This window comes from Symphalangus syndactylus, chromosome 12, assembly GCF_028878055.3.
Source record: "Symphalangus syndactylus isolate Jambi chromosome 12, NHGRI_mSymSyn1-v2.1_pri, whole genome shotgun sequence".
Taxonomy (NCBI): domain Eukaryota; kingdom Metazoa; phylum Chordata; class Mammalia; order Primates; family Hylobatidae; genus Symphalangus; species Symphalangus syndactylus.
Genome location: NC_072441.2, coordinates 145,001,164 through 145,565,355, shown reverse-complemented (window position 1 = coordinate 145,565,355; position 564,192 = coordinate 145,001,164). Strand labels below are relative to the sequence as shown.

Here is a 564,192-nt window from a genome sequence, read left to right as displayed (position 1 = left end):
GGAAAGGTAGAAGTATTAAGTCAGGAATTTAAAAAATGTTTCAAAATACAAATAAAACCCCATTAAAATAAACTCTGTAATAGCCATTCATTGAAAAGTTGTGACAGAATTTTTTATGGTATTTGTGACCTTAAGCAAGTCAAAACCTCGTTTGGTCTCAGTTTTCCCATCTATAAAATAAAAATCACTAGGAGTTCACCACCTTTCTAAGTCTGCTCCATAAATACAGCAAGAAAAATCATTTAAACTCAACGACCCAAGAATGATTAAAAAGCTTATGTTCTGGTCAGGCACGGTGGCTCACGCCTGTAATCCCAGCATTTTGGGAGGCCCAGGCGGGCGGATCACGAGGTCAAGAGATCAAGACCATCCCAGCCAACATGGTGAAACCTCATCTCTACTAAAAATACAAAAATTAGCTGGGAGTGGTGGTGCACGCCTGTAGTCCCAGCTACTTGGGAGGCTGAGGCAGGAGAATCGCTTAAACCCGGGAGGCACAGGTTGCAGTGAGCCAAGATCGTGCCACTGCACTCCGTCTCAAAAAAAAAAAAAAAAAAAAAAAAAAAAAAAAAAGGCTGGGCACGGTGGCTCATGCCTGTAATCCCAGCACTTTGGGAGGCCAAGGTGGCAGATCACAAGGTCAGGAGATCAAGACAATCCTGGCTAACATGGTGAAATCCCGTCTCTGCTAGAAATACAAAAAATTAGCCGGGCATGGTGGCAGGTGCCTGTAGTCCCAGCTACTAGGGAGGCTGAGGCAGGAGAATGGCGTGAACCCGGGAGGCGGAACTTGCAGTGAGCCGAGATAGTGACACTGCACTCCAGCCTGGCGAAAAAGCGAGACTCCGTCTCCAAAAAAAAAAGCTTACGTTCAAATGTTTGCTCAAAGAAGTACAAAGGGTTTTTTCTCCTACCAATAGAAAAAATATTAAGTATCTGACATAAAAATACTACCTCTACCACCTTTTCTTCCCCCAAGTTTCTGGACCCTTGTATACAATTATTACAACTAAGTAGTTTGGCGGTGGCTTTTCATCAAAGGTGGTTAGAATATCTGAAGTACATACAGAATGGTTTTTAGTGTCAGACATCTAGGCAAGTACAGCAGTTCCACCACATACTATGTGCCATTAGGCAAATCACTAAATGGCTCTGAACCTGTTTCCTCATTGGTAAGAGGGAAATAACGGCATCTACACCTCATAGGGTTTTTGTATTTGTGACCTTAAGCACAAACATTGCTCATTGCATAATGTGTAACACTGTTTATTATAATGCTAGGTGCATACCGTGTTCAATAAATGTTAATTATTATTACTGAATGTTTGACCAAAAAAACCTGTCAATAAATGTAGAAAGAACACAGAGAAAACAGTACTAGATATCTCCACAGTCCCCAAATTTCATAAATGTTCTTGAAAAAATCTGCTGTAACTAACCCAACCCAATTCAAACCAGGATTGGCAGGATGACTCCAAATACAGAAATAAATGGCTTTGTGCTAAGTGAAGTTTTTAATGGGATTTTACCTAGAAATCAATCCAAAAAGCAGACCATGCTACAATCTTACCTCTGTGAACTTGTTGAGAGTAGCATTGGTAGGGTTGTGAGTTATCAGAAAACGCATGTTCTCATAGGAGATCTCCACAGGGGCTGGACGGTTCATTATGGCAAATAAAAAGTGTGAGCGTGCGTGTGAGTGTGATGGGGAAAGTGAAAAAAAAAAAATCAATAAATCTTGAAATGTTTCACAGCAGAAAACATTAAAAAGACCACTAAAATGCCTATTATCAATCAGTGTTTTCTCTATTCAACTTGTTTATTCCTTATGAAGCTTCTCTCTTCAAGATAAGCAAAGTATTTAGAATCCACTTGAATCCAAATTCAATTTGGGCCTCAATTTCTGCAGATGGATACCTTCGGACTCCAAAAAATCCAACTACATATAAAACTTAAGCAGCCTTTACTACATTTAGGCACTAGTGAGACAAGTTAAAAGTGTAGGTCACTTTCCACTTGTTTACTTGATGCTTAATTTTACTGGAGTCATTAAAAGAAATATGCTTGCAATTAAAAAAAAAAAAAGCCAACTATTTCTGAGGCCAGTCTCGGTGTCCAGGAGTCTTCAAGGCAATGTTAATTATGGCACATAGAACCTCCAAGCTCACTTGTCAGCGAAAACGCTGTGCTGAGCCTGGCAGAAGTCTGCCCTCACACTCAGAATCGCCATAAATGTGCAACGTATATTCCAACGAAAAACCTGGAGAAGAAAAGAATAAGTAAAATGAACTAGAGGCTGATGGCACAGTGAACACAAATGCCTGAAGTCAAAATACATTCTTTATAAGCCCAAAGCGATGTGAAGTGTCACCAATTATACGTTATTACCATCTATGAAGAATTGGATAAAGGGGTATTATGAAGAGTTTTAAAAATCAGAGACTTGAGCCAGGTGTGGTGGCTGATGCCTGTAATCCTAGCACTTTGGGAGGCTGAGGCAGGCAGATCACCTGAGGTGGGGAGTTTGAGACCAGCCTGATCAACATGGAGAAACCCTGTTGCTACTAAAAATACACAATTAGCCAGGTGTGGTGGTGCATGCCTGTAATCCCAGCTACTCGGGAGGCTGAGGCAGGAGAATCACTTGAACCCGGGAGGTAGAGGTTGTGGTGAGCCAAGATGGCACCATTGCACTCCAGCCTGGGCAACAAGAGCAAAACTCTGTCTCAAAAAAAAAAAAAAAAAGCAGAGACTCAAGCCAGGCACGGTGGCTCATACCTTTAATCCCAGCACTTTGGGAGGCCGAGGAGGGCAGATCACCTAAGGTCAGGAGTTCGAGACCAGCCTGACCAATATGGAGAAACCCCGTCTCTACTAAAAATACAAAATTAGCCAGGCATGGTGGCGCATGCCTGTAATCCCAGCTACTCGGGAGGCTGAGGCAGGAGAATTGCTTGAACCTGGGAGGCGGAGGTTGCAGTGAGCTGAGATTGTGCCACTGCACTCCAGTCTGGGCAATGAGAACAAAACTCCGTCACAAAAAAACAAAAAAACAAACAAAAAATAATCACAGACTCGATTATTTTTAACTCAAATAATTTTTAAATGATTACTAGATACTTAAAGAAAACTTCCATGAACTCTTTTTTTTTTTTTTTTTTTTGAGACAGATTCTTGCTCTGTCACCCAAGCTGAAGTGCAATGGCGAGATCTCAGCTCACTGCAACCTCCGCCCCCCAGGTTCAAGCTATTTTCCTGCCTCAGCCTCCCAAGTAGCTGGGATTACAGGTGCCCACCACCACACCTCGATAATTTTTGTATTTTTGGTAGAGACGGGGCTTCACCACGTTGACCAGGCTCATCTTGAACTCCTGACCTAAGGTGATTGGCCCGCCTTGGCCTCCCAAAGTGCTGCGATTACAGGCGTGAGCTACTGCGCCTGGACCATGAACTGTTTTCAAAAACTTCACGAAAATCTCCTTATTTTTCTGCTTTGATGGTTAGGTCCTTCACATATACTCTTTGGTTAAAATAAGGTATACCTATAAATGGGTAGAGGATATTAATCAAAATTTCACTTTGAGGATTTTATTCTTTCTATACAAAGTATATGTGTTGGCCCTCAATGATGAGACTAACTCATAAGGCACTCTCAAAAAATCCTGTGATCCAACACTGTACTGACAGTACTTTCCTATATGATACTGTAATGTTTCACACAATGCAGTGGACATAACCAACTTGTTACGTAAATAAAGAATTGATTTTTTAAAAATCATTTCCCCTGTTCCTCACAACTCTTGAGTAGTTGTTACAACATACAAGGAATGCGGAAAGAGGATCAGAAAATGAAGTGACTTGCCTAACACCACACAATGGAAGTTTTTAACTGAGCCCAAATTCAAACCCAAGTCTTCTGTTAGTCCCGCTTTTTCCAATGTACCACAAATGCCTGCTGACCCAACTCATGTATAAACCTCATCCTCTCCTTTCTATTTCAGTTTACCTTTTTATTATTTCTCACATAATAATTGCCTCAAGAATACAAAATTATTTGAAGGTCACTGATTCACAGACTTCTCCCCAAACATTAATCCCTACCCAAAAAAACAAAGCAAGAAGTGACAGAATTTTTATTATTATTTTAGGCCTGCTGCTTTGAAACACAGTACTCTTTAGAGCAGTCAGAGAACATCAACATAATCATAAATTCCTCTGGAAACAGGGACAAAGCTTAAGTTCTTTCACTTGCCTTTTCCCTAAGTTACCAATAAAGGCTTAGAAGTCTCTAAAAAATAGCTGTGACCAGACAGAAATAGGTCTGAAAGATAATGACTACGGAACCACTTTCAGGAAGAAACTGAAATATATAGGTAAGCAGCTAGGCCTACAAAGCTTCAACACTATTCATCTATCCTCAAGCTTTATGATACTCTTACGGAATTTTATTGTGTAAATTGCATACTTGTGATTATATAACCACGGACACAAACATAAAACTAAAATAATATAAAAGACACAAATGAAATTCAAAATGGCATTCTAAGAACTTCAATAATACTACAGCAGAACGAGTTACTCGCTACAGTAAAAACACAAAATGTCTACCTTCAAAACTAAAAACAAAAACACACTCCATCGCTCTTCCTACCTCAAAATTCTAACTGTAACCCCAAAACATAGCCACCTTAGATTACAGAGGAAAACATTTCATAAAGTACTCCTTGTACACTCAAGAAATTTTAGAGGGAGGCGGAGCTTGCAGTGAGCGGAGATTGCACCACTGCACTCCAGCCTGGGTGACAGAGCGAGACTCCGTCTCAAAAAAAAAAAAAAAAAAAAAAAAGAAATTTTAGAACCAACAGAAACATCAACTACTCTGACCTTTTAAAAAACAAAAAAGTTGGCCAGGCGTGGTGGCTCACGCCTGTAATCTCAGCACTTTGGGAGGCCAAGGCAGGCATATGACCTGAGGTCAGGAGTTCGAGACCAGCCTGATCAACATGGAGAAACCCCATCTCTACTAAAAATACAAAATTAGTTGGGCGTGGTGGCACATGCCTGTATTCCCAGCTACTCGGGAGGCTGAGGCAGAAGAATTGCTTGAACCTGGGAGGCAGAGGTCGCAGTGAGCCGAGACTGTGCCATTGCACTCCAGCCTGGGCAACAAGAGCGAAACTGTGTCTCAAAAAAAAATAAAAAATAAAAAAAAAGTTTGGGGCTCAGAGAGGTTAAAATGGCTTAAGTATGATCGCACTGCTAACTGGTAGCAGCTTAAGAACAAAAACCCAGGTTTCTTTATTTATTTATTTATTTTATTTTATTTTGAGACGGGTTTTCACTCTGTCACCCAGCCTGAGTGCAGTGGCGCGATCAAGGCTCACTGCAGCCTCAACCTCCTGGCTCAAGCGATCCTCCCACCTCAGGCTGCTGAGGAGGTGGGAACACAGGTGCACACCACCAGGCTAATTTTTGATTTTCTGTAGCAACAAGGTTTCACTATGTTGCCCAGGCTGATCTCGAATTCCTGGATGCAAACCAACCTCCTGCCTCGGCCTCCCAAAGTGCTGGGATTACAGGCATGAGCCACCGTGCCCAGCCCACATACTTTTTATCCTTTTTTTTTTTTTTTTGAGACGGAGTCTTACTCTGTTGCCCAGACTGGAGTGCAGTGGCACGATCTCAGCTCACTGCAACCTCTGCCTCCTGGGTTCAAGCAATTCTCCTGCCTCAGCCTCCCAAGTAGCTGGGATTACAGGCATGTTTTTGTATTTTTAGTAGAGACAGTGTTTCACCAAAGGCCAGGCTGATCTTGAAGGCCTGACCTCGTGATCTGCCCACCTTGGCCTCCCAAAGTGCTGGGATTACAGACGTGAGCCACCACACCCAGCCTCTTCTTTTCTTTTCTGAGACAGGGTCTTGCCCTATCGCCCAGGCTGGAATGCAGTGGTGCAATCATAGCTCACGGCAACCTCAAACTTCCGGGCACAAGTGATCCTCCTGCCTCAACCTCTTGACTAGCTGGGACTACAGGTGCATGCCACTGTGCCCAGCTAATATTTTTAAAGTATTTTTGGAGAGACGGGGGCCTTGCTATGTTGCCCAGGCTGGTCTCAAACTCCTGGGCTCAAGCGATCCTCCAGCTTTGGCCTCCTAAAGCACGGGGATTACAGGCCCCGTGAGCCACTGAGTCTAGCCCCACATATTTTTCAAGTTGCAATCTTCCATACAAGTATAATTTTTTTTCCAAATATCTGCTTGGATATTCATCTCCGACTCTGTGACCTTAAAATAAGGTGGGAGAGTGGGTGGAGTTTATTAAAGTAACTACTCAAAGAACAGTAGTTTGCACGCAATGCAGAGCAAAACACAAGGAAATTCTAACCTATTTGAATCCCTTTGGTTCAAAGATGTTATCACTGCAAATGTGTGTCAGCTGAGTAAAGGCACTGAACGCCCTGCATTGTAGTGACAGCCAGGCTTAAAGGCTACGCTCCAGCATGAAGTTTTCTACCTAGTCTCCAGTGTGTGTCTGCTCAGCAAACAGAACAAGCTTCATCCCATCTTACTCTCCCAACCTCATGTTGGAAAGACCATTTCCAGGAATAAAGATAATTCATTATTAAGATTTTCAATTCTTAATACTGAGAACCCAGCAAAGGAATTTCTGCCAAAAGAAACAGTATGTTCTAGCACTGTTAACAGATACATGATAAAAACAAGCTTCTGTTCCCTCCCCCTCCATCAAGAGTTCAACTACACATCAACAGTTACATTTTTGCACCTGTCAATTCAGATAAACTAATGTTAATTCCTGTGACACACTTAAGAATGCAAAGCAAACAGTGTGTAAAAAATCATAAACAACCTATCACAGCTAGAAAGTACTCAAAAGCTGCAGAACCCTATATTTTAACACAAATTCAGTGCATGTACACCATACAGGAAAATTCTCCTAAAGTTGTCTCTCTGACATTAATTCTGCTCTACCTACTTAAATAAATTATTGTTTTAACTTACCAAGTGATGAAAGAGGCTAGTTTACTTGACATATAACAGTGGTAAATTCAAATATACACCCAAATACTCTCTCTCCATTTAATTTTATCATAAAACCTAACTTTTTTTTTTTTTGAGACGGAGTCTTGCTCTGTCGCCCAGGCTGGAGTGCAGTGGCGCAATCTCGGCTCACTGCAAGCTCCGCCTCCCGGGTTCACGCCATTCTCCTGCCTCAGCCTCTCCGAGTAGCTGGGACTACAGGCGCCCGCCACCACGCCCGGCTAATTTTTTGTATTTTTAGTAGAGACGGGGTTTCACTGTGGTCTCGATCTCCTGACCTCGTGATCCGCCCGCCTCGGCCTCCCAAAGTGCTGGGATTACAAGCGTGAGCCACCGCGCCCGGCCAAAACCTAACTTTTAAAATGTTGAATTTGGGATATTTCCCTTTCCTAGGCAACATTTTCATTTTTAACAAAAGAATATAACCTCAATGAAGGATGAGAAAGGATAGTCTGTGACAAAGAAGTCCTTTTAAATTAAGAAAGGGGGGAGATAAGGGATAAAAAAGAAAGAAAAAACTATCCAGAGGTTAAAAAGAATAAAACATCTGTATGAACTGATATGAAATGACAGCTAAAAGACACTAATAAGTAAAAAAAAGCACAGTACATGACAGTATGAACAGTGTGTTTAGAAATATGTGTGAGTACTGTACGCATTCATGCACATGGGATATCTGGAAGATTACAAAGATAAGAGGTAACAGTGGTTTCCTGGGGTTGGGGCAGGGCCAGGAACACAGGACTGAAGGCTGGAGGTCAAGGGGATGATTTACTACATTCTAACATAACCTTTTGAACTGTTTTAACTTTTCCCATGTACATATGGTATTACCTTTAAAGAAAAAATTCTAGGGTGATAAGAACCCTATAATGATTTACAATCAAACTACGTTCTTAACAGTTCTATAATCATAGGATTAGAAAGAGGCTCCAGAGGGCTAGTCCTCTGTCCCAGGCAGGTCTGTACCTACACAATTCCATAAAGTGTTTTCTTTCCTGTTAAAGAGGCTAAAGGAGTAAAATTCATGTCCTGCCTTGGCAACTGTAATTCTAACTACAAAGAAAGTGAATTTAGAGGCCAGGCGCCGTGGCTCACACCTATAATCCCAGCACTTTGGGAGGCTGAGACGGGCAGATCACGAACGAGGTCAGGAGATCGAGACCATCCTGGCTAACACGGTGAAACCCCGTCTCTACTAAAAACACAAAAAAATTAGTCGGGTGTGGTGGGCGCCTGTGGTCCCAGCTACTTGGGAGGCTGAGGCAGGAGAATGGCGTGAACCCGGGAGGCAGAGCTTACAGTGAGCCAAGACTGTGCCACTGCACTCCAGCCTGGCCAACAGAGCAAGACTCCGTCTCAAAAAAAAAAAAAAAAAAAGGTGAATTTAGAGGTATAAGGGAATTTTATAAAAGCAGCCTCATTTAATTCAACCCAATTTTACTGGGCATCCTTTTAAAATTCCTATCAATTGGCGGGCACAGTGGCTCATGCCTGTAATCCCAGCACTTTGGGAGGCCACAGTGAGCAGATCACGAGGTCTGGAGATCGAAGCCATCCTGGCCCATCTCTACTAAAAACACAGAAATTAGCTGGGCGTGGCGGCGCATGCCTGTAATCCCAGCTACTCGGGAGGCTGAGGCAAGAAAATCGCTGGAACCCAGGAGGCAGAGGTTGCAGTGAGCTGAGACTGCACCATTGCACTCCAGCCTGGCCACAGAACTAGACTCCGTTTCAAAAAATTTAAAAAAAAATATATATATATATGTATATATATCTCCTATCAATCCACTCACATCAGGATTTCTACTAAGAAATCATCTCTTTACATTTCCAAATTAAATGATACAATAAACCCTCTAATTTGGTGGGCTATGCCAGTATTCACCAAATTAAAACAGCACATTAAAATATAAAGGTACAATAAAAGAATTCTAGATTTAAGGAAATACAGTCTAAAAGCAAAGGTCTAAAAAAAGAGTATGCATATATTTACTATGTTACTTTTCTTACCAGAAATTTTACAGGAAGGAATGCAAATTTGACTCTGCTTGGTTTCTACAATCAGTCAACACGAAAGCCTAATAATGTCATATACAACTAACACCTTGCAACAATTTTTTCCTAAAGCAAATTCCCTTCATGTCAATAGCCACTTTTATTTCCCCTTAAAATAAGTATAAAAAATCTAATCTGTCAACAGTAAAGAATTTATCCTCCTGAAGAGCTACGCATTTTCCTCAAATTCTTTCATTAATTCAAATATTTACAGAACATGTACTATGGGTCACATACTCTTACAGGTGCAAGAGCAGTAAGCAAAACAAAAATTTCTGTTGGGATGGATCTTACACTTTACTGGGCAGAAAAAAAGAAATAAAAATGTCACTGCTCTGGAGAAAAATTAGAAGTAGGGGAATTAGCAGTGCCAGAGGGAGGGGGGTTCCAATTTTAAATAAGGCTAACAGGAAAGGTCTCACTGAAAAAAGTGACTTTTTATCCAAGAGCTGAGAGTGTGAGCCAAACAGGTATTTGGGGAGCATTCTGAGCAGAGGATTAACTGCTGCAAAGGTTATGAGGTGGGGACAAGCTTACAGCATGCTAGGAACAAGGGAACCAATGCTAGTGGAACAGAGAGGACAATGGAACGAATAGAATCAGAAATAAAAGAGAGCCTTATAGGCCACTAAAAGCATTTGACTTTTATTCAGAAAATGATGCCTCTCCAAATGAAGCCAATGAAGGCTTTCACTCAAGAGTGACAACTCAAAGCCATAAAAAATAATGAAATCATGTCCTTTGCAGCAACATGGATGCAGCTGGAGGCCATTATCCTAAGCGAATTAACACAGGAACAGAAAACCAAATACTGCATGTTCTCACTTATAAGTGGGAGCTAAACGCTGAGTACACATAGACTCAAAGAGGGGAACAACAGACACTGGGGGCCACACAAGGGTGGAGGGTGAGAGGAGAGTCGGGGTTGAAAAACTACTTATCAGGTACTATGCTCGCTAGCTGGTGACAAGGTGACAAAAATCATTTGTACACCAAACCCAAGCGACATTCAATTTACCCATGTAACAAACCTGCACATGTACAAGCTGAACCTAACATAAAAGCTGAAAAAGGAGAGGAAAAAAGAGTGACAACTTAGGTTTTACAAAGGATCACTCTATCTGCTATGTGGAAACATTACAAAAATGGTAAGGATGGAAGCAAGGAGACTAGCAGATATAATGGTAGCTTAGACCAGGGTAACAGCAGTAGGGAAGATAAGAAGGGGTCAGTTTCAAGATACACTTTGATGTGGGATTTGTCCACAGACTGGATATAGAGTTTATGAAAAACAGTCAAGGCTCTGAGTAACTACAGAACTTGTGGTGTCCAACTTAATATTCAGAGACTATTCAGATAGTAGATAGTAAAATCTTCTCAACCCTCAAAGTAGTAGGGAAATTCCTCTGTAAAATGCTACTGTACCTATTGTATTTTGACCACTTGGGAGAAAAAAGTGTCTGAAAACTTGTAAACTAAAAAAACTCACCTTTAATTAGTAAAGTGTTTAATTAGTAAACACTCATCTTCTGACTAACTGGTCTCAAACTGAAAATTTATTCATCTCTTACGACCTACTCCCAAATCAAGTAGATAGAACAACAGTTCTGGCCGGGCACGGTGGCTCACGCTTGTAATCCCAGCACTTTGGGAGGCCAAGGCGGGCGGATCACGAGGTCAGGAGATGGAGACCACGGTGAAACCCTGTCTCTACTAAAAATACAAAAAATTAGCCGGGCATGGTGGCGGGCGCCTGTAGTCCCAGCTACTCGGAAAGGCTGAGGCAGGAGAATGGCGTGAACCCAGGAGGCGGAGCTTGCAGTGAGCTGAGATCGCGCCACTGCACTCCAGCCCGGGCGACAGAGCGAGACTCCGTCTCAAAAAAAAAAAAAAAAAAAAAAAAAAAGAACAACAGTTCTATCTATCCTCTGCACTACCTACCTTTGTTTATCCCTCTACTGTTCCATTTATCAAACTAAAATAGAATAATCTAGCTCCTTGAAACTTAGATTTAAATATTATACTAATATATTATAATTATATATAATAAATATATAATATAATATATATTATAATATATAACTATAACATATAGTATAATTACATATAACATAATATATAATATTAATATCCCTCCTTACCCACAATAACTACAGTCCTAGGAAATTGATAAAGAGGTATCAATTCAATTCTACACAAATTAGGATCCAAAATGTCAGTGAATAAGCCAAAAACAAGATGCTTTTTTTACTGTTAAAAAGAATTTTTTGGCCAGGCGCAGTGACTTACGCCTGTAATCCCAACACTTTGGAAGGCCAAGACAGGTGGATCACCTGAGGTCAGGAGTTCAAGACCAGCCTGGCCAACATGGCAAAACCCTGTCTCTACCAAAAATACAAAAATTAGCCAGGCGTGGTGGCGCATGCCTGTAGTCCCAGCTCAGGAGGCTGAAGCAGAAGAACTGCTTGAACCTGGGAGGCGGAGGTTGCAGTGAGCCAAGATCGTGCCACTGTACTCCAGCCTCGGTGACAGAGTGAAACTCTGTCTCAAAAAAAAAAAAAAAAAAATTTCATAGTTACTCCCTTGGTTATTCCCACTTTTCTACTTCCTCATTTACGGAGGGAACTTGAGACTCAAGTTCCAGTACAGAAATCAATAATCAGTTCTATAAAAAGAAATCATGACCTTGATGGTGGGAAAATGTCTTAACATTTCAAAACCAGTAGAAGATACATGGCCAGCCACTAAGAAAGATAAGGGAAGCAATTAGTCAACAATCGCACCTGCTTCTGAGAACAGTGACAGTTATTCACTGAAGTCCTGTGGGCCCTGTTCCCACCAAAATGAAAAGGGAGTGGTTTTAGATGTGCATGTACCCCGGTGATTAACAGTTGTCCTTTTCTAGTAATTTCTACCTCTACAAATAACTATAAGACAAAAATTGCATTAAATATTTTCAGGCCACACTTAAAAATATTTACTTTACAATTTTGTACTCCATTTTTCCTCTAAAGATTTCCAATTTCCAAAACGAATCTCTTATCTAAAATTGGTATTTTTCCTTTCATAGATAAAATTTAAATGCAGGTTAACAGCACTATGGCCAACGCCGACTTTCTCCTTAAAAAGTATTGGAATAGCACTGGTAATAACATTAAAAATCCTAACAGCACAATCCTAATATTGAGTATTAATCTAATTGTTTTCAGTTAATCTTTTAAAAATTACATTAAATAGTTTTACTAAATGGATTCTATTCATCCATACTTTTGTGACCAAAGTATCATGGCTATCTTTTCTATGGGGTTTATGTTTAAAGACTTTAGTTTATGTGCATTTTAAGACTCCCAAGCCCCTTTATTATGAAGTTTAAGCACATTCTTTTCCTAAATAACTTTGGTAACCTTCTTAAGAATAGGAACTATCTCCAATTCAGTTGCTTCCCAAGAAAGTTAAATCCTAACATTTATTTCCTCCTTCCATCCTTCTTTCATCTCAAAAGGCTAATTTTTCCAGAGAACAATTTAAGTCTTAATCATTTTAATTTAGTTTCCAACATCATTATACATACATTAACCCAAGAACCACTGAATCAATAATTTCATAGATTCTGAACTTCAATTGCAATAAACCAAATTCAGTAGTAAAAATCCAAAAGAACACCTGGATTCAGCCTGTCAACACCACATTGAAATGTTTTCTGAGCTATATCAGGACAGTTAAAATGACTGTAACAGCTGCAAGTTCCCTGAGGTTGCAAAATAGATACTTGGGAAAGGTTATCTGAATCACCTTTCAAAATAACCTACAGCACAGGAGTAGCATGCAAAGCAAAAACTTTCAGGCTACTGTTCACATTATTTAAAATACACCATCTCTCAGAACTTAGCAGTTTATGGGTCAACTTAACTCTTTTCATTTCCCCATTTTGTCAAATGTATTGAGCATATTTAAAGGTCCTGTTCCAGTATTAACCCCCAAAGAGAGAGAGGGAAACTCTCTATGGACGACACACAGAATAAAAACATCCCAAAATACATCTTGTCAGCATATTTTGTTTGAGCCCCAGAAATGTTTCTGCTGTTCAGGCACTCTGGTCCAAGTTTCCCCTATAACTGGGTAAGTTACAGTTCACTTCCTCTCCTAAACTTGCTTTTTATAAATTACATTATAGTTTACAGACATATGTTTGTGTACTGAGTATGATACAAGATAAACAGTCAAGAATCCAAATCATTCCATTTGAAGCTGCTGGTGGCCTTTTAAAATGTACTGTCTATCCACTAATTGTCCAATAATGGCATCCTTTCACAAAACACAGTAACATTACCATCTTTAAAAACCACACAGTGAAAGTAAATATTTCATACTACATATTAACGTGAAATAAAAATGGTGAAATAACTCTATAATGCCATGTCAAGGAGTTATTCTTTACTCACTAGCTCAGTTCAACATGGATTCACCTTCCTTTTCTTCCCAATTAAAGAATGCAAAATTCAATCTTTCTCGTCCTCTTCCTCCAAATGTTTACTGAGATGAGGAACAATATGTCACCTCTCAATTATACCAAAATGCAGCACAGCCAGTCTTTGAACAAGCATTTGCAGAGACGTGTGCACATAATACAAACACTATTCAGGATCAAGCTCCTAGAAGAATCAACGCGGGTGAAAAATGCTTGATTGGTATTAAGTTTTCATATTAACACCACAAATTTTAAAGATACAAAGCGTGAGAAGAAGACAGTAGGATTAAGACTTCTGAAGAAGGTAAAACTTTTGTAATAGAAAACTGGTAGAAACAGTGAAGGAACCATGGCAGTGTGACTTGAGAAAGGTGCTTAGTCTTTGGTTAGATAACTCTGGAGAAGCCTCGATCGGGCTGAGAATTTCAGACCAATTCAAATGCAATAAAAGCTCTTAGGAATTTCAAAGCAGAGCAGTGGTAAGACAGCAACTCTTTGCTCACTGAGAAAAAGAGCAAATATTGCCATATTTATGGGCCTCCTCCGATCTACTGAGCAAGCAGCTCCGTAATTACCAAAAAGCTTAACAAAAATATTCTTTCAACTTACTAAATCGTAGTCAACAGATAACGAGTTTAACTAAATTCTACCCATTGATGACCTCCAAATGAAGATCCAATCTAACAGTCAACAGATAACGAGTTTAACTAAATTCTACCCATTGATGACCTCCAAATGAAGATCCAATCTAACAATTGAGAATATAGCCTGTGACTTATATTAAGTACTTTTCACCCAGAAAGAACCAATTTGCATAATTTAAACTAATCACCAAAAGGAAACTTGTTTGTAACCAACCACACATGTGGAATGAAAATAATGTCACTAGAATCTATTGTTTCTCCATCATATCCTTCTCTATTTGCTGACAAATCCTGCTGGTGACTCATATCCTTCTGCACTAACCAGTCACTCCATTCCCTAATGAAAGGCTTTTCACCAATAATGGAAAACACAATACACAACAATTTGTTCTCCTACTAACAACAACAAATATCAACATTTGTATATAAATCTAATTTACAAATACTGTGGTGATACAACCTAGTGAATGTTTCCTGTAAAACAGCGGGGAAAATAAAAAGATGGTCAAATTTAAACAAAAACTAAAGGACAACTGGAAGAAAACAGACCTGATTGTGAATTTGAATTCCTGTCAAACAATACATTAGTTAACAGCCAACATATCTGGCCACTGCAGAAATAAAAATATAAAGTAATTTATCTGATCTGCTAAAACAAATATATCATGTGTACATTTTATGCCAAAAGAATTAATGTCTTGAGAAGACTAAAAGTTCAAATAAAAAATACTATGAGAGGAATTAAATACACCACTTCTCTAAAGGTAAAGACTGTTCTAATGTTCAAAATATTTTTTCAAACCAGGCTCAACTAGCAAAGAAAGGGTCACAAAAAAAGCCTAATCTTAAAATTCTCAACAATTTCAAAAGCCAACATTGTGTAAGGTAAATTTATATTCAAATGATGAAATTTAGTTTAGGCCACTTAAAATGAAGTGGATGCTATGTTAACATAACCTGTCGGCAAGAAAATCAGTATAGGCAAACAAAAACCATCTACATTCAAGTCACATAAAAAATATCCGTATAATCTGTCAACTCCTCACAGTCATTTTTCTGGGAAAGATTTCGGTGTCCTGTAAATCTACACTGACTGAACAAACAGTGCAGGAAACGAGTCATTCTCTCACCTAAGTCCTGGTAACTCCACAATGGGGAACTGTGGAAAGCAAACAGCCAGCACTGCTGTGCAGCTTCTTTCATGGAGGTGCTAGGGTAGTGACAGTTTCTGGTTGAGCCTAGACCTCTACCACTCCAAAGAGGAAAAAGATTTTCACACAATATGCACCTCAGCTCTATACTAAGCAACCTAAAAGGCTTCAAGTGCCAAGACGGTGGCCAGAGAGTCAAGGGAGCCCACGGAATGAGGTTCAGCCAATAAAACAAAGGATAATGACAGAAAGCTAACTGACACCTCTATACACAGTAATAGTTCAAAACATGAAAATGGGGAAAAGATTTTTTCTTTTTTTTTTTTTTTTTGAGACAGGGTCTCCCTCTGTCTCCCAGGCTAGACTGTAGTGGCATAGTCTCGGCTCACTTCAGCCTTGACCTCCCAGGCTCCAGTGATCCTTCTACTTCAGCCTCCTGAGTAGCTGGAACTACAGGTTCATACCACTATGCCTGGCTAGTTTTTGTATTTTTTGTAGACATGGTGTCTCTATGTTGCCCAGGCTGGTCTCGAACTCCTGGCCTCAAGTGATCCTCCCGTGTCTGCCTCCCAAAATGAGCCACTGTGCCTAGCCAAGACTTTTCTAATATTTCACAGATTAAGAGACTCAAATCACCATCTCCCAAAGTAATTATAACTGGTGGCATCCACTGTTCAACAGAGATTTAAGTACTTTAAGCCCCTAAAAGGAAAAAAAAATTATTCACTGCTATCTATTTATTGATAATCTTTAACTTAGATTCTAAAACCTGGGATTTAATAATCAAATCCCAGTACTTTGGGAGGCCGAGGCCAGCAGCTCGTGCCTGAGCTCAGGGGTTCGGGACCAGCCTGGGCAACATAGCGAAACCCTGCCTCTACTAAAAATCCAAAAATCAGCTGGGAGTGGTGGCGCATGCCTATAATCCCAGCTGAGGCAGGACAATCACTTAAACCTAGGAGGTGGAGGCTGCAGTGAGCTGAGGTTGCACCACTGCACTCCAGCCTGAGCAACAGAGTAAGACTCTGTCTGGGGAAAAAAAAAAAAATCAATCTATAAACAAATTTCCTTATCTGTAAAGCTAAAAGAATACTTACAGGATTACTGAGTTTTAAATGAGACAATACATGATTTGGCATAAGAAAGGAATGTGGAAACCTAAACCCTGAAAGTGTAATATTGAACTTTACCAGTACCCCAAGATCTCTACCATCACCCTAAGATCTCTACCATCACCCTATTCAGTAAACATAACTAAGTCCACCATGTTAAAACTATGGATCCTGGGCTGCGCGATGGCTCATGCCTGTAATCCCTGCATTTTGGGAGGCCGAGGCGGGTAGATCACCTGAAGTCAGGAGTTCAAGACCAGCCTGGCCAACATTATGAAACCTCATCTCCACCAAACATACAAAAAATTAGCTGGGCCTGGTGGCGTGTGCCTGTAATCCAGCTACTCAGGAGGCTGAGGCAGGAGAATCACTTGAACCCAGGAGGCACAGGCTGCAGTGAGCCAAGATTGTGCCACTGCACTCCAGCCTGGGCAACAAGGGCAAAACTCCGTCTTAAAAAAAAAAAAAAAAAAAAAAAAAGAAAGATGGATCCTGATTCTTACTCAAAATTTTAAAGACCCCATCTTCTATTCAACGAATATAGCTGATGGAATAGCACCCAAATAAATCAACCAAACTTAGTTTCACAAAAACTTAAGCTTCATTCTTCCAAGACCAAGAGCAACAGCTAAAAATGTATGCACCTGCTCCTCTGCATCTTATTTGTAAATACATTCGTTTTCTACGCTTCGGTGGTTACCAACCCCCATATTACAACAAAAAGGAAAAAGTATAGTCAAATCCTGTAAAACAAATCCCTACTAAATTTCAACTTTGTGTCTGAAAATTGTAAAGTGTTCCTTAATTACTGCATAAGGAAATACTACCTTTATAGGACAAAATGAATACAAAGTTAATTCTAAAGAAAAATAAATCCAATTTACCTTGTTTGAAACTTTTTTCAAGTCAACTATATATGGGGCTCTCCTACTATTTTTTAAAGCTATGCACAAAAGTATTCAAACATTTACTCTTCCTGGTGCTACAGAGTTCAATGTTGTAAATGGTTTCTGCCTATAAATTTGGTTCGTTCAAATTAAATTTTACTTGACTGACTCACAGAGGGAGTGGCCTGACTTTTACTGTTCTGAGTCAGAAAATACCCCGTTCAGCAGTTCGAAACTATTTTTCATCTATAAAGGTGTTCTAAAATGCCAGCCTTTTCCAGCTACAAAATCTGTTGCCTTAGTAGAAAGATCTTAGTGGTAATAATACTTTGAATCTGTAGTTCAATTTATAATTAGCAAAGTGCTTTCACATGTATTTTCTCACTTCTTCTGATTTAAGTGTCCCACACAGCTCAACAGAGAAACTTTGATACAGTGGTAAGTTCTAATTCACTCTTGGCCCCAATAAATATATTCTCCTCTTTTTCCAAAAAAATAAAAAACATAAAATGCTGCTGCATTTCTTTAATCAGACTTCCCTCACGCAGACATATCCCAGGTGCCTCATAAAAACTGTCTCAAAGCACACACCCCGGGGCCCCAAGAGAGTTTCAAGGCAGAATCTCCTCCCACATAAAAGCCTAGCTTAGGCCCCAAAGAGCCTCCAGTCAGCATCTCCTAAATGATCCCCTTGCCTCCAGCCTTCTCCATTAGTTTCAACAGCTCTCCTAAGTACAAGCTGCCAGAGCATCAGGTGGATGAGAAACCTCAATATAAGAGGAGCTATTGAGAGAGTAGTATGATGTATTGGAAAAATCAAGGGCTTTAGAGTCAAAGACCTGGATTTTTAATCCAGCACTAATTATTATCTGTGTGACCTGGGACAAGTTACTTAACCTTTTGAGTTTCTGTATCTCTTCTTCTCACCACTGTAAATCCATGGGAGCTCATCGCTGTATCCCTAGTGCCTGGCAAATAGAAGTGATTCAAAATAAGCTAAATGGATGCAAATGAAGATACCACCTTTCTTGTAGTTGTGAGAATTAAATGAATATAAAAAGCACCTGTAGCACAGGAGGAAATTAATACTAATTCTTTTCCTCACTGAACAGTAACAATACTATTTACTATTTCTTTCTTCTTATTTTGAGAGAGTCTCACTGGCTCACTGCAGCCTTGACTTCCTGGACTCACAAGATCCTCTCACCTCAGCCTCCGGGATAGCTGGAACTACAGGCACACACTACCATGCCTAACTTTTGTATTTTCTGTAGAAATGGAGTCACCATGTTGCCCAGGCTGGTCTCGAACTCCTGGGCTCAAGCGATCCTCCTGCCTCAGCCTCCCAAAGTGCTAGGATTACAGGCATGAGCCGGCTTGCCCAGCCGAAAAATATAATTTCTAACTTTTAATTACACATCAATGATTTTGCCTGTAATTCTATTATGTTCACTGTCAAAAGGACCACCCTCCTGCCTGTTAATCCCAGCACTTTGGGAGGCCAAGGCAGGTGGGGCCTTCAGTGGAGGTCAGGAGGTCAAGACCAGCCTGGCCAACATGGTGAAATCCCATCTCTACTAAAAATATGAAAATTAGCCGGGTGTGGTGGTGCACACTTGCATTCTCAACTACTTGGGAGGCTGAGGCAGGAAGATCATTTGAACCTGGGAAGCCTGGGCAACAAACAGAGCAAGACTCCATCTCAAAAACAAACAAACAAAAAAACAAAAGGACCATACTATTTGCTTATACTGAAAGACTACCAACTCCTATCGCTTCTCGGCCTTTTGGCTAAGATCAAGTGAAAGACCACCAACTTCTAAGAGACATTATGTTTAAGATAACATCATTTTTAAGATTATATCAATGTGTAAAATCCCTATCAAGGTACTACTCTTCATCAAGAATCCCTACTTTTACAACACAAGAATGGGAAAAGTCCATGACAATAATTAGTCCATTCATTATGAAACTTACAAATGCCAAGATCAGAATACCAGCAAACAACTTCTCACCATCTTCACCAATACAATGGTGTGCGGGCAAGTGATTCTCAAGCCCTGATGTGTCATTCTGCATCCTTAATTTCCTTTTGCACACTCAGCAAGGCATAACTTCACTCGCTTCCCTCTGAAACTACTCTCTATTACAGAGCATGACAAGTACCATATTCCAACTCAGCAGTGGTTGTAGTTTGGTGACTCTGGACAAACATTTGCTGAAAGCCTACAGTGACACTAGAATTGCTAGTCACTGCTAATTTCTTGACAAATTCCAGGAAATAATAAACCAGCCTACAGTTCAATTTACCTAACAATAAAATACCCTTCACCTGAAAAACTGCCAGTACTTGACAAAAGTTTATGCTCCTGAACACTCTACAGGCCAGACTGTAGGATCTTGGGCAACAAACTTCTTCTCGTTAGCTCTCAGGGGCCCCAGACTAGGATAGGATGGCATCATTGACAAATCCGAAATTTTACTTTGAAGTCATGAAACGTGGGAGAAAAAAATTTATAGAACAACAACAAAAAAACACATCACATCCTTTCTGGGGAAAAAAAAAACTAAAATCCCAGAGCCAGAAGATCATAGAGCCGCTGGAAGAGACTTATACCCCCTTTCCTCATACTTGAACCTGAGAACCCAGGGACAAGATGCTCCCGGAAGGAACTCCCTAACCCAACACGCCAGGGTTCACTATCGCCACACACACAAAGACCACGGGGACGGGCCTCCGGGATGCCTGCTCACACACTGGACACACGCCGGCACGCCCTGCCACACTCCCGCCTCTGCCACGCACCTTCTCACCGACACACACCACGTTCTCCCCCTACACTCACCCGCTCTTTACCACACTCTCAACTCTCTCCTCCCCCATTTACTCACTCATTCTACCCCCACCCCTCATGCCCACACGCTCCCCACACACCCATACCCTCCCCTGCCCTCACCCACATTCCCCCAACACCGACACCGCCCCCCGACGCGCTCCCACTCCCCCCACCTCCTCGCACGGACACTCAGCCCTGTCCCCCACTCACACGCCCTCCCTTCACCAACTCACTCTCCCCCACGCTCGTACAGCTCTCTCCCTTCCACACACACACGAGCCCGCCCCTCGCTCACCCACCCTCGCTCCCCCGCCCCGGCCCGGCCCGGCCCGGCCCTCCTTCCGGGGACGTGTCTCCGGCCTGCACTAATGGCTGCGGCGCCTCCCGCCCTCCCCTTCCCCGAGGCCCCCGGCGCCGGCGCGGGGGGCCGCCCGGGAGGGGCGCACTCACGCTGGCGAGCTGGGGACTGGGCATTGAAGTCCGGCGGTGGCGGGAGCGAGGAGGCGCCTCTCTCCTCAGTCACCTCGGCGGCGGCGGCGGCGGCGGTAGCGGTGGCGGCGGCGGCGACGACTCCCCCCCAGCCTCGGCGCGCGACACCCGGCCCGGCCCGGCGGCGGCGGCGGCGGCGCGTCTCCACGAGTCCGTCTTGCTGCTGCTGCTGCGGCCGCCGCTGCGTCTCCTGCTGCCGCCGCTGCCTCCGCTGCCGCCGCTGCCCTGTGGCGTCGCCTCGCGCCGTGCCCGGCCGCCGCAGCCGCTCCAGCCGCTCCCGGACAGACGACGGTTACAGCCCGGCCGATCGCGCCGCCGCCACCACCACCGCTGCGCGCGCAGCCGGAACCAGCTCCCGCCGCCGCCCCTCAGGGGGCGCTGCGGGGCGCGGCGCGCGGGGCCGCCGGCCCGCCCTCCGCGTTCGCTGACTGGCTGGCCGGCCGGCTCGCGGGCGCTTGGGCCCGCCCACCTGCCCCGCGGGGCGCTGACCCACTGCCCTGGGCACCTCCCCCGCTCCTCCTCCTCGTGGTTCGTTCCGCTCCGCACTCCCGGCTACGGAAGGCGAGTCCATGTGATCGGGGAGGGAAGGCAGAACGTGGCCTGGGGAGTCGCTCGCCCGCGCTGCGCCCCGCCCATCCGCACCTGGGCTGGGTCCAGGGCCTACAGCCGAGGTGTGACCCGCAAGGTCGAAGGGTTCTTTCTCGCTCCTAGGCCGTCAGGCCTGTGGTCAGATCTTGACGGGACGGGGTGGCCACCACGTCCTGTGCTTGGGGATTTCCAACTCAGAAGTGGGAACCTGAGCAGCTTAGTTCTTGGCTGCCCTTCCTGAGGCCCCAAATGAATGGCGTGTGCATCTTCGTCGAAGATATTAATACGCCACCCCCAGCTCTGCCCACAAGACACACACCCACCCTAAGAACTGTCCCTGACAAGCCAAAATTCAGACTTTCGGGATGTAGGATCTTGCGCAAGTAATTCCAAGTGTTATCAACTATTAAATGGAAATAATAATCAGCTACCTCACGGGCTCTTTCACGTATCGATAATAACGTATGAAAACGCTTGAGAAAGGCCAGGCGCGGTGGCTCATGCCTGTAATCCCAGCACTTTGGGAGGCCGAGGAGGGCAGATCACGAGGTCAGCAGTTCGAGACCAGCCTGGCCAACATCGTGAAACCCTGTCTCTGCTAAAAATACAAAAATTAGCTGGGCATGGTGGCGCGCGCCCGAAAGGAGGGCCGTAATCCCAGCTGCTCGGGAGGTTGAGGCAGGAGAATCCCTTGAACCCGGGAGGCGGAGTTTGCAGTGAGCGGAGATCGCGCCACTGCACTCCAACCTGGGCGACAGAGTGAGACTCCGTCTCAAAAAAAAAAAAGAAAAGAAAAGAAAAAAAAAACGCTTGAGAAATCGAGAAAGAAGAGACCCTGAATTTCAAGCTTTCCGACTTAATGTCACCTTTAACGACGCAGAGATTCTCAAGTGGAAAGGTTTTTGCCTCTTGCATTTGGAAGCTAGCCAGAAATTCTTTGCCAGATCATGCGTCCTGAGTTTTGGTTTGGAAAATGTGGTCACTAGCGAGCTGGGAGGCTGGTTTGGGCCACGGCCAGATGGCAAAGTGCGGCATTGGAGTCTGGCTTGGGAGGGAGCTGTCTCCCCCTGGGAATTGCGGGTTGGGGAGGGTCTGTTCTTTCTGTCCACCCCAGGGAAGTCTTGCCTGCCCAGAACTAGCGCCTATATAGGAAGAAATGAAGATGCTCCCGTGGGTGCTTCTCCCCCACCTCGCCACCACATCCATGCTCATCCAGCCCTGCGGGGAGAAGCAGTGATCTGTCGTCATTAGACCTTCCCCACAAGGTAGACTTGGGGCATTGCTTCTGACCAGAAGGCTTCCATTAGAGCTTAGCAGTAAAAAGAAAGGTCTTATGACTCAGCCGCATCAAGCCACAGCACAGAGTCCAGGATGTTCACCACCAGCAGGTGGCCCAGGAGGGGGTATTCTAGGGCAAGGCTGGCTGGCAGGGCTGTGTGGGAGTTGAGAGACCTTGAGGAGCAAGAGCGGCTGCAGATCAGTAGCAAGGCCCTCGGGTGAGGAGCACAGACTGGGCTCACTTGCATTCTGTCTGCCTCCAGCAAGCAGTATTTTCTACTTCCTGGAAACACAGACTGATTTGAAAGAAAGAGCTACCTCCTCTGCAAAACTTTTGCTGCGTCTATGAGTTATTGATTCTTCCGATAAAGTTGCAAAACACCTTGAACACCTTGTGCAATCCTCTCCCATAGTACTTAACATGGTATTGTAATTGCCTGTTTTCAGATTCTCCCCTGCTTAGATGGATCTGTTTGGGGCAGTCTAGCAGATTGTTTGCTTGTTTGTTTTCATCTAGTAGATTGTTTGACCAAGTGAATGACACTTCCCTCCACCTAGCTCTCCTTCTGGCCCTGAAATAAAATAATGTAATAACAACATTAACAACATAAGGATAAGAATAATGGCTCCAATAATAGTTACCTTTACCCCCTTTTTTTTTTTTTTTTTGAGACAGAGTCTCGCTCTGTCACCCAGGCTGGAGTGCCGTGGTGCAATCTCGGCTCACTGCAAGCTCCACCTCCTGGGCTTACACCATTCTCCTGCCTCAGCCTCCTGAGTAGCTGTTGACTACAGGCGCCCACCACCACGCCCGGCTAATTTTTTGTATTTTTAGTAGAGATGGGGTTTCACCGTGTTAGCCAGGATGGTCTCGATCTCCTGACCTCGTGATCTGCCCCTCTCGGCCTCCAGAAGTGCTAGGATTAAAGGCGTGAGCCACCGCACCTGGCCTTTTTTTTTTTTTTTTTTTTTAAGACAGGGTCTCACTTTGTCACCCTGGAGGGAATGCAGTAGTGCAAACATGGCTCACTGCAGCCTCAACCTCCTAGGCTCAAGCAATCCTCCCACTCAGCCTCCCAAGTAGGTGGGACCATGGGCCCATGCCACCATGCCCAGCTAATTATTTTTTTATTTTTGTAGAGATGGAGGTCTTGCCATGTTGCCTAGGCTGGTCTTGAACTCCTGGGCTCAAGCAATCTTCCCACCTTGGCCTCCCAAAGTGTTGGGATTATAGGCATGAACCACTGCACCCAGCCATAGTTACCTTTTATTAAGCATCTACTGTTTTCCGAGTCCTGATTGAAACGTTTTAAAATGTTATCAAGGCCCGGCACAGTGGCTCATGCCTGTAATCCCAACACTTTGGGAAGTCGAGGCGGGTGGATCACCTGAGGTCAGGAGTTTGAGACCAGCCTGGCCAACATGATGAAACTGTATCTCTACTAAAAATACAAAAATTAGCTAAGGGTGGTAGTAGGCGTCTATAATCCCAAGTACTCAGGAGGCTAAGGCAGGAGAATCACTTGAATGCAGAAGGCAGAGGTTGCAGTAAGCCCATTTCACACCATGTCACTCTAGCCTGGGCAACAAGAGCAAAACTTCATCTCAAAATAAATAAATAATAAAATAAAATCTATTTTCAAGTTGATGATTCAAAATGACCCTATTAGGAAGGTACTATTACCCCCATTAAAAAAGGGAAGTGTTGGCCGGGCGCGGTGGCTCACGCTTGTAATCTCAGCACTTTGGGAGGCCAAGGCGGGCGGATCACTTGAGGTCAGGAGATCGAGACCACGGTGAAACCCCGTCTCTACTAAAAATACAAAAAAATTAGCCGGGCGTGGTGGCGGGCACCTGTAGTCCCAGCTACTCGGAGAGGCTGAGGCAGGAGAATGGCGTGAACCCGGGAGGCGGAGCTTGCAGTGAGCCGAGATTGTGCCACTGCACTCCAGCCTGGGCGACAGAGCGAGACTCCGTCTCAACAAAAAAAAAAAAAAAAAAAAAAAAAAAAAAAAAAAAAGGGAAGTGTTATCAACTATTAAATGGAAGTAATAATCAGCTACCTCATGGACTCTTTCACATATTGATAATAACGTATGAAAACGCTTGAGAAAGGCCAGGCGCGCTGGCTCACGCCTGTAATCCCCACACTTTGGGAGGCCAAGGCAGGTGGATCACAAGGTCAGGAGTTTGAGACCAGCCTGGCCAACATAGTGAAAAGCCGTCTCTACTAAAAATACAAAAATTAGCCAGGCATGGTGGCACATGCCTGTAGTCCCAGTTACTTGGGAGGCTGAGGCAGGAGAATCACTGGAACCTGGGAGGCAGAGGTTGTGGTGAACCGAGATCGCGACACTGCACTCTAGCCTGTGCAACAGAGGGAGACTCTGTCTCAGAAAAAAAAGAAAATAAAAGGCCAGTTGCGGTGGCTCACGCCTGTATCTCAGCACTTTGGGAGGCCGAGGCAGGCGGATCACGAGGTCACGAGTTTGAGGCCAGCCTGACCAACATGGTGAAACCTCGTTTCCACTAAAAATACAAAAATTAGCCAGGCGTGGTGGCGTGCGCCTGTAATCCCAGCTACTTAGGAGGCTGAGGCAAGAGAATTGCTTGAACCTGGGAGGCAGAGATTGCAGTGAGCCGAGCTGAGATCATGCCACTGCACTCCAGCCTGGGCGACAGAGTAAGACTCCATCTCAAAAAAAAAAAAAAAAGGAACCAGAGGCTCAGATCAGAGAGACGAAATGACAGAAACAGGATTCACCCCAGGTTTGTCTGTCTCTGAAGCCCAAATAATCATGATACTCGTTTCTGACTTCAGTCAATAACTGGTGTCCTCAGAATAAGCTGGAAACCCTTGTGAAATGCTGAAAAAAATATCTGCCTCTGAGAGGGAAAGGTCCTAGGCTATGACACCACAGCCACATTCCCTTAACCCCGAAAGCAGAGGGATGCTCTCACCCTGACATCCAAATGGCTTCCCACAGAAGGCCGTAACGTGGCTTTACTCTCTCCATACCTCGGACAGATCAGGAACTGGGCTGCAGGTGCCTTATTACAGCAGGAACCACCCCTAGCAGTGAGTTTCACGCATAAGTGCCCTGAGTTTATCCAGTGCTTTTGCTGAAGCATTCCAAGTGCCATTCGCTGATTAATCTTCCCAGTGCCCCTGTGGGGCAAGCTGGCAGTACTCTTGGCTGATTTTACAGAGCACGAGCTCCTTGACAGCAGGAGCTATGTGGGCCCACCACACACAGGGGTTAGAAAAACAAGCAATGGTCTTTCGGGCACAGTGGCTCATGCCTGTAATCCCAGCACTTTGGGAGGCTGAGGAGGGTGGATCACCTGAGGCCAGGAGTTCGGGACCAGCCTGGCCAACATGGTGAAACCCCATCTCTACTAAAAATACAAAAAAAAAAATTAGCTGGGCGTGGTGGTGAACACCTGTAATCCCAATTACTCGGGAGGCTGAGTCAGAAGAATCGCTTGAACCGGGGAGGCAGAAGTTGCAGTGAGCTGAGATTGCATCATTGCACTCCAGCCTGGGCGACAGAGTGAGACTGTGTCTCAAAAAAAAAGAAAAGAAAAACAAGAAAACAAGTCATGATCGTGTGGCAAAGAAACTGAAGGCCTCAGAAAAGTGGTTTAGACAGAGGTTGAGAACAGGTGACTGGTTCCCACCCTGGGATTTTACACTAATTCATCTGGCATCTTTGCATTGCCATTTTGTTGTCATGTAGACTTGGGGAGTTATTTCATCTGCCTGATGAAATAACTATTTCCCCATCGGTAAAATAGAAAAGGTAAACTTCAAAAAAAGGACTAAAGGACTTAGTGTGCAAAACTCATACATTGAGCTCATGTTTAAGTATTCAATAAATGTTAGCTAGTATTATTATTAGTTGGTACTTGGCACCGTGCAATGAATAAATGAAATGAGCCTTGATACCACCAGCTCTACAGTTTATTTCAAAATTACAGATTCTGCAACTTACCATTAGTTTTGTGATCTTCAACAGATGTTGTACCTTCACAAATTAACCTTTCTCTTCATCTATGAAATAGGATGATAGCTCTAAAATGTAGAGCTTGAAAATACTTTGCTTTGTAAACTGTCAAGCACTATGCAGACATTAACTGTGGTTTTAGAAAGAGCACAGGCCTTGCAGTATGACTGTACAGGAATCCCAGCTCTGGCCCTTCAACTCCTCACCTCTAAGTTTTCCTCATCTGTAATATGGGCATGGTGATCACATCTGTCTTGAAGTGTTGTGACAAATTAAGTGAATAAAGACAATATATTTAAAGTAGCTGGCCGGGCGCGGTGGCTCACGCTTGTAATCCCAGCACTTTGGGAGGCCAAGGAGGGCGGATCACGAGGTCAGGAGATCGAGACCACGGTGAAACCCCGTCTCTACTAAAAATACAAAAAATTAGCCGGGCGTGGTGGTGGGCGCCTGTAGTCCCAGCTACTCGGAGAGGCTGAGGCAGGAGAATGGCGTGAACCCGGGAGGCGGAGCTTGCAGTGAGCCGAGATCGGGGCACTGCACTCCAGCCTGGGCGACAGAGCGAGACTCCGTCTCAAAAAAAATAAAATAAAAAATAAAGTAGCTGGCAGAGTGGGAGGTGGTCCATAAATGTTACTTCCCTACCCTCTAATAGATAAGTCTTGCCTTTTAAAGACCTGAAGCAAAGGAATCAGCAGGGTGTGGTGGCTCTGCCATTGTATGGCCTTGAGGTTTCACAGCCTCTCTGAGCCTTCAGGTTCCTTCCCTCCAACACTAAATAAAGTATGCCTCCATTGCAAAGTTCGCTCAATAAATAGGAACTACTAACAAATGCACAGACAGGCCTGTGAAGCACTCTTACGGAAAAGACCCAGTTGAAAAGACCCAGTTGCAAGTAACAACCAAAATTTCCGAGCCCGAAGCCAGATGGAGTCATGAGCTGCGAAATAAGCGATCCAGATGAGCATGGGAGGGTTCAAGCCCCACGTCCGGACGCTGCCAGCGCACCGGCCAAGAGAAAGCCAAGAGACGACTCAACCCTCCCAGAGTGATAACCGGGTAGGAGGAGGCAGGGGGAGGAAGGAATGTACTATTCACCGCCCCACCCATCCCCTGCCTCTAATCTCTCTTCCGGAACTTTACAGCCCTCTTTTGCAGGGGCGGGGCGGAGGGGGCAGGGCGCTGGCTCCAGCTGTTTGCAGGAATGCCCCGCCCCTGGCCTCTCCGCTGGTGCAGGAAGCCCTGGCGTCGTACCCTGAGCCGCTGCAGGTCGCACTCGGGCGGCCTCCTCAGGCGCTGGAGCTTCCCCTGCGTCCGCCTTCGGGGGAGGGGAGGGAGTGAAGCTGTGAATTCCGGGAGAAGTCAGGGCTCGCTCGGGGCGTGGGTCCGCGTGCGGAGGGGGCTCGCTGTCCCGGTGCCGGCGGGTGCTGGAAAGCCTCGGCTGGGGTCTGAGTGGACGGGAAGGCGGCGGCCTCCGCGGGATCCTTCCCGGGGCCGATCCGCAGTCAGGATCCCCAGCTCCACCGCCATCAAGTGGGACTGGATTTCGGCCAGAGAAGAAAACGACTTCGGGAACTGGCAACCAGGGAGAGGGAAAAGTTGAGAAACGTGACTCAGGCTCCCTAGTTCACCTTTCACAGGGGACAGCGGAGCCTGGCGGGGACGGGGAGCCGCTCGGGGACTGCAGGCCCCGTAGGTCGCTCCCTATCCGTGAGGGATTGGTTGGTTCCAGGACACCTGCGGATCCCAAAATCTGCGGATAATTAAGTCCCTGTGATAAAATAAAAAATGGGCCGGGCGCGGTGGCTTACGCCTGTAATCCCAGCACTTTGGGGGGCCGAGGCGGGAGGATCACTTGAGGTCAGGAGTTCGAGACCAGCTTGGCCAACATGATGAAACCCCCGTGTCTACTAAAAAAATAGAAAAATTAGCTGGGCACACCTATAATCCCAGCTACTCGGGAGGCTGAGGCACTAGAATCTTCGCTTGAACCCAGGAAGCGGAGGTTGCAGTGAGCCGACTGCACTCTAGCCTGGACGACAGAGCTAGACTCAGTATAAAAAATAAAATAAAAAATATAAAATGGTATAGTATTTGCATATAACCTACACACATCCTCTCGTATACTTTAAATCATCTCTAGATTACTTAATACCTAATACAGTGTAAATGTTATGTAGTTGTTATACTGTATTGTTTAGGGAATGATAACAAGAAAAAAGTACATGTTTAGTGAAGATGCTATTTTTTTTTCCTGAATATTTTAGATCCTTGGTTGGTTGAATTCAGGAATATGGAGGGCCTACTGCACTTGAACCTCTGGTGCTGCCCTGCCTTCTGGGTTCCCTTCACAGCATTCTCTGATACGCTGTGACTCAGTTTTCCCATTTGGCAGTTGGAAAATAGAAAAAGATTTATTAATAACTGAAGCTAGAGCTCTTGGAATGAAGCATCAAGGTTTTCTACACAAAGGGATTAGGAGGTAATGATGTTCATAGCTGACATTTATTGAGCACTTACTATGTGTCAGGCACTGTTTTTTTTTTTTTTGAGATGAAGTTTTGCTCTTGTTGCCTAGGCTGGAGTGCAATGGCGCGATCTCAGCTCACTGCAACCTCTGCCTCCCGGGTTCAAGTGATTCTCCTGCCTTAGCTTCCTGAGTATTAGCTGGGATTACAGGCATGCACCACCACGCCCAGCTAATTTTGTAGTTTTAGTAGAGATGGGGTTTCTCCATGTTGGTGAGGCTGGTCTCGAACTCCTGACCTCAGGTGATCCGCCCGCCTCGGCCTCCCAAAGTGCTGGGATTACAGGCGTGAGCCACTGTGCCCGGCCGTGCCAGACACTGTTCTAAGCACTTGATATGTATTAACTAATTTAACTTTCATAACCCTAAGGGGTGGGAATTATTGTTATCTCCATTTTACATTACTGTTAATATTGTTACCCTGTTATTCCCATTTCATGGAGAAACTGAGATAAATAACAGCGAAGCCACTTGACCAAGGTCACCCAACTGGTAGTACATGATAGAGCCAGGAGGATTTGAACCCAGCAAATATATATCCAGGGCCCCACTTCCTCAACCACTGTGTGTCTGCCTCTCCTAATAAGAATGTGGTTACAGTCTACCACATTCTGGATGTTGGTCTAACAGTGTGAATTCTTTTCATTATATCAACCTCTTTCAGAGTGACTTAGATTATCTGTGCCTGTATAAATGTTTAATATATGCTATCTGACCGGTGATAATGTTTCTACACACTGAAACTTCAAAGTACTAGCTTAAACGGGGCAATTAAGGTCATAGGTGAAATTGAGAGGACTCCTTTCCCAATGGTCCACAGCTTTCTTAATTCTACCCATAATGGGTCCCATTTTACCTAGTGGCAACCTTGAGTACCTACCCATCTCCACATCAATGATCCTAACTTCCTATCTGCTGCTGTGTTTTCAAGGATGCTGAAAAGGTTGTCCTGCCCACTCAAACATATCCCTTACCCCTACTTGTGTAGAAACGGAACAGTTGGAGGTTTTCTTCTTGGTTTGAAGCCAAAAATGATAGTTCATCTTTTGTTAAAATGCAAACATCACAAGAGAGAAAAATAAACTGGGCCTCATCAGCTATTTTCATGTAATGAGAATGAGATTACCAGATACTGGCCAAGCATGGTGGCTCACACCTGTAATCCCAGCACTTTGGGAGCCCAAGGCAAGTGGATCAGCAGAGGTCAGGAGTTCGAGACCAGCCTAGCCAATGTGGTGAACCCCCCATCTCTACTAATAATACAAAAAAAAAAAAGAAATTACCGATCCTTCCTAAGAACAAGTTTTAGTAGGAGAGAGACCAGGACTATCAACTCACCCCAACTGGTACCTGAAAGGACCTTAGAAGTCATCTAGTGGAACCCATCTTTTATAGGCACACATAAAAAGAAAAAGAGGTGGGTTTTTGTTTTTTTTTTAAACGGAGTTTTGTTCTTGTCTCCCAGGGCTAGAGTAAAATGGCGTGATCTCAGCTGGCTCACTGCAACCTCCACCTCCCAGGTTCAAGCAATTATCCCACCTCAGCCTTGCCAGTAGCTGGGATTACAGGCACCTGCCACCACGTCCGGCTAATTTTTGTATTTTTAGTAGAGACAGGGTTTTGCCGTGTTGGCCAGCCTGGTCTCAAACTCCTGACCTCAGGTGATCTGCCTGCCTCGGCCTCCCGAAGTGCTGGGATTACAGGCATGAGCCACTGTGCCTGGCCTAGAAAAAGAGTTTTTATGCCACTCAGAGATATTGAGGGTCTGAGAAGGAGCTGAGGGAAAACCATTATGGGGAAGGAAACAGAAGGGCAGGCAAAGGGACAAAAGATTAGATTAGCCTCAATGTCAGAAACCTTTCCTTCTCAAACTCCTGGGCTCAAGCAATCCTCCCACCTTGGGCTCTCAAAGTGCTGGGATTACAGGCGTGAGCCACTGTGCTTGCATAGAAACCTTTGCTTCTGGCTGGGCGCAGTGGCTCACGCCTGTAATCCCAGTACTTTGGGAGGCCAAGGCAGATGGATCACGAGGTCAGAAGTTCGAGACCAGCCTGGCTAAGATGATGAAACCCATCTCTACTAAAAATACAAAAATTAGTGGGGCATGGTGGCAGACGCCTGTAATCCCAGCTACTTGGGAGGCTGAGGCAGAGAATTGCTTGAACCCGGGAGGCAGAGGTTGCGTTGAGCCGAAATCATGCCACTGCACTCCAGCCTGAGCGACAGAGCAAGACTCCATCTCAAAAAAAAGAAAAAAAGAAATATTTCCTTCTATTTGTGTTTTTTTAAAATCTGGCCCTGGCCGGGCACTGTGGCTTATGCCTATAATCCCAGCACTTTGGGAAGCCGAGGTGAGTGGATTGCTTGAGGCCAGGAGCTAGAGACCAGCCTGGCCAACATGGCAAAACCCCGTCTCTACTAAAAATACAAAAATTAGCCAGACATGGTGGTGAATGCCTGTAATTCCAGCCTCTTGGGAAGCTGAGTCACAAGAATCACTTGAACCCTGGAGGTTGCAGTGAGCCGAGATCATGCCACTGCACTCCAGCCTGGGCAACAGAGCAAGACTGTCTTAAATAAATAAATAAATAATCTGTCCACCACTACTGTAAAGATGATACATGCATTTTATGGCATGTAAATTATACTTTAATAAAGCTGCTAAAAAATAAGACATGCTTCTTACACATTTTTTAAATTACAGAGATGGATGCTTAATAGAATAAAAGTCTCCTGCAATCCTACCCAGAAAAAGAGCCACTTTTTTTTTTTTTGAGAAGGAGTTTTGCTCTTGTTGCCTAGGCTGGAATGCAGTGGCGCAATCTCGGCTCACCACAACCTCCGCCTCCCGGGTTTAAGCGATTCTCCTGCCTCCGCTTCCCGAGTAGCTGGGATTACAGACGCACGCCACCACGCCTGGCTAATTTTTGTATTTTTAGTAGAGAAGGGGTTTCACCATGTTGGCCAGGCTGGTCTCGAACTCCTGACCTCATGATCCACCCACCTCGGCCTCCCAAAGTGCTGGGATTACAGGCCTGAGCCACCGTGCCCAGCCGACTGAACTATAATTTATTTAACAGGTTCCCTATTGGTAAATATCCCGGTTGTTTCCAACTTTTTGCTATTGGAAGCAATACTGCAGTGGACATTCTTGCACATACATCTTGATACGCCTTGGAGCACTTTTAGGGAAATTCTGTAGGATAAATTCCCAGAGAAACTTCCTTTTAAAACAATATGCTTCATCAACTATAATTTTCATCTTATTCCAAATTTCCTGACATAAAAGCCTGTTCCTGATCAAACTTGAATAAAATGCTTAGCATATAGTACACATGAAACAAATATCAATTTCATGGCCATTGTTACGATTGTTTCATGATATCATTAATCCAGTGGATAGAAGCTCATTCCTTCAGTCAACAATTATTAATGAGCTTCTGCCATGTAATAGGTCTGAGGCCCCAACAGTGAACAGACATAGACCCTGCCCTCAAGAAGTTGACAGTCTAGAAACTGATGGATGTCTCAACCAGCAATTACAGCATCATGAGATGAGTACTACAAAAATGCTAACTAGCCAAGTGCTGTGGCTCACACCTTGGTCTCAACTACTTAGGAGGTGGAAGTGGCAGGACTGCTTGAGCCCAGGAGATGGAGGTTGCAATGAGCTATGATTGTACCACTGCACTCCAGCCTTGGTAACAGAGTGAGACTCTATCTCTGAAATAAATAAATTAATTAAATAAATAAATAAAGTGGTAACTGCCTGCAGGGGAAATAAGGGAACACATAAAACGGACATGTAACCCACCTGAAGAAGGAAAGGAAAGGGCTATAAGAAAGAAGTTAATAGCTTGAGGCCAGGTGTGGTGGCTCATACCTGTAATCCCAGCGTTTTGGGAGGCCGAGGTGAGTGGATCATGAGGTCAGGAGATCGAGACCATCCTGGCCAACATGGTGAAACTCCATCTGTACTAAAATACAAAAGAAAAAAGAAAAATTAGCGAGGCATGGTGGCTCGCACCTGTAGTCCCAGCTACTCAGGAGGCTGAGGCAGGGGAATGGCTTGAACCCGGGAGGTGGAGGTTGCAGTGAGCCAAGACCGTGCCACTGCACTCCAGCCTGGCAACAGAGCAAGACTCCATCTCAAAAAGATAAAAAAAAGAAGAAGAAGAAAGAAGAAGAAAGAAGAAAGAAGAAGAAGAAGAAGAAGAAGAAGAAGAGGAGAAGAGGAGAAGAAGAAGAAGAAGAAGAAGAAGAAGAAGAAGAAGAAGAAGAAGAAGAAGAAGAAGAAGAAGAAGAAGAAGAAGAATAAGAAGAAGAAGAAGAAGAAGAGGAGGAAGAAGAAAATAGCTTGAATTATCCTAAAAGAGAAGGTAGTGAGTGCTCCAGCTACCAAAGGTATCCAAGCAGAGGCCAAGATACCATTTCCAAGAAATACTGGCAGGGATAGTAAACAAGATGAATAGTTCTCAAATATCTATTCTCAGACTGGTGCTAGTATGTGGAAAAAGGAAAAAAATATGTATAAAAGGGCGAATTATTTACTAAATGTATTTTTGTTTTTGTTTTTTTTTTTTGAGACGGAGTCTTGCTCTGTCGCCCGGGCTGGAATGCAGTGGCGCGATCTTGGCTCACTGCAAGCTCGTCCTCCCAGGTTCACACCATTCTCCTGACTCAGCCTCCGGAGTAGCTGGGACTACAGGCACCCACCACCACGCCTGGCTAATTTTTTTTGTATTTTTAGTAGAGACGGGGTTTCACTGTGTTAGCCAGGATGGTCTCGATCTCCTGACCTCGTGATCCGCCCGCCTTGGCCTCCCAAAGTGCTGGGATTACAGGCGTGAGCGACTGCGCCCAGCCTAAATGTATTGTTTAAGGAACAGTGTTTTATTCTAAGAATGTATACCATTCCTTCCTACCTTTTTTCATATTAGAATGTGCTTTCTTTTATGAAACAGTGGTGGTACTACATGATAGTTGTGTTTTTTCTAATGTCCTTATTTAGCCAAACTAAAAGCTAGCAACCATATCTGAGTCTCCCTTCTCATTTTTAAAACTTTTAACTGTTGATGACATCCAAAAGTCTGGGGACTTCTGAGCCAGATCACATCTAAGATTCTTTCCATCCCTGTGATTATAAAATTCTCTGCTCAACGGTGATTAAGGCCTGAAGCTAAATTAAGTTCAGAATCTGTGAGCCAAATCCTTTTCAACAGACCCAGGGTAAAAATAAATACATAAGTCCATGAGTAAGTAACAGAAAGACAACAATCCGAAAGCCTCTAAAACACTTTTATTTTTTGGTTCCCAAACCACATAAGAGTACCTCAAGTTTCCATATAGATTTGCTCCCTTGCTCCGGGGAAATGTAGCAATGAAGAAGAGAGACCACAGAAATAACAGATAGAAGTGATATGGGAAAAATCAATTTGGTGCAGTTTTCACAAACCTTTAAAATAGAGCAATTTAAGTGATGATGGGGTTTCATGACCAGCGGCAGCAGTCTCTGATGGGAATGCTGGTGTTTTTCGGGCATTTCTCTGAGTGGGTGGGAAGGGAAGGAAAATGGTTTTTTTCCCTCCTCTTCCACTTATAAGAAAATGGAGGCAATGAAAAGCAAAAGTCTCCCATAATGTCCCATTAAGAGAAATGAATGAAATGCAGCTCCCCTGTAGCCAGATAGCACAAACCCTCAGACAGGCACTGGGCAGGCCTTGCCTGCCGATGCTGCAGAAACAAAGGAATCACCAACACACCTGCCACTGCGGTTACCATGGTGACTCCTCACCTTTTGCATTCCTTAACTTCAGGGTTGAGACTGGTTCAGGGCACATTTGAGTTTTCATGTTTCTCCTTGGCTTCTGAAAAAGCAAAGGGGAGGGGAGGGGAAGGATTCTGAATCAGCTTGCATGCTGCCATGCCCCAGCTTTTCAGCCTGCACATCTAGGCGTCTCTAGGGGAGGGAGGCCAATGGCAGGCGGAGGAAGTGGAAATGGCTCAGGTGGAGCCCAACAGACCTAGGTTCAAATCTCAGCTCCTCAAGGAATCTCTTTTTATTTTTTTCATTCAAACAACTCCTGGAGGCCGGTGGCTTACGCCTGTAATCCCAACACTTTGGGAGGCTGAGGCAGGTGGATCCCTTGAGGCCAGGAGTTTAAGACCAGCCTGCCCATCATGGTAAAACCCTGTCTCTACTAAACATACAAAAATTAGCTGGGCATGATGGTGCATGCCTGTAAGTCCAGCTACTCAGGAGGCTGAGGAATGAGACTTGCTTGAACCTGGGAGGTGGAGGTTGCAGCAAGCTATGATCACTGATTGTGCCACTGCACTCCAGCGTGGCTGAGAGTTTTAATGTTCTTATTTAGCCAGACTAAAAGCTAGCAACCATATCTGGGTCTCCCTCCTCATTTTTAAAACTTTTAACTGTTGATGACATCCAAAAGTCTGGGGCTTCTGAGTCTCTTAGCTTTTCAGCCTGCACACCTTCTGGGCGAGACTCTGTCTCAAAAACAAACAAACAAACAAAACAACAACCCCTGTTCTGGGTCAGACACTAGCAGATACACAGAGATGATTGTGAAGAGCTGGAATTGGCCCCCGGAGAGCCAGGAGTACGGAGGAGATGATCACAAGCTAGGATGAGAAGTGACTTCACTGAGGCAGGTACTGGTTCTGTCACCTCGCAGGGAGCTGGGAAACTGTGTGAAGCCTCAGCTGCGTTGAGAAAGACTCTTATGAACATTCTGGCAAGCCTGTAAGAGCTCAGCATAAGGACATCAAAATTAAGGGTGAGACGTGTTGAGACTTGTACTCTGTCCTCAGGCAAGTCTGCTCACTTTCCCAAGCCTCAGTTTCCCCATCTATAAGTCAAAGCTAATAGTAACTGCATTACTCTTATTGAGAAAATGACATTCATTAATACATAATGATGAAGCAAAGAGAAGACAGACCTAGATCCACCACACCCTAACTCTCCAGTGCCTAGATGAGTTACTGGGAGAATTCTGAACTTTCACCTCTGAGTCTCAGTTTCCTTACTTTGTAAAAGGGTAATCATAACTCATAAGGGTGTTTCTAGACTTAGATAAGAGAATATATGTATGTAAACCGCATAGCGCCAGCATACAATAAAATGATAGCTGCTTTTTGTGTGTGTGTGTGACAGAGTCTTACTCTGTCACCCAGGCTGGAGTGCAGTGGCATGATCTCGGCTCACTGCAACCTCCACTTTCCAGTTTCAAGTGATTCTCCAGTCTCCTCATCCTCAGTAGCTGGGATTATAGGCGCACGCCACCGCGTCCAGCTAATTTTCGTATTTTTAGTAGAGACGGGGCTTCATCACGTTGGCCAGGCTGGTCTCTAACTCCTGACCTCAGGTGATCTCCCCACCTCAGCCTTCCAAACTGCTGGGATTACAGGCATAAGCCACTGCGCCCAGCCAGTAGCTGCTTTTTTGTTTGTTTTTGAGATGGAGTTTCACTCTTGTTGCCCAAGCTGGAGTACAATGGCGCGATCTCGGCTCACTGCAACCTTTGCCTCCCAGGTTCAAGTGATTCTCCTGCCTCAGCCTCCCTAGCAGCTGGGATTACAGGCGCCCACTATAATGCCTGGCTAATTTTTTGTATTTTTAATAGAGACGGGGTTTCTCCATGTTGGCCAGGCTGGTCTCGAACTCCTGACCTCAGGTGATCCACCCACCTCAGCCTCCCAAAGCGCCGGGATTACAGGCATGAGCCACCACGCCCGGCCCCTATGGTAGTTGCTTTTAAGTATAGAAGTGGAATTCCTGATCGAGAGCCTCATAGTCACATATTATTATTGTTATTATTATTTTTAAACATTTCTCTTTTTTTCTTTCCAGGCTGGTGTCAAACTCCTGGCCTCAAGCCATCCTCCCACCTCTGCCTCCCTAAGTGCTGGAATTACAGGTGTTAGCCACTGTACCTGACCTATCGTTGATAGTGTTACACATATAGAGAACCTGGCACTTAGTTGACACTCCAAAAACTTTACTTCCCAGCCTTTTCAGACCCTTTCCTCAGGCCACCCCACCTTTGCCTTCTCTTCAGCTTTCAAATGTGTTGGCTACTTCCCTTCCAAGCCAAGGAGGTGCTGCTGGAGGTCTGTGTTCCTTGCATAGCATCCCCCTTTTCCCCTCAGCCGAATGAAGGGGAGAGGGCTTGGGCCTGACCCAGTGGCCTGCCCACGTGGCTCCCCTGGAGACCGAGGTAGGGGAAAAGGCAGAGAGTGCGTCAGTCCTGATGCAATCACAGGCTTACTGCTTGGCTCACTTCCCCCTCTTTGGGTGTTTACGGGAGCCTGGATTCCACAGGAACCTTTGGAAGTGTGCACTGACAACAGAGTCAGGGGCAGACAGCATACGAAATTATCCCTGCTTCAGGGACAGTTCAGGAAGAAAGTGATACTGTGCCTGCCTGGGCCTCATGTGCCCTGAGCTCAGGGACACGGGAAAGAGATACCAGGTGTTGAATCAGGGGCAGGGGAGGCAGGCAGGGAGGAAGGAGCCAGGACCGGACAAACCGCTAGCTGCTGCCAGGGCCAGCTTCCAGACACAGCTCAGGGAGGCTGTGAATAGGCCCTTTATCTAAGCTGAAGTGGGGGAAAGGAGTCACAGAAGGGGGTCTCAGGTGATAAGGAACCTCAGAACAAGCTCAGGGGATCTTGTCCCTCCTTCTCAGCAGAAATCCTAGCAGGGGAGAAGCTGCTTTTTAAGGATTTTGTTTTCCAACCATTTGCCCAGGATCTTCATTTGGGAGGCCCCTCCTCAATCCCACAGGCCTTGCTGGGTCACCTAGAGAGGTTCCTAAGAGGTGCGGTGTTGCACAGTGGTTAAGGACACGGGCTTTTGGCAGTCAAGTCTCAGCTCTTCCAGTGACTGGCTGGATGCCCCAGGCAAGTCATTTCACCTAACTCTCAACTCCCTGTGTCAAACAAGGATAGTAACAAGTAGTCAACCCCAGAGATGAAGCCAGGAGGCCCATAGAACATTGCCTGGCAATGGTAAAAGCACTCAATAACTGTTAGATATTGTTTTTATTAAGAATAAAGGAGCCGGGCGTGGTGGCTCACGCCTATAATCCCAGCGCTTTGGGAGGCCGAGGTGGGCAGATCACCTGAGGTCGGGAGTTCGAGACCAGCCTGACCAACACGGAGAAACCCTGTCTCCACTAAAAATACAAAATTAGCCGGGTATGGTGGCACATGCCTGTAATCCCAGCTATTTAGGAGGCTGAGGCAGGAGAATCGCTTGAACCCGGGAGGCAGAGATTGCCGTGAGCCGAGGTTGCGCCATCGTACTCCAGCCTGGGCAACAAGAGCGAAACTCCATCTCATAAATAAATACATAAATAATAAATAAATAAATAAAGGCTTGGAGAGCCGTTTTTTTTTTCTTCTCTCTCTGAAGCTGGGGCCCAATTGTCCTTCTTCCTTCAATATCTAATGACTGTTTCCCAGCTATCAGAAAGGAATCCAACTTCCCCTCCCCCAGAGCTGTGAAACTGAGCAGCAAAGCTTGCTCAAGCTCCTGCGTCATTCAGCAAAACCAGCCCAAGATAATCAGTGGATCAAGGAAACTAGACGCAGACTGGGGAAAACCCAGCCGCAAAGCTGGGGCCTTCTCGCAGGGCAGTTCCCTCTGCTGGCCCCTCTGGTGAGCTTTCACTTCAGGTTCACAAACAAGACAGCATCTTCCCAGGCCCTCCTGAACCCAGAATAAGGCCTTAGCTACTCCTGGGTCTCTCGACAGCAGCCAGGCCTTTCTCTGGAATCTTGTTTGACACAAACTTTTTGCCTTTGGACAAACTCTCTCCTTTCCTCCGTATCCCAGGCCTCAGGAGAGTCAAAACCCTGACTGCCATTCTCACTGTCCACTCATTTCTCAGTCCCTGCCATTTGACTTCTGCCCGGCCACTGAACTGTCTGTCATCACACTCACTGTTGATCTTTTCATCACCAAATCCAAAGACTTTTTCCAGGCCTTTCCTACTTGCCTTCTCTAAACGGTCGGCGCTGTTGACCACTTTCTTTCTTTCTTTTTCATTTTTTTTCTGAGACAGAGTATCTCTCTTGTTGTCCAGGCTGGAGTGTAATGGCGTGATCTCGGCTCACTGCAACATCCGCCTCCCAGGTTCAAGTGATCCTCCTGCCTCAGCCTCCTGAGTAGCTGGGATTACAGGCGCATGTGCCACCACACCAGGCTAATTTTTGTATTTTTAGTAGAGACGGGGTTTTACCATGCTGGCCAGGCTAGTCTAGAACTCCTGACCTCAGGTGATCTGCCCACCTCGACCTCCTCGAATGCTGGGATGAGAGGCGTGAGCCACTGCATCCAGCCTGTTTTTTGTTTTTCTTGAGACAGGGTCTCACTCCCATCGCCCAGGCTGGAGTGCAGTGGCACAATCATGGCTCACTGCAGCCTTGACTTCCCAGGCTCAGATGATTCTCCCACCTCAGCCAACCAACCAGCTGGGTCTACAGGCATGTGCCCCTATGCCTGGCTAATTTTTGTATTTTTTGTAGAGATGGGGTTTCACCCCGTTGCCCAAGCTAGTCTTGATCTCCTAGGCTTCAGCGATCCTCCTACCTCAGCCTCCAAAAGTGCTGGGATAACAAGTGTGAGCCACCACACAGGCCTATTATTACATGTCTCATAAGGGGGGCTCTCAGCCTCAATCTCTTCCCCCTTGGTACTAAACTCCTTTCAAGTGTCTGCCCATCTAGACTCCCTTTCCTGAGACCCCACCGTTGCCGATTGGCCTTACTGAAGAGGTCCCCCTACACGCTCGCTGACCTTGCTGACGCCTGCCCTGCTATTGCCACAGTGTTTTGAACCAGGGGTGCCCATCTGACCCACACTGGGCTGAATTATATCTCTTGGGACTCTGAAACTGGGACATAGTGACTCTAGTTCAAACACCCCCAGGGGTCACCATAGTAATGACAATGAGTGAAACAGCCCAGTGACAGACAGCGGGGAACGGCGGCAATTGTGGCACATGGAAAGTGTGTGCCTTGGCTAAAGGTAGCAGCTGCGTCTCTGCTCTAGCAGATGGTTGCCATGGGAATATGGGCCCAGACTTGTCAGATATTCTGATTTTCCAGATCTTTGTGTGAGATTTCCCAATTTTTGAATTTGGGGCACTAATTCATTTTTGTAAATGCCACAGGCTAAGAATATTTTTTTTACATCATATTTGGCCTATAGGGCTGCCAGTTTGCAGTTGGTGCCAGAGAGTCAGGTTTAGGCACAGGACTCAAAGCTGGAGACAGCCACTTTCTGCCATGTGTATGGAGAAGCAGAGGAAGCCCTCTGCAGAGCAAGAAGAACAAAACCTATTCCCACTGACTCCTCGCCCCCCAGATGTACCACATGTCCACATTTCCTGGCCCAACACCTCCCGCCCTTCTTTCCAGGCCCAAGATTATGTAACAGCTAAAAGTTACGGGCGCTGAGGCCAGACAAACCAAGGTTCAGCTGCTGAGTGTGCAACTCCCAGCTGTGTGCTCTTTAAGCAAGTCACTTCTCTTCTCTGAGCCTCAGTTCCTTCCTCACTCTGTAAAATGGGCTACTTACCTCATAGGGTTATTAGGATAAAATGAGATGCTGTTCAGAAAGCTCTTAGCACAGTGCCTGGCACTCAGTAACCCTGAATGGATGTCAGCCACTTTTATTATTACTGCCATTAGCAGTAGTATTCCTCCTCATTCCAGCCCTCTCTCCCAAAACACTTGTATAACTGCGGGCATTTACCATTTATTATTATTATTTTTTGAGGCAAGGTTTCACTCTATGGCCCAGGCTGGAGTGCAATGGCACAAATCAGCTCATTGCAGCCTTGACCTCCTGGGCCCAAGCAATCCTCCCACCTCAGCCTACCAAGTAGCTGGAACCACAGCCATGCACTACCACACCCGGCTAATTTTTTTTATTTTTTGTAAAGATAGGGTCTTATTATGTTGCCCAGGCTGGTCTCAAACTCCTGAGCTCAAGCGATCCTCTCACCTCAGCCTCTCAAAGGCTGTTATTATTTACTGCTATTTTATCTGCCGTGGTATATTTTAAACTTCTTGAGTGAAAGGCCACATTTTATCTCTCTTTATATGGGCAAAGGGGAAGAAATGGGGTGGGAACACCGTTTTGTCCATAGTAGATATTCAAGAAACATTTATTTGTTGGCACGCTCCTTGGAAGTTAGACTCCGTGAGAGCAAGGACCTTTGTCTGTCTCATTCCCTGTTTTACCCCCTGAGCCAAGCAGTGCTGAGTACACGTAGAACCCTTTTTTTTTTTTTTTTGAGACAGAGTCTCGCTCTGTCGCCCGGGCTGGAGTGCAGTGGCGCGATCTCGGCTCACTGCAAGCTCCGCCTCCCGGGTTCACGCCATTCTCCTGCCTCAGCCTCTCCGAGTAGCTGGGACTACAGGCGCCCGCCACCGCGCCCGGCTAATTTTTTGTATTTTTTAGTAGAGACGGGGTTTCACCGTGGTCTCGATCTCCTGACCTCGTGATCCGCCCGCCTCGGCCTCCCAAAGTGCTGGGATTACAAGCGTGAGCCACCGCGCCCGGCCAGAACTCTTAATAATGTGTATGGAATACAAGAATGAAAGGCTTCTCTTCCCCCCCACCGTGATCTTTAACATATCCTTGGAGGTTCTTGGTATAAATCTCAATCCACTGTTGCGTAGGTTCTGGAGTCTCTGTTAATGGCGTCCCATTTTTCCTTTGGAGAACTGTCCCTCCTCTACTCGATGGGGCTGACCCACCTCCGCCTGGGAATGGTCACCTGACCAAGGGCTCACCAGTCAGAGACACCTATGCTCTGGCCTTAGTGATGGGTTCAGGATGGACTTATGATTCAGTCAAGGACAATCAGAGCTGGAACTATTGGAACGGGGAAATTTGCCTTCCCCTGAGGAAGCCAGTTCATGAGAACATAAGCCCAGATAGAGCTGCTAGTAGCCGTTTACCACCGTGAGGAAAAGGCCTACCTAGGAATGAAGCAAACACAGAAAAAGGTCTGAGAGAGGGAAAGAGCTAGATAGGTTCCTTATAGGTTTTTGTTGTCGTTGTTTTGAGACAGGGTCTTACTCTGTCACCCAGGCTAGAGCTCAGCTCACTGCAACCTCCACCTCCTGGGTTCAAGTGATTTTCCTGCCTCGCCCTCCCGAGTATCTGGGACTACAGGCACGCACCACCACATCCAGCTAATTTTTGTCTTTTTTGGTAGATACAGGGTAGAGAATGACGAAGACGTACTTACAGAAGCAGAGGCTGCAGGGCCATGATTTCCCAGACAGAAAGAAACAGAGAGAGAGAGAGCACTGCTTCCTCGTTCCTCATGAGACTAATTACTTCTCCTCTTGGGTTCGATGAGATTTCTCTGGGTTTCTGTAATTCCTTCTCACCATCATCCTCCACCCTATTTTTTTTTAACTTAAAATAGCTTTAGTGGTTTTTTGATCTTTTGTTTTTGCTTGTAACCAAAAGGTTCTTAGACAACTGTCCTAGGAATGGGTCTGCAGCTAAGCAGTTTTGTTCACTGTGCTGCCAAAGAACCTGGGTCCCTGAATCGAGACCCAAACATACATTTGTTAGCTGTGTCACCTTGGCCAGAACACCTGGATTCACTGGACTGGCTTGGCCCTCTGTAAAATAAGAATAATAATGCCTATCTTATCAGACTCAATGAGAGAAGGTGGAAATCAGAGCTTAGCAGAGTGCTGGGCACAGAGAATCCATATCACCTGTGTGTGCTGAACACAGAAGAGGTGCTACGTCCAAGCCCAGAGCATCCCCCGGTTGATCCCAGCCGGGAAACCAGAAAAGAGGCTTAAAGGGACAACCCCTTTCCCCATCAGCACCTTTTTCATCTCATTTGTACCAATTTTTTTTTTTTTTTTTTGAGACAGTCTCACTCTGTCACCCAGGCTAGAGGGCAGTGGCAGGATCACGGCTCACTGCAACCTCCACCCCCCGAGTTCAAGGAATTCTCCCACCTCAGTCTCCGGAGTAGCTGGGATTGCAGGTGCCTGCCACCATGCCTGGCTAATTTTTGTGTTTTCAGTAGAGACAGGGTTTCACCATGTTGGCCAGGCTGGTTTAGAACTCCTGGCCTCAAGTGATCCACCCGCCTCAGCCTCCCAAAGTGCTGGGATTACAGGCATGAGCCACTATGCCTGGCCTTGTACCAATGTTTTAAAAGCATTGAGGGGGAAAGAAATAGCTTTATTTTTAAAGGAGCCCACTCTGGAACTCTATTCTAATGATATAATCAAACAAGAGAAAATACATATACATAAGGATGCTCATTGCAATAGTGTTTACGTTAGAGAAAAACTGGAAGTGACTTAAATGTCCAACACTCTGTTTGCTTATTAAATGATGATGCCTTCATATAATAGTTATAAAGATTTGGAGGAGAAAGGACAGAATTATTTTTAAATGAAAACAACTAATGAACAGAATTCAAAGTGTTATGGGGTATACTGCAGAATTTGTCTGAATGTTTAAGGTGAAAGCCCAGTATTTCAAAGAAGTTTCTGTTACTCTTGTACATTCCAGACCCCACACACAGTCTCACGCATTACCTGTCTGGCACAGCATTCATCTTTTCTGCCTCTGGGGTTACTGGGTGGAAAAACTTAAGAAGCATTTATGCACGTACAAGTCCTGAGGCCTCTAACATTAAACGTATTTACAAAGATAGATATCCACAACATTTTCCGAGTACAAAACTCAGGTTTCAAAAATATTGCCAAAAAAAGGGCAACCTGCTCGGGGCCCCTTCCATGCTGTGGAAGCTTTGTCCTTTCATTCTTCACAATAAACCTTGCTACCGCTCAAAAAAAAAAAAAAATTGCCACAAAAAACTCCAAAAAACAAAAGTATTGCCAAAAATTTGAACAGTGGTTATTTCAGGCCATGACACTTCAGGAGATCTTTCTCTTCTTAGTAATTTTTTTTCTTTTTTGAGACGGAGTCTCGCTCTGTCGCCCAGGCTGGAGTGCAGTGGCGCGATGTTGGTTCACTGCAACCTACGCCTCCCAGGTTCAAGTGATTCTCCTGCCTCAGCCTCCTGAGAAGCTGGGACTACAGGTGCTCACCACCACTCCCGGCTAATTTTTGTATTTTTAGTAGAGACGGGGTTTCACCATGTCGGCCAGGATGGTCTCGATCTCCTGACCTCGTGATCCTCCCGCCTCAGCCCCCCAAAGTGCTGGGATTACAGGCATGAGCCACCCCACCTGGCCTCTTCTTGGTACTTTTATGTATTATTTGAAGTTTTTATAATCTGCATACATTATATTTATGAGGGAAAAAAATGAAGCTATTTTCATGAGTCCACCTTCATTTTACTTTCTCCTATATTGTCCTCAAATCACATTCGACCAGATTTCCTCTACCATACCTTCCTTCTTCCTCTTTTTTTTTTTTTTTTTTTTTTTTTGAGACTGAGTTTCACTCTTGTTGCCCAGGTTGGAGTGCAATGGCGTGATCTCCAGCTCACTGCCTCACTGCAACCTCCGCCTCCTGGGTTCAAGCAATCCTCCCATCTCAGCTTCCTAAGCAGCTGCGATTACAGGCACCACACCCAACTAATTTTGTATTTTTAGTAGAGACAGGGTTTGTCCATATTGGTCAGGGTGGTCTGGAACTCCCAACCTCAGGTGATCCGCCTGCCTCAGCCTCCCAAAGTGCTGGGATTACAGGCATGAGCCACCGCGACCAGCACATACCTTCCTTCTTCAGGAAAAGGAGAAGTTACCTGGCTGCCCAGTCCTCCAGGGAGCTACTCCAGACAGACACTCCCTGTACAGGAAGGGCCTTCCATGAGCCTGGCAGAAACGCTAGGCAGCTCACTACTGTCCTCTTGTGGTCAGAACAGGTCAGAGCTTGATCTAGCAAAACACAGCTCACCCAGTCTACTCTGAAAGTCAAGGTCATCCCCAGAAGTGGGACCTCTGGCCATCCCTGCAGTTAATGCGCTGCACACCAGCATCAGTAGCCTAGCACCCATCCCAAAACGGGCCATGACCAGGGCTTAGCAGCCTAAGCCTAAAGACTGCAAACCTATCTGAACAATGCTGTCTACTCCAAGCCAGAGACTTTCAGGAGACACTCTTTTTCTGACAGCTAGAGCAAGTGATGGAGAGCGTGCCTGTCCACTAGAGACAGCACTCGTGGTCAGAACTCGGGGTTTAAGACTGCAGAGAAGGCAAAGGTGCAGGAAAACAACAACAATCATCCTAATCATAAACGCCCTCACCCTTGTATGGTTCTTTTTACTTTTCAAAGTATTTCCCAAGGCAATTTGGCATGTCCGAAGAAATTAACACAAGGATGTTTGCTACAGCAAAAGAGAATTCAGGCTGGGCGCCTGTAATCCCAGCATTTTGGGAGGCCGAGGCAGGCGCATCACCTGAGGTTGGGAGTTTGAGAACAGCCTGGCCAACAGGGTAAAACCCTGTTTCTACTAAAAATGCAAAAAAATGGCCGGGCATGGTGGCTCACGCCTGTAATCCCAGCATTCTGGGAGGCCGAGGCAGGTGGATCATTTGAGGTCAGGAGCTGGAGAGCAGACTGGTCAACATGGTGAGATCCCGTCCCTACTAAAAATACAAAAATTAGCCGGGCATGGTGGTACATGCCTGTAATCCCAACTACTCGGGAGGCTGAAGCAGGAGAATTGCTTGAACCAGGGAGGCAGAGGTTGCAGTGAGTCGAGATCGTGCCACTGCACTCCAGTCTGGGTGACAGAGCAAGACTCCATCCCAAAAAAACCCGAAAAAACAAAACAAAAAAACAAAAAAATTAGCTGGGTGTGGTGGCAGGCACCTGTAATCCCAGCTACTCGGGAGGTTGAGGCGAGAGAATCACTTGAACCTGGGAGGCGGAGGTTGCAGTGAGCTGAGACTGCACCACTGCACTCTACCCTAAGAGACGAGAGAAACTCCTTTCAAAAAAAAAAAAAGAGACAGAGAGAATCTAAACATCCTTCAGTAGGACAGCCATTTACTAAAATGGAATAGTATGCAACTGTTTAAAATATTTCTTTATTCCTTTTCCACTCCCACGGCTTCACTTAACCAGCCTTAAAAAAAAAAATAGGTCGGGCACAGTGGCTCACAGCTGAAATTCCATCATTTTGGGAGCCCAAAGTGGGTGGGCTGCTTGCACTGAGGAGTTTGAGACCAGCCTGGGTAACATGGCGAAAGTTCTTCTATACACAAAAATACAAAAAATTACCTGAGGTGTGGTGGTGTGCACCGGTAGTCCCAGCTACTCAGGAGGCTAAGGTGGGAGGATCGCTTGAGGCTAGGAGGTTGACACTGCGGTGAGCTGTGATCACACCACTGCACTCCAGCTTGGGTGACAGAGTAAGACTCTAAAAAAAAAAAAAAAAAAAATGAGGCTGGGCACAGTGGCTCACACCTGTAATCCCAGCACTTTGGGAGGCCAAAGCAGGCAGATCACTTGAGCTCAAGAGATCGAGACCAGCCTGGTGAACATGGCGAAACCCCGTCTCTACTAAAAATACAAAACTTAGCCGGGCGTGGTAGTGGGCGCCTGTAGTCCCAGCTACTTGGGAGGCCAAGGCAGGAGAATTGCTTGAACCTGGGAGGCAGAGGTGGCAGTGAGCCAAGATCATGCCATTGCACTCCAGCCTGGGCAACAAGAGCAAAACTCTCAAAAAAAAAAAAAAAAAAGACAGATAAATCTATCTGGATATGTTGGTATGGAATAATCTTCAAGATTCATTGTTAAGATTGTTTTTAAAAGAAAAAAATAAATTTATGTGTCTGTTTAAAATAAGAATTTGTATAACCGTAGATATATCTATTTAGGTATGTATAGAATACACTGGAAGGAAACACCTCCAAGAATGACTGCCTCTGAGAATGGAGGAAAGAGGGCATGGCAGAAGGAAGGAGAACTACTTCCTACTAGATATCCTTATGTACTATTAAATTCTTTTTTTTTTGTTTTGTTTTGAGATGGAGTCTTGCTCTGTCCCCCAGGCTGGAGTACAGTGGCACGATCTTGGCTCACTGCAAGCCCCGCCTCCCGGGTTCATGCCATTCTCCTGCCTCAGCCTCCCACGTAGCTGGGACTACAGGCGCCCGCCACCACGCCCAGCTAATTCTGTGTATTTTTTAGTAGAGACGGGGTTTCACCATGTTAGCCAGGATGGTCTCGATCTCCTGACCTCGTGATCCGCCCGCCTCAGCCTCCCAAAGTGCTGGGATTTTAGGCGTGAGCCACTGCACCCAGCCTGTACTATTAAATTCTTTGTCATGCACATTATTACATTTTCAAGGTAAAATTTATTTAAAATTTAAAATGTATTTCAAAAGACCTTTGGATATAATGGAATCAGAAAGGCTTGGGTTCAAATGTAGACTCTGAGTCTTACCAATTACATCACCTTAAGTAAATCACTTAACTACTTTGAACTTCAATTTTCTCATTCCTAAAATAGGATTAGTGGCCAGGCATGGTGGCTCATGCTTGTAATCCCAGCAGTTTGGGAGGCTGAGGCAGGCAGATCACAAGGTCAGGGGTTTAAGACCAGCCTGGCCAACATGGTGAAACCATGTCTCTACTAAAAATACAAAAATTAGCTGGACATGGTGGCACACGCCTGTAATCCCAGCTACTTGGGAGGCTGAGGCAGAAGAATTGCTTGAACCCAGGAGGCAGATGTTGCAGTGAGCCGAGATCATGCCACTACACCCCAGCCTGGGAGACACAGTGAAACTCCATCTCGAAAAAAAAAAAATGTATAGGATTAGTAACATCAAACTCATGGTATTGTGAAGATTAAAGATAAGCTTTTGGGAGCTGGGTGCAGTGGCGCATGCCTATAATCCCAGCACTTTGGGAGACTGAGGTGGGCAGATCACTTGAGGTCAGGAGGTCAACATCAGCCTGGCCAATATGGTGAAACCCCATCTCTACTAAAAATACAAAAATTAGCCGGGCGTGGTGGTGGGCACCTGTAATCCCAGCTATTCGGGAGGCTGAGGCAGGAGAATCACTTGAACCTGGGAGGCAGGGGTTGCAGTGGCATCCAGATTGAGTAAAACTGTCTGTATTTGCAGATGAATATAGAAAATCCTAAGAAGTCCACAAAATACTATTAGAACTAATAAATGAGTTTGGTGAGGTTACAGGATACAAGATCAATACACAAAAATCAGTTGAATTTTTATACACTGGCAATGAACAATCTGAAAATGAAATTGAGAAAATAATTTTTATTTATAATATCATCAAGAATAATATACTTAGGAGGAAATTTAACAAAAGAATTATTATACAAGACTTGGACAAGCACAGTGGCTGATGTCTGTAATCCCAGCCCTTTGGGAGGCTGAGGTGGGCAGATCGCTTGAGGCCAGGAGTTCAAGATCAGCCTGGGTGATACAGTGAGACCTCGTAGCTACAAACAAAATTTAAAAATTAGCTGGGCATGGGCTGGGCGCGGTGGGTCACCCCTGTAATCCCAGCACTTTGGGAGGCCAAGGCGGGTGGATCACGAGGTCAGGAGATCGAGACCATCCTGGCTAACATGGTGAAACCCTGTCTCTACTAAAAATACACAAAATTAGCTGGGTATGGTGGCGGGCGCCTGTAGTCCCAGCTACTCAGGAGGCTGAGGCAGGAGAATGAAAGAATGAAACCCGGGTGGCAGAGCTTTCAGTGAGCCGAGATCCCACCACTGCACTCTAGCTTGGGCGACAGAGCAAGACTCCGTCTAAAAAAAAAAAATTAGCTGGATGTGCACTCCTGTAGTCTCAGCTACTTGGGAGGCTGTGGCGGAGGATGGCTTGAGCCTGGGAAGTTGAGGCTGCAGTGAGCCAAGATTGCACCACTGCACTGCAGCTGGGGCGACAGAGCAAGGCTCTGTCTCAAATATAAATAAATAAATAACAAGATTCAGACACTGAAAACTATAACAATGTTAAAAGACTTTGCGTCTGGTTTTTTTGTTTGTTTGTTTGGTTGGTTAGTTGGTTGGTTGGTTGGTTGGTTGGTTTTATAGACAGAGTCTTATTCTGTTGCCCTGGCTGGAGTGCAGTGGTGCTATCACGGCTCACTGCAGCCTCTACCTCCCAGACTCAAGAGATTCTCCAGCCTCAGCCTCGCAAGTAGCTGGGACTACAGGTTTATACCACCAAACCTGGCTAATTTTTTTCATTTTTTGTAGAGACAAAGTCTCACTGTGCTGCCCAGGCTGGTCTTAAACTCCCGGGCTCAAATGTTCCTCTCGCCTCCACCTCCCAAAGTGCTAGGATTAGAGGCGTGAGCCTCCGCTCCTGGCCTGCTGGAAGAAGCTTAATAAGACCTAAATAAATGGGAAGACAGCCCATGTTCCTATATTGGATGAACAGATGGCATTCTGGGGAGTAAGATGGCAATACTCCCCAAACTGATCTACATTTTCAGTGCAATTCCTATCAAAATTTCAGCTGGTGTTTTTTTGGTGTTTTTTTTTTTTTTTTTTTTTTTTTTTTTTTGCAGAAATTACCAAGCTGATCCTAAAATTCATATGGAAATGCAAGGGACACAGAATAGTCAAAATAATCTTGAAAAAAAAAATAGTGGGAGGACTCACTGATTTCAAAATTTATACATAGCTAAAGTGATAAAGACAATATGGTACTGACATAAGAATAAATATATAGGCCAGGCGTGGTGGCTCACGCCTGTAATCCCCACACTTTGGGAGCCTGAGGGGGGCAGATCACCTGAGGTCAGGAGTTTGAGATCAGCCGGGCCAACATGGCAAAACCATTTTTATTTTGTAAAAATACAAAAATTCACTGGGTGTGGCATGTGCCTGTAATCCCAGCTACTCATGAGGCTGAGGTGGGAGAATCGCTTGAACCCGGGAGGTGGAGGTTGCAGTGAGCTGAGATGATACCATTGCACTCCATCCTGGGCAACAGAGTAAGACTCTGTCTCAAAAAAAAAAAAAAAGAATAAATATATAGATTAATGGAATAGAACTGAAAGTCCAGAAATAAACCTTTGCATTTGCGGTCAATTTTGAACAAATGTATGAAAACAATAACTGGATATTCACATGCAAAAAAAATTTAAATGAATCCCTATTCACACTAGATAAACAATTTGATCAAAAATATAACAGACCCAAATGTAAGAGCTAAAAAAAGCATAATACTCTTAGAAGAAAACCTAGGAATCAATCGTCACGACATTGGATTAAGCAATAGTTTCTTAGATATGATACTCAAAAGCACAGACAAAACAAAAAAATAGATAAATTGGACTTTGTAAACATTAAAAACTTTTGTGTTTCGAAGGACACCATCTTTTTTTTTTTTTTTTTTGGTTTGAGACAGAGTCTTGCTCTGTCGCTCAGGCTGGAGTACAATGGTGCGATCTCACCTCACTGCAACCTCCGCCTCCCAGGTTCAAGCAATTCTCATGTCTCAGTCTCCTGAGTAGCTGGGATTACAAGCGCCTGCCACCACGCCCAGCTAACTTTTGTACTTTTAGTAGAGACGGGGTTTCACCATGTTGATCAGGCTGGTCTCGAACTCCTGACCTCAGGTGATCCACCTGCTTCCGCCTCCCACAGTGCTGGGATTACAGGCGTGAGCCAGTGTACCCAGCCCATCTCTTGTTTTTAATTTAAGTTCAGGGGTGCATGTGCAGGTTTGTTGTATAGGTAAACTTGTGTCATGGGGGTTTGTTGTACAAATTATTTTGTCACCCGGGTATTAAGCCTAGTACCCGTTAGTTATTTTTCCTGATCCTCTTTCTCCTCCCAACCTCCACCTTCCAATAGGTGCCAGTGTGTGTTGTTCCACTCTATGAGGACACTATCTCCTGATGGTGAAAAGATAACCCACAGAATGGGAGAAAATATTTACAAATCATAGATTGGATAAGGGACTTGTATTCAGAATAAAGAAGAAGAACAAAAAACCCCACTGACTTGTATGCTTTAAAAGTGAATTTTACAGTATGTGAATCACATATCACTAAAGCTATTTTTTTATTTCATTTTATTTTTTGGCACAGGGTCTCACTCTCACCTAGGCTGGAGTGCAGTGGCAGGATCTCAGCCCACTGCAACCTCCATCTCCTGGGTTCAAGCGATCCTCCCACCTCAGCCTCCTGACTAGCTGGGCCTACAGGCTGTGCCACCATACCTGGCTAATTTTTGTATTTTTTATAGAGATGAAGTTTCACTATGTTGCCTAGACTGGTCTCGAACCCTTGAGCTCAAGTGATCTGCCCATCTCAGCCTCCCAAGGTGCTGGGATTACAGGTGTGAGCCACCACACCTAGCCAATAAAGCTGTTTTTTTTTGTTTCTTTTTGTTTTGTTTAAGAGTTGGGGATTGTTAGATGGAAAATACCCCTATCTTTCCCTTCCATGGGAAAGGCATCCATAGTGTAACACTCCTGGCTTCTCTCTGCTTCCCCTGAAAGAGGCAAGTGACTGAATCCATCCACGAGTCTGTGATAAAGAACTGGTATATGCAGCGCTGCACACTCCTCTCCTCAAGGATGCATTCTGCCTGTCTCTGTATGCCTTAAGTTCCACTTCATCGGGTACTGCCTGTGAATCCATGGTTAAGCTGATGCAATTCTGGGGTCGGTACTTGCGTGCGCACCTATTGACAGTCATAGGTCACTCTCTCTAATATCAGCTTTATCAATAATAAGGCTGCTATTTTGGTCTTCATATGTCTTATTTCTTAATCTTATTTCTCAAATGGTTCAGAGCTTTTTCAAGCAAAGAGAGTACTATTTATAGACGACTCTTCTAAGAATCCCCGCAGCACTGAGAGCGTGATATCAGTGCCACCAAATAGCCACAAGTGTATCAGAGGCACGCTTAGTTTGGAGAGGTAGCATGGAGCAATTAAATGAGTCAACAGACCTCATTTCTTCTTCTAAATTCATTTACTCATACATGTATTCAACAAATGTGAATCAAGCACCGAGGATGTGCCAGTCATTGTTAAAGGAGCTGGAGATTCGGCCATGAATAAAAGTGATCAAAATCCTGCCATGGCAGGGCATACATTTTAGTGGGACTGACAATAAGCCAGGATATATGGTATTTTAGGGGGTAATACGTCCTAAGGAGAAATAAATAGCACAGGGAAGGAAAATAGGCACTATCAGTGGAGGGTGTGAAATTTTAGGTAAGGTGTCCAGGAAAGGCCTCATTAAGAAGATGGCATCAGGCTGGGCGCGGTGGCTCACGCTTGTAATCCCAGCACTTTGGGAGGCCGAGGGGGGCGGATCACGAGGTCAGGAGATCGAGACCACAGTGAAACCCCGTCTCTACTAAAAAAATACAAAAAATTAGCCGGGCGTGGTGGTGGGCGCCTGTAGTCCCAGCTACTCGGAGAGGCTGAGGCAGGAGAATGGCGTGAACCCGGGAGGCGGAGCTTGCAGTGAGCCGAGACTGCGCCACTGCACTCCAGCCTGGGTGACAGAGCGAGACTCCGTCTCAAAAAAAAAAAAAAAAAAAAAAAGAAGATGGCATCAAAGACCCGAAAGAAATATGGAAGCAACCAACGGGCAGTTGGAAATAAAAAATTCCAGGCCAAATAAGTACCACATGTAAAGGCTCTGAAGTGGGAGTGGGTGGTCTGAAGCAAAGTATGTGTAGCAGAGTGACGGCAGGTGGAGAGGCTGGAAAATGAGGGAACAGATGTCTCAAGAAGCCAGCTTAGGCTGGGCGCGGTGGCTCATGCCTGTAATCCCAGCACTTTGGGAGGCCGAGGTGGAGGGATCACTTGAGGTCAGGAGTTCGAGACCAGCCTGGCCAACAAGATGAAACCCCATCTCTACTAAAAATACAAAAATTAGCTGGGCGTGGTGGCATGCACCTATAGTCCCAGCTAGTCAGGAGGCTGAGGCAGGAGAATCACTTGAACCCAGGAGGTGGAGGTCGCAGTGAGCCGAGATTACACTACTGCACTTCAACCTGGGTGACAGAGGGAGACTCCATCTCAAAATAAAAATAAAAATAAAAAAAGACAGTGCTCAGCTGGGCACAGTGGCTCACACCTGTAATCCCAGCACTTTGGGAGCCCAAGGTGGGAGGATCACTTGAGCCCAGGGGTTCAAGACCACCCTAGGCAACATAGTGCAGCCTTGTTTCTACAAATACATTTAAAAAATTAGCTTGGTGGCACGCACCTGTTGTCCCAGGAGGCTGAGGTGGGAGAATGGCTTGAGCCCAGCCAGTCTAGACTGCAGTGAGCTGTGATTGCACCACTGCACCCCAACCTGGGTGGCAGAGTGAGACTCCATCTCAAAAAAAGCCAGTTCAGATAACGCCTTGTAGCTCAGGGTAAGAACTTTGACTTTTACTCGTCCATTTACCCACTGCAGTGCTCGGGCAGAAGGGTGACATATCTGAATCTGTTGAGAGATTAGGGGAAGCAAAGGCAGAAACCCGAAGAGCAGTGAGGAGGCTGTTGGTGGCTTAAGCCAGAATGTGAACAGCAGAGAGAGTTGGAAGGGGTCAGTGCTGGAGATATTTTGAAGGTAGACCTCACTAAGTGTGTTGATGGATTGAAGCTAGGGTGTATGAGAAAGACAAGTTAAGGATAGCTCAAGATTTCTGGCCTGAGCAATTGAAAGATGCAGTGGCAATTAACTGAACAGGTTAGGGGTCAGGGAGTGGATAGCAGGAACTTGATCCTGGACATGTTAAGTTTGAGGTGCCCATTGGACATTTAAGGGGGTGTGTCAAATAGGCAGCTGGTCATACAAGTCTTGAGTTTAAGAGAGAGGTCCATTGTTTTTGTATGCAAAAAAAATTAATAAAAAAAAAACAAAAGAAAAAAAAAAAAAAAGAGAGAGGTCCAAGCTGCTTTTTAGCTTACCATTTAGCCACTTGCTAGCCCCATGACCTTACAGCAGTCACACTTCCCTCTTATATTAAGTAGAAAGAAAAACAGTAGCTATGATACAAGGTTGTTGTAAGGATTAAACTTGATGCTTAGTTAAGTCAGTGGTTCGCCAGAGGCTCTGAAAAAATTATGACTATTATTAAGTTCAATTAAACATACAGGCCAGACAGGATGGTTCACGCCTATAATCCCAGCACTTTGAGAAGCCGAGGCAGGTGGATCACTTGAGGCCAGGAGTTTGAGACCAGCCTGGCCAACATGGCAAAACCCCGTCTCCACTAAAAATATGAAAACTACCCAGGCGTGGTGGCACGCACCTGTAATCCCAGCTACTCAGGAAGGTGAGGCACAAGAATCGCTTGAACCCGGGAGATGGGAGGTTGCAGTGAGTCAAGATCATGCTACTGCACTCCAGGCTGGGTGGTACAGAGAGACTGTCTCAAAAACAAAAAACCAAACCAAAAAAAAAAAAAAAAAACCATACAGGCTGCGTGCAGTGGCTCACATCTATAAATCCCAGCACACTTTGGGAAGCTGAAATGGGAGGATCACTTGAGCCCGGGGGTTTGAGACCAGCCTGGGCAACACAGTGAGACCTTGTCTCTACAAAAAATCTAAAAATTGTCCGGGCGCGGTGGCTCACGCCTGTAATCCCAGCACTTTGGGAGGCCGAGGCAGATGGATCACGAGGTCAGGAGTTCAAGACCCGCCTGGCCAACATGGTGAAACCTCATCTCTACTACAAATACAAAAATTAGCCGGGCGTGGTGGTGTGTGCCTGTAATCCTAGCTACTCAGGAGGCTGAGGCAGGAGAATTGCTTGAACCCGGGAGGCGGAGGTTGCAGTGAGCCGAGATCATGCCATTGCATTCCAGCCTGGGTGACAGAGAGAGACTCCATCTAAAAAAAAAAAAAAATTTAAATTATCTGAGTGCGGTGGTGCATGCCTGTAGTCCCAGCTATTCGGGAGGCGGAGGTGGGGGGATTGTTTGAACCCAGAAGGTGGAGGTTGCAGTGAGCTGAGATCACGCCACTGAACTTCAGTCTGGGCGACAGAGACTCCGTCTCTCAAACAAAACAAAACATGCATTTAGTTACTGGAAACCTGAAAACGAAAGATTCTGTACCTGCCCTCACTCCCAATGCAGAAAAGTTAGTCAAAGCTTTCAACAAATTCTCAGGTAACAGCAAGAATTTGGGAGAATCAGTAGGTCCTGATATCTGATTGGACAACAAAGGAAGAGTCAAAGACAACAGACAGTTGGTCTCAGTATGGAAACCACCCAGGAGATTAGGAGACAAACCAGAAGGCGTACCTGGTCCTCCGGCCAGCTTGCCAGGCAACCTTGGATTCATGATCCTTCCACCCCCTGCCCCCTGCCAGCCTCTCACTTCCCCAGTAGGGTGAATCCCAGTGCCCTGGAGATGTTTTTGTTTTTGTTTTCCCCGAGACGGAGTCTCACTCTGTCACCCAGGCTGGAGTGCAGTGGTGCGATCTCAGCTCACTGCAACCTCCGCCTCCCAGGTTCAAGTAATTCTTCTGCCTCAGCCTCCCAAGTAGCTGAGACTACAAGCGCATGCCACCACACCTGGCTAATTTTTTGTATTTTTACTAGAGACAGGGTTTCACCATGTTGGCCAGGATGGTCTCGCTCTCCTGACCTCGTGATCTGCCCACTTCAGCCTCCCAAAGTGCTGGGATTACAGGTGTGAGCCATGGCACCTGGCTGAGATGTTTTTAAAATGTCCAAAGTTGCTCAGGGGAAGAACATTTGATGCTGTGATGTTAATCACATCACCTCCCCAGGCCTGTTTTCCCACCTGCTTTCCTCTCACTGAGCCCTTTCTCCCCATAAGGACCTCTCCAGGCACAAGGGCCATGAGGCTGATTCTTCTCAGCTTCTAGGCAGCAGGAGAAACAGCTCAGGGACCCTGTGCAACATGAACAATGAAAATTCTGAAAAAACGCTGGAACCAACATGAAGAGAAAAGTCAGGGAGCATAAAAGGGGAGAAGCTGCTGCTGAGTTCCTACGGGGCGAGGGGCTACGCTAGATGTTTTCAAGAGTGAGAAATTGTTGCAAGATTTAAACATGTGTCCACACAACATTTGGCTCAGGGGCTGGCACACAGTATGTGCACAAAGAGTACAATACATTTTTGCTGTACTGTTTGTATTATATCTCTTAATCCTCACAGCACCCTGCAAGCTAGGCTCCAACTGAGAAGCAGTTGGTAGAGGGGTGTGTGTTCTGTCAAACAAATCTGGGTTCACATTCTAACTCTGCCATGTCTAGGCTTTTGTGGCCCTGAGAAAGCCTGTTGTCTTGTCTTGTCTTTTTTCTTTTCTTTTCTTCACAGAGTCACGCTCTGTAGCCAGGCTGGAGTGCAGTGGCGCGATCTCGGCTCACTGCAACCTCTGACTCCCTGGTTCAAGTGATTCTCCTGCCTCAGCCTCCTGAGTAGCTGGGATTACAGGCATGCACCACCACACCCAGCTAATTTTTGTATTTTTAGTAGAGATGAGGTTTCACCATGTTGGCCAGGATGGTCTCAATCTCCTGACCTCGTGATTCTCCCACCTCAGCTTCCCAAAGTGCTAGGATTACAGGCATAAGCCACCGTGCCCGGCCCCCTTTTTTTTTTTTTTTTAGACAGAGTCTCGCTCTTGTCACCCAGGATGGAGTACAGTGGCATGATATCAGCTCACTGCAACCTCTGCCTCCCAGGTTCAAGCGATTCTCCTGCCTCAGCCTCCTGAGTGGCTGGGATTACAGATGCCCGCCACCATGCCCGGCTAATTTTTGTATTTTTAGTAGAGACGGGGTTTTGCCACGTTGGCCAGGCTGGTCTCAAACTCCTGACCTCAAGTGATCCACCCACCTCGGCCTCCCAAAGTGCCTGGATTACAGGCGTGAGCCACCACGCCTGGCCCACTTTACTTTTCTGAGTCTTGGTTTGCACATCTGTAAAGAGGGGGAAACGATACTTAGCAAACAAAGATTCATCTAAAACCCTCAATGTAGGTCCTGGCACACAGTAACTGCTCAATAATCATCATTCTTAGTAGTATTGGAAGAAAGAACACAGAAGTTCCAGAGGTTAGGTCATTTATCCAAGTTCACACAGCCAAGTGGAATACACTCATGGAGGCCAGGCTCAGTGGCTCACGCCTGTAATCCCAGCACTTTGGGAAGCTGAGGTGGCGGAGGCCAACATGGTGAAATACCATCTCTACAAAAAAACAAAACTTAGCCGGATGTGGTGGCAGGCACCTGTAGTCCCAGCTCCTTGGGAGACTGAGGCATGAGAATTGCTTAAACCTGGGAGGTAGAGGTTGCAGTGAGCCAAGATTACATCACTGCACTCCAGCCTGGGCGACAGAGTGAGACTTTGTCTTAAAAAAAAAAAAAAAAAAACAGATTCATGGTTTGGGCCTACTCGGCATCTGTGCCTTTCCTTTCCTTCTGGTGAGAAAACCTTGACTTTCGGGAATTGCCTGCCCCTACTATCAGGCCTGTTGACTTAGGTGGGGTTAACACACCTCTTCCAAGCTCTAGCGGCAAGACACGACCCACATCTGGCCAATTACATGTTCCATCCCTCTGGTCACAGTGACTGGTTTGAGGGTAGCCTTATGATTCATGCCAAGTCCATGAGGATACTGGAACTTTGTCAGATCCATCGGGATAGAGATGAAACTTTCTTTTTTGTTTTCTTGTTGTTGTTGGGGTAGGGGTTGTTTGTTTGCTTTTTTTTTTTAAGGCAGAGTCTCTGTCACCCAGGCTGGAGTGCAGTGATATGATCTCGGCTCACTGCAACTTCCACCTCCCAGGTGCAGGCGATTCTCCTGCCTCAGCCTCGTGAGTAGCTGGGACTACCCGCACCTGCCACAGCACCCAGCTAATTTTTGTATTTTTAGTAGAGATGAGGTTTCACCATGTTGGCAGGCTGGTCTTGAACTCCTGACCTCAGGTAATCCACTCACCTCGGCCTCCAAAGTGCTGGGATTACAGGTGTGAGCCACCACACCTGGCCATGTTTGTTTGCTTTTTGAGACAGGGTCTCCCTGTCACCCAGGCTAGAATGCAGTAGTGCAATCACATCTCACTGCTGCCTCGACCTCCTAGGCTCAGGTGATCTTCCCACCTCAGCTTCCCGAGTAGCTGGGACTACAGGCGTGTGCCATTACACCTGGCTAACTTTTGTATTTATTGTAGAGATGGGTTTTCACCATGTTGCCCAGGCTGATCTCGAGCTCCAGGACTCAAGCAATCCACCCACCTCGGCCTCCCAAAGTGCTAGAATTACAGGTATGAGCTGCCGCACCCGGCCTGAAATGAACCTTTCTTTGGACACGACACTGGGAGGATAGGATACAAGCTTGGAGGTGCTGGAAGTTACTAGGTAGAGAGAGTACCCGAATGCAAAGCACACCCAGAGGAACTAGAGCTGAAGGAGAGAAAGAGACTGAAGCTGCCAACTCTAAGTAAGCTCTTGCCTAAACTCTTGAACAAACATGTCTAACGTCTGTACATCAAGTTTCGGGTACATGAAGCAATAATGAGGCAATAATTCTCTCTCTCTTTCCCTTAAGACAACTAAAAGAATCCTTATTTGGCAAATGTATCAGTCAGGGTCCCAAGTGAAAACAGATGACACACTAAAATTAGAATAATTTGAAAAGGGATTATTTATGATGGTATGAGTGGGTGCAGAGAAACCGTACGGATAGCACAGTGGCCCGGGGCTAGCAACACTTGAGTAACTGCCACCACCCTTAGGCCTGAAGGGACAGGGGAGAGCATTTCCTGAGGGAGGGAATTTTGGAAAAGAGGCCTCCTTAAGAAGAGCTGTGACTGCCCATCAAGGATACCCTGTCAACCTGTGGAGGGAGCAAGGGAATAACTTCCCAACTTCTCTCCCTTCTGGACCCACAGACCCAGGGTCCCCAGTGGCTGAGCCCAAGAAGGAGCCGGAAGGCAAAGGAGCCTGCTGACGTGTCCAGACAAGGCAGACACAGGACACGACAGAGAAGAGTGAAGCGTGGGTCTGCAGGGGCAGATGGGAGATGGCTGGCTCTCCCAGAAAGCAGCATAGCCTGGTCTGACTGTCTCTCCCACAGCCCCGTGATGGCTGGTGACAATTTGGAATCTCAGGCCAGAGGGGTTTTTTTGTTTTGTTTGTTGTTTGTTTTTGAGATGCAGTCTCGCTCTGTCACCAGGCTGGAGTGCAGTGGCACAATCTCTGCTCACTGCAACCTCCGCCTCCTGGGTTCAAGCGATTCTTCTGCCTCAGCCTCCTGAGTAGCTGGGACTACAGGCATGCGCTATCACGCCCAGCTAATTTTTATATTTTTAGTAGAGACAGGGTGTCATCATGTTGGCCAGGATGGTCTCGAACTCCTGACCTTGTGATCTGCCCGCCTTGGCCTCCCAAAGTTCTGGGGTTACAGGCGTGAGCCACCGCGCCTGGCCTGTTTGTTTTTTAAGGGACAGAGTCAGGGCCGGGCATTGTGGCTCACACCTGTAGTCTTGGGAAACACCTTGGGAAGCTGAGGCAGGTGAATCACTTGAGGTCAGGAGTTTGAGACCAGATTGGGCAACATGGTGAAACCTCATCTCCACTAAAAATATATATATACAAAAATAAGCTGGTGGCGCATGCCTGTAATCCCAGCTACTCCAGGTTGAACCTGGTAAGCGGAGGTTGTAGTGAGCTGAGATCGCACCACTGCATTCCAGTCTAGGCAATAGAGAGAGACTGACTCTAAATAAATAAATAAACAAAGGAACAGGGTCTTGCTTTGTTGTCCAGGCTGGTCTTGAACTCCTAGACTCAAATGATCCTCCCACCTCGACCTCCTAAACTGCTGGGATTATAGGCATGAGTCACTGAGCCCGGCCAGACCAGAGTTTTAAAACTCTCGTCATTCCCTTTGGTCTTTTCTATATATCCGTGTCCCTCCTTCCCTAGAGAAGACCCTATAGGAGGTTGGAATTCTGAGAATCTGGGAAGAATCCACAGACCAGCCCAGCTTACTTTGCAGGAGGTAGAAGCCTCTAGCTCAGCCTCCCAGTGACCAGAATCCCGGGCTGGCCCTCAGGCCTCACCCTGCCAGTCCCCTTGCCCCACAGACATCTCTCTGCTTGCCACTGTGGCGCCAGTCACCACCAGACAGCAGCTCCGTGACTTTCCTTTCTCTCCAGAGGAGATGTCTGTTTCCTTCTGTAGCCAAGCCGGAGAAGGTTCTGGGATTCCCCACCACTGGCAGAACACCAAAAGTGTCCTGAGGACGGGGCTGAGTTGCATCCAAATATCTCATTTTGGTCACGCAGACACCTGTTCCCTCTTTTTTTTATTCCCAAGACACTCACCCTAATCTTCTTTGCCAAAATGAGTTCCTCCTCACCTTTCAAATCCAGTTTAAACCTTAGAATCGTTCAGTTTCAACACCGGAGGACATACAATTTAAAAAATTTAAAAAAAAACGGCCGGGCGCGGTGGCTCATGCCTGTAATCCCAGCACTTTGGGAGGCCGAGGCAGGTGGATCACGAGGTCAGGAGATCGAGACCATCCTGGTTAACACGGTGAAACCCCGTCTCTACTAAAAAATATTAAAAAAATTAGCCAGGTGTGGCAGTCGCCTGTAGTCCCAGCTACTCGGGAGGCTGAGGCAGGAGAATGGCGTGAACCCAGGAGGCGGAGCTTGCAGTGAGCCGAGATCACGCCACTGCACTCCAGCCTGGGCGACAGAGTGAGACTCCGTCTCAAAAAGAAAAAAAAATAAAAATAAATAAATAAACCTGGCCGGTTGCAGTGGCTCATGCCTGTAATCCCAGCACTTTAGGAGGCCGAGGTGGGCGGATCACGAGGTCAGGAGATTGAGACCATCCTGGCTAACACGGTGAAACCCCGTCTCTATTAAAAATACAAAAAATCAGCCGGGCGTGGTGGCAGACGCCTGTAGTCCCAGCTACTCGGGAGGCTGAGGCAGGAGAATGGCGTGAGCCTGGGAGGCGGAGCTTGCAGTGAGATGAGATCGCACCATTGCACTCCAGCCTGGGTGACAGAGCGAGACTCCGTCTCAAAAAAATAAATAAATAAATAATAAATAAATAAATAAAATAAAAATAAAACAACTTAGAATTTCCTCAGAAAGCCTTCCTCATCAGTTCTCCCGACTCCACTCTTGCTATTATAACTATTATTATCAGAAGGGCTTCTGCACATAAATACCTAATAATAGCAACTATCATGTACTAAGATGTACTAAGTGCTATCAGCCCATCGCTGAGCTATTTGCTATACAGAAACCATCTCATTTAATCCTTACAGCCACCTTGTAAGGTATGTGCTACCGATATATAGAATATGTTGTGATTGGTAGCCCTGGACTGTACCATGAGGCGACCTTAGGAGCAATTACTTTATCCATTTCTATGGAAAAAAGTGAGGCTCAGAAAGGATAAATTACTAGCTTAAGTTCACACAAGCAAGCAAAAGGCAGAGATGAAACCTAAACCTAGGTATGACCAACCCCAAAGCCTATATTCAATCTCTCTTTTTTTTTTTTTTTTTTGAGACAGAGTCTTGCTCCATTGCCCAGGCTGGAATGCAGTGGCGCAATCTCGGCTCACTGCAACCTCCAACTCCCAGGTTCAAGTAATTCTTCTGCCTCAGCTTCCCAAGCAGCTGGGACTACAGGTGCCCATCACCATGCCCAGCTAATTTTTGTATTTTTAGTAGAGACGGGGTTTCACCATGTTGGCTAGGCTAGTCTCAAACTCCTGACCTCAGGTGATCCACCCAACTCAGCCTCCCAAAGTGCTGGGATTACAGGCGTGAGTCACCTCGCCTCGTCAAAGTCTATGTTCTTAAGATTGCAATATTTTACTGTGTCCCAGGTATATGCAGTTCCAGAGTTAGGTAGTAGCTGGAGGAGTTTCTAAATTTTCTCTGTAATATGGTTATATATGTGCTAGAATCGTAGTCAGTGAACTTAATATGCAAATGAAATAAATACTCTGTACACTATAAACAATGTTATCTCTAGAGTACTGAGAAGAGGGGAAAGAATGCTGAGCAGGCAAAACAACAGATGATCTAGGGATTCAGGCATTGACACTGGTAATTACAAGCCAGTGTGATAAATGACTTGACAGGAAGGAACTGGCACTAGAAGACAGCAGAGGAAACACCTAAAGCAGAGGAAGTGGCATGTAAGCTGAGACCCAAGGAGGAGGTATCCAGGGCAAGGAGGGGGTGGGGTGGGGAAAGGAAACAGGCTGTGCACATTTTTTTTTTCCTTCCCTCCCTCCCTCCCTTCCTTCCTTTTTCTGAGACAGAATCTCACTCTGTCACCCAGGCTGGTGTGCAGTGGCATGATCTCGGCTCACTGCAACCTCTGCCTCCCAGGTTCAAGGGATTCTCCTGCCTCAGCCTCCCAAGGAGCTGGGATTACAGGTGCCTGCCACCACCCCTGCCTAATTTTTGTATTTTTAGTAGAGACAGGGTTTCACCATGTTGTCCAGGCTAGTCTCGAACTCTTAACCTCCAGTTATCCGCCTGCCTCGGCCTCCCAAAGTGCTGAGATTATAGGTGTGAGCCACCACGCCCAGCCACATTTCTTGAAATGTGTGAGATTGGGGCCTAAACATTCACAGAGTCTGTCAGAATGAAGATGATGGGCCAGTCTGGGTGCCCTGAAGTGGGCCTGAGCAGAAAGGAAGGAAAATGGATTGGGGGCTGAAGAGGAGATGAAGCTTTCAGTTTGGATATTGATCCTGAGGGGCACACGGGTCATCCTGTTAGAGATATCAAACAGCCAGCTGAATATGTGGGTATGGCATTTGGGAGCAGGATCTCTGGACAGAGACCTGGGTGTGATCAGCACAAGGATGACCATTGAATGACCATCAATTAAGGTCATCAAATGATTACTGAGTGTAGAAGAGACATCCTTGGGTGAGGGGACCAAGGGGGAACAGACTCTTCAACAAAGACATCCAGGTGGCCAAACAGCACAAGGAACAAGCATGTAAAAACATTATTACTGGCCGGGCTTGATGGCTCATGCCTGTAATTCCAGCACTTTGGGGGGCCGAGGCAGGCAGATCACTTGAGGCCAGGAGTTCAAGACCAGCCTGGGCAACATAGCCCGACCTCCTCTCTACAAAAAATTTAAAAATTAGCCAGATGTGTTGGCATGCACTTGTAGTCCCAGCTACTCAGGGAGCTGAGGCAGGAGGATTGCTTGAGCCTGGGAGGTTGAGGCTACAATGAGCCATGATCATGCCACTGCACCCCAGCCTCAGCAACAGAACGAGACCCTGTCTCAAAACAAAAAATATTATTACTTATTACTATGTGGGTAGATACATTAAAACAGTGAGACACCACTACGCACCTATCAGAATGGCTGAAATTTGAAATTAAAAGGACTGACAATATCAACAACTGGAATTCTCATACACCATTGAAAGGAGTGTAAACTGGTACAACCACTTTGGAAAACTGGCAGTATTTACTAAAACTGAACATACGTATCCCCTCTGACCTAGCAGTTCCACTCAAATATATACAGCCAAGGGAAATAAATGGTTGAGTCTACCAACCATTTATTTATGTAAAAAAATGTTTGTAACAGCATTATTCAGAATAGCCAAAAGCTAGAAACAACCCAAATGTCTCCATTGTTATATGTTCATTTGATAGAATACTATGCCACATACACAAAAAACTAAGTACTAACTACTAACATGGATGAATTTTATAGCTATAATATTGAGTGAAAAAAGCCAGAACAAAAATAATGTACACCATGCAATTCCATTTAGAAAAATCTCAAAAACAGGTATAGTTAGTTGATGGTAATGGAGGTCAGAAATAATCGTTTCTATTGTGACAGGGGGTATGTCTGAAAGGGGGCCAAGAGAACTTTCTGGGTTCCTGGAAATAATCCGTATTTTGATGTGGTTGATGGTTATACAGGTGTATACATGTATAAAACCTCAATCTGGGTGTGGTGGTATGTGCCTATAGTCCCAGCTACTCAGGAGGCTGAGGAAAGAGGATTGCTTGACCCAAGGAGTTTGAGGCTGCAGTAAGCTATGATTGCACCTGTGAATAGCCACTATACTCCAGCCTGGGAGTATTGTGTCTAAAGACCCTGTCTCTAAAAACTAAAAAAAAAATTTTTAATTTAAAAAATCAGAAAGTAGGCCGGGCATGGTGGGTCAGGCCTGTAATCCCAGCACTTTAAGAGGCCAAGGCAGGCAGATCGCCTGAGGTCAGGAGTTTGAGACTAGCCTGGCCAACATGGTGAAACCCTGTCTCTACTAAAAATACAAAAAATAGCTGGGCTTGATGGCAGGTGCCTGTAATCCCAGCTACTTGGGAGGCTGAGGCAGGAGAATCGCTTGAACCTGGGAGGTGGAGGTTGCAGTGAACCGAGATCACGCCATTGCACTCCAGCCTGGGCGACAATAGCGAGACTTCGTCTCAAAAAAAATCAGAAAGTATTCATCTAGTTGTTCATTTAAGGTTTGTGCACATTATCGTATCTATTTTATACCTAAAGGTGGGGGTGAAGGAAAGTTTATCCCCTCTTCCCAAAGCCAAAATTACCAGTTAGCACTGATCCAGGGACTGTGGATGCTTTACAATTTGTGATATGATGTGACAGTTTCATGAGGCCCATCTTGATGAAGTTCCCCAGGGCAAGAGCCTCTCTTTTGATTGCTTTCTCTACTGTTCCAAAGCATCTATACTGGGGCTCAGATCACAGCAGGCCCACAATGTCTGTGACTCAGTATCTGCTTGGAACAGCACACCCAGCCCTTCAGTGTTTAACTCCACACTCACTTCCTGAGTGTCTGCTCTATGCCAGGTCTTGTGCTGAGAGCTAGAGGTACAAACACAAGTAAGACAACCATCCCTACACTTGAAAAGCAGCCAAGCAAGAGGTGGGTACCCCAGGATGAAGGACAGGAACTTGCAGCAGCCAACCCATCCATCAACACATGTAAAATAATATTAGTAACAAATAACCACCATTGATGAACTGCCAGGTGCTTTATGGTGTAACCGATTTTTTTTTTTCTTAATTGCTATTTTAAACCACAACTGCCTGCAGCTACTTTTGTCTATTAGGGGAGTGACACAATTTTTCTCTGGGTAGAGGGTTCTTTGTTTGGGAAAATACTTCGTAAGTTGCTTTGACATGAAGAATGAAGCTCTCCAGGGCTAGGGCAAGACAAAGACAGCTGAACTGCTTTGCAAATTAGAGAAAAATGTGGCAGCAGAGGGAGCGGGGGAGCCTAAACGCAGAAGGAAGGGAGACATTAGCAGATATAGTTAGAGAGATCTACGTTGCTTTTGTTTTCCCAGGCTCAGTGCTTTAGAGAACCATCCCTTTGCCTTACTAACCTTACTTATTCTTCAGGTTTTACCCTTCAAAAATCACTTCCTCATACCACACAGCCACCAAAAAGAATGAGGTAAAGCTCTCTGTATGAACATGGAAAAAATGCCCTGGCTATATTGTGAAGTGGAGGCAGGGGGAATTACCAGCTGGACAGGAGTGTAGTAACAACCCCGTTTTTAAAGAGGAGGGCCCTGTATATGTACTTACACTTGGATACATTTGGAAAGTCCCCCAGAAAAGTACCTAACACTCTGTTAACAGCTGTTACCACTAGGGAGGATGGTGGGGAGTAATTTGGAGCTTCTGTTTTCAATTTTTATCCTTTATTTTTAAATATTTTACCATGAGATTTTATCTCTGTTTATTGTATTTATCTGTTTTTGAGACAGGCTCTTGCTCTGTTACCCAGGCTGGAGTGCAGTGGCACCAACACAGCTCACTGCAGCCTCAACCTCCTGGGCTGTAAGTGATCCTCCTGCCTCAGCCTCCCAAGTAGCTGGAAACACAGGTGTACCACACCAAGCCCAGCTCACTTTTTAAAAACTTTTTTTTGTAGAGACTAGCCACTACACTACAAAGTGCTGGGATTACAGGCATGAGCCACCTTACCCAGCCTGAGACTCTTAAAAACGGGATAGCTTGGTGCAGGGGCTCACGCCTGAAATTCCAGCACTTTGAGAGGCAAGGCAGGAGGATTGCTTGAGGCCAAGACCAGCCTGGGCAACATGGTGAGACCCCTGTCTCTCTGAAAAATTTAAAAATTAGCCAGGCATGGTGAGGCATGTCTGTAGTCCCAACGACTCTAGAGGATGAGGCAGGAGGATCACTTACAGCCCAGGAGGTCAAAGCCGCAGTGAGCCCTGTTCATGCTACTGCACTTCAGCCTGGACAACAAAGCAAGACCCTTTCTCTTAAAAAAAAAAAAAAAAAAAAAAAAAAAGGCTGAATGTGGTAGGTCACTCATACCTGTAATCCCAGTACTTTGGGAAGCCAAGAAGAGAGGATTGCTTGAGCCCAGGAGTTCAAGACCAGCCTGGGCAACACAGTGAAAACGCATCTCTATGACAATACATTTAAAAATTAAGGAAAAAAAAAAGCCAAGAACCTAATCTTCTATTGTAGGTCAGGTTCCCATGGTATCCTGCTGTCCTCCTTTGTGACATTCAGTACCTTTGGAATCGCCTGCCCGTTGGCTTCCCCACCCCTCCACCTCCTGCACCCACTCTGTTCCCCTTGGCTCCAAGACTACGGGGACCAGAAACGCCTAGCAAAGTGCTTGGCTTAGCAGTTGACCAAATGAATGAGTTCTCCCACCTTCCAATGACTTTTCTCTTGCCTGGGTTTTGATTCTTCCAGAGAAAGGGGAGAACGGCTCACCTCCATCTGTGTGTGCCGCCCAGGCCTGGCTCACATTGTTCCTGCACATTCCCCACCCAGGGCAGGGTGAAGATGCCCTCTTTGTTGTCCTGGAGAGAGATGTAAAAGCAGCAGCTCCTGCTGTCTCCACTGCCTCAGCCCTGGGGGACACCAAAATGCCTGAGACCACAACAACCTGTGAGAGGTGGGAGTAGGTGGCAGGCCTGGGCATTCTGGCTGACCTTGGCAGAAGCTTCTCTTCCATCTTCCTTTTATTCCTAGCAGCTGGGGGAGGAGGGAAATGAAGCCCTAATTGCTTTCACCTTGAGAAAAATCTGCTGCTGACCATGTGCAGACAGAATCATTCTGTCATACAGCAGGGGGCTGGAAATTAGATCAGATCAGGAAGGCTGGCGTTTCCCCTGAGGCTCTAACGACCAAGGGGAAGAGAGGCACTTGGCCTAACGCCCCTCCTCACTCTGCCATACCAGTCACACAGTGTTAGCTGAGTTCTTCTCTTACTTCTGCCCAGAAATCCACAGGGAACCCCCCATACCTGCCCCCGCCCCACCCAGGCTGCTGTGACTAACATGTGTCTTCACTAGGTCTTGCCCAGACCACAGCTCAGGCTGCTGGGTGAGAACTAGAGCTATTCTCACAGGCCCCCGACTGCCAGGCAGATGCCTCTGTCGACCCAGCCAGCCTGTCCCTGCCGAGTTCAGACAGGAAGGCGAGGCTGGCCCCTGGAACTACCAGGGAGAGACATCGGCCGGCCACATGTGCCTGATTCTGCCCAGACACTTCTAACAATTGAGGCAGTGGGTGAACTCGCATGCTTTCTCCATCCCTGATGAAAAGCAAGTTCAAAAGCCACATACTGTCCTCCATCCCTGGGGGAAGCCAGGACCCTGACAAAGAGGAGGCATTGTATCTCGATAGAGGAGTCTTGAGTGATACTGATGCAGCAGAGTCAACCACCGCACGCTCAGCATTGGAGACACCGAGAATCACCCAGAGCGCATGTTAAGCAATTAATGCCATACAAAGCTTCAGAGCACTAGCTGGTCACCTACTGGATCCCAAGTAGAAATTTCCTGTAAGAAATTCTGGGGAGGGCCAGGCGCAGTGGCTCACACCTGTAATCTCAGCACTTCGGCAGGCTAAGGCGGGGGAATCGTTTTAGCCCAGGAGTTTGAGACCAGCCTGGGTAACAAAGCAAGACCCCATCTCTACAAAAAAAAAAAAAAAAATTAGCCAGGTGTGGTGGCACATGCCTGTGGTCCCAGCTACTTGGGGGCCGAGGTGAGAGGATAGCTTGAGCCGAGGAGGTCAAGGCTGCGGTGAGCTGTGATCACACCACTACACTCTAGCCTGGAGCAAGCAAGAATTTCATTCTAAAAAAAAAAAAAAAAAAAAAAAAAAATTCTGAGGAGGCAATAGAAACCAATAGCTTCACACATAGCCCACTGCAACAACTTTCTGGCTATGTGACTTCGATAGTGTCACTTCACCTGTCTGAGCTTCAATTTCCTCATCTGCAAAATGAGATTAATAATACCTACCTCAAAGGGCTGCCGTGAGAATGAAGTTAATATATGTAAACTATTTAGTGCAGCATGGTGCTCAGGAAGTGCTCACTAAATGGTCACTGTCCATATTATTATTTTTTCTATTTATTTATTTATTTATTTATTTATTTATTTTGAGACAGAGTCTCGCTCTGTCACCCAGGCTGGTGTGCAGTGGTGCAATCTCGGCTCACTGCAAGCTCCACCTCCCGGGTTCACACCATTCTCCTGCCTCAGCCTCCAGCGTAGCTGGGAACTACAGGCGCCCGCCACCACGCCTGGATAATATTTTTTTTTTTTTTTTTTTTTGTATTTTTAGTAGAGATGAGGTTTCACCGTGTTAGCCAGGATGGTCTCGATCTACTGACCTCATGATCCGCCCCTCTCAGCCTCCCAAAGTGCTGCTGGGATTACAGGCTTGCGCCACCACACCCAGCTTTTTTTTTTGAAACGGAGTCTCGCTCTGTCACCAGGCTGGAGCGCAGTGGCGCGATGTCGGCTCACTGCAACCTCCGCCTCCTTGGTTCAAGCAATTTTCCTGCGTCAGCCTTCTGAGTAGCTGAAATTACAGGCACACACCACCACACCCAGCTAATTTTTATATTTTTAGTAGAGACAGGGTTTCACCATGTTGGCCAGATGGTCTCGATCTCCTGACCTCGTGATCCGCCCCCCTCGGCCTCCCAAAGTGCTGGGATTACAGGTGTGAGCCACCATGCCCCGCCCATATTATTATTATGGAACCATCAGTGCACACTGCAGTATGGACACTGAGGAGAGATGGTGTATCGTGGGGACTTTACAACCATGCAGACCTGGTGTGAAATCCTGTTTTCATTATTTCTGCCTTACGTGGCCTTGGGAGAGTTAATTAATTTATTTAGGGTTCAGTCTCCCTCTGTAGAAAGGCATTGATAACACCTACCTTGTCAACAGGATAAAGTCCCGTTATTACCAGGTCCCAAGCACGCAGAACATGCTCAGGAAATATTAGCTGCTGTGGGTACCGAATCATCATCCTCTTTCCGGCATCCTTCACCTTTTTCATTTGGTAGTTTTTACAGAGAGATGAGAGTCTCCTCAGAGTGATTTACTGTGGAGGAGCATATTGATTTTTTTCAAAGCCAGTGGTCTCTTTCCTGTCCTGATTCTTCTTGTCATCTCTACTATTTGACCCCGGTGGCCACCTCTGAGACCTCCTCCCCCTTGGTTTTCTTGACTCCAATACCCCAATCTTTGCTTCTCTCTCTCTGTGTGTCTCTCTCTCCCCTCCGTTCTTCACAGTATCTTCAGCTTCCCTGGCCTATTCCACAGTCCTGTGGCCCCCACATTCTACCTGTTCTCCCCAAAAGAAAGACTATGTGTTCACCAAAACCAAGCTCAGCCTGCCATTCCTCCTGATCTCAAAGGTATCATTATTCTCCTGGCCACCCCGGCATAAAATCCCAGATCCTTCTCTTTTTTCTTCCCTCTCTTTCTGAATCCAGTCAATTGCCATCTGCTTTTTCCTTCAAAATATTTTTCATATCCATCTCCTTCTTTTCCATTTTCCCTCTTGCCAATATCAGTTCAGGCCTGATCTAGTTTAAACGTCCAGTTCCCATCCATTCTGAGTATTGCAACCTCCCCAAAAATATCACTTGAAGCTAACCGTCAGATATTCTTTTTCTACCACCCTTCCATCTCTATTCAAAATCCTATTAAGCCTTTTTCCTTCCTACAGTAGATTCAAGAGCATTCAAGGCCTTCCATACCTAGATTTTCTAGAGTTGGATTTCCATTTGGCCCCAATCCAGACCCTCCATTCTGTTCATCCCTTATCCACCATGCCCATCTCCTCTCCTTTGCATTCGTATCCTCCTCTGCTTACAGTGTCTTCCCTCCATTTCCTCTCCTGTTCAAATTTCATCCATCCTTCAAGGCCTGGCTCAAAACTCAACTCCTTCCTGAAGCCTTCCCCGACCACTCTGGTCAACAGTAGTCACTTCCTCTGAGTTCCCTTTGATGGTGTTGGGGGTGTAGGGGTGGTGGTGGTGAAGAGCTGACTTTCTGAGGAACTGGTCAGTGCCTGCTGGATCACCTGCCTGTGCCTTCAACGCATACCTGAAGGCAGAGATGGTCTCTCCCACATCCTCCTGGATGACACAGCACAGTGGTTTGGAGTTGAACAAACTTGTGTTCAAATCCTAATCTGTCACTTTTCCGCTGGTTGTAACCCACCCTCTCCAAGTCTCATTTTTCTCATCCAAAATATAGGGGTCATAAAGGCCTTATACAGTGGTGAAGATTAAATGATAATGTAAGCAAACAACATGGCACAATGCTTGGCATACAACCTAGAAAGGTAGGAATTATTACAGTTCCTGGCACCCTGCAGTCTAAACATTATTTTTGCAGCCTTGCTCATTTGCATAGCCAAATAGTAATTTATATAGACTGTGATATTTCACTATAGGTATATCTGCTTCCCAAACTGCTTGCTTTTTCCAACTTTCCATTTTTATAAATGCTACCACTGTTCCAAGGCTCCCAGGATCAAACCTTGGCAATGTACTCAGCTTTCTCTGCTCTTTCATGGGCCGAACCCATTGGCACTTAACCATGAGCTGTCTCTAACTGTTCTGAGATGTCTTAACTCCCCATTGGGACTGTGCATGCTTTGAGAGCAGGAACTATGACCTGCACTGCCTTGGTCTCTATTACACTAGCACAGAGCAGGGACTCAATACAGATTTGTTTTCTAAAAAAAATTCTATCAACAAACTACAGGGGCAGCCATGAAGAAGGTATGACAGCAATCTAAAAAAAGAATAAGATATTCTGTAATTATGTTTTATCCTCTCCTCTTTCTCTAATTCATGTATTCCTCCTACTCATTCTTTTTTTTTTTTTTTCAGACAGGGTTTCACTCCTGTCGCCCAGGCTTGGAGTGCAATGGTATGACCTCAGCTCACCGCAACCTCTACCTCCTAGCTCAAGCAATTCTCCTGCCTCAGCTTCCCAAGTAGCTGGGACTCCAGGTGCATGCCACCATGCCCAGCTAATTTTTGTATTTTTTGTAGAGATGGGGTTTGGCCATGTTGGCCAGGCTGGTCTCAGAACTCTTGGGCTCAAGCAATCAGCCCGCCTTAGCCTCCCAAAGTGCTGGGATTACAGGCATGAGCCACAGCACTCAGCAATTTCTCCTACTCATTCTTTTTTTTTTTTTTTAGACAGTCTCCCCTAGGCTGGAGTGCAGTGACACGATCTCAGCTCACTGCAACCTCTGCTTCCTGGGTTCAAGTGATTCTCCTGCCTCAGCCTCCCGAGTAGCTGAGATTACAGGCACACACCACCACACCCGGCTAATTTTGTATTTTTAGTAGAGATTCACCATGTTAGCCAGGGTGGTCTTGAACTCCTTACCTCAGATGATCCGCCCGCCTCGGCCTCCCACAGTGCTGGGATTACAGGCATGAGCCACCACACCTGGCCCTCCTACTCATTCTTTTTTTTTTTTTTTTTTTTTTTGGAGACGAAGTCTCACTCTGTGGCCCAGGTTGGAGTGCAGTGGCGAGATCTTGGCTTACTGCAAGCTCTGCCTCCCAGGTTCACACCATTCTCCTGCCTCAGCCTCCTGAGTAGCTGGGACTACAGGTGCCCGCCACCACACCCAGCTAACTTTTTGTATTTTTTAGTAGAGATGGGGTTTCACCGTGTTAGCCAGGATGGTCTCGATTTCCTCACCTCGTGATCCGCCAGCCTTGGCCTCCCAAAGTCCTAGGATTACAGGCGTAGCCACCGCGTCCAGCCCCTCCTATTCATTCTTTAAGGCTTAAATAAATATTCTGTCCTCCAAGGTCTGCCATAAGCATTACTTCCTTTTTTTCTTTTATTTATACTACATATTTAATTGCATAGGGATTTTACCAAATTTTTTAAAATTAAAAATTGAAAAAAATTAAAATAATGTAGAACTATGTAAAATGATTATAAAGCTTTTTCTCTTCTTCCCAGTTCTCAAAGGTAACAACTGGGAACACTTTGGTGGGTTTCCCTCAAAATCTTTTTTCTGTTACACTGGAAATTAATATACTAAGATAGAATATGAAAATAATCTTTTAAAAATAATTATGTTTATCATAGATTTTATGTGCCAAAATTGGCTATTCTGAGGTCAGGGGAAACTAAATAAATCCAATATGTGAAATAAATGAGAAAACTTCGAATCTGTTCCATAGCACCTTAATAACTCTGTTAGACAGTACTTACCATACTGTGCAGCTTATGTACACAACTGTATCCCAGTTGGCTTGTATGACAGGCAGCAACTACCATTAATTTTTATATTCCAAATACCTAATTTAAACATAGTAACTGCTCAATAAATTTATTTTATTTTTACATTAAAAAATTATTTTTTTGGCCAGGTGCAGTGGCTCACGCCTGTAATTCTAGCACTTTGGGAGGCCGAGGCAGGCAGATCACGATGTCAGGAGATTGAGATCAGCTTGACCAACATAGTGAAACCCTGTCTCTACTAAAAGTACAAAAATTAACCTGGCGTGGTGGCGTGCACCTGTAGTCCCAGCTACTCAGGAGGCTGAGGCAGGAAAATAACTTGAACCCGGGAAGCAGAGGTTGCAGTAAGCCAAGATGGTGCCACCACACTCCAGCCTGGGCAACAGGATGAGACTCCATCTAAAAAAAAAAGATTATTTTTTTAGAGAGAGGGTCTTGCTCTGTCACCCAGTGGCATGATCATAGCTCACTGCAACCTTGAACTCTTGCCTCAGGACTACCAAGGCATGCCACCATGCCAGGCCTCAAGTGATCCTGCCATCTCAATCTCCCAAAGTTCACAGGCTCTCACGCTGTTGCCCAGGCTCCAGTACAGTGGCACAATCATGGCTCAGCAGCCTCTACCTCCTGGGCTCAATCAATCCTCCCACCTCGGCCTCCCTCAATCCTTCTTAATATGTTTTATGACTTTATTATTTTATTTATTTATTTTTTTTTTTGAGATGGAATCTCACTCTGTCACCCAGGCTGGAGTGTAGTGGTGCCATCTCAGCTCACTGCAACCTCCGCCTCCCGGATTCAAGCAATTCTTCTGCCTCAGCCTCCCAAGTAGCTGGGACTACAGGTGCACACCACCACCTCCAGCTAATTTTTTGTATTTTTAGTAGAGATGGGGTTTCACCATGTTGGCCAGGCTGATCTCAAACTCCTGACCTCAGGGGATCCACCCCTCTCAGCCTCCCAAAGTGCTGAGATTACAGGCATGAGCCACCACACCCAGCACGATTAATTTATTTTTAATAATAAACTCAAGTTTATTTCAGTAATTTTGCAATTCACCATTAAGTGATTGATCTATCATTCAGGATCTTAGCAAGAAACTGAACTAAACTCAGATAATTCAAGAAACTTTAATGAAGGGAATATTCAAGAGATATGGGTAGAGTTATGGGAACCAAAATGGGAGGCTGAGGCAGCCAGAGGCTAGCAATAGCAGGAAGCCACCACAGCTGTGCTTGCTCAAAAGGGCAAGAGGAGGAAATGCAGTTTCCTTGGACCCAATGACATGCCAAGCCCTGGAAGAGGGGCCACAGACAGGAGCTATTGTCTTGGAAGGAAGTAATCATTGCCGGAAAAAAGTTAAGATGTGGCTGGGTGTGGTGGCTCACGTCTGTAATCCTAGCCTTTGGGAGGCCAAGATGGGTGGATCACCTGAGGTCAAGAGTTCAAGACCAGCCTGGCCAACATGGCGAAACCCCGTCTCTACTAAAAATATAAAAACTAGCTGGGCGAGGTGGTGCGCACCTGTAATCCCAGCTACACAGGAGGCTGAGGCAGAAGAATTGCTTGAACCCGGAAGTGGAGGTTGCAGTGAGCCGAGATCACGCCACTGCACTCCAGCCTGGGCAACAGAGCAAGACTCCATCTCAAAAAAAAAAAAAAAAAAAAAAACTCCACTGTAGCTACAGACCCTGCCACAGTGAGATGGTCGTGAGGCTGAGTTGGTCCTCATAGCTGCCTTCTTCCACTCTCTAGTCCATGTTCCCCTCACCCTTTGCCAACATGTTGGCCAGAGAAAATTCTTTACTCCGTGGAATGAACCAAACCTTCATTTCCAAAGGATTCAAGCCGTAAGTGGTCCTGTCTTTATTGCTTTGCTATAGTTTTACATTGATAGTTATTAGGTATGGGAGTACTAAGAGGTACCCTAGTGAATCCACTAGGAATAAACATAGGTCTTCTTGCCCCTGTTGGTAGAAGCAACCTAATTTCCATGCAGGATTAATCACCCTAGCCAATAGCATAATAAACTCCTTATCTGCCATTGGCTCAGTAGTATGAAGAGTCCAAAATGACCAGTGGAAAGTCTCAGCTTCCAAATTACTAGAACCAATGTAATGTCTGTGTTCCCTGAAGGAAGCGTTCCTCCCTTGGGAAATAGGACTTCCAAACCTACTGAACCCAGAGTTGCAGGGACAAAAAGGAAAAACAAAACATACAAGTTATTAAGTAGAAATGTGAGAAAGATCACTCCCACTCCCACGCTGGATACAGACGGCACTGTACACTGGTGACTTGTTTAAGGCATATGCCACATCCTTTGACATCACCTCAAAACTTGTCTTTCTTTTTTGTTTTATTTTTGTGGAAACAGGGTCTCACTATGTTGCCCAGGCTGTTCTCAAATTCCTGGCCTCCAGCTGTTTTCCTGCCTTTGCCTCTCTAAGTGTTGGGATTACAGGTGTGAGCCATCATGCCCGGCTGACGTCACCTCAACTTTCAGGCTGCCGTCTCCTTGATGGCATTCCCAGGAATCAGCTGGCTGTGACTTCCTAAGCCATTCCTACACTATCCAGAGTTTGTCTTAAGGTGTGACACCTGAATTGGAAATTTCGCTGGTGGCTTTACCACCTCTCTATGAAAGTGTTCAAGGGATATTCTGGTTATTTGAGAACAGTTTATATCTTCATCACCAAAAACAAAACCAAGAAAACCATAACCACTCTTATTTTGTAATTTTCTTTTTAAGTTATACAGGGCAGACCCCTACCTCAGATAGTTGGGTTTTGCCATGCAATTGATTCCTCATTATCACTCATATCCCTGCTGTCATGGCTTCACCCCACACATTGGAGAATATGTCCGCTAGGCCTATTTCAGCATTTTTCAAAGAGATGTTTTAAATTTGCTATTAAGAACAATTGCAAATGACAACGTGGTAATTATTTCTGTGGCATTCATAAACTGTGATATGCTCTGTAACACATCAGCAAAGTGTCAAGTGGGTTTTGTGTTGGTCAAGAAAAAAAGATAATGAGGCCGAGTGCAGTGGCTAGCGCCTGTGCATTTTGGGAGGCCAAGGTGGGCAGATCACATGAGGCAAAGAGTTCGAGACCAGCCTAGCCAACATGGAGAAACCCCATCTCAACTAAAAATACAAAAAATTAGCCAGGCATGGTGGCACATGCCTGTAGTCCCAGTGAGGCATGAGAATCACTTGAACCCGGGAGGCGGAGGTTGCAGTGAGCCAAGTTCATGCCACTGCACTCCAGCCTGTGTGACAGAGCGAGACTCTGCCCCGCCTCCCCCCTCAATGAAAAAGAAAAGAAAAAAGGATAATGGCCCCTAATGATTCCCATTTCATAATTTGATCTAATATCTATGATTAAACTGAGAAGCAGTTTGTGATGAAAGAAAGAGTCTGACTTCATGTTCAAAATTCTGGGAGAAACACCCTTATTATAGTAATCAACCTCATGCATTTAAACAAGTGTTTCTTAGAGCAAATCTCCACAATTATTTGGGAGCTATGAGCTTAGACTTTGAAATCAGACAGCCCTGGATTTCAAGCTTTAGTTCACCACGTATGTGACTTGGGCAGGTTATTTAAACTTTTTGAGTCTCAGTTTCTTCTTCTCTGTAAAGTGGGCATAACTATTGTCCTTACTCCCAGACTTAAAGGCTTACAAAGAGACTGGCATATACTAAATTCTTTAAAAAATATTAGCAATTGTGATTTCTAATAGTTATTACTTACTAGGCATTATTGGGCTCTTAGATGAATGAAAGATTTCAGAAGTCTCTGCTTGTAACAGGGAAATTTATCAAGAGGAAAAGCCTCCAACGTTAAGTTTCCTTTGGGCTGTTTTTTAGAAGGTTGGATCATTTCCCTTCCCCCGCAAAAAAAAAAAAAAAACTTGACAAACTTTCAGAAAGAAAGTACAATTGCTTAATTTAAATTTTATCACAGATATTTAAAATAAAATAGTTTTAGAATAAATTCTTTCACTTAGGTCAACATGATACAAAGAAATTCTGTTTTAATGAGTTGTAAGTTTATTTTGTAGGACACTGAAACCACTGTATAATCATTGAAGTCAGTATAAGTAAACCAAATTTTACAGAACTAGGGGCCAGAATTTGCCGATTTTAGGGGCTTATGATTAAATCTTTGTCTTTAAATCCCTAAGTAAGTCACACCTCTGATATAATGCTTAAAACATTTAGGCTCTCAGCTGAGCACGGTAGCTCATACCTGAAATCCCAGCACTCTGGGAGGCCAAGGCAGGCGGATCACTTGAGGTCAGGAGTTTGAGACCAGCCTGGCCAACGTGGTGAAACCCTGTCTCTACTAAAAATACGAAAATTAGCCGGACATGGTGGTGCACACCTGTAGTCCTATCTACTCGGTAGGCTGAGGCAGGAGAATTGCTTGAACCTGGGAGGCAGAGGTTACAGTGAGCTAAGATCACATCACTGCACTCCAGCCTGAACAACACAGCAGGACTCCATCTCAAAAAAAAAAAAAATGGACTTTCGAGTCAGACTGCCTGAATTCAAATCTCCAGTAACCTTGCAAGTGACTTAACCTCCTTGTGCTTTTATTTTTTATTTTTTATTTATTATGATTATTATTTTTTGAGACAGAGTCTGGCTCTGTTGCCCAGGCTAGTGTGCAGTGGCGCCATCTCGGCTCACTGCAAGCTCCGCCTCCTGGGTTCACGCCATTCTCCTGCCTCAGCCTCCCGAGTAGCTGGGACTACAGGCGCCCACCAACACGCCCGGCTAATTTTTTGTATTTTTAGTAGAGACGGGGTTTCACCATGTAAGCCAGGATGGTCTTGATCTCCTGACCTGGTGATCCGCCCACGTCGGCCTCCCAAAGTGCTGGGATTACAGGCGTGAGCCACCACGCCCGGCCCCCACCCTTGTGCTTTTATTTTCTCAGCTGTAAAATGGGAATAACAGTACCAGCGTCAGAGGACTGTTGTGAGAATTAAATAACTAAACACATATAGATGTTGGCTAACATTATTTCTTATTCCTGCGATTCCAAGTTCCCAGTAAGTAAATGCAATGTGAACAGAAGTAGGATCAGCCTGTCCTGTCAAAAGAAGTATCTCAAGCCAGGTGCAGTGGCTCACACCTATAATCCCAGCACTTCAAGCGGCTGAGGTGGGAGGATTGCTTGAGCCCAGGAGTTTGAGACCAGCCTGGGCAACTTGGCAAAACCCGGCCTCTACAAAAAATACATAAGTTAGCTGGGCATGGTGGCGGGTGCTTATAGTTGCAGCTATTCAGAGGGGCTGAGCTGGGAGGATCACTTGAGCCCAGGAGGTCAAGGTTGCCATGAGCCAAGATCGCACCACTGCACTCCAGCCTAAGGAACAGAGTGAGACCCCATCTCAAAAAAAGAAAAAAAGTATTTTAGAGTCATAAGTGCCCTAGTGAGCTTGGCACAGGTAGTGAACTGCTGTCCCAAGAAATGCAGACCAAACGTGCTGATGAGGTGTCCATTTTACACACATCCTCCCTAGAGCTTAGGGACAAGCCTAGAGTCAGCTTATTGGGTCACACAATCAACTGACTGCTCCCAAGCTTTGAAACATTAGATTTTTCCAAAAGTTCATTTAAAAAAAGTAGGCTGGGCGCGGTGGCTCACGCCTGTAATCCCAGCACTTTGGGAGGCCAAGGCGGGCGGATCACAAGGTCAGGAGATTGAGACCATCCTGGCTAACACGGTGAAACCCCGTCTCTACGAAAAATACAAAAATTAGCCGGGCGTGGTGGCGGGCGCCTGTAGTCCCAGCTGCTCGGGAGGCTGAGGCGGGAGAATGGCGTGAACCCGGGAGGCAGAGCTTGCAGTGAGCCGAGATTGCACCACTGCACTCCAGCCTGGGCAACAGAGTGAGACTCCATCTCAAAAAAAAAAACAAAAAAAAAAAAACTTAAAAGTAGGCCTCAAGTCTCTTTACTACACTCTACCCCTGGGCTGTGGCCTCACTGATGATAGGATGTAAGTGGTCTCAGTCAGTTTTTCGGGTAGTCCTTTTCTGATACTCAGAGACTAAAAACATCTTGATTTTTCCCTCCTTTGTTCCTTTTCACCTAGGTAGGAAGTGGGCACGGTAGCTCACACCTGAAATCCCAGCATTCTGGGAGGCCAAGGCAGGCGGATCATTTGAGGTCAGGAGATTGAGACCATCCCAGCTAACAGGGCGAAACGCCGTCTCTACTAAAAATACAAAAATTAGCTGGACATGGTGGTGTGCACCTATGGTCCTAGCTACTCAGCAGGACCAATATGCTTTTTTATCAACACTGAGTATAGTATCAGGTTCAAAGTTTCAGCTCAGCAGTTGATTGTTAAGACTAACTTGAGATTAGGGAGAAAGGCAGGTGAGAGTTGGGCAGGCCCAACCATGAACCATGTCATTCCGCTGCTGAAAAACCTTTGAATGCCTTTCCTATGCAAACTTAGGAGGCTTATAAGAATAAAATAGGCCAGGCACGGTGGATGGCCAGGTGCAGTGGCTCACGCCTGTAATTCCAGCACTTTGGGAGGCCAAGGCAGGCAGATCACCTGAGATCAGGAGTTCGAGACCAGCCTGGCCAACATGGCAAAACTCTGTCTCTACTAAAAATATGAAAATTAGCTGGGCGTGGTGGTGGGTGCCTGTAATCCCAGCTATTTGGAAGGCTGAGGCAGGAGAATCACTTGAAGCCAGGAGGTGGAGGAGGTTGCAGGGAGCCGAGATCACACCATTGCACTCCAGAGCGAAACTCTGTCTCGAAGAAAAAAAAAAGAATAAAATAAACTTAGACCGATCTCTTTTTTAACAGGATATAAACCTCTAAGATCCAGCCAGGCTGAACTACAGGTAGGTCCTCAAACAACCAAGTTCTCTCTCCGTTCTACACCCTCTCATGTGCCTGGCATGCACTTCTCCAGCCCTTTACCTGGCTAACTCCTGAGGTCCTTTAAGTTCAGCCTAGATGACCCCTCCTCCAGGAAGCATTCCTTAACCTGAGACTGGGTTAGGTGACCCTCCTCTATACTCTTGTAACACCTTGTACTTAACCTTATTCTTATTATTTTACCCACTCTGATCTGTAATTGCCAATGTACTTATCTGTGTTACCCCCGCCGTCATCAATATCCTGAGGATAGGAACCCACATCTTATTCACCAGCCTCTAGCTTAGCCTTATCCTTATCTTTAGCCTCTAGCACAGTTCTGGCACGTAGTAAATGCTCATTAAGTAAATATTTGTTGCATATTTACTGTAGTAGTCTCCTAATTGGTCCTCATGGTTTCGTTTTTCTCCCAATTTCTACACAACAGCTAGAGAAAGCTCAGCACAGCCTACATGGCCATGCAGCATTCTGACCCTACCTACCTCACCCACCTCACTTCCACCTGCTTGTGCTGTCTTCTCCAGCCATACGGCCTTTCTTTTTTTTCTTAGAATTCACTCCACCAGTACCTGTCTCAGGGCAGCTGCACTCACTGCACCGTTTGTCCAGCGAGCTCTTCCCTAGTACTTGCCATGGCTGGCTTCTTCTTCCCCACCAGGAACCCCTGAGAGAGACCTTCCTGGACCATCCTGCTTAAAGTAGCAACCCATCCCTTCTCAGTCACTCTATCACAGTATCTTGTTTTATCTTTTTTTTTTTTTTTTTTTTTTGAGTCTAGGTGTGCACCACCGCTCCCAGGTAAATTTTGTATTTTTAGTAGAGATGGGGTTTCACCATGTTGGCCAGGCTGGTCTCAAACTCTTGACCTCAGGTGATCTGCCCACCTCGGACTCCCAAAGTGCTGGGATTATAGGCGTGAGCCACCGCGCCCAGCCATTTTATCATCTTTCTAGAACTTATTTCTACCCTGTTTACTTGGTGTTTATCTGTCTCCCCTATGTAGAAAGCAGCACAAAAGCAGGAACCCTGTCTGTCCTGTTTACCGCTTACCCCACACGCAGTACAATGGCTGGCATCTATTCGGTAGGTATGTAGTAAATATTCATTGAATGAATGAGTGCACGCATACCTCATGAATGGAGCAAATGCTGCCTTTGAAGTAGTCACCCTGGGCGGGTATGTCTATCCTTGCTCTGACAGTGCCATATTGATCAAAGGTATTTTGTGGCCTCATCTTTTAGAATTGACTTCAGGATCACTTCAAAAGTTACACAAGCTCTTAGACAAGATGGCATGAAGAAAAAAAGTTACAGAAGAAAATCAGATTCACAGCTAGGCATGGTGGCTCACATCTGTAATCCCAGCACTTGGGGAGGCTGAGGCAGAGGGTCGCTTGAGCCCAGGAGTTAAAGAACAGCCTGGTCATGGCAGTGAAACCCCATCTCTACAAAAGAAACAAATTTAAATTAACTGGGCATGATGGTACGTGCCTGTTGTCCCAGCTACTGGGGAGGCTGAAGCAGGAGGATTGCTTGAGCTCAGGAGTTTGAGGCTGTGAGCCACGATTGTGCCACTGTACTCCAGCCTGGGCAACAGCGTGAGACCTTGTCTCCAAATAAAAAATAAATAAAATGTGTCACCTGTGCCAATATTCTGAAGAATAAACTTTAGGCTCTAAAGGGAATTTGCAAAGAGAAATTCAGGCACCTCTCATTCTGATGTATAAGTTCTCCAGTGTTATGTTACTTCTAAAAGATCATCTTGTTTTACAGTGAAACTTTTTTTTTTTTTCGAGACAGAGTCTCGCTCTGTCACCCAGGCTGGAGTACAGTGGTGCAATCTTGGCTCATTGCAACTTCCGCATCCTGGGCTGAATTGATTCCCCTGCCCCAGCCTCCCCAGTAGCTGGGATTACAGGTGCATGCCACCATGCCCTACTAATTTTTGTATTTTTAGTAGAGATGAGGTTTCACCATGTTGTTCAGGCTGGTCTCGAACTCCTGACCTCAGGTGATATGCCTGCCTTGGCCTCCCAAAGTGCTGGGAAGTGAAACTTTATACACTAAGACAACAGCGTTTTCACTTTTGGACTGCTTTCTCATTTTAGTGATTTTTGAAACAGTTCCATTGTGAATAATTCAATTTCTAGAAAAAAACCCACAATGGTATTTAGGTTAGAAGGCATCTTGGAGTCTAAACAATTGCTTCCTTCTCTCCTACAAGAATCACTCCATTCTGATAACTTTGCTATTCCTCAAGCATCTCACAGATTCTCATCAGTTTGTGCCCCTCTTTCTGTTCTTTCCTCTGGCAAAATAGACCTTCTGTCCTTTACCCCAGTCCCTTGCAAAATTGTATTCTTCCTTCTAGGCCCTGCTCAAACATTTGCCTTCCAGAATTCCCACCCCATCTAAACTTCCTTCAGAATTAATTCCATTATTTGTCAGGCATGGTGGCTCACGCCTGTAATCCCAACACTTTGGGTGGCCAAAGTGGGTGGATCACTTGAGGTCAGGAGTTCAAGACAAGCCTGGCCAACATGGCAAAACCTGGTCTCTCCTAAAAATATAAAAATTAGCCAGGCGTGGTGGCGCACGCCTGTAATCCCAGCTACTTGGGTGGCTGAGGCATGATAATCACCTGAAGTTAAGGTTGCAGTGAGCTGAGATCACACACCACCGCACTCCAGCCCGGGCAACAGAGCGAGACTGTCTCAAAAAAAAAAAAGAATTAATTCATCATCCCCTTACTTCCCACACCACCTAGTATAAGCACCATGAGGGCAGGTGCAATGTCTGTCTTTTCATGACTATGTCCCCAGGACTAAGCACAGTGTCTGGCACATGGTACATGTTCAAAATATATTTGTTGAATGAATAAATGCTTCTCCATTCTATTATCTTGCATATATTACTTAGTCGTGTTTTTTTTTTTTTTTGGTTTTTTTTTGAGACGGAGTCTCGCTCTGTCGCCCAGGCTGGAATGCAGTGGGTGCGATCTCGGCTCACTGCAACCTCCAGGTCCCAAGTTCAAGCAATTCTCCTGTCTCAGCCTCCCATGTAGCTAGGACTACAGGCGCCTGCCACTATGCCCGGCTAATTTTTGTATTTTCAGTAGAGATGGGGTTTCATCATGTTGGTCAGGCTGGTCTCCAACTCCTGACCTCAGGTGATCCACCCACCTCGACCTCCCAAAGTGCTGAGATTACAGGTGTGAGCCACCGCACCCAGCCTATTATTTAGTTCTTTAAATGCCTTCCTTTCCCTCAAGGCTGCCAATTTCTTCTATAGTGAGGTCCACAGCTTTATTCATCTTTTTTTTTTTTTTTTTTTTTTTTGAGACGGAGTCTCGCTCTCGCCCAGTCTGGAGTGCAGTGGCGCGATCTCGGCTCACTGCAAGCTCTGCCTCCTGGGTTCACGCCATTCTCCCGCCTCAGCCTCCCGAGTAGCTGGGACTACAGGCGCCCGCCAACACGCCTGGCTAATTTTTTTGTATTTTTAGTAGAGACAGGGTTTCACCGTGTTAGCCAGGATGGTCTCAATCTCCTGACCTCGTGATCCGCCCGCCTCAGCCTCCCAAAGTGCTGGGATTACAGGCGTGAGCCACCGCGCCCGGCTTATTCATCTTTTATCTCTCTGAGGCATGAAGAGGTCAGAGGTGAGCCTGAGCCCAGAAGGTGGCATTTATTTTGCTAAAATTTCAAAGCTTGCTCTCAGATCAGCCAGCATCACAGTGGATTCCTTTGCTTTTATATTCTCTTTGAGCTCAAACTAAGCTTCTAATGTGAAAGAGTGGCCCTAAGTTCTGAATATTATCCCTCTCCCCAGCCCCAGGCCTGAGCCTGACTGAACCCAGATGTAGTGTCCCTTGGGTCTACATATCTCCAAATTGAGGGTGAACTCCCTTCTCTCTCTGGGCTCCTCTGACTGCCATTGCAGTCTCCTCTCCCATTCCACCACCAGAATGATCTAGGACAGGATCACTACCTCAATCAAACGCTTAAAGAGGCAGGCTGGTAGCATAAAACGCCTGGGGAGTTAGAGGTACTGCCATCTAAAAGCAGAAGCTAGTTATTGCTTGGAGGAGTATGAGCCCAGAGCTCCTGTACGTCCCTAGAACATCTGATGTTTCAAGAAAAACCAGAAATCCAGAACTTTAAAAAAATGTGAAATCTCCCAATGTTTAAATATTGGCAACTAATTCGATTTTTTTAATTAGGTAGGCCTAATTTTATTTTATTTTATTTTATTTTATTTTATTTTTTGAGATGGAGTCTCACTGTGTCACCCAGGCTGGAGTGCAGTGGCACAATCTTGGCTCACTGCAACCTCCGCCTCCCAGGTTCAAGCAGTTCTCTGCCTCAGCCTCCCAAGTAGCTGGGATTACAGGCGCCTGCCACCACGTCTGGCTAATTTTTGTATTTTTTGTAGAGACGGAGTTTCACCATCTTGGCCAGGCTGGTCCTGACCTCGTGATCTACCCACCTCGGCCTACCAAAGTGCTGGGATTACAGGTGTGAGCCACTGTGCCCAGCCTAGATAGGCCTAATTTTAAAACATATGAATAGGCTAAATCTAACCTGTGAGCTGTGGTGTTCTTCCCTCCTTTCTGCCTCTGACCACGTTATCTCACTCTTCTCCACTGCCATTCTATTTCCTTATCTGAGCATCAAGACTCAGACTACCTTATTTTTTATTTTTTTTTTTTTGAGACGGAGTCTTGCTCTGTTGCCCAGGCTGGAGTGCAGTGGCGCGATCTCGGCTCACTGCAAGCTCCGCCTCCCAGGTTCACGCCATTCTCCTGCCTCAGCCTCCCAAGTAGCTGGGACTACAGGCGCCTGCCACCACGCCCGGCTAATTTTTTGTATTTTTAGTAGAGATGAGGTTTCACCGTGTTAGCCAGGATGGTCTCGATCTCCTTACCTCGTGATCCACCCGCCTCGGCCTCCCAAAGTGCTGGGATTACAGGCATGAGCCACCGCGCCCGGCTCAGACTACCTTTTGGCCTTATCTCCTGCCGTCTTCCATGAGCCCCTCCCCACTCATCCAAATCTAGCTCATATCCCGCAACTTGCCATTCCAGGGACCCACACCAAGTTTTGTAAAGTTTTGTTGTCTTTGCACGTGCTGTTCCTATTGATACTCATTGAATCAACAAATATTTACTGATCAGCCAATCCAGCCCAGCACTGTGCTGGGGACATAACCTTAAACACCAGAAACAAAGTTCCTGCTCTCATAGAGCTTACATTTGAGTTGCAGAGATGGAGGTTACTCAAATAATCACAAAGAGGTAAATTTTTGTGTTTTTTTTTTTTTTTTTTTTTGAGATGGGGTCTCACTCTGTCACCCAAGATGGAGTACAGTGGCATGATCTCGGCTCACTGCAACCTCCACCTCCTGGGCTCACGCAATCCTCCCACCTCAGCCCCCCAAGTAGCTGGGACCTTTTTTTTTTTTTTGGTAGAGACAGGGTTTCGCCATGTTGCCCAGGCTGGTCTCGAACTCCTGAGCTCAAGTAATCCACCCACCTTGGCCTCCCAAAATGCTGGGATTACAGGAATGAGCCACCACATCCAGCCCCAAAGAGGTAAATTTAAAAGGTGCTGTTTTAGGAAGGAGCCATGAAAGCATGTAACAAAGGGAGCTAAGCCAATCTGCACTAGGGGGCCTGGACACCTTCCCTGAAGAAGTGGCAATTGACTATATCTGAAGAATATATAGGAATTACAGTAGCTAAAGAAAAGAGGAGGAGCTAAACAAAGAAAAGACAAGAGACTGGATTGGAGGAAGGGGGACAGTGACTGGAGTTTTAGGCTAAGGAACCAGAATGGGTGTGGTCGAGAGGAAGCAGGAGTCTGGCTTATTTGAGGAACTGAAAAAGGCCAGGGTTGCTAAGCACAAGAACCAGGGAGGAGAATGGCATGAGATGAGGTAAAGAAAGCCAGGTGTAGCTGGGCACAGTGGCACCTGTAGTCCCAGCTACTTGGGAGGCTGAGGAAGGAGGATCATTTGAGGTCAGGAGTTGGAGGCTGCAGTGAGCTATGATGGCGCCACTGCATTCCAGCCTGGGCAACACAGTGAGACCCGATCTCTATAAAAAAAGAAAAGAAAGTCAGGCATACAGGTAGGGGCAGGTCAACATGTTAACAGGGCTCGGGTCTTTATCCTAAAGGCAATAGGAAAAATATTATTCTGGCTTCTGGGTTGAAAATAGAAAAGGGGAAAAGGAGTGGAGATAGGGGACCAGGTCAGAGGTGGCAGAAGTTCAAGAGAGGCATTATGGTACTTCAGATGGAGGCAGAGGCAGGGGAGACAGAGAAATGTGGATGGGATTTTCAGCATTTATGAGGTAAGCAACAAAGGACTTAAGAATGGTTTGAGGCTGAGTGCGGTGGCTCACGCTTGTAATCCCAGCACTTTGGGAGGCCGAGGCGGGCGGATCACGAGGTCAGGAGATCGAGACCACGGTGAAACCCCGTCTCTACTAAAAATACAAAAAATTAGCCAGGCGTGGTGGCGGGCGCCTGTAGTCCCAGCTACTCGGAGAGGCTGAGGCAGGAGAATGGCGTGAACCCAGGAGGCGGAGCTTGCAGTGAGCCGAGATTGCGCCACTGCACTCCAGCCTAGGTGACAGAGCGAGACTCCGTCTCAAAAAAAAAAAAAAAAAAAGAATGGTTTGTATGTGGTGGGGGTAGAGCGATGAGGCAGAGGAGGGAAGTCAGAACAAGTCTCAGATATCCAGGCAGTGAGTTAGGGGTGCTGTTCCCTAAGATACAGACACTGAGGAGGAGCAGGTCAGTGGCGAAGGCAACGGGTAGAATGGGAGTTTGTTTGTTTGTTTATTTATTTATTTATTTTGAGACAGTCTTTCTCTGTCACCCAGGCTGGAGTGCAGTGGCGCGATCTCGGCTCACTGCAACCTCCGCCTCCCAGGTTCAAGCAATTCTCCTGCCTCAGCATCTCGAGTAGCTGAGATTAAAGGCAGGTGCCACCACACCTGGCTAATTTTTGTATTTTTAGTAGAGACGGGGTTTTGCCATGTTGGCCAGGCTCATCTCGAACTCCTGACCTCAGCTGATCCACCCACCTCAGCCTCCCAAAGTGCTGGGATTGGGAGCCACCGCGCCCAGCCTATTTATTTATTTATTTTTGAAATGGAGTTTCGCTCTTGTTGCCCAGGCTGGAGTGCAATGACACGATCTTGGCTCACTGTAACCTCCACCTCCCAGGTTCAAGCGATTCTCCTGCCTCAGCCTCCCAAATAGCTGGGATTACAGGTGCCCGCCACCATGCCTGGGTAATTTTTATTTTTTATTTATTATTATTATTATTTTAGATGAAGTCTCGCTGTGTCGCCCAGGCTAGAGTGCAGTGATGCAATCTCAGTTCACTGCAACCTCCACCTCTTGGGTTCAAGCGATTCTCCTGCCTCAGCCTCCCGAGTAGCTGGGATTACTGGCGCCCGCCACCACACCTGGCTAATTTTTGTATTTTTAGTAGATATGGGGTTTCACCATGTTGGCCAGGCTGGTCTAAAAACTCCTGACCTCAGGTGATCTGCCTGCCTTAGCCTCCCAAAGTGCTGCCATTGCAGATGTGACCCACTGCACCTGCCTTTCTGGTTAGCAGGACACAGGCAGGAAAAAAAAAAAAAAAAAAAGATGATTATAATGCAAACATCACACAAGCCTCAGCGGTCTGTGGATTCAAACAAAGCCACGTGAATGCTAATCACCCCAATTCCTGTTCTTGCCCCAGCAAAGTCCCCTTCAAGTATTTCTGGGATTTCCTTACGGACTTTTCACACAAGGCTGTCACTGGTCACATCAGCCTTTCTCTGATCCTCTCTACCCCTACCACAGGTGCCTACTGTGGGAGTGCCTGATGACCCTGTGGGCAGGACTCAGACTATTATGAGGGCGGCAAAGGGCAAGCCTCAAAGTGAGTGACTCCTTCAAATCTGCTGGCCCCGTGTTCTCTCTCTTTCTGAGCTGGAGCAGGCCGGAGAAAGGAAAAGTTCCATGAAAGGGGAGCTGGGCCCAGAGCAGAACCACTAATGCCTGCAGTTTGGGTTCTACTGGGGACATGCTGAGTTGGAGGAGCCTCTGAGACATCCAGATGAGGATGTCAGGGATGCAACTGGCTTTCTGGATTTGGAATTCAGAAGTTTGAGTTAGAGATCTGAATTCCAGAGCTGTGAACATGGAAGAGGGAGTACCGGCACAGGACCAAGCTTTGCTGACTTCCCAACATTTAAATGCCCCGGCCCTCCCTCCACCTGGCCGCTTCCCAAATAATCAGCTTTCCTACCTCATCTGGGCAGTTGGTCAGTCACTCTCTCCTGTGCATACCCGTGTGTCTCTGCACAGTCTTCTATTACAACACCTTTCATTCTACGTGGCAACTTGATTTACATATGTGTCTCCTTGAGAGTAGGGACTTTCTCTTAATGTTGCATTTTGGTCTCCCCATCTTCTTCCCCTTCCCTCCACATATTTGGCACCAAGTAAGTGTTTAAAATTGAACAAATGAACTACACTTTTTTTCTTTTCTTTTCTTTTCTTTTTGAGACGGAGTCTCGCCCTGTCGCCCAGGCTGGAGTGCAGTGGCGCAATCTCGGCTCACTGCAAGCTCCGCCTCCCGGGTTCACGCCATTCTCCTGCCTCAGCCTCTCCGAGTAGCTGGGACTACAGGCGTCCGCCACCACACCTGGCTAATTTTTTTTATTTTTAGTAGAGACGGGGTTTCACCGTGTTCTCGATCTCCTGACCTTGTGATCCGCCCGCCTCGGCCTCCCAAAGTGCTGGGATTACAAGTGTGAGCCACCGCGCCCGGCCTTTTTTTTTTTTTTTTTTTTTTTTTTTGACAGTCTCGCTGTGTCACCCAGGCTGGAATGCAGTGGTGTGATCTCGGCTCACTGCAACCTCCACCTCGTGGGTTCCAGCAATTCTCTGCCTCAGCCTCCCGAGTAGCTGGGATTACAGACACCCGCCACCACGCCCGACTAATTTTTGCATTTTTAGTAGAGATGGGGTTTCACCATCGTGGCTAGCCTGGTCTTGAACTCCTGACCTTGTGATCCACCCGCCTCAGCCTCCCAAAGTGCTGGGATTACAGGCATGAGCCACCGTGCCGCCTGAACTACACTCTTGGAAGAGAGACTTTCCTGCCCAGGGCTGGGGCCTTTTGTCTCCTGGGAACTGGCTGCAATGCAGGAGAGGTAGATGGGGCCTGCAGATCTCCCACCTGCTGAGATCACACAGGTCAGGAGCTCTAGGCAAATTTCAGTCCTTCTAGTCATTCCCGTAGGGATTCATGTGAAAGTGAAAGTCTGCAGTAGGGTACTCAATAGATGCGTGTGGTGATCGTAACAATGGCCAATATTGCTTATTAAGTACCTACTAATTGCCAGCCTCTGTGCTAAGTGCTTTATAGATACTATCATGTTAACCCTGTATGTGTTAACCCCAACAGCCCTGGGGCAGGCATTGTTATATCCTCTGTTGTTTGTTTGTTTGTTTTGAGACAGAGTCTTGCTCTGTCGCCCAGACTGGAGTGCAGTGGCGCTATCTCAGGTCACTGCAACCTCCGCCTCCCAGGGTCCAATGATTCTCCTGCCTCAGGCTCCCGAGTAGCTGGGATTACAGGCGCGGGCCACCATGTCTGGCTAAATTTTTTACTTTTAGTAGAGATGGGTTTTCACCATGTTGGCCAAGCTGGTCTCGAACTCCTGAACTCATGATCCACCCGCCTTGGCCTCCCAAAGTGCTGGCATTACAGGCGTGAGCCACTGCGCCCAGCCATCTCTGTTTTATCAAGGAGAAGGAGGAGGAGTCTGAGCCAGTGTGATGGTTAATTTTAGGTGTCATCAGGCCGGGCGCGGTGGCTCAAGCCTGTAATCCCAGCACTTTGGGAGGCCGAGGCGGGCGGATCACGAGGTCAGGAGATCGAGACCATCCTGGCTAACACGGTGAAACCCCGTCTCTACTAAAAATACAAAAAAAAAATTAGCAGGGCGTGTTGGCGGGCGCCTGTAGTCCCAGCTACTCGGGAGGCTGAGGCAGGAGAATGGCGTGAACCCGGGAGGTGGAGCTTGCAGTGAGCCGAGATTGTGCCACTGCACTCCAGCCTGGGTGACAGAGCCAGACTCCGTCTCAAAAAAAAAAAAAAAAAAAAAAAAAAAAAAAAAAAAAAAAAATTTAGGTGTCAACTTCACCGGATTAAGGAATACCCAGAGGACTGATAAAGCATTATTTCTGGGTGTGTCTGTGAGTGTGTTCCCAGAGAAGAGTGGCCTGTGAGTGGACTGAATGATACAGATCCGCCCTCAATGTGGGCGGGTGCCAGCTAATGGGCTAGGGCCCAGAATGAACACAAAAGGCAAAGAAGGGATTTCCTGTCTCTCTTCCTGGAGCTAGGACACTCCTCTTCTCCTATCCTTGGACATTAGATCCCCATGCTCTTCAGCCCTTGGACTCCAGGACTTAAACCAGCAGCCCCTGGGTTCTCAGGCCTTCACCCTCTAAGAATCACACCACTGGCTTCCTTGGTTCTGAGGATCTCAGATTTGGACTGAGCCACACGACCGGCTTTCCAGGGTCTCCACCTTGCAGAAGGCCTCCAATGGGACTTCCCAGCCTCCATAATCATGTGAACCAATTGCCCTCATAAGTCCCCTCTTGAATGTCTGTATCTATCTATATACAGTATTTATTCTGTCTCTTTAAAGAATCCTGACTAATGCAGCAAAGCAAAACACTGTGCTCAATCACCCAGCAGGTAACGGGCAGAGCTACCAACCTCCATCTGAACCGTTATGCACTGCTGCTGTACCCTATACCATAGTAACTGGATTAAGGGCAGAAGAAACTTGCTCTTTTTGGAACCTCCTCCTCCCCCCCAAACAAGCCTAGCTATACTCAGTGAAAATTATACAGATTAGAGAGTAGGACTTGGCTAGGTGTGGTGGCTCATGCCTGTAATCCCAGCACTTTGGGAGGCCGAGGCAGGCGGATCATGAGGTCAGGAGATCGAGGCCACGGTGAAACACTGTCTCTACTAAAAATACAAAAAAAATAGCCGGGTGTGGTGGCGAGCGCCTGTAGTCCCAGCTACCCGGGAGGCTGAGGCAGGAGAATGGCGTGAACCCAGGAGGTAGAGCTTGCAGTGAGCTGAGATCCCGCCACTGCACTCCAGCCTGGGTGACAGAGCAAGACTCCATCTCAAAAAAAAAAAAAAAAAAAGAGAGAAAGAGAGAGAGAGTAGGACTTTCAGATCCACAGTCAACATAGAGCACCCACAAATCCTCATCAGGTACTAAAGGGTATAATAGTGATTACTTCTGTTTATAAGCCCTACTATCAGGAGGTTTACACTGATATTTGTCAATGTTCACAACAAGCCTTCAAGGTAGATGGCATTACCCCACTTTATAGAAGAGAAAACTAAGGTTCAGAGGTCTTCCAAATGATACCCAGTGAGGACAAGGCATTGCTGGGTTGTTTGAATTTGCCCCACTCCAACGTCAGTCTTTTCACACGGTTGTTAACCTTCAGGTGGACCTGGGGCAGCATACTGTGGTGAACACAAAATAAACTCCAGACTTCTAGGCTTTCAGGGCAGAAATTACTCTTCCCTACCCCCTGAGAAGGGCCCCCAAAATAGAAGGCTGCTGCATCACTTAGTGGATACATACACTGCAACCTCAACCACTCTCGGCCTGAGACTACCTTTAGGGTTCTAGCCTGGAAGAAGAGCACATCTCTCCCGCTCAGCCTACTCTCAGGGAAAGCAAATAAAGATCTGGCAAGCACCCAGAAAGACTGAGGGTTATTTTTTATTTTGTTTCCAGTGTTTTTAAAATTGTATATAGTTATGGCTACAACATGTTTTGATATACATATGCAGTAACTGTTGATTCTAGTCTAGAAAGGCCATAGATACACTACCCAGCTCCTTCTCAGACAAACCTTTATCAAAGTTTTATTAGCCTCAGCTCAAGGGATCTCTATCTGGGCATCTCATTACAGGGCAAGGACGCTTCAGCCATTCGTAACACCACCACTCAAGCAGGATCTTCAAGGGTGGCAGTGGAAACGAGCTGCAAAGGAACTATACATTCTCTTTGCCCCTTCCCCCCTCTTCAAGCGGTTGCTCTCTCAACCCACCTATTCCTTCAAGTCTGACACTGGATTACTCCCATTCCCTGAACACATTTCCCACATTCTCATCTCTGCTCATTTATTCCACTTCCCTTTGCCTGGAACTTATTCTTCCTTGGCCAAAATCTATCTTCTGCATTGAACTCCAACAGCACTTAATTTTTTCATTTCTTTTTTCTTTTTGACACGGAGTCTCACTCTGTTGCCCAGGCTGGAGTGCAGTGTGGCACAATCTCGGCTCACTGTAACCTCCACCTCCCGGGTTCAAGCAATTCTCCTGCCTCAGCCTCCCAAGTAGCTGAGATTACAGGTGCATGCCACCACGTTCAGCTAACTTTTTTATGTTTTTAGTAGAGATGGGGTTTCACTGTATTGGCCAGGCTGGTCTTGAACTCCTGACCTCAGGTGATCCACCCACTTTGGCCTCCCAAAGTGCTGGGATTACAGGAGTGGGCCACCGCGCTGGCCCTTTTTTTTTTTTTTTTTTAAGACAAGGTCTCACTCTGTCATCCAGGCTGAGTGCAGTGGGGCAGTTGTTGCTCACTGCAGCCTCAATCTCCCAGGCTCAAGCAGCGATCTTCCCACCTCAGTCTCTCAAGTAGCTGGGGACAACAGGTGCACGCCACCACACCCAGCTAATTTCTTTCTTTCTTTTTTTTCCCAAGATAGAGTCTCGCACTGTCCCCCAGGCTGGAGTGCAGTGCTGCAATCTCAGCTCGCTGCAACCTCCGCCTCCCGGGTTCAAGCGATTCTCTTGCCTCAGCCTCCTGAGTAGCTGGGACTACAGGTGCGCCACCATGCCCAGCTAATTTTTGTATTTTTAGTAGAGACGGGGTTTCACAATGTTGGCCAGGATGGTCGCGATCTCTTGACCTTGAGATCCGCCCACCTCGGTTTCCCAAAGTGCGGGGATTACAGGCATGAGCCATCACACCTGGCCTATATTTTATATTATATATATATAATTTATGTAGATATGTGTGTTTTGTTTTCATTTCTGTGGGTAATTTGGAAATCCTCTCCCTTAACCCCTTAAGAAAGGCCTTTAGGTTCTCTAGTTAAAGAGTTCTAAGCTTCACATCCAAAAATCAAGTTTCCAGGCACTCAGAAGACAATTTCCGAGTAAACGTCTTCTTTCCTTTTTTTTTTTTTTTTTTTTTTTTTTTTTTGAGACGTAGTCTCGCTCTGTTGCACAGGCTCGAGTGCAGTGGCGTGATCTCGGCTCACGGCAGCCTCCGCATCCCTGGTTCAAGCAATTCTCCTGCCTGAGCCTCCCAAGTAGCTGGGATTACAGGCGTGCACCATCACGCCCGGCTAATTTTTATATTTTTAGTAGAGACGGGGTTTCGTCATGTTGGCCAAGTCGGTCTCAAACTCCTGGCCTCAGGTGATTCGCCAACCTCGGCCTCCCAAAGTGTTGGGATCACAGGCGTGAGCCAACGAGCCTGGCCGAAACTTTTTTTATTGTAGAGATGAGGTCTCATTATATTCTCCACGCTGCTCTCGAACTCCTAGCCTCAACTAATCCTCCCACCTAGGCCTCCCAAAGTGCTGGGATTACAGGCATAAGCCACCGCACCGGTCCCCAAAGACTTGAAAAGTGTGGGCTCATTAGGAGAACTGATCCAGAAGGAAAACAGATGGGAGTGAGTGCTTTAAATGCAAGAAGAAAATAATCTGTGGAGGGAAGGGAAAGTTAGAGATGGCACCAGGCTTTTGATGGCTTATGGGACAAGTAGGGACCTAAGGCTCCACTTGCATATAGCACTCCAGGATGTGGAGAACGCCGTGGGCGACTGACCACTATGTACCTTGCCTTTGAGAGTAGCGGCAAGGGTCTCTGAGCAAGTCTGGAGTGGTGGTAGAAGGAGCCATCCTAATGATGCAACCAACGTGGATTAAGGATCTGGTCTCTACCTCACTTTCTGGCGGAAGAAACACTTAATTGGCAATAATGACGGCGAAACAAAACAAACACAATTCAGAGAAAGCAGTAAAATATGTAAAAAGAGCTAAAATGCTGCTTAAGAGTTCCCTGACCAACAATGTCAACCGTTTTAGAACCGACTGGAATATATGTAATACTGCAAATACATATACTGGAAACAACTTCTTGTGTTCCCTGATGTCTGGGACCCTTTTCTTTGCTAGACTTCAGATCTCTGATCTGAACCATCCCTCTTAGTTCAAGTCCTCCAATAGCCTTCAGTGTTTCTACCAAGCCGTCCTTCCTCAATTTCTCCCTCCAGGTTTCCCTTCCCCAACTTCCCCCCTGCATCAGACCCTCCCTTAGCCTTCCCTTCTCCCTGTGCAGTCGCTGTCTCACTCCTCTCTTCCTCCCCAGGCGGTCTCAATTCTCTCTCCCTCCCCTTTCCGTGTCCCTCACGGCAGTCCCCTTTTATTTCCTTACTTCGGTGACCGCCCCCCTCCCCACTCCCCACAGCCTCCCCCCACTGCTCAGCCGTTGGAGAGGGCGTGGCCCCGCGAGTAACAGGCCTCCCGCCCCACACTCCGCGGGCCCGCGCGCAGACAAAGACATTCCACAGCTCCCGCCCCCTCCACGCACTGGGCCAGAAGGGGGAGGAGACACGTGTCCCGCTAGCGCCGAGTCACGTGGAAAAGGAAACGAACGGAGCCGGCTGCCTCCCGCGCATGCGCATCACGCTCTGGCCTGGCGGGCGCGGAGGGAAAGCCCGAGTCGGGAGGCGACTTGTTCGGCCGCCGCGGCGTTGCGCAGGCGCCGTGGCCGGACTGGGGACTTTGTTCTCCGCGGAGAAACCCAAGGGCGGTGCCGGTGGCTGGCTGCGCACGCGCGCCGCCTCATTTCCGGTGCTCTCTCTCGCTGGGTCGCTCGGGTCGGCTTCGGTCGCTGCCGCTGCCGCTCTGCCGCCCCCGCCAACCGCCGCTCGGGCCTCCGTCGCTGCCGCGTCGCTTTCTCGCTCCTCGGATCGCACATCCTCCCAGATGCAGCGCCGGGACGACCCCGCCGCGCGCATGAGCCGGTCCTCGGGCCGTAGCGGCTCCATGGACCCCTCCGGTGCCCACCCCTCGGTGCGTCAGACGCCGTCTCGGCAGCCGCCGCTGCCTCACCGGTCCCGGGGAGGCGGAGGGGGATCCCGCGGGGGCGCCCGGGCCTCGCCCGCCACGCAGCCGCCACCGCTGCTGCCGCCCTCGGCCACGGGTCCCGACGCGACAGTGGGCGGGCCAGCGCCGACCCCGCTGCTGCCCCCTTCGGCCACAGCCTCGGTCAAGATGGAGCCGGAGAACAAGTACCTGCCCGAACTCATGGCCGAGAAGGACTCGCTTGACCCGTCCTTCACTCACGCCATGCAGCTGCTGACGGCAGGTAAGGGGGCCCCCCGTGTCCCTCTGGGTCGCCCGGCCATCCCGGGGCATGAGTGGCCCTGGCTTTGTTCCTGTCGCTTCCCGCCCCCTCGGGACCGAGGCAGTCGGGAGCTCCGGTCTCATCCTCATTTTTGGGAGCCTGGATTCCACATTCCCACCTCAGCCCGGAGTGCGTGGGAGAATTTCTAGGCTGCAGTGGAGGCCCGAAGGCGACTTTGCGATCTCCTAGCGCTAACGTCTTGATGGATAGTGCTGAGCTCCCCGCCCCTTTCCCGACTCTTCCCTCCTCCCTCCTCTTGCGGCTGCCGGGCGCGCAGATTCTTCCAGAAATGAACCTTTATTTCCCCCCTTTCCCCGAAGGGAAACCCTCTTTGATCGCGGGTGGCGATGAGCGCCTCGACCGAGGTGTAGGAGGTGAAGACAGCCAGAGCGGGGAGGGACCGTGGGAGGAAGGGCCGAGGTGAGGTGGGGTGAGGCTGGAATGCCCTGTCCAGCGCCTTGCTGTCGCTGGGGCCGAGCCGGACTTAGCGGTAACCGCAGCTTAAGTTGCTGGGAGGAAGGAGCGATTTATGTGGATCGGAGCTTGAGGTTTGCGAATCAGATTTCCGACTAAGGCTGATAAAATAAGAATTGCTACTGAACCTGAAGGTTGTTCTCTTTCATTTTACACCGTGTGTTCACGATCGTTGAAGAAGGAGTGAAATAACCCTAGAGACAGTGAAATGGGACGATAGGGACTCCCGCGTAGTTCACATGACGTTTCCCAACGAGATGGACAGAAATTGAGAGAAGTTGCATGATGCTTGTACTGAAAGGCTTAGCCTTTTTGTTGCTGTTTTTTTTTTTACATTTTTGATTCAGTAGTGAAATAGATTAGAAATGAGAGTCTTTGTTCCGTAGATTAGCGCTCTTTTCCTGATCAGCACTGGCCAATCACCTAGTCGCTCTGATTTTTCCCTGAAGCTGTCTGACTTTCGCTTCTAGTTAAAACATTATTTTAATAAATATTTCTTATAATACCTAAATTTTAGTAAGCAAGTAAAAATTCACATCCTTAAACACTGAATGAGTAGTTGGACTCTTTGGCAAGGTTAATATAATGGACAGTTCGTTATGAAAATATTATCTCCCTCCCTTTGTTCTCTGTCTCCCAACACTGTAAGGTAAGGGATCTTTACCAGTGTGGTGTTCGTCTTTTATGCTTTCTTAAGATAACTGTCAAAAACCGTTGATCCTTAAAAGTTACTTTTAATTTTCAGTCTCCCCTCACTGCTTCACTAAGAGAGTGCTCTTTATTTTTAACTTGGGCTTTCTGGATGTATTTTTTTAAAACCCAACTGAAATTGGAGAAGTGTGATTGAGGTTAATGTTGGTTTGGGATGTATCAATTCTTTCTAGCATGGATAAGTGTTAATATATGTTGAGCCTGGCTTTTAAGGTGTTTCTGAATTATCTTGCAAGGGGATTGCAGTGAAGTAACAACCCATTGTGAGGAAGTGAGACTTTGAAAGATAGAGTAGTAGTATTTAAGCTCTGGTAAGATCACATGGAAGGGGCGGGCGTGGTGGCTCACACCTGTGATCTCAGCACTTTGGGAGGCCGAGACGGGCAGATCGCGAGGTCAGGAGTTGGAGACCAGCCTGATCAACATGGTGAAACCCCGTCTCTACTAAAAATACAAAATTAGCCTGGCGTGGTGGCGCACGCCTGTGATCCCAGCTACTTTGGAAGCTGAGGCAGGAAAATCACTTGAACCCGGGAAGCGGAGGTTGCAGGGAGCCCAGATTGCGCCATTACACTCCAGCGTGGGCAACAAGAGCTAAACACCATCTCAAAAACGGGAGAAAAAAAAAAAAGAAGACACGGAAGAAAAATACAGCTAACACTTAATGTTTGAGATCTGAGCACTTTACATTAAATATTTAACCTATAAAATGAAATGAGAACTTTTATTATCCTCACTTTTACAGATGAGGAAACCAAGACACCCAGAGATTAATAATTTGCCTAAGGTAACAAAATTAGTAAGCAGCATAACCAGGATTTTTGGTCAGTCTACACACCTTCCCCGTTCCCTCACTATAGTGCCTGCTGCAAATTGTACTTTAAAAGTAAGCCATAGTTGGACAAAATATTAAAATCTATCTGGGATGATAGGTGACCAAAAAAAAAAGTCTATTTGAAAGTATCACAGTGTTAACAGGGCAGTGAAGATGATAAGGCTAAGATACAAAAAGGAAACCAGAGAGCAGAGTCTACTGCCTGGGACTGTGACTCCTCCAGGCACCTTTGAGCATTCCCCATAAGGTACCATGAGACCCTGAGCACTTTTCCTATACCACCTACACAGCTCCCTTCTTCCTTTCCTGGGTTTACTTTATTTTTCACTATCAGCATCTGTTGCACTGTATTGTCATTATGTACAGTATTTGTTGATTACCCATTCTCCATGGCTAGAATGTCAGCTCTACCAGAGCGCAGGAATCTTTTGTCTGCTTTATTCACCGTTGTATCTCCTGTGCCTTGAAGAGTGCTGCACAGAGTGGCCTCTTACTAAATATTTCATGAAAGAATACATACTCACCTTCATTGAAGATGGGACTGATGACAAATGATGACAGCCGGGCACGGTGGCTCACACCTATAATCCCAACACTTTGGGAGGCCGAGGCGGACGGATCACTTGAGGTCAGGAGTTTGAGACCAGCCTGGCCAACATGGTGAAACCCCGTCTGTACCAAAAATACAAAAATTAGCCAGGCGTGGTGGCACATGCCTGTAATCCCAGCTACTTTGGAGGCTGAGGCAGGAGAATCACTTGAAACCAGGACGTGCAGGTTGCAGTGAGCCCAGATTGCACCATTGCACTCCAGCCTGGGCGAAGAAGCAAGACTCCATCTCAAAAAAAAAAAAAAAAATTTTTTGAGGGATGTAGATTTTGAATGTAGACTTCCATGTTAGCCAGATTGATATTCAGCTGTGATGACTGTCGAATGTATCTGCAGACATAAGGATTCAATCATCCATCTTTGTTTTCTGGAAGAGAAATAATTTACCTTATTGTGTTAATATATTTATATACTAAGTAAAATGCTTTTATATATATATCAGTGTTCTTTTTCTACTTTTTTTTTTTTTTTTTTTTTTGAGACAGAGTTTCACTCGTTGTCCAGGCTGGAGTGCAATGGCGCGATCTCGGCTCACCGCAACCTCCGCCTCCCAGGTTCAAGCAATTCTCCTGCCTCAGCTTCCCTAGTAGCTGGGATTACAGGCATGTGCCACCACGCCCGGCTAATTTTGTATTTTTAGTACAGACGGGGTTTCTCCATGTTGGTCAGGCTGGTCTCGAACTAACGACCTCGGGTGATCCGCCCGCCTCGGCCTCCCAAAGTGCTGGGATTACAGGCATGAGCCACTGTGCCCAGCCTATTTTTCTACTTTCTACAATTAGGAAAATATAAGTTAGTATAAGTTACTCAAGAATAAACATTTTGAATAGATTAGCAATCTGCATAAGATCTTGGAGGGATACTCAAAAATCCATCCTTCAAAAGCATACAGTGGAAAACATTTTACAAAGTCTGTTGAAACTTCAAAATAGTTAATTCTTTTATTTACAATATTCTCTAGAAATACATTAAGACCTTCCCAGTTCATTCTACAGCGCTAGCAAAACCTGCTATTAAAACTGGAAAATAAGGGCCGGGCCTGGTGGCTCATGCCTGTAATCCCAGCACTTTGGGAGGCCGAGGCGGGCAAAGCACAAGGTCAGGAGTTCGAGACGAGCCTGGCCAACGTGGTGAAACCCTGTCTTTACAAAAAATACAAAAAATTACCCCTGGTGTGGTGGTGGGCGCCTGTAATCCCAGCTACTCGGGAGGCTAAGGCAGGAGAATCATTTGAACTCAGGAGGCGGAGGTTGCAGTGAGCCAAGATTATACCACTGCACTCCAGCCTGGGCAACAGTGGGAGACTCCGTCTCAAAAAAACAAACGAACAGGCCCGGTGCAGTGGCTCACGCCTGTAATCCCAGCACTTCGGGAGGCCGAGGTGGGTGGATCACGAGGTCAGGAGATCGAGACCATCCTGACTAACACAGTGAAACCCTGTCTCTACTAAAAAATACAAAAAAATTAGCCGGGCGTGGTGGCGGGCGCCTGTAGTCCCAGCTACTCCGGAGGCTGAGGCAGGAGAATGGTGGGAACTCGGGAGGCGGAGTTTGCAGTGAGCCGAGATCGTGCCACTGCACTCCAGCCTGGGGGACAGAGTGAGACTCCATCACAAAAAAAAAAAAAAACAAAAAAAACTGGAGAGTAAGGCCAGGTGCGGTGGCCCATGCCTGTAATCCCAGCACTTTGGGATCCCGAGGCAGTCGGATCACTTGAGGTCAGGAGTTCAAGACCAGTCTGACCAACATGGTGAAACCCTGTCTACTAAAAATACAAAAGATAGCTGGGTGTAGTGGCACATGCCTGTAATCCTAGCTACTCGGGAGCCTGTAATCCCACCTACTTGGGAGGCTGAGGCAGGAGAATCACTTGAACCCGGGAGGTGGAGGTTGCAGTGAGCCAAGATTGCGCTACTGCACTGCAGCCTGGGCGACAGAGCAAGACTCTGTCTTAAAAAAAAAAAACAAAAAACCAGCAACACCTTTTCTAGGAATGTGCTCAGAGAAACTTATACATGAGTACTTGATTCATAAAATGGTGTACCTTGTTCACAAAATGTTGCAACTTGTTTCACCATTCATTGGATAATGTGATAGATTTACAACAGAAAATATTTGGCTGGGCACAGTTTCTCGCGCCTGTAATCCCAGCATTTTGGGAGGCCGAGGCGGGTGGATTACCTGAGGTCAGGAGTTCGAGACCAGCCTGACCAACATGGTGAAACCCTGTCTTTACTAAAGATACAAAAATTAGTTGGGCATGGTGGCAGGTGCCTGTAATCCCAGCTACTTGGAAGGCTGAGGCAGGAGAATCACTGAAACCCGGGAGGCAGAGGTTGCAGTGAGCTGAGATCTAGCCAACAAGTGAAACTCAATCTCAAAAAAGAAAGAAAGAAAGAAAGAGAAAAGAAAAGAAAATATTTGTACAGCAGTGAAAATGGATGAACTTATAGCTACAGGCAACAACATGGAGAAATCTCCAAAATCTAATGTTATATGAAGAAAGTACGTCCCATAAGGCTACATACAGTATAATACTATTTCTATAAAACAAAGCCTAGTAAGATAAAGCAGAATGTCATTAAGTATACATTTATCTGTGATATTGCAGGTTTTGTTTTTTGTTTGTTTTCAGATTGAGTCTCGCTCTGTCGCCCTGGCTGGAGTGCAGTGGCGCGATCTCGGCTCACTGCAACCTCCGCCTTTGGGTTTCAAGCAATTCTCCTGCCTCAGCCTCCCAAATAGCTGGGATTACAGGCGCCTGCCACCATGCCTGGCTGATTTTTGTATTTTTAGTAGAGATGAGGTTTCACCATGTTGGCCAGGCTGGTCTCGAATTCCTGACCTCGTGATCCTCCCTCTTCGGCCTCCCAAAGTGCCTGTGTTACAGGTGTGAGCCACCACGCCCAGCCCAATGCAGGTTTTGTTTGTTTGTTTGTTTTTCGTTTTTTAACAAAACTAAATGTGCTTATTGGCTGGGCATGGTGGCTCATGCCTGTAATCCCAGGACTTTGGGAGGCCAAGGTGAGAGGATTGCTTGAGCCCTAGTGAGAGCTTGTCTCTACAGAAAATTTAAAAATTAGCTGAGAATGGCGGCACACACCTGTAGTCCCAGCTACTCGGGAGCCTGAAGCAGAAGGATCACTTGAACCCAGGAGATTGGTCTTAGGCTGAGGTGGAAGAATCGCTTGAACCCAGGAGGTCGAGGCTGCCTTGAGCTGAGATCGTGCCACTGCACTCCAGCTTGGCAACAGTGAGACCCTGTCTCCAAAAAATAAATAAATAAATAAATGTGCTTACTATATCTTTCAACGGTTGCATTCTTGGATATTTATTTCAGGGAAATTAAAACTCAACACAAAACCTGTACATGAATGTTCACAGCAGCTTTATTCATAGTAGCCAAAAACTGGAAACAAACCAAATGCCTCCAATAAAGTGGCATACCCATACCATGGAACAGTACTCTGCAGTAAAAAAAAAAAAAAAAAAAGGAACTGTTAATAAATGCAGCAACTTGCTTGATCACAAGAGAATTAAGCTGAGTGAAGAAAGCCAATCTCAAAAGGTTATATACTGTATGATTTCATTAATATAACATTCTTGAAGAAACGAAATAGTGGAGATGCAGACTGTATTAGTGGTTGCCAGTGGTGAGAGACGAGGGAAGACGGTGACGGGCTATCGAAGGGTGACGATCCTCATGATGGAACTGTGCTGTGTCTTGACTGAGGTGGTGTCCACATGAATCTGATTAAATTGCATAGAACTAAGCAAACAAGTACATGTAAAGGTGGTGAAATCCTAATAAAGTCAATGAATTGTTAATTTTTTTATGAAACCTGTACAACAAATTTTCTTATTTTAATGTTAATTTTCTGATTGTGATACAGATATGCAAAATATTATGGGGAAAACGAGTATACAGGATCTCTGTTATTTCTTAAAACTGCCTATAAATCTACAATTGCCTTAAAATTAAAAAAAAAAAAATTTCAAAGATGCAGAGCTCTGAATTGTGTGCTAAGGAAAAGATTTGGGAGACCACAGTCAATATGACAGAGTTTTCTACTGTCTTGGAATGTAAAAATTGAGCCCCTATGAAAGGGCTTGTAACAGGCCTTTGGGGGATTTTTTTGTAAACCAATACCCAGCCTTTCTATACCCATAGCCAATATTGTATGTAATATATTGTGAGTTTGTATTTTTTTCTGGGTTGCTGATCAGTAGCTTCCATCAAATTCTCAGAGGGACCCATGATTCCAAAAAAGACAAAGAACCTATTGACTTTGTGCCCTTGCTTGAAACAGTGAGTAATTTGATAAAGAAAACGAGTGAAGTTGTTTTGCAATAGTAAGCTCACAGGACTTCTGATTCCAAAAGATGATACCCACAGAAAAGGTGAGAATTATAAATTTGGAGATGATAAAGTCATGTGAGTTGTTTAAGGGAAGTTGAGGGTGTTGACCGTATTTTTTTGTTTTTGGTTTTTTCGAAACAGGTCTCACTCTGTCACTCAGGCTGGAGTCTGGAGTGCAGTGGCATGATCTCGGCTCACTGCAACCTCCACCTCCCGGGTTCAAGCGATTCTCCTCTCAGCCTCCTGAGTAGCTGGGACTACAGGCGCACGCCACCACGCCCAGCCAATTTTTAGATTTAGCTAGAGTCAATCTTTAAATCTTTAGTAGAGAGAGGTTTTCACCATGTTGGCCAGGATAGTCTCGATCTCCTGCCCACCTTGGCCTCCCAAAGTGCTGGGATTACAGGTGTGAGCCACCGCGCCCTAGCCGGTACATTTCTTTAATTTGGTTAATGATTATAGATGCCTGTTGTGTATCAAGCATTGTACTGTACTAAGAATTACAGATACTCTGCAATGGAAGGAGTCCAGAGATTGTTAACAACAGGCAAATGAGGAGTGCTGTGTTTAGAAGTGTAGAACCAAGTATATTGGGAGTCTAGAGGAGGGTATGAAATGAACCCTGACCTTTTAGAGCAGTTCTGCTGAGAATCTTGCTCTCCTAGAAATACTCTCTCTGGATACTTAGAAAATCTTGACCATTGTCTTGTTCCTTATGCAGAGGCCGTATCAAACGTTCAGTTGGCCGGGCGCGGTGGCTCACGCTTGTAATCTCAACACTTTGGGAGGCCGAGGCGGGTGGATCACAAGGTCAGGAGATCGAGACCATCCTAGCTAACACGGTGAAACCCCGTCTCTACTACAAATAGAAAAATTAGCCAGGTGTGGTGGCGGGCACCTATACTCACCAGCTACTCGGGAGGCTGAGACAGGAGAATTGCTTGAACCCGGGAGGCAGAGGTTGCAGTGAGCCAAAATTGCGCCACTGCACTTCAGCATGGGTGACAGAGCAAGACCCTGTCTCAAAAAAAAAAAAAAAAAGTTCAGTTAATGATATATTTGTAGTGATTTGTTTTTAGTTAAGCCAGCCCAGTTGATAAAGTTGGTATATAATTTTCCCAAACTTCTCTAAAAGTCATAGACCAAGCATGTAGGAGAGCTGGGAATCGAACCCATTTTGTCTAGCTTCAAAACCCTTGTTCTTTCCTCCGAGACATATTAAGCAACATGGAAGCTTACAGTCTGGTTGGGATAAAATCTACAAAAAAAAAAAAAAAAGTGGGGGGTGGGAAAGGTTAAGTTATAGTACAAGATGAAGGAAATTTTGAAAGGTTAATTGAATTTACTCTCTTTGGTATAAGAAGTGACTTGGGTTTAAGTATCTGCTATGTCATTAATTAGTTTTGAGATCTTGGACAAGGTATGTAACTTTTCTGAGCCTGGGTTTCTTCATCTGTCAAATGAACATAATACTGGTTACAAAGACAAAGTAAAATAATAAATACAAAATTCCTGACACATAGAAGGCATCAGATAAGATATGATTATTCTGAGTGGCCAGGAAACAAATGGGTCACCCCATTGTGTTGTTTACACCCCAGCTTTGTTTTCTTTGGCCCTTGGGACACCCAAGATCTCCAGAGACCCAAGCAAAGATTGCTTAAAGGAGTCAGTTCCGAAAGGGTTGTCTAGAAAGTACTTTTGCCTGAGGTTAAACCATTTTTAGGAAGCTCCTTGATTTTTTTTTCTTCCCGTTTCAGTCTACTCTAGCTCTCCAGGGAAAGCAAGGACAAAGAAAGACATACAGAGTTAAAAAAGAAAAAAGAAAGACCATCAGACAACTGAACATCTGAGACACCCATAAAGCCCTTTCACTACCTTTAGTCCACATGCCAGTGTCTGAGGGTGTAAATTGTACTTCCCAAAATTTTATAAAAGTCAGCTCTTCCTTGCTTAAATAAAGTGTGACCCCCCACAAACACATACTCATCAAGAGACAATAGGAAAAGCATGAAATTAGAAGTTAGAGGCCTGGCGCGGTGGCTCACGCCTGTAATTCCAGCACTTTGGGAGGCCAAGGTGGGTGGATCACCTGAGATCAGGAGTTGAAGACCAGCCTGGCCAACATGGTGAAACTTTGTTTCTACTAAAAATACAAAATTTAGCTGGGCATAGTGGCAGATGCCTGTAATCCCAGCTATTCAGGAGGCTGAGGTAGGGAGAATTGCTTGAACCTGCGAGGTGGAGGTTGCAGTGAGCTGAGATTGTGCCACTGCACTCCAGCCTGGGCGACAGAGTGAGACTTCATTTCAAAAAAAAAAAAAGAAAAAGAAAAGGCCTAAAGGCCCGAGTTTTGGGGTTTTTCTAAAGTTTTTTATTAAATTTTTTTTAGAGACAGGGTCTTGCTCTGTCACCCAAGCTGGAATGCAATGGCACCATTATGATTCACCGCAGCCTCCAACTCCTGGGCTCAAGTGATCATCCTGCCTCAGCCTCTCTAGTAACTGGGACAACAGTTGTACACCACCACACCGAGCTAATTTAATTTAATTTTTTTTTTTTTAATTTTAGTGAAGATGGGGTCTCACTCTGTTGCCCAGGCAGATCTCAAGTTCCTGGGCTCAAGCAATCCTCCCACCTCGGCCTCCCAAGGTTCTGGGATTATAGATGTGAGCCCCTGTGCCCAGCCAGGCCTGGGTTTTTAATTCTTATTCTGTTACTTTCACAATTTTATGACCTAGAGATAGTTATTTAACCTGAGTTTTTGTTTTCTCAGATGCAGGTAACTCAGTTCACTGAGTTATTTTTGAGGATTAATGAGGTAGTAGTTCTATGGTATTTGATATATAGTGGGCATCAAATAAATATTCAGCCCCACCTGGGCAAGGTGGCATGCACCTTTAGTCCTAGCTACTGGGGAGGCTGAGGCGGGAGGATCGCTTGAGCTCAGGAGTTCGAGGCTGCAGTGAACTATGATGGTGTCACTGTACTTCAGTCTGGGCAGTAGAGAACCCATCTCTTTAAAACAAACAAAAAAAAAAAGGTGGGGGCGGGGGCATAGTAGGTGACGCCTATAATCCCAGCACTTTGGGAGGCCGAAGTGGAAGGATCATTTGAGCCCAGGAGTTCAAGACCAGCCTGGGCAAAATAAAGAGACCCCATCTCTACAAATAAAAAAAATTAGCCAGGCATGGTGGCACACGCCTATGGTTGCAGCTACTGGGGGTGCTGAGGTGGGAGGATCGCCTGAACCCAGGAAGTTGAGGCTACAGTGAGCCATTATTGTGCCACTCACCCACTCACTCCAGCCTGGGTGACAGAGTGAGACCCTATCTCAAAAAAAAGAAAACAATTCAGTTTCTTCACCCTTTTTTTTTTTTTTTTTTTTTTTTGAGACGGAGTCTTGCTCTGTCACCCAGGCTAGAGTGCAATGGCATGATCTCGGCTCACTGTGACCTCTGCCTCCCGGGTTCAAGCAATTCTTCTGTCTCAGCCTCCCAAGCGGTTGGGACTACAGGCGCACGCCACCACACCCAGCTCATTTTTGTACTTTTAGTAGAAATGGGGTTTCACTGTATTGGTCAGGCTGGTCTCGAACTCCTAACCTCAGGTGATCCACCCGCCTCAGCCTCCCAAAGTGCTGGAATTACAGGCATGAGCCACAGCGCCTGGCCCCCTCCACCCTTCTTGAAAGCTCAAGTAGCTTCCTAGTCTTCCGCTTGCATCCTTTTCTTCCCTCTCCCTCTCCCTTCATCCCCTCCCTGCCTCCCTTCCTGCCCCCTCCCTTCTTCCCTCTCTTCCTTCCCTCCTTCCTTCCTCCCTTTCTCCCTTTCTCCCCTCTCCTCTCCTCTCTCCTTCCCTTCTCCCCTCCTGTCTCTCTTCGTTACCCAAGCTGGAGTGCAGTTGCACAGTCATCATAGTTCACTGCAGCCTTGAACTCTTGGGCTCAAGTGATCTTCCCACCACAGCCTCCTGAGTAGCTGGGATAATAGGCATGTACCAGGACACCCAGCTAATTAAAATGTTTGTTTGTTTGTTTATTTATTTATTTATTTATTTTTGGTAGAGACAGGGTCTCACTGTGTTGCCCAGGCTGGTCTCAAGCTCCTGGGCCCAAAGCAGTCATCCTGCTTCAGCCTCCCAAAGCACTGGGATTACAAGCGCATGTGCCACTGTGCCCAACCAGTCTTTTGCTTTGTAGGTTAAAATTCTGATTCTGTTTTCAACCTCTGTTTTATTTAAGTGATCCTTCTCTGAATCCTCTAAAAATGCTTTCCTTTGCTTTTTTTGAGACAGGGCCTTACGCTGTCACCCAGGCTGGAGTGCAGTGGCATGATCTTGGCTCACTACAGCCTCCAACTCCTTATCCTCCTGCCTCAGCCTCCCAAATAGCTGGGACCACAGGCGCATACCACCATGCCTGACTAATTTGTTATTTTTTGTAGAGAAGGGGTCTCACTATGTTGCCCGCTCTGGTCCCAAACTCCTGGGCTCCAGTGATCCTTCTGCCTCAGCTTCCCCAAATGCTGAGATTACAGGTGTGAGCCACCATACCTGGCCACTGCTATTCTTTAGAAAGTTGTGAAATAATTGGACAGAAGGATTCCAAGATCTGACTAGTTCAAAAATAGAAGAATCCATGTTATAGAAAGGTCTTAAACTATCACACTGGTCTTTAAGAAATGAAAAAATGAAAGGCCTTAAATTCAGAGTGCATTACATTGCATATAAACACACCTTCTTGTAGGAGTGTAATAGATTAACAGACTTTGAGTCGTCTTGCACCGACCAAGGTTTCTGGAAAGGGGTATAAAATACAGCTGAAAGGTCTAACTCAATGGTAGCCCTCGGAAGCACAAAGCGACATAGAGGAAATGAAGTATCTAATTTGTTCCACATTCTTTTTTGTTGTTGTGATGGAGTCTTGCCCTGTCGCCCAAGCTGGAGTGCAGTGGTGCAATCTGAGCTCACTGCAGCCTCTGCCTCCCGGGTTCCAGCGATTCTCCTCCCTCAGCCTCCTGGGTAGCTGGGATTACAGGTGCACACCACCACGCCTGGCTAATTTTTGTATTTTTGGTAGAGACGGGGTTTCACCATGTTGGCCAAGCTGGTCTCAAATTTTTGGCCTCAGGTGATCCACCCACCTCAGCCTCCCAAAGTGCTGGGATTACAGGCGTGAGCCACCCCGCCCAGCCTATATATATATATTTTTAGTAGAGATGGGGTTTCACCATGTTGGCCAGGCTGGTCTCAAACTCCTGACCACAGGTGATTTGCCCACCTTGGCCTCCCAAATTGCTGGGATTACAGGCATGAGCCACCACTCCTGGCCTGTTGCACATTATTAAAAGCTCCTTGGTGATGTTCTCAGATCAGAATTGTGGCATCTTTGTTCTTCTAGGACTTTGAGGATTGAATACCTAAGTTTTCTAGTCTGAGAACTTAGAAAGTGGTGTCATCAGGTACAGTAGGCTCAAAAATATTGATCAGAAAAAGTTAATATTAGCAGTAGGGGAAAAGAAGTAGAGGTCAGGATCTGCCACCAAACAGTAAGGGTTAGGGTTAGGATTACCCTCACAAGTAGGCTGTTGAATGAAGCGTTACTCTGTTAACTGTAAGGTCAGATTTGTTTTCTATTCCAAGCAGTGAAACATAAGATTGTGAGGAGCACTGTCATTTCCAGTTCTTCTTATAGGAGTAAAGGTTTTAATTAAGGATATTTACAATTCGTCAGCAATTTTAATTGTCAGAAAACCAGGAAGTATGTGTCTATTAGTTCATGGTATAGTATAGCATTTGAAATTAGGCTTTTTAGCAAACAAGCATTCAGTCTGAAATTCTAAATTCTCTAAGGCATGTCAGAGTCAAAGTTACTTTACTTCGTCTATATATTTCACAGCTGCACCTCTCTAAACATTTATTTTAAAAACTATTAGGCCAGTACAGTGGTTCACATCTGTAACCCCAGCACTTTGGGAGGCCGAGGCGGGTGGATCACCTGAAGTCAGGAGTTAGAGACCAGCCCAGCCAACATGGTGAAACCCCATCTCTACTAAAAATAGGGAAAAAAATTAGCCGGGCATAGTGGCGCATGCATGTAGTTCCAGCTACTCGGAAGGCTGAGGCAGGAGAATCGCTTGAACCCGGGAAGCAGAAGTTCCAGTGAGCAGAGATTGCACCACTGCACTCCAACCTGGGTGACAGAGCGAGACTGTGTCTCAAAAATTAATAATTAATAAATAAAAACTGTTAAGGATATAGATTTGTGGAACGTGTTTGAGGTAGGGTGTCTTTATACTTTAAGCCAATGGTTTTCAAAGTATGGTCCCTGGACCAGCAATATCAGAATTACCTGGGAACTTGTTGGAAATGCAGGTTCCTAACACAAATCTCAGACTGGGTTTGAGGCCCAGCAATCTAGTTTAATAAGCCCTCTTCTAGGTGATTCTGATGCACGAAGAAGTTTGAGAACCCCAGCCTTAAAATTATAGAAGATGGGAATATTATGTAATATTCTATTACAGAATAGTCTCTGATATTTAGAATGTTCCACTGATTTTAGGGAGTGTATAGATATATATATATACACACATATATATGTATATATATATACACACACGTATATATATATATACACACACACACATATATATACACACACGTATATATATATATATATATATATATAATTTTTTTTTTTTTTTTTTTTTTTTTTGAGACAGTCTTGCTCTGTCGCCCAGGCTGGAGTGCAGTGACGCGATCTCGGCTCACTGCAAGCTCCGCCTCCTGGGTTCACGCCATTCTCCTGCCCCAGCCTCCTGAGTAGCTGGGACTACAGGTGTCCACCACCACACCCGGCTAATTTTTTTTTTGTATTTTTATTAGAGATGAGGTTTCACCGTGTTAGCCAGGATGGTCTTGATCTCCAGACCTTGTGATCCTCCCGCCTCGGCCTCCCAAAGTGCTGGGATTACAAGCATGAGCCACCACACCTGGCCTATTTTTTTTTTTTTTTTTTGACTATTCTCAGTGGATCATATAAGCATTCAGTTACTGCTCATCCTTGGGCACTCTGCCCTCATCTCTATTAGAACTCCTGTTATAGCACTTAACTACACTTCATTGCCACCTCTATAGTCTGGGAACTCCAGTATATAAACAGTGAAGACAGAGACCAGTCTGACTCGCTCTGTTGTATCTCCTGTGCTTTGCAAGACAGATGCCTGGCTCTTATTAAGTCCTCCATAGTGGTTAATGATTGTACCTATTACAGGTCTCCCGTCATCTGCCTCTCCATACCATAGGAAGCACTCAAACAATTGCAGTCACTCAATGAATGAAGTTCCTTAATAGTAGGAAATCTTTTTGTATGCCAAGTTTCTATCTAATGAAACTGTCTTAACCCACGAATTGAAAGTACTTTTAGGTGATGATGGATATGTCTGTGCCCATGATGGTGGTGATGGTTTCATGGGTGAATACTTATCTCCAGACTCATCATTGTATACAGTAATTATGTATAACTTTTTAAATATCAGTTATACTTCAATAAAATGTTTTTTTAAAAGTACCTGGTGGCTGGGCGCAGTGGCTCACGCCTGTAATCCCAGCACTTTGGGAGGCTGAGGCAGGTGGATCACCTGAGGTCGGGAGTTCGAGACCAGCCTGACCAACATGGAGAAAACCCTTCTCTACTAAAAATACAAAATTAGCCGGGTATGGTGGCACATGCCTGTAATCCCAGCTACTTGGGAGGCTGAGGCAGGAGAATCGCTTGAACCCAGGAGGCAGAGGTTGCAGTGAGCCGAGATCACGCCATTGCACTCCAGTCTGGACAAAAAGAGCGAAACTCCGTCTCAAAAAAAAAAAAAAAAAAAAAGTACCTGGTGCATTTTGTATCATTTATCATTTAGGCATTGGCTGAATTTGGGCGAGGTAATGGTAACGATATATTAAGTACTTTATGAAAAATTGGCCTTAATTAGGCGTATCTACATAGTTTATTAACTTGTCTTCGGTCACACGACTAGTGAGTAGCAGAGTAAGAACAAGGTCTTTCAGACTCTTAAGGACTAGTATCTAGAGTACTGATGTCACCGTGGAACTTTAATGGAACTATCCATTGTATATTTAGATTATTTACTTTTGTTTTTTTCAAGGTAAGATTATGCTTTGTCTTGATGCAGATTTTGATTTTTTGTTAGTTTCTTTATTCTCCTTTCCCCCATCTCACCCAATTAATTTTGTTAAATTGATTTAAGAAACATTTAAATGTCTCTGTTGTCATGGCTTCAGGTGAGGGTGGAAGAGTACACTTCTTTTATTAGAAGCAGGCTTTGGGCTTTCTAGTCAACTTCATATAGCTTTAGTGCTTTCAGCTAGTTTCTTTCTGAAATTGGCACATTCGTGTGAACTATTTAGTTTCACTATATGGCATTCCATGTTATTGCTTTAAGCACACTTCAAAATTTCCATTTGTTTACCAGGGCAAAAATAAATTGTTTTTCCTATTCAGAAATTGAGAAGATTCAGAAAGGAGACTCAAAAAAGGAAGATGAGGAGAATTACTTGGATTTATTTTCTCATAAGAACATGAAACTGAAAGAGCGAGTGCTGATACCTGTCAAGCAGTATCCCAAGGTAAGGCCAAAAGTGCCTTGCACCTTTGAGTTATCTTTCTAGTTATGAGAGAGTCATGGGCTATAATAAAGACTCCTGGGGGTTGTGATGCTTTAGAAACTTAAGCCTGTGAAGCTTCTCTTTCATGCTTGCAGTACCTGTTTCTGGCAATTGAAATATCTAAGTTCTTAACTAATAACATAGCTATAGCCAGGAAGGAAATATAATCATCTTTTTATTATCAGAAAGTTTCTTTCTCAAACGATTGCTCAGGCTACAGGTTCAAAGAAAAAAAAATTAAAACCTGAAGAGTTGCTCTTTGTCAAAAGACTAATCTGAAATCTAAATAAAAGGAAATATAATATGAATCCTCAATTGGATGAAGTTAATTTTATTTTCTTACTGAAAGTTTACTTTTAAGTAAATGCTTTTTTTTTCTTCCTTTTTTTTTTTTTTTAGGAAAGCATTTAGTTACATTTAGTTTATCCAGCATGCTATCAAAGGGTGCTATATAGGCTCTTCTGTTCTGAGGTCACTGCCTTAAAAATGTTTATGTATGTTAAGTGCTAGGCCAGGCACAGTGGCTCACGCCTGTAATGCCAGCACTTTGGGAGGCCAATGCAGGCAGATTGCTTGAGCCCAGGAGTTCAAGACCAGCCTGAGCAACATAGCGAAACCCCATCTCTACAAAAAATACAAAAATTAGCCTGGTGTTATGGTGTGCACCTGTACCCAGCTACTCCGGAGGCTGGGGCAGGAGGATCACTTGAGTCCAGAAAGTTGAGGCTGCGGTGAGCCATGATCATGTCACTACACTTTGGCCTGGGCAACAGAGTGAGAGCCTGTCTCAAAATAAAGTAAAAAATAAAATAGTAAAGGTCTTAATGTATTTTGGAAGAGCACCAGAATACATTAGAAAAGCCAAATTCAGGTCTAGGAACTGCCACTTTCTAGTTTCATAACCTTAAGCTAATCACTTTATTAATATGGCTTCAGTGTCCTTCAGTAAAATGGGAATGGTAATACTCTACCTTTGCAGGGTTGTTTAAAATCAAGTGAGGTAATTTATATGGAAATGTTTTTATATAGTAGCATGTATATTTAGAAATCCTTTCTTTTCTGTCAGTTCAATTTTGTGGGGAAGATTCTTGGACCACAAGGGAATACAATCAAAAGACTGCAGGAAGAGACTGGTGCAAAGATCTCTGTGTTGGGAAAGGGCTCAATGAGAGACAAAGCCAAGGTAAGCTCACATTAGTGAGGCAAGAGGACATCCTAATGCCTTCTACTTGCCCAGAATGCAGTATGGATGTCTTATAGAGGCAAGAATTTTGTATGTGTACAGAATGTGGCTCCTTTAAGTTTGCACTGGATGCGAGAGATTATACACCAAGTTAATTTACTTGCTTGGCAACCCTGGAAGAGCCTAGGTGTGCCCTGGTGATAGTTTTCTTCTGGACTTTTTGACTGCATAGTAATGGAAACAGCAGTAGCATGTTGCGCGTTGGTAGGATTATCTGTGAAAACTTGAAAGGGAACTGGATATACTAAAACTTAGTCTAAAGCAGACAAAAGACACTAAAATGCAAACAGCACACCCCCCTTTTTGTAACCTGGAAAAGTGAGAACAATAGTGTTGTGAGAGCAGGTGAGTTTGAGGATTAGTCGGTTTGTTTTACAGCCAGTTTGGAATGTGAGGCTCACTAAAAGAATGTATTCCAAAAGGAACCATGAGTAATCCTGACTACAGAATCTAATTCGTCTTTTTTTTTCCCCATGCCATAGCCACATACGCTGTGTACTCTGTGACAAGAAACTTCTCACCAAAACAGAATAGTCTTAGCCTTCTGGGGTCACCTTATTTGATGAGATATTCCTACTACAGTCCAAAAACCAATTCTTTCAACCCTCCTTTTATGTAGCCTAATGGACACGTGTTTGTTTTTTCAGGTCATTTCTTACTAGATGCATATAGTTAGGGCTGCAGTGTGTTGTTCTAACTAATGAGATTTACGTGAGCTTTTCTTCCGTCTGTCCTGACTTCTTTCTTCCCCTAGCACTCCCTAGACCGTGTAAGCAGATAAGCAGAGCTCCTGCTGATTAACAGCTCTACCTGTGATTTAAAAACTAATGCTTGGCAAACAGCTATTATCTGAATAGAGACTAGAATTAAGTTTTTCTTCTTTATGCTTTTAGTAAGAGCTCCAGTGGATATCTCAGGGATTTAAGACAACAATTAACTGTTAGCAGCAGACCATGTGGAAGTTTAGCAGGCTGTGCAAATTACTGTTCTTCAGAGTTTGTTTTACTTTTTTTTTTTTCTTAAGATGGAGCCTTGCTCTGTTGCCCAGGCTAGAGTGCAGTGGCTCACTGCAACCTCCACCTCACGGGTTCAAGCAATTCTTCTGCCTCAGCCTCCTGAGTAGCTGGGATTACAGGCATGCGCCACCATGCCCGGCTAATTTTTGTATTTTTAGTAGAGACGGGGCTTCATCACATTGGTCAGACTGGTCTCGAACTCCTGACCTCATGATCCTCCCGCCTCAGTCTCCCAAAGTCCTGGGATTATAGCGTGAGCCATCGCGCCTGGCTGCTTGTTTTACTTTATTAAACTTTACTGTTTTTCTTTTTTTTTTTTGTTTAATTCTTCTCAGCTCATAGCAATTAACTTTACTGTTTTTCAGAGACATTAGGGGTATTTCTTGCTGTTCCTTTGGCTTAGAGGTAAAGGTGGTGTTTTCTCCCTAGTCCACGTGGTGTGATGTTTCTCTGCATTTTTCCATAGGAGGAAGAGCTGCGCAAAGGTGGAGACCCCAAATATGCCCACTTGAATATGGATCTGCATGTCTTCATTGAAGTCTTTGGACCCCCATGTGAGGCTTATGCTCTTATGGCCCATGCCATGGAGGAAGTCAAGAAATTTCTAGTACCGGTAAGGAAATGCACGTCCTGTGTCTTCTGAACAAAAGAGAACTGGGATCTTATGCTGTTGTGAAGGTAGGGGTTTTTTTTTTTTTTTTTTTTTTTTTTTTTTTTTTTTTTTTTTTTTGAGACAGAGTCTCGCTCTGTCGCCCGGGCTGGAGTGCAGTGGCGCAATCTCGGCTCACTGCAAGCTCCGCCTCCCGGGTTCACGCCATTCTCCTGCCTCAGCCTCCGAGTAGCTGGGACTACAGGCGCCCGCCACCGCGCCCGGCTAATTTTTTGTATATTTTAGTAGAGACGGGGTTTCACCGTGGTCTCGATCTCCTGACCTCGTGATCCGTCCGCCTCGGCCTCCCAAAGTGCTGGGATTACAAGCGTGAGCCACCGCGCCCGGCCGGTAGGGGTTCTTAAGTAAGGTCTGCATAACCTGTATGTATACCAAATTCTGCATTATGTGCATTTTCCTTAGGTAGTTGTTACTTGCACCTAATTCTCAAAGCATGCTCCAAGGCCACTCTATCCCTCCTTGTCTAATGTGGTTTTCATTGTGTACCGGTATCTTGTCAGTATCTCGGGTCCACAATGTGCCTGCATTACTGATATTCAGTTAACTAAGGTTTAACAGAGTCTTCACCTAGCTGAGTATTTTGGTAGTAGTGTGGAACAAGGAGATTGTGTTAGGAAAGTGACTAAGGTGGGTCTCTGCACTCAAGAAGTTCATGCTGTAGAGAGTAGAGGCTAGCAGCAAGCGCTTATAGCATCTAGTGTTATTGGGTTAAATTCTGACCTGAGCACACTCAGGGATTTCTTTCCTGGAGGAGTTTGCTGAGGATGAGTTTAGTTTGGAAGAGGTTGACTATTGATGTTTAACAGATTGGTGAGCAGCTTTTTTCAGACTATTACTGAAGACTAGATAGAGATGGGACAGGCCAGTTTATCTATCTTGCTTGTTACCACCTTTGAATACTTGGTTGGAATATTACTTTGAATAAATAGGAAATGGTACTATTTTTGCCTTTTAGCAAGGCCTGGTGGTTGTCAGAGTTAACATAGTACTGTTGAATATTTAATAACAAGGATGAATCTGGAGACTTATGAAGGATTTGGAATATTACTCAACTAGAATTGAGTAGGTGTCATGTGTTCATCAGAAAACTAAGAGGAGGTAAGATACAGTCCTTGGTTTTCTTGAATGTTAAATGAGGGAGTTAGAACTAAATGTGGTGTCAGATGATGTGAAAATTGATAGGGCAAAAATTTATAGGCAGTGTGGGCCAGGCACAGTGGCTTACGCCTGTAATCCCAGCAATTTGGGAGGCCGAGGCGGGCAGATCACTTGAGGTCGGGAGTTCGAGACCAGCCTGACCAACATGGAGAAACCCTGTCTACTAAAAATACAAAATTAGCCGGGCGTGGTGGCAGGCGCCTGTAATCCCAGCTACTAGGGAGGCTGAGGTGGGAGAATCGCTTGAACCCAGGAGGCAGAGGTTGTGGTAAGCCAAGATTGCACCATTGGACTCCAGCCTGGGCAACAAGAGTGAAACTCCATCTCCAAAAAAAAAAAAAAGTTTTTAGGCATTGTGTACCCATAATGCTGAACTCCAAGGATTCCAACAGTCTCAAATGTCTTAGCAGCTGCTTTGCTTTCAAGTATCTCATCTTCATTAGAATGTTCAACATGAGGTCGGGCGCGGTGGCTCACGCCTGTAATCCCAGCACTTTGGGAGGCCGAGGCGGGCAGATCACGAGGTCTGGAGATTGAGGCCATCCTGGCTAACATGGTGAAACCCCATCTCTACTAAAAATCAAAAAAAAAAATTAGCCTGGTGTGGTGGCGGGCGCCTGTAGTCCCAGCTAAAGCCAGGTGTGGAGGCTGAGGCAGGAGAATGGCGTGAACCCAGGAGGCGGAGCTTGCAGTGAGCCGAGATTGCGCCACTGCACTCCAGCCTGGGTGACAGAGTGAGACTCTGTCTCAAAAAAAAAAAAAAGAATGTTCAACATGAAACAGACCATTTAACATATCCTAGAGAAAAACACAGCTGGTTAATCTTACTCAAGGGAATTCTTTTTACTCTTTTTGGGGTGTTCTGTTGATCACCCAAGCCATTCAGTTTCCAAAGGACTGCAGAGGGAATGCCCATCTCCTCTCTTCATCATTAGTCTCCCTCATATTCCTCAGAAGGGTTAGGTTTATGAAGCTTGCTTGTAAGTGAATCTTTTTTTTTTTTTTTTTTTTGAGACGGAGTCTCACTGTCACCCAGGCTGGAGTGCAGTGGCGCGATCTCGGCACTGCAGGCTCCGCCCCCCGGGGTTCACGCCATTCTCCTGCCTCAGCCTCCCGAGTAGCTGGGACTATAGGCACCCGCCCCCTCGCCCGGCTAATTTTTTGTATTTTTAGTAGAGACGGGGTTTCACCGTGTTAGCCAGGATGGTCTCGATCTCCTGACCTCGTGATCCACCTGCCTCAGCCTCCCAAAGTGCTGGGATTACAGGTGTGAGCCACCGCGCCCGACATTAAGTGACTCTTTTGAAAAAGATGCTTGCTGGGGAGATGTGGGTTTCCTCAGTGTTGATGTGGCAGTTGGAGGAGTCTGAGCAATGGTCTGGCATTGGTTACTTGATTCTCCAAGGTGTGAGTCTCAAGCAGCAGTAATGTGTAAGGTAGGAGGAGCTGGAGAGTTGAGGGAGGCATCAAAGACTAGCATCATCTATTGAAGCTGTATATGCCTGGGATATATAAAAACGCATGAAGTATTAAGACTGAATGGCTCTCAACAGGAAGCGTGAAAAGATTTGCAAATGGCATTTGATTTTTCCCTCTTGTGGAGGAAAAAAAAGTGAGGCTATTTTTGCATCTGTGACCACAGCCCTCCATTTTCCCCTTAGAACAATTAACTATACCAGCAATGCTTCAACGGTGCAGTAGGAAGAGCACTGGACTATGTATGTCTGTCTGTCTGTGTCTTCCTGGACAGGTTATCATTTCACTTTTCTGAGCTTTGGGTTTCTTGTTCATCCCAAACATTTCTTAAGTATCTGTCAGATGTCTGATGCTATGCTTGGGTGTAAAGTTACAAAAATGGCTCCTGGAGAGCTTACAGTTTAGTGACAGACAATTCTAAAATGATGTGATAAGTGCTTAGGTGTAGGGAATTATGTGGTACTTTGAGAAAAGAGGAGTTGAAGGGGTGGCATCAAGAGAAAGTTTTTCAAGAGACACTTTAATTTAGACAAGTCTTGTAAGGATGAGTTAAGAATCCCTCAGGTGGACAAAAAAGACAGTATAAGGACAAAAAAGCCTGTTGATCCAACACCTAGATTTTGAGACAGGTAATTCTGAATTCACATCTAGAGTCTGCCATTTCTTAGCTCTATGTTCTTAAGCTGGTTGATGTATACTCCTTGAGTCTGTTTTCTTAACTGTAAAATGTGGAGATCTGCCTACTTATTTCAGGGTCATTTTGAAGATTTTTTTTTTTTTTTTTTTTTTTTGAGACGAAGTCTCGCTCTTTCGCCCAGGCAGGACTGCAGTGGCGCTATCTTGGCTCACTGCAAGCTCTGCCTCCCAGGTTCATGCCATTCTCCTGCCTCAGCCTCCCGAGCAGCTGAGACTACAGGCGCCTGCCACCGCGCCCGGCTAATTTTTTGTATTTTTAGTAGAGACGGGGTTTCACCGTGTCAGCCACAATGGTCTCGGTCTCCTGACCTCGTGATTCGCCCGCCTCGGCCTCCCAAAGTGCTGGGATTACAGGCGTGAGCCACCGCACCCGGCCCTCATTTTGAAGATTAAACTGAAAAATCTATATAAAGCTTATTCTGTAGAGCCAAGTGCATACAGCTCCATTAATGGTAGTGGCTTTTATTATTCCAGGAAAAGGAAACTATTTGCAAAGAATGGATGTGTAAGAGTAAGCCAGGCTCTGAACTGCAAGTCATTCAGTCTGGCTTGTGAGGAGGTTATGTAGTGAGGGAATGGAAGTGATCCGGAGAGCTAGGCAGGGACCACATTATGAATAGTGAGGGGTCTGCCATCAAGACTTCCTCAGAGAGGTGACAGATAGGGTGCCATTTGACTTCAGAGAAGGAATGACCTGAGACCTCACCTGGGCTCTCGGAGCTCTTAGAATTCAAGGCTCCTGTGGGCCGGATGGTTTCTCAGCAGAAAGTGTAGCTATCACACAATACTCCTTGTATCTTTCGTTCCCAGGATATGATGGATGATATCTGCCAGGAGCAGTTTCTAGAGCTGTCCTACTTGAATGGAGTACCTGAACCCTCTCGTGGACGTGGGGTGCCAGTGAGAGGCCGGGGAGCCGCACCTCCTCCACCACCTGTTCCCAGGTAAAAGTAATGGAGACACCCAGAAATAGGATGTAAATGTGACTACCAGTGTCATCTCTTTTAGTGGTGCTCTTATGTCTGGCTTAGGAAGGGTCTCAGGATTTGTATGTTGCATCAAGAATAGAATTCTACAACCATATGCTCACACCTGTAATCACAGCACTTTGGGAGGCTAAGGCAGGCGGATCAACTGACATTAGGAGTTTGAGACCAGCCTGGCCAACATGGTGAAACCCCGTCTCTACTAAAAATACAAAAATTAGCCAGGTGTGGTGGCATACACCACACTACTCAGGAGGCTGGGGCAAGAGAACTGCTTGAACCCAGGAGACGGAGGTTGCAGTGAGCCGAGATCATGCCACCACTTCAGTCTGGGTGATAGAGCAAGACTCCATTTCAAAAAAAAACAAAATAGAGTTCTAGATCTTGGGCACTTTGACCATAGCCAAGTGCTGCAGCCTTGCTGAAACTTTTGGCCTTCTAATTATGGACAGTCTTAGCATTTGTTAATGGTCTGACTTTAAAATTCTACCTTTTGTGACTGACCTTTATAGAGTATGCAGACTCTCCAGACCTGCCCAAGGCAGTGCAGTGATGAATTGGTCCTCTGTAGGACCTCGGGGATCTTGCAGTGTGGGTCCTTTACCCTGTACATTCCTCTGTGCTTTAATAGTAGCCTAGTTAAGGCTTCATAAAATCTGCCTAATTCCAGAATTTGTAAACAAATCAGAACATGAAAGTGGCCTGTTTATGAAAAGTTCCATTTAAGATAAACTTTCATTCTGTAGGGGCCGTGGTGTTGGACCACCTCGGGGGGCTTTGGTACGTGGTACACCAGTAAGGGGAGCCATCACCAGAGGTGCCACTGTGACTCGAGGCGTGCCACCCCCACCTACTGTGAGGGGCGCTCCAGCACCAAGAGCACGGACAGCGGGCATCCAGAGGATACCTTTGCCTCCACCTCCTGCACCAGAAACATACGAAGAATATGTAAGAAATTTGAACAATGTGCCGTTTCCCAATACCTAGAAGGCTGCTAAAGGAAGTTGAATGACAGGGCCTCGGTCCTTTATGTAGGTGTCATGGGCTGCCTGTAAGATTTGCAGTCTGCCCTCTTCTCTTGCAGTGAATGTTGAACTATTAGAAGATTTTTCCATTTGAGGCAGGGTTTTACTATGCACCTGTAGATTAAACAACAAATAAAATGTACTTTAATGCAGTGTTTTATAATGAATTTCTTACTAGTACTGATAATACTAAAGCTCGGTTTTGTACTTTACTTCCTGCTCACACTTGTTCTGTGGCATATCATATTTGTTTGGGTTTTCTTTGTTTAGTAACCCTTTCTCTTTTGACGATTCTACAGTAGGCATTAACATTTTAGAGGGAAATGTCATGTCCTTTTAATTCAGAAGCCTACCTACTCCCGTGGGATGTAATTACCTTTCCTACTGTCTCTGATTTTGATCTTTTATTTCATTTTTTTGTTGTTGTTGTTCTAGGGATATGATGATACATATGCAGAACAAAGTTATGAAGGCTACGAAGGCTATTACAGCCAGAGTCAAGGGTGAGTCAGGCAGTGTAAGCACTGTTGTTTGTCCTGAGGATGGATGGAGGGAGTTGGAGGAACAGAGAGATTCAGACAGCACAACCCTAAGAAGCAGAATGCTCGCCTTTGGAGGGCGTCTCCTCTGCACCCCGCAGTCCTGACTGGTCTTGAACTCTTAAGCTCAAGCAGTCCTCCCACTTCAGCCCTCTCTAGTAGCTGGGGTTACAGGTGCATGCCACCGTGCAATGCTTTCCTCTGCGTTTGACATCTGTGAAGCACACACTTGGATTTGTAAATTTGGATAACTGTGAGCCTTAAATTATAATTTAGAACCTGAGAGTAACAAATGAAAAATTTCCAAGCTGTGACTACATGGAAACAAGGAGAAATGCCTTTATGTTATTTTGATTTATTATTTTAAAATATCAAAACCACATTAAAGCTGCATGAAATTTTACAAGAAGCTTGAATTGCACTACCGTAACTTAGGTTCTTTTCTGCATTTCTCTTTAAGACCATTTCCTTGTGTGTCCATGTATATAGCTTACCTGTGAATTGATTGAAAAAGAGTCCCAGAATTCTACAGCAGTGATAAAACAGTTCTTTTTCCCTTCTGGTGAGCCCTATGAATACATGTATATGTATGCTGTATTAAGAGGGTCAATTTAGGATTGTGCTTTTTCACTTTATATTCTGGGGTATCCATTTTTCTTTGCAATAGTTGTCGTAATTATTTTATAAGTACATAGTCTATACATATTTTGGAAATACTTTACAGTTTAGGGATGGGGCAGAATGAGTATTTTCCTGTATTAATACACATAGTAAAATGACTGACATATGGAAGTATTTGAGAGAAAGGTGAAACTAAAACATAGTTACTCTGTAGCTTCCTAACGCTCTGCCTTTGGCTTTCAGGGACTCAGAATATTATGACTATGGACATGGGGAGGTTCAAGATTCTTATGAAGCTTATGGTATGTCTTTATCTCTGTGGTGGGGCAGAATGTACAAGTAAGTGCCCGGGAGGATGCTGGTGACTAAAGTATTGAGAGTCAGACAAACATACCTACGGATAAACCCTTAGAAGGCCAAGATTTTGCTAGATGTGACAGTGAGAGTTCTGCTCTTACTTAAATTTTGCAGTACATGGTAGAAAGAGGGTCTGCTAGAGTGAGGTGGGGTATTGCTACTCTTGGAAGGGTAGTGTGTGTCTTAAACAAGGGCTCAAGACCAGCTTGGCCCTGTGGAGCAGCAGACTTATAAGCTAATGTTGATTTTTTCCACTTTAGGCAGGGAAATAGCTGGACCTGGGTTGTATTTCTGGGCCTTTGCTGCCGATATCTAGGCCACTTTGGTAGATAACAAGAACTTCATCATACACAACTGTACTCATCTACCCCATTTCATTAAAGAAGTAAATTTAGATCTCATTGAAAAGAATGTCATTGTAAAGGAAATGTCAGCCAAAAGGGACCTAGATGGCAGCCAGACCAGGTTGGGGGCAAGAACAGTGTCTATTAGGGCCGGGCGTGGTGGCTCACACCTGTAATCCCAACACTGTGGGAGGCCGAGGCAGGTGGATCACCTGTGGTCAGGAGTTCGAGACCAGCCTGGCCAAGATGGTGAAACCCCGTCTCTACTAAAAATACAAAAAAAGTAGCCAGGTGTGGTGGTGGGTGCCTTTAATCTCAGCTACTTGGGAGGCTGAGGCATGAGAATCACTTGAACCTGGGAGGCGGAGGTTGCAGTGAGCTGAGACCGTACCATTGCAGTCCAACCTGGGCAACAAGAACAAAACTCCGTCTCAAAAAAAAAAGATAGTGCCTATTAGAATCAGATTAGAGGCTGTAGGGGCTAGGGCTGATAATTCAGGACAGTACTGGCACCAAGCTCCTTGTTGGCTTGAAGACATCAACACAGTCCTTGATCCCAAGAGAGCTATGGAGGCTGCAACAGCAGCAGGACAAGGCTGCCTTCCCTGAGGTTTGGTTAAAAACACATCGCTCAAGTGTGTCCTCAAGAGCCAGTTATGGCCCTGTGTTAATAGGCCTCAGTGGGAATACTATGTGGCAGTGGATGCAGCTAGAGCTACCTTTTCAGTATAAGGTATTTTCAGCATACCTGAGGGATTTGCAGAGAGTCCTTGGCAGGGGCTCAGCAATTGACAATTCATGTTAAGATACTGGTTGACAGTCTCCCCTTATCCCTAGCTGAAAAAGAGGAACCCCTTAGGGCATCCCAGAGACAGACAAGCTGAGCCCAACTCAGCACAGTATGAAGTAGCCAATCAGCTGCTTGCCCAAGGAAACTGTTCTTACCAATTTTAGCGAAATAGCACTGGACAGTTGCCAGTCACTAACACTGCTTTGCTCTGCTCATATACCACTATTTAGAAGGGCCGTGTGATTGCACCCAAGTATTTCCCTCCATCAGTGAGGCAGTACACTGGGGCCTCTGTATGTGTTTGACTAAATTGCATTTCTGTTTTGCTGGAGAAAAGACCAAACTGAAAGAAGCAGGCTTCTCTTTGTGCTCCTGATATGGTGTTGCTACAGTTAATCTGCTCTGATCTCTGCTTTGATTAACAGAATTAGAAAAATAAACTGTCCAGGATGATCTGTATACGTCAGGAAAAAAAGAAAAAGAAACTGTCTTGTTGATACCCAGAAGCCACTTGGAAAGTGATGGACACGTGTGTTATACTGGGGGTGTAATTAGGGTTCTGTGTGACTTTCGATCTGTATAGGAGTTTGAGTCTCCATAGAGATGGAGGCAGATACTTGTGAATACAGGCAGCTGGAAAAATACTTCAGGGATGAACTAGTGTGTGTAAAGTGTGGGAAGAATAAGCTTAAATGCAATTTATTTTCATAAGAGGTCACCTCTAGAAATATGTGATCATATTCCTCAGGCTTTTCCCTGTCACAAAGGAGAACCATTTGAGGATGCGAACCACATTGTCTGGCTTCTCTCACCTGTCGACTTAAGAAAGGAGATAAGGAATTGTCTTTTTTTTTTGAGATGGAGTCTGGTTCTGTTGTCCAGGTTGGAGTGGAGTGGCGCAATCTCAGCTCACTGCAACCTCTGCCTCCCAGGTTCAAGCAATTCTCCTGCCTCAGCCTCCCAAGTAGCTGGGACTACAGGCAGGCACCACCACGCCTGGCTAATTTTTGTATTTTTAGTAGAGATGGGGTTTCACCCTGTTGGTCAGGCTGGTCTCGAACTCCTGACCTTGTGATCTGCCCGCCTTGGCCTCCCAAAGTGCTGGGATTACAGGCGTGAGCCACCGTACCCAGCCTTGGAATTATCTTAAACAGTGCTGTCAGTGCAACATTTGATTGCACATCCCTCTATCAGAGAGAGCAGTATCAGCTCTGCTGGTGGAGGGCCCCATGGAAAGTGGCCCTTGCTTGCTTTTCCCAGAGAGCTAGAGGACACTTCTCCATAAGGAAACATGACTTGCTGTTGCATGGAAGTGGGGCTGGCTGCCTGCTTCCAATCAAAGACTTCCAGAAGTCCTCCCACCTTACCTGAGGCTACCTGCCAAATTGTTTTGGGAACAGGAAAGGCCATTGCAGACTCACTAAGATTCATGACTTCCTCACTATCTCAAGCAACGTGTTGGGTATCTCCAGGTTTGGGGACTGCAGTACAGATCACATTTGTCTATGAAGAACCTCGTTGTGGGAGATTACTCCAGAGTCAGTGGCAGCTTTTTTGGATTTGTTCCCTTCTGTCTTTCCACTCAAAACTGAAAAACTGCCCAGGCTGCCCAACAGGGCCAAGCCAAGTAGAGAGCAAGGAACACCAGGGGAAGTGTCAAGGCATTAGAAGAAACGCAGTGTTTTTGGTGATCTTTACTATGTGACCTATCCCTGCTTATCCCTAAGTGCCGTGGCCACATGGTTTATAAACTGTCTTTGTTTTCCCCACAGGCCAGGACGACTGGAATGGGACCAGGCCGTCGCTGAAGGCCCCTCCTGCTAGGCCAGTGAAGGGAGCATACAGAGAGCACCCATATGGACGTTATTAAAACAAACATGAGGGGAAAATATCAGTTATGAGCAAAGTTGTTACTGATTTCTTGTATCTCCCAGGATTCCTGTTGCTTTACCCACAGCAGACAAGTAATTGTCTAAGTGTTTTTCTTCGTGGTCCCCTTCTTCTCCCCACCTTATTCCATTCTTAACTCTGCATTCTGGCTTCTGTATGTAGTATTTTAAAATGAGTTAAAATAGATTTAGGAATATTGAATTAATTTTTTAAGTGTGTAGATGCTTTTTTCTTTGTTGTTTAAATATAAACAGAAGTGTACCTTTTATAATAAAAAAAAGAAGTTGAGTAAAAAAAAAACACACAAACCTGTTAGTTTCAAAAATGACATTGCTTGCTTAAAGGTTCTGAAGTAAAGGCTTGTTAAGTTTCTCTTAGTTTTGATTTGAGGCATCCCGTAAAGTTGTAGTTGCAGAATCCCAAACTAGGCTACATTTCAAAATTCAGGGCTGTTTAAGATTTAAAATCACAAACATTAACGGCAGTAGGCACCACCATGTAAAAGTGAGCTCAGACGTCTCTAAAAAATGTTTCCTTTATAAAAGCACATGGCGGTTGAATCTTAAGGTTAAATTTTAATATGAAAGATCCTCATGAATTAAATAGTTGATGCAATTTTTAACGTTAATTGATATAAAACAACAACAACAACAAAATTAGGCTTGTAAAACTGACTTTTTCATTACGTGGGTTTTGAAATCTAGCCCCAGACATACTGTGTTGAGAGATACTTAGGGGGGAGGGAGTAGGTTTTGAAGAGGTTGATGGTGGTGGGGGGGGGAAGGCCTCCTGAATTGAGTTTGATGCAGAGCTTTTTAGCCATGAAGAATCTTTCAGTCATAGTACTAATAATTAAGTTTTTCAGTATTTAAAAAGACAAAGTATTTTGTCCATTTGAGATTCTGCACTCCATGAAAAGCTCACTTGGACGCTGGGGCCAAAAGCTGATGATTTTCTTAAGTTGACGGTTGTCAATATATCGACTGTTCCCGAGTTAGTCAAGTATGTCTCAACACTAGCATGATATAAAAAGGGACACTGCAGCTGAATGAAAAAGGAATCAAAATCCACTTTGTACATAAGTTAAAGTCCTAATTGGATTTGTACCGTCCTCCCATTTTGTTCTCGGAAGATTAAATGCTACATGTGTAAGTCTGCCTAAATAGGTAGCTTAAACTTATGTCAAAATGTCTGCAGCAGTTTGTCAATAAAGTTTAGTCCTTTTTTAATCAAAGTAAATGTGATGAATTGTCATTTTTTTGGGTGGACCATAAAATAGTTTTCTCTTTCAAATAAACTTAAATTAACTCTAAAGTTAATGGGCTTGTTAAAAGTTGGAAACATTCTTAAAAGTGGTGGGGGGGATTTTATTTTAAGTTTACCAAAAAAAAGTTGATGGAGTTGTTAAGTTTTAGTTTAAAAATAACCAAAGCTTTTTCACCCCCTGGAAGTTGTTGGAAGCTGTTGTGTCCAATCCCATCAAAAATTCTAATTTATGGAGAGTTTTCAACTCAACTGAGCTGAAACTTGGATTGGTTTCCATACACAGGTCTCAGTATTAAAGTGCAAGCCAGCCTGGTTTGCACCTTCTGTAGAACCCCTTGGTGGCTCTAAAGTGTGACACCAAATAATTTCCATGAGCTCAGAAGGGGACAGCATCTGCCTTTAGGCATGACAGTTCAGCCAACTCTGGGTGCCCTTGAGGGTTTCTCTTTCAATCCCAGAAATGCTGATAACTCAGCTGGGCTGGGGCAGGATTTGGCATGATAGGCCGGCTCTGAATCCCCTCCTAAGAGAGGAAGTGATGGAATTGGTTGGTCCCATTTCTACTCCGTGCTGATTCTCAGGGTTCTCATGGCTTCCCTAAGAGCCACCTGAACTGCTCGGGGGTGAAAAATCCTCTGTATTGAAGCGCCAAGCTGCCTGCGGCAGTGCATGATGGACATTTTTTTTTTTCTTTTTAAAACACACCAACAAAAAAATGTATTTGTAGATTGTGATAAAATGTAAATAACTGAATTTTCAACCATGGTTTGAAGTCAGCTTTCAGGGCATTATGTCTTGTTTTGATGAAAAGAGATCACTCTATACCCCCCTTTTTAAAGGAAAATTATCGCAAGAGAATCAGGATGTGTAAAGCTAACATGCATCGCAAAAAACCAAAGGTAACCTAAATGTCTGATTTTAATAGCACATATTTCTCTTTTACATAAACTGTGACAGCAACTTGCATAAACAATTCTTTAGCTGTTAATTTTAATGTTAAAACTTTGCAAAATTTGTTTAATAAAAATAGCTGTAAAAAGAAAAACCATATGTTGCCGCATAAATTAGCCATAACTCTTAATAATCCTGCCCATCACAAGTGAACTGTAACGTAACCTGGGCACAAAGTCTGACATCTTAAATGACACGTTGTAAAATTTCAATGACTGTAGATTAGACCTCCTGCTGCACCCCAAAAGCTTTCTGCTCAGCTGTTTAAAACTGTGTAAGGATGAGTCCCTGTAGGTCCCCATATTGATATTCACAATGAAACTTTACTTAAAATTTCTTAAAAGTTGCATGTTTCTCCTGTAATGTGTAAGCTGCATGCAGGATCTCTTTATCTTTTATTTTGTATGTCTTTAAAACTTCCTCTTCAAAAGACTGATCTGTTATTTCTCCATTTTCAGGTGACTGAAAACGCCTGAGGCATTTCCTGGACTAGAATGGGTAGTGAAGACCCATGTCAGGTATGTTAAGGTGGCTTTCTATTAAGGAACAGGGGCCTTTTATCATAACTGTAAAACAGTTATTCTAGGAGGTGGCCTATAAGGTGGTCAATGGGTTAATCTTTTTTGTGGTCATTTGTACCTTATTTATGACATGACCACACTTACATGTCCATTCTGAATTACATCTAATGGTTGATAAGGCCAGACAATATCAACTGAGATCTGTTGAATCCCACTCTGTTTATCCTGTTAATAACCTGATGAGGTGGTGGTCCACTTGGAGTTCATTGGTTGCAAGCAACAAAGTGGCTAGTGTAAATAAAAAAGACTTTATTAGAAAGGTGTTAGGGGCTCAACGTTCAGTGTGAAGGCTAAAAAATCTGGTGTGGGAACTGTAGTGGCTGCAGGGAACTGGGACAACAGTGGTAGACCACAGGAACTATCTTGAAACAAGGACTGGCTCCTTGGGCACAACTCAAACTGTCGGGTCTCTTTCTGCCTCTACTCAAGATTCAGGTTTTAGAGAGGGAATATCAGACTGGATTAGCTGAGTCACATGCGTAAGAAACAACCAACTCCTCAAAAGGCAGTTGGGGAGTTATTAGGAAAGGGAAATGGATGCTGGGCAGCCCGGAAACAATTGTCCAGTAATATCCATATTTTACAGAAGTGACTTAGACCTAATGAAGTTAAGTAACTTCCCAGGGTTCCGTAATTAGTATTAGTATGGCTAGTACTCAAGCTCAAGATTTATGTTGCCAAAACCTGTCATCCTAACCCTATACTATACTGTCCTTAATCTAGGGAAAGGGTATTTCTCATACTTAGGAGATCCTTCATAGGGATAATTGTGGTATAGAAGAAAGGACGTGGAGTTTGACTCCCTGGTTTGTGTAGTTGGGGGCTGTGACAACAGTGAGCTTTCCTGTTAATTGAAGCCATGAAGCAACTAACTGGCTGATTTTTTCTCTGCTCTGAGGTGTCAGGATTAGGATGACGTTGAGGAGAAAGGCCTAACTAGGTAAGCCCAAGGCACATAGATCCTTTCACAGTGAAATTTGGCTTCTTGGAATTTCTTTTTCTTCCAAGCCTGCCTCTCAGTCTCTGAGAGATCTGGAAGCTTTAAGGAAGGGCATATGTACTGAACAAGATTCTGAGCACCTGGCAAGACCTAAGTTTGCTGTTGGTCACATGAATGGCTAGGAAATTGAGCGGGGGGAATCCCTGAACGCAGAGAATTTAGTCTCAACTCTTCCTAGGATAGTCTGAAGAAGAAAAATGGATTAGAAGTTTGGGGATACCTTTCATTTGGACTGTGAACTGCGCCTGGAAAGGCAGGTTCTGTTTGTGGACCCAGGCCTGCTGGTGTTCTGCCTGTTCTGGACATGTAGCTTCGCCCATTGATCCAAGTATTTTCTGTAAAATTCTATCACTCACTACCTGTGAACTTTATTTACTTATTTTAAGGTGGAGTCTCACTCTGTTGCCCAGGCTGTAGTGCAGTGGTGTGATTTCAGCTTACTGCAACCTCCGCCTCCCGGGTTCAAGTGATTCCCCTGCCTCAGCCTTCCGAGTAGCTGGGATTACAGGCGCACACTGCCACGCCTGGATAATTTATGTATTTTTAATAGAGATGTGGTTTCACCATGTTGGCCAGGCTAGTCTTGAACTCCTGACTTCAAGTGATCCGCCCACCTCAGCTTCCAAAAGTGCTAGGATCACAGGCGTGAGCCAATGCGCCCGGCCAACCTGTGAACTTTTATTACCATTCTGTAAGCTTTAGAGACAGACAAGATTGGGTATCTGTCCTGGCTCTGCTTCATGTGAGCCTTTGCCACCTTAGTCAGAAACAAAACCCTTTCAGTGCCTCATTTATCATCAAATGAAGTTGATGATAATACCTGACATTTATCACTGTGCATCATAGTATCCTAACAGAGGTAATGAGTATCTCATTTGGTCTCTTTCTACCTTTGTTTCTGTTTTGAGGAAAAATTCGCATAGCATAAAATTTACAATTTTAAAGTGTACAATGCAGTAGTTTTTAGTGTATTTATACTGTGCAACCATTTCCACTATTTAATTCCAGAATATTCCCATCACTCTAAAAAGAAATCTTATATCTGCTAATAGTCACTCCCAACTCCCCTCTCTCCCCAGCTGTTGGCAGCCACGACTCTTTCTGTGGGTTTGCTTATTCTGAACATTCCATATAAATGGAATCATATGATATATGCTTTTTGGAATTGGCTTCTTTGACTTTACACAGTGTTTGGTTCATCCAGGTTATAGCATGTAACATAGTACTTCATACTAGTCATAGGAAACATTACTTAGAAAAGCAGCCCATTTCGTTAGAGACGGCTCTAAGTATTTTCTCTCTCACTTTGAATGAGACCTGTACCTCAGTAATTTAAACTGAATCTGCTTTGGACCCCTGAAGCAATATCCTTTCAGGTATTTGAAGATCGTTTTCATTACTGTGTCTTTCCCATCTCTAAAAATTTTCTTGGCTGCGCACAGCAGCTCATGCCTGTAATCCCAATGCCTGGGGAGGCTGAGTTGGGACGATCACTTGAGGCCAAGAGTTCAAGACAAGCCTGGACAACATAGCAGACCGTATCTCTACAAAAAGTTAGCTGGGCATTAGCTGGGCATGATGGCTTGCATCTCTTATCCTAGCTACTCAGGAGGCAGGGGCAGGAGGATCACTTGAGTCGAGGAGTTCGAGGTTACAGTATGCTATGATCACAACACTGTACTCCAGCCCGGGTAGAAAGTTTTTAAAATACTATTGGTCCCAATAAAATACATTTGCTGCATGCCAGATGTGGCCTTTAGCCTACCAGTTTGCAGCCTGTGGTTAGCTTCTGTTAGTATAAATTAAAGGTCGTGTTAGCATTTTTAAGTGATTCTTTTTGGACAGACACAACTGTCCTAGTGGCAAAGAAGTCTAGAGTTTTGGCAGAATTTTAAAATAACAACTTTATTGAGATAGAATTCACATGCCATACTGTTCTCTCACTTAAAGTGTACAATTCAGTGGTTTTTAGTATATACACAGAGTTGTTCAGTCATCACTAGGGCCCATTTGAAATGTCTTTATCATCCCAAAAAGAAACCCCGTGCCTTTTATCTGTCTTCCACCAATCTATTTATCCGCTCCAGCCACAGGCTACCACTCTGCTTTCTGTCTCTATAGACTTGCCTGTTGTGGACGTGCACTAAAGATGACAAGGGTTTCGCCTCCAGAAGGCTAAGTCCAAGGGTTTAGCCAGTCACAGAAGACCACTCATTGTATGATTTCATTTGTATGAGATCATACAGAAAGTGGTCTTCTGTGACTGGCTTCCTTTTTTTTTTTTGAAACAGAGTCTTGCTCTGTCGCTCAGGCTGGAGTGCCGTGGTGTGATCTCAGCTCACTGCAACTGCAACCTCCACCTCCCAGGTTCAAGCGATTCTCCTGCCTTCCTGAGTAGGGATTATAGGTACGCGCCTCCATGCCCGGCTAATTTTTGTATCTTTGGTAGAGGTGGGGTTTCACCGTGTCGGCCAGGCTGGTCTCGAACTGGTGACTTCAGGTGATCCGCCTACCTTGGCCTCCCAATGTTTGGGATTACAGACGTGAGCCATCACGCTCAGCCGACTGGCCTCCTTTCACTTAGGATGTTTTCGAGGTTCATCCATGTTGTAGCATGTATCAGTACTTTGTTCTTTTTTTTTACTGTTAAATGCGATTTCACTATATGCATATACTACGTTTCATTTATTCATTGATCCATTGACAGGCATTTGGATTGTTTCTACTTTTTGGCTATTATGAATAATACTGCTTTGAACATTTGTGTATAAGTTTTTGTGTGGACATGTTTTCAGTTTCTTGGGTATATACTTTGAAAAATTTCTGGTTCTGGGTCATACGGTGACTCTAATTTTTGTTTGTTTGTTTGAGACAGAGTCTCGCTCTGTCGCCCAGGCTGGAGTGCAGTGGCGCGATCTCAGCTCACTGCAACCTCTGCCTCCCGGGTTCAAGTGATTCTCCTGCCTCAGCCTCCCAAGCAGCTGGGAATATAGGCACGTGCCACCACACTCGGCTGTTTTTTTGTATTTTTAGTAGAGACGGGGTTTCACCGTGTTAGCCAGGATGGTCTCGATCTCCTGACCTCATGATCCACCTGCCTCAGCCTCCAAAAGTGCTGGGATTACAGGCATGAGCCTGTTTAATTTTTTTAGGAACTGCCAAATTGTTTTCTGCAGAGCCTGTACCATTCCTACCAGCAATGTATGAGGGTTCCAAATGCTCCATATCCTCACCAACATTTACTTTATTATAGCTGTCTTTAGTGGGTGTGAAGTGGTACCTCACTGTGGTTTTGATTTGCATTTCCCTAATGACTAATGTCATTGAGCATATTTTCATGTGCTTGTTAGCCAGTTATATATCTTCTGTGGAAAAATGTCTATCTAAATACTTTGCCCACTTTTAAATGGGATAATTTGTCTTTCTATTAGTGAGTTGTAAGTTCTTTATATATTCTGGACACTAAACCCTTGTCAGATGTATGATTTGCAAATATTTTCTCCCATTCAGTGGGCTGTCTTTTTACTTTCTTTAAATCAACAAAATTTTACATTTTGATGAAGTCCAATTTATCTGTTTTTTTTCTTTTTTGTCATAGGTAATAAATTATTGTCTCATTCTAGGTCAGGATTGTACCTGTTTGTTTCTTTCTCAGTTTTTTAGTTTTAGTTCTTTTTATTTGTTTGTTTGTTTGTTTTTTGGAGACAGAGTCTGACTCTGTCCCCCAGGCTGGAGTACAGTGGTATGATCTCAGTTCACTGCAACCTCCAGCTCCCGGGTTCAAGCAGTTCTCATGCTTCACCCTCCCAAGTAGCTGGTACTACAGGTGCGTGCCACCATGCCTGGATAATTTTTTGTATTTTTTAGTAGAGGCAAGGTTTCACCATGTTGGCCAGGCCAGGCTAGTCTTGAACCCCTGAGCTCAGGCAGTCCACCCACCTCGGCCTCCCAAAGTGCTACGATTATAAGTGTGAGCCACCACACCCAGCTTTAATTCTTGCATTTAGGTCTATGGTTCATTTTATGTTAACTTTTGTGTGTGGCCTGGGGTAGGGGTTCAAATTATTATTATTATTTTTTTTTTTGAGACAGAGTCTCACTCTGTCACCCAGGCTGGAGTGCAGTGGCTCAATCTCGGCTCATTGCAACCTCTGACTCCCAGGTTCAAGCAATTCTCCCTGCCTCAGCCTCCCAAGTAGCTGGGATTACAGGCGCCCACTACCATGCCCAGCTAATTTTGGTATTTTTAGTAGAGACGGGGTTTTGCCATGTTGGCCAGGCTGGTGTCGAACTCCTGACCACAGGTGATCCGCCCACCTCAGCCTCCCAAAGTGCTGGGGGTGAGCCACTGCGCTCAGCCCAAATTCATTCTTTTACATGTGGATATCCCATTGTCCCGGCACCATTTGTTGAAAAGACTATTCTTTCTTCATTGAACGGTCTTGTCGCCCTTATCAAAAATCAGTTAACCACAGATGTATGTAGGTCTACTGCCTTTTGAAGTAGTTATTACCTAAAGTTATTAGTACAATTTCTGGCAGTAGCTGTTCAATAATACATAATAGCTGATCAGATTATTTTTACATCACTGAGAGTTTGTAAGTGATAAAGCTAGGATTTGATCCCAAGTATGGGTGACTACAAAGCATGCCTTTATGTCTGTATTATACTGCAGGCTGCTAAAGTGGAAATGAGGCTGGTCTAGCTGCCATGCCGGGTCACAGGTGGTTTTCCAGAGGTTCAGAGGCTGCGCTCCAGCATGCCCATCTCCCACCATCAACTTCCTCCCTTCCTAGCCCTCTCTTCCCCCACCACAGTTTCCATAGAGTCTGCAGGGTGGACACTTGGCAGTGACAGTTACTATTGGGGGAATACTCTGACCTTTTCTTACCTATGGATACAGGCTTAGGGTTTGTCCCACCTTTATACTCTCTTCCACCAAAGCCCACCTCCTGTCCCAGGCTAAGAATGAAGTTAGAGATGCATTAACACCTGCTAAGACTTTATGGCCACCAAAGATGTGGATTAGAGTGTGTTAGGCAACACATGGGCTCGCTGTCTTCTTGATACTTTCCTGTACTTTATATGACCCTACAGAGGCTGCTCTTTACTGGCAGTACTACTAGTAAGTAGTCATTTTCATTTTTTTCCCTCATTTCATTCTCAGTCTATGCCATCCACTGATCTTGACCACATTTAAAAGAAGAAGAAAGTGAGATAGGGAAAATAGGCAGCTTTGCTTGGCTAAAGGAGAAGAGCTCAATTTGAATGCCTACTGTGTGTCCCTATTTTTATAGATTAGGCAACTGATACTGGAAGAGGTGAGGTAATTTACCATGGTTGCATAGCACGTTAGGACAGGGTGCATATCAACATTTTTGTACAGCAAAGTCCATTCTCTGTGCTGAAAGCTTGCTGCTTCTGTAATTCCAAATTTCATTGACCCTAAGAGACTGCTTATTGTAAGTTGTGTCTTTAAGTGCTGGAAAGAAAGAAAGAAAGAAAAAGAAAGAGAGGGAGAGGAAGAGAGAGAGAGAGGAGAGAGAGAGAAGAGAAGAGAGAAAGAAAGAAAAAGAAAGAGAAAGAAAAGAAAGAAAGAGGAAAGAAAAAAAGCTGCCAATTAAGCTGACATAGTGGTTTTTTTTTTTTTTTTTGAGACAGAGTCTCGTTCCGTTGCCCAGGCTGGAGTGCAGTGGGGCGATCTCGGCTCACTGCAAGCTCCACCTCCCGGGTTCACACCATTCTCCTGCCTCAGCCTCCTGAGTAGCTGGGACTACAGGCGCCCGACACCACGTCCAGCTAATTTTTTGTATTTTTAGTAGAGATGGGGTTTCACTGTGTTAGCCAGGATGGTCTCGATCTCCTGACCTCGTGATCCGCCCACCTCGGCCTCCCAAAGTGCTGGGATTACAGGCGTGAGCCACCGCGCCCAGCCGAGTGGTTTCTTTTCACGTCAAATACAAGATTCATCCTGAAAAAAAAAGTCATGTTATTACTGCATTTTGTGAATTCAGACATGTATTGACTATTTACTCTGTGCCATGTAGTTTTCTCCACCAGTGAGGTAGATGTTATTATCCCATTTTTACACATGATGAAACTGAGACCAGAAAATTTTAAACAGGCCAGGCTTGGTGGCTCACCCCGTAACCCTAAGGCAGGAGTATCACTTGAGTCCAGGAGTTCGGGACTAGCCTGGGCAACATAGTGAGACTCCCATCTCTACAAAAAAAAAAAAAAAAAAAAAAAGCTAGATGTGGTGGTGCACACCTGTAGTCCCAGCTACTTGAAAGGCTGAGTCAGGAAGATCTCTTGAGCCCAGGAGGTCAAGGCTGCAGTGAGTCATGATCGTGACACTATCCTCCAGCCTGGGTGACAGCGAGACTCTTGTCTCAAAAAATAATAATATATCTATAAAATAATAAATTAAAAAATAGTTGCAATAGTGTATCATCATGTTCTCTTGCAGAACTGAATACCCGGGAGCCTGAAGGAGCTGCCTAAGAAAGGCTTAGGGAGTGCCAGAGAAAGGTGATAGCATTTAAGTTACATCTTAAAGGATAACCAAAATTTGCCAGGTGGACAGATGGATAGCTTAGCATAATAACACTTATTATAGCTTTAAGCAGACTAATTTAATTAATTAATTAATTACAGGTGGGGTCTTGCTTTGCCACCCAGGCTGGAGTGCAGTGGTATGATTATAGCTTGCTACAGCCTTGAACTCCTGGACTCAAGCTGTCCTCCTGCCTCAGCCTCCGAAGTAGCTAGGGCTACAGGCATGGGCCACCATGCCCACTTGACTTTTCTTTTTTTTATAGAAACAGGTCTCTATGTTGCCCAAGCTGGACTCAAATTCCTGGCCTCAAGCACCTTCCCAGAGTGGTAAGGATTACAGGTATGAGCCACCATACCCCGCGTAAGCAGACTACTTTCAAATTCTGCCTCAGTTTCAAGTCTCAATTTCATCATTTGTAAAATGGGGATAACATCATTTACTTTGTGACACTGTTGGGAAGATCGAGTGAGCTAACGCATATAAAACATTCAACAGGCCGGGCGCAGTGGCTCACACGTGTAATCCTAGCACTTTGGGAGGCTGACGTGGGCGGATCACTTGAAGTCAGGAGTTTGAGACCAGCCTGACCAACATGGAGAAACTCCGTCTCTACTAAAAATACAAAAAATTAGCCAGGCGTGGTGGCGCATGCCTGTAATCCCAGCTACTCAGGAGGCTGAGGCAGGAGAATCGCTTGTACCCAAGAGGCGAAGGTTGCAGTGAGCCAAGATCGCGCCATTGCACACAACAAAAGCAAAACTCCATCTCAAAAAAAAAACATTTAACATGACACACAGTAAGCACTCAAAATATTAGCTATAAATAGAGATTGGAAGAATACGTTAGTGCTGATTTTGGAAGCTACATATTAGTCAAGGGGTTTGGACTTTATTTTAAAGTTTGAGCTATTTAATGTCTTAAGCCTGAGAGTGACTTACATCACATCTGTTTACCAGTGTACCGGCAAGGTAGGGAAAATAAGGGAAGGAAGCCTTCTATAAAGTGGCGCTACTCCTTTGTGGGAAAGTGAAGGGGATATTCTCCCCTTGTTGTCCTCCCACCTTCCCTCCTGCCTGAAGGCCTTTTAATTCCTGCCTTTTTCAGAAAGGAGACTCATCTCTCCTGTCTGGTACTTGGGTTGTTTGAGGATGAGATGTCTGGACTGCCTTATGTTATGGGAATCTCCTCATGTCGTATTCCTTTCACCCACCCTGCGAAGTGGAAACCAAAACTCTCTGAGTGTCCACTAATAGAAACTTTGCCCTTAACGGATTGTTAAGCAAGGCTTTGCTCACCACTAGAAGTCCTCAATGGATGAGGTCCCTGCCTCCATTTTAAGCTCTTAATTATGTTCTAACTCTGTGCTGAGAGTATCATATACAGCAAGCTTGTCCAGCCTATGGCCCAGGACGGCTTTGAATGTAGCCTAACACAAATTCATAAACTTTCTTAAAAGATTATGAGATTTTTCTGTGATTTTTTTTTTTTAAGCTCATCAGCTGTCGTTAGTGTATGTTATGTGTGCCCCAAGACAGTTATTCCAGTGTGGCCTAGGGAATCCAAAAGATTGGACACCCTAGAATTATATAGTATCTCATTTAATTCTCACAAACAGCCGGGCGCCGTGGCTCAAGCCTGTAATCCCAGCACTTAGGGAGGCCGAGGCGGGCGGATCACGAGGTCAGGAGATCGAGACCATCCTGGCTAACACGGTGAAACCCCGTCTCTACTAAAAAAATACAAAAAAAATTAGCCGGGCGTGTTGGCCGGGCGCCTGTAGTCCCAGCTACTCGGGAGGCTGAGGCAGGAGAATGGCGTGAACCCGGGAGGCGGAGCTTGCAGTGAGCCGAGACCGCGCCACTGCACTCCAGCCTGGGGGACAGAGAAAGACTCCGTCTCTAAATAAATAAATTAATTAAATTAAATTAAATTAAATAAATTCTCACAACCCTGTGAAGCAATGATTATCCGTGGTATACAGAGTGAGAAATGTATGTCTAAAAGTTAGGATAACCACAGAGTCTGAGAGATGGCGTTTAGACTGAAGTCTTTATGCTCCTCCTTAGCTGCCTGCTGGTCTCCTCTGTACCTAGGGTGGCCACATGATCAGCTTACACTGAAGTAGTTCCTGGCTTTGGTGTATAGGACTGGTACCCCTGGCTTGGTTTTCAGATTCCTAAAGTTTAAAAACTTGGATCCTGGGCCAGGTGCGGTGGCTGACGCCTGTAATCCCAGCACTTTGGGAAGCCAAGGCGGGCGGATCATGAGGTCAGGAGTTTGAGACCAGCCTGGCCAACATGGTGAAACCCCGCCTCTACTAAAAATATAAAAATTAGCCGGACGTGGTGGCGTGCATCTGTAATCCCAGCTACTTGGGAGGCTGAGGCAGGGGAATTGCTTGAACCTGGGTGGTGGAGGTTGCAGTGAGCCACGATCGCACCATTGCACTGCAGCCTGGGCGACAAGAATAAGACTCCGTCTCCAAAAAAAGAAGAGTTGGACCCTTATGAGCCCTCCCCTCTTCTCTTCAGACCCACATGTACCTCCTGCTCCCCAGATTAATAGTCGTTGCATGTTTAAAGCTAGCAAGCATCTGATGAATATTTAATAGCATTGAGCAGACAGGCTGGAAACAGCTGTCTGAGACGGCAGCTGCTTAGGGGGAGGGGAGGAAGTGCACAACACTGCCTTAACTACCCGTTCCTTTGTTTCCTGGCCTAGAAAATAGGTCTGGCTCTTCAGGGCCCCTTAGGAGCACAAGCCTATGGGGGCACTGCACCCTAGTCCTACTGTAGCCTGATTGCTGCTCTCGGCTCCTAAGGAGGCTGCATTCAAGCAGGAGACTCAACCCTTTTTGCGAGGTAATGGGGAAGAATGTTCACGGACCTCTAGAGTCCGTTTTCCAGTCCCAGGGCTGGAGGTCTTCTACTCTATTGTCTATTCTGGCTCTGAAGCTGAGGATGTAGTCTCATCTAGTGTTCTGCAAACTGCAGCGCTCTCTCTCTGTTTTTTTGTTTGTTTTTTGAATGTACTTTCTGCTTTCATATACAGCTCTCTCTTCTAAAAGGAGAGAGACGTGTATCTGAAAGGGATGTGAATTTCATAGCCATGCTGCTAAGGTTTAGCTTCTTGGCATTCCTTGATCACAGATTCACTAGCCTCTCCCCAGTGACTGTACTTCTCATTCCTAGCCGGTACTGTGGTGATTGTCTTTGCGTCTCGGGCAGGGAATGGGCCGATAGGAGTTCTCATGTACACAAGCTAACCCCATCCTTAGACCTTGGGGAGCTTCTTGCTTCAAGGAGGCCTTGTCACTTTCAGGGCAAATTGGGGGTGGGGGGGGAGGTATTGTCCAGGGACTCCTTAAAAAAGACAGCTTAGTTGAGATGTTTCTAGATAGAGTGTGAGGCGCAGCCAGTCTAATCAGCCCAGATTAATCAGCTAAATAGGGCACCTTGCCAGAAATTTGGGTACTATTTCTGATCTTTCTAATATTGCATTAAGATGCCTGAATTGGCTGTTCCCTTGTCAACCTCTGGTGCCCACCTCAGGGTAGCCAGTCTTTTTCTTCTAGGCACTGTGATGTGTGTGAAAACTTGAGACAGAAGAGTTTGGGTTCAGATACAGGGCTCATTATTCCCAGGGGTCTTCTCACTCCAGCAGCTTTCATGGTTCCTATTCATGGCCTAGCTTTAGGTATAAGATGGTTGCTCCTCAGGTCTCAGGCTCTCTGGGGTTGGAGTGTAGCAAACAAATTCTGCATCTGCCTTTGAGAAAGAGAAATATCTTATGCTCTGATGTGATTCTTTTTAAGCTTCTCTCTAGAAATCAGTACAAATGTCTCCTTTCATTCTTTTTAAAAATACATTCACTATTATACATTAGAACACCTACTATGTGCTAGACACTGGGGATCCAGTGGCCGGTGAACAATATAAAATGGTCCCTGGCTTCATGGAGCTTATAGTCTATTTGTGGAAACAGACACTAAACAGATAATCTCATAAATCACATAAATAATTTCAATTGTGTAAAGTTCTACAAAGAAAAGAACAGGGTGCAATGAGGGTATACAACCTAATACTGTGGTTTTCCTTGAGGAAATGATGTTTAAGCCAACATCTAAAGGAAGACTTAGGCCGGGCGCGGTGGCTCACGCTTGTAATCCCAGCACTTTGGGAGGCCGAGGCGGGCGGATCACGAGGTCAGGAGATCGAGACCACGGTGAAACCCCGTCTCTACTAAAAATACAAAAAAATTAGCCAGGCGTGGTGGCGGGCGCCTGTAGTCCCAGCTACTCGGAGAGACTGAGGCAGGAGAATGGCGTGAACCCAGGAGGCGGAGCTTGCAGTGAGCCGAGATTGCGCCACTGCACTCCAGCCTAGGTGACAGAGCGAGACTCCATCTCAAAAAAAAAAATAAATAAATAAAAAAATAAAGGAAGACTTAGCTAGGCAGAGGGCTTGGGGAAAGGGCATAGAGCAGCACATTATAGGCAGAGGATAGGACTGAAGCAAGTTGAAGCCAAGGTAAGAATCTGGACCTTTTTTATTTTTATTTTTGAGACAGAGTCTTGTTCTGTCATCCAGGCTGGAGCACATATCAGTGTGATGGCTCATTACACCCTCGACTTTCCAGGCTCAAGTGACCCTCCACCTCGGCCTCCCAAGTAACTGGGACGATAGGCAGGTGGCTAATGTTTTCTATTTTTTGCAGAGACAAGATCTCAATCTGTTGCCCAGGCTGGTTTCGAACTCCTGGGCAAAATTGGTCTTCCTGTGTTAACCTCCCAAAGTGTTGGGATTTATAGGTGTTAGCCACCACACCTAGCTGGACCTTATTCTTTTTTTTTTTTTTCAAGAGATGAGGTCGGCCGGGCATGGTGTCTTAACGCCTGTAATCCCAGCACTTTGGGAGGCTGAGGCGGGCAGATCACGAGGTCAGGAGTTCGAGACCATCCTGGCTAACACAGTGAAACCCCGTCTTTACTAAAAATACAAAAAATTAGCTGGGCGTGGTGGTGGGCGCCTGTAGTCCCAGCTACTCAGGAGCCTGAGGCAGGAGAATGGCGTGAACCCAGGAGGCGGAGCTTGCAGTGACCTGAGATCGTGCCACTGCATTCCAGCCTGGGTGACAGAGTGAGACTCTGTCTCAGAAAAAAAAAGAGAGAGAGATGGGGTCTCAGGGGCCGGGTGCGGTGGCTCACACCTGTAATCCCAGCACTTTGGGAGGCTGAGGCGGGCGGATCACCTGAGGTCAGGGGTTCAAGACCAGCCTGGCCAACATGGTGAAACCCCGCCTCTACTAAAAATACAAAAAATTATCTGAGTGTGGTGGCGGGCGCCTGTAATCTCAGCTACTTAGGAGGCTGAGGCAGGAGAATTGCTTGAACCCAGGAGGCGGAGGTAGCAGTGAGCCGAGATCGCACCACTGTACTCCAGAGTAGGCAATAAGAGTGAAACTATCTCAAAAAAAAAAAAAACCAAAACAGATGGGGTCTCACTGCAGTGATCATAGCTCATCGCAGCTTCTACTTCCTGGGCTCAAGCCATCCTCTCACCTCAGCCTCCAGAGTAGCTGGGACTGTAGGCATGGGCCACCGCGCCCAGCTTATTTTTTAATTTTTTGTAGAGACAAGGTATTATTATGTTGCCCAGACTGGTCTTGAACTTCTGGCCTCAAGAAATCCTCCCACCTCGGCATCCCAAAGTGCTACGATTACAGGTGTGAGCCACTGCACCTGGCTGACCTTAAAAAAGCAAAGTTTATCATAGAGTTTTGGTTTCCAATTCACAGGATAGGTGAAAGGAATAGGATATGAGGAGAGTCCCTTAACACATAGCAGTCCTAACATCCCACTGAAGACAACTTGAATAGGAGGAGGGGGGTGTGGAAAATGAAATTATTCCATGTCTGATTTTTAAACTTGCTGATGAGTGGAGAATGGTTATGGGGACCTGTTAAGAAACTTGCTAGTCTAGGCAAGAAATAGGAAAGGTCAAGCCGAGCATGGTAGCACGTGCCTGTAATCCCAGCTACTCGGGAGGTGGAGGCAGGAGGATCGCTTGAGCCCAGGAAGCAGAGGTTGCAGTGAATTGAGATCATGCCACTGCACTGCAGCCTGAGTGACAGAGTGAGACTGTCTCAACAACAACAAAAAAGGTCTGTAGTAGAGTAATATTGCAAACATAGAGAAGTCAGTGAATTCAAGAACTTTTGCTCATGCCTGTAATAATCCTAGCACTTTGGGAGACCGAGGGGAGCGGATCACCTGAGGTCAGGAGTTTGAGACCAGCCTAGCCACCATAGTGAAACTCCGTCTCTACTAAAAATACAAAAATTATCTAGGCATGGTGGCGTGTACCTGTAATCCCAGCTACTTGGGAGCCTGAGGGAAGAGAATCACTGGAACCCAGAAGGCGGAGGCTGCAGTACTGCAGCTAAGATTGCGCCCCTGCACTCCAGCCTGAGCGACAGAGCGAGACTCTGTCTCAAAAAAAACCAAACAAAAACCAAACTTTTAGGCGATAGAATGAACATATTAAGGCTCCAGGTTACTGACTGGAACAACTAGGGAGATGGTAGCGCCATTTAAAAGATGGGAAGCACTGGCCAGGCGTGGTGGCTCACACCTAGAATCCCAGCGCTTTGGCAAGCCATTAAGAGGATCCCAGGAGTTTGAGACCAGTCTGAGCAACATACGGAGACAAAAATGTAAAAATTAGCCAGGGATGTTGGCGTGTGTCTGCGATCGTATTTGGAGGCTGAGGTTGGAGGATCACTTTAGCCCAGGAGATCAAGGCTGAAGTGAGCCATGATGTTGCCACTATACTCCAGTCTGAGTGGCAAAGCAAGACCCTTTCTTTAAAAAAAAAAAAAAAGAAGAAAAAGAAAAAGGAGCATTGCTATAGGTTTTATCATGAGATCAAGCCCCTTCCCTGTGCCGCTGATTTAAGATGTGTCTCCTCTAGTCCACCCTGAGTATTTGGTGCTGGGATGAATCCTTCATAACATCCATCGTCCCTTGAGCCTAACATTGAGTTACCAATAACAGTGATAATAAGATGCCTATTTTCTGATTTCCATTCTTCAAAAGACTTTAAAGATTTTTGTTCACCTTTTTCGCATTTCTAGGACAGCAGAAAGCATTTTTCCCTTTGTTTATAGAGGCTTCAAAGCTTGGATAGGCCCCCCAAAGGTTTTGTTGATTCTTCCCTGGATCACTCAGCTGAGGTATGGCCAAGGACAGGAGATATTCAGTGTTGAGACTTCATTTTCATTGCCTGACAGGCAGTAAAAAGAGAATTCATAGGCTGTGGACTTCTGTTTTCTACCCATCTGTGTACCCAAGAAACTTGTGTACTGAATGAAACAAGTAGACTTGTGCTGTGGGATGGGGCAATTGTGAGGGAAGCAGCCTGGTCAGGTGGGAGGCTGGGAAGCCCCCTTAATTTTCTACCTTGTGTCTTTGCAGCTACCAGAGGACTCCTGAAACCTGGAGAGCTACCTGCTGTATAAAGGCTGGCCTGAGGGCATTTGCTGAACACAGAGAAACCCAGGAGAGGAGATCAGCAGTTTTCTTTCCCTCTACTTGATCTGTCAGATTTACCCACAGAAAGCCAGTCAGGATCCCTTAAGAGTCTTTAGGCCCAGAATGGAGTCCTCAGGGCTGCAGGGGACTGTGGTGCTAACAGTTAAACTGTTCAAGACTTTAAAGAGTTGAAGGGGACTAATGGGTATCCCTAGCGTGGCCTCCTAGATGGGAATGAACTGGCAACTCCTACTGTGCCATTCCCAGTCTGTGTGCTTCCCTTTAGCCTCCCATAGAATTGGCTGAAACACCCTACCACCGTTTTCTGTTTCCCCACTACCACACCTGTGTTACGGGTGTCAGCCTGTGAGTCCTTGAAGCCTTCCAGAGGGCTCCCAAGGGAGGGTGATCACCACCCCTCCATAAAAGGCTGAGGAAAGCCAAGTGAGAAGATTCAATTAATTTGGGCAAGTTATTTAACATCTGAACCTGTTTTTCTCTTCATTGTTTATTACTTACCTTGTCCAAAAAGGTCATAAAGGGTAGGGCTTTTTCTGTTCCACCTCTGTACTATATTTCTCCCCAACAAGTATCTGCCCCTGAGGAGCTCAATAAAGGTTTGGTCAAGTGATGAATGGTCCCACTCTGGTAGCTTCTATCAGCTTTGGGAGAGAGCCAAAGCCTCCCTGTCTAGCTCTCACTTTCCTTCCAGCTATACTAGGCCAGCTATTTGCTCTGCCATTTTCTCTTGAAGGATTGGAAAGTCAGCCTTTGATAGGCTTCTGGTTTCCTCTGGCCTCTTTCTAGGTTGATTTATTCTCAGCTTCCTGAGAGGCTAGGGACCTCTGATAGTGTACTCTTCCCTAATGCCTTCTGGTTATTTATCCTAACAAAGGAACAAGGGGAAGGACTGAGTTTAGGGAGAGAATAGAGCTTATCTGCATTTTAACTGTGCCTGGGGCATTCTAGTGAGCTTGGATTCATCCTTAGCAGGAACAGAAGTGTCATGGAAAGGGATTCCTTAAAGTCAGTTGATTTACACTGGGCAAGCTGTTTAATCTCTGAGCCTGTTTCTGTCTTCATTGTTGATTACTGTAAATAACAGCTAATAATTTACTGATTTCTTAGTACGTACCAGGAAAATGAGAAAAACTGAGACTCAAGGAGGATAAAAAATTTGCCTATGGTTAGAAAAAGACTTCATGGCCTATTCTTTTGACCTATTTGTACATCTCACAGCCACAAGTGCTTTGAAATATTAAAGCATTATGTTTGCACGAGGGGTTCATCTAGGATGACAGATCATCTAAGTTTACCCAAGAGAGAGTTTCTGGGATATGGGACTTCAAGTGCTAAAACTGGAAAAGTCACAGGCCAGCCTCGATGAGTTTGTCACCCTGTGTTTACATTAGATGCCCTGAGTCCAGGGCTGACGAGGGAGGAGTTTGGGGTGGGGAATTAGGGAATCAGATGGCATCCTCATCATATATAAATGGAGGCACAGAACCTGAGTCACTGACTGAGGGGCCGGTGTTAGGTTCCTAGACCGCTAGGATTTCTACTCGGGAGCCACAGAATTTTATAGGAAAGCTTACAGGGCTGAAGCCAAACAGATCTGAATTCAAATCCCAGCTCATCGTTTGCATATTTCCAAAGCTTGTTTTATTTTATTTTATTTATTTTTTTGCTTTAAGAAGAGCTGTAGAGCCTGTTTACTCCATCAAAGTAGGATAAGAATTGCTACCTACTGGCCGGGCGCGGTGGCTCACGCCCGTAATCCTAGCACTTTGGGAGGCCGAGGTGGGCGGATCATGAGGTCAGGAGATCGAGACCATCCTGGCTAACATGGTGAAACCCTGTCTCTACTAAAAATACAAAAAATTAGCCGGACGTGGTGGTGGGCGCCTGTAGTCCCAGCTACTCAGGAGGCTGAGGCAGGAGAATGGCGTGAACCCGGGAGGCGGAGCTTGCAGTGAGCCGAGATTGTGCCACTGCACTCCAGCCTGGACGACAGAGCGAGACTCCATCTCAAAAAAAAAAAAAAAAAAAGAATTGCTACCTACTGAATGGGACCTGAGAAGCAAATGATGTGTCTGAAATGCCTGGCATGGGGTCTAGACACGATACTCTGAACCCTTGAGTTTCCCTCCTCCTTTTTTCCCAGGCTTGTGGGTCTTAACCAGTCCTGTCACCTGTCACAGCCTTCATCCTCCTCCTGTTACCACTTACGGCCCCTGGGATCTTCCTTTGAGAGTCCCGACTTTTTGGGCTTGGCCCACCCACCCAGCTGCCCTGTATGTCAGTCACCTCCCCTGTAAGCTGAGAAGGGATGACATCAGCCTTTCCCTCTTCCCCCCTCCCAAGCCTCTAGGCTGTTTTGAGCCATAAATATTTTAGCTGGGCCTTTCTCTGGCTGTTGCCAAGGTGATGGGCTCTCAGGGGACTGGGGTGGGAGTGTGGAGGTGGGGCTGGCAGCCTGGGGCCTGGCAGCAGAGCTGGCCCTGGAGGAGTGGGTATGAGGCCTGGCCAAGAGCCAATGCTTGCAGCTTGACAAGCAGGCTGTTGCTCTACCTGCCTGCCTTCCCTTTCCTCGGCCCCTCAGAGCCACTCCTGTTGCCTACAGGCCCACTTCTGCCCTTGGCTGCCACTGTTCGACCTCAGGTAAATTGTTCACTGTCCCTAGGCTTTCATTTTAATATCTGTAACAAAAATCCAAGAAAGTAAAGGAGGTTTTGTAAAAATGCTGTAAGATGCCAGGCTAGTGAATCGTGATTGGAGAAGCTAGGTCCCACTGCCCTTTCTGATAGACCTAAAGGCTGAGGTCTTGATGCCATGTGGATGTCACCCTAAAGACAGCTCTTAGACATGCCACTCTCTCCCCTTCCTCCTTCCCCATGATGCACCCCTTGCTCTTTTTTCTAAAGTTCCCAGGTCTAGCTAGATGACCTGGCCTGCCACGGGGTAGCGCAGGAAGGAGCTGCCTGGTGGCTTATGAGCAGAGTTGAGAGTCTCTTTTGCTTGAGATACAGAAATTCAGGTCCCCAAACTAGATCTGGCCCTCATCCTTACCCACCTCACCTCCTTCTTGGTGACCTTACATCTGGCTAGCTGCTAAATTCTAGGTTGTGGCAGCATGCCCCACCCCCTCCCCTTGGGATGGATCTAAGAAGGCCCATAGAGGGGGCACTGGGATCCATTCCCTACCCTACCGTTGAGAATCGCTGCAGTTGTATCCAGGATTCCACATCTTATGCTCCGCTTAATTTCTACTTGGAGTTCAGATTTCTTTGTATCAGGCTCTCTCTGGTGGTGGAGATGTGCATTGCAGAAAAATAAGATAAATGAGAGACTGAATTTCAGGCCACCCTGAGAGGTGGGTATAGTTTACACTAAGGAAAAGAATCTATGTCTCCAACTCCTAATAACATCCACTCCATTTGTCACGTCTCTCCCATGTGTCTGCTTCTCTCCATTAATCCTCATAACATAGTAATTTTCCTAATTGTACAGATGAAACAGGCTTAGAGAGTTGAAATCAAGTCCAAATTCTTTACTGTGTGTAAAGAATCAAGTGATCATCAAGTGATCTGAATTGAACCTATTTTTCCAACCTCATCTTCAATTATTCTCAAGCCAAACTGGACTCACCCTTCTGGAACATAGCCTATTGACAGTCCCTCTATCTTAATTACCTTAAATACATTACCTGCCAAAATCTTACCTCTTTTTAAACTAAAGAAATACGATATTTTCTGGGTTTTCTATAGTTTACATATATTTGTAATAAATACAAGATGTGGGAAGACGAATGTCTGGATGAGAATGGGGGTGGGGGGATTGCTTGACAGGTGGGAGGTTGTGTGGGGAGACTAATGTCTACGTGGAGTGAGAATGGCCCAGGAATCTGGAAGAACATGAAGACACCTAGATTCTCTGGTATTGAGAATCAGATGTAAGTATTCTTGCTGGCAAGAGAAGGCGAAAGCAAATCCCTGGTGGGCTGGGACCAGGCTGCAGGCGACATTTTTTTCAAAGCCTTCAATCTTAAATTCACATTAGTTTGTTTTGTTTGTTTAAGATGGAGTTTGCTTTTGTTGCCCAGGCTGGAGTGCAATGGGAAGATCTCGGCTCACCACAGCCTCTGCCTCCGGAGTTCAAGCGATTCTCCTGCCTCAGCCTCCTGAGTAGCTGGGATTACAGGCATGCGCCACCATGCCCGGCTAATTTTGTATTTTTAGTAGAGACGGGGTTTCTCCATGTTGGTCAGGCTGTTCTCAAACTCCGGACCTCAGGTGATCCGTCCACCTCAGCCTCCCAAAGTCCTGGGATTACAGGCGTGAACCACCGCGCCTGGCTTGTTTTCGTTTTTGACACAGGGTCTCGCTCTGTTGCCCAGGCTGGAGTGCAGTGGCACAATCTCAGCTCACTGTAACCTCCACTTCCCAGGTTCAAGTGATTCTCATGCCTCAGCCTCCTGAGTAGCTGGGATTACAGGTGCACAACACCACACCTGCCTAATTTTTGTGTTTTTAGTAGAGGTGGGGTTTTGCCATGTTGGCCAGGCTGGTCTTGAACTCCTGGCCTCAGGTGATCTGCCCATCTTGGCCTCCCAAAGTGCTGGGATTACAGGTGTGAGCCATCATGCCCAGCCCACATTAGTTTACTTTGTACTTCACAATATATCCATGTTTTAATAAAAATAGCTAATGCTTCAGTAGCACTGAATGTATGCCACGTTCTAGTCTAAATACATAGACTTTCAAGCCCATAATTCTTGAGGAAACTGAGACCCAAAAAGGTTAAGTAACTTGCTAATGTCATGCAGCCAGTAGGTGGTGGGGCTAGGAAGTCTGGCTCCAGAGCACGTGTTCTTAATGCCTGCGATTTGATGTTGAAAATTCTGCCTTATAGGCCGGGCGCGGTGGCTCACGCCTGTAATCCCAGCACTTTGGGAGGCCGAGGCGGGCAGATCACAAGGTCAGGAGATCGAGATCATCCTGGCTAACGCGGTGAAACTCCGTCTCTACTAAAAAATACAAAAAATTAGCCAGGCCTGGAGGCAGGCACCTGTAGTCCCAGCTACGCGGGAGGCTGAGGCAGGAGAATGGCGTGAACCCAGGAGGCGGAGCTTGCAGTGAGCCGAGACTGCGCCACTGCACTCCAGCCTGGGCGACAGAGCGAGACTCCGTCTCAAAAAAAAAAAAAAAAAAAAAGAAAATTCTGCCTTATATTTCCATTGAATAAAACTGACATTCCAGAAAGCTGCATTGTGTTTTATCCTGCGGATTCATCACTTCTGTGTACCACCAGAGGTCTGCATAGTCTGGTCTGAAAACTGCTGATTTAAGGCCAGGCGCAGTGGCTCATGCCTGTAATCCCAGCACTTTGGAAGGTCGAAGCGGACGGATCACCTGACGTTCAGGAGTTCGAGACCAGCCTGGCCAACATGGCGAAACCCCAACTCTACTAAAAATATGGAAATTAGGCGTGGTGGTGGGTGCCTGTAATTCTAGCTACTCAGGAGACTGAGGCAGGAGAATCGCCTGAACCCGGGAGGCAGAGGTTGCAGTGAGCCGAGATCATGCCATTGCACTCCAGCCTGGGCAACAAGAGCAAAAGTCCATCTCAAAAAAAAAAAGAAAAAGAAAACCTGCTGATTTATAGGACAGATTTGGGCCAGGTGTGGTGGCTCCATTTTGTAAACCCAGTGATTCGGGAAGCCCAGGCAGGAGGATCATTTGGGCCCAGGAGTTGAAGACCAGCCTGGGTAACATAGTGAGACCCTGTCTCTACAAAAAAAAAAAAAAAAAAAAAAAAAAAAAATTTTTTTCTTCTGAGATGGAGTCTTGCACTGTCGCCCAGGCTGGAGTGCAATGGTGCAATCTCAACTCGCTGAAACCTCCACCTCCCAGCTCCAGGCAATTCTCCTGCCTCAGCCTCCCAGGTAGCTGGGATACAGGTGCACACCGCCATGCCGGGCTAATTTTTTTTTTTTTTTGTACTTTTAGTAGAGACAGGGTTTCACTATGTTGGCCAGGCTGGTCTCGAACTTGTGGTCTGCCCACCTCAGCTTCCCAAAGTGCTAGGATTACAGGCCTGAGCCACCACGCCTGGTCAATTTTTTTTTTTTTTTTTTTAATTAGCCAGGCACAGTGCTGTGCACCTGTAGTCCTAACTACTCGGGAGGCTTACGTAGGAGGATAACTTGAGCCCAAGAGTTGGAGGCTGAAGTGAGCTATGATTGCGCCACTGCATTCCAGCCTGGGTGACAAAGTGAGGCTGTGTCTCTAAAAAACAGGACAGATTTGCCAACTTTTGGCCATGGTCCCAGAATAACATGACCAAAGAAGAGATCTCCGCTTCCAGTACCCAGTGACAGGATTGGCTTAGAGCCAGTGGCATTTCCTCAAAAACTGAAGACTCCTGGAAGGGCCAATAGATAGCAAGTTTATCAGGAAATGAAGGCTCAGGGAGGGGAAGTGAGGGTTTCAAAGTTACAAAACAGCTGAGACGTGTGGCCACAGGTCTGGAAGACAAGAGCCTAGCCAAAATCCTGCCGTCTTACTATTTTCTCCAGAGATTGGTAATGATTGTATATGGGATATAAAAATATTTTTTACAAAAGAAAAGATAAACGCCGGGTGCGGTGTCTCACACCTGTAGTCTCAGCACTTTGGGAGGCTGAGGTGGGTGGATCATGAGGTCAGGAGATCGAGACCATCCTGGCTAACACAGTGAAACCCCGTCTCTACTAAAAATACAAAAAATTAGCCGGGCGAGGTGGCGGGCGCCTGTAGTCCCAGCCACTCAGAAGGCTGAGGCAGGAGAATGGCATGAACCCCAGGGGCGGAGCCTGCAGTGAGCCGAGATCGCGCCACTGCACTGCAGCCTGGGCGACAGCGAGACTCCGTCTCAAAAAAAAAAAAAAGAAAGAAAAATATTTTATCCAGGGAAACTGTAAGGGGCAGATTTGAAAAGGACAAAAACCCTAGGTGTTTCAGGTAGATTCTATGATAGAATTGTAGATTCTAGATTATTTCAGTTGCAGTTGTCAAACACCAGGCACAAACTGGCTTTCTGCAACAGAAAAAATCCATAAAAGCTTCAGGTATGGTTGGATCCAGGATTCAATCGATGCCATCAAGAAAGTGTCGGGCCAGGCATGGTGGCTCACGCCTGTAATCCCAGCACTTTGGGAGGCTGAGGCAGGCAGATTGTGAGGTCGGGAGTTCGAGACCAGCCTAACCCATATGATGAAACCCCATCTCTACTAAAAATACAAAAATTAGCCGAGTGTGGTGGTGCACGCCTGTAATCCCAGCTACTCAGGAGGCTGAGGCAAGAGAATTGCTTGGAGCTGGGAGACGGAGGTTGCAGTGAGCTGAGATCGTGCCACTGCACTCCAGCCTAGGCAACAGAGCAACAGCAAGACTCCATCTCAAAAAAAGAAAAAAAAAGTGTTTTGGCTGGGCCTGGTTGCTCACACCTGTAATCCCAGCATTTTGGGAGGCCAAGGCAGGAGAATCACATGAGTTCGAGATCAGCTTGGGCAACATAGACCTTGTCTCTCCAAAAAAAAAAAAATTTTTTTTTAATTAGCCAGGTATGGGCCAGGCGTGGTGGCTCATGACTGTAATCCCAGCACTTTGCGGGGCCAAGGCTGGCGGATCACCTGAGGTTGGGAGTTCAAAACCAGCCTGATCAACATGGAGCAACCCTGTCTCTACTAAAAATACAAAAATTAGCCGGGCATGGTGGTGCATGCCTGTAATCCCAGCTACTCAGGAGGCTGAGGCAGGAGAATCGCTTGAACCCGGGAGGTGGAGGCTTCAGTGACCTGAGATTGTGCCATTGCACTCCAGCCTGGGCAACAAGAGTGAAACTCCATCTCAAAAAAAAAAAAAAAAAAAAAATAGCTGGGTGTGGTCACGTGCACCTGTAGTTCCAGAAACTCTGGGGGCTGAGGTGGAAAGATCACTTGAGCCCAAAAGGTAGAGGCTGCAGTGAGGCATGAACACACAATTGCACTCTAGCCTGGGTGACAAAGCAAGACCCTGTCTTGAAAAGAAAAAGAAAGAGGCTGAGCACAGTGGCTCATGCCTGTAATCCCAGCACTTTGGGAGGCCGAGGAGGGCAGATCACAAGGTCAGATCGAGACCATCCTGGCTAACACAGTGAAACACCATCTCTACTAAAAAACACAAAAAATTAGCCGGGCATGGTGGTGGGCGCCTGTAGTCCCAGCTACTCGGGAGGCTGAGGCAGGAGAATGGTGTGAACCCAGGAGGCGGAGCTTGCAGTGAGCAAGATCGTGCCACTGCACTCCAGCCTAGGTGACGGAGCGAGACTCCGTCTCAAAAAAAGGAAAAGAGAAAGAAATGTCTACTGATCTCTTGACCTTTTTTTTCCTTTTGAGACAAGGTCTCTGTTGTCGAGGCCAGAGTGCAGCCTCAAACTCGAGGGCTCAAGGAATCTTCCAGCCTCAGCCTCCTGAACAGCTGAAACTACAGGCATGCACCACCATGCCAGGCTAATGTTTCAAATTTTTTGTAGAGATGGATCCTGAATTCCTGGGCTCAAGTGATCCTCCTGCCTCCACCTCCCAAAGCACTGGGATTATGGGCATGAGCCACTGCAGCCAGGCGTTTCTTGATTCTTCTGTGTTTCCTTCATTGTCAGCTAAGTAATTCTCAAAAGATGGCAAGATGGCCACCAAGACCTCCAAGTTTATAACTTACTTGCTCAGCCAGCCCAGAGGGGAATAAAAATTTCCTTCCCAATAGTTCTAACAAAGATCCTAGGATTGCACCTCATTTGGGCTGACAGGTCACTAATCCCCTCCTGCTCCCCAACAACCCCAAGCAGTCACTAGCCTTAGGAGGCAGGGATATTGGAATGCTTTGATTTGCCAAGCCTGTGTCTTCTGCCCACAAAGGAACTGCAAAGTAAGGCAACTCCACCAAACCACACAGACTGAGAGAGTCAGAGGAAGAGTAGTTCCCCAAGGGAAAAATCAGGGTTCTTATGCGAAGGAGGAAGAATAGATGCTGAACGGGCAAATTCAGTAGTCCACCACTACAAGGTGGGCTGGAGCCACAGGTAATAGCTGGGTCGCATTCATGGCAGTCCATACAAGTGGACTTACCTCCCCCACTTTTTTTGAGACAGGGCCTCACTGTCGCCCAGGATGAATGAAGTGGTGCGATCGTTTCACTGTCATCTCAAACTCCTGGGCTCAAGTGATTTCTCTCCCTTCAGCCTCCCGAGCAGCTAGGACTGCAGGCACGCACCCACCATACCCGGCTAATTTTTAAATTTTTTGTAGAGACAGGGTTCCCCTGTGTTGCCCATGCTGGTCTCAAATTCCTGGACTCAAGTGATCCTCCCACCTCAGTCTCCCAAAGTGTTGAGAAAGTGTTGAGATTACAGGCATGAGCCACTGCACCCAGCCTCTAACAGAATTTCTTTTTTTTTTTTCTTTTTTTCTCTATAAGAATTTCTATGGCTGGAAAAAAGAACTCCCAGTCCTGCTTTCTTTGCTTGTTGAGCCAGGGATAGTCATTTTCCATCCCTGGGCCACTTTTCCCCTTGAAGGGAACCACTGACTTGGTGTAAAATCTGTCATAATTGGCCGAGCGCAGTGGCTCACGCCTGTAATCCCAGCACTTGGGAGGCTGAGGTGGGCGGATTATAAGGTCAGAAGATCGAGACCATCCTGGCTAACATGATGAAACCCCGCCTGTACTAAAAGTACAAAAAAATTAGCCGGACATGGTGGCGGGCGCCTGTAGTCACAGCTACTCGGGAGGCTGAGGCAGGAGAATGGTGTGAACCCGGGAGGCGGAGTTTGCAGTGAGCCGAGATTGCGCCACTGTACTCCAGCCTGGGTGACAGAGTGAGACTCTGTCTCAAAAAAAAAAAATCTGTCATAATTTAAAAATATACATCTGTTGAATTGGACTCCATATTTTCATTAGTGCAGCCTAAATACCTTGGAGTCATCCTTTTCTCTTCCGCACACACTCCTATCCATTTTGTCAACAGGTCCTGTTTTGTTTTTGTTTTAATTTTTTTTAGATGGGGTCTTGCTACATTGCCCAGGCTGGAGTGCAGTGGCACTGTCACGGCTCACTGCAGCCTCAGTTTCCCAGGGCTCAAGTGATTCTCATACCTCAGCCTCCCAAGTAGCTGGGACTACAGGCGCATGCCACCATACCTTGCTCATTTAAAATATTTTTTTTCTAGAGACAGGGTCTCACTTTGTTGCCCAGGCTGGTCTCAAACTCCTGGGCTCAAGCAATCTTTCCACCTCAGCCTCCCAAAGTGCTGGGATTACAGGCATCAGCCACCATAGTCAGCCCAGCAGATCCTGTAGACTTTACCTTCAAATCCAGAATTCAACCATGTCTCACCGTCTCACCCAACCTGGTGCAAACGATCAACATCTCTTGCTAGGATCATCGCCACAGCCTCCTGCCTGGTCTCCCTGCTTCCACCCTGGTGCCCCTGCAATCTATTCTCACCACACCACTGGAATAGTTCTTTTAAATAGAAGTTCAAACCCTATAATAGCTCTGCATCTCATTCAAAGTAAAAGCCACACAGCCCTAAATGATCTATCCCTTCCCATGTCCTACTCTTATATCTATACCTATGTCACACTGGCCTCTTTTTTATTTCTTAAACACACCCTCTTGGCTGGGCACGGTGTCTCACGCCTGTAATCCCAGCACTTTGGGAGACCGAGATTGGCAGGTCACTTGAGGTCAGGAGTTCAAGATCAGCTTGGCCAACAAGGTAAAATCCCGAAAGTACAAAAATTAGCCGGTCGTGGTGGCGCGTGCCTGTAATCCCAGCACTTTGGGAGGCCAAGGCAGGCGGATCATGAGGTCAGGAGATTGAGACGGTTCTGGCTGACATGGTGAAACCCCATCTCTACTAAAAATACAAAAATTTAGCAGAGTGTAGTGGCACACACCTGTAGTCCCAGCTACTCGGGAGGCTGATGCAGGAGAATCACTTGAAACCGGGAGGTGGAGGTTGCAGTGACCCGAGATCACACCACTGCACTCCAGCCTGGGGACAGAGTGAGACTCCGTCTCAAAAAAAAAAAAAAACAAAAAAACCCCCAAAATTAGACCAGGCGCCATGGTGCACACCTGTAATCCCAGCATTTTGGGAGGTCGAGGTGGGTGGATCACTTGAGGTCAGGAGTTTGAGACCAGCCTGGCCAACATGGTGAAACCCCGCCTCTCCTAAAAATAGAAAAATTAGCCAGGCGTGGTGGTGCGCGCCTGTAATTTCAGCTTGTTTGGAGGCTGAGGCAGAAGAATCGCTTGAACCCAGCAGGTGGAGGTTGCAGTGAGCGGAGATCGAGCCACTGCTCTCCAGCCTGGGCAACAGAGACTCCATCCCCCCAAAAAAACCAAAATAATAAAATAAATACACCCTCCTGCCTGAGGGACCTTGCGCTAACTATTCCCTCTGCCTGAAATGCCCCCTTTCTCCAGAAATCTGCACGACTCACTCACTCATTTCCTTCATGTGTTTACTCAAGTCAACTCTGAAGCCTACTCTGCCTGCCCTATTTAAAACTGCAGCCCCATCCCCCTTTCCTGTTTTTCCTTCACACCAATCATTCCCTTCTAACATGCTACAGAATTTACTAATTTTGTTCATGTCTATCTCCTCCCACTTGACTGTAAGCTCTATGACTATTAATGAAATATCTACTAATTCATTCAATTAATTGAATACTGCTATTAAGTGCCAAGCACTGTGCTAAGCAATGGAGCTACAAGATGACTAAAACCGCTTGTAGGTCTTGTGAGGGAAGAAATCCTAATGACAATAAATGTAGCTCATTTAGTGACTGCTTCTCCAAACATCACGATGGCTAATACTAACACAGACTCAGTTCTGCACGCTCCGTTTCATTGAACTCTCACCGAAACCTACACGGTGACCATCAGCAGCCTCATCGTAAAGCATAAAAAACAAGATTGCAAGGCTGGGAAATGGCAGAGTCAGGATCTGAACCACGGTGTTGACAATGAGAACGGCGAGTAAGGTCAAATGTGAGAAATATTTAGGACTTAGGCTCAAAACACTAAGGCAAAGATCGGACGTCGGGGCCGAGGGAGGGAGGAAATGACTCCTGGGTTTTGACTGGGGTGGACTAAAGCGCAGTGAGGCCGAAGAGAAGGATGAAGCGCAAGGTGGGGCTGGGCTGGAGGTGCCCGCGGACCGCTCAGGGATATGGTCCACCCTCCCCCGCCCGCCGCCGCCCCGGTCCTGGAGATGCTGGGAGAAGACACGCACGGGAAGAGCAGGAGGTGGGTTCCGTTCCCCTCCCTCTGGAGTCTCCTCAGCAGCAGCTGCAGGAAGGGCGTGGGGGACCGAGAGACAAAGAGCGCGCAGGCACCGCCTCCGTCCGGGCGGCCCCTTTAAGAAGCGCGCGCCAGCTGCCAGCCCGCCTTGTATGCAAATGTAGCGGTGCGGCGGGAGCGCGCGGCTGATACCCGGGACTGGGCTGCGGCGGTTAGTCCTCTCCCGGCCGCCGTCGCCTCCGACATATTGCCCGCAGGAGCTGCGGCGGCGAAGCGGAGAGCACCGGGGGGAGGAGATGGGTGAGCAGAGCGGCTCAGGCTCGGCCTGGCGGCGAGCGGGCGCGCGGGTTAGGATGGCCAGGCTGCTAATTGCTGCCCCACGCGGACAGGAGCCCGGGTGACGGGAGGGGGAGGGGATGCGAGCGCAGACGGGATCCCGCCCCCTCCTGTCGTTTTGCGGGGTGGGGCCTTTGTTGTGGGGGCGGGACATCGGACGGTGGGCGGGGCTTCTACGACGAAGCCCTGTGGGGGCTTGAGCTTTGGTGAGGACCCGCTGGTCGGGGCTAGAGGGGGGGCGGGGCTTGCCAGTGGGCGTGGCTGCAGCGCTAAGGGCGGAGATTCTGGGCAGGGGGCGCTAGTGCAGTCGGCGTTTCTGGGCGGGAGGGGCTTACACTGGGGGCGGTGGGGCGGGGACACGTCCGACTGAGGGAGCCTGTTCTGGAGTGGAGCTTCTGGGCTGAGAGGGCTTTTATTGGCTTGTGGGCGGGGTTTCTGGGCTGACAGTTGTGTGTAGGCGGAGCTTCTGGGCTGAGGGGTTTTATGTGGGTGCAGAGCTTCTAAAGAGAGGAGAGTGGGTGTGGGCAGAGCTTCTGGACTGGACTAAGGGTGTTTGTGTGGGATTTTCTAAGCCAAGTATAGTAGCGTATGAACAGAGCTTCTGGTCTGGGGGTTTATGGAGGACAGAGCTCTTCGCCAGGTACTTTTTAGAGACTTGTGGAGGTTTATAATTTTGGGCATACATCCAAGCCCAAAACTGGCTCCGAAGTGTGGGAAACGCTTCCGAGCTGAGATGCTACGGCGTGGGGTGTATGTGAATGGAGGCTGCTGTGTTACTGTGAAGAGGTATGAACAGGTTATAACTTTTTAAAAATATGTATATGAATATATATATATATTTTTAATAGAGACCAGGTTTCGCCATGTTGCCCAGGCTGGTCTCCAACTCCTGGCCTCAAGCGGTCCTCCCGCCTCGGCCTCCCAAAGTGCTGAGATTACAGTCGTGAGCCACCGCACCCAGTCAGGTTGTGACTTTTTTAGGTGCTTAGGAGCTTTGTGCAGAAATTTTGTGCAAAGTGGTGCATGGGAGCTTGGGCTAGACTGCTCAGCCAGTAGGTCCAATTTTTTGGTCCACAGCCACAGGATTCTCCCAGCCATATCCTTGACCCTTTATTTAGGCCCTGGGTCCTGCCCATGAGATCCCAGAATGCCCTTTGAGCTGAATCATGGGGCCCTGGATGAAAAAGCTGTCCCAAAGGTACCCAGAGTTATAGGCCTCCAGAAACTTATGTCTGAATGGGGCCCAATGTGTACCAGAGTTGAGAGCACAGGACCCAGCCACGATACTGTGACATAGTGTGAGCTGAGTTTCCTAATGTGTGAAAAAACCTACCTTGCTGGGTTCATTCACTCATCAACATATACTTGCTGGGCACTGTGGTAGGGGATATAGCAGTGAAAAAGACAGATAAGGTAACTGACCTCATTGACCTTCCATTGTAATAGGACAGACAAGCAATAAGCATATTAAATAAATAAGATAACTTCAGAGAATGAATTGTGGTGGAAAAAAAAGAACAGAAGGCCGGGCGCAGTGGCTCACGCTTGTAATCCCAGCACTTTGGGAGGCCGAGGCGGGCGGATCATGAGGTCAGGAGATCGAGACCACGGTGAAACCCCGTCTCTACTAAAAATACAAAAAATCAGCCGGGCGTTGTGGCGGGCGCCTGTAGTCCCAGCTACTCGGAGAGGCTGAGGCAGGAGAATGGCGTGAACCCGGGAGGCGGAGCTTGCAGTGAGCCGAGATTGCACCACTGCACTCCAGCCTGGGCGACAGAGCGAGACTCCGTCTCAAAAAAAAAAAAAAAAACAGAAATCGCAGAGAGTGGTGGGGAGAGTTACTTCAAAATTTCAGAAATGGCTTTCCCGATAGGATATAGTAAGTGCTAGAGGTAGCAATGAGCTTGGCTTGCTGAGGAAAGAAAGATCAAGATGTTCAGAGCATGGGGCGGCGGGTGGTAGAGGGTGGGTGTGAGGTAGAGAATGATAGCGGATGAAGCTGAAGTTGTAAGAAGGGGCCAGATCATAGGTCTCAGTGAGGATTAAATGATAAAGTGAGATACTAGGTGACTGGTAGCTGGTATCATTGCTGTTATCCTTGATATATGCCCCCTGGCTTGAGGCTCTATTTTATGTTGAGCCCCACAGGAGGACGAAGAGGTCCCAACAGGACATCTTACTGTCGAAATCCACTCTGTGAGCCAGGATCCTCGGGGGGCTCTGGTGGAAGCCACAGTTCCAGCGCATCAGTGACCAGTGTTCGTTCCCGCACCAGGTAAACCACCTCTCTGTCTCACCCCTCCCTGTGGCCTCACAGGGACAGTGTGGACAGGGCTCTCTCTGACTAGATTCTAAGATGTGAAATCCTAGATGCCAGTGAGGGCTTCGAGGGAGTAATCAGCAGAAAAGACCCAGAGGGAGCTCAGTTGAGGGTGATCACTTGGACAGTGCAGTAGGACATGGTAGAATAAATCCAAAGGCCTGGATTCTAATTACAGTTCTGCTCCAGATTTGCTGATGGCTTGGACAAGTTGCCTCCCCTCTCTGGGCCTCCTTTTCCTCATCTGTAAGATGGACCTAATAATTCTTTCTCTCCTAGGGGGTGTTGTAAGACCTGAATAAGATTAGGGATAGGAAGAGGCTTTGTCGGGTTCCTTTGTCTGACAAGCAGGATTAGGAAGACCCCGTCCTTGCTATGAGCTGCTTTTCTCATCTTATCCCGCAATCCTTTGCCTTGGAAGCGCTTCCTGGTAAGGTTCTCAGGTCAGCTGCTGATGTTGTTCCCTCCCCACTGTCAGGAGCAGTTCTGGAACAGGCCTCTCCAGCCCTCCTCTGGCCACCCAAACTGTTGTGCCTCTACAGCACTGCAAGATCCCTGAGCTGCCAGTCCAGGCCAGCATTCTGTTTGAGCTGCAGCTCTTCTTCTGCCAGCTCATAGCACTCTTCGTCCACTACATCAACATCTACAAGACAGTGTGGTGGTATCCACCTTCCCACCCACCCTCCCACACCTCCCTGGTAGGTACCCAACAAGGGTGTGTGTGTGTGTGTGTGTGTGTGTGTGTGTGTTTCTTCTGGTTTCATTTAGCATATCCTACTAAGCACCACTGTGCACTTGGCTCCATGCTGAACATGGAAGGTGCTGCAGGAACAGGAAACTGATGATTCACTGAATAGTCCTAGTGTGTTTAGTAGCACATTGGGCACTGTAAGTGTATGGGAGATGAATCTGACAAAGATTTTGCCTAAAGGAGCTCAGAGTCTTTTTCTTTTCTTTTTTTTTTTTTTGAGACGGAGTTTCGCTGTTGTTGCTCAGGCTGGAGTGGAATGGCGCAATCTTAGCTCACTGCAACCTCCGCCTTCCAGTTTCAAGCGATTCCTCTGCCTCAGTCTCCCGAGTAGCTGGGATTACAGGCATGTGCTGCCATGTCCTGCTAATTTTGTATTTTTAGTGGAGACAGGGTTTCACCATGTTGGTCAGGCTAGTCTCGAACCCCTGACCTCAAATGATCCACCCACCTCAGCCTCCCAAAGTGCTGGGATTACAGGCGTGAGCCACTGCGTCTGGCCAGGAGCTGAGAGTCTTAATCCAGTAGTGGAGATGAACCACAGGCATACATGAGTGCTTCAAGGGGAGGAAAGACTTCAGTGCAGAAACAGTATAGGGACAGGGGCATGTGTGAGCAGAGCAAGAGGGCTCACATCCCACTCTCTTATCCCCAGGGACTGTCCCACTTCCCTTCTCGGGGTCCTGTCTTACTCCTCTAGGTAATTTCCTGGCCTGACTCAGCTGGAGGCCGATGCAGGTCAGAGAATGAGGACAGTCTCTGTGGAAAGAAATGGGCAGGGGGAGGTGGGTATGAAAAAAGCCTGCTTATGGGCAAGGGGCCCACATGACCCCCAGGCCTCTGCCCCCTGACAGAACTTCCATCTGATCGACTTCAACTTGCTGATGGTGACCACCATCGTTCTGGGCCGCCGCTTCATTGGGTCCATCGTGAAGGAGGTGATTGGGTCCTAGAAGCTGGCCAGGGACTTTGGGATTCCCCTTTTCCCCTGGGGATGCCAAGGAAAGATGCCCAGCCCTTCAGCCTTAGGGTATTTCCTTGGGGCTCCCTTTGGACTTGGTTGAAGAACATTAGTTACATCCCATCTTAGAGTTTACTGGGCATCAAAGAGAAGGATTTACCTTGCCAGGTTCTGCCAAGCCTGCTGTGCCACCTCTCCCTGGGTGGGATCACAGGTCATGCTGGGTGGGATTTGGGCACAGCCCCTTCGGCCTCCATCCAAGGCCCCATCCCGTCCTATCTTGCCCTGACCCAGGCTTCTCAGAGGGGGAAGGTCTCCCTCTTTCGCTCCATCCTGCTGTTCCTCACTCGCTTCACCGTTCTCACGGCAACAGGCTGGAGTCTGTGCCGATCCCTCATCCACCTCTTCAGGACCTACTCCTTCCTGAATCTCCTGTTCCTCTGCTATCCGTGAGTACCCCTCACTCCACCCCTCACTGCCCAGCACCTGGCCCCTGACCTCTGCCCTGACCGTGGCTGGCTCACCAGGCCTCCATATCTGGAAGGTCGGAGGCAGGCAGCAACATCCTCTCACATTGTCTGATGACACTCACTGAGGTCAGGATAATTAGCCTTTTTTTGCAGAAGAAACTGAGGTGGCATAATTTACCCAGCACTCACTAGGGGGGAGGTCAGAATGGGACTCAGATCTGCATATATATCCCAAAGGAACATTCCCAAGAGGGAATGCATGGGCTTTGTCTCTCTCGCTCTTCCTTTCCCCTCTCTCTGGTTCTTTCCCTTTCTCTGTGTCTCTCTTTGTGTATCTCAGTGTTTGTATAATCTATTGGTATCTCCCTGAGTCTGTGTGCCGGCAAACAGCTGCATGGTTGCATGTCTCTGTGTGGGTGACTATGCATGAAGCATGTGGGTGTCTATGCATGAAGCATGTGTGTGTGCCTGCATATGCATGTGTGTATGCCTTTGTGCCTGTTTTTGCTCTCTTTCTCCATCTCACCAGACCCTAGATTGTTGAGGATGGAGAGACTGTTTTGGGGATGTGCCCAGGACTGCCCATTTCTGGCCTTGCATCAGGGAGAACTTTGGTGAGGTGCTGGATCTGGCTGCTTCTGGGGAAGGCTCCTGGCTGCCTGAGCATTAACAGTCATTTCCCAACCCCAGGTTTTCTGGTTCACAAAATTCCTCAAGCTGGGTCAATCCTGGTCTCTGGGAAGTTTCAGAGCTGGCACCTCCCCCTTTCTACCCTTCATGTCCAAAAAGGCACTGGCATGGGAGCCCTGTCACACTTCCTTCAGTTATATCTACTTTTTAATTATAAGAGTGACATGTGGCCAGGCGCAGTAGCACGCATCTGTAGTCCCAGCACTTTGGGAGGCCAAGGCAGGCAGATTGCTGGAGTCCGGGGGTTTGAGACCAGGCTAGGCAACATGGTGAAACCCTGTCTACTAAAAACATAAAAAACTAGCCAGGTGTGGTGAGGCGTGCCTATAGTCCCAGCTACTCAGGAAGCTGAGGTGGGAGAATCACCTGAGCTCAGGTGGTCGAGGCTGCGGTGAGCCAAAATTGTGCCACTGTACTCTAGCCTGAGCAACTGGAGTGAGGTCGTGTCTCAAAAAAAAAAAAAAGTGACACGTGTGTCTTATAAAAACATTAAACTTTACAGAAGCTTTTAACATGGAAAAAGAAAGTCCCACATAGTCTTATTCCCCCAGAAATCCATTACTGGCAGCATATTTTCCCAAAATATTTTCTGTGCAAGTACACACGCATGCAGTTTTTTTGTTTGTTTGTTTTTGAGACAGTCTTGTGTCACCCGGGCTGGGGTGCAGTGGCACGATCTCAGCTCACTGCAACCTCTGCCTCCTGGGTTCAAGCAATTTTCCTGCCTCAGCCTCCCAAGTAACTGGGATTGCAGGTGCCCACCACCACGCCTGGCTACTTTTTGTATTTTTAGTAGAGATGGGGTTTCACCATGTTGGCCAGGCTGGTCTCAAACTCCTGGCCTCAAGTGATCTGCCCGCCTCGTCCTCCCAAAGTGCTGGGATTACAGATGTGAGCCACTGTGCCCGGCCACCTGCAGTTTTTTAAAAAACAAAAATGGTATTATGCTATGCATGATGTACAATTTATCGCACTTTTCACTTAATCATATAACAGATATTGTTCTGTGCCAGTACATATGGGTCTGTCTCATTATTTTATTTTATTTTATTTTAGAGATGAGGGTCTTGCTGTATTGCCCAGGCTGGAGTGCAGTGGCTATTCACAGGTCTGTTCCCACTGCTGATCAACACAGGAGTTTTGACCTGTTCTATTTCTTTCTTTTTTTTTTTTTTTTTTTGAGACAGAGTCTTGCTCTGTCATCGAGGCTGGAGTGCAGTGGCACGATCTTGGCTCACTGCAAGCTCCGCCGCCCAGGTTCACACCATTCTCCTGCCTCAGCCTCCCAAGTAGCTGGGACTACAGGCGCCCGCCACCACGCCCAGCTAATTTTTTGTATTTTTAGTAGAGATAGGGTTTCACTATGTTAGCCAGGATGGTCTCAACCTCCTGACCTCGTGATCTGCCCGCCTTGGCCTCCCAAAGGGCTGGGATTACAGGCATGAGCCACCGCGCCTGGCCAACCTGTTCTATTTCTAACCTGGACCAGTTCATCCCCTCCTTAGGCAATTATGTGGTCCCCCACTCCCAGGAGGTCACTATACGGATGCTGAACTTTTATGCAGGCACCTCATCGGCATAGCACATTATAGCCTAGAATTCCTCAGCTGAAGCAATCCTCCCTCCTCAGCCTCCTGAGTAGCTGGGACTATGGGCATGCGCCACTGTGACCAGCTGCCTCATCTTTTTAATGGCCTCACAGTATTCTATGTTATAGAATTTTCACAATTTATTTGTCTTCTATTGGCAAACTTTTTTTTTTTTTTTTTTTCTGAGATGGAGTCTTGCTCTGTTGCCCAGGCTGGAGTGCAGTGGTGCAATCTCAGCTCACTGCAACCTCCAACTCCCGGGTTCAAGCAGTTCTCCTGCCTCAGCCTCCCAAGTAGCTGAGATTACAGGCATGCTCCACCACGCCCAGCTAATTTTGTATTTCTAGTAGAGATGGGGTTTCTCCATGTTGGTCAGGCTGGTCTCAGGTGATCCGCCCACCTTGGCCTCCCAAAGTGCTGGGATTACCTTGTCCTCCCAAAGTGCTGGGATTACGGGCATGAGCCACCATGCTTGGCAATTTTTTGTATTTTTAGTAGAGATGGGGTTTCACCGTGTTAGCCAGGATAGTCTCGATCTCCTGACCTTGTGATCTGCCCACGTTGGTCTCCCAAAGTGCTGCAGTTACAGGCTTGAGCCACCGTGCCTGGCCTACTGGCAAACTTTTTTTTTTTTTTTTTGAGACGGAGTCTCGCTCTGTCGCCCAGGCTGGAGTGCAGTGGCGCGATCTCGGCTCACTGCAAGCTCCGCCTCCTGGGTTCACGCCATTCTCCTGCCTCAGCCTCTCCGAGTAGCTGGGACTACAGGCGCCCGCCACCACGCCCGGCTAATTTTTTTTGTATTTTTAGTAGAGACGGGGTTTCACCGTGGTCTCGATCTCCTGACCTCGTGATCCGCCCGCCTCGGCCTCCCAAAGTGCTGGGATTACAAGCGTGAGCCACCGCGCCCGGCCTACTGGCAAACTTTTAAGTTGTTTCTAGCTTTTCCTTATTCATAACAATGAGGCATATATCTTTGTGTATGTGTCCAATATCTCTGCACAGTAGATTCCCAGAAGAATTAACTACACCAAAAGATGGATTCATTTAGATTTTTCATAGTTATTAACAAATTGTCCTTCGAAGGGTTGCACTGGTTAGAACTTAAGAGTTGCCTGCTGGGTGCGGTGGCTCACGCCTGTAATCCCAGCACTTTGGGAGGCCGAGGTGGGTGGATCACGAGGTCAGGAGATTGAGACCATCCTGGCTAACACGGTGAAACCCCGTCTCTACTAAAAAAATACAAAAAATTAGCCGGGCTTGGTGGATGGCACTTGTAGTCCCAGCTACTGGGGAGGCTGAGGCAGGAGAATGGTGTGAACCTGGGAGGCGGAGCTTGCAGTGAGCCAAGATCGCACCACTGCACTCCAGCCTGGGCAACAGAGTGAGACTCCGTCTCAAAAAAAAAAAAAAAAAAGTTGCCTTAATTTGACAGTTTATGGTTACTACCTGGTGAATCTTTTCTTCCTGGATGCAGATAACACCCAATGTCCATATTATGCTTTATTTTTCATTATTTAATTTAAAAATGTTTATTGACCAAATATAAACATATTATAAAAAATCAAATCCAATAGTAGTAAAAAGCTCAATGAAAACCATTGCTGGGCACAGTAGCTCATGCCTGTGATCTCAGTGACTTGAGAGGCTGAGGTGAGAAGATTGCTTTAGCTGGTGAGTTTGAGGCCGAAGTGAGCCATGATCACACCAGTGCGTTTCAGCCTGGACAAGAGTGAGACCCTGTCTCTAAAAATAAATAAATAAATAAATAGAAAAACATTAGTCTTCAATCCCACCTCCAGATTTTTAGTCTCACTCTTCAATGGAAGTCTCTTTTACTTTCTGGGTTTTTTTGTTTGTTTGTTTGTTTGTTTGTTTAGAGACAGAGTCTGTAAACCTATTATCCAGTTCTAAAGTGCCAGTGCACTCCAGCCTGAGTGACAAGACCCTGAGTCAGGGTCTGGCTCTGTTGCCCAGGCTGGAGTGCAGTGGTGCAATCTCAGCTTACTGCAACCTCTGCCTCCCAGGCTCAAGCCATCCTCCCACCTCAACCTTCTGAGTAGTTGGGACTACAGGCATCAGCCACTGTGCCTAGCCTGCTTGTTCTTTTTAAAAATTTATTTGTTGGCCAGGCACGATGGCTCACGCTTATAATCCCAGCACTTTGGAAGGCCAAGGCAAATGGATCTCTTGAGGTCAGGCGTTCGAGACCAGCCTGGCCATCATGGTGAAACCCTGTCTCTACTAAAAATACAAAAATTAGCCAGGCGTGGTGGTGCACGCCTGTAGTCCCAGCTACTTGGGAGGCTGAGGCAGGAGAATTGCTTGAAACTGGGAGGTGGAGGTTGCAGCGAGCTGAGTTGGCACCACTGCACTCCAGCCTGGGCAATAGAGTGAGACTCTGTCTCAAAAAAAAAGAAAATTATTGATTTATTTTAGAATTGAATAAGAGGTTTACATAGTTAAAATTCAGAAGGTTTAAAAGAGTATACCATGAAAAATCTCTTGACTGCTGCCTCCCAGCCACCCAGTTTCCTTTCCAAGAGGTAATTATCAGTGTTTTTGGTTTCTTGTATATCCTGGAAACAAATGTTCTATGCATATACAAACATACCACATACACACATATGCAAGCGTATTGATGCCCTGCAGTGACAGATGATTTAGCTCACCATCCCATCCTTACTGTTCACAGTAATTGATAGCTTTTAATATTTTTAATTTTCTGTTGGTTATTTTTGTCAGTAGTATAATTATCCCTATACTTTTTTTTTCCATCAACAGTAGTCAGTATCTTGAATCCTTTTTATGTAAGACAAGAATATTAGGCACCCTACCCAACCACTTTTCCTCCCCTCTTCCTCTTTTCACTTCCTGGCATCTGTGTTTTTACTTTTATATTGTCAAGCTTGACATTCACATTCTCCTGTGTAACCATGTTTAAGCCTTCCATTCTTTGTTTAAGCCTAATTCTGAAAATTAAAAACCAGTATGTGGCTTTGATATAATTATGTGTATGAAAATATCATTCACTCCAGGGCCCAGTAGTATGCATACATTATATTTCTTCTCTATAGTTACAGAGTTACAGTCTTGGACCTCTTTGTTTATTTATTTTTATTTTTATTTATTTATTTTTTTTTTGAAATGGAGTCTCTCTCTGTCACCCAGGCTGGAGTGCAGTGGCGCGATCTCGGCTCACTGCAATCTCCGCCCCCCAGGTTCAAGCAATTCTCCTGCCTCAGCCTCCTGAGTAGTTGGGATTACAGGCGCGCTGTAATTTTTGTACTTTCAGTAGAGACAGGGTTTCACCATCTTGCCCAGGCTGGTCTTGAACTCCTGACCTCATGATCCACCCGCCTCGGCCTCCCAAAGTGCTGGGATTACAGGCGTGAGCCACCACGTCCAGCCTTTTATTTTTTTTTTTGAGGTGGAGTCTCTCTGTCACCCAGGCTAGAGTGCAGTGACACAATCTCAGCTCACTGCAACCTCTGCCTCCCAGGTTCAAGCAGTTCTCCTGCCTCAACCTCCTGAGTAGCTGGGATTATAGGTGTGCACCACCACGCCCAGCTAATTTTTTGTATTTTTAGTAGAGACGGGGTTTCACCATGTTAGTCAGGATGGTCTCGATCTCCTGACCTCCTCATCCATCCGCCTCAGCTTCCCAAAGTGCTGGGATTACAGGTGTGAGCCACCACGCCCAGCCTTAAAGGACTTCTTTAAAGGACCTGTACTCCCAGCTACTCAGGAGGCTGAGGTATAAGAATCGCTTGAACCCAGGAGGCAGTGGTGCAATCTCAGTTATTGCAACCTGTGCCTCCCTGGCTCAAGCCATCCTCCCACCTCAGCCTCCCAAGTAGCTGGGACTACAGGTGCAGGCTACCATGCCCAGCTAATGCCAGAGGTTACAGTGAGCTGAGATTGTTCCACTGCACTCCAGCCTGGGCAATAGAGCAAGACCCTGTTTCAGATACACACACACACACACCCACACAAATGTTCCTAGTGTCAAGGTGAAATGGTTTTTCTTACATTCCGTCAGTTACTTAAAATCATAGCACATTTTAGTTTGCTTCATGTTTACATCATAACTTTCTTATATGGCTTTTTATTTTTCTTGGACTTTCTAATTACCTTTCTTTTTTCTTATTGACAAAAGAATGATGAGCCTTCATCATATCCTCGTTTATCCAGCCTCTCAGTCATACTGCCTGTTGCCTGGAGTCCATTTCCTCCTCCCTACTACCCCTTACAAAGGTGTCCCTCCTGGAACCCTTCCTCCTCCTGCTGCAGCCTGGAGTGTTTGCTCTTTAGGTCTGCAGTACAGCTCTTAGCCTGGGACTTCCCTTCGCTGCCCTCCTGGGTTGGACCCCCTGCTTCCTGAATCCCATGTCTTCCTCTTTCTTGGTTTTCTTATTTTGCTGGAGTAAATTATCAGGTAATTACCTTAACAATGGGTACGTTAGAGATGAGTCCTTGCATGTCTAAAAGTGTGTTTATTCTGCCCTCATGCTTGATTGATAGTTTAGCTAAATGTAGATTTCTTTTTTTTTCTTTTTTTATTTTTGAGACAGAGTCTCGCTCTGTCACCCAGGCTGGAGTGCAGTGACATGATCTCAGCTCACTGCGACCTCCGCCCCCTGGGTTCGAGTGATTCTCCTGCCTCAGCCTCCTGAGTAGCTGGGATTACAGGCACACCACCATGCCCAGCTAATTTTTGTATTTTTAGTAGAGGCGGGGTTTCACCATGTTGGTCAGGCTAGTCTCGAACTCCTGACCTCGTGACCCACCCACCTCGGCCTTCCAAATTGCTGGGATTACAGGTGTGAGCCGTCGCGCCCAGTCTCAGTGTAGATTTCTAAGTTCAAAGTCGCATTCTCAGAACTTTTGCAGTTATTATTCCATTGTCTCTAGTATCCAGTGTTGCTAGTGAGAAGTCTGTTGCCAGTTTTGAGTTTGATTCCAATTCTTTTATAGATGACTTGTATTTTCCTTTCTGAAAGCATTGAGGATATTCTGTTTATCTTTTGATTACTTGAAATTTCAAAGGATGTGTCTGTTGTAGGACTTTTGTCATTCATCCTATCAGGACTCTAGGACTTTTTTAACCTGGAGATTTGAGTACTTTTTTAGCTTGGGGAAATTTTCCTTTGATATTTCTTTGATAATATCTTCCTCTCAATTTTTTCTATTATCTCTGGATTTCTGTTCATCAGATGGTAGACCTCATAGATTGGTCATCTTTTTCTTCTATATTTCTCTAATATTTAATCTCTCTCTCTCTCTCTGTGTATGTGCATTGCCTTCAGAGAGATTTCCTCAACTTCATCTTCTAGCTTTTTTACTGAGATTTTTTCAGCAATCATATTTTTCATCTCTAAGGCCTCTACGTTTGCTGATTGTTCTTTTCTCATAGCATGCTATTCTTGCTTTAAAAATCTCTTATTTGGCCGGGCGTGGTGGTTCATGCCAGTAATCCCTGCACTTTGGGAGGCCAAGGCGGGCGGATCACAAGGTCAGGAGTTCAAGACCAGCCTGGCCAACATGGTGAAACCCCGTCTCTACTAAAAATACAAACATTAGCTGGGTGTGGTGGCGCGTGCCTGTAATCTCAGCTACTCGGGAGGCTGAGGCAGGAGAATTGCTTGAACCCGGGAGGTGGAGGTTGCAGTGAGCCGAGATTGCGCCACTGCACTCCAGCCTGGGTGACAAGAGCGAGACTCCGTCTCAAAAAAAAAAAAAAAAAATCTCTTATTTTCCTCAATTTTGTCTTTTCACTGGGGTCAATTTTTCTGTTTCATGCTGCTTGTTTTACAAGTATAGTTGGCTTCTTCGCTTGTCTCTTTATATGTAAAAATGAAGGACTGAGTAGCAGGAGTGCATTTTCTTTCTGTCATTGTTTAAGGGGGCGGGAGCTTTGGCTGGAAGCTCTATGTACATGGGCAGGGCACGCTAACTGGCAGGCTTTGCTTTGAGGATGAGTGAGTGAAGTGCTGGTTGTTAGGCTTTGAGCCTCCGTAGACCAGAAAGGGAGCGGTGGGGGTGTTACTCTAAGATATCGCCATTAGAGACCTCAATTCTCAGTTTACTCAATTTCTTTAGAAAAGAATCCTTCAGGGTGTGTTGTATGAGGTGAGTAGGGGAATAAAGGGACTGATTCTTATAAATCAACATGGGTCATTGTTTAATCCCATTTATTCAGCCCTGCTCCCCACTTCATCTTCTATCATATGTGCCCACTTCAAGCCAGAGTCTCTCTTGGGTCACTCTGGGTAGATAAGCTCCCACCTCCAGTCCAGTTCACTCATGGCATGTTCTAGACCTGTACCGTCCAGTTGAGTAGCTGCTAGCCCCCCGTGGTTATTGAGCACATGAAACAGGGTAGTCTGAGTTGAGATGTGCTCTAAGTGTAAAATACATACCGATTCTGAACCCTTAGTACACACACACACACAAAAGAAAGCAGGCTGGGCATGGTGGCCCATGCCTGTAATCCCAGCACTTTGAGAGACTGAGGCAGGCGGATGGCTTGAGCTCAGGAGTTTGAGACCAGCCTGGGCAACTTGGCAAAATGCCATCTCTACCAAAAATACAAAAATTAGCTGGGCATGGTAGCCTGCACCTATAGTCCCAGCTGCTTGGAAGGCTGAGGTGGGAGGATGGCTTGAGCCTGGGAGGTGGAGATTGCAATAAACTGAGATTGCACCACTGCACTGTAGCCTGGGAAACAGAGCTAGGCCCTGTCTCAAAAAAAAAAAAAGAGAAACTTAAGGCTGGGCACAGTGGCTCACACCTGTAATCCCAGCACTTTGGGAGGCCAAGGCAGGGTGGATCGCTTGGGCCCAGGAGCTTGAGACCAGTCTGGGCAACATGGCAGAACCCTGTCTCTACAGAAAATATAAAAATTAGTTGGGCATGGTGGCACGCACCTGAAGTACCAGCTACTTGAGAGGTCAGAGGATTGCTCCTGAATAGCTGGGACTACAGATGTGTGCCAGCACCTGAGCCTAGGAGGTAGAGGCTGCAGTGAGCCGTGATTACGCCACTGCCCTCCAGCAGCCTGGGCAACACAGCAAGACCCTGTCTTAGTAAAAAAAAAAAAATGAAAGTAAAACATCTCAAAATATTCACTATATGTTGAAGTGATAGCATTTGCATGTATTGGGTTAAGTAAAATAGAATCTTAAAATTAATTTCAGGAGGCTGATGCAGGAGAATCTCTTGAACCCGGAAGGTGGAGGTTGCAGTAAGCCGAGAATGTGTGACTGTACTCCAGTCTGGGGCACAGAGTGAGACTCCATCTCCCAAAAAAAAAAAAAAAGGCCGGGTGCGGTGGCTCACACCTGTAATCCTAGCACTTTGGTAGGCCAAAGCGAGCGGATCACCTGAGGTCAGGAGTTCAAGACCAGCCTGACCAACATGGAAAAACCCCGTCTCTACTAAAAACACAAAATTAGCCAGGCGTGGTGGTGCATGCTTGTAATCCCAGCTACTAGGGAGGCTGAGGCAAGAGAATCACTTGAACCTGGGAGGCAGAGGTTGCAGTGAGACGAGATCATGCCACTGCACTCCAGCCTGGGCAACAAGAGTGAAACTCTGTCTCAATAATAATAATTTCATCTCTTTTTTTTTTTTTTTTTTTGAGACGGAGTCTGTCGCCCAGGCTGGAGTGCAGTGGTGCGATCTCTGCTCACTGCAAGCTCCCCCTCCCAGGTTCACGCCATTCTCCTGCCTCAGCCTCCCGAGTAGCTGGGACTACAGGTGCCTGCCACCACGCCCGGCTAATTTTTTGTATTTTTAGTAGAGACGGGTTTCACCATGTTAGCCAGAATCGTCTCGATCTCCTGACCTCGTAATCCACCTGCCTCAGCCTCCCAAAGTGCTGGGATTACAGGGATGAGCCACCGCACCCAGCCCATCTCTTTTTTAATGTGGCTAAATTATGTGACTCTAGTGGCGGGTGCCTGTAGTCCCAGCTACTCGGGAGGCTGAGGCAGGAGAATGGTGTGAACCCGGGAGGTGGAGCTTGCAGTGAGCCAAGATCTCACCACTGCCCTCCAGCCTGGATGACAGAGCCAGACTCCGTCTCAAAAAAAATAAAAATTATGTGACTCATCTTTCTGTTGGAAAGCGATGCTCTAGACCATGACTGCTTCTTCGTCTGTCATCATGTCTCCATCTGCTTTCTAAATTTGTCAGAATCATTTGTGCACTGATGACCCTTGCTTCCTTTTTTTTTTTTTTTTTTTGCTGATACAGATTTATTTTCTACTTTGATAGACTCACATGTAGGGTGGAGGAGATGGGAGGGAATCTGCTATCATGCATATGAAGCTGCTTCTAACTTCTAACCTGTCAGAGCAGTCTGTCACCAAATAATTTAATTGATCATAGGACCTATCTGCAGTCCTTCTTAGAGACAAAGCCAGCGAGATTCTTTAAGTTTAAGCTGGAGACCTTTGTATGTTCACATAGGTGCCCCCACCCCCTCATTACCACAAGATAGCCTGAAGACTATTTTGGGAATCCCATTTTAGTCTTTTTTCCTGTCCCCATAGAATCACTGGCCTCTTCCTTTTCTAGTCAAAATTCTATTGATCATCACCAGAAACTATGCTGGGGGTTGTTGTAGGACTAAAAGACGGTATTTATGAGAACACTAGTGTAATACCTTGCTGAGAGTGGGATCAATACAAGCTATGTAATTTAGGGCAAGTTAAGGAAACTGAGGCTCATAGAGGTTAAATAACTTGCCATTAATCACAGAGCTAGTAAGTGGCAGAGCTGGGGGTTTTTTTTGTTTGTTTGTTTGTTTGTTTGTTTTAGACAGGGTCTCATTCTGTCACCCAGGCTGGAGTGCAGTGGTGTGATCTCAGCTCATTGCAGCCTTGAACCCCGCTAGGATCAGATGATCTTCCCACTTCCACCTCCCAAATAGCTGAAACTATAGGCATGTAGTCTGGCTGCTTTATGTATTTTCTGTAGAGACAAGGGTTTCGCCATCTTGCCCAGGCTGGTCTCGATCTCATGGCTCAAGCAGTTTCTCTACCTCTGCCTCCCAAAGTGCTGGGATTACAGGTTTGAACCACCACACCCAGCCCAGAGCTGGGATTTTGATCCAAGCCTGTTTGACCCTAAAGGTTATGCTCTTGACCACAGTTCTGTTTTTATGTTATGGACTGTACAGTGTAATTGAGCACAATTCTCTAAGCTATTTTATTTAGCCTTTCCACAGGAAAAATGGTAGCATCCCTATTTTATAGACTGGAAAACAGAAACTCAGGGAGGCTAAATGACTTGCCAGGGACACTCAGATATTTCTTCTTGGGACCCCCAGAAAAAAGTAAAAGGAGATTTTTTTTTTTTTTTAGATGGAGTCTCACTCTGTTGCCCAGGCTGGAGTGCAATGGTGTGATCTCGGCTCATTGCAACTTCTGCTTCTTGAAATGTAGCATTGTCAGCCAGGTGTAGTAGCTCACACCTTTAATCCCAGCACTTTGGGAGGCTGAGGCAGGTGGAGGTCAGGAGTTCAAGACCAGCGTGGCGAACATCATGAAACCCCATCTCTACAAAAATACAGAAATTAGCTGGGCATGATGGCAGGTGCCTGTAATCCCAGCTACTCGGGAGACTGAGGCAGGAGAATCGCTTGAACCCAGGAAGTGGAGGTTGCAGTGAGCCAAGATCACGCCACTGCACTCCAGCCTGAGCAACAGAGTGATACTCTGTCTCAAAAAAAAAAAGAAAAGAAAAGAAATGTAGCATTGTGATCAGCCCTAACTCCTGGGGGCAGCCCAGGAACCCTTGTGGGGGTGTGTAATTCTGAGGACCTGGGGAAACTGAGAGGCCCCAAGCTGAAAAAGGGAATATTTATAAAAGCCCCTACTATGATGGGCGTGGCACTTACTCACTTTTTATAATTACTCTTCTAGACTATGGGCCCATCTAGTTTTCTCCGCATACAATGGCAGCCACACACATAATTAGCTCCAGCCCTGCTCTCAGGGTGCTGCTCAGGGAAAAAGATTTGTTCTGTTCAAGGGCCCATTTCAGTGCCTGGTACGTAATAAACATAAATATTTGTTCCTGAACCGCCCTCCTCTGCAAACTAAAGAGCTGTTCTCATATGCACCCATAACAACTCATTACTTACACCTCTCGTGTGTGTGTATTTTTTTTTTTTTTTTTTTTGAGACAAAGTCTTACTCTGCCCGGCCAGAGTGCAGTGGCACAATCATGGATCACTGCAGCCTCAACCTCCTAGGTTCAGGTGATCCTCCTACCTCAGCCTGTGTAGCTGGGACTACAGGCATGTACCACCATACCCACCTAATTTTTTGTTGTTGTTGTTGTTTTGTTTTTTTTTTTTTTTTGAGACGGAGTCTCGCTCTGTCGCCCAGGCTGGAGTGCAGTGGCGTGATCTCTGCTCACTGCAAGCTCCACCTCCTGGGTTCACGCCATTCTCCTGCCTCAGCCTCCCGAGTAGCTGGGACCACAGGCGCCCGCCACCACGCCTGGCTAATTTTTTGTATTTTTTAGTAGAGACAGGGTTTTATCATGTTGGCCAGGATGATCCCAATCTCCTGACCTCATGATCCGCCCGCCTCAGCCTCCCAAAGTGCTGGGATTACAGGCGTGAGCCACCGCGCCCGGCCCATACCCGCCTAATTTGTAAATTTGTTTTGTAGAGATGGAGTCTCACTATGTTGCCCAGGCTGGTCTTGAACTCCTGGGCTCATGTGATCTTCCCACCTCGGCGTCCCAAAGTGCTGGGATTACAGACATGAGCTACCGTGCTTGTCCTCTGTGTACACTTTTAACTAATTACTCATAATGATTTGTTGAGTAGGTGCCTTGATCTTTGGTACCAAACAGTTCTGATTTTGAGCCCCACCCACACCTGCCCTATCACTTCCTTACTAATGTGTAAGCTTTGGGAATTTATTTCACCTTTCTGAGCCACAGCTTCCTCAGCTGAAAAGGGGACAAAATAACAGTACCCGATGAATAGTGTTGTTATGAGAAAAGAATTCCTGAAAGCATTCGGTGCAGTGCCTGGAACATAGGCCGTGCCCAGCGAATGTGGGCTGTTGCTGTTGTGAGTCATCCCTAGGCTGCGAGTGCAGGGACTTGTCTCTTGCTTCCTACTGTAGCCCCAATGTCAGCAGTTCTGCTATACCCCTAGTGCTTGGCACGTACCAAGTGGTAATACGTGTGCTGAATGACTGGCCATTGGATGGGGGGTGGATGGATGAAAGGACTGGTAAATTCTCCCCTCTGGGCAGCCAGGAGAGCTGAGGCCCAGGAAGGAAAGAAGATCCCTTCAGTGGCTGAGAGTTGGGATCCTGGCCCATGGGCAGGCCTTCCCTCACCACCGTCTTCCCCAGCAGGTTTGGGATGTACATTCCGTTCCTACAGCTGAATTGCGACCTCCGCAAGACAAGCCTCTTCAACCACATGGCCTCCGTGGGGCCCCGGGAGGCGGTCAGCAGCCTGGCGAAGAGCCGGGACTACCTCCTGACACTGCGGGAGACGTGGAAGCAGCACACAAGACAGCTGTATGGCCCGGACGCCATGCCCACCCATGCCTGCTGCCTATCGCCCAGCCTCATCCGCAGTGAGGTGGAGTTCCTCAAGATGGACTTCAACTGGCGCATGAAGGAAGTGCTCGTCAGCTCCATGCTGAGTGCCTACTACGTGGCCTTTGTGCCTGTCTGGTTCGTGAAGGTGCGTAGCTCAAGCCAGGGAGGGAAAGGGCCTAGCTGGGACCTTACCCTGCTGCCTGCCCTACGTGAGTTCTCCTGCTGGCCTAACTAACTATGCGTTTTTGATGTGATTTCCCATCTCTTCTCCTCTGGAGGACTGGAGCAACTACTGTCTCCATTTTATTTTTTATTTTTAGAGACCGGGTCTTGCTCTGTCACCTACACTGGAGTGCAGTGGCACAATCATGGATCACTGCAGCCTCAATCTCCTGGTCTCAAGTGATCCTTCTGTCTCAGCCTCTTGAGTAGCTGCGACTACAGGCATGAGCTACCATGCCCAGCTAATTTTTAAATTTCTTATAGAGATGGAGTCTCACTATGCTGCCCAAGCTGGTCTCAGAATTCCTGGTCTTAAATGGTCCTCCTGCCTCAGCTTCCCAAAGTGTTGGGATTACAAGCATCAGCCACTACATCCGCCTGTATCCATTTTATTTTACTTTTTTTATTTTTTATTTTACTTTATTTTTTTGAGACAGAGTCTCATTCTGTTGGCCAGGCTAGAGTACAGTGGCACGATATCAGCTCACAGCAACCTCCACCTCCCAGGTTCAAGCAATTCTCCTGCGTCAGCCTCCCAAGTAGCTGGGATTATAGACATGTGCCACCATGCCCAGCTAATTTTTGTATTTTTAGTAGAGACAGGGTTTCACCATGTTGGTCAGTCTGGTCTCAAACTCCTGGCCCCAAGTGATCCACCCACCTTGGCCTCCCAAAGTGTTGGGATTACAGGCATGAGCCACCGTGCCCGAGCCTGTGTCCATTTTAAAGTGAAGAGAACTAGACTCACTGAAGGGAAGTGACCTATCCAAGGTCACCCAGCCAATGAGGGAGACACGGCATTGTTATTTATAATACTTGATTACAAAGACTAGTGAGTTTGTAGTTCAGCAGCTATTGTGACACAGACATGTCACAATGCCTGGTTTTATCATTTAGTAAGGAAGCCAGTGTTCTTTTTTTTTTTTTTTTTTGAGACGGAGTCTCGCTCTATCGCCCAGGCTGGAGTGCAGTGGCGCAATCTCGGCTCACTGCAAGCTCCGCCTCCCGGGTTCACGCCATTCTCCTGCCTCAGCCTCTCCGAGTAGCTGGGACTACAGGCGCCCGCCACCACGCCCGGCTAATTTTTTGTATTTTTAGTAGAGACGGGGTTTCACTGTGGTCTCGATCTCCTGACCTCGTGATCTGCCCGCCTCGGCCTCCCAAAGTGCTGGGATTACAAGCATGAGCCACCGCGCCCGGCCAGGAAGCCAGTGTTCATCCAGATTTGAGTGATCCCAAAAGCCTGTGCTCTCTTTGTCCTAACCTCTCAGTCTCCTGGGAAGGTACCTCCTCAGCTGCAAGCTGCAGTGGGCTTGAGAGAACTTAATGCCCTTTTCTGAGATGGAGTCTTGCTCTGTGCCCAGGCTAGAGTGCAGTGGTGCAATCTCGGCTCACTACAAGCTCCACCTCCTGGGTTCACGCCATTTTCGTGCCTCAGCCTCCCGAGTAGCTGGGACTACAGGCGCCTGCCACCACGCCTGGCTATGTCTTTTTTTTTTTTTTAGACGGAGTCTCGCTCTGTCACCCAGGCTGGAGTGCAGTGGTGTGATCTCGGCTCACTGCACCCTCCACCTCCCAGGTTCAAGCAATTCTCTTGCCTCAGCCTCCCAAGTAGCTGGGATTATAGGCGCGCACCACCACACCCAACTAATTTCTGTATTTTTAGTAGAGACGGGCTTTCACCATGTTGGCCAGACTGGTCTTGAACTCCTGACCTCAGGTGATCCACCCACCTCAGCCTCCCAAAGTGCTGGGATTGTAGGCGTGAGCCACCACACCCAGCCCTTTTTTTTTTTTTTTTTTTTTAAGACTGGGTCTTGCTGTATGGCCCAGGCTGGAGTGCAGTGGTGCAATCTTGGCTCACTGCAGCCTTTGCCTCCTGGGTTCAAGCAATTCTCCTATCTTAGCCTCCTGAATAGCTGGGACTACAGGTATGCGCCACCATGCCTGGCTAATTTTTGTATTTTTAGTAGAGACAGGGTTTCGCCATGTTGGCCAGGCCAGTCTCAAGCTCCTGACCTCAAGTGATCCACCCACCTTAGCCTCCCAAAGTGCTGAGATTACAGGTGTGAGCCACCGTGCCCGGCCCTTAATGTCTTTTGCGCACCTATAACATGCCTGAAGCTTTCATAAGTGTTACAGTCCTCCTAACACCTCTTGGAGGTGGTTCGTAGTTGCTCTTTTTTTTTTTTTTTTTGAGACGGAGTCTTGCTCTGTCGCCCAGGCTGGAGTGCAGTGTCACGATATCGGCTCACTGCAACTTCTGCCTCCCAGGTTCAAGTGATTCTTCTGCCTCAGCCTCCTGAGTAGCTGGGACTACAGGCGCACGCCACCACGCCTGGCTAATTTTTGTATTTTCAGTAGAAACAGGGTTTCACTATATTAGCCAGGCTGATCTCGAACTCCTGATCTCGTGATCTGCCCACCTCGGCCTCCCAAAGTGCCAGGATTACAGGTGTGAGCCACCGCGCTGGGCCTAGTAGTTGCTCTGTCCTCATTTGACAGATGAGGAAACTAAAGCACAGAGAAGGTAAATGACTTGCCCAGTGTCACATAGTAAATAAGCAAAAGAGCCAAGATTTGAATTCAGGTCTCTTGGACCCCAGAGCCTGTTCTCTGGCTCAGAGTGGTGGGCAGTAGGAGCAGATTTCCTTGTAGAAAACCAACTAGTGGGCACAGGGCCTGAGCCTTCTTTGTTGGGTGTTTGATTCTTGGTTTCAGGCTATTCTGAGGTCTCCCCGGGACTGTCCTAACCTCTCAGTCAGGTAGAATCAGGGAAGGAAAGGGAATGAGGCCATTACGGGGATCCCAGGCCTCACCCACCTTCTGCTACCCCCAGAACACACATTACTATGACAAGCGCTGGTCCTGTGAGCTCTTCCTGCTGGTGTCCATCAGCACCTCCGTGATCCTCATGCAGCACCTGCTGCCTGCCAGCTACTGTGACCTGCTGCACAAGGCCGCCGCCCATCTGGGCTGTTGGCAGAAGGTGGACCCAGCGCTGTGCTCCAACGTGCTGCAGCACCCGTGAGTCACCCTACCCTGCTCAACCCAATCCCAGCCCTTCCGGTCAGCATCTGGAGTCACTTGTCCACCCGCTGATTAACTTACTCAGTTAGCAAATAGTTACTGAGCGTGTCTTGTGGATTAGGCCAAGTGTCCAGGGTGGGGTATGGTGGGGCCTGACACACGTTCCCTGTCCTTGGGTAACTTGCAGTGTACTGAAGACAGGAGGGGACTGATGGTAATTCATGGACTTGTTGACGTTCTCTTTGCTGACTGTTTATTCACTCATTGCCTTACTTGTTCATGCTTCACTCTTCTTTTACGTGCTCACTCATCCCCTGGGTCATTACGTCACCTACTCTTTCAGCAGACATTTACTTCCACCCAGTCCATACCAGGCCTGTGGATGTGCCAGGCAAAAGAGCTTGGACTTTGACTTAGGTCTAGCAGGGATAGAGGATTTTTAGCAGTGGAGGGACCCATGCCAAGGTGTGCTTTAGAATCATCAGCCTGGTGCCAAGATGTGGTGCTGTGCTAGTTGATGCTGAACCCTGGCCAGGGAAGGACGAGATGGGCAAAAGAGACCTAGCTGCAAGAAGGCACTGCACCCGGAGCAGACGCAGAAGTCACACTGCTCAGGGGCCCTTTTCAAAGTACTTTTCCCCCCAGGTTATACTAATTTTCCTGCCTGTATTTCCCCAGTAGACTGGAAGCTCCTCAAGGCCAGGATCACCTCGGAAGCACATCTGAGTCTTGGGCCCAGGACAAGGCTTGGCAGAGAGGAGGCCCCTAGGACAGGTTTGCAGAGGTAGGCCCACCAAGGAGCAGAGATGCAAGCAAGGCCATAGAAGCTAAGCCTCCTGGTGTTGGCCGTGCGTGTCAGTCAGGGTCCCTTTCAGGCTCTGTCCTGGAGGTCCAGAAGAGTGACTGGGCATTGCTGATGGGGCCAAAAGGAGGTTTGGCTTAGCCTTGGGCTCTGAGGGGCGGGAGGAATAGAAAGATAGAACATAGCTGAACATGAGGATATACCTGTCCATGGCTCACCGTGGTCCTTCGCGTGGCTTCCCAGATGATGAGCTGGGTCCTGCCGATGTTTCTGCCTCATCTTTTACCATGCCCCAACCCATCCTCTGCTCTTCAGCAAAGCAAAGCAAATCTCCTCAGGTTCTCATATGCTTTATGCACTTGTGCCTCCAGGCTTTTGCATGTGATGTGTCTTTTGCTTGGGATGGTCTTTCCATTCTTTCTATCCTGATTAACTCCTAGTCATCCTTCAGCACTTTGCCTCCTCCAGGAACACTTTCCTGACCAACCAGAATGGGTTCAGTGCCCCTCCCCTATAAGGGGCCCCTCCTTTCAGTGGCCCATAATACCGTGATCATTGCATTTAATGCTTTCTACTATGTTTGCTTAGTTACCTGCCTGTCATTTCAGGACTGAAAGTTCACAAAGGTCAGGCCCTTGCCTGTCTAGCACTCAGTTGTCTCCTCAGGCCTTTTTTTTTTTTTTTTTTTTTTTTTTTTTTTTTGAGATGGAGTCACGCTCTGTTGCCCAGGCTGGAGTGCAGTGGCACAATCTTGGCTCATTGCAATCTCTCCCTCCTGGATTCAAGCGATTCAGCGATTCTCCTGCCTCGGCCTCCCAAGTAGCTGGGACTACAGGTGTGCACCACCACACCCGGCTAATTTTTATGTTTTTAGTAGAGACGGGGTTTTGCCATGTTAGCAAGGCCGGTCTCGAACTCCTGATCTCAGGTGATTCACTCATCCTGGCCTCCCAAAGTGCTGGGGTTACAGGCGTGGGCCACTACGCTTGGCCTAGGCCTTTCTTTTTAAGGTGAAATTTCCATACAGTGAAATGTGCAATCCTTTTTTTTTTGAGACAAGGTCTCACTCTGTCCTCCCAGGCTGGAGTGCAGTGGTGCAATCACAGCTCATTATAGCCACAACCTCCTGGGCTCAGGTGATCCTCCCACCTCAGCTCTCAAGTCAGTGGGATTACAGGCGCATGCCACCACGTCCAGCTAATTTTTGTTTTTTGTTTTTGTTTTTTTTTTTGAGACAGAGTCTTGCTCTGTCGCCCAGGCTGGAGTGCAGTGGCGCAATCTCGGCTCACTGCAAGCTCCGCCTCCTCGGTTCACGCCATTCTCCTGCCTCAGCCTCTCCGAGTAGCTGGGACTACAGGCGCCCGCCACCACGCCTGGCTAATTTTTTGTATTTTTAGTAGAGTCGGGGTTTCACTGTGGTCTCGATCTCCTGACCTCGTGATCTGCCCGCCTTGGCCTCCCAAAGTGCTGGGATTACAAGCGTGAGCCACCGCGCCCAGCCAATTTTTGTATTTTTTTGTAGAGACTAGGTTTTGCCATGTTGCCCAGGCTGGTCTAGAGCTCCTGGGCTCGAGCGATCCACCCACCTCAACCTCCCAGAGTGCTGAGATCACAGGCATGAGCCACTGCACTTGGCCTACAAATCTTAAAGGGTACAATTCTTTCAGTTTTGATAAAGGTATATATGCTCATGTAACCCACCGCTCATTCAAGATATAGAACATTTCCAGCCTTTCAGAAAATGTCCTCATGGCCCTTCCCAGTGACCTTTCCCCCAAGACAACTACCTTTCTGTTTTCTTTCACAAGAGGTTAGTTTTGCCTATCATAGAACTTAATATAAATGAAATCGTGTCCAACTTCTTTTTTTTTTTTTTTTTTTTTTTGCGACAGAGTGTCACTCTGTCACCCAGGCTGGAGTGCAGTGGCACGATCTTGGCTCACTGCAATTTCCGCCTCCCAGGTTCAAGCAGTTCTCCTGCCTCAGCCTCCCGAGTAGCTGGGATTACAGGCCTGTATCACCATGCCCCGCTAATTTTTTTTTTTGTATTTTTAGTAGAAACGGGGTTTCACCATGTTGGCCAGGCTGGTCTCAAACTCCTGACCTCAGGTGATCTGCCCACCCTTGGCCTCCCAAAGTGCTGGGATTACAAGTGTGAGCCACTGTGCCCAGCCAACTATTCTTTTTTTTTTAATGAGTGAGTCAGCAAGGCAAGAGCATTGGGTTGAGAAGGGGGCTGCTTACAGGCCCTTGAGTCTTTCAGTCCTCTGGTCCAGGCCCTTGGGATTCCTGGGAGATCTCACAGGACATTATAAGAAAGCTCACTGGGCTGGGTGCGGTGGCTCACGCTTGTAATCCCAGCACTTTGGGAGGCCAAGGCGGGCGGATCACGAGGTCAGGATATCGAGACCATCCTGGCTAACACGGTGAAACCCCGTCTCTTTTAAAAATACAAAAAATTAGCCGGGCGCAGTGGCGGGTGCCTGTAGTCCCAGCTACTCAGGAGGCCGAAGCAGGAGAATGGCATGAACCTGGGAGCGGAGCTTGCAGTGAGCTGAGATAGAGATAGCGCCACTGCAGTCTGGCCTGGGCAGAAGAGCGAGACTCCGTCTCAAAAAAAAAAAAGAAAGCTCACTGGTCCCACCATCTCATTCACATGCTCACTAGGGCCTCTCTGTGCCAGGCCTTGCGGCATGCTCTGAGGACACAGGGATGGATTAGATCCTCCTGCTCAAGGGCGCTCAGCCTAGTGAGGTACACAGATGGGAAATAAATAAATGACCAGCATTGGGGAATGTGGACTAGTAGCAGGAGATGCAGGGAACAGTTAAAGGATGCCAGACGGGCCAGGCACGGTGGCTCATGCCTGTAATCCTAGCACTTTGGGAGGCCAAGGCAGGCGGATCACCTGAGGTCAGCAGTTCGAGACCAGCCTGGGCAACATGGTGAAACCCCGTCTCTACAAAAAATACAGAAAAATTAGCCGGGCGTGGTGGCGGGTGCCTATAGTTCTGAGGCAGGAGAATCACTTGAACCCAGGAGGTGGAGGTTGCAGTGAGCCAAGTGCCACTGCACTCCAGCCTGGGCAGCAGAGTGAGACTCTGTCTCAAAAAAAAAAAAACACTCATAGGTGGGAATTGAACAATGAGAACACTTGGACACAGGGTGGGGAACATCACACACCAGGACCTGTCATGGGGTGGGGGGAGGGGGAGGGATAAGAGAAATACCTAATGTAAATGACGAGTTAATGGGTGCAGCACACCAACGTGGCACATGTATACATATGTAACAAACCTCCATGTTGTACACATGTACCCTAGAACTTAAAGTGTAAAAAAAAAGGATGCCAAACTCTAGGGAGTTTGAGAAAGGCTTTGTGGAGGAACCTGGGTTTTGAAGGATGATGAAGAGCTTACCAGAAGAATTAGGCTTTGGCAAGGGCAATCCAGTTGGAGGGAGCAGCTTAGGGAGAGACATGAAGCAGTACAGAGTGCTGGAGGAACGAGAAACAGCATGAGCTGTGTGGTGAGGGTTGTGGAAAGCCACACAAGATCTCAGAGGCCATGCCAAATCCTTGGGGCCTTGACCCCAAAGGCACTAGGAAGCCTTCAAAAGGTTTTAAGCAGGACCAGGTGCTGTGGCTGACGCCTGTAATCCCAGCACTTTGAGAGACCGAGGCGGACAGATCACCTGACGTCAGGAATTCGAGACTAGCCTGGCCAACATGGTGAAACCCCATCTCTACTAAAAATACAAAAATTAGCTGGGCATGGTGGCAGATGCCTGTAATCCCAGCTACTCTTCAGGCTGAGGCAGGAGAATTGCTTGAACCTGGGAGGTGGAGGTTGCAGTAAGCCAAGATTGTGCCACTGCACTCCAGCCTGGGCGACAAGATCAAAACTCATTCTCAAAAAAAAAAAAAAAAAAAGCCCACGAAGAGTTTGAAGCAGAGGGTGGTCAGGCTGAGCTTAGTATTTTACAGAGGCCACTCAGACAGCTGTGTGGTGGACCACCTGGAGGCAAGAGGTGAGACCAGACGAAGCAAAGGGACCCAGAGAGGAAAAGGGTTTTCTCAACAATCTCTTAGTCATTAGTGTCAGCCCTAGACCACCTAACTTACAGTACAGTGGATTCCTCATGATTCTTACCCCACTTTACAGAGGAGGCAGCTGAAACCCAGAAAAGGAAAGTCAGTGTGTCTAAGCGATAGAAATGGGGGTAGAGCCCTGGTGATTCCCTCCTGCCCATTCTTCTGGTATCCCTTTTGTGGGTGACCTGGGGATAAGGGGCACCATTGAACTGTGCCTCCAGGTGGACTGAAGAATGCATGTGGCCGCAGGGCGTGCTGGTGAAGCACAGCAAGAACGTCTACAAAGCCGTAGGCCACTACAACGTGGCCATCCCCTCTGACGTCTCCCACTTCCGCTTCCATGTGAGTCTCCTCCCTGGGGAAGGAGGGTGGGAGGATCTGCAGGGCAGGAATGTGATGTCATTGCAAGAGAAAGCTATTTTCAGTATTTCCCCAATCCACAGGAAGACAGTGCACACATGTAGCACAAGGACAGCCATATAAATTGTCACCTAATAACTGCAGCTCGGCCGGGCATGGTGGCTCACGCCTGTAATCCCAGCACTTTGGGAGACCGAGACAGACAGATCACCTGAGGTCAGGAGTTCAAGACCAGACCAGCCTGGTCAACATGGTGAAACCTTGTCTCCACTAAAAATACAAAAATTAGCCAGGCATGGTGGTGGGCGCCTGTAATCCCAGCTACTCGGGAGGCTGAGGAGGGAGAATCACTTGAACTCAGGAGACGGAGGCTGCAGCGAGCCGAGATCACGCCACTGCACTTCAGCCTGGGCAACAGAGCAAGACTCATTCTCAAAAAAATAAATAAATAAATAACTGCAGCTCATTTGGTTGTAGATCTTTGAGAACATTGGACAGAGGGAGAGAAGATGATACAGTAAAAGAAGGAGCTCTTGGCAGTGAAAGACAATACTGTCTTCATTTGTTACTGTGTGCCAGGCATGTCGTTAAGCACTCTCCATGTGCCTTCCTACTCAGCCTTACCCTGAACCTTGTACGTGAAAGATATGCTAGGGTTATCTCTGTTTTTAGATACTGAAATCAGCGTAGAGAGTTTAACTTGTTAAAGGGTACCTTCTTGGGAAACTTGAGAACTAATGGTAATGACTCATGACTTAGCTATGGAAAGGGCTGCTCAAAATTATCTAAACTAGTGATCTCTATTTTTTTTACTTTCACTATGAAATCCCCTCCCCCCTTTTTTTTTTTTTTGAGATGGAGTCTTGCTCTGTCGCCCAGGGTGGAGTGCAGTGGCAGGATCTCGGCTCACTGCAAGCTCCGCCTCCCGGGTTCACGCCATTCTCCTGCCTCAGCCTCCCCGAGTAGCTGGGACTACAGGCGCCCGCCACCACACCCGGCTAATCCCTCCCCCTTTTTTTAAAAAAACACAATCAGAGGCCAAAATCCAATATACAGGACCTCCCGGCACTGCTGTGTTTGGAGGAGTTAGAACCCCCTTCACTTCCTGCTCACCCCCACTGTAACTCCTAAAGGATCCCCATGAAACCTGGGGCTCTAAGGGACACGGCATGAGAAATCACTGACCTAGGCTGATGTCTTCATTTCACAGTTGAGAAATCCAAGCCCCAGAGAGGAAAGGGACTTGCCCAAAGTATTGCAGCCTGTTAGGTGCAGAGCTGAGCCTGACATCCTCGTCTCTTGGCCTCCCGTTTCCTACCACTTCTCCTGTCCTGTAAGCAGCTCTTGAGATTTAGGTACCTTGGCCCCTGTGGAATAAAAATCCCTAGACACTGTGCACTCTTTTGAACTGATCAGAGATTTTTTTTTAGTCCCTACATTCTACCTTGCTGTTGAGAGTGAGCTGTTGCCATGTCCCTTGGCAGCTTCCAGCCTAGCTAGGGATGTACCTATGAAGTAGTAGGTAATTCAGGCTGTGGAGTCTGTAATAACTTTCCATGCCTATGTCATAGGATTCTAATTTGTTCAGGCCCAACAATACCCAGGAGATGACATTAAAAGGTGTTGATTTTATTGAGGGTCAGTGGATGAGGGAGAAAAAATTTTTTAAAGGTGTTGACTTTAGACCACAAAAAGAGTTTGAGAGAGCAAGCAGAACCTGTCGAGAAAGACTTCCTAGGGGAGGTAGAAGTTGAACAGGATCTTAGATGACTTACGTCAGAAGCAGCAGTCCTATCAGGAGGAATACCACAAGCAAAGGCAGATGAGGTGGCAAAGTCCAAATCCAACCCCAGAAAGTCTTCGTCCCCACCCATGTCTGCATGGGGCCCCAAGAGCCTGTGCCCTTCACTGGCCCACCCAGAACCCCCATCCAGGAGGAAGGTTTCTGGAGCACACCTTTTAGCCGTGCCCACCCCCTTCCGGGCAGTTCTTTTTCAGCAAACCCCTGCGGATCCTCAACATCCTTCTGCTGCTGGAGGGCGCTGTCATCGTCTACCAGCTGTACTCCCTAATGTCCTCAGAAAAGTGGCACCAGACCATCTCGCTGGCCCTCATCCTCTTCAGCAACTACTACGCCTTCTTCAAGCTGCTTCGGGACCGTCTGGTACTGGGCAAGGCCTACTCATACTCTGCCAGCCCCCAGAGAGACCTGGACCACCGCTTCTCCTGAGCCCTGGGGTGACCTCGGGGACAGCGTCCAGGCTTCAGCCAGGGGCTCACTGGCAAGGAGCTGTTGGGTAGGAGTAGGGGGTGGGGGGACAAAAGACAAAAAAATCCACCAGAGCTTTGTATTTTTGTTACGTACTGTTTCTTTGATAATTGATGTGATAAGGAAAAAAGTCCTATTTTTATACTCCCAACAAGCCTGTGTCCTGTGGTTCTTTCCCTTCGTGTGTGTGAGACCTATTGCAGAGGTGTGGGATTCTGGTTTAGGAAGCCCCAACATGTGGCTTCTGAAGCCTCTGTGGGTACTGCCTTCTTCAGTAGAGAGAAGATGAGAAGGCACTGGAGGCCGTGGTAGCAGTAATAGCTACTGCGAACTGAATGCTCACTGTGTACCAGATGCTGCTCTGTGTGTATTTCAGGCCTTGCCTTAATCTAACTTTTATGATAACCCTAGGAGGAAAGTGCTGTCACTCCAATGGATGAAGAACTGGAGCTCAGAGAGTTACAGTGACTTGCCCATAGTAACACAGCTAGGAAGCGGTAGAGCTGGACATAAAACCTCTGAAAGGCCGGGCACAGTGGCTCAAGCCTGTAATCCCAGCACTTTGGGAGGCCGAGGTGGGCAGATCACTGGAAGCCAGGAGTTCAAGACCAGCCTGGCCAAGATGGCAAAACCCCATCTCTACTAAAAATACAAAAATTAGCCAGGTGTGGTGGTGCATGTCGGTAGTCCCAGCTACTTGGAAGGCTGAGGCACGAGAATCACTTGAACCTGGAGGCAGAGGTTGCAGTGAGCTGAGATTGCGCCATTGCACCCCAGCCTGGGTGACAGAGCAAGACACTGTCTCAAAAAAAATAAAATAAGGCCGGGCGCCATGGCTCACACCTGTAATCCCAACACTTTGGGAGGCCGAGGCAGGTGGGTCACCTGAGGTCAGGAGTTTGAGACCAGCCTGACCAACGTGGAGAAACCCTGTCTACTAAAAATACAAAACTAGCCAGGCATGGTGGGTAGCGCATGCCTATAATCCCAGCTACTCGGGAGGCTGAGGCAGGAGGATTGCTTGAACCCCAGAGGCAGAGGTTGCAGTCAGCCAAGATCGATCCCGCCACTGCAGTCTTGCAGTGCCAAGACTGGGCCAAGATCCAGTGTGGGCAACAAGAGCAAAACTCCGTCTCAAAAATAAAAATGAAAAACCTCTGGAAGATGACACTACTATCCCGGCAGAATGTGATGTCTTGATTATCTCAGCATGCCGTCACTGAGACGCTCCTTGCTGGGTGTTACGGTAGATGGTGAGGATGCCAAGACGCTGGAACGAGCAAGTAATACTACACCGGGATGAGCCCAAGAGTTACAAGGTACAACAGAGCAGAGAGGAGAAAATGCTTAATGTTCCCTGGGCTTCTTTGAGGAGGGGATAGTCTGAATTGTATTAGCCACTTCCTAGGTGGACAAGAGAGGAAAAGGGTGTTTCAGTTAGAGAAGCAGGCAAATGTAATAGTGCACGTGAAGTAGCACATAGATTTGGAACATCCTGGTGTGTTTCGGGGAAGGTAAACAGAATGTGGATCTTAGAGCAGGAAGGATTTAAAAAAAAGTGGAGCGGGAAAGGTCAACAGAGGATGGATCAGGGAGGACCAGCAGTCCTAGGCTAGCAAAGGTGTATGAGCAGGGTCACGTCCTAGAGAAGAAACAGCTGCTTGTAGGGTCACTGCCTCCTATGGGCATAGGATGGAGGGTTCAGGCTGAAAGGAGAGGAAACGTGGACACTCAGCCATTCTCATCTATTCAGCCCACGTTCCCTGAGCCCTTCTTGGCCATAAGGTATGCAGACGAGCTCACAATAGTATATGGGAGACACACACCTCAACAAATATTTTTGGTGCCTCTATTGAGGCAGACGCTGTGCTGAACACTGGGATGGTTACAAAGATAAGGAAGATACTGTCCCTTCCATAGACAACAAGGAGAGATGGACACACACTGTGAGCAAATTTGGGTGTGAAATGCTAAGGAAAATTAGTGTCCATTTCTTCCTGTAGTAGCAGAGAAGGCAGGTGCCCTATCTGGAAAGACAGGCTTACCCAAAGAGCTGATAGCTGAGCTTGGTCTTGAAAGTGAGTAGTTCTCAGAGTCGGGCGCGGTGGCTAACGCCTGTAATCCCAGCACTTTGGGAGGGGCGGGGGCGGGTGGATCACCTGAGGTCAGGAGTTCAACACCAGCCTGGCCAACATGGCAAAATCCCGTCTCTACTAAAAATACAAAAATAAGGCCGGGCACCGTGGCTCACGCTTGTAATCCCAGCACTTTGGGAGGCCGAGGCAGGTGGATCACGAGGTCAGGAGTTCGAGACCAGCTTGGCTAACACAGTGAAACCCTGTCTCTACTAAAAATAACAAAAATTAGCTGGGTGTGGTGGCAGGCACCTGTAATCCCAGCTACTCGGGAGACTGAGGCAGGAGAATCGCTTGAACCCGGGAGGCAGAGGTTGCAGTGAGCCGAGATCACGCCCCTTTACTCCAGCCTGGGAGACACAGCTAGACTCTGTCTCAAAAAAAAAACAAAAAACAACAACAAAAAACCCAACAACAAAAAATTAGCCGGGTGTGGTGGCGCATGCCTGTAATCCCAGTTAGTCAGGAGGCTAAGGCGGGAGAGTTGCTTGAACCCGGGAGGTGAAGTTTGCAGTGAGCCGAGATCATGCCATTGCACTCCAGCCTGGGCAACAAGAGCAAAACTCCGTCTCAAAAAAAAAAAAAAAAAAGTGAGTAGTTCTCATGGTTAAGTGGGGAAGGGAGAGGCCGGGCGTGGTGGCTCACGCTTGTAATCCCAGCACTTTGGGAGGCCGAGGCGGGCGGCTCACGAGGTCAGGAGATCGAGACCACAGTGAAACCCCGTCTCTACTAAAAAAAATACAAAAAATTAGCCGGGCGTGGTGGCGGGCGCCTGTAGTCCCAGCTACTCAGAGAGGCTGAGGCAGGAGAATGGCGTGAACCCGGGAGGCGGAGCTTGCAGTGAGCCGAGATTGCGCCACTGCACTCCAGCCTGGGCGACAGAGCAAGACTCCGTCTCAAAAAAAAAAAAAAAAAAAAAAAAGTGGGGAAGGGAGGGCACTGCATTCTAAGCAGAGGGAACGGCATATGCAAAGGCACATGAGAAGATAGGCGCATGTTTGAAGAAATGTGGTTCTCCAAATATGGTTGGAGCCTGCGTTGCCTGGTGGGGAGTGTCCCAAGAAGCAGGTAAGGACCAGTCTATGTGCCAGATTAAAATGTCTGGACATTACCTAAGGGCAGGCAGTAGGAAGTTGCTAAGCAGAAGAGTTACACTGTAAGGTTTCTGGTTTTTTTCTTTTTCTTTTCTTTTTTTTTTTTTTTTTTTTTTTTTTAATGAGACAGCGTTTCTCCGTGTTGCCCAGGCCGGTCTTGAACTCCTGGGCTCAAGCAATTCTTCCACCTCAGCCTTCCCAGTAGCTGAGATTACAGCTCTCTGCTTTTCAGGAGATAGTGGGTGGGAGTCAGAGAGTCTGGAGGCAGGAGGCCAGAGAGGAGGCAGGCAAAATAGAACAGGGCAAAGTGATGAGGTGTCACCTTAAGCAGGGACAGTAGGAAGGGAAATATAGTGCGCCCCTTCCTGACCTCCATCCTAGAGTTTTCCTTTTGATTTCTTTGCCACAATAAAATGGGCCAGGTGCACAACTAAAGTTGGCAATTTGTTGTGACAGGCCCTCGTTCTGCTTCCAGAAGATAGATCCCTCTGTGTCTTGAAGATATAGCCTGGCTCTGTGTGTCGAGGTGGGGGACAGGAGGGCTGGCATGTCATGGAAAAAGAAAGGCCTGATATGTACTAGCCATACGTCCCATGATTGAAAAGGCATATGAACAATAAGAGCCTCAATTTCCTCATCTCTAAAAGGGGAAATCATGTCCCTTGCTCTGTGTAACTCAATTTTTTGTTCATTCGTTTATTCATTCAATAGTTATTTATGGAGCACACATAATGTGCCAGATTCTGTGCTAGGTGCTGGAGATACGGTGGTAAACAATATAGAACCCACCCCTGCCTTCAAGGAGCTTGCTGTGAGGATAAATGAAATAATGATTATGAAATCACTCTGTCAACTATACTGCATGGGTCTCATTGTTTTTCTTTCTTTTTTTTTTTTTTGAGACAGAGTCTCGCTCTGTCACCCAGGCTGGAGTGCAGTGGCGCAATCTCAGCTCACTCCAAGCTCCACTTTCCGGGTTCACGCCATTCTCCTGCCTCAGCCTCCGGCGTAGCTGGGACTACAGGCACCTGCCACCACCCCCGGCTAATTTTTTTGTATTTTTTTTAGTAGAGACAGGCTTTCACCATGTTAGCCAGGATGGTCTCGATCTCCTGACCTTGTGATCCGCCCGTCTCGGCCTTCCAAAGTGCTGGGATTACAGGCATGAGCCACCACGCCCGGCCTTTTTTTTTTTTTTTTTTAAGAGACGGGGGATCTTGCTATGTTGCCCAGGCTGGTCTCGAACTCTTGGGCTCAAGCAATCTGCCCGCCTCAGCCTCTTAAAATGCTGGGATTACAGGAATGAGCCACCACGTCCAGCCTATTTCTTTCTCTCTCTCTCTCTGTCTTTTTTTTCTTTTTTTCAGAGACAGGGTCTCACTCTATCACCCAATCTGGAGTATAGTGACACAGTCATGGCACTGCAGCCTTAACCTCCTGGGCTCAAGTGATCCTCTCGCCTCCCAAGTACAAGTGCGCATTACCATGCCTGGCTAATTTTTTTCTTTTGATTTATTTTTTGTGGAGATGGGGTCTCACTGTGTTGCCCAGTCTGGTCTTGAGCTCCTGGCCTCAAGTGATCCTCTGGCCTCAGCCTCCCAAAGTGTTAGGATTACAGACAAGCATGAACCACCATACCTAGCCCTATTATCTATTTCTCATCTCCCAATAAGATTGCAACCTCAACTAGGGCTACCTGTGTAGGCCTAATCAGAAAACCTGAGTTTAGTCTTACTTCTTTGTTTCCTTCTCTCCATAGCCTCATTGAGCAAGGCACTTCCCTTCTCTAGATGATTCGTTATTCATATTCAGCCCAAGGTCTATGATTGTTGTTTTTGTTTTTAGAGACAGAGTTTTGCTCTTGTCTCCCAGGCTGGAATGCAGTGGCACAATCTCGGCTCACTGCAACCTCTGCCTCCCGGGTTAAAGCAATTCTCCTGCCTCAGCCTCCCGAGTAGCTGGGATTACAGGCGCGCACCACCACGCCTGGCTAAGTTTTCTATTTTTAGTAGAGACCATGGGCAGGCTGGTCTCGAACTCCTGACCTCAGGTGATCCGCCCGCCTCGGCCTACCCAAAGTGCTGGGATTACAGGTGTGAGCCACAGCGCCCAGCCGATTGGTTTCAACTATTAAAAGAAGGGATAAACTGGCCCGGCGCGGTGGCTCAAGCCTGTAATCCCAGAACTTTCGGGGCGGGCGGATCACCTGAGGTAAGGAGTTCGAGACCAGCCTGGCCAATATGGTGAAACACCATCTCTAATAAAAATACAAAAATTAGCCAGGCGTGGTGGCAGGCGCCTGGAATCCCAGCTACTCGGGGGGCTGAGGCAGGAGAATCGCTTGAACCCGGGAGGCAGAGAGTGCAGTGAGCCGAGATCGCGCCATCGCACTCCAGCATGGGGGGAGAAGAGCGAGACTTCGTCTCAAAAAAAAAAAAAAAAGGAGGGATAAGCTTCTGGCAGAAAAAGTTCCGGGGAAAGAAATCTCACTATAAAAAAGAAATAGTAGCACAAACAGCTGGGAACTCCTAGACACACTTAACTTTCTTAGGTATCCCTCCCAGCCACTCCTTTCGTATTCATTTCCACTCCCCACCTTTAGCAGCTGCGGTCTCTTTAAGTGCGCACTTTCGGTGTAATGATAGGCGGTTGGGCCAATAACGCGTTTCGTCCTGGAGTTAACTGGTTTGTCCCTTTCGCGCTGCCGTCCTGCAGGTCCGCCATATTGTCTGCTGAAAGCTGCCGCTGAAGCTGCCGCCGCTGCCTCCGCCGCCCAGAGTGAGCGAGCGGAGCCGCGATGGGTGAGTCGGGAAACCACGCAGCAGGGTTCTTGGGCTCGGGGAGTGTCAGGGCCTGGGATTTGGCGAGAGCCTGTCTCCGGTCTGCGGAAGATGTCTGCATCCCCCTCTACCCAGGTCTGAGGGGAGAAGTCAGGCCGGGAGTGCCCCTCTTGCCAGTTTTGGGCCGAGCTGGGGCCCGTGCTGGAAGCAGTCCTTTGGTGCTGGTTCCGGGGACACCTTGGCACGCCTGGAGTCCCCCACATGGTGGCCTCGGGCAGGAGCCCACGTGTTCCTGGGAGGTAGGAAGGGGCCTGCCCTCCGTCCTGCGCCCAGACTGGGGCTGGGGGACGGGCTCCCGGCGGCAGGCCTGGGCGGCGCTAGGGTAGCTTTCTCCTGGGTTGTGTTTGGCCAACGTGCGTCTTGACTAGGTTCAGTGGCTCCCCTGAACTCAGGGAAGTCCTACCTACGTAGCGAGGTGCAGTCCTCTGGTGAGGGGACGCCAGGCGAGCCAGCACCAGGCCGGTAAGCATGGGCAGCCAGGCCGAGGGCAGCTTGCGCCGCCGAAGGCCGGGGGAACGGAATCAAGGCGGAATAGTGTGGTTCCGTTGGGCTCAGACTGGCATCCCTTGAGATGGTAGAGCACCAAAGGCCGAGTCCTCTTGGCCATTTTTAGGTTGGGGACTTTAGGTTTCTGGGCTGGCCCTGGTAAGGAGAAAAGGAGCGACCTGTTGATCTTTCCGAGGGGACTCCGGCTGGCAAGGCCTCTGTTGAGAGAGAATACCATGGCGAAGTCTTTGCATTTAGAGTCAGAACCAACAGTGGTAATTCCTCTAAAGCAGTAAAAATTGTGAAATTTGCTAAGCTCTTTCTACGTACGGGCATCGTTCTGATTGCTTTACGTGTCTTGTTTTACTTAATTTGTACAACCTAAGGAAATAGATGCTACCATTATTGCCATTTTACGGATGTGGAAGCCGAGCTTTAGAGAGGTAAAGTAACTTACCCAGGGTCATGCAGTGGCTAAGCCAGGGTGAACACTCCCAAGCCCAGATTGTAACTGCGGTTTGTTGTTGTTGTTGATTGTAACTGCTGTTTGTTGTTGTTGTTGTTGTTGTTGTTGATGGAGTCTTGCTCTGTCGCCCAGGCTGGAGTGCAGTGACGTGATCTCGGCTCACTGCAACCTCCTGCCTCCCGGGTTCAAGCGATTCTCCTGCCTCAGCCTCCCGAGTAGCTGGGATTACAGGCACCCACCACCACGCCCGGCTAATTTTTGTGGTTTTTTGGCAGAGATAGGGTTTCGTCATGTTGGCCATGCTGGTCTCGAACCCCTGACCTCAAGTGATTCACCTGCCTCGGCCTCCCAAAGTGCTGGGATTACAGGTGTGGGCCACTGCGCCGGCCTGTTTGTTTTGTTTTGTTTTGTTTTGTTTTTTTTAAATGACCCGGCCCTCTAGTGGTTGGGCAGGGAGAAAAGGGGAAAAAACCTTTTAACCCTAGGCAAAGTTGTAAATGTGTTCGGGTTTTCTGTTTGTTTATTTTGTTTTGTTTTGTTTTGCTTTTTGTTTTTGCATGTGGGCCCACTTTGAAATCTTTTTTTTTTTTTTTTTTTTTTGAGATGGAGTCTGGCTCTGTCGCCCAGGCTGGAGTGTGCATTGGCGCGATCTCGGCTCACTGCAACCACCTTCCTGGGTTCACGCCATTCTTCTGCCTCAGCCTCCTGAGTAGCTGGGACTACAGGTGCCTGCCACCACGCCTGGCTAATTTTTTTGTATTTTTTTGTATTTTTAGTAGAGACGGGGTTTCACCGTGTTAGCCAGGATGGTCTTGATCTCCTGACCTCGTGATCTGCCCACCTCGGCTTCCCAAAGTGCTGAGATTACAAGCGTGAGCCACCATGCCCGGCCACTGTGAAATCCTTTTTCTGAATGAAACTGAAAGAATCCAGAGTGAATTGATAACTCTAATTATTGTGTGTGGGGCAAGCAAAATGAGAATCCGGAATTGAATTTTTTTTTTTTTTTTTTTTCTGAGAAGAAATTTCACTCTTGTCTCCCATGCTGGAGTGCAGTGGCCCGATCTCGGCTCACTGCAACCTCTGCCTCCCGGGTTAAAGCAATTTTCCTGCCTCAGCCTCCTGAGTAGCTGGGATTACAGGCATCCACCACCACGCCCAGCTAATTTTTGTATTTTTAGTAGAGACAGGATTTCACCATGTTGGCCAAGCTGGTCTCGAACTCCTGACCTCTGGTGATGCGCCCGTCTCGGCCTATGGGATTATAGGCTTGAGCCACCTTGCCCAGCCCAAATGCCGTTCTCTTATTTAGTCCCCAAATATCTTGATAACACAGCCCCACCCCTTCTTTCTAGAGGTGAGAAAAGGAAGGCTCAGAAAGGAAGAAAAACATTATTGTGGACCGTGCTAGATGCTTCCCACATGTGTTGTTGTGTCTGACATTTAAGTGACTTCCAATACCAGATCTGATTCTAAAGTCATTGCCTTGAAGCTCAAGTGAATAATTTCTGCTTCCTTAGAATCACAGATCTTAAAAAATACAAAAATTAGCCGGGCATGGTGGCATGCTCCTGTAATCCCAGCTACTTGGGAGGCTGAGAAGGGAGAATTGCTTGAACCCGGGAGGCGGAGGTTGCAGTGAGCCGAGATCGTGCCAGCCTGGGCAACAAGTGAGACTCCCTCTCAAAAACAAACAAATAAACAAACAAAAAACAGATAACAGTGTTTGGAGCCTAAAGGGCTCCATGAATATCAGAACAGATTCTTTTCCACTTTCAATAATGTTCCTTTCCTTTAACCACTGGTTTCCAGGTTTCCCTATTGAGTAATAAGTCTGATAGGCCTTTCTTAGTAGCTGGAGCTTCATCTTTCAGTGAAAAAAATTTAGAGGGTTTTATGTTATAAACTTTGTTATAAATTTTATATTGGTCTTCAGTTTCAGAAACACTGTTGCCTCAAAGGGAAGGAACTAATGTTTAATAAGCCCAGTGAAATAAGTAGAGATTTACTCAGTTTTATAGATTTGGAAACTGCCTCAGAGAAGATAACACAGCCAGTAAGCCACAAAGCCAGGAGTAAGATTCTTACCCATTTTGCAGCACATAAATCTATAAGACTTAAGGCTTTAAGAAATAAACTTAGTCCTATTCTGGTACAGTTCAACATGAAAGTTCTTCAGTGGAGGAACAAAACCTGACCAAGGTCTCGAAGGGGATTTTTAGCCTAGAGTCAGGTAACTTCCTCTTTCCAGCTCCATCTCAGTTACCTCTCCCTCATCGTAGCTTGTCTTTATGAATGTCAGCTTTTTGTTTGTTTTATCTATACCCCATGTAGACCAAACTAATGCATTCATTTAATTCTAACATCTAATCTAAGGTATCTTGGGTTATCTCCATTTACACTTATAAACTGAGGCTTTGAGAAGATTAGGTGACTAGTCCAAGGCTAGTATTCTGGATCCTTTGGGCACGGGAGACACTAACACAGCCTGCCTTCACATGCCCACAAGTACGGAACCTGCTGTATTTCACTGCCTCTTAAGTGTACTCTTAGTCTGTATCCTACTAGCTCAGTCGTATATCCTACACTATTTCTGCTATGCCAAACTTCATTACCCTTAACAGACCTTTGCAGTGATTTCCCTGCCACTAGGTGTCCTGTAGGGGTGATATTTGTAGCTCTGGAGATTGCTTTATTCTGACTCTCTAGCAGAGACTACAACCTCATGAGTCTTGGTAGACACTACTTGTCTTTTCACTATTACTACTACTTTGCTAACTGGGAATCTGGCCACCCTTCCTTACCCCAGGGGGTGGGTCTTGATATAAACTCTAAACCAGTCATTGTAACTCTAGCTCCCTAGACAGCGATTGATTTAGGCATGGGCATATGATTCGGTTCTTGCTAATTAGATGAGAAGGGAAGCCTGGGGAACTTCTGGAGAAGCCTTCCTTATTTAAAAGAGACTTGCCAGCTTTTATTTTATTATTTTTTGCCAGTTTGTATTTTAATCCAGGTTGCAAAATGTGTGAGCCACAGCAAAAGACAGAGATGGGAAAGCTATAATAGTAACAATACCCAACACTTGTATAGAAGTTACTATGTGCTAGGTACTCTTCTAAGTAGAGGCATACCTCAGAGCTAAGGCAAGTTTGGTTCCAGACCACTGCAATAAAGCAAATATAATAAAGCAAGTGACACGAATTTTTCTGTTTTCCAATGCATATAAAAGTTATCTTTATACTATATTGTAGTCTCTTAAGTGTGCAATAATACGTATAGTAAAAGTACCTTTTTTATTTATTTATTTATTTTTTTGAGACAGAGGCTCGCCCTGTCACCCAGGCTGGAGTGCAATGGCGTGATCTCGGCTCACTGCAACCTCCACTTTGTGGATTCAAACGATACTCCTGCCTCAGCCTCCTGAGTAGCTGGGATTACAGGCGCCCGCCACCACACCCAGCTAATTTTTGTGTTTTTAGTAGAGACGGAGTTTCACCATGTTGGACAGGCTGGTCTTGAACTCCTGACCTCATGATCTGCCCGCCTCAGCCTCCCAAAGTGCTGGGATTACAGGCGTGCATGAGCCACCGTGCCCAGCCAAAAGTACATATCTTAATTTAGAAATACTTATTGTGAAAAGTTGCCATTCGGTTAGCTGCAATCTTTGCTGGTGAAGGGTCTCACCTTGATGTTGATGGCTGCTGAGACTGATCAGGGTGGTGATTGTCTGGGGTGGCAGTGACAACCTATGAAATTTGTGACATCAGTTGATTCTTCCTTTCACTACAGATTTCTCTGTAGCATGATACTGTTTGATAACATTTTTCTCCACAGTAGACCTTTCAAAATTAGAGTCAATACTCTCAAACCCTGCCACTGCTTTATCAACTAAGTTTATGTAATGTTCTAAATCTGCCGGTCTTGGTGGCTCACGCCTATGATCCCAGCACTTTGAGAGGATGAGGTGGGAGGATTGCTTGAGCTCAAGAGTTTCAGACCAGCCTGGGCAACATAGTGAGACCCCGTCTCTAAAAAACATTTAAAAAATTAGCTGGGTGTGGTGGCGCATGACTGTAGTCCCAGCTACTCAGGAAACTGAAGTGGGAGAATCACTTGAACCTGGGAGGTTGAGGTTGCAGTGAGACGTGATTGTGCCATTGCACACCAGCCTGGGCGACAGAGCAAGATCTTGTCTCAAAAACCCCAAAAATCCTTTGTTGTCATTTCATGTAGGTGTGTATGTATGCATGTATATATGTATTTTTTATTTATTTATTAAGACAGGGTCTCACTCTGTCATACAGGCTGGAATGCAGTGGTGCTATCAACAGCTCACTACAGCCTTGAATTCCCAGGCTCAAGCAATCCTCCTACCTCAGCCTCCTGAGTAGCTGGGACTATAGGCATGCACCACCGCACCCAGCTAATTTTTTTAATTGTTTTTAAAGAGTGTTGCCTAAGCTGGTCTTGAACTGGGCTCAAGTGATCTTCCCGCCTTGGCCTCCCGAAGTGTTGGGATTACAGGTGTGAGCCACCTTGCCCAGCCTATTGTCATATCAACAGGAGTAACGGCATTTTCACAAGGAGTAGATTCCGTCTCAAGAAACCGCTTGTTTGCTCACCCATAAGAATAGCTGCTCATCCATTCAAGTTTGATTGTGAGATTGCAGCAATTCAATCACATTTTCAGTTATCTAGTTACCACATTTTCTAGTTTTCACATTGTCTTGCTGTTTCTACCCCATCTGCAGTAACTTGCTCCATTGAAGTCTTGAACCTCTTAAAGTCATCCATGAGAGTTGGTGTCAACTTCTTCCAAACTCTTATTTATGGTGATATTTTGACTTCTCATGAATCGTGAATGTTTTTATAAGACCTGAAAGTTGAAATCACTCCTTAATTCATACAGAATGGATGGATTCTGTATGGCCACAGAATGGATATTGTGTTAACAGGTGGGAAAACAACATTAGGCCGGGCGCCATGGCTCACACCTGTAATCCCAGCACTTTGGGAGGCTGAGGCGGGCGGACCACTTGAGGTCAGGAGTTCGAGACTAGCTTGGCCAATGTGGTGAAACCTTGTCTCTACTAAAAATACAAAAAATTAGCCTGGTGTGGTGGCGCACACCTATAATCCCAGCTACTCTGGAGGCTGAGGCAAGAGAATTGCTTGAACCTAGGAGGTGGAGGTTGCAGTGAGCTGAGATCATGCCACTGCACTCCAGCCTGGGCGACAAGAACGAAACTCTGTCTCAAAATATATATATATATATTCAGTAAATCAAGCTGTAAACAGATGTGCTGTCATCCAGGCTTTATTCCATTTATAAAGCATGAACACAGTGGATTCCGCATACTACATTTTAAGCTTCCGAGATTTTCTTTTTTTTTTTTTTTTTTTGAGACGGAGTCTCGCTCTTTCACCCAGGCTGGAGTGCAGTGGCGCGATCTCAGCTCACTGCAGGCTCTGCCCCCCGGGGTTCACGCCATTCTCCTGCCTCAGCCTCCCGCGTAGCTGGGACTACAGGTGCCTGCCACCTCACCCGGCTAATTTTTTGTATTTTTAGTAGAGACGGGGTTTCACTGTGTTAGCCAGGATGGTCTCGATCTCCTAACCTCATGATCCGCCCACCTCGGCCTCCCAAAGTGCTGGGATTACAGGCGTGAGCCACCGCGCCCGGCCCTTCTGAGATTTTCAGAATGGTAATCGAGCATTGACTTCAACTTAAAGGCCCCACCTGCATTAGCCCGTAACAAGAGAATCAGCCTGTCATTTGAAGCTTTGAAGCCAGGCATTGACTTCTCTCTAGCTATGAAAGTCCTGGATGGCATCTTCCTCCAATGGAAAGCTGTTTCTACGTTGAAAATCTGTTGGCTAGTGTAGCCACGTTCATCAATGATCTTAGCTAGATCTTCTGGATAACTTGCTGTAGCTTCTACATCAGCACATGCTGCTTCACCTTGCACTTTTTTTGAGACAGTGTCTCACTCTGTCACCCAAACTGGAGTGCAGTGGCACGATCTCGCTTCACAGCAACCTCTGTCTCCTGGGTTCAAGCAATTCTGGTGCCTCAGTCTCCTAAGTAGCTGGGATTATAGGTGGGCACCACCATGCCCAGAACATTTTTGTATTGTTATAGAGACAGGGTTTCGCCATGTTGGCCAGGCTGGTCTCGAACTCCTGACCTCAAGTGATCCGCCCACCTCGGCCTCCCAAAGTGCTGGGATTATAGGCATGAGCCACCACACCCGGCTTCACTTTTTTTTTTTTTTTTTTTGAGACCGAGTCTCTCTTTGTTGCCCAGGCTGGAATGCAGTGGCGAGACCTCGGTTCACTACAAGCTCGGCCTTCCGGGTTCATGCCATTCTCCTGCCTCAGCCTCCTGAGTAGCTGGGACCATAGGCGCCCGCCACCACGCCCGGCTAATTTTTTTTTTGTATTTTTAGTAGAGATGGGTTTTCACCGTGTTAGCCAGGATGGTCTCGATCTCCTGACCTCGTGATCCGCCCATCTCAACCTTCCAAAGTGCTGGGATTACAGGTGTGAGCCACCGCGCCCGGCCTTTTTTTTTTTTTTTTTTTTTTTTAAGATAGGGTTTTTGTCTATCACCCAGGCTGGGGTGCAGTGGCAAGATAGCACACTGCAATCTCTAATTCCTGGGCTCAAGGGATCCCCCCATGTCAGCCTTCTAAGTAGCTGGGGACTACAGGTGTGTGCTACCACACTCAGCCAATTTTTAATTTTTGTGAGACAGTGTGTCACCGTGTTGCCCAGGCTGATCTTCAAGTCCTGTCCTCAAGTGATCCTTCTTCCTCAGCCTCTGGAGCCACTGGGATTACAAGCATGAGCCACTGAGTTTGGCCTCCACATTGATGGCTTCTTTCCTTAAACCCTTTTTTTTTTGAGACGGAGTCTCACTGTCGCCCAGGCTGGAGTGCAGTGCCATGATCTCAGCTCACTGCAAACTCTGCCTCCCAGATTCAAGCGATTCTCCTGCCTCAGCCTCCCAAGTAGCCAGGATTACAGGTGCCCGCCACCACATCCGGCTAATTTTTGTATTTTTGGTAGAGACGGGGTTTCACCATGTTGGCCAAGTTGGTCTCGAACCCCTGACCTCAGGTGATCCACCCGCCTCAGCCTCCCAAAGTCTTGGGATTACAGGCATAAGCCACCGCGCTCGGCTCCTTAAACCTTATGAACCAGTCTTGTTAGAACCTGGCTCTGGATTAGGCTTTGGTTTGAGGCAATATTCTGGCTGATTTGATCTTCTGTCAAAACCACTAAAACTTTATCCGTATTGGCAATAAGGCTGTTTTTTCTTTTTTTTTTTGAGACGGAGTCTCGCTCTGTCACCCAGGCTGGAGTGCAGTGGTGCGATCTCGGCTCACTGCAACCTCCGCCTCCGGGGTTCACGCCATTCTCCTGCCTCAGCCTCTCCGAGTAGCTGGGACTACAGGCACCCACCACCACGCCCGGCTAATTTTTTGTATTTTTAGTAGAGACGGGGTTTCACCGTGGTCTCGATCTCCTGACCTCGTGATCCGCCCGCCTCGGCCTCCCAAAGTGCTGGGATTACAAGCGTGAGCCACCGCGCCTGGCCTAAGGCTGTTTTTCCTTTTCTTTTTTTTTTTTTTGAGACGGAGGCTGGAGTGCAGTGGCCCTATCTTGGCTCACTGCAAGCTCTGCCTCCCGGGTTCATGCCATTCTCCTGCCTCAGCCTCCTGAGTAGCGCCCGGCCGGTTATTTTTTTTAAACATTTGTGTGTTCACTGGACTAGTACTTTTCATTTCCTTCAAGAGCTTTTCCTGGCCAGGTGCAGTGGCTCATGCCTGTAATCCCAGCACTTTGGGAGGCCCAGGCAGGTGGATCACCTGAGGTCGGGAGTTCAAGATGAGCCTGACTAACATGGAGAAACCCTGTCTCTACTAAAAATACAAAATTAGCCGGGCATGGTGGCACATGCCTGTAATTCTAGCTACTTGGGAGGCTGAGGCAGAAGAATCGCTTGAACCCAGGAGGTGGAGGTTGCAGTGAGCTGAGATCGCCCCATTACACGCTCCAGCCTTGGAAACTCCTCAAAAAAAAAAGAACTTTTCCTTTGCATTCACAGCTTTGCTAACTGGCACAAGAGGCTTAGCTTTCAGCGTATCTTGGCTTTTCAACATGCCTTCCTCACTAAGCTTAATCATTTCTAGCTTTTGACTTAATGTGGAGACATGCAACCGCCCCTTCCACTTGAACAAATAGAGGCCATTATAGGGTTATTCATTAGCCTCATTTCAATATTGTTGTATCTCGGGGAATACGGAGGGAGAGAGACTGTGGAATGGCTGGTTGGTGGAGCAGTCGGAACATACACAGTATTTATCAATTAAGTTCTCCATCTTATATGACCATGGCTCATGGCACCCCAAAATAGTTGCAATACTAGCGTCAAATATCACTGATCACAGATCACCATAACATAAAACAAAAAACAAAAGTTTGAAATATTACGAGAATTACCAAAATGTGGCACAAAGTGTACACATGCTGCTGGAAAAATGGCGCCAGTAGACTTGCTTAACATAGGATTGCCACAAACCTTCAATTTGGTTTTTTTTTTTTTTTTTTTTTTTTGAGACGGAGTTTCACTCTGTCACCCAGGCTGGAGTGCAGTGGCAGGACCTCAGCTCACTGCAACCTCCACCCTCCGAGTTCAAATGATTCTCCTTCCTCAGCCTCCTGAGTAGATGGGACTACAGGCGGCTGCCACCACGCCCGGCTAATTTTTTGTATTTTTAGTAGAGATGGAGTTTCACCACTTGGCCAGGCTGGTCTTGAACTCCTGAACTCGTGATCCACCCGCCTCAGCCTCCCAAAGTGCTGGGATTACAAGCGTGAGCCACTGCGCCTGGCCCAATTTGTTTTCTTTAAAAAACACACATTGGCCAGGTATGGTGGCTGACGCCTGTAATCCCAGCACTTTGGGAGGCTAAGGCAGGTGAAACTTTTGAGCTCAGCAGTTTGAGACCAGCCTGGGCAACATAGTGAGACCTTGTCTCAAAACAAAAACAATAACAACAACAAAAAACCACATACTATCTGTGAATCACAGTAAAATGAGATATGCCTGTACTTTATATATTCATTTAATTCTCAGATTCTCATGTTTTAGTTGAGAAAACCAAAGGATGGAGAGGTTTCAGTAACTTGGGCAAAATCATAGCTAATACATGGAAGAGACGCTTACTCAGTATGATTCTAATCAAAATATGGGCTGTTTGTACATAAGCATTCCTGAAGTAGCTAAAGCAATCTCTTCCCCACCCATCTTTTCCTATAGAAATCTCACCTGTTTTTCTTTTCTTTTCTTTTTTTTAATTTGAGATGGAGTTTCGCTCTTGTTGCCCAGGCTGGAATGCAACAAACCTCTGCCTCCCGGTTCAAACGATTCTGCTGCCTCAGCCTCCTGAGTAACTGGGATAACAGGCATGCACCACCAGGCCCAGCTAATTTTTGTATTTTTAGTAGAGACAGGGTTTCACCATGTTGGTCAGGCTGGTCTCGAACTCCCAACCTCAGGTGATCCACCCGCCTCAGCCTCCCAAAGTGCTGGGATTATAGACGTGAGCCACCTTGCCCAGCCATCTCACCTGTTTTTCAAGATATAATTTAAATGCTGCCTTCTACATGAACCTTTCTGAAATACTTTATGCCTTCCAATTTGGAAATGAACTCTCCTAAATTCTATAGCACTTTGTTCTTATTATTTTTTTTTTTTTAAATGGAGTCTCGCTTTTTCTCCCAGGCTGGAGTGCAGCCGTGTGTGCTTTTCACATCCTTTTTTCTATTACAGTTATTTTATTCCATGTTATTAGTTTTTCGACCAGTTACTTACTCTACATAGCCTCATTTCCTTATCTTTAAAATAGGTATAGGTTAGGTGCGGTAGCTCACGCTTGTATTCCTGACACTTTGGGAGGCTCAGGAAGGAGGATCAGTTGAGGCAAGGAGTTCCAGACCAGTCTGGGCAACATGGCAAAACCCCTACCTCTACAAAAAAAAAAAATTAGTTGGGCCTGGTGGGATGTGCCTGTACTCCCAGCTACATGGGGAGCTGAGGCAGAAGGATCGTTTGAACCTAGGAGTTTGAGGTTGCAGTGAGTTATATGATCTCACCATTGTACTCTAGCCTAAGTGACAGAGCAAGATCTTGTCTTTAAAAAATAAAAATGAAATAAAATAGAGATAATAGGATTGTTACAGGAATTAAATGAGGTAATGCCTGTAAAGCATTTTAGCTCGGTGCTTAGCACATAGTAAGTACTCAATAAGTGATAATTAATAGCTGTTAATCACTTAGTAAACAAAGTACTTTCTATGTGTCAAGCCATATATATATATATATAAGATATATATACGTATATATATGTGTATATATATATATATATAAGATATATATACGTATATATATGTGTATATATATATATATACGTATATATATCATATATATATATATATATAATTTTTTTTTTTTTTTTTGAGACAGAGTCTCACTTTGTTACCCTGGCTGGAGTGCAGTGGCCTATCTCAGCTCACTGCAACCTCCGCCTCCTGGGTTCAAGTGATTCTCCTGCCTCAGCCTCCCAAGTAGCTGGGATTACAGGCATCCACCACCACGCCTGGCTAATTTTTGTATTTTTAGTAGAGGTGGGGTTTCACCATGTTGACCAGGCTGGTCTCAAACTCCTGACCTCAGGTTATCCGGCTGCCTCGGCCTCCCAAAGTGCTGGGATTATAGGCATGAGCCACCACACCCAGCCAGGCCCTATATTAAATATAAAGTTAAATTTACTAATCTTTGTCTTTGAGTGGAGGACAGAAACATATTGTGAATACTTGTCAGAAACTCATACTTTTAGGACCAGGCAGACAGCAATTAATTTCAGCAAATGATTATTAAGTGCCCAGTATGTGCCAGGGACTTTTCTAGGCCCTGGAATTACAGCGGTTAACAAAACAGACAAAACCTCTTTCTGGTGAAGTCCCAGATTTTATATTCTAGTGAATAATTTTATGAAATAAACCAAAGGGAGACTGTTAGATGAACAGGACAACCCTACTTCCTGGCTGCTAAGCTCCAGCCAATTGTTGCCATGGGGAAATGTGGTTCTAGTGTTGTTGATTTCCCATCCTTTCCACAATTCCTCTCCCTCTTGAAACTGGAAATCTGGATTTTTTTTTTTTTTTTTGAGACAGGGTCTTGCTCTGCTGCCCAGGCTAGAGTGCAGTGGCACGATCTCAGCTCACTGTAACCTCTGCCTCCCGGGCAATTCTCCTGCCTCAGCCTCCCAAGTAGCTGGCATTACAGGTGCTCACCACTGCACCTGGCTAATTTTCTGTAATTTTAGTAGATTTCACCATATTGGCCAGGCTGGTCCCAAACTTCTGACCTCGTGATCCACCTGCCTCAGCCTCCCAAAGTGCTGGGATTACAGGTGTGAGCCACCACGCTCAGCCTGGATTTTTAAATAATACTTACTGCTTTGTAAAGGTTACAAGCTAACTTTCAAAATCTGAAAACATTAACAAAAGATATTTGAGGCCAAATATAGCCTGAGAATTGTCTGTCTTATTTGTAAATGTTACTTCAATTAATATTCTGTGTATCTTATGAAATATTATGTAGTCTCTGTATTTTACAAAATTATATGTATTTTTTTAAATGTTAATTTTTTTTTTTTTTGAGACAGAGTCTCTCTCTGCTGCGCAGGCTGGAGTGCAGTGGCGTGATTTTGGCTCACTGCAATCCCCGCCTCCTTGGTTCAAGCGATTCTCCTGTCTCAGCCTCCTGAGTAGCTGGGATTACAGGCATGGACCACCATGCCTGCCTAACTTTTTTTGTATTTTTAGTAGAGACGGGGTTTCACCATGTTGGCCAGGCTGGTCTCGAACTCCTGACCCCAGGCCATCTGCCCTCCTCAGCCTCCCAAAGTGCTGAGATTATGGGCCTGAGCCACCGCACCTAGCCAATTAATTTTTTTAATTAATTAATTTATTTTTTATTTATTTTTTTGAGATGGAGTATAGCTCTGTCACCCAGGCTGGAGTGCAGTGGCGTGATCGCAGCTCACTGCAACCTCCGCCGCCTGGGTTCAAGAGATTCTCCTGCCTCAGCCTCCCAAGTAGCTGGGATTACAGGCGCCTGCCATCACACTCTGTTAATTTTTTGTATCTTTAGTAGAGACGGGGTTTCACCATGTTGGCCAGGCTGGTCTTGAACACCTGACCTCAGGTGATCCTCCCTCCTTGGCCTCCCACAGTAGTGCTGGGATTACCACCACACCCAGTTGGAGTTCCTTTTTTTTTTTTTTTTTTGACAGTCTTGCTCTGTCACCCAGGCTGGAGTGCAGTGGCGCGATCACAGCTCACTGCAACCTTCACCTCCTGAGTTCAAGCATTCAAGCGATTCTTCTGCCTCAGCCTCCTAAGTAGCTGAGATTACAGGCATGTGCCACCATGCCCAGCTAATTTTTGTATTTTTAGTAGAGATGGGGTTTCAGCATGTTGTCCAGGCTGGTCTGGAATTCCTGACCTCAAGTGATCTGCCTCCCTCGGCCTCCCAAAGTGATTACAGGCGTAAGCTACTGCTCCTGGCCGTAACTCGGAGCTCTTTGAGTAATGTGGTAGTCCTGGCAGGAGATGATGGCAGCAGCTGAGATGGGAATAGTAGGGAATAAGAGAGTTAGGAATTTGAATCATCGGGACTTGGTTATTGATTTCATCTGGTGGCTGAAGCCAAGGGGAAAAAAAATTAAGAATGACTCCTATGCCTGTTGCCTTGAGAGCAGAATGGATAGTGATGCTGTTAATTGAGATGAATTTAAATTTGTGCATTTTAAGGATTCTCTGACCTCCGGGGAAGTTGTTCAAAAATCAGTTGAATGTAGAAGTCTGGAGCTCAAGAGTGAGGCCTGGGAATGGAGATAGAGGTTTGATCATCTATTTATCTCTATACATGGCAACTGAAACTATGGAGTGATTCATAACACTCAGGAAAAATGTGATGAGAGCTGGGCTAAAAAGCTGGCCAAGGTAGATCAGCTGTGATGTGCAGAAAGGAAAGAAACATCAGTCAGAACTAAAAGAAAACAATGAGTGCTTTGTGTCTTAAAAGCCACGAGAAAGAGGCCAGGTGCGGTGGCTCACGCCTGTAATCCCAGCACTTAGGGAGGCCAAGATGGGTAGATCACCTGAGGTCAGGAGTTCGAGATCAGCCTGGCCAACATTGTGAAATCCCAGCTCTACTAAAAATACAAAACTTAGCCGGGCGTGGTGGTGCGTACCTGTAATCCCAGCAACTCAGGAGGCTGAGGCAGGAGAATCACTGGAACCTGGGAGGCAGAGGTTGCTGTGAACTGAGATCCTGCCACTGCCCTCCTGCCTGGGCAACAGAGCAATGCTCCGACTCAAAAAAAAAAAAAGCCAAGAGAGGCTGGGCACGGTGGCTGACGCCTGTAATCCCAGCACTTTGGGAGGCCGAGGCAGGTGGATCACCTGAGGTCAGGAGTTCGAGAGCAGCCTGGCCAACATGTATTCTCTACTAAAAATACAAAAATTAGCTGGGCGTGGTGGCAGGCGCCTGTAATTCCAGCTACTCGGGAGGCTAAGGCAACAGAATCGCTTGAACCCAGGAGGCAGAGGTTGCAGTGAGCCGAGATCATACCATTGCACTCCAGCCTGGGGGACAAGAGCGAGACTTTGTCTCAAAAAACAAAATGAAACAAAACAAAAAAAAGCCAGGAGAAAGAGAGAATTTCAAAAATAAGGAAGTGGTTGTCAGGATTGAGTGCTGCCAAGAGAACAAGCAAAAAAAAAAAAAAAAAGACTGAAAATGTCTATTGAATTTAGCATCATGTACTTGGTAAGTGGCCTGTACAAAGACAGTTTTGATGGCATGGAAGTGCTAAGTAAGCTAAGAAATGAGAAAGGAGAGGCCTGGCGCAGTGGCTGATGCCTGTAATCCTAGCACTTTGGGAGGCTGAGGTGGGAGGATCACTTGAGGTCAGCAGTTTGAGACCAGCATGTGCAACTTAGCAAGACCCTTTCTCATTTTTAAAGAAAAAAGAAAAGAAGAGAGAAGAGGCAAGCTGTTTTAAGAAGTTTGGGTGGGCCGGGTGCAGTGGCTCATGCCTGTAATCCTAGTACTTTGGGAGGCGGAGGCAGGCAAATCACCTGAGGCCAGGAGTTCGAGACCAGCCTAACCAGCACGGAGAAACCTCATCTCTACTAAAAATACAAAAAATTAGCTGGGTGTGGTGGTGCATGCCTGTAATCCCAGCTACTCAGGAGGCTGAGGTAGGACAATCGCTTGAACCCGGGAGGCGGAGGTTGCAGTGAGCCGAGATCGCGCCATTGCACTCCAGCCTGGGCAACAAGAGTGAAACTCCATCTCAAAAAAAAAAGAAAAAAAAGTTTGGGTGTAAGGAGCAAAAAGGCAGTTTGATGAGGCTCTTATAATATCTAGGCAAGAGATTATGAAGACCTAAATCCGTGCAATGGCGGTAGGAATGGAGAAAAAGAGACAGAGTCCAGAAATAATTAGGAAATAAAGCCGGCCATTCTTTATGATTGGATGTGATTGGATGTGGGGTGGGAGTTAAGGGAAACAGAACTGTCAAAGATTATTCCCATGTTTCTGGGTTGAAAAACTTTGCAGGTATTGGTACAGATCACTAATCCAGTGCTTCCAGGCGTTGTGTTTCTCAATTTTTTTTTTAATCACCTTCCTAAGGAGACTTTTTAGACCTTTTTTTCCCCCAATGTACCTGTCCTATGAAATATTAATACTGAGATAAACTATCTTTTTATGTACTATGTCTGTGCTTTATACATAAGAGTAAGTGTACAATTTAGTTTTTATTCAATGCATGGTTAAGAAAGACTAAACAGGGCAGGGCATGGTGGCTCATGCCTGTAATCCCAGCACTATGGGAGACTGAGGTGGGTGGATTGCTCGAGGTCAGGAGTTCAAGACCAGCCAGGACAACATGGTGAAACCCTGTCTCTACCAAAGATAAAAAATGAACTGGGTGTGGTAGCATGCATCTGTAGTCCCAGCTACTCAGAAGGCGGAGGTGGGAGGATTGCTTGAGCCCCGGAGATTGAGGCTGCAGTGAGCTGTGATTATGCCACTGCACTCCATTCTGGGCGACAGAGTGAGACCCTGCCTTAAAAAAAAAAAAAAAAAAAAAAAAAGCCAAGTGGCTCACGCCTGTAATCCCAGCACTTTGGGAGGCCAAGGCAGGTGGATCACGAGGTCAAGAGATTGAGACCATCTTGGCCAACATGGTGAAACCCCATCTCTACTAAAAATACAAAAATTAGCTGGGCATGGTGGTGTGCACCAGTAGTCCCAGCTACTCAGGAGGCTGAGGCAGGAGAATTACTTGAACCTGGGAGGTGGAGGTTGCAGTGACCTGAGGTCGTGCCACTGCACTCCAGCCTGGCGACAGAGCAAGACTCTGTCTCAAAAATAAAGGAATGACTAAACAAAATTTTTAGGTTAAAAATTTTTAACCTAAAATTTTTAGGTTAGGCTCAAACTCCTGAGCACTTTGGGAGGCTGAGGAGGATCGCTTGAGCCTAGGAGTTTGAGACCGGCCTTAGCAACATGATCAAACCCGTGTCTACAGAAAATACAGTAATTAGCTGTGTGTAGTGGCATGCACCTGCAGTCCCAACTACTTCTGAGGGTGAAGTGGGAGGATAGATTGAGCCTAGGAGGTAGAGGCTGTAGTGAGCCAAGATCACACCACTGCACTCTAGCCTGGGCAACAGAGTGAGACCTGTCTTTTTTTTTTTTTTTTTTTTTTTTTTTTTTTTTTTTTTTTTTTTTTTTTTTTTTTTTTGAGATGGAGTCTCGCTCTGTCGCCCAGGCTGGAGTGCAGTGGCGCCATCTCAGCTCACTGCAAGCTCCACCTCCCGGGTTCACGCCATTCTCCTGCCTCAGCCTCCCGAGTAGCTGGGACTACAGGCGCCCGCCACTGTGCCCGGCTAATTTTTTTTGTATTTTTTAGTAGACATGGGGTTTCACCGTGTTAGCCAGGACAGTCTCGATCTCCTGACCTCGTGATCCGCCCTCCTCGGCCTCCCAAAGTGCTGGGATCACAGGCTTGAGCCACCGCGCCTGGCGGGAGACCTGTCTTTAAAAAGAAAAAAATCTATTTGGGCTGGACAAGATGGCTCACGCCTATAATCCCAGCACTTTGGGAGGCCAAGGTGGGAGGATTGCTTGAGGCCAGGAGTTCAAGACCAGCCTGGGCAACATAGTGAGGCCTCATCTTTTTTTTTTTTCCCCCCGACAGTCTCTCGTTCTGTTGCCCAGGCTGGAGTGCAGTGGCGTGATCTCGGCTCACTGCAGCCTCTGCCTCCTGGGTTCATACAGTTCTCCTGCCTCAGCCTCCTGAGTAGCTGGGATTACAGGCCCCCGCCACCACGCCTGGCTAATTATTTGTATTTTAGTAGAAACGGGATTTCACCACGTTGCCCAGGCTGGTCTCAAACTCCTGAGCTCAGGCAATCCTCCCGCCTTGGCCTCCCAAAGTGCTGGGATCACAGGTGTGAGCCAACGTGTTCGGCCAGCCTCGTCTTTTTTTAAAAGCTGTTTGCATTTAACTTACTTATTTATTTATTTTTGAGACGGAGTTTTACTCTGTCGCCCAGGCTGCAGTACAGTGGCACAGTCTCAGCTCACTGCAACCTCCACCTCCCAGGTTCAAACAATTCTCCTGCCTCAGCCTCCTGAGTAGCCAGGACTGCAGGCGCATGCCACCACGCCCGGCTAATTTTTTGTGCTTTAGTGGAGATGGTGTTTCACCGTGTTGCCCAGGCTGGTCTGGAACTCCTGAGCTCAGGCAATCCTCCCGCCCCAGCTTCCCAAAGTGCTAGGATTACAGGCCTGAGTCACCTCACCAGGCCTTAACTTAATTTTTATGGCTGTATTTGCTATGTAACTTTTAATGCAGTTTACTTGCTTGCATAAATTGTATCAAATTACAATCCAGTTTGGCAGTTTGTATAAAAACAATGTAATCGAAACTTTAAAAATCATTCAAAACGAGAATTTATCCAACAAAAGTAAAACAATTTGAAACAATTAAAAATTATTTAGTGAGTTTTTAGACTTTTGCTTGATAATGACCAAAGCCCAAGTCACACAATCCACTGAGGATAAAACATAAATAACATTTATGAGGCAGCCAACAGACCTGCACAGGCCATCTCTTGCCATATCGAGATCCAGTGATCAATCAAGAGAAAGTTCCCCAGTCACGGCCATCTGGTCACCATAATTTTGTAGCATAGACCCTGCATATATTTCAGCTGCCTTCCATGAAGTCACTGTGAGTCCTGCTCATGTAATAGTAAGATTTTGTTGGGTAAGGTTGAGCTTTGGAGGGCTACGTACCATTCTAACATCTAACTTTTTTTCTCCCTCGCCGACAAACCTATTTTGCCCTTTTGGGTGTGATATTGCCCCCCATTGAGAGTGTATGCCTTTTAAGAAATTATTTATGCCAGATGTTTCAGAATCCTAATTTTTTGAATTTTAGGAAGGCATTATGGTGATATAACTTGTATAACACCTCCAGTGAGGTTTGGGGTAGAACCCTGTGTAGTCAAACATTGTGAATATTTCTGTAGCAAAAATATCCAGTTGAAAATTAATTGAGACTATATATATATATATATATATATATATATATATATATATAAAGACTATAAATAATCTCATGTGAGGTTCAGATTTTGCTGCCAAATGTGTTTTGAGACTGTATTTACTAAAAAAAAACCTTGTTTTTCTTTTAAATTTTTTTTTTTTTTTTTTTTTTTGTAGAGATTGGGTCTTGCTTAGGTCTTGCTTAGTTGCCTAGGCTGGTCGCAAACTCCTGGCCTCAAGCAATCCTCCTGCCTCGGCCTCCTAAAGTGCTAGAATTATAGGTATGAGCCATCGTGCCTGGCCTTGAGAGCCCCTTTGATTTCAGAATTCCAGTTAAGGAATTGTGGACCATGAATTAAGAGAAATATATAAGGAACAGGTTTATGGAGAAGAAGATGCTTTTTTTTTTTTTTTTTTTTTCCCCATTTGAGGTACTTACAGACGTGATTGGAAGGAACCCATGTTCCCTCTAGGTGTTAGGTATAGATTGCAGAAGTCATCAGCATTTGTTTGTTTATTTTTTGAGATGGTGTTTTTGCCCTGTTGCCCAGACTGGAGTGCAATGGTGCGATCTTGGCTCACTGCAACCTCCGCCTCCTGGGTTCAAGTGATTCTTCTGCCTCAGCCTCCCAAGTAGCTGGGATTATAGGCGCCCACCACCACACCTGGCTAATTTTTGTATTTTTAGTAGAGACGAGGTCTCACTACGTTTCCCAGGCTTATATTCCTTGTTCACAGCAAGAACTGGATCATACCTCAGTTGAGAGATTGAATCAAACGTGGTGGAATTGAAAAGCAGCATTGACACTCCTGGGAGCACACTCCTTCCAGGAAACAACAAAGGAGTCCTCTTGTGGTTGGTATACTGTCAAATGAGGAATATGTAGTGCTGTAAACATTGGCTCTCATGGAAATACCTGGTTTAATCTCTCCCACTTATTAGCTGGTTCTTCTGTAAGTTATGCCTCAGTTTGCCTGCCTCTAAAATGAGAATTCTGTGTGAGTCTAAGCCAATAATGAAATCCTTACTAAGTCAATTATCAATCAAATATGGATTTTGCCTGAGAATGCCTCCCTCTACAGATATTAGAGATTGACTTTGGGGTATTTGAAACATATTTCAAATATAATATCTTGGTTTTTAGTCTGGATTTAGTAGATAAAGATTTTTTTTTTTTTTTTTACCATGGCCAGTGATTTTGAAAAGCATTCTAGACTGAACTTGAGAAGACTGCTTCACAGCTAGTAGAGAGGACACAAATGTGACTTTCTTGGCAAAGCATTGTGATCCTTGCCTGCCTTGGTGCCTAACAGAGGTCCTCTCCCAGCAGGTCATGGAAAATAAGTAACTTGACCCAGGAAAGGAACTTGTATACTGCAAGTCAGTTGGTTTGATAAGTTGGTTTAATCACAAAAGTCATTAACATTGAAGACATCTCAGGCCAGACGCAGGGGCTTATGCCTGTAATCCCAGCACTTTGGGAGGCCGAGACAGGCAAATCACTTGAGGTCAAGAGTTTGAGACTGCCCTGGCCAACATGGTGAAACCCCGTCTCTACTAAAAATACAAAAATTAGCCGGGCATGGTGGTGCATGCCTGTAGTCCCAGCTGCTCAGGAGGCTGAGGTGGGTGAACCACTTGAACCCCAAGATTGCACCACTGCACTCCAGCCTGGGCGACAGAGCAAGACTCTGTCTCAAAGAAAAAAAAAAGTCACAGGCATCTCAGAAGTTCATTAAGAAAGGGCTCATGTGGATCACTGACTTATTTTTATTATCTTAATGTGCTAATTGCTATATATAATGCCTGAAAAGAATAGATAAAACATACCCAGAAGAATTAATTTGGACGCCTGCCTCACATCATACACAAAAAATTAACTCACTGGATCAAAGACCTAAATGTAAGAACTAAAACCATAAAATTACTATAAGAAAAAATAGGGGGCCGGGCACAGTGGTTCACACCCGTAATCCCAGCACTTTGGGAGGCCAAGGCGGATGGATCACCTGAGGTCAGCAATTCGAGACCAGCCTGGCCAACATGGTGAAACCCTGTCTCTACTAAAAATACAGAAATTAGCCAGGCCTGGTGGCGGGCGTCTGTAATCCCAGCTACTCGGGAGACCAAGGCAGGAGAATCACTGGAACCCAGGAGGTGGAGGTTGCAGTGAGCCGAGATTGCGCCATTGCACTCCTGCTGGGTGACAAGAGCGAAACTTCGTCTCAAAAAGAAAAAAAAAACTTAGGGGTACATCTTCATGGCTTTGGAGTAGGCAATGATTTGTTAGATAAGACGCCGAAGGCTGGGCACGGTGGCTCACGCCTGTAATCCCAACACTTTGGGAGGCCAAGGCAGGAAGATCACTTGAGCCTAGGAGTTCAAGACCAACCTGGGCAACAAAGTGAGACCCTGTCTCTACTTTTATTTTTTAAAGTAGAAAAAGATTTAAAAATTTAAAAAGACACTGCAAACACACACAACCACATACATACATACACATATATGTATGTATATATATATTTAAATCTTAAGTCTATATACACACACACATATATACATATACATATATACATATATATATATACATATACATATATACATATACATATACATATATACATATATATGTGTGTGTGTGTATATATATATACATCAAAGGAGTTTGTGTGTGTGTGTGTGTGTGTATATACATATATACACTTAAGATTTAAAACTTTCGGCCAGGTGCAGTGGCCCACACCTGTAATTCCAACACTTTGGGAGGACAAGTCAGGCAGATTGCTTGACCACTGCACCCCACCTTTTTTTCTTCTAATTTTCTGTCTCCCTGTCATGGAATCCAACCTGGTCTCCTGTGTGACAGGCAGGGATACTATACAAATGAGGAGATATTTTCACTTTCTTGATGGTGTCTTTTATTTACTTTTTATTTTTTATATTTATTTATTTTTATTTATTTATTTATTTTTAGACAGAGTCTTGCTCTGTTGCCCAGGCTGTAGTGCAGTGGCGTAATCTGGGCTCACTGCAACCTCTGCTTTCCAAGTGGAAGCAATTCTCCTGCCTCAGCCTCCCAAGTAGCTGGGATTACAGGTATGCACCACCATACCCAGCTAATATTTGTATTTTTAGTAGAGACAGGGTTTCACCATGTTGTCTAGGCGGGTCATGAACTCCTGACCTCAGGTGATCTGCCCACCTCGGCTCCCCAAAGTGCAGGGATTACAGGCATGAGCCACCACGCCTGGCCCAATGGTGTCTTTTAACTCATTAAAGTGTTTTATTTTGTTTTGTCTGAGACAGTATCTCACTCTGTTGCCCAGGCTAGAGTGCTGTGGTGTGATCACAGCTCACTACAGCCTCAACCGCTAGGGCTCAGGCAATCCTCCCACCTCCCAGGTAGCTGGGACTATAGGCACATGCCCCCATGCCTGGCTTTTTGTATTTTTTATAGAGATGGGGTTTTGCCATGTTGCCCAGACTGGTCTCAAACTCCTGGACTCAAGTGATCTGCCTGCCTCAACCTCCCAAAGTGGTAATACAAGCATGAGCCACCGTGTCCAGTCAGTGCAGCCATTTTATTTTAAAAATATGGGGTCCCGGCCCGGTGCGGTGGCTCAAGCCTGTAATCCCAGCACTTTGGGAGGCCGAGGCGGGCGAATCACGAGGTCAGGAGATTGAGACCACGGTGAAACCCCGTCTCTACTAAAAATACAAAAAATTAGCCGGGCGTGGTGGCGGGCGCCTGTCGTCCCAGCTACTCGGGAGGCTGAGGCAGGAGAATGGCGTGAACCCAGGAGGCAGAGCTTGCAGTGAGCCGAGATGGCGCCACTGCACTCCAGCCTGGGTGACAGAGTGAGACTCTGTCTCAAAGAAAAAAGAAAAAATATATATATATATGGGGTCCCACTCTGTTGCCCAGGCTGGTCTCAAACTCCTGGGCTCCGGTGATCCACATGCCTCAGCCTCCAAAATTGTTGGGATTACAGATGTGAGCCACGGTGCCTGGCCCCAAAGTATTTTTTTAAGTGGTTGCATGGCTGGGCCTGGGGTCTCACACCTGTAATCCCAGCACTCTGGGAGGCTGAGGCAGGCAGATCACTCGAGCCCAGGAATTTGAGACTAGCCTGGAAAACATGTTGAAACCTCATCTCTACAAAAAACATGAAAATTAGCCAGGTGTGGTGGTACACACCTGTAGTCCCAGCTACTCGGGAGGCTGAGGTAAGAGGATTGCTTGAGTCTGGGAGGTTGAGGCAGCAGTGAGCCATGATTGCACCACTGCACTCCAGCCTGGGTGACAGAGCAAGACCTTGTCTTAAAAAAAATTGTGGAGGTTAGAAAGCAGTAGGATAACAAAGTGCTGAAAGAGGCCAGGTGTAGTGGTTCATACCTGTAATCCAGCACTTTGAGAGGCCAAGGCCAGAGGATCACTTGAGCCAAGGAATTCAAAACCAGCCTGGGCAACATCACAAGACCTAGTCTCTTAAAAAAAAAAAAAAAAAAAAAATTAGTTGGACATGATGGCATGGGCCTGTGGTCCCAGCTATGTGGGAGGCTGAGGTAGGAAGATTGCCTCACAAGGTCGAGGCTGCAGGGAGTTGATTGCACTGCTACATTCCAGCCTGTATGACAGAGCAAAAACCTGTCTCAAAAGCAAAACATAACAAAAAAGCAAAGTGCTGAAAGAAAAACCATCAAGCAAGAATTCTACATCTGGCCAGGCGGCATGGGCGTGGTGGCTCACCCCTGTAATACCAGCACTTTGGAGGCCGAGGCAGGCGGATCACTTGAGGTCAGGAGTTCGAGACCAGCCCGGCCAATATGGTGAAACCCCGTCTCTACTAAAAATACAAAAATTAGCCAGGTGCAGCGGCGGGCACCTGTAATCCCGGCTACTGCGGAGGCTGAAGGAAGAGAATTGCTTGAGGCCGGGCGTGGTGGCTCATGCCTGTAATCCCAGCACTTTGGGAGGCTGAAGTGGGTGGATCACCTGAGGTCCGGAGTTCGAGACCAGCCTGGCCAACATGGTGAAACCTCGTCTCTAATAAAAATACAAAATTTTTTTTTTTATATATTTAAAAAATGGGCGGTGGGCCCCTGTAGTCCCAGCTACTGGGGAGACCGAGGTGGGAGAATTGCTTGAACCCGGGAGGCAGAGGTTGCAGTGAGCCGAGATTGCACCATTGCACTCCAGCCTTGGTGACAGTACAACACTTCATCTCAAAAAAAAAAAAAAAAAAAGCTATATCTAACAAAACTGCCCTTCTAAAATGAGGGAAAAATTAGGATATTTCCAGATAAACAAAAGCTTGGGGGGTTGTTACCACTAAACCTGCAGTGACTTAGCCTATGATCTTAGCACTTTAGGAGGCTGAGGCAGGAAGATCACTTGAGCCCAGGAGTTCAAGACCAGCCTGGGCAACATAACAAAACCCCGTCTCCACTCAAAATACAAAAATTAGCCAGATGTGGTGCACGCCTGTAATCTCAGCTACCTGGAAGGCTGAGGCAGGAGAATTGCCAGAACCTGGGAGGCAAAGGCTGCAGTGAGCTGAGACCATGCCACTGCACTCAAGCCTGAGCAACAGAGCAAGAGTCTGTCTCAAAAAAAAAAAGTGCTATAAAAAGAATGTACTGATATATGTTAAAACATGGATGAACCTCAAAATCATTACGCTAAGTGAAAGAAGCCAGTCAAAGACTGCATATTGTGTGGTTCTATTTAAATGAAATGTCCAGAGCAGGCAAATCTGTAAGAAATAGAAAGTACCTTAGTGATTGTTTACAGCTTAGGTGGGTGAGCATTGGGGGCGACAGCTAAAGAGTAATGGGGTTTCTTTTTTTAATTTAATTTTATTTATTTATTTTTTTACTTTTTTTTTTTTCCTTCGAGACGGAGTCTTGCTCTGTTGCCCAGGCTGGAGTGCAGTGGCACAATCTCAGCTCACCGCAACCTCTGCTTTCCAGATTCAAGCGATTCTCCTGCCTCAGCCTCCTGAGTAGCTGGGACTACAGGCACGTGCTACCACTCCTGGCTTATTTATTTATTTTATTTATTTACAGACAGAGTTTCACTCTTGTTACCCAGGCTGGAGTGCAGTGGCACAATCTCAGCTCACCGCAACCTCCGCTTTGCGGGTTCAAGTGATTCTTCTGCTTCAGCCTCCCAAGTAGCTGGGATTACAGGCATGTGCCACCACGCCTGGCTAATTTTGTATTTTTAGTAGAGATGGGGTTTCTCCATGTTGGTCAGGCTGGTCTTGAACTCCCGACCTCAGGTGATCTGTCCCCCTTGGCCTCCCAAAGTGCTGGGATTACATGCGTGAGCCACCGCACCTGACCAATTTATTTTTAGTAGAGACGGGGTTTTGGCGTGTTGGCTAGGCTGGTCTCAAACTCCTGACCTAAAGTGATCCACCCACTTCAGCCTCCCAAATTGCTAGAATCACAGGCGTGAGCCACCATGCTCGGCCATTTTTTTTTTTTTTTTTTTGGAGTCAGAGTCTAATTATGTTGCCCAGACTGGTCTTGAACTCCGGACCTCAAGTGATCCACCCACTTCAGCCTCCCAAATTGCTAGAATCACAGGCGTGAGCCACCATGCTTGGCCATTTTTTTTTTTTAGAGGCAGGGTCTAATTATGTTGCCCAGACTGGTCTTGACCTCCTGGGCTCAAGTGATCTAACCGCCTCAGCCTCCCGAGGTGCTGGAATTACAGGCATTAGCTGCCATGCCCGGCCATAGAGTTACGGGGTTTTTTTTTAGGATGATGAAGATGTTCTAAAATTGTGCTGATGGTTGCCCAGCTCTAAATATACCAAAAATCATACTAAATATACTAAAAAGTATGAATTGTATGTTATATGAATTACATCTCAATAAACCTGTTACCAAAGGAAATAAAAATAATAGGACTTCTTTGCCAACAGGACACTTAAAAGTCTGCACAAAGAGATAGGATCACTTAAAAAACTCTAACATGCTCTTTAATTTGTATTAACAGAATTTAATCAGAGGCTCCAAACTAGTAGTCTGTAGGCCACACTTGGCTTGCAGCAGATGTGTCTTACAGGGACTAATGTTTTTCAAAAATTAAACATTAAACAGTTGGCTGTATATAAAATCCACATTTCTAGCTTCTTTTTTTTTTTTTTTTTTTTTTTTTGAGATGGAGTTTCACTCTTGTTGCCCAGGCTGGAGTGCAAGGGCGTGATCTTGGCTCACTGAAACCTCTTGGGTTCAAGTGATTCTCCTGCCTCAACCTCCCAAGTAGCTGGGATTACAAGTGCCTGCCACCACACATGGCTAATTTTTTTTGTATTTTTAGTGGAGACACGGTTTCACCATGTTGACCAGACTGGTCTCAAACTCCTGACCTGAGGTGATCTGCCCGCCTCGGCCTCCCAAAGTGCTGGGATTACAGATGTGAGCCCTGCCTCTAGCTTCTCTTGAAAATCAGATCTAGCAAATCTAACAAATGGGACTCATGTAAGTTAGTCATATGTAGGTCTCATTCACAATGATGGAGACCTTAGTAATTACAGCTGTGTGAAATGAAATGGGTTGCTTTTGTAATAATATATTATCACTGGTAGTACTCAGACATAGGTTATAGGTCAGGGAAATAGAACAATGATTCAGAGTATCAGAGAAGAGATCAGACTAATAATCTAAATCTATTCTGATTCAGCCTATGGATTCTGTTTGATAAAGTGGGAAGTTACATGGAATAAGCAGAATGAGATTCTCTAGGCATTTATTCCTCCCCAATTCATTACATTTGGAGTGAAGATACGGTTAGAAGAGACCATCATACACTGTTACTGCCAGCCTTTCTGGTTTTCAGATCAAAGCCTAAAGGGCAGACCCTAAAGCCTTAGGTATTACTCATTCTTGAAGCCAAGTTTCAGAAATACGTTGCTTTCCTTCTTGAATGAGTAGTAGAGGAGAAAACGAAAATGAAACAAAATTAAAAAATAATTACTTTGCTTTCCAAATACACTTGAGTGTTCTCTTCAAGGACAATGAAAATTATGTAAGTGCTCATTTTACTTTATTTTGGATGCCGGGTAGCTGACATGCCAAAATGCCACTCTGTTTTAATAATTAAGTGGTTCTTTGGGTTCTGCTTACTGCATTCATCTTCTCCCACTTTTTTTTGTTTTGAGAAAGGGTCTTGCTCTGTCACCCAAGCTGGAGCACTGTGGTACCAGCACGGCTCACTGTAGTCTCAAGCTCCCAGGTTCAAGCAATCCTCCGACCTCAGCCTCCCGAGTAGCTGGGACCACAGGTGTGTGTCACCACGCCTGGCTAATTTTTGAAATTTTTTGCAGAGACGGTCTTGCTGGGTTACCCAGGCTGGTCTCTAACTCCTGGGCTCAAGTGATCCTCCCACCTTGGCCTCTCAAAGTGCTAGGATTACAAGTGTGAACCACTGCACCTGGCTACTTCCCCCAATTTCTGTATAAATTTGTATATTCCTAGTCCAGATTCTTGTTTTATTTTTATTTCGTTGAATTTATTGTAAACGACTTCAGATTCTCTAGAAAACTGAAGTTTAAAATGTTAGATGGAACATTTGAGGGCATGCTGTGTACTTTGCTATAGACGCAAAGATAAGTAAAAGAGTTCTTGTTCTCAAAGATTTAATAATGTAGAAGTGAGAGGTGATGAGGGTGTAAACTAAAATTTATTGGAGGTGGTCAGTAGGAGCCAATTTGGAGTAACAGATAAAAATCAGTTTACTGAATTGGGGAGGAGAATATTCATGGGTGACTCCAAGACCAGGTAAATGGTGATGGCATTAACTCCGAAATAGGGAAGATAGGCCGGGCACAGTGGCTCACGCCTGTAGTTCCAGCACATTGGGAGGCTGAGGCGGGCAGATCACTTGAGGTCGGGAGTTCGAGACCAGCCTGGCCAATGTGGTGAAACCCCATCTCTACTAAAAATACAAAAATTAGCCGGGCATGGTGGTGGGCGACTGTAATCCCAGCTACTTGGGAGGCTGAGGCAAGAGAATCGCATCAACCCGGGAGGCAGAGGTTGCGATGAGCCGAGATCGTGCCACTGCACTCCAGCCTGGATGACAAGAGTGAAACTCTGTCCGAAAAAAAAAAAAAAAAAAATAATAAGATAGCAGAAACTGGTTTAAAGAGAAAGTTGGGTGAAGATAGCTGGTAGGCAAGATGTTTTGACAATAGGGATTTCAAACTTGGTTTAAAAGTAGAGGTGGAAGCTGGCCAGGCGCGGTGGCTCATGACTGTCAACCCAGCACTTTGGGAGGCCAAGGCAGGTGGATCACCTGAGGTCAGGAGTCGAGACCAGCCTGACCAACATGGAGAAACCCCATCTCTACTAAAAATACAAAATTAGCCGGGCGTGGTAGCACATGCCTGTAATCCCAGCTACTTGGGAGGGTGAGGCAGGAGAATCACTTGAACCTGGGAGACGGAGGTTGTGGTGAGCCGAGATCGCACCATTGCACTCCAGCCTGGGCAACAAGAGCGAAACTCCATCTCAAAAAAAAAAAAAAAAAAAAATGGAGGTGGAAGCTAAGGGAGATCATGTCATGGGCTTGGAGTGGGGGCTCCTCCTGCTGAGAAGAGGACCAAAGGTAGGATTTTGGTACACACTGACATTTAGAGGTTGGCTTTGGAAAACGACCACAGTAAGAAACTTGAAGAGTGATTGGAAGGCTAAGAGAAAAATTGGGAGAGGATGGTGTTATTAGAATCATGAATAGAGTTTCAGGAAGGCAAAGGTGATCATCAGTGACAAATTAGAAAGCTAAATGCAGTGACTACTGAGTGGGTCACTGGATTTAACAGTCTAAACTTTTTCTGAGGTATTTGTGTCTTGTGTCCTGTAGTTTTTATAATGGATGGTTTTAGTTTAATTTTCACATGAATTCTGGAGGAAATTATGGTTTCTGGGTTTTTAGTAAGAAATTCTTCTGTAATCTGCCTTTGGAGGGTCTGCTTCACTCCAGTCACAAGGAAGGTTTCTTTGCTATATACTCCTTTACTTACGTATCTGGCAAACATTTGTTAAATAGCTGTTGTAGCTAGGCCTTGTGTCTGGAACAACGTATATGCTCAATGAGTATATAATAAATATTTGAGTGGTGATTCAGTCAATAAATATTTGTTGTAGATGCCAGGGATACAACTCTGCCCTTGTGGAACTTAACATCCTACAGAGAGCAGATGGATTGGAATTAGTATAATGAAAGAAAGAAAACAGGTGTTCTGACAAAAATAGGGTAACTTACTTTGGGTTAGGGTAACGGGGAAGGACCCAGCAATTCCAAGACCTAAGGAAAAGCATTGAAGGCAAAAAGAGAACAGAAAGTGCAAAGGCTGTGTAGTAGGAAACAGTCTGAAGCACACAGCATCACCTATATATATTCTTGGCCAACAATTACTATATATATATATGTTTTTTCCTCCATCTATAACCCAGCAAGACCAAAAGTTATTTTTAACCTGAATCTATTCTAGCCCCTAGACTTAACTTCCACTTTACAGGAAATACAAGGGATAAGGGTATGAGTTTAATAACACAAAACTAGAATGTGAGGCATTCTATAAGAAAACTGACCTAGTCTCTCCAGAGAGCAAATAAAAGGGTTGGGGGAGAGGAGGACGGGCATTGTAGATTAAAAGTGATCAGATGTTGGATAATGATATTGTAGTTTTTAAAATGGCTCTGTTGTTTGCAGATACATACTGAAATGTGGATGAAGTGATAGGTCAGGAATTTGCTTCAAGGATCTGGGAGAGGCAGAAGCATAGATGAATGGCTGCTAGTTGATCATTTAATCTGGATGGTTAGTGTATGAGATTCATTTTATTTACTGTTTTGTCTACTTTTGTATATATTTGAAATTTTCCATAATAAAATGTTAAAATAACAAATACAACGTGTGAACCTTGGCTGGATTCAGGGAGAAAAACCCAGATATAAAGGGTATTTTGACATAATTAAGAAATTTGAATATGGACTAGATATTGGGTATTTTGTTAATTTCTTAGGTTTGAAAATGCTGTTGTCATTATATAAGAAGAAGGTCCTGGGCCTGGCTCACGCCTGTAATCCCAGCACTTCGGGAGGCCGAGGCAGGCGGATCACAAGGTCGGGAGTTTGAGACAAGCCTGGCCAACACAGTGAAACCACATCTCTACTAAAAAATACAAAAATTAGCTGGGCGTGGTGGTGTGAACCTGTAATCCCAGCTATTTGGGAGGCAGAGGTTGCAGTGAGCTGAGATGGTGCCACTGCACTCCAGCCTGGGCAACAGAGCGAGACTCTGTCTCGGGAGAGAAAAAAAAAAAAAAGAAGGTCCTTATTATGGGATACATACTAAAGTAATTGGGTGAACTGCCAAGTGATGACATTTACAACTTTCAAATGTATAGTTAAAAATATAGCTATATTATATATACATCTGATAGAATAAAACTAATATGCTGTTGTTAAAAATCATTGAATCTTAGTGGATAATTTATAAATATTTATTGTACTATATCAAACTTTCAGTGTTTAAGCAGTTCGTAATGGAAACAGAAAAAATAGTTCGGCTATTCATGAGAACTGAGAAATGGGGCAGTAGCTAAGGGAAAATGAATGAAAAAATGCACTCACAAGTGTCTGGTTCTCAGTATAAGAAATCACAGGAGGTGAGATTCCTAGAACTGTTCCTACAGTGTGTTTTTAGCTGGCAAAGTTACAACAATACCCAAATTTTGCCATCAACTTTGTATTAATTTACAGTAAATAACTAATAGGTAGACCAGTAAGAAGACAGCAAAATTTAAGCCATCTTTGATGTTTTCTTATGGCATCTTTGGTAAGAAACTGGGCCAGGTAAGATGTGGAAGAACATCTGTGAAATCTTTGGATTTATTATTGCGTCTATCACTTGTATATTGTGTGTTGTCTTCTCACCCATCACATCCCAGCATCATGGCTGGCTTTACCTGCTTTGGGGAAATTAATCCTGATGTTGTAGGTGTTAGTCCATACATGTACGTCAGGTTTGTGGTTGGTTGGATCTGTGGTCTAGGGTGAGAACTCATTGTATTAATAAAAGGAAAACTTGTACTATGAAGGTGAGTTCCTATAAAAATCTGGTATGGTGGTGGAGGGGAGGCTCAACAGTCAATCGGCCTGAGTTTAAAATGTTTCTGAATCTCAAAATGTTAAACATACCAGTGATTAAATGGAGCACTATGGCAATCTTGCTACTCACTAATGTGTGACCTGAGTGAGCCTCAGTTTTTTCATTTATCCATTAGGGCTTTTTTTTTTTAAGTGAATCCTTTTTTTTTTTTTTTTTTTTTTGAGACAGCGTCTCACACTGTCACCCAGGCTGGAGTGCAGTGGCGTGATCTTGGCTCACTGCAACCTCCGCGTCCCATGTTCAAGCAATTCTTCTGTCTCAGCCTCCCAAGTGGCTGGGATTACAGGCACCCACCATCATGCCTGGCTAATTTTTATATTTTTGTAGAGACAGGGTTTCACCATGTTGGCCAGGCTGTTCTTGAACTCCTGACCTCAGATGATCCACCCGCCTCAGCCTCCCAAAGTGTTGGGGTTACAGGCATGAGCCACCGTGCCCAGCCTATTAAGTGAATCTTAACCTTTCTTGTTACAGGCGTGTCCTTGTGTCCCACGAAAGCAGTTTACTTTGATTGTCGCCTTTGCCCAGATCTAAAGACAAGGCTTAATCAACTTGAATTTGATATCAGACACTGGCAGGAGTCGGTGCCTTCTTTAGATTAGATAATTAGGGCCTATATTAGTTTGCAAGGGCCACCATAAAAAAGAACCACAGACTGGGTGGTTTAAACAACAGAAATGTATTTTCTCACAGTTCTGGAGGCTAGAAGTCTGAGATCAAGTTGTCAGAAGAGGTCAGGTGCAGTGGCTCATGCCTGTAATCCCAGCACTTTGGGAAGCCAAGGCGGGCGGATCACGGAGTTTGAGACCAGCCTCAACATGGTGAGACCCTGTTTCTACTAAAAATGCAAAAAATTAGCCAGGCATGCTGGCCCGTACCTGTAATCCCAGCTACTCAGGAAGCTGAGGCAGGAGGATCGCTTGAACCCCGGAGACAGAGGTTGCAGGGAGCTGAGATTGTGCCCCTGCATTCCAGCCTGGGTGACAGAGCGAGACCCTGTCTCAAAAAAAAAAAAGTTGTCAGAAGGGTTGTTTTATTCTCAGCCATTTGTTGTTGGCTTCTATATAGCTGTCTTCATGTTCCCATGCTATTCTCCCTCTCTTGTTTTAAGGATACCAGTTACTGGATTAGGGCCTACCCCAATAACCTTATTTACCTTAATTACCTCTTGAAGGACTCTATCTTCAAATATAGACGCATTTTGAGGTATTGGGGTTTAGGACTTCATAATATGAATTAGGAACAGACATGATTCAGCCATTTTAAGGCCCCTACCTATTTTGTATTATTGCTAGCTCTTTGGTTTTAAAAGCTTAGAAAGTGCATGGCAACTTTAGACATTCCCTAGAAATGAAAGGTGTGACTTCAGAGACCTATTCACTTTGAGAGAGTTCCTTGACTAAGAAACTCAAAGATAGTCTAGGACAGCCAGATGCTAGAAAAGGTTTATTTGTATTGTGAATTTTAAAAAATTCATCCACAGCAAGTAAGGGAATACATAATGGAAAAAGCCACTGGCCTGCTGGATCCCTGAGATTCCAGATGTGCTTTTGCAGATGTTCCTCCTTGCAATCTAACCTCCCTTGTCTGCTTCCCCAGTGAAGTCATAAGCAAATATTTGTGATAGTTTCTTGTCACCATGGTGACTAAAGAAGCTCAGCATGGCTCTCCTCCCAGCTTCACTGTCAGCTGTGCTTGAAGGAGAGGCTAGCGTCCAGGACAGCCCAGGCTCAGTCATGAAAAGCTATGTGTCTGGTAATAGGGGACAGCAGTTCATAGTGCTGCCTTCAGAAATCTGTTCTCTACCCTGTTAGTCTCACAGGGATCATCAGGGGCCTCAAAGGGAGTGCAGAGGTGCAGACACAGCTCACTTGCAGCCTCAACCTCCTGGGCTCAAGCAATCCTCCTGCCTCAGCCTCCCAAGTAGCTGGGACCACAGGTGCACGCCACCATGCCCAGCTAATTTTGGAATTTTTTTTGTAGAGATTGTGGTTTCGCCATATTGCTCAGGCTGCTCTTGAATCCCTGGGCTCAAGCAGTCTGCCCACTTTGGCCTCCCAAAGTGCCGGCAGTACAGGCTTGAGCCCAGGCTACAATGCCAATTAAAAAAAAAATTATTCCAGCCTGGGCAACATGGAGAAACTCCATCTCTACTAAAAATACAAAAATTAGCCGGGCATGGTGGTGGGTGCCTGTAATCCCCACTACTTGAGGCTGAGGCAGGAGAATCACTTGAATCTGGGAGATGGAGGCTGCAGTGAGCCGAGATCGTGCCACTGTCTCCAGCCCAGGTGACAGAGCGAGATTCTATCTTAAAAAAAAAAAAAAAATTATTAGTGGTAAAATATATGTAACAAAATTTTCAATTTAAGTGTACAATACAGTGGCATTAATTACAGTTACAGTGTTATGTGACCATCATCACCACTATTTCCAAATATTTTACTACCCCTAACAGAAATTCTGCACCCACTAAGCAATAACTCCCTATTTTCCTCTCCTCTTAGCACCCGGTAACCTCTAATCTACTTTCTGTCTCTGAGTTTGACTCTAGGTACCTGATGTAAGTGGAATATTTTGTGTCTTGCTTATTTCACTTAGCATATTAATTTCAAGGTTCAATCATGTTGTAGCATGTGTTAGACCTTCATTCCTTTTTTGGCTGAATGATATTCTATGGTATCCATATGCAGTAGTCCTTGCCTTATCCACAGGGAATATATTCCAAGACCCCCAGTTGGATACCTGCAACGACAGATGGTACCAAACCATATATACTATATTATTTCCTATATATACATACTTATGATGAAGTTTAATTTGTAAATTAGGCACAATAAGAGATTGAGAGCAATAATAATAAAATAGAACACTTAGAACAATATGCCAGCATCATCACTTTTGCACTTTGGGGCCATTATTAGGTAAAATAAGGATTACTGGAACACAAACACTGCAATATCTGCTACTAACTGGCAGTGTGTACAGTGTGGATACACTGGACAAAGGGATGATTCATGTCCCAGGTGGAATAGATGGGTTGGCGTGATATTTCATCATGCTACTTGGAATAGTATGAAATTTAAAACTTACAAATTGTTTTTATCTGGAAATTTCCATTTAATATTTTCAGACCACTATTGTCCATGGGTAACTGACACTCTGCAAAGCAAAACTGAATAAGGGAGGAATAGTATAAAAGTAGAATTGCTGGATTATATAGTAATTCTTTTTAATTTTTTTAGGAACTACTATTCTGTTTTCCATAGTGGCTGCACCATTTTCCATTCTTATCAGCAATCCACCAGGTTCTAGATCTTAGCCAACGTGTGCTTTTATTATTCTTATTCCATCCTAGTAGGTGTGGAGTAGTATGTCATTGTGGTTTTTAAAACTTTTTTTTTTTTTTTTTTGAGATGGAGTCTTGCTCTGTCGCCCAGGGTGGAGTGCAGTGACACAATCTCGGCTCACTGTAACCTCCACCTTCCAGGTACAAGCAGTTCTCCTGCGTCAGCCTCCTGAGTAGCTGGGATTACAGGGATGTGTCACTATGCCCAGCTAATTTTGTATTTTTAGTAGAGATGGGATTTCTCCATGTTGGCCAGGCTGGAGGGTCCCACCCTTAGATAATCTCCCCACCTCAGCCTCCCAAAGTGCTGGAATTACAGGCATAAGCCACCGCGCCTGGCCTAAATTTTTTTTTTTTTTTCTTGAGACAGAGTCTCACACTGTCACCCAGGCTGCAGTGCAGTGGTGCGATCTCGGCTCACTGCAAACTCCGCCTCCCAGGTTCATGCCATTCTCCTGCCTCAGCCTCCCATGTAGCTGGGACTACAGGGGCCCACCACCACACCCGGCTAATTTTTTTGTTGTATTTTTAGTAGAGGTGGGGTTTCACTGGGTTAGCCACCCACCTCGGCCTCCCAACGTGCTGGGATTACAGACGTGAGCCACCGCGCCTGGCTGAAAAAAAAGCTGTTTTTTTCAGTCAGCTTTCTTAGGTTGAATCATTGTGGTTTTGATTTGTATTTCTTTTTTTTTTTGGAGATGGAGCAAGCTCTGTTCCCCAAGCCGAAGTGCAGCAGCACGATCTCAGCTCACTGCAACCTCCGCCTCCTGGGTTCAAGTGATTCTCCCACCTCAGCCTCCTGAGTAGCTGGGATTACAGGCACCCGCCACCATGCCTGGCTAATTCTTGTATTTTTAGTAGAGACGGGGTTTCATCCTGTTGGCCAGGCTGGCCTCAGACTCCTGACCTCAAGTGATCTGCCCGCCTTGGCCTCTCAAAGTGTTGAGATTACAGATGTGAGCCACCCCGCCTGGTCTGGCTAATATTTCATTGTATAGAATGTATAAAATATTTCATTCTCTATACAATGAAATATTTCTTTCTCCACTGAATGGACATAATATCCTTGTTGAAAATCAGTTGGCTGGCCATAGATGTAAAGGTTTATTTCTGGACTCTCAATTCTATTCCGTATGTCCATATGCTTATCCTTATGCCAGTACCACACTGTTTTAATTACTGTACCTTTGTAGTAAGTTATGAAATCAGGACATATGAGTCTTCCGACATTTTAAAGAATGTCTTCCTTAATTTGCATATATTTGTGAATTTTCCAGTTATCCTTCTGTTACTGATTTCTAGCTTCATTCCATGTAGTCAGAGATAATGTTTTATATGACTTCAGTCTTCCAAAATTTATTGAGACGCTTTTAGTGGGCTAACATATGGCCTATCCTGGAGAATCTGTACTTGAGAAGAATGTATATTCTGCTGTTATTGAGTGGAATGCCTTGTGTATCTGTCTTAGGTCTACTTTATAATTTTGTTCAAGTCCTCTGTTACTTATCGATCTCTGTCTAGGTGTTCTGTTCATTATTGAATGTGGCTCATTAAAAGTCTCCAAATATCTGTAGGCCACAGTTGGTGGGGACAAAAAAGTCTCCAAATATTTTCTCTGCACTTCTGTCAGAACTTTCTTCATGTCTGGGGGCTCTTGTTTATTGCATATGTTTTATAATAGTTTGATGAATTGGCCATATGATGTCCTTTCTTTTTGGTAACAGTTTATGACTTAAAGTTTGTTTTGTCAGATATTCATATAGCTATTCCAGCTCTCTTTATTCCCTTCTCATTTCCTTTTGTGTATATTTTTAATTTTTATTTTCTGTGCATGTAGTTTTTTGGATATTTCCTTGTGAACACCATGGGGATTACACTTAATATTCTAACACTCTAGTTGGAATCAGTACCAGCTTAATTCAGTAACACACAAAACGGCTCATGTACAGCACTGTTTCCTCCTTTATGCTGCTGTCATCACACATTGTATGTTTAAACATTGTGTGACCAATAATGTAGATTTATAATTATTGTATGCATTTGTCTTTTAAATCATGTAGGAAATGAAAAGTTACAAACCGATGTATCGTAATACTGGCTTTTATATCTGCCCATATAGTTACCTTTATCAGAGATCTTTGTTTCTTCATATGGCTTCAAGTTACTGTGTCCTTTCATTTCAACCTGAAGGGCTCCCATTAGCATTTTTTTTCTTTTTTGACAGAGTCTTGCTTTGTTGCCCAGGCTGGAGTGCAGTGGTACAATTGCAGCTCACTGCAGCCTGAACCTCACAAGCTCTAGCAGTCCACTTCAGCCTCCCAAGTAGCTGGGACTACAGGTGCATACCACCACGTCCGGCTAATTTTTATATTTTTTTTTGTAGAGATGGGGTTTCAGCACGTTGCCCAGACTGGTCTCCAACTCGGCTCATGTGATCCTCCTGCCTCAGCCTCCCAAAGTGCTGAGATTACAGGCCCAGCCAGCATTTCTTGCAGAGCAGGTCTAGTGGTAACAAAGCCCCTCGGCTTTTGTTTATGGGGAAATGTCATAATTCTCCCTCATTTTTGAAGGACAGTTTTGTCAGATATAGAATTCTTGCTTGACGGTTTTTCTTTCAGCCCTTTGCTTTTTGTTTTGTTTTGCTTTTGAGACAGGGTTTCGCTGTGTCACACAGGCTGGAGTGACGGTGCAATCACGAGTCACTGCAGCATCAACCTCCTGTGCTCAGGCAATCGTCCTGACTTAGAGGTCTCCCAGGTAGCTGGGACCATAGGTGCACGCCACCATGCCCAACTAAATTAAACAAAATTATTTGTAGAGACAGGGTCTTGCTCTGTTGCCCAGGCTAGTCTTGAACTCCTGGGCTCAAGTAATCGTCTGGCCTTGTCCTCCCAAAGTGCTGGGATTACAGGCATGAACCACCGAACCCAGCCTCTTTTCAGCACTTTGTTATTCTACTGCCTTCTGACTTTCGTGATTTCTTTTCTTTTTCTTTTTCTTTTTTTTTGAGACAGGGTCTTGTTCTGTTGCCCAGGCTGGAGTCTAGTGGTGCAACCACGGCTCACTGCAGCTCAACCTCCTGGGCTCTGGTGATCCTTCTACCTCGTCCTCCCAAGTAGCTGGGATTACAGACATACACCACCATGCCCAGCTAATTTTTGTACTTTTTGTAGAGACAGGGTTTTGCCACGTTGCCCAGGCTGTTCTTGAACTCTTAGTCTCGAACACAAGCCATTCGCCTGCCTTGGCCTCCCAGAGTGCTAGGATTTGCTCCCAGCCTGACTCATAATTTCTAATGAGAAATCACCTGTTGATCTTATTGGGCGTCTTTGTATGTGATAAGTCACTTCTTTCTTGCAGCTTTCAAGATTCTGTCTTTGGCTTTCATCAGTTTGATTATGTGTCTCAATGTGGATATCTTCTTTTTCTTTTTTGAGACAGAATCTCACTCTATCACCCAGGCTGGAGTGCAGTCGCATGATCTCGGCTCAGTGCAGTCTCTGCCTCCCGGGTTCAAGTGATTCTCCTGTCTTAGCCCCCCAACTTGCTGGGATTACAGGTGCGTTCCACCATGCCTGGCTAATATTTGGTTTTTTAGTAGGTGCCACCATGCTTGGCTAATTTTTGTTTGTTTTTTTTTTAGTATAGACACAGGGTTTCACCCTGTTGGCCAGGCTGATCTCAAACTCCTGACCTCAGTTGATCCACCTGCCTCGGTATCCCGAATGTGGATATCTTCATTAGAGTTCATTGAGCTCCTTCATGTGTAGATTAATGTGTATTATTTAATTTGGGAAGTTTTTGACCATATTTTTTCAAATATTCTACCTCTTTATCTTCTGCTTTTAGGACTCCCATAATGTGGTGTATATTGGTCTTTTTTTTTTTTTTTTTGAGAAGGAGTCTCACTCTGTCACCCAGGCTGGAGTGCGATCTCAGCTCACTGCAAACTCCACCTCCCGAGTTCAAGCAATTCTCCTGCCTCACCTCTTGAGTAGCTGGGATTACAGGCGCACGCCACCACGCCTGGGTTTTTTTTTTTTATTTTTAGTAGAGACGGGGTTTCACCATATTGGCCAGGCTGGTCTCAAACATCTGACCTCGTGATCCACCCGCCTCAGCCTCCCAAAGTGCTGGGATTATAGGCGTGAGCCACTGCACCTGGCCCCCCTACTTTTTTTTCAATAGAGATGAGATCTTGCTATGTTGCCTAGGCTGGTCTCAAACTGTGGGCTCAAGCTGTCCTCCTGCCTCAGCCTCCAAAATTACAATCATGAGCCACCATCCGGCCATATTGGTCCTTTTAATAGTGTTCCATGGGTCCACTCGATTCTGTTCATTTTTCTTCATTCTTGATTCTTTCTGCTCCTCAGATTGGATAATTTTAATTGATCTGTCTCCAAGTTTGCTACTCTTTTTTTCTATCTGCTCATATCTGCTCTTGAACCCATCTAGTGAATTTTTTATTTCAGTAAGTGTACTTTTGAGCTCTGGAACATTTGTTTGGTTCCTTTTTATAATTTCTTTTTATTGATATTCTCATTTTATTCATATATTGTGTTTCAGATTTCCTTCAGTTCATTGTCCAGGTTTTTCTTTATCTCTTTGAGCATATTTAGGACAGTTGTTTTAGAATCTGTCTAATAAGTCCAGTCTCTGGGCTTCCTCAGGGATGGTTTCCTATTTTTATAAAATTATTTAAAATAGAAACAGGGTCTCCCTATGTTGCCTAGGATGGTCTCTAACTCCTGGCCTCAGGCAGTCCTATCATCTTGGCCTACCGAAGTATTGGGATTATAGGCTTGAGCTACCACACGCAGCTAGGAATGGTTTCTACTTTAATCCATGAATGGGCCATGCTTCCCTGTTTCTGTGTGTGTGTACTGTGCCTTGTTATTTTTTAAAGACAATTTTTAAATGGCAAAAACGTTATTTTATGTTTATCTGCCATATCTAGTGTTTTTCATTTTGTGGAGATCCGAGTTTCCATCTAGTATCATTTTCTTTCTACTTGAAGAATTTTAGCATTTCTTTTTTTTTTTTTTTTTTTTTGAGATGGAGTCTCGCTCCGTCACTAGGCTGGAGTGCAGTGGCACGATCTCAGCTCACTGCAACCTCTGCTTCCCAGGTTCAAGCAATTCTCCTGCCTCAGCCTCCCAAGTAGCTGGGATTACAGGCGCACGCCACCGAGCCCAGCTAATTTTTCTATTTTTAGTAGAGACGGGGTTTCACCATGTCGGTCAGGCTGGTCTCGATCTTGTGACCTCGTGATCCACCCGCCTCAGCCTCCCAAAGTGCTGGGATTACAGGCATGAGCCACCGCGCCCGGCGAATTTTAGCATTTCTTTAGTGCAGGTCAGCTAGAGAAAAAATCTCTCAGCTTTTGTTTATCTGAAAAAGTCTTTATTAATATTATTTTTAATTTAGCCCATGACCTGCTGAATTGCTTTCATTTCAAAAAGTATCTTTGTTGGATATAAAATTCTAGTTTACCAGGTTTTTTTTTTTTTTTTCCAGAACATTAAAAATGTTTTGTTGTTTTCTGACTTATGGTTTCTGACAAGAAGCTAGGCCATTCTTATCTTTGGTCTTAATAGGTCTTTATCTGGCTGCTTTTAAGATTTTATCTGTTGCTGCTTTTCAAGATTTTGGTTGTGATGGGTCTTGTGATTTTCTTTGTTTTTATCTTGCTTAAGGATTAGCATAGCTTTTAGGATTAATGGGATTAGATCTGGAAAATTTTTAGTCTTTTTTTTTTTTTTTTTTTTGAGACAGGGTCTCACTCTATTGCCCAGGCTGTAGTGCAGTAGCATGGTCTTGGCTCACTGCAACCTCCACCTCCCAGGTTCAAGTGATTCTCCTTCCTCAGCCTCCTGAATAGCTGGGATTACAGGCACCAGCTACCACGCCTGGCTAATTTTTATATTTTTAGTAGAGACAGGCTTTCACCAGGCTGGTCTGGAACTCCTGGCCTCAAGGGATCCGTCTGCCTCGGCCTCCCAAAGTGTTGGGATTACAGGCTTGAGCCACCATGCCCTGCCAATTTTTAGTCTTTGCTTGTAAATGTTTTTCTGTCCGTCTCTCAATTTTTTTCCCTGTAAATCCAGTTACTAATATATTAGAGCACTTGAAACCATCCTACTATCTACTGAAGTGTCATTTCTGGATCTAACTTTTGACTGATCTTTCTCCTATGGGTCACAATTTTTCTGCTTCTTGGCATGTATAGTACTTTTTGTTGTTTGTTTGTTTGGAGACAGAGTCTCCCTCTGTCACCAGGCTGGAGTGCAGTAGCATGATCTCTGCTCGCTGCAACTTCCACCTCCCTGGTTCAAGTGGTTCTCCTGCCCCAGCCTCCTGAGTAGCTGGGACTACAGGTGCGTGCCACCAAGCTCAGCTAATTTTTGTATTTTTAGTAGAGACGAGGTTTCACCATGTTGGCCAGGATGGTCTCAATCTCTTGACCTTGTGATCCACCCACCTCGGCCTCCCAAAGTGCTGGGATTACAGCTGTGAGCCACCACGCCCTGGCTGTTTTTGTTTTTTAGAGACAGGGTCTCACTCTGTTGCCCAGGCTGGAGTACAGTGGTGCAGTCATAGCTCACTGCAGCCTTGAACTCCTAGGTTCTTCAAGCTATCCTCCCACCTCAGCCTTCCAAAGTGCTGGGATTTATAGGCATGAGCCACCATGCCTAGCTCTGGCCCATAATTTTTAATTGGATTCCAAGCATTGTGAATTTTATGTTTTTAGTGTCTGGATTTTCTTGTCTTTTTTTAAAGGATGTAGGGCGTTTTATAGCTGTTCTGTTTTAGCAGTGTAAGGCTTGTTTTTAAGCTTCATAAGTAGCCTTTTCTGGGAATAGTTTAATCCCACTACTAAGCCATAGTCCTTCTAGGGTCTCTACTGTGCCCTGAGTGATCAGGGAGAAATCTCCATTCAGATTTGTCTAAAGTCTCTCAGCCCTGTGCGAGCTCTGGGAACTGTTGAGCTTACATACAGCTTCTCAGTTGCCCTTTGCGTGACTCATGGAGCTTCACCCAGCATGTATGCATCCTTAGTCTTCAGGAAAGATTTAGGGAACCCCAAACAGATTTCCCAATTTTTTTTTCTGCCTATTTCTCTCCTCGCTGGCATGCTGGCTCAGTGTTTTCAGCCAGCTCAGTCTCACTGAAGGCTCTAGTCTCTCCTCCACTACTCAGATTTCCGTGGTGCTGTTTGGGACCCCTCTTCTGCTATAGAATGTGCCTCTGGGCAGAAAGCCAAGGAGACAAGTAGAGCTCACTTGATTCGTTTCCCTCTTGGAGAATCACAATTCTGCATTGCTATTGCCCGATGTCTGAAACAGTTTATAGCAACAGGGGAAATCCTATCCCTCTTATTCCATCATGGCTAGAAGTGGAAGTGATAACTATATTAATATCCAACAAAATAAAAAGGGCAACAAGGGCATTGTTAAGGAATAATTTGGCTCACTTTATAACAAACGTCTATTCACAGTCAAGATACAACAGTTCTGAATTTGTATGCTTCTAATGAAATAGTATTAAAATACATAAAGCAAAATTCAACTATGGGGAATGGCTACATTCACTATCAATAAGGAAAACATTAGTGAAGTGAAACATTAATAGAAGAGTTGAACAACATGATGGGCGTGGTGGCTCATGCCTATACTCCCAGCACTTTGGGAGGCTGAGGCAGGGGGATCGCTTGAGGACAGGAGTTCAAGACCAGCCTAGACAACATAGTGAGACCCCATCTCTACAAAAAAAAAATAAAAATTAGCCACGCATGGTAGTATGAGCCTGTAGTCCCAGCTACTCAGGCTAAGGCAAGAGAATTGTTTTAGCCCTGGAAGTTGGGGCTGTGGTGAGCCGTGATCGTGCACTGCACTCCAGCCTAGGCAATAGAGCGAGGCCCTATCTCAAAAAATAATGAATAAATAAAGAACAACATGATGACAACTTAATTTAATGGACATGATATTCAGAAAGCCATGCACAATAATTTAAGAATGCAGATTCTTCTCAAGCACACATGGGACACTTACGTAAATTGAATAAATCAAAAGTAATTAGATATTTAGAACTGAATTACAATACAAATATTAATTTGAAGGAAATTTATAAGCTTTAGAAAGGTAATATAGAAGTATAGTGTGGGGCCAGGCATGGTGGCTCACGCCTGTAATCCCAGCACTTTGGGAGGCCGAGGCAGGCAGATCACGAGGTCAGGAGATCAAGACCATCCTGGCTAACACGGTGAAACCCCGTCTCTACTAAAAATACAAAAAATTAGCCGGACATGGTGGCAGGCGCCAGTAGTCCCAGCTACTCGGGAGGCTGAGGCAGGAGAATGGCGCGAACCCAGGAGGCGGAGCTTGCAGTGAGCTGAGATGGCGCCACAGCATTCCAGCCTGGGCGACAGAGGGAGACTCTGTCTTAAAAAAAAAAAAAAAAAATTAGCCAGGCGTGGTGGTGCACACCTGCAATCCCAGCTACTTGGGAGGCTGAGGCAGGAGAATCACATGAACCCAGGAGGCGGAGGGTTGCAGTGAGCCAAGATCGCGCCATTGCACTCCAGACTGGGTGACACAGTGAGACTGTCTCAAAAAAATATATATGTAGTGTGAACATTAATTACTTAGATATACAACTTAAATTAGAAAAAATGTAGAAAGGAGATAGAAGTCATATAGTAGAGAAGACTCAATGAAGCTAAAACTTGGATCTTTCAAAAGACTAAAATAAAAATAGGCAAGTCTCTGGTAAAGGTTCTCAAGAACAAAAGAGGGCACAAATAAGATAATATTAAGGATAAAGGAAGTACACCGCCACAGATAACTGATTTAAAAGAACGTGAACAGGCCGGGCACAGTGGCTCATGCCTGTAATCCCAGCACTTTGGGAGGCTGAGGCAGGCAGATCACCTGAGGTCAGGAGTTCGAGATCAGTCTGGCCAACATGGTGAAACCCCGTCTCTACTAAAAATACAAAAATTAGCCGGGTGTGGTGGCAGCCTCCTGTAGTCCCGGCTACTCGGGAGGGTGAGGCAGGAGAATCATTTGAACCTGGGAGGCATAGGTTGCAGTGAGTCAAGATTGTGCCATTGCACTCCAGCCTGGGCAACAGAAGTGAAACTCTGTCTCAAAAAAAAAAAAGAAAAAAGAAAAATATTTAAAATTATAGAAACAAACATTTTTCACAGAAGGGGAAACATATGGCTAATAACAACATGAAATCTAACCTCATTAGTAATCTGGGATATGCAAATAATTATCTCTCTGAAATACTTTATGACACCCAGTAGATTGTCAAAAGTATTGGTCAAGATATTTGTCAGTGGCAGTACAATGGAAGACAACCTTGGCACTAGCTGGTCAAGTTAACATTTATTTACCTACAACTGAGTAATTCAATGCTTAGAACAGCAGTTCTTGGCTGGGCGTGGTTGCTAACGCCGATAGTCCCAGCACTTTGAGAGGCTAAGGCAGGTGGATCACCTGAGGTCAAGAGTTTGAGACCAGCCTGGCCAACATGGTGAGACCCCGTCTCTACTAAAAATACAAAAATTAACTAGTTGTTGGCCGGGCGCAGTGGCTCATGCTTGTAATCCCAGCACTTTGGGAGGCCAAGGTGGGCAGATTACGAGGTCAGGAGATCGAGACCACGGTGAAACCCCGTCTCTACTAAAAACACAAAAAATTAGCCGGACGTGGTGGCAGGCGCCTGTAGTCCCAGCTACTCGGAGAGGCTGAGGCAGGAGAATGGCGTGAACCCAGGAGGCGGAGCTTGCAGTGAGCCGAGATCGCGCCACTGCACTCCAGCCTGGGTGACAGAGCGAGACTCCCTCTCAAAAAAAAAAAAAAAAAAATTAACTAGTTGTAGTGGTGTGCGCCTGTAATCCCAGCTACTCGGAAGGCTGAGGCAGGAAAATCACTTGAGCCCGGGAGGCAGAGGTTGCAGTGAGCCGATATCGTGCCACTGCACTCCAACCTGGGTGACAGAGTGAGACCCTGTCTCAACAACAACAAAAAACAGCAGTTCTCAAAGTGTAGTCTGCAGACCCCTGGGATTACAGGTGGGAGCCACTGTGCCTGGTGTGTTCCTGTTTTATTAAAGATTAAATTCTGAAGCAATAAAAGTTAAAGGAGCTTGTCCAAGGTTGCACAGCTAACAAGTAGAAGGGTCAGGATTTGAACCCAGACAGTCTGTCTCTGGGACCCACACTTTTAACTACTAAGCTTATACTAATTTCTATAATACCACCTGTTCAGCAAGCTTATTGTAATTAAAGGAGACTGGGGCTGGGGGGCACGTAGAGATGTCAGGTGCTATTGAGAGCTCCCAGAGAGCTGTATCCCCCCAGGGCAGGGGAGGGTGAAGGGTGGGTAGAGACAGAAGTCTAGTGAAAAGGAAATGCTGTCCTCTCAAGAGTTTTTGGCAATGTGTATCTTTTCTTCTAGAGACCATGGCGAGCCCAGGGAAAGACAATTATCGAATGAAGAGCTATAAGAACAACGCTCTAAACCCTGAAGAAATGAGACGAAGAAGAGAGGAAGAGGGCATTCAGCTCCGGAAGCAGAAGCGGGAGCAACAGGTGAGTTAATGGGAGTATTCTCAAACATACCATTCTGGGAAACAAGCCCCTATGGTTGGCCTCCACCATGCACCCTGACTTGCCCTGTAGAAAAGTAGCTTACTAGGCGGGCGTGGTGGCCCATGTCTGTAATCCCAGCACTTTGGGAGGCCAAGGCAGGAAGATCACTTGAGGTCAGGAGTTCGAGACCAGCCTGGCCAACATGGTGAAACTTCATTTTCTCTACTAAAAATACAGAAATTAGCCAGAAGTGGTGGCATGCGCCTGCAATCTCAGCTACTTGGGAGGCTGAAGCAGGAGAATTGCTTGAACCTGGGAGGCGGAGGTTGCAGGAGCCAAGTTCATGCCATTGCACTCCAGCCTGGGCAACAAGAGTGAAACTCCATCTCAAAAAAAAAAAAAAGAAAGAAAGAAAAGAAAAGGAGCTTACTCCAGTTTCCTTTGTTGTAAATAAATGTTGGGAGCTTTGAGAAAGAGAAAACTGACCTTATCCCCTTTTCACAAGTTAGACCAACTTAGACATCATTTATGTCTTTACTATAACATTCTAGTTCTAGCTCCTTGTTACCTTTTCTTTTCTTTCTTTCTTTTTTTTTTTTGAGACGGAGTCTCGTTCTGTCGCCCAGGCTGGAGTGCAATGGCACGATCTCTGCTCACTGCAACCTCTGCCTCCTGGGTTTAAGCGATTCTCCTGCCTTAGCCTCCTGAGTAACTAGGATTACGGGCATGCGCCACCACGTCCAGTTAACTTTTTATATTTTTAGTAGAGACTGGGTTTCGCCATGTTGGCCAGCCTGATCTCGAACTCCTGACCTTGTGATCTGCCCAGATCTGCCCGCCTCAGCCTCCCATAGTGCTGGGATTACAGGCGTGAGCCACCACACCCAGCCCGAGACTATGTTAATGCCTCACCATCTGCACTCCCACGCCCCCCCCCCTCCCCGCCAACAGATTCAGTCACCTGATGATGATGATTATGATGATTGTGATCATTTTTTATTTATTTATTTTTTGAGACAAGGTCTCACTCTGTCACCCAGGCTGGAGTGCAGTAAGTGACACTATCTCAGCTCACTGCAGCCTCAAGCTCCCGGGCTCAAGTGATCCTTCCTCCTCAGCCTCCTGAGTAGCTGGACTACAGGCATGTACCACCACGCCCGGCTAATTTTTGTGGATTTTTTTTTTTTTTTTTTTTTTGTACAGACAGGGTTTTGCCATGTTGCCCAGGCTGGTCTTGAACTCCTGAGCTCAAGTGATCCACCTGCCCTGGCCTCCCAGAGTGCTGGGATTACAGGCATGCGCCACCGTGCCTGGCCAACCTAACCTGATTTTGTCCACCCTTTTGCTATACTATCATTCCTTTTTTTCTTTTTTTTTTTTTAAGACAGGATCTTGCCCTGTTGCCCAGGTTGGAGTACAGTGGCATGATCTTGGCCCACTGCTGCCTCTGCCTCCAAGTCCTTGAATATCTTTGCCATGTCAGTATTCAGTAGTCTCCTCTTCTCTTTGTGGAATACGTTCCAGGACCCACAGTGGACGCCTGAAACTGCAGATATTACTGAACCTTACCTATACTATGTTTTTTCCCATATTTTTATCTTTTTACTTAAAGGAAGCACTTTACAGCTTCTCTTTGGCACATTTGAATTGCCAGCATCACTACTCTTGCACTTTGGGGCTATTATTAAGTAAAATAAGGGTTATTTGAACACGAGCAATTGCCACCTGATAACCAAGTTGGTTATTAAGTGACTAACTGGCAGCAGTGTATACAGCGTGGAATGGATACACTGGACAAAGGATGTTCACATCCTGGGCTAGACAGAACAGGATAGCATGAGATTTCAACACTACTCAGAATGGCATGCAATTTAAAACTTATGAATTGTTCATTTCTGGAATTTTCCATGCAATATTTTCAGACCACAGTTGACTGGATAACTAAAATAATAGAAAGCAAAACTGAATAAGGGGAGACTAATGTATAAAGCTTGGCCTTACTTCTCAGCTGCTCTAGTATATCCTTGTCAGTTATGCCATAATTTTACATTGGATTGTTCTTTGTTTTCTTTAGTTCAGAGAGTACTCTTAACCACTGTCTCTTTACTTTTCAGCTTTTTAAACGGAGAAATGTGGAGCTGATTAATGAAGAAGCTGCCATGTTCGATAGTCTTCTCATGGACTCTTATGTGAGCTCTACCACTGGGGTAAGGCCCCTGCATGTGCCTCAGGCTGACCTGGAAAATACCTGCTTCTAAGAACAGAAATTGGGCCGTTCACATCATCTACTAGCTTTGCCAGTAACCATGACAAGTTCTTTCCTCTGTGGACCCTTTTGTCAGCTTCAGGAGTCAACAAAGATTCAACTTTGTTAGATATATCTGAGGAAACATTTAAGAGAAGCCATCAGTTGCCTCAGAATTAGGAATCACTTTTCAAATGTCCCAACTTGAAGCACCTATAGATTAAACAGACCCCTTCTCCTGAGCCTATTATGCCATCCTCTTGCCCTCAGTTTTTTAGAAAACAGGATGCCGAGCAGTATTATGTGTTCACATCTGGCTCTAACGTTGGTTTGCAAAGTCCTAAACTTGTTTTATGTTCTAGGAGAGTGTGATCACAAGAGAGATGGTGGAGATGCTCTTTTCTGATGATTCTGACCTGCAGTTAGCAACCACACAGAAATTCCGGAAACTGCTCTCCAAAGGTACAAAGCCTGGCCCTTCTCAGAGAGGCCCTGTATGATTTAGCGTCTTTTCTCTTCACTGATGTCATCAACTACACGTGCCCTCACTCATTCTGCTCTAGCCCTACTGACCTTGGTGTTGCTTGTACAAGATAGACACATTCCTACCTTCACACTGGATACTTCCTCTGCCTGATGTCCTCTTCCCAGATATCTTTGTAGCAACTCCCTTACTCCTACGATTAAATCCTACCTTCAACATTTTTATCTTTTTACCTTGCCCTACATATTCTCCTCTCCCCGCATTATATTTATCTTCTATAGTCCCAGCTACTCGGAGAGGCTGAGGCAGGAGAATGGCGTGAACCCGGGAGGCAGAGCTTGCAGTGAGCCGAGATTGCGCCACTACACTCCAGCCTGGGCGACAGAGAGAGACTCCGTCTCAAAAAAAATAAAAATAAAAAAAATAAAATGACTCTTCCCACTAGGATGTAAGCTCTCTGAGGGCAGAGACTTTTGTTTTTGTTCCCTCCTGTGTCCTCTGTACCTAGAACTGTGTGGCACACCATAGCTACTTAATAAAACAAATTTAATATGTGATTGGAAAAATACCTCTTGTTTCAGTATATCAAATAGTCTTCCCAAGAAGAGAATACTGGTCTTTCTTGAAAGGGAAATGTGTAGACCACGGTTGTTCATCCCTTAGGCATTCCTCTCTCCCACACCTTTCTTTGCTTACATTTAGTAAGCCAAAGATGAGCATTCTTAAATTAGGATTGGCTTTACTCTTTAACATCCCAGCTGTATTATACAGTTCAAAGATGAGTAGATATTGTTAAAAACCACCTTACCAGAAGGGAGTTTGGGAATGTTTGTAAGGGTGGTCAGAAGTGTCTAAGAAGGATTGCAAGCTGACCCCCATGAAGGGATCAGCAAAAGCTTCTCCTGCGTTTTTATTTTCCCTTCTCCCTTATCCAGAGCCTAGTCCTCCAATAGATGAAGTTATCAACACTCCAAGAGTGGTGGATCGGTTCGTGGAGTTTCTGAAGAGGAATGAGAATTGTACATTACAGGTGAGGCCTGAGGGAAGGGGTTTGTTTTGTCTTGTCTTGTTTTTTAATTTTTGGAGGATACATAGTAGGTATATATATTTATGGGGTACATGAGATGTTTTGACACAGGCATGCAATTTGACATAAGCAAATCATGGAGAATGGGGTATCCATTTCCTCAAGCATTTATCCTTTAAGTTACAAACAATCCAATTATACACTTTAAGTTATTTTAAATTGTGTAGTTATTATTGACTATACTCACCCTATTGTGTTATTAAATAGTAGGTCTTATTAATTCTTTCTGGGTTTTTTTGTACCCATTACTTATCCCCACCCCACCCCCAGTCCCCCACTACTGGGAAGGGGTTATTATATGAAAGCCCTACTTCCAAGAAATTGCAGTGGGATATTTCTATTGACATATTTCTCAGGAAGTACAAAAGTAATGTTAGGAAACATTCAAGAGAAACCATCAGTTCCCTCACAGCCAGAATCTCTTCCTTAAAACAATTTCAAAGGAAAGACACCAGACAATGATAGACTGATCATTCAGTTATAAATCAGAGGGTATGGTCCACTACCTGTGTGACCTGAGGCAAATTGTTCAGCCTCTTTGGGTCTCTTGTTTCAGAGATGGGTGATGGGTCAATCCACTGGAACTTGCCAGAACTCAGCTGAAAGGGACTTTGAGAGACCCATTTCATTCTAATCCTCATTTCAGAAATGAAGAAAGTGAAGCTCAGGAAGCATGGGTGTTGTGGTAGTGCAGGACTAAACCTGGGACCCTGGAAGCCCAATGTCTTATTCTCATCTATATCACGTCGCTGCATCTTCCCACTCTCTAAAGACAGGAGGGGAAAGGCTTGTATTTTATGTGTGTGTGTGTTTTAAATTCGTGGGCAAGAGGCTTGCTTGTGTTTTGTGATGTTTTGTTTTGGTTTTTTAAATTCATGGGCAGCAGGCTTACTGTTCTGAGCCAGCTGATAGGCATGGCTGCTCAGTCTGAAATGACCTTTCAATCATTGCTTAATCTCACTTTCAGTTTGAAGCTGCCTGGGCTCTAACGAATATTGCCTCTGGAACCTCTCAGCAGACCAAAATTGTCATTGAAGCAGGGGCTGTCCCCATTTTTATAGAGCTGCTTAATTCAGACTTTGAGGATGTTCAGGAACAGGTAATGCTTAGATTTGGTGTGATTCTTTATAGTACCTGTGGTGTAATAAAAAATATATTTGGTCTTTGTCCTGGTTCTTGGCACAGTGTTAAAACTCTTGGAATTTCCTGAGTGAGAGGAGTGTCAAGTACAGATGGCCCCTGGGACTTGCAACTGGTATCTCAAGTGGGGGCAGTCTTGTGGGACTAACCTGCGGAGTCTGCATTAACTCTGGGTGTTAGTGTCAGAATTGAATTAAATTGTTGGACACATGGTTGGTATCAGAGAATGGGTGGTTGATGTGGAAAAAACTCTATACATTTGTTGTTGGACGTGCCATTGGAAAAAAGATACCACAGTAGCCATATCTCAGTACCCACCGATCATGGAGATGAAGGTACAACTTCCATTTCTCCCATTCAATTCTTGCTAGTTGGATAGAATCGGAGAGTGGTAGTGGGCTCTTTCCTCCATTACTACATACAGAGTTGGTCCAAGGCAGCTACAAGAGTGCAGCTTTCGCCAGGCGCAATGGCTTACGCCTGTAATCCCAGCACTTTGGGAGGCCAAGGTGGGCAGATCATGAGGTGAGGTGTTCAAGACCAGCCTGACCAACATGATGAAACCCCGTCTCTACTAAAAGTACTAAAAAATTAGCCGGGCATTGTGGCTCATGCCTATAATCCCAGCTATTCAGGAGGCTTGAGGCAGGAGAATCACTTGAACCCAGGAGGTGGAGGTTACAGTGAGCCGAGATCGCGCCACTGTGACAGAGTGAGACTCCGTCTCAAAAAAAAAAAAAAAAAAAAAAAAAAAAATGCAACTTTCTGATTACTTTCTCCTTTTCTGGGCGATGTTGTTTTGGCTTCTCTGGCTACAGTACAGATGGCAGCCTGTCTTTCCCTGCTGAACCAGGAACTCCCAGGGATAGGTCCTTGTAGAACAAGTGCTCAGTAAGGATTTCAATAGGGAGGTTACCTGAGCTTGTATAGTGTATTTGGGGCCTTGACATCATCCTCATCCTGGTGGGTACTCACTTTGCAGTTGTGGCTATAAAGTACTCACAGAAGTACCAGGCTTTGTGGGTGACAGTTTCATTATCCCCTTTTCAGGCAGTCTGGGCACTGGGAAACATAGCTGGAGATAGCTCTGTTTGCCGAGATTACGTCTTGAACTGTTCCATCCTTAATCCTTTGTTAACGTGAGTAATTATAATCATCTGTACCTGGGCGTCTATCGGGTGGCCACGTGGCAGGTCATTTGGGGGCAGCATACTTGATCCCTTAAGATGATAGGTAAGTGCAAAAACTATAAAAATGCATTCTGATTGCCCAAGTAAAAGATAGGTATCTTTGGAGATTGAGAAGGTTGTGGCCGGGCATGGTGGCTTATGCCTATAATCCCAGCACTTTGGTAGGCCAGAGCAGGTGGATCCCTTGAGCCTAGAGTTCAAAACCAGCCTGGGCAACATGGTGAAACCCCAACTCTTCAAAAAATACAAAAGTTAGCCAGATGTGGTGGCATGCACCAGCTACTTGGGAGGCTGAGGCAGGGAGGATCACCTGAGCCCAGCGAGATCAAGGCTACAGTGAGCTGTGATCACACCACTACACTTCAGCCTGGGCAAAAGAGTGGGGGAAAAAAAAAAAAAAAGATTGTGCCACCCATCTGCCAAGAAGGATCTTGTTCCTCACTTCATGGCACTGCAGAACCTCATGTTAGTCATATCCTCATATCCTCCTCATTGTTGAGCCAGGGGAGAGAGGCAGGACTAGCCCACCTGGAAAAACCCAACCTTCTCTGCAAAATGCATGGATTTGCTATGGGGTTATGCATACATTGGACAGCTCTGTTGTAAATTATAGATCAAAGACCCCGTGAAGCGTCATTGTATCCCTCTCTCTTCCTTCCCTCCATGCCCTTAGAGTAAACTATGCCTAAACCAAAACAGATGAATGAACTGTTCTTCAGAGACCGCAGTCTCATAGCCTACCACTGTCACTTTCTTGGACCCTTCACAGAAATTATTCCATACTGTGTGGCTAAAGCTGTCACAGTAGACCTATAGCTTTTATTTCTTAGACTTTTAGCTTGTATTTCCAGGGAACACCATTCCTTGTCCTGGACTTGTGGCCAGGGTTATGGGCACGATATATCCCACCTTAGAAGCTGTACAGGCTTACTCAAGATCTAGCCCTCTGTTTCGTCTCTATTATCTGTGGTATTAACTAGCCACAGCTGGTCCTGAAATGAATACTCTGTATAGAGGTTGGCCTCCTGACCTATACCAGCTCTATTAACTTAGGTCTATGAGTAGGAAGAAACAGGCTGCTAGAGTCTGAGGTCTCACTGGATTTGTCTCTGGGTTCATTGGCAACAGCCCTATGCCAAGGCCTCAGTGCTCAGGATCTGGCTTTGCTGTTTCCTTCAGACTCCTTACCAAGTCCACACGACTGACAATGACACGGAATGCAGTCTGGGCCCTGTCAAATCTCTGCCGAGGGAAGAACCCACCCCCAGAGTTTGCAAAGGTGAGAGAGCTACTTACTAGACCCTGAGTGACATCAGGTTCCTTCATATGGAGTTTTTAAGTCTTTGGGATACTCCTTGGAGTCTCAAATCATGGGAAACTGGAAGAAGCAATTGTTGGTGAAGTAGATGATCTTGTGTACCTGGGTAGTAAAGTGAAAAGGTAGACCTAAATGTTTAATGTAGTAGCGATCCCTACGGTCTGGAATTACTTGTGTGTGTGTGTTGGGAGGGGCGGTGGTTGCAATGTTAGGGTTCGTGATAAAGCTGATATAGTCTTGTCCCCCTATGAGTCTTTCTCACTCTGTGTCCCACAGGTCTCTCCTTGTTTGCCTGTACTGTCTCGCCTACTCTTCAGCAGCGACTCGGACTTGCTGGCAGATGCTTGCTGGGCCCTTTCTTATCTGTCTGATGGCCCCAATGAGAAGATCCAGGCAGTCATAGACTCTGGAGTCTGCCGGAGATTGGTAGAGCTGCTGATGTGAGTGGTCTTAGAAGGGGTACAGGTTCTGGCTGGGCACGGTGGCTCACACTTAACAATCCCAGCACTTTGGGAGGCCAAGGTGGGCGGATCACAAGGTCAGGAGTTCGAGACCAGCCTGACCAACATGGTGAAACGACGTCTCTACTAAAAATACAAAAATTAGCTGGGCGTGGTGGCAGACGCCTGTAATCCCAGCTACTTGGGAGGCTGAGGCAGGAGAATCATTTGAGCCCGGGAGGCAGAGGTTGCAGTGAGCCAAGATCGCGCCATTGCACTCCAGCCTGGGTGACAGAGCAAGACTCCGTCTCAAAGGAAAAAAAAGAATCCCAGCACTTTGGGAGGCTGAGGCGGGTGGATCACGAGGTCAGGAGATCGAGACCATCTTGGCTAACATGGTGAAACCCCGTCTCTACTAAAAATACAAAAAATTAGCCAGGCGTGGTGGCGGGTGCCTGTAGTCCCAGCTACTCGGGAGGCTGAGGCAGGAGAATGGCGTGAACCCAGGAGGCGGAGCTTGCAGTGAGCCAAGATCACGCCACTGCACTCTAGCCTGGGTGACAGAGTGAGACTCTGTCTCAAAAAAAAAAGAAAAAAGAAAAAAAAGAAAGAGTACAGGTTCCTTAAGCTTCTCCAGGCTCAGACTAAAGAGAGAGAATCAGCAGGGCCGAAAATGGTGTGCTGGCCTTCTGCTGATCAGATCTCCCTCCTCTGTAGGCACAATGATTACAAAGTGGCTTCTCCTGCCCTGAGAGCTGTGGGTAACATCGTCACTGGGGATGACATCCAGACCCAGGTAAGAAAGAGGAGGGTGCAGGATCTTAGACCAGCTATGGAAGAGCTTGTGGAGAGCTGCCTGTGGACAAAAGCCTTTTCCTGCAAAGGGCTGTGGTCCTGATGGGAGGCACTATGGTCTAAGAAAGTGTGGGCTTGAGTGAAAAGTTCCAGCTCTGTTATTCTCTAAGCAGTCATGGGAAACTTGGTTCCTTCTTTTCTTCCATAAATTGGGAACAAATCATCATCTAATGGGTGAAGGAAAACTAAATGGAATAACTGGACTTACCACGTGGGACATTGTGAGGTAGTTAAGTTTGAGTCATGGTCCCTTTGAGATACTGAAAGCTATGGAACTCCACCCCTACTTCCTAGATCTTTAGGGTCTCATGGTTATCATGGACCTTGGATTAATCTTTTGTAAATAACCCCTCTGGTGAGGGCATAGTAAACAAGATTCCCCTGCTCAAAGGCTAGAGATTTGGGTATTCTTTGGGTTTTGAGTAGCGGGCATAATTCTGTGGGATTCTGGACAGGTTCCTTAACAGGTTGAGTAGTCTCACTCAAACCCACACACTCATTTTCTGGGTTACTTTGTATATGTATATGCATGTACTTTAAAATACAACATAAAATTTACCATTTTAACCATTGGCATAAAGTACATTCACATTGTTTTTCTGTTATTGCCACTAGCCAGCTACAGAATTTTTTTATCATCTCTAACTGAAACTCCTTACACATTAAACAGTAACTCCCCATTCTCCCTTCCCCTAGTGCCTAGTAACCACCATTCTATTTTCTGTCTCTGTGAGTTTGAGTGCTCTAAGTACCTGATGTCAGTGGAATCATACAGTGTTTATTCTTTCTCGTCTGCTTTGTTTCACTTAGCCTAGTATCTTTAAAATTCGTCCATGTTGTAGCATGCATCAGAACGCCTTTGAAAGGCTGAATGATATTCCACTGTATGTATATAGCGTATTTTATTTATCCATTTATCCATCGATAGACATTTGGGTTGTTTCCACCTTTTGGCTATTGTGAATAATGCTGCTATGAACATTGGTGTACAAATATTTGTTCAAGTCCCTGTTTTCAGTCCTTTTGGGTATATACCCAGAGTGGAATTGCTGGATCATGTTCTAATTTTATGCTTAATTTTTTTGAGGAGCCACAATACTGTTTTGCGCAGCTGCTGTGCCATCTTACATTCCCACCAACAATGCAGCATGTTCCAGTTTCCCCACAGCCTTGCCAACAGTTGTTATTTTCCTTTTTTTTTTTTTTGGATAATACCCACCCTAATGGGTGTGAAGTGATATTTCATTGTGGTTTTGATTTGCATTTTTCTAAATGATTAGTAATGTTGAGCATCTTTTCATATGCTTATTGGCCATCTGTGTATTTTTTTTTTTTTTTTGGACACATGTCTATTCAAGTCCTTTGCTCATGTTTTAATTGGGTTGTTGAGTTTTCTGGTTGTTCAATTTTAGGAGTTCTTCATGTGTTCTGGATATTAATCTCTTATCAGACACATGTTTTGCAAATATTTTCTCTTGTTCTGTGGTTTTATCTTTTAACTTTGTTGTCTTTAAAAAAAAAAAAAAACTTTGATTTTTTAAAATTGAGACAGAGTCTCTCTTTGTCACCCAGGCTAGAGTGCAATGATGCCATCTCGGCTCACTGCAACCTCTGCCTCCTGAGCTCAAAGCAATCCTTCCACCTCAGCCTCCCAAGTAGCTGGGACTACAGGCGTGCACCATCACGCCTAGCTAATTTTTTGAATTTGTTTTTTTTTTTTTTTTTGGAGAGACAGGGTTTTACCATGTTGCCCAGGCTAGTCTTGAACTGCTGGGCTTAAGCAATCCTCCCACTTTGGCTTCTCAAAGTGCTGGGATTACAGGCATGAAGCCACCTTACCCAGACCAACTTTCTTTTCTTTTTTAATTTTTTTTAGAGGGTCTCACTATGTTGCCCCAGCTGGCCTTGAACTCCTGTGCTGAGGTAATCCTACTGCCTCAGCCTCCTGAGTAGCTGGGACTGCAGGTGCATACCACTGTGCCCAGCTTACTCCAATGTCTTGATGCACAAAAGTTTTTCGTTTTGATTAAGTCCAGTTTACCCAGGCCAGGTGTAGTGGCTCACGCCTGTAATTCCAACACTTTGGGAGGCTGAGGTGGGAGGATCACTTGAGCCCAGAAGTTTGAGACCAGCCCTGCAACATGGGAAGACCCTGTCTCTACAAAAAAAAATGTTTTTTAATTAGCAGGGTGCGGTGGCACCCTGCTACTCAGGAGTCCCCAGCTACTCAGGAGGCTGAAGTAGAAGGATTGCTTGAGACTGGGAGGTCAAGGCTGCAGTAAGCCGTGATCATGCCACTGCACTCCAGCCTAGGCAACAGAGTGAGACCCTGTTTCAAGAAAAAAAATGAGGCCAGGCACAGTGGCTCACGCCTGTAATCCCAACACTTTGGGAGGCCGAGGCAGGCAGATCACCTGAGGTCAGGAGCTCGAGACCAGCCTGGCCAACATGATGAAACCCCATCTCTACTAAAAATAGAAAAATTATCCGAGCGTGGTGGTGGGCGTCTGTAATCTCAGCTATTCGGGAGGCTGAGGCTGGAGAATCACTTGACCCTGGGAGGCGGAGGTTGCAGTGAGCCGAGATTGTGCCATTGCACTCCAGCCTGGGCGTCAGAGCAAGACTGTGTCTCAAAAAAAAAAGAGAAAGAAAAACATTAAAAAAATTAAAAACAGTTTAATTTTTCTTTTGTTTCCTGTGCTTTTGGTGTTCTAGGTCATTCTTAACTGTTCAGCCCTACCTTGCCTTCTCCACTTGTTGAGCAGTCCCAAGGAATCAATCCGGAAGGAAGCTTGCTGGACTATTTCAAATATTACTGCTGGCAACAGGGCTCAAATACAGGTAAAATAGGCAGGGAGGTCAAGGGGCATGGGAAGTCATAGGAACATGGGAGGTTGTTGGAATATTTGCTTTCAGAAGAAAGAATTTGTTTCCCTTTAAAAATTGGAGTCAATTGGCCGGGCACGGTGGCTCATGCCTGTAGACCCAGCACTTTGGGAGGCCGAGGTGGGCGGATCATGAGGTCATGAGTTTGAGACCATCTTGGCCAACATGGTGAAACCCCATCTGTACTAAAAATACAAAAATTAGACTGGTGTGGTGGCGGGCGCCTGTAATCTTAGCTACTCGGGAGGCTGAGGCAGGAGAATCGCTTGAACCCGGGAGGCAAAGGTTGCAGTGAGCTGAGATCACACCACTGCACTCCAGCCTGGGCAACAGAGCGAGACTCCATCTCAAAAAAAAAAAAAAGAGGCTGGGTGCGGTGGCTCACAATCCCAGCACTTTGGGAGGCCGAGGTGGGCAGATCACGAGGTCAGGAGATCAAGACCATCCTGGCTAACGTGGTGAAACCATGTCTCTACTAAAAATACAAAAAAAAAAAAAAAAAATTAGCCAGGCGTGGTGGCAGGCGCCTGTAGTCCCAGCTAGTCGGAAGGCTGAGGCAGGAGAATGGCATGAACCTGGTAGGTGGAGCTTGCAGTGAGCCGAGATCGCGCCAGTGCACTCCAGCCTGGGTGACAGAGCAAGACTGTCTCAGAAAAAAAAAAAAAAAGAAAGAAATTGGAGCCAGTGTGTACTATTGGTCAAAGAAGCTGTGTAACCAAAACTGGGTTCTTCTGTATAGCCTGTCACCTATATAGGAAGAACAAAAGAAAACTCCCAGAATGGGGAAGATGTCTAAGTCTTAGCTGATTTGGGGACTAGATTTATTTATCATGCTGAAATGACTTTCTCCTTCCATCTGCCTCCTCTCCATCCTCTCTCAGGCTGTTATAGATGCAAATATCTTCCCCGTGTTGATCGAAATCCTTCAGAAAGCAGAGTTTCGTACAAGGAAAGAGGCAGCCTGGGCCATCACCAATGCCACATCAGGAGGAACCCCTGAGCAGATCAGGTATTACATTCCTTTCCCATTGTCTTGAATGATATGGATGCTCTCCCTGTTTGCTCATGGTTTACAGGTGACCTGTAAACTGCTCTTGCTCAGACAGGTCTGCCCCCTACTCTCACTGTAATAGAATTTTACTGGTAAACTGCTACAGTGTCACTAGAATCTGGAATAGATTCCACGTAAGCCACTCGGGAATCTATTCCAGATTCCAGTGACACTGTAACAGTTTACCAGTTTTCCCTTCTGGAGAAGAGAAACATGAGATGGACATCCATCCTTTCTCTGCCTTTTCCTATCCAACAGAGAACTGAAATCTATGTAGTTCTCAATTCAAATGAAGGGGAACCGTGCTATGGCTCACTCAAAACAGTTTCTTCAGCCTGGCCAACATAAGAAGACTCTATCTCTAGGAAAGATACAAAAATTAGCCGGGCGTGGTGGCATGTGCCTGTAGTCCCAGCTGAGATGGGAGGATGGCTTGAGCCTGGAAGGTCAAGGCTGCAGTGAGCTGTGATTGTACCACTGCACTCCAGCCTGAGTGACAGAGCCAGAGTCTGTCACACACAAAAAAAACAAGCAAGCTGGTGTAGTGGCTCATGTCTGTTATCGCAGCACCTTGGGAAGCTGAAGCAGGAGGATCCTTTAAACCCAGGAGTTCAAGACTAGCCTGGGCAACATAGGGACTTTGTCTCATGTGTACAAAAATGTAAAAATTAGCAGGTTGTAGTGGCATGTGCCTGTGGCCACAGCTACTCAGTAGGCTAAAGCAGGAGGATCACCTGAGCCCAGGAGGTCACAGCTGTAATAAGCCGTGATTGTGCCTGCCACCACGCCCGGCTAATTTTTTTTTTTTTTTTTTTTTTTTTGTATTTTTTTAGTAGAGACGGGGTTTCACCGTGTTAGCCAGGATGGTCTCGATCTCCTGACATTGTGATCCGCCCACCTCAGCCTCCCAAAGTGCTGGGATTACAGGTGTGAACCACTGTGCCCAGCCTCACAATTCTTAAAAATAAGAAAATAAATTAGTAAGAATGGGTTGCTGAGAGTACAGGGCACCTGCCCAGCACTTCATGTGTCCTGTACTAGTTTAGAACTTGCCCGGTCTCTGGCCCCTAGGTACCTGGTCTCACTGGGCTGCATCAAGCCCCTATGTGACTTGCTGACTGTAATGGATTCGAAGATTGTGCAAGTGGCCCTCAATGGACTGGAGAACATCCTGCGGCTTGGAGAGCAAGAGGGCAAGCGCAGTGGCTCAGGGGTCAATCCTTATTGTGGCCTCATAGAGGAAGCCTATGGTATGTGCCCTCTCTTCAATCTAGGTCAGAACCTGAGACTGTAGGCCTCCAACATGGTACACATATGTTGGTGGTGGCGGAGTGTGGGTTGGGGAGCATCCATAGCTTCCATGAGACTGACGTCTGTGTCTCCAGAACAGTTAAGAGCTCTTGCCCTAGCCAAGTTTCACCATCCACAGGGTTTCACACGTTACCATGAGTATAACGGGGATGTACTGAGTAGCTGGGGTACAGCTAGGATTTGGATTTGGCTCATCGTTTGAGTTGAGAGTTGTCTCTCACCAGTTTCTTCTCCTTCTAAGGAGCGATAGGTCAATTCTCTTTCTGATAGGCTGTACCTATAAGAGTGCTGGATTGACTCATCACTCATCCCTGAGAGGCTGATGATTTGCCCAGGTCATGCTTCTAGTTTAAAGCAGAATCAGGACTTAGAGCCTCTGTAACTGACATTTTGGTCTCTTTCCTTTGGGATTCTGTAGTTTTGAGAAGAAATCTTAACTCTCCTCTTTCAGGTCCAAGAGTGATCTGATCATATGACTTGTGTTTGTAAGCACTAACATACCTCAGGGAAGGAAAAATAGGTAAATGTTTCACCTGCCCATAGAAAAGCACTCACACTTCCCTTTCTTTCCTTCTTACTACTGTAGGCTTGGATAAAATTGAGTTTCTCCAGAGCCACGAGAACCAGGAGATCTACCAGAAGGCCTTTGACCTCATTGAGCACTACTTTGGTGTAGAAGACGATGATAGCAGCTTGGCTCCCCAAGTGGATGAAACGCAACAGCAGTTCATCTTCCAGCAGCCTGAGGCCCCCATGGAGGGCTTCCAGCTATAATATCTGCCTCCGGGGAGGGGAGGGGATGGGAAGCACCACCAGCCAGCGGAAGAGCAGCCCTCTGGTGGGCGGGAAACCAGTGTCCCCACCATCAGCCACCACACACCTCTGCTGCCCTGGAGACTGTGCTCTTCACCTGCTCCGCCCCCTTCCCTGGAGGGAGCACCCTCTGGACAGACAGAACCATCTGAGGCTCACCTTTGGGTTTTGTGACAAGAAGGGGACGTGTTGGGTTTTTCTTCCTTACACTATATTTTGGCTGCACACATGTCTTTAACCCAGGAGCCCAGGGGTAGACAAAGGACTAAGGTAATCAATTTGCACCTTTTTTTATGTTTATTTTTTTTTTCTTTTTTTCTTCAGTGGTGACTTCCTTCCCTTGATCTTTTTTCATTCTCCCTGGCCCTCTGCCCTGATCTGTGTAACTGTTATCTTGGGTACTTGAGCAGACGGCATATTCCAGAGGTGGGAGGTGGGAGGGGAAGGGAGAAATCCAAAACAAAGTGTTCTTGCTCTGACAGAATATTAATCTTGTACGCTTGGATTATTTAATTTTTTTTTCTTTTGCACATTTTTCTTGTATTAAGATTGCTCTTCCCAAGAGCCACAAGTTCCTGGTTTTAGTAAACCCAGCTGCCTGCATTGCCTGAGACTAGAGGCCGGGGAGGCTACCATGAAACCAAGGTCCCTCCCTCCCTCTGACTCTGCCCAGACCTCTTTAGTTTGGGAGTTCCTCCTCACTCTCCTGGAGTGTCAAGTATACCAGTGGGAGTGCAGGGGAGGAGCACAGGCCTTCAGATGGGGCTTCCGACGTGTAGCTACTGATCCCATATTTCCTACTCACCTTCCAAATGGTGCGACCCAACTTCATTTGTTTACTTGAAAATTCCCCCTCGAGGTTGAGAGAACCTCTGAGGTGGCTGTATTTTCTCCTAAGCTTGAGACAGGGGGCTGTGGTCCTTCCTTTCTCCTGAGGAGAAAGTGCTTGCTCTGGTGACCTGTAAGTTGCAGAGGAGGGTGGAGTGAGAGTGTCATGTATTGGGATAGTCAGGGATCCCTGCCTTTGGCCTTTCTTCTTCTTCCTCTTCCATAGTTGGATCATGTATATTTTACTTCTAAAGGAGAGAATGTCAAAAAGTTCTGTATTTTTTTATATTCTATATATTAGGTAGGTCAATCTTAATTGGTCTCAAGAGGAAGAACTATCTGTCATTTCTGTAAGTAGGATACTGTGAGGAAGACCAAAAAGAGATGTGGATGCTTCCTCACTCCGGAGGCCTGAGCTTGGTCCTTTTCCTCTCTGCTTGGATTCTGGACCACCACCTGGGACCAGCCTTCAGCTCTGGAACCTTCATAAAGCAGGTCAGCGTGGCCTGATTGTCCCAGGACCTGAAGGGAGCAAGGATGGCCTCAGGGCCTGGTGAAGTCTGCTGCTCTATCCTTACTGTGGAACATCCTGCTTGTATCAGGAAACTCAGATGCAGTTTGCCTTGTCAAATTCAATCTCAATGGCCATTGTCCACATAACTGATCACCCATGGCTGCCTCTCCTATTATCTATTATCACTGAAACTTAGTAGCCTGTTTTTTTGGGTTTTTTTTTAGAGCTATTGCTTATCTTCCCTGTTTGGCATCCTTGTACCTGGTTTGGGTTTTCCCTCCCTTGTACAGTTATAATCCAGATGCCTCTTCTTTCTGTTTGAATTACGGTAGTGCATTGCCTCAGTGGCTTGCCTGTGCCTCTGGGTGGATTACATACGATGGTAAGCCCACCTGTTTGGATGGGAGTAGAGGAAGTTGGTGTAGAACAGCTGTGGAGCTGAAGGCACAGTCTGCCCCACCCCCACCTCCCCGCTGTGGTTAGTCAGAGGCATCCTGCTCCAAGCTCTGCTTTTCCTTCCTCTGAAACAATGCCATGCTTGCTTCTATTGCTACACATCTCCTTCTGGCTCAGGTGAAATCCATGCCCTTCTGCTTATAGACCTAAAGTTCAGGCACTTACTGTTGGCCGTTGGTCTTGAATTTGCCCTCTCCTAGTGCTGTGGTCCCACTTCAAAGCCATTTTCTGAGGAGGATGGTTTAGGGCTGGCAGTTGTCCTTGAAAAATCACACCCATGTTGTACCACCTTGGTGAGTCAGATGCCACTCATCAGCTTGGGAATGATGGCTGCCAACTCCCAATCTCCCAGGAAGGCAGGGGGCAGAACCTTTTTTTCACTCGGCCTGCTACCTCCATTACAAAACCATTCTCTTACAGTTAAAAAAAAAGAAAAAGCCCTCCCCCACCCAACCCCGGCCCATTGTTCTCATCCAAAGGACAATTTAGTAGGATCTACTTTGTACATCCGAAGAAAGAGTTAAGTCCCTGATATAGGGACCAGTTTCTTAGTGTAAGACACACATCCTGCTTGTCCAGCTGTTCCTCCAAAATCTACTTTGGCTTCATCTCCGGGTCCTGTACCAGATGGAAAATGTTTTTGGTCATCTGGCTGCTGCTTAAAGCCAGTTTTCCCTAAGAACTCCGAAGGCTAAAGTCTACTAGGGGCAGAGTGTGACGACAGATTTCTAATCAGAGAAAAGTGGCCTCCAGGAGCTTTCATTTATGTCTTCTCCAGACCAGGTTTTCCTGTTACCTTCCTTTAATCCCCTTTCAACCAACAGGTGAAGTTCTTCCAGCCCACAGAGGCAGTAATATCATCTTTTCTATCTCCTGGTCTCCTTTGGCCATGTAATGAAGCAAAATATTATTTATTTAGCCCAGGCCTGAGAGCCACTGTTTGTGGACAGTCTTCATCTGGATTCCATACCCTGCCCTGAGCGAGGTCAGGCTCTCTGGTTATTGCCAGGATGGAGACCCCTGCCCCAGTCTGCTGTAGGGAATACCCTGATTAGTTGAGGCATGCTTTTGGAATCCTGGCTTGTTGGCATATGGCTGGTCTATCCTTTTTAAGATCTCTGGTTGGGGGTATCTAGATATGGATTAGGAGGGACAAGGAGCCTTTTTCTTGGCTAATGTGTTCAAATACTTTTTTGAACAGTGCCAGCCCCTCCAGGCATCCTACCCCCAAATCATCATCTTTAGTACTAACAGGGTCTCTGGTCTTAGAAGTCTGCCTTCAGATCCCAGCTTACCCCAGTGACTGCCTGGCCTTGATGTTGGCTGCAACCTTCTGATTGAACCACATGGATTCCACCCACAGCTGGCCAGGCTTGTTACATGGGTCAGGGAATACAAATAGCGCCCCCCAGGGAGCAGGTGTTGGCCTCAGTTTTCAGGGACCCTTGGTGTTCCTCCTTACCTAGAGCCCATTAATCTACCCCATCAACTCTCTGCCATGAAAGCCATCTTCCAGGAGCCCTGTTTTTTGGAGCTGAACTACACAGATTATAGCTGCTATTGTACTTAAATAAGGGAGAGGAAAAAAGGTTCTCAGGCACAGACTTTCTATTTTTCTCAAGCCAAACCTGTTTAAAATGTCTAGCAGAATGAAGTGTATTTCCATTTTTTCATGTCTACCTGCCTTCCCCCACACCCTAAAGTTGTACTTGTTTCTAGCAAACTTAGAAGGAAAGGATAGGAAAGCCTGGCACTACTAACCTCACCTCTCATACACCTCTTTGAAGGCCCCAGCTCTTTTGTTCAGGCCTCTCTTCTCCCCTAGACTCACTCAGCTTGGTATCCATCATCTTGAGCATTCTTCAGTAGATTCATCTAGGGTTCAGATTCCAGACTCTCAGCTGAAGACAGGGAGCCAATTTCCCCCAGGTCCCTGCAGGTAATCCAGAGACCCAGTAGGGAGAACAGGCTGGCTGGGGCATTAGGAATGTATGTACCTCTCTGCCTCCCTCACAGCCTGGAGAAGGGTGCAGGGCTCAGTGCACTAAACCATGGTTAAACATCTTCGATAGAACTACCCTAGAATTTAGTGAGTGTAAGACTGAGATACTGCTCAGAATAAATTTCTTCCATAGCCATTTAGGATTGCATGTTCTAGACCAACCTTGTCCAGTATGTTTTCTGCTTGAGCTTTTTCATTCTTTTGTTAAGCCAACAGGTTGAGAATTTGGCCCTGCTGGGATCCATGTAGTGGGCACTAGCAGCTCTTTGGCCAAGGCCTTCATAAATGATTCAGTCTCTCATTATCTGTCCTCTAGCCCCACACCCTGATTTAGACCGTGGCAAAGGAAGAACTTGAGGTCAAGACCAACCAAATCTGTGAATTAAAGCTGTTATTTTTTTCTCTGCAAGGGCGCTTTGCTTCAGGTCTGGGCTATGTGCAGAACCTAAGCTGGCTGTGAGAGTTAGAAGAGGCAGCATTACATGTTAGGCCCAGAACACCATGGGAAAAGGTTTATGTAGCATATCTTAGTGGCCTGCCTAGCTGCCTCTGGGCCAGCCTGACTTCTCATGTCCACATTAGCTCATACCTGAACCCTGTTGCTGAATGCCAGCCCTGTTCTCCTGTAACTATTGTATATGCCATGGCCTGGGGGGCATTGAAGGAAGTAAGCTCTCAGAGATCTTAACACTGGCTGGGAGCCTCTGACTCAGAGCATGTCTTTAAAGAGTCCACATCTGGGCGCGGTGGCTCACGCCTGTAATCCCAACACTCTGGGAGGCCGAGGCGGGCGGATCACGAGGTCAGGAGTTTGAGACCAGCCTGGCAACATAGTGAAACCCCATCTCTAATAAAAATACAAAAAATTAGCTGGGCATGGTGGTGTGTGCCTGTAATCCCAGCTACTTGGGAGGCTGAGACAGGAGAATCACTTGAACCCAGGAGGCGGAGGTTGCAGTGAGCCAAGATCATGCCACTGCACTCCAGCTCGGGTGACAGTGCAAGACTCCATCTCAAAAAAAAAAAAATCCACATCTTCAGCTGGGCACGGTGGCTCACGCCTGTAATCCTAGCACTTTGGGAGGCCGAGGCGGGCAGATCACTTGAGGTTAGGAGTTCAAACCAGCCTGACCAACATAGTAAAACCCCGTCCCTACAAAAATAAAAAAATAAAAAAAAATAAGCCAGGTGTGGTGGTGGGCACCTGTGATCTCAGCTACGTGGGAGGCTGAAGCAAGAGAATCTCTTGAACCCAGGAGGCAGAGGTTGCAGTGAGCCAAGATTGTGCCAGCCTGGGCGACAGGGCGAGACTCTGTCTCAAAAAAAAAAAAAAAAAGTCCACATCTTCGTGAACCCTCAGACTCTGGAGTTGAGTGTTGGCTTTTTTAGCCAGCTTTTGTGGGAATTGCCTTTGACCTATTAAAGAAGGAAAGTGGGTAATGGAGTCCCAGCCACTCGAGAGACTGGATATCCCCCAAGAATGGCTTGGGTTACCAGCTATGGACCCTTGGAAGATGAATCTAATCCTTCTCACTGGTTTTTCTTTGCAAATTCATTTGCTTTTATTTTTCTAATAACAATAAACTCTATTTTCCAGGTTCTCAGGGCCCCTGGGTAGACAGACACAGCTTAATTTCAGCAGACGTAGGCCAAGAAACCATGGCATTGAGTGTGCTGAGTCCAGACAAATGTTATTTATATACACATCCAAATTTGAAGAGAAAATGTATTTCTTTAGGTTTCAAACACTGTAATAGATATAAAGCAAAAATAAAAACCTGTTGCAAAGTTCTAAATTGTCTTCTTTGGCTTGGAGTGACCCTAGACTGGATTTGGGGGAAGAGAATGAGGAGGTGTTTAAACTTGTAGCTTAACAGTGGAAATAAGAGTTGTACCAACCTGCACCTGCTGTAAAGTTTTTTTCATCAACTCCATTGAAATATAATTGACATACAATAAACTGTACATATTTAAAGTATATACACTTTGATAAATTGAAACACATATGCACCCATAAAACAACCATAAGATAGTGAATATATCTATGACCTTCATAAGCCGTAAGCTTCCCACTTGAGAATCCCTCCTTTCTGCCCCACCTCCATCAACCACTGATCTGTGGCTATCACTGTAGTTTAGTTTGCATTTTCTAGAGTTTCTCTAAATGATTTTGACTTAGTTTCATCAGCACCACTCTACAGCCCTTTGAACCTTTTTTTTTTGAAATGGAGTTTTTTATTCTTGGCATCCAGGCTGGAGTACAATGGCGTGATCTCGGTTCACTGCAACCTCCGCCTCCCGGGTTCAAGCGATTCTCCTGCCTCAGCCTCCCAAGTAGCTGGGATTACAGGTGCCCGCCACCACGCCCAGCTAATTTTTGTATTTTTAGTAGAGACGGGGTTTCATGTTGGGCAGGCTGGTCTTGAACTCCTGACCTCAGGTGATCCGCCTGCCTCCGCCTCCCAAAGTGCCGGGATTACAGGCATGAGTCATCGTGCCCAGCCTGAACCTCTTAAGATCAAATAGTTCACAGACTCCTCCCTTCAGTTTAGATCAATTCCTAAAGCAGAGATTACAGACAAGCAGCCAGAAAGTTGATTGAACCCACAGGAAGGTTTTGCTTGGCAGAGTGTGTTTAAGTTTGAATTAGTTGCCAACATTTTTTTAAAAAATCAAGAAATGTCTGTCTTGAAAAAGACTGTCCTGAAGTCTCCATTTTTAAAAAGAGGCCAAGCACTGTGGCTCATGCCTGTAATCCCAACCCTTTGGGAGGCCAAGGCAGGAGGATCACTTGAGGCCAGGAGTTCAAGACCAGCCTGGGCAGCAAAGTGAGATCTGTCTCTGCAAAAAAATTTAAAAGTTAGCTGGCTGTGGTGGCACATACCTGTAATCCTAGCTACTTGGGAGGCTGGGGCAAGAGGATCACTTGAGTCCAGGTGGTTGAGTCTGCAGTGAGCTATCATGATCACTGCACTCCAGCCTCAGCAGCCGAGTAAAACCTGTCTAAAAAACAGAAAAATACTCTCTGGCCCTACCTGGCCTGAGTTTCTGCTTGGTAACAACGTGCAAGAGCTGCTGTATTTTACTGCAGTCACCACCTCTCTCTCAATCTGGCAGATGCTAATATTGTTGCTATATATTGTTTATAGCAAAGGAGAAAGTAACTTGTTAACCCATGTTTCTGTCAATTCTTGCCTGTTCTCATTACCCAGCCAGCCCCTCTAGGCTACTGTTGACCCTTCTGCTACATCCTCTACCCCTCAGCCCCTGCATACATTTTTATGTTCTTTATCTCACCTAGAACACCCTCGTTATACGGAAATCTATCAAGGCCTGATTTATATGGTGCCTTCTCAAGAGATTTCCAGAATGCTTTTCTAGAAATAATCAGAGCCTTGGTTTCAGGACACCTAGATTCCAAACCTTTCTGAGCCTCAGTTCCATCATTATACTACAAGTTGAATATCTCTTATCCAACATGCTTGGGACCAGAAGTGTTTCGAATTTGGGATTTTCTCAAATTTTACCGGTTGAGCTTCCCTAATCTGAAAATCTGAAATCCAACATGCACTGCTCTGAAGTCTTTCACTGAGCCTTTGGGGGAAATATTTAACATCCTAACAGCCCTAAACCAATGTTCAATTAGCACAACAGTTTACAATCTTCTCTACCCACAGCCTGATGCGAGGCTCTGGGACTAGAATATTTAGCCAACAGTTCTTGCAAAATTCACTGACTTATAAGCAAATAGTAATTTCAACACCTCACTGCTAATGCTGTAACAGAACTCTGCAGACCTAGGGAGCAAGTACGGATTGCAGAGCACTGGGAAGGCTCTAAAGTGACCTTTGAGCTGGGCCTCAAAAAATTTGGGGTTTGGCAAAAGCCAAATCTCAGGCTTCAAATTCCAGGCACAAGGATTGTTGGGTTTGATTTCATTATCCAGAAGCAATGGGGATACAGAATTGTGATCTCACGTGTAGGGAATTGTGGGGGTTTTTTCTACTTTAACCCCAGTGAGACTTTGTAGAGTGTGGGATAGAGAAAAGGCTCATGAATATGCCTGAAGCCTAACTCAGCACCTTTCTGAGGAACTGACTGCCAAAATGGTAATGGAGAAGGGAAAATATGACCTACTTTCACAAGTTACCTTGACTGCCTCAGGGAAACCTGCTGTGGTAGTGTTTCTTCTGGGTGACAGGGTGAAAGACCAGGTAATTACCAGGGTGCTGGTGTCAGACTTATCAGTTTTGAATCCCTGTTTTAACCACTCACTATCGATGTGACCTTGGACAAGTTACCTAACCTTTCTCTTACTGTCCTTTTCCGTAAAATGGGGATAACAGATAGTAGTTATTTCTGTGAGTGGTTATGAGAACCAAGCTATTAGATACCGGGAAAGCACACAGTAAGCGTTCAAGGAACTGCAATTGTTACTAAAAGCCTCCTTTGGAAGAAGGACATTGAGGCCCAGAGAGAGAAAAGAACGTCCAGCCACACAGCAAATCCGTGATGAAGTTGGGACTGGAGTATGGGTCTCCTGAGTCTCAGCCCAGGACTCCATCCCTCTTCCCGAGTCCTCGGAGTTCCTGGATGGAGTCATATTTGTTCAGGGCCAGGGAGGAAGGTTTGATGGAGGCCTGCAGGAAACAGTAACCAGGCGCAAGGCTTTGGGAGTTGAAGCATAACTTCTGCGAGATAGAAACAAGGTTGACATGGGCACTCGTGCAGAATGACGGGCTCCTTTCGGACTCCCAGGACCACAGCCCCTTATGCACCTTGGGATCCGCGGCCAGCCCCTGCGTAAGGAGGGACGCGTAGTCTTTTCCCCGCCCCGCCCTCCCGGCGCGCCGGCCTCCGAGGCCGCCCTCGCTTCGTCCTTCCCAGCAAGCTCCGCGCCGGCGCCGGCTATTGATTGGCTGAGGCGGGAGCAGGCGGCTCGCCGGCAGCAGTTACTCGGGGTTTCCGGTGCGAGGCCAGAGCTGGGGAAGCCGTCGGACGTCGGCGGTGAGGTACGTGCCGCGGCGGCCGGTGGGCGAGACTGTCTGAGGGTGTGCGGGCCGGGATGTTCTCGGCCCGTGTGGAAATCACGCCAACTCCCCGCGTGGCCCGGGGTGGGGGGGCGCCTGTCTGGGGGTATGCGCATGCGCGGGCGTGCCTCGCGGCTGGAGGGCGCGCGGGGCGTGGGTGGCTGCGCGCGCGGGGGGCGCACGTGGGGCCTGGGGGGCGGGGGCAGCGCCGGGAGTCCCGCCACGTCAGTCTCCGGCCCTGAGCCAATCCCGCGCCCGGCCTGCGGCGAGGGGGCCGGTTGTGCCGGGAAGTGGCTCCAGGGAGAAAAGAGGCCTCTTCCCTCACCCGCTGCGGGAGCGGCGCCCCGAAAACCTGCCCCGGCGCGCCGGGCTCCCCTGACCCGCCAAGACCAGAGAGCCGTTGGCGCCCCCCGCCCGGGCCTGCCGGTCCGTTTATTTTAAGAAGCTTTGTGCGCCTGCTGTGGGGATTTGTGATCCAGGCTGCGAAGAATTTCGAAGTCTGGAAAATAGCAACTGTGTTTTGTTTCTAAAGGATCTGCTCCTGACCCAGCATCGCTCATCACAATGAAGAACCAAGACAAAAAGAACGGGGCCGCCAAACAATCCAACCCAAAAAGCATCCCGGGACAACCGGAAGCGGGATCCGAGGGAGCCCAGGAGCGGCCCAGCCAGGCGGCTCCTGCAGCAGAAGCAGAAGGTCCCGGCGGCAGCCAGGCTCTTCGGAAGCCGGAGGGTGTGTGCCAGCTCTGCGCTGCCGGCGGGCAGGGGGAGGAGCTGTGGGGTCGGCCTCGCTTCTGGACTTAGAGGCGGAGGCCGGGTTGTCCGGGAGGAGGAGATGTAGAGTGAGAGGACAGTGCTGGGGCCGCGGTCCCCCCTGCGTTCTGGCGAGTTGGCGGAGCTGCCCCCTCTAAGCGCAGGAACAGAGTTCGGGAGAGAAGCTCTGACGGGATTAAGTCAGGTGGCAGCCAAGCGAGGCACACAGTCAGGAAATCCAGGTCCCGTTAGAAACACCTCAGCCACCAGCAGCTAACTGCCCTTCCTGTTTGAGGCATTTCTAGAATGATCTGAATGGCAAGAAATGGTTTTGTGGGCGGGGGGGAAGGAGATGGACTAGAAGTTGCTCCATATGCCATCCCTGTGTGCTGATGCTTTCCATACTTTTATGATCTAACAAATGTGTTCCGGTGGTAGTGAGAAATAGTTGTGTCATTTCACAAGTAGACAAAGAAGTTAAGCAACGATTACCTAATTTCTTGATTTAAAAGACGTTTCGAATCTAAATTCCGACAGGAACTAGATTTGCTGAATGATGCTCCATTCTTGCTTCTCAGTTTCCATAAAAAAAGAAAAGTTAGGCAACATTTAACTCAAACTGATGAGTTTGGCTGGGCCTGAAAAATCCCAACCAGTGGTATAATCGTCTTCTTTCTCGCTCTACCCCTCATCCTCTCCTGCTGTAGGGGCTCAAGCCAAAACGGCGCAGTCTGGGGCCCTTCGTGATGTCTCTGAGGAGCTGAGCCGCCAATTCGAAGACATACTGAGCACATACTGTGTGGACAATAACCAGGGGGGCCCCGGCGAGGATGGGGCACAGGGTGAGCCGGCTGAACCCGAAGATGCAGAGAAGTCCCGGACATATGTGGCAAGGAATGGGGAGCCTGAACCAACTCCAGTAGTCAATGGAGAGAAGGAACCCTCCAAGGGGGATCCAAGCACAGAAGAGATCCGGCAGAGTGACGAGGTCGGAGACCGAGACCACCGAAGGCCACAGGAGAAGAAAAAAGCCAAGGGTTTGGGTGAGCACAGGGCAGCTCTTTGTGAAGCTGGTGAGGAGAGGGAGTTTGGACTTGACGTTCTCTGGGCCAGTCTGTTCTGCCAGGATTCAAAGGAAAACGGTACTTCTCAGAGCAGCAAGTCACTCTAGTCTAATCAAAGCCAGGGATGTGGGGGCCACGGCATAGAGAGATGCAGGAGTTCCCAGCACAAAGCCTTCTGGCTTTTGAAGCAACTGGAGCTTGGCATGGGACCTGTTCTCTCTTTGAGAAAATGGAGACAGGAGGCCAGGGTAGGCTCCTGTGCCAGCCAGTACTACCTGCTGTGTGACCTTGGGTGTGTCCCTTCTCCTCTCTGGGTCTTAGTTTATACTTCTCTTTACAGTAAGAAAATTAGACTAGGCCAGAGTTGAAAACCCAAATATCTGCATAAGTTGGGCTGGCCATGGGGCCACATGAAGATGGAGGCTTTACTGCTTCCTGATTAGTTGCTCTCAGCTAGCCAACTGAGAGCAGGCAAAACTGCAGGCTGGGTGTAGCCAGGCTTTTTTTTTTTTTTTTTTAAGAAAAGCCAGAAATCTAGAGTTATGTGAGAACTCTAGATTTTTTCATAGTTAGCAGCTAAAATGGTAAGAGCCAAACAAAACCCATCCGTGGGTTGGATTTGGCACACATGCCTGCGAATTGCAGTCTCCATGCTGATTTCTTGGGCCTTTCTGGGGAGGCAGAGGGAAGGCTCCCTGACTCAGGCACAGGCAATGGGGAATAGGCAGTGACAGTCATTTTACAGCAGGGTATGTATGTTTAAGAGTCTAGGTCGGGTGCGGTGGCTCACGCCTGTAATTGCAGCACTTTGGGAGGCCGAGGCAGGTGGATCACCTGAGGGTCAGGAGTTCGAGAACAGCATGGCCAACATGATGAAATCCCGTCTCTACTAAAAATACAAAAATTAGGTGGGCATGCTGGCACACGCCTGTAATCCCAGCTGCTTGGGAGGCTGAGGCAGGAGAATGGCTTGAACCCGGGAGGCGGAGGTTGCAGTGAACCGAGATTGTGCCACTACATCCAGCCTGGGTGATGAGTGAAACTCCGTCTCAAAAAAAAAAAAAAAAAAAGAATCTAGACTCTAAGTCGAGTGTCATTATATCCATGTTTTATTTCTATTCCCTTCTCCCCTTACGTATCATCTTACTTTAAAGAGGAATTTTAAAAAATCTTAGGGACGGCTAGGCACAGTGGCTCACACCTGTAACCCCAGCATTTTGGGAGGCCAAGGCAGGCAGATCATGAAGTCAGGAGTTTGAGACCAGCCTAGCCAACATGGTGAAACCCCGTTTCTACTAAAGATACAAAAAATTAGCCGGGCGTGGTGGCATGTGCCTGTAATCCCAGCTACTCAGGAGGCTGAGGCAGGAGAATCACTTGAACCTGGGAGGCAGAGGTTGCAGTGAGCCGAGATCATGCCATTGCACTCCAGCCTGGGTGACAGGGTGAGACTCCATCTCGAAAAAAGAAAAAATCTTAGCGTCACATACATGGAAAGTATCATCTTCTTCATCCCCCCGTGCCCCGCTGAGACGGAGTCTTGTTCTGTCACCCAAGCTGGAGTGCACTGGTGCGATCTCAGCTCACTGCAAGCTCCACCTCCCAGGTTCACACCATTCTCCTGCCTCAGCCTCCCGAGTAGCTGGGACTACAGGCGCCTGCCACCACGCCCAGCTAATTTTTTTGTATTTTTTTGTTTAGTAGAGACAGGGTTTCACTGTGTTAGCCAGGATGGTCTCGATCTCCTGACCTCATGATCCGCCCTCCTCGGCCTCCCAAAGTGCTGGGATTACAGGCGTAAGCCACCGTGTCCTGCCTTTTTTTTTTTTAATTAATTAATTTTTTTAGAGTCTCACTCTGTCACCAAGCTGGAGTGCAGTGGCGCGATCTGGGCTCACTGCAACCTCCGCCTCCTGGGTTCAAGCGATTCTCCTACCCCAGCCTCCGGAGTAACTGGGACTACAGGCATGTGCCACCACACCCAGCTAATTTTTTTGTGTGTATCTTTAGTAGAGATAGGGTTTCACCATGTTAGGATGGTCTCGATCTCTTGACCTCGTGATCCACCTGCCTCAGCCTCCCAAAGTGCTGGGATTACAGGCGTGAGCCACCTCGCCCAGCCGAAAGTATCTTCATTTTAAAGTTCACTGTTTGGCTACTTTGTTGACAAGAGTTTAGTATTTCTCAAGGAGGCTAAGATACCTATTCCTTTTTGGATCCTACCGCTATCAGGAGGGTGGGCCTTCCTTGCATTGAAACAGTATGAAACAGAAGCCCTGAATTCATAAGTGGGACACCTTTCCTCTCTTGGTAGAGCAGGCAGTTTTTTTCTCCTGCCAGTGGTGCCCACTAAGGAGATGTCACGAGGGTACAGTCGTTCATTTGATAAGCATTTGTTGAGCATATCCTCTGTGATGGTACTATGGACAGTACTGGGGCTACAGTGAGGGCAGGATTGAGTTGGTCCCTATGGCAAGGAAGGCAGCTAATCGACAAGCAAAATATAAAGTATGATGGGGAGGGCTATCTTCAGCACTCACGAGTGTGAGCCCAGGCCTGGAGGGGACCGCTGGAGAAGGGGGTGCATGTCTGCTCCTGTGCTTTGCAGGGAAGGAGATCACGTTGCTGATGCAGACACTGAATACTCTGAGTACCCCAGAGGAGAAGCTGGCTGCTCTGTGCAAGAAGTACGCTGAACTGGTCAGTTCCCCCTCCGCGGGCACCTTCCCTGCCTTGGGAAAATCAGCATGCCACCTGGTGTAGGGTTGGGGGTGCAGAGGCAGGTAGGTGGCTTCATTCCTGTTCAGCTTTTCTCTGAACTATCTGTTAAATGGGGAATCACTCCCAGCCAGCCTTTTCAGGACTGTGCATCAAGAGGAGAAACTGCATATTCCTTGAAAGAACTTTCTCAAAGAATGATTCCAAGGTGGTAGAGCCCTTGTTCCTGGCCTGAGTCCAAGACGCCTTGTGGTCTTGATGCTTCTTCCTCAAATACAGATGCATAGAGCCAATCACAGTGAATAAAACTAACACTAGTCACTTGATACTTTTTCCTTTTACTCCAGAGCAGTCTTCTTGTCACTGCCTCCTCATATTCCCCATGACATTGACTTTTAACAGAAACTAGACTAGCTGTCTTGTAGGATGCTCCCTTCTAGCTTTGTCATCTCTGTGGTATCATTTTACTTCTTTACCTCCTAGTGCCTGTAAGTGAAGTAGAGGTTAGCTCTAAAGCTTGATCCAATTCAGCTTCAACTTTTTGACAAGAATTCTTCATAAGTGCTTCATGTTCCATCACAATAAATGCAGAGCATGCTCTTCCCACTCTGTTGTAACATTGTTCAGTGGGTTGGGGGTGGGGCAGCCAGATTCTTCCATCATCAGGTCCCCTGTCAGAATTTGAACTAACAGATTTATCCATTGATGGTCACAGCCTATGTATGTATGTATGTATGTATTTATTTATTTTTTGATACGGGGTCTTGCTCCGTCACCCAGGCTGGAGTGCAGTGGCACAATCTCGGCTCACTGCAAGCTCCACCTCCAGGGTTCACGCCATTCTCCTGCCTCAGCCTCCCGAGTAGCTGGGACTACAGGCGCCCGCCACCATGCCAGGCTATTTTTTTTTTTTTAGTAGAGACGGGGTTTCACCGTGTTAGCCAGGATGGTCTCGATCTCCTGACCTCGTGATCTGGCCGCCTTGGCCTTCCAAAGTGCTGGGATTACAGGCTTGAGCCACCGCGCCCGGCCTATTTATTTATTTATTTATTTATTTAGAGTCAGAGTCTCACTTTGTCTCCAGGCTGGAGTGCAGTGGCGCGATCTCGGCTCACTGCAACCTCCACCTCCTGGGTTCAAGTGATTCTCCTGCCTCAGCCCCCCGAGTAGCTGGGATTACAGGTGTATGCCACCATGCCTGGCTAAATTTTGTATGTTTTATTAGAGACAGAGTTTCACTATGTTGGCCAGGATGGTCTCGATTTCTTGACCTCGTGATCCACCCGTCTCAGCCTCTCAAAGTGCTGGGATTACAGGTGTGAGCCACTGCGCCTGGCCTCTAAGTATTTATTTTAAAATTAATTCATTCCACACACATTTATTAATATTTTCCTGTAAGGAACTTTACTCATCTGTAAAATGGGGAATGTCATACCTGCCTAATGACATTCTTGTAAGGATTAAATAAAAGGCATAAGGAAGATAAGCACCCTTTTAGAGTGATCCAGCCAGGGGAAAATTGCTGATGCAAGAGAGGAAATGAGTTGCTAGAGTGGTGTGAGTAGGGGAGGGGAGTTGAGGCCCAGTGCCCAAGAAGGGGGCTTGGCTGTGGTAACCACATGGCTAGGTCTGTGTGACTGGAGGAGAGGACGGGGCAGGTGGACTGGCAGATGTGGAGCTTGTGCCCCTGATTCTCTAGTTTCTTCTGTGTTTTGAGATCTGATGAGAACGATGAAATAGTTGTCTGGAAGGAGAGGAGTGTGAATAGCATATGCATTGTGTTGGGATTGCTGGTCTTCCTGAAATTGGTGGCCATGAATTTAAAGTGAGACTCTTCAAGTAGGGTTGTTTTAGTACTGGTGTAAAGCAGGAAGGTGCTTTACTAGGGTTGCAGTACTACTGGGGAAGGGCCAAGAGAGTTGAGGGTGTAAGAAATCCAACCAGGTAATGTGGTGATTTTAAAGGAGAGTGGAAGGACGGTTGAGTCAATGGATTGGAGGTCCTATAGGGTAAGAGACTTTCTGAGGATCACAGATATTGATTGGAATGAGCTAAAAAGATAAGTGATGGTAGTCCTGGCCCGGGATGCTGGAAATCGAGATAGTGGGTGTGCTCTCTGGTGGTGACAAAGTCTAGATCTGCGCTGTCCAAGATAAATTCGTCTCTAGCTAATTGACATGTGGCCAGTTTGAATTTGAACATGCTATAAATGTAAGCTACACATCAGATTTTGAAGACTTAAGCAAAAACAAAGAATATAAAACATCTCACTCTTTCTTGTGAGATAGTGTCTCAGTCACCCAGGCTGAAGTGCAGTGGCGTGATGTCCTGCTCCCAGGTTCAAAGGATTCTCCTGCCTCACAGCCTCCCGAGTAACTGGGATTACAGGCGCATGCCACCATACTGGCTACTTTTTTGTATTTTTTCTAGTAGAAACGGGGTTTCACCATGTTGGCCAGGCTGGTCTTGAACTCCTGACCTCAAGTGATCTGCCTGCCTCAGCCTCCCAAAGTGCTGGGATTACAGGCATGAGCCACCGCTCCCGGCCTCACTTTTTTACATTGATTCCGTGTTGAAATTGTAATGTTTTGGATATTGGGCTAAATACATATATTACTAAAATTAATTTCACCTGTTTTTTTTTACTTTTTTAGTGTGGCCAGTAGAATATTTTTAATTACTTATGTGGTTTGCATTATATTTCTGTTGTACAGGCCTGGATAGGGTCATGGGAGGGGAACTGAGCTGGGGAAAGGAGTGGGTTTGTGGAAGAGGTGATGGACTGTGAGGCCAGGTAGTCAGGATTATCTGTTGATACTGAAGTGGCCACAAATGAGAAAAGTAATTGTGTTGGGGAGAGCACTGATGAACCCAGTGCTAACGTTTTGAAGGAATGTGAGGGAGCGATGGGGGTTTGTCTGTTCATAGGCACAAGGTACGGTGGCAGGTGGTCTCATCCTCGGGCATGAGTGTCCAGCAAGTTGGGGAAATGCAACAGGTTGAAGTGGCTCTAGTGGCCCAGAGTCAGAGCTGGAATAGGAATTGGCATCTGCTGGCTGTGTGGCCCCTGCTTGCCCTAGTGAGTTACCATTTCTCTGTCCCTACGGTGGAGCCTTTGCGGTTATTGTGAGTTCATGGGAGGAGCGTGTAAGCACCGGCACAGCATCGGCCCATGAGAGCACTCCTGGCCTGAGAGGGTAAGGGTCAGGGCAGCTCAGGAGACCCTAGACCTGCACAGTGATCCCCCCACCAGGAAGGCCCCACAAGATGCTCACCTGCCCTCCCTATCCCTGTCCCCAGCTGGAGGAGCACCGGAATTCACAGAAGCAGATGAAGCTCCTGCAGAAAAAGCAGAGCCAGCTGGTGCAAGAGAAGGACCACCTGCGTGGTGAGCACAGCAAGGCTGTCCTGGCGCGCAGCAAGCTTGAGAGCCTGTGCCGTGAGCTGCAGCGGCACAACCGCTCCCTCAAGGTAGGCCCGGGCCCCCTGGAACAGGGGACTCTGGTTTCCTTGACTTCCACTTAATGTTTTTTTCGTGGGCTTTCCTCTTAAAAAGTAATGCAGGCTAGGGCCAGGCGCAGTGGCCCACGTAAGTCATTAAAAATCTTCTGGCCACTAAAAAAACCAGATGAAATTAATTTTAGTAAAATACTTAATATCCAAAACATTACAATTTCAACACGGAATCAGCGTAAAAAAGCAAGGCTGGGCGCAGTGGCTCACACCTGTAATCCCAACACTTTGGGAGGCTGAGGTGGATGTATCACTTGAGGCCAGGAGTTTGAGACCAACCTGGTCAACGCAGTGAAACCCCATTTACTAAAAATACAAAAATTAGCCGAGTGTGCTGGCACATGCCTATAATCCCAGCTACTCAGGTGGCTGAGGCACGGGAATTGCTTGCACCCGGGAAGCTGAGGTTGCAGTGAGCCAAGATTGCATCACTGCGTTACAGCCTGGGCAGCAGAGTGAGACTCAGTGTCCCAAAAAAAAAAAAAAGTAGTGCAGGCTTGTGGCATAGAAATACACTTTCTCAATAATGCCTTACGTTAAGAGAGTATGCTTGTAACCATTTGACATGTATTAGGTAAGGTGAAGGATAAAGCACTAAAAGATCCGAAATGCACTGGCGTCAGTATTTCTCAATGAAATGGCAGTCCCCTGGTAAGCAGAGGCCTGCCTCTGACAAGCAGCTCTTGTCCCAGAGGTTGGTCAGTCAGGAACCTGGGTCCTTCCCATGTTCTGCTTCTTCTGTGGTGAGGTCAGTCTGTGGTTACACCAAGTTTAAATACAGCCTTTTAACTTTCTTTTTTGTATGTAAAATCTTACATGTAGTTTTTAGAATGAAATTATTATACATGTACCATTTCATATCCTGTCCCTTTTTTCACTTTACATAACGTTTTTCCCTATCAGCATGTGTAGGGCTATCTTCTAATTATATGGATATATTATATTAGTGCCCTAGTTAAAGCATTTTGGGGGTTGTTTACAATTTTTCATTATTACATATAGAACTATAGTGAAAATTCTTGTTATATTTATCACTGGTCAGTTACATAGAACTTATCTGTAGAATAAGTCATGGAAGTGAAATGGCTAGGTCACAGTATATGCAGATTTTTCATTTTAATAGATTTTGCTAGATTGCCTTCCAGTGAGGGGGCAGTGTGCCTCCCCCATCAAAAGTGTCGAGTGCCTAATTCTGCACAACTTTGCAAACCCTGGGTGTCACTAAATTTTAACAGCTTGGTCTCTGGGCGTAGAGAGGGGACAAATGCACATTAATCTGAAATCTGGAAGAAAAGGCCTTAGGAGATCCGACTTGCTTCAGAACGGCACTTAGCACTACATGTGTGCATGTGTGTGCCTGCGTTGTTTCTTTTTTTTTTTTTTTTTTTTTTGGGGATGGAGTCTTGCTCTGTGGCCCATCGCTCAGGCTGGAGTGCAGTGGTGCGATCTTGGTTCACCACAACCTCCGCCTCAGCCTCCCAAGCAGCTGGGACCACAGGTGCACGCGATCACGCCGGCTAATTTTTTTTTTTTTTTTTTTTTTTTTTTTTTTTTTTGAGACGGAGTCTTGCTCTGTCGCCCAGGCTGGAGTGCAGTGGCGCAATCTCGGCTCACTGCAAGCTCCGCCTCCCGGGTTCACGCCATTCTCCTGCCTCAGCCTCTCCAAGTAGCTGGGACTACAGGCGCCCGCCACCACGCCCGGCTAATTTTTTGTATTTTTTTAGTGGAGACGGGGTTTCACTGTGTTAGCCAGGATGGTCTCGATCTCCTGACCTCGTGATCCGCCCGCCTCGGCCTCCCAAAGTGCTGGGATTACAAGCGTGAGCCACCGCGCCCGGCCAACGCCGGCTAATTTTTGTATTTTAAGTAGAAATGGGGTTTCACCATATTGGCCAGGCTGGTCTCAAACTCCTGACCTCGTGATCCGCCTACCTCAGCCTCCCAAAGTGCTGGGATTACAGGCGTGAGCCACCGCGCCTGCCATGTACCTGCATTTTTCTAGGGGGATAATCTCACTTGATGTCACCTGATGTACAGAGGGGCCCATTGGAACCCGCATTGCATAACATCCTGGAGCCTGGCTACTCCTCACTTTGGGAGCAGGGAGGGCTGTTGGCAGAGACCATCTGTGGACTAGCTGGGGGACCCTTGTGAGGTAGCAGTGGATGATGGCTCTCGGGCTGACTTCTTTGCCCAGGAAGAAGGTGTGCAGCGGGCCCGGGAGGAGGAGGAGAAGCGCAAGGAGGTGACCTCGCACTTCCAGGTGACACTGAATGACATCCAGCTGCAGATGGAACAGCACAATGAGCGCAACTCCAAGCTGCGCCAAGAGAACATGGAGCTGGCCGAGAGGCTCAAGAAGCTGATTGAGCAATATGAGCTGCGAGAGGAGGTACGGGTATCACGGACAGCAGTCATGGCCCAGAAATTGTGAGGTTTTAAGTGTGTGCTAGGCACTGGGACAGTACCTTTTCAGGCTTCATCCCATTCTCCCTTTCTTCCTCCTCCTCCTTGGGAGGAGAGTAATGTTATTCCTCATAGATAAAAAACAGGTGTGGAGAAGAGACTCCCAGCCACACAGCCCCAGGTCCACAGTGCCTTGTCCCAAACGACTGGGCCAGGCATCTTTTGGCATTTGAACTATCCACATTTTAGAATGGAGGTACATATATGGACTGTGTGTTATATAGCACCCTCAGCAGGGCCTTGGGGAAGCCAGACACATTAATGTGTTTATGCAGTAGAACTTCCAAATACTCACCTACATTGTGAGCTTACAATGATGCAGGTCAAGTTTGGCTGCCAGCTTATGACAATTTCCATTTTCAAAGCTTTGTAGAATTTGGAATTGCAGGGGAGGGGCTGTACCTGTGATCAGTGATGGACTCCAGAGACTGTGTCCACTGATTCCTTGTTGCTCCTGCCACTTAAAAGGCAGAATTATCAGGCCGGGCGTGATGGCTCATGCCTGTAATCCCAACACTTTGGGAGGCCAAAGCGGGCGGATCACCTGAGGTCAGGAGTTCAAGACCAGCCTGGCCAACATGGTGAAACCCTGTCTCTACTAAAAACACAAAAAATTAGCCAGGTGTGGTGGTGCACGCCTGTAGTCCCAGCTACTCGGGAGGCTGAGGCAGGAGAATTGCTTGAACCCAGGAGGCAGAGTTTGCAATGAGCCAAGATTGTGCTACTGCACTGTAGCCTGGGTGACACACCAAGACTCCATCTTAAAAAAAAAAAAAAAAAAAAAAAAGCAGGATGTCACTCCCTTTGTCACTGCGTTGGCTGCCACCCCAGGCACTTGAATCTTTGGATCTTCCATGCCAGTCACCTGGCTGTTCTGGACATGTTCTCATCATGAAAAGGGAGACCTGCAGCCCCCTTACAGGGCTGGCAGAGGACCTGCTCTGGATTAGGCTCTTCCCTAGCCCCTAGGGTGTGGCAGTGGGTGAGACCGGGAAGATCTACCCTCTTAGGTTCATAGGCCAAAGTGATGATGATGTGTGTAGGACCTAGAGGGCACTCCCCTGACCCACCCCTTTCCTTGCCATACTTCATCCTCTGGGAACAAAGCTGCTTGTTTGGTTTGAGGGGAGTTGGTTTGGTTCTTATCCCTCAGTGCTGAGACATAGAGGCTTCCTGGGCCACTATAGTGAGACACGAACTTCAAGAATCTGAATACCCCCGTTTTCTCTCCCCGCCAAGGCGAAAAAGGACTTAGTACTGCCTGTGGAGAAGGAGATGCAGGACTACCAGGCCCTGCTGCTTTGCATTTACAGCCCTCCCCAGACAGACGCAGGCACTCTCATGATACCCAAACTGGACTTACCTGCTAGGCACCTTCCCTTCCCCATCCAAAAAAATGGAGTCATTTTCCCTTATTTCAGCAAGTCCAGTTGATTTTACCTTTGAAGTAGCACCTGAGTCCTTCACCTTCTCTCCATCCCTTCTCTCTCACCTGACACAGGTCTCCAGCGCTCGTCTAGTAGGCAGGACAGCCATTCCTTGGGGATGCACATGTCTAGTCTTTGCCTAGATATGGCAAGTCTTTGCCAACTGAGCTAGGCTGTTATGTTCTTAGAGGCATTGTTTTTGCCCATTCTTCCCATTTACAAGAGAATCAGGGACACAGAAGTGAGGGCTTCCAGCCCCATAGGTGATCAATCCTGCGGTCAGAGATTTGAGTGTGTTTATTGCTTGGCTTCTTGGGAGCAGATTCCATCCATAAACCATGTGCTTACCAAGGTCTGATTCACTGGGAGAGAAACCAGGTGAGGTTGGAAAGCTGACCTTCCAGAGACTTGGGACCCGTGTTGTGTGGTACACATGGGAGTCCATCATTATCAGATTGAGATGGGGGGCTGGGCAAAGTGCCCTGTTCTGTGGCTGTGGGGCCACCCTGAGAAAGGGAGCACCTGACAAGCTGACTGCTCCCACCATCTTTGTTACAGCATATCGACAAAGTCTTCAAACACAAGGACCTACAACAGCAGCTGGTGGATGCCAAGCTCCAGCAGGCCCAGGAGATGCTAAAGGAGGCAGAAGAGCGGCACCAGCGGGAGAAGGATTTTGTGAGGCTCAGGCCCCAGGGTTGGGGTGGGGGAGTGGGAGGAGGCAGGTTGGGCTCTGGCTCAGCTCATAGCCAGGTTATATGGGAGAAGTCTGGCCAGACCAGGCACAGATTCCTTGAGTACCAGTCTGAGAGCAGGAAGCCTCAGTGGGTCTGGTGCTTGTGGCTAAAAACCAAACATAGCCCCTGGGGGCTTCTGACAGGATCTGGGGTTCTGTCTTGGAAATAGCTCCTGAAAGAGGCAGTAGAGTCCCAGAGGATGTGTGAGCTGATGAAGCAGCAAGAGACCCACCTGAAGCAACAGGTGAGAGCATATAACCTGACCCTGTGCCTTCAAGGTCCCCTCACTGGGCCCCATCCTGGGGATAGTGAAATGGGATCCTCATTCTAGGACTGGCTGTGTCCTGGCTGCTATGAGACCTTGGTTGAGTCTTTGTTCTTTCCGGACCTGCACAGTACCTATGTGGTGGTGACCAGGTAGTTAGGTGGGCTCAGAGGACTTCATTTGTAGCTCAGAAATGTATTGCTTTTGAGGAGGTATGAACAGAAGAGTTTGAAAATCAACATAAAGGCAAAATAAAAGTCACCCTAAGTCTCCTACTTTCCAGGCTTAGCATTTTGGATTATATCCTTCCAAATATATAGCTTTGCTTTGTTTTAAGAAGGAAAAATAGTATCTCAATAGAATTACTGGGTCAGAGAGTCAAGGACGGGTCTGAGTGTGTTGCCCAGAGTGCCTCCCAGAGAACCCAGTCTCACCTGTGGGCTGCTTTCTCCCCCAGCTTGCCCTGTACACAGAGAAGTTTGAGGAGTTCCAGAACACACTTTCCAAAAGCAGCGAGGTATTCACCACATTCAAGCAGGAGATGGAAAAGGTAACTGTGGGCCAGGCCAGGCATGGCTGCTGGGGCATAAGCTGCTTCATTCAAAATTGTTGGGCCTGCCTTCAGGAAGCTCCCATCTGGGGTGTCTCAAGGGCAGGGCTGTTAGGAAGGTTCACAGCCTTTCCCCTCTCGAGGCAGTATCAGTGGTATGTATACACTCCAGGTTGTCCCGGAGGATGGGGCAGTCTTATTTCTTTTGTTTGTTTGTTTTTTGGGGGTTTTTTTTTTGTTTGTTTTTTTGTTTTTGTTGTTGTTGTTCGAGATGGAGACTCGCCCTGTTGCCCAGGCTGGAGTGCAGTGGCATGATCTCAGCTCATTGCAGCCTTTGCCCCCCGGGTTCAAGTGATTCTCCTGCCTCAGCCTCCTGACTAGCTGGAATTACAGGCGCGTGCCACCATGCCTGGCGAATTTTTTTCTTTTTTTTTCTTTTTTGTATTTTTAGTAGAGACAGGGTTTCACCATGTTGGCCAGACTGGTCTCGAACTCTTGGCCTCAAGTGATCCGCCCGCCTTGGCCTCCCAAAGTGCTGGGATTATAGGCGTGAGCCACCATGCCTGGCCCCTTACCATTTCTTGTTATTGGTGGTGGACACCTGTGACTTCCTGGTGGTGAGGTGGCACAGAGGGCATTGACTGTACCCTGTAATGCCTTGCCCCTTGGTATCAATCAGTCCCCACCTTGGAGACACAGGCCTTGGAGAGGCCAGCTCTGACCATTTCCTTCTGTCTGTCACATAACCTAGATGACTAAGAAGATCAAGAAGCTGGAGAAAGAAACTACCATGTACCGGTCCCGGTGGGAGAGCAGCAACAAGGCCTTGCTTGAGATGGCTGAGGAGGTAGGCTGTCTGATCTGCAGCCAGGGTGGGGTGTGCACTTAGCGCATATCAGGCCCTTTCCTGTATGTTCTACCCATCAGTGACACAGCTAGCATGAGGTAGAGGTGAGATTTGCACACAATGTCCAAGTCCAAAGTTAATGCTGTTCTCTCCCCATGGGAGGTGCTGAGCCCAGTGGTAGGTCTCCAGTGGGAGTGAAGGGAGCAAATGGAAGAGAGGAATAAAAGAGCAGAAAAAACGGGTGCCAGTGATGTGCCTGGTTTACATATAAAGCAGCCCAGGTAATTTGTGATTTCATGGCCTGTAATGTAGAAGAAAGGAACTAACTGATGGAGCAGCAACTGCAAGCCAGACCTTGCTGAAAGTTTTTGGGTTTTTTTGGTCTTTTTTTTTTTTTTTTTTTTTTTTTTTTGCTGCTGAATGTTTTTAGGTGCGTTGTTCATTGAACCTTCTCTTGAGCTCTGAGGATGATATTAGTAGTACTGTTTTACAGATGAGACAGGCTCAAAAGCCAAGTCCTTTGCCAAGGTCATGTGGTAGATAAATGGAGGACTCCGTTATCTCCAAGCCGTGCCCCTTTTCTGCACCATGCTGCCCCACCTGACAGCCTAGTCATGGCTTCAACTAGGACTGTTTCCTAGAGGGGGCCAGCTTTGGACTCGGTCCGCTCCCAGCCTTGCTAAAGTGTTTGCCGCCAAGTGGTGATGGTAAGTGGGAGGTTGATGGGACATGGGCACTGAAGGTCTCATTTCTCTCCCCAGAAAACAGTCCGGGATAAAGAACTGGAGGGCCTGCAGGTAAAAATCCAACGGCTGGAGAAGCTGTGCCGGGCGCTGCAGACAGAGCGCAATGACCTGAACAAGAGGGTACAGGACCTGAGTGCTGGTGGCCAGGGCTCCCTCACTGACAGTGGCCCTGAGAGGAGGCCAGAGGGGCCTGGGGCTCAAGCACCCAGCTCCCCCAGGGTCACAGAAGCGCCTTGCTACCCAGGAGCACCGAGCACAGAAGCATCAGGCCAGACTGGGCCTCAAGAGCCCACCTCCGCCAGGGCCTAGAGAGCCTGGTGTTGGGTCATGCTGGGAAGGGAGCGGCAGCCCAGCCAGGCCTGGCCCATAAAAGGCTCCCATGCTGAGCAGCCCATTGCTGAAGCCAGGATGTTCTGACCTGGCTGGCATCTGGCACTTGCAATTTTGGATTTTGTGGGTCAGTTTTACGTATATAGGGCATTTTGCAAGGTGTTGCAAATGCATTTATACCTGTACGTGTACAGTGGGCTTGCATTGGGGATGGGGGTGTGTACAGATGAAGTCAGTGGCTCCTCTGTGAGCTGAAGAGTCTTGAGAGGGGCTGTCATCTGTAGCTGCCATCACAGTGAGTTGGCAGGAGAAGTGACTTGGGCATTTCTCTGCCTGATTTGAGGCTCAGACCCCTTCCTGCCCTTCAGAGCTCAAGACAAGTAACACACCCAGGTCTTGACTGCATTTCTCTCGTGAGCAGGGCTCGCTTGGGCAGCTCAGGCCCTCCTAGCTGCTCTGGAGGCTCCTTTGATTCTCTAGACCTGGAAAAGGTGTCCCCAGGCAGAGCCCTGGCAGGGCGCTCAGAGCTGGGGATTTCCTGCCTAGGACAAGGGACCTGGAGAATGTTTTTGCGTGGGATGATGTGCTGGTCAGGAGCCCCTTGGGCATCTCTTCCCCTGCCCTTTGGTAGTGCCAGGACCAGGCCAATGATGCTTCTCAGTAGCCTTATCATTCACAGGTGCCTCTCTAGCCTGCACAAATGGTTGACAAGAGATCACCCAAAGGATTATTTCTGAAGGTGTTTTTTTCTTTTTTTTTTTTTCCTTTTTTTCTTTTTTTGCACATGACAGTGTTTGTACTGAGGACCTTCCAAGGAAGAGGGGTGCTGTAGCAGTGGTGCCTGGGTGCCTGGCCTCCAGTGTACCACCTCCATCACCACCCCACTTGGCTCCTTTGCCATCTTGATGCTGAGGTTTCCTGTTTGGTGAGATCAGGTTGTTTGTTGCAAAAGAAAGGAAAGGGCTTCTGATGGCTTTGCCACAAGCGTACCTGTGGGTTTCAGTCCTGAGAGGCCACCACCAGTTCCCATCAGCACCGTCTCCATGCAGCAGTTGCTGGGCCCCAGGTCCAGCTGCCTCCTTGGCTTCATGGGTTTTTCTGCTTCCTGCCCCCACCCCCACATGTGCAATCCTCAAGATTTGTCCTGATTCCATTTCCTGGCACCTCCCTGCCTGTCCTTGGGGATTCTACTTCTTCCTGTGTGGGAGCCCATAGCTGTTGTCTAACAGGTAAGAAATGAAATTGAACTATTGACTGGGCCCCAGAAATCCATAAAATGGCTGCAGACAGTTGTTCTCCCCGCACTCCAGTACATAACTACTATGTACTGTGTAGAGCCATTCTAGATGCTGAATGTTCTGCTGTTGCAAACTTGCCAGGGTATTAGCCAGTGTTTGTGCAAAGCAGTTTTCTGGGACAACAGAATGACTCAGACCAAGATGGATAGGATGGTTAGGACTTTGCTTCTTGCTGTTTTTCTTTGAAGCTAGTTCATTGTTCTGCAGGTCCCTTCATCTTCCATACCTAGCCCACTCTTGTAGCCCTCACCTTAAATCTCTCAGATAAGTTGGTTCACAAAGAATGTTAAGTACTGAATCATGTGTGACTGAGACCAGAGATGGCAAATGAATGGCACACCATTTCTCCTTCTCCTGCCCCAGGGCAGGTGCCACTGATCTGCATCAGAGTTGCCTGCTATTCTCTGGTGTATCCTTCACATCTAGGTGCCCTCAGGCAGCTGTGTGAGTGTTGAGATCTCTGCCATCTCTGGCTGAGATACTGCTGTCCTGTGAAGTGTTTCCTGTGATCTTTTTCTTCCCCTTTGAATCCCTCTGTCTGCAGTAGTCCTTGCCTCCTCCTGCTCCAGTAGGGCCTCTTCCCTACCCCAGCCCCTGTGCCAGGCTAAGCTGGTACAAGAGTTGCCAACCCCACAGAGTGTTTGCTAGGTGAGAGAGGTGCAGGGAAGAGGCAGAGGTATGCACCTTCCCCCTTGAAGAGAGGGGAGAGGCCTGCAGTGGCCCACATAATTGCCTGACTCACACTTCAGCTACCTCTTAAAAGCCCGCGGAGGGACTGGAGCTGCTGGATCCCAGTGTGGTGGTGTAGGAGGCCACAGTGAGCAGGTGGCCCCAGCTGGGTTTCCCAGGTCAGGAATGTGGGCCCCAGGCAAGGTGCAGCCTTTGCTCACAGCTCCATCCATGTCGACCTTCAGGCCAGTCTGCAGATGAGGGTCCCTACCTTTTTCTTCTCTTCATTGACCAAATCATAACCAATCACTACAGCTGCTCTGCTTCTGCTTTCCAAAGTAGCCCAGGTCCTGGGCCAGATGCAGGGGAGGTACCTATCCATGAGTGAAGGCCAGTGCCTTCCTCACCCGGGTGGGTCCCACACTTGTGACCTCAGTTTTAGGACCAAGATCTGTGTTGGTTTCTTAGATTGCTAGCTTTTCCTCCAGGGGACCACAGCAGGTGAAGCTCAAGAGCCCATGGCTCTGCTAATAGTAAGTTGTTTTCAGGGCCTTGTCCAGCTGAGAGCTTCATGTCCACCAGATTCTGAGAGGTGTCAGCAGCACTTTTTTTTTTTTATTTGTTGTTTGTTTTCCATGAGGTTATTGGACCATGGGCTGAGCTCAGGCACTTTCTGTGGGAGAATGTTATTTCTGTAAAGATGGTTATTTAACCCTCCTCCACCCCATCACGGCGGCCCTGAGGGCTGACCTGGAAGCCAGTGGAGCTGCCTGGTGTCCATGGGGGAGGGCCAAGGCCTGCTGAGCTGATTCTCCAGCTGCTGCCCCAGCCCTTCCGCCTTGCACAGCACAGAGGTGGTCACCCCAGGGACAGCCAGGCACCTGCTCCTCTTGCCCTTCCTGGGGGAAGGGGGCTGCCTTCTGTCCCTGTAACTGCTTTCCTTATGGCCCAGCCCGGCCACTCAGACTTGTTTGAAGCTGCACTGGCAGCTTTTTTGTCTCCTTTTGGTATTCACAACAGCCAGGGACTTGATTTTGATGTATTTTAAACCACATTAAATAAAGAGTCTGTTGCCTTACTTGTTTCTCTCCTGACCTGTGTGTGCCTTTGTTTCTGGATCTGATCCATTCAGCCCCTTCCATCATCACTGACTTGTCCGGGTCTGCTGCAGAGTGCCCATGGTGGTGCCCTGGTATCTTACATATTCCACAGTGTCTTCGAGCAGTCCCCACAGCCTCAGGACGCTGGCACATTCACTTGAGCTGCCAGAGTGGAGCCCTTGGCAAAGTTGGCAAGACCCTTGCATCAGAGAGAATCACACACAAAAGTTTTCTCTGACCTGGGGGCTCACAGGCTAGTGAAGGGAAAAGGTACTTTTAGCTATAGACAGGTAAACGGTGCTGAGAGCAGAGAGGAGGCCCCTGCCCCCTTTAGCAAGGGGAGGGGGTGATACCTGAACCAAAGGGCAGGTAGAAGATTAACGTCATTTAGTGATGAAATGGTACAGCTGGGAAGCAGGTGCATGGGACTGGGAGAGGGGGTGAGGCTGGGCCCAGAGTCTGGGTACCAGGTTAAGGAATGTGGGCTAGAATCCAGAGGGCAGGGGGGGCAACTGAAGGTGTTTCAATAGGAAATTGATAGGTTCCAGGAGGAAGGCAAAAGGCATAGGCCATTTGAGGCCCAGGTTAAGAGGGGTGGACACTCATCACTGCTATTTGGGTCTGTGCTGTGCGTAGGCTCCTATAGCCCTGGCCTGCCCAAGGGAAGGCACAGAGGCCTCTCATTGTATGCATTCCTTAAGGAGAGCACATTGTCCAGTTTTTACACCCCACATTTACCCACCTCAAGCCTGGGACTCCTATATGGGAGACATTCTGCTGGTGGCCTCACCCAGCACCCTGTTCTCTCTGGGTCCTGGGTTGGTTGGGCACAAAGGATGGTATGTGCTGAATGCCCAGGAAATGGCAAAGATGACCCACCTGCCCTTCCCTCCAGGCCTGCACAAATAGATGTGTCCACACTGGCTGTGACAGTCCCAGCAGAGCCTCTGACCCTTCTAGCTGGGACCCAATACATGTTTTCTGTGCCGGCCATGTCATTTCTAGTCGCAGATCATCTGGAGGGTTAGGGGGGTGCTGCCCCAACTCTTGGAGATTCCAAGCAAAGCAGATCTGAGAAGAATGAGGTTTCTGACCCCCCAGTGAAGCAGCTGAGGATGGGAACCACAGGGGTGCTCCCTCTGTCAGCAGCATTACCATTGTGTACTCTAGCAGCTCGGGTGGGGAAGGAGAGGGATTTCTGTTGTCCCCAGTCTGGGCCCCTGGTTATTGAAAAAGTTCAGAATTACTCTCTCCCCTTGTGGAGTGTTCTGAGTGTTGGAAGTACCCAGGAAGAAGCCCTGAGCAGGTGCCCTCAGGAGCAGTGCCCATCGCTTCCCACATCAGCCAGAGGCCCAACCCCAGGAAGCCACTCCTGCCCGGGGACGGGGAAGGCGGGCTGGGTGGCTGTGTGCGCTGCCCTGGGCCAGCTCACTTGAGCCTGCTCAGCCGCCTGGCCAAACATGAGCCTCTCTCCTGTTGTATCAGATGCCGTTCTGGGGACCTGCGCCAGGAGCCTCTGCCAGGGCTTTAAATAGCTGCCCCCATTGATCTGGCTGCAGGCAGCAGCAGTCACACTGGGCCAGCCTCCATCAGGCGCCCAGGCTTCCCTGAGGACTGGAGTCAGGTGCCAGGGAATCGCGTGGTCTTCCCTATGACCTGGTGCTCCCCACACCTGTCTCCTAGGCCTGGGGGGTGGCGAGGACTCTGTCACTTCATCTGCGGCAAAATACAGCCCCCACTACTTACCAGAGAAAACTGTCTGGCATTGTAGGGAGAGGGGTTTTGCCCTCAAAAGACTGTTGCTTACTTTCAGTAAAATGGGGAATGACACTGGTATCTTCCTTAAGGGTCGTTATGGGGATGAAATGTATGTAAAGTGCTCAATAGGGCATTGGACTCACTCCATTGATGGCCGTCTTTGCTCGAAGTGTCTTCCTGATGCTGCTGCTGTTGCTGCTTGTGCTGCTTCTGTGCTTCCATTCTCTCACTCACTTTCTGTCTCTCCTCTCCCCCGCCCCACCCCCTTTCTGATAAAGCCACCACCATTTTGTAAGGAACTGTAGCTTCTCTCTGAAACTGCCAGGAAAGGGAAAATCTTTTTAAAATAGACATCACACAACCAACAGGGTCCCCTAGGTTCAGGCGGGGAGGTGAGGTCGAGTGAGAGGAACGGCTTAGCATACGCGGGGATGCTCCTCCCTTCTCACCCCTGCGAGCTAAGGAGAAGGTCACTTTCTCTTTAAATGCAAATGAACTCCCTCCAGCTTAGCTTTCACCCGGTGGTGTTCCCGGGAGGAGAGGGCGGAGGGCGGAGGGAACTTGCACCGAAGCATCACTCGAGACCCCAAACCTCCAGGTCAGTAGCCCCCTGAGGGAGTGAGGGCGGGGGCGGAATGACGCGGGTCTGACGCTCTGTCTTTGAGCGCGGCTCCGGAGCTGAGCGATGAGTTTGGCACATGGCTTTGGAGCCCGGGCGTGGGAAATAGATCCCCGGTCGCCCCAGCAGCTCCTGCGGAGCACAGGCTTCGGCTCCAGTTCTTCCATCAAGTCCCTAATTGGGTCAAGCTGCTGCACGGAGAGGCAGAGGATGCGCTATCTCCCCTCCCCACACCCGTAGACCCCGTCGGTGCCAGCCAGCTATGTGCCAGTGTAAATGCTTAAGCGCCACCCACCCCCCCAAACCCCCAGTCCCAGAATTCGAAGTTAGGCTCGGTAGCAGCAGCCTGGAATGAGACCCCCAGAGGAGGGAACCCCAGCCGACCAGAGGCTTGGGGGGCGCGGCTGGACCGGGGACCGAGGAGCAGCCCAGCCACAGGCGCAGCCTTTGTCGGAGGCCCAGGCAGCCGGCGGCCGACCACCCAGCCCACCCTGGCTGCAGCTGAAGCCCAGCAGGGACTTTCCAACTGTGAAAAATGAAGCAGCTGGAAGCACACCCGGGGGGACCTATAGGGAGTCCCTAATGTTTTCAGTTGGGGGTCGGTGGAAGTGGAGGGATGCCGGTGTCTATGTGGGGGAAACCCACAATGAACCCTGCCCTGTGTGCCGCGGCTTCTCCTACAATTACCCACACCCTGGGGCCTTCCCAGGCGCCCCCGCCTGCACCTTGTCCCCCTCCCATGCTGACAGGATTTGTTAGCATCTGCTTAGGCCACTGATAAACAGAATAGGGCTTAGTTAAGACACCCCTAATCTTCGGCTGGGCTTCTGCAGCTCACCTCCGTCCTGTCTCCCACCACATTTCCTCTGCCAGCCCCGCCCCCCAGCCACGGGGACAGGAAGCCCCAGTAGCGCCGAGATAATTATGTCTGGTCCCACCCTTTCAGGAGGGGCCTAGGTTTTCAGGCAGAAGGGGAATTAGGGTGGGCCTTAGAAGGTCCTTCAAGTGTACATCCACGATCCCAGCAGCAAACACTGGCATCTGGCTCTGCCCCTACTGTACAGATGAGGGGACGAGGTGGAAGGTGCCAGGGCCCTTCCTTGGTGCAGCTCTCAGGGATTTCTGGGTGAAGGGCTAACTTTGCCCCTGGCTATCTTTGTGGGGTTGCTTCCCTCCTAGGCCTGAGGCCCAGCCAGCGCCCAATGGATGATAAAAAGAAGAAACGGAGTCCCAAGCCCTGCCTGGCCCAGCCAGCCCAGGCCCCAGGCACACTACGGAGGGTCCCTGTGCCTACCAGCCACAGCGGCTCCTTGGCCCTAGGACTTCCTCATCTGCCATCCCCCAAGCAGCGGGCCAAGTTCAAGAGGTGGGTACAGAAGGGAAGGAAAGGAGGATGGACCCCACCTCTGGGTTGCACTGTAGAGAGGAAGGCAAGGGGGGCCTCCGCCTTTAGTTTCTAAGCAATAATTGATGCCTTTCTGGAGCAGGCCCCTGAGAACTCATAGCTCACTCAGACCCAGTCCCTACCCTCAACTGTGTGGCAAAAAGGCCAGGTGGGTCACTGGGATCACATAGCATGAGGATGCGCCTCAGAGGGAGTGAGCAACTCTGCCAGAAAGTGAATGTTCCACGCTGAGAGGCTTACCTGGTATAAATATGGAAGAAAGCTATTACCTGAAAGGTTTCAGGAACCACAGGTGGTTTGGGGGCCCTGGAGTATCAGGGGACAGGAAATGGTGAGGGAATACCTGGGGGCACAATTTGAATTCTCTGTTGAATTTTTTTTATGATTGGGAGTTTGCATGCTGCCTTATAATGTGTCCATGTTTGTTCTCCACTAAATACAATGTATTCTTTCTCCAGTTGTTCCAAATAAGACCACTGTGTTTCCCTGTGGTTTTGCACACCACTTGCCTAAGGGGCATGAAGCTCAAGGCTGTGGGGAGAGCGGCAGGAAAGGCAACTGGGAAGGCAGCAGGGCTAGCCTGGCAGGGGCGTTCAATTTTATCCTGAGAGCAGTGGAAATTTTAAGACAGTTTTGGTTTATTGGTTTGGCTTTGTTTTCTATGTATTTTTGTTTTTGTTTAAAGGTTTTTAAATACAAGAGGGTTGGCTGGGCATGGTGGCTCACGCCTATAATCCCAGCACTTGGGGAGGCTGAGGCAGGCAGATCACCTGAGGTCAGGAGTTTGAGACCAGCTTGGTCAACATGGTGAAACTTCATCTCTATTAAAAATACAAAAATTAGCCGGGCCTGGTGGTGGGCGCCTATAATCCCAGCAACTTGGGAGGCTGAGGCACGAGAATCGCTTGAACCCAGAAGGCAGAGGTTGCAGTGAACCGAGATTGTGCCACTGCACTCCAGCCTGTGTGACAGTGAGACTCTGTCTCAAACAAAAAAAAAATTTTTTTAATTAAAAAAAAAGAAGAGGGCTAGGGGCGGTGGCTCACGCCTGTAATCCTAGCACTTTGGGAGGCCAAGGCAGGCAGATGACCTGAGGTCAGGAGTTCAAGACCAGCCTGGCCAACACAGTGAAAACCCATCTCTACTAAAAATTAAAAAAAAATTAGCAGGGCGTAGTGGCAGGCGCCTATAATCCCAGTAACTTGGGAGGCTGAGGCAAGAGAATCACTTGAACCCAGGAGGTGAGTTTGCAGTGAGCCGAGATCATGCCACTGCACTCCAGCCTGGGCAACAGAGCGAGACTCTGTCTCAAAAAACAAAAAAGAAAGAAGAGGGGCAGAAAGATATTTTGGGAGGAGGTAAGATAGCCCTGGTGGCAATAAGGGAGTAGCTGTCTCTATATACACTGAAGACTAGGGAGGATAAGTGACTCATTCAGGGTCATAAAACAAATGAGTGAGGCACTCAGACAGGAACCCAGGGACCCCCTTTCAGGCATTGCTCTGGCTGTGTTATTAGCAGAAAAGACTTCTTTTTGACCTCTTCACGCCTCCTCACCCCTTCCCAGTGCCCAAGGGGAACCATAAACTTACCCATTTATGCTAGTGAGTAGATGGGCAGATGAGTTAGTGCAGATAGACAGATAAATTGGTGCATAGGCAGATGGCACAAAAGATCAGGAGATGCCTGACTGCCCCCTACCCTGTGATCATGGTCATGTCCACCCCACCCAGAGTAGGCAAGGAGAAGTGCCGCCCAGTCCTGGCTGGAGGTGGAAGCGGCTCTGCAGGCACGCCCCTGCAGCACTCCTTCCTGACCGAGGTGACTGATGTCTATGAGATGGAGGGGGGACTCCTGAACCTGCTCAACGATTTCCACTCCGGCCGGCTGCAGGCCTTTGGTGAGTCCTGGGGGCTGGTTTCTGTGGGTGTGTGGATGGGGCTGGAGGTCCCGGTCCATGGGGCATGGCTAGGACTAAGGTTCCAGGGTTCCAGGACTCTTTCCCAGGATTCAGACAGGGGCTTCATTCCAGGGAAGGAATGCTCCTTTGAGCAGCTGGAGCATGTTCGGGAGATGCAGGAGAAGCTAGCCCGGCTGCACTTCAGCCTGGACGTGTGTGGGGAGGAGGAGGACGATGAAGAGGAAGAGGATGGGGTCACTGAGGGGCTGCCAGAGGAGCAGAAGAAGACGATGGCTGACCGTAACCTCGACCAGCTGCTTAGCAACGTGGGTTCATGTCTGGGTGCTTTGGTTCCTGGGGGCACCAGGGGTGGAGGAGGTACATACTCCCAAAGCCATTCCTGGGCCCTGGGTGAAAAGGTGGGAGTGCATGGATCCAAGAGCCCTGGGCCCCTCAACCTCCCCAGCAGATAGCCCCCAGAGCACTGGGGATTTGGCCTGGTTCCCCTCCCAACAGAAGCCTCCCTTTTTCTCTTTGTTGACAGCTGGAAGACCTGAGTAATTCGATGTATCCTTTCCAAGGAACCCGTCTATGTGTGTGTGTTCCTGAGAGGTTAGTTTCCTCCTCCCCAGCTCTCCAGTATTCACACACAGCCAACTTCCCCACCTCTTGCAGTCCTGTCAGATTTAGCCACAGACTGCCCAAACCCAGGTACGGGAATTTAGAATTTCCCCCAAATTAGAAGAAAAGTGGTTGTAGGGGATGTTTTACTACTGATCAAAATCTTTGTGAGTACTCTAGCTGACATCAATCATGACAAAGCTTGTCCGATGTCCTCCTATCCTTTCAGCATTGAACAATTATTTTTACTAATTTACACTACCACGTCACCTGGTCCTCAGTCAGAAACAGTGCGAGCGCGCGCGCACACACCCCAGTGTGTCTGACCTGCACGATCTGGATGGAGAGAGAGGGGGCGAGAGAGGGCAGGCGGGGACTCAACCTCAGTCCACAGACGGCCCGAGACCCTCGTCCCCGGCCCTTTGCACAGGTGAGGGAACTAAACCCGTGCAGGATGGGAGACCAGGGCGAGAGGAAGGACTGGTCCAAAGCGCCACGATCCTTGACGGGCACAGCCAGAAGCTGCACCTGGCCGAGAACGCCGAGCCTGAGGAGCAGTCCGCTGCGTAGGTGTCCCACGCAGGCCCACACTGCCCCTCTCATTCTCTTCAAACTGTGACTTTTTACGGACTCGGGCGGGTGTTCCGCGGCCCCCCAGGTGCTATGGGGGAGGGGGGCGTTGAATGGAATTAAACCAGAAAGCAAGCAAGCGGCTCTGTGTCCTCCTTCCTCTCCTGGCGCCTTTCCTCCCGGCCTCCGCGGAGACAGAGCAGCGCCGCGAGCCTTCGGTTATGGAGGTCCCGCCTGCGGGACTGGAGGGCCCCTTGCGGCTGTGGGAAGGGAGTCGGGGGCCGGGGAGCCGCAGGTACGCCTGTCGCGAGGACGCCTCTGCGCTGGACGGTAGGAGGTTGCCGTGGGAACGGCGGGGGCAGCGCTCACGCCCGCGCACGCTCAGGAGCGTCGCCGACCAATGACGTACTTCGCAGGCGCGCGGGCCGGCCTGGCCGTTGGCGCCCATGGAGCCGGAGGTGCTGGTTCGGAAGGTGTCTGCATTGCAGGTGCGGGGGCGGGCGCGGGGTTCACGGGATTTTTCCCTTAGGGAAATCATGGGGTCTCGTACCTGGACCTCCCAGCGAGATGCTACCACGTTCAGTCCCCTAACCGCGCGCCAAACCTGGAGACACCGGCTGTCCCCAACCGCGTTCAGGAAAGCTGGGACCCACGGACTCCCTGCCCTGCGCGCCCCCACTCCCACCACACGCTCGCGCGGGATCGGGAAAACGGGAAGAGCCTTAAGGCGAGGAGGGGCATCCAGTCCGGCATCGTCCCTCGAGCCCCCCGGAGCCCTAGCGCACGGCTCACCTATCCTTTCCCCGCCGTCGGGTCCCCTCTTGCGTTCGCCGGGACGACCTCTCCAGGACAGTCCTCCGAGAGGTCCCCTCTCTTACCGTGATACGGGACTTCTTTCCTCTCGTTCTCCATACCAGGCCTGCGTCCGGGGCTTCTTGGTCCGACGCCAGTTCCAGAGCCTGCGAGCTGAGTATGAGGCGATTGTACGAGAGGTCGAGGGCGACCTGGGCACGCTTCAGTGGACCGAGGGCCGCATTCCCAGGCCGCGATTCCTCCCAGAGGTAGAACACACCTAGAAGAGAAGGGAAGGAGGGACCTGAGCAGGGTGGAACCCACCCTTCCCGGTGACAAGCTTTTCTCACTGGAAGAGGCAGCAGACTCACCTCCTCACACCCCACTCCTTAACCCTCACCAACTTGTCTGCTAGATCATGGTGCCCAGATACTTGGAAGGGTTTAGCCCTGGGGCTCTCACATCTCTCTTGTTTCTCAGAAGGCAAAATCCCACCAGACCTGGAAAGCAGGAGACAGGGTAGCAAATCCAGAGCAGGGGCTGTGGAACCACTTCCCATGTGAAGAGTCTGAGGGAGAGGCCACCTGGGAGGAGATGGTGCTGAAGAAGTCAGGAGAGAGCTCAGCAAATCAAGGAAACCTCTGCAGAGATCACAGCTCCTGGCTTCAGATGGAGCAGAACAGGAAACCCAGCCAAGAGGAGACCAGAGACACGACAAGGATGGAGAATCCAGGTACCTCTCTGCCAAGATCAGGGCAAGCCCCTGACCCTCACTGTGCCTCTGCCCCCACATCTGAAGAGTGAAAGGCTTGCGCTAGATAAGCTGCATCCCTTTCCCGTCTTCCCTCTGCTGGGATAGTGCCACCACATGGTTGGGCAGTGGTGGGGAGGGAGTTTCCGAAGTCTAAGGCTAGGCCATTTCCCAGGGTCTGGTCCCTCAAGGTTTTCTCCTTCCTTTCTTCCCTCCTTCACAGAAGCCACAGATCAAAGACTGCCCCACAGCCAACATCAGCTTCAAGAGCTTCAGTACCACCGCAGCCACTTGGCCATGGAATTGCTGTGGCTGCAACAGGCCATCAATAGCCGTAAGGAGGTAACACTAATCTGGAACTCTTTCTGAACATTTAGGGTCAAGGGTGGGGGTTAGGGAGAGACCTCCTGCCATGCCCAAGCAGGCCTGCTTGGTACAATGTATGTTCTCTCCCCCAACAGTACCTACTTCTCAAACAAACACTGAGATCCCCAGAGGTAGGCCCGATCAGAGAGGAACCCCACGTGTGCCTTGAACATGGGGAACAGGCCTGTGAGAGGGACCAGTCACAACCAAGCGCACCACTGGAGGACCAGTCCTACAGAGACGGGACCACTGGAGAGGTAGAACAGGAGGATGACTCCTGTCACAGGGTCAAATCACCCCACAGATCCCCAGGAAGTTTGGCCACTACACAAAAAAACATTGCTGGGGCTAAGTGCAGAGAACCATGCTACAGCAAGTCTGGACCACCATTGTCTATACCATCAAACAGCCAGGCCTTGGGGGACAGGCTCACCAAAGGGCCAGTCGATGGAAGACAGACCTTTGGAGGGACCTGCCTGCTGCAGATGAAAATCCTGGAAGACCAGACCCCCAGAGGCTTAAAACCTAGGGACCATTGTCCCAGGAAGTCCAGGACACAGCTGTCTGCACTCAATGAGGACTCAAATATTAAGATATCTCCCAGAAAACTAGACCACAAAGAGCCTGACTGCCGAACAGCCAGGACACAAGAGTTGGGCCTCTCAGAGGACCACATCCTCTGGGATGGTACCTTGGCGGGGCCAGAGCACAGTGTCCTCCATCTCTGGAGGACTAAACCACCCAAAGGCCAGGCCCCCACTGATAGAAGCTCCAGAGATGGAACCTCCAATGAGCCTAGTCATGAAGGACAGAAAAGCCAGAGGACTATACCATGGAGCTCAAAGTCACCTGAGATCTTGTCTTCTACAGCGGCAGGCTGTACAGGAGAGGAACAGTGGAGGGGCAGGCCGTGGAAAACAGGACCACCTGGCTAGACCCCAGGAAGCCAGGAGAGGATCAAGTTCCAAAGGGGAATGCTATGAAAGGGCAGTGAGACAAGACCTCATCCTACCTCCCTGACCAGCTCTGGCTTCTGCTCCTGCCCCTGGCCATTGGTGGCTAGTGAGGCCAAGAGAAGCTGGAGCAGAGAGCTGGCATGAGTATAGGGAAGGAGGAAGGACACGCTTTCAATCCTCTGCCTGTGGCTCAATCCAAATTTGTGGATAAGGGGCCAGATGCAGTGGCTTACACCTGTAATCCCAGCATTTTGGGAGGCCAAGGTGAGTGGATCACCTGAGGTCAGAAGTTTGAGACCAGCCTGACCAACATGGTGAAATGAAACCCCATCTCAACTAAAAATATAAAAATTAGCCGGGCGTGGTGGTGCATGCCTGTAGTCCCAGCTACTCGGGAGGCTGAGGCAGGAGAATCGCTTGAACCCAGGAGATGGTGGTTGCAGTGAGCCAAGATGATGCCACTGCACTCCAGCCTGGGCTACAGAGTGAGACGGTCTCAAAAAACAAAACAAATTTGTGGCTAAGGAGTTACCTGGGGGAAGTGGAATGAGAGGCCTGTTGGGAATAAAGGTTTTTCTTAGATTCTGAGCCTGGCTGCTTTCATCTTCTGCTTCTGGCCAGGACAGACTCTGGGCCCTGCCGTTCACTTCCTACTGGCATGGGGCATTGACCCCGGAGCCAGCTGGGAGCCATGGCCCAGGAACAGATCTAGCCATCCTCCTTAGGGAACAGCTCCCAAAGCTGATCCCCAATTGGGCTCAGCCTTGTGCTTCAGAGTGGCAAGGAGGCTCTGGAGAGTAGGGTAACCCCTATGTTTAAGTGTGATCTCCCCAGAGCAGATTGGATATAACCCTGAATGCAGATAAATGCTCCTGCCACAGTCTCCCTCTGCCTTCCTGAGTGAGAGGGCAGGACTCCACCTCTGATTGGCAATGTTCCCAGCCCTTCCTTGGTTGCCTGGCAACAGGTCTGTGTCTCTGACTGAGGATACACAATGGCGGGTGGCAGTCCAGCAGCCAAGAGGGTAGTGGTGTACCGGAATGGGGACCCATTCTTCCCAGGCTCCCAGCTGGTGGTGACTCAACGCCGCTTCCCCACCATGGAGGCCTTCCTCTGCGAGGTGACATCAGCTGTGCAGGCCCCACTGGCTGTGCGTGCCCTCTACACACCTTGTCATGGCCACCCTGTCACCAACCTGGCAGACTTGAAGAACAGAGGGCAGTATGTGGCTGCTGGATTTGAACGATTCCACAAGCTCCAGTGAGTGGGCTGGGGCTGGTCAAACAGCCTAGCAAGGGAGGTAACGGCAAGAGCGTGTATTCAGTACCTACCATGTATGTACCAGCATGTTACTGGTACTTACTGAACTCTATGTGGTGGTGGTGGGGGGGGTTGCCTCCATTAGAAAGGGAAAACAGACAGAAAACCTGCCTAAGAGTACACAACAAATAGCTGAACTGAAATTCAAATAGAATTCTGTGTGTTACTAATGTTTATGTCCATCACAGCCAAGATCAGCCTGTGGGAAGGCCGTTCTCCCGCAGGGTGAGCCCCCTTTTTCCAAAAGCTCTTCTTGCTTGGACCCCCTATCACTCAACACTCTAAATCCACCCATCCATTCCTCCCCACTGTGCATAGGCATCCCAGACTCTCCCGTCAGGCTAGGGCCATCCCCTGTTGCAGGAGGAGACTGTCTCCCAGGGTGGGAGAAGAATTTGAGTACCTGAGTCTCTGACTCATGTCTGGCTTCCAGGTCCTACTCTTATCTCTCAGCTGAGGTTGCTTACTATAATGTAAGGATCAAGACGGGGGAAGTGGTTGGGCACGGAGGCTCACGCCTGTAATCCTAACACTTTGGGAGGCCGAGGCGGGTGGATCACCTGAGGTCAGGTGTTCGAGACCAGCCTGGCCAACATGGCGAAACTCTATCTCTACTAAAAATACAAAAATTGGCCGGGCGCGATGGCTCACGCTTGTAATCCCGGCACTTTGGGAGGCCAAGGTGGGCAGATCACCTGAGGTCAGGGGCTCGAGACCAGCCTGACCAACATGGAGAAACCCTGTCTCTACTAAAACTACAAAATTAGCCAGGCATGGTGGCGCATGTCTGTAATCTCAGCTGCTCAGGAGGCTGAGGCAGGAGAATTGCTTGAACCCGGGAGGCGGAGGTTGCAGTGAGTCGAGATCGTGCCACTGCACTCCAGCCTGGGCAGTAAGAGTGAAACTCCATCTCAAAAAAAAAAAAAAAAAAAAAAATCAGCCAGGCCTGGTAGCATATGTCTGTAATCGCAGCTACTCAGGAGGCTGAGGCAGAAGAATCGCTTGAACCCATGAGGCGGAGGTTGCAGTGAGCTGAGATCGCACAACTGCACTTCAGCCTGGGGGACAGAGTGAGACTCTTGTCTCAAAAAAAAAAAAAGAAAAGAAAAGAAAAGAAAAAGGCCAGAGGAGGGAAGCTAGGTAGACTTAGAATCTAGGCTTCATTCCTTGTGTGACTTTGGGCAAGTCACTTAATATCTTGGAGTCTCATACAAAATGAAAACGACCTATCTCATGAATGAGAATATTCTTGGGATACAGCAGGATGCATAATGCACTAGTTTCTAGTTTCTCTTGACTTTTTTTTTGAGACAGGGTCTTGCTCTGTCACCCAGGCTGGAGTGCAGTGCACTGGCGCGATCATGGCTCACTGCAGCCTCGAACTCCTGAGCTCACACAATCCTCCTGCCTCAGCCTCCCAACTAGCTGGGGCCACACGTGCATGCCACCATGCCTAATTTTTGTTTTTGTTTTTTGGTAGCAATGAGGTTGCCCAGGCTGGTCTCAAACTCCTGGGTTCAAGTGATCCTCCTGCCTCAGCCTCCCAAAAAGCTGGGATTACAGGCGTGAGCTGCCATGCCCAGCCCTCTTGACCTTTAATCTCATAGCATTGAAACCCCAGTCTGGATTTCCAGACTTACCCAGCACTTACCCAGACAGCACTTGAGCACTCAAGGGGTCCTAGGGCAGATTCAACTGCCAATATCTTGTTTCTGCACTGAGATGATTGCCACTGTTCCATGGGGAGGGATATCTGGTGAGCTGCGCCCCAACCCAACACTGACATCTGCCAGGCTATTGAGGCCTCAGTCTCCACAAGATGACCTGTGACCTATCTGTCCTTTCAGCTATTTACCCCATGGAGGGAAGGATCCAGGTGGGAAGAGCTGCAGACTACAAGTGAGTCCTGGGGAACCTGTGCCCCACCCCCTCTGTCTTCCCACTCCTCCTGGAACTGCCCCCAATTTGGTCTGGGAAGCCAGGGAAGCAGCAGGATCTGCCAGTTCCATGGGGGGTACTTTGGAGCCAGCTACTATTTTTCTTGGGGTGTGGGATTTCAAGACACTATTTCTTGCTTCTGTCGCAGCCTTTGTCTCCACACTGGGGTCCCCAAAGGAAAGAGGAAGCTGTGAAACACAGATTGGGGGAGGGGGTGGTTAGAATGTGACTTAGGGAACATCGAAGCACCTTTTGGTGAAAGGTGTGACCTGTCTTCTCCTCGCCCCCTTCCTGCCCCAGTCTGGTTCCGGCCCCCTCACTCCACACCTTGCATGGACCCACCCCTAACAAAAGGCCCCAACTCTCCTGATTTGGAGGCCTGACTTCGGTTTCAGGTTCCTCCTGTGACTCGCCACTTGTGTGATAGGGCCGTTGGACGGCGGCTGCCTGCAGGTGCTCCCAGCTATATCCAGTGAGTGCCAGTGTGGGGGAGCAGGGGTGTTGAGGTTTGTTTTAGTAAGACCAAGAAAATGGTGTTGGGTTTACTCCAGGAGCCTCTGGTTACTGTTGGGAATGTAGAAGTCCAGCATGCTTGATGGGTGAAGAGACCAGTGTTATGGTTATTGCTGGCCCTGTGCCACCCTTCCCCTCACATGTAGGGACTCCCGGGGACACTTCCCCTTACCAGGCTTTTTGTCTCAGTGTGTTCAGGAATGGGGACCTGGTAAGTCCCCCATTTAGTCTGAAGCTGTCCCAGGCTGCCAGCCAGGACTGGGAAACTGCATTGAAGCTCCTGACGGAGAAGGTCAAGTTGCAGAGTGGGGCTGTGTGCAAGTGAGTGTGGGGACTGGGAAGGCCCAAAAGTCCCCAAAGAGAGCCTCCCCACTGGCTTCAGCTGTGGCTGAGGATGAAGAGGCAAAAGGAAAGCACGTTCCCCCACATGGGACTTCCCCCATGCCACTGGGAGAGGGCCCTCTGCCCTCAGAGGCAGGGTAGAGCCTGGGTGCCCAGAGGCCAGAGGGCACCTTGGAATAGCTGCACCCACCCCTTCAGTCTGCTGAATGTGAAGAAGCATCGAGTCTACCAGCCCTTATCCTGCTCACCTCTTTCTCCCAGACTCTGCACCCTAGAGGGGCTCCCACTGTCAGCAGGGCAGGAGCTGGTAACAGGCCATTACTATGTGGCTGTTGGAGAGGATGAGTTCAAGGACCTTCCCTATCTGGAGCTGCTGGTGCCCAGCCCCTCCCTGCCCAGGGGCTGCTGGTATGTATGTGGGAGGTGGAGCGGTAACAGGCCAGGCAGAGGAAGCCACCCGGTGGGTCTGTGTGCTTTGACTCTATGCCCTCTGCCCACTACAAGCCTTTCCTTTTGTCATTGTAGGCTTCCTCCAGGCTCGAGGTCTAGGCCCCACAGGCAGCAGGTAGGTGACGCAGGGGACAATAAGGGGTGGGCAGGAAGGGGAGTGACTGGCTGACAACTCTTCTGGCACAGACTCTGACCTTATTTCACTGCATCCTCTCTTTTTCCTTTTTTCTTTTTTTTTGAGTCAAGAGTCTTGCTCTGTAGTCCAGGCTGGAGTGCAGTGGCAGGATCTTGGCTCACTGCAACCTCCGCCTCCCAGGTCCCGGTTCAAGCAATTCTCCTGCTTTAGCCTCCCAAGTAGCTGGGATTATGGACACGCTCCACCATGTCCAGCTAATTTTGTGTATTTTTTTTTTTTTTTTTGAGACGGAGTCTCGCTCTGTTGCCCAGGCTGGAGTGCAGTGGCGCAATCTCGGCTCACTGCAAGCTCCGCCTCCCGGGTTCACGCCATTCTCCTGCCTCAGCCTCTCCGAGTAGCTGGGACTACAGGCGCCCGCCACCACGCCCAGCTAATTTTTTGTATTTTTAGTGGAGACGGGGTTTCACCGTGGTCTCGATCTCCTGGCCTCGTGATCCGCCCGCCTTGGCCTCCCAAAGTGCTGGGATTACAAGGGTGAGCCACCGCGCCCGGCCTAATTTTGTGTATTTTTAGTAGAGATGGGGTTTCACCATGTTGGCCAGGCTGGTCTTGAACTCCTGACCTCGTGATCCGCCTGCCTCAGCCTCCCAAAGTGCTGAGATTACGGGCATGAGCCACCGCGCCCGGCCTCCTTTTTTCTTTTAAATATAGAGATGAGTCTCACGATATTGCGAAGGCTGGTCTTGAACTCCTGGGCTCAAGCAATCCTCCCACCTTGGCCTCCCAAAGTGCTGTGCCCGGCCTGCATCTTCATAATAATTTTTATTTTTATTTTTGGAGATGGAGTTTTGCTGTTGCTCAGGCTGGAGTGCAATAGCACAATCTCAGCTCACTGCAACCTCCACCTTCTGGGTTCAAGCGATTCTCCTGCCTCAGCCTCTTGGGTAGCTGGGATTACAGGTATGCGCCACCACACCCGGCTTTTTTTTTTTGTTTTTGAGACGGAGTCTTGCTCTGTTGCCCAGGCTGGAGTGCAGTGGCGCGATCTTGGCTGACTGCCAGCTCCGCCTCCCTGGTTCACGCCATTCTCCTGCCTCAGCCTCCCAAGCAGCTGGGACTACAGGCACCCACCACCATGCCTGGCTAATTTTTTTTTGTATTTTTCGTAGAGACGGGGTTTCATCGTGTTAGCCAGGATGGTCTCGATTTCCTGACCTCATGATCAGTCCACCTCAGCCTCCCAAAGTGCTGGGATTACAAGGCGTGAGCCACCATGCTCAGCCACACTCAGCTAATTTTTTTAATTTTTAGTAGAGACAGGGTTTCTCCATGTTGGTCAGGCTGGTCTTGAACTCCCTCAGGTGATCTGTCCACCTCGGTCTCCCAAAGTGCTGGGATTACAGTCGTGAGCCACCTCCCCTGGCCACTCTTAATAATCTTGTGAAAGAAAGATTATCCCCATTTTCCAGAGGTGGAAACTGAAGCTGAAAAGAGTGAAGTGGGCCTTGGGCACGATGGCTCACGCCTATAATCCCAGCACTTTGGGAGGCCGAGGAGAGTGGATCACCTGAGGTCAGGAGTTCAAGACGAGCCTGGCCAACATGATAAAACCCCATCTCTACTAAAAGTACAAAAAAATTAGCTGGGCATGGTGGTGGTTGCCTGTAATCCCAGCTACTTGGGAGGCTGAGGCAGGAGAATTACTTGAACCTGGGAGGCAGAGGTTGTGGTGAGCCGAGATCATACCACTGCACTCCAGCCTGGGTGACAGAGTGAGACTCAAGTCTCAAAAAAAAAAAAAAAAAAAAAAGCCGGGCGCGGTGGCTCACGCTTGTAATCCCAGCACTTTGGGAGGCCGAGGCGGGCGGATCACGAGGTCAGGAGATCGAGACCACGGTGAAACCCCGTCTCTACTAAAAATACAAAAAATTAGCTGGGCGTGGTGGCGGGCGCCTGTAGTCCCAGCTACTCGGAGAGGCTGAGGCAGGAGAATGGCGTGAACCCGGGAGGCGGAGCTTGCAGTGAGCCGAGATTGCGCCATTGCACTCCAGCCTGGGCGATAGAGCGAGACTCCGTCTCAAAAAAAAAAAAAAAAGTGAAGTGATTTGTTCAGGGTGACAGAGTTATTGAGTGGCAGGGGCCAAACCAGAATTCTCATCTGATTTGCAGGACTTAAGGCCTTCTTGCTAGGTTGGACGCTGGGAGAGAGAATTGGCATATTTGGCACAGCAGGGTCCAAGGGAACTTAGATTATCCAGGTCTAAGCTCTCCCAAGAAATGAGCCAGTGAGCATGGGGTGTGGGGGTGGGGGAGCACAGTCTGCTTTCACTGGGCATCGAGGAGTGCCAGGCACCTACTGCTCTGTCCCTGGATAAGTCAAGCTGGTGGGAAGAGGCAGCAAGGAGGGAGGACGTAGTTTGTGAAGACAGACGGCATCTCCTCTGCCATGTTCCTGCAGGCGTCAGGGGCTCTCTGAAGCCTGAACTGGGGAGTAGGACAGGTAAGAATGGCCAGCAACCAGGGTCCAAGCCCAGTGTCCCTTCTCTAGGCCCAAGGCCACAGGGCCCAGGTAACCCAGCCCTCTCCAAAGGAACCAGACCGAATTAAGCCATCTGCTTTCTATGCCAGACCCCAGCAGACCATTCAGCCAAGAAGCAAGCTCCCCACACTCTCATTCCCATCAGGTGAGGGTCCCTGGGGCTCAGGCCCTTCTCAGCTGCCTTTTGACAGTGACATGGGTTGGTCCCCGCTGTTGTTGGGGATGTCCATGGGAGCAGAATGCTCAGACACAAAGCTGGCACTGAAAAAAAAAAAAAAAAGATAAAGGAGTCTGAACCTACTCTGGCTCAGGAGACTGCCAGTAAAAAAAAAAAAAAAAGCTGGTCCTGACCTCATCATAACTGTCTCCAGCTGCCCCCGTCTGTATATCCTGTCTCTTCTTCACAGGGCCTCATCACATGAAAAGAAGCACCTGGAAAGGGCAGTGCTTAAAGCGATGAGACTTCAGGGGTGGGATCTAGAGGGGATGGGGGTGGGACCAAAGGCCCACCTGTCACTTCCTTGCTATCCTGGGAGGTGGTGGGGAATGCAGAACCAGGTTCAAGGGAGGGAAAGGGGCTGGCATGAAGGTCTAGGGCAGGAATGCTGAGGGCTCTTCAGCCTGGGCATCACCCAATGCTGCCTTCCTCTTTAGGAGTTATAGGAGTATACGGAGCTCCCCACCCAAGGAAGGAGACAGCGGGGGCCCAGGAAGTAGCAGATGATGAAGACACCCAGACAGAGGAGCCCTTGGATCAGGTAAGCTGTTGGATCAGGAAACAGTATGTTGGGATGGGAGGAGCTCTGAGCTGGAAACTGGCAGCCTTGGGCCCCAGGAACAGTTCTCCTCCCTTGTGACTGAAGGTAAATCATCTCCTAACTTCCTACCTTGTTAAATGAGGAAGCAGTTCCTAATTTCCAGTTTCTTCCTTCCTTGGGGTTGGGGACCTCCTGGCTGAGAGCTGGAGGCTGGCCATGCTCACGGCTCCATTCTGTATGGCCTTCCACCTCCTCCAGAGGGCAGCACAGATAGTGGAAGAGGCCTTGTCCCTGGAAAACCGGCCTGGGGCTGGGGCTGCTATCTCAGCCTCAGCCCCAGCTCTGCCATCTTGAGAGCCAGCAGCTCCAGAGGGCAACTGGGGACCACCACTCTGGCCACCTTTTGTTCTCAGCCTCCAGCAGCTTGTTCCTCAGGAGCCAGCACCTCCGCTGGGCTCACAGGGTACACTGCAGCCTCCTCAGCCCTCCCCATTCTCCTGCTCCTAAACCCACAGCCCAGCCTTCCCTTCCTCTGAGCAGAGCAGCCCTGGCTGTGGGGGCTATTTCCTTATGGGATTCTCTGGCCAGAGAAAGGAGTAGCTGACTGAGCCTGGGAGACAGGCCACAAACAGGGGAGCGGGTTTGTCACAATAAAAGAATACTAACCTCTGTTTACCACAGATTTATTGACAGCTACTACTCGCCAGGTGTGCTGGGTGCTGGAGTCAGGTGGGGCTGGGGCTCACAGCTCTCTACCTGTTTTAAGAGGGGCTGGCAGTGAGGATTTCTGCCCACCTCATGGGTGGGGCAGGCAAGGCTAATAGACAGCTCATTTCCTGCATCTGCCACTCCGACGCACCTTCTTCCCCTCGGTTCCACCCCTCATTCAGCCAAAGCGCTCTGACTGAGCCCCAGAGGCCTCCCGTTTGCATTTCTGGCTCAAAGTCTGCAGCTGGCCCTTTCCATGCAGCTGGGGTTCTGCAGTCCATGGAACCTGCCACCGTGATAGTCCAGATCAGGCCACAGTAATGGTGGCTGGGCTGGGGGCCTGAGATGTCAGCAGGAAGAGAGCTGCTGGGGCAGAAAGGTTGCTGAGGGTGAGTGTAGAGTCTCCTGTGCTAAATCCCCGCAGCTGAACAGCACTTGAAGGTTACAAAACTCCTTCACTCTTGTTCTCTTATTGTGATCCATGAGGTAGCTGTTATCCCCATAAGAGAGGAGGAAGCTAAGGCCAGAGAGGGGAAGTGCTAGGTCCATCCGCTCACTGCCAGCACTTCACGGCCCAGGGGCTTCCTGGAGGCAGCAGAGCTGGAGGTGGGTTCAGCCCACTCAAAGGGTAGACTGTTGTCCCTGGGTCTTACTCACTGAGCTTGTGATGCAGAGTGAAATTCCTATCACGGTGAGCACCATGCCAGCAACTGCTCCTGGGATAATAGGCAGAAATCAAGGGGGTCTGAGCTCAGCCATGCCAGTAGGAGCTGGTACAGGGCTGGAGGAAGGGCTCAGATGGGGTCTGGTCCTGAATCCCGCCCCAGCCTCTGTCTTTCCCCAGACTGTCCAGGGGAAGGGAACTCTGATGGCCACAAGGAAGCAGAACAGCTGCAGAGGAAAGGGCAGGATGGGAAAAGGCCGTGTCCTCACCCACTCCGGGGAGATGGGTTCTGGGAAGGAACTAACACAGGTATGTCGAGATCCACAGAGCTGCGTCCTGCACTCGCAGTAGCCTGACTTACGTTTTCCACCAATATCTTCTCCAAGGGCCTTGCCAACAATCATTGTGAAGATGATGGCCAGAGAGTTACAGATGGGCACAGCCAGGGTGAGATCTGGGTGGTCAGAATGAAAAGAATGCCTGAGATGCAACAAGTGCCTTTCTAGGCACAAAACACTTCCATCATTATCATTTCATACCTTTAAAAAAGGTATCAAAACCCCATCTTCCAGATGAAGTCACAGCAAATCTCAGGACTCAAACCCACATCTCCTGACTCCACGTTCAGTGCTTCCCAGGATTCCAGCGTGAAGACCTGAACTCTGAGGTCTGGGACCAGCCTGGTTTGATAATGAGAATGAGGTCTTTGCACTCAAAGAGAACTTGTGAGATCTCAAGGACATCTAGACAGACAGGCAGGCACCCGAATCCCAAAGGATGCAGTAGAGAGTCAAGTGACACCAAGCACAGCCAGCATTTATTAAGCACATACCATGCCTAGGTGCTTTGTGTCCACATCTCAATTTTCACAACACTGCAAGAAGGGGGTTATCACCATTTTGCGTAAAAGAAACAAAGGCTCAAATAAGTCGCATAAACTAAGGCAAGTTGAGGATTTAAACCAAGACTTGCCTGACTCCAAAGCCTGCGCCGTTATTGAACTGTGGATATAGACAGAGCAGAACATCAGGTGAAGCCCAAGCTCAGGCCTTATGGAGTTAAAGTGTCAGAAGGAGGAAGCCAGGACCTGTTCAGGATATTGGGCTGGACCTGTGGTGTGGGTAGAGGGCATCACAGCCCAGGATCTGTTCCTTAATTTTGAAGTTCCAAGGGGCTGACTGCCAATAAGCAAACTTGAAAAAGAGTAATGGAGTTGGCTGGGTGCGGTGGCTCACGCCTGTAATCCCAGCACTTTGGGAGGCCAAGGCGGGCGGATCACCTGAGGTCAGGAGTTCGAGACTAGCCTGGCCAACATGGTGAAACCCCATCTCTACTAAAAATACCAAAAATTAACCAGGCGTAGTGGCAGACGCCTGTAATCCCAGCTACTCAGGAGGCTGAGACAGGAGAATTGCTTAAACCCAGGAGGCGGAGGTTGCACTGAGCCAAGATCATGCCATTGCACTCCAGCCTGGGAAACAAGAGTGAAACTCTGTCTCAGAAAAAAGAAAAAGACTAATGGAGTTAACTTAAAATTTGTTGAGGGTAGATCTCCTGTTAAGTGTTCTTATCACATCAAAAAAAGAGCCACAGCCGGGCGCAGTGGCTCACGCCTGTAATCCCAACATTTTGGAAGGCCGAGGCGGGCGGATCACCTGAGGTCGGGAGTTAGAGACAAGCCTGACCAACATGGAGAAACCCCGTCTCTACTGAAAATACAAAATTAGGCCAGGTGTGGTGGCTCACGCCTGTAATCCCAGCACTTTGGGAGGCCGAGGCAAGTGGATCATTTGAGGTCAGGAGTTCAAGACCAGCCTGGCCAACATTGTGAAACCCCGTCTCTACTAAAAATACAAAAATTAGCCAGGCATGGTGGCGCATGCCTGTAGTCCCAGCTACTTGGGAGGCCGAGGCAGGAGAATTGCTTGAACCCGGGAGGCAGAGGTTGCAGTGACCAGAGATTGCACCACTGCACTCCAGCCTGGGTGACAGAGCAAGGCTCCATCTCAAAAAACAAAAACAAAAAAAATTAGCCAGGCATGGTGGCACATGCCTGTAATCTCAGCTAGTGGGGAGGCTAAGGAAGGAGAGTCACTTGAACCTGGGAGGCAGAGGTTGCAGTGAGCCGAGATCACACCATTGCACTCCAGCTTGGGCAACAAGAATGAAACGCCGTCTCAAAAGAAAAAAAAAAAAAGAGCCACATACACACAAAAAAGACCAATGGATAAATCAGCTGAGTTATCCATGGAAAGAAGACTCAACTGCAGACCAGATGCTCACACTGGCTCCTCAGCACATTCTTTCCCAGCACTCCCAGGGCTTGCCTGTGTGAGGCAGAGGAGCAAACTGTCCTGCTCCTCATCCCCTGGGAGGCCCCAGCATGGAGGCATTATCCATCTAAGAAATTGATACAACAACCCCACTTACAAAGAGCTGCTTTCTTTTTTTGTTTTTCGTTTTTGTTGTTGTTGTTTTGAGACAGGGTCTGTCTCTGTTGCTCAGGCTGGAGTGCAGTGGTGAGGTCACTGCTCACTGCAGCCTCAGCCTCCTGAGCTCAAGCGATCCTCCCACCTCAGCCTCCTGAGCAGCTAGGACTACAGGCACACACCACCAAGCCCAGTTAATTTTCGTATTTTTGTTGTTGTTGTTGTTGCCTAGGCTGGTCTCCTAGGCTCAGGTTATCTGCCCACCTCAGCCTCCAAAAGTGCTGGAATTACAGGCCTGAGCCACTGTGCCCTGCCCAGAGCTGCCTTCTGAAGTTTACATACCTTACAAGGAGTGTCATGGCTGCTAAGGTCTGGTTTGCAACAGTAGATGGAAGAAGGATGCAGCATGGTGCAGTGGGAGGTGAGGGCATTGGAGTGAGGCAGATCTGAGTTTCCCTTGTAATCTTGGTTAGGATATGCAAACACTCAACCTGTTTCCCCGCATGTAAAATAGGGATCACAGTATACCATTTCTTTTGTTGGGTTGTTGTAAGATGAACTGTGATAATGCATGGATAGTCCCTGGTTGAAGTGGATGCTTCAAAAATAGTGATTACTGTTCTGGTTATTAGAAAGGATGGATATTAAAGGATACAGGCAGAAAGGGTAATGAGATAAAAAGAACCTAATACTGCAATTGGATTAAAACTTGGTGAATGGCTACCTGTAGTCAGCTGGTCAAGGGTTCAGCATTCTTCCACAGCAGTGAAGGCATGAGGCCAGAGGCTTTCAGACTCTTTAAATAAGTGCATATTATTTCTTTCTTTCCTTTTTTGAGACAGAGTCTCGCTCTGTTGCCCAGGGGCTGGAGTGCAGTGGCGTGATCTCAGCTCACTGCAAACCTCCGCCTCCCGGGTTCAAGCCATTCTCGTGCCTCAGCCTCCCAAGTAGCCGGGACTACAGGCACACACCATCACACCCGACTAATTTTGTTATTTTTAGTAGAGACGGGGTTTCAGCATGTTGGCCAGGTTGGTCTCAAACTCCTGACCTCAAATGATCTGCCCTGCTTGGCCTCCCAAAGTGCTGGGATTACAGGCATGAGTCACCATGCCCTGTCGAGCATGAACTTTTAATATATGGTTTCAAATCCTTCTGCACTGACATGCTGTGGGACTTGAGAGGTGAAATTGCCCAAAGTTTTGCAACTTCATTTTCTAAGATAATCATATCTGCTTTACAGAGTCATGATTGGAATTAAATAATGTGTAAGACTAGTGCAGTATCTCACGTAGTAGAGGGCAGTCAACAAATGTCAAGAGAAAGGAAATTTGGAGCTCTGACTGTGTGCCAGGCACTCTCCTAGATGTTTCCCATTCATTAACTTTGATCCTCACAATGCTATGAAGCCAACTGTATAAAACCAAGGCTCAAATGAGGGACTTGCTCCTGGTCAGGTAGGTAGCACACAGTGGAAGCAAGAATGTTAAAGCCAGCACTCGGCACAGCAAAATGAACCTTCCTTCTTCCTCCGCTGGTCACACAAGACTGCCAGGCTTCAAACCAACTCCAGTGCCTAGCAATATACTCATAACCAGCCCACTGTGCCCCTCTTGTTCAGAGAAGAGGGTAGTAAGAGGGAACTAGAGCTAGTTAGCCCTCTCTCACTGATGGGAATGAGGTGCTTCAAGCTCCACCCCACCCCCGCCCCCAATCACTCTTCCAGGTGGCCTCAAACACTAAGCAGAACAGTTCTAAGCCAGGACCCACCTGTCGATGCCAAGGTGAGGTAATAGAGAAGGGATCCACACTGGTTGAGGAGAAAGGGCATCAGGTACTGGAAAGAGGAGAAACCTACAGTCAGTGTCATGGCCTGACTGAGCAGCACTGCCTTCTTTGAGCTCCTAGCGAATGCCTTTCCTTGGAGGGAGGCAGGGTTACAAAGACCCAGAGAACACTAATCCCTCTAAGGAGGATCCTTCCAGGGCAAAGAGGGAAACAGATTGAACTCTGCCTTTTCTCAAACGACCCTCTCCCTCACCTCTGCTAGTTCCCATCCTGCAAGGCCTTGATGCCAGTGTCAGCCCCTCCAGGAAGCCTTCCCCAAGTCCTCCAGCTCCAGCCTTCCTCCTCTGAACTCTTCCCCTGCAGGGCCAATTGAGCCCCAAGCCCTCCCTCTGGAAAGGCTCACAAATGTGGCCTTATGTAACTAAGAAATCACAGTAAAATGTGAACAATGGCAGCCATAGATTGAGCGCTTACTATGTTCTAGGCCTAATGCTAAGTGCTCTACGTATCTCACCTAATTCCTGCAACTGACCTATCAGATGGTTATTATTATAATCGCCATTTACAGATGATGAAACTGAGGCTCAAGGAGGACAACTGACTCTTCCGAGAATTTCTAGTGAGTAAGTGGTGGGGCTGACCCAGACCTGTTTGACTCCAAAGACCAAATTCTTGGCGGCAACTCCCCCGAGAGAGGGGCCTTTCACAGCGACGCACCTCAGTATTCAAGAAGAGGGTCTTCATCTCCTGTAGCAACTGCCGGGTCCAGGTCGGCTCATGAACCCGCTGCAGGCCGGCGGAGGCCCGCTTCAGCAGCGGCTGCGTGCCACCCCACAGAGCGGCCACCAGCACCAGAGCCAGCACCTGCCCTGAATGCAGACGAGTGAGTCACCCTGACCCCCACCCCAAACGGCTGCCCACCCCGCCCTCTCCTGGCCTTCTAGCCCCAGCTAGCCGCCCCCACTTCCCTCCTTCGCTCTTTTCGCCTCGGCTGCGACTGGCGGCTAAGGCAGGCCCAGGGAAGCTGGGGAAATGAATCCAGGAGTCCGGCCTCTGGGGTTGTAGCAGGGGTCGGGGTTAGAGGGTGGATGTGGAGCAGGAAATGAATTCGAGGCGAGGGTCGGGAAATCCATGGAGGGGCGGGGCCGGCTACCTACCCAGAGACGCCGCCATGGCAACGCCGCTGTGTTCTACTTCCGGGAACGAGGGGGCGGAGACCCATAATCCGGAAGTGGCCTCGAAACCTTTTCCGGTCCTACTCACGTTGCGGCCTTCGTCGCGTCACCGCCGGGATGGTGAGTTCCAGAGTTGGGGGTATTGCAGTGGGGGTCCTGGGCTGAGGCCGGGGCCCAATTCCGAGCACTGACGTTACTGTCTTGTCCCCACAGAAGCCGATCCTACTGCAGGGCCATGAGCGGTCCATTACGCAGATTAAGTATAACCGCGAAGGAGACCTCCTCTTTACTGTGGCCAAGGACCCTGTGAGTGTTGGCTGGAGGGCGGGCGGGAGCATGCGGAGGGGGTCCGGGAGGGGCGGGATCCTTCTGCCAGGACGATGGGTGGACACGCCAGTTTTGCCGTTAGCGGGGAACCAAAGAGCAGCCCGTTCTGAGAAGCAGGGAGAGGCCATGCCGGGGGTAGGCTGGCGAAGGTATTTTACCGGGAAAGGCGGGGAGGAACCCTATTGGCCGAGTGCGGTGGCTCACGCCTGTAATCCCAGCACTTTGAGAGGCCGAGGTGGGAGGGTCGCTTGAGCCCAGGAGTTGGAGACCAGCCTGAGCAACGTAGTAAGATCCATCTCTACACACACAAAAAATTAGCCTGACGTGGTGGCTCGCGCCTGTGGACTCAGCTACTTCGGAGTCTGAAACGAGGGGATCGCTTGAGCCCGGTGAGCTGAGATCGTGCCACTGCACTCCAAGAAAAGCAAGAGACCACTGTGGAAAGGGGATAAAGATGAGGGTCAGCTTGCCCAGAGAACGGGATGCAACCTTTAGGGATAATCTAATCTTTCTACCAGGATAGGTGCAGACTGTGTTATTCAGACACAGGGAACTTAATGAGGGTGTCTTTAGTCTCATTTTAAGTCAATCCCATCCTGCTACTCAATGCAAAACAATCCCTCATGATACTGCCTTTTGAGGCACCTGGCCATTTTATTTTATTTTTTCTTGAGACAGGCTCTGTCGCCTAGGCTGGAGTGCAGTGGCGCAATATTGGCTCACTGCAACCTCTGCCTCCCAGGTTCAAGCGATTCTCCTGCCTCAACCTCCCGAGTAGCTGGGACTACAGGCTCGTGCCACCATGCGTGGCTCATTGTTTGTATTTTTAGTAGAGATGGGGTTTCACCATGTTGGACAGGCTTGTCTTGAACTCCTGGCCTCAGGTGATCCGCCTGCCTCGGCCTCCCAAAGTGCTAGGATTACAGGTGTGAGCCACCACACCCGGCCTGGCCATTTTCAAGATGAGAGAACTGAAGCTCAGAGGAGAGAAGCACTGTATTTGAGATCATATAGTGAGACAGTGGCAGAGCAGGTACCAGAACCCAGACTTCCCTACCACCAGCTGCTCCCACTTGGATAAGACATCAGAGACACTGTTTTTCTGGACTGGAGCTCAACTTGGCCTTTTATTCTTTGGAGCCACTGGGAGTCCCAGGAGAGCTGGAGCTAACAAATGAGGATGCTTTTGCAAGCCGCCTGACTCCTCTGTTGCTTACCTTTAGGAAGGGAGGAGAATCCAGGTGTTGGTCTTTTTAGCAGCTCCCTGCTGTTTCCCAAGAAATGAACAGAAGAGGGCAGAATCAGCCTGGCTACAGGCTGCTGAGGGTTCCTGGGGCAAAACAGGAAGCCATTGCTCTTATTGGGATGTGTACTATCCTGTGGTTTGACTTTTCCAGATCGTCAATGTATGGTACTCTGTGAATGGTGAGAGGCTGGGCACCTACATGGGCCATACCGGAGCTGTGTGGTGTGTGGACGCTGACTGTATCCTTGTTTTGGTTCTGAGTCCGTGTTGCTAGGGTCTGTCAGCGATGGAGAGGCTGAGTTGGGAGTTGGGAGTTGGGGGTGCTGTTGAGGGCCTAGAGAACGATACCTCCTACTGCCTGGTCTCTTCACTGGCTGGGGGAACGTTCAGGACAAGTTCCAGTTCTGGATAAGGAGGTGAGAGGGGAAGAAAGGCTCTTTGGGGCTGAACAGGGAGATGATTCACTTGGCCTCCCAAGAGGACAAGGGCTCAGGTGAGCCTCGTCATGTTTCTTAACAACTCTTCAGGGGACACCAAGCATGTCCTCACTGGCTCAGCTGACAACAGCTGTCGTCTCTGGGACTGTGAAACAGGTAAGCTGGGTTCATTCACTTTTTTAGCAAATATTGAGGACCTACAGTGTACCTGTTTGAGTAAACAGGTCCTAGGAAAATAGAGATGAAATCCGTAGATAGTTTCCAGTCTAGGGAATAAGAGACAAGAAAGACAGATGAGAAAATATACACCATGGTAGAGGAAGCATAGATTAAGTTTTGTTTTTTTTTTCTTTTTCTTATTTTTGAGACAGAGTCTCGCTGTCACCCAGGCTGGAGAGCAGTGGCACTATCTCGGCTCACTGCAACCTCTGTCTCCTGGGTTCAAGGGATTCTCCTGTCTCAGCCAGCCCGAGTAGCTGGGATTATAGGCGCATGCCACCATGCTTGGCTAATTTTTTTTTTTGAGAGAGATTCTCTCTCTGTGTCACCCAGGCTGGAGTGCAGTGGCACAATCTTGGCTTACTGCAACCTCTGCCTCCTGGGTTCAAGCGATTCTCCTGCCTCAGCCTCCCGAATAGCTGGGATTACAGACATGCGCCATCACACCTGGCTGATTTTTGTATTTTTAGTAGAGACAGGGTTTCACCATGTTGGCCAGGCTGGTCTTCGAACTCCTCAGCTCAAGTGATCCACCCGCCTTGGCCTCCCAAAGTGCTGGGATTACAGGCATGAGCCACTGCGCCCAGCCTAAGCTGTTCTGTTTAGTGCCAGGTCTATGCTGGGTACTGGGGATATGCAGGGAAATCAGATCAGGTCTTTGCTGTGGAGAAGCGCAGTCTGAGGGAGAGACAGATATATTGCAGTCTACATATGAGCAGTGCCACGTTAGCAGGATGTCTGAGGAAAGAGTCTGGGTAAGAAGTTAAAATACTTGGCCAGGTGTGGTGGCTCACGCCTGTAATCCCAACACTTTGGGAGGTCGAGGCAGGTGGATCACCTGAGGCCAGGAGTTCAAGACCAGCCTGGCCAACATGGCGAAACCCCGTCTACTAAAAATACAAAAATGAGCCAGGCATGGTGGCGGGCGCCTATAATCCCATTGACTCAGGAGGCTGAGGCAGAAGAATCGCTTGAAAGGTTGCAGTGAGCTGAGATCATGCCATCACACTCCGGCCTGCAGGACAAGAGCGAAACTCCATCTCAAAAAAAAAAAAAAAAAAAAAAAAAAGTCCGGGCGCAGTGGCTCACACCTGTAATCCCAGCACTTTGGGAGGCCGAGGCGGGCGGATCACAAGGTCAGGAGATCGAGACCATCCTGGCTAACACGGTGAAACTCCGTCTCTACTAAAAATACAAAAAATTAGCAGGGCATGGTGGCAGGCGCCTGTAGTCCCAGCTACTTGGGAGGCTGAGGCAGGAGAATGGCGTGAACCCGGGAGGCGGAGCTTGCAGTGAGCTGAGATCGCACCACTGCACTCCAGCCTGGGCGACAGAGCGAGACTCTGTCTCAAAAAAGAAAAAAAAAAGAAAAGTTAAAATACTTTTTAAGTTTGGGTCACTGGAGCAAGAGAAACAGTGAGATGTGATGGTAGCATTCTCTAGAATGTCCTCCCTGCAATTGCAATGGATGGTGTAGCCCAGACTCTGCCTGACTCCAGGAAAGCAGCTGGCCCTTCTCAAGACCAATTCGGCTGTCCGGACCTGCGGTTTTGACTTTGGGGGCAACATCATCATGTTCTCCACGGACAAGCAGATGGGCTACCAGTGCTTTGTGAGCTTTTTTGACCTGCGGGATCCGAGCCAGATTGGTGAGGGCTGGGAATAGGGCTGGGGTTGAGGTAAAGGGTGCAGTTCTAGCGCCCAGGGCCTAACATCTACTGCCCCACACAGACAACAATGAGCCCTACATGAAGATCCCTTGCAATGACTCTAAAATCACCAGTGCGGTTTGGGGACCCCTGGGGGAGTGCATCATCGCTGGCCATGAGAGTGGAGAGCTCAACCAGTATAGTGCCAAGGTAAGAGGCCACATGGGGCCTGAGCCTACCAGAATGAGTCTCTTTTTTTTTTTTTGAAGATGGCATCTCTCTCTGTCGCCCAGGCTGGAGTGCAGTGGCGCCATCTCGGCTCACTGCAACCTCCACCTCCCTGGTTCAAGCAATTCCCCTGCCTTAGCCTCCAGAGTAGCTGGGATTACAGGTGCATGCCACCGCGCCTGGCTAATTTTTTTTTGTATTTTTAGTAGAGACGGGGTTTCACCATGTTGGTCAGACTGGTCACGAACCCCTGACCTCAGGCAGTCCACCGCTCCTGGCCTTTTTTTTTTTTTTTTTTTTTGAGACAAGAGTATCACCCTGTCACCCAGGCTGGAGTGCAGTGGTACGATCTTGACTCACTGCAACCTCCACCTCCCAGGTTCAAGCCATTCTCCTGCCTCAGCCTCTTGAGTAGCTGGGACTATAGGCACCTGCCACCATGCCTGGGTAATTTTTGTATTCTTAGCAGAGATGGGGTTTCACCATGTTGGCCAGGCTGGTCTCGAATCCTGACCTCCTGACCAGATGATCCACCTGCCTCGGGGACTGGTGATAGCACACTGGTTCAGAACAAGGGCAGGGCTGTATGCTGTGGCTCACATCTGTAATCCCAGTGCCTTTGGGGGCCAAGGCAGGAGGATCTCTTGAGCCCAGAGGTTGGGGCTGCAGTGAGCTATGATCACACCACTGCACTCCAGCCTGGGTGACAGTTGAGACTCTGTCTCTAAAAAAAAAAAAAAAAAAAAAAATTAATAAAAAATTTTAAAAAAGAGCAGAGGTGAGATTCAAATGTAGATTTCACCACTTCCTAGCTGTGTGATCTTGGGCAAGTTACATGACTTCTCTGACCCTGTTTATCTGTAAAGTGTTTCAAGGATCAAATGATATCACGTTTGAAAAACTTGTCACAGGCTGGGCGCGGTGGCTCACGCCTGTAATCCCAGCACTTTGGGAGGCCGAGGCGGGCGGATCACGAGGTCAGGAGATCGAGACCATCCTGGCTAACACGGTGAAACCCTGTCTCTACTAAAAATACAAAAAATTAGCCAGGCGAGGTGGCAGGCGCCTGTAGTCCCAGCTACACGGGAGGCTGAGGCAGGAGAATGGCATGAACCCCGGGGGGCGGAGCCTGCAGTGAGCCGAGATTGCGCCACTGCACTCCAGCCTGGGTGAAAGAGCGAGACTCTGTCTCAAAAAAAAAAAAAAAAAAAAAAAAGAAAAACTTGTCACAAAGTACTCAGGACATGTTAATAAGGATCACAGGCCGGGTGTGGTGACTCACACCTGTAATCCCAACACTTTGGGCGGCTGTGGCAGGAGGATTGCTTGAGCCCCGGAGATTGAGATCAGCCTGGGCAATATAGGAAGACCCTGTCTCTCCAAAAAAAAAAAATTAAAAATTAGCTGGGTGTGGTGGAGCACGCCTTTGGTCCCAGGTACTCAAGATGTTGAGGCTGAAAGATTGCTTGAGTCTGGGAGATTGAGGCTGCAGTGAGCCATGATTGTGCCACTGTACTCCAGCCTGGGTGATAGAACAAGACTCTGTCTCAAAAAAATAATTAAGGATCACAAATGAGCATTTCCCTGCCACCACTGAGTATAATGCCCTGTGCTGAGCTCCGAGAACAAAGAAGTAAATCAGACACAGTTCCTTCCCCCATGGGGAGACAGACTTGCAAACAGCTAGCACCTGAGTCAGATTGTGAATTATGCCACCATAGAGGTCTCAACCAAGTGTGGAAGGTGCACTGTCCCAGGGAGGTGGCGTGTACATTAAACCCTGGAGAATAAATGGAGCTTCAAGCAGGAAGGAAAGAACATCCCACAGGCAAAAGGAACAGCAAAGGCAAAGGCACAGAGTTAAAGTATGGAGTCTGCAGAAACCCTTGGGATGTGGTCTTGGGGACAGGACGGGGAGTAGATTTTAAACGTCCTTACGTGTGAAGAGGTGAAGAGTTTTGATTTTCCTCCAGGCAGTAGGGAATCTTCAAAGGGTTATCGATGGCCAGATTTTCCTTCCACAGCTTTTGCAGGTTATGTTTGGAGAATGAACCTGAACTAGCCAATAGGCATAGGATGTACATTACTGGACAGAGTCAAGGGATATTTAGGGGTGACTGATAGGATAGAGGGGGTGAGGAAAACACAAAATCCATGCTGTCTCAGCTTTCATTTGGGTGCTTGGGTTTCTGGGGAACTGAGATGAGTAGGGATTGGGCCCAGTCAGTCTCACTCTTCCTCCTTCCCCAGTCTGGAGAGGTGTTGGCGAATGTTAAGGAGCACTCCCGGCAGATCAACGACATCCAGTTATCCAGGGACATGACCATGTTTGTGACCGCATCCAAGGACAACACAGCCAAGGTGAGCCTGGGCAGGGGTCTGGCGGGGCTGCTCCCTCCCTCCCGCTGCACAGCTCACCCTGCCCGACCTCCCCCAGGAAGGCTCTTTTTACCGATTTCCCCCCTGCCTTCTCTCTCCAGCTTTTTGACTCCACAACTCTTGAACATCAGAAAACTTTCCGGACAGAACGTCCCGTCAACTCAGCTGCCCTCTCCCCCAACTATGACCATGTAAGAGGACCCCCCCCCCCCCCCCCGCCTTCCTGTTGAAGCCTCAGGACCCGCCTTCCTGTTGAAGCCTCAGGAAGCTTCCAAGTTCTAGATGCTTGTCCAGAAGTTGGGCTACAACATTGTGGGGGAAATGTCAGGTAGAGAGGAGATTCCCAGAGGAGTGACAAAGTTGGAAGGACTGAATAGTCCCAGGGAAGCCAGCAGGAGGTGGCAGAAGTGTCTGGTCATCCCCTACCTTTGGTATCCTCCCATGGGGCTGTGTGAGATGTTAAAAATGTATATGGCAGGAGAAAAACAGAAATGGACTTGGTCCCATCTAGAGTTTCTTCTTCCATTCAGGTGGTCCTGGGCGGTGGTCAGGAAGCCATGGATGTAACCACAACCTCCACCAGGATTGGCAAGTTTGAGGCCAGGTAAAGAAGAAGAGAGCTCTTCCAAATTGAAATCTCATGGGGTGTACCTTTTTTGTTTTTGTTTTTTTGTTTTTGAGATGGAGTTTCGCTCTGTCACCCAGGCTGGAGCGCAGTGGCGTGATGTCTGCTCACTGCAAGCTCCGCCTCCCAGGTTGACACCATTCTCCTGCCTCAGCTGCCCAGGTGCCCGCCACCATGCCCGGCTAATTTTCTTTTTGTATTTTTAGTAGAGACGGGGTTTCACCGTGTTAGCCAGGACGGTCTCGATCTCCTGACCTTGTGATACACCTGCCTCAGCCTCCCAAAGTGCTGGGATTACAGGCGTGAGCCACCGTGCCTGGCCTTTGCCTCAGCCTCCCAAAGTGCTGGGATTACAGGCGTGAGCCACTGTGCCTGGCCTTTTTTTTGTTGTTTTGACACGGAGTCTTGCTCTGTCACCCAGGCTGGAGTGCAGTGGTGCAATCTCTGCTCACTGCAACCTCTGCCTCCCAGGTTCAAGCAATTATCCTGCCTCTGCCTCCTGGGTAGCTGGGATTACAGGCACCCACCACCACGCCTGGCTAATTTTTGTATTTTTAGTAGAGACAGGGTTTCACCATGTTTGCCAGGCTGGTCTTGAACTCCTGGCCTTAAGTAATTCGCCCACCTTGGCCTCCCAAAGTGCTGGGATTACAGGCATGAGCCACTGTGCCCAGCCTTCATTATATTTCTCTATGTCCAAATTTCCTCTACTGTATAATGAGACAATGACAATATACTTACCATAAAATTATGCAAATTATTCAGTTAATATTTATTAAGCTCTTTAAACACTGCCCAGCACATAGTAGGCACTCTGTAAGTATTAGTTATGTATTCAGGCAGACATCTGGGTCCAGTCTTCCCCTTATTATAAAAAAGTTAAAAAAGTAAGAGACAGGGTCTATGTTGCCCAGGCTGGCCTGGAACTCCTGGGCTCAAGCGATCCTCTGGCCTCAGCCTCCCAAAGTGCTGGGATTATAGGCGTGAACCGTGGCACGCAGCCACCAACTTCCATCTTATTTTGTTCACATTCACTTCTTATCTTAATTTTTCTGCTTTATTATTATTTTTGAGACAGGGTCTCACTCTGTTGCCCAGGCTGCAGTGCAGTGGCACCATCTGCTCACCGCAACCTCCTGGGCTCAAGCAATCATCCTACCTCTGCCTCTGGATAGCTGGGATTACAGTTACACGCCACCGTCCCTGGCTGCTTTTTGTATTTTTAGTAGAGATGTTGGCCAGGCTGGTCTCAAACTCCTGGCCGCCAGTGATCCACCCGCCTCGGCCTCCCAAAGTGTTGGGATTACAGGTGTGAGCCACTGCGCCTCGGCTTCTGCTTTATATTTTGTGATACAATTTGCATTTGAGGCCAGGTGTGGTGGCTCATGCCTGTAATCCCAGCACATTGGGAGGCCAAGGAAGGCGGCTTGAGGCCAGGAGTTCGTGACCAGCCTGGCCAACATGGTGAAACCCCATCTCTACTAAAAATACAAAAATTAGCCAGGCGTCTGTAATCCCAGCCACTCAGGAGGCTGAGGCAGGAGAATTGCTTGAACACAGGAGGCAGAGGTTCCAGTGAACTGAGATTGCGCTACTGTACTCCACCCTGGGTGACAGAGTAAGACTCCATCTCAAAATAAATAAATAATAATAACAGTTTGCATTTGGGGAGTGCCACCTCCAAAGTGTTTTGGAAGAAGATGGAAAGTGAATTAATTGTGTCCCTTTTCCTCCAGGTTCTTCCATTTGGCCTTTGAAGAAGAGTTTGGAAGAGTCAAGGGTCACTTTGGACCTATCAACAGTGTTGCCTTCCATCCTGATGGCAAGAGGTAGGGTCCCAGTGAAGCAGCTGAGCTAAGCCTGGGTTGGGTCTCTGCCTCTCCCAGGGTAAGCACCTGACTGGTGCCTGGCTATCTTTTTCCAGCTACAGCAGCGGCGGCGAAGATGGTTACGTCCGTATCCATTACTTCGACCCACAGTACTTCGAATTTGAGTTTGAGGCTTAAGAAGCTGGATCTCCGGCCAGGTGCGGTGGCTCATGCCTGTAATCCCACCACTTTGGGAGGCGAAGGCGGGCGGATCACCCGAGGTCAGGAGTTTGAGACCAGCCTGACCAACATGGAGAAACCCCGTCTCTACTAAAAATACAAAAATTAGCCGGGCATGGTGGCACGTGCCTGTAGTCCCAGCTACTCAGGAGGCTGAGGTGGGAGAATCACTTGAACCCAGGAGGCAGAGGTTGCAGTGAGCTGAGATCGCGTCATTGCACTCCATCCTGAGCAACAAGAGCGAAACTCCGTCTCAAAAAAAAGGTGGATCTCCATCCAGGCCAGAGAAGATTCTCACAGAAGGTTTTGAACTCTACGAAATAAATTGGTTTGGTAATAAATGGCTTCTGGTCAGATATTTTGTGGTGTCTCTTTCATCATCTTTCCTTTTCACTGACACCCCAGGAAGCTGATGCTGGTCATGGAGACTTTTATGATTTAGACCTCCCTATACTCTGGACACTTCACACTTAAGCCCCTCAGTACTTCTGGCTAACCTGGGTTGCAGGCACCCTCATCCACGGTGTAAAGGTCCTAAGGGGCCTTCAGAGGTTTCAGGAACATCTTAGCTGCTGTCCAGGGAGCCAGTGCTTAGAGTAGGGGCTCGGCTGAAGCGGCTGGCTGAGAGACTTCTGTCTTCTCCTTCCTGTCACTATTTGCCACACTCTTCCCCCATGCGGCTTCTGCAGGCTCAGGTGAGCAGGTCCAGCGCAGAAACAGGCCTGAGGAGGAGGAAGACGGGTCAGGACGCTGAGCAGAGGGGTAATCCCCGGGGAGAAGGTGTGGGACTCGCCACAGCCACAGGCTCTGGGGCTCCACAGATGGCCAAGCGATTGAGGATGTAGAGTGGGTTCCGGAGTCTTTGTTGTTCTTTTGGCTGGTTGAGCCCAGACCACAGGGAGCGCGTCCGAGTCCTCACTTCACACAGCAGAAAAGCAGGGAGTGAGTTTCCAGCTGGGAGTCTGGGTGGGCAGCCCTGGTTAGTAGGGTGACAGCCACTTCGGAGCCGTGATAACCTCTCCTCTTCTCCTTTTTCTTGCAAACATTATTGCCAGTCAGATCTTGTACTGGGCACTGGAATAAAAGAGGAACAAGACAAAGTCCTACTTCTTAAGGAGTTCTATTTAAAGGGAGAAACCAATTTAGTTTCGCCTCAGTGTCACAGAAGGCTAATTAAGAATGTGATGTTTGAGCTGAGTCTCAACAGACCCGGCATACCCACTGTGCAAAGCAACAGCCAACACTTGGGGAGAACGGCATGAGCCAAAGAAAGAAGGCAGGAAAGGGCCCACTGTGAATATTGATAGGTCTGGATCCAGGAGCTTTTGAGAGAAAACTGATAACAATGAAGATGCAGAGGACAGTGAGGCGGCTGCCGGAGAGTCCAGATGGAAGAGACTAGTGTGGATGAAGACGGGGGGGGGAGGACCAAACTCGGACAATTTTAGGAGAAAGACTAAAGATGAAGGATGGGGGAGAGGGAGGTAAACAGAGATGATCCAGCACTAGTGGGGTTAGTGAAGCAGGATGGGGTATGGAGGAAGACTGAGCAACAGAAGTTAACTAAATCTGATCTTCACCCTGGAAAGGTGAACCCTCCCTCCCCACATCTCTCAGTCTCATAAGACAGCTGGCATCTGGGGCTGATAGGCAGCATGTGCAACAAGCCAACCAAATAATAATAAAAGTACCACTTTATTTATTTATTTAATGGAGTCCCACCCTGTTGCCTAGGCTGGAATGCAGTGGCATGATCTCGGCTCACTGCAACCTCTGCTTCCCAGGTGCAAGCAATTCTCATGCCTCAGCTTCCCGAGTAGCTGGGATTACAGGCATGTGCCATCACGCCTGGCTAATTTTTTTTTTTTTTTTTTTGAGATGGAGTCTTGCTCTGATGCCTAGGCTGGAGTACAGGGGCGGGATCTCGGCTCACCGCAACCTCGGACTCCCAGGTTCAAGTGATTCTCCTGCCTCAGCCTCCTGAGTAGCTGGGACTACAGGTGGGAGCCACCACGCCCGGCTAATTTTTTGTATTTTTAGTAGACGGGGGTTTCACCATGTTAGCCAGGGTGCTCTCGATCTCCTGACCTCATGATCCGCCCACCTCAGCCTCCCAAAGTGCTGGGATTACAGGTGTGAGCCACTGTGCCAGGCCTAATTTTTTGTATTTTTAGTAGAGATGGGGTTTTACCATGTTGGCCAGGCTGGTCTCGAACTCCTGACCACAGGTGATCTGCCTGCCTCAGCTCCCAAAGTGCTGGGATTACAGGCGTGAGCCACTGCTCCCGGCCAGATTATAACTACTCTTATCCCCTTCATGCTACCGACGAGATTGAGACTCAGGTTTGCTATGAACACCCAGCAGGTGAATGGCGAAACTGGAATTTGGAATTTGAGCCCAAATGATTCCACTCTGCTTTCAACCTCTGTTCTATTGCTTTGAAACAATCGACCTTGCAAAGTGGTAGAGAGTCCTAGAAATTATTTTTGCAGCAAATTTCCCCTTTAATCCTTGTTTTCAGGGTAGGGATTCACTTGCGATTGGCTATGGACAGAGTATGTCTGTCTAAAGGATTGGCCTTGGACCTATTTATCTCTGGGTTTGCAGAAGTTAGGAAGAAGTATGAGATTTGGAGATGGGGCAAGGACAACATTCAGTTTTCCGAAAAGACAAATCCACTTGAATTCGGGAAAGATAGCTCCTAAGGAAGTAAGGTGCTGGCCGGGCATGGTGGCTCACGCTTGTAATCCCAGCAGTTTGGGAGGCCGAGGTGGGCGGATCACCTGAGGTCAGGAGTTTGAGATCAGACTGGCCAATATGGTGAAACTCCATCTCTACTAAAAGTATAAAGATTAGCTGGATGTGGTGGCGCGTGCCTGTAATCCCAGCTACTCGGGAGGCTGAGGCTGGAGAATAGCTTGAACCAGGGAGGCAAAGGTTGCAGTGAGCCCAGATCGCACCACTGCACTCCAGACCAGGTGACAGAGCGAGACTTCGTCTCAAAAAAAAAAAAAAAAAAAAAAAGGGAAGTAAGGTGCTGATGGCACAGGTATCCAACCCTTTCCTGTGCCTGCCCCTAACCTACCTCAACACCCCCTCAGCTCACCTCTCCTTTTCGCTGTTGCAGAGGAAGGTGCCAAAAGGGGAGGCATGGGGTGCCCAAACAGCGCCAACAGTAGCCCTTCCCCAAACTCCAATGACAGTGGGAACTGGCGGCCCAGCTGCCACATGCAGTCCAGGAAGAGGAAAAAGGTGGGTGCCTCGTGCTTGGGGTGGGCATGGGAGAAGGCTGAATGGGCACAGCACAGCTGGAAGGGGTGGCCGGCCTGGGGAGGAGGCAGAGCAATGGACACGAGGAAGCAAGTTTCTGGATGGAGGGTAAAGCTGGGCTTGGGTGGTCACTTCCTTTCCTGGATCCACTCCCACTCCAGCAGTTCCTGGAATCCAGCCATGGTCCTGCTCAAGGGGTCCAGGATGAGTGGGGCCAGTGAAGTCACAAGCAGGGTGCTGTCTGTGCCTTCAGCCCCATGTACCAGGCCAGGAACAGAATGGACCCAGTTCTAGGCTATATTTGCTTACTGAATCAGTTTTGCGTCCAGGGGTTGAGAGCCCTGCCCATCCCACCCTATTCTCTGTGTCAAGGGGGCCTTACCTCTCCATGCCCTGGACTGCCACGCAGGCGGTGCTCAGTGCCTCCTTTACACGTTACAGCCAGCAGCAGCCGTCCAGCCGACTCAGCCAGTTGTCCATGCTCTGCTCCGCGTCCCCACAGGCCTCCACCAGGCGCATGAAGCTCTCCTGCAGGGGCCGCCCTCTGGGCGGTGGGAATCTGGTCATCTTTCCCAGCCCAAGCCCTTGCCATGTACAGCCAGGGAGCAAGTGCTCAAGACCAATGAGGGAGACACAGAATCCTGTCAACAGCCTATCTGATAAAAGGGACACAGAGCCCTTTAGGGAGTCCAGTCTCACGGCACACACAACCCACAGAGGAGTCCCTAATCTTTGAGACAGGGTATCATTCTGTCCATGAAATGGTTTCTTTTTCTTTTTTTTTTTTGAGACGGAATCTTGCTCTGTCTCCAGGCTGGAGTGCAGTGGTGCGATCTCAGCTCACTGCAACCTCCGCCTCCCGGGTTTAAATGATTCTTCTGCCTCAGCCTCCAGAGTAGCTGGGACTACAGGCAACCGCCACCACGCCCAGCTAGTTTTTGCATTGTTAGGTTTCACCATGTTGGCCAGAATGGTCTCGAACTCCTGACCTCGTGATCCGCCCACCTCGGCCTCCCAAAATGCTGGGATTACAGGCATGAGCCACCGCGCCCGGCCTAAAATGTTTTCTTAGCTTTGAGGATTCCTCAATCTGATGGGAGAGACTCAAGACCCTTTGAGAAAGCACCTGGGGAGGGGTCACATAGCCCTCTGGGGAAACACAGAAGGTCCTGGGAAACCATCGCTTTGATGGAAGTATCACAACACCCTTGATGTACACCAGTCTGATGAGAGCAACACAGCACTCCCTGGGGACCCCCAGTCTGATAAGAAAAACACAGTTCTCCTGGAATTCTGCATCTGCTCCTTCCTCCTAGAAACTGCTCTGTTCAAGGTTACCGGTGACCTCCTGCCAGAAAATCTAACAGCGACTTCTCAGCTCTGTTTAAAAGCCGTCGGTGGCCGCCCACTGCCTTGAGGATAAAGTCTAAGCTTATCTGTAGCCTCATTTGTCCTCCCATTTCATACTCGACATTCCCACCACACCAAAGGACATTAGTCGACCCCATCCATGGTTTCACTTTCTGAGGTTTCAGTTACCCGTGGTCAACGGTGGCTTGAAAATATTAAATGGAAAATTCCAGAAATAAACAATTCATAAGTTTTAAATTGTAAGCCCTTCTGAATGTTGTGATGAAATCTTGAGTCACCCTGCTCTGTCTTGCTGGATGGGAGTCATCCCTTTCCCCAGCATATCCACGCTGCACACACTCTCTGCCCACTTGTCGCTTAGTAGCTGTCTTGGTTATCAGAGTGACCGTGGCCGTACTGCAGTGGGCTTGTGTTCAAGGTCAGTAGGAGCCTAAGGCTGCATTACAAGGCCTATGTCATTCACCACATCTCATCACATGGGCATTTAAGCATCTCACATCATCACAAGAAGGGTGAGTATAGTACAATAAGACATTTTGAGAAAGAGATCACATTCATACAACTTTTTTTTTTTTTTTTTTAGATTGAGTCTCACTTTGTCACCCAGGCTGGAATGCAGTGGTGCGATCTCAGCTCACTGCAACCTCTGCCTCCTGGGTTCAAGCGATTCTCCTGCCTCAGCTTCCTGAGTAGCTGGGACTACAGGTGCCCGTCACCAAGCCTGGCTAATTTTTTTTGTATTTTTAGTAGAGACGGGATTTCACCGTGTTAGCCAGGATGGTCTCGATCTCCTGACCTTGTGACCCACCTACCTCAGCCTCCCAAAGTGCTGGGATTACAGGCATGAGCCACCATGCCCGGCCTCATACAACCTTTTTTTTTTTTTTTTTTTTTTGGAGTTTCGCTCTTGTTGTCCAAGCTGGAGTGTAATGGCGTGATCTCAGCTCACTGCAACCTCCACCTCCCAGTTTCAAGCGATTCCCCTGCCTCAGCCTCCTGAATAGCTGGGATTACAGGCCCGCACCATCACACCTGGCTAATTTTTTGTATTTTTAGTAGAAGCTGGGTTTCACCATGTTAGCCAGGCTGGTCTCGAACTCCTGACCTCAGGTGATCCGCCCGCCTTGGTCTCCCAAAGTGCCAGGATTACAGACATGATCCACCGCGCCCGGCCGTTTTTTTTTTTTTTTTTTTTTTGAGACAGGGTCTCATTCTGTCAGCCAGCCTCGAGTGCAGTGGTGTGATCACAGTTCACTGCAGCCTCCACCTCCCGGGGCTCCAGTGATCTCCCATCTCAGCCTCTTGAGTAGGTGGGCCTACAGGAGCACACCACCATGCCTGGCTAATTTTGGGACAGGACCTTGCTCTCACCCAGGCTGGAGTGCAGTGGCACAATTACAGCTCACTGCAACCTCTGCCTCCCAGGCTCAAGCCATCCACCTCAGCCTCTTGAGAAGCTGGGACTACAGGTGTGCACCACCACACATAGCTAATTTTTTTTTTTTTTGAGATGGAGTTTCATTCTTGTTGCCTAGGCTGGAGTGCAATGGTGCTATCTCAGCTCACTGCAACCTCTGCCTTTTGGGTTCAGGTGATTCTCCTGCCTCAGTCTCCCGAGTAGCTGGGATTAAAGGCATGTGCCACCATGCCCGGTTAATTTTGTATTTTTAGTAGAGATGGGGTTTCTCCATGTTGGTCAGGCTGGTCTCAAACTCCTGACCTCAGGTGATCCCAAAATGCTGGGATTACAGGCATGAGCCACCACACCCAGCCAATTTTTGTATTTTGTACAGAGACAGGGTCTCCCTATGTTGCCCAGGCTGGTCTCAAACTCTTGAGCTCAAGCGATCCACCAAAGTGCTGGGATTACAGGCATAAGTCACCGTGCCCAGCCACTGTGCCCAGCCACAATCTTCTAAATCTCCAAAAATACCTATCTTTTACCTCAGCACCTGACCTATACAACTTTTATTATAGCATATTGTTGTAATTGTTCTACTTTATTATTAGTTATTGTTGTGCTTACTATATAAATTAAACTTGGCTGGATGCAGTGGCTCACGCCTGTAATCCTAGCACTTTGGGAGGCTGAAGCAGGTGGATTGCCTGAGCTCAGGAGTTCAAGACCACCCTGAGCAACATGATGAAACCCCACCTCTGCTGAAATACAAAAAAAAAAGGCCGGGCATGGTGGCTCATGCCTGTAATCCCAACACTTTGGGAGGCTGAGATGGGCGGACCACTTGAGGTCAGGAGTTCCAGACCATCCTGGCCAACATGGTGAAACACCATCTCTACTAAAAATACAAAAATTAGCCGGGCCTGGTGGCACGCGCCTGTAGTCCCAGCTACTCAGGAGGCTGAGGTGGGAGAATCACTTGAACCTGGGAAATGGAGGTTGCACTGAGCCAAGATCACACCACTGCACTCCAGCCTGGGCAACAGAGAGAGATTCCATCTCAAAAATAATAATAATAAAACAAAATACAAAAAAAAAAAAAATTAGCCAGGCATGGTGGCAGGCTCCTGTAGTCCCAGCTACTTGGGTGGCTGAGGTATGAGAATTGCTTGAATCTGGGAGGCAGAGGTTGCAGGGAGCTGAGATCGCACCATTGCACTCCAGCCTGGGCGACAGAGTGAGACTGTCTCAAAAAATAATAAAATAAAATAAAATAAAATACAAAAAAGAAAATCAGCCGGGCGTGGTGGCACGTGCATGTAGTCCCAGCTACTTGGGAGGCTGAGCTATGGGAGAGTCACTTGAACCCAGGAATTGGAGGTTGCAGAGAGCCAAGATCGCACTACTGCACTCCAGCCTGGGTAACAAAGCGAGACTCCATCTTAAAAAATAATTATCATGATAAAATAAAATAAGATAAAATGCAAAAAAAAATTAGCTGGGCATGGTGGCAGGTGCCTGTAATCCCGGCTATTTGGGAGGCTGAAGCATGAGAATCACTTGAACCTGGGAGGAGGAGGTTTCAGTGAGCCAAGATAGCGCCACTGCACTCCAGCTTGGGTGACAGAGCGAGACTCTGTCTCAAAAAAATAAAATAAATAAAAATAATAAATTAAACTTTATCGTAGGTATGGAAAAACATAGTGTCTGTAGGGTTTGGTACTATCTGAGGCTTCAGGCATTCACTGGGGATCTTGGAACATACTTCCCGAGGATCAGGAGGGACTACTGTACTTGGCAGTTCCCCAAACAGGACAAATGACCAGGCTGTCTCTGCACCTGGACACCTGCAATTCCCTCCACATGCAGCGTCTTTCTTTCTTCTTCTGGCTCACCCCTCCTCCATTGTTGGGTCTCAGTTAAAGCATCCTATTCTCAGGGAAACCTCTGATTACCTGAAGTCGGCGTAGTAAGAGAGGGGCACCTCCTCTGCGCTGCTGCTCATCTCAGGGGAGCCCCATTGCCCATTCTCTGCTGATCTCTGCCATGTCTGAGCTGGCCACGGTGGCAGCCCCTGTGCTCAGTGCTGGGTAAATAAAGGAATAAACAGAGCTTTGTATTTCGGATAGGGAAGCAGTCTACTCTCCTCAAAACAAAACTCCCTCAGGACCTCTTGGCATTGCCATCACCTGGAGGCAGAGGGAACAGATCACATCTGTGCAGGCGCAGCCCTCAGGGAGGCGGTGCACGTGTGCAGGGACGTTGTTCCGGGAAGACAAATTCCAGTTTAATGTAAAGAGGTGCTTTTTCTTCCCAGGCAAAGTCGGGGTGCCTAGAGAGTAAGGAGCTCTCCCAGTGGTGGTGTGCAAGTGGGGTTGCCCATGTGCAGTGATGACACCAGGAAAGTCTTGGGTCTTCAAGGTTCCTGGAGGACCCCCCACCCCAACACATACTCACACACATGTACATTCCCAGAGCCCTGCAGGAGAGGGCCTGGGAGAGGGTGGGAGGCCCCTTACCTCTCCAGGGACCAGTGCAACCATTTCCAGCCAGGGTAAGCGGCCTTGGCCTCCGTGCCTCCGCCAGTCACGCGGGCCTGTTTCGCGGCCTGGGACAGGAGCGCGTCCATGATGAGGCCCCGCGCCCAAGGACGAGCCCCCGCCAGCACAGTTCGCAGCAGCTCCCGGTCCTTCTCGCAGCGCCGCTTCTGGGGACCAGTCAGGGGCTGGCTGGAGCGTAGCAGAACCTGCGGGCCGGACTCAGTTCTGGAAGGGACCCCCCAGCCTTAGGGGGCCTCTAGGCCAGGTCTGCACACCGACAGGCTGGAGTGCAGCGACCAGGGCGAACTCACGAGGCTTCGGACCAGTCTGCGGGTGTTGTGGCCAAAGTGGTTCGGGACCCTATGAACAGACAGGCCGTGGGCGGGTCCTGGCTTGACAAAGAAAGGACTAAGCTTCGCGGGGCCCAGAACCGTCAGGGGCGGGGCCGGAGAAAGGTGCTACCCTCCCCCGCGAAAAGGCGGGAGAGGGGCGGGACCAGAATGGGGCAGGAGTTGGGGCAGCGGCTAGGCCGGAAATTGGCCGGGCCAAAAAGAAAAGGCCCAGAAAGGACGCAGCCGCCTGGGGGCGGAGCGTGGGGAGGGCGCGCTCCCGGTGCCGCTGGGAGCCGGGCGGTAGCTGAGCACCGGGAAGCGGGTGCTGCGGGCCGGGGCATCCTCGTCCACCACGTGTGGCACGATCACCGCACGGGGGTATCTGGGGCACAAGCTGAAGTCCTCGTTCACCTCGCTCAGACGCCACGCGTTGGTCTGCGGCGCAGGGAGGAGAGAGGCCAGGTCTAGGGCACCCGGGAGTGAGTGCCCTGTCCCCGCGCCTCTTCCTGGCCCTGCGCTTCCACCTCCCGGGGCCCCCAAGACCGCGCCCACTTCGCGAGCTACTCTCTTGTAGCAGCGTTCGGGCGGGAGGAAGTGCCAGGAGTCGCCCAATCTCAGGTCCTTGGGACGGTAAAATAAAGGGAAGGAGGTGATGACCGATTCCAGGGAGGACAGCGTCCGGAGCTCTGGGGAGGGTCGGAATTGTCTCGCCCGCGCCCCTTCCAGCCCCTCAGCCCTGTAGCTTCAGCTTCGGCCTCTCCAAGTACCCCGGACCACCCTGCATCCCCCTGCCATTTAGCTGCGGCTGCGGACCCTCTTTGAACAGAAGCACCTTTTTATTCCCCTCTACGCGAGACAGGGAGAGCTTAAAGGGCTCGGGCGCGCCCTCGGCGCACCTCGATGGAGCGGGCGATGCCCAGCGTCGCTTCCGCGCTCTCTATTTGCAGCTGCAGCACGCGCAGGTCCTTACGGCGCGGGGCGATGGTGGGTGCCCGAGTCACTCGCAACCCTGGGGAGGGACGGGCCCAGGCTTGGTGTCCCTCGCTAAGGAGGGATGGTGTCCTCCTGCGTAACGCGGCGTGATGGTGCCCTCCTGCGTAACGCCCAATCCGGGAAACTTGTTGCCCCTCTCTGGGACTCGTTGTCCTTTTCCAGGAGAGGGGAGGGCGCCAGCTCCGACTGCGCTGACCGTGCCCCCTACTCCGCCAAGTCGCGCGCTCCCCAACTCCGGGGACCCCCTCACCCAGCCACATCTCGCTGCTTCTCGAAGGAGTCGACGCTACGCAACAGCAGCAGCCACAGGTCCGGAGAGGACGCGGGCCCTGGCGACAGCAGCAGGTGGTGGACAGTGACGCACAGCGTGCCACGAAGCGGGGGGGACCCCGTAGAAGCTCAGCTTGGGCCCAGCCGGTATGGATCAGCTCGGAGAACTCCATTCTGCCAGTAAGAGACCCGGGGCCCAGCAGAAGGCCAGACTCTGAGAGCGTCAGGAGGGGCAGGCTGGAGCTCCGAAAGGGATACGAACTGCCTGGGCAGCTGGCAACGCCGTCTGGACAGCTGTTAAGAAGGCCCCTCAGAGGAAAGGATCATAGTTTCACAGGAATTTCCCCTCATATTGCCAATATCTCTTAGCGAGGTCCCTGGCCAGAGACTGTTATAAGCAAATCTCCATGTCATAGTCTGTGAAATGGGGAGAATAATCTTGCCTAAAGTCCTTAACCCCGTGCCTGGGTTGCAGGAGACACTCAATATTTTTTTTTTTTTGAGACAGAGTCTCGCTCTGTCCCCTAGGCTGGAGTGCAGTGGCACGATCTCGGCTCACTGCAACCTCTGCCTCCCGGGTTCACGCCATTCTCCTGCCTCAGCCTCTCCAAGTAGCTGGGACTACAGGCGCCTGCCACCACGCCCGGCTAATTTTTTTTTTGTATTTTTAGTAGAGACGGGGTTTCACCATGGTCTCGATCTCCTGACCTCGTGATCCGCCCGCCTCGGCCTCCCAAAGTGCTGGGATTACAAGCGTGAGCCACCGCGCCCGGCCTGACACTCAATATTTTTGTATTTTTGTTTTTTCAAGCCCTGAGGTGCTAGCACTACTGCTAACTTTAAAAAGAAAGAAAAGCCGGGCGCAGTGGCTCACGCCTGTAATCCCAACACTTTGGGAGACCGAAGCGGGGCGGATCACCTGAGGTCAGGAGTTCGAGACCACCCTGGCTAACATGGTGAAACCCTGTTTCTACTAAAAATACAAAAAATTGGCCAGGCGTGTTGGCTCACACCTGTAATCCCAGCACTTTGGGAGGCGAGGCGGGCCAGCCACGAGGTCAGGAGATCGAGACCGTCGTGGCCAACATAATGAAACCCCATCTCTACTAAAAATACAAAAATAACTGGGCATGGTGGCGCGCACCTGTAATCCCAGCTACTCGGGAGGCTGAGGCAGGAGAATCGCTTGAACCCAGGAGACTGAGGTTGCAGTGAGACGAGATAGCGCCATTGCACTCCAGCCTGGGCAACAAGAGCAAAACTCCGTCAAAAAAGAGGAAGGAAGGAAGGAAGGAGGGAGGGAAGGAAGGAAGGAAGGAAGGAAGGAAGGAAGGAAGGAAGGAAGGAAGGATAACTATTTCTTCCACCGTACCCTGGTGGAAGGGCCGGAAAGTGGATGTGAAACTGGAAACTGCCTACTTCCTCCCATACATAAGAAACTTGGAGGCAGGGCGCGGTGGCTCACGCTTGTAATCCCAGCACTTTGGGAGGCCGAGGTGGGCGGATCACGAGGTCAGGAGATCGAGACCACGGTGAAACCCCGTCTCTACTAAAAATACAAAAAATTAGCCGGGCATGATGGCGGGCGCCTGTAGTCCCAGCTACTCCTAGAGGCTGAGGCAGGAGAATGGCGTGAACCCGGGAGGCGGAGCTTGCAGTGAGCCGAGATCGCACCACTGCACTCCAGCCTGGGTGACAGAGCAAGACTCTGTCTCAAAAAAAAAAAAAAAAAAAAAAAAAAAAGAAACCTGGGTTGGGGAAACCCTTTGGTCCACCTTAAATGCTGCAGCTGTGTAGCTGGCGCCCCTCCCCCACCTCGCAGCCCTGCCAGGGCGCCCTCTGTGCAGCCCACTTTTGGCTGAGTCCAGACCTCAAGAGCCCCATCTGCTATCACGCCATCATTTCAGCAAGTGTGTGTTGCCAGTACAGTGAGCTAGCTGGGCCCTGTGTTTGGTGCTGGGGCCCCGGGATGACTGGGGAAGGTTCTGTTCACAGGGTTTTCAGTCTGGCAAGAGACACAATTAAGCTGGTAAAATTGCAGGAAGAGAGCTGAGCCAATTCACCACAGGACCCATCTATTCATCCATCCACCTTCTTTTTCTTTTGTAAATATTTTTGTGGAGATTGGGGTCTCCCTGTTTTACCCAGGCTGGTCTTCAACTCCAAGCCTCAAGCAATGCTCCTGCCTTGTGGCCTCCCAAAGTGCTGGGATTACAGGCATGAGCCACCATGCCCAGCTTATTTTATTTATTTATTTATCTACTTATTTTCTTTCTTTCTTTCTTTTTAATTGAGAATAAAGGAATAGGGTTGGGTGCAGTGGCTCATGCCTGTAATCCCTGCACTTTGGGAGGCTGAGGTGGGCGGATCACTTGAGGTCTGGAGTTCGAAACCAGCCTGGCCAACATGGTGAAACCCCATCTCTACTAAAATATACAAAAATTAGTGGTGGCAGGCGACTTAATCTCAGCTACTTGGGAGGCAGAGGCAGGAGAATCTTTTGAACCCGGGAGGCAGGGGTTGCAATGAGCCGAGATTAAGCCATTGCACTCAAACCTGGGGGATAAGAGTGAGACTTCTCTCAAAAAAAAAAAAAAAAAAAAGAATAAAGGAATAAAACAATGGTACTTCATAGGCAGAGAAGCCTTTTTTTTTTTTTTTTTTTTTTTTGAGACAGGTTGGCCTCTGTCACCCAGGCCTGGAGTGTAGTGATGTGATCAGGGCTCACTGCAGCAGCTTTGCCCTTCTGGGCTCAAGCAATCCTTCCATCTCAGTCTCCCAGGTAGTTGGGCACAGGCATGTGCCACCATGCCCTAATTTTTTTTTCTTTCTCATCCTCTGACTTTCAATCCTGCTATTTTTTTTTGAGATGGAGTCTCACTCTGTTGCCCAGGCTGGAGTGCAGTGGCAGGATCTCGGCTCACTGCAAGCTCCGCCTCCCGGGTTCACGCCATTCTCCTGCCTCAGCCTCCCAAGTAGCTGGGACTACAGGTGCCTGCCACCATGCCTGGCTAATTTTTTTTGTATTTTTTTAGTACAGACAGGGTTTCACCATGTTAGCCAGGATGGTCTCGATCTCCTGACCTCATGATCCACCCCCGTCGGCCTCCCAAAGTGCTGGGATTACAGGCATGAGCCACTGCTCCTGGCCGAGTTCGAAACCATTATGAGCAACAGAGGAAGACCTCATCTCTATCAAAAATTAAAAAAGAACAAATGCTTTTACCTCGTTGCACTGCTGAGAGCACGATGGGTCATCAGCAGCTGTACTGGAGCCACCCGCGTAAATTCGGCCAGGGTTCTCGCTCTTGTCGCGTCTGTTCAAACCGGCACGGTCTGATCCGGAAATACGGCCTCAATATGTGCCGCCAGTGTTTCCGTCAGTACGCGAAGGATATCGGTTTCATTAAGTTGGACTAAACGATCTTCCTTCAAAGGATTATCCAAGGCATCTACTCAATGAAAAACCATGATAGTTCTTTGTACATAAAATAAACATTTGAAAAAAAAAAAACAAAAACAAATTAGCTGGGTGTGGGGTCTTGGCCCTGTAAGTCCCAGCTACTGAGGAGGTCAAGCAAGAGAATCACCTGAGTCCAACAGTTCAAGGTTGCAGTGAGCTGTAATCCCACCACTGCACTCCAGCCTGGCAACAAAGCAAGACCCTGTCTCAAAAAAAAAAAAGAAAAAAAAAAGTACAAATTGTAAAACTCCAGACCAGCAGCAGCAGCTGGGTTGGGAATTTGGTAGAAATGCAGATTACCAGGCCCCCACCCCATACATACTGAATCTGACACTCTGGGTAGTGGGGCCTAGCAATCTTAGCACGCTTTCTAGGTGATTGTGATGCATGCTAAAGTTTGTGAACCACTAGAAGGTATACAAGCAGAGAAAACTATGCTGCTAGAATGAGGGTGGTGTCACCCTTAGGAGATTAGTGACAGGCCAGGAGCATGCGGGAGACTAACAGCCATTCCTGGGTGCTGGTGATACTCTGTTGCTTGATCTGGGTGCTGGTTACATGGATGTGTTCGGTTTGGGAGAATTCATCGAGCCATACATTCATTTATTTATTTATTTACTTATTTTTTGAGATGGAGTTTCGCTCTTTTTGCCCAGGCTAGAGTGCAATGGTGTGATCTTGGCTCACCGCAACCTCTGCGTCTGGGCTCCAGTGATTCTCCTGCCTCATCCTTCTGGGTAGCTGGGATTACAGGCATGCACCACCATGCCCAGCTCATTTTGTATTTTTAGTAGAGATAGGGTTTCACCATGTTGGCCAGGCTGGTCTTAAACTCCTGACCTCAGATGATCTGCCCGCCTCGGCCTCCCAAAATGTTGGGATTACAGGTGTGAGCCACCGTGTCTCCATGCATTTATGATATGTACAGTTTTTCTGTGTGTATGTTATGCTTCTTTCCCCTTCCTTCCTTCCTTCCTTCCTTTCCTTCTTTTCCTTCCTTCTTTCCTTCCTTCCTTTCTTTCTCTCCTTCCTTCCTCCCTCCCTCCTTTCTTTCTCTCTCTCTCTCTCTCTTTCCTTCTTTCTTTCTTTCGACAGAGTCTCGCTCTGTCACCCAGGCTGGAATGCAATGGCTCGATCTCGGCTCACTGCAACCTCTGCCTCCCGGGTTCAAGCGATTCTCTTGCCTCAGCCTCTCAAGTAGCTGGGACTACAGATGCGTGCTACCACGCCTGGCTAATTTTTTGTATTTTTAGTAGAGATGGGGTTTCACCGTGTTAGCCAGGATGGTCTCAATCTCCTGACCTCGTGATCTGCCCACCTCAGCTTCCCAAAGTGCAGGGATTACAGGTGTGAGCCTGTTTATTCACCTGTCCTTCTGTGTGTATGTTATGTTTCAAAACAAAGTTTAAAAAAGGGAACTGCTCTGGTTGAAGCCCTGGGAGGGGCAGGGAGAGGGAGGGCAAGGAGCCCATCCACAGCTCTGCCCTTCTCCTGCAGGCAGCCCTTGAGGGCTCCTTAGAGTATTAGCCTGAAATCCTTCATCTGTCCCAACAGAGCTCTGAGAAGGTCAGTGACTTGCTCAAGGTTTTGCAGACCCAGCACTAGAACTCAGGTCTCCTGACTCCTAGGCCAGGGCCCTGGAGGCTAGTCCTTTCCTGAAGGGCTGGTGTCACGAGTAAGGACAAGGGGTGGCTAGGCAGCCTCCTCCCGGATCTCAGCTCCCTTAACGTGAGTCTTGGGAGGAGGGCCAAGACTCTGGTATGAATGATGCGTTTCTCATCCTGGAGCAACTTCCTTTCTGGGAACTGGGTGTCTCCTTCTGGGCAAAGACAATAAAATTCATCCAAAGGGCCAGAGGAGCACGGTTCCACCCAGATGGGCATCACGTGGCTCCCAAGTTAGCAGTCCAGGAAAATTCCAGCCCTTGCATACTTGGCCTCACACACCCATCTGCTCACTCACCCTGGCACACTCAGCCCCCCTAACCCACCTTGAACATTGACCACCACACACTCCCTGGCACGCTCTTCTCACCCTCAACTTCTACCACCTCTCCCTGGGCAATATTGCCAGCCTTTCCCTAATCCCAGAGCTGCAGCCCTGCCCTGTCACTCACCTCAAACCTGCCATGTCCCTGGGGCTACTGAAATTCCAGGCAGTGGGTGAAGAGGACGAGGAGGATGAGGAGGGGGAGAGCCTGGACTCTGTGAAGGCACTGACAGCCAAGCTGCAGCTGCAGACCCGGCGGCCCTCATATCTGGAGTGGACAGCTCAGGTCCAGAGCCAGGCCTGGCGCAGGGCCCAAGCCAAACCTGGACCAGGGAGACCTGGGGACATCTGTGGTTTCAACTCAATGGACTCCGCCCTTGAGTGGCTCCGACGGGAGCTGGTGAGTCTGGTGGGGTGGGCAGCTTTGCACAGGGCCTTCAGGCTGGTCCTCCTTAGGGTCCAAGACTACAGGCATGGGGAAGGGATGAGAATGGACCCTGCCTCCAGCAACTGCCCACTCCGGTGTCCTGGGCTGAGGAGCCGGGAATGGACTTGTCCAGTGTTGTATTCAGGGAGCCTTGCTGAAGAAGGATTCCATCCCATCTACTGACCTTGTGCTCCTGTTGCTTAGGGGGCAGAGCACTGGCGTTGGGGAGTGTGGGGCACTATTATAAATAGGGAAATACACAGCCTCCCCTACTCTGGGACTTTCTATGGCCCAAAGATACAGCGAAGTACAAAAGGAGGCACTGGCCACGCTGCAGGCAGATTCTGAAGAGGTGAAGGTTCAGTAGGTGGCTCCCAACTCAACATGTGCAAATACAAAGATACGCAGGCTCCAACGCAGAGATTCTGCTTAGTTGATCTGGGATGGGGCCCAGGCAGTTGGATTTGCTTAATAATGACTCCTTAGCTGGGTTTGAGAACTACCAGGTGAAGCCAGGTTGGGAGATAGGGAGAGATCAAGCTGAGGCGAGAGGGGGCTGGGGAGGACACAGCCGGTGCAAAGGCCCAGCCTTGCCAGGAAGGGAGAAACGGCGCGCGGCCGAGGGCCTGTCCGGCAGGCTCACGCCCCCTCTCGGCCGCAGCGGGAGATGCAGGCGCAGGACCGGCAGCTGGCAGGGCAGCTGCTGCAGCTGCGGGCCCAGCTGCACCGACTGAAGATGGACCAAGCCTGTCACCTGCACCAGGAGCTGCTGGATGAGGCCGAGCTGGAGCTGGAGCTGGAGCTGGAGCCCGGGGCCGGCCTGGCCCTGGCCCCGCTGCTGCGGCACCTGGGCCTCACGCGCATGAACATCAGCGCCCGGCGCTTCACCCTCTGCTGAGGAACACCTGTGCCCCCCTGGCTCCCCGCCCCCTCTCCCAATGCCGCTTCCCCTGCCTGCCTGCCTGGGAAGAGGAAAGGGAGGGGTGCCCCAGAGGCACCAGCTCCTGGCGGGGGAGGAGGAACATTCAGGTTTCTGAGAGCTGAATTCCAAGAGTGCAAAACCCCAGCATCCTGTTTCCTCTGCTGCCCCATCTGGGAGGGGGAGGAGGCGGAGCTCACACTCTCAAACTCCTCAATAAACGCCCTCTCTGGTTGCCATCAAGGTCTCTTGCAGTCGTTTATTCAGGCCCAAGGCCTGAATGTCGCCTGTCACTGGGACCATCCTAGTTCACTGCAGGCCTATGGGAGGTGACAGGTAAATTGGGCTCCTGAAGAATGCAGAATCTGGGAGACACGGGTTCAAAGCCAGCTACCCCGTTTATTTCTTTTTGTTGTTATTTCTTCTGCTTTTTTTTTTTTTTTTTTTTTTTTTGAGACAGAGTCTCACTCTGTCACCCAGGCTGGAGTGCAGTAGCACAATCTCAGTTCACTGCAACCTCCACCTCCTGGGATCAAGCGATTCTCCTGCCTCAGCCTCCCAAGTAGCTGGGGTTACAGGCGGCCGCCACTCCGCCTGGCTAATTTCCTTTCTTTTCTTTTCTTTTTTTTTCTTTTTTTGAGATGGAATTTCACTCTTTCGCCCAGGCTGGAGTGCAGTGGTGCGATCTTGGCTCACTGCAGCCTCTGCCTTCTGATCTCAAGCGATTCTCCTGCCTCAGCCTCCCGAGTAGCTGGGATCATAGGCAACCACCACCATGCCCAGCTAATTTTTGTATTTTTAATAGAGACAGAGTTTCAGCATTTTGGCCAGGCTGGTCTCGAACTCCTGACCTCAAGTGATCCACCTGCCTGGGGCTCCCAAAGTGCTAGGATTACAGGCCTGAGCCACCGTTTATTCAACCCTGAGGAGCTTCCTTAACCCCTGAGTCTGTTTCCTCACCTCCACAGTGGAGATGCTGATTCTCACTCCACAGGCAGCAGATGTGCCTTCAGGGAAATAGTGCACACTGAGCACTCAGTGAATACGAACTATTACTCACTCCCAGCATGGCAGTCTTTCTACTCTGTGCTGAGACGGGGAGATAGACTGTGAAGTGTTCAGGCTTACACTGCAGGGGAGTCTGGGCCCTGCACCAGGCCTGGAGCTCCAACTCTAGGCTCTGTGTCACTGTGAAGGTTTTTCACTTTGTCTTTCTCAGCCTTTGTTTCTGTGTTACCCTCTTTGTCTGACTTTCCAACTCAGGCTTCCTCTTCCCCCCACCCATTTCCTGCCCCCCCTTCTCTCAGCAGCTGAGGTGCATGCAGCATCGTTTCCACCTCACAAGCCCCAACAATGCTCTGTGGGTTCCCCTCCCCCTACCAGCTCACTCAGGCAGTGACGCATGGGCACTTTCCTCCTGGTGGGGTCAAGGCCGGGTTCTTGGACCTGATGAGGCCACCTGGAGTTCCTCATATCACTGGTGACCCGGCCCTCAGCTAATGATGGGCGCCCCCTCAGCCTGGCCCCAGGGGAAATGGAAATTCTTTGCCTGCCTGCTGCTCGTGACAATCTTCTTGCGTCCTGCTTATAACAGAAAGTCCTGACAGTCTGTGGCCTGCACCTGGGGGCCTGAGTGGCCCTGTTTGCTCTGTCTTCCACCTGTTGCAGGAGACAGTGCCAAGCCCTCCACCTCTGCCAGGGGCTGTGGCCTTGCCTCTACCTGCATTCGAAGTGTTGCCCCACTCTCCAGCCATGATGAGTGGGTGTTGTCCTGGCCTCTGACTACAGCAGGGGCCGTTACTCTGCCCTCTTGAAGACATGAGGTTGTCCTGTCGCCTCCTGAAACAGGCTGTTTTCCAGCATTCTGTCTGTAAGAGGGATGGTAGCCTACCATTCACCTACCCTTGACTATAATAAAGCTACTGTTCCATGCCCTGAGATGACATGGGAATTGTTCTCTCGGCCTGACCTGACTGTAACATGCACGGACTGCTCACCAGCTATTTAACAGGGATATTGTCCTCTCCTCTGACTCTGAACGATGCTACCTTTGCTGTCAGACAGAAACAAAAGGGTCTCTCAGCTGCAACGGTGGTGCTGCAGTGCTGTTTGCCTCTCACCATAAGCTGAGTGTGTGTCCGCTTGCCCCCCTGCTCACTGGGCCCAAAGGCTGCCCTTGAATCTCTTGCCCAGACGCACCCTGAAGGGCAGAAAGGAGGGTCTATCAGACGTCCTCCCCTCAACGTTAAACCTCCCAGTGTCACCCTGGGACAGTAGGGGAAGTAGGACCTGGCCTGGAGATGTAGGGGACCCCCAGGGGCTGAGAGGCGGGGGTCTATGGTGGCAGGAAGCTTGGGGTGCTAGAGGGTTGTGGTTGGGCTGCTGGGGCCCGGTTGGCTGCGGAGCCCTCCGGAGGAGGCAGGAAGTCAGAGTGGGACGTGGGCGCGGGGAGACAGGTGGTGGCTACGACGGCGAAGGGAGCTGAGACTGTCCAGGCAGCCAGGTTAGGCCAGGAGGACCATGTGAATGGGGCCAGAGGGCTCCCGGGCTGGGCAGGTAAGGAGCGCTGGTATTGGGGGCGCGGGCGCCGGGGTGAGAGGCCTGATAGCAGACGGCTGCGGCTGTGCGGGCCCAGGCTCCCTAGGGATGCAGCAGCCCTTTGTGGCTGGGGAGAGAAGATGGTCGCTCAAGGTCAGGCGGGAGGCAGGCAGTGTAGCTGGATCGCCTCTTTCCTGCAAAGCTGGTGGCGCTTGCCTCTGTCGTGCTGTCCACCAGCGGCCCCACCTCACTGGGAGCATGTTTCCTGGACACCAGGCACATGGACAGTCAGGTGTTAAAAAGACTTCCAGAAACCACAAAGTCCAGTCCCTCATGCCATGAGGATGAGGGTCCTGAGGCCCAGAGAGAACAAGGCACTCACTGCCCCAGTTTCTCAGCAAGGCAGTGGCAGGGCTGGGCCTCCGGAGAGAGTGATGGCCGAGGCTGTGACCACCCCGCCTGGAGCAGGGTGACGGACAGGCTGGACTCAGAGGACCCAGGAATCCTTCTGGTTTCTGGGGAAGACCCCGGTGACAAGAATCTCCTGAGAAAGAGAGAGAGAAAGAGAGAGAGAGCGATCACCCAGGGCATCCAGATGGACATGCGAGGAGTGATTTTAGCCTCAGCGATCGAGGGAAGAATCTCCTGATGGGCGTGGACTGATAGGTGTGGGGGTGTCCATCATCCGGGATGGAGCTCCAGGGTGGATGGACGTATCTGATCTGAGTCTAGGAAGTTGGAAGTGAAAGAGAATGATGGGAGAAAGGAAGAGGAAGTACTATTTTTATCCCAGACAGGGGTGCAGTTGGTCCTGGGTGAGGAAGCGCTGAACTCCCATCTGGGAAGTCACCATTCCTGCCCCTGCCAAGCGTCACGGCAGGATGTCCTCCCCTCGCCCCTGGCTCCCTCCCGCTTCAGCCCTGCCTGGGTAGGGCCAGTTGGTTTTGCTGATTCCTGCTTCAAACCCCAGGGAGGTGGAGAGAGACTGGGGAGGCATACTTGCTACCTGCTCACCTCCTCACTTTTTAACTCTGAGCCTTAATTTTTTGGGGGAGTCCCCACTCAGCCAGATTTCCAGGTTTCCCCTGCTTCGTTGGAGTTTTTCTTGACACACACTTTCCGCCTAGTCAGCAGGTCGCAGCCTTTCTCCTGTCTACAGCTCCAAGTCCTGTAGCCTCTTGTGGGGGCTAGGGAACATGGTGGCCCTCCCCGCACTTCAGGGAGGGTCATTCACCCTGGACAGGCGTGAGCAGTTCCTTCCACCCAGCCCTATGCTGACAGATGAATCAGACAGGGTCCCTTGCTCTTGGGCCCCAGGAACAGAGGCTCTTCTCAAAGAGAGAAGGGCCAAGTGGACAGGGGCCGAGAACAGGCTGAGGGTTGCTTCAGAGGAGGGGAGAAGGTGTCTCTTAAGATCTGGAAAGCTTCCTGCGAGAGTCAAGACAGTTCTGAGAAGGAGAAAGACCCAGTTTTGAGAGTGCCTAGGACATGAAGCCAAGGTCACTATCCCTGGATTCTGTTCCTTGGGTACCATGAGGGCAGAGACCTCAGAGCAAGACCAGAGGCAAAAGAGCCCACGGGTGTGGCGTGGGGCAGAGAACATGCATTTCAGAGACAGGCCAACTCAGTCACAATTCCGCTCTCCCATTTCCTTGAGCAAGTGGCTTCATCTCTCTCTGAACTTCAGTTTACTTCTCTGTAAAGAGGCAATAATCAAGCCAGGCACGGTGGCTCACACCTGTAATCCCAGCACTTTAGGAGGCTGAGGCGGGCAGATCACTTGAGGCCAGGAGCTTGAGACTAGGCTGGCCAACATGGTGAAACCGTGTCTTTGTTAAAAATGCAAAATTAGCCGGGCGTGGTGGCAGGTGCCTGTAATCCCAGCTACTCAGGGGGCTGAGGCAGAATCGCTTGAACCTGGGAGGCGCAGGTTGTAGTGAGCATAGGTCGAGTCATTGCACTCCAGCCTGGGCAACAGAGCGAAACTCCATCTCAAACAAAAATGCCTCCCAGGTTCAAGTGATTCTCCTGCCTCAGCCTCCCAAGTGCTAGGATTAACAGGCACGCCACCATGCCCAGCTAATTTTTGCATTTTTAGTAGAGATGGAGTTTCACCATATTGGCCAGGATGGTTTCGATCTCCTGACCTCGTGATCCGCCCACCTCGGCCTCCCAAAGTGCTGGGATTACAGGCCTGAGCCACCGCACCTGGCCAGCACATAGTAGGTGTTTAAGGGAGGTGAGGCACTCCCTCCCCCTGCAAATGATGCACCAAAGGGAGGGCTGTCCACACCCAAATTACGCCCACTCAGCACCTTGGCGGGCCAGTGAACCACCCATTCCCTCACACTTGTGCTGTGGCTTTGCAAATCAGCCTGTTTCCTGTATACAGTGTGAGGGGTGTGAGAACTCAGGCAGGCTGGACTCTGAGCAGGGCCATGGGATCTACTTTAGAAGAGGGTCTCTCACACAGACACACACACACACACACACACACACACACACACACGCCAAAACACCATATATATCATAGGAAAATGTATGTGTACAGATGTGTTCAGCGGCAGGGCAGGGACTACACATAAAACACAGACTACATCCTATAACTCCATACACACACCCATGAGCTGATGCCTTCAAGGCCAAGCTCAACTCAGTGAAAGTAATTCTCAGTGGGGTGGGGTGGGGTAGGGGTGGGGTGGGGTATGGGGTGAGGAGCAGGTGGGACCAAGGTACCATCCAGTAATGTGGCCTGTAACAATCAACCTCAGTGTTGATTTTAAAGTATCTGGAGCTAGGGGTCTGAGGCTGCAGTGAGCTATGATTGCTCCACTGCACTATGGCCTGGGTGACACAGCTAGATTCTGTCTCTAAAAAATAAATACGGCAGGGCGCAGTGGCTCACGCCTGTAATCCCAGCACTTTGGGAGGCCAAAGCAGGTGGATCACCTGAGGTCAGGAGTTCGAAACCAGCCTGGCCATCATGGTGAATCCCCGTCTCTACTAAAAATACAAAAAATTAGCCAGGCATGGTGGCGCATGCCTGTAAACCTTCGCCTCCCAGGTTCCAGCGATTCTCCTGCCTCAGCCTCCCTAGTAGCTGGGATTACAGGCGTGTGCCACCATGCCTGGCTGAGTTTTGTTTTTGTTTTTGTTTTTGTTTTTTGAGACAGAGTTTTATTCTTGTTGCCCAGGATGGAGTGCAGTGGTACGATCTTGGCTCACTGCAAACTCCGTCTCCCTGGTTCAAGTGATTCTGCTGCCTCAGCCTCCCGAGTAGCTGGGATTACAGGCACGCACCACCACACCCGGCTAATTTTGTGTTTTTAGTAGAGATGGGGTTTCTCCATGTTGGTCAGGCTGGTCTCGAACTCCCGACCTCAGGTGATCCGCCTGCCTCAGCCTCCCAAAGTGCTGGGATTACAGGCATGAGCCACCTCGCCCAGCTGTTTTTGTTTTCTAATTACAAAATTAGCACATTGCTGTTTTAAAAACACTCAAACAGGCCAGGCACAGTGGCTCACACCTGTAATCCCAGCACTCTGGGGGGCCGTGATGGGAGGATCACATGGTCCCAGGAGTTTGAGATCCACCTGGGCAACATAGGCAGACCCCATCTCTATTTAATTATTTTTAAAAAATACAATAAAATTTAAAACTCAAACAGTACAGAGGCATATAAAGAAATACAAGAAATGCAGCCTCCTCCAATCCCACTTCTGGGATATGCCCATCGGGAAACATCTGGTGTGTGTCCTTCCAGATTTTCCCATGTATGGCTGCTGAAAAACATGGAGGTTAAGTCTAGTCTCTGCAGGCTGGCAGACCGGGACTCACTTCACAACTCCACTGCTCATTTGTTTGTTATGAGGCCTCAGACAAATCATTTTACCTGGTTTGGGCCTCAGTCTTTGCATCTGTAAAATGGGGATAATAATAGCACTTCATAGGATTATTATGAGAATTACATGAAATAATGCAAATAAAGGCTTAGCACAGAGCTTATTTAAAAGAATCCCCTATATACATATGTCAATGCAAATAGGCATATACTCTGCATTCTGTTCTGCAACTTACTTGCCATGGTGTATGCGGGATGTCTTTCCATGTCAATACATGTCAATACAAAATACCTCATCCTTTTAACTGTTTCACTAAACCTTAGCTTGGTAAATGGTTAACAGTGGTGATTTTGAAATGTTACTTCCTGGCAAATGTTGCTGTCATGTGCGGCCATGTTGTTGGCAGTCACAGATATTTTTGATCAGTGAGCTAACTACAAGCCTTATAGCCTCCTGTGAAAATGAAATGACCCACCAGAGGGGCACCCACCTCTGTCACAGAGGGCAGGGCCAAATGCATGGGACGCTCTCTGTCTGCTCACCTCTGCGTCCTCAGCGCTAGGTCAGAATCTGGCACATAGGAGGTACCCATTAAAAATTTTTTTTTTTTTTTGAGACAGTGTCTCAGTCTGTCGCCCAGGCTGGGGCACATGGTGTGATCATAGCTCACTGTAACTTCACACACCTGGGCTTGAGTGGTTTTCCCACCTCAGCTTCCTGAGTAGCCTAGGACTACAGATGTGTGCCACCATGCCCAGCTAATTATAAAAAAATTCTTGGCCAGGCAATACTCCCAATACTTTGGGAGGCTGAGGCAGGAAGATCTCTTGAGACTAGGCATTCAAGACTAGCCTGGACAACATAGCAACACCCCGTCTCTATTAAAACATAATAATAACAATACAATTTATTTATTTATTTATTTATAGATGGAGTCTTGCTCTGTCACCCAGGCTGGAGTGCAGTGGCACAATCTCAGCTCACTGCAACCTCCGCCTCCGGGTTCAAGCAATTCTCCTGTCTCAGCTTCCCAAGTAGCCGGGACTACAGGCACCTGCTACCAAGCCCGGCTAATTTTTGTATTTTTAGTAGAAACGGCGTTTCTACTAAACCCCCAACACTTTGGGAGGCTGAGGCAGGTGGATCATCTGAGGTCAGGCATTCGAAACCAGCCTGGCCAACATGGTGAAACCCTATCTCTACTAAAAATACAAAAAATTAGCCAGGCGTGATGGCAGGCACCTGTAATCCCAGCTACTTGGGAGGCTGAGACAGGAGAATTGCTTGAACCCAGGAAGTGAGGGTTGCAGTGAACCAAGATCATGCCATTACACTCCAGCCTGGGCAACAAGAGCGAAACTCTGTCTTAAAAAAAAAAAAAAAGTGTGTGGAGATAAGATCTCACTATTTTGCCCAAGCTGCACTCACACTATGTATGGTCTCAAGCAATCGTCCTACCTCACCCATTACATTTTTGTTAATAGGCCAGCTCCTTTGATCAACAAGCAGCAGCCTAAGCCCAAAGTTCTCTCTTGCAGTGCGGCATTTCCTAAAATATGACCTGTACACCACTCAGGTGTGTGAGTGATTTTAGGGGATAATGGATGAACATTTACGAATGTTAATTTATGTGTTTTAGTGTGCACTGTTGTTTCACTCGTATTTATGTCTCATGATTCTGGTTTCCCATTTATGGTAAGTAAAGTTTCCATTTTAGGTACATATGTCAAAGGTGAAAAGGTAGCCTGCGGAAGTGCCAAAAATCATGAAGGAAAATGAAAATGATCAATCATTTTAGCCTGAAAGATGTTTAAGGCCAGTGTCTATGAAGCAAGCACTATGTTAAGCATTTTATGTTATGAGATCGTCTATATATCACGTATAATGCTCACCACAGCCAGCCTTAGATGCAAGTCTTATTTTTGTCATGATTTTGCTGATGAAGGAACTGAGGGAAGTGCAGAGGTTTAGTAAGCTGCCCAACAGCCTTCTGCCAGTAAGTCTTGTTTTCTCTTTTTTCTTTTTTTTTTTTAGGCAAGGTCTTGCTCTGTCGCCTAGGCTGGAGTGTAGTGGCTCAATCTTGGCTAACCATAGCCTCAACCTCCCCAACCTCAGGTGATCCTCCCACCTCAGCCTCCCAAGTAGCTGGGACCACAAGCATGGGACACCAAGTACAGCTAATTTTTGTATTTTTTTTTTTTTTTTGAGATGGAGTCTCGCTCTGTCGCCCAGGCTGGAGTGCAGTGGCGCAATCTTGGCTCACTGCAAGCTCCGCCTCCCGGGTTCACGCCATTCTCCTGCCTCAGCCTCTCTGAGTAGCTGGGACTACAGGCGCCCACCACCGCGCCCAGCTAATTTTTTTTTTTTTTTTTTTTGTATTTTTAGAAGAGACAGGGTTTCCCCGCGGTCTCGATCTCCTGACCTTGTGATCCACCCGCCTCGGCCTCCCAAAGTGCTGGGATTACAAGCGTGAGCCACCGCGCCCGGCCTAATTTTTGTATTTTTTTTGTACTGATGGGGTTTTGCCATGTTGCCCAGGCTGGTCTCAAACTCCTGGGCTCAAGCATCTGTCTGCCCACCTCAGCCTCCCAAAGTGCTGGGATTATAGGCATAAACCGCCACGCCTGGTGCCCTTCTGCCAGCAAGTGATTGGGAGAAACTGGATTGAACTTGGGTTGCCATGGCATGGACATGGTGAACTGAGCTTCCAGAACTGCCAGACTCCCAGAAACGTTCATAAGGCAGTGTGGATTGCCGAGCTGTAAGGAAGGCTCCATCCTAATAAAACTCCCATGGTAGAAAAAGCACACCAAGCTACCCAAGGGAGTGGACACAGTAAAAGGGATTATCAGGTACATTCATGTTACTGGTTAGGGGACTTCTACTAAAATACCAATTAGAATAATTGCTCTAATCCCTTATTTATAGCGATACTTGACTAGCAGAATCAGTTCTATGTTCAAGACACTCCCAATTTGTGAAAATAAATCCATTTTGTTTGCATACAAAATAATGCTTTTTTTTTGTTCTGTGTCAAGAGGCTACAGAGTTCATTCAAAAAAGGTATTAAGCCAGGTGTGGTGGCTTGCACCTATAATCACAGCATTTTGGGAGGCCAAAGCAAGGGGACTGCTTGAGCCCAGGAGTTCAAGACCAGCGTGGGGAACATAGGCAGACCCTGTCTCTACAAAAAATAAAAAAGTTAACTGGGCTTGGTGGTGTGTACCTGTGGTCCCAGCTACTCAGGAGGCTGAGGTGGGAGGATCACTTGAGCCCAGGTGGTTGAGGCTGCAGTGAGCCATGATCATGCCACTGCACTCCAGCCTGGGCAACAGAGTGAGATCCCATCTCTAAAGGAAAAAAAAAAAAGAGAGAGAGAGGAATTAAAGGCAGGTGCAGTGGCTCGTGCCTGTAATCCCAGCTATTCGGGAGGCTGAGGTGGGAGGATTACTTGAGGCCAGAAGTTTCAGGCTGCAGTGAGCTACAGTCGTGTGCTGTACTACTCCAGCCTGGGTGACAGAGTGAGATGTGAGACTCCATCTCTTTAAAAAAAAAAAAAAAACCAGGCCGGGCGCAGTGGCTCACACCTGTAATCCCAGCACTTTGGGAGGCAGAGGCAGGTGGATCACAGCATCAGAAGTTCGAGATCAGCCTGGCCAACATAGTGAAACTAAAATTAGTTTCTACTAAAAAACACGTCTCTACAAAAAATACAAAAAATTAGCTGGGCATGGTGGCGGGTGCCTGTAATCCCAGCTACCTGGGGGGCTGAGGCAGGAGAATCACTTGAACCCGGGAGGTGGAGGTTGCAGTGAGCTGAGATCACGTCACTGCACTCCAGGCTGGGCAATAGTGCGAGACTCCGTCTCAAAAAAAAAAAAAAAGAAAGAAAACAAACAAAACCCAGCTTGTGTGACATGGTGAGACCCTGTCCCTACTAAAAATACAAAAATTATCCAGGCATGGTGTTACCCCCCCATAGTGCCAGCTACTCAGGAGGCTGAGGTAGGAGGATCACCTGAGCTTTGGGAGGTCGAGGCTGCAGTGAGCGATGATTGTGTGACTGCACTCCAGTCTGGGCCACAGAGTGAGATACCATCTCAAAAAAAAAAGTATCACGTATTTAAAAAAATATGAAAAAGGAGGTAGCCCAGGACACATCCCTGATTTACCCACTAGAAATTAATTACTGACGGGGCACGGTAGCCCATGCCTGTAATCCCAGCACTTTAAGGGGCTGAGGCAGTGGATTGCTTAAGCTCAGGAGTTTGAGACTAGCCTGAGCAACATGGCAAAACCCTGTCTCTACAAAAATTCAAAAAATACAAAAATTACCCAGGCCCTCTCATTCACAGCTTCTCAGGTAAAAGAAAAAGAAAAAGAAAAAAAAAAAAAATAGCTGGAGGCTGGGTGCGGTGGCTCATGCCACACCTGTAATCCCGCACTTTGGGAGGCCAATGCAGGCAGATCACTTGAGGCCAAGAGTTCTAGACTACCCTGGCCAACGTGGTGAAACCCCATCTCTACTAAAAATACAAACATTAGCCAGGTGTGGTGGCACACGCCTGTAGTCCCAGCTCCTCAGGAGGCTGAGGTAGGAGAATTGCTTGAACCTGGGAGGCAGAGGTTGCAGTGAGCCGAGATCGCGCCACTGCACTCCAGCCTGGGCGACAGAGTGAGACTCCAACTAAAAAAAATAATAAAATAAATAATAATAATAATAGCCGGGCATGGCCCAGACTGGAGTGCAGTGACACAATCATGCCTGTAGTCCCAGCTACTCGGGAGGCTGAGGTGGGAGGATCGCTTGAGCCCGGGAGGTCGAGGCTTCAGTGAGCTGTGATTTTGCCACTGACTCCAGTGGCACAAGAGAGCAAGACAGCAAGAGGGCAAGACCCCATCTCAAAATAAAATAAAATAAAATAAAATAAAATAATAAAATAAAATAAAATAAAATAATAAAGAAAGAAATTATTTACCATGCCTGCTAGCCCCGATTCTTGATATTGCTTGATATTGTCATGAGGGTTCTATGTGGGCATGAATAGCTAAGGCTCTTTATTGAACATGGGCAGCTTTGTCATTAATCAAGTCTGGGTCAGGAGCAAAGGCGAAGAAAATGTTTTAAATGATTCATTTTTAAAATTTTTATTTTTATTTTTATTTTATTTTATTTTTGAGACAGAGTCTCGCTCTGTCGCCAGGCTGGAGCGCAGTCCCGGGTTTAAGCAATTCTCCCGCCTCAGCCTCCCGAGTAGCTGGCGTGCACCACCACGTCCAGCTAATTTTTTGTATTTTTAGTAGAGATGAGGGTTCGCCATGTTGGCCAGAATGGTCTCGATCTCTTGACCTCGTGATCCACCCGCCTCAGCCTCTCAAAGTGTTGGGGTTACAGGTGTGAGCCACTGCGCCTGGCCTTTTATTTTTATTTTTACAGAGACAAGGTCTCACTATGTTGCCCAGGCTGGTCTTGAACTTCTGAGCTCAAGTGATTTTCCCATCTCGGCCCTAGGATTACAGGCGTGAGCCTCCAGCCCTGGCCATTCTAAATGATTTCTGACAGGTTTTGCCGTAAGGTGGTCCAGAGTGCAACAATGGTCTGCAGTAGAATAGCCTGCTTGTTCTTTTTTCTTTTTTACTTTTTGTGCTCTACATGTTCAGAGAAACTGAACTAAAGAAATGATCCCTAAAGGAAATATAGTCTTGTCTGCTGCTTTTTGTGTTGCTTTGTTTGTTTTGTTTTGTTTGAGAGAGGTTCTTGCTCTTTCCCCCAGTCTAGAGTACAGTGGTATGATACTGGCTCACTGCAACCTCAACCTCCTGGGCTCAAGCGATCCTCCTACCTCAACCTCCTGAGTAGCTAGGACTACAGGCGTGCACCACCACACCCGGTTAATTTTTGTATTTTTTGTACAGATGAGTTCTCCCCATGTTGCCCAGGGTGGTCTTGAACTCCTGGCCTCAAGTGATCCTTCCACTTTGGCCTTCCAAAATGTTGAGATTACTGGCGTGAGCCATTGCATCTGACCACCTGCCTGTTCTTGATGTAAAGCATTGGCCCAAGAGACTCAGTCAAGAAGCTGGCACACATTTTGGACAAAATGTTCATTAAATCAATAGGTCTATAGTTGGAGGAGAAAAAATGTTAACTTAAAAAATTTTTTTAATTTAATTTAATTAATTTTTTCTTTTTTTGAGACAGGGTCCCCTGTCTCCCAGACTGGTGTGCGGTGGTATAATCACGGTTCACTGCAGCCTTGACTTCCTGGGCTCAGTGATCCTCCCACTTCAGCCTCCTGGGTAGCTAGGACTACAGGCAAACACCATCACACCATCATGCTTGGCTAATTTTTTTTTTTTTTTTTTTTTTTTTTTGAGACAGAGTCTCACTCCATGGACCAGGCTGGAGTGCAGTGGCGTGATCTCCACTCACTGCAACCTCCGCTTCCCCAGTTCAAGAGATTCTCCTGCTGGCCAGGCATGGTGGCTCACACCTGTAATCCCAGCACTTTGGGAAGCCGAGGCAGGTGAATCACTTGAGGTCTGGATTTCGAGACCAGCCTGGCCAGCATGGTGAAACCCCATCTCTACTAAAAATACAAAAATTAGCCAGGTGTGGTGGTGCATGCCTGTAATCCCAGCTACTTGGGAGGCTGTGGCAGGAGAATCTCTTTCTTTCTTTTTCTTTCTTTCTTTTATTTATTTATTTATTTTTTTGAGACCGAGTTTCGCTCTGTTGTCCAGGCTAGAGTGCAGTGGCGCGATCTCGGCTCACTGCAAGCTCCGCCTCCCGGGTTCACGCCATTCTCCTGCCTCAGCCTCCGGAGTAGCTGGGACTCCAGGTGCCCGCCACCACGCCTGGCCAATTTTTTGTATTTTTTAGTAGAGACGGGGTTTCCCCGTGGTCTCGATCTCCTGACCTCGTGATCCGCCCGCCTCGGCCTCCCAAAGTGCTGGGATTACAAGTGTGAGCCACCGCGCCCGGCCCTTTCTTTTTCTTTTTTTTTTTTTTTTGATGGAGTCTAGTTCTGTCGCCCAGGCTTGAGTGCAATGGTGCGATCTCGGTTCACTGCAACCTCTGTCTCCCGGGTTCAAGCGATTCTCCTGCCTCAGCCTCCTGAGTAGCTGGGATTACAAGCATGCACCTAGTACGCCTGGCTAATTTTCGTATTTTTAGTAGATACAGGGTTTCACCATGTTGGTCAGGCTGGTCTCGAACTCCTGGGCTCCAGGAGTCCTACTGCCTCGGCCTCCCAAAATGCTGGCATTACAGGCATGAGTCACCATGCCCAGACTCCTTCTGGTCTTAGTTTGATAAAGATTGCTGAACAGCCAACATGATCTAACCAGGTTAATAAATGAGGTCAGTAAAAAGAAAATCAAAATTAAAGCTTAATTTAAATTTCTCATTGTCTGAAAGAAAGAAGTGGAAGAAGGGGAAAAAAAAAAAAAAAACAGATGAAAGGAATCCCCAGGGCTCCCAGAACCAGCAATGAGGGCAGATTCTGGGGTGAATGAAACAGGACATTCTTTTCTCCCAATTTAGTAATCCAAGGTCACGAGTAAGAATTTCGTAGATTCGAGGCTGCCTCTGACTAGGGCATGTAATGTTCTCAGTCAAACTTAAGGCTGCCCGTGGTCCACAGAACATTTTGTGATGATTATAAAAAGGCCACCGGCCAGGTCTGCCGGCTCATGCCTGTCATCCCAGCACTTTGGGAAGCCAAGGCGGGGAGGCCACTTGAGGTTGGGAGTTTGAGACCAACCTGGCCAACATGGTGAAACCCTGTCTCTACTAAAACTAATAAAAATTAGCAGGCATGGTGGTACACGCCTGTAATCTCAGCTACTTGGGAGGCTGAAACAGGAGAATTGCTTGAACCCAGGACGTGGAGGTTGCAGTCAGCTGCGATTGTGCCACTGCACTCCAGCCTGGGGGACAGAGCAAGACTCCATCTCAAAATAAATAAATAAATAAATAAAATAAAAATTAGACTGGGCATGGTGGCTCATGCCTGCGATCCCAACACTTTCGGAGTCTGAGGTGGGAGGACTGCTTGAGCCCATGAGTTTGAGACCAGCCTGGGCAACGTGGTGAAACCTTGTCACTGCAAAAAAGTAAAAATAAAAGGCTGAGCACGGTGGCTTACGCCTGTAATCCCAGCACTTTGGGAGGCCAAGGTGGCAGGTTACTTGAGCCCAGGAGTTCAAGACCAGCCTGGCCAACATGGTGAAACTCCATCATTACAAAAAATACAAAAATTAGTCAGGCTTGGTGGCATGAGCCTGCAGTCCCCACTACTCAGGAGGCTGAGGTAAGAGGATCCCTTGAGCCTGGGAGGCAGGAGTTTGCAGTGAGCTGAGACAGTGCCACTGCACTGCACTCCAGCCTATGCAACAGAGCAAGACCCTGCTTAAAAAAAAAAAAAAGAAGAAGACCGGAAGGATGGGGTATACCCACATTTTGTATAAACAGATGTATGCCTGTATGACCTCACAATTACACAGGGACAGTCGCTGCTATTCATAGTCTCATTCTGTTACATATCCCTCTGCACACACATACTCCTGCAAAGCCACAGATACACACCCATAAGCACTGTGCTCCCTGCATATGTTTTCATATGCACAGACTTGCATTCAACAGTCAGGTAAATATATACCCAGAAACATGCATTCCAGATAGAGGGAGGATTGTCTTGAAGAGAAAAGCCTTTGTTAACAGCACAGTGGTCAAATTTTTGATGGGAAATGGACCCTACCCTGTCAGACCTGCCTTCCTGTCTCACATTCTCCTAGACCTCTCAGCCCTCCCCCTCCACCCTTAGACTTCTTGATAAAGGACGTGGGAGCCAAGCCAGGCATGTGCCAGCGATCCCAGCTATTTGGGAGGCTGAGGTGGGAGAAGTGCTTGAGCCCAGAAGTTAGAGACCAGCCTGGGCAACATAGTGAGACCTCGTCTAAAAAAAAAAGGATGTAAGGTTTTGATTTGAGTTTTGTATCTGCCAGGAACCCTCAGTGTATTATTGGGACAATCACTTAACCTCTCTTTTTCCCCAGTTTTAAAATGAGGCTGATGAACTGTATTGGTGTTTCCTAAACTCTTGTGAAGACAAAGTGTCTTTTACCATTTCCTGTTCTACACTCCCTCTTCCCCAAATGGATCTCATGATTTTAAAGTTTTTACCTACTAAGCTACATTTAGATGCAAATTTTCTTATTTTCAAGTTAAAAAAAATTTTTTTTAATAGAGAAAGGGTTTCACTACATTGCCCAGGCTGGTCTCAAACTCCTGGGCTCAATCGATCCTCTCTGCTCAGCCTCCCAAAGTGCTGGGATTACAGGTGTGAGTCACCGCACCTGGCCTCAAGTTTACATTTTAATCAAACATTTGGCTGGGCACAGTGGCTCTCGCTTGTAATCTCAGCAGTTTGGGAGGCCCAGGCAGGTGGATCACCTGAGGTCAGGAGTTCAAGACCAGCTTGGGCAACATGGTGACACCCCATCTCTACTAAAAATTGAGAGATTAGCTGGGTGTGGCGGCACGTGCCCGTAATCCTAGCTGCTTGGGAGGCTGAGGCACGGAGGTTGCAGTGAGCCAAGATTGCACCACTGCACTCCAGCCTGGGTGACAAAGTGAGACTTTGTTTCAAAAAAAAAAAAAAATTTAACCAGAGATTTAATTAAGTATGCAGTGAAGAAATAAATAATACAATTTATCAAAATAAGAAACAAAGTATAGTGGAATTTCCTTTCAGATTTTTGAAATATTAAAATAACCTAGGGGCCTCCCGGGCACTAGCCTGGGACTTCCTGGGAGCATGTAAACTTCAGTCTGGGAGCCTCTGACCACAAACATTTCTGGCATTGCCAGATCCTATAGACTTACGATTGCTGCCACAGCTCACATGCTTACAGAGGGCAGGATCTGCCACCTGTAGCTCGGGGGCCATAGGGGAAACAGTAGAGGTCAGATACCCTGCAAAGCTAGAGTTCCTCTCATCTTAATTTAACATGGGCTGACTTTTTCTCACTTTTTGCCCAGTCTTTTTTTTTTTTTTTTGAGACGGAGTCTCGCTCTGTCACCCAGGCTGGAGTGCAGTGGCGCAATCTCGGCTCACTGCAAGCTCCGCCTCCCGGGTTCACGCCATTCTCCTGCCTCAGCCTCTCCGACTAGCTGGGACTACAGGCGCCCGCCACCACGCCCGGCTAATTTTTTGTCTTTTTAGTAGAGACGGGGTTTCACCGTGGTCTCGATCTCCTGACCTCGTGATCCGCCCGCCTCGGCCTCCCAAAGTGCTGGGATTATAAGCGTGAGCCACCGCGCCCGGCCCTTTTTGCCCAGTCTTAAGTCGGGGATTTTCTGGCCCAGATTCAGTCCAGAATCTAGGACCTGCCTTGCATGCTTTCCTGGATCCTAGCCCAAGGCCTTGTGGTTCCTTTTCCCTCCCCACCTGACCCCAGCCTGGACCAGGTACCAGCTTCCAGCCCCATGGTCTCCAGCCTAGATCCCTTCTGCTGCTTCTACTGGCCTTTTCTCACTGTTGCACCCTAGTTTATCTCTTCTCCTTCTCCTCCTCCTTCTTCCTCTTCTTTTTTTCCTTTATGTAGAGACTGAGTCTTGCTACGTTGCCCAGGCTGGTCTCAAACTCTTGGCAATTCTCCTGCGTTGGTTTCCCAAAGGGATTACAGACATGAGCTACAGCACCCGGCCTTGTTTTGAGACAGGGTGTTGCTCTCTTGCTCTGTCATCCAGGCTGGAGTGCAGTGGCGTGTTCACGGCTCACTGCAGCCTCAACCTCCCAGGCTCAAGTGACCCTCCCCGCTCAGCCTCCCGAGTAGCTAGGACTACAGGGGTGCACCACCATGCCCTGCTAATTTTAAAAATTTTTTTTTGTAGAGATAAGGTCTCACTATGTTACCCAGGCGCTGGTCTGTAATTCCTGGGCTCAAGAGATCCTCCTGGGCCGGGCGCGGTGTTTCACGCCTGTGATCCCAGCACTTTGGGAGGCCGAGGCGGGCGGATCACGAGGTCAGGAGATCAAGACCATCCTGGCTAACACGGTGAAACCCCGTCTCTACTAAAAATACAAAAAAAAATTAGCAGGGGTTGGGGGGGAGGGACAGCATTAGGAGATATACCTAATGCTAAATGACGAGTTAATGGGTGCAGCACACCAAAATGGCACATGGATACATGTGTAACAAACCTGCACATTGTGCATATGTACCCTAAAACTTAAAGTAAAATAATAAAAATAAATAAATAAATAAATAAAAATAAAATAAAATAAATTAGCCGGGCACAGTGGCGGGCACCTGTAAGTCCAGTTACTCGGGAGGCTGAGGCAGGAGAATGGCATGAACCCGGGAGGCGGAGCTTGCAGTGAGCCGATATCGCGCCGCTGCACTCCAGCCTGGGCGACACAGCGAGACTCCGTCTCAAAAAAGAAGAAAAAAGAAAAAAAGAGATCCTCCTGCTTCAGCCTCCAAAAGGGCTGAGATTATAGGCCTGAGCTACTGCGCCCTTTCTTCCTCCTCCTCCTCCTCCTTCTCCACCACCACCACCTCCTTCTCCTCCTCTCCCTCCTCCTCCTCTTCTTCCTCCCCCTCCTCCTCCCCCTCCCCTTTTTTCTCCTTGTCCTTCTTCTTCCCCATCTCTCCCTTCCTCACAAAACAGCTCGGCTCATCTGAGACCGGTTCCAGGTTGCTGTTAGTCCTTTACTGGGGGCTTTTGTTGCTAATTACTCCCAGCCTATAATAGTCAAAAAGTCATTTGCAGTCACGGATGGGTGCGCTCTGGTCTAGCAGGATCTCCCAAATGTCCACCTCCCCCCAGGACTCCTAACAGTAGGGGAAAGAGCGAATACGTACCCTTTTCCTGGAAAGTTTCTTGATTTGATTTAAAATTCCATGCACATTTTGCGTTTTCCTCCATAATAGGTCATGTTTGTTTAACTTACATGAATAAGGTCAGGAAACACATGCTCTGGGAAAATGCACACCGTGACATGACTTCCGGTACCCATGGGAGGCTGAGTATTTCAGTTTAAGAAACAGGAGTCGAGCTGGGCGCGGTGGCTCACGTCTGTAGTCCCAGCACTTTGGGAGGTCGAGGAGGGCGGATCACCTGAAGTCAGGAGTTCAAGACCAGCCAGACCAACATGGTGAAACCTCGTCTTTACTAAAAATACAAAATTAGGCCGGGCGTGGTGGCTCACGCCTGTAATCCCAGCACTTTGAGAGGCCGAGGCGGGCAGATCACCTGAGGTTGAGAGATCGAGACTAGCCTGACCAACATGGAGAAATCCCATCTCTTAAAAAATACAAAATTAGCCGGGTATGGTGGCACATGCCTGTAATCCCAGTTACTTGGGAGGCTGAGGCAGGAGAATCACTTGAACCCAGGAGGTGGATGTTGCAGTGAGCCGAGATCGCACCATTGCACTCCAGCCTGGGAAACAAGAGCGAAACTCCGTCTCAAAAAAAAATAATAATAATAAGGCTGGGCACAGTGGCTCATGCCTGTAATCCCAGCACTTTGGGAGGCCGAGGCAGGAGGATCACAACGTGAAGAGATTGAGACCATCCTGGCTAACACGATGAAACCCCATCTCTACTAAAAATACAAAAAATTAGCCGGGTGTGGCAGCACGCGCCTGTAGACCCAGCTACTAGGGAGGCTGAGGCAGGTGAATCGCTTGAACCCAGGAGGCGGAGGTTGCAGTGGGCCGAGATCACGCAACTGCACTCTAGCCTGGGAGACAGAGCGAGACTCTGTCTCAAAAAAAATAAAAAAGAAAAAGGTAATGAGAGAAATGCAAATGCAGAAAGAGAAATGCAAATGCCTAGCAGTATGGTGGGCTTCTTTTCAAAACTTAAAAAAACTTATTATTATTATTCATTTATTTATTTACTTTAGACAAGGGGTCTTGTTCTGTCACCCAGGCTGGAGTGCAGTGGTGCAATCGTAGCTCACTGTGGCCTTGAACTCCTGGACTCAAGTGATCCTCCTGCCTCAGCCTCCCAAGCAGCTGGGATTATAGGCATGCACCACCATGCCCAGCTAGTTTTTATAATAATAATAAATAATAATAATAATAATAATAATAATAAGAGGCTTGCTTGAGGTGATGGATAGCTCATTTATCCCTTTTGTGATTATTACACATTGTATGCCTCTATCAAAATATATCATGTACCCCAAAAGCATTATATAATTACCAGATACCCATAAAAGTAAATAAATAAATAAATATACAAAATTAGCCGGGCGTGGTGGTACATGCCTGTAATCCCAGCTACTTGGGAGGCTGAGGTAGGAGAATCGCTTGAACCTGGGAGGTGGAGGTTGCGGTGAGCCGAGATCGCACCATTGCACTCCAGCTTGGGCAACAAGAGTGAAACTCCGTCTCAAAAAAAAAAGAAAAGAAAGAAAGAAAAGAAAAGAAACAGGAGTCTAGGGCTGGGCATGGTGGCTCATTGCCTGTAATCCCAGCACTTTGGGAGGCTGAGGTCAGGAGTTCGAGACCAGCCTGGCCAACATGGCAAAACTCTGTCTCTACTAAAAATACAAAACGCAAAATACAAAAATTAGCCAGGCGTGGTGGTGCGCGCCTGTAGTCCCAGCTGCTTGGGGAGGCCGAGGGAGGAGAGACAGAGCTTGCAGTGAGCCCAGATCACACCACTGCACTCCAGCCTGGGCAACAGAGCAAGTCTAAAAAAATTTTTTAAAAAAAGGAAATAGAGAAAAGAAACAGGAGTCGGCCGGGCGTGGTGGCTCACGCTTGTAATCCCAGCACTTTGGGAGGTCGAGGCGGGCGGATCATGAGGTCAGGAGATCGAGACCACGGTGAAACTCCGTCTCTACTAAAAATACAAAAAAATTAGCCGGGCGTGGTGGCGGGCGCCTGTAGTCCCAGCTACTTGGAGAGGCTGAGGCAGGAGAATGGTGTGAACCCGGGAGGCGGAGCTTGCAGTGAGCCGAGATTGCGCCACTGCACTCCAGCCTGGGCGACAGAGCGAGACTCCGTCTCAAAAAAAAAAAAAAAAAAAAAAAAAAAAAGAAACAGGAGTCTAGGCCGGGCATGGTGGTTCACGCCTGTAATCCCAGCACTTTGGGAGTCTGAGGTGGGTGGATCACTTGAGGTCAGGAGTTCAAGACCAGCCTGGCCAACATGGTGACACCCCTGTCTCTACTAAAATTACAAAAATTAGCCGGGCATGGTGGCACATGCCTGTAGTCCTAGCTAGTCAGGAGGCTGAGGCAGGAGAATCACTTGAACCTGGGAGGTGGAGGTTCCAGTGAGCCAAGTTCACACCACTGAACTCCAGCCTGGGTGACAGAGCGAGATTCTGTCTGTTTTTTTTTCTTTCAAGATGGTGTCTCGCTCTGTCACCTAGGCTAGAGTGCAATGGCGCGATCTCAGCTCACTGCAACCTCCACCTCCATGGTTCAAGCAATTCTCCTGCTCAGCCTCCCAAGAAGCTGAGATTACAGGCGTGCACCACCACGCCCAGCTAATTTTTGTATTTTTAGTAGAGACAGGGTTTCACCGTGTTGGCCAGGCTGGTCTCAAACTCCTGACCTCATGATTCACCCTCCTCAGCCTCCCAAAGTGCTGGGATTACACGCATGAGCCACCGTGCCCGGCTGAGACTCTATTAAAAAAAGAAAAAAGAAAGAAACAGGAGTCTAAAGCAAAGGAGATTAATTACCCAGTCCCATTCTTCCACCTTCCAAAGCAGGAGTTGGTAGGACAGAATGTGCACTGGTGAAAGTGTTTCTAAGCACTAAACTAAGCTAACATTTATGTGAGCTTATGAGAAATGGATGAAGAGCCCCATTTGACAGAAGAGGAAAAGTGAGGCTTAGGAGGAATGATTTCAGCAAAGTCACACAGTGAGTGTCAAAACTGCTATTTGAACTTAGGTCTCTAACTATGGGGACAGTCTTCTGAGTTTTGCTAATGAGAAACTTCCACTGCTCCCTGCTTCCACTTAGACCCAGCATGAATTCTCTCTCTCTCTCTCTTTTGTTTTTTTCTTTTTAGACAGAGTCTCTGTCACCCAAGTTGGAGTGAAGAGTGCAGTGGCAGTGGCAGGATCTAGGCTCACTGCAACCTCCACCTCTTGAGTTCAAGCAATTCTCCTGCCTCAGCTTCTTGAGTAGCTGGGATTACAGGTGTGTGCCACCATGCCCAGCTAATTTTTTTTTTTTTTTGTATTTTTAGTAGAGACAGGGTTTCACCATTGTTGGCCAGGCTGGTTGTCTTGAACTTCTGACTCCAGGCGATCCACCCACCTTGGCTTCCCAAAGTGCTGGGATTACAAGCATGAGCCACCGTGCCCAGCCTGCTTTTTTGAGATGGAGTCTCGCTCTGTCGTCCATGCTGGAGTGCAGTGGCTTGATCTCGGCTCACTGCAACCTCTGCCTCCTGGGTTCAAGTGATTCTCCTGCCTCAGCCTCCTGAGTAGGTGGGATTACAGGCGTGTGCCACCATGCCTGGCTAATTTTTGTATTTTTACTAGAGACAGGGTTTCACCATGTTGGTCAGGTTGGTCTTGAACACCTGACCTCGTGATCCACCCGCCTCAGCCTCCCAAAGTGCTGGGATTACAGGCGTGAGCCATCGTGCCCGGACTTTTTTTTTTTGAGACGGAGTCTCACTTTGTTGCCAGGCTGGAGTGCAGTGGCGCAATCCCGGCTCACTGCAACCTCCACCTCCTGGGTTTAAGCGATTCTCCTGCCTCAGCCTCCTGAGTAGCTGAGATTACAGGCACCTGCCACCAAGCCCGATTAATTTTTGGATTTTTAGTAGAGACAGGGTTTCACCATGTTGGCCAGGATGGTCTCGATCCCTTGATCTTGTGATCCGCCCGCCTTGGCCTCCCAAAGTGCTGGGATTACAGGTGTGAGCCACTGTGCCTGGCCTTTTTTTTTTTTTTTTTTTTTTTTTGAGACAGGCTCTCTCTCTGTTATCCAGGCTGGAGTGCAGTGGCACAATCATAGCTCATTGCAGCCTTGAGCTCCTGGGCTCAAGTGATCTTTTTGCCTCAGCCTCCCAAGTAGCTGGAACTACAGGCATGCACCATCACATCTGGCTAATTTTTTGATTTTTTTTCTAGAGATGAGGTCTCACTATGTTGCCCAGGCTAGTCTGGAACTTCTGAGTTTGAATGATCTTACTGCCTCAGTCTCCCAAAGTGCTGGGATTACAGATGTGAGCCACCACACCCGGCCAGCAACTCCAGCTTTGCTCTACTCCAAATAGGTGGTGTGACTTTAAGCATACCTCTGTGGGCCTCAGTTTGCTCATCTAAAATCAGAGGTTTAGCCAGGTATGGCAGCTCATGCCTGTAATCCCAGCACTTTGGGAGGCCAAGAAGGAAGGATCACTTGAGGCCAAGAGTTTGAGACCAGACCGGGCAACATAGCAATACCCCCATCTCTAGAACAAATAACAAATCACCTGGGTTCAGTGGTGCCAGCTACCCAGGAGGCTGAAGTTAGAGGATCACTTGAGCTCAGGAGTTTGAGGTTCCAGTGAGTTAGGATTGGGTCATTGCACTGCAGTCTGGGCAAGAGAGTAACACTCTATCTCAAAAATAAATCAACAAATAATAAAATTGGAGATTAGGCTTGCTGGTTTCTAAGACCTTTGCAGATGGGAGACTCTGTGCATTAACACTCCATGTTCCAGTTGACATTTATTAACTAATTTTGGGTGCTGGTGGCTTTCAGACAAATAAACTACAGCTTCTGCTCTTGATGAACCCCCACTCTCATCAAAGGTATGGGAGAGGCAGTAGGACCCTGGGGCTGACATATAAATCAGTAATCATGGAACTCTGTGTCTAAGTTGATTATTGAGGTCTGAATAGAATGTTGCAGGAGAGGCCAGGCGCGGTGGCTCACGCTTGTAATCCCAGCACTCTGGGAGGCCGAGGCGGGTGGATCACGAGGTCGGGAGATCGAGACCACAGTGAAACCCCGTCTCTACTAAAAATACAAAAAAATTAGCTGGGCGTGGTGGCGGGCGCCTGTAGTCCCAGCTACTCGGAGAGGCTGAGGCAGGAGAATGGCGTGAATCCGGGAGGCGGAGCTTGCAGTGAGCTGAGATTGCGCCACTGCACTCCAGCCTGGGTGACAGAGCGAGACTCCGTCTCAAAAAAAAAAAAAAAAAGAATGTTGCAGGAGACTGGGGTGAGAAGGAAGCAAAGAGTATTGGGAAGTCTTCACAGACTAGGTGATATTTAGGCCAGGTGCCTGTAGTACCAGCAGTTTGGGAGGCTGAGGCAGGAGAATTGCTTGAACCTGGCAGGTAGAGGTTGCAGGAAAAAAAAAGGTAATATTTGGGCTGAGCCTTGAAGGTTGAGTTAGAATTCAGCAGTTGGACAAAAGAGAGCATGCCGACTGGGTTGGGTGGTGCATGCCTATAATCCTAGCATTTGGGGAGGCCAGTGCAGGAGGATTGCTTGAGCCCAGGAGTTCGAGACCAGACTGGGCAACATAGTGAGACCTCATCTCTACAAAAAAATAATCGGCTGGGCATGATGGTGTGCACCTTTAGTCTCAGCTACTGGGGAGGTTGAGGTGGGAAGATTGCTTGAGCCCAGGAGGTCTAAGGGGATTGCGCCACTGCACTTCAGCCTGGGTGAGGAAGGGAGACCCTGTCGAGAGAGAGAGAGAGAGAGAGAGAGAGAGAGAGAGAGAGAGAGAGCATACGCATTTCAAAGCAGGGAGAACCACAAGTACAAAGGCATTAAGTAAGAAAATAGCATGGGGTGTTTGGGAAAGGCTAGAATAGTTCAGAACACAGGCTGTGTGTGGGGGGGTGGGGGTGCCTGTGTGTGGGTGTTTGTGTGTGTATGAGTGTGGGTGTGTGGGGGTATGTATGGAGGGGATGCCTGTGAGTGTGCGTGTAAGTGTATGTGGAGGTGAGTGTATGGGTGTGTGCATGGGTGTGGGTGAGTGTGTGGAGGTGCCTGTGTGTGTATGAATGTGTGTTGGGGGAAGGGAGAATGTGTGTGGGGGGGGGTGAGTGCGTGTGTGTGTGGGTGAATGCATCTGTGTGTGTGGGTGCATGTGTGTGTGTATGTGAGTGTGTGTTTGTGGGTGTGACTGTGTGGGTGTGGACGAGTGTGTGTGTTCGTGGGCGTGGGAGCCTGTGTGTGTGGGGGGAGTATGTGTAGGGTGTGTGTGTGAATGTGTGTCTGTGGGTACGTGTGTGAGAGTGGGTGCCTGTGTGTTGGGTGTGAGTCTCTGTGTGTGTGGGGGGGGCACTTGTGGAGGGTGAGTGTATGTGTTTATTGAGTGTGAGTGTGGGTGCCTGTGTGTGGGAGAGTGAGTCTGTGTGTGAGTGTGGGGGGTACCTGTGAGGGGTGAGTGAGTGTGTGTGTGTGTATGTGAAAGTGTGTGTGTGTGGATGCCTCTGTGGAGGTGGGATAGGGGGTGCCTCTCTGTGTGTGTGAGGGTGTGTGTGTGTGTGTGTGTGTAGGGTGTGTGTATGTATAGGGTATGTGTGAGTGTGTGTGTGTGAGAGAGTGTGTGTGTAGCAGAATGGACTGTGGAGGTGGATTTGATCTTGATATGAAAGGTCTGGAATGCATGGTACATTAAACTTTGAGGACAGCGCTTTCCAAGCACTCTGAGGAGCAGCCCTAGAGAAGGAGGAGCTGCAGGGACTCCGGGGGCTTCAAAGTGAGGGCCCCACTCTGCTTCAGGCAAAACAGGCACACATTTATCGCTTTATCTATGGAGTTCTGCTTGATTTCATCAGACAAAAAATTACCACTGCTAAAACAGGCAAATAAACAACAAAAAAGTCATGGCCAACAGAGTCACTGGAGGGTTCTCTGCTGGGGAGAAGCAAGCCCGTGTTCGAAGGAACCCTGTGTGGGCTGTGTGAGGGGAACAGCAGGGGCCTGATGGTGGACTTCGGGAGAAGAAGCCTCTTTCTCAGCCTCCTCAGCTAGACAGGGGAATTGTAATAGGAGGTGGGGCGTGCACACCTCTCCAGTAGGGGAGGGTCTGATAAGTCAGGTCTCTCCCAGGCTTGGGAAAGTGTGTGTCATCTCTAGGGGGTGGTCCTCCCAACACAGGGTACTGGCAGAGGGAGAGGGAGGGGGCAGAGGCAGGAAGTGGGTAACTAGACTAACAAAGGTGCCTGTGGCGGTTTGCCCATCCCAGGTGGGAGGGTGGGGCTAGGGCTCAGGGGCCGTGTGTGAATTTACTTGTGGCCTGAGGACTCAGAGGGAGCACCAGTTTGGAGCTGGGATCCCCTATTTTAGCTTTTCTGTGGCTGGTGAATGGGGATCCCAGGATCTCACAAGCTCAGGTATTTTGGAACGTTCCAGGGCAAGGCCCCATGATGTCCGTTGTTGGGGGAGCAGATCTTGGGGGACCCCCTTCAGCCCCCTCTCCATTCCCTCAGGGACCATGGGCTGCGGCTGCAGCTCACACCCGGAAGACGACTGGATGGAAAACATCGATGTGTGTGAGAACTGCCATTATCCCATAGTCCCACTGGATGGCAAGGGCACGGTAAGAGGCGAGACAGGGGCCTTGGTGAGGGAGTTGGGTAGAGCATGCAACCCAAGAGAAAGAAATGACCAGCACTACAGGCCCTTGAAAGAATAGAGTGGCCCTCTCCCCTGAAATACAGAAAGAAAAAGAGGCCCAGAGAGGGGAAGGGACTCTCCTAAGAACACACAGCAAGTACTTGGTAAACTCAGGTATAACATCCAACCATGCTGGAGAGGCTGAGAGCAGGGCAGGGGGGAAGGGGGCCAGGGTCTGACCCAGCCTTCTGCTTTCTGACCCCACCCTCATCCCCCACTCCACAGCTGCTCATCCGAAATGGCTCTGAGGTGCGGGACCCACTGGTTACCTACGAAGGCTCCAATCCGCCGGCTTCCCCACTGCAAGGTGACCCCAGGCAGCAGGGCCTGGAAGACAAGGCCTGCGGATCCCTGGCTGTCGGCTTCCACCTCTCCCTCACCTACTCTCTCCCCGCTCCTGCCTTCTTGTCCCCTGCCCCAGGCTTCCTGCCCATCCCAGCCCGGTTTTCCCTGATGCCCCTTGTCTTTACAGATAACCTGGTTATCGCCCTGCACAGCTATGAGCCCTCTCACGACGGAGACCTGGGCTTTGAGAAGGGGGAACAGCTCCGCATCCTGGAGCAGTGAGTCCCTCTCCACCTTGCTCTGGCGGAGTCCGTGCGGGAGCGGCGATCTCCGGGACCCGCAGCCCTCCTGCGGCCCTTGACCAGCTCGGGGTGGCCGCCCTTGGGACAAAATTCGAGGCTCGGGATTGCTGAGCCACGGCTCGGGGAGGCTGGATCAAGGGGTGGAGGGGTCTTTGAGGGAGGGTCTCGGGTCGACGGCTGAGCGAGCCACACTGACCCACCTCGGTGGCGCAGGAGCGGCGAGTGGTGGAAGGCGCAGTCCCTGACCACGGGCCAGGAAGGCTTCATCCCCTTCAATTTTGTGGCCAAAGCGAACAGCCTGGAGCCCGAACCGTAAGTGGGCACCCGTCGTGGGGGTGGGTGGGAGCAGATCTAGGGATCCCGGAGCAGGGAGTGGGCCTGGGGTGGCGGTGAAGGCTTGAAGGCCACGGAGGAAGATCCGACGACAGCCGACGGCCTTCGTTCGTTCCGCCCTGCACAGCTGGTTCTTCAAGAACCTGAGCCGCAAGGACGCGGAGCGGCAGCTCCTGGCGCCCGGGAACACTCACGGCTCCTTCCTCATCCGGGAGAGCGAGAGCACCGCGGGTGAGCGGGCGGCGGCCTCGACTGGGCGCGGGGGTGCCCCGGGGTGTGCCCGAGGGGGGGCGCAGGGTGAGCCCGAGGGGGGGACACGGGGTGAGTCGGAGGGGGACGCGGGGTGAGCCCGAGGGCGGGGCGCAGGGTGAGCTCGAGGGGGGGACACGGGGCGAGTCGGAGGGGGACGCGGGGTGAGCCCGAGGGGGGGCGCAGGGTGAGCCCGAGGGGGGGACACGGGGTGAGTCGGAGGGGGACGCGGGGTGAGCTCGAGGGGGGGACACGGGGCGAGTCGGAGGGGGACGCGGGGTGAGCCCGAGGTGGGGATGCGGCGTGAACCCGAGGGGTGCCCCGGGGTGTGCCCGGGGGGGGCGCAGGGTGAGCTCGAGGGGGGGCGCAGGGTGAGTCGGAGGGGGACGCAGGGTGAGCCCGAGGGGGGGACACGGGGCGAGTCGGAGGGGGACGCGGGGTGAGCCCGAGGGGGGGACACGGGGCGAGTCGGAGGGGGACGCGGGGTGAGCCCGAGGGGGGGGCGCAGGGTGAGCTCGAGGGGGGGACACGGGGCGAGTCGGAGGGGGACGCGGGGTGAGCCCGAGGGCGGGGCGCAGGGTGAGCTCGAGGGGGGGTGCCGGGTGAGCCTGCGGTGGGGACGCGGGGTGAGCCCGAGGGGGGGACGCAGGGTGAGCCCGAGGGGGGAACACGGGGCGAGTCGGAGGTGCACGCAGGGTGAGTCGGAGGGGGACGCGGGATGAGCCCGAGGGGGGCGACACGGGGTGAGTCGGAGGGGGGGACGCAGGGTGAGCCCGAGGGGGCGACGCGGGGTGAGCCTGAGGTGGGGACGCGGGGTGAGTCGGAAGGGGACGCGCGGGGTGAGCCCGAGGTGGGGGCGAGGTGGCGGGCCAGACTCACTGCGTTCTTTCGTCCCTTTGTCCATCCATTCATTCATTCAGGATCGTTTTCACTGTCGGTCCGGGACTTCGACCAGAACCAGGGAGAGGTGGTGAAACATTACAAGATCCGTAATCTGGACAACGGTGGCTTCTACATCTCCCCCCGAATCACTTTTCCTGGCCTGCATGAACTGGTCCGCCATTACACCAGTGAGCCCGACGGGAACCCTCCCTTGTGCCCTATCAGCCTATCTCCCCTCAGTCCCCCTCGGGTGTCCCCCATCCATCTTTCAATGTGCTCCTCCATTCCCCATGGTGGGTGAGGTGTGGAACCTGACCCTACGGTCCCAAGTGTTTGGGTGACAGCCCCACACCCCCCTGCTAGTCCACTTCACCTAGATGGGGGCTTGGAGAAGTGGGGGAGGTGGTGTCAATACGAGGCCTGCCCTACTGACAGCCTTCACCCCTCCCTTGTCCTCGCAGATGCTTCAGATGGGCTGTGCACACGGTTGAGCCGCCCCTGCCAGACCCAGAAGCCCCAGAAGCCGTGGTGGGAGGACGAGTGGGAGGTTCCCAGGGAGACCCTGAAGCTGGTGGAGCGGCTGGGGGCTGGACAGTTCGGGGAGGTGTGGATGGGTGAGTGTGGCCTCCAGGACTGCCTGGGAAGAGGGGAATGGGAGGGGCCGCTGAGGTGGTGAGAGTCCCAGGACAGCTGCCTGGCGACCTTCCCACTCCTTCCCTTCCCCGACCCAGGGTACTACAACGGGCACACGAAGGTGGCGGTGAAAAGCCTGAAGCAGGGCAGCATGTCCCCGGACGCCTTCCTGGCCGAGGCCAACCTCATGAAGCAGCTGCAACACCAGCGGCTGGTTCGGCTCTACGCTGTGGTCACCCAGGAGCCCATCTACATCATCACTGAATACATGGAGAATGGTGGGTGCTGCCCGAGTCGGCTGCCGGGGGACACTGCTGTCCCCGCTGTCCCTGCCGGAGGGTGGAAATACTTTTCTTCTGGCCCAAAGCTCAAGCAAGGAGGGTTTCTTGAGCTTTCTGGCCCCTAAAGACTCACCTCCAGCCGGGCACGGTGGCTCAGGCCTGTAATCCCGGCACTTTGGGAGGCTGAGGTGGGCAGATCACGAGGTCAGGAGTTCGAGACCAGCCTGACCAACATGATGAAACCCCCATCTCTACTAAAAATACAAAAATTAGCCAGGTGTGGTGGTGCATGCCTGTAATCCCAGCTACTCAGAAGACTGAGGCAGGAGAATCCCCTTAATCCCTGAGGTGGAGGTTACAGTTGCAGTGAGCTGAGATCATGCCACTGAACTCCAGCCTGGGTGACAGAGCGAGACTCTGTATCGAAAAAAAAAAAAAAAAAGACTCACCTTCAGGCATGAGAAAAAGGTGTATCCTCTGATCTGGTCTTGTCTGGGGGCAAGCCTAAGGTGGCAAGAATGTTCTGGAAGAGCATTCACCCCAACCTTCCTTGACCTGCCGTTCTGTTTGCCTTCTTCAAAGCCCTACCTTGATCTCAGGATGCTTGATCTCAGAAAGCGAGTGGGTCCCTAGCCCTGTTTCTCTCCCTTCTGCCCCTGAGCCTTGGGAGGGCAGGTCTGCCACCAAAGCCCTCTTTTTCAGTTCTGAGTCAGCCCCCCACCCCTGCACCCCTCTTGGTCTGTTACTGGACAGAGTGAGAGCCCCAGGAAGAGGAATATGAGTTTCTAGCCTCAGCTTTGTTCACGCCAATTTGCTGTGTGAGAGGCCAAGTGCCTGCACTGTCTCTGGTGCTCAGTTTCCCCAAGTATAACAGCAGAAATCTAAATGGGCTCACCAGAAATAATACAGAGTATTCTTCAAGGCCTCTAGAGTCTGACTGCCTGGGTCAGAAGCCTGGCTTCATGATTTTATGGCTTCGTGATAATTACATCACCTCTTTCTGCCATGGTTTCCTACTAAAATAACGCATTAGTAACTTCCTCACAGGGTCTTGTGAGGATGAAATAATTAATGCATACAGAGCAGTTAGAACTATGCCTACTTCCAGGTGCTGTGGCTCAAGCCTATAACCCCAGCACTTTGGGAGGCCAAGGTGGGTGGATCACTTGAGCCCAGAAGTTCAAGATCAGTCTGTGCAACATAGCGAGACCTCATTCCTACAAAAAATGTTTAAAAATTAGCTGGGCGTAGTGGTGTATGCCTGTAGTGCCAGCTGTTTGGGAGGCTGAAGTGGGAGGATCACTTGAGCCCAGGAGGTCAAGGCTGCACTGAGCTGTGATTGTACCACTGCACTCCAGCCTGGGTAACAGAGTGAGACCTTGTCTCAAAACAAACAAAAAAAACCCACAAAACAATGGCTACCATATAGTAACTGATCAATAAGTTTGTTGCTGTTATGTGGCTGTGATTCTTTGGGAGTGTAAGATCTATCCTTCTTTCAGGAAGAGAAACAAGCTGTTCATTGGCTAATGGGAAATGGCAAATAGATTACGTCATGTGTATCTTTGTTTTTTTTTTGAGTCTCACTCTGTCTTCCAGGCTGGAGTGCAGTGGCACGATCTCAGCTCACTTCAACCTCCCCCTCCTGGGTTCAAGTGATTCTCATGCCTCAGCCTCCCAAGTAGCTGGGACTACAAGCATGTGCCACCATGCCTGGCTAATTTTTGTACTTTTAGTAGGACAGGTTTTCGCCTTGTTGGCCAGGCTGGTCTCGATCTCCTGACCTCAGGTGATCCTCCCGCCTTGGCCTCCCAAAATGCTGGGATTACAGGTGTGAGCCACCACGCCCAGCCTATCATGTGTATCAACTTTGATTGGTAGTTGCTTGTAGTGCTGGAGAAGGATTCTGGGGTTCATTGGAAGTGAGTGCCGGGAATGATTAGTAACATCTGCCATGGACATAATGGAAGAATGGCAGTGTATCTATGTCTATGTATTTGCTGTGTGTAGGTGAGGCCTTTGTCTTTGGTAACTAGTTCAGCACTCATAGTGGGGACACTCAGGTTGCTGTCATCCTTTTACAGGGTTTTAATCTCTTGGGAAGGGCTATTGGTCACTCACTGCATCCTAGCAACTCCCATCCATGTCCAGCTGCCCTCCACTATGAGACAGGTGGTCCCTCAGACCCCCAGACCCCCTCTTTCTTATTCCATCCAATATATTCAGCACATTGTTACTGTTTCTTACTCTCGGCTGGGCACCAGGAACATGGATGGATGAAACAAGGTTCTCGTTGTCAGAGAAACCTGATTTTAGTTACAGCTACTGGGGAAACCAGAGTTTGTGCCATGGGAAAGTGCCAGCATGCCCATGGGAGTGTAGATGATGATCCAGTTTATTATGCCTGGTAGGATCTAGAGAGGCTTCCTAGAGGGGCAGTCTAGCTGGGCCATGAAAGAAAAGTAGAATTTTTTTAGCAGGCAGAGATGAACCAAAGAGGCTTTGGGGTGAGAGCCTAGTGGTCTGAGTGTAGGATCTCAAAATTGCTAAAGTGTTTGAAGTCAAAGGCAGAGAGTGGGGGAAATAGAAGAAGCTACCAGTGTGGACCATGCCAAGCTTTGGATACTAGTTGAGGAGTCTGGGTTCTACCTTATTGGTGATGAAAAACCTACAGATCACTCCCAGCATGCTCTACCCTATAGCCCCTCCGCAAAAAAACCTTTACATATTCTGGGCATCCTTACTCTGAACACACACTCCCCATTCTCACTCTTCACTCTTCCTTTCCACGTGTCAGACACACTTCTAGACTCCCAGTTGGAGGAGAAGGGTCTGGGGGCCTCCCCCTGGGGCAACTTGGGCCAGCAACTCTTGCTTCTGCCCACAGGGAGTCTAGTGGATTTTCTCAAGACCCCTTCAGGCATCAAGTTGACCATCAACAAACTCCTGGACATGGCAGCCCAAGTAAGGAGACTGGGGAGGGGGCTGGGCAAGGGCACAGGCCAGTGACGTGAAGACATCTGGCTCAGGACTGCTGATCTGTGTTTGACCTGCAGATTGCAGAAGGCATGGCATTCATTGAAGAGCGGAATTATATTCATCGTGACCTTCGGGCTGCCAACATTCTGGTGTCTGACACCCTGAGCTGCAAGATTGCAGACTTTGGCCTAGCACGCCTCATTGAGGACGACGAGTACACAGCCAGGGAGGGTAAGTGTGAGATTTAAGGGTGGTCTGGGCCCTGCAGGGTCTGGCCAAGCAGACCCAGGTGACCTCACTCTGCCTCCTCCTTAGGGGCCAAGTTTCCCATTAAGTGGACAGCGCCAGAAGCCATTAACTATGGGACATTCACCATCAAGTCGGATGTGTGGTCTTTTGGGATCCTGCTGACGGAAATTGTCACCCATGGCCGCATCCCTTACCCAGGTTAGAGCCAAGGGCAGGAACTGAAAGGGTGATGGGAAGGGCAGCAAGTCCATGTCTTCACATTCAATTCTTTCCAGTCTCAGAATCTGAAACTTTGTAGCTGCATCTCCTCTATCCTCTCAGGGGTATGACTCCAACATCCCCAGGCAGACGCCACATCTCCCAGGGCTAGCTTCCATCTCCGTATCTCTCTTTTATAACCCCAGCTCTTTTCTTTTTCTCTTTTTTTCTTTTTTTTTTTTGAGACGGAGTCTTGCTCTGTATCCCAGGCTGGGGTGCAGTGGCGCCATCTCGAATCACTGCAACCTTTGCCTCCTGGGTTCAAGTGATTCTCCTGCCTCAGCTTCCCAAATAGCTAGGATTACAGGTACATGCCACCATGTGTGGCTAATTTTTTGTATTTTTAGTAGAGACAGGGTTTCAGCATGTTAGCCAGGATGGTCTCAATCTCCTGACCTCGTGATCGGCCCGCCTCGGCCTCCCAAAGTGTTGGGATTACAGGCGTGAGCCACTGCACCTGCTCCAGCTCTTTTCTTTGGTTCTGGCCCAGGCAGCCTAGTATGGTAGAAGAAAATCTAGCTCAGGGACAAGAGGCCTACCTTTTATTAGCAGATCTGCCACTGTGGCTAACTTTGTTTGGCCTTGTTCAGATCATTCCTGTGCCTAGTGAAGCTAGTCACTTCACTTCTCTGAGCCTGTTTCCTGATACTAAAAATAAGAGACTAGGCCAGGTACAGTGGCTCATGCCTATAATCCCAGAAGTTTGGGAGACCAAGGTGGGAGGATTGCTTGAGCCCAGGAGTTTGAGACCAGCCTGGGCAACTGGTCGAAACCCCATCTCTACAAAAACAAAAATTAGCCAGGTTTGGTGGCACGTGTCTCTAGTCCCAGCTACTCAGAAGCCTGAGGTGGGAGGATCACCTGAGCCAGGCAGGCAGAGGTTGCAGTGAGCCAAGACCATGCCATAGCACTCCAGCCTAGGGCAACAGACCAAGACTCTGTTCAAAAAATGAAAAAGAGAGACTCCATCTCTACAAAAAAAAAAAAAAAATTAAAAATTAGCTGGGCACGGTGACACACATCTCTAGTTTCAGCTATTTGGGAGGCTGAGGTGGAAGGATCATTTGAGCCCAGGAGGTTGAGGGTGCAGTGAGCCATGATCATTCTATTGCACTCCAGCCTGAGCAACAGAGAGAGAACTTGTCTCAAAAAAAAAAAAAAAAGAAAAAGAAAAAAGAAACAATGAGAGACCATTTGTGAAAGAGCCTGACTTATAGTAGATTGTCAGTATACACTGACTCCTCCCACTATCTCCTGGACAAAGCCCTTTACCCCTGAATTCAGCCAAGACAAGGATGGAATTTTTGAAAGGAACTTGCTAAGAAACTCTGGGGAAAGGAAATGGAGCACAAAGACAGGCGTAGGGAGGTCATGCGGCACAGTGGCTAAATTTGTAGAAGCTTCCCATATCCCCAGAGCAAGGTGAACAGACCTTTGCTCCAAGGAAGGTAAAGACACCTTGGAAGGCCGGATGCAGTGGCTCACGCCTGTAATCCCAGCACTTTGGGAGGCCGAGGCACGTGGATCACAAGGTCAGGTGTTCGAGACCAGCCTGACCAACATGGTGAAATCCCGTCTCTACTAAAAAAATATATATATATAAATTAGCTGGGCATGGTGGTGCACGCCTGTAATCCTCGATACTCAGGAGGCTGAGGCAGGAGAATTGCTTGAGCCCGGGAGGCAGAGGTTGCAGTGAGCCAAGATCATGCCACTGCATTCCAGCCTGGGCGACAAAGCGAGGCTCTGTTTCAAAACAAAAACAAAAATAACCACCTTGGAGACAGGTGAAAAGCTGAGGGGCTTCCCTGCCCTGGGCTTGCCCCAACCCAGAGTCCAGGGATAGTGCTGGAGCTGGAAATACGGAAATATTCTCCAGTTATCCTGCCAGGTGTCCTCACTGCTCCTCCCCTGTTCCCACAGAGGCAAACCCATAGGGAATGTATCTATTAGAAGAAAATAGGCAGTGAAAGCATGATGATAAATGGCAACTGACATATAGCATTAGGGTCAGGGAGACAATGGGGAGAAATGGGGACCTTGGTAAACTTGCAGCTGCTCCAGCAGATGGCTGCAATTAAGGCGTGGGGGACCCAAAAAAACAGATCTTTTGTTTTTTTAAGAGAAGCCAAAACTTGGAGTTTTAGGAAAATTTGTTCATTTCCATTTATTGGCGATTGATTCAAATTGTTTAAAAGCACTCTAGGGGCCGGGCACAGTGACTCACACCTGTAATCCCAGCACTTTGGGAAGCTGAGGTGGGTGGATCACAAGGTCAGGAGTTTAAGACCAGCCTGGCCAACATGGTGAAACCCCGCCTCTACTAAAAATACAAAAATATTAGCCAGGCCTGGTGGTGGGCACCTGTAGTCCCAGCCACTCAGGAGGCTGGGGCAGGAGAATCACTTGAACCGTGGAGGCAGAAGTTGCAGTGAGCCATGATCACGCCGTTGCACTCCAGCCTGGGCAACAGAGTGAGAGTCCCTCTCAAAAATAAATAAAAATAAATAAATTAATTAAATGAATAAATAAATAAAACCACTCTAGGGCCAATCCAAAGTGGATCTGTGGGCTATACTCAGGCTGGATTTAGCCTGTGGGCTTGCACCCTTAACTCTGGCCATGGGTGTTTAGTTCCGTGGCCTATGTCCTCCTATGCCTCAATTTTAAAATGGGAGAGTCCCGGCCAGGCGTGGTGGGTCACGCCTGCAATCCCAGCACTTTGGGAGGCTGAGATGGGCGGATCATGTGGTCAGGAGGTGGAGACCAGCCTGACCAACATAGTGAAACCTCATCTCTACTAAAAATACAAAAATTAGCTGGGTGTGGTGGCATGCGCCTGTAGTCCCAGCTACTCGGGAAGCTGAGGCAGGGGAATCGCTTGAATCTGGGAGGCAGAGGTTGCAGTGAGCTGAGACTGTGCCGTTGCACTCCAGCCTGGGCAACAGAGGGAGACTCTGTCTCAAAAAAAAAAAAAAAAAAAAAAAAAAAAAAAAAAAAAAAAAATGAGAGTCCCATAGGTAGAGGCTCCCTTGTACAAGTCCTGGGGAAAAAGGGTCTCTGTTGACCAGGCTTTAGTCCCAAGCTTTCCAGGAGCAAAACTTTGATTTTGTAAATACCCTGTAAGGTTTTAGTCTTTGGGAACTGCTTGTCACAATCTTTGTTCAGAAGACTGAAGGAGAAACCAGACACTACATGAGCAATTTAGAAATAGGGAAGGAGGGAGCTATGTTACTGCTGTGATCATGCAGTTCTCCAGAGCAGCTCTTCTTGGGGTCTACCTGCCAAAAGCCTGCCAGAGGGGCCAGGACCAGCATAAAGAGAGAGAACCAGCTCAAAGACTATTTCATCTGGGTCATGGAGGGGCCTGAGGAACCTTCTCAAGCCCAAGCAAAGTCTGCTTTGTGAGGCCCAGGGTCCACTTGGCTTCCTGATGCAGGATGTCATGTGCCTGGTCTTAAAACTGGAGAGACCTCACCACTGTCTTGGTTGTGGGTGCCCATCCTGCCCTGGGCCCTGACCTTCTCATCATTCCTACCAAATAATAATAATCCCAGGTGCCCTTTATTATTTATTTATTTATTTATTTCAGACAGAGTCTCTGTCGCCCAGGCTGGCGTGCAGTGGCATGATCTCAGCTCACTGCAACCCCTACCTCCTGGGTTTAAGCTATTCTCCTGCCTCAGTCTCTCGAGTAGCTGGAATTACAGGTGTGTGCCACCACGCCCAGCTAATTTTTGTATTTTTTTAGTACAGACAGGGTTTTACTATGTTGGCCAGGCTGGTTTCAAACTCCTGACCTCAGGTGATCCACCCGCCTCGGCCTCCCAAAGCATTGGGATTACAGGCATGACCACCACAGATGGCCTCAGGTGCCCTTTATGAAGCATCTCCAATCAAGACTTTCTGTGCCTGGATAGATTTGATGCTTTCTGTGATTTATACATAATAATATATATATATTATTTTTCTTTCTTTTTTTTTTTTTTTGAGACAAGAGTCTGGCTTGAGTTGCTCAGGCTGGAGTGCAGTGGTGCAGTCTCAGCTTACTACAACCTCTGCACCTCCACCTCCCGGGTTCAAGCAATTACTGTGACTCAGCCTCCCAAGTAGCTGGGACTATAGGCACGTACCATTACACCCGGCTAATTTTTGTATTTTTAGTAAAGATGGGGTTTTGCCATGTTGGTCAGGCTGGTCTTGAACTCCTGGCCTCAAGTGATCTGCCTGCTTTGGCCTCCAACCGTGTTGGGATTACAGGCGTGAGCCACCACCCCTGGCCTGTGCACTATATTTGATGCTTTCTGTGCACAATCTCATTCAATCCTCATAACAATTCTGTGAGGTAGGAACAGTTATTTACTCTATTTTCCAAATAAGGAAACTGGGCTCACCCAAGGTTCCACAACTAACATGTGTGTATTATTGAGCATTTAATTTACACCAGGGGAGCTGGTCGTGGTGGTATGCACCTGTTGTCCAGCTATTTAGGAGGCTGAGGTGAGAGGCTCATTTGAACTGAGGAGTTCAAATTTGCAATGTGCTATGATTGTGCCTGTGGACAGCTGCTGCATTCCAGCCTGGGCAACATAGTGAGATCCCTTATCTGAAACATTTTTTTTAAGTAAATAATCAGCTGGGCATGGTGGCTCACGCCTATAATCCAGCACTTTGGGAGGCCGAGTCGGGCAGATCACCTGGGGTCAGGAGTTCAACACCAGCCTGACCAACATGGAGAAACCCATCTCCACTAAAAATACAAAATTAGCTTGGTGTGGTGGTGCATGCCTGTAATCCCAGCTACTCGAGAGGCTGAGGCAGGAGAATTGCTTGAACCTGGGAGGTGGAGGTTGCGGTGAGCCGAGATCGCGCCATTGCACTCCAGCCTGGGCAACAAGAGTGAAACTGCATCTCAAAAAAAAAAAAAAAAAAAAAGGAAATAATCTATACCAGGCACTCCAAGTGGTGCGACTGACATTCAACAAGTACCGCTAGTGTGACCTTACCATTGATGAAGACCAAGCTTCTTTTGGATTGGTGCTCACACTGTGCCAGTTGAATATTCCTAACATTACCCTCGCCTGTGGGCTTCCAGTGCCTGACCTTGATGCCCTTTCTCCCATCAACCCCTAGGGATGACCAACCCGGAGGTGATTCAGAACCTGGAGCGAGGCTACCGCATGGTGCGCCCTGACAACTGTCCAGAGGAGCTGTACCAACTCATGATGCTGTGCTGGAAGGAGCGCCCAGAGGACCGGCCCACCTTTGACTACCTGCGCAGCGTGCTGGAGGACTTCTTCACCGCCACGGAGGGCCAGTACCAGCCTCAGCCTTGAGAGGCCTGGAGAGGCCCTGGGGTTCTCCCCCTTTCTCTCCAGTCTGACTTGGGGAGATGGAGTTCTTGTGCCATGGTCACACGGCCTATGCACATATGGACTCTGCACACGAATCCCACCCACATGTGACACATATGCACCTTGTGTCTGTACACGTGTCCTGTAGTTGCGTGGACTCTGCACATGTGTCTTGTACATGTGTAGCCTGTGCATGTATGTCTTGGACACTGTACAAGGTACCCCTTTCTGGCTCTCCCATTTCCTGAGACCACAGAGAGAGGGGAGAAGCCTGGGATTGACAGAAGCTTCTGCCTACCTACTTTTCTTTCCTCAGGTCATCCAGAAGTTCCTCAAGGGCCAGGACCTTATCTGATACCTCTGTATTGTATGCTCCTCCTTGGTGCCTGGCCTGGCACACATCAGGAGCTCAATAAATGTCTGTTGATGACTGTTGTACATCTCTTCGCTGTCCACTCTTTGTGGGTGGGCAGTGGGGATTAAGAAAATGGTAACTAGGTCACCCTGAGTTGGGGTGAAAGATGGGATAAGTGAATGTCTGGGGGCTCTGCAGACCCCTTCAAACGGGACAGTGCTCTTCACCCCTCCCTGAAGGATTCATGGTGACTCCTACCTGGAATCCCTTAGGGAATGGGTGTGTCAAAGGACCTTCCTCCCCATTATAAAAGGGCAACAGCACTTTTTACTTATTCAAGGGCTATATTTGACCTCAGATTTTGTTTCTTTAAGGCTAGCTAAATGAAGCAGCGGGAATGGAGGAGGAACAAATAAATCTGTAACTATCCTCGATATCCTCATTTTTTTTTTTTTTTTTTAGACAGGGTCTCATTTTTTCATCCAGGCTGGAGTGCAATGGCATGATCATGGCTCACTGTAGCCTCAACCTCTCCAGCTCAAATGATTCTCCTGTCTCAGCCTCCCGGGTACCTGAGACTACTTTCTTGAGGCCAGGAGTTCAAGGCTACCCTCGGCAACAGAGTAAGATCCTGGTCTCCAAAAAAAAGTTTTTAAAAAACCAAACACACTTAGCCGAGCATAGCAGCTCATGCTTGTAGTCCCAGCAGATGAGGAGGCTGAGGCATGAGGATTGATTGAGATATGATTGTGCCACTGCGGCACTCCAGAGTAGGCGACAAAGGGAGATCCTGTCTCAAAAAAAAAAAAAAAGGAAGGCTTCATTGAGAAGGTAGGTGGCTTTTGAGCAAAGATTCCAAGGTGAAGGAGTGAGCCTTGTATGGAGGAGGGGGAGGAGCAGTCAGCCAGAGGGAATAGGGTGAGGCAGGCGTTTACCTGGCATGCTTTGAGAGAGGGGGATAGATCCCTACAGGCCTGGGGCCTTGCGGCCTCTGCAGAAGCCATTTTGAGGAAACTTTGCAGGAATCTCTGCAAAGCTGATATGATCTGAATTACATTTTATCTTATTTATTTATTTTTATTATTTGTTTATTTTTTGAGACGGAGTCTCGCTCTGTCGCCCAGGCTGGAGTGCAGTGGTGCGATCTCGGCTCACTGCAAGCTCCGCCTCCCGGGTTCACGCCATTCTCCTGCCTCAGCCTCTCCGAGTAGCTGGGACTACAGGCGCCCGCCACCACGCCCGGCTAATTTTTTTGTATTTTTAGTAGAGATGGGGTTTCACCGTGTTAGCCAGGATGGTCTGGATCTCCTGACCTTGTGATCCGCCTGCCTCAGCCTCCCAAAGTGCTGGGATTACAGGTGTGAGCCACCGCGCCTGGCCTATTTTTTTATTTTTAATTGAGATGGGGTCTCACTCTGTCACCCAGGCTGGAGAACAAAGGTGAAACCTCAGCTCCCTGCAGCCTCTGCCTCCTGGGCTCAAACAATCCTCCCACCTCAGCCTCCTAAGTAGCTGGGACCACAGGTACACACCATCACTCCCGGCTAATTTTTTGTATTTTTGGTGGAGACGGGGTTTCACCATGTTGCCCAGGCTGATCTCAAACTCCTAAGCTTAAGTGATCCGTCTTCCTCAGCCTCCCAAAGTGCTGGGATTACAGGCGTGAGCCATAGCGTCCAGCCCTGACTTACATTTTAAAAGGATGGCTCTTACTGCTGTCTTGAAAATAGACTGAGTTAGTCAGTTTATAAAACTGGGGAGATTTTACATAAAACTCCAGATTTCTGCCTTCTCTTGAAAAATAGGGGCTAGGTGGTTTGGCTCACTCCTGTAATCCCAGCATTTTGGAAGGCCAAGGTGGGCAGGTTGCTTGAGCCCAGGAGTTTAAGACCAGACTGGACAACATGGCAAAACCCTGTCTCTACCAAAAAAAAAAAAAAAAAATTAGCAGGGTGTGGTGGGGCGCACCTGTAGTCCCAGCTACTCAGGAGGATAGTTTGAGCCCAGGACGTCAAGGCTGCAGTGAGCATGATCCTGCCATTGTACTCCAGCCTGAGCGAAAAAGAGAGCGAAACCCCATCTCAAAAAAAAGGGAAGATTTAGCTATGTTGGACTCATCTGTCCTCGTGGAGCTGAATAATGGCCACCCCTCTACTCCCTGTTGGTCTTAGACAATGAAACTGAGTGTTAGTAGCTATTTACCACCAGGCTCATGCTTGTTGTTCTTATAATAAAGATAAATGGTTTAATAAATGGTATAATAAAGAAAATTATATTATGGTATTATACCATTTAATAAATGGTATAATAAAGAAAATGGTTTTTTGCACCCACATTTCCATTAAAAAGTGAGAAAATAAAGATACCTGAGGATGGCAGAGTGTTTGATGAAAGATGGGGAAATGTTGGCCGGGCACGGTGGCTCACACCTGTAATCCCAGCAGTTTAGGAGGCCGGGGCAGGCTGATCACAAGGTCAGGAGTTCAAGATCAACCTGGCCAACATAGTGAAACCCCGTCTCTACTAAAAATACAAAAAATTAGCTGGGCGTGGTGGCAGGTGCCTGTAATCCCAGCTACTCGGGAGGCTGAGGCAGGAGAATTGCTTGAATCCGGCAGGCAGAGGTTGTGGTGAGCCGAGATCACACCATTGCATTCCAGCCTGGGCCACTAGAGCGAAACTCTGTCTCAAAAAAAAAAAAAAAAAAAAAGCCAGGCGCAGTGGCTCATGCTTGTAATCCCGGCACTTTGGGAGGCCGAGGCAGGCGGATCACGAGGTCAGGAGATCGAGACCACGGTGAAACCCCGTCTCTACTTAAAATACAAAAAAAATTAGCCGGGCGTGGTGGCGGGTGCCTGTAGTCCCAGCTACTCGGAGAGGCTGAGGCAGGAGAATGGCGTGAACCCAGGAGGCGGAGCTTGCAGTGAGCCGAGATTGCGCCACTGCACTCCAGCCTGGGCGACAGAGCGAGACTCCGTCTCAAGAAAAAAAAAAAAAAAAAGAAATATGGGGGAATGTCATATTTCTTTATTAAAGGGAAAATAATCTAATTTTAAAATTTTATTTATTATTTTTATTTTATTTTATTTTTGAGACGGAGTTTTGCTCTTGTCACCCAGGCTGGAGTGCAATGGCGTGATCTCAGCTCATTGCAACCTCTGCCTCCTGGGTTCAAGTGATTCTCCTGCCTTAGCCTCCCTAGTAGCTGGGATTACAGGCGCCTGCCACCACGCCTAGCTAATTTTTATATTTTTAGTAGACATGGGGTTTCACCATGTTGGCCAGGCTGGTCTCGAACTCCTGACCTTGGGTGATCTGCCCGCCTCGGTCTCCCAAACTGCTGGGATTATAGGAGTGAGCCACAGCACCCGGTCTCTAATTTTTATTTTTTATTTTTTTAATTTTAATTTAATTTTCTTTTTTGAGATGGAGTCTCGCACTCTCCCTCAGGCTGGTGTGTAGTGGCACCATCTGGCTCACTGCAAGCTCCGCCTCCAGGGTTCACGCCATTCTCTTGCTTCAGCCTCCCGAGTAGCTGGGACTACAGGCGCCCGCCACCAGGCCTGGCTAATTTTTTGTATTTTTAGTAGAGACGGGGTTTCACTGTGTTAGTCAGGATGGTCTCAATCTCCTGACCTCGTGATCCGCCCGCCTCGGCCTCCCAAAGTGCTGGGATTACAGGCGTGAGCCATCGCGCCCAGCCCTGATTTTTAAAATATACAAAAAAAGGGCTGGGTGTGGCAAACAAAGAGCATCTGATTCATAATAATGTAAATCTATCACCTGACTGACCTGCTGCCACACCTCATGATCTCATCTGATCCCCACATGCCTCTTTGGGATACTGTGTGCAGCCATAGCGTCGGTGAACTTTGTATTCCTACCCTCCCCATTTTTGTTATTTTATTTTATTTCTTTTATTTATTTGAGACAGAGTCTCACTCTGTCATCCAGGCTGGAATGCAGTGGCCTGATCTCGGCTCACTGCAACCTCCACCTCCCGGTTTCAAGCGATTCTCTGGCCTCAGCCTCCTTAGTAGCTGGTATCTACAGGCACACACCACCACGCCCAGCTAATTTTTGCATTTTTAGTAGAGGCGGGATTTCACCATGCTGGCCAGGCTGGCCTCAAACTCCTGACCTCAGGTGATCTGCCCACCTCAGCCTCCCAAAGTGTTAGGATTACAGGCGTGAGTCACCGCGCCCGGCCTTCTCCCCATTTTATAGCAAGGGAAATGGAGGCCCAGAACGGTTAAGTAAACCCACCCAGGGCTAGCTGAGAATTAGCAACACAGAACTGGGAGTAGGATTTGTTCCCTGGCCCTTTGCTGTTTCTATTATAGAGCCACCCAGTCTTAGATTTTCTGTTACTTTATAATTAATGACTCAAATGCAGTTTCTGAGTGAGAAACACAAGTCCCAAACACTCTTTAAAGAGGCATAAAGATGTATCTTGTTGTTTTCTTTTGTTTGAGACAAGGCCTGGCTCTATTGCCCAGGCTGGAGTGTGGTGGCATGATCTTGGCTCACTGCAACATCTGTCTCCTGGGTTCAAGCTATCATCCCACCTCAGCCTTCTGAGTAGCTGGAACTACAGCAGCGCGCCCCCACACCCGGGTAATTTTTCCATTTTTTGTAGAGACGGGGTTTTGCCATGTTGCCCAGGCTGGTCTCGAACTCGTGAGCTCAAGTGATCCACCCGCTTTGGCCTTCCAAAGTGTTGGGATTACAGGCGTGAGTCACTGTGCCCAGCCTCTTGTTGACTGTAGGACCACAAGTAGGTGGCTAACTTAGAGCACATCGGAAGCACTCATTAAATATCGACATTATTGTAGTTATTTTAATAGCCCAGCATTGCACTTTTAGGTCTTTCAGCTTTCAGTGATGATCAGTTGATAACTGATGATCTGGTGGAGTGGTTCTCAATGGGAGAGTTGGGGGCAATTTTACACTCCCTTACACCCCACTAATCTTCCCCCCAACCAAATGGTAAAGCTATTTCACAGTACTTGGCAATGTCTAGAGACAATTTTGGTTGTCACAGCCTGGGGGGAAGGTGCTACTGGCATTTAGTGAGTAGAAGCTAAGGATGCTGCTTAATTTTTTTTTTTTTTTTTTTTTTTTTTTTTTTTTGAGACAAGAGTTTCGCTCTAGTTGCCCAGGCACAGAACAGCTTCCTACAAAAAAGAATTACCTGGCCTAAAATGTCATTAGCTACCAGGCTGAGAAACCTGCCCTCCTAGGCCAGGCGCTGTGGCTCACGCCTGTAATCTCAGTATATTGGGAGGCCGAGGCGGGCGGATCCTGAGGTCAGGAGTTCGAGACCACCTTGACCAACATGGAGAAACCCAGTCTCTACTAAAAATACAAAATTAGCTGGGCATGGTGGCGCATGCTTGTAATCCCAGCTACTCGGGAGGCTGAGGCAGGAGAACCGCTTGAACCCAGAAGCAGAGATTGCAGTGAGCCAAGATCACACCATTGCACTCCAGCCTGGGCAACTAGAGCGAAATTCTTGTCTCAAAAAGAAAAGAAAAGAAAAGAAACCTGCCCTCTTATCATAGGATAATCCCATTCCCTCCTGTCTAAAGAGACGCCTAGTCATCCTGGGTGACTGCATCAGGGAGGTAGGTTTTGGAGTCAGAAAGGCTGGGTTCTGTCACTTTGTTACAGTGCCTCTGGTGCAAAGAAGGCATTCAGAAAACCCTGTACAATTGAAAAATTGAATTTAATTACTTTGTGTAACTTTGAGTAATTCACAGAAGTCTGAACTTCTTTATCCTGTCCTGTAAAATGGAGGTAAAAAGCCCTTGGCCGAGAGCTGTTTTGAGGAAAAACTAAAATAACATTGGTAAACTGTCGCACAGTGCTTGGCACACAGCAGCCCCTCGACAAACAAACATTAGCTTTCTTTCCCTTTCTTGTCAGTTTCTTCCTCTCCAAACCCGCGTGTTGCTTTTCTTTTTAATTTAATTATTTTTCTGTAGCCCTCCTTTGCGGTCACAAACTCGCTTTCTAACCCAGGTTCAGCCCTTTTATTGGCTGAGTGACCTTGTGCAAGTCACTTTTCTCCTGTAGGCCTCGGTTTATTCTCCGTAAAATCAGAAAGTTGGCCTCCGATCTCCAAGCACGCTTTTCACGACGAAGTGGGACTGTTAAGTTTACAGAGCTGCTTTCCTCCCCCGGGACTGATGGTACGGTCCCCGGGCGACTCCCCACCCATCTGTCGCAGACCTTGGTACAGGCCCCGGGGGCCCTCCGCGGCCTCTCCGGGCTGCCCTTGCCCCCTGCCGAGTTCCGGGCCCGTGTTTGCGCAAGCTGATTGGCTGGAGCGGTGCCCGGGCTGCGCGGCTATAGGTGAGCCCAGGAGGGGACGGGCGGGGCGGGCCGGAGGCCCGCCCCCTCCCCCCTGGGTCGGACGCCGAGCGGAGCCGCGGGCGGGAGGGCGGACGGACCGACTGACGGTAGGGACGGGAGGCGAGCAAGATGGCGCAGACGCAGGGCACCCGGAGGAAAGTCTGTTACTACTACGACGGTGAGCACCGTCCTCGCGGCGGGGGCGGGGGCGGGGCCAGGCCGGGCCGGACCGGGGACCTGGAGGCTGAGGCTGGAGCGCCGATGGGAGGCTGCGGGAGGCGGAGGCGCTGGGGAGAGGCTCGGAGCGGAGGCTGCGAGGGGGAAGTCGAGGCTGAGGGAGGAGGCTGCGAGGAAAGGAGATCGAGGCTGAGACCAAGAGAGGATCGCGTGGGGGAAGCGTGAGGTAATCTTGGTGGGAAGATTCTGAGGAAGTCTGATGTGGAGAGTTTGAGTGGGACTCCTAGAGGGGAGGGTGCCTCGGAGCGGGGAGGCTGAATCTGATGGAGACGGCTGCAAGGATACATTTTCTTGCCGAGAACCCAAAGCTCTTCCCTGCCCCGTCCCTTTCTCATCTTTTCTGGGGGAAGAGTCCTGCACGACTGGTCGCCCGCCTCCCCTCCCCCAGCCTCTGAGCGGGGCCTGCGGTTGCTACTGCGACGTGGGGCGCCAGGGGTTGCAAGGAGAAGGATGCAACCTGTTAAAACAGACTTCTCACTTAATCTCTCAAGCAGGTTACTGTGTTCGAGGAAGTGTTGAGGAGCTGGGGCCGTGGGGTTGATCGGGTCACCCTTCCCAGTGACCGAAGTTCTATCCGTGTGAGAGCTCAGAGTGTTAGGGGAGCACAGAGAAGAGGCACCGAACTCCACCTGAGGAGTCAGAGAAGGAGGGGACATCTTAGGACCTGAAGAACAGGAGTTCTTAGCCAGGCACAGGGAAGGCAAAGATAACAGCAAGTTTCAGAGGCAAGAGAGAGGATAGGACCTTTGAAAAACAGGCATTTGGCCGGGCGCGGTGGCTCACGCCTGTTATCTCAGCACTTCGGGAGGCCGAGGGTGGTGGATCACCTGAGGTCAGGAGTTCGAGACCAGCCTGGCCAACATGGTGAAACCCCGTCTCTACTAAAAATACAAAATTAGCCGTGCATGGTGGCGTGCGCCTGTAATCCCAGCTACTCTGGAGCCTAAGGCAGGAGAATCCCTTAGAACCCGGGAGGCAGAGGTTGCAGTGGGCTGAGATCGTGCCACTGCACTCCAGCTTGGACAACAGAGCGAGGCTCTGTCTTAAAAAAAAAAAAAAAAAAAAAAAAAAAAAGATGTAAATAGGGACTGGACCATGAAGGGCTGGGCATGCTGTCCCAAGGAAGTTGGACTTTATCGAGGGTACTTGTGAATGATTCAAGTTTTATGCAGGTTAGTGACATCATCAGGTTTATACCTTAGAAATTAAAGTCATGGGGGCCAGGTGCAGTGGGTCACGCCTCTAATCCCAGTACTTTGGGAGGCCAAGGCAGGCAGATCACTCCAGGCCAGGAGTTCAAGACCAGCCTGGCCAACACGGTGAAACCCCATCTCTACTAAAAATACAAAATCTAGGCTGGGCGCAGTGGGTCATGCCTGTAATCCCAGCACTTTGGGAGGCTGAGGCGGGCAGATCATGAGGTCAGGAGTTCAAGACCAGCCTGACCAACATGGTGAAACCCCATCCCTACTAAAAATACAAAAATTACTCGGGCGTGGTGGTACACACCTGTAATCCCAGCTACTCAGGAGGCTGAGGCAGGAGAGTCGCTTGAACCCAGGAGGCAGAGGTTGCAGTGAGCCAAGATTGTGCCACTGCATTCCAGCCTGGGCAACAGGGTGAGACTCCATCTCAAAAAAAAAAAAAAAAAAAAAATTAGTGAGGTGTGGTGGCACATGCCTGTAGTCCCAGCTACTCAGGAGGCTGAGGCACTAGAATTGTTTGAACCTGGGAGGCAGAGGTTGCAGTGGGCTGAGATCTCACCACTGCACTCCGTCCTGGGCAACAGAGCGAGACTTCGTCTCAAAAAAAAACAACAAAAAAATAAATTCAGATTGTAGGGGTAAGGAAGAAGGCATGGATCCCAAGTTCCTGGTGTGGGCAATTTTTTTTTTTTTTTGAGACGATGTCTAGCTCTGTCACCCAGGCTGGAGTGCAGTGGCGTGATCTCGGCTCACTGCAACTGCAACCTCCACCTCCCAGATTCAAGGGATTCTTCTGCCTCAGCCTCCTGAGTAGCTGGGATTACAGGCGTGCGCCACCATGCCTGGCTAATTTTTGTATTTTTATTAGAGATGGGGTTTCACGATGTTGGCCAGGCTGGTCTCAAACTGACCTCCAGTGATCCATCTGCCTCAGCCTCCCAAAGTGCTGGGATTATAGGCATGAGCCACACTTCCTGGCCTCTGGTGTGGGCAATTTGATGGTGACTGTTTGGAGGTTTGGAGAATGCCATGTCAGTTGATGATAACTTTTTTTTTTTGAGACGGAGTCTCGCTCTGTCGCCCAGGCTGGAGTGCAGTGGCGCAATCTCAGCTCACTGCTGCTAGCTCCACCTCCCGGGTCCACGCCGTTCTCCTGCCTCAGCCTCTCGAGTAGCTGGGACTACAGGCGCCCGCCACCACGCCCGGCTAATTTTTTGTATTTTTAGTAGAGATGGGGTTTCACTGTGTTAGCCAGGATGGTCTGGATCTCCTGACCTCATGATCCACCCGCCTCGGCCTCCCAAAGTGCTGGGATTACAGGCGTGAGCCACTGCACCCGGCCCCAACTTTTTTTTTTTTTTTTAAACTTCTAGAGACGGGGTCTCAATATGTTGCCCAGGCTTGTCTTGAACTCCTGGGCCTGGCCTCAAGCAATCCTGCCACCTCGGCCTCCCAAAGTGCTGGGATTACAGGCCTAAGCCACTGTTTTTTTGTTGTTGTTTGTTTGTTTAGAAATAACTATTGATAACTGTTAAGATGTTTAGGGGACATCCAAGTAGAGGCATCCAGTAGGCAGTTTAGAAGATAGAATTTTTTTGGTAGTCGTCAGTATCTTAGTCTGCTATAACAGAACAGTGTTTAGAAAGAACAGAAATTGCTAAATGTGGTGGCTCATGCCTATAATCCCACTACTTTGGTAGGCTGGGGCGGACGGTTCTCTTGAGCCCAGGAGTTTGAGACCAGCCTGGGCAACATACGGAGACTCTGTCTCTACAAAAAGTAAAAAAATTAGCTGGGCATGATGGCATGTGCCTGTAGAGAGGCTGAAGTGGGAGGATCACTTGATCCTGGGAGGTCGACTCTGCAGTGAGCCATGAGCGCACCACTGCACTCCAGCCTGGGAGACAGAGTGAGACCTTGTGTCAAAAAAAAAGAACATAAATGTATTTCTCATAGTTCTGGAGGCTGAGAAGTCCAAGGCTAGAAAGTCCAAGATCAGGGTGCCAGCATTTGGTGTCTGGTGAGGGTCTGGTCTCTACTTCCAATATGGTGCTTTGAATTCAGTTTCTTCATATGACAGAAGGTGGAAAGGCAAAAAAGGATAAACTCTGTTTTTTTACAAGGCAATTAATGTATTAGTGAGGATGGTAGAGTCCTTGAGACCTAAACACCTCCCAAAAGGCTCCACTTCCAAACACTGTTGGCATTGGGGATTATGTTTCCAACACATGAATTTTGGGGGACACATTCAGACCACAGCAATCAGCATATGGGTAATTATTTTATTTATTTGTTTGTTTGTTTGTTTGTTGTAGAGATGTTGTTTTGCCATGTTGTCCAGGCTGGCCTTGAACTCCTGGGCTCAGCCTCCCAAAGTGCTGGGATTATAGGCGTGAGCCACCATTCCTGGCTGCTAGCAATTTTAATTATAGTAAATTTAGTCATAAAGGATGCAGTCACCCAAGAAGTTATATAGAATTCCAGGGTGGAATTCTAAGGAAGTGGATTGAGGAAAAATTTAGTGCCCCTCATGCTGTGTACTCCCCCGTGATAGTATTTGTCACTGTGTAGAGGAATTGCCCGTTTACTTGGTCATATTTCTTGTAGACAGGAGGCTCTTTAGGGAAAGGGGCCGTGCCTTGTCTACCTCTGTATCCCCAGCACCAAAAACAATGCCTAGCTCATGGTAGGTTCTCAATAAATATTTGTTGATTAAATGTATAATGATATAGAGTGAGGGGCCAGAGAGGTAAGTGAACCAGAAAGTACTGGGTTGCAGAAGCTAAAGAAGGGAGGGATTGGGCAAGTGTTGGCAGCAATTGGGGCAGAAGCTAGACTGTGGTAGATTGCAGTACATGGATGGCTAGCTGAAGAGGAGACATCAGGTTGAACCCTTTTTTGGAGACAGGGTCTCACTGTGTCACTCAGGCTGGAGTATAGTGGCACGATCCTGGCTCACTACCACCTCTGCCTCCCAGGCTCAAGCAGTCCTCCCACCTCAGCCTTCCAAGTAGCTGGAACCACAGCTGTGCGCCCTTTTTGTATTTTTTGTTTAGAAGACAAACGGTTGTCTTTTGTTTAGAGACAGGATTTCGCCATGTTGCCCAGGCTGGTCTCAAACTCCTGAGCTCAAGTGATCTACCCGCCTCGGCCTCCCAAAGTGCTGGGTTTACAGGCATGAGCCACCATGCCCAGCTGGTTGAACCCTTTTAAAGGGAAGTTTGTGTGAGGTAGGGAGAGAAGATTCTTGATAAGGGAGATGTAGTGGCTAAAAGTTGAGCATATTGAAATAATTCTTATGTAAAACAGCCAGAAGAGAGGGAGAGGGTGAAGATACAGGAAAGGGGCTAGTAGTGATGGAGCTTCCTGAGGAGACCAGGGGGATGAAAACTGGAGCCCAGCTAGAGACGCTGACCTTCAACAAATTCCTCTGTGACTCGAGGGTAAATGGCAAGGAAAAGTTCAAATGGAGGTAAGTTTGAAGAGGAGAAGATAAGGAGAAAGGTGAGGGAGTTCTCAAGATGAGGAAAGAGAATATTCCTTTTCCTGAGGGTGGGGAAGGGCAGTTGGTAGAGTAGGAATCTTGAAGAGAGGAGATTTAAATAGCTGTTGCGAAAGTGGGGGGCTAGGGAAAGAAATTTGGAAGGATTGCTGGCAGTGATGAGAATCATTTTGAGGCTGGAACCTGTGATTTTGGTAGTCATATCATTTTGCACAGTTTTATGATAACATTTTATGATAACATTCTCGTTTAAAAGAAGAAAAAAAATGGACCCAGCATGGTGGCTCACGCCTGTAATCCCAGTAGTTTGGGAGGCCAAGGCGGAAGGATCACTTGAGGCCGGGTGTTCAAGACCAGCCTGGGCAACAAAATGAGACCCCCCCAGCTCTACAAAACAACACACACAAAAAAGCTGGGTGTGGTGGCACGTGCCTGTAATCGCAGCTACTTGGGAGGTTGAGGTGGGAGACTGAGGCAGGTGGATGGTTTGAGCCCAGGTGGAGCCTGCAGTTACCCATAATGGCGCCACTGCACTCAGCCTGAGTGACAAAGCAAGACCCTGCCTCAAAAAAAAAAAAAAAAAAGAAAAAGAAAAAGTAGAAAGACCTCAGTCTTTAGATAAGGGAATAGACTTCTTTTTTTTTTTTTTTTTGAGACGGAGTCTTGCTCTGTCGCCCAGGCTGGAGTGCAGTGGCGCGATCTCGGCTCACTGCAAGCTCTGCCTCCAGGGTTCATGCCATTCTCCTGCCTCAGCCTCCCGAGAAGCTAGGACTGGAGGCACATGCCACTACGCCTGGCTAATTTTTTTTTTTTTTTTTTTTTTTGAGATGGAGTCTTGCTCTTTCACCCAGGCTGGAGTGCAGTGGTGCGATCTTGGCTCACTGCAACCTCCGCCTCCCAGGTTCACGCCATTCTCCTGCCTCAGCCTCCCGAGTAACTGGGACTACAGGCACCTACCACCATGCCTGGCCAATTTTTTGTATTTTTAGTAGAGACAGGGTTTCACCATGTTAGCCAGGATGGTCTCCATCTCCTGACCTTTTGATTCGCCTGCCTCGGCCTCCCAAAGCACTGGGATTACAGGCGTGAGCCACTGCGCCCGGCCTTTTTCTTTTTTTTGGGACCGAGTTTTGCTCTTGTTGCCCAGGCTGGAGCGCAGTGGTGCAGTCTCAACTCACTGCAACCTCCGCCTCCCAGGTTCCAGCGATTCTCCTGCCTCAGCCTTCCTGAGTAGCTGGGATTACAGGCATGCGCCAGCACACCTGGCTAATTTTGTATTTTTAGTAGATACTGGGTTTCTCCATGTTGGTCAGGCTGGTCTTGAACTCTCGACCTCAGATGATCCGCCCACCTCGGCCTCCCAAAGTGTTGGGATTACAGGCATGAGCCACCACGCCCAGCCGGGAATAGACTTCTTACTTGAGAAACTGAGTTTTGCAGTGAGGTCATTACTTTGGGATTCAGATTTGGCTCTGCCATTGAGAAGCTTTGCAATATCAGGCAAGTCACCTTACTTTTCAGATTACTTTCCTATAAAATCAAAATGATAGGAGTTCTTATTATGAGAACAATGATGGGAAAGCTCTTTAAGAGTTTAAAGTATGGCTGGAGCCATGGCTCACGTCTGTAATCCCAGCACTTTGAGAGGCTGAGGTGGGAGGATCACTTGAGGTCAGGAGTTCGAGACAAGCCTGGCCAACATGGTGAAACCCTGACTCTCCTAAAAATACAAAACTTAGCCAGGAGTGGTGGCACATGTCTGTAATCCCAGCTACTCAGGAGGCTGAGGCAGGAGAATTGTTTGAACCTGGGAGGCAGAGGTTGCAGTGAGCCTGAGATCGCACCACTGCACTCCAGCCTGGGTGACAGAGTGAGACTCTGTCTCCAAAAATAAAAATAAAAATTAAGTAGTACCTAAATAAAAAGGACAATTTATTTTAAAGTCTCTCAGCAACCTGATTAAGATATAGAGATATATCTTTATTTTAATTATAGTAAATTTAGTCATAAAGGATGCAGTCACCCAAGAAGTTATATAGAAGAGGATCCAGGGTGGAATTCTAAGGAAGTGGACAGGGCCCTTCATGCTGTGTGCCCCCCCGTCATAGCATTTGTCAATGTGTATAGGAATACACACAGCACGGGTTGGCAAAGTAATTAAAAACTGTTAAGAAAAGGATGGTTGGCCTGCACTGTTGGAGGCTCACATCTGTAATCCCAGAACTTTAGAAGGCTGATCAGGAGTTTGAAACCAGCCTGGGCAACAAAGCAAGATGCCATCTCTACAAACAAACAAACAAAAACATCAAACAAACAAAAAAACCTAAAAAGAAAAGGATGGTGTCTCAGAGCCCCACCCTCACTACCCTCATTACCCTCACCTCAGATACTCCCTTAACCTTCTGGATAAGGTATCTTAGTACCCCAGGTCTGAGCCTTGGCTGGATCCAGGCTTGATAGGCAAGGGAGTTGCTAGGGATCAAGGCTCATGCCTTTTTTTCACTGGGTGCCTAGAGCTCTGCCTCATCCTAATAAACCTCTAAGGAGCGATCTTTGGGTATATAGTTCACTTGATTTTGCAACATTGTTCAAGGAACTTTCTACCAGGTAGATTTATAGAGCCCTCTAGATTAAGTGCAAACTGAAGTAGGTACCTGAGAAACCCAATGTAGGGCCGGGCACGGTGGCTCACGCCCGTAATCCCAGCACTTTGGGAGGCTGAGATGGGCAGATCATGAGGTCAGGAGATCGAGACTATCCTGGCTAACACGATGAAACCCCGTCTCTACTAAAAGTACAAAAAAATTAGCTGGGCGTGGTGGCAGGCGCCTGTAGTCCCAGCTACTCGGGAGGCTGAGACAGGAGAATGGCGTGAACCCAGGAGGCGGAGCTTGCAGTGAGCCGAGATTGCGCCACTGCACTCCAGCCTCGGCGACAGTGCGAGACTCTGTCTCAAAAAAAAAAAAAAAAAGAAAGAAAAACCCAATGTAGCTTTTAGCATACTGGATTTGGAGTCAGAAGAGTGGACTCCAGATCATTAGCTGTGTGATCTTGAGCAGGGACTTAACTTCTCTGAGTCTCAATTCAATTCATTGAATCTTTATTGAGCCTCTGACATACAAGGCATATTAATCCTTGCCTTCAAGGGGTACCCAGTCTTGTGGATATAGTCATGTAAATAATTCAGATATAAAACAATCCCAGCACTTTGGGAGGCTGAGGTGGTTAGATCACTTGAGGTGAGGAGTTCCAGACCAGCCGGGCCAACATGGTGAAAGCCCACCTCTACTAAAATACAAAAATTAGCTGGGTTTGGTGGCACGCACCTGTAATCCCAGCAATTTAGGAGGCTGAGTCAGGAGAATTGCTTGAACCTGGGAGGCGGAGGTTGCAGTGAGCCGCCGAGATAGCACCATTGCATTCCAGGCTAGGCGACAGAGTGAGACTCCGTCTCAAGAAATAAAAAAATTAAAAGAAAAGAAAACTAATGAAGTGCTGTATACAAATTGCATGTAGAGGAAAAGACCATTTATTTTGATCAAGAAAGGGTTTGGAGCTTGAGGTGGGCTTTGTAGTATGAGCATCATCAGAGAAAGGAGGACATTTTAGGTCAAAGGAACAGTCTGCACAAAGGATACTGTGGTGTGAAGGTGAAGGTCATGTTCAGGATACTGATCATAATCTGGTGTGTCTGGAGCACGGCTTGGCAAACTTTTTCTATATAGGGCCAGATAGTAAATATTCTAGGCTTTATTTTGCCATATGCGTGGTGTCTGTGGCAACTAAACTGCTCAGCTCTGCCACTGTAGTGTGAAAACAGCCATAGAGGAACTGTAAACGAGTGGGCATGGCTGTGTTCCAATAAAATTTTATTTACCAAAACTGGCAGCTCACGCCTGTAATCCCAGCACTTTGGGAGGCCGAGGTGGGTGGATCAACTGAGGTTAGGAGTTTGAGACCAGCCTGGCCAACAAGGTGAAACCCCTTCTCTACTAAAAATACAAAAATTAGCCAGGCATGGTGGCACATGCCTGTAATCCCAGCTACTTGGGAGGCTGAGGCAGGAGAATTGTTTGAACCCAGGAGGCGAAGGTTGCAGTGAGCTGAGATTGCACCACTGCACTCCAGCTTGGGCAACAGATCGAGATTCGTCTCAAAAAAACAGAAAGTCCTTGAATGCCAGTCTTCTGAAGTTGTTATTATTAAATTTTGAGACCCAGGCTGGTCTCGAACTCCTGGGCTCAAGTGATTTTCCTGCCTCAGCCTCCAGAGTAGCTGGGATTACAGGCTCATGCCACCATGCCTATCTCTATTAAAGTTATTCTTTACTCTTTATCCTGTAGGGGTTGGGGAGCCATAAGGATTTTTTGAGCAAATGAGTGATGTTATCAGAATTGTGGATTCTGGTGACAGTGTGGCAGGTAGTGTGAATTGAAGGTAGAGGGACCAATTAGAAGGCTAGTGTTATAGATTAAGCACATGATAAGTTTTAGTTTTCTTATATGTAAGGTGAGAATAATAATACCCCCTGTCCTACCCATGTTACTGTGAGTATCCAGTAAGAGAACGAAGTGAATGTGCTTTGACACCATAAGTGTTACAATATGTAAGAGGTGAACTGTGGCTTCTAATAATTCTGAGTAGCGATGGTTATTTTTTCTGTTGTGGGAGGGAATTCCTTGGAGGTATAGTGAGGTGAATCACTTCCCTGGCTGTTGTTCCCCAGTAGCTTTGGAATGAACCCCTCTTGCTATGTACTGCCTGTGGGTTCCAGAAGAAAATGAGCTAGACTGAACCTTAAATGTTGACCTCACCAGGGTCCCTGCTTTTTTTTTTTTTTTTTTTTTCTTTTGGAGTTACCCTTCAAAAGGTGGGAGAGAATCTTGGAAACTAGAAATGAGCCAGAAAGAATTTGATTGGGAGTTCGCTGTAAAAATTCCTGGGTTCTCCTGGAAGTGTGTGTCTAACGGTGTTAGTGAAGCTACCACTCTCTCTTCCTCAGGGGATGTTGGAAATTACTATTATGGACAAGGCCACCCAATGAAGCCTCACCGAATCCGCATGACTCATAATTTGCTGCTCAACTATGGCCTCTACCGAAAGATGGAAATCTATGTGAGTTACCAGAAGTGCTACCGCTCCCTAACCTCATCTGCTGTGTTTCCCCATATGCCATTCATTGTCTCATTTTCTCCACCACTCATTCACTCATTCATCAAATGCATGTTGACTGCTGTTATAAGGCAGGTACTGTAAATGATAAGGATTTTTGGCTGGGCATGGTGGCTCACGCCTGTAATCACAGCCCTTCAGGAGGTGGAGGCAAGAGGATCACTTGAGCCTAGGAGTTCTAGGCCAGCCTGGGCAACATAGGGAGACCCTGTCTCTACAACAAAATTTAAAAATCAGCTGGCCATGGTGGCGTGTGCCTGTGGTCCCAGATACTTGGGAGGCTAAGGTGGGAAGACTGCTTGAGCTGGGAGGTCGAGGCTGTAGTGAGCTATGATTGTGCCACTGCATTCCAGCCTGGGGGACAGAGCAAGACTCTGTCTTAAAAAAAACAAAGCCAGGTGTAGTGGCTCATGCCTGTCATCCTAGCACTTTGGGAGGCTGAGATGGGCAGATTGCTTGAGCCCAGGAGTTCGAGACCATCCTGGTCAACATGGCAAGACCTCATCTCTACAAAAAATTAGCCAGGCATGGTGGCACATGCCTGTAGTCCCAGCTACTTAGGAGCCTAAGGTAGGAGGATCATTTTGAGTCTGGGAAGCAGAGGTTACAGTGAGCCATGATTACACCACTGTGCTCCAGCCTGAGCGACAGAGTGAGACCCTGTCTCAAAAAACAAAACAAAACCAAAAAACCAAAAATTTAATGCCTAAATAAGAGTGATTGGGACCATGTTGAAGTAGATGCCAAATCTCTAGTTATTAGGGAGTATAGACGGTCTAACCTGTAGATTCAGCTACAGGTGATTTTTCACTGATCTTTGAGTTTTTAAAGAGAAGCTGGAAATCCAGATTATTGTGTAAAATCTCCTAGGTTTAAAATGTTATCCCAAGAAACCTTGTCTGTACAAAAAATACGAAAAAAATTAGCTGGTATGCTGGCCTGCACCTGTAGTCCCAGCTATCTGGGAGGCTGAGGGTGGGAGGATCACTTGAGCCTGGGAGGTCAAGGCTGCGGTGAGCCGTGATTGCACCACTGCACTCCAGCCTAGGTGACAGAATGAGATTTTGTCTCAAAAAAAAAATTAACCCAGAGTTTTGCTTTTTGGTTTTTATTTTAAGCATGTATACAAACCAAACACATTAGTACATCTGTAGACCAAATAGGTCCAATGGTTCCCAGTTTTAACCTCTCTGGAGACAGTGAGGAGGAACAAGTGAAGGGTTTTAAATGAAAGAGAGATAGGAACAGGCATGCATTTTAGAAGCAGGGAGGCTAGGTAAGTGGCTGTTACAAGAGTCCAAATGCGAAAAAGGGGCTGGAGGTGATGTTGCCTTACTACGTAAGAATCTGTGGTTAAAGTCTGTTTCTACAGTTTGAGTAACCTACCAACAGTGGTACTTTTGTCACCATTCCAGAGACTGAAAGGAGATGAGTGTTCTTTCCTAGATGGCCTTGTCATGTCTCTGGAGCCAGTGGAGGCAACTGGGGAAGCAAGGAAGGAAAGCAGAGGAGTAGACAGACCTTGGGACTACAGAGCTTTTTTAGGTGTGAAGGCAGCTGGGAATGGAAAACAGAAAAGGCAGAAGATATTTTTAGGTCCTCTAGGGAGCAGACTCTCTCTGCTCCCTAGAGCTCTGCTCCCTGCAGGCTGCAGTGCAGTGGCGTGATCACAGCTCACTACAGCCTTGAACTCTTGGGCTCAAGTTCTCTTCCCACCTCAGCCTCCCAAGTAGCTAGGACTACAGGCAGGCACCACCATGCCTGGCTTTTTTTTTTCTTTTTTCTTTTTTTTGAGACAGGGTCTCATTCTGTCACCCAGACTAGAGTGCAGTGGTGTAATCTTGGCTCACTGCAACCTCTGCTTTCTGGGCTCAAGTGATTCTCCAGCCTCAGCCTGCCAAGTAGCTGGGATTAAAGGTGTAAGCCACCATGCCTGGCTAATTTTTTGGTAGAAATGGGATTTCACCATTTTGCCCAGGCTGGTCTTGAATTCCTGAGCTCAAAGCAATCCGCCTGCCTTGGCCTTCCAAAGTGCTGGGATTACAGGCGTGAGCCACCATACCCAGCCTCTCTTGGCTAATTCAGAAAATTTTTTTGGTAGAAACAGGGTCTTGCTATTTTGTCCAGGCTGTGTCAAACACCTGGCCTCAAGAGATCTTCCTACTTTGGTCTCCCAAAGTGCTGAGATTATAAGCATCAGCCACCATGCCTGTATTCTTTTTAAAAAATTATAAAAATGATTTTTATTTTTTACCTGCAGTTCCAAGCACAGTGTGTTTTAGCTTTACATGTTTGATTGTTATGTAGATGGAGCCATACAGTATTTATTACGTGACTGACTTTTTTTGCTAAACATGTTCTTGAGACTCACCCATGTTGATACATGTAGCTGTATTTATTTTTACTGTATTTCATTGAAATAAATGTATTCTAGTCTGTTATCTCATTGATGAGCATTTGATTTGCTTCTGGGGTTTGACTATTGCAAATACTGCTGCTATGAACTTTCTTGAACATGTCTCTTGATGCATATATGCTAAAGTTTCACTAAAGGATATACTAGGAGTAGAATTGGGTCAGGACATATGCACATATTCACCTGTGTTAGATAAAGCCAAAATGGTTTCCAATTGCCAGCTATGTAGGAGAATTGCAGTTGCTCTGAGTCCTTGCCAACACTGGATTTTGTCAGATTTCAATTTTGTTGCTAATTTAGGTAGACACGAAATGGTATCTTACTATTATTTTAATTTATATTCCCCTATTGAAATTCCTATTCAACCTTTTTGCCCATGTTCCTATTTGGTTGTCTTTTTTTTTTTTTTTTTTTTTTTTTTCTGAGACAGTGTCTCACTCTGGCACTCAGGCTGCAGTGCAGTGGTGCGATCTCGGCTCACTGCAACCTCCGCCTCCCAGGCTCAAGCCATCTTTCCACCTCAGCCTCCTGAGTAGCTGGGACCACAGGTGCATGTCACCACACTCGGCTAATTTTTATATTTTTGTAGAGATGGGGTTTTGCTGTGTTAACCACGCTGGTCTCAAACTCCTAGGCTCAAGTGATCTGCCCACCTTGGCCTCCCTAAGTGCTGAGATTACAGGCATGAGCAATAGTGCCTGACCCATTTCTTTTATATATTAAATGTCCATTTTTATTCATTCATTGCATATATACTCATCAAGCACCTACTTTGTGCCAGGCAATATGCGTGTGTCTGGTTTTGGGCTCTGTGTTCGGTTGACTTGGTCTGTTTATTGACCCATATGCCAATACCACAGTGGCTTAATTACAGTAGCTTTATATTATAGTAAGTCTTGTTATCTGGTAGCACAGTCCTCCCACTTTGTTCTTCTGAAAAAGTGATTTGGCTATTTGCCCTTTCCTTTTTTTTTCTTTTTCTCGTTTTGTTTGTTTGTTTGTTTGTTTTTTGTTTTTTGTTTTTTTGAGACAGAGTTTTGCTCTTGTTGCCCAGGCTGGAGTGCAGTGGCACGATCTTGGCTCACCACAATCTCTGCTTCTCGAGTAGCTGGGATTACAGGCATGCACCACCACGGCCAGCTAATTTTGTATTTTTAGTAGAGATGGGGTTTCTCCACGTTGGTCAGGCTGGTCTCGAACTCCCAACCTCAGGTGATCCACCTGCCTTGGCCTCGCAAAGTCCTGGGATTACAGGTGTGAGCCCTGGTGCCTGGCCTCTTTTTCTCTCTTTTAGAGACAGGGTTTTACTCTGTTGCCTGGGCTAGAGTGCAGTGGCACAGTCATAGCTCATTGCAGCCTCAAGCCCCTAGAATCAAGTAATCCTCCCTCCTCGGCCTCCTGAGTAGCACTTCTTTTTAATTTAATTGTGATTTTGATATACATTTCACTAATTCACCAAGGTCTATGTAGATCTGATTCTGTTGTTTGTTGTTGTTTCTGTAGGATCCTGGACTGTGTTTCCTGTGTATTTTGTGATTTTTGACTGTGGGATAATGCAGTAGCCCACTCTTATCTGAGGGGGGATACTTTCTAGTACGCCCAGTAGATTCCTGAAACCGTGGATAGTACTATACCCTATATATGTTATATTTTTTCTAATTCATACATACTTCTGATAAAGTTTAATTTATAAATTAGGTACAGTAAGAAATTAACAATAATAATGAACTAGGACAATTATAGCAATAAGCTGTTTACAGTTTCATGCATAGAAGATTCATTCCTGGCCGGGCGTGGTGGCTCATGTCTGTAATCCCAGCACTTTGGGAGGCCAAAGCCGGTGGATCATCTGAGGTCAGGAGTTCGAGACCACCTTGATTAACATGGTGAAACCCCGTCTCTACTAAAAATACAAAATTAGCCAGACGTGGTGGTGCATACCTGTAATCCCAGCTACTCAGGAGGCTGAGACAGGAGAATCATTTGAACGTGGGAGGCAGAGGTTGCAGTGAGCTGAGATTTCACCATTGCACTCTAGCCTGGGCAACAAGAGTGAAACTCCTTCCCAAAAATAAAAAAAAAAGAAGATTCATTCCTACTGTAGATCTTAGCTCTTAGCGACTTCAGCACAGGATTTTTTTCTTTCCTTATTATATTGACAACTTTAAGCTTTTCATATAAAGGAAGCACAGCACAGCTTCTCTTTGGCATATCAAAATTGCCAACATCACTACTCTTGGACTTTGGGGCCATTATTAAGTAAAATAAGGGCTTCTTGAACACAAACACTGTGATACTTTGATAACTGATCTGATTACTGAGAGGGCTACTAAGTGACTCACAGGTGGGCAGTATACAGTGTGGATATGCCCGATAAAGGGATGATTCACACCCAGGGGACAGAGCTGGATGTTACAAAATTTCGTCACGAATGGCTCACAATTTGAAACTTATGAATTGTTTATTTCTGGCATTTTTCATGTAATATTTTTGGACAATGATTGTGTGTAACTGGAACTGTAGAAACCAAAACTGAGGATAAGAGGGCACTGCTGTATTCTTTGGAACTTTGAGTCCTGGGATGAAGATGGGTTGTTAGAAGGTGACTTGCTTTTACTTTGTAAAAGAGGTGGCATTTGAGATGGGCCCTTTCCTTAAGAGATTCGGGATAAGGGATGCATTTCAAATAACAGGAAGAACATAAGCACAGACACTGTTGAAAAGCTCTATAGCTCTCTCGATCTTAAGGAAGAGTTGTTTGGAGTATAATATTTGTGAAAGAGCACAGGGGCAATTAAATTGGGAAAGGAACCCTGTGAAGTTTCTTGATTGCTATATCAAAGAGCTTAGAATCTTTACTTTGGGCCGGGTGCAGTGGCTCACGCCTGTAATCCCAACACTTTGGGAGGCCAAGGCGGGCGGATCACCTGAGGTCAGGAGTTCGAGACCAGCCTGACCAACATGGAGAAATCCCATCTCTACTAAAAATACAAAATTAGCTGGGCATGGTGGCACATGCCTATAATCCCAGCTACTAGGGAGGCTGAGGCAGAAGAATCGCTTGAACCTGGGAGGCGCAGAGGTTGCAGTGAACCGAGATCGTGCCATTGCACTCCAGCCTGGGCAACAAGAGTGAAACTCCATCTCAAAAAAAAAAAAAAAAAAAAAAGAATCTTTACTTCGTCAACAGGGTGTCATTGAATGAGAGCAGTACATTAATATTTTAAGATTTTTGTGATACCAGTATGAAAGATAGAAGATGATAAGGCTGGATAGAAATAGGACCAATTAGGAGGCCAAAAATACTCCAAGTGAGATTTAATTTGTGATGAGTTTTGTTTTGTTTTATTTTTTTCAATTTTTACTTATTTATTTTTTTGAGACGGAGTCTTGCCCTGTCACCCAGGCTGGAGTGCAGTGGCGCAATCTCAGCTCACTGCAAGCTCCACCTCTTGGGTTCATGCCATTCTCCTGCCTCAGCCTCCCGAGTAGCTGGGACTACAGGCACCTGCCACCACGCCTGGCTAATTTTTTGTATTTTTAGTAGAGACGGGGTTTCACCGTGTTAGTCAGGATGGTCTCGATCTCCTGACCTCGTGATCCGCCTGCCTCAGCCTCCCAAAGTGCTGGGATTACAGGCGTGAGCCACCGCGCCCAGCCTGTTTCATTTTTTTAGATAGGGTGTTGCTCTGTCATCCAGGCTGGAGTGCAGTGATGTGATCACAGCTCACTGCAGCCTCACCCTTCTGGGCTCAAGTGATCCTCCCACCTCAGCCTCCTGAGTAGCTGGGACTACACTGTGTACTACTATACCTGGCTAATTTTTGTATTTTTTGTAGAGATGGGGTTTCACCTTGTTGCGCAAGCTGGTCTCAAAGTGCTGGGCTTAAGCAGTCTGCCCCCCTTGGCCTCCCAAAGTGTTAGGATTATAGGCATGAGCCACCATGCCCAGCCAAGAGTTAATTTTTTAGGTCAACAGTTATTCATTGAGCAGCTGCTATATGTCAGGCACCATGCTTGTTGCTTCAAATAAAGGTAGAACCTGCTCCTGGCCTCCCAGAGTAGACCAAGCAAACGTGCAATTTCTATGCAGTTTGGTGAGTATAATGATAAGGGAAGTACAGGCTTCTCAGGGTAGCATTTCAGAGAGTTACTTAACTGAGATTCTGAGAGGTCAAGGACAGCTTTTTGGGGGAATTGGCTTTTCTTCTCTTTCTCTCTCTCTCTTTTTTAAGAGACAGCCTTGGCCAGGTGCGGTGGCTCACACCTGCAATCCCAGCACTTTGGGAGGCCAAGGCGGGTGGATCACCTGAGGTCAGGAGTTCAAGATGAACCTGGCCAACATGGTGAAACCCTGTCTCTACTAAAAATACAAAAATTAGCCGGGCATGGTGGTGGATGCCTGTAATCCCAGCTACTCGGGAGGCTGAGGCAGGAAAATCGCTTGAACCTGGGTGGCGGAGATTGCAGTGAGCTGAGGTCGCGTCACTGTACCCCAGCCTGGGCAACAGAGCGACTCTCAAAAAAAAAAAAAAAAAAAGCCTTGTTCTGTTGCCCAGGGTGGAATGCCGTGGCTATTCCTAGGTGAGATTATAATGCACTATAGCCTCAAACTCCTGTCTGTGCTCAAGTGATTCTCCTGCCTCAGCCTCCCAAGTAGTTGAGACTACAAGTGTGTGCCTGGGTTGACTTTTCATTTGCAACCTAAGGGTTGAGTAGAGGGTGTGAAGAGAACAGTGTTGTAGGTCATAGCATGTATAAAGACCTAAATGTGAGAGAGATGGCCCTTGGGGAAGTGCAAGCAAAATGGTGCTTGGCAGATTGGCACAGTGAATGAGATCAATTCAATCTCTCAAACGTGTTTTATTTAACTCAAAGTATTTTAAGGGCTTTAGGTTAGTGGCCAACCTTTAAAAAATGAAATTGTCCAGAAAGGATCTGGCAGTTGGGCCCAGATTCCCTCATGGCAGCCATCAGCTAGAGCTGTGTCAATAAAGATTGTCCTCTGCTCGCTAGTGTTTTGCTTATGTTTGTTTTAAGCTAGCTAAACTGACTGGCCCTTAGGAGTGCTTTGAGTCTGGTATTCCCTGGGATACACCACAAAATATTTAGGTGAGTGTAAGAGGGGTAAGCAGGGATCAGATTATTCTGGTTTTCCAAGCCAGGTTAAAGAGTTTGAACGTGATATTTTGAGTAATGAAGCCTTTGAAGTGTTTTTAGGAGGGAGTGACATGATTCAGTTTGCATTTTAAGACTGATGACTCTATAACAGGCACAGTGACACACGCTTGTAATCCCAGCTACTAGCAAGGCTGAGGCAAGAAGATCACGTGAGCCCAGGAGTTCGAGACCAGCCTGTGCAATACAGGGAGATTCCGTCTCTAAATAAAAAAGAAAAAGACAGGCCGGGCACAGTGGCTCACGCTTGTAATCCCAGCACTTTGGGAGGCTGAGGCAGATGGATCACCTGAGGTCAGCAGTTTGAGACCAGCCTGGCCAACATGGTGAAACCCCGTCTCTACTAAAAATACAAAAATTAGCCGGGAGTGGTGGCGGGCGCCTGTAATCCCAGCTACTCGGGAGGCTGGGGCAAGAGAATTGCTTGAAGCTGGGAGGCGGAGGTTGCAGTGAGCCAAGATTGTGCCATTGCACTGCATGCAGCTGGGTGACAAGAGTGAAACTCGGTGAAAAAAAGAAAAAAAAAAGACAAAGAGAGAAAGAAAGAAAGAGGGAGAGGGAGGGAGAGAGAGAAAGACAAGGAAAAAAAGAAGGAAGGGAGGAAGGAAGGAAGGAAAGAAGAGAGAAAAGAAAAAAAAGAAAGAGAGACAGAAAACTCTGCCTATAGTATTGAGCATAAATTAACAATGGTTAAGAGGGAGGCTAGGATACCAGTTAGGAGATTGTTGCCAGAGTCCAAGTCAAAAAAAGTGGTAGCCCAGGATGGAAGTGGACAGATTTGACAGATATAATACATTGGTGGTAGTTTCAAGAGAAGTTGAATGTAGCAGATGAAAAAAGAAGAATCAAAGATGATTCTTTTTTTTTTTTTTTTTTTTTTTTTTTTTTTGAGACAGAGTCTCGCTCTGTCGCCCAGGCTAGAGTGCAATGGCGCGATCTCGGCTCACTGCAAGCTCCGCCTCCTGGGTTCACACCATTCTTCTGCCTCAGCCTCCCAAGTAGCTGGGACTACAGGCGTCTGCCACCACGTCCAGCTACTTTTTTGTATTTTTTAGTAGAGACGGGGTTTCACCGTGTTAGCCAGGATGGTCTCGATCTCCTGACCTCGTGATCTGCCCACCTCGGCCTCCCAAAGTGCTGGGATTACAGGTGTGAGCCACAGCACCCGGCCTTCAAAGATGATTCTTGCCTGGTGTGGTGTGGTGGCTCATGCCTGTAATCCTGGCGCTTTGGGAAGCCAAGGCCAGCAGATCACCTGAGGTCAGGAGTTTGAGACTAGCCTGGCCAACATGGTGAAACCCTATCTCTACTAAAAATACAAAAATTAGCCGGGTGTGGTGGCGGGTGCCTGTAATCCCAGCTACTCAGGAGTCTGAGACAGGAGAATCGCTGAACTTGGGCAGTAGAAGTTGCAATGAGCCGAGATCGTGCCATTACACTCCGGCCTGGGCGACAGAGTGAGACTCTGTCTCGAAAAAAAAAAACACAGATGATACCCTGGCTTCGATCTTGAACAACTAGGTGGTTGGTGCTGAGAACAGGAAACCTGGGAAAGAAGGACACAGGAAAAATAGGGTAGTAGATGCAATCAAGATTATGGAGGCATAATGAGAGAGATTGGCAATGGATTGAAACAGGAAGGCAAAAAAGGACAGAGTTTAAAATGACATTTAGGTTTTCAGCCTGAGTGGACGTTGGTATCATTAACAAAAATAGTGAAAGAACTGCTGGAAGTTAAGTGGAATTTGAGTGCTTCTAGCCTCTCAACAACGAATTGTTGAGTCCAGTTGAATTTGAAGTGCCTTTAGGATTTGTGGGTGGAGCAGACTGAGAAGCTATTTGAACCATGAATCTGGAGCTCAGAACTAAGATCAAAATGGAGTTTGTGCAGTCATCTGTGTAGAAGGGATAGCCAGACCAGAGTTTTGATGACATTAGGAAGAGAGTAAAGGGCTTAGTATAGTAAAAAACAACTTGGTATTTGGAGCCAAGTCTTTTTTCTTTCACTGTGGGTGCCTTTTTAGAGACAGGGTCTCACTATGTTTGCCCAGGCTGGCCTTGAACTCCTGGGCTCAAGTGATCCTTACATCTTAGATTCCTGAGCAGCTGGGACCACGGTGCATGCCACTGCACCTGGCTTCACTATGGCTGTTTTTGATAAAACAGTATCTGTCGTTCAGTCTTATTATGTCTCATTAAATTAAGTGAGGATTAAATGAGAGTCAAAGTACCCGGAGCCAGATCTCTGGATTCCTTCCAGTTTACCAGCTGTGTAACCCCAGGCAAAGTACTTAACCTCTCTCTTCTGTAGTTTCCTCCCTGTGAAATGAGGAAAATAATAGTATGAATTTTTTTTTTTCTTTGTGATGGAGTTTCACTGTGTTGCCCAGGCTGGAGTGCAGTGGCGTGATCTAAGCTCACTGCAACCTCTGCCTCCTGGATTCAAGTGATTCTCTGCCTCAGCCTCCCGAGTAGCAAGCGGGGTTTACAGGCGCCCACCACCACGCTCAGCTAATTTTTTATATTTTTAGTAGAGATGGGGTTTTACCCTGTTGGCCAGACTGGTCTCGAACTCCTGACCTCAAGTGATCTGCCCCGCTCAGCCTCTCAAAGTGCTGGGATTACAGGCATGAGCCACTGTGCCTGGCTATGAACTTTTTTTGTTTTTGTTTTTGTTTTTCGAGACGGAGTCTCGCTCTGTCGCCCAGGCTGGACTGCAGTGGCACCATCCGGGCTCACTGCAACCTCTGCCTCCTGAGTTCAAGTGATTCTCATGCTGCAGCCTCCTGAGTAGCTGGGATTACAGAAGCCTGCCACCACGCCCAGCTAATTTTTGTATTTTTTGCAGAGATGGGATTTCGCCATGTTGGCCAGGCTGGTTTCAAACTCCCGGCCTCAAGCGATCCTCCCGTCTCAGCCTCCCAAAATGCTGGGATTATAGGCGTGAGCCACCGCACCTGGCCATGAACTTTAAAAGGTGTTTTTTTTGTTTTGTTTTGTTTTTCAGAGATGGGGTCTTGGGAGTCTGAACGTATTCTGGCCCAGAGAGGTTGCCCAATAATTTATTTTATTTAATTAATTTATTTATTTTTTTGAGATGGAGTCTCGCTTTGTTGCCCAGGCTGGTACACAGTGGCATGATCTCAGCTCACTGCGGCCTCTGCCTCCGAGTTCAAGCAATTCTCCTGCCTCAGCCTCCTGAGTAGCTGGGATTCCAGGCACCTGCCCCGACACCCGGCTAATTTTTGTATTTTTATTGGAGATGGGGTTTCGCTATGTTGGCCAGGGTGGTCTCGAACTCCTGGCCTCAGGTGAGCTGCCCACCTCGGCCTCCCAAAGTGCTGGGATTACAGGTGTGAGCCACTGCGCCTGGCCCCTATAATTATTTTAAAAAAGAGAAAAAGACAGGGTCTCACTATGTTGTCCAGGCTAGCCTTGAAGTCCTAGGCTCAAGCAATCCTCCAGGGCTTAGATCTTTAAAAGGTTGTTGTAAGAATCATATGAGATAGCGTTTAAAGTGCCTGAAAGAGTGACTGTCATAGAGGAAACAATAAATGTTGGCTGTGTATTGAAAATGCTTTATAAACTACAGAAAATACGGCAGGTTCTCAAATAACATCACTTCGCTCAGCATCATTTAGTTATAACGCTGCGGAGAAAAATAGCTGATTCCTGGCGTGGCCACTATGTGTATGGCGTTTGCACATTCTCCCCATGTCTGTGTAGCTTTTCTCCGGGTACTCCATTTTTCTCCCACATCCCAAAGATGTGCATGTGAGGTGAGCTGGCATGTTTCCATGGTCCTAGTCTGAGCAAGTGTGGATATGGGTGTGAGTGTACCCTGTGATGGAATGGCATCCTGTCCAAGGTTGCTTCCTTGTGCTGAGCTGCAGGGACAGGCTCCGGCCACCCTTGGAAATGAGTGATTGAATTCAAATTATTGTCAAATAAAAATGCATAAAGTAGACAATAATCATACGGATGCACAACAATAAAAGATGTGATACAGAAACACTCAGCGAGCCTGCCATATTTGTTATGGTTCGTTTTTGAACTGCATGATGGTAGAAGGTCCTCCTTGCAATTTTAACTTTGCATACAGTTATTACTTGATTTAACCCACCACCACAACAACCGCCATCACTCACTGATTCACCAAAAATTGGGTAAATAATAATGTATATATTTTTTTGAGATGGGGTCTTGCTCTGTTGCCCAGACTGTAGTGCAGTGGCAAGATCACAGCTCCCGGCAGCCTGGACTTCCCTGGGCTCAGGTGATCCTCCCACCTTAGCCTCTTGAGTAGTTGGGACTGTAGACAAGTGCCACCACAGCCGGCTAATTTTTTGTATTTTTGTAGAGACAGGGTTTCACCATGTTGCCCAGGCTGGTCTCAAACTCCTGGGTTCAAGTGATCCACCTGCCTCAGCCTCCCGAAGTACTGGGATTTTAGGCATGAGCCACTGCACCCAGCCCAATAATGATCTTCCTTATTTTTATAAATATTTCTTAAATATAGGGATATTTCGCCGGGCGTGGTGGCTCACGCCTGTAATCCCAGCATTTTGGGAGGCCGAGGCGGGTGGATCACGAGGTCAGGAGATCGAGACCATCTTGGCTAACATGGTGAAACCCCGTCTCTACTAAATGTACAGAAAATTAGCCGGGCGTGATGGCGGGCGCCTGTAGTCCCAGCTACTCGGGAGGCTGAGGCAGGAGAATGATGTGAACCCAGGAGACGGAGCTTGCAGTGAGCTGAGATCACGCCACTGCACTTCGGCCTGGGCGACAGAGCAAGACTCCGTCTAAAAAAAAAAAAAAAAAAATAGGGATATTTCACATTTATTTCAGTATTTAATGTTTGAAGTGTTTTGGGTCTTTATTTAGAATTTTAGTGATGTTTTTGTGACAGAAATATGCTGTAGGAGCTTAAGTTCTTGTTTATATCAATTAGCCTATGGTAAAATTGGTTTCTTTATACATCGTTTTGCCTCCAGTCACAATTTCCAAGAACCTGTGGATGACATTAAGTGAAGACTTTTGTTGTATTGGTAATTAGAGAGGCAGAGGGTCATGTTTGAAGAAGACCTACCTTTAAGGGATGGGAGGAAAAGAAAAGAATTTTATTTTATTTTTTTTTTTCTTTTTGAGACGGAGTCTTTCTCTGTCCCCCAGGCTGGAGTGCGGTGGCGCGATCTCGGCTCACCGCAACCTCCACCTCCTGGGTTCACGGCATTCTCCTGCCTCAGCCTCCCGAGTAGCTGGGACCACAGGCGCCCGCCAACACGCCCGGCTGATTTTTTTGCATTTTTTAGTAGAGACAGGGTTTCACCATGTTAGCCAGGATGGTCTCGATCTCCTGACCTCGTGATCCACCCGCCTCGGCCTCCCAAAGTGCTGGGATTACAGGCTTGAGCCACCGCGCCCGGCCTAAGAAAAGAATTTTAAAAAGAGGGAAGGAGGAGTCAGAATGTTGGGATAACCAGGAAATTAACTTGTCAAGGAAGTGTTAGTGGGGAGGATGTGATCAAAATTGTTGATGTGATGACTTATAAAGGATTTCCCTTCTGTTTCAGTTTTCATTAGATACCCTTTTTTCGTGAACTCTTGGAGCCATTTTGTCCATAATTTTATAATACATATATATACATATATATATATTTTTAAATTTTTTTTTTGAGAGGGAGTTTCACTCTTGTTGCCCAGGATGGAGTGCAGTGGCACAATCTCAGCTCACTGCAACCTCCACCTCCCAGGTTCAAGCGATTCTCCTGTCTCAGCCTCCTGAGTAGTTGAGATTACAGGTGCATGCCACGACGTCCAGCTAATTTTTGTATTTTCAGTAGAGACCGGGTTTCATCGTATTGGTCAGGCTGGTCTCGAACTTCTAACCTCAGGTGATCCACCCGCCTCAGCCTCCCAAAGTGCTGGGATTACAGGCGTGAGCCACTGCACTCAGCCAGTTTTATATAATATTTAATAATAAGTAATAATTTTGTAGGCCAGGCGCGGTGGCTCATGCCTGTAATCCAGCACTTTGGGAGGCCGAGGAGGGCGGATCACCTGAGGTCAGGAGTTTGAGACCATCCTGACCAGCATGGTAAAACCCCATCTCTACTAAAAATACAAAAATTAGCCAGCGTCGTGGTGGGCACCTGTAATCCCAACTACTCGGGAGGCTGAGGCAGGAGAATCGCTTGAACCCGGGAGGCGAAGGTTGCAGCGAGCCGATATCATGCCATTGCATTCCAGCCTGGGTGACAGAGTGAGACTCCGCCTCAAAACAAACAAACAAACAAACAAACAAAAAACGAAAAACAAGGTCGGGCGCGATAGCTCATGCCTGTAATCTCAGCACTTTGGGAGGCTGAGGCGGGCGGATCACGAGGTCAGGAGATCAAGACCATCCTGGCTAACACGGTGAAACCCTGTCTCTACTAAAAATACAAAAAAAATTAGCCAGGCGTGGTGGTGGGCGCCTGTAGTCCCAGCTACTTGGAAGGCTGAGGCAGGAGAATGGCGGAGCTTGCAGTGAGCCGAGATCGCAGCACTGCACTCTAGCCTGGGAGACAGAGCGAGACTCTGTCTCAAAAAAAATAAATAAATAAAAGTAATAATTTTGTAAAGCACCTTACAGTTTACAAAGAGATTTAACAACCTCTTCCAATTCTCTCAACTTCCCTGTGTGGTCCATGTTGTCCCTGTTTAGTAAATGAGGAAATGGAGGTTCAAGAGACAGTAACTTGCCTAAGCAACAGAGCTTGAGCTGCTGTAGGTCTTCTGATACTCTTGTATAATCTTGTTTGCCTAGTTAGACTGTAAATTTCTTGAAGCCTGAATCTAACCAGTTATTTCTTTTTATTCTTTATAGCACCTAGCTCCATGCTGCGCAGGAAATATAAATATTCAAACTAGATTGAGTGGACTGGCCGTGGTCAAAAATAACTTGCCCTTTCTCCCTTCTGCCCTCTAGCGCCCTCACAAAGCCAATGCCGAGGAGATGACCAAGTACCACAGCGATGACTACATTAAATTCTTGCGCTCCATCCGTCCAGATAACATGTCGGAGTACAGCAAGCAGATGCAGAGATGTAAGTCCATTCTGTTCCCTCACACTCTCAAGCCCCCAGTTGCATCTCCCTTTCCACTGCAGAGGCCCGTTCTGCCGTCCTCGCACCTCCCATTCAGTGGACACCTGATTTCCCCTACCTCCTAAAGGTGCCAGAGTGCTTTTTCCCCTCAAGTCGGATTTTTCATGTTTCCTGATTTGTAAATGATAGAGGTAGTACTTTTTCTGGTTATGTTCACAACGCTGTCCCAAGAGTACTGTAATTATTGTAGTGGAAAAAGCACTGACCCGGGACACGGAGACAACAGATACAGTAAAATGTAACTCTAACTCTCAGCTGAGTGGGCAAGTCACTTCCCCTCAGATTCTTCTTTTGTAAAGTGGGCTGGGCCACGTGATCTCTGATTTCTGTCCAACTGTAACTGTTTTGACTTAGTGGGTGTTAATTGAGAATTTAGAGGCCACTCAGGACAGATTCTAGATGGTGTAATCTTTGAGATGAGGTGATTCTGCCCCTGACCCCTTGGACTTGAACTTCAGAGCAGGTCCCATCTTGGAAGCCACGCTTAGTTTGTAGGAATCGGGGGAATTATTTTAGCTGTGAGGGGGAGAAAAAAGTATTCAAATTTGGGACAAAACTATCATACCTGACTTCCCCGTTGTGTTATTTTAGAAATTATCTCTTAGCACCTAAGACTTGATATAGTGTAACAGCATTGTCCAGAAGAAGTTTTGATTAACTTATGACAGCTTATATGGAAGTGTCAGAAAATATGCAGCACTTGTTTATTGCTGCTGACCACAAGGTAGTCTTACTCCCAAGGAAGAAAGTTATTTATAACTACTATTACAACTAATAATAACTGTATAGTGGTATTGATGGCAGAACCACAGAGACCTTCCTTGAAGCATTAAGCTTCTTTGCTACCGACAACTCCAGGAGCTGCCAGCCGCTGTGAGTGAGGTGTTTGCTCTCTGAATTGCGGGGTCTTCTTTACCTCCAAGGTGAGGCAAATTCATGCCTTTCCTGTAGATGGCTTTAGAGGTTTCCATAACCCATTTAGGCCAAGGATCAGGCTCTACTCTCAGCAGCGTGGGCTCTCAGTAGAGGAGCAGCTTGCTGTTAACGTAAGAAAATAAGCTTTCATGTCTTAGTTTGAATCCTTGGTCTCCTAGCCCCTCTGGTGTTATTTCCCGCCCCCGCCCCCGCCACTCTTTTTTGAGACAGAGTTTCGCTCTCGTTGCCCAGGCTGGAGTGCAACGGGGCAATCTCTGCTCACCACAATCTCCGTCTCCCGGCTTCAAGCGATTATCCTGCCTCAGCCTCCTGAGTAGCTGGGATTACAGGGATGTGCCACCCCGCCTGGCTAATTTTGTATTTTTAGGTTTCTCCATGTTAGTCAGGCTGGTCTCGAACTCCTGACCTCAGGTGATCCGCCAGCCTCAGCTTCCCAAAGTGCTGGGATTATAGGCCTGAGCCACCGTGCCCGACCTGTTTTCCCTCTTTAAGAGGAAGACAGGACAGGCACAGCGGTTCATGCCCGTAATCCTAGCACTTTGGGAGCCTAAGGTGGGAGGATTGCTTGAGCCCAGCCTGGGCAACATAGTAAGACCCTCATCTCTACAAAAAAAATAAAAAAATTAGCTGGGCGTGGTGGTGCACACCTGTGGTCCCAGCTACTCAGGAGGCTGAGGAGGGAGGATCTTTTGAGCCTGGAAGGTCGAGGCTGCACTGAGCCATGATTGTACTACTGCACTCCAGCCTGGGTAACAGAGCGAGACCAAAAAAAAAAAAAAAAAAAAAAGACATTAGTGCCTATTTCATAGTCAAGGATGGAGGAATAAGTGAAGATAATATATTTAAATTTAATATATATTTACATATATTTAAATATATTTATTTAAGAAATATAATATATATTTAAATTTAATATATATTTAAATATATCTACCCTCAATGAATTGCTTTTGCTATTTTTGCTATTGCATAATCGCTTTTGCTATTATGACTTACTATTTTTATTATTTACAAATTTATCAAGTATTTTGTCTAAAATACTATGCCCTGAGGAGTGTGCAGGTTCTGCTCTGGTGCGCCAATTTTTCAGAATCCAGCATTCTAAAGTTGTACATTAAAAAATTCAGTCTCGCTGGGTGTGGTGGCTTACGCCTGTAATCCCAGCAGTTTGGGAGGCTGAGGCAAGCAGATCACCTAGGGTCGGGAGTTTGAGACCAGCCTGGCCAACATAGTGAAACCCCGTCTCTACTAAAAATACAAAAATTAGCTTGGTTTGGTGGTACATGCCTGTAATCCCAGCTACTCAGGAGGCTGAGGCAGGAGAATTGCTTGAACCCAGGAGGCAGAGGTTGCAGTGAGCTGAGATTGCGCCACTGCACTCCAGCCTGGGCGACAGAGCAAGACTCCGTCTCAAAAAAAAAAAATTCAGTCTGGGCGCCTATAGTCCCAGCTATTTAGGAGGCTGAAGCAGGAAGATTTCTTGAGCCTAGGAGTTCAAGGCCAGTCTAGGCAATATAGTGAGACCTGGTCTCCAAAAAAGATTTTTCTAATTAAAATAATTAGGTCTTGGATTTTTCTGTCATCAGAAATGGGGGTAGGAAGAATAAGCCTCTCTAAGGACTTCAGAGTACCTCACTGAGTTGATTCGTAGGGTTATGGAGGGTCAGAGTAGACAAGAGACTTTAGATGTCACTTAACACAGTGCTTTATAACCTGGGGTATCTACCAAGACAGTAATGAGCCCTTTTTAAAAAAAGAATTATTTTTATTTTTATTCTTGTTTTTAGAGATGGGGTCTTGCTTTGTCATCGAGGGTACGGTACAATGGCAAGATCATAGATCACTGCAGCCTCAAATTCCTTATTTCTTAACTTGCCCTTTTAGAATATGTGCCAATATCTAACCTAGGCGCTGGACATAGTAGCATGCACCTGTAATGCCAGTGCTTTGAAGGGCAAGGCAGGAGGGATAGCTTGAGGCCAGGAGTTCAAGACCAGCCTGGGCAGCATAGTGAGACCCCCATCTCTTAAAAAAAAATTAACAAATTAGTTGTGTATGGTGGCACATGCCTGCGATTCTGGCTACTCAGGAGCCTGAGGCAGGAGGATCCCTTGAGCCCAGTTCAGGGCTGCATTGAGGTCTCATTTCACCACCACACTCCAGCCTGGGCAACATAGCAAGAACTCGTCTCAGTAAAAAAACAACACACATGGCCAGGCGCGGGGCTCTTGCCTGTAATCCCAGCAAGCCTGTAATCCCTTGGCCTTGGGAGGCCGAGGCGGGCAGATCACGAGGTCAGGAGATCGAGACACCATCCTGGCTAACACAGTGAAACCCCATCTCCGCTAAAAATTCACAAAAAATTAGCCAGGCGTGGTGGCAGGCGCTTGTGGTCCCAGCTACTCGGGAGGCTGAGGCAGCAGAATGGTGTGAACCTGACAGGCGGAGCTTGCAGTGAGCCGAGATCTCACCACTGTACTCCAGCCTGAGCGACAGAGCGAGACTCCTTCTCAAAAAGAAAAAAAAAAAAAAAAACCACACACACACACAAAAACATCCCACACACCAAACCTAGGAAGTTATGCTTGTGATAAGATCGAGTAAATCAGGTTTCCTTGCTTGTGGCTGTAATGTAATAAACCCTTTCTGGTCACTTTGAGAGCCTTGACCAGAAGTTCTGACCTAATATTTAGCAAGTGAAAATGGGAACACAAATAAATGCATTTAGGGGGCTTTTGGTGAAAACATGATAAAAGGGATTGGTAAAAAATTGGGAGACATTCTCATCCATTTTATGGACAGGTAAACTTTCCCAGTCACACAGCAAGGTGATGGTAGAATGCAGAATGGAACTCTAGTCCCCCAATTCTGTAGTTTTAAAAAATATAGTGTATATAAAATATTTTAGACACACAGGCCAGGCAGGGTAGCTCATGCCTGTAATCCCAGCAGTTTGGGAAGCTGAGGCAGGTGGATCACTTGAGGCCAGGAGTTTGAGACCAGCCTGGCCAGCATGGTGAAACCCTGTCTCCACCAAAAGTACAAAAATTAGCCATGTGTGGTGGCATATGCCTGTAATCCCAGCTACTCGGGAGGCTGAGGCATGAGAATTGTTTGAACCTGGAGGGCAGAGGTTGCAGTGAGCCAAGATTGCGCCACTGCACTCCAGCCTGGGCGACACAGCAAGACTCCATCTAAAAAAATTTAAAAAAAAATAAAAAACAAACAAAAAAAAAACAGAAAAAGAAAAAAACATATTTTAGACACACACAAAAAGCATAAAAAAATTATAATGCACTTTGGGAGGCCGAGGCTGGCAGATCACGAGGTCAGAAGATCAAGACCATCCTGGCTAACATGGTGAAACCCCGTCTCTACTAAAAATACAAAAAATCAGCCGGATGTGGTGGCAGGTGCCTGTAGTCCCAGCTACTTGGGAGGCTGAGGCAGGAAAATGGTGTGAACCCGGGAGACGGAGCTTACAGTGAGCCGAGATCGCGCCACTGCACTCCAGCCTGGGCAACAGAGCGAGACTCCGTCTCAAAAAAATAAAAAAATAATAATATAATGAACATCCATGTGTGCCCAGTACCCAGCCTGAGAAAGAAAACATTATCAATACAGTTGACGCCCCCTTGGGCATCTTTCCTTGATCACATACCCTTTCTCTCCCACTCCCCCAGCCCCCCACCCCATTACCAGCACTGCCAAGGTATAAGCACTATCCTGATGTTAGTGTTTAATCTCCCCGTCTCTTTGCAATGAGCATTTGACTGCCTTCTCTGCCTACCTCTGCTTCCACCTCTCACCCAGTATTGCTTCCCTTTAGTCTAAAGCTAGCATGAGAATGAGAAAAGCATTTAATAAAGCAGAAAGAGAGAAAACCCATAGAAAAGTCTTCCCTAGCCTCACAGATTAGCTCACGTGAGTATCTGCTCTTCCATTTGCCCCCTTTCCATCTCTAATCACATAGCTTATTGACTGGGAATAAAAGGGCTGGTCATTTGAGCCACATGTTGGTTTGGGGCCTGAAGAAAAATATTTTTTTTTTCTCACATCCAAAACACCCATTCCTTCCCATGGAGGCTCCATATCCCAAATAAGAGTATAAACAAAGCTTTGGAAACGCAGGCAGGCCAAACCCTGTGCAGGAGGAAGTGGCCAGAGAGGGAAATCAGTTGCCAATGGATAAACAGCCGGGGCCCAGGGACCAAAGTTCTTATTTACACAGCCTCCCAGTGTTTACCCAGGAAGTGAGGAAGAGGCCCCCCGGCTGCACACTCCCTCATGCAGCCATGCTTCCTCAGAGCACCGGATCTTGGCACCCTCCAAGTTTAGTGCAGAACCAGAGCTGGTAACTCTTGTGGTTATTGTAGATCTTGAGCTTCAACTGTGTCTTGAGATTTTAGCAGCACAATCCAAACTGAGCTCTTCTGCTCTCGCCCCAGGGCTGCTCCTTCCTTTACTTTTGGAAATCTTGTTATGACAGTGGGTACAGTAGAAGGCTGGGCAAGAGAATAAGTATGCAGCCCCACACCTCCTGCCTCTGATTTGCTGTAGCTCATTGATGTCTCAGCAGTTACTTTTTTTTTGTTTCTGAGATGGAGTCTCGCCCTGTCACCCAGGCTGGAATGCAGGGGTGCAATCTCGGCTCACTGCAACCTCCGTGTTTTGGGTTCAAGCGATTCTCTTGCCTCAGCCTCCCGAGTAGCTGGGATTACAGGCACATGCCTGGCTAATTTTTGTATTTTTAGTAGAGACGGAGTTTCTCCATGTTGGCCAGGCTAGTCTCGAACTCCTGACCTCAAGTGATGCAACTGCCTTGGCCTCCCAAAGTGCTGGGATTACAGGTGTGATCCACCGCGCCTGGCCAGCAGCTACCTTTTCTGTAAGAGGAGATTTGGAGCTATAAGGTTCCTCTAGGTTTGTGTGTCTACAGCTTCCAGGTGTGCTTTCCTTCCTGTTTTCATTTAATTTGCCTTATTGTTTGCATATGTTTCCACATTATGTACTACTTGGTACTTTTACCCCATTAGGCCCGAAATAACTTCACTCCACTTGTCACTGTGAAAGTAGCAGTAAGACATTGGACTACGGGAGTCAAGACACCGGGACCCTGATTCTGGTTCTGCTACTGCCTGGTTTTATAACCTTGGGCAAATCACTTAACTTCTCGGTATCTGTTTGTTCCTCCGCACAGTGGGGTTGGTATCTGTCTTGTCCAGCTCATAGAGTTGTTGTGAGGATCAAATGAGGTTGTATAAGTGAAAGGACTTGGAAAAGGGCCAGGATATATTTTCACAGGCTTTTAAGACAGACAGACTGGCTGGGCATGGTGGCTCATGCCTGTAATCCCAGCACTTTGGGAGGCCGAGGTGGGCGGATCACAGGGTCAGGAGTTCGAGACCAGCCTGGCCAACATGGTGAAACCCCGTCTCTACTAAGAATGCGGAAATCAGCCAGGTGTGGTGGTGGGTACCTGTAATCCCAGCTACTCGGGAGGCTGAAGCAGGAGAATCGCTTGAAACTGGAGGGCGGAGATTGCAGTGAGCCAAGATCACTTCACTATACTCCAGCCTGGGCAACAAGAGCAAAACTCCGTCTCAAAAAAAAAAACAAAAAACAGACAAATCAAAGCTTGAGGCTTGCATACTGCTTCTGCCATTTACTAACAGCTCACCTCTCTGATCCTGTTTCCCTACTTATTTTTTTTTTTTTTTTGAGACAGGGTCTCACTCCTGTCTCCCCCAGGCTGGAGTGCAGTTGTGCGATCTCAGCTCACTGCAACCTCTGCCTCCCGGGTTCAAGTGGTTCTTGTGCCTCAGCCTCCCAAGTAGCCAGGATTACAGGTGCCTGCCACCACACCTGGCTAACTTTTATGTTTTTGGTAGAGATGGGGTTTCTCCATGTTGCCCAGGCTGGTCTTAAACTCCTGGCCTCAAGTGATCCTCCTTCCTTAGCCTCCCAAAGTGCTGGGATTACAGGTGTGAGCCACTGTGCCAGGCCCTGTTTCCCTACTTATAAGATGGGACCAAATCTTACCTCAGAAGCTTGTGTGAAGATGGATGATCTCGGGTATCTAACACATGTAGCGCAGTGTGTGGCGTCTTGTAAGTGCACAGTGAACGATAGTTCTCTGAGTCTCTGTTCTTGCCCCTTGTTTGTCAGCTGGCGTGAGGTCCAGAGGATAAGTTTTTCTCCCTCGAGAAACGAACCAACATTTTCCAAGTTGCTAACTGCTTCTCCATATTAGATTTTTGTTAATTTTCTGACCAGTGGGTGAGGTGGGATATCAGTTTTGCTTGTTATAGATAATGGGCTAAGACCAGGTGTGATGGCACATGCCTATCGGGAGGCCAAGGCAAGAAGACTGCATGAGGCCTAGGGAACATAGTGAGACTCTGTCTCTAAAAAAAAAAAAAAAAAAAAAAAAAAAAAAAAAAAAAAAAAAAAAAATTAGCTGGGTATAGTGGCATGCACCTGTTGTCCAAAGTACTTGGGAGACTGAGGTGGAAGGATTGCTTGAGTCCAGGAGGTGAAGGTCAAAGCTGCTGCACGTGAGCCATGTTTGCACCACTGCCCTCCAGCCTGGGCAACAGAGCAAGCCCCTGGCTCTAAAAAAGAAAAAAATAATAATGGGCTAAAGCTCAAAGATGTTAAACAACTTGATGCAGTCATACAGCCAGTAAGTAGTAGAGCCTGGACTAGAACCCACAACTCCTGAATTTAAATTCTATGTTTTTTTCCAGCAGCTCATAAATAGTAAACTAAAGGAAATTGTGGAAACTAACCTTTTGCTTATTTCTTTCAAGTCAACGTTGGTGAGGACTGTCCAGTATTCGATGGCCTGTTTGAGTTCTGTCAGTTGTCTACTGGTGGTTCTGTGGGTAAGGAATATTCATCTTCTCCCCAGGGGTAGACTGGATTGTTCTAGTGAGGTCTGCCTTTTAGGCTGCTATCCTAGTTGGCTGATCTGAAACCATGTAGAATGGTCCTGTGGTTTTTACTTAAGTCTCTAAAATGGCTGGTGTAGTGTCTCACACCTGTAATCCCAGCACTTTGAGAGGCTGAGGAGGATTGCTTGAGGTCAGGAGTTCAAGACCAGCCCAGGCAACATAGTGAGACCCTCCCCTCTACAAAAAAATAAAATAAGTAAAAACAATTAGCCGGGCATGGTGGCTCGTGCCTGTAGTCCTAGCTACTCAGGTGGCTGAGGCTTAAACCCAGTAGGTTGAGGCTGCAGTGAGTTGTGCCACTATACTCTAGCCTGGGCAATAGAGCAAGACCTTGCCTCCAAAAAAAAAAAAAAAAAGTTTAAAAAGCCTCTAAAATGTCCTTCTGGTTCAGTCCCAGCCCAGGTTCAATCTCTGACATGGTACTGACAGGTGTCCTTGACTGTCCTCTCCTACTGAGAGATCTTATGTACAGGAGTTCCCCGCAGACCCCCTGGGGTTGTTAAGATGCTGTACGTAAAAGCAATTTGTGAACTGCAAAGTGCTATAAAAATGGAAGTGTCATCATCTGTGAATCTGTCCTATGAAAAGTTACGGTAATTACCTTTAGAGGTCAGAAATACTCCCCACGTGTCTCCCACTTCCATTTGCAACCTTTGGGTTGTCTCCAGGATTAACTAAACCCTTTCTTAACAAATATTTATTTTCCTGTGATCCCCCACCAATATAATCATTATGTCCACCCCCGCTGCCCCACCAATATAATCACAGAAAACAAAGAAGTGCACAGAAAAAACACAATCACCCACAGTCACAGGGTTGGTGGATAACCTGTTACCATGTTGGTGTGTGTATGGCCATTCTTTTGTGTGTGTGTTTATATCTGAATCACACATATACAACATCTGTATTTTACAAAAGTGGGTATATACATATCGCATATATATGGTTTTCTGCCCGCATTTCCTACTTAACGAAATTGTGTGTAGTTTTCTACAGCTTTGCTTGCTTGTGGCTCTATGATTATTCCATGTTGTGGATTTACTTGAGTTGACAGAATCTGTCCCTCTTCTTGATAATTTGGATCAATCTATGCTTTTATTGCTGTTAAAATCAACACTGCAGCTGGACACGGTGGCTCACGCCTGTAATCTCAGCACTTTGGGAGGCCGAGGAGGGTGGATCACCTGAGGTCAGGAGTTCGAGACCGGCCTGACCAACATGGTGAAACCCCATCTCTACTAAAAAATACAAAAATTAGCCAGGCGTGGTGGTGCATGCCTGTAATCCCAGCTACTTGGGAGGCTGAGGCAGGAGAATTGCTTGAACCTGGGAGGCGGAGGTTGCAGTGAGCCGAGATCGCACCACTGCACTTCAGCCTGGGTGACAGAGTGAGACTCCATCTCAAAAAACAACAACAACAAATTAACACTGCCACAAATGCACTTGCACACATGGGTGTGTATTTCTCATTTACTTCTTCTAGGACCTATTTGTGCTAGTGCTTTTGCTTTTTGACCTAGTGTGTAAGCACTATCTTTGGTAATTTTTCTTTTTCTTTTTTTTTGAAATATAGTCTTCCTCCGTCACCTAGGCTGGAGTGCAGTGGCGTGATCTTGGCTCACTGCAACCTCTGCCTCCTGGGTTCAAGCGATTCTCCTGCCTCAGCCTCCCCAAGTAGCTGGGACTACAAGTGTGTGTCACTGTGCCCAGCTAAATTTTTTCGTATTTTTAGTAGAGACGAGGTTTCACCATGTTGGCCAGGCTGGTCTCAAATTCTTTTTTTTTTTTTTTTTTTTTTTTGAGACGGAGTCTCGCTCTGTCGCCCAGGCTGGAGTGCAGTGGCGCAATCTTGGCTCACTGCAAGCTCTGCCTCCCAGGTTCACGCCATTCTCCTGCTTCAGCCTCTCCGAGTAGCTGGGACTACAGGCGCCCGCCACCACGCCCGGCTAATTTTTTGTATTTTTAGTAGAGACGGGGTTTCACCGTGGTCTCGATCTCCTGACCTCGTGATCCGCCCGCCTCGGCCTCCCAAAGTGCTGGGATTACAAGCGTGAGCCACCGCGCCCGGCCGGTCTCAAATTCTTGACCTCAGGTGATCTACCCGCCTCAGCCTCCCAAAGTTCTGGGATTACAGGCGTGAGCCACCGCGTGCGGCTTATCTTTGGTATTTTTTCAGAGTTCCTTGACCATGAGCCATAGTAAGAAATAAATTTACACATGCAATCCAGGATACATATAACACATATGCATGCATGCACATACTCACTCACTCTGAAGCCAGAGTTTTACAAAAGAGCAGTTACCTTTACTGTTACTCTGATATTTTTTCTATGCTATTTCATTAAAAAAAAAAAATATATATATATATATATACACACACACTAATCATGATGCACTAAATCAATTTTAAGGCCTGCTAATGGGTTACTACCCTCAGTTTGGAAAATCGTTTTTTAAGAGTAGCCAGTATCATGTTTATTCCCTGCTGGAGTAGGGTGGGAGGGAGGGGACTGGTCTCTGAATTGTACAATGCAGCTGTTGAATAGGCAGGTCTTAACCTCTCACTAGGCTCCCTGGGCTTCTTGGAGGAAGGGGAGAGTGGCTTAGTAACGGGCTTATGTTCTCTCTTCTCATGCCCAGCAAGTGCTGTGAAACTTAATAAGCAGCAGACGGACATCGCTGTGAATTGGGCTGGGGGCCTGCACCATGCAAAGAAGTCCGAGGCATCTGGCTTCTGTTACGTCAATGATATCGTCTTGGCTATCCTGGAACTGCTGAAGTATGCCTGCCTGGCCTTGACCCTTGGAAGAGCACCTTAGGCCAGGTTCCCATTTCCCTCTCCCCCGGGGCTTGCCTCCCTAGTTTGCTTTTCCTACCGATGTGCTGGCTAGGATGTGCTCGGTGAGTGTCTCTGGCCGTCATCTCCTTGATGGGGTCTTGGTTTGATCTGAGCCACGGCATGATCAGGGGCAGGTGCTGCTCAGATCCTGCCTCCAGAGTGTCCCTGTGTGGCTGGAGTTGACCCTGGCTGTAGAGTAGGAAGATCGGACTTGGTCGGCTTGGTCAGGCCTCTGGAGACACCCGGCCGCTCTTCCACCTTCCTTCAGCCAGTTTCCACGTCTCTGGTGCTTAGAGATACCTGAGGGAGGCAGCCAGCCCGGTAAGCTGGGAGCTGGCGCCCTTGGCGCGTCCCATCCCCAAAGAGCCCCCAGACCCCTGACCCCCTTCTGATCCTAGGTATCACCAGAGGGTGCTGTATATTGACATTGATATTCACCATGGCGACGGCGTGGAAGAGGCCTTCTATACCACAGACCGGGTCATGACTGTGTCTTTTCATAAGTATGGAGAGTACTTCCCAGGAACTGGGGACCTACGGGTGAGAATGCCCTTTAGGAGCCAGCCAGCTCACCCTCAGCTGGCAGCTCTACTTCTCTCTCCTATCTCATGTCACTAAAAACTGCTTCCTGCCTCTTCTGCCATTCAGAATACCACATCCCAATCTGAAGCACTTGCCCTGATCTCTTTCCCTTCCTTATTCTGGAGAAACGGAATGATGGGACATAAAGGGCCAGAGAAAGAAGAGGGGTCTCCTGACTCACTGTACTTCCCTCCTGGCCACAGCTGGGTTGCGTCACACTATTCTTATGTCTCATAAGCCTTGAGTTTGGGGGTAGGAATTGGAACTCTGAAGGACATCTCAAGTGTTCTTCATGTTTTTGGGTCACTTTCCCCTTTAGCCTTTTGACTGAAAATTATGGACTTTCTCTCCAGAAAAGTACATGAGATTTTACATCTGATATAGAATAGTTAATAGACAAGTCGCCTTACTGAAGCCCATCCATGAACCTTAGGATAAGAATCCTTGGAAGCTACTTCCTTGAACTGTTCCATCTGCTTCTATTAGCGTGAATGCGGTGAAATCAGCTGCGTTGCCATGCCCAGTGGCCCTTGGGTAAAAAAGTGGCACTAATTCAGTTGTTTGCCATGGCAAACGTTAGAATAAATGAGCATTCACTTTTTTTTTTTTTTTTTTTTTTTTGAGACAGTCTCTCTCTGTCGCCCAGCCTGGAGTGCGGTGGCGTGATCTCGGCTCACTGCAGCCTCTGCCTCCCGCCTCCAGGCGATCTTGTGCCTCAGCCTCCAAATAGATGGGATTTAGCTGGGATTATAAGTGCGTGCAACTATGCCTGGCTAATTTTTGTATTTTTAATAGAGATGGGGTTTTGCCATGTTGGCCAGGCTGGTCTTGAACTCCTGACCTCAAGTTATTCACCCGCGTCAGCCTCCTAACGTGCTGGACTTAAATAGGCGCACTCACTATTTTGAGGTTACTGGGAAGGACTTTCTTACCTCTCTCCTTCCCTCCACAACACCCTAGAGAGGGAGCATGGGGGAAGAGGAGTGAGCATTAGAGCTCTCTGGAGTGGAAAGGGTTGTCAAGGGTGGCTGTCACTTCTGTGACCCACCTGCCAGCCAGCTCTAACCCAATCCTAAGGTAGAAATCTTCTGCTATAGGGTAGGATATTCCATCTCTGGTCCCATCAACAGCTCTCAGCCTGGGTGTAGGCTTAACGCTATGTCCAGAGATGTTTTGCCAGTGAAGCTAGATTTGCCAGTGAAGAGAATGGTACTAACAAGGTACCCCTGTTCTGTCCTGGCCCACGTCATGGGCCTAGCTTGTCTCTCTTGAACCTCTTCGTTTATCCCTCCAGCCCCTATCCTTGACCTTCCTTCAAGCTTCATCCTTCAGTTTTACTTTAATGTCCTTTTTAATTAGGATATCGGGGCTGGCAAAGGCAAGTATTATGCTGTTAACTACCCGCTCCGAGACGGGATTGATGACGAGTCCTATGAGGCCATTTTCAAGCCGGTAAGTGGCTTTATCCACCCCTTGGGCTACAAACAGGGGATTGGTCGGCAGTGGAGGGGAGCAAAGCACCCCCACCATACCTCAGGAATCTCTCCTTACTAAAGCTGGTGGGGAGATAGAAGTGTTTGAACCCTGGATTGTTGTGTGGTCAGTTAGGGGAACCAACACCCATATTTGTTGGTTCCTTCTATGGGTCAGGTCTTCTGCTGGATACAAAAATATCTAAGACATGATCTTTGCCCTCACGGACTATGGTGGGGAAGGCAGGCACATACCCAGTAGTCTATGATTAGTACTGTTTTTAGATCTCCGTTTCTTTGGGCTGCTGGGAGATGATTGTGTTCTTTTGGTAGTGGTATGTCTCCTTGGTTTTTTGTGTTCCTCATTGCCTTACATTGATGTCTGCACATTTGAAGAAGTAGGGACTTACTCCAGTCTTTGCAGACTGGCTTTGTCTGGGAAAGCCCTTCACCAGTCAGCCCATCCAGAGATTCTGGAAAGGCTGTTTGGCATGTTCCATGGGCAGGCTGGCCTAGTGCCTGTGTTTTTGAGGGATGATCAGAGGAATGAGAGACAAACTACTGCCTGGGCTGGCAGGAGGGCAGCCAGGGATGATTTCACAGAGGTGCTGATGTTTAAGCTGGACTTTGAAAAACGAGGAGGTGCCCATGTGAAGAAGGAGGTGACGGCAGTAAGGGTGGCATTTAGTAGAAGGAACAGCACCAGCAGAAGTGCAGAGGTGCCAGTGTGGCAGCATGTAGGCCAGTGTGGTATATGGGAGGAGTGCTGAAGGAGGCGGTGGGAAGTGTATGCTGGGCTCAGTATTTCAAAGGGAGCCTTGAATGCCATGCCAAGGAGTTAAATCTTCCCTATAAACAGTAAGAAACTGCTTAACCTAATAAGGTCAGGTAGTCATTCAGCAAACACTGACTGCCCACTATGCGTAGTATTTAATAAGGGCTACAGAAGTGGGAGTTGTGGTCTCGGTCTCAGTAATGTTAGACTCTGCTTGTGAGAATAAGATAAACTAAAAGTGCTTGCTCATAATGTAAGGCTTCAAGTCTGTAAGACCAAATGAGTAGAGTAGATGCAGCTAAGGGTCAGGAAGGCTTCCTGGAGGAAGTGGCACTAGAGCTTGGGCAACAGAAGAAGAGATTTAGGGAGTTGACAGGGAGGCCATTCTAGGTTCAGTGTTACTAGAGTGTTAGAAGGGTCTTAGAGAACTTTTTAAGTTGGAAAATTGAAATCCCAAGTGGGCAAGCAAAAGCTCCAGCCTAGCACTCCCTTTTCTCTCCCACGTAGCATGAGGGAGAGTGGAAAGGCAGGAGTGGGTGGGAAAGTGGTGCCCCCAGCCTTTCCACCCCAAACCTCGTATTGCTTTCTTGAGGTTGGTGGTGACCAGGATGTATCATTTTAGGTCATGTCCAAAGTAATGGAGATGTTCCAGCCTAGCGCGGTGGTCCTACAGTGTGGCTCAGACTCCCTGTCTGGGGATCGGTTAGGTTGCTTCAATCTAACTATCAAAGGTGAGACCAGGTAGCACGAGGATGGGTGGGTGGGGTCCTGCTTGGTGCTCCTGTAACTCAGCACCCCTTCTTCCACCAAAGGGCATGCCAAGTGTGTGGAATTTGTCAAGAGCTTTAACCTGCCTATGCTGATGCTGGGAGGCGGTGGTTACACCATTCGTAATGTTGCCCGGTGCTGGACATACGAGACAGCTGTGGCCCTGGATACGGAGATCCCTAACGGTAATAGCTGCAGGGCCAGGTTCGGCTGGGCTGGGTGGGAGCTGGAGCTCATCTGTCCTTAAGTTTATAACCCCTTCCCCATTGGTCATGTGACCGCTCCTCTTCTGATGCTAGTCACTGAGTCTCCCGCCTGTCCTCTTGTGATCAGCAGACCATAACCATCACTTTTTCCCGAGTCCTTTTTAGCTCTCTCCCCTCTCCCTCCCGCTTTTGGTCTGGACAGAGTTCTCAGTGGTAATTTACAGCTTTGGAATTTCTACTCTGTAGAGTAACTGGAGTAGCAAGTGAAGGGAGCACTCATAATGAGCATGGCCTCCAGTGTCCTAAACCAGGGACACGGGCCTTCTCCTAGCAACATATACACCACTGGTGTAGACATAGGAGAGTGATGTCAAAAAGATGGAAATCCCATAGGCAGCCGTGTCTCACAGTGTCTTGGAGGCATTCTCCTCTGTTTGGATAAGTAGGCCCAGAGAAACCTACAAATGCTTTAGGGTGCTTACGTGCAAATGGTTAGGGTGCGGTGGCCAGGTCTCTTGACGGTCTTCTCTCCTGCCCCAATCAGAGCTTCCATACAACGACTACTTTGAATACTTTGGACCAGATTTCAAGCTCCACATCAGTCCTTCCAATATGACTAACCAGAACACGAATGAGTACCTGGAGAAGATCAAGTGAGTACATCCTCCGGCCATCCCTTGGTTGAACATTCCTGACTTTGGTTTGTCCCTGACCAGAGCCCTGCTACTCTCTCCCACTGGCCACAGACAGCGACTGTTTGAGAACCTTAGAATGCTGCCGCACGCACCCGGGGTCCAGATGCAGGCGATTCCTGAGGACGCCATCCCTGAGGAGAGTGGCGATGAGGACGAAGAAGACCCTGACAAGCGCATCTCGAGTAAGACCTAGACCCAGAGCCCTGTGCCTTCCATTCAATAGGCAGCTCCCACGTCCACCACCATTCCTGGCCGCACACTCCCTCCAAGCTCCCCACCTGTAGAGAAATCTGTTTTCGCGTTTCGGTGCCTGTAGGAACAGGTTAGGGAACCCGAGTTCCTCCCTCTTCTCTGGCTCCCTTTCCCTTGGTGTCTCTCGGAGGACACGCAGGGAAGCGCTGGGCATAGATGCTGAGCTAGATCAGCACCCGCCTGCCCTCTCACCCATGCTTCCCACTCCCTCCCAGTCTGCTCCTCTGACAAACGAATTGCCTGTGAGGAAGAGTTCTCCGATTCTGAAGAGGAGGGAGAGGGGGGCCGCAAGAACTCTTCCAACTTCAAAAAAGCCAAGAGAGCCAAGACAGAGGATGAGAAAGAGAAAGACTCAGAGGAGAAGAAAGGTGGGTTTGGGTTCAGCCGGGACTTGGGTCTTGAGCCTGAGAGGATGAATCTATTTAGGGCAGTGGGAGGAGGGAGTGACTCAGGCCCTGCCAGCCCCTGTGGGGCTCTTCCTCAGTTCCTTCAGCCTTTCAGTGGCTCCCGGAAGTGGCAGGACCCACAAAACAATGAACCTCCACTGCCCCAGACGGCTCTCACATCCCACCCAAGCCCTTTTCCCAGCATTGCACCCCAGTTTCTCAGGGGGCTGCCTCCGCCCACCAGGTTCTGGCTGTAGCAGGCTGGGAAACCGGTCCAACCTGTTCTCAACAGGGCTCACTGGGAGGACCAGGGATGGGCTTTTCTCTCTTGTATGTCCAGTGAGCTGTAGTGTTGGGGAAGGGGTCTCAGGGTAAATGAAGACCTCATGGGTCTTTCCAGAGGTGCTGCCCTTGGCCATCCCTGTACTCTTGTGTTCTAGAAGTCACAGAAGAGGAGAAAACCAAGGAGGAGAAGCCAGAAGCCAAAGGGTGAGGAAGGAGCTGCCTGCGGCCATCTCCCTGGCATTGGAGCACCAGCCCCTTTGTCCCACCACTCTGAGGAAAGGCACAGGGACAGCTGGTCCAGCTTACAAAGGCCTCTTTCAGGGACCAGTCTGTCCGGCCCTGCAGTTCTAGGCAGAGCCAGGAGCCCCAGCCCCCAGTAGTCACCTGGGATCCTGTAGAAGTCACTGTCTGCACTTTTGCCCCAAGGCTCTGGGCTGGGTCATCTCATGCGTCTCTACTCTCTCCACAGGGTCAAGGAGGAGGTCAAGTTGGCCTGAACCGACCTCTCCAGCTCTGGCTTCCTGCCGAGTCCCTCACGTTTCTTCCCCAACCCCTCAGATTTTATATTTTCTATTTCTCTGTGTATTTATATAAAAATTTATTAAATATAAATATCCCTAGGGACAGAAACCAAGGCCCTGAGCCCAGGGCAGCTGTGCTGGGTGAGCTCTTCCAGGAGCCGCCTTGCCACCTATTCTTCCCCGGTTCTTAACTTTGAACCATAAAGGGTGCCAGGTCTGCGTGAAAGGGATACTTTTATGCAACCATAAGACAAAATCCTGAAATGCCAAGTGCCTGCTTAGTAGCTTTGGAAAGGTGCCCTTATTGAACATTCTAGAAGAGGTGGCTGGGTCTTCAAGGATCTCCTGTTCTTTTCAGGCTCCTAAGGTAACATCAGCCATTTTTAGATTGGTTCTGTTTTCGTACCTTCCCACTGGCCTCAAGTGAGCCAAGAAACACTGCCTGCCCTGTCTTCTCCTAATTCTGCAGGTGGAGGTTGCTAGTCTAGTTTCCTTTTTGAGATACTATTTTCATTTTTGTGAGCCTCTTTGTAATAAAATGGTACATTTCTATATCCTCCTGAGCTTGTTTCCTTTGTGTCCCTGGGTTGGTTTCAACTCTACTTCCCTGCCCTTCTGGTGTCCATGAGTATTGGGGCAACCCCCCGAACAAGAAAACCCCATAAACTTACCTGCCTGCCTTAAAGTTTGAGGTGAACTACTTTCCACCAATCTTCTCACCCTACCCCCAGAAGACCACTCATTCAAGCACCACTAAAGGGACGACATTTATTCCTTTTCCAAATGTTACAGTAAAACCAGGTGGAAGAGAATGGTTTTAGCAGTTAGAAAAAAAAAAAAAAAAAGTACAAATCTGGGGTTTGGCCATTAAAAGTTATTTACAACAGTGGGAGAAAAAAAGACAACAAGAAGTTGTTTCACATTACAGACCTCCCCCCACCCCAAAGCCTAATACTCGCTTACCAAGTCAAAAAAGAGACACAGTTGATTCACAAGCTGGAGGTTTGAACTTGAGTAAGACATTTATAAAAACCTAGACGGGGCAGTGTCCTCCCCAGCCCAGGTGCCACTAGGCACAGCACAAGAGACTAAAAACAACAGGGGAAGGCTGGACACTCAAGGTTTGGGAGTATAAGCACCCCACTTCTGGCTCGGGGATTTGGGGAGTAGGGTAAACAAAACCTACTTGGAAAAGAATTGGGGAAGAAAACCAACAACTGCCTTATGCAGGGGTGGGGACAAGGAAGGAGGTAGGGCCAGGGACAGGAGCATTTCACATCACTAACCTAACTTGGGAAGCTGTACGGGACCATCTTCAACTGGCCTTAAGAGGAGAACCAGATGGCTGATGGGAGAATCCACAGGAGGGAGAGGAGGAAAGGGAACGTGGCTGGGAGGAGGCAATAGCCCCTTCCTTTCTGGGCACAGGAAGGCAGCCAGGGCACCAGGTCCAGGCAGTGACCTCACAAGGACAGCACAGTTTTTGCAGCTTAGAGATCACCCACCTGCCCCCACCTAGCTACTCATTCTGCTCATTGCTGGCTGGTGGAGGGCCACTCTCCGGCCCCGAGGGAGTGGATGGCTCTGTAGCCTGGGGCCCTGCCTCTTCTTCTGAGGCTGCACTAGCCTCTGCCCCCTTGGCCTGGGGTTCCTGGCTCTCAGGGGTGGCTGCGGCCTTCCCTTCCTGGGCAGTGCCCTCGTCGCTGCAGGCACCGATCTCCCCCTGCTCCTGCTCTTCCTCTGTGGGTGAGGAGGCAGAAGAATCACCCCCACCCTCCTTCCGATTTCTTTTGAAGGACAGGCCGCTTAATTTGAAAGGCTTCTTGAAAGAGAATTTCTTCTTCTTCTTGGGGGTCTCCTTGGGGGGGACCTCCCCCTTGGCCTCAGCACCCTGGCTAGGGGGTGCTGGCTCGATGGCATCGCCAGTGGCCCCGGCTGCCTCATCTGTTCCGTTCACGGGGGGCGACTCCCCTTCACCCTTGGGGGATAAGTCTCCATTGCTTTTCACGTGGCCATTCTCCTGCAGGGCAGAGGGGACAGCAATGAGGGCAGGGGCTCCCCCTCCCCCAGCCCGCTTCTGATCCCTTCTAGAGGACGGGGTCCCCGATTCGATTCTACTGCAACCCGAAAGTCTGGCTTCAGCCTCACCCACACCCAGGATCCCGTCAAACACCTCCCTCTCGCCCCTCACGGGCGCGCAGGGACCGAGAGCGCAGAGGGCGCGACCGGCAGGAGGCGCTGGGGTCCCGTGGCCCCCACCCCCGTCCCCCGGGGCGCGCTCTCTATTCCGCGCGGAACCGCTCCGGATCTGCTGCGCGGATCCCGGGCAGGCGGGCGAGCCGCTTCAGGCGACATTGGGCGGGAAGCCGCCCCGGGGCGCTGTCTCTCTGCACCTGGACGGCCTATTTTCCCAGCCTCCCGCTTTGTGTAAGTGGCCCCCACCCACCCCAGGCTCTCCCACATCTCGGCTCCCCCTTAAAAAAAAAGAAAGACCGTGGGCCACCGAGGTCGGGTCTGCGGGTGGAGTGCGCTCCCCGCCGGGCCCCAGCTCCGCGGCCCCTGGGCGCCCCCTTGGCGTGGCCCAGCAGCGCCTTTGTTCCCCGCGCGGCACTCGGGGCGGCCGGGGGGCAGCGCCGGGGGCCGGGGCCGCGAACAAAGAAGGCGGCGGGGCCCGGCCGGCGCCCCCTCCCCGCCCCTCCCCTCGCTTCGCCCGCGGGGGCTGCGGCGCCGAGAACAAAGGGACCGGGCGGGGGAGGGGGCGCCGCGTGTCCCGGGGCGGACAAAGCGCGCGGCCCCGGCCCCGGCCCCTAGAAGGGGCGAGGTGCGAGAGGAGGGGCTGGGGCCGGCCGGGCCAAGCGTACCCACCTGGCCGTTGGCCTTCGCGGGGGAAGCGCCTGCTGCCTCCTCGGCGGTCACGTCGCCCCGGGGAGCCTTGGAGCTCTGGCTGCCCATGATGGGGGTCTGCTGGGGGGCGCTCGGAGCCGCCCCGGGCTCGCGCCGCAGAGGATGGTACGGCGGGGTCGGCCCGGCCGGCGGAGGGGTGGGGCTGGCGCCCGAGGGGGAGGGGTGCCGGGGGAAGCCGAGCTGCACCTCCGCTCCGCGGCCGACCCGCTAGCTGCGCCCGCCGCCGCTCCGCTCCGCGCCAGAATGCCGCCCGCCGCCCGCCGAGCTGCCTATATATAAGCGCCCGGAGCTCGGGGCGGGGCCGGACATTTAAATGCGCGCCCAATCGAGGGGCGGAGGCGGGGTTGGCTCGCAGGCCCCGCTTGCGCAGCAGGCGACGCTGGCGTTCGGGTACCCCCCACCCCACCCGAATCCCAGGGGCAGGTAGAGTCCGGTGTGGGCAGGAGCGAGGCCGGTCCTCCCGCCAGCTGGGCGGGGCGGGGCGGGGGCCTAGAGGAAGGAGACGGGCAGTCATTCCGTCCTCTCCGCTCCACCTCTCCGGTGGGCGCCCCCGCAGCCTGGAGCGGCCCCCAACGCCTTGGTCCTGCAGCCGCTGTCAGTCTCCCGCTTGAACCCTTCGAAGGGCTCACACGACCAGACTCGTCAGATGGCTGGTCCTGAATTATACTCTAGAAATGTGGTCATAGAAGCCGCAGGGCCCCTGCGCCGGGCTCGGCACCCGCTCCGGCCTGGAGAGCGGTCAGAGGTCCCACCCACGTCCCTGCCTGCCTGCCATGGCCAGCCGGGGAGCGGAGGGCTCTGACGTGCCTCGGGGTCACTCTGGTCAGACTAGTGAGGCCTTTCCCTCATTCCTCCTTTCAGTCCCTTGGTGGCCAGTCATTCTGAGTGGGGACAGGCAGATTCGCCTTCAGCCCCCCTCCTGCCCTCAGCCTGGACCCACTGCAAAGTCCCACGTGGGGGATTTTGTGACCTTGAAGGGCATCTCCATCCCCGTTGAAAGGCCAAGACTCAGAGGCATTGACAACCTGTCTGACTTGGCTCTGGTCCTTTCTATTTACCTCCACACACAACTCTGCTCCCCTACATCAGGGTGCCCCAGGCCGGCAGAGGAACCCCAGCCAGGGACTCAACAAACCTCAAAACACCCGTTTCTGAAGGGGAGGGATAGGATGCCACCAAGGGTCCCTCCGAGGGACAGCCCCTTGAGGACAGCCCTCAAAGCTGCCCAAGCCCAGCTTCCCACCCTGCCTGAGAGCAAGGGAGCCCGGAGGTGCTCCGGGCTGGAGACTCCCTAGCTCTGGTCCTCTGCCACCTCTCCTTCTGCTGACCTGGATAGGCTGGTGGGAACCCCAGAGTCCTGGCGGGCCCCGGATGTCTGTGTCTGGCTGCCAGCCCTCAGCCCCCAGGAGGAAAGGGATGGGGGCTGGAAGGAAGCAAAGTGTTGCAAATGCAAGGCTGTGTCCCAGCCAGCTCAGCAAGTCCCTCCCCTCCCTCCTACGGTGAAGCCTCCTGGGAGGCCTGAGGCTGTGAAGTGTGGAGACACCCCAGGGCCTGAGAAATTGGGAACTCCCCAGAGATCTGACCACAGAGGGGCGGGGAGGGCTGAGGTGGCTTCTACATTCTGCACTCACTCCTGTATCCTCCATCCCCACCCCCATCCTGAGACTACAGAATACCCTCAGCTATCTCAGCTTCACTCGCCCCCCACCCCCGCCCCATTTCACAGACTGGTACCCTGAGGTTCAGGAAGAGAAAGTGACATGCCCAAGGGCACACAGCAGCTACCAGTAGCTGAGGGTGAGAAAAGGCTTGGAGAGGTTTGATAACATGGGCCAAGGGCTGTAAGGAATCCCCTGGCAGAATTTTCTGTTGAGATCTGGGGCTGCCTGGTCAGAGTGGGAGGCAAGGGCTAGCTTTGGGACAGGGAGAGGCACCGTGCCCCCACTGCAGCTCACTGAAAGTACCGTGACTTCTCCACAACTTGCCACTAAGGGACGGATGTCATGACCTGCTCTCTGTCTCAGCCACAATAGGGAACCCACAATGCTGCCAGGCGCTGCCCGCACCAGCTGGCTGGGCTCAGATGGAGGGAGGGTGTGTGAGTCTTGGAGGGGTTGGGGTCAGAGGTTAAGAGCAGAACCTAAGGCTTCTGATCCCCAGGCACTGCCTGGCAGGGATGAGGGGCAAATCTTCCCAAGGATCCCAGGAGGAGCATCGAAGAGCATCAGGGCGAAAGACTCTGAGTCCCCAGAGCCCCAGAGGGAGCCTGGTCCACCAGACATCCCAGGAGGCTGGGGAGGGGGTGCCTGGGAGCCTGATCCCTCAGCAAATCCAGGTCCCAGCAGAATCTGACTTCTGGAAGAGGCAAGAGGTTTAGGATGCTTCAGGGTGGGGGTGGGAGGGTACAGCAGCCCCACGGCCTCCTCAGTCCACACTGAGGCTCCTTCCTCCCCAGCTGCTGCCAACCCAGACAATGCGCCCATTGTTCTACGTCTCCGGGAGCCTGTGTGCAACTGCGTGTATCTGTTTCTCTCTGTGTGTGACTGTGTGTATTGCTCTGTGTCTGTGTGTGTGAGACTTTCTGGCTCTGTGTGTGTGTGTGTGCGCGTGTGCCCAGGTGTGCACGTTTGTGGTTGCGTGCGTCTGGATCTTTGTGTGGCCCTGTATATTCAAGGGTGAAGGAGAGAGCCTGGTGATCCTGGTCACTGAGACTTGCTGCGTATGTGCCTGCCCTTCCTTGAGACTGTTGGTGACTGTGTCTGACTGGGTGTGAAACTCTGAGTGTGTGGCTGTATGAGAGAATATGGATGGGCCGGGCGTGGTGGCTCTCGCCTGTCATCCCGGTGCTTTGGGAGGCTGGGGCGGGAAGATTGCTTGAGCCCAGAGTTTGGGAATATCTGAGTGTGTGGAGCAAAGAGCGGCTCCTTTATGTCTGGGTGAGTGTTCCTGTGGCAGGGGGGTGCCTGTGTGTGCCTCAGTGTGTCACTGAGGCTGTGGCTGTGGTGGTCAGAACCTTTGAGATGTGGGCATTTGCCAGGATGGAGTGGCAGGGAAAGGAGGAATAAGAAGGACAGGGTGACTCTGGGATGGATGGGGGAAGGGAAGCTGCAGAGACCGGAGACCCCACGTTCATACAACTCCTTATCTGTCCCAGTTCTCCTAGTAAGGGCTCTGGCCCTGGCCCTGGCCTGAGATGCTCCCGGCCCCACCGTGAATCAGGCACGGACAGCAGGGGATGAATTTCCCTGGCAGGCAACCTGGGGCCTCTGGAGAGACGCAGGGCAGGGGTGAAGATGGGAGGGGGCAGCAGAAACCAATGCCCCATGAAGGAGGTTGGGGGATACTTTGAGGCCTGTCAGGCCCCGGAGCCTTGTGCTGAGGACTGGATTAGACGCCAGGGGAGGTGTGAATGGGCAATATGTAGTCAGAGACGGAGGCGTGGGCCTTCCTAGCGGAGGGACCCGCATATGTAAAGGCCTTGAGATCGGAAGAGACATCATCAGAGGTGCCAACGGAGGCCCTGGGGAACGGCGACTTGGCACAGCCCCAGTCCCCATCTCCTTCTGGGGAGCATCAGCTGGGCCTGGAGACCGCGGTTCTTGCCCCAGGTTGGGCACTTCTTGCTGTCACCATCAGCCAGTCCTCTCTCCTCTTTGGCCTCAGTTTGCTCATCTGTGCAGTGAGAGGTTGGGCTCTGTGATTCACAGTTGCAGGTACTGACTGGAGTTCCTCTTTCTGCTCACACTTAGACATCTAAGAGTAAGTGGTGAGTCAGGCAGGGTCCCAGCCCTCAGGGGTTTCCCATGAGGGGAGGGAGAAAAGAGACAGGCCATATCTTAGGGAGAAGAAAGCCAGACCTAGCGTTAGATGAAGGACCTGGAGGAAGAAGAACATGAAGAAGAGCTCAGAGCAGGACAAAATGGGAACAGGAATGGTAGGTGTGAGGGTGCAGCGGGAGGCAGAGGCCTCTTCTGGAGCAAGGTTTGGGAGGTGGGATCCCTAGGATTTGGTAACTGGCTGGGTGCAGGGGCCAGATACTAATGCTGCCCACCTTTCTGTTTGGGGTGACAGCGGGTGAAGTGGACCTGTCAACTGAGATAGGCCATCAAAGGGAAAAAGAACATAGGAGGGAGTTGCTGAATCTAGCCTTGCTGCGTTTGCGATGTCCAAGGAAGATTCAGGGGGATGTGCAGAAGGCAACCTGAAGTCTGTATACTTCACATAGACATGCGATCACATTCCTGCGCCAAAGGCCAGTTCCTAAAGGCTGGCTAGTGACTTTACAGGGACAACGGACAGAAGGTTTTAAGTCAGGACTGACCCCTGGAAATCTAGGCCTCTGATTGCTGCCAATAAGAGGGTAACGGCAGCCAAGTCGTGCATCGGACGCCCAGGAGGTGCCTGGATGGCAGGAGCACTGCACTGGTGGGCAGCAGCAGGAGAGGGCTCCGGGAAGAAGCCAGCAGCTGACTAGGGGCAGGAGAAAGCACAGAGTGCAGACCAATGGGAAGAATCTTTAAAAGGCAGAAAGGGGGCAGGGTGCGTCCCCGCACTTTGGGAGGCCGAGGTGGACAGGTCGCTTGAGGCCAGGAGTTCGAGACCAGCCTGCTCAACATGGTGAAACCCCACCTCTATCAAAAAATACAAAAATTAGCTGAGTGTGGTGGCGCATGCCTGTAGTCCTAGCTACTCGGGAGGCTGAGGCTGGAGAACCGATTGAACCTGGGAGGCAGAGGTTGCAGTGAGCAGAGATTGCACCATTGCACTCTAGCCTGGGTGACAGAATGAGAAAAGGCAGGAATAGAGGCAGGGTGCGGTGGCTCACACCTGTAATTCCAGCACTTTGGGAGGCCGAGGCAGAAGGATTGCTTGAGCCCAGAAGTCTAAGACCAGCCTGGGTTATAACACAGCAAGGACCCATCTCTACAAAAAATAAGATAGGCCGGGTACAGTGGCTCATGTCTGTAATCCCAGCACTTTGGGAGGCCGAGGCAGGCGGATCACTTGAGGCCAGGAGCTCAAGACCAGCCATGGCCAGCATGGTAAATCCCCATCTCTACTAAAAATACAAAAATCAGCTGGGTGTGGTGGTGTGTGCCTGTAATCCTGCTACTTGGGAGGCTGGGGGATGGCGTGGTGGTGGGGGTTGCAGTGAGCCGAGATTGCGCCACTGCGCTCCAGTGTGGGCAACAGAGTGAGACTGTCTCAAAAATAAGTAAGTAAATAAATAAATAAATGTTTTTAAAGGCAGGAAGAACAGAGTAATCACCGTCATTGCTGCCAGCGTTGGTTGCGTGCCTGTTGTATGGCAAGCCTTGTGCCGCCTGCTTTCCATATGTTCCCTCTGGCCCTGTGAGATGTGCACCACCATCGTCCCCATTTCCAGAGGAGGAAACAAGGCCAGGACTAGGGGAAGGTGGTTTTCAAGAGCTCTGAGGCGTGTGTGGTGCTAGGGTCAGCTGGAGGCATCCAGAGAGGGTTCTGAGCTCCAGGCTGAGAGGAGCTGCCAGAGGTGCTGGCAAGGAGAGCCGAGGCAGCTGCAGGGCCTGCCCCAGGGGCTGGACGCCGCAGAACCAGCGCTGCTTCTCACGTGCCTGGGTTCCCTGGCTCCCGGCTTGGTTGTCAGCAAGACCCAGGTGTGCTGCGTCCCTGCCAGTGACAGGCCTTGAACCCTGCTCTGGATACGGGGGCACCTCAGGGGCCTTTCACTGGGACCTGCCATCCAGACAGTGACCAAATCATAAGGACAGGGGTTTCGAAAGTTCCCTTTCCGAATTCTAGGCCACCCAGACCTTTCATTTCTCCCTTCCCCTCCCCCTTCCCCTGGTTGTGCGCGTGTGTGTGTGTGCACACGGGTACACACATGTGTATGTGTGGTGGTTGCATAGACTGGGTGAGGCCCAGCCACTATATGATAGAGCTGTCTCTCTGGGGCTCAGTTTCCCCAATAGCAAAGAAGCCTGTAATTCCAGCTCGTCTGCTGACCTCCCCCAGGCTTGATGAGGTCACCAGAAATTCAACCCAGTTTATCTGGGCTGCCCGGAGCCCACCCTCTCCCACTTCTCCTCACCTCTTCCTGACTTTCAGTTGCTTTACAGATCCTGGGTACCTTTGGGAAAGGAGTGGCCAAACCAGTGGAATGTGGGTTCCTTACAACTTTCCAACCAAAATCCCCCACTTAGGGGAAGTCCCTTCAAAAGAGAAACTGGGCCAGGCATGGTGGCTCATGCTTGTAATCCCAGCATTTTGGGAGGCTGAGGCAGGCGGATCACCTGAGGTCAGGAGTTTGAGACCAGCCTGGCCAACATGGTGAAACCTTGTCTCTGCTAAAAATACAAAATTAGCCGGGCATGGTGGCATGTTCCTGTAATCCCAGCTACTTTGGAGGCTGAGGCAGGAGAATCGCTTGAACCCGGGAGGCGGAGGTTGCAGTGAGCCAAGATCGCTCCATTGCACTCCAGCCTGCGCGACAAGAGCAAAACTCTGTCTCAAAACAGCAACAACAAAAAGAGAAACTGAAACTCCCTCCTAGCCTAGTCCCCAATCCCGCCCCTTTCTCCATCACTCCAACCCCACCCCACCACCTCTCCTATTCCGCCTCTTCCCCGAGACGATCCGAGCCCACACTACTGCTGCCTTCCAGCTCTGCAGCCCCAGACAGGTCCCTTCCCCCTGCTAGCCCCACTCGCCCACTCTAAAATGAAGACACTGGGAACCCCTTCAGGTGGTTGTGAGGGTTGGGTGAGGTATTGTTGTGTTGAGGTGGTGTTCGTGGTGAAGAGCTGGCTCCATCACCACTGTGTGACTTTAGGCCCTCTCTGAGCCTCAGTATCCTCATCTATAAAATGGGAATGATAATAGTACTCATTCTGTGAGGTTATTGTGAAATAAATGAGTTGGAAGCATCAAGGAAAGCCCTTAAAACAGAGCATCCTGGCTGGGGGCGGTCGCTAACGCCTGTAATACCAGCACTTTGGGAGGCTGAGGCGGGCGGATCACCTGAAGTCAAGAGATCGAGACCATCCTGTCCAACATGGTGAAACCCCATCTCTACTAAAAATACAAAAATTAGCTGGGCGTGGTGGCGTGTACCTGTAATCCCAGCTACTTGGGAGGCTGAGGCAGGAGAATCGCTTGAACCGGGAAGGCAGAGGTTGCAGTCAGCTGAGATCCCGCCACTGTACTCCAGCCTGGTGACAGAGGGAGATTCTGTCTCAAAAAAACAAAACACACACACACACCCCAAAAACCCCGTGCATTTGAGGTGCAGACCACACTGGAGGATTTCAATAACGTTCCTCAGGGCTGTTATGTAAAATTCCAGGGCAGGCGCCAGACACAAACTTGGTGCCCAACGGTTTCCCATTCTTGTCCTCTCTCTCTCTCCTCTCTTTCTGCCCTGGGGAGGGGAGCTGAGAGCCTAGGATTGCCCTGAGTCAGCCCTGTGGCCCCTTCATCATCTTTCCTCTGGGGCAGGTAGTGAAGGCACTGACTGGGCTGTTCCAAGGACGGGAATTGTTCGGGGGGAATTTATTTGGCTTCCATAAATTTCCTTATTTCCTTCTTTCTCTTCTTCTCTTTTTCTTTCTTTCTTTTTTTTTTAACAGGGTCTTGCTCTGTCACCCAGGCTGGAGTGCAATGGTGCAATCATAGCTCATTGCAGCCTCGACCTCCCTGGGCTTAGGTGATCCTCTCACCTTAGCCTCCCAAGTAGCTGGGACTACAGGTGCACACCATCATGCCCAGCTTTTTTTTTTTTTCCATAGAGACAAGGTCTCGCCATGTTGCCCAAGCTCGCCTTAGAACTCCTGGACTTAAGTGATCCTCCCACTTCGGCCTCCCAAAGTGTTGGGATTACAGGCGTGAGCCACTGCGCCTGGCCTACCCTTCTTTTAAAACCCAGATCAAGCCACTCCCAAGGAGCTTTCCAGAGTCCCCAGGAGGAAGGGCTGGCTCTTCCCACCATAGACCCCATCGCTCTGGGCTTTGGGCTCAGCACCTCTCACACCTTCCTTACGTCCTCCACCGCCCAAGCCAGGAACCTGGACCGATCTCAGCTCATTGCTCCTCTCCATGCCCATCGCCCTGCGGAAGACCCTTCATTCACCTGGGCTGGGCAATGTCATCAGCTTCTCACTGATCTCTCCGCCAACCAGTCCTGCCCCTCCAGACATTCTCCACTGTCTCAGGGTCACTTTCTAATAGAGGGTGCTCAGCAGCTATTTGTTGACAGACAAAGTAAACGAGGGGAGGAATGAACGAAGGCGTGACAGAAGTGTAAAAACAAATGTGCTCCCCTTGGATTCTAACCTTTCAGTGGCCCCCTATTGCTCTCAGGACCAAGCCTGAGCCTTACATTTAAGGTATTTGCTATCTGAGCCCCACAACACGCTCTGGGCTTCTGGCCAAGCCATAACCTTGCTCTCCTTCCTGCCTTTGCACAGGCAGTCCCCTCTGCCTGGCTGTCTTTCCCTGCTATTGCAGTAATCGAGGCCAGAGACCGTGGGGCCTGAACTCAAGGCGGAAGGGAGAGTTGGCCAGCACCCATGTGCCTTGAGCTCAGGGTTCTCCCTGCTCTCAGTGCTGGGGCTTAAGAGGGTAGCCTTGGAGTTGAAGTTCCAGGTGCCTGTTAGAGTCCCCATGGAGACATCAGGCTGGCAGTTAATGGATATATGAGTCTGGACTACAGAGCAGAAGCCCCACCTCCAGGTAATAGTTCAGGAGTGATCCCAAATTTGAAGCCAAAGGGCTCAATGGGATCCACTAGAGAGAAAGAGTGGCTCAAGAAGGGAAGGCAGAGCCAGGCTGGGTGCGATGGCTCACGCCTGTAATCCCAGCACTTTGGGAGGCTGAGGCGGGCGGATTGCTTGAGCCCAGGAGTTCGAGACCAGCCTGGGCAATGTAGTGAGACCCCCATCTCTAAAAAAAAAAAAAAAAAAAAAAAAGGGCAGAGGACATTTAGACTCCCGTCAGGGGATCAGCTGATGGCCAGTGAGCCAGGAGCAGGGGGTGTCCTCAAGGCTGGGGGAAGAAACAGCTTCCAGAAGGAGTGAGTGATCCACCATGTGAAATGTCGCTGAAAGGCAGAGGAAAGGAGAGGGACAGGAGCACAGGGGACGTTCAGGAGCAGCAGCCGCAGGACTCAGGGAAGGACTCAACGTGGGAGTGGGGAGGTCGGAGGTCTGAGGGGGACTGAAGGTCTGGCTTGGGAAAATGGGCAGAAGGGTGTGCCAAGCGCCACGGAGGAAGCCTGGGGAAGAGCAGTGGCCTGTGCATGGAAAAAGAGGGGTCGGTTTGGGCCAGGCTAAACCGAAGTGGCTTTGGGATGTCATTAGATCTATGGCCTGGAGAGAAATCTATGTTGGAGAGAGAGAAAAAATGAGACCACCAACCACCCTCTCTCTCTCTTTTCTCTCTCCTATGAGCTCATCTATATGCTACTCTGAAGTCTCTATCTCCAGCCTAGATCTCTGTCCAGAACTCCCAGTGACCTTGGAGGTCACCCTGGATGTCCCATAGGGACCTGTAAAACAGACAAGCAGGCCCCAGTGGACACAGATCAGAGAGGACAGAGTTGGAGGCAGGAAACCCAGGGACAAGTCAACTGGACTCATCCAGACAAAGGCAATGGGCAATGATGGCCTGAATAGGCGAGGGAAGAGGGTAGAGGAGGAGAGGATGAAGTCTAGAGACGGTGCGGGAGCAGAGAGCCCCAGAGATGGGGACTGAGTTCTGCGTGAAGGGAGAGGGGCTGCAGGAGGGAGGGACATGGCTGCTGCTCCGGAGAGCTGGGTATGGGGCTGCCCTGAGCTGGCCTCATTTGAGGCGGAGCCCACCTGGCTGCCAGTCTCACCTGTTTCTTTGACTGACAGCCCCGCAAAGGGCAGGGGATGGGTCATGGGGTTTTTTTGTTTCTTTTGTTTTGACAGAGTTTTGCTCTTGTTGCCCAGGCTGGACTGCAGTGGTGTGATCTCGGCTCACTGCAACCTCCGCCTCCCGGGTTCAAGTGATTCTGCCTCAGCCTCCCAAGTAGCTGGGATTACAGGCGCCTGACACCACTAATTTTTGTATTTTTAGTTAAGACAGGGTTTTGCCACGTTGGCCAGACTGGTCTCAAACTCCTGACCTCAGGCAATCTGCCTGCCTCGGCCTCGCAAAGTGCTGGGATTATAGGGGTCAGCCACTGTGCCCAGCCCATGGGGGGGGGTCTTATGTGGGTGAGGGAGGGGGGCTCCTGTTGAGCAGTGAGTGGATGAGTCAGGGCAGCTCTTTTCTCTAGCCATCAGCAACCTCTGCCAGACCTTTGCACGGAGGCTTGGGGGAAACCCCTCCAGGCCACAGTCCTGGACAGGACCTGGGAGAGTGGGTAAGAGAGGGTGCAAGGACAGGTGCCTGAGGCCTCGGACCTAGCTGAGGGCCAGGGACCAATCGCCAGACCGCACCCCTCCCCTGCTTTATTTATTTATTTATTATTATTTTTTGAGACAGAGTCTCGCTCTGTCGCCCAGGCTAGAACGCAGTGGCGTGATCTTGGCTCACTACAACCTCCACCTCCTGGGTTCAAGTGATTCTCCTGCCTCAGCCTCCCGAGTAGCTGGAATTACAGGTGCACGCCACCACGCCCAGCTATTTTTTTTTTTTTTTTTTTTTTTTTTTTTTTTTTTTTGAGACGGAGTCTCGCTCTGTCGCCCAGGCTGGAGTGCAGTGGCGCAATCTCGGCTCACTGCAAGCTCCGCCTCCCGGGTTCACGCCATTCTCCTGCCTCAGCCTCTCGGAGTAGCTGAGACTACAGGCGCCCGCCACCACGCCCGGCTAATTTTTTGTATTTTTAGTAGAGACGGGGTTTCACCGTGGTCTCGATCTCCTGACCTCGTGATCCGCCCGCCTCGGCCTCCCAAAGTGCTGGGATTACAAACGTGAGCCACCGCGCCCGGCCAGCTATTTTGTATTTTTAGTAGAGATGGGGTTTCACCGTGTTGGCCAGGCTGGTCTCGAACTCCTGACCTCAAGAGATCCACCCACCTCGGCCTCTCAAAGTGCTGGGATTACAGGCGTGAGCCACCGCACCCAGCCCCTCCCCTGCTTTAAACCTGTTCATGGCTCCCTGTTTCTGCCTGGATAACCCCTTGTACTGGCTTTCGACGTCTTTGAAGCTATGCCCTGGCTGGCGTCATTTTAGGGAGAGCCTGCTTGCTGCCAGTCTCACAAATCCCCAAACCTTTCTCCACACTGTGCCCTCTGCCTGGAATACAGCTCCCCGGGCATGTCCACCCCAGTGCCCGCCCACCTGTCAAGATCCAGCTCCAGGGACCCCTCCAGAAGACTTTCCTGACCCACCAGATGACCCACTGTGCTCCAAACTAATGTCACCCTCCTGTGACACTGTACTCAGCTGGTGCATGTCTCCTCTTTCTGTGGCACTTTCAGAGTCAAGAGAGTAGGAACCAGGCCTTTTTCATCCAGTATCCCCCCAAGGAGCTCATGGGTGGGGTAGGCATGGTGGGAAGGTCAAGGGGTGATGGCAGAAGCTCTTCCAGCCCTGTAGGTTTGGTCAACTCAGTGTGTGTCAATGGGAAAAACCGAGATCATCCCCTCAAAGTAGAGATAGACAGAGTGAGGCCACAGCGATTTTATTTGGAGAATGAAGGGCAGAAGCACAGAGATCTCAGGAGGGAAAGCAAAGGTAACTCATTGTCATCCACAGAGAGGGGACTCAGGATCACGCTGCGTGTCCAGGCCATCTTCCCTCTCAGCCCAGCCTTGGCACAAGTCGGCCCCAGGATCATCATGTGATAGAGCCTGAAGCCTGTCTCCCCAAGTCCCTGGAAAATAGACATCTGTGACACTCCTCCCGAATCCCAGGGAGCATGGCTGAGCACGCCAGACTGCCTGGGCTCCAATTCTGTCCTGCCATGAACTGCCTGGGTGTCTTTGGACAAGTCATTTGACAGCTCTGAGCCTCTGCCTTCTCATCTGAGGACAACGGGAATAATGAGGGTACCCACCTCATGGGGATGTGATGAGGCTTAAAGAAGAAAATGCATGCAAAGTTTTAGCACAGTACCTGGCAGTGAGTAAATGTGCAATAATATTATTACTATTTTATCAAGAGGCCTGGATTCTGGTCCCAGTTCTGCCACTGTTTTCCCTCCCTGGGCCTGCTTGAGTTTCCGTCTATAAAGTAGGTGTTAATTGATTAAATGAGATAATGGATGCCAAAGAAGCTTCTGAGATGAATGATTATTTCTGCCCTTTGAAGTTCACTTCCCCGAGGCTGCAGGGTGTTGTCACCCCCACTCTATCAGGTCTTTACTGGGCTCTCCGTCTAGGCAGGATCCGTTGCTGAAGGGCCAGCCCATCTCCCTTCTGCCCATCTCCTCCCTTCTGCCCACAAGGCAGAATGAGAGGAAAAGGCTGGGGTTGCCTCAGCGGGACTGTGGTTAGACAGGACGAAGAACTTCCTTCCGGACTGCAGGATGCTGCCCTGGGAAGGAGCCAGAGGTCGTGGGACTGATGCCATTGGGGGGAGGAGTTGCTTCCAGGGGAATGGCCAGGCCCAGCCAGTTAAGCCAGAGTTAGCCAGTGGGGTGAATCTGCTGGGCAGTGACCTCACTTCCAGAAACCCTGATGGGGCCCTGTTTAAACTGGCCCCAGGGCTCCCAGGATCACAGAGACTACAGACAAAAAGGACACAGAAACACTATTCTCCAGGCACAGAGAGCCAGAGGCAAGTGGTTACCAACAAGACTACACTGTTCCGTCCACCAAGAACACTCTTCCCAAGCTCTGGAAGCGGCTGACCAGCCTTGCTAGCCTTGTTTAAGACTCGCCTCCTCAGAAGTGACCTCCCAACAATGCACGCATTCTCTCAGCATTTACTGTGCCCCAGCTATGTGTTAGGCACTGTTCTAGACCTGTGAACAAGACCAAGTCCTGGCCTGGCGCAGTGGCTCACGCCTGTAATCCCAGCACTTTGGGAGGCCGAGGCGGGCGGATCACGAGGTCAGGAGATCAAGACCATCCTGGCTAACGTGGTGAAACCCTGTCTTCTCTACTAAAAATACAAAAAATTAGCCAGGCGTGGTGGCAGGCACCTGTAGTCCCAGCTACTTGGGAGACTGAGGCAGGAGAATGACGTGAACCCGGGAGGCGGAGCTTGCAGTGAGCCGAGATTGCACCACTGCACTCCAGCCTGGGCGACAGAGCAAGACTCCGTCCCCCTGTCCCCCCCAAAAAAAGACCAAGTCCATGCCCATCCCATATCAAGTAGCACCTGACCCAGCCCTGTTCTTCTCAAACATAACACACTGTTTCTCTCTCCAGTTTATGGCCCGTCTCCCCACCAGAATGTATGTTCCATGAGGGCAGGGACCTCAACTGTTTGCTTCACCAGTGTAAACCCAGTGATTAACTCAGTGTATAAACCTGTCGCAAATCACTAAAATACGCCCTTGATAAATATTTGTTTTGTTTTTGTTTTTTTTGAGACAAGGTCTGCTCTATTGCCCAGGCTGGAGTGCAGTAGTGCGATCTTGGCTCACTGCAACCTCTGCCTCCTGGGCTCAAGTGATCCTCCCACCTAAGTCTCCTGAGTAGTTGGGACTACAAGCGCACGCCACCATGCCTGGCTAATTTTTCGCATTTTTAGTAGAGACGGGGTTTCGCCATGTTGCCCAGGCTGGTCTAGAACTCCTGGCCTCAAGCAATCTGCCCCCTTCAGCCTCCCAAAGTGCTGGGATTACAGGCGTGAGCCACCACACCCGGCCAAGCCCTTGATATATATTCGTTGACTAAATAGACACGTGGATCAGAGATCTAACACACAGAAACAGAACCACACTCAGAGGTGGTACAGACTTTCAGAGATGCACCGAAATGTGAACACAGACACACAGGATGATCACCACGACAGGGCCCTTCAAACTGACCCCGAGCTTCCATTCCCTTGGTCATTCAGCTTCGCCTCTAGGCCCAGGGCTGGAGTCACCTTTGCTCTGGGGCTGACCCAGTTGGTGCCCACCCAAGTGCACCACTTTCCTGGTCCCCAACTCCCTGCGCCGGGCACAGAGCTGGTATTATGTTTGAGGAGCCCTATTTGGGGCTCCTCTACTTTTTTGGGGGTGTCTTCTGACAAACAGAAATTTCAACATAGTCAAATTTGTCCAACTTTTTTTTTTTTTTTTTTTTTTTTGAGACGGAGTCTCGCTCTGTCGCCCAGGCTGGAGTGCAGTGGCGCGATCTCGGCTCACTGCAAGCTCCGCCTCCTGGGTTCACGCCATTCTCCTGCCTCAGCCTCTCCGAGTAGCTGGGACTACAGGCGCCCGCCACCACGCCCGGCTAATTTTTTTGTATTTTTAGTAGAGACGGGGTTTCACCGTGGTCTCGATCTCCTGACCTCGTGATCCGCCCGCCTCGGCCTCCCAAAGTGCTGGGATTACAAGCGTGAGCCACCGCGCCCGGCCTAATTTTTGTATTTTTTGTAGAGATGGGGTTCATCATATTGCCCAGGCTGGTCTCGAACTCCTCGGCTCAAGCAATTCACCCACCTGTGCCTCCCAAAGTGCTGGGATTACAAGCGTGAGCCACCGCGCCTGGCCAAATTTGTCCAACTTTTTAAAAGTATGTTTGTGTCAGCCCAATTCGAGTGGGGAAAAATAACCCTGCAAAGACCACGCCCTGCGCTCGGGGCCCCTCTGACTGCGGCTCATCTGCACAGGCTGCTGCAGCCTCGCAGGCAGCGACTGCAGCGGGCCGACCTCGTGCTCCGGCCTCGCCCCTCCCCCACGCCTCCAGCTAGGCCCCGCCCAAGACCCGCCCCTCCACGAGGCCCCGCCCACCGACGGCACCCCCACCCCCCCGTGGCCCCGCCCCTCACCGGCTCTCACGGGCGCAAGGGAACTAGATGTCGCTTCCTTTTGCCCAGGAAATAGTAGTTAATATTCTGCCACCGGTGCTTCCACCTGGAGGGAGGGGAAATCGGGAAGACGGAGTTGGGGCAAGTCTCCCCTCCCTCCGGGTCTGCGCCCGCTCCGCCTAGCCCCGCCCCTTCCTTCCGCTCCCGGTCGCCCTCAGACCCCGCCCTTCCCACTCAGTTCCGCCCCCTCCCCTCGCTCCCAGGCCCGGATCCTCGGCTCTGGGGATCCGCCCCTTCCTTAGACCTCGCCCCTTCGCACAGGCCCCCGTCACCCCGTCTACTCCCCGGGCCCTCGCCCCGCCCCTCCCGGCGCGCTCACGTTAGTCTCGGGCGCGCGCCGTAGCAGCTGGGCCAGCGCGCCGAGGGCACGTCGGCCAGGCCGGTGGCCGGGGGCAGCAGTAACAGGTTGCGTGCGGGCCAGCACCAGGCGGCACCCGGAGGGTGGCGGCGCTGCGGGCTCAGCCAGTAGTCGCCCAGGCTGCGGCGGGCGGCGGGCGCCGGCAAGACCGGGCCCCGGCTGCCCCAGAAACACAACTCCTCGTCCAGGCGGTGCGGGGCCGTGGCCCGGGGCCGCCTGCGGGGGAGATGGGACAGCGGTCACCCCAGGAGAACACGACAGGCGGGGAGGAGGAAGCTGCCTCCGATCGGACGAGGCAGGGCACGGGCCGGGGTCACTCCTGGTCGATTTAGAGGGACGTGGAAAGGGACTGGAGGCCCCCACTGGCGCCTTCCCGAGGACCTGAGTGCCTCCTCCCCCAGCTGCCAGACCGGGGCGCTTTATCCAGCTGGCGCCCTCCCTCGGGCCCCCTCACCGGGACAGAAGAAAATTCACCACGAAGTGAGCAGTCTGGGTGAATAGCATGGTGTCCAGCCGGTCTGGCCCGACTTCGGCCTCTTTAATACCGGCCTGGGCGAGGAGGGGGAGGCCTGAAAACCCATATTCCCCCCGGGCCCGGCTGTTTTTAGCAGAAGGCCAGTAGGCGTCAGCTGGCAGAGGGGTTGGGGGCAGAGCTGGTCTCTCTCGTGAGGTCTAGGGTAGTCTGCCCCCACTAGCCGCTTCAGTGGGAGGGGGCTGGTCACCAGATCTCCAAGTTCCCCAGAGACACTCCTCCCCAGGGTCAAGGACAGAAGTGCAAGGACAGAGGCAGCAGGAGGGGGCCAGGGACAGGAAGGTCAGCTGCCTATTGGAGAAACCCTTCCTCCTCCCACCCAGGCTTCCAGCCCCTGCTCACACACTTTTTTTTTGAGACAGGATCTCACTTTGTCATCCAGGCTGGAGTGCAGTGGGACGATCATAGCTCACTGCAGCCTCGGCCTCCTAGGCTCTAACGATCCTCCTGCCTCAGCCCCCCAAGTAACTGGGACTACAGGCACTCACCACCACACCTGGCTAATTTTTTGTATTTTTTTTGTAGGTACAGGGTTTCACTATGTTGCCAAGGCTAGTCTTGAATTCCTGAGCTCAAGTGAATCACCGGCCTTGGCCTCTCAAGTCTAGAATTACAGGTGAGCCACCATGCCCAGCCTTTTTTAAATTTTCTTTTTTCTTTTTTTTTTTTGAGACAGGGTCTCAACTCTGGCACCCAGGCTGGAGTGCAGTGGCATAATCACTGCTCACTGCATCCTCGACCTCCTAGGGCCCTAGCAGTCCTCCTGCATTAGCTGGAGGATTGCTGGGATTGCAGCAGCTGGGACCACAGGCCTGCGCCACCAAGTACAGCTAATGTGTGTGTGTGTGTGTGTGTGTGTGTGTGTGTTTTGTTTTGTTTTGTAGAGACAGTTTTGCCATGTTGTCTAGGCTGGTCTCAAACTCCTGGGATCAAGCAATCTGCCCCCCTCCCAATCAGCTTCCCAAAAGTGCTGAGATTACAGGCATGAGCCACCACTCCTGGCTGGCCTCACACACTCCTGATGGTGTGCTCAGGCACAAATCACGCCTCAAAGGGCCTCCTCTTCTCCCAGGCTTAGGCGCACCCTGACCTGCTCCCCATGGCTTTCATGCGAGCCTTCTCCCTAATTCTATGCTTAAATGTCAGCTCCTCAGCCAACTCTAGTTCAGGAGGCTGCTGGGGCTCCAGGACTCCCTAAACTGTCAGCAAAGTCCTGACACTTTCCTTCCCCAAAACTGAAAAGCCCTTGATCTGTTTAACCCTCTCTTTTTGCAGAAGAGGAAACTGAGGTTCACAATCGGGCAGTGAAAAGCCAAAAGTAAAACCTAGGCTTTCTACAACTCTGCCTGCTCCTACAAAAGGTGAGACAACCCTTCTGTGTGTCCTTGTCCAGCTTGGCATGGGGTTCAGGGCTCAGAGCCCAGGCTGGGCCCTGCTTCTCCCTGACCCCTGGGGATCCTAAGTAATATGCTGACCCAGCTCCCCTTCCCACACTGCCAGTTTGGGCTGTTTCCCCCCCAGTGACTCACACTGGCTGCCGGGGAGAGTGGGCAGCTGTTCTGAGCCCCCAGAGCCCAGTACAGGCCCTGACTTGCCCCCCCAAGTTCCGCAGCCATATTTGGGAATTTAACCTGTTTTTCTTCCTTGGGGACTCTCCTTCCCTTAATCCCTTCCTTTTTTCCCTGTCTTCAACCATTTTTCCATATCTTCAGCCTCACCCTCCCTGATGGCTTCTTTCCATAGGCAGACAAACAGGCTCTAGTCTTTCATATCTTTGAAAAAAAAGAAAGCCCTCCCTCAACTCCACATCCTTCGCCAGCTCCCCTCTGCAGCCAACATTCTTGAAGGAGTTGTATACACATGTTGTTTCTACTTCCTTACTCAGCCCCTGCAATCTGGCTTCCTCCCCCACCATTCCACAGGAACAGCCTGCCAAGGTCACTGCTGACCTCCTTGTTGCTAAATCCAAGGGATGCTTACAAGTCTTTATCTGCCTTGACCCCTTAGCAGTGGCCAGCTTTGACACAAATACTCCTTCCTCTTTCAGATACTTTTAGGCCCTTGTATTTCTGGACACTGTGCACTTTTGATTTTCTTGCTATCTTATGGGTTGCTGCCACATGGCAAATTTCTTATCCTTTGCTCACTGCCTAATCATGGTTGTTCCCAGGCCTGCTACAGTCTGTCCCTGGGGACTCTCATCAGCTTCCATGCCTTCAGCGTCCAGCCCATGTCAGAAACTCATATCTCTTTCTCAGTCCAGCCCTCTCCCCAACCCCACACCTGCCTCCTGGACCCCTCCTGCTGGATGTCCCACCTCTCAGGAAACAGGCTGCATACCTGCCCTTCCTCCATGTCCCCCAGCTTAGCTATCTCCCAGTTGTCTGGACCTGAAATCTGGACTTGGTTCTAGATTCTGTCCTCTCTCGCCATTTTTTTTTTTTTTTTTTTTTTTTTTTTTGAGACAGAGTCTTGCTCTGTCACCCAGGCTGGAGTGCAGTGGTGCAATCTCAGCTCCCTGCAACCTCTGCCTCCCAGGTTCAAGCGATTCTCCTGCCTCAGCTTCCCGAGTAGCTGGGACTATAGGCGCCCACCACCATGCCTGGCTAATTTTTATATTTTTAGTAGAGATGGGGTTTCACCATGTTGGCCAGGCTGGTCTTGAACTCCTGACCTCGTGATCCTCCCTCCTCGGCCTCCCAGTGCTGGGATTACAGGTGTGAGCCACCGCGCCCAGCTTCTCTCACCCTTTTCATCCTCAAGCAGCTATGAAAACCTGTCCTTTCAGGACGTACCTAAAATCCCATAGCTTCTCTCCATTTCTGCCACCAACACTTGAGCCAGGGGCCCATCACCTTTCACCAGAGAGGCTGCAGCAGCCTCCTGACCTGTCTCCCTGCTGCCACTCTCGATCCCCTATTTGGTCTGTTCCTATAGGGCAGCTGGGTGTGTCTTTCCAAAATGGGAATATGCCTCCCTGCACCATGTCTTTAGCATCAGGGTCACGCAACCCGTGCCCGTGCCAACCCCAGTGTTGGGGCGTTCCTCAGTCTTTGCCTGGGTAACGGCTTCTCATCCTTCAGTTCAAGCGTCCGTTCCTCACGAGAGCCATTTCCAAACTCCCAGCCAGGCAGGTCGCTCTGCTGTTTCTTCTTCTCACAGCACCAAGGCCTCTCCTCTGTGGACATTGCAAGCAGTCATTCACAAACTAGTCTAATCTGCAGATTCCTGAGCCCTCCTGTTCTAGATCCTGGGGATGTCAGGAGGAGGACAGTCCAGCCCCCGGCCCCTGTCGTATAATGGGGAAGACAGGCATTAACCTGAGCTCAGGAATCGATACGGACACTGAAGGCAACACAGTGGCCATGCAGGCCCTAAGGATGGTGGTCAGGGGAACCGTCTTTGAGGGCGATCTGGGGGGTCAGGGGAAGCTATTCCATGCAGAAGGATGGTGTACTTAAGGTGGGAGGAATGTTTTGTGATGATTTGAAAGGTGTCCGGTGTGGCTGCACAAGTGATGTGAAGAAGCCATTGATGAGGTTTAAATAGGAAACTGACCCAGCTGCGTTTGTGGTCTTTATAAAATAATTCTGGATTGGAGGAATCAAGCGAGGAAGGAGGGAGACCTGGCAGGGAGCTGCCGGAATAATTGGGTGAGTAGTAAGGGGGGCCTGACTCAGGGCAGTGGCAGTGGATTTGGGGCAGACTAAACTGTGGTTGCCTGTACTGGAGTCAGGGAAGAGGGGGGAATGAGAATGATTCTGGTCTTCCTACCCTAACAGTGGGTGGGAGAGGGCAGTGGGAGCTGGACCACCCATATCCCCGTGGTGACCATACCTGCAGTCCCTCATCCATCCTTTGTCTTTTTTCTTTTTTTTTTTTTTTTTTTTTTGAGACAGAGTCTCGCTTTGTCACCCAGGCTGGAGTGCAGTGGCACCATCTCAGCTCACTGCAACGTCCACCTCCCAGGTACAAGTGATTCTCCTGCTTCAGCCTCCTGAGTAGCTTGGATTACAAGCACACGCCACCATGCCTGGCTAAGTTTTGTATTTTTAGTAGAGATGGGGTTTCACCATTTTGGTCAGGCTGGTCTTGAACTCCTGACCTTGTGATCTGCCTGCCTCAGTCTCTCAAAGTGCTGGGATTACAGGTATGAACCACTGTGCCTGGCCATCTTTTTTTCTTTTATTCATGCAGTGACATGATCTCAGCTCACTGTAGCCTTGACCTTCCAGGCTCAAGCGAGCCTCCTAGCTCAGCCTCCTGAGTAGCTGGGACTACAAGCACATGCTACCACACCCGGCTAATATTTTTTAATTTGTAGAGACGCCGTGTTTTCTAGGCTGGTCTTGAACTCCTGTGTTCAAAAGATACACCCGCCTCAGCCTCCCAGAGTGCTGGGATTACAGGTGTGAGCCACCGCACTGGCCTCATCCTTTTTCTTTTCTTTCTTTCCTTCCTTTCCCTTTCCTTTTTCCTTCCCTCCTTTCCTCCCTTCCTCCCTTCCTTACTTTCCTTTTTCTTTCTCTCCTTCCTTCCTTCCTTCCTTCCTTCCTTCCTTCCTTCCTTCCTTTCTTCCTTTCTTCCTTTCTCTTTTCTTTCTTTCTCTCTTTTTCCCTTTCTTTCTCTCTTTTTCTTTTTCATTTTTGAGACAGTCTCACTCTGTTGTCCAGCCTGGAGTGCAGTGGCATGATCTTGGCTCATGGCAACCTCGACCTCCTGAACTCAAGTGATCCTTCTGCCTCAGCCTCCCAAATAGTTGGGACTATAGGCATGTGCTACCATGCCTGGCTATTTTTTTTTTTTTTTTTTTTTTTTTTTTTTTTTTTTTTTTCTGTAGAGACAGGGTTTTGCCACGTTGCCCAGGCTGGTCTCAAACTCCTGGCCTCAAGAGGTCTGCCCACCTCAGCCTCCCAAAGTGCTGGGATTACAGGCATAAACCACCATGCCTGGGCACCCCATCCTTTTTCTTAGAGGAGCAGATGGAGGCCCCTAAGAGGTAGAAGGCTGCTAATAAGGCCTAGGACAAGGCAGAGGGGAGGAGAAGGGGAAGTTGGGTCTGAGTCCGGATGTGATGAGGTTTCAGGGAAAGTGGCGTCTGGGGTTTCCTCAGAGTCTGGAAATTCCACTGTTTCCGGGACCGCTCTGAGACCCCCAAATCCTGAGACGCTCAAACCCTGAGGCCCAGTCCTTGTAAGTCCTGGGGGCCCTCTAGGGGGTGTGAGTCTATCTGGAGGTCCGCATCCTCTGACAAGTCCCAAGGTAGCGAGTAGGATTCTTGACCATCCCTAATGCCAATGTGCGCTTCGGGCGAGGCACACCCCGCGCCTGTTAGCTGCATGATCCTATGTCATCCTCATGTAATCCTTGGAGGCACATAGTTTGTTTATTCCCATGGCACCTATGAGACTTCAAAGGGTTAAGGAACTTGCTCAAATTCGCATGGCTAGGATGAGGCGGAGTGAGGAGTTGAACCAAGGCTTGACTGACATCAGAGTGTGTGCTTTTAACTCCTGTGCTATATTAAGTCTGGCGACCCCCCTGGTTGATTGCCTCAGTAAGAGGAGGATGATTTGTGGGGGATTTGCTTGTGGTTGGGGTGGCTGTCCCCCTCTCATATCAAGCGATGGGAAAGGGTAGCGCTGACGTCAGTTATTGCCATGGTGATACAGCAACCCTTTCCCTGCTGTCTCCATGGTAACCTGGGGGGTCCATCTGTACTTCGCCCCCTCCTTCTAAAAGGGGGTCCCTTAGGGAGGGGCTGGCTAATAAGGTGTCTGGGAAAGAAGTCAGGGAAGGCAGTGATTTGAGCATCCCCCTTTGCCTGGCCCCTCCCCATTCCTCAGGCCCAGAGAGTAAGGCTGGGATCTGCATTGGGTCCTGCACTGGGGTCCAGGGACAGAGGTACCCTTTAGGGTGAGGGAGGCAGCTCTGTCTTTTCTACCTGGGGATTCCCCTGGAAATTCCCCTGCCCCCAATCCCCCCACCAAGTTCTTAGGCTCCTGAACAGAACTGCTAGGAAGTTGGCAGAGGCAGGCAAGAGGGTTTCCTCAGCCCTCTTCAGGGCTGGACAGCACCCAACCCCTGGGGACAGTGTCTTTGGCTGTCTGGCTCTCTGCTGCCCCTTGAAGCCAAAGGTAGGAGCAGCAGCCGTAGCATCTCTCTTGCTTATCAAGTGGTAGCTGTGGCAGTGATTCCTGCATGGTGCTATACATACAGGTCCTTACTGAAACTCTACCAGGTGTCAATTAGCCCCATTTTACAGATTTGAAGATGGAGGCTCAGAGAAGTAACTAGCTCAAAACTGCACAGTTAGAAAAACAGCAGAGTCAGGACTTGAACTCAGCACGAGTTTCGGCCAGTGGCTTTTCCAGCAGAAAGGAGTAAGAAGAAACAGAGAACAGAATGGAAGAGAAGAGAAATAGGAGAGTGAAGTGACCCAGGTAGGAGCCTGTCGTACTCTGCCTGCCTGCAGAACAAAGTTCAAACTCCTTCACCTGGTTCGCAAAGGCCTCCTTGATCCAGCTTCTCTTTTGTTAACCCATTCCTGGATCCCCTGCATTCTATGCTCTGAAAGGGAAAATGATGTCAGATTCAGGCCTGGGGTCTCAGTACCAGGCATGGCCCAGGAAGGTGTTGATGAAAATTGATGAACCGAGTTTCTTGAAATTGTCCTTCACTTTCCTGCCTCCAGGCCTTTACCCACAATGCTTCCTCCCCAAAGGGAATGCTCTTCCCCTTGCTCATGGACATTCTAGAGCTAACTAGCCCCACTGGCAAGGACTGCGTCTAGAATCTTTGTATCCCTCACAAATCAGGTACGTGGGATGTGGCAGTAACTGGTTTCTAAATTTTTTTTTTTTTTTTTTGAGATGGAGTCTCACTCTGTCACCCAGGCTGGAGTGCAGTGGTGTGATCTTGGCTCACTGCAAGCTCCACCTCCCGGGTTCACACCATTCTCCTGCCTCAGCCTCCCGAGTAGGTGAGACTACAGGTGCCCGCCACCACGCCTGGCTAATTTTTTTGTATTTTTAGTAGAGACGGGGTTTCACCATGTTAGCCAGGATGGTCTTGAACTCCTGACCTTATGATCCGCCTGCCTCGGCCTCCCAAAGTGCTGGGATTATAGGCGTGAAGCACCGTGCCCGGCCTAATTTTTTTTAGAGACAGGATCTCACTCTGTTGCTCAGGCTGGAGTGCAGTGGTGTGACCTTGGCTCATTGCTGCCTCAAACTCCTGGGCTCAAGCAATCCTCCTGCCTCGGGCTCCCCAGTAGCTAGGACTACAGGCACATGCCACCATACCTGGTTTTTTTGTTTTGTTTTGTTTTTAGAGATGGGATCTTGCTGTTTTCCATGCTGGTCTTGAACTGCTGGGCTCAAGTGATCCTCCTGCCTCAGCTTCCCAAAGTGCTGGGATTACAGGCCTGAGCCACCATGCCTGGCCTATTTTTTTTTTTTTTTTTTTAAGGAAAGGAGGGTTGAGAAGAGAGGAGAAAGGAAGTGGGAGAGATGAAAAAAAAAAGGAAGAATGAGAAGGATTCACTATTTGGGGGCTGACAGAGTCCAAAGAGACCAGCTGATGCCTTTTGTTTTTAAATTAAACCAGTGAGGAAATAGGCCCTTTTAGTAAGCCTCCTACATGGGGACTGCCTGAGAGAGCATTTTATGTGGAAACTGAGAAGGGTATCCCTTTTGGGTGACGTGGAATTCTAAGGTGCTCTAGGGAAAGCTTGGACTTCTCTACCCTATGAGGATTAGAGGAGGGTGTTGAATCAATTGTCCTTAGATCTCAGGGGACAGGAGACCGAACCTGACCTTTAGGTTACACTCCCCCCATACAAAATTGGAAAGTAGAATATACGGGCTCATTAAAGCAAAATTGGAAAGTAGAAAATAGTTGTTTAGCTTAAATACTAGCACTTCCGGGCAGGCTTCCTGTCATGGGCCCCTCCGAGGGTAGATCTTAGGGCATGTGGTCTCAGGATGCCGAGGAGTGTGCTAGACTCTCATTGGGGGACCTTGAGTAAGTCTCAAAGGCTCAGTTCACTCATCTGTAAAATAGGAAGTTAAACCAACATCTCTTTCTTTCTTTCTTTTTTTGAACTCTGTTGCCCAGGCTGGAGTGCAGTGGCATGATCTCAGCTCACTGCAACCTCTGCCTCCTGGGTTCAAGCGATTCTCCTGCCTCAGCCTCCCAAGTGGCTGGGATTACAGGTGCGTACCACCACACCCAGCTAATTTTTATATTTTTAGTAGAGATGGGGGTTTCACCATGTTGGCCAGGCTGGTCTCGAACTCCTGACCTTGTGATCCACCTGCCTCGGCCTCCCAAAGTGCTGGGATTACAGGCGTGAGCCACCGCGCCTGGCAAGCCAACATTTTTCAAATGGCCTCTTCCTCAATCTTTTTTGTTTTTTGAGACAGAGTCTCGCTGTCACCCAGGCTGGAGTGCAGTGGTGCCATCTCGGCTCACTGCAGGCTCCGCCCCCCCGGGCTTCATGCCATTCTCCTGCCTCAACCTTCCGAGTAGCTGGGACTACAGGCGCCTGCCACCTCGCCTGGCTAATTTTTTGTATTTTAGTAGAGACGGGGTTTCACTGTGTTAGCCAGGATGGTCTCGATCTCCTGACCTCGTGATCCGCCCGCCTCGGCCTCCCAAAGTGCTGGGATTACAGGCGTGAGCCACCGTGCCCGGCCTCCCCAATCTTTTTATGATCCCTTCAGTCCTGGGAGAAACCAAGGCTCAGGATGGACTGGGGCAGCTCCAAACCCTTCCAATAAGGAAGGCCCCAGGCGCCTAGGGCCGCAAAGAGCAAGTCGCAGAACTTTGTCGCAGAACTTCTCGCGCGAGAGGATTAAAATGGGCCTGGTCGGGCGCCTGTAGTCCCAGCTGAGGCTGAGGCAGAATTGTTTGAACCTGGAGGCGGAGGTTGCAGTGAACAGAGATCGTGCCACTGTAGTCCAGCCTGGGAAACAGAGCGAGACTCCATCTCATAAATAAATAAATTAATTAATTAAATAAAGGGCCTGCTGTGGGTGGCCACTGGCTGTATTCCATGTTACTTGTTGGTCCGCCTCTCCCTCCTGTTCCCCGCTTCTGTGGGCTGCCAGGGTCCAGCACAGTGATGTGAATTTTACCGGAGAACCACGAGAGGGTTAGAGAGATGGACCAGGGCAGGGCCCCAGGGAAAGGCTGCCCAGGAGGGGTCAGGACCAGCAAGATATGGGAGGAGTGAAGTGGCATAGGTTGAAAGGCGGAAGGGCTGGGTCCCAAAGAGGAGGCTGCGGAAGGGAAAGTGTTATTGGACTGGGCAGAGCAGCCAGTGGGCACGACGGATAGACATACACTGCCAGCCCGGAGTGGAAAGAACAGTTTATGCTGTGCTTTATTAAAATGTGCATCATTCTTTTATTTTAAAATGTGCATCGTCTCGTGCTCGGCGCATGCGACCTCAGCGTGGTGGCCCGCAGGGGGCCTCGTTCCCGCCCAGCTCCCGCGGAGCCGCAGGGAGCAGGCGCACTCACGTGGCGCGGGCCCGGGGGCTCCCGCCCATGGCCCGGTAGACATCGATGGGCACGTGCGGCAGCGTCAGGCAGTGGCATCCAGGGCAGCGACGAAGCGGCCTGGGGAAAGCGGGGCGCGACAGGGGGCGCTGAGGCAGGGGCTTGGCCCATCCTGTGGGGCGCATCCAGGGAGTGCACCTGGGGTCCCCGGGGGTCCGGACGTGGATGCGGGGACCTGACTGCTGGTGGCGCCAAGTGGGACGGAGGGCGGGGCCGCGGGAAGGCCAGAGTGGGGCGTGGGGCGCGGGCCTTACCTGACGCGGTTGTGCTCAGTCGCTACCGCTTCCGGGCTGTCCTGGGACTCGGGGGCAGCGGCAAGGCCACGGGAATCTCCAGCCTCAATGGGAAATCTCCGACCCTGCGGGGGCTCCTGGGCGCTCATGTCCAGGCCCCGGGGCGCTCTGTGCGGAGAGTGGCGGTCAGGCCTCTCCTGGGCCGCCGGGCGCCGCCGCCTCGCGCCCGCCACCTGGGCCGTCGCTCACCTCCCGGAGGCTGAGACCGGTCCCAGGCTAGAAGCAGCTGCCCGAGCCCTGGCCGCGGGAGAACGCTCTGGTCCAGGCGGAGCCGGGCAGGTCTCTGCGGCGTGCCCGGGCGTCGAGGAGGGCAGCATTGTGACTCGGGCCGCGGCGCGCTGACCTCACAGAGCACGTTCCTCCCAGTGGAGAACCCCCAACGGTGCCCCCTGCCGCCCCTGGCACTCAGCGCGGGCCAGAACCGGGGACTGGAGGGCTCTGGCCATGGCGCCTGGAGACGGGGTCGCGCAGACCCGGGCCACCCGAGGGGGGCGCAGCAGGCCAGGGCAACCTGCCGCGAGGCGGCGTCCACGCCGAGGAGCCGGGCATTCCTGGCCCACACAGACGCCGCGGAGCGCCCTCCCAGGCGGGGCTACGACTCAGTGCCTGGCGCAGGGGCGGGCTCGGCGGTGACTTAATCCGGGCTCGGTTTGGTGGTGGTAGTGAGGGCAGGTAGGGGCACTGCCCATTTTGGCCAAGGGTCACACAGCATCTACATCACAATTGCACCGGAGTTTAAAAATGTCTGGCCCTGTCCCTCCCCACCACCCGCCGCTGTGTCCAGACAGAAAATGTTTTAACGCTGGGGGTGGCTGCGGATGAAGTCCTTGGGGAGAAAAGGAGCAGGCCAAGGGCGATAGTGGAGTAGAGCTGCCTTGCAGAGGCAGCATGAGCTGAGAGGGTGATAGGAAGGCGGCGCTAGACAGCATGGAGGACTTTCTGCTCTCCAATGGGTACCAGCTGGGCAAGACCATTGGGGAAGGGACCTACTCAAAAGTCAAAGAAGCATTTTCCAAAAAACACCAAAGAAAAGTGGCAATTAAAGTTATAGACAAGACGGGAGGGCCAGAAGGTGAGCCGGGGCCCCCTTTGGAGGGAAGGAGGGAGGGCTGGCTGAGGTGGGTGGGTGCTTCCTCCTGTTGGAAAGATCATTCCATCATTCCCTGCTCCCGCTGGCGTGGAACCAAGCAAGCCCGATGGCAGCTCTGGAGTGGGTCAGCGGGGAACACAGGGGTTCTGGGAGTCCAGGAACATTACAGCCCCCAGAATGCAAGATGAAAGTGGCATGAGGTGAAGGATCCTCAGAGGCACAACCTGAGCCAGGCTTTCCTTTCCGGCAGGGAAACAGACTGGCAGAGGCCACAGCCAGGGCTAGTAGAGAACAGGGGCTGGTGCCGAGGCCTGTGGAGATGGGGAAAAAGGAAGACAGGACTCATGGAAAGAATTGTGGGGTCGGGACAGCGGCAGGAGGAGCTGGCTCACCACCCTGTGGACAAATCAGGTCTTATAATTTGTGATTCTGTGGCTTTGTCTAAAAGTCCCTAAAGCACCTGATACCCAGTCTCACAGACTGCTCAAAACAGTCCACAAGGCTGGTGGGGAGTGCTTCTTTTGAATGATATACTAACAACAAAAATAATAGAAGTGAACATTCTTTGCAAAGTCCAAGCAGCTAGACACATTTAAGACCATTAAGGGAGCCAAGAAATAAGACCCAGACAAGGTGGGCAGAAGTTGGAAGGCAGGAGACAGGCATGAGGAGGTGGGCCTTTCTGATCTGCCAGCCCATCTCTCCTCCCCTTACTTCTTCAGAGTTTATCCAGAGATTCCTGCCTCGGGAGCTCCAAATTGTCCGTACCCTGGACCACAAGAACATCATCCAGGTGTATGAGATGCTGGAGTCTGCTGACGGGAAAGTCTGCCTGGTGATGGAGCTGGCTGAGGGAGGGGATGTCTTTGACTGCGTGCTGAATGGGGGGCCACTGCCTGAAAGCCAGGCCAAGGCCCTCTTCCGTCAGATGGTTGAGGCCATCCGCTACTGCCATGGCTGTGGTGTGGCTCACCGGGACCTCAAGTGCGAGAACGCCTTGTTGCAGGGCTTCAACCTGAAGCTGACTGACTTTGGCTTTGCCAAGGTGTTGCCCAAGTCACGCCGGGAGCTGAGCCAGACCTTCTGTGGCAGTACAGCCTATGCTGCCCCTGAGGTGCTGCAGGGTATTCCCCACGATAGCAAGAAAGGTGATGTCTGGAGCATGGGTGTGGTCCTGTATGTCATGCTCTGTGCCAGCCTACCTTTTGACGACACAGACATCCCTAAGATGCTGTGGCAGCAGCAGAAGGGGGTGTCCTTCCCCACTCATCTGAGCATCTCGGCCGATTGCCAGGACCTGCTCAAGAGGCTCCTGGAACCCGACATGACCCTCCGGCCTTCAATTGAAGAAGTTAGTTGGCATCCATGGCTAGCAAGCACTTGATAAAAGCAATGGCAAGTGCTCCCCAATAAAGTAGGGGGAGAAAGCAAACCCAAAAACCCGCTTCTAAAATGGTGATATATATTTTACGCTTTAAGTTTACTTATCCTAAAACTTACCTACATCTACCCCAGCCTTACTACTACTCTTTCCTTTTAGAGATCTTCATGGAATCAAAGGACCTCATTCAGACTTCCTTTTTTTTTTTTAAGAGTCTTGCTCTGTCGCCCAGGCTGGAGTGCAGTGGCACGATTCCAGCTCACTGCAACTCTGCTTCCCAGGTTCAAGCGATTCTCCTGCCTCAGCCTCCCCAGTAGCTGGGATTACAGGCACCTACCACCATGCCTGGCTATTTCTGTATTTTTAGTAGAGATGGGGTTTCACCATGTTGGCCAGGCTGGTCTGGAACTCCTGACCTGAAGTGATGCACCCACCTTGGCCTCCCAAAATGTTGGGATTACAGGCGTGAGCCACCGTGCCTGGCCTGACAAGTGATTTTCATACTAAAGTTAATTAGAACAGACCCAAGAATCATATACAAACAGGGGCAAGACGGGAGAAAAATGACCAAGAGCAACTGAAGCCATTGTTGTTGCAACTTCCTTTCCAAAGGAAAGCAGAGGCGCTGGGAGTGCAGAGATGGCCTCCCGACTCCTTGTCTCAGTGAGAGGCCTGCTGGGAGCCCTGACCCTTTCTCATCCCAAAGGCAAAGCTGAATCTGGGATGAGGACAAGGGACGTCCTCTGGACCCAGGCTATCCCCCTACCCTGTCTCTGGCTCCAAGTGGGAACCAGTCCTGCCCTGGCCCAGTGCAGCTGCCAAGGGGACGAAAACAGACCCCCAGACACCTTCCAGCTTCGGTTGAATCACTTTAATGCTGTTAACGGCAAGTCTGTAAAAGGTTCAGGACAAAGTTCTTTTTTCTTTCTTTTTTAATTATAAAACTAACAGCTGTTAGAATCTTTTTTCCTTTTTTTCCTTTTTTCTTTCCCCAGCTACAAAATACTCTGGGGAGATGCATTATAATTTAAAATATATAATATTGCACAAACAACCAAAAGGTTAATTAAACTAAAGAAATAATTACAAAGAGAAAAACCCCATCCCGTCAAAAAAAAGATTCAGCATTCTCTCCATCCCACCCCCTCACTGAAGGTTTGAAGTGGAAGTGACCTCACCCTCTCGGTGTCCCTGACCCACGATCCCTTTCACTCATTGGTGAGCACACCAGATTAGGTACAAGAATCACCAGAGCAGCATCGTGAAGCACCAGGCTCTCCAGAAATTCCTGCAGCCCCTCATTCCCCCAGAGGTGCAGCTTTACCAGAGGGGAGGGTGAGAGCACAAAGGCTGGGTCTGTCTTCAGGAAGAAGAGCTTTTGCAGAAGCCTGATGAGAGTTTCAAGTTCACCCCCAGGATAGCCCTTCCAGACGCAGAAGGGCCGGGGCAGAGAAGCTAGGCTTACGGGAGTTGTAAGCACTCGGCTTTGATCACCGCTCTGTACCGCTGGTAGCTGTTTTGTGTCCTAAGCTACAGGGGAGTTGAGGTGGGTAGCTGGTTGGACAAGGTATCCTGCCAGGCAACACACAGAAGGGCCGGAAGTGGCCCCCTCCCTTCTTGGGGAGGGGAAGAAACGCAAGAGCGAACTCCTGCAGGTGGCACAGCTGGGCTAAGGACTTGGGTGCATCTGACATGAAGAAGCCCTGGGAAGGCATGGGGACAGACCAGCGTGGGCTGGAGGAAAGGAAGGAGGTGGGTCAGGGTTTGGTCTCTGGATTCTGAACCCCAAAGGAGCCTTTCCAGGAATGGAAAATGCCTGGGAGGGGGAGATTCCCAAGAGAGGCAAATTTCCCAGAGATAAGTGCCTCTTACCTACTGGGATAGGAACCAAAATGTGTTCGCTGTCCCTATTTAGCCAAGGGTAGGTGGCATGGCCCTCCCTGGCTGCTGATGTATGGACAGAGTATGTTGTCTCAGCTTCCTCCGAGAGACTGGTGGTTTAGCTTCTGTCTACACAGGCAGAGGGGCTAGAACTATCCCTTGGGACTTCCCAGCAGGAGTCCTCAGGAACAGTGGGTGTTCAGCAGAAAAACACAGGCTCTTCTGGTGAGGGGGATAGGTTTCCTCTCCCTTGGGTCATCCTATTGTTGGCACAAGTCAGAGTTCCTGGCCGGGATTTAGAGAGCCCCTTCCCAGGCGTGAGCAGAGGCCCAGAGGGCCAGCAGGGAGCCACCAGAATCTGTGCCGAGAGCTCTGGTTGGCAGAGGAGATTTGGGGGAACATTCTCAGTCTTCCAGGGCTGGGCTGAGACGAGCGAGGGAGGCGAGAGATGCCATGGGTTGGGGAGCTGCTCCCTCTGGCTCCCTCACTCCCAGTCCTCCCACTCTACATCTTCCAGCTGCAAATGGGAGGGGGCAATGGAGATCACAAACATATAGTTACTCCTGAGCCAGGCCCAGACCTACCCTCCCCTTGCTGAGCAGAGCCACCTCCCATCCCTACCCTAGGCCATACTCTGAGGTCCCACTGAGAGTGAACCTCTAGTCTTAAGGAATGTGTCTGAGGGGCAGAGCTGCCCTCTGCCTGAGGGGTGGGCCTGCTGCTCTGATTATTTCAGACCTAAAGGAAACACTTCCCCCAATCAACACCAGACACCACAAGGTGATAGCTGCCTACAGGAACCAAGTCAGCCTCAGTCCGTTAAGGAGAACTTGCCTCCTGCTGAGCAGATAATGCCATGGCTCTGAGATGCAGAGAACTTAGGAGGCCTGAGCAGATACTTGGCCCTGGACACAAAAGACCAGTGTAATCAAGGGCAAGTTACTTAGTCTTTGGGTGAATGGGGGCCACTGCCTGAGTGGCACTGTGGTCAAAAGCAGGGGTGGCAGTGGCCTACAGATGCCCACTAGGTCTTCACTAGGGGCGCCAACACCCTAATTCCCAGCTCAAGTCTCCCCACGGAACCTTTTCTTGCTTTGTTCCTACTCTTGGCCTGCTGTTGGCTAAGCCCTGGTATAGCAGGTTCTAGAATGCTCAGGTGTACTGCACGTCAGGTTTTAAAGGGGGCTGCAAAGACACAAAAAGCCAGCAAGCCCCTGTGGCCTGACAGGGCACTATAGGCCTTCTCTGTCCTGGGTATAGTGAGGTAGTCACAAGTGCAAAATACTCCTGAGTAGGTAAAATACTCCACCAAGGCTTTGGTTTCCCATCATGAAAAAGGAGGCCTTTCACATGTCTGTCTAATCTGTCCACCTCTAACAGGCTCATGAGTTACACGATGGAAGTACTCATGTGGTTCTTATGTGACAGTGGAACTAACGCTGACATGAATCAGATGTCTGGGCTGCAGCCTCAATCCTGTCACTTATTAGCTGGGAGAGCTTTGGACTGTTCCAACCTCTCAATTAAATGAGCCACTTTTGATTCTGAGAGGTAGTGAAGAATAACAGTACTAAGGCCTCTTTGAGTTTAATAACTGGAATGGGTTTTGTGGGGTTTATCACTAATGTCTCCTGAGTGCCACCATGTCTCAGGCAATAGCCCTAAGGTGTCTACATGGATCACCTCATTACAGCTTATAAGCCAGGTCTTATAATGATCAGTTCCATGTTTTAGATGAGGAACCAGGGGCTCAGGTTAAGTAACTTGCCCTTGATCACACTGGTCTTTTGTCTCCAAGGCCAAGTATATACTCAAGCCTCATACCTGGGGACCACAACTCAGAAGGTCAGGCAGGGTTTGATGTCTGTTTTCTCTCTCTTTTTTTTTTTTTTTTTTTTTTTTCAAAAATAGAAATGGGGTCTCACTATATTGGCCAAGCTGGTCTTGAACTCCTGGCCTCAAGCAATCCTCCCACCTTGGCCTCCCAAAGTGTTGGGATTACAGGTGTGAGCTACCACACTCAGCATGACATCTGTTTTCTTAAGCAGTTTCTCAGGCAATTTTGATACACAGCTAAGGTCAAGAACTCTCCCCTCTATCCACCCTGGAACTGAGGGGAAGTGCAGCCTGCTGATGACCACTGTTGTGGGTCTGAGCAGGAAGCTCCAGCTCCTTTCCCACAACCTGTCACCTCAGACAGGAGCAGGGACCCTCCTGAGGGGACAGCTGGGCTGGCTGGGGAGAGCGCTCACACCCAGGACCATTAGGCTCGCTTCCCTCTGACCCGCCAGGCCCACTCACCTCCCCGGAGGCATCCACTTTGGAAAGTGCCATCTGCACCTCGTCTTCAGTCATGTCCAAGTCAAAGTCTTTCTCCCAGTCCTCACTGACGTCCGTGCTTGAGCCTGGAACCATGAGCCACAGTGTGAAAAGCAGGAGGAGGCAGGGAAGGGGCACCTGAAGAGGGTGTAGCTGGGGAGACAGCACGGTTCACAAGGGTCTCACAAATACACAAGTCTTTACATTCTGTGTTCACTCTGGCGCAGCAATCCCACTTTGTTGTTTTGTTTTGTTTTCTTAGATGGAGTCTCGCTCTGTCACCCAGGCCGGAGTGCAGTGGTGTGATCTTGGCCCACTGCAACCTCTGCTTCCCAGGTTCAAGCCATTCTCCTGCCTCAGCCTCCCAAGTAGCTGGGACTACAGGCACCCACCCCAACACCTGGCTAATTTTTGTATTTTTAGTAGAGACGGGGTTTCACCACGTTGGCCAGGCTGGTTTCAAACTCCTGACCTCAATGATCTGGCCACCTCGGCCTCCCAAGGTGCTGGGATTATAGTTGTGAGCCACCGCACCTGGTCCCCACTTCTAAGAATCTATTCTAAGGAAAAATCTTGGATTCAGTCGGAAATTTAGCAAAGAGTGTTCACTGCAGTGCTGTCATAGTGATGGAAACCTAGAAACAATCTCAAAGTCCACTGACAGGGAATTAGACAAGTAAATGGTGAGTTACACGGTGGAACACTGTAGGCTGTTAGAGGTTAGGCTGCAGAAGGACTTCACATCCATGCCAAACAGCCTTAAACTATTACCTCAGAAAAGGCAGGTTACTAAACAGTGGAGAAGCGCTTTGGCCCAGAGGCTCCAAGAGAGTCACAGAAATCTTCCAGAGGAAATCAACAGTGAACTGAGACCTTGTCTCTAGAAAAAAATTTAAAAATTAGCCAGGCATGGTAGGACACACCTGAGGAGTCCCAGCGACTCAGGAGGCTGAGGTGAGATAATCACTTGAGCCCAGGAGTTCAAGGCTGCAGTGAGCTATGATCATGCCACTGCAGTCCAGCCTGTGGACAGTGCAAAACCCTGTCTCTAAAGAAAACAAAACAAAAAACCTCCCCTCGAACCCCCAAACAGTGGACCTCTTCTTCCTCACTCCATTCTGCCCATTACTAATCTTGTTCCTCCAGAAACATAGCAGGCGCATTCCCAACTTAGGGCTTTTGCGTGGGCTGTTCCCTGCACCTGGAACTCGTCTCCTCAGATATCTACAGGACCAACTTTTCACCTCCTTCATGCCACTGCTCAAATCGTACCTTCTAGATGTGGCCTACACTGACTATCCTAGTTTAAAGAGCAACCCATCATCACCCTCACTCTGCTCTAGTTTTTTTTTTTTTCTGAGACAGAGTCTCGCTCTGTCACCCAGGCTGGAGTGCAGTGGCACAATCTCAGCTGCCTGCAACCTCCGCCTCCTGGGTTCAAGAGATTCTCTTGCCTCAGCCTCCTGAGTAGCTGGGATTACAGGCACCTGCCACCACATCCAGCTACTTTTTGTATTTTTACTTATTTACTTATTTTTTGAGACAGAGTCTCGCTCTGTCGCCCAGGCTGGAGTGCAGTGGTGCGATCCTGGCTCACTGCAAACTCCGCCTCGCAGGTTCAAGTGATTCTCCTGCCTCAGCCTCCTTAGTAGCTGAGATAACAGGTGCACGCCACCATGCCTGGCTAATTTTTGTATTTTTAGTAGAAACGGGGTTTCACCACGTTGGCCACGCTGGTCTCAAACTCCTGACCTTAGTTGATCCACCCGCTTCGACCTCCCGAAGTACTGGGATTATAGGCGTGAGCCACCGCGCCTGGCTCTGGATTGTTCTTTTTCCCATTGTAGCGATCACTTTCTAACATACTACATAATCAGACTTAATATGTTTATTGTATATTAATAGAGGAGTTAGAATATGAGCTCTGTGAGGGCCGGGATCTTTTGTTTTGTTCTCTTATGTATTTCAAGTTTTTAGAACACGTAGTTGGCACTCAATAGTTACAGACCCTTTCTGTAAACCAGAGGTTGGCAAACTATGGCCCATGGATCAAATCTAGCCATGTCACATCATTTGTTTACATACTGTCTATGGCTGCTTTCACGCTACAAGAGCAGAGATGAGTAATTTCGACCGCATGGCCCAAAAAGCCTAAAATATTTATGGTCTGGTCCTATACAGAAAAAGCTTACCACCCCCTGCTCTAGGTGATTCTGATGCCTGTCTGTACTATTTGACGATCATTGCTCTAAACATTCATATTTGGCTATGACTTCTTATAGGTAATATTAAAAATACATATATATAAGTTATTACTAAGAAGTAAACTACACAAATAGTTCCTTTCAATAAAGCATGTACAGTATGATTCCAGCTTTAAAATGTGCCCACAGATGCATGCATGCATGCAGAAGAGATGAGCAAGATATCCAAATACACTAGCGAAGTTATCTCTAGGTGATGAGTTCATGGGGTGATTTTCCCTAATTTTTTTCCTAAAATGAACACATATTATTTTGTAATCTTTTTTTTTTTTTGAGACGGAGTCTCTCTCTCGCCCAGGCTGGAGTGCAGTGGCACAATCTCGGCTCACTGCAAGCTCTGCCTCCTGGTTTCACACCATTCTCCTGCCTCAGCCTCCCGAGTAGCTGGGACTACAGGCGCCCGCCACCACGCCTGGCTAATTTTTTGTATTTTTAGTAGAGATGAGGTTTCACCGTGTTAGCCAGCATGGTCTCGATCTCCTGACCTTGTGATCTGCCCGCTTCAGCTTCCCAAAGTGCTGAGATTACAGGCGTGAGCCACCGCACCTGGCCTGTAGTCTTTTTTTTTTAAGTACCTTTAAAAAGAGTGTGTCCCTGATCCTCCGATGGCATGACCAGTAAACATCTCCGTTTCCTCTTCTCCGACCTACTCCTCACCAGATGCCTCCGTGCGGAGACCTACCCCTCAGCCCCGCTCCCATGTTCCTTATATGGTATCCTGCATCATCCTCTCTTCTAGCCAGAGCATGGTCTCTGGGGCCGGCAGACCTGGGTTGAATACCTACTCCTTTACTGCATAGTCTTGGGCAAATTATTGTGGGCTTCAGTCTATTTATAAAATATGGATAAAAGCACCCTCTGCAAAGAACCACTGGAGAAGCGTATTAAAATGCAGACTCCTACCCTGCCCACCCCCAGTCCCAACTAAGACTCAGCAGGGTTAGCTGGTGGCTGGGAAGGCTGCATTATAAGCAGGTACCTGTGTGATTCTGTGTAGACCCGGGCCTGCCATTTGAGAAACAACGGTGTTAGAATTAGAGGTATGAATGTAAAGTGCCTACTACATATATACACATGGCTATGTAATGAATGGTGCTGCCTTTCTTCTAAGGGCCTTGTGTCAGAGTTAAGTCATTCTGTACACGGTACCTCAGCAAGTCAGGGCAGCCAAGACCCAGTTCTTCTGACTCTGCACCTACATCTCTCTGTGCCTTCAGGACACTTAGGTAACATTCATCTGGCTGTCACCACAGGCTTCCTGTGGGTTAGCCAGACTCTTGGCTGCTTTCTCACTTCAGGGCTTTGGTTGTGGCCATGACAGCTTTCCCTGACCTCAGGTTGCCCTCTAGGGACTTGAAACCGTCTCTTCAGGCTTAAATGCTATGGCAGACCCTTTCAGGGGTAGAGAACAGAGTATCCACTAACATTTCTGGAATATTCCACATCTACCTCTTGGGTGGGTATTAACAGTCCCAGTATACAGATGAGGAAATGAAGGCTTCAGGTGGTGCAGGGAGTTGTGAAGCTGGGCTCTCTCTACCATCTGCCTCCTTCCACCGTACTGTCCTGTCACACAGGAGAGCACTAAGATCTCCATTACAATGTGCATGTGGCAGAGAGGTGGCCTATGCTACAATTCAAGACTTCAGGATGGAGTTCTACTGGTTTGGTTTTGAAAATGGAAGTTTTCAGATGATTGCTAACTTTGTAGTGCTGTCACTCACAGCTCATTTTATTCTGTTTAATCGGCTCTCTGCTTCCCCAGTTAAGAAATAGAGGCAAAACTGCTCTTAGGTCACACAGTCATGAAGTGAGGTCTTAACCTCCAGCCTCCTTCCAGGCCACAGGCCTGCCCCAATCTCTCCTCCCCTCCTCTGCAGAAAGAAGTCCAGTCTCTCAGAACAGACGAATCCTGTGACAAAACGTAGGTGGAAAGCAGCTCTGCGATGACAGGGATCACCCTGGGACCCAGTAAAACCCTTTGGCTAGGGTACCCCAGGAGACTCTGCTATACCCAGAGACCAAGCCTTATGTCACCCTAGGACGTGGGCCCAACAGGAAAAAGGAGTCACTTTGTCTCCAAGCCCCCATTCTTCCTTTTAAGATTTATTTCCTCTACTCTGTTCCCACTGTTCCAGCCTAGTCCAAGACTCTGGCTTCCTCCCACCTGACTACAGTTGTTTCTTGTGGGTCTTCTGTAGCACATCCTCAGCCTCTCCTTTCACAGGCCCCGAGGGCAGCAGAGGCAGCATAGCAGAGTGGTTAAGAGCTTATGTTTACCTCTCCTATAATTTCAATTTCATCCAGTCTCCAACCACTACTGATTTTTTCTGATCACCCTTTGTAGCCCAATTCCAAATGAAACCTATAATTTGTAACCCTCCAACTGTTTCACTATCCCTCATTCTCTCCCTTACTCAGCTCAGATTCCATGAGGCATCATTCTTATCGCTTCTTGCATATACTTTCTTTTCTCTCCTTTTTATTTTTTTGAGACAGGGTCTCAGCTCTGTCACCCAGGCTGGAGGGCAGTGCAGCGATCTCAACTCACTGCAGCCTCAACCTCCCCACTCAGGTGATCCTCCCACCTCAGCCTCCCAAGTAGCTGGGACTACAGGCACGTGCCACCACATCTGGCTAATTTTTTGGATTTTCTGTAGAGATGGGGTTTCACCACAATGCCAGGGCTGGTCTTAAACTCCTGGGCTCAAGTGATCCACCTGCCTCAGCCTCCCTTAAGTACTGCAATTATAGGTGTGAGCCACTGTGCCTAGCGGACTTTCTTCTTTTCATCCACTGATTTTACCTGGCTAAACTTGAACCTAATTAGATCCAACTCCCCATCTGCTCTGTTCCTGCACCTCAGCAACTGAATGTGGCTGAACGAAAATACAACAGGTTGATGGTCTCACTTAAAATCTACAATCACAACCTCAGTGGGCCCTGGGACCATCCACCCAGCAACCCTATTACACCTGTCAGGCCCATCACCTACTCTTCCCTCTCCTACAGGAGTATTTCACACACTCTGAAATATTTACTGGGTGGGTCACTGATCTCAGGTTCTAGAAATAGGAGAGAAAGTACACAGATCTCACAGGGCTTTTGTAAGGATTGAGTAATATGCACATCAAGTGCTTAGCACAGATCTAGACACACAGGAAGTGCTCAGAGAATGTCACCTCTATTATCATTTCCCCAAAGCAGGGCTCTCCTTGAATTCTGCTCTGATTGAGGATCTATCATGAAACAATTATCCCGTTTATGGAGGAGCAAACAAAAGCTTAGAGAAGATTAGTAATCTTTCTGAAGTCACATGACTTATGAACAAAGTTGGGATTTGAACCCAGAACTGTCTGAACTCCAGAACCCACACCCTTAGCATCCATGCTCTGCTGCTTTATGGCCCCAAGGCCAACCTTCTGAATCCAGCTTAAGGTTTTACATTCTGAAGTTCTATTTCTGAGTCAACCCACTCACCCTTCTTGTACCTCCTTCTCCTGGGAGAGAATACAGAAGAGTGGGTTTAGGTCACCGCCCCTTAAACATGCCCCATGCCCTTTGCCGACTGGTCTTTGTAGGCCTCCTCAGCTTAGACTACCACTCCCCTGCACCTGCCCCAAACTCGCCAACTCTCCTATACAAGGCTTGTCTCCTCAGCGAAGCACCGCAGATGTCCAGAGATTCCTTTTTTCTCTGAACTCCTCCAGTACCAGACTGGCCCATCCTGCTTTATGCTTCCCCACAAAGGCTGCGGCTTCTGCCCCTCTCCCACTCAGTGTCTCATAAAGAACAGGTAGGAGCTCAGGCCGGGCACGGTGGCTCACGCCTGTAATCACAGCACTTTGGGAGGCCGAGACAGGCATATCACAAGGTCAGGAGATCGAGACCATCCTGGCTAACACAGTGAAACCCCGTCTCTACTAAAAATACAAAAAATTAGCCGGGCGTGGCAGCATGCGCCTATAGTCCCAGCTACTCGGGAGGCTGAGGCAGGAGAATGGCACGAACCCGGGAGGTGGAGGTTGCTGTGAGCTGAGATCACGCCACTGCCCTCCAGCCTAGGTGAGAGTGAGACTCCGCCTCAAAAAACAAACAAACAAACAAAAAACAAAACAGGTAGGAGCCCAGTGGATCACTGATCGGAGTCAGAAGGGAGGCACTGGGTTGGAGACTGGAAACTCCATGGTTTCCATCAGGGAATAGGTTAGAGGTGGGGTGGGGTCCATTTCCCATCCACTGTGGCAAACCAGTCCCTTACTGCACCAGCAGGCCAGGCCTTACCGGCTGGGCAAGCTCTGTGGCTGTGGCTGGTGCTGAGTGTTAGCAAAGACAGGAGGATGTGTGTGTGAAGTGTGCAGGTGGTGGGGGGACTGGGGGCGGGGGGGTTCTTAGTGATAATCAGCCATCCCTGAAGTGGTATTTTGGATGTGGCAAAAAGGCTGACACCAAGGCTATCCTTGTCCTTTAATTCCTGCAGTTACAGAGGTTGCTCTTTGACATAAACTCAGAGTCTCCAGTCTAAAATTCCATTATACAGATAAGAAACTGAAGCTCCATTACTCAAGCTGGGTCACTGTAAGTTCATGGGTGTTCATTATTTCTTCTTTAAACTGTAGGTATGAGTTTTGTTTATATATTTCATAATAATGAAGGCTTGGGGAAGCTGAATGACTTTCCTAAGGTTACACAGGAAGAAGACCCTTAACATCAATGTCACTGGGATTCCCAAGCCAGGGTAAGGTTAAATTGTCCAAAAAGATAGAAATTGGCACAGTGTGCTAGTTAAGGGCATGGGCTTGGAGTCAGACAGCCCTGGGTCTGAATCTGGGCCTCCTGGCCATGTGAACTTGGGCAAGTTACCTAATATTTTTGGGCCTCACTTTTTTCATTTGTAAAATGAGGACAATAATACTGAGAAATGAGGTGCCATATAACATATTTAGCATGGGATCTGGCATCAAACTTGTTTTGTTGACTCTTAAGATGCCAACAATTAAAGATGCATTCTTATTTCAGAGACTATGTGCAACTTACAATTAATGAAACGTTAGCAAACAGTCAATATATAGCAGCTGTCATCATTATCAGAAACGAAAAAAATCTGCTCATAGTATCCTAACAAGGGACAAGGAGACAAATCTGCCTTGGGAGGTGGCCCTGACCCCACACAACCCTCTGGGCATGGACCTCCAGACCTACCTTTCTTTCCATTGTTAGAGGGTGTAGACTTCCCACTGTCCGAGTTCAGCTCAAACACCCGTAAGTCTGTGGGCGCCTCCTCCCTCAGAGTCTCTACTCTGGCTGGAGGCCTGGGCTCTGGGCCGCTGGGGTGGCCAGCAGGGGTTAGGGGCTTGGAGTGAATAGGGGGTGAGGGTCCAGTCTCGCCCACATCCACAGCCAGGCCCTGTTCTTCCAAAGATGCCTCTAGCAGCTTTTGGGACAGGTCCTTGGGCAGCACTCGTGCCTCAGGTGCAGCGGCCGGGTTGGCGATCTGTGTCACGAGGGAGACGCTCTCACTGCTCTCTGATGGAGTCACCTCTGCGGGGGGCTCAACTGAGGTCACCAGATTCTCTTCACAGGGGCTCTGGGGGCCAGGTCCTCCTTCAGGGAATGTAGAAGTTTTGGCCACAGGAACCTTTGCCTCTTTTGGAGATGTGGGTGAAATGCCCGTGAGCTCCTCTATAGAGAGAGAAAGGCAGGGGCAAGAGGGAAATGTAACCCGGCCAGCCATACGACAACCTTGGAGCTCTCAAGTTCCTGCCAAAGTTTACTCTGATCAAGACTCAAGCTGGGCATGGTGGCTCACGCCTATAATCCCAGCACTTTGGGAGGATGAGATGGGTGGATCACCTGAGGTCAGGAGTTTTTGAGACCAGCCTGGCCAACACGGTGAAACCCCATCTCTACTAAAAATACAAAAAATATTAGCTGGGTGTGGTGGCACGTGCCTGTAATCCCAGCTACTCAGGAGGCTGAAGCAGGAGAATCGCTTGAACCCAGGAGGCGGTGGTTGCAGTGGGCAGACATTGTGCCACTGTACTCCAGCCTGGATGACAGAGTGAGACTCTGTCTCAAAACGAAAAAAAAAAAAAAAAAAAAGACTCAATAGTGTCATTTAGCTCACCCCTTCGCCATCACAACGCTTCTGCAGACACTCCCTGCTAGTCAAAGTCCTGCTTAGCCCTGGGGCCTAATGCCTGGTGGGCTTCCAGCAATGCAGTCCAAGGGGCTGTTATGGATTCGAAAGCCAAGGCTCAGAAGTGAGTCAGTTTTGGGTTCAGGTTGGGCTCTGCTACATCCTAGGTGTATGACTGGGCAAGCCACCTAACTTTTAACTTACTCTTAACTTACTTTTATCCTTAAGAGGGGTAATGGGGTTGTGGTAAGGACTCTGTGTAGAGCTCTAAGGGCAGCCTGGACATATGGTGTAAACACTTAAGAAATGCGTTAATATTATATCATCCAGAAAGCTTCAACATGTGGTTCTAAGCTGAGCTACAGGTAGAAGATGCTCAGCTCCCTCCCTCACTCAGTGGTTCCCAAACCAGCCAGGGCATTAATATTGCCAGGGAGCTTGTTTAAAATACACGTCTGGCCGCATCTTTACAGTCTTCTTTAGAAGGTGGGGAAAGGAATCTGGATTTTCAATAAGCTCCCCAGTGACTAAGCGGCAGCTGGTTCATGGGCTGGCAGGGGAATCTACACCAACTGACACATATGATTCCTGTAGCTAAATTGGAATTCCACTAGCCTTGTTCAATATCCCCTTGTTAGCTCCGCCTCTCCTCACACATACAATGTGCTTGTTCCCTACTCTTCCCTGATGGGCACCAAGTCTCTCCAGGCTTCACAGAGCATGGCCCAGCCCAGAGTGTCCCGCACAGATGTGTCACTTGCCCCTCACCTCTCAACACCTCTTACCTTCTTCCTCCTCCCAGCCGGGCTCTTCAGAGATGCTCTGTTCCGCCCGCTGCTTCAGGGCGTCCCTCCGGGCCTGCTCCTGAATGTGGGGGAGCAGATGGCCACAGGCAGTCAGGGCACCCTCTTCCTAGACCCTAGTCCTGATCCCACAACTCTTGGCACCCTGTATCCCTTTCTTCTCTCAATAAATCCAGCCTGCTTCCCCCAGGGTTGAGTGGGGACCTCCCCATGCTAGACCAGCATACCTGCTCTAACTGATGGACTTTATAGAAATACCGATGCCAGAATTCTGAATGGGAAACAGCTGCTGGAACCTGGAGGGAGGAGAAAATGGAGGTGAGACTTTGGGAGTGTTTGTGTGGGGTCTGTGTCCCCAGCCTTATCAGTCTATTCCCAGCCAGTCTGGATTTCAGACCCAGTAAGTGGCTTAGCAGTGATAGCCAGAGTACTTCCACCCTCACCAAAGTTTCAGCCAGACCCACCTTCCTAGTCGAGTTGGCCAAGGAGGGAGAAAAGAACTCCCATCAGGCTTTGCTGGCCCTTCCATTTCTCACCATTCTCTAATTGCCAGAAGCCTGGCAAACCAGCTTCTCCCATGTGGGGTCTTGGCTCAGGACATGGCTGGTCTGGCTCTATGGAGCCTCCCAGTGCTCTCCGGGCCAGATGACTCCGCAGTGACTCTGAACATGTCCCTCCCACCTCCCGACACCTCAAGCCTGGAGCTGGCTGAGGCCCTGCAGGCTGGGTCCTCACCATCTTGGTGTAGAGGGCCCGGATGGAGGGGCTGCCTACAAGGAGCTCTGAGATCTCCCCCTTCCTCTCCTCCAAGCAGAACTGGGAAAGCCAGGCATCAAATAATTCCGGGGGCCCTGCAGAGGGACAGATGCTGACGGTCAGTTGCCTTGGTCTGGGAAAAGAACACTGGGCCTACAGAACATACCTAAGGCTGGACATGGAAAATGAAGAGAGCTTGAGTGTTCAAAGCCACTTAGCCAAGGGTAGGGGGTCAGGCAGGGTGAAGGGGCGGGTGCCACACCTGAGTGATCTCCAGAAGGGGCTGCAGTCTCCATTTTCTCATATCCCTGCTGGCTTTTTAGCCCATGGCACCTGGCTGCTGAATCTCCTCATCTCTGAAACAGCTGTTCTCAGGTCACATGACCCCAGCTGCCAGAGCCAACATCTATTTCTCTGTCTTCCCTCGCGTGACCATCTCTGACTCTGGGGGCCATTGCCTTTCTCCTGAAGCCCTCGTCTCTCCTGGTTTCTCACTCCTTTGTTATTTTCCTCCACTTCTCTGGTCGGTCCATCTAAGTCTCTGTGGGTTTGTTTTCCTTTCCTTTCCATATCTCTCTGGCTTTTTATTTTTTTTCCCAAAATAACTGCCACTAAACCACAAGTTTCAACCTCATCCTCCCACTGATAATTCCTGTGTCTCTTTGCAGCCCAGGCTACTCTCTCGGCCCCAGATCCAGAGGTCCAGGTACCCCCGATACTTCCACCTGCAAACACACGGTGCGCTCATTTTCCTTCCCATCTGGTTATCTGACAGGGTTATCCAACCTGGGGGCCATCCTATCTCCTCCCTTATCCAATCACTCTGGATCACACTTCTTCAGTGTCTCTTTTTTATTTTTTAGAGATAGAGGCTCGCTCTATCACCAGGCTGGAGTGCGGTGGCACAACCGTGGCTCACTGCAACCTTTAACTTCTGGGCCCAGGTGATCCTCCTGCCTCAACCTTCCGAATAGCTGAGGCTACGGGCACGCCATCACGCCTGGCTAACTTGTGTCTTTTATATGCACACTGTCCTCTTCATGCCAACTGACTCTTCCTAGGTTCTGGCCTTACCTCTGACACGGGATTCCTACCTAGCCTCCTAACTGGTCTTCCTGTCTTCTGTCTTTCTATTTCATTCTTCACAATGCTGCCCCGAGGGCTGCTTTACAAAATGCAAACTCTCATCACCGCAGGCCTCAAAACCTTTCATTGGCTCTCTATGGGAGGGCTTTTTAAGCTGGAGTCCAAGATGGGCTTCAAAGGGTCAAAGAATTCCCATATTGCACAAAAAGTTTTGTGGAGAGAGGGCTTGTCATTTTCAATAGATTTTTAAAGGCCTTTGTGACTAAAGAGAGGTCTAGAGCTACTACTGTGAGCCTTTTAGGCCAAAATTCCAACTGCCTGGTCTGGCACACAAAGCCCTTCACAATCTGGCTCCTACCAGCTGCTGTCACTGCCTTCACTTCCTCATACGCACCCTTTAACCCGGCGTTACTAAAAGGCGGGTGCTCCCTGCTCTCTCTACCCACTCTCTTTGCCTGAATGCCCTTCCCGACTTCTCATAGTGAAACTAGTTGACTTCTAATTTAACCTTAAAACCCCAACTCCATCCAGAGGCGGTGGCTCATGCCTGTAATCCCTGCATTTCGGGAGGCTGAGGCGGGTGGATCACCTGAGGTCAGGAGTTTGAGACCAGCCTGATCAACATGGTGAAACCCTGTCTCTACTAAAAATACAAAAATTAGCCAGATGTGGTGGCGGGCGACTGTAAGCCCAGCTACTCGGGAGGCTGAGGCAAGAGAATTGCTAGAACCCGGGAGGCAGAGGTTGCAGTGAGCCAAGATTGCACCATTGCACTCCAGCCTGGGGGACAGGGTGAGACTCCATCTCAAAAACAAACAAACAAAACCCAACTCCAGCATCACGTGCTTGGTTCCCAGGCCAGGAGGGGTGCCATTCCTCTGGCTCCTGCTGCCCCACTGCTCTGCAGAAGCAGTCATGCTGCTCTCTAGTATTTCTACTTTACTGACTGTTTCTGCTTTCCCCCTCTTAACTGCCAGTTCCTGGAGGGTTGGACTAGGTGGAGGGTTTGGCTCATTTCTGATCTCCAGTTCCCATAACAGGGTTTGCTGCATGGCAGGGGCTTAGCTAACAGGAGCTGAAGAGAAGGCAAGGGGGGCAGCAGGGCTGGGAGGGAGGCTGAACTGAGGATGAGGGATGAGAGGGGCCAAGTCCCTGCAGGGTGGGCAGGACAGCTCAGGTTCAGCAAAGAAAAGAGAACATCGACCCACCCCACAAAGTATAAGGTACACACTAGTCTCACTCTGGTCCCCCTACATAGGGGATGCCCGGCCTCTGCTACCTGAGACAAACAGAGTCTACAACCCAGACCCCCTTAGTCTACTTGCCCTACAAGCCCACCCCCTCAATGCTACCCTCTCACCATCTGGTTCATTGCAGTAGGTTGCTGGGTCCGACTGCAGGCTATAGAGGCGAGCCTGTAAGAAATGGAGAAGAGGAAACAGAAATTCTGAGATACTGGGCATAGAAAGCACCCTTTCTCTGCCAGGATACTCAGTCAACCACAACCCAGCTTCTCCCTTATTGGCTGGGATACTCCCCAGGGCATTTGTTAATTAGCACTGTGGCACAGAGAGTGGGGCACTAGGCTAGGCATCCAAAACTGGGGTTCCCAGAAAAATGGCCTTTCACCCAGTATTCTACCCCAGGAACTAATACAGCATAAGCAGGCTACAAAATTATTTGTATAAAATGCTTTGTAGTAAGTGAAATTTGAAAAATGTTAGTGCCAATATATTAATAAAGTCAAAATTTAGGGACAAATTTTATTTTATTTTATTTTATTTTTTTTTTTTTTTTGAGACGGAGTCTTGCTCTGTCGCCCAGGCTGGAGTGCAGTGGCGCAATCTCGGCTCACTGCAAGCTCCGCCTCCCGGGTTCACGCCATTCTCCTGCCTCAGCCTCTCCGAGTAGCTGGGACTACAGGCGCCTGCCACCACGCCCGGCTAATTTTTTTGTATTTTTAGTAGAGACGGGGTTTCACCGTGGTCTCGATCTCCTGACCTCGTGATCCGCCCGCCTCGGCCTCCCAAAGTGCTGGGATTACAAGCGTGAGCCACCGCGCCCGGCCTAGGGACAAATTTTAAAATAACACAATTTCCCTCAAATTAAAACCATTCAAGAATTTATTAATTGTAGGCCGGGCGCGGTGGCTCACGCTTGTAATCCCAGCACTTTGGGAGGCCGAGGCGGGCGGATCACGAGGTCAGGAGATCGAGACCACGGTGAAACCCCGTCTCTACTAAAAAATACAAAAAATTAGCCGGGCGCGGTGGCGGGCGCCTGTAGTCCCAGCTACTCGGAGGCTGAGGCAGGAGAATGGCGTGAACCCGGGAGGCGGAGCTTGCAGTGAGCCGAGATTGCGCCACTGCACTCCAGCCCGGGCGACAGAGCGAGACTCTGTCTCAAAAAAAAAAAAAAAAAGAATTTATTAATTGTATAGCCAGCCTCTACCAAGTTACGTTCCCACTAGGATCACAGGGTGGCAAACTTAGCTGGCAAAGACAAAGTCCACCTTTCTTCCTCAGTACTGGAGGACGCATGGGCTGTCTGTAAGCAGTCTGGTGATAATTCACTGTCGTTATAGCTCAAAATCTTATCAAACATTTTCACAATTCCACTCACATGTTCACTAATTGGTGGCGCTAATGCTAATGCTAAAACACATACTTGAAAAATCAGTACTTTTGGAACAGAAGTTCAATGTGGGCCGGGTGCGGTGGCTCACGCCTGTAATCCCAGCACTCTGGGAGGCCGAGGTAGGTGGATCTCTGGAGGTCTGGAGTTCAAAACCAACCTGGCCAACATGGTGAAACCCCGTCTCTACTAAAAATAGAAAAATTAGCCAGGCACGGTGGTGCGCACCTGTAATCCCAGCTACTCAGGATGCTGAGGCAGGAGAATCGCTTGCACCCAGGAGGTGGAGGTTGCAGTGAGCCGAGATCGCTCCACTGTACTCCAGTCTGGGCGACAAAGAGAGACTCCATCTCAAAAAAAAAAAAAGAAGTCAATGTGATAAAATGCTATGAAGCCTGCCTAGGCAACGTGGGGAAACCCTGTTTCTACAAGCATAAAAATTAGCTGGGCGTGGTGATGTGTGCCTATAGTCCCAGCTGCTCAGGAGGCTGAGGTGGGAGGAGCACCTTAGGAGATCGAGGCTGCCGTGAGCTGTGATCGCACCACTGCACTCCAGCCTGGGGGACAGAGTGAGACCCTATTTCAAAAACAAAATAAAACAAAAAAAAAAAACAAAAAACAAACTACGAAGAGGGCCCAACTGCCATGACATTATATTGTGACTATAGAAGAAAACACTCCATGAAATAGAAAATACAACATGGCCAGGCACGGTGGCTTACGCCTGTAATCTCAGTACTTTAGGCGGCTGAGGTAGGAGGATCACTTGAGCCCAGGGGTTTGAGACCAGCCTAAGCAGAATAGGGAGACCTCATCTCCACAAAAAAAAAAAAAAAAAAAAAAAGGCCAGGCGTGGTGGTGCATGCCTGTGGTCCCCGCTACTAGGGATACTAGGGAGGTTGAGGTGGGAGGAACACTTGAGCCCAGGAAGTTGAAGCTGCAGTGACCTGGGATCATGGCACTGCACTCCAGCCTGGGTGACAGAGTGAGACCCTATCTCAAAAAAAAAAGAAGAAGAAAAGAAAATGCAGCAAAAATACGTTGCTGTGGCTGTTGCTTTAAGTGCATTGAAGACACCCCTCTCCCCTTACCTATATATATATTACTAGAAATTAGTCTAAATAACCCAAATGTGGAGATTATGCCTCTAAAAATGCTCTCCACAGCATTCCTTATTATGCTGGAAAGCTGAAAGAAATCCAAATATGCAACATGACGGAAATAATGGAATAAATAATGCCATATTCACTTGTAAGAATTTAAAGACATTAAAAATTATGGCTGGCTGGGCACAGTAGCTCACGCCTTTAATCCTAGCACTTTGGGAGACCAAGCTGGGAGTTACTTGAGCCCAGGCATTTGAGACCAGCCTGGGCAACATAGTGAGACCCCGTTTCTACCAAAAAAATTTTTTAAAATTAGTTGGGTGTGGTGGTTCACACCGGTGGTCCCAGCTACTCAGGAGACTGAGGTGGAAGGACCCTTAAGCCTGGAAAGTCGAGGCTGCAATGGGCCGTGATTGTGCCACTGAGCCCCAGAGAGAGCTTGGGTGAGAGCCTGATTCATTAAAAAAAAAAAAAAAAAAAAAAGATGATTAGGAAAGATGCTACGTTTGTTGGTTTTTTAAAAGTAGGTTACAAAACTGCATGTATAAAATGTCTTTTTTGTTCAAAAGAAAAAACCAAACTATCTTTACCTATGTTTATAAACAAAAACAAATAGAAGGTTATATACCAATAAGAAATCAGGGGTTCTCTTTGGGTGATGCAATTACGAGTTTAAAAATAATTATCTTGTCCTTGCTTACTGATATTTTCTGATTTACTATTAATAATATACCCATATTTATTTTTTGGCCTGAACATGGGCTGCTTTTGTGAGTACAGGTTGGAAGTTAAAGCCCAGGTTACAGATGTTAGGCATCTGCAGGGGAGACTGTCAGTGAATACCTTGGTGCCATCATAGGGCTCAGCTGTGCCAGACGGTGTGCCCATCAGGGTGATGACATCGCAGTCGATGGTTTTGTCTGGCGAGGGGGCAAAGGTGTCTGAGATCACCCCTAGGAAGTCAGATAACCCTTTCTTCATCTTCTCCGTTGCTCCTGAGGAGCCTTCCGTCTGTATAGAGAATGGGCAGAGGAAGCAAGCGCCCCGGGAACAGGCTGCAATCTGGGGTATGGGGGTAAAACATTGGGGCAAAGGTGTACCGTGTGTTGGGGGACCAGGGAAGTGCTCACGACCCTTCACCTATCTCTGGGGCTGCAGAAAGAGAGGGAGGAGGCAAGGGTCCTCCATCCCCCAAGTGGGGCTGCAGAACAGAGCCATGGTAGGCCTGTGTAGATCAGAGATCTTTGATTGGCTGTTTCATCAAAATTTTAAGGTCAGTCAGGCTGGTCAAAACTTGGCCAGAGAAGGTCCATGCCATAGACATATCAGTGGGGAAGAGGGCCTATGGGTAGAGTGGTGGAAAGGGTACTAGCTTTGGAGTTAGACAAAGCTAGTTTGAATCCTTGCTCTACCACTTGTTGGTCATGAGACCAAAACCCTTTCTGAACCTCAGTTTCCTTATTATAAAATGGGGTTAAGTATACATCCTTCATAGGGTTACCACGAAGATTAAAAGATAGGGCATGTACAATGCCTGGCACACAGCATACACTTAATAAACTGCAGCATTGTAATATCGCAATTTCATCATCATCATTGCTCAGGAAGTAGAATACTTTGTACAGAAGGTTGGAAACATATGGGCAGGATTAGAACAGATAGCCTTGCCTTGCCTGGGACCAACTGAGGGTCACTACACAGACCACACTGGTCAGAATGCCATCCAGCAGGGTGCTGAGAACAGGGTCTAAAAACCTCGTGGAAAATTATATTTACTCTTGATTAAGCTGCTGAAGCATTTTAAACCTAGAACTTATCATAGTGCCTGGCACATATTGTTACAGGTAACAATATTTGTTGAATGAAAAAAGAATAAATGAATGCAATAAACAAGTGATATCTCTGCTACTGACTAGACTTATAGCAGTTTAGCAGGGTTACAACCTGTCATTCATGCTCATCAGTAACTGTGGTTAGCAGGTGGATGGTATTTTACAAGAGGATTCAGCAAAATAAGCTTGACTAAAAAAATTCCAAAATTCATTTTTCATAACATGAGTAATTACAAGATAATTGATTCAGCTGGTGATTAAATTACAAAGCTGCAATCTGTTCCAATGCTAAAGGAAAAATTGTAATATAAAAAACAGTATGCTTTACCTCACTGGAAACTTCAGAACTTTGCGAGGATATCTTTGACCACAATTTTTCCTTCTCACACTGACTTTAGAATCTAACTTCCATCTTATAAGAGGTTCTCACTGTACATTTATGATTAATAAAAACAGTATTGGGGGAGGGGGACAAGGATTGAAAAACTACCTATGGGGTACTAGTCAGTGATGGGTTCATTAAAACGCCCAAACCTCAGCATATACACAATATACCCACGTAACAAACCTGTGCATGTATCCCCTGAATCTAAAATTAGAAAACAACAAACAAGCCAGGCACAGTGGCTCACGCCTGTAATCCCAACACTTCGGGAGGCCAAAGCGGGTGGATGCCTTAAGCTCAGGAGTTTGAGACCAGCCTGGGCAACAGAGTGAAACCCTCTCTCTACAAAAAATACAAAAATTAGCTGGGTGTGGTGGCATGCACCTGTGGTCCCAGCTATTCGGGAGGCTGAGGTGGGGGAATCACTTGAGCCCAGGAGGCAAAGGTTGCAATGAGCTGAGATCATGCCACTGCATTCCAGCCTGGGTGACAGAGTGAGACCCCATCTCAAAACCACCACCACCCCCAACAAAGAACAGGACCAGTAAGAAAATAAGTTGGTACAACATTTCTGGAGGGCAGTTTTGAGTAGATAGTAAAAGGCTTAAACTAACCACTCTGTGATACCTTCCACAATTTTATTATAAAGCAAGTATTATGGCACTGGGTAAAAGTTTAGCAGAATGTTTACTGTAGCTCTGTGTACAATACTGGAAAAAAACTGAAATAGGAAAGCAGCAACTGGTTAAATCCACGTAGTGGAATACCATGCCACTTACTACACTCTAGAACAAGGTTTGCAGTTTAAGTAAAAAAACGGGGGCTGGGTGCAGTGGCTCATGCCCGTAATCCCAGCACTTTGGGAGATCGAGGCGGGCAGATCACGAGGTCAGGAGATCGAGACCATCCTGGCTAACACGGTGAAACCCCGTCTCCACTAAAAAATACAAAAAATTAGCCAGGTGTGGTGGCAGGCGCCTGTAGTCCCAGCTACTTGGAAGGCGGAGGCAGGAGAATAGCATGAACCCGGGAGGCGGAGCTTGCAGTGAGCCGAGATGGCGCTGCTGCACTCCAGCCTGGGCGACAGATGGAGACTCCATCTCAAAAAAAAAAAAAAAAAAAGGTTACAAAACATGGTATTCAATTGACCCGTTTTGAAAAAAAAGTGTACATAAGGGATACACCCCCAAAATATTAACAATAGCTATCTTTGGAAGATGGAGTTACGGATGTCTCTAGGTCTTTCTCTCTCGCGCTCTCTTCCTTTTTTCACTTTCTCTTCTCTTTCACTTGTCTGTATTTTCTAAATTGTCAACATGAATGACTTTGCTAATGGAAAGCATTTGCTAAAACAATACAGAAGTGGGAAAACTAATTATTACTTAAAATATGTAGCTTGTTTGGTTGCCAGACACAATTCTTTCAAAATGGGAGGAAAAATAATCACTTAATGGTAGAAAGGTTGGGAGCCCAGGACAGGACAGGTTGCGAGGGGCAGTAACTTGGGAGGGTTTGGGTGGTACTCACAGCCAGCTTCTCCTTGACCACGCTGGCCGTGGCTGCGATGGTACAGGCCGTGTCATGCTGCACCACCTGGGTAAACTCTGTCAGGTCCCGCTTCATAAACTCCAAGGCTTCAGAGGACTGTGGGAAGACAGAGAGGAATGCCAGGGCCAGCTGGCCCCACCACCCCTTGTTCCTGTTCCCTGTGTTTCTTCAGTACCAGACAGACACATGGAAATCTCAAATGGCAGGGGAGCTTGGGCTCAGAAACAATGCTCATTTGTCCCAATTCCATGATCTGGGATTACCTGACAGCAGAGAGTGCAGGGGAATTTCTTGCTACTCTGAGCATGAGCACTGAGTCTCAGCCTCGGCACTCACAAGCTATGTGGCCATGAGTAAGTCTCATCTAGTTCTCAGTTTTCTCCTGTAAAATGAGGGGATCTAGATCAGAGATTCTCAAGAGCAAACAGGAAAAGAGGCGGCACAGTCTGAAAAAAATACTGACTTTGATGAATTGCTCTGATATGCTTTAAATCACGATATTCATACCAAGTTTCAAATAACATGAAAAAAGGATATGTGATTTTTTTTTTTTTTTTTTTCTTGAGGCAGAGTTTCACTCTTGTTGCCCAGGCTGGAGTGCAATGGCACGATCTCGGCTCACTACAACCTCCGCCTCCTGGGTTCAAGCGGCTCTTCTGCCTCAGCCTCTGGAGTAGCTGCGATTACAGGCCTGCGCCACCACACCCAGCTAATTTTGTATTTTTAGTAGAGATGGGGTTTCTCCATGTTGGTCAGGCTGGTCTCGAACTCCCAACCTAAGGTGATCCGCCCACCCTGGCCTCCCAAAGTGTTGGGATTATAGACATGAGCCATCCAGCCTAAGGCATGTGATTTTTTATCAAAGGAAAGTGTTTCTATTTTTACTTTTTTTGCTACAGGGAAATTGAGTTGAAATGTGAGGCAGTATGTGAAGTTATTTGCCTTCAGGTTTAAAAATTAGTAATTACTAATTGTATTAGTAACAGCAATAGCTTGGAAAACTATTTCATGAGTAATTCTTAACAATTTAATATCAGTAAAAAGGCATGTGATTTTTACATTGAACAGAGGAGGAAGCGGTCAAGAGAAAGACTAGATCAGCTTCTCTTGGAGGCCTTCTTGGTTCTACCATCCCGAGGTTCTATTCATATACAAAGCTCCTTTGGGCAGAATGCAAATTTGCTCCTGCTAAACCAATCTGTGTCTCAGCCTGCACCCAGACCTCACTGGAGAAAGCAGACCCTCAGCTCACTTCTAGGTCTTGCCCTGTCTTGCTTCAGATTCACCAACTCTAGGATGCCTTCCTGGAGTATCTCAGTGGCCGCTCCCCTTGCAAGCCCTTTCATTTTATATGGGGATAATCACCTGCATTTTTTAAAGCATGTTTTTGAGCACTCCTGTGGTCTGTTCTTCTTGGAAGGGCCTGCCCACTTTTCATTAGCTTGGGAAGATTCTGAATGGCACAGTCTCACATATCAGCTACAGGCTTCTCTGGGGGTGGTAATCATGCCTCCATATCGACTCAGGACTCCTTAATTGGGGGTGGAGGGGGTCATTTACTTATTTACTTTTATTAAAATTTTAAAAAATATTTCACGGCACCATGAAATTGTGCCCCGGGTCATTTACCGATTCACTCTTTCTATCCACACTGCCACCACCTTAGTCCAGGCCAACTTATTCTTTCATCTGGATTCCTCCCAGGTTGTCTCACCACCTTTACTTCATTCTCCTTATGACACCCAGTGGGTACTTTGTCTGTTAGGGCAGACCGTGCTGCTTTACACTCTTTAAGTTTACACACTATCCTAAGAGCAAATTGAAAATCCACCTTTACTTACAAGGCCTTACAACTTGGCCTCTGGCAGACTGGTATCCCCTACCACTGTGCCCTTCACTGAGCTCCAGCTGGCCGTCCTCAAGTTTCTAAAATGCCCTAGCATCTGTCCTGCCTCAGGGTATCTGAACACATTGCTTCCTCTCCCTGATACAGAGTTCTTAACTCTTCAAAACAAGCAAGCCTGTAAACACAACGAAGGAACCCTCTTATCTGGAAAACTCCTGTTCATCCTCAAAGTCTATGCTTCCCAGGCCGGGCACGGTGGCTCACGCTTGTAATCCCAGCACTTTGGGAGGCCGAGGCGGGCGGATCACAAGGTCAGGAGATCGAGACCACGGTGAAACCCCGTCTCTACTAAAAATACAAAAAAATTAGCCCGGCGTGGTGGCGGGCGCCTGTAGTCCCAGCTACTCGGAGAGGCTGAGGCAGGAGAATGGCGTGAACCCAGGAGGCGGAGCTTGCAGTGAGCCGAGATTGTGCCACTGCACTCCAGCCTGGGCGACAGAGCGAGACTCCGTCTCAAAAAAAAAAAAAAAAAAAAGTCTATGCTTCATTTCCCTAGAGGGGCTTCCTGCTGCCTTTTCAGGCTCAGCTGGCTCTCCCTGCTTTATCTCTTCTTTTTTTTTTTTTTTTGAGATGGAGTTTCCCTCTGTTACCCAGGCTGGAGGGCAGTGGCGCGATCTGTGCTCACTGCAACCTCTGCCTCGCGGGTTCACGCCATTCTCCTGCCTCAGCCTCCCGAGTAGCTAGGACTACAGGTGCCCGCCACCATGCCCGGCTAAGTTTTTGTATTTTTAGTAGAGAAGACAGGGTTTCACCGTGTTAGCCAGGATGGTCTCAATCTCCTGACCTCATGATTCGCCCGCCTCGGCCTCCCAATTTTTCTCTTTTTTAACATTGAACATACTTTAGTCTTAAGATGACCTGTTCAATGTCTGTTTTCCTGGATAAACTGTGAGTTGCGTGAACACAGGTCCTATGTGTTTTGTTCCCTGATGGTTCCCCAGTATCTGACACAGAGCATACAGTTGGTGCTCAAAAAATGTTTGCTTGTTAAATTTACATGGACTACTGAAATTTCAATTATGTAACCACTTGCGTGACTAAACAGTTGTCTTCCCACTAGACTGTGGGCTCTGAGCAGACAAACATGAGCATACGTTGCCCTCAAGCAGGTCACAGTCTACTGGGGAAAATGGTCCCATGATAGTGCTGATGTGCAAGGGCAGAGCAGTAGCTGCTGTACTATGGGTAGGTTGGGAAGATGTGGTGACCGGAAGCCTGGAATGGGCCCTTAAAGAATGAACAGGAGTTGGTTAAGACGTATTGATGTGGGCCAGGTGCGGTGGCTGACACCTGTAATCCCAGCACTTTGGGAAGCCAAGGCAGGAGGATTGCTTGAGCCCAGGAATTTGAGACCAGTTTGGACACTATGGCAAAACCGTCTCCACACACACAAAAAAATACAAAAAATTAGCTAGAGGTGGTGGCACACGCCTGTAGTCCCAGCTACCCAGGAGGCTGAGGTGGGAGAATCACCTGAGCCCGGGGGGTTGAGGCTGTAGTGGGCTGTGATCATGCCACTGCACTCCAGTCTAGGTAACAGAGTGAGACCCTGTCTCAAAAAAAAAAAAAAGAACAGGAGTCAGCTAAGAAGTGTTGACATGGGGTTTAGTGACGTCTACAAGCATTACAGTCCTGATGGACATAAAATGTGAAGTGACAGTGGTAAGGGATAAAGCTGGAGAGGTTGCCAAGGGCAACCAGGGAGAGCCTGGTCAGCCCTATGGATGATGGGGAGCCACCAAAGGTTCGAAGTGGGTGGGACATGAGATTTGCCTTTTCACTAAATTAATCCAGTGCCTGGGATGGAGGAAAGGTCCAGAGGCGAGAAGATTAGAAGAAGAAGGAAGACCAGTCAGGAGGCTGCTGCAATAATCCAGGAAAGAAAATAGAAAAATGTGAGTAAGGACAAAGCTAGTAAAGATGGAGAGGATGAGACTGGTTCAAGATACAGGAAGCAGAAGAAGGTGGATTTGGTGACTGAACAGGTATGTTGACTGAGGGCTAGGAAAGAATCATGGAAGCACCACAGGCAGCTAAAATAGGTGACTGTGTAGATGCAGTACTGCCAGCTAAGTGAGAAAATCCTGGAGGAGGAGCAGTTCTAGAGAGAAGGTGGTAACAATGACTTTGGGCACGTAGAACTTGAGATGACCGTGGGCTGTCTAGGACAGCTGTCCAGCAATAGCTATCCTCAAACACTAAAGCTGGCTGGGCATGGTGGCTCATGACTGTAGTCCCAGCACTTTGGGAGACCAAGGTGGGCAGATTGCTTGAGCCCAGGGGTTTGAGATCAGCCTGGGCAACATGGCGAGATCTCACCTCTACAAAAAATACAAAAATTAGTTGGGCGTGGTGGTACACGTCTATAGTCCCAGCTACTTGAGGGCCTGAGGCGGGAGGATTGCTTGAATCCAGGAAGTGGAGGTTGCAGAGAACCATGTTTGCATCACTGCACTTCAGCTTGGGTGACAAAGCGAGAGCCCATCTCAAAACAAAGCAAAACACAACACTAAAGTTCAGGGAAAAGGTCTAAGAGTCGCCCTAACAGGAAAGTGGAGAAGGTGACCCAGGAAGAGTTTGGAAAGTGGACAGAGCAATGGGCTGAGGACAAGTGTCCTCAGACACTACCTGTAGGGGGCAAGCAGAGGAAGAGGAACTCATGAGACAGTTACAAAAGCAACGTCTGGAGAAGTAAGTGGAGACTTAAGAATCATGTCACAAAAGCCGAGAGTAGTGTTTCAAGAGAGGGAGTGATCACTAGTGTCAAATGCAGCAGAATGGTCCAGGAAGATAAAGACTGAAAACCACCCACTGGATTTGGCAAGCGGTAGGTGAAGCTGGCTGTGAGTAAAGATAAGTTTATAGGTGGTGGCTTTGAGGGTGGGGAAGGAGTTAAAGATGCTGTTTGTTGACCTGAAGTTTCAAAAAGTAGATGAGGTTGTCTCCTGGGAAGTGAAAGGGATAAAGTGGCTGAATAGGGGACCCAAGGGAAGAGTTACGTTTTGGGAAAGTTTCTGAAGTTAAGGGGAGGAGAAGCCAATTGGAGACTGAAGAGTATGTGGGCCCAGATGAGGTTAGGGAATCTGTGATGGAACCAAAAAGCATTTGGTGCCTTTCTCTTTTTAATTTCTTCTTTCTGGTAAGTATGTAGAGCAACGATATGCCCTTCTCTATCAACGTGTATGCACAAGTATTTGTTGTCAGTCATATTGCCCTTGACAACACACAGGAAGACAGGACAGGAGGAGGTAAGCAGCAGAGGAAAGCAGATGATAGCACCATCTCATAGCTGTGGTCTTCAGGGCAATGTGTTCTAAGGAGTGCTGAGAAGTGAGTGGTCCAGATGGAGCCAGAATGGGACATAAAGATAGGAAAGCACCAAAAGACCAAGAAAAAAAATGGAAGGAAAAACGAACTGGGGGTGGTATCTAAGAGGTTTTCCCATCAGCCTCAGCACTTAATAACAGCTAATGCTTATATAGCACTTACGGTATGCTAGGTACTGTTCTTAGTGTTTTACATATATTAACATTTAACCATCACCACAATTTCATCAAGTAGGTATTGTTAAGGTAAAATTCCCATTTTATAGATGAGGAACTAAGGCCTAGAGAGGTTAAAAACTTACCCAAGAGGACAGGCGTGGTGGCTCACGCCTATAATCCTAGCACTTTGGGAGGCTGAGGCAGGCAGATCACCTGAGGTCAGGAGTTCAAGACCAGCCTGGCCAACATGGTGAAACTCTGTCTCTAATGAAAATACAAAAATTAGCTGGGCGTGGTGGCGCACGCCTGTAATCCCAGCTACTCAGGGGGCCGAGGCAGGAGAATCACTTGAACTCGGGAGGCAGAAGTTGCAGAGCCGAGATTGAGCCACTGCACTCCAGCCTGGTAACAGCCAGACTCGGTCTCAAAAACAAACAAACAGAAAACACTTGCCCAAGTACATGTAAGAGTAAGAAAGTAAAAAAAGGGAAATTACGTCTTTTCTTTCCAAAAAGGCATAAACAAGTCCCACCTCCACCCCCACCCCAGCTTTTAACTGGGAATTCCAAGAATGAAGATGGAAGGTTGGCCAACTATCTATTTTTCATAAGTTATGATAAGACCAACCTTGAGAGAAACACAGGAGGCCCTCATGCAACATCTGCTGAATGAATGTCAGACTTTCCTGCTAGGAAATTACCCATCAGGAAACATGCTACTTTCAGGTCTATCAAATGTTAGGGTGCAAGCCTCTCAGTTCTCATCAACAACATAAACAGCTCAAGGCACTCTCAGATCTGCTGGGCCACTGCTGAGAGGCTGTCCAGGAGTACCCAGGATATGGGAGGAATAAAAATGCTCCCAGATGTCTGGGTGTGGTGGCTCACGCCCATAATCCCAGCACTTTGGGAGGCCGAGGCAGGTGGCTCACCTGAGGTGAGGAGTTCGAGACCAGCCTGGCCAACATGGTGAAACCCTGTCTCTACTAAAAATACAAAAATTAGCCAGGAGTAGTGGCACACGCCTGTAATCCCAGCTACTTGGGAGACTGAGGCACAAGAATCACTTCAACCTGGGAGGCAGAGGTTGCAGTGAGCTGAGACCACACCTGTGCACTCCAGCCTAGGTGACAGAGACTCTGTCTCAAAACAAAACAAAAATACTCCCAGAGTAGGGGACTTAGTTAGATGAGGTCAGAAGCTTCCTGGAATTGGCCCTGAAGCAGGACTCATCCCAATTGCTTGAGGTAAATAGTAATCAACTTTTCCCACAATTCAGTTGGGCTGATTTTGACAAATAAGCATGAAATGAAACAGGAATACACATTGGCAAATTACCCACTGGCACAGCCAAATATCACTCATCCCACAGAGACTGTTCAGCAAGAAGGCCTTCCACCCTCTAGTGATTAATCTCTCTCTCTCTACTGCCCGTTGCATAGCCTCTACTTAGAACTTATCAGGCACCAGTGTGTATGGCTCATGCTCATCTCTGGCTTGGGTTCTTGCTTTTCATCCTGTCTAGGCAGGGTTGGCCTTGATGAGGTTCCTTCTCCACAGAGGCCTTCCCTGGTGAATTACTGACTACCCAGAATAGACAAGGTGCCCCTGTACTTTCCTTTCACAGAACTTACCACAACGGTAACTAAACAACTATTTGGCTACTCGGTTAATGGCTGTCTCCCCACTAGACTGTGAGCTTTGTAAGGCCCAGGATTATATCTGTTTGGCTGAAGTCTGTATCCTGAAGACCTATCAGAGTGCTGGTTGTCGCATATACTCTAATATTTGAATGACTATACGAGAAAGTTTTTTTTATTGCTAGAATCTTTTCCTTCAAGACCTGTATCAAATGTTCTCTCTTTAACGAAGAAACTGAATTTCCTGAGCTGAAATAAATTGCTCCTTCCTATGGATTCCTACAAAACGTTCGTTAACTCCAGCCTTTAAAACCATCTTCATTTCACTGTGGCTAGTATCACACTGGTTTGCGTCGAGGTCTGTCTTCCCGTCGACCGGTAGAGGCTAAAAGAAAGGCCCAGGTCAGCCTCATCCTTGAGACTTAGCGCCCGCAAAAGTTGGGCGGGGCTGGTTGGACCAGGTTGCATTGAGGCGGCGCAGGGCCCTGGTGAGGGAGGAAGGGCACGGGCCCGGCTTACCTTCTCTTTGACTGCTTGGTAGCTCTGCTGCAGCCAGCTCCGCCACCAACCCACGTCCTCCCTGTGGAAGACAGACACATCTGGCAGCACCGCGGTGCGATTCCTGCCCGCCCAAGGATCCGGTTTGTTTCCCCCTCAGATGTACCCTGCGGGCCGAGGCTTCGCAGACCGCTTGCCCACCCCCTCACAATGCGACTCCACTCTGCCCTTTCAGATCAGTCCACGCCCGCGCTGATCTCATGTTCCCCACCGGGACTCTCGCCCAGCACCCCAACCCTGGGAGAATTCAGGCCCCAACGCCTAGGAGCAAAACGACGGGCTCACCCTTCCGCCATCTTGCCTGCATGACATCACCACTATTTACTGACCTTTGACTTCCGACACGGCACCGCCCCCTCAAGGACCGCCCCCGAGGCGCTCGGCCCAATCCTCGCGCCGGCACCGCCCTCAGCCCAATCCCCTCCCTGCTCCATCATTAGGCCCCGCCTCCCTGAACTCTGTCCAGTCTCCGTCCCAAGTTCTCTCTCAAACTCCACCCCTGAACTCTCCCTTCAATCGTCATTCAGTCCTGTCCTCAGGCTCCACCTCCACCGAGCCTCACTCTTTGTCACTGTCCGCAAACGTCGGGTACGGTGGCCTCCATGGACGATGATCAGCCGACAAGCTGGACTGCGGAGAGCTGGGAGCAGAGGGGAGGAGGAGAGATAGCTCGAACGTCAGGATCCCAGAGCTCAGGGTAGGACCGCCCCCCTTTGTGAAACCAGCTGCGCAGAGGCTGCTTTGTGTCTCTTTGGGCTAATTCAATAAGCCCATATTGCGGGGCTGTGGCCCAGAGTTTATGTGAAGAATTCAGAGGCGACTTAGATGTAGCCTTTGGAGGGCTCCCGGGTTAATGGGAGACACACACATTCAGTAATCTCAACTTCCGGTGGCCCAGCTCAGAACAACGCCAGTTGGAGGTGGTGTGGAGAAATCCGGAGAACGCCTGGATTGAGTTCCACTGCGATTGGAAGGGAGATTCCACAGCCCACATACTTTGGACCTTAATTAAGGTCAACCCCTCCAAGTGTGCGGTAGATCCCATCGCCTCTTGTTTGCTTAAGGACATAGATCTAGTAATCCCCCCTTCATCTCTTTTCCCTCTGATGACTGCATTATCCTTGTCATCATCCGTACTGCTGTTTCTCCCATCTCAAAGGCAAACAAAAACCAACCCTCTCTAGATCCCTCACCGTTTCCCTACTCCCCTTTACAGCAAAAGCGTTGCCTACTCACAGTTTGCAACTCCCCTCTCCTCCCATTCTCTCTTGAACTCACTGCAGTTAGGTTTTTGGCTCTCAGACAATCCTTTGAAATAACTTTCTTTTATTTATTTATTTTATATTTATTTGTAGCTCTGCTGCGGCCAGCTCCGCCACCATCCCACGTCCTCCGTGTGGAAGACGGACACATCTCTTTTATTTATTTATTTATTTTGGTCCTCCCTGTGGAAGACAGAAACATCTATTTTATTTATTTATTTACTTTTGAGTCAGAGTCTTGCTCTGTCGCCCGGGCTGGAATGCAGTGGTGCGATCTCGGCTCACTGCAACCTCTGCCTCCCGGGTTCAAGCGATTCTCCTGCCTCAGCCTCCCGAGTATCTGGGATTACAGTTGTGCACCACCACGCCCGACTAATTTTTGTATATTTAGTAGAGACGGGGTTTCACTATGTTGGCCGGCTAGTCTCGAACCCCTGACTTCAGGTGATCTGCTGGCCTCTGCCTCCCCATGTGCTGGGATTACAGGCATGAACCACTGCGCCCAGTGTGACATAACTTTCTTAAGGTCACCAAGAGGAATGGCCACTTTTCAGTTCTTATTTTACATCCGCATCTTATTTGACATAGTTGACCATTTTCTTCATTTGGCTTCCAGGACATCACGCCCTCTTGACCTTCTTCCCCGTTCATTGGTATCTCCTCAGTATTCTTTGCTGTTTTCTCACCGCCTTCTTGTTGCTGGAATGAGACATTCCCTGGGAGAGGGCTCAGCCCTTGGTGTCCTCCTCCTTTTTGATGTTTATAGTCATTCGTCAGATATTCTCATAAAGTCTCATGATTTTATTTATTATTATTTTTTGAGATGGAGTCTCAGTGGATTGCAGTGGAACTCAAAAAATAATTTTTTTGAGATGGAGTCTCCAGCCCAGGCTGGAGTGCAGTGGCACAATCCTGGCTCACTGCAACCTCTGCCTCCTGGGTTCAAACGACTCTCCTGCCTCAGCCTCCCGAGTAGCTGGGATTATAAGTGCCCACCACCACGCCCAGCTAATTTTGTATTTTTAGTAGAGATGGGGTTTCACCATGTTGGCCAGGCTGGTCTTGAACTCCTGGCCTCAGGTGATCCACCCACCTCGGCCTCCCAAAGTGCTGGGAGTACAGGCGTGAGCCACTGTGCCTGGCCCATTTTATTTTATTTTTAAGACAGGATCTTACTCTGTCGCCATATTAGTCCGTTTTCACACTGCTAATAAAGACATACCTGAGACTGGGCAATTTACAAAAGAAAGAGTTTTACTAGACTCACGTTTCCACATGGCCAGGGAGACCTCACAATGATGGAAGAAGGTGAAGGGCACATCTCACATGGTGGCAGACAACAGAAGAGAGCTTGTGCAGGGAAACTCCCGATTTTAAAACCATCAGCTCTCATGAGAACCATTCACTATCACGAGAAAAGCACGGGAAAGACCTGCCCCCACCATGATTCAATCATCTCTCACCAGGTCCCTTCCACAACATGTGGGAATTATGGGAGCTACAAGATGAGATTTGGGTGGGAACACAGAGCCAAACCGTATCAGTTGCCCAGGCTGGAGTGCAGTGGCACGATCATGGCTCACTGCAGCCTTGACTTCCTGGACTCAAGCAATCCCCCTGCCTCAGTCTCCTGAGTAGCTGGGACTACAGGCATGCACCATCAAGCCCAGCTATTATTATTTTCTTAAATAAGGATGAGGTCTCCCTGTGTTGCCTTGCTTTTAATTTTTCTTTAGCAATGCTTCACTATGTTGCCCAGGCTGGTCTCGAACTCCTGACCTCTAGTGATCTATCCACCTTGGCTTCCTAAAGTGCTGAGATTACAGGCGTGAGCCATCTTACAAATCTCATGCTTTTAAATGCCATGTATATGCTGATGACTCTCAAATTTCCTCTCCAACCCATACATTTTCTCTGAACATCAGGCTCATTTTGTCTGTTTGGATGTATAATAGGTGTATTATTTTTAACATGTCCCAAAACAAACTCTTGATTTATCCACCTCATCTTCCTGCAAACTTTACCACATTTGTAAATGGAAACCTCATTATTTCAGGTGTTCAAGCCAAAAACCTAGGAGTCATCCTTGCTTTCTCGCTTTCTTTCCTACTCCCAAACTAATCCCATCAGCAAATCCAGTTGGCTCTGCCTTTCAAACAAAACCAGAATCTAGTGACTTCTCACCACCTCCACTGTTACTATGTAGATACAAGCTACCATAATCAATCTCATGGTTAATTACAAGAGCCTCTTAACAAATATTTCTGCATCCACTCTTGCCTTCCTTAAGTCTAGTCTTCATTTGCCTGAAAGTAATCTTTTAAAAGACATACGTCACTGGGAATGCAACTGGTATGGAATACAATATGCCATTTCCTCAAAAAAATTAAACAGAATTACCATATGATCCAGCATTCCACTTCTGAGTGTATATCCAAAAGAACAGAAGGCAAGTACTCAGACAGATATTTGGTGTTTTTTTGTTTGTTTGCTTGTTTGTTTTGAGATGGAGTTTTGCTCTTGTCACCCAGGCTGGAGTGCAATGGCAAGATCCCAGCTCACTGCAACCTCCCCCTCCCGGGTTCAAGCGGTTCTCCTGCCTTAGCCTCCCTAGTAGCTGAAACTACAGGCACGTGCCACCACACCCAGCTAATTTTTTTTTTTTTTTTTTTGAGACGGAGTTTCTCTCTTGTCACCCAAGCTGGAGTGACAAGCAATCTTGGCTCACTGCAACCTCCACCTCCCAGGTTCAAGTGATTCTCCTGCCTCAGCCTCCCAAGTAGCTGGGATTACAGGTGCCCACCACCATGCCCAGCTAATTTTTGTATTTTTAGTGGAGACAGGTTTTCACCATGTTAGTCAGGCTGGTCTTGAACTCCTGACCTCGGGCAATCCACCCACCTCGTCCTCCCACGGTGCTAGGATTACAGGTATGAGCTACCATACCCAGCCCTGGCTAATTTTTTGAGGTTGAGGCTGCAGTGAGCCGTGACCATGCTACTACATTACTGCCTGTGCAATGGAGTGAGACCTTGTCTTTAAAACAAAAACGTATATATATATATATATATATATATATATATATATATATGTATATACATGCCAGATTACAGCCTTCCTCTGCCCAAAGTTCTGCAATGTCCTCTTATTTCACTCAGAGAAAAAGCCAATAAGTCCTCACAGTCTCCTTTAAGGCCCTGTATAGTTGATCTGACCTCACATTACTGGCCTCCTTAGTCACTCTGCTCCAGACACGTTGGCTACTTTGATATTCCCTGAAAATTCCCAGTACTTTCCTGACTTGGGGCCTTTCAACTTGCTGTTCCTTTTGTTTAGGCTGCACTTACCTCCGGATATTTGTGTGCTTCTAACTTTCACCTCATTCAGATCTTTACTCAAATATAATATTCTTACTCACCCTGACCGCATTATTTAAAATCACAAGTTGCATACAAGCACCCCCATTTCTCTTCTCTGACATATTATATATTATACTTTGTTTAAAAAAATGTTTGCCTCCTTCAGACTAGAAATGCAACCTCCGTGAAGGCAGGATTTTTGTCTGTCTTGTTCACCTGTCTACGGCTAGCACCTACAACAGTGTTTGGTACATAATAGACACTCAATATTTGTTCAGTCAATGAAAGAATAAATGCAAGGAGAGTGAGGACAAAGACAGGACTAATTTGGAGCAATCTGGAGTAGCTAAAAAGAAAAAGGAAAAGAGAGGATGGAGGTGAGGCTGTAAAGGTCATTAACATCTCCATTCTTGAGAGCCTTGAATGCAGGACTTAAAATTCATGGACAGAGGAGAGTCACCAAAGGTTTTGAATAAGGAAATGACTTGTGTTGTGAAGACAATGTGATCAAATGATTGAATGCTACTGTTAACAGGTCTACCGATGCCATTGGGGTGAGCACTTTATACAGTGTACCTTCCTAAAAGCTCAATGAAGTGGGAACTATTTTTAATCTACATTTTATAAGTGAAGAAGGTGACCAGGCATGGTGACTCATGTAATCCCAGCATTTTGGGAGGCTGAGATAGAAGGATTGCTTGATCCCAGAAGTTTGAGACCAGAGTCTGGGCAACTTAATGACACCCTATCTCTATTATTATTATTATTTTGAGACAGTTTCACTGTGTCGCCCAGGCTGGAGTGCAGTGGCGCAATCTTGGCTCACTGCGACCTCAGCCTCCCAGGTTCAAGCGATTCTCCTGCCTCAACCTCCCGAGTAGCTGGGATTACAGGCATGCACCACCACACCCAGCTAATTTTTGTATTTTTAGTAGAGACAGGGTTTTGCCACGTTGGCCTGGCTGGTCTCTAACTGCTGACCGCAGGTGATCTGCCTGTCTCAGCCTCCCAAAGTGCTGGGATTACAGGCATGAGCCACTGTGCCCGGCCTCTGTTAATTTTTTTTTTGAGATGGAGTCTCACTCTGTCGCCCAGGCTGGAGTGCAGTGGCACGATCTTGGCTCACTGCAAGCTCCGCCTCCTGGGTTCATGCCATTCCCCTGTCTCAGCCTCCTGAGTAGCTAGGACTACAGGCCCCCGCCACCACGCCCGGCTAATTTTTTGTATTTTTAGTAGAGACAGGGTTTCACCGTGTTAGCCAGGATGGTCTCGATCTCCTGACCTCGTGATCCGCCCGCCTCGGCCTCCCAGAGTGCTGGGATTACAGGCATGAGCCACTGCGCCCGGCCTAATTTTTTTTTAAATAAAAGTGAAAAAGCGAAGATTCTGAGATATGGGGTGACTTTCTCAAGGTAACACAGCTAGGAAATGGCAGAACTCGGATTTGAACCCAAGGCTGTCTAATAAAATCAAGCTTCTGTGCATTTCATGCTAGTCTTAACTTCTTCCAACCTTATGTCCTGCCTCCCCACCCAGACAATAGCTGAAGGCATCCTGTCCTTCATTATCTTCACCTTATCTCATTCCTCACCCCCAGGCCCAGCAGAGTGCTCGCCCGTGATGTCCCTAGTGACTGTGGATTCAGTGGGACCCTTTGCTTGGGTTTCTTTGGTCTTCCTTATCTGTTCACCCCAATACCTTGACCCTTGGCTCCTTTCACTGCCATAACCTCTGGCATCAAACATATTCATCCTTTTTTTTTTTTTTTTTTTTTTGAGGCAGGTTTCACTCTGTCACCCCAGCTGGACTGCAGTGGCATGATCATGGCTCACTGCAGCCTTAACATTCTAGGCTCAAGTGAGCCTCCCGCCTCAGCCTCCTGAGTAGCTGGGACCACAGGCATGTGCCACCACGCCTAATTTAATTTTTTTTTTTTTTTGTAGAGATGGAGTCTTGCTATGTTGCCTAGGCTGGTCTACGAACCCCTGGGATCTAGCGATCCACTTGCTTTGGCCTTCCAAAGTGTTGGGATTACAGGCATAAGCCACTGTGCCCGGCCAATGTCTTCATCCTTAACACTGGGATACTAATTCAGGTTGTTGTGATGACTGAAGAAAATAAATAAAACACCTAGCACACTGCAAGGCATAAAGTCCTCATGTGGGGATTATGATTGTCTTACCTCCTTGCCCCTGTCCTCAGAGCCCAATACAATGCTAGGCGCTGGTAGAGGGCTAATGGGCATCTGTTGAATTAAACAGTATGTTGAAAGAACACTGGATTGGGAGTCAGCAGAACTAGATTTTAATACTGGTTTATGGGCAGTTGTCACTTTTTCTCTCTGAGATTCAGTTTTTTCACTGTCCTTGGGGCCTCTACAGTCTCTTGTAGCTCTTAGGCAAAGTATGAATGCAGGTAAATCCCGCACCCTCAGACCCTCCTTTGACTCAAATCCCTGCTCTGACACTGCTGGACCCCTTCTGGCAGATGATTTTTTTCCTACTCCCCCTACCCATCCCATTAGAATTGGCAGGTGATTCTTATCCCAGGATCCCGGCTTTTGCTCCCAGGGAGCCCTGACACCCAGGTGCCACCAGATGGTGCTGTGGACTCATTCTTCATCGGAAGCTGGCCCCCCGGCTCCCGGGCTCCCTGGCTCCCCGGCTCCCAGGAGAGGCCTTCTGGCTCCTCTGGACAGGGTGGAGTTCCTCCATGGAAGGCTGCTAGGCCTGGGATAATCCTGGGAGGTGACTCAAGCCTTTCAGAAATTTCCAAGGCCCAAGCCCGCCCTTGGTTTGGCTGTGCAGATTCCAGCATAGAGTTGGCAGGAGGACTGGCTGCGTAATTTGCAGAAGCCAGTGTAAGATGAAAATGCCTAAGCTGCTGATGTAGGCAGCACAGGGAATGCCCAAAAGCCCGCGGAATGATTCTAGTTGAGCCCTCTAGAGCTGATTGTTAACATTTCAGGAATTTTGGCCAGGTGTGCTGGCTCACGCCTGTCATCTCAGCTACCTGGGAGGCTGAGGCAGCAGAATCACTTCAGCCTGAGAGGCAGAGGTTGCAGTGAGCAGGGATCGAGCCACTGCACTCCACCCTGGGTGACAGAGGGAGACCCTGTCTCAAAAAAAAAAAAAAAAAGTGAAAGAAAAAAAGGAATTTTAAGAGCTGGTTGTTGAACACGGACATTATTTAATTAAATTTTATAAACTTACCATTAAATAAGTTATAGAGCTGGGTGTGGTGGCTCACACCTATAATCGCAACTTTTCAGGCGGCTGAAGCAGGATGATCGCTTGAGCCCAGGAGTTCAAGGTTACAGCGAGGTATGATTACTCCGTTGTACTCCAGCCTGGGTGACAGAGCAAGAGCTCATTTCTAAAAAATAAATAAATAAAATAAAAACAAAGGTAATAAATAACTCAAACTCATCACATGTAATTACTTTTATATATTTCACTATCATTTATGCTCACCTTTTTTTGGCTGGGTACAGGGGACTTTATTGATGGTACATGACAAAGTGGGGTCTCATAGTCCCCTCCCATTCTTCAGGGAGCCTGGCGTGGAAACTGTGTTCAGGAGGAGGAGATTCTCAGTGTGGTGGGGGACTGAGTTTGGCAGGGACTCCCCAGCAGCTGAGGGCCTCTCTTCCTCTCGTGCTGTCACTGGGGCTGCTGGTTCAGAGGGCTGTTACTCCTAGGAGGCCATGTAGACCATAAGGTATATCGTTCTATTGCTGTAGCCAAATTCATTGTTATATCAGGAAATGAGCTTGACAAAGTGGTCTTTGAGGGCAGTGCCATTCCCTGCATTGAAGGTGGAAAAGGTGGGTGTCTCTGTTACAGTTGGAGGAGGCAACCTCGTGCTCTGTGTAGCTCAGGAGGCCCTTGAGGGGGGCCTCCGATGCCAGCTTCACCACCTTCTTGATGTCATCATCTTTGTCAGCTCTCTCCAGATGGCAGATCAGGTCCACAACCCACATGCTGGCAGTGGAGACATGGAAGGCCATGCCAGTGGGCTTTCTGTTAAGCTCAGGGATGGCCTTGCCCACAGCTTTGGCAGAGTGGGTAAATGCAGGGATGATGTCCTGGAGAGTCCTGTGGCCAGCACGCCACAGTTTCCCAGAGAGGCCATCCACAGTCTTCTGGGTGGCAGTGTTGGCACCAGCTGTGGCCATGAGTCCCTTCATGATGCCAAAGTTGTCATGAATAACGTTGGGCAGGGTAGCTAAGCAGTTGGTAGTACAGGAAGCATTGCTGACAATCACGAGGTTGTTTTCATACTTCTCAAGGTGCGCGCCCATCACAAACATGGGGGCATCAACAGAGACAGCAGAGATGACCCTTTTGGTTGCACCCTCTGAGCCCCAGCCTTCTCCAAGGCAGTGAAGATGCCAGTGGACTTCACAACATAATCAGCGTCAGGACCAGCCCATTTGATTTTGATGGGATTTTGTTCCTGGAAGATGGTGATGGGATTTCCATTGATGACAAACTTCTCGTTCTTAGCCTTAATGGTGCCATGGAACTTGTCATGGGTGGAATCATGCTGGAACATGTAGACCATGGAGTTGACCTGAATGAAGTGGTCATAGATGGTGACACTATCCACTTTGCTAGAGTTAAAAGCAGCCCTGGTAAACAGGCTTCGAATATGGTCCGATCTGTTTACTCTGGCCTTCACTCACACCGTGATGTCTCAAGGCTGCTGCTGGTGCTACACGAGAAGATGTGTCTGTATGTTGTATGGCAAGAGGAGAGGGCTCATCTGTGTTCTTGAAGTAACTTACATTTATTGCATCTATATGGTGAAAATACTATATAATAGTGTACTTTTTTTTTTTTTTTGAGACGGAGTTTCACTTTTGTTGCCCAGGCTGGAGTGCAGTGGCGCAATCTCGGTTCACTGCAACCTCTGCCTTCCGGGTTCAAGCGATTCTTTTGCCTCCCCCTCCCGAGTAGCTGGGGTTACAGGTGCACGCCACCATGCCTGGCTAATTTTTTTGTATTTTTAGTAGAGACAGAGTTTCACCATGTTGGTCAAGCTGGTCTTGAACTCCTGACCTCAGCCTCCCAAAGTGCTGGGATTACAGGCATGAGCCAGCACGCCCAGCCTAATAGGAGATATCTCTCCTCAACTCTGCATTCAGTGATTGATGTCACATTGGCACCTTAAAATTGATGAAGGTGGGAGTGTTTAATCATTAAAATCCACAAACACTACAAATCATGCCCCTTCTTCCGCCAAGCCAGTTGTTAAACTTTTACCAGAATACACGGGTCCTGATTGTACTCCTAATGTCCTATGTGATTTTGAGCGAAGCCCTGTTCTCCCCAGACTCCCATATATTTATGTATCACTTTATAATTGACAAAAGGGGAGCATCCTTTGTGTGCTAGGCACTGTTGTCTCATAGAATTCTTAGAACTACCCAAGGGGTAGAATATTGTAGCCCAAAGAGCAAAGAACTTTGTCTCCAGGGTGGCTCTGTTACCAGAGTTCCCAAAAGATGGCACTGTGGACTGGCTCAGAGGAAATATAGCAAAATATGTAATATATATTATATAGATTATATATATATATATATATATTCTGTGATGGAGTTTTGCCCTTGTTGCCCAGGCTGGAGTGCAATGGCGTGATCTAAGCTCACTGCAAACTCTGCCTCCTGGGTTCAAGCGATTCTCCTGCCTCAGCCTCCTGAGTAGCTGGGATTAGAGGCATGCGCCATCACACCCAGCAATATATATGTATTTTAAGACAGGGTCTCACTCTGTCTTCCAGGCTGGAGTGTAGTGGCACGATCTCGGCTCAATGCAACCTCTGCCTCCTGGGCTCAAGCCACCCTCCCACTTCAGCCTCCCGAGTAGCTGGGACCACAGGCACACGCCACCATGTCTGGCTAATTTTTGTATTTTTATAGATACAGGGTTTTGCCGTGTTGCCTAGGCTGATCTTGAACTCCTGGGCTTAAGCAGTCCACCCGCCTCAGCCTCTCAAAGTGCTAAACTTACAGGCGTGAGCCACCGCGTTCGGTCAATAATAATATTCTTTCGGGCACCTCCGGCATTGTTTTTGGGAGTCACGCGCCGTAAGCCTCCTTCCTGGCTATTTCTGGGAGCGGGGAAAGATCTAGCTCCCTCTGGCTTTTGTATAAGGGAGGTGGGAGGCGGGAAGTGGAGTATTCTTACTCCAACAGCGACGGTTTTTTCCCAAAAGGGAGACTGGGCTTGGATGCAGAGAGCCCGAACATCAACTGTCCTGTTCTCCATTTGCTGCCAAACACATATACTCTGTGTTTTGAACTTACACTTGCTTCCCAATTAGCATAAAGTAGCTACCACTTCTGTAATTAAAAACAGTTTTAATTACTCTCCAAAGAAGGCATCCCAAAGCCTTGACGACTGTCCTCCAGCTCTCTCAGAATTCCTGCTTAGGAATCTGCAATCCGTCACTGAATGGTGACGTTAATCTCCCTATGAAACCACCTAGAGACGATAGTGGCAGAAAGGGAGAAGAAAGAGAAGCAAAGTATTTGAAATATGTAAATATCTACATCAAGGAAAGAAATTCAAGTAGAGACTATAATCCCCCTTCCATAAAGCAGTCTAAGACTGATCTTGTATTTATGGCTTTCCTTCTTTACTATCTATTCTAGGTTCCATCTGCCTTCAGTCAGCAACAGATGTTCAAGTTATTTAGCCACAGGAGAGACCCACCCATTCATTCCTGACTGTCTGTGGCCTAGAAGATCCTTTTGGATAGAATTGCAGTAGTTTTGCAGTGACTTTGATCACAGAATATTGCAGTAGTTGTAGCATCCTTAGGAAATACACCAAAATCTATCACTAAACCTCCCTGTCTCCACTCAGTGGTAACAACCTATTTCCACTTGGTAGCTAGAGTTTAAAATTCTAGAAAATATCTTGATTTTTTTTTTTTTTTTTTTTTTTTTTTTTTTTGGCCTGTCTGTTCAGTGGCAGGAGATGCTCAAAAAGGTTGAGTGGCAATTTCAACTTCCAATTTGTTGAAAAATTGTGTCACTTGATGGAGGCATTTCTCCCTTGGACACTAAAAGCTTTTAACGTACCTCCCCTCCCTACAGTCATACAGTCAAGAAGCAAATAACTTATGAGTGCGTCAAAAAGTTTCACCGTGGGCCGGACTCAGTGGCTCACACCTGTAATCCCAGCACTTTGGGAGGCTGAAGCAGATGGATCGCTTGAGGCCAGGAGTTCGAGACTAGCCTGGGCAACATGGCAAAACCTTGTCATGGTCAGAAACAATATTGTGCTGGAGTCCCAAGACTCCAGCAGCCTATTGCGGTGGTGGTGGTGGGGGGGGGGGGTGGGGTGGGGGGGGGGTGCAGGCGCGGCAGAGCTTCCCAAGGAAGTCACGGGACCTCACCTCGGTATATTCAGAAGTGCTAGTCCAGTTCTGGCATCCTGAATTCTTTCTCCTCCAAGCTGAAATCCGAGAGATACTCTTCGTTTTCTTGGCCAATACGGCTTCCAGGGAAAACAACTGACCTGCAAAATCTGCGCCAGTTAGGGTGGCAGGCAGAACACACATTATGGTCATTTATTTCAAAATGTTGCCATTTTCGCTAAACTTTCGATATCCTTTGTTGCATGTTCGATAATTAATTCACCGCCCTATTAGGTACGGGCTGCCAGGGAACAAGCGAGGACTCCACATTTTCTGTAGGAGGGGTTTTGGGGGGTGGGCAATTCAGTCTGAGAGAGAAGGCCTTAATCTGGGTGAATAGCCCTTTGCACTAGCCTGGGAGGAGGCTGAACTATCATCCTGCCTTGACTTAACACAGCCTTTACCCCAGAAGCTACAGCCACTCTTCAGAGGTCTACCCTATGTGCACACATGGAGAAGACGCTTAGGTTGTTAAAGTCAGCATGTTAAATAATTTCCTGAAATGCAGCTATAACTAGAACCCAGCTGGCTTCCCCCACAGCCATTCTTACTTATTTTATTACTCATTGTCTGGCACAATCACAAAGTGCGGGTGATACTGATACCTACCTTTTAGGGTTTTTTGATGATTTAATTTGATAATGAATGTACACTGCTTTGCAAACAGCTTTCAATAAAAGGTACCTATTGTAATTCTCAAAAAAAAAAAAAAAAGTGCACTATCTTGAATACGCCGAACAAACAGACCTATCATTTCCATGCCCTCATGTGGAGATTTAACTGAAAGAGAAGATTGGGAAGGCATGCACATGACAATCTCATCTTAGAAAGACCGTGGATGGGGAATTCCATAACCAGAGGCCTCTTCTGGTTTGCTGGTATTCCTCTCCTTGAAAGGTCAGCACTTAATATTTCCACCCCTTATGATGCAACGAAGATGGAAGGCAACATTAGGAGCTGTGGAAGCACACCAATCCATAGACTATTTAGCCTCAGTAGTAACACAGAATGGACTGGCCCTCGATGCCCTTACAGCAAAGGTGGGGTACCTGTGCAGTCTTTTTTTTTATTGTACTTTAAGTTTTAGGGTACATGTGCACAATGTGCAGGTTTGTTACATATGTATCCATGTGCCATGTTGGTGTGCTGCACCCATTAACTCGTCATTTAGCATTACGTATATCTCCTAATGCTGTCCCTCCCCCAGCCCCCCACCCCACAACAGTCCCCGGAGTGTGACGTTCCCCTTCCTGTGTCCATGCGTTCTCAGTGTTCAATTCCCACCTATGAGTGAGAACGTGCGGTGTTTGATTTTTTGTCCCCTGTGCAGTCTTAAATGAAACATGCTGCTTCTGGATAAACACCTCTAGTCAAGTAGAAGAAAACTTACAGATGCTTAAAGATCAAGTAAGAATCATTGACAGGTTAGGAGAAAATGCAGGCTCCAGCCCTGGATGGCCACAATCCCTCTTTAATGAATTCCAGTTTTCTTTGTGGAACTGGTTAGCTCCATTATTAAGCCCTCTCTTGCTCATGTGACCTTGTCTGCTCAATATTTTAACTCAAGTTATTTCCTCTTGCCTAGAAGCAATCAAACTCCAAATGCTGCTGCAGACTGAACTATGCATGGGCACGCCTTTCTTCCAAGGACCCTTAGATAGACCCCAGGAGGAGTCCTAGCTGCTGTTCCCCACACGACGCCCCTTTTCAGAAGGAAGTAGCCAGAAAGAGTCATTGCCCAACACCTCCTAACAGCAGTTAGGGTTACCACTACAGAGGGGGGAATGACACAAGAGTTAAGAAGAAATTACTTAGGCAGATAGTAAGGGTATGGGAGTCCTCGGTAAGGCTTTTTTTTTTAATGAAGAGCAGCCCCAAATCATTAAATCACTTTCTTCCTTTTTTTTTTTTTTGAGACAGAGTCTCGCTCTGTGGCCCAGGCTAGAGTGCAGTGGTGCAATCTCAGCTCACTGCAACCTCCGCCTCCCAGGTTCAAGTGATTCTCATGCCTCAGCCTCCGGAGTAGCTGGGACTACAGGTGTGTGCCACCGCGCCCGGCTAATTTTTGTAATTTTAGTAGAGTCAGGGTTTCACCATGTTGGCCAGGCTGGTCTCGAACTCCTGACCTCAAGTGATCTTCTGGCCTCAGCCTCCCAAAGTGCTGGGATTACAGGCGTAAGCCACTGTGCCTGGCCCCTCAAACCATTTTCTAACAAAGAGCCGCCTGCAAGCTGAGAGCTTGCATGGGTGAATGCCGGCAGGAACTAAGGACTAGACATGTTTAAGATGGCAGCTCCGGCCGGGCGCGGTGGCTCACGCTTGTAATCCCAGCACTTTGGGAGGCCGAGGCGGGCGGATCACGAGGTCAGGAGATCGAGACCACAGTGAAACCCCGTCTCTACTAAAAATACAAAAAATTAGCCGGGCGTGGTGGCGGGCGCCTGTAGTCCCAGCTACTCGGAGAGGCTGAGGCAGGAGGATGGCGTGAACCCGGGAGGCGGAGCTTGCAGTGAGCCAAGATCGCGCCACTGCACTCCAGCCTGGGTGACAGAGCAAGACTCCGTCTCAAAAAAAAAAAAAAAAATGATGGCAGCTCCATCTTCTCTTCTCTGCCAGCCACGTGTAAAAGGAGCAGACATGATGGTGCCAATCAACTGGAAAGCCCATTTGCATAATAAGATTAAGGTGAGGCAACCAGTCTTCCCTGTGCACTATGTAAATGTCATACCTGATTGAACCAATTAAGCACTACCTAAATCAGACACTGCCTCCTCAAACTGGACTATAAAACTCAGTGCATTCACCGACAGCCAGTCCTTTCCGCTTGGAGACCCCTTCCTCCATGGAGGAAGCTGTTTCTCTTTCTCTTCTCTTCTACCTATTAAACCTCCACTCCTAAACTTGTGTGTGTCCGTGTCCTAAATTTTCCTGGCACACAACAATGAACCCCAGGGTATATACACCAGACGATGTAGCTGCTTCACTGTCACCACATGGCGTCTAACAACCCAGAATCCTCCCATCCTCCTTGAGGTCAGAGCCATTTCAATGGTGAACCCATCCACAACTATTCTGGGCTTAGAGAGGATGGTCAGGAAAGTGCTTTTTAATGATTTTGGCACTTCCTTCCTCAATTGTCCTCTAGCTTTGGTAATGAAGGTGAATTCTGGGCCTTTTCAAGGAATATAATTATTGGGTTGCTCAGCAAGAAACATATATAGATTCAGTAAATCATTCTTGCCTCCTGAGGTCTTTAAATTTCTTCCTCTAATTTATGTCAAGAGACTTCCACTGTTGTACAAATTAATGATGGGCTGGAATCATATCCAGGTTTGCATAAACTAACACTTCGAATTTCTACAATAATGGTTGCCAGCTGTCAGTGGGAGAGCATCGGATGCAGAATCGCCAGTAAGTACACTCGAATCGATAAATTCATTTTGATCTAAAATTATATTCAGATTTTCCTTAGTTGAGAACCTTCCAAATCCACCTCCTTAAATAGTCCCCTGCCCTCTCATTAAATAAAGTAGCAAATTCCTGTAATTTTTTTATTTGGGAAGACCTATTCTGCCCTGTATTTGTCTACTTTTCAACTCCTAGGACATGCTAGGTGTGGACTTTAGTTTGGCTAAGGGGCAAAAAGGGACCTGTTTTCTCCAGCAATTAGGATAAATTTCCCAATTAAAGGAGGATTAAATTCTTCAGCAAATTCTTCAGGCAAAGGTGAAGGAAACACCTTTTTTTTTTTTATTTTTGAGATGGAGTCTCGCTCTGTCGACCAGGCTGGAGTGCAGTGGCGCCATCTCAGCTCACTGCAAGCTCTGCCTCCCGGGTTCACGCCATTCTCCTGCCTCAGCCTCCCAAGTAGCTGGGACTACAGGCGCCTGCCACCACACCCTACTAATTTTTTGTATTTTTAGTAGAGACAGGGTTTCACCGTGTTAGCCAGGATGGTCTCGGTCTCCTGACCTCAGGTGATCCACCCGCCTTGGCCACCCAAAGTGCTGGGATTACAGGCGTGAGCCACCATACCCGGCCGGGAACACTTTCTTAGGGCTCAGGAGACAACTCTCTCATTGCATTTCTACTCTCAGTGGACAATTCTCACTAAGAAATCTAACCTAGTCTTGGCTGGGCACAGTGGCTCACATCTGTAATCCCAGGACTTTGAGAGGCTGAGGTGGGTAGATTGCTTGAGCTCAGGAGTACAAGACAAGCCTGGGCAACATGGCAAAACCTTGTCTCTACAAGAAATATAAAAATTAGCCAGATGTGGTGGTACACCTGAAGCCCCGGCTACTGGGGAGGCTGAAGTAGAAGAATCGCTTGAGCCCAGGAGGTCCAGGCTGCACTGAGCCGTGATTGGGCCACTGCACTCCAGCCTGGGCAACAGAGTAAGACCCTGTCTAAATAAATAAAAATAAAATAAATAAATAAACAAATTCCATGTGCCAGGACGTTGTGGCTGCGGACAATCTTCAGAGCCTCTCATAAAGCAGTATTGACGTCCACAACAACTCCTGCAGCAACGCCTTCCTCGGCCATGGTGGTGGGTTACAGGTGAAGCCAAATCTTGAATGCAGGCAAGCGTCTGCCTCTGCGTCACTACACAGCGGCAGAGAAAGGGTTTTCTATGCTTTTTTAAAAAGTTGAAGTAAAAGTCATGCAACATACAATTAACTATTTTAAAGTGTACAACTCAGTGGCATTTAGTGTATTCACAATGTTGTATACCAGCAACTTTCCTTAGTTTCAACTTTTTTGTTTGTTTGTTTGTTTTTTGAGACAGAGTCTTGCTCGGTCACCCAGGCTGGAGTGCAGTGGTGAAATCTCAGCTTACTGCAACATCCACTTCCCAGGTTCAAGCGATTCTCCTGCCTTGGCCTCCCAGGTAATGGGGATGACAGGTGCCTGCCACCATGCCCAGCTAATTTTTTGTATTTTTAGTAGAGATGGGGTTTTATCATGTTATCCAGGCTGATCTCAAACTCTTGACCTCAGGTGATCTGCCCTCCTCAGTCCCCCTAAGGGCTGGCATTACAGGCGTGAGCCACTGTGCCTGGCCCACTTCAACATTTTTTACTACCCTAGAAAAACACCCCATCCCCATTAAGTAATTATTGCTCATTTCCCCCTTCCCCATGCCTTGTTAACTGCTAATCATCTTTCCGTCTCTATGGATTTGCCTATTCTGGATATATCATGTGTGACATTAATTTTATGTGTCAACTTGACTGGATCAGGGGATTCCCAGACATCTGGTTAGACATTGTTTCTGGGTGTGTCTTTGAGGGTGTTTCCTGATGAGATTAGCATTTGAATCTCTGGACTCCGTCAAGCAGCTTGCCTTCCCCAGTGTGGGTAGGCATAATCAAATTTGTTGAGGGCCTAAATAGAACAAAAGTCAGAGGATGGAAGAAGTCAGCGTCAGGCCTCTGAGCCCAAGCTAAGCCATCATATCCCCTGTGACCTGCAGGTACACATCCAGATGGTCGATTCCTTGCCTTAACTGGTGATATTCCACCACAAAAGAAGTGAAAATGGCCGGTCCTTGCCTTAAGTGATGACATTACCTTGTGAAAGTCCTTTTCCTGGCTCATCCTGGCTCAAAAAGCTCCCCCACTGAGCACCTTGAGACTCCCACTCCTGCCCGCCAGAGAACAAACCCCCTTTGACTGTAATTTTCCTTTATCTACCCAAATCCTATAAAACGGCCCCACCCTTATCTCCCTTTGCTGACTCTCTTTTTGGACTCAGCCCACCTGCACCCAGGTGGAATAAACAGCCATGTTGCTCACACAAGCCTGCTTGGTGGTCTCTTCACATGGACGCGCATGGAAGTCAGGGCTTCTTTTCTTTCTTTTTTTCTTTTGTTTGTTTTTTGAGACAGACAGGGTCTTGCTCTGTTACCCATGCTGGAGTGCAGCAGCACAATGATAGTGTAAACCAAAAATAAAATTCTAAACCCGCAACTGACGGGTGAGCCCTCCTCTTGGCCAAGGGCATTCCAAAGTTAACCTGAAAAACTAGTTCAGGCCATGATGACAAGTGGAGGTCTGACATGCTTCAGTGTATCCTCCCCCGTTTTGGAATTCAGGCACAGCTGGCCAGATTAACATCAATGCAGAGACCTTAAGACTGGCAGAACAGGCTAAATCTGATGAGAAACATTCACAATCTATTCTCTCTGAAGCCTGCTACCTGGAGGCTTCATCTGCATGATAAAACTCTGGTCTTCACAACCCCTTATCTTAACCCAGACATTCCTTTCCATTGATTCCAGGTAAACTCTTTCAACCAATTGCTAATTAGAATATTTTTGGAGACTCGGGACCAACAGAATAGGATTAAAAAAAAAAGAAAATATTTGAATCCACCTATGACCTAGAAGTCCCTTTACCACTCCACCTCCAGTTGTCCCATCTTTCTGGACCAAACCAGAAAGTTTACATCTTACATGTATTGATTGGTGTCTTACATCTTCCTAAAATGTATAAAACCAAGCTGTAGCCCAACCACCTTGGGCACATGTTTTCAGGATCTCCTGGGGGTGTCTCATGGGCATGGGCCATTAGTCACTCGTATTTGGCTCAGAATAAATCTCTTCAAATATTTTACAGAGTTTGACTCTTCATTGACAAGAGTTCACTGCAACCTTGAACTCACTGCCTGAGCCTTCCAAGTAGCTGGGACTACAGGTGTGCAGCACCTTGCTGAGCTAATTTTTAAATTTTTTGTAGAGAAGGGGTCTTGCTATATTGCCCAGGCTGGTCTCCAACTCCTGGCCTCAAACAATCCTTCCACCTTGGCCCCCTGAAGTCCTGGTACTACAGGCATGAACCAGTGTTCACAGCCCACAGTTTCTTTTCTGTCTTACTGCTTGAGCTGGGACATCTTTTTTTGTTGTTGTTTTTGAGACAGAGTTTTGCTCTTGTTGCCCAGGCTGGAGTGCAATGGTGCCATCTCGGCTCAACGCAACCCCCGCCTCCTAGGTTCAAGCAATTCTCCTGCCTCAGCCTCCCAAGTAGCTGGGATTACAGGCATGCGCCACCACGCCTGGCTAATTTTGTATTTTTAGGAGAGGTGGGATTTCTCCATGTTGGTCAGCCTGGTCTCGAACTTCTGACCTCAGGTGATCTGCCTGGCTCAGCCTCCCAAAGTGCTGGGATTACAGGCATGCGCCACCGCACCCGGCGAGCTGGGACATCTTATTTTATGCTACACTTAAATTGGGATTTATACTTTCATCTCTTCTGGTTCTACTGCCTTTGACTTGAATTACACCATTGATTTTCTGTGTCTCCAGCTTACAGATGGCAGATCATGGATTTCTAAGCCTTTATAATTCCATTGTAACAACCTGACGGGTTCTTCCTGCCTGCTGCACAAATGAAGACTTCACCATTGCAGTAGAGAAAGAGTTTAATTAATGCCAGCTGGTCATGTCACTCAAGAGATGGAGTTATTACTCAAATCAATATCATCTAAAACTCATGGGTTAGGGATTTTTCAAAGGCAGTTTGGGGTAAGGGGTAGGGGTGGCTAGGAAATGTGTGCTTGCTGCTGATTGGTTGGGGTGTAATTATAGGGGTGTGGGAAATCATCCTCCTGCCTGCCAAATTGCTTCTGGGTAGGGCCACAGGAGCCATCAGCAGATGGGTCCAGGTGGAACTAGGTGTCAGACATGCAAAAAATCTGAAAAGATATCTCATAAGGCCAGTCTTGGGTTCTACAATAGTGATGTTATTTGCAGGAGTAATTAGGAAAGTTGTATATCTTGTGACTTCTGAAATAATGGCTAGCAATCATTTATGTCTACACCTTAGCAGAATTCAGGCTCCTGTCTTCCTCCTAACCTGGTGGTCTCTCATTAGCTTTACAAAGGTGGCTGAGTTTTGGGGAAGGGCTATTATCATTTACATTATAACCTAAATGTCTCCCAAAGCAAGGCTAAAGGTAAAAGGGGGATTGGCTAGGCTAAATCAGGTCTTCCCCACTGTCATCATTTTCTCACTGACATAATTTTTGCAAAGATGGTTTCACCATGAGGAATTTCTCATAATAAATCAATTTCTCTCTCCTTTTGGTTCTGTTTTTTGGAGAATCTCAACTAATAAATTACATAAAAGAAATCATACAAAATGTGACCTTTTGGCTGGGCATGGTGGCTTATACCTATAATACCAGCACTTTCAGAGGCTGAGGCAGGAGGCTCACTTGAGCTCAAGAGTTTGAGACCAGCTTGGGCAATATAGTGAGACCTCAACACTATTTAATTAATTAATTAATTTTTTTGAGACAACGTCTCACTCTGTCACCCAGGCTTGAGTGCAGTGGTGTGATCATGGCTCACTGCAGTCTTGACCTCCCAGGCTCAAATGATCCTTCCATCTCTGTCTCCCAAGTAACTAGGACTACGGGTGCATGCTACTGCGCCTGGCTACTTTTTGTATTTCGTATAGAGACAGGGTTTCACCATGTTCCCCAGGCTGGTCTTGAACTCCTGAGCTCAAGCATTCCACCCACCTTGACCTCCTAAAGTGGTGGGATTACAGGCATGAGCCACTGTGCCCAGCCCATTTTAATTTTTTCTTCTAAGACAAAAAATATGGGCTGGGCATGGTAGCTTATGCCTGTAATCCCAGCACTTTGGGAGGCTGAGGTGGGTGCATCACCTGAGGTCAGGAGTTCGAGACCAGCCTGGCCAACATGGTGAAACCCCGTCTCCACTAAAAATAAAAAAATTAGCTGGACATGGTGATAGGTGCCTGTAATCTCAGCTACTCGGGAGACTGAGACAGGAGAATCACTTGAACCCGGGAGGTGGAGGTTGCAGTGAGCCAAGATCACACCACTGCACTCCAGCTAGGGCAACAAAGAGTGAAACTCCATCTCAAAAAAAAAAAAAAAAAAAAAAAAAGACATTTAATAAGGACTTACAAAGAGAAGCCACGTCTGCGTCTTGAGCAGCAGTGAGATGAGATAATTGTTACCTGTGCTATTACCCCCCAAACCTAGGGTTTATTTACCACAGGGAAAGGGCATATGTAATTCAGAAGGGATGTGTAGGACAATTGCTTACAGGCAGATCTCATGGAAAGTACAAGAACATGAAGGTTATTTTGACCTAAGGGCAGGATTTATGGGAGGAATGTAATCTTACACAAGGAACAATAAACTACAAATCTTAGAGGCTTTCCTGGAACTGAGATTAATCAGAAGTCAACATGGTAGATTAACATCCAGAATAGAATTGCTTTGTCCTCTACCTTTGCCAATACTTGTTATTATCTTTTTATGTTCTTGTTTTTGTTTGAAACAGAGTCTCACTCTGTCACCCAGGATGGAGTGCATTGGCACAATCTCGGTTCACTGCAACCTCCGCCTCCTAGGCTCAAGTGATCCTCCCACCTCAGCCTATTGAGTAGCTGGGATCACAGGAGCGTGCCACTGCACTTGGCTAATTTTTGTATTTTTTTTTTTTTTTTTTTTTTTTTTTTTTTTTTGAGACGGAGTCTCGCTCTGTCGCCCAGGCTAGAGTGCAGTGGCGCGATCTCGGCTCACTGCAAGCTCCGCCTCCCGGGTTCACGCCATCCTCCTGCCTCAGCCTCTCCAAGTAGCTGGGACTACAGGCGCCCGCCACCGCGCCCGGCTAATTTTTTGTATTTTTAGTAGAGACGGGGTTTCACCGTGGTCTCGATCTCCTGACCTCGTGATCCGCCCGCCTCGGCCTCCCAAAGTGCTGGGATTACAAGCGTGAGCCACCGCGCCCGGCAATTTTTGTATTTTTTGTAGAGACAGGGTTTCGCCATGTTGCCCAGGCTGGTCTTGTACTGCGCTCAGGCAATCGGCCTGCCCCGGTCTCCCAAAGTATTGGGATTACAGGCATGAACCATCAAGCCCGATCTGTTTTTCTGATGAAGGTCTCCTGTTGGGTGTGAAGGTGTGAAGTGGTATCTCATTATGGTTTTGATTTATATTTTCTTTCTTTTTTTTTCTTTTTTGGAGACAGAGTCTCGCTCTGTCACCAGGCTGGAGTGCAGTGGCATGATCTCAGCTCACTGCAACCTCTGCCTCCTAGATTCAAACTATTCTCCTGCCTCAGCCTCCTGAGTAGCTGGAACCACAGGCGCGTGCTACCATGCCCAGCCAATTTTTGTATTTTTAGTGGAGACAGGGTTTCACTATGTTGGCCAGGATGGTCTCCATCTCTTGACCTCGTGATCTGCCCGCCTTGTCCTCCCAAAGTGCTGGGATTACAGGCATGAGCCACTGTGCCCAGCCTACATTTTCTCAATTACCAATGATGTTGAGCATCTTTTCATATGTGTATTGGATGTTTGTACATCTTCTTTTGAGAAATGTCTATCAAGTCTTTTGCCCATTTTCAAACGAGATTTTTTGTCTTTTTGTTTGTTATAAATAAAGTTTTGGTGCCGCAAAATAAATAGCACTCGAATATAAAATTTTATTTTTAATTCTCAACAAGGCAAGTTACTTCTATAGAAGGGTGCCTTACAGATAAAGCAATGGTGAGCACACACTTGGACAACAGAGGGGAAGGGGTTTTTATCCCTGATGCACGTGGCCCCTGCTGCTGTGTCATTCCCCTATTGGCTAGGGTTAGACTGCACAGGCTAAAGTAATTCCGATTGGCTAATTTAAAGCAAGTGACAGGGTGAGTGGTTTGGCAGGAAAAATGGTTATGCAGGGTGGCGAATGAGTCAGGGTGGAGCAGGTAATCGAAAAAGTTTGCTTTAGGCCGGGCGCGGTGGCTCACGCTTGTAATCCCAGCACTTTGGGAGGCCGAGGCGGGCGGATCACGAGGTCAGGAGATCGAGACCACGGTGAAACCTCGTCTCTACTAAAAATACAAAAAAATTAGCCAGGCGTGGTGGCGGGCGCCTGTAGTCCCAGCTACTTGGAGAGGCTGAGGCAGGAGAATGGTGTGAACCCGGGAGGCAGAGCTTGCAGTGAGCCGAGATTGCGCCACTGCACTCCAGCCTGGGCGACAGAGCGAGACTCTGTCTTAAAAAAAAAAAAAAAAAAAAAAAAAAAAGAAAAAGTTTGCTTTATGAGGAAGTTAAGTTTAAAAGTAGAAGGCGGCTGGGCGCGGTGGCTCACGCCTGTAATCCCAGCACTTTGGGAGGCCGAGGTGGGCGGATCACGAGGTCAGGAGATTGAGACCATCCTGGCTAATACGGTGAAACTCCGTCTCTACTAAAAACACAAAAAAATTAGCTGGGCATGGTGGTAGGCGCCTGTAGTCCCAGCTACTTGGGAGACTGAGGCAGGAGAATCGCTTGATCCCGGGAGGCGGAGGTTGCAGTGAGCCGAGATTGCACCACTGCACTCCAGCCTGGGAGACAGAGTGAGACTCCGTCTCAAAAAAAAAAAAAAAAAAAAAAAGAAGGCAAAGCATTGAACGTATTGACATATTGATTCTTTGAAAAGAAATTTAAAACTCATATCTAACAACCCCTTCTCTTGCATTTCCTTACAGCTCTTTCTTTTCAAACTCTTTTTAACATGTCTTGGCTTAGTTGTTTTGCTTGATTTTCCAAAAGAAGAAGCTTCTCTGCATAAGGTGGAGGATAGTTAAGGGAGGTTTTAGTAAGTGCTGTTTTTATGAACTCTGCACCAACCCACGGATGCATGATGTGACACAGCACCCGACAAGAATAAGTACACCCATTACGGCTGTGAGGGAAGTAAGAATGGAGGCTATTATTCTTTTCCGTTTACTGAGCCACTTTTCTGGCCATCCTGTAAAGGGGTCATTTACCCCTGAGTTGTTGGCTAACTCATTGGATAGAGCAGTCAGACCTTGCAATGCCTTTGTTATGCTTCCATCGGGGCAGTGTTGTTTGAGATGAAGGTACAACACTGAGTTTTAATCATGACACAAACTCCTCCTCTTTCTGTTAATATCATGTCTAAGGCTATCCTATTTTCCCAAGCCATCTGGCTAATAGCCCCTAATTGCTCGGCTATTCCTTTAACAGCATCTCTAGTGTAGTTAATAAATCACTGTTGGTTGTAGTAGATGTAGTTTCTCCAATCTACATTTTTATTAATTGCCATCTACCAAAATATTGACTGAAATCCTGCAGCTATTTGACTTCAGGCTTTAAGTTGATTTGGTATTACCTGTTGGACTCCAGTTGCGTTTAAATAGACGTGAGAGTCGAAAGACCCATAAGGGGCTTCTCTGGCTTTATGATGTCTTATTTTTCCTTCCTCTGGTTGATGAAATGCCAGGGTCAAAAGGATAGCCAATTGGACTAAAGCACTCCAGTTATTCGGCAGAGTGCCCAGTAAAGGTCCACCACAATACCACCACACATCTGCTAAGGGATGAACAAGGGCTGACTGATAAGCTCTTGAAAATTCTTAACTTCACTGCATCCCTTCAGGTCTCCAAGGAACGCTAAGTTTCCTGTTGTGAGAGACACGAAGTGAACTTAGTGTTGGGAGATGAAAGCTGGATGGCCCTCGGGGGCTGACCCGCAAGGTGCTGGACTTCGGGATATAGCAGAGAGAGAGTGTGGCACAACGTGTTACTCCAAGCTGTAGAATCCTGGTAAAGAGCCACCATGAAGCCCACGCCCAGTCGACTGGAGGACCACCCTAGTGGAAAGGGGACAATCTGGGCCTCTGGCCTGCCGTGCACACAAGCATAACAATTGCTTTTCTTTAACATACGGATGGAATATTTGATCCATTCCAACCAGGCATTTGCATCTTAGTATCCTGTCTTAATTGCCAAAGTTTGTTTTAAGTCTTTAACTTCTGCTATAGATATCTTGGTCTTGTTGTTAGATGGAGGAGGAGCAATTGTTCCGTTTGTGAGAGGTTTTGGAAGAAGGCTTAGAGGAAGGTGCAGGTGGCGGGGGATCAAAGAAATGCATTTCAAAGAATCCAATAGGGTCTGTCCCTGAAACCTTAGCCCCCATATACCATAAAACCAGCTTAAAGAAGGGTACTGGCTTATAAGAGGGGAAGAACTTTGAGGGTTTGAGATAATAACCTGTATAGGATTGCACTGGTTTAGCTGACATTTGGCAGGGGGTTGGGGGCTGTCCCTCTAGTAAAATGAAGGTATGGTTTTAGAAAATTACAAAAACCAGTTGGAGCAGTCCATCCTTGCTCTTTAGTTGTCCACAGGATGTTGGACCAGTTACGGCATGAAAGCTCTACATCAAGGAGCAAGACTCCTGGTTGGCACAGGGTCTTTATTGAAATCATCCCGGATTAAATAGTCCCAATTCACTAATGCCCAGTCTGAGAAGAGTCAGGAGGGACAGAGGTACTTTTCTGAAGTAGAAAGCCATCTTTGACTTGGCAAGTCCCCACAGGGTATAACAAGGCAAGCATTAAATGCAATAGTTTGAGGTGAAATTGACTTGGTTATGTTAATAACTAGATGGTCAGCAATAGAGCAAGGAAAGGAGAAAGAGTAATACACTAGATGAAAGAGTTAAATTTTTCTTAGCTTTAATTTGGTAGGGTTTTCCCTAGGGACTATGGCCCACGACTCTGGAGGGAGCGGCGCTTTCTTGACTCGGGTGTGATGAGTCCATCCCCCTTCCGCTGAACGAACAGCAGTCTCGGTGGTTAGCAGCACAAGGTAGGGTCCTTCTTTTCACCTTTTGATGAGAACATGATTCTCAGGCTGGTGCTGGTTTACCGGAAATTTTAGGGGCGGTACCTGTGCTAAAAGACTTTTAGTTTTGAGGGAAAGGAAAGTGGAAGATAAACCAAGCATATAATTTCTAAGAAATTGATCTTTTGTTTTAAATGTGGGGACATCAGCAGTGGACTTTATTGTCCTTGGTGCCTTTTTACTGAGAAATTTCCTTTAGCACCTATTTTTATTAGTTTTTAGACCAAAGAAAGCCAAACACCATTTCATATTTGACAATGCTTCCTGTATGATTTTTATACCAGATAAGCTAAATTTCACCTTTATATTAGTGTGTTATTAATGTTAAACTCAATTTTAATAAAACCTTGTAGACATATTTATTCAATTTTAATGTCTGACCATAAGGTAAGATTTTTATAGGCTCTTTTAAACCTTTTATAATTTTTGTTAAAAGAACAGGTTAGGGCCGGGCGTGGTGGCTCACGCCTGTAATCCCAGCACTTTGGGAGGCAGAGGCGGGCGGATCAGAACAGAAAGAGGAGGAGTTTGTGTCAGGAGATCGAGACCATCCTGGCTAACACAGTGAAACCCCATCTCTACTAAAAATACAAAAAATTAGCCGGGCGTGGTGGCGGGCACCTGTAGTCCCAGCTACTCGAGAGGCTGAGGCAGGAGAATGGCATGAACCCGGGAGGCAGAGCTTGCAGTGAGCCAAGATTGTGCCACTGCACTCCAGCCTGGGCGACAGAGCAAGACTCCATCTCAAAAAAAAAAAGAACAGGTTAGTGCTTTAAAAAAAACCTGTTGTGCTTTTAATGTCCAGTTCATCGAAAAACTGGATGATACCCCCTTAACTTTAGCCAATATGTTTACACACAGAATTTCCTTTACAATTAACATTTTAAAACTTGCTCAAACCTGTAAAACAAATGTTTTAACCTTTTAATGTAGGTAAAAATTCACATTTTTATGCCTCGTTATAATCCTTTTACCAAAACTATATTTTAGTTTCCTTATACACCTTGCATATAAACTGTTTCTTCAATATTTTTACATTCAGGAGGCCTAATTACTTCTAAATTACACAACATTTCTTGCATAAATTCCCTTTTATAACTTTTTTCTTTTACGACTTTCACAATCTTCGACATGCCTCAAACTTCTGACTTGTTGCAAACATCCCTTTTTTTTAAATAGCCAGTTAATTTATTTTAGGATAAGGATTTACCATATGACATTCTTTTTATGTAAATTCTTCCCCTCCTTTTTTTTTTTTTTTTTTTTTAATTTTCTCCGAAGCAAATTTCCTTCATGTCTGTGGACTAGACTGCCTAAGGTCACAAGATTAGAAGTTAGGATAATACATGTTATACTGTTAACTTTTAGCAAATTTTACTTTTGTTGAAAACCTTGCAAGTTTGGGATTTCAATTATCCTTTGCTATTAATAAGACCTTGTTTGGTCCAAATTAACTTAGAATTGGTATAGCCGGTTCCTTCCTGGTTCTGTAAGTACTTTAACGCTTGGCTGAGTGCAAACAGCTCCCACGTTTGAGCAGACCAGTTATTAGGCAATTTTCCTAACTCTGCTTCTACAAGAGTTTCCCTATCAATTACTGAATACCCATTGTGTTTTTTTCCCTCAATCACCTGGGAGGAACCAACTACCGTCCTGTCCTGAAGGGAGTTCCTGCTAGGTCTGGTAAGGCCTTTGCATGGTAATTAATTAAGATTTAGATCCCCTGTTAGGAAACCTGCTGGCTTAAGGGAATTATCAGTGGTTAATGTGAAATCATCTTTTTCTTACAGAATAGCCCCATACTTTAAGATTTTTGAGTTAGTAAGCTACATTTTTGCTTTTTTTTTTTTTTTTCTTAGGATAGTTCTGAACTGGTGAGGTGTGCTCACAATGAGGTTTCCTCTAAAAGATATTTTTGTACTTTCTTTTGCTAGCAAAGCAGTTGCCTCTACAGATTGAATGCACTGGGTTAAGGATTTTTATTTTATTTTATTTATTTATTATTATTTTTGAGACGGAGTCTTGCTCTGTTGCCCAGGCTGGAGTGCAGTAGCGCGATCTCGGCTCACTGCAAACTCCGCCTCCCGGGTTCACGCCATTCTCCTGCCTCAGCCTCCCAAGTAGCTGGGACTACAGGCGCCCGCCAACACGCCCGACTAATTTTTTGTATATATTTTTTGAGACAGTCTCGCTCTGTCGCCAGGCTGGGGTGCAGTGGCACGATCTCGGCTCACTGCAACCTCCGCCTCCCCGGTTCAAGTAATTCTCCTGCCTCAGCCTCCCAAGCAGCTGGGACTACAGGCGCCCGCCACCACGCCCAGATAATTTTAATAGATATAGGGTTTCACCGTGTTAGCCGGGATCTAATCATCTCTTGACCTGGTGATCCGCCCACCTCAGGCTCCCAAAGTGCTGGGATTACAGGCGTGAGCCACCACTCCCGGCCAAGGATTTTTGATAGGAAGGCTAAAGGTTGTCAGTGGCCTTAGCGCTTTCCCGCTACACCCTTGTTATCATTGAGAACAAGGTTATATTGGAGTGTTACAGGGTCACGGAGGAGACCTTTAATTATCAGTTATAGGTTTTAAACTTAGCCTGGCTTTTAAAGGAATAGGGTACACTGTTTTCTCTTTACTACTTTTATCTCTTTTTCTCTTTCTTTCTCTGACTTTCTCTCTCTCTCTTTATCCCTCCCTCTCTCTGCCCCTTTTTCTCTCTTTCCTCTCTGCTAGTCTTTCCCTGCCTGTGCCAGCCACTTATGCTGCTGTTCTCCCCCCTCCTTCCCCTTCCCCTAGGGGAGGGACCAGTGGAAGTGGAGCTACTTTTTCTTCCCCTGAGAAGAAAGGAAAGGAGGGGGGTTGTGTGAGGTTCAACCCCCGCCCCCGCCATGGGGATTTCTCACCTCTTTCTGGGGTACAAGCCCCACTCATGGGGATTTCTCACCTCTTTTTAACCTCCAAGACATCCCAACTAAGGAATACTTCACCGCTCCCCACAGCTTTCTTTCGCTAGTCCTGACTAAGGAATGCTTTACTGCCCCTGCAGTTTCTCTCTCCTTGGTATGTCCTAACCAAGGAATGCTTTACCGCCCTTTTCCTGAGTCCCCACCACCAAGGAAATACTTCACTGGCTCCCGCGGCTTCTCCTTCCTTGGTCTGTGTGGGCGGCAAGCCACCCAGGTGCCAAGGCAAGAGACCGAAGGCACGAACTGTTCCAGTATAATAAAATAAATAATTAGAATAAGAATAGTTATATTAGAAATAGAATATAGACATGATTACATATGAATATTATTAATCATTAGTTTGTAGCATTACTCTTTTATTAATAACTTCTGTTCTACAATTATAACTTAGGAAAACCAGGCCATACAGAGTTAGGAGCTGAAGGGACACTGTGAGAAGTGACCAGAAGGCGAGTGTGAGCCCTCTGTCACGCCTTGACAGGACCACTAGAGGGCTCATTGGTCCAGTGGTAACGCCAGTGCCTGAGAAGGCACCTGTTACTTAGCAGACCGGGAAAGGGAGTCTCCCTTTCCCTGGGGGAGTTAGAGAACACTCTTCTCCACCACCCGTTGTGGAAAGCCTGACATCAGTTAGGCCTGCCCACAGCCATCCGGAGGCCTAAACGTCTCCCTGTGATGCTGTGCTTCAGCGGTCACTCTCCTGGTCCACTTTCATGTTCCACTCTGTACACCTGGCTCCACCCTCTAGCGCAGTAGCAGAATTAGTGAAAGTATTAAAGTCTTTGATCTTTCTGAGAAATGTATAGAAGAAATGATGACGTAAGCGGTCCTTTCTCTCTCTCCGCCTCGGCTACCAAATAGGGAAGGGCCCCCTGTCCGGTGGACATGTGACTTGCATGACCTTACCTATCTTTGGATATGACTCACACTCCTAACCCTGCCCCCTTGCCTTGTATACAATAAATAGCAGCGCGGCCAGGCATTCGGGGCCACTACCAGTCTCCGCGTCTTGGTGGTAGTGGCCCCCAGGCCCAGCTGTCTTTCTCTCTCTCTTTGTCTTGTGTCTTTATTTCTATGATCTCTTGGCTCTGCACATGAAGAGAAAGCCCAAAGGCCCTCTAGGGCTGGACCCTACAGAGTCATCCCTGCAGTGTGTGAGGATCCTTTAGGCTAGGTTGCTGGCCATTTTGTTTTTCCATGTTGCTGAGAGCTCGGGTTATTCCTTGCACTGAGTGGGTCTCGATTTCTCACCCCTGAGGCCACCACTAGGGGGCGGGGCACGCCTACTCAGGAGAGAGAACCAGAAACCACCCCTGGAGGGGAATGTAATCCCAGATGAGCCCCCAAATTGTTGTAAATAAAGTTTCGGTGCTGCAAAAGATATAGCACTCCTCAGTGGAAACTTAGGGAACCCCTGAGAAGAGGTGAATTGTGTGTAGTTCCTCAAGTGGCTCTCTGTTGTTCTGAGTTCTCCTCACTAGGAGTAAATAGTGAAGATTTCATGGACGTTTATCACTTCCCTAATAGTACTCTTATAATTTCTTTTTTTTTTTTTTTTGAGACGGAGTCTCATTCTGTCGCCCAGGCTGGAGTGCAGTGGCGCCATCTCGGCTCACTGCAAGCTCCGCCTCCTGGGTTCACGCCATTCTTCTGCCTCAGCCTCCTGAGTAGCTGGGATTACAGGCACCCAAAAACATGCCCGGCTAATTTCTTGTATTTTTAGTAGAGATGGGGTTTCACCATGTTAGCCAGGATGGTCTCGATCTCCTGACCTCGTGACCCGCCCGCCTCTGCCTCCCAAAGTGCTGGGATTACAGGCGTCAGCCACCGCGCCTGGCAGTACTCTTATAATTTCTTATGCCTGTCTTTAATCTCTTAATCCCGTTATCTTCATAAGCTGAGAATGTACATCACCTCAGGACCACTATTGTATAATTTGATTGTAAAACATGTGTGTTTGAACAATATGAAATCAGTGCACCCTGAAAAAGAACAGAATAACAGCAATTTTCAGGGAACAAGGGAAGATAACCACAAGGTCTGACTGCCTGTGGGGTCGGGCAGAATAGAGCCATATTTTTCTTCTTGCAGAGAGTCTATAAATGGACATGCAAGTAGGAGAGATATCGCTGAATTCTTTTCCCAGCAAGGAATACCCTGAGGAAGGAATGCATTCCTTGGGGGAGGTCTATAAACGGCCGCTCTGGGAGTGTCTGTCTTATGTAGTTGAGATAAGGACTGAAATACGCCCTGGTCTCCTGCAGTACTCTGAGGCTTACTAGGATTGGGAAATTCCAGCATGGTAAATTTTGCTCAGACTGGTTCTCTACTCTCGAACCCTGTTTTCTGTTAAGATGTTTATCAAGACAATACATGCACAGTGGGACATAGACCCTCATCAGTAATTCTAATTTTGCCTTTGCCTTGTGATCTTTATTGCCCTGTGAAGCATGTGATCTTTGTGACCTACTCCCTGTTCGTACACTCCCCCTCCCTTTTTAAATCCCTAATAAAAACTTGCTGGTTTTGTGGCTCAGGGAACATCATGGACCTACCAATATGTGATGTTAGCCCCGGAGGCCCAGCTGTAAAATTCCTCTCTTTGTACTCTTTCTCTTTATTTCTCAGACCGGCCGACACTTAAGGAAAATAGAAAGAACCTATGTTGAAATATTGGGGGCAGGTTCCCCCAATACTCATTTCTCTCTGTATTAGTCTGTCCTCATGCTGCTAATAAAGACATACCCAAGACTGGGTAATTTTAAAGAAGAAGAGGTTTAATGAACTTACAGTTCCACATGACTGGGGAGGCCTCATAATCATGGTAGAAGGTGAAGGAGGAGCAAAGGCATGTCTTACATGGTAGCAGGCAAAAGGGTGCGTGAAGGGGAACTGCCCTTTGTAAAACCATCAGATCTCCTGAGACCTACTCACTATCATGAGAACAGCACCCTGCTCCCATGATTCAATTACCTCCCACTGGGTTCCTCTCACAACACGTGGGGGTTATGGGAGCTACAATTCAAGATGAAATTTGGGTGAGGACACACAGCCAAATCATATCACTCTCCTGCTATATTTTCATACAAAGCATTGCCATGAAAGGGAGCATGCTTGCCATCCTACTCAAGCACAGCTCTTGGCTCTGTGCATATATTAGTGGGAGGACTGTTGAGGTTTGGTGAGAAATAAGTCAATAGTATCCTATCCTGGGTCAAGTACTTGTACCATGAGGAACTTGGAGCCTGCTGGCATCATAACACTGTCCCTTTACCTAGTTAGAGCAAGTGCTTCTACAGGGCACTGTCAGGCCAGAACATGTCCTGGTGTTGGGGGTAGGGAGCTTAGTTTTTGCTTTTTAATTTTTGTTTATTTATTTATTTTTTTGAGACAGGATCTCACTCTGTCACCAAGGCTGGAGTGCAGTGGCATGATCCCGGCTTACTGCAACCTCCATCTCCCAGGCTCAAGCAATTCTCCTGCCTCAGCCTCCTGAGTAGCTGAGATTACAGACACACACCACCACACGTGGCTTTTTTTTTATTTTTTTTATTTTTAGTAGAGATGGGGTTTCGCCCTGTTGGCCAGGGTGGCCTCAAACTCCTGACCTCAAGTGAACTGCCCGCCTCAGCCTCTCAAAGTACTAGTATTACAGGTATGAGCCATTGCACCCAGCCTGTTTTTTGCTTTCTTATAGTGCAAAAGTCACCCCGTGGGTATTCACAATTTGTCCCTAACCACTAGAGGTTTTCTTTTTTTTTTTTTTTTTTTTTGAGACGGAGTCTTGCTCTGTCCCCCAGGCTGGAGTGCAGTGGCGCGATCTCGGCTCACTGCAAGCTCCACCTCCCGGGGTTCACACCATTCTCCTGCCTCAGCCTCCCGAGTAGCTGGGACTACAGGCGCCCGCCAACACGCCCTGCTAATTTTTTGTATTTTTAGTAGAGACGGGGTTTCACCATGTTAGCCAGGATGGTCTCGATCTCCTGACCTCGTGATCCGCCCGCCTCGGCCTCCCAAAGTGCTGGGATTACAGGGTTGAGCCACCGCGCCCGGCCAAGAGGTTTTCATAAACATATCCTTTGTAGCAGTCCAGAAGGTCAACTTCTTGACAGAAGCTGTCTCCCAACATCAGTCAGTACTCAAAAATGTGTCAGTTACCAAGAAGGGGTTATACCCTGATACTTCAATCAATTACTTTGGCATTGTAGAAACTAATAAACAGCTCCAAATATTCTATGATATCTTAAATCAAAACAATTAAGGAAGAGGCAAGGGAAACAAATAGTGCCTGCTGCAATGCTTTCTCATTTCCCTTTGGGAAGATAGGGTTGCTTGTTTTCCAGGAAGTCATCCCTTAGGAATTTTTTTTTTTTTTTTGACAGAGTCTTGCTTTGTCACCCAGGCTGGAGTGCAGTGGTGCCATCTCAGTTCACTGCAACCTCCACCTCCCAGGCTCAAGTGATTCTCATGCTTCAGCCTCCCAAGTAGCTGGGATTACAGTCATGTGCTACCACACCCAGCTAATTTTTGTATTTTTATTTTTATTTACTTATTATTTTGAGATGGAGTCTTGCTCTGTTACCCAGGGTGGAGTGCAGTGGCACCATCTCTGCCCACTGTAACCTCTGCCTCCTGGGTTCAAGCGATTCTCGTGCCTCAGCCTCCCGAGTAGCTGGGACTAAAAGTGCGTGCTACCATGCCTGGCTAATTTTTTTGTATTTTTATTAGAGAGGCGTTTCGTGTTGGCCAGGCTGGTCTCAAACTCCTGACCTCAGGTGATCAGCCTTCCTTGGTCTCCCAAAGTGCTGGGATTGCAAGCGTGAGCCACCGTGCCTAGCCTAATTTTCATATTTTTAGTAGGGGGGTGGTTTTGCGATGTTGGCCAGGCTAGTCTCGAACTACTGACCTCAGGTGATCCACCTGCCTTGTTCTCCCAGTGCTGGGATTATAGGCATAAGCCACTGCACCCAGCCAGCAATTTTTAATTCTCTATTTTTTGCTCTGGAGGTCCTAAGTTTTAGATTCAGTGACACGTTGCTGTGCCATTCATACTGCTGGGTACTGTCGATTAGCACTCAACATCCATTCCCATCTCCTTCTAGTGTCCCTTCCTGTGCTGCAGAATGTGGACAGTTAAAATGTCATTGCCAGGATTTGGAAATGAGGTGGAGGCCACCCGCCTGCTGCTTGCTGCTGAATTATGGCAGCAGAGGTATGAAGAGTGTCTGCAGCAGGGTTGCAGGGTCTAGTCACTAGCCATATAGGGGTCGAGAGGCTGTTTCAGGGGCAGCAATGGTGATGGTGACTTCCAATCCCTGAATCACAGCCACGGCAGTGCGTTGTTGAGCTTAACAGGTAGAGTGATGATGTCCTGATTTCTTACCTTCCTGATTGCAGCAAAAATGGGTAGCTACCCTGGTGGGACAGTTTGGAGTCATCCCTGCAGAGTCGTTCTGTATTTGTATTACTTAATTCCTTATATGAATTCTTTTCTGTTTAAACTAGCCAGAGTGCTTTCTGCTTAAACTAGCCAGGTTGGTTTTAACTGAACCTTGAAAAATATACTGAAGTTCAGAGCATCTGACACTAAAGGTTGTGCTGGTCTAGGTGGAGAGAGTAAGTCCCACAGCAGACCACATCAGATCTAGAGATCATAAGGCCTCTAGATATTTCCTATGCCTGGTTGTCTGGTGCATGTCCTGTGCAGGCCACCCCAAAAAGCCCTTTTACGTTAGCAGTCTGGAAAGTTACTAGGTCATCCAGCACAGGTGGCATGTGCCATAGTCATAAAATTTGGGACCTGAAACTTGGAGCCTGGATGCACGAGATGTGGAATGAATACTAGGGTGAGTTCCAGGTACAGTCATAATTAAGGTGAAGGCATCAATGACGTGACTTCCCAGGTGAGAAGATACAAAAGGCTAAGCCCAGAGAAGCTTGGTGCTCCTCACTTCTGATGCTTTCTCTGCTGCCATGATGATCAAAAGTCCTCAGCACCTGAGCTGGCCTTCGGGAACTGGGTGGCAAGGACAGCCACACTAACAGGAAAGATGTGACTGCTGCTGTCCCTCTCTGGGTATCCAGCTTTACAAGAAATAGGTAAACTACTTTTCTCTGATAGATAGTACAGTGGTGTTTGGCTGACATTTTACCTCCTAAAATTAAGTTACCTTAGAGTGAACTGCAATTACATTTTTGACAAGCTCTAAAATATATCCTAAATAAACCCCTCCATCTCTACCACCTCTACCCTATCCCCAGTTATCAGCATCTATCAGCAGGGGAGAGATCATATCTTATCTCTTCACTGCTTAAGATCCTTCGAAGGTGTCCCTTCACATTTATAAGAAAAAATCCAAACTCCTTAAGGTGGCCTACAAATTCCTACGTAATCTGGCCTTTGCTTCTCTTTCCATTCATATTTCCTGTCACCAGGACTGGCTACATAATTTGTGGGGCCCAGTGCAAAAAGAAAATGCAGAGCTCCTTGTTCAAAAACTATTAAGAATTTTAAGAGGGCAATGGCAGAGCATTAAACCAGGCATCAGCCCTTTCTTTTTTTTTTAATTTTTAAAATCTTTATTTAGATTTTCTTTTTGTTAGTAGTTTAATCTTCTTCTTCTTCTTCTTCCTCCTCCTCCTCCTCCTCCTCCTCCTCCTCCTCCTCCTCCTTCTCCTCTTCTTCTTCTTCTTCTTCTTCTTCTTCTTCTTCTTCTTCTTCTTCTTCTTCTTCTTCTTCTTCTTCTTCTTCTTCTTCCTCTTCTTCTTCTTCTTCTCCTCCTTCCTCTCCTTCCTCTTCCTCTTCTTCCTCTTCTTCTTCTTCCCTCTTCCCTCTCTCCTCCTCCTCCTCGAAACAGTGTAGTGGCACAGTATCAGCTCACTGCAACCTCCACCTTCCAAGTTCAAGTGATTCTCATGCCTCAGCCTCCTGAGTAGCTGGGACTACAGGTATGTGTCACCATGCCCAGCTAATTTTTGTATTTTTAGTAGACACTGGGTTTTGCCATGTTGGCCAGGCTGGTCTCAAGTGATCCACCCGTCTCAGCCTCCCAAAGTTTGGGATTACAGGTGTGAGCCACCGCACCTAGCTCTTTTTTTGTTTTGTTTTGTTAAGTAAAAAACCTCACCTGGAAGCACCAGCCCTTTCTGAGTGTGCGGCCCTGTGCCACCGCATGGGTTGCATGCCCATGAAGCTGGTCTACCTGCCATCCACTTCCTCAACCCAATGGCATCCTCCTGTTTCTTAGATATGTACCAACCGGTTTTCTGTTTTATCTTAGCATGGCTCACTATTCCTCATTAGGGTCTCTCAGCAGAGAGGGTAGCCATTTTTTTTTTTTTTTGAGACAGAGTCTTGCTCTGCCGCCCAGGCTGGAGTGCAGTGGCCGGATCTCCACTCACTGCAATCTCCGCCTCTCGGGTTCAAGCCATTCCCCTGCCTCAGCCTCCCGAGTAGCTGGGATTACTGGCACACACCACCCACGCCCAGCTAATTTTTGTATTTTTAGTAGAGATGGGGTTTGACCATGTTGGCCAGGCTGGTCTCAAACTCCTGACCTCAGGTGATCCACCCGCCACCACTCCAGCCTGGGCGACAGAGTGAGACTCCGTCTCAAAAAAAAAAAAAAAGTCATACTGGCATACAGTGAACCCCTAATCCAATATGACTGGTATCCTTATAAAAATACTTTTTTTTTTTTGAGACGGAGTCTGTCTCTGTCGCCCCAGGCTGGAGTGCAGTGGCGCGATCTCGACTCACTGCAATCAAAAGGAGACATTTTTACATTGAGACATATACAGGGAATATGCCCTGTGAACATGAAGATGGCCATATGCAAGCCCAGGAGAGAAGCCTGGAAGAGACCGTTTCCTCACAGCGCTCAGAAGGAACGAACCCTGCCAACATCTTGCTTTCAGATGCCCCCAGGATTGTGAGACAATAAGATCTGTCATACTGGATTAAGAAAGTGTGGCACATATACACCATGGAATACTATGCAGCCATAAAAAATGATGAGTTCGTGTCCTTTGTAGGGACATGGATGAAACTGGAAACCATCATTCTCAGTAAACTATCGCAAGGACAAAAAACCAAACACCGCATGTTCTCACTCATAGGTGGGAATTGAACAATGAGAACTCATGGACACAGGAAGGGGAACATCACGCTCCGGGGACTGTTGTGAGGTGGGGGGAGGGGGGAGGGACAGCATTAGGAGATACACCTAATGCTAAATGACGAGTTAATGGGTGCAGGAAATCAACATGGCACATGGATACATATGTAACAAACCTGCACATTGTGCACATGTACCCTAAAACCCTAAAGTATAATAAAAAAAAAAAAAAAAGATCTGTCATTGACGCCACCCGGCTGGTGACACTTAGGTACAGCAGCCCTAGCAAATGAATACACCCCCATTAGAACTAAGCTCCCTGGGAGCGGTAAGCTGCCTTGTCTTGCTCACAGCTGTCCCAGAACACGCCTGTACGGTCACTTAGCACCTAGTACTGCCATTTAACCGTTTCACTAGTATGTATGAAGCGGAGAGCCTGTCAAGGGAAGAGCTGAATCTTTTATCTTTTGTGACAACTACCCAGTGAAGGAAACCGCGGGTATGCAATAAAAACCTGTTGAATCGATTAAACCATTTCACTTATTTCCAGATTTTTGCGGAGAGCGCCAGTAGGTGCAATATGTGCGGACTGATGAGTCACAGCTCTTATTCCCTGGGCTGCATTAATACTCACGACGTGCTTTTCGCTCTCCAGACAAAGAGACCGGTACTTGGCAGGTCCCTCAAGTGGGACTCAAAAGACCGAACCCAGCTGCAGCCTTTCGCTAGCACTGTTCCTCGCCCCTTTTGGCATCTTGGTACTTGTAGTTTTGTCCACTCTATCTTTACCCGAAAAGCCAGCGCTGAGACCACAACTCCCATCACCCTGCGAGCACCGGCGCCTTCAGAGCGCATCCTCCGAGGGGCACCAGCGCCATTGACCACCCTGCTGGCCGAAGGGCCCGCCTTCCCGAGGCCAGGCGCTCCCGCGATTGGCCAGCCGCCCCGCCTCTCATCGGAGGGCGCCAGGTGAATGAAAGGGGGGCGTGTTGGTGCGCGGAGCTCCGTGGCTGCGCTGCTGGAACCCGCTGGAAGGTGAGCGCCAAGAAGCGGGTTAGCGCTGCCGCTTTCGTTGGTTTGGGGAGGATTCCGAGCACCGGGGAGGCTGGCCCGAGATTGGGGTTAGCGGGCAGGGTTGCCCCCACTCAGTCATCCTCCTTCGGACCGCTTGGCCCTGGCAACTCCTGGGACCTCCGCCCCGCGAGCCCTTCCAGCGTGGGGAGGGGCAGGCGCGGCCGTGGGCCGTCAGCTTCCCTGTCATTGGGTGCCCTCCGCGTCGTCCAGCCGGGGGTCGCGGCACCGACTACTTCCACGGTGAATGGTGCCCAGGCTTGGCCAGGCTTGGCCACACTGGAGAAGTGCCGGCGGCAGCGATGGCCACTTTGTCCGCCGGAGGCCATGGGAGGGGCTAGGCCTCGGGGCCCCACCCTCGGGGGCCGTGCCCTGTAGCTGGTTCTGGTGGCCTCTGCAGGTCGTCTGGTGCTAGACAGGAGAGGATCTGCCTTGCGAGCAATTTAGATGCAGTTGACCCTGAAATTCTTCGTGTGGAAATGGAAACTTCTCCAGTGTCCTTCTCCTCCGATCCATGCCTAAAAGAAAGGAGTGACTTCCCCAACCTGTCGCATCGTGTCCTGGAGGATTTGGGGAGGCCGGTTAGCATAGTGGTTAAGGATGTCAACCCGGGAGTCAGTCGGATCTCTTCTATTCCTAACTTGGTGATGTTATCTGTATCTTTGAATCTCAGTTCCTCCTCTGAAAAAGAGGATGTAGTTAGAGTATCTGTCGCACTGGGTTATTGTGAGGTGAAAACTAACGTGCTTGTAAAAGCCAGGCATGGTGGCGCGCACCTGTAGTCCCTGCTACTTGGGAAGCTAAGGTGGGGAGGATCTCTTGACCCCGGGAGTTCCAGACTGCATTGAGGTAGGATCGTGCACTCCAGCCTGGGCAACCGAGCAAGACCGTGCCTTTTAAAAAATTTAACTTAAAAAGTAAAATGAATATTCTTGTACTTTGTATAGTGTTTTTTTTTTTTTTTTTTTTTGAGATGGAGTCTCGCTCTGTCGCCCAGGCTGGAGTGCAGTGGCGCAATCTCGGCTCACTGCAAGCTCCGCCTCCCGGGTTCACGCCATTCTCCTGCCTCAGCCTCTCCGAGTAGCTGGGACTACAGGCACCCGCCACCACGCCCGGCTAATTTTTTTGTATTTTTAGTAGAGACGGGGTTTCACCGTGGTCTCGATCTCCTGACCTCGTGATCCACCCGCCTCGGCCTCCCAAAGTGCTGGGATTACAAGCGTGAGCCACCGCGCCCGGCCTGTACAGTGTTTTATAAGGAATAGTGCTCAATATTTTACTAAAATTGAGGAGCAGGTTTTTGTTATTCTCAGGTTGGTGGGACTGGAGGAGTCTTGTCAGAAAGGGTCTGGGGTGGAATTCAAGGCTGCTTTGGCCTCTGAACAGAGACAGTTGTGTGATCTGGCTAGGACTCCCTCAAGGGTATATGAGAGTTTGTATTGCAGGTAGTTGTGTTGGCATCTGCTGTCACCTGGAGGACAGGCACTATACTTGGTTCATGTTTCTATTCCTGGCATCTTCCTTGTGTCAGGCATTGTATGTAGCCGGTAACCGTTGAAGTGAGTTGGAACCGTGGGATGGTTGGGAGGTTCCCTGCCAGAGTGCGGATAAATGTGCTTCTGAGAGAAGTCTGCCCTAAGAGCTGCTTTTCTGGGATAAGTGGTGATCCTCAGCACTTCCCGGGGCAGCAGAGCACATTCAGGCAAATGGGGGTGATATAAATAAATATTTACACAATACATACCAAGTACAGGATTGGGGAAAATTTTGAAGAAAATACTATATGGATAGACTTTTGCAAAGTCAGGAAGTAGAATAAAAATAATTGCAATAGAATAAAAAATTATTTAAGAAAGCCAAAAGAAATTGGTTTTAGGTGCTATTTCTGGAAAGGAGGCTCTTCCAGTGAATGACAGAAGTGCCCTGGGAAGAGCCGCTGTAGATCAGACCATACTACAAGTGAAGAAGTGTTGTGCATACTTATATATTTATCTACCTGGCTTACCAACTCCTTACCCCTCTGCCCTGCCTCCTTTTTTTCTTAGTTAACAAAGAAAAAAGCCAAGGTAGAAGGATCACTTGAGTCCAGGAGTTTGAGACCATTGAGACCAGCCAGGGCAACATAGTGAGACCCCATCTCTACAAAAAAATGTTTTCAGAATTAGCTGAGTGTGGTGCTGCATGCCTGTAGTCACAGTTACTCGGGAGGCTGAGGCAGGAGGATTGCTTGAGCCTGGGAGGTCGAGGCTGCAGTGAACTGTGATCATGCCACTGCACTCCAGCCTGGGTAACAAAGTGAGACCCTGTCTCAAAAGAAAAGAACAGCAATACGTGCACATAGTAAAACATTCTATCAGAAAGGTTTAAAATGAAAGGAAAATCCCTCCACACATTTCTTTTTTTTTTTTTTTTCCGAGATGGAGTCTCGCACTATCACCCAGGCTGGAGTGCAGTGGCACAATCTCTGCTCACTGCAACCTCCGCCTCCACCGCCTCCTGGGTTCAAGGGATTCTCCTGCCTCAGCCTCCCGAGTAGCTGGGATTACAGGTGCGCGCCACCATGCCCAGCTAATTTTTTTGTATTTTCAGTAGAGACAGGGTTTCACTACGTTGGCCAGGCTGGTCTCGAACTCCTGACCCCAGGTGATCTGCCCACTTCGGCCTCCCTAAGTGCTGGAATTACAAGTGTGAGCCACCATACCCGGCCCCAAGTGGATTTTAAACTTGGTTTATAGTTTATCTACTAAGCAATTAAGAAATGAGTATTCCTTTTTTGCTTAACAAATCTATTTTGTCCAAAGCACTCTGCCAGATACTGTAAGGGATATAAAATTGAAGAAGACATGGCTCATGCTTTCAAAGGGCTTGTAGTTCATTGACAGAGAAGGGCTAGGACATAAATAACAAGCAGGAGTTAACCACGGGCAGTGGAATCAGTCAGTCAGGAGTCTCCCAGCTGCATGAAATAGAAAACCCAACTCAGAGGCCAGGTGTGGTGGCTCACACCTGTAACCCAGCACTTTAGGAGGCCGAAGGGGGCAGATCACTTGAGGCCAGGAGTTCGAGGCCTGGAGTTCGCGACCAGCCTGGGCAACATGGCAAAACCCTGTCTCTACCAAAAATACAAAAAAAATTAGACTGGCATGGGGGTGGGTACCTGTAGTCCCAGCTACTTGGGAGGCTGAGGTAAGATAAGATTACTTTAGCCAGGGAGGTGGAGGTCAGAGTGGGCCGAGATCATACTACTGCACTCCAGGCTGGGTGACAGAGTGAGACCCCATCCCCCATCTCAAAAAAAAAAAAATAATATTTTAAAAAGAAAACCCAACTCAGACCAGCTAAACCAAAAAGGAACTTAATTGGCTTCTGGCACTGCTTGAGTCGGGGCTCCGATGTTGTCCCCAGGCTCCATCAGCCTGAGCTGGGCTGTCATCTTTGTTAGGCTGACTTCCCTGGTGGTGTTGGCAGCAACATCCCTCACATCCTGCATCCCACAGAGCAAAGAGTGCTCTTTTTTGAAATTCCAGCAAATGTTTCATTGCTTTTCATTGGCTCTGAAAACTACATGGCCATCTCCGAGCCAGTCACTGTGGTCACAGGGTGGGATGCCTTAATTTTATTAGCCTACATTATAGCGTACACACCTGGTGCTTGAGGATGGCACCAGCTTTATGCAAAGCATGTTGGCCAAGAATGGGAGAAGGACGCTTCCATCAAAGCCAGAAAAAGGCACTAGAACCAAAAGAATGGGGAATGCATGCTGGCTAGCCCAAGAATCCACCAAATACTTCAGTGTAATGATGATAAAAGGAGACCGGCCTCGTTCGTGACCAGCTGGGTAACACGGTGAAACCCCATCTCTACTAAAATACAAAAAATTAGCTGGGTGTGGTGGCTTACACCTGTAATCCCAGCTACTCGGGAGACTGAGGCAGGAGAATCGCTTGAACCCGGGAGACGGAGGTTGCAGTGAGCCGAGATCGCGCCATTGCACTCCAGCCTGGGCAAGAGAGTGAGACTCTGTCTGAAAAAAAAAAAAAAAAAAGACCAGTCTCAAAGTTTTGAATTGGGATGCTGGAGGCTGGGTGTGGTGGCTTACACTTGTAATCTCAGGAGTTTAGGTGGTGGAGGCAGGAGGATCACTTGAGGCAAGGAGCTTGAGAGCAGCATGGGCAACACAGCAAGACTGCCATCTCTACAAAAAAAATTGTTTTAATTGGCCAGGCACAGTGGTACGCACATGCAGTCCTAGGTCTTGGGAGGCTGAAGCAGGAGGGTTGCTTGAGCCCAGGAGTTTGAGGGTGTAGAGAGCTATGATCACACCATTTGCACTCTGGCTTGGGCAACAGACCAAGACCCTGTCTCTAAAAAAGAAAACCAGTTTCAGATTGATACACTAAAGACTCAAGTATAATTTTTGTTTTTTGAGACAGAATCTCACTCTGTTGCCCAGGCTGGAGTGTAGTGGCGCAGTCTCAGCTCACTGCAATCTCTGCCTCCTGGGTTCAAGCAATTCTCCTGCCTCAGCCTCCCGAGTAGCTGGGACTCAGGTACCCGCCACCACGCCTGGCTAATTTTTGTAGTTTTAGTAGAGACGGGGTTTTGCCCTGTTGGCCAGGCTGGTCTCAAACTCCAGACCTCAGCTGATCTGCCCACCTCAGCCTCCCAGAGTGCTAGGATTACAGGTGTGAGCCACCGTGCCTGGCCTCAACTATAATTCTTAGATGTGGATATTTTCTATAGTTTGAGGCTTGAAGAAAGAAGAATGTAGTACATTAGAGCATTGGCTCTGGAGGCCAATAGACCTGATTTTGAGTCCCAGATCTGTTACAACTGGGTCATCTCCTACCCTCAATTTCCTTATCAGAACAAGGGAGACAATATTAATATTTACTTACAAGGTTTTTATAAAAATTCATTGAAAGAATTCATGTAAAACAGTAAGCGCTGTGCTCACATGCAATTAGCTATAGTTATTTTTTTCATAAATTAACCCAGTTGGATAACCTCTTATTTTTATTAGATCCAAAGCAGACCATATTATTATTATTATTTTGAGACAGAATCTTGCTCTGTCACCCAGGCTGGAGTGCAGTGGCACAATCTTGTTTCACTGCAGCCTACACCTCCTGGGTTCAAGCGATTCTCCCACCTCACCTTCCCTAGGAGCTGGGATTACAGGCCCAGCTAAGTTTTGTATTTTTAGCAGAGAAGGGGTTTCACCATGTTGGGCAGGCTGGTCTCAAACTCCTGATTTCAACTGATCTGCCTGCCTTGTCCTCCCAAAGTGCTGGGAAGCCCATATCCTAAAGACACTATTGGACCACTGGTTTTGGAAAAATTGTTTAAAATTTTTAAAAGAAATCTTTTTGGCCGGGCACAGTGGCTCATGCCTGTAATCCCAGCCCTTTGGGAGGCCGAGGCGGGCGGATCACGAGGTCAGGAGATTGAGACCATCCTGGCTAACACGGTGAAACCCCGTCTCTACTAAACATACAAAAAATTAGCCGGGCGTGGTGGCGGGCACCTGTAGTCCCAGCTACTCGGGAGGCTGAGGCAGGAGGATGGCGTGAACCCGGGAGGCGGAGCTTTCAGTGAGCTGAGATCGTGCCACTGCACTCCAGCCTGGGAGACAGAGCGAGACTCCGACTCAAAAAAATAATAAAATAAAAAATAAATCTTATTTGTAAAGGTTGGGATTTGTGAATTAACTCACGAAAAATCTTGGCAGAGATACAGGTTTCCTCTGGAGCAGCAGCAGCTGGCGGAGCAATGGAGATGCAATCCTATTATGCCAAGCTCTTGGGGGAGCTGAATGAACAGAGGAAGAGGGACTTTTTCTGTGACTGCAGCATCATTGTGGAAGGGCGGATCTTCAAGGCCCACAGGAACATTTTGTTTGCTAACAGCGGCTACTTCCGAGCCCTGCTCATTCATTATATCCAGGACAGCGGGCGGCATAGCACCGCCTCCTTGGACATTGTCACCTCTGATGCCTTCTCCATCATCTTAGATTTCCTCTATTCTGGGAAGTTGGATTTGTGTGGGGAGAATGTGATCGAAGTGATGTCGGCTGCCAGCTACCTGCAGATGAATGACGTGGTGAACTTCTGCAAGACATACATTAGGTCATCCCTCGACATTTGTCGAAAGATGGAGAAGGAGGCTGCTGTGGCTGCAGCAGTGGCGGCGGCAGCGGCGGCGGCTGCAGCGGCGGCGGCAGCGGCGGCTCATCAGGTTGACAGTGGAAGCCCCAGTTCAGGCCGAGAGGGGACCTCCTGTGGTACCAAGAGCTTGGTCTCCTCTCCAGCCGACGGAGAAAAGAGCGTGGACTGCCTGAGAGAGTCCCCTTGCGGTGACTGCGGAGACTGCCACCCCTTGGAACTGGTGGTGAAAGACAGCCTTGGCGGTGGCTCGGCTGACAGCGACCTCTCTACTCCACCCAAACGGATAGAGCCCAAGGTGGAATTTGATGCTGATGAAGTGGAGGTGGACGTTGGTGAACAGCTGCAGCAGTATGCTGCCCCGCTGAACCTGGCCCACGTGGAGGAGGCCTTGCCAAGCGGCCAGGCGGTTGACTTGGCTTACAGCAACTACCACGTGAAGCAGTTCCTGGAGGCGCTCTTGCGCAACGGCGCTGCCCCGAGCAAGGATGATGCGGACCATCACTTTTCTCGGAGTTTGGACGGAAGACCAGAAGGTGCAGGAGTAGCCATGAGTTCCATGATGGATGTCCAGGCTGACTGGTATGGAGAGGACTCAGGTGAGCTCCCTTAGCATTCATCAGCCCTGCCAGTCATTTAGTACACACTGTCTGTTCTCCCATCATCATGATCATTATCACCATCATCATTGTCACTACCAACATCATCAGTACCATCATCACCAGTACCATCATCATCAGTACCATCATCACCGGTATCGTCATCATTACCACCATCATCACCAGTAACATCATCATTACCATCATCACCAGTATCACCGTCATCATCACTACCATCACTAGTACCATCATCACCAGTACCATCATCATCAGTACCATCGTCACCACTACCATCACCAGTACCATCATCATCACTACCATCATCTCCAGTATCACCATCATCATTACCATCATCAAAGTACCACCATCATCAGTACCATCATCATCACTACCATCACTAGTACCATCATCACCAGTATCATCATTACAATCATCATTACCATCATCACCAGTACCATCATCATCAGTACCATCATCACCACTACCATCACCAGTACCATCATCATCACTACCATCATCACCAGTATCATCATTACAATCAGTACCATCATCATCACTACCATCATCACCAGTACCATCATCATCATTACCATCATCACCAGTACCATCATCATCATTACCATCATCTCCAGTATCACCGTCATCATCACTACCATCACTAGTACCATCATCACCAGTACCATCATCATCAGTACCATCGTCACCACTACCATCACCAGTACCATCATCATCATTACCATCATCTCCAGTATCACCATCATCATTACCATCATCAAAGTACCACCATCATCAGTACCATCATCATCACTACCATCACTAGTACCATCATCACCAGTATCATCATTACAATCATTATTACCATCATCACCAGTACCATCATCATCAGTACCATCGTCACCACTACCATCATCACCAGTACCATCATCACCACTACCATCATCACCAGTACCATCATCATCACTACCATCATCACCAGTATCATCATTACAATCATTACCATCATCACCAGTACCATCATCACCAGTATCACCATCTCATTACGATCATCATCAGTCACGATTATTGCCACCACCACCACCACCACCACCAATATGCATTAATTGAGCACCTGCTGTATGCAGGGCATTGTTTCTTCATATGTTTGTGTTTTACCTCTACAACTGGAATGTAAGCGTGTTGGGGGCAATTTGGAGACATGAGAGGAACCCACTCTCTTCCATTAACCGGCAGTGGGACTTTGGTTAAATCATTGAATCTCTTTGAGTCTGTTTTGTCATCTGTAAAATGGGAATAATCATCCCTGCCCTGCCTCTCTCACAGGTTTGTTGTGGGGACCAAATGAGAGTTTTCAGAACTTTTTCTCACATATCATCTTAGATTTCCTTTATTCTGGGAGGTCGGTTTTGTGTGGGGAGAATGTGATTGAAGTGATGTCCAGAGATATACGCTCCAGAGATTTATACTTCTCTATGTCAGCCAAGGTGCTTGTCATAGAGTAGGCACCCAGCCTGGCATGCTTGATGATGCCATCTACTTGAGACTATTTGATTGATTGATTGACTGAGACAGAGTTTCGCTCTGCTGGAGTGCAACGGTGCGATCTCGGCTCACTGCAACCTCTGCCTCTCAGGTTCCAGTGATTCTTCTGCCTCAGCCTCCCAAATAGCTGGGATTACCGTAGGCACACACCACCACGCCCAGCTAATTTTTGTATTTTCAGTAGAGACAAGGTTTCACCATGTTGGCCAGGCTAGTCTCAAACTCCTGACCTCAAGTGATCCTCCTGCCTCGGCCTCCCAAAGTGCTGGGATTATAGGCGTGAGCCACTGCGCCTGGCTGACTTGAGACTATTTTAGAGCCAGTATTTGACTTCATGCGAGCTAATTTTTTACATCCTTTGGTAGGCTTTTGCGTTTTAAGAGAACCTGATTGTTTCTTTGAACAGTTCTGAGAGTTGAGTTAATATGGTTAACTCCTCTTAACAGGTGAGGTAATTGTGTTGCAAGGTGTCTTATAGGAGACAAAAATAAACTTGGCTGTCAACTTACTGATGAAACGTGGCTTCCAGAACCTCAAGCTAAGGCTGGGCGCAGTGGCACGCGCCTGTAATCCCAGTTACTTGGGAGGCTAAGGCAGGAGAATAGCTTGAACCTAGGAGGCGGAGCTTGCAGTGAGCCGAGATCGTGCCACCACACTCCAGCCTGGGTGACAGAGCAAGACTCCTTCTCAAAAAAAAAAAAAAAGAAACAAAGAAAGAAAAGAAAAGGAAAAAAAAACCAGAACCTCAAGCCAAGAAATTCATGAATTGCAGTCTAGTAGTGAAATATTTAGTAGTGAAAGTCTTTTCCTTTTTTTAGCTGCGAATTCTCTGGTTGAAGTGAAAGTCTTTTAAATAAAGGGAGATCAGCTATTTTTATTCATTACTAAATGGCTGTCTTGAGACTTTTTTTCTTTTTTTTTTTTGAGACAGGGTCTCACTCTGTTGCCCAGACTAGAGTGCAGTGGCATAATCACAGCTCACTGCAGCCTCGACCTCCCAAGCTCAAGTGATCCTCCCACTTCAGCATTCCAAGTAGCTGTGACTACGGGCACACACCACCACACCCAGCTAATTTTTTGTATGTTTGATTTATAATAGAGACGAGGTCTCCCTATGTTGCTCAGGTTGGTCTCAAACTCCTGGGCTCAAGCGATCCTCCCACCTCAGCCTCTCAAAGTGCTAGGATTACAGGTGTGAGCCCTTGTGCCTGGCCTGTCGAAACTTTCTGATTTCTGGGTTTTTTTTTTTTTTTTTTTTTTGAGGCAGAGTCTCACTCTGTTGCCCAGGCTGGAGTGCAGTGGTGCGATCTCAGCTCACTGCAACCTCTGCCACCTGGGTTCAAGCGAGTCTCCTGCCTCAGCCTCCCGAGGAGCTGGGATTACAGGCACGTGCCACCATGCCCGGCTAGTTTTTGTAGTTCTAGTAGAGATGAGGTTTCACCATGTTGGCCAGGCTGGTCTTGAACTACTGACCTCAGGTGATCCCCCTGCCTCGGCCTCCCAAAGTGCTAGGATTACAGGGGTGAGCCACTGTGCCCGGCTTCAAATTTCATTTTTTTAAAAGCAAGAGCATTCAGTATGTCTGATTAAAACAAGACTTGAAAAACTTGAAAATGTCCAGGTGCAGTGGCTCACACCTATCATCCCAGCATTTTGAGAGGTCAAGGTGGGAAGATCGCTTGAGCCCAGGAGTTCGAGACCAGCCCGGGCAAGATGGCAAAACCCCATCTCTACAAAAAAAAAAAAAATTGAAAAACTAGCCAGGCGTCGTTGCATGCACCCATAGTCCCAGTCACTCAGGAGGCTGAGGTGGGAGGATCACCTGACCCTGGGAGGTCGAGGCTGCTGTGAGCTGTGATCGTGCCACTGCACTCCAGCCTCGAGGACAGAGTGAGACCTTGTCTCAAAAAAAAAAAAAAGAAGAAAAAAAAAAACACTTGAAAATGCTGTTTCTGGTTCTCAGAGACACTGGCTTCACCAGCATTGGGAAGATAGTGGCCGCTTCCATGAACACACCGTGGGAACTTGTTGAAATTCTCATTGCTGTGTGTATAATGGCATTTCACAGACTGGTCACCCTTTCACATCCACAAGACTCTCATGATGCCCCATGCGTTTGGCAGAGGAAATATGGAGAAACTGCGACCCAGAAGGGTTTAGTGAGTTTCGTAAGAATGCAGTAGTAAGTGGCCCAGCTAAAACCAGAAACCTGGAGTGGCTTCTTTCATTCATTAAACAGTGAAAGCAACACCAGTAGGTAGAGGATGTCAGTTCAATGATTTTTTTCTTTGAACCCCTCTGCATGTAAGCACAAGAAGTATCATGAAATAGGCATTTGACTCTGTGCCACTTATAATATATTCAGGTCCTGTCCTTATTGGTCTGGAAAGTCAGGGTTCTTGCTATAAGGTGCTGTGGTGTGGCAAGGCAGCTGCCCTGGCCCCTGGCCATGCCTGTTGTCTACCATGTTTTTATTTCATTCATATGGCTCCAGGGTATAGTTTTTCCAAGTGCTAAGGCACACAGTAGGATTGATTTGTTTGGTTATTCATTTATTTGTTCAAATATTTGAGTACCTTTTGTGTGAAGACATAAAGATAAGTCAGACATGGATGCAGCCCTCAAAAAACTGATGGTGTCATATAGGAGATAAGACACAAATGTGGGCCAGGCTCAGTCGCTCACGCCTATAATCACAGCACTTTGGGAGACCGAGGCAGGTGGATCACTTGGGGTCAGGAGTTCGAGACTAGCTTGGCCAACATGGTGAAACCCCATCTCTACTAAAAATACAAAAACAAATTAGCCAGGCGTGGTGGCAAGTGCCTGTGATCCCAGCTATTCAGGAGGCTGAGGCAGGAGAATTGCTTGAACCCAGGAGGCGGAGGTTGCAGTGAGCCAAGATCGCACCACTGCACTCCAGCCCAGGCAACAAAGCGAGACTGTCTCAAAAAAAAAAAAAAAAAAAAAAAGACACAAATGTAAATGACGTCACGTGCTAGAAAGGTACTAGGGTTGAAAGACACTCAGAGGTATGAGTTCATAGTAGTGCAGAAGGAGAACTGGCTTCCTACTGGGAGATCAGGGAGGCATCCTGAAAGTGCCATCTGAAGGTAAGAAGTGGGGACAGGGAAAAACTGACTGGAGTCAGATCATGGAAAACCTTAAATGCAAAGAGGGGAGGTTTTACCTGTAGGCACAAGGGATATATATATATATATATATATATATATATATATATATATATATATATATTTTAAGACAGAGTCTCACTCTGTTGCCCAGGCTGGAGTACAGTGGTGCCATCTCAGCTGACTGCAACCTCCGCCTCCCAGGTTCAAGTGATTTTCCTGCCTCACCCTCCCAAGTAGCTGGGATTACCGGCGTGCATCACCATGCCCAGCTAATTTTTGTATTTTTCGTAGTGACAGGGTTTCATTATGTTGGGCAGGCTGGTCTCAAACTCCTGACCTTAAGTGATTCACCCGCCTCAGCCTCCTAAAGTGCTGGGATTACAGGTGTGAGCTACTGTGCTTGGCCAGGTTTGTTTTGTTTTGTTTTGAGACAGGGTCTCACGCTGTCACCCAGGCTGGAGTGCAGTGGCATGATCACAGCTCACTGCAGCCTCGACCTCCCGGGCTCAAGTGGTCCTCCTGCCTCAGCCTCTCAAAGTGTTGGGATTATAGGCATGAGCCATCACACCTGGTCGTAAGGGAGTTTTTGGTAGTTTCTTTTATTTTTTTAATTTTTATTCCCACCTGATGCTCTGCACAAGTCTCAATCGCTGTAAAATCCGAACTGAACTCTCCTTTCCTCGTGTACCTGCTTTTCCTTCTGTTAATTTCATTCCTCCTCAGTGTGTCTCCTCTCCTCCTCCACAGCTACTGCCTTAGCTCCTGTCATCTCTCATCCAGACTCATGGTCCCCTCCCACCTGGACTTCCTGCCTTTAATGTTGACTCTTTTAAGTCTTTTCCCTGAATTGTGCCCAGAGGGATCTTTTAAATCTGGCCATGAAAGTTTGACCACGTACCTTCCTTGCTTAAAATCCTAGCTGGCCGGGAGCTGTGGCTCAGGACTGTGTAGTCCCAGCTACTCAGGAGGCTGAGGCAGGAGAATCGCTTGAACCCGGGAGTTGGAGGTTGCAGTGAGCCGAGGTCGCGCCACTGCACTCCAGCCTGGGCAACAGAGCGAGAATCCGTCTCAAAAAAAGAAAAAAAATCCAAGCTGCTTACAGATAAAGTCCAAGTTTCTCAGCATGTTAGCTCCATGAGGGGCAGGGACTTTGGTCTATTCTGTTCACTGTTGTATCCCCAGGACCCTAGAACAGAGCCTGACACATAGTGAGTGCTCAGTATAAATTTGCTGAATGAATGAATGAATGTGACCATCACAATCTAGTTCTTGTCCCTTCCTTGCCCTCATTCTTAACCCCCACTTCATACTTCATATTCTCATTTACCTCTACGCCTAAGCACGTGTTCTTCCTCTGCCCAAGATACGTTTCTCTGTCTTGAACTCCCGGTGAACTCCTGTTCATCTTTTAAAACCTTGCTCAAAGTTAACCTCTTCTGTGAAATCTTCTCTGAACTCCTAGGGAAAATCACTTTTTATTTCTATTTCTTCATCACTTTGAACTTTGCATGTGTGCATCATATTGTATGAATATGTTCACATATCTTTCCTGCTAGAATTAACTTCTTGAGGGAGGAAACAGGTGTCTTACAATGGCCTGTCATGTAATAGGATTCAGGTGAACTGTTGTATGGGGGAGTGAGATCAGCAAAGGGGAAGAAAGTGTTGAGACAATCCATACTTTTCTGATGGAGAAACAGTTAACAGTTATTTTTCCCAAAGACTTATGCTGGGCCTATTTTATTTTCTGTTTTCGTAGATAATCAGGAAGAAGTGTGTGGTACAAAGCCAAGGTGATGGAGATAAATAACAAGGAAGTTCCACAGTGCCAGAGGAGTGAGCAGGATGATGAGCTATGAGCTGCTACTTTGATCCTAGGAAACAGGTCGCCATTCCTGGCCGGGTGCTGTGGCTCACACCTGTGATCCTGGCACTTTGGGACCCTGAGGCATGGGGGGATCCCTTAAGCCCTAGGAGTTCAAGACCAGCTTGGACAACATAGTGAGACTCTGTCTCTGCAAAAAAAAAAAAAAAAATTTGTTAAATTAGCTGCCCATGGCCGGGCATGGTGGCTCACACCTGTGATCCCAGCACTTTGGGAGGCCAAGGTGGGTGGATCACCTGGGGTCAGGAGTTTGAGATGAGCCTGACCAACATGGTGAAACCTCAATCTCTACTAAAAATACAAAATTAGCCAGGCATGGTGGTACACACCTGTAATTCCAGCTACTTGGGAGGCTGAGACAGGAGATTCACTTGAACCTGGGAGGTGGAGGTTGCAGTGAGCTGAGATTGTGCCATTGCACTCCAGCCTGCATAACAAGAGCAAAACTCCGTCTAAAAAAAAAAAAAAAAAAACTAGCTGCACGTGGTGGCACACGCCTGTAGTCCCAGCTACTTGGGGAGCTGAGGTGGGAGGATCACCTGAGCCTGGGAGGTAGAGGCTGCAGTGAGCCATGATCATGCCACTGCACTCCTGCCTGGGTGACAGAGACCCTGTGTCAAAAACAAAAAACAGGCTGGGCACGGTGGCTCACGCCTATAATCCCAGCACTTTGGGAGGCTGAAGCGGGTGGATCACTTGAGGTCAGGAGTTCAAGACCATCCTGGCCAACATGGTGAAATCCTGTCTCTACTAAAAATACAAAAATTATCCAGGCGTGGTGGTGCGCACCTGTAATCCCAGCTGCTGTGGAGGCTGAGGCAGGAGAATCACTTGAACCCAGGAGGCGAAGGTTGCAGTGAGCCAAGATCGTGCCACTATACTCCAGCCTGGGGGACAGAGTGAGACTCCATCTCAGAAAAAAAAAAAAAAAAAAAATTCCTATTTTACTTGTATCTCAGTACCAGTGTGAGCAGTGAGAGATTTAATAATCCCACATATGTGAGCAGTGAGGAGCTTTTGAGCTGCTGCTTTTATCCTGGGAAACAGATTTCGGAGTCACTATAGATTATGCAAAATGTTACGCATTATTAGGATGGGAACTTGATACCAAAGAGAGTTTCCACCCTTACGTAAAGGATGTTGGACTCTCACATTCAATTTAGTGTGCCATACTTTTCATAGCACCTCAGGAAAGACAGAGCCAGTTAGGTATCCCAAGCCAGCCCCAGAGAAAAGAGTTACTCCAGTGTTGACAGAGACCACAAGAGCCTGGACTGCTTACCTAGTAAAAAAAATTCTGAAGAGATTACGATGATGACAAACATGGCTGACATTTGCAAGTGCTTACTATGTGCCACGTGCTATGCTTTATGTGTTACTTTATTTCATTCTTACCACAATCCTGTGAGGTGGGAACTGTTATCATACCTGTTTTACAGATGAGGAAAGTAAGGCACAGAGAAGCTAAGTGCGATGTCCAGGGCCACATGGTTGGTCAGTGCTAGAGCCAGGACTTGAACCAGGTTTCTGTACCTGGAATGCTTGAGTCACTAGTGCCTTCATAGGTGATATGATATCATATAATATGACCAAAGTCTATAAATCTTGAAGGGCATGGATAGAGAGAACAAATCTTGGGCCGGGCACGGTGGCTCACGCCTGTAATCCCAGCACTTTGGGAGGCTGAGGCAGGCGGATCACCTGAGGTTAGGAGTTGAGACCAGCCTGGCCAACATGGTGAAACCCCGCCTCTACTAAAATACAAAAATTAACTTGGCATGGTGGCGGGTGCCTGTAATCCCAGCTGCTCTGGAGGCTGAAGCAAGAGAATCACTTGAACCCAGGAGGTGGAGGTTGCAGTGAGCCAAGATCGTGTCACTGCATTCCAGCCTGGGCGAGAGTGAGACTCCATCTCAAAAAATAAAAATAAAGAAGAAATCTCAGAATATAGTTGACCCTCTGTGTCCATCGCTTCTTCATCCGTGGATTCAACCAACCACGTATGGAAAATACAGTATTCGCAGGATCCTCAGGGCTGACTTTGGGACTTGAGCATCCTTGGATTTTGGTATCCAAGGAGTATCCTGGAACCAGTTCCCAGTGGGTACCAAGGAATAACTATAGCAGTAAATGTAACTCACAGAACTTGAGCTGAACAGTTTCCATACATGTGAGCGATAATTACATTGTCACCTTAATGGTTATATGAGCAAGGTGAGGGAATAAATTGGAAAAATATTTAAGTGAATTCCTGGATATTTGATGATTTCAGATATATAGAGTTAATATAAATTCCAAACAATTTAGGGTCTGCATCAAAGCAAGCCTCTTCTATGTATACTTGGAAAATATTCTTAGGAACTACTGTCCAAGAAAGCATGAATTCTGGCCTAGAAATCTGATCCATCATGACAGCGTTTTCCAAGTTCTGAAGGTAGTGAGGTTAATTCAGAGGGTTGTATTAGTCAGCTCAGGCTACCACAATAGAGTGCCCCAGACTGGGAAGCTTAAACAACAGAAATGTATCCTCATAGTTCTAGAGGCTCAAAGTCCAAGATCAAGGTGTCAGCAGAGTTGGGTTCTGGTGAGGCCTCTTCCTGATTTGCAGATGGCAGCCTGCCCACTGTGTCCTCACATAGTCTTTCCTCTGTGTGTGTGCTAGGGGTAGGGGTGAGAGGAATGGTGGGGGGTATGCAGGGAGAAGGAGAGAGAGATCAGTCGATCTCTGGTGTCTCTTCCTCGTCTTATAAGGAAACCAGTCCTATCATTAGGGCCCCACCTTATAAACTCATTTAACCTTAATTACCTTCTTAAGGGCTTTATCTCCAAACAGAGACTTCGAGGTATAAATTTTAGGGGGACACAATTCAGTCCATAACAGAGTCTCACCCAGCAGTCTTAAAATGAAACCAAACAGAATAAACACTACGAGGGTGAGTATTGTTTTGGGAAACTTTGAGTTATCCACATAAGGCACGTGTGTTCTGAGGTTGTAGTGCAAGCTGAGTTTCTAACTGTGAGTCACACAGAAGTATGGAAGCTGGTGCCTTATAGCATTCCCGACATTATAAGGAGTCCACTTTACTTTACTCTGGGGCTGACGGGGAGCCAGACTGAGTTGGAATTGCAGACGATGTCTTGCTGTTGGCTGGTGGCGGAGTTGGTGTCCTCCTCCTCTATCTGGGCTGGTGGAATTCCCTAGCTCTGTATCCCATCCACCGGCGGGTAGCCAGGGTTGGTCACTGCATACAGCACAGCTAAATGAAAGCATTTGGTTCCCCAGGTGATGTGCTGGTGGTCCCCATCAAGCTCCACAAGTGTCCTTTCTGCCCTTACACTGCCAAACAGAAGGGCATCCTCAAGCGGCACATCCGTTCACACACAGGCGAGCGTCCCTACCCCTGTGAGACCTGTGGCAAGAGGTTCACTCGACAGGAGCACCTGCGGAGCCACGCGCTGAGTGTAAGTGTCCGGGCTGGCCCTGCCCTCGTGGCAAGAGTGATTCACGATACCATCTAATGGAAGGGTAAAGCCAGCCTGTCTTTCATTCCTCTGTCTACCGGGGTATTTTCAGATAATTTCCACATATGTTTTTCCTACTACATTAAAGCTCAGGTGGTGGCACTTACAGAAAGTTAACACTTTACATGTTAGAGTTTTAACTTCAAGTTAGACTAGTTTTCTAAGGGGAAGAGCCAAGAAAGTTTAGATCCTGATAAGAGGTGATTATTGTAATGTAAAGAACAACAGGGCTCAGACAGGATTGTGGATCTCTTCCTACCAGTGTGATACCAAAGGTAAGCTGCATCCACAGTTTCCCACCCAGCCCCAGCACCTGGGGGTAAGGGAAGGGTATACTGCCATGTACAGAGCTACCTGTGGGCAGCAGACAAACAGGGCTCCAGCCCAAGGAGACCCTCCCCTCTTAACAAGCTGCCCCCTAGGATTGTCTCCATGTGAGCTGGTGATTCCAACCTGCTGAAAACCATTCAGGCCACTTAGAAAGATGTTACATTTATTTATTTATTTAAACTTTTAGGTTCAGGGGTACATGAGAATGTTACATGGGTAAACTCATGTCACAGGCATTTGTTGTACAGATTATTTCATCACCCAGGAATTAGTTCTCTGTGCTCCTCTCCCACCTCCCACCCTCCAGTGGACCCCAGTGTCTGCTGTTTCCTTCTTTGTATTCATAAGTTCTCATCATTTAGCTCCCACTTGTAAGTGAGAACATGTTGTATTTGGTTTTCTGTTCCTATGTTAGTTTGCTGACGATAATAGCCTCCAGCTCTATCCATGTTCCCATAAAACACATGATCTCATTCTTTTTAATGGCTGCAGATGTTGCATTTTATGATCATCTCTTTTGTTTTGTTTTGTTTGAGACAGAGTCTTACTCTGTCAATGCAGGCTGCAGAGATCACAGCTCACTGCAGCCTTGACCTCCCAAGGCACAGGTGATTCTCTCACCTTAGCCCCCATGCGGGTAGCTGGAACTACAGGCACACACCACCATGCCCAGCTAATGTTTGTATTTTTTTTTTTTTTTTTTTTTTTTGTAGAGACAGGGTTTTTCCAGGTTGCCCAGGCTGGTCTTGAACTCCTGGGCTCAAGTGATCTGCATGCCTCAGCCTCCCAAAGTGCTGAAATTATCGGCATGAGCCACCATGTGCAGTTATGATCATCTTTGAGCAAAACAATCAGTGTTTGGGAAATCTAACATACAAATAGTTTGACCTTCAATGGATGCTCTTAAGAATATGAAAACTGGCCAGGTGCAGTGGCTCACACCTGTAATCCCAGCACTTTGGGAGGCTGAGGTGGGCAGATCACAAGATCAAGAGATGAAGACCATCTTGGCCAACATGGTGAAACCCTGTCTCTACTAAAAATACAAACATTAGCCGGGCGTGGTGGCGTGCGCCTGTAGTCCCAGCTACTCAGGAGGCTGAGGCAGGAGAACTGCTTGAACCCGGGAGGTGGAGGTTGCAGTGAGCCAAGATCACACCACTGCACTTCAGCCTGGTGACAGAGTGAGACTCCGTGTCAAAAAAAAAGAATACGAAAACCCTCAGAATGGGAGAAAATGTTTGCAAGGCATATATCTGATAAGAGTCTAGTATCCAGAATAAAGAACTTTTATAATGCAATAGTAAAAGGATGAATAACTCACTTAAACCTGGGCAAAGGATTTGAATAGATACCTCTCGGGAAAAGATAGACAAATGGCCAAGAAGCACGTGAAAAGATGCTCAACTTCATTACTCATAGGGTGAATGCAAATCAAAGCCACCATGAGATGCCACTTCCCACCCACTAGGACTGCGCTAATTGTGGGCGGCTCTCCTGCATCAGCCTCTCCCCGTCTCTGCCTCTTGTGTGTATTTTGTATCCAGAGCTCTCTAAAAGAGAGGCTGTGACTAGTTCACAGAGCCCCTATTGGCTGGAGTCCTGAAAAGTGTACACATTAAAAAGATAGTTCCTAGGCGCAGTGAGGTGGCTCACGCCTGTAATCCCAGCACTTTGGGATGCTGGGGTGGACGGATCATCGGATCATCTGAGGTCAGGAGTTTGAGGTCAGCCTGGCCAACGTGGCGAAATCCCTTATCTACTAAAAATACAAAAAAAAAAAAAAAATTTTGCCAGGCTTGGTGGCGCGCACCTGTAGTCCCAGTTCCTCAGGAGACTGAGGCAGGAGAATTGCTTGAACCTGGGAGGCGGAGGTTGCAGTGAGCCGAGGTCGGGCCACTGCACTCCAGCCTGGGCGACAGAGCAAGACGCCGTCTCAAAAAAAAAAAAACAACAAAAACAACAACAACAAAAACCATAGTTCCCAAACAGCTGCTGGCACATCTGGGGAATATAGCTGTCTACCCTAGCAAATCTGCCTTCCTAATAATTAAACAATCCAGGGGATGGGGGGATGGGGGGATGGGGGAGGGACAGCATTAGGAGAAATACCTAATGTAAATGACGAGTTAGTGGGTACAGCAAACCAACATGGCACATGTATACATACATAACAAACCTGCATGTTGTGCACATGTACCCTAGAACTTAAAGTATAATAAAAAAATAAAAAATAAAATGTCAATTACCAGAAGTGTCCAATGAGAGGGAAAAAAAAAAACCATGTCAAAAATCCTAATGAGAGTTAGATGCAGTGGCACACACCTATATTCCCAGCTACTTGGGAGACTGAGGCAGGGGGATCACTCGAGCCCAGGAGTTCAAGTCCAGCATGGGCAACATAGCAAGATAGCAAGACCCCATCTCTAAAAAAAAAATCCTGGCCAACTATGGTGGCTCCCGCTTGAAATCTCAACACCTTACGAGGCTAAGGTGGAAGGATCAGTTTAGGCCAGGAGTTCAAGACCAGTCTGGGCAACGTAGTGAGACTCCACCTTTACAAGAAATAAAAAATTAGCCAGGCATGGTGATGCATGGGTGCCTGTGGTCCCAGCTACTTGGGAGGCTGGAGGGGGAGGATCGCTTGAGCCCAGGAGTTCAGGGCTTTAGTGAGCTATGATCGTGTCACTGCACTCCAGCCTGGGTGACAGAGCAAGACCCTGTCTCTGGAAAAAAAAAAAATCCCAATCAGTTCACTTTCACTTGAGTGCTCTTTGTATGCCAAGCACTAGGGATATAGTAAGGAATGGGACAGACTCTGTCCCTGCCCTCTTAGAGCTTACACTCTAGTGAATTTTATCAACAATCTGTGAGAAGTACAACAAAGGAAGAAGTATGGGTGAGAATAGCTAGGTGGTGGCCCTAACTGGCCTAGAGCATCAGGAAAGACCTCCTTCCAAGGTGTTCATAAGGGGTGAAGAGTTGATGATGGGCAGAAGGGAATGTCCCACATGTGTCCAGTGGCTCTGGGGTAGAAAGAACCTTGTATGGTTTGGATCTCTGTCCCCACTCAAATCTCATGTTGAAATGTAATCCCTAATGCTGGAAGTGGGCCCTGGTGGGAGGTGGTTGGATCATGGGGGCAGTTTCTCATGGTTTAACGCCATCCCCCCTTGGTGCTGTCATTGCGATAGTGAGTTTTCATGAGATCTGGTTGTTTGAAAATATGTGGTGCCTCCCCCTTCTTTCTCTCCCCCTGCTCTGGCCATGTGAAGTGCCGGCTCCCCCTTTGTCTTCTGCCACGATTGTAAGTTTCCTGAGGCCTCCCCAGAAGCTGAGCAGATGCCAGCATCATGCTTCCTGTACAGCCTGTGGAACTGTGAGCCAGTTAAACCTCTTTTCTTTATAAATTACCCAGTCTCAGGTATTTCTTTATAGCAGTGCAAGAACAGACTAATACAAAGACTGTGGCAGAGAATGCAGGTGGAGTGCTGAAAAAGGAATCGGGAGGATCAGGCAGGGGCCAGATCACATGGGGCCTTGTGGAAAACGCTCATCTCCTTTTCTGTGACATCTGCTGCGTCTGCTTGTGATTACAGGTCCACAGATCCAACCGTCCAATCATCTGCAAGGGCTGCAGGAGAACATTCACGAGTCACCTGTCCCAGGGGCTGCGGCGCTTCGGGCTGTGTGACAGCTGCACCTGCGTTACAGACACACCCGATGATGACGATGATTTGATGCCCATCAACCTTAGCTTGGTGGAGGCTTCATCCGAAAGCCAAGAAAAGAGTGACACAGACAATGACTGGCCAATCTATGTGGAGTCGGGTGAGGAAAATGACCCCGCTAGAGATGATTCTGATGACAAACCACAAATTCAGCCCAGCTTGTCAGACCGAGAGACACTTACGTAGCAATAAATTGGTGGGGAAGAGGTTTTAGAACTTGTTAGTGCTCATTCTGGTTGTTGAAAGATACCATTTGTCCAATTTTGTGGAACCTTGAGAGAAACATTTTTTCACTGTTATTATATGTGCATTTTTATTAGACTATCTGATAGAGGTTGGATTTTGTGACTCAAAGGACAGATAACCTTTTTGTGTGGTGCCCTTGGTTTCTGAGGGCTTTGCTGGCCACTCCTTAATTCTGAGTGAATCAAGGCAGGCCCTGAGGTCTCCTGTTTTTCTTGCTGTGTGTCCAAACTCTAGTTAGGAGAAAAATAAGAAAATCTCCACGTTTGTTTTTATATTGATTCGGTCCTCTGCATTCCTTTGTTATCATCCTCTTTCTCTAAAAACCATTAAGTTTTGGGATCAAGTTTACTTTTGCCAAGCCTTTCCTAATGAATTCCACATTAAATTTTCTGGCAAAGTATTAAAGAGAAACCTTCATTGATATAAAGCAGGCAGGGCGGTCTGGCTACATGATCATAAAAGGTACTCCCTAAATCTAGAACGGCAGTTTTAAAGGCTTGGAATACTTCTGAGCAGACGAACATGGGAATGATGTAAAAGGCTCATTATGGCATCCTGACTTGCCCAGTTGAGTTAAATTTTAAGTTAGCCCTGAGAAGGGAGGCTATGACCCCAGGTCTGGATGGTTTCCCTGTCTGGTTTGGCATTTGACGATTCTACACATACAACCTGTTCTGTCATCATAAAACAACTCATTTGGGCAAAACTCAAAATGCTCCCCTACTTTTTCCAGCAACTTCCAAAAGTTGGAGCTGTGTAACTTGGAAATGTAGCTGCCTCTGTCATTCTTTTGCTTAGTTTATGCTGATGCAGGGCAGGCAAGCCCGAAAATTGGGGCTTAGCCCAGAGGAGTTCTTGGCTTCGCCCAGGAAAGAATTCAAGGGCAAGCCAGCGGTGTTAGACAGCAGCTTGTATTGAAGCAGCAGTGCGCAAAAGCAGCTAAAGGGCCGCTCCTCGTGGAGCAGGGCTACACCATAGGCAGCGTGCCCAGAGTAGCAGCTCAGAGGCAGGTCAGCACTTATATTTATACGATGTTTAGTTACATGCAAATTAAGGGGCAGATTATGCAGCAATATTTAGGAAAATGGTGGTAACTTCCAAGCCGCTGGGTGGTTGCCATGATAAGAGGCAGTGAGTTCCAGGTGTTGCCATGGCAATGGTAATTGACATGGCACAGTGATAAGCGTTTCTTATGGAAAGCTGCTTCCTGCATCACCCTCCCACCACCGCCCTGTTTTAGCTAGTCCTCAATTTGGTCCGTGTCTGAGGCCTTTGGAGTTGAGTCCTGCCTTCTACCTCCTTGCCTAGAACTTTAATTGGAGGGAAAGTATAAGCCCATAATGCCAAGTTACATTTCTAAAATGTTCATCTTTTAAAAGATCCTCCTGAGGGAAAGGGAAGGTTAGTAGAAGAACAGGTTTTTAAAAGCAGTCTACCTTTCACCCACTTTCCGGCCACACAATTATTGTAACAGAAGAGGCTGAACTCTTTAAAGGGCTAAAGGGCAGGCAGTATTAGGAATTCAGAATGTAATTGAATGCACTTTCCATAATTTTGTCTTATGTTAAAATATCCAAAATGGATTTTAAAAGAAATCTTCTTGTCTTCCTTTAAGTATAGTTGTCTTTCAAAAGGTGGTAAAGTCACTTTTATTTCTACCTCTTGAACAACAAAAAAGTCAAAAACATTATAAATTGGCTTGTAAATGATAGCCAAAGCATTAGAAAGGTGTTTAAATCGTGCTTCTCAATAGTAGTTAAAACTGGAACAGTGCAACTCAAACTCCGGCCCACAGAGAGGCCCTATTCTGTAAACTGTTTTCTACCAGTCTGCCACAAGGAAAGTCAGAAATTACGAATACGCATATAGAAATGTTGGTAACACTTTGACATTACTGTGACTCATGGCTTTGTCTTCTTGAGTTCGGTTCTGGTCAGCTAGAGGGCCACATGGTGCAGAGGTTGGATACCAGCCTGTACAGCAGGACCACGTATTGGTCTGCAGTAGATTGGAAAATTTAAAACTTCTTTTATCACAGGTAGTTCGATAAATATCATTCTTGGCTGGGTGCGGTGGCTTACGCCTATAATCCCAGCGCTTTGGGAGGCCAAGGCAGGTGGAACACTTGAGGTCAGGAGTTCGATACCAGCCTGACCAACATGGTGAAACCCCGTCTCTACTAAAAATACAAAAATTAGTTAGGAGTGGTGGCATGTGCCTGTAATCCCAGCTACTCAGGAGGCTGTGGCGAGAGGAACAGTTGAGTCTGGAAGAGGTTGCAGTGAGCTGGGATCATGCCACTCCACTCCAGCCTGGGCAACAGTGTGAGACCTTGTCTCAAAAAAATAATAATAAAAATAATAAATAAATAAAAGAAAAATATTCTAGATCAAGAGTTACTCATTGAAAATTATCAGGGACCAGAGATACTTGTCTTATCTGAAATAAAAATACTAGCTGTGGCCAGGCGCAGTGGCTCACGCCTGTAATCCCAACACTTTGGGAGGCCAAGGCGGGTGGATCACCTGAGGTTGGGAGTTCGAGACCAGCCTGGCCAACATGGAGAAACCCCATCTCTACTAAAAATACAAAATTAGCCGGGCATGGTGGCACATGCCTGAAATTCCAGCTACGCGGGAGGCTGAGGCAGGAGAATCGCTTGAACCCAGGAGGCGGAGGTTGCAGTGAGCCGACATCACACCACGGCACTCCAGCCTGGGCAACAAGAGCGAGACTGTCTCCAAAAATGTATATATATATTAGCTGTTATTTTAAAAGAGGGATCTCAGCAAAAAGGAAACTTAAATGGATGTGTAGAAGATTTAGTTGACCAGGAACGGTGTTTGATATTTTTGCTTTCTCTGTTTAAATTATCTCTGATGTTTTAATGACTTTTCTACCTCATAGTTCAGCCTCTCTGCCTGCTTTCTCCAGTGGAGCTATGATCCTCTTCAGTGATTCTGTGACCTATTCATATCCCTGGGTAAAACATTTTACATGAGAGATTTCACTGCAGGACAGTGATTGTCAGTTGGGGGTGATTTTGTGCCTTGCAGGTGGCTACTGGCATCTAGTGGGTAGAGGCCAGGGAAGCTGCCAAACATCCTGAAATGCACAGGACAGTCCCCACAACAATGAATTCTCCAGTTCAAAATGTTGGTAATACCAAGGGTGAGAAACTCCGCTGTAAGATAAAGTAGGATTTTTTAAAGGATCTTTAATGAGTGGACTTAATTTTGTGTTCTATTTTAAGCTACCTTTTACCTGCATAATCTTTATTTATCTTTTATTTTATTTTATGTATTTATTTATTTATTTATTTTGAGATGGAGTTTCGTCCTTGTCACCCAGGCTGGAGTGCAATGGCGTGATCTCAGCTCACTGCAACCTCCACCTCCCAGGTTGAAGAGATTCTTCTGTCTCAGCCTCTTGAGTAGTTGGGATTACAGGCGCGCACCACCACGCCTGGCTAATTTTTGTATTTTTAGTAGAAATGGGGTTTCAACATGTTGGCCAGGCTGGTCTCGAACTCCTGACCTTAAGTGATCCGCCTGCCTCAGCCTCCCAAAGTGCTGGGATTACAGGCGTGAGCCACCGTGCCTGGCTGACCTTCATAATATTTAATAGGCCCTTATACTCTTGCAAAGTTTTGAAAATAGTGGATTAATAAAATGAAGCGCTGAGGCCAGATGGTTCACGGCTTTCCCGAGATCTGATTTAGGTTTATAATATGGAAACTTAGAAAATTCTGACTCATTCATACACCCAGAATCATTACTAGGTTCTGATCATTTTGTTAATTTTTAAAGTAGCAGAATCACTGGGAAGAAAACAGAATGTGACACCTAATGTTTAAATGATTCTCTTTCTTTGGTAATATCTCAGATTGTTGCATTTCTGGTGGACTGTTTGGAGTTTGTGTATAGGCATTGGCAATAACTGGATCACTGAATTCTATCACTTTTAAAGGAGGTACTTCCTTTGTCTAGACTATCAGCTCATAAATTGGTCCTCTTTTAAATTTATGTTCACATTAGGTGGTCAGTATTTATAACCACAGTGTCTTTGAGGTTTAACTTGTGGGGTTGGTGATATTTTTACACTAAGTAAATTTACAGTTGAGCCCAACACAGACCGTTAGTGGTTTAGATTCTATTCTGGCACATTCCACCCAACTTCACAAAAGGATATTTTTGTCTCATATTAGATGTATTGCATGAATGGGAACAGGACTCTTACTTGTAATGGAATTCCAAAATGGCATTCTTGGGAAGTTATTTCTCTTGGGGGATGAGGACCCCCTTCTCAAAAGTTGAGAAGGAATGTAAATAGGGCCTTACCTATAATAATTAAGAAATGACATAGTGCATCATGATTCTGATCATTTGGCAGAAAGATGCCATTCTGATGTAAATATTTTGGTGGCCACCAGACTTTGAATATTCCTTTTTTTTTTTTTTTGAGATGGAGTCTCGCTCTGTCACCCAGGCTGGAGTGCAGTGGCGCGACCTCGGCTCACTGCAAGCTCCGGACCTCCCGGGTTCACACCATTCTCCTGCCTCAGCCTCCCGAGTAGCTGGGACCACAGGCGCCCGCTAACACGCCTGGCTAATTTTTTGTATTTTTAGCAGAGACGGGGTTTCACGGTGTTAGCCAGGATGGTCTCGATCTCCTGACCTCGTGATCCGCCCGTCTCGGCCTCCCAAAGTGCTGGGATTACAGGCATGAGCCACCGCGCCTGGCCCCTGAATATTCCTTAAGGAAGCCGCTGACCTAGTGGTCTGCACCATGTTGTGAAATTGAGTATTCTGGTAGTTTGGAATACTGAGATGGGTCTTTTTGTTATTGTTCATTGATGTCGTGACAAACCCCAGGGAGAGAAAGGCAACAGGTGGGGCTGCATGCACTGATTCTGGGAGTCGTAGGAAAGAGTGGGGTGGCCTTTGGTTAGCTGAACTCAGACTGTTTTATTCGGAACTCTAGATTTTTCTTGTGTGTGTCCCTTGTGCATTAAGAGAATGATCGCTGTGAAGTCTAGTGTAATGGGGTAGGGAGGGGCAAAGGGTTGGGGTGGGTGAGAAGTTCCTGTTATGCTCTGTTTTGAGCATTCCCACTGTGCTTCCTGTTGTTGCTGGTCTCTTGTAGCTTGCCTCGTGTTTTGATGTGATCACACTATCTCCTAACCTGATAAGGGGGCACTTTATTCAGGTGCATATGATGGGTACTGTTTTCATTGATTTCTGTTGCTTTTGTAGTTCTCTCCACTCAAAGGTTGTGTTCCACAAACCTTTCATTGTAGTGTTGGAAATTTGAATTCTTTTCTTCAAATGATGCTTCTGTAGAGAAAAATGAAAAGTGTTTTGGGGTCAGTAGTAGTTTGGTTGGTTCCTAAACATGTCCTAGTTTTTTTTTTTTTTTTTTTTTTTTTTTTGAGACAGTCTTGCTCTGTCACCCAGGCTGGAGTGCAGTGGTGCAATCTCGGCTCACTGCAAGCTCCGCCTCCTGGGTTCACGCCATTCTCCTGCCTCAGCCTCCCAAGTAGCTGGAACTACAGGCACCCACCACCACGCCCAGATAATTTTTTGTATTTTTAGTAGAGACGGGGTTTCACCATGTTAGCCAGGATAGTCTCAATCTCCTGACCTCGTGATCCACCCACCTCGGCCTCCCAAAGTGCTGGGATTACAGGCGTGAGCCACCGTGCCTGGCCTAAACATATCCTGGTTTTAAAAGGTGACAGTAACTCACATGACTGCATGATCTGATGATATGGAAACTTCATAACTGAAGGAGAACATTTAGCATCTGTCTTGACCCTCCAGGTAGATTATTTTGTTACTGCCAATTCTTCATTGACAATTGTGGTTTTGGGGGGGCAGTTTTTATATCTATCATTTGATTTCTGGACCTTTGTCAGTTAATCAGTGGAGGTTAGGGCAGGGATTATGTGCTTTGATGAGGAAGCTTTAGTAGTAACAAGCTTGGGGATTTTGAAGGAAGGCATCAATTTCATATACAGGTCTTGGTGACATGTAATGGATATGGATTATCTGTCATGCACACAGTGAAGGGTATGGTCAGGATTTTTTTGGAGGTAGAAAAGCATACCAAACAGTTTCACATCTTTTACCATCCATAGCCCCTGAGGAGCATCTACTGCCATCAGAAAAACATGCAAATAGTACTGCAGTGCCCTCCAAGGGTCTTAGCCCCAACTGAAGGTTTAGAAACGTTCAAATTTATAAACTGCCACACTTGGCATCACAGTCACTTAGAAGGATATAGAATGGGAAGCACTGCTTACTAGCAAGGCAGAACCAGTTGCTCTTCTCTGGAAGTCTCTGCAGCTGTGTGGCATAGTGCAGGTACAAGGAGACAGATCTACTTGGGGCAAGTATGGAAGCTGCCCCGGCTTAACAGCCCCCTTGTCCCACAGGAACAAGTATCTCTTAAAACAGCTTCATAGACGTGGCCTCCAGGGTCCCTATAAAAGACATGCCTGTTCCAAGCGTCACTGTACTTAGGGAAGCCCAGAGCTGGGGCTTCCTCTCAGGCATTTATAGTTCTCCCAGTCCAGATGCAGTTTACCAATTGGACATCGTGTCTACCATTATGTGACACTGCCTAGCAGTTGACATATGAATTTTTATTAGGTTGCCAGGGGAACAGAGCTAGAAAGTTAGCAAAAGGTAAAATTCTCATGCAGAAGGGAAAGAGGCTTTGTTAATCCTTTGCCAAACACTATGCTAAGCAATTGCATAATAGATATTACACCTAATTCCTATAGAATATAGCCAGAGGAATTTCCTAGGAAAATATAACCCACGCTAACTCATTTTTCCTTTCTTGAATAGTGTTCTTGGTGCTTAGTTGCTTGTGATTAATAGACAGTTTGCAAATTTTGGTAAGGTGTGTGTAAGAGTTGGCTTAACAGTCAGAATGATCCCAGCCAAAATATCATGTATCCTTTGGTGTCACTCATAATAGGTGAGTATAGTATGTCATACTGTAGGGACATTATTGAATAGACATGTCTGAGTATTCCATCAGTCATATTTTGATGGGAGCCTTTGGCCACCTGGCAAACACCAAACACAGGCTCTTGGTAACCGTGCCTCTTTTTTTTTTTTTTTTTTTTTTTTTTTTTTTTTTTAAAGATGGAGTTTCGTTCTTGTTGCCAGGCTAGAGTGCAGTGATGCAATCTCGGCTCACCACAACCTCCGCCTCCCAGATTGAAGCGATTCTCCTGTCTCAGCCTCCTGAGTAGCTGGGATTACAGGCGCCCGCCACCACCCCTGGCTAATTTTTGTATTTTTAGTACAGACAGGGTTTCACCATGTTGGTCAGGCTGATCTCGGCCTGACCTCAGGCAATCCACCTGCCTCTGCCTCCCGAAGTGCTGGGATTACAGGCGTGAGTCACCGCGTCCGGCCTGCTCTTGGAAACCGTGCCTTCTATTCCTGTGTCATGTGGTGCTACTCTTGCCTGCTTCTGTTGCTCCCAGCAGATCAATGAGTGAAGATGGCTGGTTACTCATTCAATAGTTATCAAAAAATTATTTATGGAGTCTTTATTGTATGTCAGGCACGAAGGGTACTTCAGTGAACCAGCACAATCCCCGCCCTCAAGGAGCCTGCAGTGTGTAATCACAGAGACTAGCAGTTATAACGCAGCATATTGGGTGTGACAAGAGGGACGAGCACAGGGTACTCTGGGAATGCATGGTTCGGGCACCTAGCCAGTCATAGAGCCTCAGAGACACTTTCTGTCTAAGCTACTCTTCCTATCCAGTAAACTTCCAGCTTTGGCATACTATATTTATAAGCAGTTTAAACAACTGCTGAAATTTCTTGCCTCTTCTCAAACATGGTTGCTTCGGTCACTAACAGTGTTTAAATTACCTGTTTTATTCAGTTATGCAAAAATATATACTATACATAGAATATCAGAATGTCGTAGTCTTTAGGAAATATGCATCAGGTTTGTTTTGTTTTTTTTTTTTTTTGATGGAATCTTGCTCTGCTGCCAGGCTGGAGTGCAGTGGCGCGATCTTGGCTCACTGCAACCTCCGTTTCCCAGGTTCAAGTGATTCCCCTGCCTCAGCCTCCTGAGTAGCTGGCTCTACAGGCGTGTGCCACCACGCCCGGCTAATTTTTTGTATTTTATCAGAGACGGCGTGTCACCATGTTGACCAGGATGGTCTTGATCTCCTGACCTCGTGATTTGCCTGCCTCAGCCTCCCAAAGTGCTGGGATTACAGGCGTGAGCCACTGTGCCTGACTGGGTGGTTTTCTTATTTAAAAAATAATACGGTTTTCTGGCCGAGAGCAGTGGCTCACGCCTGTAATCCCAGCACTTTGGGAGGTCGGGGGGGGGGGGTGTGGATCACCTGAGGTCATGAGTTCAAGACCAGCCTGGCCAACATGGTGAAACTCTGTCTCTACTAAAAATACAAAACAGGAGAATCGCTTGAACCTGGGAGGTAGAGGTTGCAGTGAGCTGAGATAGTGCCACTGTACTCCAGCCTGGGCGACAGAGTGAGACTCTGTCTCCAAAAAATAAAAAATAATCATAATATGGTTTTCTATTTAAAAAATAATATAGTATGTAAATTATTTTTCAAGTAAAAATGAAATGACAACAACAGATAACTTCCCATTATGTTGATCCAGTGTACTGTGACAGATGGGGAGGAGCCCCACTGCATTTGGAGTGGGTCTTGGCTGGCCATGTGAACTAATTAATACCCCAGAAATCAGGATACATGCCAGGCACGGGGGCTCACGCCTGTAATCCCAGCACTTTGGGAGGCTAAGGTGGGTGGATCACTTGAGGTCAGGAGTTTGAGACCAGCCTGACCAACATGGTGAAACCCCGTCTCTACTAAAAATATACAAAATTAGCCTGTAATTCTAGCTACTTGGGAAGCTGAGGAAGGAGAATTGCTTGAGCCCGGGAGGCGGAGGTTGCAGTGAGCCGAGATCACGCCACTGCACTTCAGCCTGGGCAATGAGAGCGAAACTCCATCTCAAAAAAAAAAAAAAAAAAAAAAAAAAAAAAAAAAATCAGGATACATATAGGACAGAACCATTAAATCAAGAGATTTGAAAGTTAGAAGGGACAGGAGAAATAGTCTAGTCCAACTCCATGTGACAGATGAAATGACATTTCTAGTTCTCACACAGCTGGTTAGGATCAGAAACCAGGTCCTGCCAGGCCAGTGCTGATAATAGACAGACACGTTTGGGCAGGCAGAAAAGACCATTCATAGATAACATTTGTTTCCCTGGGTATCCTTCAGACCAGAGGCACAGGAGAGGAAAATGCTGTTTTGGCCTCATATGATAAAGTATGCATTGTGTGATTATGGTCTGCATTCTTGCAATGCTTAGACAGGGAGGGGGACATCACATTTTGAGCATGGGGGAGTTAATTTCTTTGTCCTGTAATACCACATATGTCTGAAACAACATAAACCACCATGGAACACACTCACACTCACATACACACAAAAGGCAAATTAAAATATTTATTGTCCACTTAATATGTGTTCTGTATTTGATTGTAATGTATTCATTTTACTTGTAAAAAGTTTCAAAAGTAAAAATATATATATTATTAACTTGAAGTGATTTTTTCCAACCTCTCTGATTTTTTTTCCTTCTTTCTTTTTTGAGACAGAGTTCCACTCTGTCACCCAGGCTGGAGTGCAGTGGCGCAATCTCGGCCCACTGCAACCTCAGCCTCCAGAGTTCAAAGAGTTCTCATGCCTCAGCCTCCTGAATAGCTGGGATTACAGAGGTACGCCACCACGCCCGGCTAATTTTTGTATTTTTAGAAGAGACAGGGTTTCACCATTTTGGTCAGGCTGGTCTTGAACTCCTAACCTCAGGTGATACACCTGCCTCAGCCTTCCAAAGCGCTGAGATTACAGGTGTGAGCCACCATGTCCGGCCTCTAACTGATTTTTGAAATATAAATTGGGTGTGATTCAGGGAATGTAACAAGAACAATCTTATTTGAAACAGAAAACCACATATTTTTAAGTCAGCAGCCCACATGATAAGATGGTATTGAGTAAAAATGTATTCTTAGGTATTTCTTGACTCAGTGGATTTTAATCAGTCTACTGCAAAAGCTAGTTTTATTTAAAGGGCTGCAATTATATATAAGAATTATTAGCAAAACAGATTAGCCACTTAATCTAAAAATACCTAGATGCAGTATTCCTGGTTTTTAATGAAATACTTATCTAGTTTGGGATTACAATTAACTTAGGGCCATCAAAAATGCAAATTATCTTTAATTTGGTTAAATCAACCTGGGAGTAAATGGAAATAATCTCAAGCTGAATTTTTGTTTTGATTTATATACAGTCAGATTGAAACACCCTAGTTACAAGTTTAGAATAGGAGTGGCCTCAGCTAGGTTCAAGAAAAAGTCCTTTGTTCCTCTGTTGCTCATTTTGTCCTCAGAAACAAATACAATTTAACTATTTTCTGTACCTTCCCAGATTTGAAGCTGACCTGAATTTGGTATCTGTAAATTTAAAATGGCTAAGGTTAAAATAGTTAAAACAGTTTCTTTAGAATGAGTGTGTTAGCTGGGTGTGGTGATGTACACCTGTAGTCCCAGCTACTCCAAAGGCTGAGGCAGGAGGATTGCTTGAGCCCAGAAGTTCAAAGCTGCAGTGAACTAGGATCATGTCACCACACTCCAGCGTGGGCAACAGAATGAGACCCGGTCTCAAAAAAAAAGGTTTTTTTTTTTTAATTGAATGAATGCAATAAGGAATTGAGGATTGTCTCACATTAATGACTTAATAACCCTTCATAATTTAAGTTTAGTTAACTGTTTTTCTCAGGGCAATTATTTTATATAAAATTCTAATGGAGAATTTTATGGACAAGATTTTAGTTAAGGAAAAAAATAACCCCACAAAACAAAGAGAACTATTAGATAGAGCTCTAAACAGAAGAAACTTCCATCAAACCATTTTTCCCACTTTTTTGTCCCACGGTGTTAGGACCAACAATTTAGTAATACGAGACAATTTCTGGCAGATTATCCCAAGCTGGGACATTTTAGATTCTGTGAAAGAAGACTGACTACTGTCTGATGAATGGGTAATTGATGATGCAATGTATGAAAAAAGTAAGGCAGACAACACAAAAATCACAGGCAGCACAGCCATTCTATGTGCCGAGCTCTACAGTTACACACTGTCCAACAGCTCTCGGAAGAAAAATAGAAACTGACATTATCTTTGCCTGCCAAGTTTGCAAATGGATTAGTTCATTACAAAGGCACTTTTCAAAACATATTTATTAAAAAGAGAAGCCAGAGTTGGAAATCATCTTGACCATTAAAAAAATAGCAACTGATACCTTGTTTAAGAAGTGAGAAAGTTTCTGCTTTTTGGAATTGAATTGGTTTTTAAGTGGTAATGTACCAGGTCTGTTTATATAGGTCAGTGTTGCCCAGGTTGTATTGTTTTGCTGTTTTTACTTTTTTATATATGAAGAACTAAAATTACGAGAGAATAAATTCGTGGATATAATCTAAATCTGATTTCTCCTTTCGGTTGTTTGGCATTCCATTTTTTATATAAATCTTTAAGACATATGTGCATATTTTTATTTTAAAAATTATTTCTGCTTAAACAACAGTTTCAAATATTTCTCTTTTGAAGACAGAAAGTTGGTTTAGTTTCAGCAATGTATTGATGTAATTTTACATTTTTTTAAAATGTTGAGGCTGGGTTTATTTAAGATTAGCTGGGCTCGCTGCCTGCTCTTAAGAAAAACATGTATAGCCTATACATTTTTAAAGGATTCCCATAATAATATAGAACTACTAACACTAAATATGTTTTCCATCTGTTTAAAGACTCATTAACTTCATTTAGTAATAGGAAAAAAAGCTACTAGGTAGAACAGGGGTTAGGCTAAATCCTGTTTGCTGCCTGTTTTTTTTGGTAAATAAAGTTATATTGGAAGACAGGCACATCCATTCCTTTTTGTCATTGTTTATGCCATCAGTGACAAAGTCGAGTGGTTGCTACAGACACCTTTATCCACAAAGCCTAACATATTTACTATCTGGCCCTTCACAGAGAGTTGCCTACCTATGATGTTGGGTGGGACAGGAGATCTTTTATTCCTTACGAAGACATGATGGAGGTAGAGTAAGTCCCTGCTTTGGACCAATCTGTGAGCATCACTAGGATTTAAACATGTCTGGTATGTATGAAGGTCAGTGGAGCAGGCACTGCTGATCTGTATGAAGTTTTTTTAGAGAAGTCACTAGAAGGATCTGGCCAGGAGAAAGATGGTCACTTGGCTCAGCTCCAAGGAAGTATGCCTGAGCCTTCCATTTGAGAGCTACATGCAGAAACTGAGCATGACCTATAATCTTGGTGAGATGCTGGGAGTTCAAACCATACTGCTTTTTTTTTTTTTTTTTTTTTTTTTTTTTTTAATACTGCTGCTCTGCTTTAAACACCTGATGCCAGGCAGGAGGGCAGGGGCACTGCCCTGCACTTCCACAACACTGCATGTCAGGGTGCTCTCAGTACAGGTGTGGCCCAGGCAGGGGCAAGAAAGGTTGGGTCCTGCTGGATGAGCTCTAAGGGTTAACACTAGAGGCAGCTAGGATTTCAGTTTTCCTGACACTTACAATTCAGCACCAAACCTCACAGAGGGAATCCAGAGAAACTGTCTTGGTTAGGGCACATTTGGCTTCAAGGAACAGACACTCAAACAAGCTTAAAGCAATGATTCATAAAGTGTGGTCTCAGAACCAGCAGGATCGGCATCATCCAGGGAGATTCTGATGCAAACTAAAGTTTGAGAATAGGCTGGACACAGTGGCTCACGCCTGAATCCCAGCACTTTGGGAGGCTGAGGCAGGCTGATCGCATGAGCTCACCAGTTCAAGACCAGCCTGGACAACGTGGTGAAACCCCCCCCCCGCCACTACAAAAAATACAAAAATTAGCTGGGTGTGGTGGCATGTGCCTGTAGTCATAGCTACTCTGGAGGCTGAGGTGGGAGGCTCACTTGAGCCCAAGAAGTCAAGGCTGCAGTGAGCCATGATTGCACCACCATACTCTAGCCTAGACAACGAAGTGAGACCCTGTCTCAAAAACTAAAAATAAGGCCGAGAGTGGTGGCTCACGCTTGTAATCCCAGCACTTTGGGAGGCTGAGGCAGGTGGATCACCTGAGGTCAGGAGTTCGAGACCAGCCTGGCTAACCTGGTGAAACCCCGTCTCTATTAAAAATACAAAAAAATTAGCTGGGCGTGGTGGCGGGAGCCTGTAATCCCAGGTACTTGGGAGGCTGAGGCAGGAGAATCACTTGAACCCGGCAGGCGGAGGTTGCAGTGAGCTGGGATTGCGTCATTGTACTCCAGCCTGGACAACAGAGCGAGACTCTGTCTCATAAAAAACAAATAAATAAAATTAAAATTAAAAGTTTTGAGAATAGTTTTTATTTTTTATTTTATTTTTTTGAGACAGGATCTCACTCTGTCGCCCAGGCTGGAGTGCAGTGGCATGATCTTGGCTCACTGCAACCTCTGCCTCCTGGGTTCAAGTGATTCTCCTGCCTCAACCTCCTGCATAGCTGAAATTACAGGCGCCCACCGCCATGCCCGGCTGATTTTTGTATTTTTAGTAGAGACAGGGTTTTGCCAAGTTGGCCAGGCTGGTTTCGAACTCCTGGCCTCAAGCGACCCACCTGCTTTGGCCTTACAAACTGCTGGGATTACAGGCGTGAGCCACCGCGCCCGACCGAGAATACTTTTAAGAGGATTTGTTTCTAATTAAAGTGAGTGACTTTATGATCATTCTGGGAAAGGAAATTGGCAGATCACCTGGAATTGGAAAGCAGGACTGAGGCTGCTCCTGGTCAGTCATGTGCCTTGCACATGTTTCCTGTCCACTTCTCTTTGTGCCTATGTGGGGTCCCTGGCTATTTTCAGAAGACCACCTTTCTCCTGCCCATTCCTCAGCTCAAAAGTGCTGCCCAGCCCTGACCTAACCACTGTCCTGTCCTTCAGTCCAAATCTTCCAAAGGAAAACAGCTCAGTTTCTGCCCAGTAAAAGATCGGTTTCCTCAGATCACATGGCACCCCTTGGGTCAGGAAGCAGGGGGCTCTGACTAAGGATGAGTGGTGGTCATGGGGACAGGTCCCCTGAGAAGGGGCCCTGGAGAGGGGCAGGAAAGTTGACCTACATGTCTCCTACATAAATAAAATCATGGCTGGCAGGAAATTTGAGAGGAATGCACATGATATACTTCCAGGAGCTACCAGAATTAATGGGGGGAAAAAACTGCAGGTGGCGCTAGCGTTTTCCATTAGAAGGTGAGTAAAGTGTATTTAGTTATTTGAAAACAGGTGTTCAAACAGAAACTTGTATACAAAGGTTCATAGCAGCTCTGTTCACAATAGCCTAAAGGTGGAAATACCCAAATGTTCATCAACTAATGAATGGATAAACAAAAATGTCACGCACACACACAGGTGGAATATTATTCATCCATTAAAAGGAAGTTCTGATGCCTGCTACATGGAGGAACCTTTGAAACACTGCTTCAGGTGAGACAAGCCAGTCACAAAGGACCACATATTGTTTGATTCCACTTATATGAAATATCCTGGCTGGGCGCGGTGGCTCACGCCTGTAATCCCAGCACTTTGGGAGGCCGAAGCGGGCGGATCACAAGGTCAGTAGTTCGAGACCAGCCTGGCCAGCAATAGTGAAACCCCGTCTCTACTAAAAATACAAAAAATTAGCCGGGCCTGGTGGCAGGCGCCTGTAATCCCAGCTACTCCGGAGGCTGAGGCAGGACAATCGCTTGAACCCGGGAGGCGGAGCTTGCAGTGAGCCGAGATTGCGCCATTGCACTCCAGCCTGGGCAACAGAGCGAGACTCCGTCAAAAAAAAAAAAAAAAGAAAAGAAAAGGAAGGAAGGAACGGAAGGGAGGAAGGGAGAGTGAAAGATCCTGAACAGGCAAATCCGTGGAGACAAACAGTCCAGAGGCGGTTGCTGGAGGCTGAGGGAAGGAGGGTATGGGAAATGACTGAGTGCTCATGGGTGCCGGTGCCTTTGGGGCGATGAGAAAATTTTGGAACTAGGTAGTACTGATGGTTGCACGCCATGAATATCTTTAATGTCCCTAAGCTGTATTTTTAAATGATACTGTTATGTATTTGACAATTTTAAAATAATCTAATTATTGTTCTTAGGACGCCCGTAGGTCCCCTTGGCGGGAGAGGTGGAGGGGGAATGATTGTGGCTGCGCGCGGCGCCGGCAGAGGGCGGGAGGGCGTCGGGGCTGCCCCGGGCCTGCAACCAGCCTGGTAGCGGGCGGCGGCGGCGGCAGGATGCGGGCCACGGGCGCGGGGCCCTCAGACGTCTCCCGGCCGGGAGCGAGGCGGGAGGCGCCAAGGCGAGCGGGCGCCATTTGCAGCCTGGGGCGCAGCAGCTGCAGCGCCGGCTCCGAGGGGTTGGGAGCGGCCAAGGAGGAGGCGCGGGCGGCGGCGGTGGGCGTTGGCGGGCACCGGCTCCCGGCCGGCCGGCCGGCCTCTCCTGCGCGCCCGGGAGGCGGTGCGGAACAATGGCCGCGTCGCCGTGGCCGCCCGGCCCGGCCCGGGGAAAGGCGGGAAGGCGCGCGGAGCCTCCTGGCGGAGGCGGCGGGAAGGCGGGGACGGCGCCGGGAGAGTCTGGAGCCGTCCGGCGCCGCGGACTCCGGGGAGGCTTGGTCTGCGCCGCGCAGGGACGGCAGCCGCCGGAGGCGGGGCGCGGGCCAGCGAATTTTCGGAACTTCCGTCAATTGGGCTTTGTCTGTCTCATCTCGACTGGATTCAGGTTCTTTATCCCAGACAGGACTGTCACAGAAGGGCTGCTGCGGTCTTCTCAACGCAGCACATCAAGTGGCACACAATTTCAGCTTGTCAATTTGTCTCATCACTGACGATGTTCACTTTTATCTTTAAGATGCTGTCTGTAGGCTTCTCCGCTGTAAGGTCACACTCACTTGGCAGTTATAATAAATAACGGTATTTTGTAGGGTGGTACTTTGAAATTTCATGAATCACCCACTTCTCATCATACCTTTTAAACTTTATTTTTATTTTTGAGATAAGGTCTCGCTCTGGCGCCTAGGCTGGAGTGTAGTGGTGCGATCACCGTTCACTGCAGCCTCAACCTGCCGGATTCAACCAGTCCTCCCACTTCTGTCCCCCGAGTAGCTGGGACTACAGGCAGGTGCCGCCGGCTTTGGCCTCCCAAAGGTCTGGGATTACTGGTGTGAGCCACCGTACCTGGCTCATTTATTTCTTTTCATACATATAGACACATGGTTTCCTTTTTTCTTTTTCTTTTTTTTAGCTGGTGGGGAGTTCTCACTATATTGCCCAGGCTGGTCTCGAACTCCTGGGCTGCTGCCTTAGCCTCTGGCATAACTTGGCATTATAGGCGCGCCACTGGGCCTGGCTGTTAGGTTATAATCTGTTGCTGTCATTTGTTTTATTTTATTTTTATTTTTTGAGATGGAGTCTCACTCTGTTGCCCAGGCTGGAGTGCAGTGGCACGATCTCAGCTCACTACAACCTCCACCTCCTGGGTTCAAGGGGTTCTCCTGCCTCAGCCTCCCGAGTAGCTGGCATTACAGACGTGCGTCACCATGCCCAGCTAATTTTTGTATTTCTAGTAGAGACGGAGTTTCACCATGTTGGCCAGGCTTGTCTTGAACTTCCGACCTCAGGTGATCCATCCGCCTTGGCCTCTCAAAGTGCTGGAATTACAGGTGTGAGCCCGAATTACAGTGTCCGGCCGCTGTCATTTATTTTAATGTTCAAATTGTCCTAGGTTTGGCCAGTGAAAGCCTGTTCAAGCCAGCTTGTGTGTCCATTTGACATGTCCCTATTGTTGTTTGAATACTTCCTTCCTTCAGGCACAAGATGTTCCAGGCTCATCTTGTACTTTTTCCCGGCCCCAGCCCTGGAATCAGATACGTCTCCAGGGCCTCCTGGTTCTGTTTACTGGAGAGCAGTTATTTACAAACCAAGATCCAGATACTGGGTGTTTTAATGTGTTTGAAGTGGTGCTGCTTTCAGGCCTTCACAGTGGACATTTTCTGAGAGAGAGTGAAACTCCAATTCCAAATCCAACACCACAGAGTTCACTCTTCTTTTCTTTCTCTCCATGATTTTTGGTCTATTCTACTGTGAAGGTGAACACTACTACATTTATTCTTTCAAAAACAGTTTATTCCCATCATTACAGTGAAATATTTCAGTAAAATTTGAAACAAAAAGGAAGAAAAATCAACCATAATCTCAGTATAAAAATAACATTTTGGGGCCGGGCACGGTGGCTTACGCCTGTAATTCCAGCACTTTAGGAGGCCGAGGCGGGCGGATCATGAGGTCAGGAGATCGAGACCATCCTGGCTAACATGGTGAAACCCCGTCTCTACTAAAAACACAAAAAATTAGCCGGGCGTGGTGGCGGGCGCCTGTAGTCCCAGCTACTCGGGAGGCTGAGGCAGGAGAATGGTGTGAACCCAGAAGGCGGAGCTTGCAGTGAGCCAAGATCGCACCGCTGCACTCCAGCCTGGGGGACAGAGTGAGACTCCATCTCTAGAAATAAATAAATAAATAAATAACATTTTGGTAGATTTACATTCGGCTTTTTCTTTACATATAGTTCTCTTTCTTTGAGTTACATGACATCATACTGTAAATACAATTTTGTACCCTGTTTTTTTTTCATTCAATTTTGCAATCGCCCACAGGCCGAACTTGGCGCACCGCCTATTTTTGTATCCCTGTGAACTAAAATTGGTTTTTAAATTGTAAATGGCTAAAACAAAATCTAACCAGCAATAATATTTTGTGATGTGAAAATTACATGAAATTTCAGATTTGTGTCCACTTCTGTTAGTTTTATTGGAATACAGTCTATGGGTCTTAGGACTTTCCCTCTGGGTTTGCTCTCCAGTGGCACCCAGCCACAAGGAGAGGCCAGGTAGAGGTGCTCTGAATACAGCCCCAGTGAAGCGTAGCCCAAGCTCAACCTGTGAGTGAAGAAACACCTTGGAGTGGCTCCTCCAGCCCCAGCACTTCTAGCTCCTAGACATTAGTCACCACACGAGGCTCCAGACATGGTGGAGCAGAGAAAATCCGACACTCTGTGCACTTTCAGATTTCCTGACCTACAAAATCAGTGTTACACAGTGGCGGTGGTTTCTGCCACTGTGTTTCGGATGGGTGCTAAGCAGCAGTCGTAACTGGAACAATACCCTCTCAATAAAGGGCCTCATATAAGACCCTGCCACATCTGTAATCCCAGCACTTTGGGAAGCCAAGGTGGGCAGATCACTTGAGGTCAGGGGTTCAAAACCAGCCTGACCAACATGGCAAAACCCCGTCTCTACTAAAAATACAAACATTAGCCGGGGGTCTGTAATCTCCCCCACAAAAAAAGACCCTAAAATAAATATCAACGATAAAAAGCCATGGAAAGTGGAAGGATAATTAAGGCTAAAGATAGTATAATTAAACATTAAACATAGTTCTGAGTTTTCTAGCAAAAAGATTGTTAAATGTAATAGTTCTCATTGTATACTTATAAGAAAGATGTCTGTCAGGAGAAAGGAAGTTTTTCTGACACTAAACTAAAAGGAATGTGTCCCTCTATCAGGGATGTTGGAAAATAGACAATTCCTTTTTTTTTTTTTTTTTTTGAGACAGGGTCTTACTTTGTCGCCTGGTGACAATTCCTTTATCAGCATTTTTACAGAATTCACAAGAGATGTTTCTAATATGGGCCATCAGTAAAATCCAAGTACACAACACTAAATCATAAACATATTGTCTAAGTGTCTAAGTTTGTAGCTTTTAGGTAATCTAAACTGATTCAGGGCTGGAGCTTTAAAACCAAGAGGATGCTGGGCACAGTGGCTCACGCCTGTAATTCCAGCACTGTGGGAGGCCAACGCAGGCAGATTGCTTGAGCTCAGGAGTTCAAGACCAGCCTGAGGAACATAGTGAGACTTAGCCTCTAAAAAACATTTTTTTTTAACTAGCTGGACATGTGATATGGTTTGGCTGTGTCCCCACCCAAATCTTGTCTTTAATTGTAGTTCCCATTGTCGTGCCATGTAGTCCCATGTGTCGTGGGAGGGACCAGATGGAGATAACTGAATCTTGGGGCCAGTTTCTTCCATCCTGTTCTCGTGATAGTGAGTTAGTTCTCACAAGATCTGATGATTTTATAAGGAGCTTCTCCCTTTGCTGGGCCCTTATCACTCTCCCTGCCGTCATGCGAAGAAGGATGTGTCAGCTTCACCTTCTGCCATGATTGTAAGTTTCCTGAGGCCTCCCCAGCCATGCTGAAATGTGTGTCAATTAAACCTCTTTCCTTTTTAAATTACCCAGTCTCAGGTATGCCTTTATTAGCAGCGTGGGAACAGACTAATAATACAGCATGCATGGGCAACAGAGTGATACCCTGTCTCAAAAAAAAAAAAAAAAAAAGAGCAAAAGATTTGAACTTCACCAAAGAAGATATATGGATGACAAAGATAGCATCAATGATTAGGAAAATGCAAACTGAAACAGCAGAGCAAAATAAAACCACCATACCTACTAGAAAGGCTAAAAAACAAAAACAAAACAAAAACCAACAGTAGCAAGCACTAGCAGGGATTCAAAACAATGGAACTCTCACAGATTGCTGATAGGAATGCAAAATTATACAGTTACTTTGGGAAACAGTTTGGCAATTTCTTATTTATTTATGAATGAATCAATGAATGCATGAATGAATGACAAGGTCTCACTCTGCCACCCAGGCTGGAGAGCAGTGGTGTGAACACGGCTCACTATAGCTTTGACCTTCCAGGGATTCAAGTGATCCTCCCACTTCAGCCTCCCGAGTACCTATGACTATATGCGTGCACAACCACACCCAGCTAATTTTTTATTTTTTGTAGAGGTTGGGTCTCCCTATGTTTGCCCAGGCTGGTCTCAAACTGCTGTGCTCAACTGATCCTCCTGCCTCAGCCTCCCAAAGTGGTGGGATTACAGATATAAGCCACCACTGGCCATTTCTTACAAATTTAAATGCATACTTAGCGTATGACCCAGACATCCCACTCCTAAGTATTTACCCAAGAGAAATGAAAACTTACATTTACACAAAAATCTAGATATGAATGTTTACAGTAGCTTTTTGCATAAATTCCCCAAAAGAAGCAATCAAAATGTTCAATGGGCGAATAAACATCCACACAATGGAATATTACTCAGCAATACAAAAGGAAAAATATTGTTACATGCAACAACAGTATGAATCTTTAGTGCATTATGTTAACTGAGAGAAACCAGACTCAAAAGACTATCTACTGGTGGTGAAAATGGTTGCCACGGGATGGGAGAGGGTAAAGGAGGCTAACTACTAAGGTTCAGCACCAGGGAGGTATTTTTTGGGGGGTGGGCAAGAGAACTGTTCTGTATCTTGATTGTGGTAGTGGTTACACAACTCTATGCCTTTGTCAAAATTCACGGAACTGTACACCAAAAAAATGAATTTTACTGTATATAAGGAATAAAAAATAAAAATTTATAGTGGCTACATTTGAAAAGAAAAAAAGACTATGTTGATATTAAAATTAATGTCATAGTTTAGTATATTTTACTTAATGTATTTGAAATGCAGTCATTTCAACTGTAATCAGTATAAGAAATTACTAATGAGCTATTTTACATTCTTTTCTTTGTACTAAGTCTTGAGAACTTGGTGTGTATTTTACGCTTATAGGACATCTTAATTCGCGCTAGCCACATTTCAAGTGTTCAGTAGCCACATGTCACTAGAGACTACCATATGGGACAGTACACGTCTACATCATGATTGGAAAAAAGTAAGGTGTTTCCAGCCTTGAGCAACAGTCATCAAATATAGAGTAAAATTTTTCCCAAGTAGAATACACTACTTAAGCCAGGTGCGGTGGCTTATACCTGTAATCCCAGCACTTTGGGAGGCCAAGGCAGGCGGATCACCTGAGGTCAAGAGTTTGAGACCAGCCTGGCCAACATGATGAAACCCCATCTCTACCAAAAATACAAAAATTAGCTGGGCATGGTGGCAAGCGCCTGTAATCCCAGCTACTCGGGAGGCTGAGGCAGGAGAATCACTTGAACCCAGGAGGTGGAGGTTGCAGTGAGCTGAGATCTCGCCACTGCACTCCAGCCTGGGCGACAAGAGCAAGACTCCATCTCAAAAAACAAACAAAAAAACAAGAATATACTACTTAAAATTATCAGACTTAAAAAAAATCTGTAAACAATTATAAGGAAAAGTTATAAAAATATTAATTCAAGTGAGTCATATTCTTGCCAACGCATCCAAAACTGGCATAACCTTCAAAGGCAGCCTCACTCTTGCTTGCGTCTTCTGGAATACTCCCTGCAAATGCCATTCCCTTTCATGTTGCATTTGCTCTTGTTTTCTTCTGCCTTTTTTTTTTTTTTTTTATACATAGTTTCACTCTTGTTGTCCAGGCTGGAGTGGAATGGCATGATCTTGGCTCACTGCAACCTCCACCTCCTGAGTTCAAGTGATTCCCCTGCCTCAACCTCCCGAGTAGCTGTGATTACAAGTGCCCACCACCACGCCTGGCTGATTTTTGTATTTTTAGTAGAGATGGGGTTTTACCATGTTGGCCAGGCTGGTCTCAAACTCCTGACCTCAGATGATCCACCTCAGCCTCCCAAAGTTGAGATTACAGGCGTGAGCCACTGCACCCAGCTGTCTTCTGCCCTCTTACCTCTTCCTCACTCCATACTTCACCCTGGTGAAAACTTACTTCTCCTTTGAGCCCAAGTCCCAATAGGCTTCCTTTTCCTGAAATCCCTGCTTTGTAGGGCAGGAACTAGGTCTTATTCTTTGCACAGTGGGGCCCCAACACTGTTTTCTTCTTCTTCTTCTTTTTTTTTTTGAGATGGAGTCTTGCTCTGTTGCCCAGGCTGGAGTGCAATGACACAATCTCGGCTCACTGCAACCTCTGCCTCCCGGGTTCAAGTGATTCTCCTGCCTCAGCTTCCTGAGTAGCTGGGACTACAGATGCACACCACCATGCCCAGCTAATTTTTGTATTTTTAGTAGAGACAGGGTTTCACCATGCTGCCCAGGGTGGTATCAAACTCCTGAGTTCAGGCAATCCACCTGCCTTGGCCTCCCCATAGTGCTAGGATTGCAGGCGTGAGCTACTGTGCCCAGCCTACTGTTCTTTCTTCTGTTTACAGAGTGCCTACAGGTGCTAGGGATACCTGGGTGAATGAAATACAGCCCTGCCCCAAAGTATCTTGCGATCTGGTGGCAATGACAGACAAATTAAAGAGGTACTTTAATATAGACAGCTAAGTGTCAAAGCACAGCTGTGGGAGGACCTAGGAGGGAACTAAACCTAGTGCTGGGGAAGCCAACATTTTCTGCACAACCTCCGAGGTAGGTCCCTCCCATTTTCCTTTAAAGGGTCACTGTGGGCCAGGCATGGGCACTCCATGTGCACTCCACCCTGGGCAACAGAGCAAGACCGTCTCAATCAATCAATAAAAGGTTCTGTGTCTTTATAGACGTTTTAGTTACACAGGTGTATGGATTTTTAAAAACTCAGCAAAAGTTGACTTAAGATTTGTACATGTCATTGTATGTAAATTTTACCTTGAAAGAAAAAATATGTATAAACATTGAACTTTAATTAATTATATATGTGCCTTTTTTAAGGGGGAAGTATACTGATGCCTGCAATTTGGTTTGAAATGTATCAAAAAGGAAAATGAATGGATGAATGGACAGAGTGATTGATAGACAGATATGAGATAAAGCAAGTCTAGTAAGCTCACGCCTGTAATCTCAGCACTTTGGGAGGTTGAGGCGGGCAGATCACCTAAGGTCAGGAGTTCGAGACCAGCCTGGCCCAACTTAGTGAAACCGTGTCTCTACTAAAAATACAAAAATCAGCCGAGTGTGGTAGTGGGCACCTGTAATCCCAGCTACTTGGGAGGCTGAGGCAGGAGAATCCCTCGAACCTGGGAGGTGGAGGTTACAGTGAGCCACGATTGAGCCACCGTACTCCAGCCTGGGTGACAAAGCAAGACTGCATCTCAAAGAAAAAAAAAGAAAAAAGAAAACAACAACAAAAACAAAACAGAAACATGATAGTTGTTGTGTAATACTTTGTAGCCAATATAGTAGAGAAATAAATAAAATGAATTGTGGAAACACTAGCCTAATATTACATTACCAATAATTTTGGGCAAGATATTTTAGGTAAAACAACATTAGATGAAACTGACATTTAATGTGATTCCCTTTGTAAAAGTTTTCATGAAAATAAATATAGGCTGGGCACAGTAGCTCACACCTATAATCCCAGCACTTTGGGAGGCCAAGGTGGGAGGATCACTTGAGCCCAGGAGTTCTTGTTGGAGGCGACTCTCTGAATCAGAGTCTATAGGCAGCACAGATCTCACTGCCACCCTGGCAACATAGTAAGACCCTATCTCTACAAAAAAAAAAAATGTTTAAGGCCAGACACAGTGGCTCATACCAGTAATCCCAGCACTTTGGGAGGCTGAGGCAGGCAGATCACTTTAGGTCACTAGTTCAAGACCAGCCTGGCCAACATGGTGAAACCTCATCTCTACTAAAAATACACAAAATACCTACTTGGGAGGCTGAAGCAGGAGAATCGCTTGAACCCATGAGGTAGAGGCTCCTGGGTGAGCGGAGATCATGCCATTGTACTCCAGCCTGGGTGATAGAACGAGACTCTGTCTCAAAAAAATAAAAAATAGCCAGGCATGGGGGCACACACCTGTAGCCCCAGCTACTCTGCAGGCTGAGGTGGGAGGATCACTTGAGCTCAGGTGGTTGAGGCTGCAGTGAGCCATGATCATGCCACCACACTCCAACCTGGGTGATAGAGCAAGAACCTGTCCAAAAAAAAAAAAAAAAAAGAAAAGAAAATACAGTCTTTTATAATTTAACAATGGGATACATTCTGAGAAATGCATCATTAGGTAATTTCATATTTGCATGAACATCATAGAATGTACTTACACAAACCTAGATAGTATAGCCTATTATACAACTAGGCTATATGGTGTAGCCCAGGGTCCCCAACCCCTGGGGCACAGACTGGTACCAGTCCCTGGTCTATTAGGAACTGGGCTGCACAGCAGGAGGTAAGTGGCTGGCGAGCAAGTATTCCCACCTGAGCTCTACCTCCCGTCAGATCAGCGGTGGCATTAGATTCTCATAGGAGTGGGAACCCTACTGTGAACTGAGCACGCGAGGGATCTAGGTTGTGTGCTCCTTATGAGAATCTAATGCCCAATTATCTGAGGTGGAACAGTTTCATCCCAAAACCATTTCCATCCCTGCCTTCAATGGAAAAATTGTCTTCCACAAAACTGGTCTCTGGTGCCAAAAAGGTTGGGGACCGCTGCTACATAGCCTGTTGATCCTAGACTACGAACTTGTACAGCATGTTACTGTATTGAAAACTGTAGGCAACTGTAACACAATGGTATGTATGTATGTATGTGTTTATTTGACAGAGTCTTGCTCTGCTCAGACTGGAGTGCAGTGGTGCTATCTTGGCTCACTGCAACCTCCATCTCCCCAGTTCAAGCAGTTCTCTGCCTCAAGCCTCCCAAGTACCTGGGATTACAGGCGCCCGCCACAATGCCTGGTTAATTTTTTTATTTTTAGTAGAGATGAGGTTTCACCATCTTGGCCAGGCTGGTCTTGAACTTCGGACCTCAGGTGATCCGCCCGCCTCGGCCTCCCAAAGTGCTAGGATTACAGTCGTGAACCACCACACCTGGCCAACACAATGGTATTTCTATATCGAAACATAGAAAAGGTACAATAAAAATGTAGTATTGGCTGGGCGTGGTGGTTCACGCCTGTAATCCCAGAACTTTGGGAGGCTGAGGTGGGTGGATCACCTGATGTCAGGAGTTTGACACCAGCCTGGCTAACATGGTGAAACCTCATCTCTACTAAAAATACAAAAATTAGCCAGGCGTGGTGGCGTGAGCCTGTAATTCCAGCTACTCGGGAGGCTGAGGCAGGAGAATCGCTTGGACCCTGGGGGGCAGAGGTTGCAGTGAGCAGAGATTGCGCCATTGCACTCCAGCCTGGCAAACAAGACTGAAACTCCGTCCCAAAAAAAAAAAAAAAAAGTAGTATCAAAAATTAACAAAATGGTACACCTATAATGGTACACCTAATGGCACTTACTATAAACAGAGCTTGCAGGACTGAACGTTGCTCTAGAAGGGCCAGTGAGTGGTAACTGAATGTGAAGGCCTAGGACATTACTATACACCACTGTAGACTTTATAAACGCTGTACGCTTAGGCTAAATGTATTTATTTATTTTGAGACAGAGTCTCTCTCTGTCACCCAGGATGGAGTGCAGTGGCACGATCTCAGCTCACTGCAACCTCCGCCTCTGGCTTCCAACAATTCTGCCTCAGCCTCCTGGGTAGCTGGGATTACAGGCACATGCTACCATGCCCAGCTAATTGTATTTTTAGTAGAGATGGGGTTTCACCATGTTGGCCAGGCTGGTCTCAAACTCCTGACCTCAGGTGATCTGCCCACCTTGGCCTCCCAAAGTGCTAAGATTACAGGCCTGAGCCACCGCGCCCAGCTGGCTAAATTTATTTTTAAAAATTTCTTTCTTCAATAGTGAATTAACTTTAGCTTGCTCTAACATTTTTACTGTATACACTTTTTAATTTTAAAAAAACTTTTACGGCCGGGCGTGGTGGCTCACGCCTGTAAACCCAGCACTTTGGGAGGCTGAGGCAGGTGGATCACGAGGTCAGGAGATCAAGACTAACCTGGCTAACACAGTGAAACCCCGTCTCTACCAAAAATACAAAAAAATTAGCCAAGCGTAGTGGCGGGCACCTGTAGTCCCAGCTACTTGGGAGGCTGAGGCAGGAGAATGGTGTGAACCCGGGAGGCGGAGCTTGCAGTGAGCCGAGATTACGCCACTGCACTCCAGCCTGGGCGACAGAGCGAGACTCCGTCTCAAAAAAAAAAAAACAAAAAACAAAAAACTTTTTAGGCCAGGTGTGGTGACTCAAGCCCGTAATTCCAACACTTTGGGAGGTTGAGGCAGGAGAATTGCATGAGCCTAGGAGTTAAGACCAGCCTAAATAACTTAGTGAGATCCCATCTCTACAAAAAATAAAAAATAAGCTGGGCGTGGTAGCACCTATAGTCCCAGCTACTCTGGAGGCTGAGTGGGGAGGATCACTTGAGCCTGGGAGTTTGAGGCTGCAGTGAGCCATGATCAAGCTACTGCATTCCAGCCTGAGTGACAGAGGGAGACCTTGTCTCAAAATAAAAAACGAAAACCAAAAAAACCCACTTGACTCTTTTGTAGTAACACTTAGCTTAAAACACACATTCTATAGTGGTACAAAAATATTTTCTTTCTTTATATCCTTAGTCTATAAGCATTTTCCTATTTAAAAAAATTTTTTGAAACACCATGACTGGCTAATTTTTGGGCTTTTTGTAGAGACAGAGTTTCGTCATGTGGCCCAGGCTGGTCTTGAACTCCTGAGCTGAAGCAATTTGCCCACCTCATCCTCTCAAAGTCGCTGGGATTGCAGGTGTGAGCCACCTCACCCGGCTAATTTTACTTTTTAAACTTTTTTGTGAACAACTAAGACACACACACACCAACACACACACACACTAGACTAGACTAGGCCTATACAAGGTCAGGATTACCAATATCACTGTTTTCTATCTATACATCTTGTCCCACTGGAAGCTCTTCAGGGGCAATAACACGCATGGAGCTGTCATCTCCTATGATCACGGTATCTTCTTCTGGAATACCGCCTGAAGGACCTGCCTGAGGCTGTTTTACAGAAAACTTTAAAAAATATAACTAGAAGGAGTACATTCCAAAATAATGATTAAAAGTATAGTATTTAAACACACAAACCAGTAACTTTTGTTTTTTTTGAGATGGAGTCTCGCTCTGTTGCCCAGGCTAGAGTGCAGTGGCACGATCTCAGCTCACTGCAGCTTCTGTCTCCCAGGTTAAAGTGATTCTCCTGCCTCAGCCTCCCGAGTAGCTGGGATTACAGGCTCGCGCCACCATGCCCGGCTAATTTTGTATTTTTAGTAGAGACGGGGTTTCACCATGTTGGCCAGGCTGATCTCGAACTCGTGACCTCGTGATCCTTCCACCTCAGCCTCCCAAAGTGTTGAGATTACAGGGGTGAGCCACTGTGCCTGGCCCATAGTCATTTATTATCAAGTATTCTGCACTGTACATAATTATGTGTTCTAGAATTTTGTATGACTGGCAGCACAGATTTGTTTGCACCAGTGTCACCACAGTGCTAGGATGCTACCACAGCTACGACATCACTAAGCAATAGGAAGCTTTCGGCTCCATTATATTCTTAGGGGACCACTCTTGTATATGCAGTCTATTGTTGACCAAAATGTCATTATGTGGTGCATGACTGCAGTTATTGTTAGATGATGTGTTTTGAATTGTGGTATGGGAACTATGGTCACTGGAATAATAAACATATAAAGTATAAGTTTCTAATTCTGAGATGAGTAAGATGAGGGTAAGATCATTACATCTGTTAAAGAGCTGGTACAAATTCACAGGTATCTGTTCCAGCTTCTTGTTTCCTCTTTGCTTTTTTTTTTTTTTTTTTTTTTATGAGACAGAGTCTCGCTGTCACCCAGGCTGGAGTGCAGTGGCGCGATCTCGGCTCACTGCAGGCTCCGCCCCCCGGGGTTCACGCCATTCTCCTGCCTCAGCCTCCCCAGTAGCTGGGACTACAGGCGCCCGCCATCTCGCCCGGCTAATTTTTTTTGTATTTTTAGTAGAGACGGGGTTTCACTGTGTTAGCCAGGATGGTCTCGATCTCCTGACCTCGTGATCTGCCTGCCTCGGCCTCCCAAAGTGCTGGGATTACAGACGTGAGCCACCGCGCCCGGCCTTTTTTTTTTTTTTTTTTCTTGAGAGGGTCTCACTCTGTCGCCCAGGCTGGAGTGCAATGCCATGATCTTGGCTCACTGCAACCTCTGTCTCCCAGGCTCAAGCAGCACTCCCGAGTAGCTGGGACCACAGGTGTGTACCGCCACGCCCGGTTAATTTTTTGTATTTTTTGTAGAGATAGGGTTTTGCCATGTTGGTCAGGCTGGTCTCAAACTCCTGAGCTCAAGCGATCTCCTGCCTTGGCCTCCCAAAGGGCTGGGATTAGAAGCGCAAGCCATCGCACCAGGGCCCTCCTCTTTGCTTTCTATTAGTCTTTTATCTCCCAGGTCACCAGCGGTTTGTCCAACCGCCTATTTTCCCCTTTTCTTCCAATGAAGAGTCCCACATCTTTCTTTATTAAATTTAAATATTTTTCTCACTTGAATATCTCAGATAACCAATGATCCTCCTGGTTAGTTACAGTTTTGGTGATGAATACATTCATTTATTCCTCAAATGTATGCAAATTACCAATTTATCATCACTTAACTTCAAACTTAAGCTTTTTTGCCCTGCTTTGTGCAACCAACTGGACTCTATAAACATTTCTCCCTTCCCAGCTAGAGCAATGTGAGACCCTGTCAATAGAGGACGCCAGAGGAACACTGCAATAGCGGAGGCCGGGGCTTAGTGGTTTCAGTTTAACTATTCTTTTTTTTTTTTTTTTTAAAGACGGAGTCTCGCTCTGTCGCCTGGGCTGGAGTGCAGTGGCGCGATCTCGGCTCACTGCAGGCTCCGCCTCCCGGGTTCACGCCATTCTCCTGCCTCAGCCTCCCAAGTAGCTGGGACTACAGCTCTCACGCCAACACGCCAGGCTAATTTTTTGTATTTTTTTAGTAGAGACGGGGTTTCACCGTGTTAGCCAGGATGGTCTGGATCTCCTGACATGTGATCCGCCCCCCTCGGCCTCCCAAAGTGCTGGGATTACAGGCGTCAGCCACCGTGCCCGGCCAACTTTTTTTTTTTTTTGAGACAGAGTTTCACTCTCGTTGCCTAGGCTGGAGTGCAATAGCGTGGTCTCAGCTCACTGCAACCTCTGCCTCCTGGGTTCAAGCAATTCTTCTGTCTCAGCCCACCACCAGGCCCGGCTAATTTTTGTATTTTTAGTACAGGCGGGGTTTCACCACATTGGCCAGGCTGGTCTCGAACTCCTGACCTCAGGCAATCCACCCGCCTCAGCCTCCCAAAGTGCGGGGATTACAGGCTTGAGCCACCGTGCCCGGCTTCAGTGCAACTTTCTTCTTCATCCTACAGTGCAGCTCCATGGGGAATGGTGCCCACCCTGCAGTGAGTTTGCTGGCACCCTGGTGGGTTGGCCACAGATCTTCCAGCCCACACCTGTGGTACCTCAGAGAACTTCACCACCCAGCAGGCTGCAGACGTATCCTCTCTGAAGAGGTCTAAATCTCAGTCTTGGTGGGGCATGGGAAAGGAAGTCCTCTTGGAAGTTTCTTCTTTGCTTGAGTACTGTCCTTCAACCTTAAAGGTAATAGCTGGTCCTGTTTTCTTTGCCATTTGCTACATTTGCTATTCCTGTTTGTTTATTTATTTAAGAGAGGGTCTCACTCTGTCCCCCAGGCTGGAGTGCAGTAGTGCAATCATGGCTCATGGCAGCCTCAACCTCCCAGGCTCAGGTGACCCTCCTGCCTCAGCCTCCTGAGTAGCTGGAATTATAGACATGCACCACCATGCCTGGCTAATTTGTTGGCCAGGCTGGTCTCAAACTCCTGGGCTCAAGTGATCCTCCCACATCGGCCTCCCAGAGTGCTGGGATTACAGGCATGAGTCAACATGCCTGGCTGTATTTCTGTTTTCTTTGGAGCCCTGTTTCCATTTTAGTAGATAATTACCTGTGCTAGTCAATTTTGTGTGTCAACTTGGAGGTTGTTTTGATGAGATTAACATTGAAATCTGTGAGCTTTGGGTAAAGCAGATTGCCTTCCATAACATGGGTGGGATTCATCCAATCAGCTCAAGTCCCAAATAGAACACAAACAGCAACCTTCCTGAGGGGATTCTCCAGCAGACTCTGTGGACTGGAACTGCACTGTCAGCTCTCCTATGTCTCCAGCCTGCCCACACTGCAGATTTGGATTTGTGAGCCTCCATAATCCCATGAGCCAATTCCTTATAAGAAATCTCTGTTGGCTGGGTGTGGTGGCTCATGCCTGTAATCCCAGCACTTTGGGAGGAGAGGTGGGCAGATCGCCTGAGCAGGAATTCGAGACCAGCCTGGCCAACATGGTGAAACCTTGTCTCTACTAAAAATACAAAAATTAGCTGGGCATGGCAGTGGGCGCCTGTAATCCCAGCTACTTGGGAGGCTGAGGCAGGAGAATCACTTGAACCCGGGAGGTGGAGGTTGCAGTGAGCCAAGATTGCACCATTGCACTCCAGCCTGGGTGACAAGAGTGAAACTCCGTCTCAAAAAAACAAAACAAAACAAACAAAAAAACTGTCTCCCCATCTTTTACTAGTTAATAATTCTTTTTTTCTAGGCCGGGCATGGTGGCTCACGCCTGTAATCCCAGCACTTTGGGAGGCTGAAGCGGGCGGATCACGAGGTCAAGAGATCGAGACAATCCTGGTCAACATGGTGAAACCCCGTCTCTACTAAAAATACAAAAATTAGCTGGGCTTGGTGGTGTGCACCTGTAGTCCCAGCTACTCG

At 47.9% G+C, this 564,192-nt stretch overlaps 20 protein-coding genes and 3 long non-coding RNA genes across 55 annotated transcripts in view; 15 read left to right on the top strand and 8 right to left on the bottom strand.

Annotated features, from left to right (window-relative positions):
- Positions 1-1,703, bottom strand: part of PTP4A2 (protein tyrosine phosphatase 4A2) — a 13,040-nt gene extending 11,337 nt beyond the window's left edge. For 3 of the 4 annotated variants that reach the window (XM_055255680.2, XM_055255682.2, XM_055255681.2), the window contains exon 1: positions 1,571-1,703. In XM_055255680.2, the coding sequence (XP_055111655.1) occupies positions 1,571-1,666 (96 nt within the window). In that variant the 5' untranslated portion in view covers positions 1,667-1,703. The remainder of the gene's footprint in view (positions 1-1,570) is intronic. The other variant, XM_055255683.2, reaches the window with a different exon arrangement.
- A 2-nt stretch (positions 1,704-1,705) lies between these two features.
- LOC129469239 (uncharacterized) lies at positions 1,706-20,175 on the bottom strand. Of its 2 annotated transcripts, none has more exons than XM_055255684.1 (2): positions 19,357-20,175; positions 1,706-2,260 (listed from the first exon to the last, which is right to left on the bottom strand). In XM_055255684.1, the coding sequence occupies exons 1-2, from the start codon at positions 19,456-19,458 to the stop codon at positions 2,165-2,167; spliced, it is 198 nt and encodes a 65-aa protein (XP_055111659.1). In that variant the 5' UTR covers positions 19,459-20,175; the 3' UTR covers positions 1,706-2,164. The 2 variants fall into 2 exon arrangements, with proteins under 2 accessions (XP_055111659.1, XP_055111660.1); XM_055255685.2 differs by lacking the exon at positions 19,357-20,175 and adding an exon at positions 18,277-18,361.
- A 14,279-nt stretch (positions 20,176-34,454) lies between these two features.
- Positions 34,455-42,516, bottom strand: LOC134734601 (uncharacterized). Its single transcript, XR_010117744.1, has 3 exons — positions 42,395-42,516; positions 34,900-34,972; positions 34,455-34,651 (listed from the first exon to the last, which is right to left on the bottom strand). It is a non-coding gene; the product is annotated as an uncharacterized lncRNA (long non-coding RNA).
- Positions 42,517-94,418: 51,902 nt separating this feature from the next.
- On the top strand, positions 94,419-124,860 carry KHDRBS1 (KH RNA binding domain containing, signal transduction associated 1). Of its 4 annotated transcripts, XM_063627974.1 has the most exons (10): positions 94,574-94,944; positions 95,005-95,109; positions 110,652-110,776; positions 111,882-111,998; positions 113,541-113,687; positions 117,885-118,018; positions 118,807-119,008; positions 119,521-119,588; positions 120,489-120,547; positions 123,509-124,860. In XM_063627974.1, exons 1-10 carry the CDS (start codon positions 94,728-94,730, stop codon positions 123,604-123,606), a joined length of 1,272 nt encoding a protein of 423 aa, XP_063484044.1. In that variant the 5' UTR covers positions 94,574-94,727; the 3' UTR covers positions 123,607-124,860. The 4 variants fall into 4 exon arrangements, 3 of the variants coding, with proteins under 3 accessions (XP_055111653.1, XP_055111654.1, XP_063484044.1); XM_055255678.2 differs by having other exon boundaries at positions 94,419-95,109; XR_010117736.1 differs by having other exon boundaries at positions 94,574-95,109; positions 120,489-121,149; positions 122,785-124,860.
- Positions 124,861-133,268: 8,408 nt separating this feature from the next.
- On the top strand, positions 133,269-142,145 carry LOC134734599 (uncharacterized). Its single transcript, XR_010117742.1, has 2 exons — positions 133,269-136,844; positions 141,458-142,145. It is a non-coding gene; the product is annotated as an uncharacterized lncRNA (long non-coding RNA).
- An 11,843-nt stretch (positions 142,146-153,988) lies between these two features.
- On the top strand, positions 153,989-183,463 carry TMEM39B (transmembrane protein 39B). Of its 7 annotated transcripts, none has more exons than XM_055255674.2 (9): positions 153,989-154,143; positions 156,328-156,454; positions 156,978-157,197; positions 158,102-158,185; positions 158,503-158,657; positions 172,345-172,681; positions 175,598-175,785; positions 180,905-181,025; positions 183,031-183,463. In XM_055255674.2, the coding sequence occupies exons 1-9, from the start codon at positions 154,140-154,142 to the stop codon at positions 183,271-183,273; spliced, it is 1,479 nt and encodes a 492-aa protein (XP_055111649.1). In that variant the 5' UTR covers positions 153,989-154,139; the 3' UTR covers positions 183,274-183,463. The 7 variants fall into 7 exon arrangements, with proteins under 7 accessions (XP_055111649.1, XP_063484038.1, XP_063484041.1 ...); XM_063627970.1 differs by lacking the exon at positions 183,031-183,463 and adding an exon at positions 176,470-176,572 and having other exon boundaries at positions 154,031-154,143; XM_063627969.1 differs by lacking the exon at positions 183,031-183,463 and adding an exon at positions 176,467-176,572 and having other exon boundaries at positions 154,031-154,143.
- Positions 183,464-189,225: 5,762 nt separating this feature from the next.
- On the top strand, positions 189,226-254,599 carry KPNA6 (karyopherin subunit alpha 6). 3 transcript variants are annotated; one of them, XM_055254602.2, is made up of 14 exons: positions 189,226-189,342; positions 234,050-234,183; positions 236,298-236,390; positions 236,791-236,890; positions 237,848-237,942; positions 238,967-239,098; positions 240,190-240,278; positions 241,509-241,608; positions 241,924-242,087; positions 242,805-242,883; positions 245,658-245,783; positions 246,710-246,837; positions 247,951-248,129; positions 248,777-254,599. In XM_055254602.2, exons 1-14 carry the CDS (start codon positions 189,339-189,341, stop codon positions 248,962-248,964), a joined length of 1,611 nt encoding a protein of 536 aa, XP_055110577.1. In that variant the 5' UTR covers positions 189,226-189,338; the 3' UTR covers positions 248,965-254,599. The 3 variants fall into 3 exon arrangements, with proteins under 3 accessions (XP_055110577.1, XP_063484030.1, XP_055110576.1); XM_063627960.1 differs by lacking the exon at positions 189,226-189,342 and adding an exon at positions 189,351-189,620; XM_055254601.1 differs by lacking the exon at positions 189,226-189,342 and adding an exon at positions 221,881-221,989.
- A 3,090-nt stretch (positions 254,600-257,689) lies between these two features.
- TXLNA (taxilin alpha) lies at positions 257,690-276,294 on the top strand. Of its 2 annotated transcripts, none has more exons than XM_055254603.2 (11): positions 257,690-257,815; positions 258,366-258,566; positions 259,294-259,629; positions 262,259-262,350; positions 265,669-265,839; positions 268,079-268,273; positions 270,333-270,452; positions 270,681-270,755; positions 271,234-271,326; positions 272,078-272,173; positions 272,935-276,294. In XM_055254603.2, exons 2-11 carry the CDS (start codon positions 258,398-258,400, stop codon positions 273,226-273,228), a joined length of 1,641 nt encoding a protein of 546 aa, XP_055110578.1. In that variant the 5' UTR covers positions 257,690-257,815; positions 258,366-258,397; the 3' UTR covers positions 273,229-276,294. The 2 variants fall into 2 exon arrangements, with proteins under 2 accessions (XP_055110578.1, XP_063484031.1); XM_063627961.1 differs by lacking the exon at positions 257,690-257,815 and adding an exon at positions 258,085-258,259.
- A 2,221-nt stretch (positions 276,295-278,515) lies between these two features.
- CCDC28B (coiled-coil domain containing 28B) lies at positions 278,516-283,328 on the top strand. Of its 5 annotated transcripts, none has more exons than XM_055255597.2 (6): positions 278,516-278,672; positions 279,873-280,059; positions 281,832-281,998; positions 282,131-282,324; positions 282,543-282,610; positions 283,050-283,328. In XM_055255597.2, exons 2-6 carry the CDS (start codon positions 279,896-279,898, stop codon positions 283,051-283,053), a joined length of 597 nt encoding a protein of 198 aa, XP_055111572.1. In that variant the 5' UTR covers positions 278,516-278,672; positions 279,873-279,895; the 3' UTR covers positions 283,054-283,328. The 5 variants fall into 5 exon arrangements, with proteins under 5 accessions (XP_055111572.1, XP_063484064.1, XP_063484062.1 ...); XM_063627994.1 differs by having other exon boundaries at positions 282,849-283,328; XM_063627992.1 differs by having other exon boundaries at positions 282,543-282,709; positions 282,849-283,328.
- Positions 283,329-283,554: 226 nt separating this feature from the next.
- Positions 283,555-286,642, top strand: IQCC (IQ motif containing C). Its single transcript, XM_063627962.1, is given in 6 exon segments — positions 283,555-283,789; positions 283,792-283,916; positions 284,107-284,250; positions 284,462-284,714; positions 284,956-285,074; positions 285,194-286,642. Coding segments are annotated over 6 exon segments (1,635 nt in total). The 5' UTR covers positions 283,555-283,635; the 3' UTR covers positions 286,034-286,642.
- On the top strand, positions 286,193-313,979 carry LOC129469208 (uncharacterized). Its single transcript, XM_055255590.2, is given in 26 exon segments — positions 286,193-286,318; positions 287,116-287,314; positions 289,222-289,273; positions 289,708-289,784; positions 290,015-290,146; positions 290,429-290,575; positions 290,693-290,732; positions 293,302-293,437; positions 293,947-294,050; positions 295,603-295,731; positions 299,578-299,635; positions 300,208-300,258; positions 300,393-300,522; positions 300,847-300,934; positions 301,028-301,120; positions 302,539-302,626; positions 302,915-302,980; positions 304,543-304,692; positions 304,775-304,902; positions 307,171-307,281; positions 307,401-307,490; positions 307,830-307,903; positions 309,661-309,753; positions 313,101-313,123; positions 313,126-313,225; positions 313,685-313,979. Coding segments are annotated over 26 exon segments (2,778 nt in total). The 5' UTR covers positions 286,193-286,194.
- On the bottom strand, positions 294,718-300,497 carry TMEM234 (transmembrane protein 234). Its single transcript, XM_063628002.1, has 4 exons — positions 300,357-300,497; positions 299,622-299,688; positions 295,784-295,876; positions 294,718-295,474 (listed from the first exon to the last, which is right to left on the bottom strand). The coding sequence occupies exons 1-4, from the start codon at positions 300,381-300,383 to the stop codon at positions 295,380-295,382; spliced, it is 282 nt and encodes a 93-aa protein (XP_063484072.1). The 5' UTR covers positions 300,384-300,497; the 3' UTR covers positions 294,718-295,379.
- On the bottom strand, positions 308,662-318,452 carry LOC129469227 (uncharacterized). The gene is made up of 3 exons (XR_010117741.1): positions 317,969-318,452; positions 313,626-313,787; positions 308,662-311,046 (listed from the first exon to the last, which is right to left on the bottom strand). It is a non-coding gene; the product is annotated as an uncharacterized lncRNA (long non-coding RNA).
- Positions 318,453-319,547: 1,095 nt separating this feature from the next.
- On the top strand, positions 319,548-323,672 carry LOC134734598 (uncharacterized; the record flags this gene model as incomplete). The annotated part of the gene is made up of 2 exons (XM_063628003.1): positions 319,548-319,869; positions 320,156-323,672. Coding segments are annotated over 2 exons (684 nt in total), but the record flags the coding sequence as incomplete, so codon positions are not given.
- Positions 323,359-323,672, top strand: LOC129469225 (small ribosomal subunit protein uS14-like). The gene has a single exon (XM_055255641.2). The coding sequence runs from the start codon at positions 323,365-323,367 to the stop codon at positions 323,566-323,568; it is 204 nt and encodes a 67-aa protein (XP_055111616.1). The 5' UTR covers positions 323,359-323,364; the 3' UTR covers positions 323,569-323,672.
- Positions 323,673-323,799: 127 nt separating this feature from the next.
- Positions 323,800-327,185, top strand: FAM167B (family with sequence similarity 167 member B). Its single transcript, XM_055255638.2, has 2 exons — positions 323,800-326,000; positions 326,689-327,185. The coding sequence occupies exons 1-2, from the start codon at positions 325,740-325,742 to the stop codon at positions 326,923-326,925; spliced, it is 498 nt and encodes a 165-aa protein (XP_055111613.1). The 5' UTR covers positions 323,800-325,739; the 3' UTR covers positions 326,926-327,185.
- A 2,138-nt stretch (positions 327,186-329,323) lies between these two features.
- Positions 329,324-365,192, top strand: LCK (LCK proto-oncogene, Src family tyrosine kinase). Of its 4 annotated transcripts, none has more exons than XM_055255536.2 (13): positions 329,324-329,502; positions 352,763-352,872; positions 353,175-353,256; positions 353,422-353,512; positions 353,750-353,848; positions 353,997-354,100; positions 355,039-355,188; positions 355,462-355,614; positions 355,732-355,911; positions 358,802-358,878; positions 358,971-359,124; positions 359,209-359,340; positions 364,534-365,192. In XM_055255536.2, the coding sequence occupies exons 2-13, from the start codon at positions 352,768-352,770 to the stop codon at positions 364,734-364,736; spliced, it is 1,530 nt and encodes a 509-aa protein (XP_055111511.1). In that variant the 5' UTR covers positions 329,324-329,502; positions 352,763-352,767; the 3' UTR covers positions 364,737-365,192. The 4 variants fall into 4 exon arrangements, with proteins under 4 accessions (XP_055111511.1, XP_055111510.1, XP_063484033.1 ...); XM_063627963.1 differs by having other exon boundaries at positions 329,351-329,502; positions 358,712-358,878; XM_055255537.2 differs by lacking the exon at positions 355,462-355,614 and having other exon boundaries at positions 329,353-329,502.
- Positions 365,193-371,486: 6,294 nt separating this feature from the next.
- Positions 371,487-413,554, top strand: HDAC1 (histone deacetylase 1). The gene is made up of 14 exons (XM_055255553.2): positions 371,487-371,644; positions 381,413-381,525; positions 396,150-396,267; positions 404,076-404,150; positions 406,860-406,998; positions 407,457-407,598; positions 409,000-409,092; positions 410,510-410,618; positions 410,700-410,840; positions 411,406-411,514; positions 411,608-411,738; positions 412,024-412,176; positions 412,635-412,683; positions 412,949-413,554. The coding sequence occupies exons 1-14, from the start codon at positions 371,596-371,598 to the stop codon at positions 412,974-412,976; spliced, it is 1,449 nt and encodes a 482-aa protein (XP_055111528.1). The 5' UTR covers positions 371,487-371,595; the 3' UTR covers positions 412,977-413,554.
- Positions 413,555-413,754: 200 nt separating this feature from the next.
- On the bottom strand, positions 413,755-416,184 carry MARCKSL1 (MARCKS like 1). The gene is made up of 2 exons (XM_055255623.2): positions 415,866-416,184; positions 413,755-415,020 (listed from the first exon to the last, which is right to left on the bottom strand). The coding sequence occupies exons 1-2, from the start codon at positions 415,950-415,952 to the stop codon at positions 414,520-414,522; spliced, it is 588 nt and encodes a 195-aa protein (XP_055111598.1). The 5' UTR covers positions 415,953-416,184; the 3' UTR covers positions 413,755-414,519.
- A 24,887-nt stretch (positions 416,185-441,071) lies between these two features.
- On the bottom strand, positions 441,072-441,896 carry FAM229A (family with sequence similarity 229 member A). The gene is made up of 3 exons (XM_055255640.2): positions 441,757-441,896; positions 441,529-441,675; positions 441,072-441,334 (listed from the first exon to the last, which is right to left on the bottom strand). The coding sequence occupies exons 1-3, from the start codon at positions 441,882-441,884 to the stop codon at positions 441,232-441,234; spliced, it is 378 nt and encodes a 125-aa protein (XP_055111615.1). The 5' UTR covers positions 441,885-441,896; the 3' UTR covers positions 441,072-441,231.
- A 598-nt stretch (positions 441,897-442,494) lies between these two features.
- TSSK3 (testis specific serine kinase 3) lies at positions 442,495-444,097 on the top strand. Its single transcript, XM_055255594.1, has 2 exons — positions 442,495-442,639; positions 443,380-444,097. Exons 1-2 carry the CDS (start codon positions 442,495-442,497, stop codon positions 444,039-444,041), a joined length of 807 nt encoding a protein of 268 aa, XP_055111569.1. The 3' UTR covers positions 444,042-444,097.
- Positions 444,098-444,894: 797 nt separating this feature from the next.
- Positions 444,895-475,012, bottom strand: BSDC1 (BSD domain containing 1). Of its 8 annotated transcripts, none has more exons than XM_055255559.2 (11): positions 474,665-474,719; positions 474,341-474,401; positions 466,771-466,887; positions 463,870-464,088; positions 460,647-460,701; positions 458,180-458,295; positions 457,672-457,740; positions 457,427-457,505; positions 455,705-456,184; positions 448,221-448,324; positions 444,895-446,436 (listed from the first exon to the last, which is right to left on the bottom strand). In XM_055255559.2, the coding sequence occupies exons 1-11, from the start codon at positions 474,673-474,675 to the stop codon at positions 446,404-446,406; spliced, it is 1,344 nt and encodes a 447-aa protein (XP_055111534.1). In that variant the 5' UTR covers positions 474,676-474,719; the 3' UTR covers positions 444,895-446,403. The 8 variants fall into 8 exon arrangements, with proteins under 8 accessions (XP_055111534.1, XP_055111536.1, XP_055111537.1 ...); XM_055255561.2 differs by having other exon boundaries at positions 463,870-464,037; positions 474,665-474,717; XM_055255562.2 differs by lacking the exon at positions 463,870-464,088 and having other exon boundaries at positions 474,665-474,718.
- Positions 474,936-533,519, top strand: ZBTB8B (zinc finger and BTB domain containing 8B). 3 transcript variants are annotated; one of them, XM_055255539.2, is made up of 7 exons: positions 474,936-475,076; positions 491,221-491,322; positions 509,920-510,010; positions 510,766-512,214; positions 517,982-519,013; positions 528,855-529,033; positions 533,023-533,519. In XM_055255539.2, exons 5-7 carry the CDS (start codon positions 518,023-518,025, stop codon positions 533,338-533,340), a joined length of 1,488 nt encoding a protein of 495 aa, XP_055111514.1. In that variant the 5' UTR covers positions 474,936-475,076; positions 491,221-491,322; positions 509,920-510,010; positions 510,766-512,214; positions 517,982-518,022; the 3' UTR covers positions 533,341-533,519. The 3 variants fall into 3 exon arrangements, 1 of the variants encoding a protein (XP_055111514.1); XR_008652951.2 differs by lacking the exons at positions 509,920-510,010; positions 510,766-512,214; positions 517,982-519,013; positions 528,855-529,033; positions 533,023-533,519 and adding an exon at positions 493,738-494,511; XR_010117734.1 differs by lacking the exons at positions 491,221-491,322; positions 509,920-510,010; positions 510,766-512,214; ... (1 more) ...; positions 528,855-529,033; positions 533,023-533,519 and adding an exon at positions 483,292-485,853 and having other exon boundaries at positions 474,941-475,076.
- The last annotated feature ends 30,673 nt before the right edge of the window (positions 533,520-564,192 follow it).

Bases quoted from the DNA above. Each gene is read 5' to 3' on its own strand.
- LOC129469239 (XM_055255684.1), bottom strand. From the start codon at position 19,458: ATGCAGAATGACACATCAGGGCTTGAGAATCACTTGCCCGCACACCAT. The intron at 2,261-19,356 runs GTAAGTTTCATA...TTTCTTCTCCAG, and splicing joins GTATTCTGATCTTGGCATTT to GTTTTTCGTTGGAATATACG.
- KHDRBS1 (XM_055255678.2), top strand. From the start codon at position 94,728: ATGCAGCGCCGGGACGACCCCGCCGCGCGCATGAGCCGGTCCTCGGGC. The intron at 95,110-110,651 runs GTAAGGGGGCCC...TTTCCTATTCAG, and splicing joins CATGCAGCTGCTGACGGCAG to AAATTGAGAAGATTCAGAAA. The intron at 119,009-119,520 runs GTAAGAAATTTG...TTGTTGTTCTAG, and splicing joins CAGAAACATACGAAGAATAT to GGATATGATGATACATATGC.
- TMEM39B (XM_055255674.2), top strand. The intron at 158,658-172,344 runs GTGAGTACCCCT...CTTCCCCAGCAG, and splicing joins CTCCTGTTCCTCTGCTATCC to GTTTGGGATGTACATTCCGT. The intron at 175,786-180,904 runs GTGAGTCACCCT...CTGTGCCTCCAG, and splicing joins TCCAACGTGCTGCAGCACCC to GTGGACTGAAGAATGCATGT.
- KPNA6 (XM_055254601.1), top strand. From the start codon at position 221,896: ATGGCTCTCCTCCCAGCTTCACTGTCAGCTGTGCTTGAAGGAGAGGCT. The intron at 237,943-238,966 runs GTGAGGCCTGAG...TCTCACTTTCAG, and splicing joins ATGAGAATTGTACATTACAG to TTTGAAGCTGCCTGGGCTCT. The intron at 248,130-248,776 runs GTATGTGCCCTC...TTACTACTGTAG, and splicing joins CCTCATAGAGGAAGCCTATG to GCTTGGATAAAATTGAGTTT.
- TXLNA (XM_055254603.2), top strand. From the start codon at position 258,398: ATGAAGAACCAAGACAAAAAGAACGGGGCCGCCAAACAATCCAACCCA. The intron at 259,630-262,258 runs GTGAGCACAGGG...TGTGCTTTGCAG, and splicing joins GAAAAAAGCCAAGGGTTTGG to GGAAGGAGATCACGTTGCTG. The intron at 272,174-272,934 runs GTAGGCTGTCTG...TTCTCTCCCCAG, and splicing joins TGCTTGAGATGGCTGAGGAG to AAAACAGTCCGGGATAAAGA.
- CCDC28B (XM_063627992.1), top strand. From the start codon at position 279,896: ATGGATGATAAAAAGAAGAAACGGAGTCCCAAGCCCTGCCTGGCCCAG. The intron at 282,325-282,542 runs GTGGGTTCATGT...CTTTGTTGACAG, and splicing joins TCGACCAGCTGCTTAGCAAC to CTGGAAGACCTGAGTAATTC. The intron at 282,710-282,848 runs GTACGGGAATTT...CTATCCTTTCAG, and splicing joins CACAGACTGCCCAAACCCAG to CATTGAACAATTATTTTTAC.
- TMEM234 (XM_063628002.1), bottom strand. From the start codon at position 300,383: ATGAAGACCCTCTTCTTGAATACTGAG. The intron at 299,689-300,356 runs GTGCGTCGCTGT...TCCTCTTTCCAG, and splicing joins CCCTCTTCTTGAATACTGAG to TACCTGATGCCCTTTCTCCT. The intron at 295,877-299,621 runs GTGGGTCCTGGC...CTGACCACCCAG, and splicing joins CCTCACCTTGGCATCGACAG to ATCTCACCCTGGCTGTGCCC.
- LOC129469225 (XM_055255641.2), top strand. From the start codon at position 323,365: ATGCTTTTACCTCGTTGCACTGCTGAGAGCACGATGGGTCATCAGCAG.
- FAM167B (XM_055255638.2), top strand. From the start codon at position 325,740: ATGTCCCTGGGGCTACTGAAATTCCAGGCAGTGGGTGAAGAGGACGAG. The intron at 326,001-326,688 runs GTGAGTCTGGTG...TCTCGGCCGCAG, and splicing joins AGTGGCTCCGACGGGAGCTG to CGGGAGATGCAGGCGCAGGA.
- LCK (XM_063627963.1), top strand. From the start codon at position 352,768: ATGGGCTGCGGCTGCAGCTCACACCCGGAAGACGACTGGATGGAAAAC. The intron at 354,101-355,038 runs GTGAGCGGGCGG...TCATTCATTCAG, and splicing joins GGAGAGCGAGAGCACCGCGG to GATCGTTTTCACTGTCGGTC. The intron at 355,189-355,461 runs GTGAGCCCGACG...TTGTCCTCGCAG, and splicing joins ACTGGTCCGCCATTACACCA to ATGCTTCAGATGGGCTGTGC.
- HDAC1 (XM_055255553.2), top strand. From the start codon at position 371,596: ATGGCGCAGACGCAGGGCACCCGGAGGAAAGTCTGTTACTACTACGAC. The intron at 381,526-396,149 runs GTGAGTTACCAG...TCTGCCCTCTAG, and splicing joins ACCGAAAGATGGAAATCTAT to CGCCCTCACAAAGCCAATGC. The intron at 404,151-406,859 runs GTAAGGAATATT...TCTCATGCCCAG, and splicing joins GTCTACTGGTGGTTCTGTGG to CAAGTGCTGTGAAACTTAAT.
- MARCKSL1 (XM_055255623.2), bottom strand. From the start codon at position 415,952: ATGGGCAGCCAGAGCTCCAAGGCTCCCCGGGGCGACGTGACCGCCGAG. The intron at 415,021-415,865 runs GTGGGTACGCTT...TCTGCCCTGCAG, and splicing joins CCGCGAAGGCCAACGGCCAG to GAGAATGGCCACGTGAAAAG.
- FAM229A (XM_055255640.2), bottom strand. From the start codon at position 441,884: ATGCTGCCCTCCTCGACGCCCGGGCACGCCGCAGAGACCTGCCCGGCT. The intron at 441,676-441,756 runs GTGAGCGACGGC...CTCTCCGCACAG, and splicing joins CCGGTCTCAGCCTCCGGGAG to AGCGCCCCGGGGCCTGGACA. The intron at 441,335-441,528 runs GTAAGGCCCGCG...CGCTTTCCCCAG, and splicing joins ACTGAGCACAACCGCGTCAG to GCCGCTTCGTCGCTGCCCTG.
- TSSK3 (XM_055255594.1), top strand. From the start codon at position 442,495: ATGGAGGACTTTCTGCTCTCCAATGGGTACCAGCTGGGCAAGACCATT. The intron at 442,640-443,379 runs GTGAGCCGGGGC...TTACTTCTTCAG, and splicing joins CAAGACGGGAGGGCCAGAAG to AGTTTATCCAGAGATTCCTG.
- BSDC1 (XM_055255556.2), bottom strand. The intron at 464,089-466,770 runs GTGAGTACCACC...CCCATACCCCAG, and splicing joins TGGTCAAGGAGAAGCTGGCT to ATTGCAGCCTGTTCCCGGGG. The intron at 457,741-458,179 runs GTGAGGACCCAG...TCCTCCCTCCAG, and splicing joins GGGCCCTCTACACCAAGATG to GTTCCAGCAGCTGTTTCCCA.
- ZBTB8B (XM_055255539.2), top strand. From the start codon at position 518,023: ATGGAGATGCAATCCTATTATGCCAAGCTCTTGGGGGAGCTGAATGAA. The intron at 519,014-528,854 runs GTGAGCTCCCTT...TTGGTTCCCCAG, and splicing joins CTGGTATGGAGAGGACTCAG to GTGATGTGCTGGTGGTCCCC. The intron at 529,034-533,022 runs GTAAGTGTCCGG...TTGTGATTACAG, and splicing joins TGCGGAGCCACGCGCTGAGT to GTCCACAGATCCAACCGTCC.